Here is a 568,786-nt window from a genome sequence, read left to right as displayed (position 1 = left end):
CGTAATGACCTCTCTGGTCATAGGGGCCAGGTTTTCTTGGAGTTCGTGGATGTAAAGTGCCACATCGTCTGCATACTTGGAGATCACTAAGCTGTGGGATGAGAACTCGATGCCACACTGTGTATGATGTTGTTGCAGCCGCGCAGCAAGTGGTTCCATTGCTACGGCAAAAAGCATGGGTGACAGGGGACAGCCCTGCCTAGTGCCTGTAGAGATGCACATTGGCTCAGTGATTTGGCCATTAATGCGGATGAGTGCTGCGTGTATAGCAACTTGATTTTGCCTATAAAGGCTGGGCTGAACTCCAAGCGGCCAAGCAGGGCAAAGAGAAAAGGCCATTCTAGAGAATCAAAGGCCTTGGTGGCATCCAGCAGGGCCGTCACCACCAGCAAGTCGGGATTGATCTGGTGCACGATGGAGAAAATGTTGCGCAAATTGTGTGATGTGGCACAACCTGGGATAAAACCCGATTGGTCCGGGCAGGCAATAAGAGACAGGAGGGGAAGGAGGCGGTTGGCTAACAATTTTGCGTAAATCTTGTTGTCAGTATTAATTAATGATAGTGGGCGATACAAGTCGGATGACTCATGCTGTTTATCAGATTTGAGGAGAAGAGTGATCACCACCTTGCAGAGGGTGGCAGGGAATTGGCCGAACATGACAGACTTGTTATACATCTCAGCGAGATGAGGAATGAGGATAGGCGCATATTCTTTATAGAAGGCGGCCTTCAACCGTGTGATCCGGGTGCCTTATCCCCGGGGAGGCTCAAGATCACCTGCGCAATCTCCTCTGAGGTAAAGGGGTTGTCTAAATATTCACGATGGGCTTTGCTGAGCCATAGTTGCTCGATAGTTTCAAAATACTGTTCGAAGACATCCGAAGGTGTCTCAGCCCCGGAGGTGTATAGGTGAGCATAAAATGTGGAGATCCTATCGATTATAACTCAGGGAGAAGTGATTCTGCCTGCAGATTCGTCGTGTCATTCTGTTATGTAGGAGGAGGCGTGTGGCTTCCTCAGTAAGTTTGCCAGGGTCCTGCCAGGCCAGTCTCCCTCCCCATAGCGGCGCGCCTGCGCTTCGCGGCCGAGGTTTGTGACCTCAATCTCAGCTTAATCCTGATATTCAGTCATCTTTAAGAGTGTGTCCGCTAATATAGCAGGGGAAGGGTTGCTAATAAAGCTTTCGTCAAGTTGCTTGAGTTCCATTTCCAGCTTCTCCAGGGTGCCCCTGATAGATCTGAGCACACCTGACTGTCTAGGAAAGCATTCTCCCCTGACCAGCACTTTAAAGGTCTCCCAGAGGGTGAGTCCACCGAGCCGGTCTATAGTTTGAAGAATTCAACGATGGCTCAGCGGCGCTCTTCTCTGAATGCGGCATCCCGGAGCGTGTGGGGGGGAAGGCACCATGCAAACATGCCCTGAGGGGTCCGCTGGAGTCAGATAGCCAGACTGACTGGTGAGTGGTCCGATAGGGTGCATGCTAGGTGTGTAGTGGAGGTGGTCCAACCCAGTACATCCCGAGTGACTATCCACAGATCGATACCTGAGCGATCTTAAGTGTTCTGTGGGGCTATATTGAAATCTCCGTCCCATATCAATGGTAGTGGGCTGGAGGAGGAGATGAGTTTTGCAAATTTGAGATTAAAAGTCTGGATTGTCAGTGTTCTGGCCATAAACAGCTGCCAGAATCACGGGTTGAGCATAGAGGGTGCCCGTGAGGATCACATATCTCCCCCAGTGTCTATAAGGGTGTGCATGGAGCGCCATGGCAAACATTTCCTAAATGGTATAGTGACTCCCCTTGCATTTGAATAAAAGGAAAAGTAAGTGTCCCCCCAGTGTCTCAATCGGAGTCTGGCGGCGTTATGAGCTGTCAGATGGGTCGCCTGGAGAAAACAAACGGTAGCCTTGTGTCTAGCAAGATGTGAGTGTATGAGACGTGCTTTGCGGAAATCATTCATGCCTCTGATGTTCCACGTCATAAATGTCATCTCAGTCATGGGGTTGTTTTTAGTATGGGCATGAATACATGTCTGTGGTTATCTATCCTGTTATTAAACCTTGGCGCAACATAAAAAACAGTATCAATGCGATCAAATGCCATCATATCCAGGTTTAAATTGAAACATGTGCAACTATGAAACATTACCCGAGTTGCGAGTCTGCTGCAACACCCGTTTCAGGGACATCCCCCCTCCCACTCCAACCCCCAACATAGTTGTGAATCGGACCTCCTCCCACCCAGGGAACCTCAAAATTGGCAGGTAACAACATGTAGCAGGACTTATCCCGATGGGGTATGTGGGCTCAACCAGACATCCCTATGCCGTAGGGCAGGGTGGCCGAGTGCCGCAGGTCGTAACAAGGGGGGAAAATGTACATGATTAAATCACAGCAACTAGGAAAAGCAGGAATGCAATGAAGAGATATACTATTAAACTCGATTAGTCAAGGCCTGTTGCCAGTTGGGTCAATCCGCAGCCACCACCAAATCATAAACAAATTCAGTCATTGTCACTTGCATGGCGTTTCTCGTGGGTGACTGTCGATCTTGGGGGAGCGATTTTTGCAGTTGTTTAGCAAACACCAGGGCAGCCTTAGGGTCAGTGAAGTATTGGGGTTTGTTTCCAGAGTCAATGCGCAGCTTGGCAGGGTACATGACTGCATATATGATGTGAAGTTGCTGAAGTATACACTTAGTTGGGAGCCAACAGCTTTCACAGATAGTGTCAGCATAGAAGGATAATGTGTTACCTTGATGCCTGACCTCCCCCACCTCTCTTGCCTTGCAGGAGTATTGAGTTGGGGTCGCGATATTTCAGTAGGCGAGCTATTATTTGCCTTGCGGGGGTTCCCGTGGGAGGCCCCGGGCCCAGTGATCTATGCGTCCGCTCAACGATGAAAAGGTCTGACAGAGACGTGCCGAACAGTTCACGCAGCAGTCATTCCAGGTAGGTCTCCATTTTATCAATGGCTGTGGCTTCAGGAAGTCCCACAATGCGTATATTGTTCCTGCGGGAGTGTTATTCAAGGTCTTCATTTTTTGCGCAGATAATTTCCAACACCTTGTCCATTTTCAGGAGTCATGTCTGTTCTCCGTCCGGTGTCGTCTGTGTCCGAGACCCTCGCCTCCAGTTGCGTGATGCGGTTATCATGAGTGTCCACCCGTTGTTTGACCTGGTCAAGATGGGAGGTGAGATTGTCTATCTTAGAGTCAATGGTCTTTAAGCTAGATTTCACTTCGAGGTCAGAGAGCCTACACTGTGGTCCTGTTCTTCTGGGGCTTCCGTCTGTGTAGCCAGCTCGCCAGCCTCTTGGGGTGATTCTTTGACCCTGCCTGTCCTGCAGCCCTCGAATATAAAACTGGATTGTTTCGCGTCGGCCTTCCCCATATCCAGCGGTTTGCAAGGGGCTGGGCACCACACCAAAAGTGTTGGTGGGGACGGAGAGAATCAGTATCAAGCAGATGCAGGAACAGTGTCTATTTGGCCTGATCACCACTACCACTAGCAACTATCGAGTAAATGGTGCCGGGGGGCAGAGGTAGTGCACTTTCAGTTCAATGAGCTCAGGCAGGCAGGGGATGCGCCTTGATGTCCACAGAGCAGAGGGGCCAGCATGTCTACCACTGCACCACGCAGTGGTGGACATGCTGGATCAAATCAGGTAATGGGCCGGGGCAGCGTCTGCAGAGGCTCTCCGGAGATTCAGTGCCAGCAGCACCGATGAATACTGGTGCCCAGTGGCGAGGCCACTGGGCGCGAGTATCCATCGGTGCTGCTTCAGACCCAGCGGAACGACAGCGCGCCAGGCAGCCAGAGCCAGCTGCCTCCAGGCCAGGAGGAGTTAACTGCAACTTCAATGGTGCGCGGGGGGAGTAGGCCCAGGGAGTTCAGGAGATGCAGCCTAGACAGCCCACAAGTGTTCAAATATTTGCCTCTCCTCCCACTTTAGCTTCTTACCCTGCTGCCGGTGAGTTACACTGGGACCACAATGGATCCAGCCCGTAGCACTGCTGAATCTTTGTTGCGTCCAACAAATCCCTTAGGAAAGGGCTGGGTCAGAGCCTCCAGGCCCGCACACACTGCGCAGGCTTCTCCGATGCTGTGGCCGAGACCCAGCCGGCTCCAAGCCACGTGTAGTAGGGTCTCCGCGGCGGCAACTCTCCCATCAAGGCAGGGTCGCCCTACGAGTCAATCAAGTGGAGAGCTTAGGCACCGCAAGGGCCGTTTCCGCACTGAGGGGTGCAGTCCGTTCCCACCTGGTAGGCTGCAGTATGTTCATGGGCAAGATGGCCTTCCGCTAGGCGGGTACAGTTTTCAGCGTTCCAAGCCGTCTGGGTCGACGGACAGCAGCGATATCAGTGCCTGGGGTATTGCGCCAAGTAGGCTCGCCTGCTATTCGAGTCAGCCCCCTTGTTGCTGTCGGATGATGTAGGATTCTTTAACCCAGCCGGCAGAGCTCGCTTAAAGGGCAGCCATCTTGCCTCTGGCGAAACCACGCCCCCCGAGCATTTTTATATTTAACTACTTAGTACATTTTATTAAAACTTATTTGTTTAAATGCAATACATAATTTTCTTTACTTCAACATTTTATTTAATTATTTTTAAACAGTTAAATATTAATTTATTTACATTAAAAGGGATGTTAAATTCACTGTTTGTACATTTGAATATTAAATAAATAACATTATTTAGAATTTAAAATGTTATATATATAAATATATACAAATATGTACGTATATATATATATATATATATATATATATATATATATATATTATCCACCAAATTGTTCATTTGCAAGTGCAGACTTTGCACGGCCGGTGCCGGACAGGGGAGAAGAACGTCCCCACAATTAATTTTCCACCAAGAAAAAGATTAATGTCCGCACTCGCTCAATCCATTAAATTGGGTTTATTTAACAAGAGACTGCAAACAATCCCCTACACCTACGCGTTTCGACCGCAGGTCTTGATCACAGTGTTACCACTAGTCCATCATCACTTTCTAGTTTATATACCTTCATATCCAATAGCATATAATGGTGCATTATGGGTGAGGTAGTTTTAAATTTACCAATGGAAAAATAAAACATTTGTTTTGCAGAGTGGATCATACGTAATATCCAGTTAAAGCAGTCATATTAGAGTGATTGATAATTCTCAATTGTACAATTTACAACCTTGTTATTATAGTCGCTTATCACTATAGGAATTTCCTATTTTAACCATTGTATGGGTTGAAAGGCGATTTAAACAAAGAATAAAACATTTATCAGTAAAATGCTATCACTTATTCATTTGTTGTGTAGGCTTTAGTATAGGCATAGTGCCCAAGGTTATAATTTTGTACAAATTGGTTATTACTTCTTAGTAATGGCTAAGTGCCTTTCCAATTCATGGGCTTATCACTTTAGCAGCTGTACTGGTATCAATGGTTGTTTGAGTTATCTGATTACAATATTTACAATATTCTGTCATATACAAATTACAAGTGGACATGCATCTCTTCGTTCATATTCAGTCCCCTTGGTATTTTAGTTTGAAATCTAATGATTAGGCGTGACTCCAATCGTCTAAGTAGTTGTTTCATGTTCCCTCCTCTCTCATGTTGGGGGATGGTGGCAAGTCCACTGTAGCGAATATCTTTTCATGTTTTTCCAGTATGTTTGGACATGTGTTTAGCAATGGCGTAGGACATATCGCCATTTTGGATGGCCCTGATGTGTTCCAGGATCCTTTTATGCAGTGGACAAGTAGTCATTCCAATATAATTTTTACCACATGCGCATGTTAGCATGTATACCACATGAGTTGTTTTACATGTGATAATATCCTCCACATTGAAGATCTTGCCTTGCGGGTCTCTCAAGGATTTTAAAGACTGGCCAATAGTACATGCCTTGCAATGATAGCATTTATTAAAGCCATTTTGTTTCAATGTTACCCAGTCCTTTTTCTTTTTCAATTGGAAATGGCTTCTCACCAGTTTGTCTTGTAACGATTGTGGTCTCCTATAGGTCATTTGTGGATGATCTCCAAGTTGTCCACCAATGTCCGGGTCCTTCTTTAGGACATTCCAGTATTTATTCAATATTCTTCTCACATTTTGACTTTCTTTACTGTATGTAGTTATCATCCGAATGGGTTCAGTTCCTTTTTTCGTTGTCATATTCAATTTTGCTTTGTTGATCAATGTTTCCGTTCTGTTCAGAGCTCTAGCTTTAAGTTCTCCTTTTTTTACATCATTGTAGCTATACCCTCTTTTAAGGAATCTCTCGGCAGTTTCTTTGTATTTACAATTCATTTCTTTCAAATTAGAACAATTTCTCTTCATCCTAATGAATTCCCCTTGGGGAATCTTTTTTTCAGATTAGTAGGATGAAAGCTTTCTCCATGTAATATACTGTTCGTTGCAGTGGATTTACGGTGGACTGTTGTTTCAATTTGTCCATTTGCCACATAGACCCTGGTATCTAGAAAGACGATTTCCTTGTCGCTTATTGTGGACGTAAATCTTAATCCTAGTTCATTGTTGTTCAACTCATCTAAATACATGTTAAATTCCGTGGTGGTACCATTCCAGATCAGGAAAAGTTCATCGATAAATCGGAGCCAGAGTACGACCTTCGATGTATACTGGTCATACTCTTCTACCCAAGCTGTTGTTCTCTCCCACCAACCCATTGCAAGGTTGGCGTAGCTTGGGGAAAAAGTAACTCCCATGGCTGTTCCACAGCGTTGAGCATAGTACGTTTTGTTAAAGAGAAAGATATTATTGTTCAAACAAAGCTCTGTCATTTCCTTGATCATAGACCAGTGCTGTAACTCTTCAAGCGGTTTTTGTTTGAAGAAAGATTCCATTGCTGTAAGACCCATGTTATGAGTTATGGAGGTGTATAAAGATACTACATCGATGGTAGCTAGTTGGTATCCTTCCATCCAGGCAATGTTCATCAAATTGCGTAAAAAGTCTCCCGTGTCCTTGATATATGACGTTAAAGTAGGGACTATCGGTGCCAGAAAGGAATCTACATAAATTGAAAGGTTTTCATATATTGAGCCACAACTGGCAATGATGGGTCTCCCAGGAGGTTTCTTCAGTGTCTTGTGCACTTTTGGCAGGAAGTACATCGTTGGCATGATAGGATCTTCATTGGTTAGAAATTGAACTTCTTGGTCTGTAAGTAGTCCTTGATTGTGCCATTTAGCCAACTTAATATTTAATTCAGCAATTAATTCATTGATAGGGTTTTTATTCAATTTCTCATAGCTTTTTGTATCACTTAGTTGGCGCATTGCTTCCTGCATATAATCACTTTTCTCCATAATGACAATGTTGCCACCTTTATCCGCGGGTTTCATTTCCGACAAGTCATTTTCCATCAGTGCTTTAAGGGCTTTGCGTTCCGAGATTGACATATTTTCTTTTTTTCCTTTTTGTACATTTTTTTTCATTTTTTCAAGATCTCCATTTACTAAATCAAAGAATATATCTATTTTATTGCCTGGATGTAATGCAGGGCAGAATCTCGACTGTTTTTTAAAGTTTGTTTTTTGATGTTTGTCTATGCTCTGTCCCATGGTTTGTAGCATTTGGCTATCAGTCAACGTGGAGTCCTCCACCTCATTAGCAAGCTCAAATGCAGTGTGCATCGCTGGTATTTCCCCAATCGTGATCCGCATATCAGTACCTTCAGAAATGTCAATATTCAAGTCTTCAGTCTCAGTTTGTGTCTCTCTTTTTTTCAATTTTTTTGCCAATTTCAGTTTGCGCGTGTATTTATACAAATCAATTTTTGTTTCCACTGGATCAAAATGAGTTTCTGGGCAGAAAGTTAATCCTTTATTCAGTAAATTTTCTTCCGCCCTGGGTAATACATGCTTAGATAGGTTGATAATCAAGTATGGATCAGGTTCATTATTTTCCAGAGTTAGTTGGTTACTCGGTTTCTTAAGTGATACACCTTTGTTTTTGCCGGAACCTCTTCTGGTTTTCCTTGGTTTTTTGTCGCATTTGGTTGACCTCTTCCCTTTGCGTTTGCTCTCTGTTGTCCCCGGCCTCTTCCTCTCCCTCGTCCTCTTCCTCTTGATCGTTGTTGGTCTAGGTAAACCAACTTGACCTCTTCTAAAAAAGGGGTTCTGGTTCCAGGATTTTCTAGTTCTTCACCACCACTCCAATCTGTGTCAGATTCGCTCAGTGATTTATTGGGGGTTTCTGCTTGCGGTTGCGTCTTCATTTGTTGTTTAAGATTTTCAAATCTTTTTGCAAAAGTCAATATTTTTCCGCATGAGTAGTCTTGTTCATCTCTCCTAGATTTGCGTTCTTTACGTTCTTCTATTTCTGTCTCATGTTTGTCCAATGCGGCTTCCATGTCCTTCCTATGTTTTTTAGCCTCATCTTCTTTTCCATGAGATAGTATGAGAGATTCCACTTCAGCTATTTTCTCATGCAGTTCATCAACATCAATTTTAGCATGTTTAACAATGATTCTGAGCATATTTGTTGAGCATTGCATGTTGTTGTTGCCCCAATCAATAAGCAGTGAAAAAGAAGGTGAGAGCGCTTAGCGTGTGTTTGTTTACTTTGAAGGAAACGCCCAGCAGGGTCTCGGCGTGCGAAGCTATTGAATGAAAGTTAAACCGGCAGAATACAAAATAATAGTCAGTGACCGGTACAGCGAAAATAAACGCGCTCAATCCTTAAGTGTTCAAGAGACGTAAATTAACATTTCCCCGACCACAAGAACAGTATTTGGTGGAAATCAGTAACATTTGTGCAGAAGGGAAAATAATTAATACAAAATGGAAGAAAGAGCAAATAAACGAGCAATGCGTGCTCAAACGATATTCCAAAAAGGGAAACAGGCAGAAAGCACCACTAACAGTATGGGCAAAGAATCTGAACCGTCTGACCCTGGGGTAATGACATTGAAACAGCTATTTGTAAAATTGGAAAGATTACTGAAAAAGGAAATATCCAAAAGTTGGGAATTAATCACAATGGAGAAGTACCTTGAATGTAAAATGGTCCCGAGAGGTCTCAGAATATATACCCTCCCAAATCATCCTGACACACGTCCTGAAATGCTTATTGATTGGGGCAACAACAACATGCAATGCTCAACAAATATGATCAGAATCATTGTTAAACATGCTAAAATTGATGTTGATGAACTGCATGAGAAAATAGCTGAAGTGGAATCTCTCATACTATCTCATGGAAAAGAAGATGAGGCTAAAAAACATAGGAAGGACATGGAAGCCGCATTGGACAAACATGAGACAGAAATAGAAGAACGTAAAGAACGCAAATATAGGAGAGATGAACAAGACTACTCATGCGGAAAAAATATTGACTTTTGCAAAAAGATTTGAAAATCTTAAACAACAAATGAAGACGCAACCGCAAGCAGAACCCCCCAATACATCACTGAGCGAATCTGACACAGATTGGAGTGGTGGTGAAGAACTAGAAAATCCTGGAACCAGAACCCCTTTTTTAGAAGAGGTCAAGTTGGTTTACCTAGACCAACAACGATCAAGAGGAAGAGGACGAAAGAGAGGAAGAGGCCGGGGACAACAGAGAGCAAACGCAAAGGGAAGAGGTCAACCAAATGCGACAAAAAACCAAGGAAAACCAGAAGAGGTTCCGGCAAAAACAAAGGTGTATCACTTAAGAAACCGAGTAACCAACTAACTCTGGAAAATAATGAACCTGATCCATACTTGATTATCAACCTATCTAAGCATGTATTAACCAGGGAGGAAGAAAATTTACTGAATAAAGGATTAACTTTCTGCCCAGAAACTCATTTTGATCCAGTGGAAACAAAAATTGATTTGTATAAATATACGCGCAAACTGAAATTGGCAAAAAAAATTAAAAAAAGCGAGACACAAACTGAGACTGAAGACTTGAATATTGACATTTCTGAAGGTACTGATATGCGGATCACGATTGGGGAAATACCAGCGATGCGCACTGCATTTGAGCTTGCTAATGAGGTGGAGGACTCCACGTTGACTGATAGCCAAATGCTACAAACCATGGGACAGAGCATAGACAAACATCAAAAAACAAACTTTAAAAAACAGTTGAGATTCTGCCCTGCATTACATCCAGGCAAAAAAATAGATATATTCTTTGATTTAGTAAATGGAGATCTTGAAAAAAGGAAAAAAAATGTACAAAAAGGAAAAAAGAAAATATGTCAATCTCGGAACGCAAAGCCCTTAAAGCACTGATGGAAAATGACTTGTTGGAAATTAAACCCGCGGATAAAGGTGGCAACATTGTCATTATGGAGAAAAGTGATTATATGCAGGAAGCAATGCGCCAACTAAGTGATACAAAAAATTATGAGAAATTGAAGAAAAACCCTATCAATGAATTAATTGCTGAATTAAATATTAAGTTGGCTAAATGGCACAATCAAGGACTACTTACAGACCAAGAAGTTCAATTTCTAACCAATGAAGATCCTATCATGCCAACGATGTACTTCCTGCCAAAAGTGCACAAGACACTGAAGAAACCTCCTGGGAGACCCATCATTGCCAGTTGTGGCTCAATATATGAAAACCTTTCAATTTATGTGGATTCCTTTCTGGCACCGATAGTCCCTACTTTAACGTCATATATCAAGGACACAGGAGACTTTTTACGCAATTTGATGAACATTGCCTGGATGGAAGGATACCAACTAGCTACCATCGATGTAGTATCTTTATACACCTCCATAACTCATAACATGGGTCTTACAGCAATGGAATCTTTCTTCAAACAAAAACCGCTTGAAGAGTTACAGCACTGGTCTATGATCAAGGAAATGACAGAGCTTTGTTTGAACAATAATATCTTTCTCTTTAACAAAACGTACTATGCTCAACGCTGTGGAACAGCCATGGGAGTTACTTTTTCCCCAAGCTACGCCATCCTTGCAATGGGTTGGTGGGAGAGAACAACAGCTTGGGTAGAAGAGTATGACCAGTATACATCGAAGGTCGTACTCTGGCTCCGATTTATCGATGACCTTTTCCTGATCTGGAATGGTACCACCACGGAATTTAACATGTATTTAGATGAGTTGAACAACAATGAACTAGGATTAAGAATTACGTCCACAATAAGCGACAAGGAAATCGTTTTTCTAGATACCAGGGTCTATGTGGCAAATGGACAAATTGAAACAACAGTCCACCGTAAATCCACTGCAACGAACAGTATATTACATGCAGAAAGCTTTCATCCTACTAATCTGAAAAAAAGTATCCCCTACGGGGAATTCATTAGGATGAAGAGAAATTGTTCTAATTTGAAAGAAATGAATTGTAAATACAAAGAAACTGCTGAGAGATTCCTTAAAAGAGGGTATAGCTACAATGATGTAAAAAAAGGAGAACTTAAAGCTAGAGCTCTGAACAGAACGGAAACATTGATCAACAAAGCAAAATTGAATATGACAACGAAAAAAGGAACTGAACCCATTCGGATGATAACTACTTACAGTAAAGAAAGTCAAAATGTGAGAAGAATATTGAATAAATACTGGAATGCCCTAAAGAAGGACCCGGACATTGGTGGACAACTTGGAGATCATCCACAAATGACCTATAGGAGACCACAATCGTTACAAGACAAACTGGTGAGAAGCCATTTCCAATTGAAAAAGAAAAAGGACTGGTTAACATTGAAACAAAATGGCTTTAATAAATGCTATCATTGCAAGGCATGTACTATTGGCCAGTCTTTAAAATCCTTGAGAGACCCGCAAGGCAAGATCTTCAATGTGGAGGATATTATCACATGTAAAACAACTCATGTGGTATACATGCTAACATGCGCATGTGGTAAAAATTATATTGGAATGACTACTTGTCCACTGCATAAAAGGATCCTGGAACACATCAGGGCCATCCAAAATGGCGATATGTCCTACGCCATTGCTAAACACATGTCCAAACATACTGGAAAAACATGGAAAGATATTCGCTACAGTGGACTTGCCACCATCCCCCAACATGAGAGAGGAGGGAACAGGAAACAACTACTTAGACGATTGGAGTCACGCCTAATCATTAGATTTCAAACTAAAATACCAAGGGGACTGAATATGGACGAAGAGATGCATGTCCACTTGTAATTTGTATATGACAGAATATTGTAAATATTGTAATCAGATAACTCAAACAACCATTGATACCAGTACAGCTGCTAAAGTGATAAGCCCATGAATTGGAAAGGCACTTAGCCATTACTAAGAAGTAATAACCAATTTGTACAAAATTATAACCTTGGGCACTATGCCTATACTAAAGCCTACACAACAAATGAATAAGTGTTAGCATTTTACTAATAAATGTTTTATTCTTTGTTTAAATCGCCTTTCAACCCATACAATGGTTAAAATAGGAAATTCCTATAGTGATAAGCGACTATAATAACAAGGTTGTAAATTGTACAATTGAGAATTATCAATCACTCTAATATGACAGCTTTAACTGGATATTACGTATGATCCACTCTGCAAAACAAATGTTTTATTTTTCCATTTGTAAATTTAAAACTACCTCACCCATAATGCACCATTATATGCTATTGGATATGAAGGTATATAAACTAGAAAGTGATGATGGACTAGTGGTAACACTGTGATCAAGACCTGCGGTCGAAACACGTAGGTGTAGGGGATTGTTTGCAGTCTCTTGTTAAATAAACCCAATTTAATGGATTGAGCGAGTGCGGACATTAATCTTTTTCTTGGTGGAAAATATATATATATATATATATATTACCTACTGGCGGTCGCCAGTAGGTATATATAGTTAGGATTTTTTCCCTATGGGATTTTTGAAAATTCTATGTCTAATAACTTTGGCGTTTGTGGACGGAATTGGCTGAAATTTTCTGGAAAATGGAACATTTTGTTTCTGAGCAGCATCTGAAAATTTGGGGGGGGTTCGTCCAGGGGGGGCCGAGAAAAAAGGGGGGTCCCAAAACGTGTTTTTAACATTGAGTTTTCCATAGGGCGGTTGGCCTCACTTTTAGCCCGAACGGCTGAATGGATTTGCATGAAACTTGGCAAAATTGTAGGGACTGGTAGCCCGATGTGCCTTTTGTAGGTCTCAATATATGTGCTCCAGTGGATTTTGAGAAATTAACGTTTAAAAAAAGATATATATCTGTAACAGCGGACCGGGCAGCTCCCCGGTTCGCGGACCGGGGCGCGTACCAGAACTTCACGTAGCGAAGCTGATTGGCTCTCCGGCGTCTGTCAACATTCCAAACAGTCCGGAGCGGCCGCCATCTTGTCTCTCGGTAGAATTGAGAGACAAGAGGAGGCCAAAACAAAAGGGGAAATAACCATAAAGCGGAATAGTAGATCCTCCCTGACCCCCTAGGTTTAATGTGGAGGCTTTAAAAGGGCCCCGCGGGGCAAAAAAAATATTTTTTTTTTTGTTTTTTTGCGTGGGTAGCGCCCGGTACGCGAACCGGGAAGCGTTCTGGGGAGCGTACTACAATGAAAAATGAATGATAGACTTTTCAAATGCTGTATGTTAATTGATTGTTGGATTTGTTGATTATTTTTTATTTCCTTTATCTTCCCAGGGAGCGACCCGGTACGCGAACCGTTGAGCGCCTCGGTTCGCGGACCTTAAGCGTTCCGGGAGTCCACCATTTTGTGTTTCGGTCGAATTAAGATACAAGATGGAGGGCAAATAATGTTCAGAATGGGTAGAAGGGGGCACGGTAGAGTTATCTTGACCCCCTAGGTTTTCAGAGGGTGGCTGAGGAGGCTTATATGTGCGAAAAAAAAAAAAAATTTTAAAAAATTTCGCGAGGTTAGCTCCCGGTACGCGTACCGGGTAGCGCCCCAGGGAGCGTACTTTGTTGAAAATTTGTGAAAAAAGTTAGAGTAAAATAATAATTGTGAGTGATTAGATGTAGGGTAGCTCTGAGAAGAGCTTTTGGGTTTATGGTACATTTAGGTACTTATAAGTAGGTACCAATGCACATTTTTAAATTCAGAGTGAAAATTCTGTTGCCCTCATCTGAGAAGTGAACTCCATCTCCTCTGTAGATATCTTGCATGTAGTAACGCAAGTTATTGTTGTACAGGGAGCCCATTCCATGGTCTCTCATGTAAGCTGAAACAGATTTGTTTACATGCTTCCTCGACTTCTCAATTTGTGGACAAAATTGGTTTGACCACCTCCATTTCTGTCTTTGGCATATATTTGAATATACCAAGGCAGTCTGAGGAAAAAGTGCCATTAATTGCTCAAAGGTGTCCTTTAAAAGCATTTCCAGACCTACACCAGTCAAAGTGCCCAAGTCATTACCTCCACAGTGCACAATTAACAGGTCAGGTTTTGGCAAATGCATAAAGGTTTTCACCAATGGTATCAATTGGTGACATTTTAATCCTCTGTGGCCAAACCACTTAATTTCCACATCTTGTAAATTGAGGTTAGGTAAATTCCTGCTTTCAACGTACCTTTGAGCCCAGTGAATATAACTATGACCAACAATCCAGACAGAAAACATGGTGAGAGAAGGTTCTCCTGCAGTCAGATGAAGTGTGGCAATGAAATGGCAGTTGAAAAAATGAGAGTGTAAAATGAAAAAAAAACTGTGGAGTTTCTGTGTTCATGAAGCAGTAACAGTGATTGGTGGATTTTGATTGCTGAAAACAGAAAGTTAGGGTGCACAGATGTGTTCTTTGAAAGATGAATTTTGAGTGGTCAATAAATAATCATTAAATGAAAGAATGCACTGGATATGCAGGTGCACTGAGAGTTCAGAGTTCAATTGCAACATTGTTGTGTGAACTTGCAAACACCAGAGGTCTTCCAAGAGGTGGTTGCTATGGAAAATAGGCAGAAAGGGCAGAGGGGGAAGGGTTTTCATTTGAAAAAAAGTGAGGGAAGAGTTTTGATTGGGTGACATGAGAAATATGTGTGAAGAATTACAGCATTTCTGTGCTTTTGATAGCTGCAGACTCTGGAGTGCATACCTTTTGCTCTGCTGAAGACAAATTGGTGTGTTTCTGAGACTGTTTTCAAACTCAAAGTATTTGCTAAGGTGAGAAAATATTTCTTTACTTTAGATAGAGAATAGTGTGCTTTAAGGAGAAAATTATGATTTATGTGGCGCAAATTGCTTGTAAATATGCTCTCACATGTGTATGGAAAATTTTGATTTTGAATGTTTGTGTTACATAGCCATGTTAAAAGTGACCCAACCATGCTGGAAAGGCAATCAAAAAATGCTTTCATGTGTTTTAATGACATTTTAAGTCATTTTCCCATGTGCAGTTTTTAGAAATTATGATTTAAAAATCGTTTTTGGGGAAAAGGAATTGTTTTTAAATTCATGACAATGACATAATGGTGTATGCTTCTTTATAAGGCAATTGACTGTCCCTGATGTTATTTTTCTCATTTTAGTGTAAGACCTTTCTCTGTGGCGCAAATTGCTTGTAAATATGCTTCCACATGTGCATGGAAAATTTTGATTTTGAATGTTTGTGTTACATAGCCATGTTAAAAGTGACCCAACCATGCTCGAAAGGCAATCAAAAAACGCTTTCATGTGTTTTAATGACATTTTAAGTCATTTTCCCATGTGTAGTGTTTTGAAGTTATGATTTGAAAATCGTTGTTGAGGTAAAGGAATGTTGTTAAAATTTATGTGCGCCATATGCCCCCAAATTTCTTTTTCAGGGGTGCAGCAGGGTGTTCTTGAGACACCCCTGCACCTTTGGAATAAATTCCTAATTTGTGATGAGCAAATTGTTAATCGCAAATTGCACCTTCATTTATATGAGCCTCCTAGCCCATGGAAATGAATGGGTAAAATAGCAATTAGCAATTTTCTCATCGCAAATTTGGAATGGTAAAGAATCGCTATTTATTCCTTAAAATTCGCTTTTTTGGAAATGCAAAATAGTTATATGATACATATGGCGGTTGATGTCTAACAAGATAAGAAGCTTATGGATTCATTTATGGTGACTGGCGCAATGAAGTAGACATCACTTACTTCATTGGTAGAGCTTTACATGTATTATCTCCTCTGTATTCTTCATCAAGCGTAACTTTAATCTGCAATCCTGAGTAGGCCTCACTTTAAACAAACCTCTGGATAGGCTACATCTTATTGTTATCCTGTATTAATCATTTAAAATGGTAGGGACAGATTTATGATAGGTGTATGCCTCTTTTGTGCCACTGTGCGTCACTTTTATGATGCAGCGGTGGTGCAAAAGATTTGCTATGAGGCGACAACATTACAAATTGATGCATTTAGGCAGATATGTCATGGTGTAAAAAAAACGTACCACATAAAACCCAAGCAGCAGTGATGCAAAAGATGCACCATGTCGCAAGACAGGCCTCACTTGGGGCCATATGTATCAAGCTAATTAGCATTTGCAAAGATCAAAATTCTACGAATTTCGGCCTTTGCGAATGTTAATTAGACAAATGGTATGTATCAAACAAGTTTGATGCAAAATAAGGAGTAGCAAAATTTGCTATTCCTTATTTTGCAATTGCACTGAAGGATTTGCAAATTTTGTGACTACTTAAATGCAATGTATCAAACAAAAACTATGTAAAAAATGACATTAAGGATTTGGAAACTATTGTGGTAAATTGGTGGTAATTTGTGAATTCTTTTCAAAAAGCTTTTTTCCAAAAAAACAAAAGGTGCCATATGACGCCAACACATGCCCTTAGGGCATGTATGTGTGCCATATGCCCCCAAATTTGTTTTTCAGGGGTGCAGCAGGGTGTTCTTGAGACACCCCTGCACCCTTGGAAAAATTCCTAATTTGTGATGAGCAAATTGCTAATCGCAAATTAAACCTTCATTCCTATGAGCCTCCTAGCCCATGGAAATGAATGGGTAACTTGCAATTAGCAATTTGCTCATCGCAAATTAGGAATGGTAAAGAATCGCTATTTATTCCTTAAAATTCGCTATTTAGAAAATGTAAAATATTTTGATGATACATATGGCAGTTCATCTGTAACAAGATAAGAAGCTTAGGGATAGATTTATGATGACTGGCGCATCACCAGGGATGTGACAGTCATCCTGCGCCGCTGTTCCGCCACCCATGGTGTGCTGCATTTACAATGCAGCGCAGCATGGGGCAAAAACGGCACAGATGCGTGACGCATCTGTGCCGTAAAGGTGGCGCATTGCTGGAGTTGTATCGCAAGTGCGATGCAGCTCCAGCAAGGCTCAGGGGTGCCCCATCTCCACAATGCTGCATCAAGACCTATGCCAGCTTCAAGCAGGCGCAGGGTTTTGACGCAGCTTTCTCCTATCTGATTGTAAATGCGGCACACCATGGGTGGCAGAGCAGTGGTGCACGTTAACTGGTGCATGCCTGGGGATGTGCCATTTAATATAAATCTGCCCCTTTACATTTAAGTATGTGCAGGGGACACAGAGTCGGTGAGGCTTATCCAAGGTTAAGAAGAGATGAGTCCTGTTCAGTGAATAATTAGACATAGGCTTCACCTGCTCAGCATTGCTGGACATGGCTAAATAATAGCTGCTAAATGTTAATCTTGTTAAACAATTTTACTATTATAATCTCTGAGATTTGTCTCTTACTCTGCAACATCTCATTGTTGTTATCTTTCTTTAAAGATAAAGACAACCTCAACATGAGCGACAATCTGCAATCAGTTGATTTTGACCTCATCATTGAACTTGTAATTGAAACATCAGTGGATGTTGATCCTTTGGATGATTTAAATCCTGAGGATGAAGAAGAGCGTGATGAGGATGCAGATTTGTCCGAATTATATGATATAGGATGGGAAGCTGACCTGCTTGAGCCTTTGGAAATATAAACATTTATTTTTAAAATTTATAATTAATAAAAAGTAAAAAGGTAAACCGTTTAATTTAAAAATAAAGACACCTTCAAAAACAGGTTATGTGTAGTGTCTTCAATAAAATATTAAAATATTTTCATAAAATTAGATCAGATTCACATATAAAATAGCATAGGTAACATAAATATAAATGTCATTTCTTTTCTGGTATTTCTGTATTGTAAAATTGCCAATGACTAAAAAATCTTCAAATTAAAATGTCAAGTAGTGTGTTAAGTTTTTGATCACTGTTACTGATTTACTGTTTGGTAATAATGTTTAATAAAATTTTTTATTATATTTTTCCACAGATTCAACTGCAGATCATTTCAAGATTTCACCATGCCTACAATACAAAGACAGAGAAAGGCTGCAAAACGTCAAAGACAGCAGGTGAAAAAAAAAACGCAGCAGTCCTCTAACAAAAAGATTTCTCAAGCCACGAAGAAAGCACCGGGTAAGAGCTCTAAATATTTCATAAGAAATATTTGTATTAAAAAAAAAATTACTACAGAAAATGTTTCAGTCCATAAAACGAGAAGGAAATCAAATGGAAAGAAAAGGACAATGAAAAATGTTACTGCTAGAGCAAGAGATAAATCTGTGCATGATAGTAGAAGGAAACAACAGTTTAGGGAGATTCGTAAACGAATGTTCCGCAACAGGATAATTGGCAATTTGTTAAAAAATATTAAGAAAGGTCAAGAGAAACTAGTTTTTTATAAGAGAAAAAAAAAAGTTGAGAAAGTTATTGATCAGGCATTTGAAATTAAACGTAAGTTATTTATTTTGATAATCAATAGAATTAGGAAGCTAAACAAGGCAATTTTTGATTTCAAAAGAAATAGTAGATGGAAGAGAATAGTTAATCGTAGTAATTTTTGTGAAGTTTTTTCTGGAGAATGGATGCATAGTTCAAGCTGTGAGGCATTTTTTAATGAGGAGAGTTATTTCCAGGATAATGATTTGGTGCATGCAGTTGACACCAGTGGTCGTGCTTATGAAGTGAAAGATGGTTGTCCAGTTGAAAAAGAAAAACTTGTGACAACAGAGGCAGAAGAGGTGTTAGGTAATGAGGTTTTAGGAAGACGTGCTAAGGGTCCTGTGTACACCTGGAAGTGTAGTAGTATTTGCAGTGTGCGACAGGATTCCATCAATTTGCTTTGTGATTTTGTACGGTCATTTAACAAAAAAAGTTTGAAGCAGAAAATGATGTTGTTGCAAGAATTAGATCCTTGCAGAGTAAGAGAAGTGACAGGTTTGCATGGTCATTCACTGGCTTGTCTTTCCAGGAGAGTATGCCAGAGTGTTTTTCATCATTTCAGGATGCTAGCAGTGCATCATAATAAAGTGAGGAAATTAGTTAGAATGTTGTATTATGCTAAGAGTCCAGCAATTATGCTGAAACAATTATGCGCTGCTCTTTTGCATGGTTCTGAAATAGATGTGAAGAATATATGTGAAGAAATTGAGTTTTGTTACTTTGGAAGTAAAGAGGAGAATGTTGAAATTGAGCAAGAAGTAGAGGGTCATGTGGAAGATAGTGTACAGGTTTCCAGTACAGATAATTTCCAGAGGGAAATTGCGACGTTTGAGGTGAAATCAAGTGAGAGGCCTAATTTCACTTGTGTGTGTTGTCGACGCACTTATTATAAGAATCAGACTAAGTTAGTGGATTTATATGCAAAAAGTGAAAGGGAAAATAATAGTGAATGGAAGGATTTTGCAACATATTTGATGGTAGAAAATTGTTTTGATTTGGGATTGGATCAACGTGTGTGTACTTATTGTTGTAACAAATTAAAACAAAACCAGATGCCTGCTAGAGCAGTTCATAATAATCTGGAATTGGTTGAGATTCCTTCTGATTTGAAGGACTTAAATACTTATGAATCTATTTTGATTCAAAGTATCCATCCCTTTCAGGCTATTGTAAGAATGGAGCCAAAGACAGGGAAATTGCCTCCATCAGATTTACAGAGAGGATTAAAGGGAAGAGTTGTTTATTTGCCTCTAGATTTCAAGAAAAACATTAACACAATTGGAGTAGAAAAAGTGGAAGAGGAACCTCTGGTTATCTTAGTTAATGGGGTTCCGACAAAGAATAAGAAAATATGGCAAGATTTAGTAGATGTTAGGAAAGTCAAAAAGGCAACATTGTATTTGAAAAAAAATAATAAATACTATAAGAATGTATATGTTGCAGAAGAGGAAGTAAGTGAGGAAGAGGATAGCGATTTGTGTGCTGGTCAAATTGAGAAAGTAGAACCCTCTACTAGTGAAGAAATATATGAACATTATAGTGTTCATCCTTTGCATTCCAAGGAAGTCATGGGGAATGCTATTGAGTTGTTTCAAATGAAACAAGCCAAAGGGAGTCCCATTAGTGTTTGGGAGGAAAGTTTGGAAGCTCGGTGTTTCCCACAGCTTTTTCCAACAGGTCAGGGAGGAAGATATGATGAGCGACCTCATCAAATTCCTGCTTCTGAATACCGGACTTTGCGATTGTATGCAGGAGATGCTAGGTTTCGACAATGCATTCCTTATTTGTTTCATCTCCTGTTTGAAAGCGATCTGTCTGGACTGTCATATGCAGTGAACCACATCTTGAAAAGTGGTATACACATGCAAAACATCTCGGCAAGTGACTTTATGGATAAAGTCAATGTCCAAGATAGTATTTTGGATTCTCACCTGATTAATCTCATGGCGTGTCAGCGTGGTACTAATGAGTACTGGTACCGTCGTCATGGTGATTTAAAATGTATGCTGAGGAACTTAGGGGATCACTGAAAGAATATCGACTACCACAATATCGAGTACCCAAAATATCGAGGTGAAAATATCTACTACAAAAATATCGAGTTTGTATGTACAAACAGGTAAGTACAAAAATATCGACTACAAAATATCGTTTACAAAAATATCGTTGTAAAAAATATCGACTTTACTAAAAACAATGTTTAATTACATTAATATAAAAAATTAATTACTAAAATATAATTAACAATACTTAAAATAACTTTTAATAATTAAATATTTAATGAAAGTAAAAAAAAAAAATATTTTTAATCATATTTCTTAAAACATATATATATAGTAACAACATTTAATTAAATAATAGGCAATATTGTATATGTACCCCAAAAACCCAAAACTGACCCTGAACCCTAAAAATACCCCTTTACCCAAAAACTAAAAACTGACCCTGAACCCTAAAAATAACCCTTTACCCAAAAACTGAAAACTGACCCTGAACCCTAAAAATACCCCTTTACCCAAAAACTGAAAACTGACCCTGAACCCTAAAAATACCCCTTGACCCAAAAACTGAAAACTGACCCTGAACCCTAAAAATACCCCTTTACCCAAAAACTGAAAACTGACCCTGAACCCTAAAAATACCCCTTTACCCAAAAACTGAAAACTGACCCTGAACCCTAAAAATACCCCTTTACCCAAAAACTAAAAACTGACCCTGAACCCTAAAAATACCCCTTTACCCAAAAACTGAAAACGGACCCTGAACCCTAAAAATACCCCTTTACCCAAAAACTGAAAACTGACCCTGAACCCTAAAAATACCCCTTTACCCAAAAACTAAAAACTGACCCTGAACCCTAAAAATACCCCTTTACCCAAAAACTGAAAACTGACCCTGAACCCTAAAAATACCCCTTTACCCAAAAACTGAAAACTGACCCTGAACCCTAAAAATACCCCTTTACCCAAAAACTAAAAACTGACCCTGAACCCTAAAAATACCCCTTTCATTTAACATAATTAGCAATTAATCAATTAAATAAAATTAATTACCAATTACATTTTAATTAATTAACAAACATTTTTTAATTAACAATTAATTAAATATTACTACCAATTATTAAATTAACATATTTAATTAATTATAATTAAATTACTTCCCACCCTATTCCCCTATAAACCCACAACCCGCTAGAGAAAATACATTATTTTAATTGACATAATTAGCAATTAATCAATTAAATAAAATTAATTACCAATTAAATTTTAAATAATTAACATATATTATTTAATTACCAATTAATTAATTATTACTACCAATTAATAAATTTACATATTTAATTAATTATAATTAAATTACTTCCCACCCTATTCCCCTATAAACCCACAACCCGCTAGAGAAAATAAATTATTTTAATTGACATAATTAGCAATTAATCAATTAAATAAAATTAATTACCAATTAAATTTTAAATAATTAACATATATTATTTAATTACCAATTAATTAATTATTACTACCAATTAATAAATTTACATATTTAATTAATTATAATTAAATTACTTCCCACCCTATTCCCCTATAAACCCACAACCCGCTAGAGAAAATAAATTATTTTAATTGACATAATTAGCAATTAATCAATTAAATAAAATTAATTACCAATTAAATTTTAAATAATTAACATATATTATTTAATTACCAATTAATTAATTATTACTACCAATTAATAAATTTACATATTTAATTAATTATAATTAAATTACTTCCCACCCTATTCCCCTATAAACCCACAACCCGCTACAGAATTAAATTACACAATAATTAAAAAAATAATTAATTTAAAAAAATAATAAAATAAATTGACACTTTTCACACATATTATAACATAAACACACTATAAATAATTAAATATTATTTAAAAAACTATATTTTTTACTATCTAGATTATATACTTGGATATTTTCACTGTCTATATTATTTACAGTCGATATTACTTCACTTACCTTAAAAACGATATTTTGGCTGTCGATATTCTGTCTAGTCGATATTTTCTCCAAACGATATTTAAAACTCGATATTCTGTCCAGACGATATTTTGGAGTCGATATTATGTCTGTGCACCGAACTTAGGTACTCCCACATGGTTCCTCACTCTGAGCTGTGCCGAGTATGGCTGGGAAGACTTACTTGAATTTCTACGAGAGGCAAATGCTAACGTAGATAACATCGAATTCAAGACACCCGGAGAACTGTGTTCTTTGGATCCAGTCAATGTATGTAGGTACTTCAATCATAGATTTGAAGCTATGATGTCTTTCATCATGAATAAGAAGAATCCACCTCTTGGAGAGGTGTTGGATTTCTTCTGGAGAAAGGAGTACCAAGCAAGAGGTGCTCCTCATATACATATGTTGCTGTGGATCAAGGATGCACCTAAATTTGGAACGGATCCAGAAGACTCAGTGATGAGTTTCATCCAACAGTATTCTACGTGTGCTGTTCCAAACGCAAAGGAGAAGAAAAGCCTAAGAGAAAAAGTTCTGCGTTTCCAAAGCCATCGATGTGGAAAGTACTGCCGTCGTAAATTCCGAAACAAAGACAAGTTCTACACTAAATGTCGTTTCGGCTTTCCACGACCGGTGATTTCTAAAGGAAGAGTAAACAGTTTGATGTCTTCGTTGCGACACAATGTCATGAAGAAATCACCTAAAAACACTTACAATTTGAAGAGGAACGAAGAGTCCAAGTACATCAACGACTACAACCCGGTGATTTTGTCCATGTGGAATGCTAACATGGATATACAGTTTGTGGCTGATAACTGTATGGCTGTGGCTCGGTATGTGACGTCTTACATCACCAAAAAAGAGAAGACAGAATTGAAGGATATGTGGGAGGACATTTCCCATGAAAAGAGCCTCAGCAAGAAGTTGTACAGTTTCAGTCTGAAGATGTTGTCGCATCGAGAAATCGGAGCGTACGAATGTTCTGACCGGTTGTCTTCAGCAAGTCTCTATGCCAAGTCCAGGAGTATCGTTTGGGCGAGTCTTGGTCTTGCTGCAACGCGTAATCGAGTTCTCAAACCTGTGCGGGAAATTGAGTATTTGGCGGAAAAGGAGCCAAACAGTACCGACATTTTGAAGACCAACATGTTGGATACATATTATCCAAATCGAAGCAGTCACCTCGAGAATGTTTGTCTGTATGAGGTTCTGCAAAATTACATATTCAAGAGGAACATCAAAGAAGATACTGAGAAAGGAGTGTATGCTGTAATAGGAAGTGAGGGATGTCTGGTCAAGCAAAGAAAATGCCACTTGGTAAACCATCGAAAATTGAGTGGCGAATCTCCTGAAAAAAAGGAGTTTTTCTATTTAGCACTTTTGCAACTTTTCAAGCCTTGGCGTGCAGAAGAGGAACTGCTTGGAGATTTTCTCTGTTACGAAGACTCTTTCAATGCCGCCAAGGAGACCATAGAATGTCCTGCTTTTCCCAAATATGTAGAAATGTTGAATGCGGAAATTGAGCAGGAAGCAACAATTGCAGCCGAGATTGCCAGAGACAGTTCTCAGGACAGTCAGAGTTCTGCTTCATTGAGTCAGGATCCACTAGGAGGACCTGTTATCGAAAATGAAGCTGCCACTGCTATGAATGAAGTGGAAAGAGCCATGGCACATGCTCAAGAGGATGCGGTTAACTTAGAAGAGTTGGAAAGACAACTCAACGTTGAGCAGAGGAAAATATATGACGAAGTTACCATGCAAATTGATCATGGATTAAGTCATGACAAGAAAGAGTGCTCATGTACGTCGTTGAAGCCTGTCCGACTGTACGTGAGTGGAGAAGCGGGAACTGGAAAAAGTTTCCTCATTAAAGCAATTTCATGCTATTTGCAGGAAAGGACAGAGTCATCGCTGTCTTGTGTTGTCACTGCTCCAACTGGACTGGCAGCACATAATATTAAAGGGATTACTTTACATCGTTTACTGATGCTGCCAGTGGAGCATGACAACAAATTAGAATATCACAAGCTATCTGGAGATGCTTGTTTTGAAGTTTCAAGAATCTTGAGGAAAATGAAACTTCTTATCATTGACGAAGTAAGCATGGTTTCCAATGTCATGCTTGCCTTTGTGCATTTGAGGATGCAAGAAGTTCTCAAAACAGAGTATGATGTGTTATTTGGTGGCAAACACATCATTGTTTTCGGAGATCTTCTGCAGCTGACACCAGTGAAAGGGCAACCTGTGTTCAAAATGCTCACGCATGAAGATACCAGGAAGTGCCTAGGCAGCATTGGCAACGTCAATATATGGTTAAACTTCAATTATGCTGAACTGCATGAAAATATGCGTCAGGCGAAGGATGAAGTTTACAAGACTATTCTACAAGATGTTAGAATTGGAAAAGTGACCGAGCATGGGAAAGAAGTTTTACATGCACGATTACTGTCAAATTTATATCCAGAACAAGATGTTGTGCCTGAGAATATTTTTCAGAAAATTACTGAAAAGAAATCTGGAATATGTTTGATGCCAACTCTTGCAGAATGTGCCAAATTTAACAACAAAATGTTGCATTTAGAAAAGCAAGAGATTGTGAAACTGGAAGCTATTGATAGAGTAGAGCATATGGGATCAACAATTATTTTGTCTGAGAATCTGAAAACAAAATTGGATTCATTAGAGAAGAGTATATCTAAAACTGCAGGTTTTGAAAAGACTCTGAATGTGTGCTTGAACTGCCGTATAATTTTAAGAAGGAATTTACATGTTGAAAGAGGTCTGGTAAATGGATCAATGGGTAATGTTGTTGATTTTGTGAAATACAGAAATAGAGATGGAATTGAATTTTTAAAAATTAAATTTGATGGCATTGAGGAAGTACAGCTAATTGCTCGTTGTTCTGCTAGATTTTTGCTTGTAAAAGACTTATATGTTCGCCGTAAGCAGTTTCCTGTTTGCTTGGCATATGCGGTGACAATCCATAAATCGCAAGGTTTAAGTGTAGACAGTGCATTGGTGAATATTGGCAGTTCTGTGTTCAAGGAGGGTATGGCATATGTGGCATTGTCACGAGTTAGAACTTTATCGGGATTGTACTTGATTGAGTGTGATGTCACAAACATTTGTGCAGATCTAGATTGTGTTAAGGAATACAATAGGTTAAGAAGAGAGTATGCGCCACATTTGCCTCAGTTTCCTTTGTTTGAGAAACGTGTGGTAGGCCGGAAACGAAGAAATGAGAACAATACTGGGGCGGTTGTAGCAAAAAGACAAAAAGTCAATGAACCTAAAATTACAAGCAGAAACAAAAAGGATTCTGTTGAAGATGTTGTTGGCTTTCAGTTTGAAAACAGTTCTGGTGTCAACTGCTATGCTAATGTAGTAATTAATGTTTTGTTTTCTCTAAAAAATGTAAAAGAAGAGATTGTGGTCAATTCTGATCAAAGATTTTGCAGTTTGTTAAATTCTGTGTTAGAGAAATGTACCACTGATAGAAGAAACATAGAAAGTGTGTTTGAAATTCGAAATCTGTTAGACAGATGTTCAGGCCAAACACAATTCTCTCAAAATATTCAGCAAGATTGTCAGGAGTTTTTAATGTATATGCTTGATGTATTACATGCTGAAGGTGTAGATGTAGATCAGCTGTTTGGGCTTTCTTATCAATGGCAGCATGACTGCGAGAACTGTATGGTATCAAGTACTACTAGTGTAGACTCAGAAAGATTTATATATTTAACTTTGCCAGACAGTAAATCAGTCTCCTTTAATAAGCTAGTAAAAGCTGCTAATCACAACATGGAGTGTAGCCAATGTAAATTTGAAATTACGTCCACATTATTTATACGAACATATGGCCAGTACGTCATTTTAATGTTCCAACGGTGTAGGCCTGATGGAACAAAATTGACAACTTTAATAAAAAATTTTGTAGCTTCGCAGTTGTCAATATCAGGAAGGACTTTTGTAACTACAGCAATTATATATCATGACGGCCCTTCAATAACATCAGGACATTACACAGCTTATTTAAAGTCTAGAAATGGCTGGTCATTCTGCAATGATTCTGTTTTAATTTTCAAAAAAAAATTGCCGTATGACCTTAAAAACTCTTACCTGGTGTTTTTAAAACCAAAATTTTAGGGAGATAATTTCGGGATGTGTTCTGTGGAATTTCAAGAAGTTCTAATGGCTCCTACACTATTTGGCCTTGAGGATAAGTGTAGTTCAGAGACATGACTTCTAACCACAAGAGTGGACATCATGGAGAAATAAGTGCACTTTGAATGAGTTCAGAAAAACTGTTTCTTTTTATAAGCTAATTGAAGCAGCCAATCAAAACATGGAGTAGAGGGAATGTAAGTCTGCAATGCTGTCTACTGTTTTACATTGCTTTGTGATTAAAAGTGATGTAGAGAATTAAATAATTGTAGTAGTCATAGAGGTAGTGTAAGTCTGCTTGTAGCAGTGTCATAGGAAAAGTAGAACATGACTGAGCAAGAAGGGGAAGATATTACTATTCCAGGATTGTGAAAATGATCTTCAACATTTTAATTCTGAAAGTTGCGGAAATGTGAAAAGACGGGATTGGCTAACAAGAAATCCAAGAGTTATACATGGCTCTGACAAGATTTGGCCTTGTGGAATCTTGTGGTAGAGAGCAAGAAGTCATTTATTGTATGTAACATGTTTTTAAAAACGATGGAGATTTTCTTTCAGAAAGTGGCGGGCTGAAAGTAATAACAGCACAAAAGAGTGTAAGCTGTTCATAGGACATCCTTGGACGTCATGGAAAGTAAGTTAACTTTAAGGAGTTCTGATTTTTGATTTCTGATGTTGTATGGGTTTTTTAAACACAATCATTTTGATTGTGTTTTTTTTCCCCCGCTGTTACATGATGAATACCTTCAAGTCACTGTTTTTAGTGAATTTTGATACATTCTGAGAACAGCAAAAATAAACCATTTAACATGTATAATTAATTCTGTACTGTTTGCATTTATGATGTATATGTAGAACTGTGTAGGAGGCATGGAGAAGGTGAGGCTTCTGTAAGTGTCAAAGTTGTTGCATGCAGTGCTGCACTTCTGCGTATTCTTTCATATGCTAGACTACATCTGCACAATGAGATACCTAAGCAAAGGAAACACAAGTGATGTGATTGTGAAATGAGCAAAATAAATTGCATGTATTTCAATTACATCACCTGTGTTTCCTATCATTACGAATCACATTGTGCAGATCAAGTTTAGGTCTGTCCAGGGAAACATAGGAGGTTTGGACTTTGTTGAAGATTGCAGTGGACATGACTCACTTCATTGGTAGACCTTCACATGTATTATGTCCTCTATTCTCTTCAACAACTCAAAATTTCATCTGCAACCCTGAGTAGGCCTCACCTGAAACAAAACTCTGGATAGTAGACATCTTATTGGCATCCTGAAGCAATTATTTAAAATTTTAGTGTCTTGCAACACTTTTCTGAAACAACAGCAATGCAAAATATGCACCATGTTTTAAGATAGGCCTCACTTCATCTGCATCAAGATAGTGTTAGTTTAAAATGTATATCTTTAGGACTGTGTAGCTTCTGTAAGTGTCAAAGTTGTTGAAAAACTGTTTGTCCTTCAATCTTTGCCCTTGTCTTTTGTAATTTTTTAATACATGTTTTTATATTTTTCTAATGTTTGTTCTCTCTTTCACAGATTGAAAGTATAAAAACAAAAAGTGATTAATTTAACCACAATTATAAGGTAAATATTTTGTACTCTTTTCGTTACATTTCTATCACATTGAACTACTATTAGTTCCACTGCTTCATTTCTTTAATCCTCAGTTTCCTGCCTTTGCTACTTCCCTCATTCCTTTCTCTATTACCTACTTACTCAACTCCTTCCACTCTTTTTCTCAGTCCCTCTCTTCTCATAGTTCCTCACTCTTGTTCACTCACTCCGTCTCTATTACTCTTAGTGTCTTTGACTGATCACTGTATCACTATTTGTTCATAATGTTTTCTCTGTGTAGTTGAAGCACACTAAGTGGCATATTATGAATACAGCCAATAAAATTATTGCTCTTTTTATTGGCAGAAAACTGGTGCAAAAGCGGCTTTAGCGGCAGTTTTCTGCCGCAAAAGCAGCTTTACCGACACATTTCTGCCGATAAAAGCTGCAAAACTTTTATTGCCTATGTTGATAATATGCCCCTATGTTATTTACATTAGGGCTATATTGTCCAGTATAACAATCAAAATTGCTCTCCAAAGACACCAGGCAAAGCAGACGCTCCCTCAAACAGATCACCAAGCGCAATTTACCCTACTTACAGCCTAGCCTGTTCTCTGTCGAGACTTTAGCAATCTTTAGAGCACAAGATAAGATCTTTTCACATGGAAGAGTCAGACATATTGCAATTCTACTTAAGAAACAAGCATTGGCATAGACAATAGGTCTCGCTTTTGGGACCTTATACGTGTTTAGACATGCAACAGTTGATGTTGCTGCACCAAGGATATTATGCTGCATAACTAAATACTTAGAAGGTCCCAAAGGCGAGACCTATTGGCTATGCCAATGCTTGTTTTTCTTTCACTTCGTTATCTATTTTGTTTTTCACAATTATACCCTCTTCTGTCTTTTCTTCGGTAAATAGATCTATTAAACAGTATCTCTTCTTTACTCCCTGTAGCTGTCTTTCTTTTAACATCACTCTCTGTTTACTTTCCTTATACTTACACTTTTTTTTTTTTTTTTTGGTTAGCTCCCGGTCCGCGTACCGGGAAGCTAACCCGGGAGCGAACCAAAAGAAATAGAGCTTGCCACAGTGCTAAACATTGTAGCAATTTTTTTTGAAAGGGAAGGTAGTTCTGAAAAGAACTTTTTTTTAAATATTTTTGTTGTTTTATATTTTTTTTGTATTTTTTTTGTATTTTTTGTTTTTTTTGTATTTTTTGAACGATTTTATATTTTTTTTGGTTTTTTTGGGGGGGGAAACAACAAAAAACAGGCGTTGAAAAGGGCTCAACAGGAGCAAAAAAAAATTACTGGGGGCGGTTAGGGCAATCATGGTGTTCATATGCATGGTTCAGTGCATTGATGCTCATGTTGCCACAAGCTAATAATGCACGACAGTGCATACATAAATGTATCATATGCCCAAAATTTGGTTGGATATTTGGCACAGTTTCCCGTGCCTCCTCTGGTGTTAAGGAAACCGATGTTGTTGATCTCGCCACAGGAGTTGCTCTAGGATTGTCCATCATATCCCTTAATTCCGCCCGGCTGTAATTTAGGGGATGTTTCCTCGTCATGTGCCTATGCATGGTGTGATTACCATAACTGTATTTTTTGTCCGTCCCTCTGGACAATTGTTCCTTGCATATGAGGCATGTTGCGTACCTGGCATTGACCTTTTTTTGGCCAGGAGGGATGGAAAAAAACTGCCAGATGAAACTGGCTTTCTTTCTTGAAACCCGGGGCAACTCTTCCAGGAATTGTGGTTGTTCTCCCTCCTCATCCATTTCTTCATCTTCCTCCTCAGTGTTGGTAACCACCTGGGGAGGTGGTCCTCTCTTCCCATGAGGAGGTGGAGGTGGTGGTGGGGGTGCACCAGCTGCAGCAATCAATGAAGCCATTTTCACACAACCAAAATAGGTCTTCCAAGAAGCAAAATAGGTCTTCCTCTCACAATAATGAAAGTCAGAGTGAGGAAAGAAGGAGGGGTTTTCATCATTTGGAAAAAACAATACTTCTCAACCAATGAAAAGTGTTATTTTTAGGTCACCTGACCTAGCCTTCCATAATTATGAAACTAAAAGTGAAATGAACCAATGAAAAGTTTTATTAACAAGTCACATGACCTCTAACGCTCATGTTACGCGCTGCGGAACGCTCCCCGGTTAGCTTCCGGTTCGCTGCGCTTCGCGCCTCGGTCCGCGCCCCGGGACACTTCCGGGTGCGCTAACGCGATACGTCACAAGACGCATTTCGCGGCAACGCGATACGTCGCGCTTTCGCGCCGCGGATCGCTTCCGGGGAGTTGCGTTTCGCGCCTCGGTCCGCGCCCCGGGGCACTTCCGGGTGTGCTAACGCAGTACGTCATAAGACGCATTACGCGGCAACGCGATACCGTCACTATGTTGATTTCTTACCGGTTCGCGGACCGGATCGCGGAATCAAATTGAGCTAACGGGAAGCTTCCCGGTTAGCGGACCGGGAGCGAAACAAAAAAAATATTAAAAAAAATTATTAATAAACATATAAAATATATTTTTGGATTTAAAGAAGAATAAAATTTACAGCTATAGATATTAGCTTTTAAAAAACCAATGAAATTCATTGAAAAAACCATAGGTTATAGACCATATATAGTTAGGAATTAGCATTTACAAAACCTTGAAAATTCACTGAAAAAACCATAGGTTATAGACCATATATAGTTAGGAATTAGCATTTAAAAACACCTTACTTTACTCACACAAAACCATTGAAATTCCATATATAGTTAGTTGTACTAACTATATATTGCGCACCCGCAATCCACTGCTGATCATGTCACATATTACATCATTCATGACATGGTCAGTGACATCACTGATGACATCACTGATGACATCTCAAATGACATCACTGATGACATCACTGATGACATCTCAAATGACATCACTGATGACATCACTGATGACATCTCATTTGACATTACTGATCACATCACTGATGACATCATTCATGTGATAATACGATGAACCTCTTCAGACTCTAATATAACCTTAGATACACTCAGTGTAAACACAGACTCACAGATTGTCACTCATCCATGAAGTTACACACACACCTAGTCAGTCATGCAAACAATCAATCACACCTCCATTTCCTTAACTATACAGTTAAACACACCTTACTTATTCAAACATATACTAAAACATATTTACTCACTTATACAATCCTGGATACAAGTTCACAATGATCCATACAGCCACTCACACATTCACTGGCTCTTATGCACAGTTATTTATATATGTCAACTCTCACATGTACTGTATTTTACATATGTACTTACTTTGACATGTAGCACTGAGATATCTATTCACTCACCAATACAGTCATGCACACAGTCAACCGCCCATACAGCTGTTTCCACATGCACTTTTGAACCCATACATCTATGCAGAGAGTCATACACCTCCCAGCCACCCATGCACACTCTCAGTCTCCCATACAAATACTTGGGCAACCAATCAATAACCCATATAGTTAATCAAATAGCTACTGATCAACACATGCAGCAGTTTACAGAACAACAGACATAATGATGCACAAATTAAGACAGTTTAGTCACTAACCCATGCACTCAGTGAGACACATTTAATCACTCACTCATACAGTCAGTCATGCACCTACTAAATCCTTTGTTCAGACACTTCTACATCCACTCATTCTTCAATATGTAAGACATATTTTAACTTTACAGAAACATACAGTCACTGGATGTTGTCATCAGTGATGTCATCAGTGATGTCATTTGAGATGTCATCAGTGATGTCATCAGTGATGTCATTTGAGATGTCATCAGTGATGTCATCAGTGATGTCACTGACCATGTCATGAATGATGTAATATGTGACATGATCAGCAGTGGATTGCGGGTGCGCGATATATAGTTAGTACAACTAACTATATATGGAATTTCAATGGTTTTGTGTGAGTAAAGTAAGGTTTTTTAAATGCTAATTCCTAACTATATATGGTCTATAACCTATGGTTTTTTCAGTGAATATATATATAAATGCCACGGGTTGCTCTATGGGTTGCTGGAGGCCCCTCGGGAGGTGGCGTGTACTCCGGACGAGCACGCCGGAAATCCAATGCAGGTCAGTGTTACACGTAATACACGCTCTCAGTGGCAGCCAAAGATATGCTAAACAGAATCGGTCCAAGGGTGTTTAATCATCTGCAGATGATTAAACACCCTTGGACCGATTCTGTTTAGCGTATCTTTGGCTACCACTGAGAGCGTGTGTTACGTGTAACACTGACCTGCATATATATATATATATGCAACACGAGCTGTCCTGTCGCAGAGGGAGCACCTCAGAGTTGGTGCCAGAGCCGAGACCATGACAGGGTCTCGCAATTAATCCACTCTCGAAAAAATATAATCTGGCACTCCGCTTGGTAATGACATTCAGCCTGGCGCTCACAACACAATTGAGCCAGACGCGTTTCGGTCATCCTGTGCCCTTGGTCACTGGTGAAAGCAGGAAAGGCAGCAAAGCAGACCACATTCGCATATTTGAATGTACCGCCCCAGTGGGCGTACGCAAAGTTGCATCCTGGTAAATGTGGTCCGCTGTAATGAAACCCAAGTGGGTGCCGCCCTGCCTGCCGAAATCAAAGTCTCTCCCAAGTGGGCATGCTGAAGAGAACAGCAGTGCTGCTGACAAGCCCATACTCTGTCCGTTGATCGGCCTCGTCGTCTCCGCAGCGTCTACATTACACGGCCACGAAGAGGTCCCACTGCCTAACAAAGCGGGTCTGCAGTGCCAGTAATGTAGAAGCTGCGGAGACGACGAGGCCGATCAACGGACATTGTATGGGCTTGTCAGCAGCACTGGTGTTCTCTTCAACATGCCCACTTGGGAGAGACTTTGATTTCGGCAGACAGGGCGGCGCCCACTGGGGTTTCATTACAGCGGACCACATTTACCAGGATGCAACTTCGCATACGCCCACTGGGGCGGTACATTTAAATATGCGCATGTGGTCTGCTTTGCTGCCTTTCCTGCTTTCGCCAGTGACCAAGGGCACAGGATGCCCGAAACGCGTCTGGCTCAATTGTGTTGTGAGCGCCAGGCTGAATGTCATGCAGTCCTTGAATGAAGGCTTGAACTTGACGCCGTGTGGCCTTTTCATCAGAGGCAACTCTTCTTTCTACATTTAGCGGCTTGTCTGGCCGCGAGGAGGTCCCACTGCCTAACGAAGCGGGTCTGCAGTGCCAGTAATGTAGACGCTGCGGAGACGACGAGGCAGATCAACGGACATTGTATGGGCTTGTCAGCAGCACTGGTGTTCTCTTCAACATGCCCACTTGGGAGAGACTTTGATTTCGGCAGCCAGGCGGGACCCACATGGGTTTCATTACAGCGGACCACATTTACCAGTATGCAACTTCGCATACGCCCACTGGGGCGGTACATTTGAATATGCGCATGTGGGCTGCTTTGCTGCCTTTCCTGCTTTCACCAGTGACCAAGGGCACAGGATGACCGAAACGCGTCTGGCTCAATTGTGTTGTGAGCGCCAGGCTGAATGTCATGCAGTCCTTGAATAAAGGCTTGAACTCGACGCTGTGTGGCCTTTTCATCAGAGGCAACTCTTCTTTCTACATTTAGCGGCTTATCTGGCCGCGAGGAGGTCCCACTGCCTAACAAAGCGGGTCTGCAGTGCCAGTAATGTAGACGCTGCGGAGACGACGAGGCCGATCAACGGACATTGTATGGGCTTGTCAGCAGCACTGGTGTTCTCTTCAACATGCCCACTTGGGAGAGACTTTGATTTCGGCAGGCAGGGCGGCACCCACTGGGGTTTCATTACAGCGGACCACATTTACCAGGATGCAACTTCGCATACGCCCACTGGGGCGGTACATTTAAATATGCGCACGTGGTCTGCTTTGCTGCCTTTCCTGCTTTCGCCAGTGACCAAGGGCACAGGATGCCCGAAACGCGTCTGGCTCAATTGTGTTGTGAGCGCCAGGCTGAATGTCATGCAGTCCTTGAATAAAGGCTTGAGCTCGACGCTGTGTGGCCTTTTCATCAGAGGCAACTCTTCTTTCTACATTTAGCGGCTTGTCTGGCCGCGAGGAGGTCCCACTGCCTAACAAAGCGGGTCTGCAGTGCCAGTAATGTAGACGCTGCGGAGATGACGAGGCCGATCAACGGACATTGTATGGGCTTGTCAGCAGCACTGGTGTTCTCTTCAACATGCCCACTTGGGAGAGACTTTGATTTCGGCAGGCAGGGCGGCACCCACTGGGGTTTCATTACAGCGGACCACATTTACCAGGATGCAACTTTGCATACGCCCACTGGGGCAGTACATTTAAATATGCGCATGTGGTCTGCTTTGCTGCCTTTCCTGCTTTCGCCAGTGACCAAGGGAACAGGATGCCCGAAACGCGTCTGGCTCAATTGTGTTGTGAGCGCCAGGCTGAATGTCATGCAGTCCTTGAATAAAGGCTTGAACTCGACGCCGTGTGGCCTTTTCATCAGAGGCAACTCTTCTTTCTATATATATATATCAGCAACTGAATATGGAATAAACGTTTTGAACTGAGATTCACGGAGTCAGCGCCTTCTTTCAATGGAAAAGTTTGGTGTGGTAAAGAATATATATATATATATATATATATACATATATATAATATAAAATTCTAAATAATGTTATTTATTTAATAATATTTCCGATGGGGTGTTAGTTTAAGTCCCAGTCAGTGTGTTTGTGTATATTAAAAGTCGAAATCATTTAATCATTTCTCATTGGGCATTATTTTTTTAAACTTTTTTTAATATTTAAACCTGGATGGTGGGCCCAGCGTGCAGCGTGGGCGCGCAGCGGGCACGGTGATGGCGCGCCGGAGGTGTGCCAGAGGTAAGCCCGTTTGCGCCCGTTCACGCACAGGGCGCGTGGGCGGCCGGATTAGCTGCTCCTATGTCCCCCTCCCGTATCAGTTACACTAGCGATGAACTCCTCAGTCTGAAACCCCGTGTTACTTCTGACCATCAGCCTCCCACAATCAGTAAGCGCCTGAAACTCTTGTCCTGTGGCCTGCTTAACGTGAGATCATTGAGTAGGCATCATGCGGAGATAGCTCTACTTATTGAACACCATGAGCTAGATGCACTCTTCATGTCAGAGACCTGGACCAGGGTAGACAGTGCGGTGGAGTTGGGGCAAGCCTGCCCTCCAGGATACAAAATTAGACACAATCCTCGCGCGAGGGCTAGAGGAGGAGGAGTAGGACTGATATACAGGGAGTCACTGGACTTTTCCCAGTTGGAAATTAAGGACATCCCGGGATGTGAGCTGTTGGGATTCTCCTTGAAGGGACAAGGTGGGGTTTTATACACTGGAATGTTGTGCTATAGACCCCCGGCCAGTGCTCTGTCTACCGTCATCGAGCTTACGGACTTGATTTACGATCTTTCGAACAACCACGCCAGATTTATGGTGTTAGGTGATTTCAATCTGTGGCCGGACGGACCGACAAACTCAGCTTTCAAATATCTGGCTCAAGCGTGCTGTAACATCCATCTGGAGCAGCTAGTTCTTTCTCAGACCCACCTAAAGGGCCACGCCCTGGATTTGATCTTTGCAGACACAAGCCAGGTAATCGTAGGGAATATCCTACCGCAATGCTGGACGGACCATGCTCTCGTCCAATTTTCCATATCGCTCCCAGCAGGCTACACTAAGAGCGGTAGTTTGGGAGCCACCAAGTTTGGCAGACAATGGTCCAGGCTCCTGAAGCAGGCAAGCCTGCCAAACTTGCTCTCTGGAGCCCCTACGTTGGGAGGCAGTGTGGACGACAGTTATAATTTCCTTAGCCAGCAAACTATCGTCTCCTTGGACACTCTGGCTCCGCTGCGGAAAACGCGGGACAGAACTAAACTCGCCATGCCATGGTTCTCAAGGGATCTTCTTCAGCTCAAACTTCAGTGCAAGCGAGCTGAGCGTGTCTGGAGGAAGCAATACCTTGACTCTGATAAACTTCTCTACAAACAAGAACTGGCGGCCTATAAAGCGCAGATCAAATGCGCCAAAGCTAGGTTCTTAGAGGAGACATTACTATCTGCCTCAAATAAATCTCAGGCCTTGTTTAAAATCGTTAAAGATTTGTCACGCCCGGCCTGCGCCGCAACTGCTATCCCAGCTTCTCAATCGCTGTGTGACTCGTTGGCAAAGGCCTTCGAGGACAAGATCGCTACCATCTTGAGCAAGCTGAGTACTCCGTCAGACTCCAATCTCCAGCTGCCATCTCTTGTTGCACCGCCTTTTTCTATGGAGGTGGAGGCCGGGAAAGCCCGGCTTGATAGTTTCCCCCTTCCTTCTTTGGTGGATTTCTGCGCTTTAGCTGACGGAGTATCCTCAGGCTCTCCCCTTGATCCACTCCCGCACAAATTTTGGAAATTGTTCCGTGACAAGCTCTTTCCTCCTCTCCATGCGATTTGTTGCAAGTCCCTGGCCTCCGCCCGGGTCCCGGACAGCTGGAAGCCTGCGGTGGTTTCCCCGCTCCTGAAGAAGGAAACGCTGGACCCTATGTGTCCAGCAAATTACAGGCCCATCTCATTGCTCCCCTTCCCGATTAAAATCTTGGAGAAACTGGCCACAAAACATCTGTCCAACTTCCTAGAGATCAATGCTTGCCTGGACGTGGCACAGTTTGGCTTCAGACCAGCCCATGGGACAGAGTCGGCATTGGTGACCGTTTTGGACGACCTTCATTCGCGTGCCGACCAAGGTCGAGCAGCCTTTTTAGTGCTGCTCGACATGTCGGCAGCGTTCGACATGGTCAGCCATGCCATCTTGGCCAGGAGGCTGGAGGAGGCTGGGGTGTCGGGCTTGGCCCTGGACTGGCTGATCTCATACCTTGGTGACAGACACCAGGTGGTCGCCTTGCCACCCTTTAAATCTAACATCAAAAGGGTAGAACAGGGCATGCCTCAGGGATCGGCCATCAGTCCCATCCTATTCAATCTCTACCTCCGCCCCTTGGTCAAGTTAATTAAATCTTTCGGCATTGTGGTCACCAACTATGCCGACGACACCCAGCTTATCTTCTCCTTTAAAGGTAAGAATGCAGTGTCACAGGAGACCTTCCACCATTGTATGACCACCACGGCGGAATGGTTGAGCAACAACTCCTTACAGTTCAACAGCTCTAGGACCGAGGTGTTGCACTGTTCGATGGACCATATCTCCCGGCCTTTACCACAGGGTTTCTGGCCCCCCTCTTTTCAGGGTACGGTAGCGGCGGCAGACTCCGTTCGGAATCTAGGGGTGATGCTCAAACCCAATCTCCAACTGGATGGCTTTGTGAATAAAACGGTGTCCACCTGTATGTTGTTGCTCTGCACCTTGCGGAAGATTCTTCCCCTGCTCCCGGCCCATGCCAGACCAGAAGTAGTGCGTAGTATCATCTTAAGCAGACTTGACTACTGCAACGCACTACTTCTGGGGGCACCCATAACCTTGTTGGGCAAACGGCAGCGGGTGCAGAATTCTGCCGCCAAGCTGGCACTCTCTTGTCGGCGCTTTGATTCTTCTTCGGCAGCACTTACGGATCTTCATTGGCTGCCAGTCTCCCAACGTGTCGACTTTAAAGCCCTTTGCTTGGTCTTTCGGGCCCTCCACGGTCAGGGGCCGATCTCCCTGCAGGAGCTGTTCTCCTAGTACACCCCTACTAGATCCCTTCGTTCTGCCTCAGCCTACCTGGTGGTAGTTCCTAAGATCCTGAGGATGCGAATGGGTGGTTGTTCTTTCAGCTATACGGCATCAAGGCTGTGGAACGCGCTGCCATTGTCTCTTAGAAGCATGGGTGACTTATCCTCTTTTAAAAAGGGACTAAAAACTCATCTTTTCCCAAGGACATTGTAATTACAGCTGCCACTATAATATCGTGCTCAGGCCATTGAGGATCACAGCGCCAGGATACCCGTGGGGGGACAGTTGCGCTCTATAAATGTGCCATAGAATACAATACAATACAATTGCAGAAGGACAAAAGACATAAAAGGGTCACTCAGCAGGCATATACAAGATTACATCAAACAGCATGAGACAGGAGGGTACAGTGTGATCAACCAGTAGGATTATCACAGTATATAGTTCACGGTAAGAAGGAACTCTCTTGGACCTAGTATTCTTTCCAAATATTATACAACTCTGCTTCAATCTTCAAATATCAACTCACTCAAGGATTTCTCAACCACCACAAACATGGGCCCAAAGAACAATTATGAAAACACATTGATAAAAAACTATAACTGGTATAGAAATAATTTTACTAAAAAGATATTTTCTTAGGAAATATTTGTAGTTAAAATCAAAACGACACAAATGTAACTATAAGCGACAAATAGACAAAGTCTAAAGTACACGAGAAACAACAGACACGTGAATCATTCGAATCATCATATTGCGGTTATTTCAAGTGAATCAATCGATTAAGTAAACAGTCCATCAATGAAATGTGTGATTGGATGTAGAAAGTTCCTTTAATATAACCTAAAAAAGACAAAAAGGGAGTTGACGCGTTTCGGTGGCAGTAAATTATTCAAAAACCACCTTCATCAGGACAAACGTATAACTGTCTCTTCTAGTGATACATTTGTTGGTGCAATTTCATGTTACCTTATTGGTAAATGTGGAATGAACTGCCAACCTCCAGTATAATATGGAGACACGGCGATAATAAAATGCTTTAAAAATCTTAGGCCATTTCAAAGTCCGCTTCGAATGCTCATCAATATAAAGACTGAGCTTTCCTCAAATCTTAAGCAAGTTAATCCGCCTCAGGTCCAGATCAGATTTGATCCCCTGTTATGTCAGTGGTATCCCTTGGTCTACAGAGTTCTCCCTCCAAGGCAACTATTATTTAAATATCTTCCTTTGTTGTCGTAGGGTGTCTGGGAACGATGTGTCTATTGTCTACTGTTGTGGCTTCCCTCTGTTTTGTTTAATCTCTCTAACGAGGATTCCAGCATCGCGTACTTCTCCGTACCGTTCCCCTCTACGACTGGTCTTCACTGATAACATGGTGCCGTATATAAAAGTAGAAAAGAATGCAGCATAACCCAGGTGTAAGACATGCTTGCAGTTTGGGACCAGCTCAGTGGTCAGGGCTGCAGCCCACCACAAGCTCATGCGGAGATATTCTCAGAGCCATCCGCATTCCAGTGTGATACTGCTTCTCGCTGTGCCTCCAATAGGCCACCAGCGGGGCCCAAATGTCTCTTGGCCTAGACTGCTCGTGCATTTAGTCCCAATACACTTCCTGCTGTTCCTGGCAATAAGCTGCATCACGTAGCCAACACTTGAGTCAGGGCCTGGGGCGCCTCCCCAATGGATGGCAGCCCTACACTTAGCCAACAATAAAATGATAGAGGTTAATTTGTGTATTTCGGAAGGGATAGCCTTTACATAGCCTAATAAGGAAATCAACGGTGAGTGCAGAGACGTGTGATCCGTAATTAACGCAATGGTATCTAATACTTCTTACCAGAAAAGTGCCACAGCTGTACACTCCCAGGCCAAATGTAAGAAAGTAGCAGCTGGCGCTGGTCATTGCAAACAGTACGCACCGTCAGCTAGTGTCATTCTATGCAACTGCGCTAGTGTGCGATAGATCCTGTGCAAGTATTTAAAATGGATCAACCTAAGCCTGTAGTTTGGGAAGATGGCTCTGGATTGGGAGAGCAGTAGCACCACTGCTCCTCATTAATGGGAGACTGCAGATCAGCGGACCAAGTGGACCAGGCCGAGAGAACACAGACTGGGCCCTTATCTTGCATTGTGACATAGAGGTTTGTAATAAGTTTGTATGAGGATGGGCTAGTGATTGTCGGTTCCAGTACCTGGAATGTCAGGGGCGCTGTAGGGAATGTGTTGTGTAATGCTAGAACGATAGCGCACAGCCGGTGGTAGGTGAGCACATCCAAAAGGGTATGGGCTGGATCCTCATGTATGCGTTGTGGGCGCAGGGGTTCGAGAGATGGCCGTCAAGTACTTCCAAGGCAGGACAGGAACACCCGCAACACACTGAGGTGGGCACGCAGCTCCAAGCTTGGAAGGCCTGTCCTCACACTCCAAGAGCAAGCCCTCCAATGAGGATCAGGGCAATCCACATGAGGCCCACACTCAGCAGCCCTCCGCACACACCTCCCAACTGATGCCTGCTGTCCTGAGACTCCCAGGGCAGCCAACCGCTATCCCACTACACTGCTGTCTTCGCCTGGCACATCTCCCCCCTGGCAGCTACTGATGCTCGCCTCTCACCCCTTGCATTGACAACGGGCTACTCTGCGCGACACCAGACCCGGCCACGCTGGCAGAGTCCCTCCTTAAAGACAAGCTCCTACAGGCACAGCCAGCCCTCAATGGGGCAAAGCTGGATAGCTTCACAACCACGGTTCCGGTGTCAGAACAAAAGGCCCCATTGTGATCGAGGGCACCCAGGAGCAGCAGTGATGTTTAAAAATGGGTGTAATTCTCCATTATAAACAGGATAAATTGCAAAATAATATCTCCAGGTGGCGGCCATTTTGTTGCCCCAAAATTGGCAGGTACCAACATGTAGCAGGACTTATCCCAATGGGGTATGTGGGCTCAACCAGACATCCCTATGCCGTAGGGCAGGGTGGCCAAGTGCCGCAGGTCGTAACAAGGGGGAAAAATGTACATGATTAAATCACAGCAATTAGGAGAAGCAGAAGAGATATCCTATTAAGGGGGGCTCTCTTGTGCCCCCCTGCTTCCCCCCCATTGGGCATTATTTTAAGTTCTTGCTTCCATTCTTTTGTCTGGGAGTATGCTGCTGTACCTGTGAGTAGCCATGTGTGGTGCTGGTTTACTTCAAGGTTGGAATGAAGCATATTTGCTACTGTTTTTGATTCCTTATTGCCGTAGTAACTTTAGAAGTGTGGTTTGTGAATAGCAATTGGCTTAATCTTTTGTGGGTGGGTGTTTGTGTTTGTATGGCCCTCCCCCTTACCCCTCTCTAACCTCCTATTAAGTAGTACGTATTTCCCAGTCCCGCATGCTTCTTTGAGGATTATGCAGTGCTTGAATGGCAAGTGTCAGTGTTCCATTGGCCATGGCATTTCCTGGGATGAACGTGCAGCAGACAGCTCCGATCTTGGGACACAACCCTTCCTTTATTGCGGTGATCAAGCCCAGTACATAACGGTGCTGCAGATGGCTCACATTTCGTCCTTGATCGCATTGAGGCCGAGTTCAGTGCTGTTCATTGTGAGCATTTCGCACCAGGCAATTTGTAGCCAGCGGGCGTTAGCTTTTGTCTGCAGGGTGAAGAAGGGTATCAACCTCCCCTATATACTTCTGGAATGTCTTTCATTTGAGCCCATCCAAAATAGCCCGCAGCTCTCTTTTCACGAGCTTGGTGCAACAAGGTGGTCTTTTGTTTTAACAGGTGCTGGTACAAGTCTGTTAGCTGTCCACTCAGAATAACTAGGGCCCGGGTGTGCAGGGTGACCAGGGAACACAGTCCCCTCCATATAGGAGCCAGCTGAGTGTAGGGATGCTCGCCGCACTGCCAATAAAAATCCATAAGTGTGGAGGTGCCCCACTGCATATCTGGAATATGAAATATTGCTGCTCAGTTAGCAATTGTTGCCATCGGAAGCATTCCTTTTCTTCAGAATACAGTGTAAATTTCCATACAATCAGGGGTTGACCTTTCCCTTCTAGCCAAGTGTATCCACCCACCTCCGTGTCCCAGATTTCCTGACATGGGGTAGTCATACTTTTATTCAACCCTCCCCCATGTTACGACCCATTCCCCTTTCTGTCCCTGAATTGGATGGCTCTACGTAGGAATTCCATGTCAGGATACCACTTGTTGTTTAAAAAGACCGCCGGAATATACTAAAAGCCACACTCCATCTTGCTACCTCCAAAAATGTCTTCTCCGGGAAATCTCAGGGCCGAGTGATATCTTCCCCTATGGTACCCTTCCTTCTCATCCTGTCCAGTTCGGGTTGGATATACGTGGGCTCAGTGAGGAAGTTCAGCTCTGTTGAGTTAGTGTTGTATCAGGTCAGGTTTACACAATTACCCTGTGTGGTTCTATCTTGTTGGGTTGGATCCTGGTCCTTATCCAATGTAGGTAGAGGTGAACAAGGCATTTTGCTTTCTTGGGGGTTACTTCTTGGGACAAGTAAAGCCTATCTGCGCCTACAGTGTGTGGGATCAATGAGTAGATATAGCATGACCTGGCTAATGCTTGGGAGCCAATTGTGGTCATATGCGGGTACCATATGTTATGTAAAAGGGCACTATGCAGTGCATTTGGGATGCTGCTGTTTAGTGTAATTGTAGGTAACCTACAAGAGGTCCCTACACAGGTGCGGTAGCTCCTCATTAGTGAATCTCTTTTGACTCAGCAGTTCCTCTGTAGTACTCAAGTGTGTGACTACCTATATTTGGTAGATGATACATACCTATATAAATATACGTAACTTCTGGTGTGATACTTTGGTTCGAGGTATGGATCCCCTGGGAGTCATCTGTGCTCCTCCAGTGACTGTGTTTCTTTTGACCAGTTAAAACATGTTCGCAGTATTTAGTTCAGGGGTGTCATCACAATAGAAGGGCTCAACTGCACGTTGGAATGGTGCACCTACGTGGGTGTAAAGCAGATCTCTGGCTGAGGGCCCAGGGTTTTTCCCTGCTTCCATTTGCGCAAGTATGGCATTGTCCCTTTTTCCTTTGTTTCATGGGGGTTGATGACAAATAGGCATTGGTGCACTTCGTTGTCTTTGCAGTTACCTGTTTTGAAAGAACTTTCTTTGGTGTTAATTCAGCTAATTACGTGCTCCTTTCTCAGTGGTCTTTGAAATCCTGTATATTACCACAGGGATGTTCTCATCAACCTACTAGCTGCAATCTAGTGAGGTATTGGAAGGCAAACTCTGCTAGAAATGTCTTTTAGTGATTTAGGGCGAGAGAGAGAGACGATTATCTAGACAGATCTTATTTTAATGAGCCATTAAGCCCCCCTAATCCTACTTAAGGTATTTTTGGATCTTCTCTGAAATTTTGGTTCTGGGCAGTCAGATCAAGGATAGACAGGTTTGTGAAGTGGTCTCATGAGTACAGGGATTGATAGAACTGTGGCTTTAGCAGGAGTTATATGGGCATCACTGGTTTTATCCCAGGCACCTCGCCCTGTGTGTGCACAAGAGCGTGGTTGCTGCACAGCCCCCTCCTGAGACTCTTTTCCTGCTGGGGTCTACCTGTTTAAATATAACCTACAGTTGCGTTAGCTATGAGTTGTATTATTCAGTCCACATATTTGCTACATGTGCGCGGAAATGTGGGAAGAAGGGGCGTGTTGCCGTTTGGTGTTGCTGGTGCTTACCACGTGACCTGTGAACAAGTTTTTATGCTTGTGAATCTCCCTGTTCCTGGCACTTGGTGTGCTATGCGGCCCTCCCGCCTGGCCCCCTTTGGCTGATCTCGGCCTGCCTTTTTATCTGGAATCATCATTTTGGGCTAGTTTTGGGTGTTTTTTTTTAGCCGCGTTATTCTTTTTTTCCCTTGTCCGACTTGGAAAGGGTCAGAGACGCTCTGTGGATCTCCCCCCTCCTCTTTACTGCCCCGTGGGGTTGGCAGTCAGGGCTGACTGTTTCCTGGATGGTGCCTGCAAGCTGGGGCAATGTCATTGGACTATGCTTGGAATGGGGTTGAGCCTGGAAGGAGCGCACCTGGTGCCCTGCGATCCATCTGTAGCAGGGGTAGAGACTGGGAAACCTCTGTCCCTGGCACCCCCCTCTCCCTCGAGCCCCACCCGCCTTGAAAGGTTGAGTGAATCCCAACTGGAGTGTCGAGCTCATCATCCCATCGCAACAGTTCACAAACAAAACAAAAACATCTCAGAGGGATGCTGAATGCCTTGAAGATGGCGTTCACCAACGGCACAAACACAGACCCCTCAGTACTACGGGAGATAGACTAACTATGGACTCATAGAGGCAATTTCAGTGGGGCCGCTCAAGAACCCAGTTAAATCTAATAGACAGAGGACCAAAAAAATAAGGACTGTCTGGGCAAATGTGAGACTTCTGGTCACCCTACACTGAGGCCTCTTAGCTTACTGACTCATGCATGTGGGGATTGTGCCATGTTATGGTCCCATCATCCCAGATGCAACCTTCAGTGAGGATGTCTTCATTTATAACTGAAAGGGAGGCCTTCATTGATTCAGAGGCTCCTGGCACGTTTGTGGGTGCTGTTGAGACTACATGCCATGAAGGAATTATTAAGCGTGTGCCTGATGTCCAAACATGGAGACCCTTTACTTTGCTGATTGGAATGCATTCCATTAGATTTTGGTTGCAGGAACTGGGTGCCTATTTTTTAACCAGTTTTCTATCCCGCCCCCTCATCAGACAGCCCTTCCCTTGGGGTGTGGCCAGTGAACCCTACCCTGGGGGATCCGCAGCAGAGTGGGCCTAGTTTCTGTAGGCGCTTTAGGCAACCTGATTATTCTGTGCTCCCATGGAATCACGTTGATGCCAAACTAAGGGGCCTATTACGATTGCGGATTTCCCGCATCCACCGGGCCGGCGGAAGCCACCGCCGGCCCGGAGAATGCGGGAAATCCGCCGGGGAGCCTTGAAAGACCCACCGCCATATTAGGATGGCTGGTGGGTCTTACTATCTGTCCGCCGCTTTTCCGCTGCGGGCGGATTCCGCCCGCGGCGGAAAAACATTAACATGGCTGGCGGTGTCTATCAGACACCGCCAGCCATATTAGGATGCCTGCGGAAAGATGCCTTTACACGGCGGCATTTCCGCCGTGTAAAGGCATACAGATTTGTGTTTGGGGGCCTGTTGCGGGCCCCCAGGGGTGAAGGGGGGTTGGGGGGTGCACATGGGGGGTACCTATGGTCCCCCCTGCATTTGCCTGCACATAGCGGCAGGCACCGCGAGGTGCCTGCCGCTTTGTGCATGCAAATGCACAACTTACTTTTTTATCATTGCGGCGGGTGCTGCTTCAAGCAGCACCCGCCGCAATGATAAAAATACAGATGTGACCACCAGGGTGGCGGTCACATCCTAATTTGCACGGAGGGACCGCCGCTGCCCCTGCGGACGGTCCCTCCTTCTCTATGGTGGCGGACGGACTCAGGTCCGTCCGCCATCATAATCGGCCCCTTAGTGTGGACACCTGATTGACACTGCCCTATAAACCCGGAATACCTAGAAGCAAGTAAAACACTTTTTGGACCCCCAATGTTGTCTGTAGTTCTTTCTGTTATGGTACAATTTTATGGGGAAGGGGGTTGGGGGATGCTGGTCATGATGAGTCTCTAGGGTTATTACTACCTATGTTCATCTGCTGGGGGGGTCTATTTTATTGTGGATTTTGGCTCTGTGGTTGTGTGAAGGTGCTACCTTCCCACACTATTACCCCTCCTTGCCGGGATTGTGGCTCAGGTCCCTGTAGTGCATTCTGATTACCCTGTGCTTGCAACTGAGGAGGGGCATTTGTGGTGTTTTGTGGTGGCTGCCCCGGGATCTCTTACCTCTGGCACTTTTGCTGCTCATGGTATTACTTTGTCTGGCATGCATCTACCAGGTGACCCCGCCTTCGGCAATAGTAGCGCTCTCTAAAGTCTGGTTGCAACCACCCTCTCTGACTTCCACTTCCATAACCTGTTCATGCTCCAAGACTTCCTGTTTGGAAGCCCCTTAAGTTTTGCGGTGGAGCCCCCTTGTGACTGGTGCCCTATGCACGGCTGTGGCCATCACTGCAAGGGCAGTCTTTTTCAAATTTTGTTGCACTCATTTTGCTATATCTCTTTGGGCCTTTTCTTAAGAATATTATAGAAAGTTGGGACTTGTGAACCTGTATCATTCAACGGCTGTCCAGTTTCATGTCCCCATCTTTTCCCCATTCTATTTAGCAAATTGTTTATGCTTTCCTCTGGCTTCATGGTCTCTGCCATTAGCCCACCTACATTTGGGCATTCAGGGAATATTTCTCTCAGGGTGGACTGCGCCTGTCCGTATTAAATGTGCCCCCGTCATGCTGAGTATCTGTTAGCATGATTGCTGGAATGCGATCTTGGGTGAACACTGTGTTAGTCTGCACCCCAATTAGACTGCTTAGCAGACTCTTAATGTCGCCTATCGCTAGATTGATACCTCAGTGTTTTTATCGAAGCATGTTATCCATTTCCCTGCCCCATCCAGCAATCATGGTAACTTTGTCCTCAATCCCGCTTTATTCATCGGGGCCCATGGCACATATATAATCCCCGCCACGACCTTGTAATGTAATGTAATGTGGGATACTTGTAAAGCGCACTGTTACTCTACCCGAGTGTCCTGGCGCTGTAGACCGCTGGGGAACCCGTCCTGGTTTTCCCTGTGAGATGGTCCCTTTCTGGGTATCTCCAGGGTGAAACCAGGCATCCCCGGCGTCTGTGGGGGGCCATTGTAGAGATGAGGCAAGCTTAATGCCCAGAGTTACCGAGTGTGTTCCCTGGATAGAGTAGGCACTGAGGCGAGAATTATCGAGTCCGTTGACCCTGGTCCAAGATTCTGCCTCGTCGGGAATTGAACCCTGGTCCCGGGCCGTTCTCTGCTTACAGGTCTGCCGCCTCTAACCAGTGAGCCACACCTCTCCACACCTTCTGTAGTAAAGGTCACACTCTTATGCTAAGTGACTCTACAGGTTTCTACTCAACACAGTGTTCCCTTTTTACGAGGCATCGCTGCATGTAGAGGAACTCCAAACTAGGGTTTCCTCCTTCATGCCTGATGCAGTCCTCTGCTACTGCCATGTCCTCTAGCTAAAATGATCCTTCCCTCTGCCACTACCTGCCATATTCATCCCTCTCCTCAGTCCAATCTGCTAATAGCTTGCAAAACAGGTACACAAAAGTCTTGCTTTCCCTTTTAGCTATTATCTCCCTCGAGGTTTGTCTATCTTTGTCTTACACCCGTGAGGAGCAACGCAAATCCTCGTCGCTCCTTCCCTCATGTGTACACACAGGGGCTATTTTGTTTTTGCTGCATCAGGGGTGGGTAAGTAACAGGCTGCCTTGTTCCTTTATTTCTTCGTCAGCCCCTCTCCTATGCCGACTGAATGATGTGGCTCTGAGCCTTGCTAGGAGCCATTTATCGATCTCTGATTCTTCCCAGTGCTGCACCCTAGTGACTGGCCCCTCCTTCCTCATGAGGAGAGTGCTCTGTCCTGAACTCTAGCTCTAACTCCTGGTTGCATGCCCTTTCTCGAGCATCTGCTCACACCTCTCTTCCTCTAACCGTTCGGCCTGTCCCTTTATGCTGATCGCTACATGCTGCTTTCATTAGCAAACCCTGTAGCCCCACCCTCGTCATCGGTTCCCAGGCAACTGGAGCTCCCTTCCTCTCCAGAGCTCTCTGAGTTGCTATCGAGAACTGCCACAAATATCTGTGACGTTTACAATCGCCTGAGTCAATGGAAATGTGTATTTTACCCGCCTTTGAGGTGCCATGTGTTGAGCATGGTGGACGGGGAGTCGAGCATTTGGGGACCTTCCCTGGGAACTTTGGCTGTGATGGAGGGGGTTTGCTTTTGGATGTTTTTGGGAGAGACCTGACTGACCTTTTTTCATTGCGAGGCTCATCGGTTTCTAATATTATTGGGTTAAATATTCTAATGCAGGGGGAGCTAGTATGAGTACATCCATCACTGCATATGGTTGGGGAGGTGATGACACCTTGCTCGCTATTGACACTGTAGCGTTATTGGTTTGAACTTCTTCGAAGATGGTCCATTATTCTAACACTGATTCTCTTTTGTCTCTCTTCTGTCCTGCATATTTAGTTTGTATATGTGTTTAAGTGTGTTCAATTATATTTGTGTCAAATGTTCCCTCCTAGACCAAGGAAATGTCTGTGCCTTCATGTGTAAATGCCACTCTAGGCAGAATTATTTATTATTTGTATCTGTTTGGGGAACCAAGTTCCATATCTTGTTTTGGGGAATCCATGTCAATTTTAGTTAATTTGAATAACTACAACTCAAATGATGTTTTCATAGTTTTGTTTGTCTAATCGTAGGGGCAGTCGTAATGAGGTCCACTCTTGCAAGTTACATACTAGGAGCTCAGCGCTTACAAGTTTTACATCAATCAGTTTGAGCAAGCCTTCAATAAAAACAATAAGAATGCATATGTAGTATAACAACATATTGCGAATATGCGATATGTTAGAATAGCATCTGCACGATCTCAGCTTTTCACATAATATAGTTTTCAATAAACAATCAATGCAATATCATCACATACAATAATACAGTTCAAAAATCGTTGACAGAAAAATCAACTTTGTCAAACAATGAGTACGTTCATCACATATTACTCTATAGCAAGAGAAGACTAGCGCTGAATACGTTCCTAAATGAACTGGATAGTCTGCCACTATCCTCTCCTACACAAGGGTGGTAATCATAGAAACCATTTAGTAGTAACTCTGGAATCACCAGCCTCTCTTGGCCACACACAAGTTACAACAAGTTTCCCGGGTCCAATGTTTCTCTAATCCAAGTTGCGCCACGTGACTCCCAAGGTCTAGCCAGATGCACCGTCCACACTCCCTCCAGGTACTAGGAGTGTTAAGAAACCTCTAGGAAAATGATGAGGTAAAAAACTATGAGACTGAGGGGTCAACTACGCCCATTCAGGATAGTTTTGTCACAAAAATTAGCATCTGGGGAGTTATAAAGTGCTATTCACTATTGGCACTATATTCACCTTAGCTAGCGTACTCAGCTATCGAAACAAGGTGATTTCTGCAGGAACGCCTCCTAGGCCACCTTATGACTGATCCAGTTAGGACATATAAAATAGGTACTATGCCAGACCCTGTCAGTGGCAGGCCACTCAGGTTAACTTTTTATGCTTCTCCCTAGTTTACCGTATGCCAAATGCTTTAGATAATGTTTTAGGTTCGGATGTAGTCTTCCTGTGACGGCTACTTCAGTAATGACCTCCTCCCTGGGAATTCAGCAGAACTTCCAATCAATTGCGGTGTCTGCCCACCTTACTTGTTGCGCAAAAGTGAATCCACCCGGACAGAGTCACCTTCCTTCATCTGTAGTTGGGTACAATGTCCCAATCCTCCTGGCTGGCTCAGTAGAATGTTGCCTGAGTTTGAAATCCTTAGAAAAAGCAGAAGATAAGAGGCGTTTAGCAAAACAAGAACAGTTTGTTTAATTAAACAGTTCGGCTTAGAGAACAGTTACATGCACTAGGTGTGTGGACTGTCTAAATTTACATTTGGGAGATATCCTTCTTATATACAAAAATACAACAGATAATAAAGGTTTCTGGTGTACCATATAAGGTGAGGGATGTTGATTGCTGCCTTTGAAGTCATGTAGGAAAGTAGGATCAGCTTTCATGGTCACCCCCACTTTTTGCTGGTGTCATCATGTTTTACTGACTAGTCGGACTGCGATCCTGCTAATCAGTCTCTGTGCTTCTCCCCTAAATTGGACATGGTGAGTACTTAGGTACACTCCAGGTTGTCTACTGGTGTACCCATGTAAGTCCCTAGTATATGATACTAAGGTACCCAAGGCATAGGAACACCAAGGGTCTCCCATGGGCTAAAGCATGTATTATGCCACCCATAGGAGACCACTCAAATAGTGATTACAGGCCTGCCATTGCAGCCTGTGTAAGCTGGTGCTAGCACCACTTACAACAGATATGTTTCCTTATATCGGAGGTCACTGCACTTAAAACCAATAAGTTACCCCTAAGGCAGGCCTTTCAATCTTGAAGCCAGGGGGCTTGGTTATAAGTGTGAGGGTGCCCCTGCATGAGCAGGACCCCTACAACCCACAGCGTCCATTCTCCCAGGTTGTAAGTGCATCAGCCATTACGATACATAGAGTGGTATTGCTAAAAGGAAGTCTGTTCTAGAAGACAAACAAACATTGTCCCATCGACGTCATGCCTGGTCAGTCATTTCTTCTTACTCACTCCAACAACCTCAGGCCTATTTGGCAACCCATTTTAGCCACTATTTAAAAAAACACCTTATCAACCTCCGTATGGGCCTTCACGAATCTAAGGATTTACTACCTTCCTGGAAACCCCAAGATGATTGCCCAAAATGTCGACTCTGCGGATATCATACTGAATCTCTAGTTCATTTGTTTTGTGTATGTCCATCCCTTATGGTATCTAGAAGACGCTTTATACGGGACATATTGAACAACCTGAAAACAAGAACATGTCGCCAGGCCGTTATTTTCTGGCTGGGAGGTTCATCTCCAATCCTGACCTGTCGGGGCCTCAAATTTATGATGGAAATTAGAAAGCAGCTACAGGCCTCCCAATGATCATTTTACATATTGCCTTGCCCCTACCTCCTTTGCTAGTGAACCCCTGCCCACTCTATAAATCCTTATCCTGTAAGAGGGGGCGGGTTTCGAGTAGAGCTCTAGTTTTAACTCTTTTTTAAACTGTGATCTTCTTGTTTTTTATAATGTAACCTGCGTTGCAAACACTGGTTAATCTCTTACCTTTCTTATTGTAAGGATTTTTATTAATTCAACAATAAAAATATTTTGTATTGTATTGTATTGACATAGAGTGGCCATGCGTCATAATGCTATGGCTATCTCTAAACTGGCTGTAACGAACCCAGTCGTATTTTGTAGCAAACATGTTGGAATTATACCCCAACACTGTAAACGGTGTTGGGGGTATGATTCCATGCACTGTAAAGCTCCTCCGTGAGGCCCTCAGGGCTCGCGCTACCAGTCTTCTAGACCGGACAGAAAACTATGGCTGCTGCCGACCAGAGACATCATTCTGCCCTCCTGCTGCTGAGCTAAGCTCGAGCAGGGGGAGGTAGGACAATAGGTTTACTGTCACAGGGAGGTGTGGCCACCTTCCAGACAGGACTTAGTGTATTGGGACAGGGTGGGGGTGCTTGCCAGCGCCACTAGAATGCTTTGAAGGGCACATTTGGTGCTCTCCTTGCATACTACAGTTGAAACCGGTTCAGGGAGCCGTTGGCTCCCACACTGGTGTGAAACTGGACAAAGTACATGATCTCCACTGTCTAGCCCCTCCTCTGGGAGGGATCTCTGAATTGTCCCAACCCTTTCCTTAGGGTACTTAAGGGCTTACCTGTGGGATGGTCTCTAGATTTGTCGTGGGACAAGATTCAGATTCAAAACCCCTTCATATTCAACCGTGTAGGCACTTTGGACTTCGCTTTGGGAACCAAGATTGCAACTGGGAAGATTCCTGATGCTCCTAGTCTCATCGTCCTGCCAGTCTTCTGCAACATCTGTGCCTGAACTCCATACAGGTTCTTCACAAGGCCTGTGGACATCCAAGACACTCAAAGGAATCTCCCTAGGAGTGAAGGAGCCACCCCCCTACATCGCAGGCACCGCAACGAAGCTGATCGGTCTGCTGTTCCTAAGCTCCTTTGGACTCCAAAAGGTTCAGCAACACAGGTGGTGGTTCTGCAACTCCCTTGAGGCCTGTCCTGCCTTCACAGCAAGTTTGAAGCCAGTATCCCTCATTGGAACTAATGGACAAATACCCCTGTGCACCACGTTGACTTGCCGTTGCCAAGACTTGTTGACTCTCCTCCAGAGATCTTCAAGAAGCTCCAGCCTCAGGCATCTCCTGCAGCCAAGATCTTCATGTGCATCAAATCCCTTGCATCTTTTGGTGAGCTGCTCAAGGTCCTCTTGCGACTCCTCTGCCTCCGCCATGTGGGTCCTCTCAAGGGTCCTCTTTGGCTCCAGTGGGCTCCCTTGTTTGCTCTGGCCTGCTCTGACTTACCTGCTCGTGTGAGTCACTTGGACCTTGCTGGTCCCGACACTGCACCTTTTTCGACAACTACATTGGTTGCCGTTACCAAGGCTTGTTGGTGCCCCTGCCGGACATTGACCAACTGGCTCTTGACATCTGACATGGGACAGCTTGTGAATGGCTCCTGGTCATCCACATCATTGCCTGATCCGTACAACTGCAACTTGAAGGGCACCGTCAACTCTCATGCATCCCCGACATTGGTGGACATTCATCTTTTGTGCCTCCTGGTCACTCCTGAGTGGCACAGACTCTGTCCCCTCTGCTTGCAGGTACCTCTCAACTTGAATCCACCTTTGGGTTCCACCAGACTCTTTTATCTTCTTCGCCAGTGACGTCTTTCCTGGAGTCCTCTCATTGTGGTCTACTGCGGTTTCCGACGTCCCTTTGCACCTTTGCACCCGGCTTCCCTGGTGCGGGTATCCTGGTTCCTGGGGTATCCACTGCTGGGGTGACTCTCCAACCTTCCATCTTCCATGGGGTGTCTTCATGGTCCACTGGGAAGGGTACTCTTTCTTTAAAACTGCAACGCAACATACCCATTGACTTGTATTGAGCATGCAGTTGTGTTCCCACTCTGCACACGACCTCTCTGGGGTCCCTAGATACTCACTATGGGTTGTTCCTTGGGTACCTGGCTCTTCTACATCTTCTGGGTCCATTCTCAACTTAGGTCGTGGTTCGCATTCCACTATTTTAGTATATGTTTCAGTCTCCCCCTGGGGACCCCTGTGTATTTGTGCTACTTACGTGTTCTATTAGTAAAGTATTGTGGTTATATCTCCGGGTAAATACCTATTTTTATAACTACACTGTGGGGTTCTTTTTCACTTAACCTACACCATAAGATTAAGTACTGGTAAAACAAGCTACTTTACACTCCTTCTGGACTAAGCCTGAAGGCTGCTCTCCACAGCTACCTCTTAGCGAGCTTTCTAAGGTTGTCTAAGACCACTGTAATCACCATGAGGGTTGTCTGGATTAATGCAGAGTGCTACATTTACATAAGTGAGCACCATCTACTAAGCCAGCCTCCTATAAGTCATAAATTAATGGTCAAATGGTTGTTACAGGTGAGTCTCAACCTCGCGTGGACACAGTGTGACTAGTGATGAACGTGTCCAGATTTCCTGCATGGGGAGTGCGTGATCACTATGTGTGCTAGGTCCTGATTGGCTATGTGATCCGAACTCATGTAGCATCTGACTTTATGGTGTTTTTAGGAGCGTGCGTACCCCCTCTTGCCTTGTGTGCTTTATTGGGGCAATCTCCCCATACCATTGTAATGTCGCTGCGCTTAACTGTTGGATTGGTCAAGAGTTTCCTGCCCGAGTGTTTGACAGCCAGCTATGCACCCTCCCACCTGTGACCCATCAATCAGGAATCCCAATCCTTGGAATCAGGGCCAACTTGACAAGATATTTGCGAGTTGAGGCAGATGTGGAGTTCAGAACGGGGGATTCTATTAATAAGGACAAGAATTCATTTGTATCGATGAATGCATCGATTTCTATATCAACAGCTCAAACTGTTCACATTCCTTAGTTTGGGACCTGATTCTGTCTGGTTTTTCCAACATCATATATTTTGGAAATAAGAGCCTTCTGATAGGCCCCCATGTCATTTTTGGTTTCATGACACTGACCTTATTTGCACCTGCTGTAACCTTGGAAAAAATAACCCTCTACTCTCGTCACCCCACATCGTTTGAATGGTAGACATTGAACTACCAGTCACCCAAATGCATAATGTGCCTATCACCCCCTTGAACCCAACTGGCCCTTTACCAAAATCCATTGACTGAACCTGTATCTGCATCAGTTTTAGTCAACACAACATAATGCCAGTATTTAGGAGCTCTTTGGAATTCTGGAGTGGCAAATGTCTAAAATCGTTTGGGCTCAAAGCCCCCTGGATACCACCCAGACTGGATCTCTTTGATCTGTCATTCCTGATCCAAGCAGGGACCCATCTTGCCGTCAACCAGTGTCCATGATGGCATCACTACTGTGGCTCTCCTTCAGTTTTTCAGCCCCAGCATTTATCTTTGCTATTGGAGCTCCGTTCTTTGTGCGTTATCCACGTACCCACGTCTCATATTCAATACTTTTGCCTAGACCACTCTCCATGTTAAACACTATCGAGGGCAACTTCTCCATTAGGTCCACCCCTCACCTGTATTTGACTCCATCATTATTATTATTATTATTATTATTATTCTGAGTTTTGTATAGCGCCTGGTTACCAAATAGGCATCCCAGCGCTCACCAGATAATAACACTACCAAAGAATAATGCAGGGATTAAGCAGAAAACAGAAAAGTCTTTAAAAGTTTGCGGAACCGAAAAAGACTGGCTTCTGAACGTAGTTGTAGGGGCAGTGAGTTCCACAAGGTGGCCACATTTAACGAGAACCTTCTGCCACCCGTTCTAGCCCTCTTCACCCTCCCGACCTGGAGAAGATGTTGATGGTCGGAGCGAAGAGAGCGAGGAGCCTTGTAAGGCTGGACCATCTCCCCCAAAATAGGTGGGCCTACCCCATGCAGAACTTTATGGGCAATACAGAGTGATTTGAATTTCACCCTGTCCCTAACAGGGAGCCAATGCAGAGCCCTCAACGCCGGGCGAGCAGACTGGCGCCTGGGGAGACCCGTCAAGAGCCTGGCGGCCGCATTCTGCACTTGCTGCAGTTTGTTCAGGGTAGATTCAGGTGCACCCAGGAATAGCACGTTGCTGAAATCCAGCCGCGAGATGATCAATCCCTGGATGAGAAGCCTCCTAGTGGACGCTGGAAGCAAAGGTAAAATCTTCCGGGCTGAACGGAGCAGGCCAAAACACACGCCAGCAGTCTTTTTAGCATGAGTTTTAAACGAGAGGCCCTGCTCCATCCACACTCCCAAACTCTTGATCTCCTGCTTGGGGGTGGGTACAGGTCCCAGACAGTCAGGCCAGCTGCTGGGGGACAGAGATGGAGAAGAGTTCCCCAGCAGCATGAGTTCCGTCTTGGAGCCGTTTAGCTTTAGTGCTGAACTGCACATCCACGTGTAGATCTTCTCCAGACACGAGTGCAGCCGGTCGGGATGATGCGCCGACCGGCTCACTCTTCTTACCACCAGTTTCTATGCATCAAGGTGAAGATTTTCCTTTTACCCTGCAATCTGCCATGAAGCTAGTTCTAAGCATCATCAGGGTTTAATTAATGCCCTGTCCTACCTTCTCCCTCAAGTCCATTTCACAGGAAAAGAATCATATGTTTAAGATTTACATACAGCAGTGTTTTTTTTTACATCATTAAAACTGTGTCTGTTTTTGTACTGCTTGGATGAAATCTGGGAACAGAAGCACCCTCTTATTCTCGTATGGGATAGCTCCCTGTCCTCTTGCCTCCCGGAGACTGCTGTTCAAAAAGCTAGCTAGCATGACCCTAGAAAGTGGTTCAGGTGCCATCAGAGGCACCAGTGTCATGTACGCCCTTTCAGCAGAGAAAAATGATGACAGTCATTAAGCCTTCATTATCTTTTGAAGCCATTTTTTAAGGAACAGTTTAATACTGGGTCCTCAGATTTTTCTGATATACAAATAAAATGAGCATTGTTGCACATTGATCTGCCTTCAGCTTTTTCGCGTCTTTGTTGTAGGACCAAGGTGTCCTTCATTAGCATTAGTTGGTTTACACAGCCCTTGAACATTCTGTACTTCAGCGACAGTATCAAGGCGTCCCTTTTCCTCCCATTCGCATTCATTGTCTTGAACTCTGTTCCCAACAGGTTCACTTCAATGCTAAAAGTGTTGATTTTGTTGGACTATGGATGTAGGCACCGCCTCCCACATGAAGGTCTCTTGTCCCCATGTATGTGGTCTAGTGTCTGTTTCCCCTCTCCAGCTGCCTGCAGTGACTCATTCGGCAGTGAATTCCATCCAAGTGTAAAATAATAATTATAAAATAAATCAAGGTGTATTTTTATTAATTCCGTTTTTTAATACTAAAAAAAATTTGATTTGATATGGTAATGTGCTGTAACATTTTGTTTTTAGTTCTAGTTGAATTATTTGCAGTTAATTTGCATTTATATTTTACTTCAAAATATTTTCAATGTTTGTTTTTAATAGTTAATAAACGTATTATTTTTCCCTATATGCGTCCCAATGGTGGACACCTCAGCCTGCGTGTGAAAAGTCATTAGTAGCTCCGCCCTGTTTGCAGAAACCTCCTCCTACGTGTGAAAAGTTATTAGAAACTCCGCCCCCTATTTTAGGGGATGGAGACCTATAAATCTACACTTGTAGTAAAAATGAACACTCGGAAACAGTGAATAGCAAAAAAGTGTAACGGTTGCTTGTAGTAAATTTACACTCGGAAACAGTGAATAGCAAAAAAGTGTAATGGTCGCTTGTAGTAAATTTACACTCGGAAACAGTGAATAGCAAAAACGTGTAATGGTCGCTTGTAGTAAATTTACACTCGGAAACAGTGAATAGCAAAAAAGTGTAACGATCGCTTGTAGTAAATTTACACTCGGAAACAGTGAATAGCACAAAAGTGTAACGTTCACGAGTAAATCTACACATGTAAATTTGCCTTTGTGAACTGGCCCCATGGTATTATAATTTGTCGATAAACATGGGATTTCAACTAGTTGTGTGCACTTTCGACTTCTTTCCCTGTGCAGGTGTTGTCAGGTACAGCTTCGGCTCTCAAAGCTACTGTCGTTCAAAGAGTGAGAACTAGTCACCATAGGTAACTAAAGGGTTATGTATTTTGGTATTAAAAGAGCGTGCTATAAAAATGTTAACACAGCCAGAGGTGTGGTAATGACATTGTATCAGATCTGCGTTTATTTTGTGACTTCAGCTATCCAAAAGAATAAACAATCATTTGCAGCATCACTGAATAAAGTAAGCAGAATGCCCATGGGTCATCTGTGTATTTTGAAAGCTGTGCCAACATATCAGTATATTTTTAGCTGTCTTGCACGTCCACAGCTTTGTGCGACTGTTCCTCTCAGGTCTTTCATAGCATTCAGTATCTTTCCACAGACCAGAATCAACCAGATCCCTGCTCTGCCCTGAGTTGACATTTAAGACCACACAGCTCTAGAGTTTTCTCAAATGTGTAATGTTCCAGTTAGAACTGAAATGCAGTCCTTTTATAAGAATTATAGTGACAGGCAGGCCATATTATTGTACCATTAGACTCAGTCCCCACAGCCTATTTGAATGTGTGGACTCTTTCTTTGTAATGTTTTTGCTTTGGAATGTCAGTGTCTGTAAGCCATAACACCTGAATCTATCACGATTGGAGTTGCTTAACTTACTTTCCACACACCTCATGTGCAGATATCATTTATACGAGTGGGCGTTGCACCCAGGAACCTTGAGAAAGAATACTTTATATCTTCAGTTCTTTTGGCGTATTAAGCTTCCATTTTTTATCACTGTGCCATCCATTTATTTTAAATTTTTAAACCTTATCCTCATCCCTAGGCATTCTTTGGATAACCTGCAGTATGTCGTCAGCTGTGAAAGGTGCATTCAGGAGCTGGCGGTGTGAGTCGTCACGCCAGAGCAATTGTATTGTGTCAAAGTGAGTCCAGGGTTGCGGGAAAATGAGGCAGTGAGGAGGCGCACAAGTCTGCATAGTACTTAGTATGACATGTTGGATAGCGTCACAGGCAATATGGGCTGTCTGCCTATCATCCACCTCTTCCATGATGTAGTAACTGGCCCAGGGTTTGCAAAGTACTCTGGCAAGGGTCCTACCTGCCCTATATCCATCACCATATCTTCAAGCAATTGCATGTTTGTCAAGGAAATGTGTTCCCTGGAGTGCTGCCTCCTCATACTTTGATAGTTTACTCTTGATGGACACTAAGGTGCTTGTGTTCTCAGAAACGAAAAGCTGGAGTTCTAGTGTGTGGATTTCCATCTCGAGTTGGGTAAGATCCCTGTGCAGCTCTTGCAGCACTCCGGCCTGTTGGGCAATGCACACCCCCGGATTACCACCTTAAACATCTCCCATACAGATGAAGGGTAGTCAACAGAGTGCTCATTGAGTTAAAAATACTCCTAGTCAAAGTATTTTGTTCAGACCATATTTTTGTCTCTGTGGACATTAGGCTTACATTCAAAGAAAGTAGGCGTGGTGGTGTCTGGTAACATTGCACCAGTAACTTGGCAATCAGTAGCCCACAACGATTTTCACTGATCAGAAGTAGCTCTCACTACAGAAAAGGTTGGAGTCCCCTACTCTAGGATAACTGTTCTAATCTCAGCCTTAAACACTTGGTCTTTCAGTGTATTAGGAGGAAGTCTCCAGGAAAAAGTCTGTTGACCAGGCCATGGAGCTGAAACTTCAAACAGAACAGGCGAATGGTCAGATAGTGTAGTGGGGAGGTGTACAAAACCAGAGGTGCAGTTGTCCACATCCCTGGTGACCAGCCAGTATTCTATTCTGGACCAAGTATTATGAGTAGAAGCAATACATGTGCCCTCAGTACTGTTGCAATGCTGAAGCTGCCAGATGTCAGTGAGATGATTGTCTGTCATGAGTGTTTTCAGTTGGGTAGCAGCTCCCAGGTGTGGTCGACCAGTGTCACTGGATCAGTGTACATATTAGTCAAGTATCAATTTGAAGTCGCCCACCCAAATTATCGTGCCTGGGCCCATAGTAGCTATCAGACCCCAGACATTGGCAAAGAAGTCAGGGTCCTCCACATTTGGGCGATAGATCTGGGGTTACTAAGGTAAGGTGACCCTGTAGAGTCCCTGCTAGGATTACAAACCAGCCTTGTGTATTGCCTAATACCAGTCACTTGCCCCATAGTAATTCTTTATGAAGGAGTGTTGCAACTCCTCGTGCATTATTTGAAGAAGTTGAGACATTTCTGCAATACATTCCGTGCTTCAACGGGAGTGGCTCGCATCTGTCAGATGTAGCTTCCATGGACAGCATATGTCAGTTTGATGCCTGTTCAGAAGTGCAAGCATTAATCCTGCACTATTTATTGAGCACCCGCACAGTCCATGTCAAAATTTAACAGGTGCCATTGAATATTAGTGGCAGTGTATGCACCTTGTCATGCGTGTGACAGCTGGGATAAATACGTACCTATACCAGTTGATGAGTGTGTGGCATGAAAAAGAAAAATCTGCTGCATCAGAAAAAAATTTAAGTAGTCCCCACAACATCCATCTCCTCCCACTTCAACTCTATCATTGAGTTGAATGCCCAAATCCTACCCCCCCAATCAACACAACAAACCAACAGTGATACATTATATGGAGAATCATCCTTGGGGGGGGGGGGGGGCGCCAAGAGGACCATGCTTACTCCCCAGTTGGAAAGCAGCTGGGTGGCCAGGAAAGAAAAGTAGGGGGATAGCATATGTACTCAGTCACCATTCCTGCTTCCTGGAAGGCCGATCAGCACTTGTCCAATCTCTTCAGGCAGTAGAGATCTCACTGACAAGTATGCCAAGAAGTGGTCAGCATGTGGCCAGAAGCCGACCCGCCTCCAACTCTCATGGCCCCAAGCAGTAGTGTGGCAAACAACTGATGGTTAGTCAGTGTCACTGAGATGACTGCTAGTCGCTCTACCAGAGAAGGGTGTGCCTGTTGTTGAGGCAGAAGCCAGACCTCGAGAGAACTTTGTCACAGCTTTGGGGTCTGTGAAGTGATAGATTTTCCCATTGAGATTGATACAGAGCTTGGCTGGGTAAATCATATAATAGGGATTCCAGCTTTTTGCATAATGCATTTGGAAGGCAAAAATTCATGTTGGTGAGACTGTACCATCAGATTGAAATGTGTCTATGGAGAGATGTAGTTTCATTGATTTTGGATAGCCTGCCGTTCTCTAGCAAGACGTAAAATGGTGTCCGTGTAATTCAAAAGCCGGGTCCCAATCGGCCACACTGGAGCCCGCGGGGGGGAGAGAGGGGGGCAGTGAGGGATGCGCATGCTCAACCATGAACACAGGAGAAGGGTCATCGTCAAACGGCCCTCAGCATACTTTCAACACAGGTATCCATTACGTCCAAGTCCATTGATTCAGAAAAAACAGAAGACAAGAGGTGTTTGGCAAAACAGGAACCGTTTGTTTAAATAACAGTTCGGCCGAGAGAACAGTTACAGGCACTAGGTCTAAAGACTGTTTCAATTTGCATTTGGTAGATGTCCTTCATATATACAAAAACACAACAGATAATAAAAGTTTCTGTCGTAATTTATATGGTGAGGAATGTTGGCTGCTGCCTTTGGAGTAATAAATTAATAGTTACTACAGGTGAGTCTCAACCTCACATGGACACAGTGAGGCCAGTGGTCAACGTGTCCAGATTGCCGACATGGGGAGCGCATAATCACTATGTGTGGTGTGCAAGGTCCTGATTAGCTATGTGTTCCTAAATCATATAGCATTTCTGGTGTCTTTAGGAGCGCGCATTCCCCGTCTGCCATGTGTGCTTTATTAGGGCAATCTCCCCTGACCATTGTAATATCGCGGCGCCTATCTATGGGATTGGTCAAGGTTTTCCTGCCCGAGTATTTAACAGCCAGGTACGCACCCTTCCACCCTTCCACCTGTGACCCATCAATCAGGAATCTTGGTCCTAGGTCTCAGGGCCTGCTTGACTACATATTTGTGAGCCGAGGTAGATGTGGAGTTCAGAAACGGGCAATTCTATTAATAAGGACGAGTTTTCATTTTTATCGATGAATGCATTGATTTCTATATCAACAGTTCAAATTGTTAACATTCCTTTGGGTCCTGATTATGTCTTGTTTTTCTAACATCATATATCATATATTTTGGACATAAGAGATCTTCTGATAGGCCCCCATATCATTTTTGATTTCATGACACTGACCTTATTTGCACCTGCTGTAACCTTGGACAAAAAAATCCTTCAATCTCGCCACCCCACATCATTTGAATGCTAGACATTGAACTACCAGCCACCCAAATGCATATTGTGCCTATCACCCCTTGAACCAAACTGGCCCTTTACCAAAATCCATTGATTGAACCTGTATCTGCATCAGTATTACTCAGCACAACATTATGCCAGTATTTAAGAGCTCTTTGTAATTCTGGAGTAGCAAATGTCTGTAATCGTTTGGATACCACCCAGGCTGGATCTCTTTGATCTGTCATTCCTGTTCAAAGCAGGGACCCATCATGCCGTTAACCACTGTCCATGATGGCATCACTATTGTAGTGCTTCAGTTTTTCAGCCTCTGCATTTATATTTACTATCGGAGCTCAGTTCTTTGTGCGTTATCCATTTACCCACGTCTCATGTTCAATACTTTTGCCTAGACCGCTCTCCATGTTGGACATTATCAAGGGCAACTTCTCCATTAGGTCCACCTCTCACTCCGTCATGACCTCTTGTCTCACTCTTCTTACCACCACTTTCTATGCATCAAGGTGAGGATTTTCTTTTTCCCCTGAAATCTGCCACCAAGCTTGTTCTAAGCATCGTCAGGGTCTAATAATGCTATGTCCTCCCTTCTCTCACCAGTCAATTTATTTCACAGGAAACAAATCATATGTTTAAGATTTGTATTCCGCAGTCTTTTTTGGACATCATCAAAGCTGTGTCTCTGTGTTTGTACTGCTTGGAGGAAATCTGGGAACAGAGGCACCCTCTTATTGTTCTATGGGATAGCTCCCTGTCCTCTTGCCTCCTGTAGACTGATGTCTTTATGTCTTAATTCAGAAAGCTATGGTCCTAGAAAGTGTATCAGGTTCTATCAAAGTGACCGGTGTCACGTAGGCCTTTTCAGCAAAGAAAAATGATGGCAGTCATTTTGCCTTCATTACCTTTTGAAGCCATTCTTTAAAGAACAGGTTAAAACTGGGTCCGCAGATTTTTCTGATATTCTAATAAAATGAACATTATTGTGCATTGATCTGCCTTCAGCTTTTTAATGGCTTTCTTGTAGGACCAGGGTGTAATTCCTTAGTTGGTTTACACAGCCCTTGAGCATTCTGTACTTCAGCGACTGTATCAAGGCGTCCCTTTTCCTCCCATTCGCATTCATTGTCTTGAACTCTGTTCCCAACAGGTTCACTTCAATCTTAAAGGTGTTGATTTTGTTCTCCATGGACAATGAATGTAGTCAATGCCTGGAGCATCTCCCACTTGAAGGTCTCTTTTCCTCATGTATCTGGTTTAGTGTCTCTCTGTTTTCCATCTCCGACTGCCAGCGGTGGCTCTTTCGGAAGTGAATTGCATCCAAGTGTAAAATAATAAATATAAAATAATTTATGGTGTATTTGATTAACTTAGTTTAATACTAAACATTTAATTTGGAAACTGATGTGGGAGCACACTGCTTTACCTCCCAGCAGGTTCCCCCCTAGGCATCATGGTAGATGCAGTTCGCCAAGTGTGTATACTTGCAAAGTCTCTCGAGTGTTTCACCAGGTGTGTGCAGATTAGTGCTGGCCATCTCTGGACACGTGTTTCTGGATTATTATCCGTCATCAGCAGAGATTAGGCATAAGATTATTTGGGGTTGCTGAGCAGGCTGCCATATTCTTGGGTCATAGTACCTTTCCAGGCGCGCAGGTGCCTCTCCACAAGCTCGTCAGCTCAAAGCGGCTCGAGGGAGCCTTTAAACAGGAAACTGATGTGGGAGCACACTGCTTCACCTCCCAGCAGGTTTGCCCCTAGGCATCATGGTAGATGCAGTTCGCCAAGTGTGTATACTTGCAAAGTCTCTCGAGTGTTTCACCAGGTGGGTGCCGATTAGTGCTGGCCATCTCTGGACACGTGTTTCTGGATTATTATCCGTCATCAGCAGAGATTAGGCATAAGATTATTTGGGGTTGCTGAGCAGGCTGCCGTATTCTTGGGTCACAGTACCTTTCCAGGCGCGCAGGTGCCTCTCCACGAGCTCGTCAGCTCAAAGCGGCTCGAGGGAGCCTTAAAACAGGAAACTGATGTGGGAGCACACTGCTTCACCTCCCAGCAGGTTCGCCCCTAGGCATCATGGTAGATGCAGTTCGCCAAGTGTGTATACTTGCAAAGTCTCTCGAGTGTTTCACCAGGTGGGTGCAGATTAGTGCTGGCCATCTCTGGACACGTGTTTTTGGATTATTATCTGTCATCAGCAGAGATTAGGCATAAGATTATTTGGGGTTGCTGAGCAGGCTACCGTATTCTTGGGTCACAGTACCTCTCCAGGTGCGCAGGTGCCTCTCCACGAGCTCGTCAGCTCAAAGCGGATCGAGGGAGCCTTTAAACAGGAAACTGATGTGGGAGCACACTGCTTCACCTCCCAGCAGGTTCGCCCCTAGGCATCATGGTAGATGCAGTTCGCCAAGTGTGTATACTTGCAAAGTCTCTCGAGTGTTTCACCAGGTGGGTGCCGATTAGTGCTGGCCATCTCTGGACACGTGTTTCTGGATTATTATCCGTCATCAGCAGAGATTAGGCATAAGATTATTTGGGGTTGCTGAGCAGGCTGCCGTATTCTTGGGTCACAGTACCTCTCCAGGCCCGCAGGTGCCTCTCCACGAGCTCGTCAGCTCAAAGCGGCTCGAGGGAGCCTTTAACCCCTTGCGCGCTAGCGGTTTTCCCGCTGTGCGCTGACTTTTGCGGAAACCCGCGTTACATGACGAGCTCAGCTCGTCATGAGCGTACGACAGGCGTAACTCATGACGAGCTGAGCTCGTCATGAGCGTAGAAGGGGTTAAACAGGAAACTGATGTGGGAGCACACTGCTTCACCACCCAGCAGGTTCGCCCCTAGGCATCATGGTAGATGCAGTTCGCCAAGTGTGTATACTTGCAAAGTCTCTCGAGTGTTTCACCAGGTGGGTGCAGATTAGTGCTGGCTATCTCTGGACACGTGTTTCTGGATTATTATCCGTCATCAGCAGAGATTAGGCATAAGATTATTTGGGGTTGCTGAGCAGGCTGCCGTATTCTTGGGTCACAGTACCTTTCCAGGCGCGCAGGTGCCTCTCCACAAGCTCGTCAGCTCAAAGCGGCTCGAGGGAGCCTTTAAACAGGAAACTGATGTGGGAGCACACTGCTTCACCTCCCAGCAGGTTTGCCCCTAGGCATCATGGTAGATGCAGTTCGCCAAGTGTGTATACTTGCAAAGTCTCTCGAGTGTTTCACCAGGTGGGTGCCGATTAGTGCTGGCCATCTCTGGACACGTGTTTCTGGATTATTATCCGTCATCAGCAGAGATTAGGCATAAGATTATTTGGGGTTGCTGAGCAGGCTGCCGTATTCTTGGGTCACAGTACCTCTCCAGGTGCGCAGGTGCCTCTCCACGAGCTCGTCAGCTCAAAGCGGATCGAGGGAGCCTTTAAACAGGAAACTGATGTGGGAGCACACTGCTTCACCTCCCAGCAGGTTCGCCCCTAGGCATCATGGTAGATGCAGTTCGCCAAGTGTGTATACTTGCAAAGTCTCTCGAGTGTTTCACCAGGTGGGTGCCGATTAGTGCTGGCCATCTCTGGACACGTGTTTCTGGATTATTATCCGTCATCAGCAGAGATTAGGCATAAGATTATTTGGGGTTGCTGAGCAGGCTGCCGTATTCTTGGGTCACAGTACCTCTCCAGGCCCGCAGGTGCCTCTCCACGAGCTCGTCAGCTCAAAGCGGCTCGAGGGAGCCTTTAACCCCTTGCGCGCTAGCGGTTTTCCCGCTGTGCGCTGACTTTTGCGGAAACCCGCGTTACATGACGAGCTCAGCTCGTCATGAGCGTACGACAGGCGTAACTCATGACGAGCTGAGCTCGTCATGAGCGTAGAAGGGGTTAAACAGGAAACTGATGTGGGAGCACACTGCTTCACCACCCAGCAGGTTCGCCCCTAGGCATCATGGTAGATGCAGTTCGCCAAGTGTGTATACTTGCAAAGTCTCTCGAGTGTTTCACCAGGTGGGTGCAGATTAGTGCTGGCTATCTCTGGACACGTGTTTCTGGATTATTATCCGTCATCAGCAGAGATTAGGCATAAGATTATTTGGGGTTGCTGAGCAGGCTGTCGTATTCTTGGGTCACAGTACCTCTCCAGGCGCGCAGGTGCCTCTCCACGAGCTATACACACTTGGCGAACTGCATCTACCATGATGCCTAGGGGCGAACCTGCTGGGAGGTGAAGCAGTGTGCTCCCACATCAGTTTCCTAAACATTTAATTTGATAAGGTAATGTGCTGTAACATTTTAGTTTAATTTTTTCAAGTTAATGTACATTTTTATTTTATATTAAAATGTTTTCAATGTTTGTTTTATTAATAATTAATAAACTTTTTTTAAAGAATGAATAAACTTTATTATTTATGCGGACACCTCAGCCTACATGTGAAAAGTTACTAGTAGCCCCACCCCCTATTTGAGGGGATGGAGACCTATAAATCTAGTAAGTAATTTATAATCCAAAACAGTGAAAAGCAAAAAAGTGTAACGTTCGCTTGCAGTAAATTTACACTTGGAAAAAGTGTATATCACAAAAGTGTCACGTTCACGAGTAAATCTACACATGTAAATTTGCCTTTGTGAATTGGCCCCATGGTATTATAATTTGTCGATAAACATGGGATTTCAAGTTGTGTGCAGTTTTGATTTCTTTCCCTGTGCAGTTGTTGTCAGATAAAGTGTCGGCTTTCAAAGCTACTGTCGTTCAAAGAGTGAGAACTAGTCACCATAGGTAACTAAAGGTTAATGTATTTTGGATTAAGAATGCGTGCGGTGAATATGTAAACACAGCCAGAGGTGTGGTAATCACATCGTGTCAGATCTGCGTTCATCCTGTGACTTCAACTAGCAAAAAAGAATCAACAATCATGTGCAGCATCACTGAATAAAGTAAGCAGAATGCCCATGGGTCATCTGTGGATTTTGAAAGCTTTGCCAACATATCAGTATATTTTTAGCTGTCTTGCACATCCACTGCTTTGTGTGACTGTTCCTCTCAGGTCATTCATAGCATTCAGTATCTTTTCACAGACCAGAATCAGACAGATCCCTGCTCTGCCCTGAGTTAACATTTAAGACCACATAGCTGTAGAGTTTTCTCAAATGTGTAATGTTTCAGTTAGAACTGAAATGCACTCCATTTTATGAGAAATATAGTGACAGGCAGGCCATATTATTGTACCATTAGACTCAGTTCCCACAGCCTATTTCAATGTGCGGACTCTTTCTTTGTAACGTTTTTGCTTTGGAATGTCAGTGTCTGTAAGCCATAACACCTGAATCTATCACGGTTAGAGTTGCTTAACTTACTTTCCACACAACTCATGTGCAGATATCATTTATGAGAGTTTGCGTTGCCCTCAGGAACCTTGAGAAAGAATACTTTTTATCTTCAGTTCTTTTAGCGTATTTAGCTTCCATTTTATATCACTGTTGCATCCATTTTGTTTAAATGCTTAAACATGCTTGAACACTGGGCGTTGCAGTTGCGTGCAAAGGGTATGGATTTCCGAAAAAAGTTTGCACTCTGCTAAGTTCTTCAGAAATGAGTCGTATCGTATGTATCCAAATGCAGGTGTTAGTTTTACACACATTTTTGTTCTGCTAGACTCAAGAGTGCCTAAGCCAACTTCCTTGAATTTGTATGTATTAACACATTTTGCATAGGTTCAGGTGAGTTTCGGAAATAAAGGAAATGTGCCAATGTTGTTTTCAGAAACTGGTCTAGTGTCAAGTTCTTAACTTGGTCTGCCCACAAGTTCTATTTATTTACGTGTGTATTCTACTGCACCTCGGCATGGCCAACATAGTTTTGACATTGAACCGTCCAACTGTTTCCATTGATAGGGGGTTAAGTCAACTGATTGCAGCAATCCAGTGGACAGCTACAGACCGTGTTAAGTGGTATGTGCATGCTTACAACCTTCACCTTTCTGTAGGATCAATTGTCTAAAGCAGACTGAATAGTGCAATACTTTGCAGTCTCAAATTAAAATTGGGAGTTATTGCTGGGAGAGCAACCCATTTTACCTTTCTGCTCCATACATGACCACCCTTCCCCCTTTGTACATTTATACTTTTGCATTTGAGGCTTCATTATTCAAATTAAAGAGGTATTGAAGAAGCCGATAGGTTTGCCATGTTTATCTTGCCTAACCATGCAAGCACACACGGTACACACACAGTACAAATGCATGCAGATGTAAAGCACCCAACTAAAGGCTATCATGCATAGACAAACTAACACTCTTACAGACATCTATATGTCACAACAGTATACTAATCGCTCTGTTTAAGTTAGGATACACCTTATTGAAACCATGAATAGATACATTAATAAATGGAGGGAAGGATGTGAGTGGCTAGAATGTGCAACGGGTGCAAACTACTACTGCTTTTAACCTGCTACATTGCACTGCTGCTAGTTTAACCATTTCTGTGTTTTATGTTCCGTGTTGCAAGTGGTTTTTCATGAGGATATTTGTGATTACTGAAGGGCAGTTTTCTATTTTCATGATCAGTGGCTTAGCCAGGCTGTCATGGGTCTGTATGCACCAAGGATAATTGGCCCCTTTGATCTTTTATTTGGGGGGTGGGGGGGTATAGCACGAACTAGACCTGAAGGTATCAGAGCGCTTTACAAGAGCACCTGTTACGTCATAGACGGACACATTCATTAGGTCGAGCCTAGCGTTGCAGCGCATGCGATGCTCGCTTTGCGAGGCATGCAGTGTTCAGGATAGTGTGGAAGTTTTGTGTAAGCTCCGCCCACGCTCCGCCCATCTTTTTCATTGGTGTAGGTCCTAAATGCTGCCTTCCGATTGGTTTTAGGCTTGTTAGTCCCTCCTCATGATGACCATGTCGTCATTTGTATCCTTCCAAGGCTACTGGCACCTTTACTTTGAGTGTTGCACGGTAATTATTTTCTTCCTATGCCTTCTCCCCATCCCTCAGTCTGTGCCTTCTCGCCCCCACCCCCCACTCTCGGTGTTTGTGCCTTCTCGCTCCCTGCCTTCCACCCGCACTACCGTTTTCAATGAAATAGGTCTCGCGTAAATGCGAGTCCTATTGCATTGCAAATGCTTGTTTATAGACATTGACACCCAAGGTAACCTCCGCCTATCTTCTGTGAAGAACTGGTCTCAGGTTGCCCATTGGAGTATGTTGGCTTCTGATGGCTATGGGAGCAGGCATTTCCTGCATGGGTCTCTCTGTAACGTCTGTGGCAACACAGACTCGCACTCAGGATCTCCCCCGGCTCTACACTCTGAGCGAAAGGGTGGCTCGCCAGAGACAGAGGGCGGCTCCTTCCGCTCTCTGCAGTCTTCAGAGTGTGTGTTCGAGAAGTCGGGGCTAGTAGTTTCCTCCCGGGCTCGGCAGCTGCGTCCTGCTGAGAGAGACGCGCCAGGTGACGTGGTACATACCGCTGCCAGAACCATGTCCATGCTCAAGACCTTCATCCAGTCCCTGGACCCAAAGACTCTGCCCCGCGTACTGCGCATAATTTCTGGTGTGTACTACCAAGGTGAGCGAATTTCACAGGAGACACTTTGGCCTTCCTTCTCTTGGCTCCATTGGGGGCTGGTTTGCTGCTTTACTGATCCTTCTTGAGCCACGGGACATAAACGGAAACTGCCTAATTTGCTTCATTCCAGTGCTACAAAAATTATGAACGTAGTGTATGAAACAGAGGTTTGGTAGGTATGCAATGTAGATGGAAGAAAGAGGTAAAAAGCAAAAAAAGAATGGTTAAATGATCCATAACAAACATGTGGTAATGGCTTAGAAGAAATTGAAAATTATTGCCATTAGACTTTAGAATGTATCATCCTAGCAAAGCTGATTTGAGGACAATTTACTTTTTATGAATCACATGAAAACGAAAACCCTTTGTACACATCAAGAAGGCGTTATTTTAAAATACACTTACAAACATTTCTGAGCATTTTTGAATAATTAAAGATTGCTGCAACTAGACAACCTACTTTCATTCATTCCATTTGTTGCACTTTTCCAAACAAACTTAGAAAAAATAAAAAGGCCCACTCCCGCTAGTAGCAACCTGTTTCGAATTTTGAGCGATTGACATCTAATGCCATTAGTGTTTGTGACCAGCACGTAAAGAAAGGAAGATAGAAATGGAAACTGAAGACAAAGGCGTCAATAGATAAAGACTTTCCGTACCTTTACTATGCGACTGAGTCATGCGCAAACAGCTGCTCAAAATTAACAAAAAAGTACCTGAAATCATACAAAGTATGTTATGCACTCTCCTCAGAAAACTACATTTTGCTCTAGTTCACTTGTAATTCTCAACATTCCTACGTATTTGTTGTGAAATAACTTCCGAAAGTATAGTGCAACTCCAAGACAAATAAGATGAATTATATATGAGCCTATTCGCTTGGATCCTGGACATACCTTTAGGGACGTCTTTGAGGTGCAAGCCCATATTTTCAGAGTTGGTTTTTGTGCCAAAGTTAATTCAAAAGCGTATAGCCCCATTTCCTTCTCAGAATGCATTTTCTACATGTAAATAGAACTGGTTCGGACATGGATGTCAATTTTACCAAAATTCCAGGGGTAGTGGAAGTGAGATCGCACGCCTTTTGACCTTTACTTCGACTCACACACACATGCTTACACCTACTAACACATTCACACGCTCTGGCACACATAAACTCAGTCTCACCCGCAAGCATGCATACAACATACATTTACCAGAATTTTCTTTACTTGCCTTAGCTTCTAGGTAGGGTCATATTCCAGCTAATATACTCCATTTCATACAATACTAACAGTGAACAATATTGTTCACTATTTGCATAATTAAACAAGCATTTCCAATCCAAATAGGTCTCGCATTTTTAATAGTTTAAGCTATTGACATTGTAAATGACAATGCATTTTAATTACATTTTAAAAAACAAAACATAAATAAAAGGCATTGTCATTTACAATGCCAGTAGCTCAAACTCGCATAAATGCGAGACCTATTGCATTGCAAATGCGTGTTTTTTGTTAGGCAGGGGGAGATTAAGATTTACCCAGAATCACAGGATGAGCCGACACCGAGATTCGAACGCTCCCCCGTTTCGAGGTCGATGCTCTAGCCGTTAGCCAATTAACCAAAGCCATTGACTGACATCCGCCTTACTCCTCGAGCTCACAAGCAAAGACTGACCCAACACCCTCAGTCCTACACCGTTTGGTATTTGGACACATATTTGCCCACAGGGACTTGAAGGCCGGTGACCAGAGCCTAATAGTTAAAGCAGTCCCCACACTGGTGTGAAAATACATGTGTACTATTATGAATGACATAAATAGTTAGTCGAGGCTGCATTCCTGAGAGTCACATGCACGTTTGGACAGGAGCCGATTCATGATATAAATAGCCCGCCTGATACTCTTGCACAGCTATGCAAGCCATCTGCCCTGCCAATTGACTGGCCCACTATATGCACAGTACTTACGATCACACGTGAAAGAAAGGTCCATAGTGCTACTGTTGTATCTATACTCATTGACTTGGATATTGTGACAAGGTCCGTATGTTTTTGTGTGATCACGTGTTAATCAAATATATTTAGTTCAATGTAAAAAGATTTTCATTACCCAAGGTGTCAGACACTAGAAGTGAGGCTTCTGTTTGCAGATGGGCCTGTGAAACATTCCTGCGTGCGCCTACTGCTGTTTCTTTCAAAATGTGTTTGTTGTCTAATTTTTGCAAATAGTTTCAGACAATTGGTTAAGCAACTGACTGAGTGAAGGTCTCAAGTGATATATGAGGTGGAGAGGTTCATGGAGTACTGTTTTTCCTTGCATTTAGTTTTGAATTGATGATGAAGAAAGCAAAACTACAAGTCCCAGAATGCAAAGGTTGGAATAGGCAATATGAGCTGCTTACATTTAACATAGGGCAAATTGAAATACCCCAGAAAGGGTATGAGCACTTACAGTCATAAGTCATATTTTAATGTCAGCCAGTCTCGAGGTACTTTGTATAATGTAGGGAAAGCAATATATGGTTATTGCTAGGGGCAATGTCAAAATGGTTATTCAACTGGACAGAAGTCTACGGTCCCCAGATTACCAGGGATTCCTTTGCCCACGGCCTGTACTTTAAAAAACAAAAAAAACAACAAAAAAAAAACATTTTATTGGGTGATTAAATGGGTTACACAGCTCCATGCCTACAACCAGTCGTGTGTCCGGCAGCTCTTTCAATCAGTGTGTATCATTAGTAGCAACGGAAGATTAATACGAATTTTCTAACACAGCAAGCCGCCTACAACCTCTCAGGGCCGGCTGCGTTTCAACAGTTAGGCATCTGTAAAATATACGTGTGCATGATGGAACCTATAACAAAGTGAAAAATGTGCAGTGGGCACAGTGGTTCTCTTGTGAGCTCGGGCCAAAGAACAGCAATCAACAAGTAGCAGCTAAGAGCACATCACACAATAATTCTCACATCATTGTGCATGTAAGTATAATACAATGCAAACATGAGAATACAAAAAAAAAAAGGCGTAAGGGGTGACTAGGGGCCTCCTTCTCTTGATATGATTCACCGGGGGTTCATCATGACATTGGGATTATTGGTCAGGAAGCAACGTGTAGGAGGACCACTCCAATACCTTAGAGACATAGGAAGACAGCTCTTTTACTTAATCATTAGCAAGAGGTTGGTCGTTTGCCTCGGCGCGGGACAACAGATAAGCTGCAAAGAGCGCCCATATGTCTCTGGGTCGAGAGTTGGTAGGGAGAAGTTCTGCATAAAGGGTAAGGTGATCTTGGCAGTGTATCATGTCAGCAAGCCAGTCCTTAAATTTCGGTGCTCTTCCCCTTCCCCATCTGCAGGCTATGCAGCGCTTGGCCACCAGCAGAGCCAGGGCTACGAATCTGCGGTGCGCTGTGGAGGCATGCTGAACATAGCTCAGTAATGCGATCAATGGGGTAGCTTCAAGGCTTGTATTGATTATCTGGGTAAGGGCTGCAAAGACTTGTGTCCAGTACTCGGAGATGGTGGGGCATTCCCAGGCCAAATGCAAGAAATCAGCCTGCGGCGCGCGGCATCTATCGCAGTGGTCAGTGTCGCGCAGTTGGCGTCTGTGCATGCCAGCAGGGGTGCAGTACAATCTTGTAGATATTTATAATGTATTATCCGAAACCGACTGCTGGCAGAAAACCCGTTCAGTTTGTGAACAGCAGTATTCCCACTGGTCGTCTGTTATGGGTGTGCTCAGGTCCGCCTCCCATTTAGTACGAGATGGTGAATCCAACGTCACAGGTCTAGTGTGTATGGCTCGGTAGATGAGCGAGACCAGACACCTGGGTGAGGGTTGTTGTAGTACAGCATGAAGTGGTGGAAGCGATGGGGGCTCAGTAGCAAAGTCAATGTGAAGCGCCCTCATTCCCTGTTTGAGTCTAATATACAGGAAGCTATCTAATGGAGTGTGTTGTGCATCCGCGAACAAATCGTTTGAGTCTCTGAACACGCCATTTGTGTAGAAGTTCCCCCATAATGGAATGGACAGTCGGTGTTGCAGCCTGTGGAAGACTGTCTCTTGAAGCAGCGGCATGTCTGGGTGATAGACCAGAGGAAGTAACGGCGAATAAAGCAGGGGAAGATCGAACATGCACTTTATGCGTTGCCATGCTGTAATTGTGGCATTTACTGTGGTCTGTGTGCGTTCTCGAGCATTCAGATTCAAATAGATTGCACCTTCTATCGGGATAGGGCGTAACCACCAGTGTTCAGCCGCAACCTGTGGCATGTACTTGGGCTGTCGAATCCAGTAGTATATGTAATGTGCCTGGGCACTAAGATAATAAAGGTCAAAATCAGGAACTCCGAACCCACCCGCTGCATAAGGTTTAGTAAGCGTGGACCACTTCAGTCTAGCTCTTTTACCGCCCCACACCAATCTGCCCAGTTCGGACCTGAGGGTGGAAAAGAAGTGTCTCCCAGGATAGTAGGGAATATTCATGAACAGGTAAAGGAGTTGTGGTAGAACTACCATTTTGATAAATGAGGCACTCCCTGCCATAGAGAGCGGGAGTGTAATCCAACGGTCAATTTTATCCGTAAGGCTGAGATTGCCACACCATAATTGAGACGCATGAGTTCGTCCCTGTCCCTGGAGATTTTGATGCCCAAGTATCGCAAGTCTTCATCACACCATTGCAATGGGTAGTCCAGGGGGAAACGCGACACTGCTTCTGTGATAAGGATACCCGACACATGTCCAAATGTCACAAATTCCCTAAGTAGGGTGTTCAAGTTATGTTGCGGGTCTCTAACGTACAAGGTAATATCGTCAGCATACAGGGATATTAGTATTTGCCTCATGTTACACTGGAGGGCCAGATCGTTATGGCATTGCCGTAGGCGGGCAGCCAGAGGTACAGTGGCAATAGCAAATAAAAGTGGGGACAACGGGCATCCCTGCCGCGTGCCCCTGGTAATCAAAAAAGTTTGTGAGATCTGGCCTTGATCAGTATTCTTGCTCCTGGTTGGTGATAAAGTAAGCGTATCCACGATACGAACAGGGGGGGGAAGCCCATGCGGTGCATTATCCCAAAAAGGAACGGCCACTCAAGCGAGTCAAAAGCTTTTGTTGCGTCTAGAAAGACCGCTGCGAGGGGTAGCTCAGGGGACACGTTATGCAATATTGTAAATAGGGTTCTCAAGTTGTGGGAAGTTGATCTGCCAGGGACAAATCCGGACTGATCTGGCAATATAAGATGTTCCAGCAAGAGACTAACTCGATTAGCGATGAGTTTGGCCAGGATTTTGGTGTCACAATTGAGGAGTGACTCGCACAAATGAGCAGACTTGTCCGGCTTCAACAAGGAGATTATGAGTGCTTCCCTCATAGAGGCAGGCAGGGAACCAACTTCTAGTGATTCTTCATATACTTCTCGGAGAATGGGCGCCATTAAATCTATATAGGTTTTGTGAAATTCAACGGGTATGCCGTCCATACCTGTAGCCTTTCCGGACTGAAGACCCATTATGGCATCCCGTACTTCATCTAGTTCGAAGGGAGCGCACAGGAAAGTGCGATCCGCGTCACTTAGCCAGCCTAGCGCAATATCTCCCAGGTAGGCATCGAAATCTAAATCCACAGACCCGGAGGTCGTGTATAGAGCTTCATAGTGGTCAGTAAACTCACCGATTATGCTCTCAGTGTCGCAGTGGCGGGTGCCATCCCGACCTTCTACTTCCAATACAAAACCAGAGTTTCGAGGCCGTCGGATAATGTCCGCCAGTGCCTTACCAGGGCGTTCTCTTTCGCCATACCGGAGGGCCTGCCAGTGTTTCCCCCTAAAGCGCACTTCTCTTTGTGCCTCATCCATGTATTCATTAAGCAGGGTCCTAGATTTCTCCTGCGTTTCACCGTCTGATGTGCTTCAGAGCTTTTCCTCCAGTGCCCGCAGTGCTCGTTCCAGCCTAGACAAAGTGTTCAGGATATCCTTAAGGATCCCTGCCCTTTAGAGATGCAGTAACCTCTTATGGTAACCTTAAAGTCTTCCAAAATTGTCTCCACTGCGTTAACTGATCCCTTATTCCTCTCAAAGAAGTATCGCACCTCTTCGCGCAATTCTTCCTGAAAGACAATGTCTGAGAGCATGCGTGTGTTGAGTCGCCAAGCGCTACGTGGGGGGATAAAGTCAGCATACGAAAAGGCTATCCGTACTGGGGCATGGTCCGAATATGTACTGGCGAGGTGGTGGGCCTGGTGCAGTGCAGGGCCAAGACCCCGAGAGACAAGCCAAAGATCTAGTCGGGCGCAAGTGGCCGCGTGAGCCGTGAAGTGTGTGCCTTCCCTGTCTAGTGGGTGCATGTGTCACCAGGCGTCAACCAATTGATTTTCGTCTATAATGTCTTTCAGCAATAATCCAGATTTAGTGCGATGGTGCGGGCTGGGGTGAGACCTGTCCAGAGTTGGTGCGTACGTAACATTAAAATCGCCACCCCAAATAATGTGCGTAGACCCTATGCGTCTGATTGCCTGCCATAGAGAGGAGAAGAACTCAGGGGTATCTACATTAGGGCTGTAACAGCACACTAGCGTGACCGATTCCAAACCCAATCGGCCCCAGATCATGCAGTACCGCCCCTGGTCGTCTCCCATCGATCCTGTAAGGTGAAAGTGGATGTGTTTCTTGATTAATATCGCAGTGCCCCTAGCATAGGAGGAGTATGAGGAGAAGAAGCTATGCGCAGCCCAACGGGAAGCAAAAGTCGTGGGTCTGTGCGGTGACATATGTGTTTCCTGTAGCATAGCTATGTGGGTGTGATGCCTATCAAGGTATGCTAATATCTGTCGTCGTTTCCTGGGGTCTCCAAGTCCCCTTACATTCCATGTAATGACATTGAGTTGTGTGTCAGTTTGCTGAGCCATCAGTGTTTAGAATTCGTGTGAAAACTGATAAGATGCGCAATATGATACTCGCAGCAACCAGCCCGAGTCTAGCCAAGACCACCATGAAATTAAAGCACTCATGTAAATAGAAGTATCAACTATACCAACTTTGTCCTCCCCCCGCCCAACCCCCTCCCACTGAAGCAGCCCCAACTTCCCAGTATAGGAATCCCCCCTGCCCCACCCCTCAGTCTCTACCCAACATACCCAAAAAACAGTCCTCGCCAGCTCTTGTGGCCAGGCAAGTGTGGGGGAACACCCAATGAGAGACATCTAGGTGGCAACACAATCCTCCCCTTGCTGCCGGAGCTCGTGTTAAACACCACAGCTCCAACTCGCATATGGGGTGCCCAGCGAGTCAACGTCCAGCATCCAGAAGGAGTTCAAACCAGTCAGTGCAATTTTCGACAGATCCTACTTAAGTGTGGGTGGATCATACCTGCAGGAGTCGTCGTGTGGAGCAAAACACGCAGGGGACGTCGCCCTTCATTGTTCACCAGCACCCTCTTCATCCAGCGGCCCCTGCCGTTCGTCTTCTGCATCCTCCCCAGGGCGCGCCGCTCGCCGGAGGTGCTTGAGAAAGTCATATACCTGCTGTGGTTTCGTAAAGAAGTGCTGTCGGCCTTGATGAGTCACACGCAATCGCGCCGGGTACAGGAGAGTGTAATCAATTTGAGCAGTACGCAATTTTGCTTTGGCGTCTAGGAACTTCCTCCGCTCTTCCTGCACAAGGGGTGTGAAATCAGGAAACACCGTAAAAGAGTTCCCCTCATAGGATAACACTTTTTTACTGCGGGCAGCCCGCAATGCAACGTCTCAATCACGATAGTTAAGGAGTCTGGCAATTATGGGTCTCGGGGGGGCCCCGGGCTTAGGTCTGGGTCCCAACGATCTGTGCTCCCGCTCTACAATAAACTGGGGGGAAAAGGCCTCCGAGCCCACCGCAGACAGCAGAAGCTTCTCCACATAGTCCTCCATGCGACCTGTGTTGGTGGACTCCGGAATTCCAATTATGCGTATGTTATTTCTTTGACTCCTGGCCTCCAAATCCTCATTCTTGGAGGCGATGACACGCAGTAGATTTTCTAGAGAGCTGGGTAGTATGTCCGGCCACCACGTCGTCCGAGTCCGATATACGCCTCTCCGCCTCCGTGATACGTTCTTCGTGAACATCCATTTTATGAACAATCCCATCCATTCGGGAGGACAATCTGTCCACTTTATCTGCTATGGTGGCAAACCCCTGGCGCATCTCACGTATGATATCCTGTATCTCAGCAGGCTGGGCCGTTGCTCCCGCAGCCGGATCGGCCGTGGAGGAGGTGGCAGGTGGATCTTGCCCGGTCCGGGCATTTCGCCTGGAGGCGTCGAAGGCAAGCTTAGGCTGTCTCGGGTCCGCCTTGCCCATGGTGATATTGAGACAAGTCTAGAAGTTACTGCCAGATGGGGATAAGACAGAGTACAGGATAACGTCACCCTAGCTGCGCAGCCTATATGAGAGCAAAGTCCAGGCCGCAGTTTTAGCACACCAAAAAATAGGTCTCCGCGCCAATATTTCGCGGCTGCAGCCCACCGGAGAGCCCACTCTACTTGTACGAAAAGTGAGGAGTTAGGCCCCGGGACACAGGGTCAGCTGGACCATAGAATAATTTGTGAAAAAAGAAGAATTGCCGGCCCTGCAGTTTTGATAGCTATTTTAATTCAAGCAACAAACCAAATCTGTGTTATGATTTGTATGGTCTGATTTATTTCAACCATTTACTTTTTATATAAATCTCATTAATTTAGAGCATTGATTGCATGAGAAAAACACTACGTGCATACAGTATATACAAAAAAACATTTAGCTCGAAAACATTTGACAAAGAATATTTGACAAAAGGACATGTGACAAAATAACATCCAATCATTTAGTGTACATAAATATGTGAATACAATGATACGAGAAGCGTCAATCGTTATGTAGTATTTAGCAAAAAACTTAATTAAAAGAATAAAGCTGTTTGCAGTAAGGAAAAAGAGAGACAAAATGAATTGTAACAAATACAAATTTTTCAATTGTCTGATTAATAACCAGATAACTTAAATCCTTTCTGCTATTGCCGACGCGTTTCGAACTTGCTCGGTAATTTGACAAGTTCTCATCAGGGCTTTCTCGTTTTAGTTGTCTGAAAATTATGTACAAAGAAAATGAGTCAGTTATTGTATTCCTCATTTTCAACCCCTATGTACATTGCCCTCTACCATAACTTTATCGATAATGTATACCTTTATTTTCTAGTTGGCAGCGGGTTTCCAAATTTTCAAGAGATCTTATTCAGTCAATTGTTGTTGTTTTCTAAAAAATTACAACAATCTCAATTACAACATTGTAATGGACAGGACGGCCTGCGCCAAAGAGGCCAAAGGACAATCTTGGAAATTACCTTAACGTCAGTAGTCTGCACATTCGCTTGGTGTATATTCAAATCAGTCGTGCGTAGGACAAAAATCTACTCCCACCCGCCAGCCGGCGGTGGACACGTCTTTTTGCGCCTACAAGAAGGGTTTTAAAATGACTTCACTATTCGAATGAGTGTAACAGAGGGCAGTTAGAACGGGTAGCAAGGCCAAGTGCCTACCTTATTGTTTGCGCTCGGATTATTTCCGTGCAGCTCTCCCGTTGTTCAGACCTCCAGTCGGTTTCAGTTCGATTTTTTATCCTACAGTAACAAGCACAATCAATGTGAGCCCGCTACTCTGTGATGCGAGGTGTCACTTATTGTTACATATCTAGGCGCTTACCTAAGTTTTGTGAATCTCGAGGACTAACTCGCTCCCAAGTGCGCTCCAAACCAATTCCAGGAGTCACTCGGCAGACTGGGTCGCCATCTTAAAAAGCGGACACGTGATCGTCTGTTCGTGTCACATGACTGCCCAGGCTTTGTGGGAATTGTAGTCCAACTTTACATTCTGGTGTATTCCTGAGCGAATGCCTGCTTACGAGATTACACGCGAGCACTGTGTATTACATCAAGCAGTTTACAGTCTGGAAATTTCAGACATCGAGTTCAGTCCAGTTTGTAAACTATTGAAGCGCAGTATTAGATACGCTTCTTTCCGCAGTAAGACATCGTCTACATCTTTGGCATGTTGGGCTTGAGTCACTGTGTACAAAACCGTCCACATAAAGTCTGTTTCAGTGTGTCCACTGTCAACAAAGTGTTGTACCATTGGAGCGGTTAACACTTTTGTTTTTATTCGTGACCTGTGCTGTGTTATGCGGGTGTTGACCTGCTGGTCGGTTTTTCCTATATACAATTTTCCGCATCCGCAGACAATTGCATACACGACATTCCGTGTTTTGCAGTTTGAAAATCCTTGGTTCTTCCACCTAACATTTTTGTGTATGAATTCACTCCCCTCGATAGTTGTATCGCAAGAGACACAGTTACCACATCTGTGGTGTCCCTCAATCGGCTTGAATCCCCACATTGACAATAAGTCATGTTTAGGTTTTTCAATAGTAACATCCGCACGCACCAATTGCTGACCAATGCTGCGTTTTTTTTTTAAAGCAAAAATAGGTCTAGGAAAGGGGCATTCTAGTCCCTCCAGCAGATGCCAATTTTTAAGTATGGTCTGTCTGATTTTATGGGTATGTGGACCAAATGTTGTAACACAAACCAATTTTTCCATTTCAGGCTTGACTTTACTTTGTAACAGACATTCCCTCGGGGTGTAACGTGCTCTTTTGAAGGCATGTTTCAGCAGCTTCCTGGGGTAACCTCTGCATTTCATTTCCTCGCAAAACCTTCCTCCGTGCAAGTCATAGTCTGTTACCTCGGAGCAGTTCCTCCTGATACGAAGTAACTGCCCGTAGGGCAAATTTGTTTTTAAATTGCGTGGATGCGCACTCCTGTGATGGAGAATAGTGTTTTTGTCCGTCTTTTTCCTGAAAAGAGATGACTTCAGGAGACCGTCAATACAGCTAACTTCCACATCTAGGAATGTCATTTTCGTGTTGCTGTGTTCCATAGAGAATTTAATGTCACCATGTTTGTTGTTTAACCATTGGTGGAATTCCATCAATTCGGTGTGACTCCCCTGCCACAGGAGCCACACGTCATCAATGTATCTTAGCCATTGTTTTATACATTTCTTATAGGGGTTGTTATTTGCCACAAATTTCTCTTCATACTGTGCCATAAACAATATGGCCATCTCCGGCGCATAGGGACATCCCATAGCTGTCCCCTTGATTTGATAAAAGAACTCGCCATTAAAGCAGAAATAGTTCTTTTTGAGGGTTAGTTCAGCCAACTGCAGAATGAATCCAGTGGGCACTCGATGAGGACGGTCTCTTGTCTCCAGGTACATCTCCATCACCTCCAACGCTTCCCCTTGCGGGATTTGCGTATAGAGGGACGTGACGTCCATAGTGACCATTATTTCCTCAAGTGGATTGAATTCTAGACCCTCTATTTTATTGAGGAAATCGGTGGTATCTTTCAGATATGACGCCACATTACAGATAAAGGGCTTTAGGAAAAAATCCACATATTTAGACAAGGGCTCTAAACAAGAGTCACACCCCGAGACTATAGGACGTCCGGGGGGATCATTCAGATTTTTGTGGATCTTGGGCAGGAAGTACAACATTGGGGTACGTGGGAATTTTTTGACCAAAAATTCACCTTCCTTTCTGCCCACAAACCCTTCTTCAACACCACTTGCAATCAATTGCGTTATTGTCCCTAGTATATTTTTGGTTGGGTCAGCATTTAGTTTTCTGTACCATATCTGGTTGTTGACCTGTGATTCACCTTCCAAAAGGTATTTATCCCTAGGCCACAAAATGGTGGCCCCGCCTTTATCAGCAGCTTTCACTACAATAGATGAATCCTCTTTCAGATTTTGTAATGCTTGGCGTTGGCCTCTACTGATATTCGGTTTGACAAACATTTTGTTCTTTTCTAGTTTGTTTATAGTGGACAAGACCACTTGTTCAAATGCCAAAATCTGTTTGGGGATATTATAGCTGGGAATAAAGGTGGATTTATTCCGCAATCCTGTAGTAGGGGGTCCGCGTCGTCGTGGCGCGTTCCGAGGGGGGGGCTCTTTGCAGCAGAAAGGGGTGGTATGGAGAGCCCGGCAGTCCTCAAGCACCGCGCCGTCCAGGGGGAAGCCCCGGCGCCGTAAGCGCGACGCGTCGGGCGTCTGGCGCCAGCAATGTCGCGCTCACTCCTGGTGGTAGGGGAAGGGGGGCACCGAGGTTCCACACCGAGACTGCTCCAGAACACCTAGCAGGTCGCCACAGTCACCATCTACAGGCCCCAGGCCCCCAACAGTCAGCAAGGCCGCAGGGAGCTCCTGGGGGGGGGCGGAGGGGGTGTCGATAACTGGAATCCCTCCTTACAGCGGGAATCCGATGTTACTCCGCTCTCCCTGGGGCCGTTCCGATTCGGGGGAGGAGACGTAGGTAGCCCACCGGAGGCCGCAGGGTGCTTAATTGCCGGTGCTAGGCCGCCAAAACGCCCCTGGCGCCTTATCGGCCCTATCGCGGTCTAGTGTCACCTCCTATGCCACGGAGTGGCGTGACTGGCCCATCCGGCTCGCGTGCAGCGCAGGCTCCAATGGTCTGGCCCGTCACAGATTGCCGGGCCGATATTCGGCGATCTACAGCTCCGATTTGGTTGCAAATACCCCTGCAGATTCCGCAAGTCTGCCGGATGCGGTGTTGCTGGTCTGGGCCTCCTGGATGCCGAATTTAAGGATTTTTGGACGGATTTTGGTCGCCGGGCGGCGAGAGCCTCACAGTCAGGCAGCCATTCACCAGTGCGCCACCTAGCGCTCCCCCCACGGCCTGTACTTGCCTACTAACTGTACCAAGGGCAGATTATCCATGCTTGCTGGGAATCGTCTGTGCCAAGTGGTTTAATGTCATCTGTGCCACCTTTTGCCTTTTCCAGACAACTGCACTCTGTACTATGACACATTTAGTTCTAATTTTAAGTATGAGTTTACAATTCGAGCATGGTAAATGCTGCTGGGTAAGTTGCTATGGTTGACTGAATTGTGCCACACATAACATAGATATGCTTGGCAACTGCCAATTTCGCATGCTAAGCTTTTTAAACTCATATTTTCAACAGTAGAATGAGTGCCAAAGTCGCAGGATGCAACATACTGCCAGCTAACCAGGCATAAGTGGCTGAAGGTGTTTGCACATGACAGCGAGCCACTTTGAAGCTATGAAAAGGTGATAAACAGTTTGTTCACAGTGGATAATTTGGCTATGATGATTGTACTGCTTCTCCGAAGGGGTCTAATGAAGAGCATGATCACTTGAAGGCAGCAGCGATTGAAGCCCACTTCCTGAAGGGCAAGTGTTATACCATCAATATGCCTGCTAAAGAACATACCTTTGCTTGGAAGTTCAAAACGCCTGTGTTTTGTGCACGTTCTTGCTGTGAACTCTGAGCTCTAAAGTTGTGCTGCGTTTGACCTTAGTGCCTCTTTAAAGCTGGAGTTTTACTTTGTGTTCTGCTACCTGAAGTTTGCTTCTGTCCATGAGAGCAGAAGAGCAAGTGCTCAAAAGGCAAATACAAATCAGTACATGATTTTCTACTCACCATTTTAATGAAAACTTTAAATGGTGTAAAGTTACCCGCTGCAAATATATGCATGTGCCGCTTTGACAGCTCTTTAGATTTTCTTGTTTTTTCTAGTGCCGTCTTTTGGCTGCTTCAGAATGCTTTGGGATACATAATATATACACAAATACAAGGTGATCATAAGGTATTTACATTAACTGCTGCTTGAAATTGCAAAGCAACATTTGCAGCTGCCGATTGGACGTATGTTATGAGTGATATCTTTAGCCTGAATTGCTTTATTCTAACAATTTTGTATACTTTGATTTAAAAAAAATAGTAATGCTTTAGTAAAGAGAATCCAAGCATTATATGTATGCAATAAAATATGACATTAAACTTTAAAATTTTACAAAAAGGGAAACAAAGGAAAGTTAATAAAATGTAAATATATGAACTTTGAACCACAATGCTTGAATTGAAAGATGAAAACTGTTAGAAAACCAAGAGCATTTGAACAATTTTTGAGAATAGAAAGACAAGAAAATGAGAGAGAAGAAGGAGAAAAAAGAGAGAATTGAACAAGGAAGTAAGTTACAAAATGTGGTTCTAGAACTAAAATGGATAACTATACTATAGCAGCCTGATGATCAGTATAAACTTCTTGGATGATCAAAATTAGTACATTAGATGTGGAATGAGCAATAGGGTGTGAGTGGCAACCATAATATATCTTTCTTAATCATTTAAAGTAGAGCTCTATCCAGTTTGTGATGCAAATTCCACCCGCCAATAAAAGTAATTTTAGTGGTGTCTTTCCAAGTTGATATGACTATTTGTAAAGCAATTGCAATCATGAAAGCAATACATTTCACAACTATACCTTGGGATTGCCATAATGAAGAGGAGCTTCCTAAAAAAAGATGTAGAGTGTTGAAATGTATATTCATAGACAAACCTTTGTTCACTTTATTCCATATGAGTAACATCTTTTAACCAAAGCACATTTAAAAAACATATGGAGAAGGTCACTGTTATTGTGGGGACATGGCCAGCACTTGGTAGCTTTGGAAAGTTTGAAATTATGGAGAGACTTGGGAGTTAGGTACAGTTTATTGAAAACGTGATATAATGTTTGGGTTGTGTCTTGGCCTTTACAGATTTCCAGATTTGAAAAGAAAATTATTTGTTAAAGTCTGTTTCCCACTGTAGTCCTATAGTAGATTTTGCTCTTTGTACATAGGAAGAATTCAAAGTCTTATATATGCAAGATGCTTTTATTTGTGAGGAAAAAAAATCCGGGGTGAAAGAGGAAAAGTGTGTATGGGATACAGGAGTAGAAGATTGAGAGAGAAATTGAAGAAGAGGAGTCTTAAGGTGCTGATATTGAGTGGCATAATAAGAAATTCCATATTATACGCTTGTTCCATAGGAATCTGATCAGAGAACGCTTAGTAGTTTTAAAAAATGTAAGTGGTAGTGTAAATGGGAGCATGGACAAATAGAAATTGATTATTGGTAACATCATCATCTTAATCTGCCCCACCAGGACAAATAGAGAGGGGAGCAACTGTGAGCCAAAGTTAAGATTTTTGAATTGACTTCAGTGAGATTAATTTTAATGGTTTCTTCGATAGTGTTTGAATATAGAACACCTAGACTTTTATTATGCTTAGAATTTCATGTGAAGCTAGTGTCTTTGCTTATGTCAAGAATACAATATTTATTCAAGGGCAAGATCTCTGATTTTCCTTTATTAAGCTTGTATCCTGAAACAGAAGAATATTCATTTAATAATGAAAAAAAACTCAGTAATGTGGTGTTTGGATGAGAAACATGTAACATAATATCGTGAGCGTAGGCCTTGAATTTTATATCCCTATGCTTAAATTGAAAACCTGAATTGGGGATCTTCAAGTTCTTTATAAAGGGTTCGATGGATAAAATAAATAAAAGAGGGGATAATGGACATCCCCGTCTGGTCCCTCTATGAAGAGGAGAATAACAAGGCTCAGAGTATAATAAATTAATATATTGGAGGATATGGGGACTGGAGCTGTGCCATTTTAAAGCTCTAAACATGAATTCCCAAATAACCTAATCAAAAATAAAATGTAGGATCAAGAGTTTGCTCACTAAGAGGGAATTCAGCTTGGAAGCCAAATAAATAATATTGAGGAAAGTTCTGGAATTACCTGAGATATGTCCTCCCATCACTAACCCTGAGTGATGTAAACCCACTAAATCAGGGATAACTTGATTAATGGGCGAAGCCAATATTTAGCTAATGAGGGAGATGGGTCTATGAATACAACATTGAGATAAATCCTTACCTTTTTTTGGGAGCAGACAAAGCGTAGGCTGAGAAAATGTAACTTGTGTCTGCACTGTAGTTAAGAAGTGACTATTTAGGAGTAATAGCTTTGGAATTGCTTTGTAATTGAAATGTGCTTAAAATGCAAGTAGTTCGTTGCTGGGAGAGGACTCCAGGGTATATAAGTTGGTATAGTAATCAGTATATAAGTTGGTATAGTAATCGGTATAGTAATCGGTAAACACTCTAGTATTTTGAAATCACTGGTGTGTCTGACCCCGTTATTGTCTGTTATGGCTACTATCTTAGGGGCCGATTCACAGAACTAATCAGGGATACAATCCTAAACTTACTACTTTTGGTATTCACAGAAGGCATTTAGTAGTAGTAAAGTTAGGACTACTAACTTTACTACTACTAAACTGAGATAAAATCCTAACTTTACGACTTTCGGTATTCACAAAAGGCATTTAGTAGTAGTAATAAACAATTACCAATTGATAATACTGTGAAAATGTTTATCCTTTTTCTCAGTTGAAACAGGTTAGGGTATTTATCTACTGTTGCATCAATTGTCACTCATGCTCAATCCAGGAGAACTTTGTTATGTCATAGAGGATAACTATTCTTGGTTGTCTAATCACCAGAGTATTCAGTACCTTCAGCGCAGGACAAACGCTGAATAAATACATCAACAAAAGATCCCAATAATACAGAAATCACTTCTCCAAGGAAGTTGGGCAGAAAGGTCCCTCAGAGATCTACAGCTGCAGCTGACTTGGCGAACACACAGAGTCTGCCAAAGACTAACTATAATACAAAGAATCTGAGGAACAAGAGTTTCAGTGCAAGGACATCCTTATGGATCCTTTTTAAAACTGGAAATGCAGAAACCTATGATAGCTGCTATGCGAATAATCAGCAGCGTCCTGCCTTTTTAAACCTGGAAATGCAGTATCGTATGATAGCTGCTATGCGAATAATCAGCAGCGTCCTGCCATCCCAGGGAACTTAAATACAGAGAAGTTCTTTAGGGTGAGTATGTCTTTCCCTGGGCATACGCGGTCACTTTCGCTTTGCCCCCTGGGAAATGTAGTTTGTACAGCCAGACTCTCCGCCTATTGTCGGACGCCGTCCTCATCGGAACGAGGAATATACACTTCTTTTGTGGGGCTACCTTTCCCCTTCCACCACCCCACTAGCTGCTGAAAAACTTCTTTAAAGCTGGTGAAAACTGCCTGAGGGTCGGAAACGCCCTTCTATAAGCCTTTACGGTATTGGGTATTGCCCTGGTGAGTGTGTGTGTGACAGCCAGAACCTACACAACTACTAAGCAGCACACTGCTGCTAGTGTGAAACTTCAGCCTATTGAAGGGCCCCTAAATCTACAAAAATATCTGTGTGGCAGGTACTAGTTGTTTTTAATGCATACTGAATTAATAGACAAGCGCTGTACTACTCATCTCTAAATTATACAAATAGCGGCGCCATGTGGCAGATGTCATAAGTTATGGTGTCGACAATTGAGTGCCGGTGCTGCCAATTAAGTGCCGCTGCCGAGCACCAGACACCACCAGCTCAAATTAAGCACTGAGCAAGGCTCTCAATGGTTTTAATCACTGCTGATGTAAGTGAATTAGGTGTCGACCCATCCATCTGTGACCTGTTAGCTGGCCCACTTCACTACATGTCGCTGGATCCACGTTGCGAGACCTTGAAGGAGGACGCATTATCTTCACGCGTCACGGGATACACACCGTCTGGAGACATTTCAGGAACTTGAGCCCCCTATTTATATCGCTGGTTGAACCATCGCCTGGATTTATATTCATCCTCCGTAATAACTTTATTCACGATTTCGTGTCTATGCTCCTGTGAACATCATCTTTAGTATCTGAACGACTAAGCTTGTTTCCTGTATCGATATAAGGATATTCCTTAAAGACTCAATGTAAGGATTTGAAGATACAGCCCTGATTCCACTTTGTTACGCTGTATGAAATGTATCAAATTGAATTTATTGGTATACTTCCGATGTTTGAGAAGATACTGAAGAAACTGTACATATTTATTGCGCCTTGACGAAGGATTGGTGGATATTGGTCCTTTTCCGAAACGCGCGTCGGCGCTTCTACTTTTTTTCTTTTTTTCTTGTTTGCTTGTTTCTATGTATATATATGGTTGCTAATTTTTTGTAATTAGTTTTGTTTTTTGTATATTGTCTAGTGGTATGACTGATGATAGTCTGGATGGGTGTGAGAGTGTTGGATGTATTGAAGTTATGAGAGGGCTGTGTCACATATGTTTTGAGATGTAAATAGAATGTATATATATTGATGTCTTTATTGTCTTCGGATCTATGAATGACCCAAAAAAATAATAAATAGACATATGTTTTTCAAATAAAAGTTTCTGTGTGGGACAATGATGATGTTTGAAAAGAATTAGAGTTATTACCTAAATGTATATTATGTTCTAGGGGAGGTTCCCTTGTTCTTGATTACAGTGTTGCCCTGCCTCCTCCGCCTAGTAATTGTTTTCAGGGACCCTCGTGTGTTTTTGACTGTTAGGCGGTTGAGTCACAGCAGGCTGGGTCAGTGCCTTTTAAAGGGTGCTCTGTTTGCCTGGGACCACCAACTGACACTGCAGACCCCGCCCACCTGCCCCCCTCAAGACACACACACAAATGGCAGGAGAAGAGTTCAGTGATGTTTACTTCATCTCATGGACCCAGCGCCTGGGCGGCAGGGAAATGCTCTGCTTGTTAGAAGGGGCTGCTGAGGCGAGGGCCAACAGATGAAAAATATCCTTGTGGTGCCACTGTATGTGAGAGCGTGAGTACCTTAGCAGCACAGAGCAGCACTGTTTGGGAGGAGTTGTCATGCTTGGAGGAGGAGGCTGTTGCCACTTGTGTGCTCTGATGGTGGCTCGTGCACCAGGCGGCAGCAAGAAAAAATAAAGCATTTGCAATGCAATCAGTCTCGCATTTGTAAAAGTTAGAGCTTTTGGCGTCGAAAATGACAATGTTTTTTTACTTTTGTATTTTTACTTGCAGTGGATTGATTTTATTTACATAGCACTATTGTTGTTTGTTTGACCTTGCAGTGCTGGAGAACTAGAAAATGGGAAATAGGTTATGAGGGAAGGGGAGACAAGAGTACAATGCAGTCTAAAACGAAAAGTAACAACATCCTGGCAAAAGCAAACACTTATAGGGAATGCAGGATTAAGTAAAGCATGTGAAATGTAAGCAGAGCAATATATATTAATCTGAACGCGTTTACACATATTATTTAGAAATTAATGAGTTGTTTTGCCTGAAAAGTTAAGGCAATGACTATATGGCCTGGAAGGGACTACAGGAACCAGCATGCACCGCTAAATGCCAACAAAAGCTAATCATGCCCACCGGGGTCCTGGGGAGAAGCATCAATGGTGGTTTTTCTAAAGAAAAATAAAATCTCTACTGACCCCGGGTCATACAGACCGATCAGCCTGATGAATAGCGACACTAAGGCTTACTCTAAAGTAATGGCTACCAGATTGAGTTTGGTAATTGGCAAGGTGGTGTCCCATCGTCAGCATGGGTTCATCCCAGGTAGGGGGACAGCTGACCATATTAGAAGGGTTTTTACTCTGTTTGATGGAACGACAGCCTCACGAGACCCTATGTCCTTAATATTACTGGACGCTGAAAAAGCATTTGATAGGGTCTCGTGGAGCTTTCTGTGGGCAACAATGAGTAAACTTAACTTCGGGAAGAGATGCTTAAGTGGGTTAAAAGCTTTATACAGACGTCCGGTTATAAGGGTGAGAGTAGCGGGAGAACAGAGTTGCTCTTCGCCTTTTATATAGATTCCTTTATAAGACACATAGAAATAAACATAGATATCTGTCCAATTGTTCTGAATGGGTACGAGACCAAAATTCTGGGATATGCAGATGATTTGGCAATCACATCATCAGCCCCAGTAACAGCGTTAGAGGAAATAGAGAAAGAGGCAAAGATATATGGGTTCCTGTCAGGATATAAACTTAATCAGGCTAAAACACAGATAGCCGTAAATCAATTTGTGACGATAAACGACGCAAGAGTAACAGAATCGGCTGTCTATTTGGGCATTACTATAACTTCTAACTTATCCAAGGTGGTTGAGGAAAATCTGATCCCTGTGATCAGAAAGGTTAAATTAGATTTGGATAGAATGGATAACCTTCATTTAACAATAATCGGACGTTGCAATGTTATCAAGATGTTATTCCTCCCCAAAGTTTTATATTTATTCCGAACAATCCCCTTAATATTCAATAACAAGTGGTTCAAGGAAATTGATGGGATCTGCAACCGATTTATATGGGCAAAGGGCAGAACCCGGAGGGCTATAAAACTGATGGCGCTCTCTAAGGAACGGGGAGGTCTGGCCGTGCCAGACTTTAAGGGTTACTACTTGGCAGCAGCTCTGCATTATCTCAGAGGACTTTTAGGGGGAAATACGGAGGATATTTGGAGGGGTGGGGGTGCTAGCCCGGACATATATGATTTATTGGTTCGGGATTGTAATAAGGGATTGCTCACATTTATGAGTTAAACTATTATAAGAGAACAAAGTTTAAGGTCTTTGGCGCTGCTATATCAGTTTGGTCTACTGTCCGGAATAAGATTAAGCTAGTGCAGAAAACACTGCAAACTCCACGAACGGAGCGAAATTCACTGCCCAGGCCTATGTAGGAGTAAACTAGATATTGCTCATCTGTTGCTGATCGGAGGCTAGAGTATGGAAGGGTACACGGATTTTTTGCATTCCAAGCAAAATAGGACTTTGTTTTGACGTGCTCCCTCTGCAGAAAAAAACAAAGCTGTTTTCACACTTTTATTGTTTTTGGTGTGACGCAGTGGCAGTGTTTAAAGGATGCTTTTTTACCTAGCTTTATGAAGTGCCGGCCCTGCCTCCTGGCTCCATGTTTCCATTGCAATTTATTGCTATCTGTTGTGCTAGTTTAAATACGAATAGGTCAATGTAAACAAAGCAAAACCAGTACAGCTGCCTCCCTCAATAAAAGAAGCCAGCTTAGTAAAATTGCATGGACTGCTTTGGACATAGAGTTGACCAAGTGTTTTCTCCCTCTTTTTGAAATATCATATAATTTTTCGATGGCTTTTCCCCAGACATCCTTCATCGATCAGCAATTGTGACATAAAACACGATGTTAGTGAATTATTCCTACGCCCGCCATCTATCTGTCTTCCCCAAGAGGCAGCGGGTGTTTGAAATGTAGCAGAAAAGAAAACACTTGAACAGAAGGGAAGCTCCTGAAAGTGCGGTTTTGCAAGCCATGTCCACATTAAAGCCTCTGCATGGTGAAGAGAGGTGGGACAAACAGGCTACCCGCCTGCCCCCACATCAGTTGCTAGGAAAGTATTGTGGAGGAGGGGCAGGGGAGTTCACAAAGCCAACGTTAAACACCTCCATCATGCTTCTAATTAAAGCCTACTCCCAATAAACACCACATTGCGCCGAATGCAACGCACTGTGCAAAATAATAAAATGATCATTCTGCAGTAAGGTTTAAGACTGCAGAGTGCGCCATTGTGAGTAAGCCAGGTTTTGTTTAAGAACAGGAAGCCTGACGCTCACCTGGTTTTTGGAAGCCCTACATGGAACTGTTTTTTTAACATGCAAGGCAGAGTGTAGACTCAATGTCACCTTGTCACCCTCTGAACGGGAAGCTTGCAAGCAGAAGTTATTAATAAAATGCATTCAACAAGACAATAACATTTCTACCTACCAGAATGAACCCCCAAAAAAGCTTCAGCACTTCAATCCATCTTTTGCTGCCTGCCATATACGAGTGCTGGAGAGGGGAGGGGTGCGAGGAGGGAGGGAGGGGCTGAAGTGAGGAGAAGCACCCTGTGCGGCATTGTGCATTACCAGTGTGCAAGCGATAAAAAACAAATATACTAATTGTAAAGATGCTCCCGTTGTCAGTAATAATTAATGAGGAGACTAGATTGGTGAGGAAACGTAGGTTTTATTATTTATATAAATGCAGGAGGGCGCCGGGACGTCCGGTGCCCTCAGGGGATATTTGCAGACTCGCCCTATTCAGCGCGGTCGGAAATGGGTGCCTCGCGCGCTACGTAATCACGTAGCGCGCAACCACTAGAGCGCGACTCTACATATCTCCCCCTTTGTGTACCACAACACAATTCGCAATGTCGCTGCCGAGGAAGAACTACTTTCCTTCTCCCAAATCATAGTCCCGAAATCTTGCAGGTCTCACAATCACTCTTCCCCCCCGGGTACGCCTTACCGAGGTGGAGGTTTCTTGTCTGGGACTGTTCTCCGTGGGGTTCGCCGTCATCTCTAGCTGGTTACCTGGTCTTTCTCTTCGCGGGGTCTCACGCTCTTCCCCCAGCTGTTCTTCCGCCATGGGGACTTCACCATTCTCTTGCGCCTCATCTTGTCCTCCTTCTGCCCTGCTTCTTTCTCCTTCCGTACTGACGCCTCCGTTCTCTGGTGACCTCGGGTCCATCATCATTCTCTCTCTTTCTTCCGGAATCCATTGTAGAATCTTACTGCATCGGGACATGCGATCTTGGGACCACACATTCCCGTCGCTGAGCAGTGCTGCCCTATCATATACTTTCCTCACTTGTAGGGGCTGACTGTATTTGTTATCTCCCTTTTTCCGAAGTAAGGCCAATTTTACTCTGACCCATTCCCCTTTTTCCAGGGATGTTTCCTTCACATTCCTTCTCTTGTTGTAATGTTCGGTGTAAATCATTTGGGCTTTCTCCAGGTTATGCTGTACAACCGCAGGGGACCACTTGCTCGTCACTGTCTTTTCCTTCCATGCCACATTATCTCTGGTGAAAGGGTCCCTGCCCCTCAAGATCTGGAAGGGGCTGTACCCCGTGCTCATGGGGGTGATGCGGTAGACCCATATCATATTTTGAACTTCTTTTTCCCAGTTCCTTACCCATCATGATGGCTGCCTGGATGGACCCCATTAGGACCCTGTTGAAATGTTCTACTTGACTGTTTCCAGCTGGGTGATATATGGAGGTGTGCTTGGTTTTGATGCCGTTCCTCTCCATGTATTTGTACCACTTCTCTGAGGTAAACTGGGGGCCATTATCACTCAAGATCAATCTCGGTATGCCTTCTCTGAGGAAGATGGAGGTAAGGAATCGAAGCACCGTGTCCGTGTCCATTTCTTCCTGCACATGTACTTCTGGCCATTTCGAGTATCTGTCCACAATGACACTTAGATATTTCGGGGTGCCCAGGGTGTCTAGAATGGGCCCCAGGATGTCTATGGATATTTCTTCCCATGGGTTTGTCGGTGCAGTAAACTTCCCTAGGGCTGGCCTCAGGGGAGTCATGGTCTTGTCTGCTCTTTGGCATTGGCCACATTCTCTCACGTGTCGCTCTATCTGAATATCCATACCCGGCCACCAGTACATCTGTTTGGTCCTCAATTTGGTCTTCACGATCCCTAGATGTCCCTCGTGCAATATAGTTAGAAGGCGCGGGATCATCAGGGCCGGGGGAACTACTTTGTCTCCTCGATACATGAAGGTGCTTTGTCATCTAGAGACAATTCTTTTCGTACTTCGTAAAACTTTTTAAAAGACGTCTGCAAATGTCTCTTCTCTGGCCATCCTCTGACGATGAATTCTTTTATTTCTCGGATGTCTAAGTCTTCCTTCTATGCTTCGGTCCACTCTTGGTTGCTGATCACCTTCTCCGGGTCTTCCATCAGGGCCCCCATTTCTTCACACTCTTCTGCACCGTCCGGTGCTCCTTCCATGGCAGCTGCTCTACTAAGGTAATCTGCTACCTTGTTCTTATTCCCCGGGATGTACTCCACGTCGTATCTGTATTCAAGCAATTTTAGTGTCATTTTAGCAATTCTGGGGTGGCACTTGCGTTTTTGCTAGACATCAACACCTTGACGAGGGGCTTGTGGTCTGTTTTAAGTTGGAACCTGGTGCCCGATAGGAATTGTCGGAATTTCCCCATGGCCCACACGACCGCCAACATCTCCTTTTCTATCACACTGAATTTCTTCTCAGTGGGCGATAAAGCTCGGGACGCAAAGCTGAGGGTTTCTCTCGTCCCATTCTTCCTCTCCTGCATGAGGACTGCTCCCAGTCCTTTGTCACTGGCGTCTGTCGTCAGCACTGACCGCTCATGAGGGTCATAACCCTGGAGGGGTATGGCTTGGCTGATGTCGTCCTTTAGGCTATCAAATTCTCTCTGGGTCTCTTCCGTCCAGGTGAACACAGTCTTGTCCCTTATCAGTTCCCTCAGGTGGTGCGTTTTGGTGGCAAAATGTCTCACGAATTTACTGTAATATTCCGTCATGCCTAGGAAGGATCTTACTTCCTCCTTGCTAGAGGGTGGTGGCGCGTCACCAATGGCTCTCACGTTTTCTCTTTTGGGTGTGATGCCATGTTCCCCTATCTCATGCCCCAAATAGGTGACTGAGGTCATTCCTAGACTGCACTTCTCCCACTCCGCTGTTAAACCCTTTTCTTCTAGGATTAGGAGAACCGTGTCCAACTTCTTGTCGTGATCTCTCAGGTCCTTTCCCATTACCAGTATGTCGTCTTGGAAGTATTGCACTCCCTCGATGTCCTTGAAGAGTCGGTGCATTAGTTTCTGAAACACCGCAGCGGCTGATGCAAGACCGAACGGCATCTTGCGGAATTGATAACAACCAAAGGGCGTTATGAACGATGTGAGTCGTCGGCTCGATGGGTGCAAGACTATCTGGTGATAGGCCGACGTGAGATCAATGGTGGAGAACCACTTTACTCCTTTCGTCTTCGGAAGCATTTCTTCTATTCGGGGCAAGGGGAATTTCTCCACCACTATGCATTTATTATGTTCTCTCAGGTCCACGCAGAGTCTGACCTTTCCGTTCAGTTTAGTCGCTACCACCAAGGGCGCCAACCACTCAGCACAATTTTTTTTTAATTTTTTTTTTTTTAAAAAAACCTTTATTTAGCAAAGTATGGAAATACAGATTCTCGCCTACAACCCCTCGGGCCGGCCAAGAAAACATCACAAGGTATAGCATAATACACAGCTCATCAGCCGACAACCAGGGGTCCGGCAGCCATGGTAAGAAAATCGTTAAGTTCCAAACGACAGGATACGAGCGGTTTCATTTTATAACATTCAAACAACAAAAGAAACAAGGCTGCACTCCGATCAGTATGGTCGTTACATATGTGGCAGGAAGAAGCGCTCAGGAAACAATATGGTAGACAGGAGATGGTTCAGGGAGGGAGGGACAGAACGGGAGCTCAGAGCAAGTGGAAATATCGATATATCTTTACATGTGAGAGCCGAAGTGTACAGTCAAGGGGAACAAGGAGTATCAGGGGGATCTACGAGGGGGGGTTCACAAATGTCCCCACGGAATGCATTCCACTGGTTCCATATCCTACCCCACTTTCGGGGCCTGCCACGGGAAATGTAGACAATTTTCTCTCTGAACATGCACCAGTCCATGTTATCTTCCCACCCGGAAACCAAGGGTGCCCTCTGAGACCCCCATAACTGCGCAATGTCCCTCTTCGCGATCATGTTGCCCAGAGTCACCCATTGAGTCTGAGCAACATTACAGTCGGTCGGTTCCCACACATTCAATAGACAGCGCTTAGGTTCAGGTAGCAGCCGAACATTCGTGACTTCATTCATCACTTCATGCACTCCCCTCCAGAAGGACTCAACCACCGGGCACTCCCATACAATATGGAGGAAAGTAGCAAGCATACCACAACCCCGCCGACACAGTCCATCATCAGAAAAACCCATACGCATCAGTCGGGGACCAGTGACATAGACTCGGTGCAGGACTTTCAGCTGAACAAGTCGCAGGCGCGCCGGAATCGCGACCTCTTTAGGAGAGGACACCGCAGCCTGCCAATCCTCATCGTCTAGCTCCAGCCCATCGGCAGTCCAGGCGCCACGCAAATGGACAAGCAAGTCCGACCGAACATTAATAAGTTTTTTGTAAATAAGAGAAATAGTGCTGTCTGGAACATGACCGTCCAGCACCCTATCCTCCAGAGGGGAACTCTCCGGAACATCAGAACCGGTCGGAAAAACCGACCCAACGGCATGGCGAACCTGAAGATATCGAAAAAATTCCGAGTCATGCAGACCATACTCTTGCTGTAGTTCCGCAAAGGTCTTCACTCTATCCTTAACCCAAAGATCGCTCAATTTACTAATCCCGATGAGGTCCCATCTATCGAACCCCTTCGACGTCCATAGTTCACCCAGCCTCTCCGCAGCAAATAAAGGGGTCGCCCTGGTAAGCCTATCCGACCACCCGGTAGCCGCGGTCGCGCTGCTCCAAACCTGCACCGCCACTGCCGTGGGACCCGTCAAGTTCCTCCTAGCACTCCTAGAATAAAATGCCCTGTAGTAATCCCCCCCAGGTAAGAGCCATCGGTCCATTTCAAAAGCCGGGTTCGGGACAGGACCATACATAGCATGATTCACGGCACTCAACTGGGATGCCCAATAATATCATCGTATGTCGGGTAATGCAATGCCCCCGTCATACCAGGGTAGCGTGAGTTTAGCCAGTGCTATACGGGGCCGACCAGCCCACACCAGCTTCCTCTGGAGGCAATCTATTTCACGAAAATAGTGAGCCGGCACCAAATCTAGCGTGTTTTGTACGGCATACAGGAACCGGGGGAGGGACATCATTTTGAACAGCGCCGCACGTCCCAAGGGGGAGAGAGGCAGATTGCACCATGCCGCAATGTCCGACCGGAGCCGAGCGAGCGGAGGCAGCAAGTTCCGATCATAACGCAGCACAGGGTCAAGTGAAATATAAATCCCCAAATATTTAAAACCATCAGTGCAGACCGGGATCGGACATATTCGGGGCAGAGAAAGAGGGTCACTAGTGAGCGGAAAGATACAGGATTTAGACCAATTGATAACCAACCCGGAGTTGCGGCCAAAAGAGCGCAATACGTCAATAAGAACTCCCAGCGATTTGCGGGGGGACGTCAAATATAACAGGATGTCATCAGCATAGAGAGAGACTCGGTCTTCAAAATCCGGAGACCAGCGTATACCTTTCAGAGAGGGTTCCCACCGAAGCCAGGCGGCCAGCGGTTCAAGCGCAAGCGCAAACAACAACGGCGACAAAGGACAACCCTGCCTCGTGCCACGCCCGAGAGCGAAGGGCGCCGAGGCTCTGCCATTAACCACCACCTGCGCAAGCGGCTGTTCATACAGGAGTTTAACCCCACTCAGCACAATTGATGGGTTCGATGATGTCATTTTCCTCCAGCCTGCGTAGTTCTTGCTGTAAAGCTTCCCGCACTGTGATTGGAACGTTTCGCGCCTTGTGGGAGACCGGTCTGGCATCTTCTTTGAGTTCTATCCGGTGTGTGAACTTCTCCAATTTGCCGACCTTCCCCCCGAACACTTTGGGGAAGTCTCTCTTCATCCTATCGAAGTCTGGCCAACGCTCCGGTGCGGTCATCAGTACCTGCGTGTCTCCACCGGGGTCCAGCTGTATTCCAAGATCGCCTTGATCTATCCATCCCAGGACCGATGGCCCCTTTTCCGCCACATACAGCTTGCACTCCGCGCTCCGCCCTTTGAATTCGAACATTAGTTCCCCGTAACCCACCATGGGTATAGGTTCTCCTGTGTATGTGACCGGTCTTATGTCTGGGGGCTCCAACCTTGGACCGAGGCTTGGTCTGAATTTCTCGTTCCACACTGCTCTTTGAACGATAGTGTATGGGGAACCAGAGTCTGCCACTATTTTGATCTGTACCCCTCCAATGACCATGTCGCATTGTGGTTTGCGGGAACGTGGGCCATCAACGCCTAGCACTTGGTCCTCCACGCATAGTACTGTGTCCTCATCGTCCAGTTCCTTTTCCTCTAACTATTCCGGATTTTGTTCCACATATTTCACCATGGTTCGGCTCGCCTTTCGCCGACACACTTTTTCGTAGTGTCCCACGATGCCACAGAACATGCACTTCGCCCGTAACACCGGGCATCTTTTGTCATAGGCCTCGTGGGTCTGGCTACCACAGCGATAGCATATGTTCTTGCCACCTCTGTTCTGTTTCCCTTGCTGCGCCGACCTCCCGGTCCATTTGTTGGGCCCTCTACTTCCTGTCGACGCGGCTTTGTTCCTTCGCGCTGGTTCTTCATCGTCAACCTTGTTCACCATGGGTCTCTGACTTGGTTCCTTCTTGGCTGCGTCAGCGCACCTTTTTGTCAGTTCGGCTTTCTTCTCGATGGCGATCACCTCCTTTAGCGTGGCTTCACCACTTGTCCACAATGTGTCCTGTACGCTTTTGTTGGTGGTGTGCATCACTATCTGGTCCTTTATAAACTCATCATGGAGTGCTCCGAACTTGCAAGTCGTGGCCAGTTTCTTCAGCTCAGCTACGTATTCATCAATGGATTCTACCGGTTCTTGCTTCCGCTGTTGGAAATTATATCGGTCTATCGATATGCATACCTCGGGTCGATAATGGTTGTTCAGCTCCTCTATGGCATGTCCAAACACATCGTCGTCTTCCACTTGTCTGGGTGTTGGTACAAGGTTCTGAAACACTCTTATCCCTTCAGGGCCTAGGTTGTGCAAGAGTATTCTCTACTTTCTCTTTCTCGGGAAGGCTTCTCCGTGCTCATCTTCCAGGGCCTCGATGTAATTCAGTATGTACTCCCTCCAATCCTCCCACTTCATCAGGGGTTCTCCCGGTTTGGGTAGGAATGGGATCGGCGCCATTAGTGCCGAACCTTGTGCACTCATTTCGGCGCGTCTTGCTGTTTCCGCCTCGTGGCCCCTCGGACTGCCTGGCGCACTTGCCTCTCCTCCTGGTTCTGGCTGCGCTTGGGGACCTTCTACGCCCCTGGCACTGTCTCCTCCTAACTCCGCCAGGGCCTCTACCTGGTGGTAATCCTTTGGTCTGGTTTCTCCCTTGGCGTTTTCCCCTGTAGTCCTTCCCCTTTCCGTGTATTAGGGTTGCTGTGGGGTTTATTCTGCTCTCCCTACTGCAATGTCTCATTCACTGCTCCCCTTGTACCTGGCTTGTTGCTGTGGTTGGGCTAAGACTGCTCACTAGCCTTGTTTCGCACCTCTGCCACGTCCTCCTCCTGTGCTTGGTGTTCCTCGTGTCTCCTGGGTGGGTGGCCTCGAGTAGTGATGGGTTCTACTCTTACACATCTTTACTTTTTGCATCCCATCCTCGTCGCCTTTGTAAAGATGCTCCAGTTGTCAGTAATACTTAATGAGGAGAACAGATTGGTGAGGAAACGTAGGTTTTATTATTTATATAAATGCAGGAGGGCACCGGGACGTCCGGTGCCCTCAGGGGATATTTGCCGACTCGCGTTATTCAGTGCGGTCGGAAATGGCCGCCTCGCGCGCTTCGTAATCACGTTGCGCGCAACCACTAGAGCGCGACTCTACACTAATTAAAAGCTGCCTTGCTTGTTAGTGGCTACGCAGGCTAGTGGTGTCCCATTTTGAAACTCTGTTGCTCTCTTTCTTGTCCTGTAAATGGTTTGTACAAAGCAGCCTTGAGAAACTCCTGGCAACCCCCACTACTTTCTTCCAGCCACATACATTAATAGAGGTCGGAAAAGGTGGAGTCCCTGGGACAGCAAACAGGTGGCTGGAGAAGCATCAAGCAGTTAAGTGATCTCTCGCTGAGAACTGCAAGTAGTTAATTGGGCGAGCCACGCATTTTGTAAAGATCATGCAGGGCCGCTGTTGGAAATAAAAAATAAAGGCTGGAGTGGGGCGAAGCACGCTATTTTGCAAATAAAGGTGTGCGTTGACCACAGTGAAGTGAAAAATAAGGTGCTTTTACTAGCAGCACAAGGACGTTTCTCAAGTTCACAAACAAATGCATTTTTTTTACAAGCGCCCCATTCCGCTCACTTTTCCTTAAATGAGCCGCCTCTAAAGAAAGTGGTGAGGCCGATTATAAAGTGAAAGCGCAGAAAAGGGCAATTGTAAAAAAAAAAAAAAAAAAAAATAGATTAAGACTGTTGTATAACTCCTATATATCCCTATATCGTGTTAAGTTAGCATAGGTACGTTTGAGATTTAAACGCCATTTTTCCTTTCTTGCAACTTCTGCACACGACCCTCATTTGTTGACTTAGCTTTCAACCTAGTAGTTTGCCGTGGTGAATGTGAGAATAATATATTATTGCTCTGATATCTGCTTTGTTTAATAAAACATGTCTGCACGGAGAGTGCTGAAGTTTCAGGAGCAACACGATATGGAATTGTTATGAGGTCTGATCTCCACGCCTTCATAGTCATAACACAAGTGCAGCCTTTGCCAACTTGGGCTTGAGGCGGGATTGATATTGCTTTGCACGAGAATTGTTAACACACTTGATGCGGTGCACATGCAGAGAGAGCTGGTGTATGCTGATGTGATTCCTTCATGCTAGGACACTAAGGTATGGGCCCGCCCTAAAACAACCCAAAGAGACCTTCTTAGCTAATAATATAATATATGTGTCAGGGAGGGTGAGATATAAGTGTTGTTAACTCTTATTCATTACAGCATGTTAACATGCTGTCACCATTCGCTTTTTATGTCTTAGTAACTATGCTGATAATTTTGCTACTGATAATAAGTGTACTTGTATTATCTAAGATACTGCGCCTGAGAAGACGGCATTAGTAAATAAACATTTCAAATGCACATGTGTCTTCTTTACTCCATGTTCTGGTTTGTAATGATAATATAACGAAAGAGTGTTCATGAGTCCCACGTACCCTGAGGTACTGTAAGTTCATGTTCTGGTTTGTCTAAACATTGGGTGTTTGATATGTCCGATGAGACACTGTAGCTAGCTCGGTAAGGGGTGAGTTGGTTGCTAAGGTAAGTTTTGGTACATCCTAATTTGCCGAGGTTCCACTCCTCTGTGCACAGTTCTGTGTGAGTACAGAAACCCTGCAACATGGCGCCCAACGGTTTCGGTGGTCTTATATCATGACACTCGAGTAGTTTATCGTTCATGCCTTAACCCCTTCACTTCCGTTTCCGGAAAACGGGGTGTTGGTGAAACCTACCTATTTCTTGGAATAGGTCTTTATTCAAGCTTGATTCTTACCTAAACGGTTTCTTTGGATTACTACCCAGTTGTGCTACAAAGTATTCTTTGTTTTTTCTTGTTTCCAGTTCTGTAATGGCGGCAGCGGTGGCTATTGCGCAGCATAGTCGCGTAGCGGTACGCAACCATCTTCAGACGTACCAGGTCCCAGTAGATGGGATGGCTGTGATTTTCGTGGTATGTGCAGATCCGGCGTTTCCTTACGAGTTGTTTTACTCTTGGGTTACGTTTCCGGCTGTGGACGCTAATTCTGGTTTGTTCCACTCCTACACCGCCTCAGATGTCCCAGCTGAATATACGCCGTACAGGGCATTGGAAATACCTATTGATCATTGGCAGCATCGAGTTTGGTTTGATGGCGCCCTCCCCCACTCTATGTCCCCTGCGAGGTTAGGTCCACTCTCAATTCCAGGTACTAATTGGCCTGCGTTGGGTGGCTTTACCCCGCACCCGAATCACGGGGCTTGCACCCTGGCTGAAATTCGCAGGCTGCATGTAGTTTCCATTTCCGTGATTCGTGCTTTAGTGCAATACATCGGTCGACATCTTCCTGGTGGTCCCCAGGGGGGTGCGGCCGCTCCCATGGAACGAGGCGGTATGCGTCTCAATCCAGTGATGGTAAATTCGGTTTTTGGTGCGCGTCCTGTTGACAACGATGACTTCCCATTCTGGCTAGCAGAGAAGTTTGATCAACTGGAGGCGGTTTTTCCGAATTCTACTCCTGCTGATAAACATAGAATGTTAACGATTACTCTACCGAAGGATATTACTCCTGAACTTGCTGACTGTGACAGCTGGGGAAAAACATTTGCGGCAGTTTATACAAGGTGTTTCGGCACCCCGTCTATGACTGCCCTGCCTGAAATCGTTAGACGTGTTCAGAATGATCACGGTCCAGAGGCAGCGGTTGAATTGGGTATGCGCCTGTGTGGTTCTTTTGAGATTGTAAGTGATCTCATTCTCTCCAATGTTAAAGGAGATGCAGTTAACTTTCAGGTGTCGAATGCTTTGGCTGCTCTGCCCGATGCCGACAAACCCCGCCAGTTAGCAAAGATTGTGGTGGCCGCTTATAAAACAATTGGCCGCACAAGTAGAGGTCTAAAATATTTTCCAGTAAAGGAGAAAAAACAACCACAGGGACAATCTGCAGTGACAGATGCCCAGCCCAAGTCCAAGAAACAAAATTGGCCTAAAAAACAGACACAGGGGAAGCAGACAACGCAGACTCAGGGTAATTTTCCTGCAATACAAGCTCCTGCGCCACCCGAAAAAGTTTATGATTTGCGCGACCGCGCGATGATTAAATCGCCTGATCGTTTTCAGGGTTCTGATCAACGCTCTCCTCGTTCCTTTCAGGACACATCGGCTCCCAAGACCGGTGGAGGAGGAGGGGGTGGACGTGGACGTGGTGGCCATCAAGGACGTGGTCAGTCCCGCCAGACGGACGGCGCAGTGAAGCAGGAGGATTCTACGCCTAGGCGTCCGCAGTTTGCGAAAAAGAAAGTCGCAGCCTTAACAGCGCATCGATATGCCACAGATAGTGAGAACGCGGCTTCGGAATCTGACGTGGGCTCTGACCTTGCTGGACAGCGCGGCGGAGATAACCATAGTCAGAGAGGCGCTGCGTCCACTACTGAGGGTGACAGCGACTGATGTCTACGTTGTGATAGAAACAGCGGATACGAGACTTGCTCCCCCTGAAAGACTATATGAAATTGTCCTGTTAATTGAAGGTGACATACAGCGTACCGTTAAAGGTGTATTTTGGGAGAATCTGTCTTCTACATATGATATTTTACTTTCGGAGGCTGACTGGCCCCCACCTTTTGTGCTCGCGGCGCCGCGAGGGGAGGAGGTAATCCTACCCAGTTTCGCGAACACTGTCTCGAAAGAGCATGCGCAGCATTTTGCAGAAGAGTGGGCTCGGGCTCTCGCGCCGGCTCTGTACCGTAACCAATGTGGTTGGGATAAATTGTCGCCTTGCCACGAAATTCCGTTGCGGTCTCAGCCGCAGCCTCAACCTCAATATCCCATTCGGCGTGAGGCAAAATCTTCCGTCGCGGAAATCCTTGAACAATTGGAATATCAGGGAGTTATTGAAACGTGTGTGTCACCGATGAATAATCCCCTTTTTACTGTGAATAAACCTGACGGATCATATCGTTTGGTTTTGGATTACCGGCATTTAAACTCGCATTGCCGTAACTGTGCAGTACAGAATACCCACGGCTCTGCCCTAGTGGATAGTCTCGTGCGTAAGCGTTTCAAGACAACGCTTGACATATCCAATGGTTTTTATGCCCACAGATTGGACAGCTTTAGCTCCCAATGGACCAGTTTTACAAGCGCTGGAGTCCAAAAGCAATTCCGGCGTCTTCCAATGGGCTACAAGAATAGTCCTGGTGTATTTACCGCTCGAATTGTCTCTATTCTGGAGGCACTCGACCCTGATGCTTTTTCGTATGTGGATGACATATATCTCACAGACGACGATATTTGGGAGCATCTGTGTCGTGTAAATTCTCTTGTTTGCAACTTCGCAGACATGGGTTACAAATTCAACTTTGCAAAATCGCACATTGCTGAACACACAGTGTTGTTTTTGGGCTATGAGCTCAACAATGAAGGTAGAGGTTTGGCTCCTCACTTCTTGGAGAAGTGCGCACAATTGCGCGCACCAACAACTCTGAAAAAATTACAATCCTTACTGGGCTTTTTGAATTTCGGCAGAACTTACATTCCGGAATATGCCCAGCGTATCAAGCCTTTGTATGCTTTGATACAACCAACTTTCTCAAAATCATGCTGGCTGCCTGAGCATTCAGCCATTTTGCAATCCTTGCAGGCTGATCTGCTCGCTTCTAAATATTTACTGACTCGTGATAACCACACCAACCTGGTCATAAGAATAATTCCTGGGACGGTGGGTTTCACTTACCTCACTTTTAATGAAGGTGACACAGTACCTATTGCTTACAAGTCACACTTGTACACCTCGGCTGAGATGCGGTTTCCCACCATAGAAAAGGTTTTAACTGCTGTACAGATGGCTATTCTGAAGGAACGAGCTCTGTCACAGGGGAAACGCATGCTAGTGGTAACACCCTGTCCTCATTTGGAGGCAGTCACGAAAGCCAGTGTACCAAATTCGAAAGCTTTGCACCCTCGGTGGATTCAGTGGGCTGCGTCATTGTCATCCTCGGATGTCATGTTTATTTTTGACGCTTCCTTACGGTCGCAGGAGTTCTTGCAGTATGAATTCGTTCACCCTGCTCCTCTGGCGATGCGACCTTTGGAGGACTTCCATTGCATCATTTACACTGATGGGTCGGCGCAGGTTGCGCATGGCTCTAAACATGCCTACGTTTCCGCATGCGCCATTGTGGTCGGTGCTATGTTGAATGATGAGTTCATTTCCAGGGAGGTACACACGTTGCCCCTGGGCGATTGCACCGCACAATTGGCAGAGCTTCGTGCTCTCTTACTAGCTTTGGAGTACGCAGATCCAAGTGTTACTACTCTAATTGTAAGTGATTCTTACTACTGTGTCCAGTCTTACAATGAAAACTTGTTCTTTTGGATTCAAAATGATTTTCATGATTCCAAGGGTAGCACAATAAAACATAAAATGATCTGGGTTCGAGTGGCAGAGCTTAAGGCTATGTTGCCACTCGTTTATGTGATTCATACTCTCGGTCATCAGCGCGTGGGAGTTCACGCTGTTGGCAACTCGCTTGCTGATGAAGCAGCGAAATCAGCAGTATCTACATACTTAGTTGCAGCAGTTACTAGGTCGAAAACCAAGATTGATAGCGACATCTTGGCAGCGATTGCTGCCTCTGAGAAGGGAAGTAAACATCCTTCGGGATTCCCTTCGAAGTATAAATACCACTTAAGTCCCGAAAAGGTTCCTTTTGTGACAATTCCTGATGTTGGGGAACGGCTGATTCCCAACTCTGATCGCAGAACAGACTTGATTACAGCGGCTCATGAAGGTGTGGCGTCTGCGCATGCGGGCGTCTCAGCCACTGTAACGCAACTACAACAACGTTTCTGGTGGCGGGGACTGTACAAACAGACGCGTGATTATGTCCTTCTTTGTGACATATGCCAGCAGATTAAACCTTCGACTGCTACGCGTCCGCCTCAGACTCAGTTGTACATTTCTAATAAACCACTAGGCTGTGTTTATTTAGATCACTGCGGTCCATTTTCATCTGATACTGCGTATAAATACATCTTAGTAGCAGTTGACTCATGCACACGCTTTGTGTGGTTATGGCCACATCGCAGCGCTGATTCCCGGACTGTCATCAGAGATTTGCGTATCTTTATAGGGATTTTTGCCTGTGGTACCTTCCATTCGGATCAGGGTCCGGCTTTCGCCTCTAAGGCGCTAAACGAGCTTGCAGGTCAGGCATGGACTAATGGGTCCCTGGGATGTGTTGTCGGCAGCGCAAAATTTCTTGGAACTAAGTTTTCTTGAGAACACACCGAGCTGTCCTCTGATGGTTATAGAGGATCAGGTGCTGGAAGATCACGTATGTTCCTTTCATCTTTTAAATTGGATGGCTGAACTGTTTTCTGATGAGGACAGTGACTTCCTCCAGGAGGATGTTGCAGCTTACTTTTCATATACGGTCTTATCATAGACACTGCCTCAAATTGACATGCTGATTGATAGCATTTCCTTGATTTTATTGACTTTTGGTCAAGAGATTTTATTTTTTGCTTGCCTATTGGCTTGAGCGACAGTATATTTGTGGGCTATTTTTTTAGCATTAATTTTTATATTCATGCTCGTTTTTAAATGGATTCTGCTCTCATGTGATGGCACTTCTGTTACCTTATTTAGTACGTTCGCGGATCATGGGGGGGTTTTGTATAACTCCTATATATCCCTATATCGTGTTAAGTTAGCATAGGTACGTTTGAGATTTAAACGCCATTTTTCCTTTCTTGCAACTTCTGCACACGACCATCATTTGTTGACTTAGCTTTCAACCTAGTAGTTTGACGTGGTGAATGTGAGAATAATATATTATTGCTCTGATATCTGCTTTGTTTAATAAAACATGTCTGCACGGAGAGTGCTGAAGTTTCAGGAGCAACACGATATGGAATTGTTATGAGGTCTGATCTCCACGCCTTCATAGTCATAACACAAGTGCAGCCTTTGCCAACTTGGGCTTGAGGGGGGATTGATATTGCTTTGCACGAGAATTGTTAACACACTTGATGCGGTGCACATGCAGAGAGAGCTGGTGTATGCTGATGTGATTGCTTCATGCTTGGACACTAAGGTATGGGCCCGCCCTAAAACAACCCAAAGAGACCATCTTAGCTAATAATATAATATATGTATCAGGGAGGGTGAGATATAAGTGTTGTTAACTCTTATTCATTACAGCATGTTAACATGCTGTCACCATTTGCTTTTTATGTCTTAGTAACTATGCTGATAATTTTGCTACTGATAATAAGTGTACTTGTATTATCTAAGATAATGCGCCTGAGAAGACGGCATTAGTAAATAAACATTTCAAATGCACATGTGTCTTCTTTACTGCATGTTCGGGTTTGTAATGATAATATAACGAAAGAGTGTTCATGAGTCCCACGTACCCTGAGGTACTGTAAGTTCATGTTCTGGTTTGTCTAAACATTGGGTGTTTGATATGTCCGATGAGACACTGTAGCTAGCTGGGTAAGGGGTGAGTTGGTTGCTAAGGTAAGTTTTGGTATATCTTAATTTGCCGAGGTTCGACTACTCTGTGCACAGTTCTGTGTGAGTACAGAAACCCTGCAACATGGTTCCTGCAACTATCCACTAGGGCAGAGCCGTCGGTATTCTGTACTGCACAGTTACGGCAATGCGAGTTTAAATGCCGGTAATCCAAAACCAAACGATATGATCCGTCATTTTTATTCACAGTAAAAAGTAATTATTCATCGGTGACACACACGTTTCAATAACTCCCTGATATTCCAATTGTTCAAGGATTTCCGCGACGGAAGATTTTGCTTCACGCCGAATGGGATATTGAGGTTGAGGCTGCGGCTGAGACCGCAACGGAATTTCGTGGCAAGGCGACAATTTATCCCAACCACATTGGTTACGGTACAGAGCCGGCGCGAGAGCCCGAGCCCACTCTTCTGCAAAATGCTGCGCATGCTCTTTCGAGACAGTGTTCGCGAAACTGGGTAGGATTACCTCCTCCCCTCGCGGCGCCGCGAGCACAAAAGGTGGGGGCCAGTCAGCCTCCGAAAGTAAAATATCATATGTAGAAGACATATTCTCCCAAAATACACCTTTAACGGTACGCTGTATGTCACCTTCAATTAACAGGACAATTTCATATAGTCTTTCAGGGGGAGCAAGTCTCGTATCCGCTGATTCTATCACAACGTAGACATCAGTCGCTGTCACCCTCAGTAGTGGACGCAGCGCCTCTCTGACTATGGTTATCTCCGCCGCGCTGTCCAGCAAGGTCAGAGCCCACGTCAGATTCCGAAGCCGCGTTCTCACTATCTGTGGCATATCGATGCGCTGTTAAGGCTGCGACTTTCTTTTTCGCAAACTGCGGACGCCTATGCGTAGAATCCTCCTGCTTCACTGCGCCGTCCGTCTGGCGGGACTGACCACGTCCTTGATGGCCACCACGTCCACGTCCACCCCCTCCTCCTCCACCGGTCTTGGGAGCCGATGTGTCCTGAAAGGAACGAGGAGAGCGTTGATCAGAACCCTGAAAACGATCAGGCGATTTAATCATCGCGCGGTCGCGCAAATCATAAACTTTTTCGGGTGGCGCAGGAGCTTGTATTGCAGGAAAATTACCCTCAGTCTGCGTTGTCTGCTTCCCCTGTGTCTGTTTTTTAGGCCAATTTTGTTTCTTGTACTTGCGCTGGGCATCTGTCACTGCAGATTGTCCCTGTGGTTGTTTTTTCTCCTTTACTGGAAAATATTTTAGACCTCTACTTGTGCGGCCAATTGTTTTATAAGCGGCCACCACAATCTTTGCTAACTGGCGGTGTTTGTCGGCATCGGGCACAGCAGCCAAACCATTCGACACCTGAAAGTTAACTGCATCTCCTTTAACATTGGAGAGAACGAGATCACTTACAATCTCAAAAGAACCACACAGGCGCATACCCAATTCAACCGCTGCCTCTGGACCGTGATCATTCTGAACACGTCTAACGATTTCAGGCAGGGCAGTCATAGACGGGGTGCCGAAACACCTTGTATAAACTGCCGCAAATGTTTTTCCCCAGCTGTCACAGTCAGCAAGTTCAGGAGTAATATCCTTCGGTAGAGTAATCGTTAACATTCTATGTTTATCAGCAGGAGTATAATTCAGAAAAACCGCCTCCAGTTGATCAAACTTCTCTGCTAGCCAGAATGGGAAGTCATCGTTGTCAACAGGACGCGCACCAAAAACCGAATTTACCATCACTGGATTGAGACTCATACCGCCTCGTTCCATGGGAGCGGCCGCACCCCCCTGGGGACCACCAGGAAGATGTCGACCGATGTATTGCACTAAAGCACTAATCACGGAAATGGAAACTACATGCATCCTGCGAATTTCAGCCAGGGTGCAAGCCCCGTGATTCGGGTGCGGGGTAAAGCCACCCAACGCAGGCCAATTAGTACCTGGAATTGAGAGTGGACCTAACCTCGCAGGGGACATAGAGTGGGGGAGGGCGCCATCAAACCAAACTCGATGCTGCCAATGATCAATAGGTATTTCCAATGCCCTGTACGGCGTATATTCAGCTGGGACATCTGAGGCGGTGTAGGAGTGGAACAAACCAGAATTAGCGTCCACAGCCGGAAACGTAACCCAAGAGTAAAACAACTCGTAAGGAAACGCCCGATCTGCACATACCACGAAAATCACAGCCATCCCATCTACTGGGACCTGGTACGTCTGAAGATGGTTGCGTACCGCTACGTCACTATGCTGCGCAATAGCCACCGCTGCCGCCATTACAGAACTGGAAACAAGAAAAAACAAAGAATACTTTGTAGCACAACTTGGTAGTAATCCAAAGAAACCGTTTAGGTAAGAATCAAGCTTCAATAAAGACCTATTCCAAGAAATAGGTAGGTTTCACCAACACCCCCTTTTCCGGAAACGGAAGTGAAGGTGTTAAGGCATGAACGATAAACTACTCGAGTGTCATGATATAAGACCACCGAAACCGTGGTCTTATATCAGTTTGGGGCTCAAGGGCCTGGCAGGTACGAGGCACTGAGGCTTTGCACCGTGCATGTCTCATCCCGAATCATATGTTGTTTTTAAATGACACCATTTCCCAGACCACATGCTTTGGATTGGCTACATCTAAAAGGTTAAACACCCCGTCTTTCCCGGAGTTGGAGGAATATGAGAATTGGAGTAATTTTACTAAATTGTCCATTAGAGATATACAGGCTCTGCTTCTGAATTCCTCCTTTAACATTTCCAGTATGGCTCCCAAGGGTTGGCTGCTTTGGCACCGTAGTGCTGATTCTTGCCAAAAAAGATTTTTAAATATAGCTGACGGGTTTAAGACTGTTAGATCTGATCCCCGTTTTGATTTGAGTCATACTGTCACCTCTTACTCTGTGGGCAAGTTGTGTCAGGCTTGGCTGAAACATTCAACTTTACCTGCGGTTAAGTATCACCTTTCCAAACTGAATGCAGACGTGGATTTGAATGATTTCATTAAGGGCCCAGCTAGTGGCAGGTCGAAAAGGTGGTTATATGGTGTTTACAATGAAATTTGGAAACTCTCACAGATTGAGGCTGCTTCACGCCTTAGGGCTATTGATCAGGCAAATCTTGAGAAAGTGCTTGCAGTGGTTGACAATAGCATTAACGTGCTTTCCTCTAGAATTTACACATTAGATAATATTGTGTCGTCTGTTGTTGATATTGTGCATGATGAAGTGTCTGTATTATACCATGGTCAAAATCAATTACGTTCAATCATGCAGTTTGCATGGACACTACAGACTCTAAAAATGGGTAAAGTTCCCTGGGGATACATGAACGTTTCCTCTTTATTTGCACCATTTAATTTGACAGACAAACAACGCTTGCTTTCAATGCGTGATGCTTCCTTTTCTATGCTCCATATTGAAAGATTGGAATCTTTACCTTTTTCTGTGGCAGAGACCACTGCTGCTACGTGGCTTATCCACGGTTTAATAACGCTGCCTTTTGCTTTATATAAGTTTTCAAATTGTATGAAATATGTGCCAATAGGTCGTTTTGAACCCTTAGGTAGCGGTTTTCTTCATGAGGTCTGGTCACTCCCATACACATACAGATGTTTCAAGGATGAACAAGAGGTTTATCTAACAGGGGATGAGTGTACTGAGACGCCAGATCATTCTTTAATGTGCAGACACATACAGTTACACGGTTCATGTAACAAGGACCGACCGAATATGGCTTGCGTTTTACAGGGCACGCCAGTTCCTGCTATCATCCCCACGTTTAAATTGTTAGAGAATGGTAGTTATTTAATGCTCAATAATGAAAACTGCTGTGGTTTAATTACAGGTATAGCTTTCATAGTAACGGTTAGTGAGCGAGTTATTTGCTGCAGAAATGTTCTTTATCCTCCCACACGTGAACATAGGGAGTCTTCCATTTGGCCACAGATACCGACCTTGGGAGCAGAATTCAGCGGCATGGCTAGAATAAGAGCTCTATTGTCCCAGAAAGAGGTGGCCTTGAGCTCGGCCCGTGAAACTTTCGTGCTTCACATTGCTAACACCCGCACGGAGGTTCAGGCTCTTTTAAACACTGATTTGCCCTTGCATTTCGGAGCCATGGTCCGTTCTATCTTTAACGCATCCTCCACAACGGGCCTAGCACATTTTTTTAAAGTTGTTAGCGGTGGTCTCGTGACTTCCTTTGAGAAGATTTTTGGAGTCATCCCTGCTTTCTTCCATTCTATTTTTTCATCCTTGTTTGGAGGGTTCCCGTTTTTGCTTGCATTAGCGGCTGGCGCATTGGTGGTTTTCTGCCTTTTTAAATATGGATGCCCTTCCTGTGCAAGACCACGCACAGCTACTACTGACGCGGTTTCGCAACCGCATGCTTGATTACTATGGCACACTGCCGTTAGCGACTCTAAGCACGGCGTTTGGATTATCTTTTCGGTTCTCCTATTTCACCTGTGTCCAGCCTGTATTTCGCTGTCTGACCTGTGATTTCCTTTGGGCCATTGATTTGTGTCTCTGCGGACCAGCATCTTCTGACGTCGATTTTGATCAACTGATGAGTCCTATCATTGCTCACGAGTTGGTTTGTTCTGACGAAAGGGTTATGGCCTTGGCGGTGGCACATGGACTAATGGGTCCCTGGGATGTGTTGTCGGCAGCGCAAAATTTCTTGGAACTAAGTTTTCTTGAGAACCCACCGAGCTGTCCTCTGATGGTTATAGAGGATCCGGTGCTGGAAGATCACGTATGTTCCTTTCATCTTTTAAATTGGATGGCTGAACTGTTTTCTGATGAGGACAGTGACTTCCTCCTGGAGGCTGTTGCAGCTTACTTTTCATATACGGTCTTATCATAGACACTGCCTCAAATTGACATGCTGATTGATAGCATTTCCTTGATTTTATTGACTTTTGGTCAAGAGATTTTATTTTTTGCTTGCCTATTGGCTTGAGCCACAGTATATTTGTGGGCTATTTTTTTAGCATTAATTTTTATATTCATGCTCGTTTATAAATGGATTCTGCTCTCATGTGATGGCACTTCTGTTACCTTATTTAGTCCGTTCTCGGATCATGGGGGGGTGTTGTATAACTCCTATATATCCCTATATCGTGTTAAGTTAGCATAGGTACGTTTGAGATTTAAACGCCATTTTTCCTTTCTTGCAACTTCTGCACACGACCCTCATTTGTTGACTTAGCTTTCAACCTAGTAGTTTGCCGTGGTGAATGTGAGAATAATATATTATTGCTCTGATATCTGCTTTGTTTAATAAAACATGTCTGCACGGAGAGTGCTGAAGTTTCAGGAGCAACACGATATGGAATTGTTATGAGGTCTGATCTCCACGCCTTCATAGTCATAACACAAGTGCAGCCTTTGCCAACTTGGGCTTGAGGCGGGATTGATATTGCTTTGCACGAGAATTGTTAACACACTTGATGCGGTGCACATGCAGAGAGAGCTGGTGTATGCTGATGTGATTCCTTCATGCTAGGACACTAAGGTATGGGCCCGCCCTAAAACAACCCAAAGAGACCTTCTTAGCTAATAATATAATATATGTGTCAGGGAGGGTGAGATATAAGTGTTGTTAACTCTTATTCATTACAGCATGTTAACATGCTGTCACCATTCGCTTTTTATGTCTTAGTAACTATGCTGATAATTTTGCTACTGATAATAAGTGTACTTGTATTATCTAAGATACTGCGCCTGAGAAGACGGCATTAGTAAATAAACATTTCAAATGCACATGTGTCTTCTTTACTCCATGTTCTGGTTTGTAATGATAATATAACGAAAGAGTGTTCATGAGTCCCACGTACCCTGAGGTACTGTAAGTTCATGTTCTGGTTTGTCTAAACATTGGGTGTTTGATATGTCCGATGAGACACTGTAGCTAGCTCGGTAAGGGGTGAGTTGGTTGCTAAGGTAAGTTTTGGTACATCCTAATTTGCCGAGGTTCCACTCCTCTGTGCACAGTTCTGTGTGAGTACAGAAACCCTGCAACAAGACCTGCAGTTTAAGGAAACTGTAGTTGGCTGGTTCTCCTTGCTTAAAAACTTAAGTGATGTATCGGGAGCACTGGACCATAAGGAACCAGGAAATAAGAGTGATGGAGTTGTGAACCAATGGCGAGCAGCGGGTGTAATTACACTCAGTAGAGTAATTACAGCAGGTCTTGCAGACAGCACATGCATGCTGAGGCTCGAACCTAACAAAGCTGCCACCTCAGTGACTGCTTGGGGCTGTGCAATCAGACACTAGTGTGATCACAGTGGAGCAGGCGCCTTGCTGCAAAATAACAATAGGCATGGTGCCACCAACCCAAACAACCTGAGGGCACTGCTGGAATTAATCTTCCGGATTTTGTTTTTCTCAACCGACCCTGACCATGAGCTGAGAGACCACGTGGTAAGAGAGAGGTACAACACTCGGAGGCAGCCTTCTCGGTTTGATTTAAGCATGCCCTGACCAGCGTGGTGCCTTTCAGTACTGAAGTGATCACCATGAGAATTAATGTAAAGCCTTCAGAGGCCTCAACTTCGCACTTGGCCCACACCAATTAATACACATACTACACATACATTTATGAATAAACTTACGACAACGGTGTATTTGCATTTTTCTGTGGGAAAATTTGCTGCAATTTTATTACATACATTTACTCTGTTACATCACTGACCTAAAAAATCACAGTGGTCAGTCATAAATCAAGATGACAAGGCCATAAAACATTATTACAGTGTCATAACTCATTCTGAGAGTCTCAAATCATTCTGAGAGGATAAAACAATCATAATTGCAAGATAGGCCATAAATCACGGTTGAGAGGTCCATACATCATCTCTGCCATACATAAATCATTTTGACAGGATCATAAAACCTCACTGCATGACAGGTCATAAATCATCCACAGTTGACATGTGCTACATCATCTCTGCCATATATCAACCAAGTCCTTGTCATTTGCTTGTCATAATTCTGACACCTTTTGCTGTTGATGCCATTCTCCATGCCGCTTTTTGGGGTCCTAAAGTTTGGTTGGTCTTTTGTTGGTTCTTTCTCTGATTGTAAGGGGGTAGCCTCTTATTGCTTAACCTGGTAATTTCTGGATCCCCGGTGGCTCTTATTGCATCGGCCCCTGATGCCCCCTTCAGCAATGGCCTCTGCCAGTGTTTAACATAGCAGACTCTCCTCAGCACATCACATGCTGCCTCCTTTAAATGTACCACCATGAGTCTACATTAGACATGATTTGTAAGTATTTAAAAAGGAATGGTTAGGCCTGGCAAAAGGTTCAGGCTGGACTGTTTCCATGAGGCACAGGGTTAAGTCTGATTTGCATATAGCTGGGTCTGAAATGAGGTGGCGAATTGAGCTAAAGAATGATGATGGATTCAACACAGATCTGTGACCGGAGGTGAGTGTCTGAAAAGTTTCAGCTCTCTGTCCATTATTTCCTTGTGTTTGCTTTGTTTGCCCTAAGTTGGCAGGGTATGCCCAGATGCGTGTTCCTTGCTGACTTTACCACTGGATTCAAACTGGCCAGGCTGATGAATGGTGTTACTCAGCAACTGGTCCCAGGATGCTTGTTTCCGGTTCAGGGAAAACCTGGCTTGGCAGTTCAGGCTGGACTGTTCCCATGAGGCACAGGGTCAAGTCTGATTTGCATACAGCTGAGTCTGAACTGAGGTGGCGAAGTTAGCTAAAGAATGATGATGAATTCAACCCAGATCTGTAACTGGGGGCGAGTATCTGAAAAGTTTCAGCGCTCCGTCCATCATCTCCTTGTGTTTGCAAAAGGTTTATTTTGTCAGGTCGAAATTTCAGTTAAAAAATGCACTACATACTCCGAGGGCAGGCCTGAGACATGTTTTAAATTAGTAATTTAGTGGGTGGCACAACGAGTGCTGCAGACCCACTAGTAGCTTTTAATTTAGGAGCCATAGGTAGACATAGTACCATATACTAGGGACTTACAAGTAAATGAAATGTGCTAATCATGTCTAGGAAATTTTTTAGAGAGAGAGAGCACAAACACTTTAGAAGCTGGTTAGCAGTGGTAAATTGTGGAGAGTCCTAAAACCAACGAAAACAAATTCAGCAATTCAGGAGAGATGAAGGCATGAATCTTGAGTTCCTATCTTGATTGGGTGCTGTCTTCGCTGTCCCATCCCCTCCTTCCCCCTTCTATTGTTTGCCCTGATGAAGGTGCGGCTCCACGACTCGGCCCAGCACCAAAACGCGCGTTGGCGCTTTTAAACTGTCCTGTATTTTGGTCATCTTGTCTCAAAAAGTCCACCGTGAGACCCTGCAGGACCCCTTATTTATGTACAACATCTGGCAACTATAGGTTGATGTATTTTGAATGGATGTTGAGTATGGAAATTGGTATGAATTCTTGGATTTGAATGATGATGTGAGAATGCGTGAGTTTGTTGGATTATTGGTTGAATGAGTGTTGGGATGTGTGGGACGCGTATTGAATGGTGATCAATAATTTCATTAATGTGATGTTTTGTTGAACTGTATTATATTTTGTAAAATATGTCGATTGATTCTTTATTTTTTGAAAAAATTGAATAAAAGATAAATATTTTCTCTTTATCATAGAGTGTATTTGAGTGAATCTATGTTGTTCTGGGTTGCAGTGAGCTCATCTCTGCTAATCTGATTATAGGATTCTAAATAGAGCCTCATCTATCCATTTGAAGGGCTAGACTGTTCTTTGTTTGAAACTGGGCACGCGATTTAGCCCTGGGTGAACTCACTGCCCCCAAACAGTGGCCTGAAGAGAGAGGAGACCCGGGGTGCGAGCCTGGGCCGACGGCTGGGTGCACCCAGGAATGGGGTCGTTCTTAGCTATGATGGCCGCCTAAGATTGGGACCCATTTCCCACCGATGCGTTAGGTGGCTGGGGATTGGCAAGTGAGGAGAAAAAGACGCCCTGGGGAGCAGCTACACATCGAAGCTGGTGGCGTAAGAGGACGGGCCTGGGACTAGGTTGTATTTTACTCGCCATTCACGGTGATCAGTCCCAAGATGCTGCCTGTCTCGAAAATGGTGGCCACAATTTCCCCTATACGATTGACGTCTGCGCTCCTCTTGCGGCAATACTTGTTTCATGTGTACTACGGAGAACTAATTGCTAGTACTTTCTTCATTGGTGGGCCTTCGATCTATTGGAACTGCGAAACTACTCACTTTGGTCCTCTTTTATTGGAGTCAGCTGAGTGCGCTGCGGACAAGATAGCGCCCAACACATGTTGAGGTCACTTTTTTTTCCTACGATAGGACTTAGAACTGCATCTGATGCATTACCTTGCGTACTTACCTGGTAGAGGTAGTGGCTTTTCCGGGGCTAGAATCTGATCTGCATCTTAGCCCCCTGTTTCTACTCCCCCCCCCCTATATCCGCTACTGGGACTTGTTCATCTATGTTTACTATCCAACTGTAACTATGCATAAGCTGTCACACTTGTTATGTCTGACCGTTGACCTGAGCAACGTGGCTGATGCCCGGTGGAGCTGCTAGACAGCTATAGAGTAGATCGTCCCTGGTTCACACCCTCGGCCGTCACCTACCCAGCTGGACATTGGGCACAGTTCTTCCTTGCCTTCTTGCTGTGTCTCCTTCCTTCCCCTCCCTCGGACGAATCACTCTAACATTGTTTGTATTTCCATGTGTCTTACTATGATCTTGTAACGGTTGTAATTTGTATCCTGTAACTCAATTATCCTCATGTAAAGCGCTCTGATACCTCCGTGTCTAGCCAGCGCTATATAAAACTCTTCAAATAAATAAATAAGAGTTTTTTTCAATATTAGTTGTAAATGGAATAAAAACACAACACTTTTAAAAAACATTTTGCATTGTATTTCTAGTGTCGTAACAGATGAAGTGATATTGGCAAACAACACCACAGCAGTTTCACCAAATCTGTTCTGTATTGCTATTGATTTCACAACGGCAGAGTAGTAAAGCAGACATACAACTGACATTTTAAAGAGAGGAATTTTACAACCAACTTTTTACTTACATTAGATTTGAACAAGCTTCATACTCGGGAAAATATAATGTGATAGCTCCAACCCCTCAGACTCATTAAGCTCATTTTCAAATCTCCAATTAAATAGAAAAAACGCTTGTCCTTTCAAAAACAATGGAAGAGCAAGTCACAAGTTTAAGGGAAAATATTTGAATCCTGAAAGCCGTCAATCATTATTGCTTGCAAAACTGATGCAGTGTATTATGTTTTAGATGTACGTTACATGATATTAATTTGAAAAATTATAATAATAATTGCAAATTAAAGTCACACAACACTCTTTTTTTGCAGCATTTCTTTATTTTTCATTATCCCAAAGAACATTGATACAATGGACGAACTTATACAAATTCTTAGATGGTGCAATCAAAAAATCATAAGAGGGTATTCTCTATGCAATGTATGAAAGAGCAAATATCCATTTCGATGTAATTCGTACTTTTTTTGTTTTACAGCTGTATTTATTAGGCAATTGCTTGCCAGGGCCGTGATCAGATTTCTCGCTCTCTTAGTGATGGCAACCAAGACATTGGATGCGTTGAAGCCTTCGAAATATCATCTTTGTGAGCAGAGTTATTTTGTAGCTTTTCGTCCTCATTTTGTGATATCTGGATATATATCTAGGTTTTAATTTCCTCCCCAGTTTAAAGGCCTGTCCTAAACCGAGGACATACCAAATTCAATTGAGGCCTATTTTTGTCCAAGACCTGCAGGTAGGCCTTCTGAAAATATTTCCTAATACAGAGACAACTCGGTATGTCCTGAACCTTATTGGCCATTAGCAGACTCTTGATGACTTCCTGAACTATATCAGTGGAATAAACTGATTGTCACTATCATACTGTCCACAGGGTTCAATGAGGAGTGCAAATAGCAAGATCAAAATGGAAGAGCTCAAGACAGTATACATTCCTCTGGGGATCATTTCAAAAAGGATGCTTTAAGCATTTTTTTTCACGTTGGGTTTTGTGGCATTTGCAAGCACGAGGATGAATATTCTTGGTTCTAAGCCAAATCTGATTAGCACTTACCTCAGAAATCTGAACCCTATTCAATCAAATGCCTTCTTCATATAGAGCACAGTTCTCACCATTGGGAGTTTTTACTTTTAGTTACATCAGTTGTATTATCTGAGGATTACCTACCCTGGGTAAACCAAGCCTGGTTATGTTTGACCAAAGAGAACTTCTTAATCTTGTTCAACAGAAGTTGACAGAGAGCTCCATGGGCTGCAAAAACTGCACCTTGTCTTCCTGTCCAAGATTGAGAATCAAAGAAATTATGGCTCCTCTCATTATAGGTAGACTACACTTGGTGCCTCAAAGTATTTTGAGTTGAGTGGGAGAAGTTACTAAAGACTTAAAGAGCTATTAATAGCAAAGGCTATTGAAATAGGCTCATAGCATGTTTAATCCAGAAGATTTGGCTTTCTAATTCTTTCTGGATCATCTCCCATATGTTCGTAAATAAACCCAGATAAACAGCCATTAAGTTCTGCGTTGTTAGTGGGGTCAACCATTCATAAATCTTAGCATAACTTTGTAAATGTGGGTTACTTTATTAATCAGATTCTGAATAACCCTAGTCAAAAGTTTGAACTCTGGAGGCTGGATGTTAGGTTACTAATGTTCATAATATTTCTGCTTGAATTTTACAACAGTAAATGTTGTTAAAATCAATCTCATCTTAGCCACTGTCAAATCTCACCTGGGTTTCCGCAGGGGTGATAGGAAGAGGATGATGCAATTTTCAAACTTTCACCCACCACCAAGACTGCCTAACATGGGTCAAGGCATTGAGGTGGAATGGGGGAAGAGGGGATCAGAAAAGAAAAACAATATGTCCCACGGAGTCAGAGCAGGATGCTGCGTGTTGCCCAGATAGTCTTTCTACGCCTCCTGAATATAAGTAAGAGAGAATAGGAGAATCAACACACCCTTAAACCTTTGTATATAGCATACAGCTGTTTTAATACGTGCTTAGAAATACCTGAATAAATCCCCTCTTCCTTGTACAGATAAGTGACAGCATACACAGGAGTAGTATACAATCTATGAGAAATAAAGGAAGAGTATAGGTTTAGAAAAGACAGGCTAACTAGAAAACCATAGCTTTTATTTACATGTGTGTGATACCTACAAACCTAATGTATATGTGGCCGGATACAAAGAGCGACTCAATGACAGACTAGAGCTGTAGTTAAGATAGAATATCCCAAGTGTGGGATATATATATATATATATATATATATATTCCTCAAGAAATGCCCAGAGCTCCAAGGACGCTACTCCGCAGTGGATGGTTTAACAAAACCTTTTTATTAAAGCAGGTGCTGACATTTCAAAGCAATTCTTCCCTTTTCCCGACGCGTTTCAGAGCAAACGTGCTCCTTCTTCATGGGCGGAAATTGACAAGACCGGAAACATTTTCACTGTTTAAATGCGCTCCCCAGTTTTGGAGCATGCCGGTATTTGTAGTTCAAGTTCAATCCCCATACTCGGGTCACTGCGAGAGGACTTCCAAACTCTGAAGCAGGACCTGGCTGGGGAGCAACGCGAACTCCGTCGTGACCTTGATGGCCTGGGTGAGCGGGTGGCCTCTCTGGAGGAAGCTGATCAGTCCCGCAGTGGGGAGGTGGAGAGACTCCAGCAGGAAATCTTGCGACTTCAGGATCAACAGGTGGACTTACAGTCGCACTCTGAGGACTTAGAGAACCGCTCCAGGCGGAATAACATACGGGTCAGGGGTGTTCCGTTGAAGGCTGAAAAGGACAACGTGACCAGTTACCTTCAAGACCTATTCAGAGACATCCTGGGTGAGCCGAGCGACTTTGAGATCCGAATCGACAGGGCGCACAGGGTAGGCATGGCACGCAGAGCACCTGCGCCACCTCCGGACATTCTAGCCTTCCTCCCGGACTTTCCCCTGAAGGAACGCATCCTTAGAGAGGCCAGGAAAGCACAGCCCATCAGATTTCGCGATGACCCCGTGGCCCTCTTTCAAGATCTCTCTAACATCACCCTACAAAAACGTAAGTCCTTCAGACCTGCGACGAACTTCCTGCGGGACGCCGGGGTACCCTACTCCTGGGGCCACCCGTTCCGTCTGATCTTTAAGTGGAACGGCTCCCTCCACCAGCTTAGATCACTCCGCGACACTTGCACCCTGCTTGGGCTCGATGTGCCGGAGGGTTCGGCCTCCAGGGGCGCCTCTCCATCCCGGTCGCAAGGGGACCCGCCTCGCCCTACGGGAGACGGCTGGCAGACGGTCCGCAGGAGGAGAACACCGAGGAACATCTCGAAACCTGACCCGATCACGGTCGCCCAGGAACGAGAAGCGGCAGTACAAGAAGTGGCAGATAACACAGCACCTGACCTGTAGATCATTGACCTTTTGACCTTTGACCACTCCGGGGGTGCTCTCCCACCCATGCATGGCTCAAATGGGGTCGGGCCGGGGAGCCGCCAACTGGACTGCAACCATGGTACCCCTTTCTTTGACTTTCTACGGACCTGTGCCCTGCACGACTAGGCCCGAGACTTTTACCGGTTTCTGTTGGGGGGGTTGTTCTGGGAGGGGGTGGGGAAGTTGGGGAATGGGGGTTCAATATTGGAGGGGGGTTGGGTTGGTCCACTCTGTTGGGGTTAGGGTGGCCACGGAAGGGAGGGGATTGTTGGGGGGGACCAGTACGCCAAGGGATCTTTGCACATACCAGAGTTTGCCCACGTTTTCCACCACTGCGAAGCGCCCTGCACCACTGCGCCCATTCGCCCCTGTGTGCCCCGGCGATGGCTGACACGCTCAAAATCCTGTCTCTTAACGTTAAGGGACTCAATAACCCAATTAAGCGCAGGGCTATCATCTCCTACCTAGAGAATTCTGAAGCCGAGATCTGCCTGCTGCAAGAAACCCACCTCCTGGCCAAGGACTGGCACCGGCTGCGCTCCCGCGCTTTCCCACAGCAACTTTTCTCCTCTCTCCCATCAAAGAAGGCTGGGGTGGCTATACTCATATCGCGGCGCTTCAAGGGCAAGGTAGGGGCCAAAATAGGGGAAATCAAGGGACGCCTTCTAGCCCACGCTTTCCTGATAGGCAACACCACCTACACGATTGGCTCCATCTACTCCCCCAATACAGGTCAGGAACCCTTCTTGCTATCCGCAATCTCAGAAACGCTTCAAGCACCCCACACATACATGCTCCTAGGGGGGGACCTTAACCTCGTCATGGACACAGTCAAGGATAGATCGGGGCACCGTTACGGAGACACGGGGGCGATTTCGCAGAAGGGCACTACTTGGTTGCATGATAGGGACATTTCGGACCTTTGGAGACACGCACACCCACTTACCACGCAATACACATTCTACTCCCACGTACACCACACTTACGCACGCATAGACCACTTCCTGGGCTCATCGTCCCTCATTCCCCACGTCACCACAGTGTCAATTGTCCCGGCTGCCCTCTCCGACCATCAAGCAGTGGAACTGATGCTTAACGTACCCAGTTCGCCGCGCGCTCCGGGGTCGTGGAGGCTTAACGAAACCCTCTTACAAAAACCGGCGGTAACCCGCCAACTTTATAAATGCATCTCAGACTATTTAGCCACCAACGACACCCCTGATGTGTCGATGTCGTCCTTGTGGGGAGCTTTGAAAGCTGTTGTTAGGGGAGAGCTGATAGCGATATCGGCTGCAGACGCCAAACTTCGCAAAGAAAAAAGGAGTGACCTCTCGGACAAAGTCGCGGAGCTGGAGAGAGTTCACAGCCGCACCGGCGCCCCAAGAATCTGGCTCCAACTTAAAGCCGCCTGGGCTCAGCTGGCTAGCCTCGACACCGACAGGGCAGAATTTGCCGCTCTTCGCCTCCGTCACACGTACTACGTGGGGGGCAATCGCACCGGCCGGCTTCTAGCCAGCGCCTTGAAAGCCAAACTCCAACGCTCCAAAATCACGTCGCTGCTAGACGACGCCGGCGATGCGGTTACCGAAGATGCACAGATCGCTTCGGCCTTTCGCTCCTACTATGCCTCTCTATATAGCACGGATGAGACGTCACCGACAGCCATTGACGAATACCTGCAATCGGCCGATATTACGCCGTTGTGCCCGGCGAGCGTGGAAACTCTTGACGCCCCCATTCGCCCCGACGAGATCCTCGCTGCCATTGCACGCCTTCGTCCGCTTAAATCCCCGGGCCCTGACGGCTTCTCATCGGGCTTTTATAAATCCTTCGGCCATGTCTTAGCGCCTGTCCTCGCCAGGCTATTTAATTCCTTTGAAGGGCCGAGCTCCATCCCGCCCGATATGCTTGCAGCCGACATTGTGGTCCTGCCTAAGCCGGGCAAACCCCTAACGCACTGCTCTGCATTCCGCCCCATTTCCTTACTCAATCTAGATCTGAAGCTATTTACGGGAGTATTGGCGGCTCGCCTGGGCCCCTGCCTCCCGGGCATCCTCGAACCGGACCAATCGGGCTTTGTCCCGAACCGCCAGTGCAGTGACAATACCAAAAGACTCCTGCACCTCGTGGACAAAGCTCATTTCCAGGTCTCCGACTCTGCCCTATTAGCCATCGATGCAGAGAAGGCTTTCGACCGTGTCGACTGGACCTACCTGCAAGCTGTGCTGCGGCGCTACCACCTTGGCGACCGGTTTCAGGCCTGGGTCGCGAGCTGCTACCACCGCCCGTTGGCACGTGTCCGGCTGGGTGGCCTCAAGTCCGACCCCTTCGAGATACAGAGGGGAACCCGTCAGGGGTGTCCCCTCTCACCCCTCCTATTTGCTCTATACGTGGAGCCCTTAGCGCAGAAAATTCGCGACAATCCCCACATTATAGGAATGTCTTTCGGCAACGAACCCCACGTGGTGGGACTGTACGCAGACGACATAATCGCCGCTTTAGACCGCCCATCTAGTTCCATACCGGCGCTTTTGGCGGAGCTGGAGCGATTCGGCGAGGTGTCCGGTTTCAAGGTCAACCAGGGGAAATCCCTGATACTGCCCCTTGTCAGCCATGCTCTTCCCAACATCCCACCGCCTAACTTCGGGTGTCAACTGCGGTCCACCACTCGAATGCCATACCTGGGGATTACCCTGACCTCCTCCACGATCTCGACGATTAATCACAACTACTCTACCTTATCATCCCAGATCCGGGCTGATCTCGCGCGTTGGTCAAAGCAGCCTCTCTCCTTACTCGGGAGGATCGCGGCGATAAAGATGTCGGTCCTACCCAAAATATTATACGTCTTTCAGACTCTCCCAGTGTCGCCGCCGATGGGAATGCTAGCTGACCTCCAACATGATCTTCACCAATTTGTGTGGGAGAGGAAGCGCGCCAGACTTCATCGACGGATAGCGCACAGGACTGTAGACGAGGGCGGCCTCGGGATCCCAAACCTGCTGCAATACTTTCAGGCCTCGCAAATTCGATATCTGGTGGAGTGGTACCGGCCCGAATCAGAGAAGAGATGGCTCTTTCAGGACAGGGCCATGGCACAGTCCTCCCTGTGGAAGATACCGTTTCTTGCTCGCCAGCACAGACCCCGTTATCTCCTCCGCTCCCCTATCACTCGGACCACTATGGCAGCCTGGGACATGGTAGCGGTCAAACGGGGCCTTACGACCTTCCCGTCCCCACTTACCCCGCTCTTTGACAACCCCGCATTCCCACCCGGCACAGACACCCGAGCTTTCCAGCAATGGCGTGACTCGCCTTGCCGATCAGCCGGGCACCTCTTTGATATGGAGGGGTTCCTCTCTTTGGCCGACATCTCGCGCGACTATGGAGTGGATGGCCCTCACATGTTTCAGTATTTCCAAATCCGCCATTGGCTCTTGAGTCCGGACGTTGCCCCTCTGGTGGGCCGGCAAATGACACCGTTCGAACGTTGGCTCATATCCAAGGACTCAGATAAACATCTCATCTCAGACCTCTATCGGATGCTCTCCCCTGCTGCAGATCCTGACAAGACCGCTGGCCAGCGGCGTTGGGAAGCAGAACTTGGACGACCTCTTTCCTCAGTGGAATGGAACCACATATATTACAGGGCCGCCCACACCACCCGCAATACCAAAGCCAGGGAATCGGCGATCAAACTGGCTATCTACTGGCACCTTACCCCGGCGAGACTCAATCAAGGCAACCCGACCCGTAGCGCGCTGTGTTGGAGGGGATGTGGCAGCCGAGGTACACTGACTCACCTCCTGTGGGAATGTCCCGCCTTGCAGGAGTACTGGAAGGTCGTCCTGGACGACATTGACTCCACGTTCGACACCGAGATCCCACGCTTCCCAGCTTACACACTCTTAGGGCTTCCTAATGCACTTACATTCCCCTTGAGATCAACTCGCGGCAAACAGATGGGCATTGCAATGCAGGCAGCTTCGCAACACGTCCTGTCGCTCTGGGGCTCCACTAACCCACCCACCCACAATGGCTGGCTGCACAAGCTGTGGTTCACGTTGGGCATGGAACGGATTCAGGCCACACTCACGCATACCACTGACACATTCCGCACCACTTGGCAACCGCTCCTGACGTTGCTCTCCAGGGAATTCCACGAAATCACCTGCCCGAAATATCTTCGTATTCTACGACTCACAGACTGCATTGTGGACCAAACGCAACCAGAGGCACCCTGATACACTCTGATTAGCTACAACTCACACGATTACTATAGACGACTGGCGTACTGGTGGGGTGGGGGGGGCGTTAAGGTTGGGTGTTTGGGGGGGAGGCGGGTTCTTAGGGCTGGCTTGTTTCCTTGTTGCCCCGATTGGGGGATTCTTTAGATTTCCGGGCACCACTTTTCCATTTGGGCATGCTTATCCTGCTCATCTAACGCTTATTAGAGAAGACGTGTCTGTCTGTCTCGCTTGCCTAACTTGCCTGTTGATTGTCCATTGCTATGCCATGCCTTTTTCCTTTTTTCTGTTTTAAAACTCAATAAACATACTTTGACATTAAAAATTATATTTCCTAATTATAACATCCTTGTAACCTTTGGTTTTTCAGTGAATTTCTATGTTTTTTTAAGTAGTATGATGTTTGCAAAGTGGTGGGAAAGGGGGTGGGCCTCTGTTAGCTCTCAGAAATCCCACTGTGTAGGACTTACAGAAAGTACCAGGAGGGCTTCTTGGTCCCCAAGGTCACTTAGCATCCAAGAGAACTTAATTCCCCAATCAGTAGTGTGCCAGAAGATGGCCTCCGAAGACCTCTTAGCAAACTCGCTGTGTGTGACTTGATGGAGGTAACAAGAGGGATAGTTGGCCCCTAATGACCCTCAATAGCCAAGGGGACTTCATCCCCCAACCAGTAGTGTGCCTGGAGGTGTGTTTGCAAAGTGGTGGAGAAAGGATGCCCTTGATCATTGCGCAGGTAGTGTCTGTGTGATTCAATGAGTGCAATTGCCAAGGACACACTACAAATACCGGGTGTTTTTGACAAGTGTAAAACACATATGTAGACGTACTTTACATATAGTGTCAGTGTAGCTATTTAGTAAGATACTAATTTAACTTTCCCCTTTGTATTCATTTGTCAAAATAACTACATCAAAAATGCATTTTCCTTCTTCACAGCAACACTGAGGTCGCAATGACATCAGTAGTTAGAAATACAAATGACAAAATGTAAAACAGATAAATAAACATAATGTACATAAAGCTTGAGTCTAGCAGTTTAGTAATGTACATGTTTAACTTTATTTTAAAAACACATTTACAGAAACAACAATTTAAAAAAAATAACTTTCAACATCTGAACTCACGAATAGAAAATAACTACAAAACAACCATCAAACTACTCATTCTTACCCAAACTCAACAGGAATCAAAAACTGCTCCAAAACTAGTATAATACACACTCTGTGAAAAGACCCACTCTAGTGGGATGAACAAAAAATATTAATGTGGGATGATGTCCATGGTCTATCATCTTAAAACCCTAACATAGAATACATCTCTGAATGGCAATCAAGTATAGGGAAGTTGGAGGGCCATATACATCAGTGGCACCAGCAACAATTCCCACCCAGAAAGTCCTTTGAGAGGTGCAGACTGCTGCACTAGAGATGGCTCCAGAGTTTTCAAGAATGGCCACGTACAAAACCACTAAAAAATACATTTAAAAAACAAAACAGAAAATTATGTCACTTATAAAGGAATGCCATTGGATAATACACTTTTCAACAAAAAAAATAAAAAGAGCACACTCGTATCTATTTTGAACATTCTTTAAGAAGAGTTCATAATGATCAGATTTGCGCAATGCACAATATGTCACAAGAAATTGTCATGGGGTACAAATCAAAAATATTTTTCCGAGACTACGCCCATGCTTTGCCATCTAAAAACATACCAAAGCAATAGTGTAAAAGCAACAAGAAGGAAATGCAAGGCTAAAGGACCCCAAACTTCAATACCAGCCACAACAACACTGGGACAGAGCGTCCATTCAGAGGTCCAATCTCAATTTACAGATTTGGCTTCACAGTTTTCCCGGATCTCATCATACTGCATGGGTTGTGGAGTTGTAGTGACTGATGGAGAATAGTCCATAAGAGCCCTTTGCAATGTTGCAAAGAATCATAAATGTGGATGTTCTTTTTATTTTTGACCCTTCATAGTTTTTCTACATTAGCAGCCATTTTATTAACTTACAAAATAGTTATCTAATATCTAGTTGTTGTTTATTTTATAATCTTCTACTTTATTTTAACACTACTTACATATAATTTGCAGTATGGACAAGTCAAAGCGTTCCTCGACAAATAAATACACAGCTAACTTTTGCCAGTTATCATTTTTTTTGCAGAGTTTTATATAGCGCAAACTAGACCCGAACCGAATCAGGTATCAGAGCGCTTTACATATTTTCCAGTTACGTTACATGAGGACACACTTTCCTTTTAGGCACGGGGAGATTAAGTGATTTGCCCAGAATCACAGGAGGTTTTGGCGTTGTTACCGAGACTCAAACCCAGATCCCCAGGTCCGAGGTCGAGCGCCCTAGCCGTTAAGCTATTTACTTTTTCATTTTTTAAATACAAGTCAACAGTTTGTGTTTAAATCTTCTAGTGAGTGCGCCAACAACAGATACCAACATGTTTTTTAGACCACATTGTGTTAAATTTCGTAATCTCTTCTTCACAACTATCAACTGTAATATCTGTGTCCTGTTCTATAATATCTGTGTCCTGTTCTATAACTCTTCTGCTTAACATCTCTTCATTTTCCCTAGAATCCTGCTGAGGACTAAAGAAACGAAACTGCACATCATCACAAAACCTGCCTACATCTGCCACAGTACCATACAAAAGTGCTCTATTCATTTCTCCTAAACATAAAGCAGGAGGTTTCACATAGTACAGCCTCCTAACTAAAGTTTGCATTGTTGAGTGGTGTACAACTAACATCCTGAAATGATGAAAGGTGCTTTGGCAAACTTTGTTTGATAGACAAGCTAGTGAGTGTCCCTTCAAATTTGTATGCTTTCTAATCTTGCAAGGATCCAATCCTTGTAAAGTACTTATTTTCTGTTTTAAACTTCTCCTTGGAAAGATATGTAGAAATGTCCTTAATATATCAATGAATTGCTGTAGCATACTACAACCACTACTGCAATTCCATTTCTATACAAGCGCCTGACTTCGCCTTCAATGTACCTGTTTTCCAATAAACTGTTCTACATTTGTAGGTACCAGCGCCCTTTCTTCCTCTGTAATCAAAAGGCATGAACTAATCTATTATCCTGGAGGTAGCTTTCATCATTAAAGAAAGATTCTGTACTAGAAATATGTATGCATTCTCCACTAAAAAACTGTACAAAAGTTACTTCTATTCACTAATCTTTTTTTCTGGTTTCGCTCCTCGAACACAACACCATTATTTCAAGAGTCTTCATTCTATGTATAATCAAAATAAAAACTTTCATCTCAAAGCAAAGGCCTTATCAAGTATTCTCTCAACTCGTTCTTTCTGTTTCACTGCATGTCTCCTTCTTCTATACTTCTTCAAATGTCTCAGTAGATTTATAACTACTCTACTATGAAACATCCAAGCTCTGATTTCCTCAAAGTGCTCCTGTCTCCTGGTTAATGTACACATCGTTGTTACATTCTTTCCTGTTCTTGTTATATATATTTTGTCAATTGTTATACTTTCTCATAGTTTGAATTTTATTTTCATTATTTCATAATCTTTGGAAATGTCCACATATATTTTTAAGAAATTAGTTTGACCTCTTATCAATAGCTCTTTTTTTGTTCACCACTTTTTCTTAATTTTGCCCCTTTTGAGTCGCAGTTCTGAATAGATACTGGAGTTGCTTCCATTCTTTTTCCCTCCCGGCTTTTGTAGGCAATCTGTCTGTAATTATGCAGATATTGTTCTGTAAAAAAAACAACCAATATTTAAAAAAAAAATTCTAGCCAATGTACCAGCTACCTTACTACTGTCTTACACATAAAAAAATAATGTTTTTTTATGTTATGTTGCTGTTTTAAATCTACAAATCAACCTGCCTACATAACTACAAGCTCTCACTTCAATCAAAATACAAAACTAATTTATTATTTACCTTTTAATAAAAAATAAACATCAACCAAAGTGTAAAAGTACATACAGTGTCTCAATACTGTAAATCTAAAAACACAACATAAGACCTATTTATGTGCCTCTCTACATCTGTGTCACTGGTATATTTTGTGTTTCAATACATTTCTACTTAGATGTGTCAGATTTAAATTCGAGAAACACTCCATATAAAAATCTGCACATTAATGTGTACCACAGCATATAGCTCACTAATTCTTCCGAGTACATGCAAACTGTGTGTGACAGGTTACATATATAATTCACAAGATGGTTCTAAAAGAGTACCGATTCCTTAATAAAACTTGTAAATACATATGTTTCTGGTTGAGCACACCCATACCCCTGGATGATTGGATGAGTGCATAGATAGTGTCTATGTGATTCCCTCAGAATATAGGTAGTGCCTGCATGATTCTCAGAGTATAAAGGAACTACGTCAGTGGTTCCATATCTGCATAGTTAGTGCCTGTGTATTCACATAACTATCTTTCTACAATCTGGGTGATTGGATGAACGCATGGGTGTTGCCTGCATAGTTCATTGAGTATATCATTGGTGGGTGTGTGATTGGAAGAGTGCATGTATAGTACCTGGGGGATTGAATAAGTCTAGATATCACACTTGATATATAATTGAATACATGGCTCTCTAAGAGTATACATTGCTCCGTTACTCAGCGTCCACATGAATCAATACGTTTTTAAAACTGAAAACAACAATTCTCACCTTTTGAAAGCACAAAACCTTTTCCTAATGGCATACCTACATCATTTTACAAATATTTCTTGTGTCTTTAAAACATATATTCAGCTTTTCTCAAAGAAAAGTTACATGGCAAGTGAAGCTAGCACACAAACTCTCAAACGACATTCTGCACTATTACCCATCCCCAATTTTAAACAGAGCATGCTGAAAGAAATGCACCAAGATCACTATATACATGCCATTTTCAACAGCCTTGAAGAACATAGATCACCATGTAAACATGTATGTGATTTCATAAAAGATATACACCTTCAGGCCATCTTTCCAAAAATATATAGTTCTCTGCATCTTTAAGTAAACTCAAAGTCTCATCGTACATATAACTATCTGCAACCAGAAAATCAATGTCTCACAATCTAAACACATGCAAACTAGTCATATAAGTTAAAAACCACGTTGACAAACACTTCCTAAAACATACCTAACAAGTATTACTACTTTATAATTTATGTACAGGCACAGCACATTTTCTTATGTTTTATTTATGACTACAGTACTCCTGTTTAATAATGTGACTAAAACTACCACAACTCCCAGAAGGTAAATAATATAGATGTATCTGTTCTGCACATAATGCTTAGACATTTTAAACCTTGCCAATGTTAAAGGCATTGTTCATGGTCATTTTCAACAGTACTAACTTCTTAAACACATATCCTCTGCCAGATACAATCCAAAAACACAACACAAGACCTATTTCTGTGCCTCTCTACATCTGTGTCACTGGTATATTTAGTGTTTCAATACATTTCTACTTAGATGCGTCAGATTTAAATTCGAGAAACACTCCATATAAAAATCTGAACATTAATGTGTACCACAGCATATAGCTCACTAATTCTTAAACACATATCCTCTGCCAGATACAGTTCATCTGATATATTTTGTTTCACATCACTGTGATACTCTTTTGAATTAAACTCGAATAAACATCTTCATTTCTAATGTCATTTTTTAAAATAATTGAAAAATTATATACATACCAGTGAATTGAGTTTGTAGATTATATTGTTGGTTTAGATCTTTCTGGATAGTTTTGAGACTGTTAAAATTCGTAAAAACTAAGCACAAGAATGGTACACCCCTGTCATAGAAAGCAACTTTCCACTTTATGATCATGAGGAAGGCAGCAAATGAAATCATGTCTTGAATTTAAGACTAATCTAGCTCCACTTGTAATTGGTTAGCATCTGTTAACGCTTTCCCTCTTTCAAAACGAGGTTCCTGTTGATGCGTTTTCGAAATGTTTTCGCGATCATTGCGGAGTAATCGCGAAAAAAACGAGTGTCAAAACTGATATTTAGCTTCAGTTTTTTAAAATTAAAATACTGAACAATTACATAATCCTGAGTTGGAAATGAAAGTTTGCCATTACTTAAATTGTGTCATAACTCCTCAACTTTTTGCAAAATGTTCTGGTCTCTTTAACACCCTTTCCCCTAATACAGTCTTAGATCGGTATACCTAACAACCCAGTGCAACCAGTAGGTCACAAGTGCAAAGCACATTCTAGAAGCAACATGTTACTTCCAAATGAGATACAGCAGGTGTGGTTTACTCCACAGATTCAAAAGCATATCCTTGTCTGTATTACATTTCTTTTTTTTAAAGAACAGCCAATAATAGGACATCTTACTAAGGCATCCAACACACTACCTAATTATATTCACGTTCATTCTGACAACATCCAATGAAATATATCTTTGAAAAAAAACAACTCAATTTTAACTGCTTTTCATTTGGAAAACTACCTCATTCAGCTCCAGCTTCTCCTGACTGCTATTGCTACTTCACTTCAAAATGCTTAGAGTATGGATTGTGGGCCACAGCTATATCTATTGGCCTATGGGGCTGCAAAAAATAAAGGTATTGACAGGGACTTGAGTCAAATATGCAGATGACTTGGTTTTGCCAGACAGGGTTGAAATTTCATCAGCTACTGGCTTTGGTTAAATCCATTGTGAATTCCTAAGCTCCTCCCTCACCTCATGATTGTGCACTGTGGTGGCAATGACCTAGGCACATTGACTGGGGTAGGGCTTGAAATCCTAATGAAAGAAACCTTTGCAGAACTGATGTCGCTTTTCCCTCATACTGTCTTGGTGCACTCTAATATATGCCAAAGACAGAAATGGAGGTGGTCAAATCAATTCTATACACAGATTGACAAAGCCAGGAAACATGTTAATAAAACTGTTTCTGCATTCCTCAGAGACCATCGCTTTAGCTATATCTATAACAACAATCTGTGTTTTGGCTTGCATGAAATGTATAGAAATGATGGAGTGCATTTTACATACCAAGGCAGCAGGGTGGTCTAAGTATCCTGAAACTCTGTATCCGTTCTTATGTGTAGCTGTCATATACACACAATCAACACAAAGGCTCAGAGCCACCCTAGTACCCAAAATATTGTTAATTTTCTTTAAAAAATTCTTTTTTTTTTAGCTTTTGGGAATCTTTGTGACAAAGTTGTGATGGTTGCGGATACTTCACGAGAACTGAAAACAAAAGTTGACTTTCAACAGCCACCAGCACATCCAAAAATAATAAGTAAAAAAATCCATTCCAAACATTGTGCTACAAATATTACTATATACATGCTTCTTTAACACATGTTTAAACTCATATTTTGGTACTAAGTTTCTTTAAATCCATCTTTAAGAACTATTTTCCGTTTTTGCAGATATTTGGGAAGTCGCGACAACGTCATTACCCACGACGATCGCGCCTTTTCCATAAAGGGAAAAACACATATATGAACACAGATTACAGTATTTTACACATGTAGGGCCTGATTCACAAAAGTAAACTGAGATGAAAGTCTAACTTTAAGACTTTCAGTATTCACAAATGGCATTTAAAAGTAGTTAAGTTAGACTTTTGCCTCAGTTAAACTTAAGTTTTGGTCTTAAGTTTAACTGAGACCAAAACTGAGACAAAAGTCTAACTTTATTACTTGTAAATGCCCTTTGTGCATACCGAAAGTCGTAAAGTTAAACTTAAACTTAAGTTTTGGCCTTAAGTTTACCTAAGACCAAATCTGAGACAAAAGTCTAACTTTACTACTTGTAAATGCCCTTTGCGAAAACCGAAAGCCATAAAGTTAGACTTTCATCTCAGTTTACCTTTGTGAATCGGGCCCTAGGCGTTTATTACAGTACACTTCAAAGTCATGTTTTTTTAGTGTATTTCTAGAACAACCATCTCTAAAACCTATTTTCCATTTATACAGTGTGGCTGTAGATCGCAATGACGTAGGTCACTGTGATCCCTGCGGTTATGTCGCAAATGCAGGAAACCAAAAGCAGGAATTCAATAGCCACTACCACATTCAAAAATTATAACTATATAGATAATTCTAACCATCACAGTAGATAACTCACTATCTAAATAACTATAAAACATTTATCAGAATCTCACTATCTCTATAAGAATGTGTATTAATGATTCACTGATATATTTTTTTAGATTTCTGCCAGTATTCACGATGACATTGCAATATTCGAGACAACCCCGCGACGGTACACTGGGGGGGCGTGCTGGCGGTCACGTCGTATGTCATGAATATCGCGCACAATCACAAAAATCTATTTTGGACATGTAACTTGCATCAATAACACATCCATTTCTCAAACATAGATTCAGAGTATCTCCAACCTGACCCCTTATGTTAGCTTTTTACACAAATTTTCAGCCCCAGGAACCGTTCCCAGATGATAAAATGGCAGCCTCAACTTTCTGTTCAGGTTGAGATCAGCCAATCAGAGCATTCCCGTTGGTGTGTGCAATTCGATTCATTACAAAACAGTTGCAAAATATCCACAGCCAGAGATATATCTATAAGTTTTGGCTTGAATTTTTCAAAAACTACTGGACGGATTTACACCAAATACCAAAAGGCACAATCTGCGTAACAACATCTACCTTTCTGCCAAATTTGTTTTTCATTCCGTTTAGCAGTTTTGGCTGTAGATCCAACAACGCATTCCTATGGGAATTAACATTACAAACCCACCCTTTTTTTGCACCCCTCTTTCTTGGTCCCCACTGTACGGATCACCCCCAATCTTTCCATGACAACCAGAACCTACTTTGGCACTTTTTTGTGCAAAACTTCATGAAGATTGATCAAACGACGCCAAAGTTATAGCCACGTCAAGAAATGCCTTTCCTATGGCTGTAACAAGTCATTCTTGCTGAAGTTTGTCTTTTAGAAAAGTCACCACTTTGCACAAAAGCAGTATCTGGCAGACAACGGGCATTTCAGATAAGTATTGCTCATATGGTAATAATTATCCCTTCGACGCAGCCCGCGTAACCACCATTTGACATGTAGATGTAGATTCTATAAATGTTCTTTTTGTCGTGTATTTCAAGTAGCAGAGTGGGAGAAACTGAACAGAATGCCAACAAACAGCAGCACCACCGAATAAGTTGGACGCGACATGGGTGTGACCTGGAACTGGAAGGTCAGTGATTCTACGGCAGAGATTGCAGATACCAAGTCTAGAACATTAAGCAATCTCTTGCCATAGGAGGATGGCTTTTAAGCCTGCAGTGCTCGGCCCCTGCAGCATCCAAGACCCGAAGCGTGGCAGGCATGACAGCTACAGTGTCTACCAGTTTGCAATATGTGCCCTTCAATTCGGCAGTCTCACCTTTCCCATTCAATTTCAGATTTTTTTTATAAGAAATCAAAAGACTCTTAAAACAGCATTGAACATACGAAAGACTGTCACTGTTGTGTCATTCAATAGATCGGAGTGGCCGTGCTGTAAAGAATATGCTGTTACAAGAATCAATGGTTTAATCTGAGTATCACTGACAGTGTCCCTTTGAAAATACTAAGGGACCAATTACAAGTATGGCGGTCTTTGACAGCCATACTCGTGGCCACCGCATTCCGTTGCAGCTTTTGGACCGTCCACTACTGCGCAAGGGAACCACCATTTCCTGGCTGTGGTGCGAAGCGAGACCTCCTCGGTCTGCCGAGCATATTATGAGTTTCCCCTCCTCCAGTCTTTTCATGGCGGGCTCTACAGGGGATGCATTCAGGGAGGCACAGCATGTTCTCCTCTGTTTGCATGCACCCCAAGTTGCAAAGCATTATTGACTTCACAGTCTATGCCGTTCTGGAACTTCTTTTGAGTTCCCATTGCTGTGCCTGTTTTCAGGGCCCCTCAGACACAAGTTGTTCTGGTAATCTGGAGACCGGTCCCAATACGGCTTTGGGATGGTTGTCATTCCAAAGAACCAGTAATGTGGTGAGTCAGAGATTCAAATAAAGAGTGAAAATAGACAATTTTCTGGACAGTATTGCATTTTGAGCACTTCTGATGCACGAAAACTGCAGTGATACTGCAGTGTGCGGAACATAACGTTTGCAACGCTCTTGTGAAGGAATATGCCTGCCTACTGTTTTCATCATGCAAATATTGCAAAGGACTGCAGATGTGGATCATAGGGAGTTGAAAGAGTGCTGTTTGACATCCAGGAAAACATAATGAAAGGAAACTCTTAGGAAGGAGTGGCATAATAAACAGAAGAAAAGTTCATACAAAGCAGCTTCTGTGCCAATATTTTGGTCCTGAGTAATTCTGACGGTGGTTGTACTATGGATCTATAAACATGGAAGAGGCACTTATTAAATACTCGAATATGTATCACAATTAGGGTGAGAGTACAAAAGACCAAAGTACTGTAATATTTCATATTTCTGTGACTGCAAATAAACAGTCAGACCTACAAAGAAATATGGAAAGTATAGTATTTATCCCGTGAAATGTCCGTATTGTGAGGCATGTGCAAGTTAGATATCTTGAAAGTTGAAAACCATAATAAAGCAGCACAAATCCATAATATGTTTAAGAGATACAAGAGTGAATTTAGCCAGATACGTTTTAGAAAAATATCATACTTATTCTGGTTTCCACAAAAACTGAATGGGTTAAAGGATAATCAGGACTGTACATGGTATTTTAATAGTTTCCTTCAGTGGCACTACTAACAAGGCGGGAAGATTGAACTAAAACAGCTCTGCAAAGTATTCAGTGTATTTGAAAATGAACTGGCATGAACACGTTGGCAATGTCAGGTGTACATGTAATGTGAAATACCGTGTTAACTGTTTAGCAGGACAAGTAAGATGGTTATGTATTAGTTTTAAATGAAATCAGAGTATCCGGTGTTAAAGGAAATTTGTGTATATATAGTGATACAATATATAATATCTGCTGTCTTACAGATTTATCATACATTGGTCCTGAAGAAGTTTATTGGTAATACCTAGAGCTGTGTGAAAATGGATGTATAAGGAGCCAAATCATTTAAAATTAACTGATGTTGGAACACTAACGATAAGTTACCTACCTTCACTAATGCTGTTCCTTGTGAATAGGCTATCTAACTGCATACTTCTCACCTTGTGAATATCCCAAGTATCTAAACTTGATTTGGAAACTCTTGAAATAGCTCCTGCATGCCGGCAGGTGGGGCCATCAGTCTCCGGCATGACACCAACCAGCCTCCAGGCGTAAAGACATGGAGCTGCGTATAGGCACCACCTCTGCGCGCTGACATCATTTGTCTCATAATTTTTCCAAGTCCTCAGAAACAGAACATGGCTGATTAGACTGAATTTATAGTTTCAAGTCGCAAAACCTAACTTAGGACTTTATTACTCTCTAAAGTCCACTGCACAAAGTGAGGAAAGGCTCAGGCAGTGAATAATCTGTGGCTACATAGAATATCTACAAGTAAGAGTGTTACAAAGTTAAGAAGCTTATTCTTCTGATGGACACTTCGCACTTCAGATTCCTCACCTTGTGAATTAGTACCAAAGCAGTGCCCTCTCCAAGGAAGAGTGTGAGACGAGGGAACTTAACACCAAGAAGACCTGCAGGTCCAAACTGGCAAAATGTACTTCTGTAGATTTGAGAGTTATGCGCCTGTTGAACGTATGGAGGGAAGCCCATAAGAGATTCCCCTAGCTATGCCCATTGTAGCAGCTTCACCCTAGTGGAAGGAGCCATAAGGCACAGCCAGAATATACAACTTGCCGTGGCATGAGAAACGATGCAGAGAATAATCAATTGCATAAAAGGCCTTACAGAAGCTCTCCCCGGTGAGGGGAACTGGGGCTGCGAGCTGCGTGCACTCTTTAACGTGGTGTTTAAATTTGTAACTTGATTTTATTTCCTCCTGTACTTGGAGCATTTTTAAAATTGTTTACTTCTCTCCACATTGGTCCGCTTTTGTCTGGGGGGCTTTGAAAGAGTTAAGGGGAATGTAAAGTTGAGGCACTCTGACACTCTGACACTTCTATCAGCCTTGATCGCCCTCACTCGGCACAGCCGCCTTTGCCGACACTCGGCGGCGGTGGGCGCCATCTTGAGTGAGGCGGGGAGAGCGCTCTAGTCGCGCCGTCCTCCCGCCCTATTTGATTATTTAACTGAGCCTTCCCTCGCGCTCGGTGCCTTACAGAAGCTCTCCCCGGTGAGGGGAACTGGGGCTGCGAGCTGCGTGCACTCTTTAACGTGGTGTTTAAATTTGTAACTTGATTTTATTTCCTCCTGTACTTGGAGCATTTTTTAAATTGTTTACTTCTCTCCACATTGGTCCGCTTTTGTCTGGGGGGCTTTGAAAGAGTTAAGGGGAATGTAAAGTTGAGGCCCTCTGACACTCTGACACTTCTATCAGCCTTGATCGCCCTCACTCGGCACAGCCGCTTTTGCCGACACTCGGCGGCGGTGGGCGCCATCTTGAGTGAGGCGGGGAGAGCGCTCTAGTCGCGCCGTCCTCCCGCCCTATTTGATTATTTAACTGAGCCTTCCCTCGCGCTCGGTGCCTTACAGAAGCTCTCCCCGGTGAGGGGAACTGGGGCTGCGAGCTGCGTGCACTCTTTAACGTGGTGTTTAAATTTGTAACTTGATTTTATTTCCTCCTGTACTTGGAGCATTTTAAAAATTGTTTACTTCTCTCCACATTGGTCCACTTTTGTCTGGGGGGCTTTGAAAGAGTTAAGGGGAATGTAAAGTTGAGGCACTCTGACACTCTGACACTTCTATCAGCCTTGATCGCCCTCACTCGGCACAGCCGCTTTTGCCGACACTCGGCGGCGGTGGGCGCCATCTTGAGTGAGGCGGGGAGAGCGCTCTAGTCGCGCCGTCCTCCCGCCCTATTTGATTATTTAACTGAGCCTTCCCTCGCGCTCGGTGCCTTACAGAAGCTCTCCCCGGTGAGGGGAACTGGGGCTGCGAGCTGCGTGCACTCTTTAACGTGGTGTTTAAATTTGTAACTTGATTTTATTTCCTCCTGTACTTGGAGCATTTTTAAAATTGTTTACTTCTCTCCACATTGGTCCGCTTTTGTCTGGGGGGTTTTGAAAGAGTTAAGGGGAATGTAAAGTGAGGCACTCTGACACTCTGACACTTCTATCAGCCTTGATCGCCCTCACTCGGCACAGCCGCTTTTGCCGACACTCGGCGGCGGTGGGCGCCATCTTGAGTGAGGCGGGGAGAGCGCTCTAGTCGCGCCGTCCTCCCGCCCTATTCTCTCCCTATAATATGTGCAGGACGACCAGACGGCGCAGCGGGCGCGCCGGACGCGCGCCGAAGCCGCGCCTAAGCCAAGCCCGTCTGCGCCCGTCCGCGACCGGACCGCGCTGGGCGCAGGGGATGCTGCCCAAATACCCCCCACCATCAGGTATGATAGCAAAGATTTATTTGCTCTAGGCTCTAATTCAGGTAACCACCGTAAGGACTGCCCCCCCATCGATCCCCTTTCCAGCCCCCTCCTATGTCCACATTGCAAATGGTCGCCCTCTGCGATACCTCCCAAAGCACGAAACTCGCCATCTCCCTTAAGGATTAATCCTACTTACTTTAAAGGAGGTCTTATTAATGCTAGGTCTCTAGCCTGTCACTGTCAAGACATACATGACTTAATATTAGCCCACGATTTGGATGCTCTTTTTATCACCGAAACTTGGCTCAATGATTCATCCAATCCTGATTTGGCTATTGCCCTCCCCTTAGATTTCACTATTTTCAGGCGGGATAGACCTATCGGGCGTGGAGGTGGGGTAGCACTCGCCATTAAGAAAACCCTCCCCTGCCATACATTCGATTTAAGCCATCTAAAAGACAGCGAGGGCATAGGCTTTTCAATTAAAATTAATGCCTCTTCCTCCTTTTCGGGGGGGGCTTATATACCGCCCTCCTGGCAATGCCACTCCCTTCCTAGATTCCTTAGACAAGGTCTTTGGAGCACTTATGCTTCATTACCCTAATTTCACTTTACTAGGTGACATGAACCTACACTTGGAATCCTGTGTTGACCCCCACACCATTTCTTTTCAACGCTCGTTAAAGATTTTTGGATTATCCCAACTTGTCACTGCCGCTACTCACCTTGCGGGACATACCCTTGACGGCATCTGTTCTAATCTAATAACATTGACCACGTCCCTTCCGATACCTCAAATTTGGACTGATCATTGCTTTATCCCATTCAACATCGAGACATCAGCCCCTATCCCATCTAACATGAAGCGCCCCCACCCCTCCTTCACAGTTAACTGGAAGAAAATGACAGAACGCATCAAGTTGGAACCTCAACCCTTACCTCAATCCCCAAAACTAACCGGAGACGAGGTAGTTGACTCTCGCAATTTCCATGCTTGGATGGATCAAATTGTTCTGAACAATTCTGAACCTAAAAGCCAGCATGCGAAATGTCATAGGAAAAAGCCAAACGCACCTTGGTTTACCCAGACTTTATCCGATAGACACATTCTTTGTCGCAAATTAGAAAGACAATGGAGAAAAAGGTATGATGAGGCGGAAAGAGCTCTCTATGTTCAACAGAGGAAATTATATCTTTCCAACATAAAAGTGGCAAAAAAAGAATACTTTACGAAGGCCATAAATGAAGCCCACCATAAACAAAAAACGGTCTTCACAATAGTTAAGTCTTTTACCCATCCTAAAGCTCTCACGCCCGAAATCCCACCCTCGGAAAGCCTGTGTAATCAAATCGCAGATTTCTTTGTTGATAAAATCGTTAACATCCAGAAAGACTTCCCTCCTCCTTCAGCCATCTCCTATGATGTAACGGACAATCAACTTCTGCTATCCAATTTTAAACCCGTTTCCCTCCAACAAACAAGCAAGGCAATCCTGGCATGCAAATCCGGAGCCCCTACTGACTCCTGTCCCCCTATCATCTTGCATCACCTGATCGATACAGTAAATCCTTACATTAACACCATCGTCAATGAATCTCTCGAGTCCGGGATAGTGCCCAACGACTGGAAGAAGGCCATTGTGAGGCCCCTGATGAAGAAGCAGAATAAATCACCTACCGATCTTGCCAACATGCGCCCCATTTCACTACTACCTGTCCTTAGTAAGATCACGGAACAGCTAGTACATGGAGAGATAAAATCATTTGTAGAAACCCACAACATCCTGCATCCTCAACAGTCGGGATTTCGCTCCGGTCACTCGACCGAAACAGCTTTGATCGAACTAGCTGACTCAATCAAGTTCCTGCAGGATGATGGAAGGCAAGCCGTCCTCATCCTGCTGGATCTAACAGCAGCGTTCGACACAATCTCGCATGTCATCCTGACTAATAGAATGCGAGAGATCGGCGTGACAGACACAGTCTTGGCATGGGTTAAATCTTTCCTATCTAATAGTTCCCAGACTGTGTCTTTGGGTCCCTATCTATCCAGCGAAAAATCTATCACATCAGGGGTGCCCCAGGGGTCCATACTAAGTCCTCTCTTTTTTAACATCTATATGGCTCCCCTCCTCGCTGTGATAGAATCCCACGGGATCCTCGTCACGTCATATGCTGACGACACACAACTTGTCGTCACCATTGATAAAAAGGGTACGGATGCTGACTTACGATTTCAAAATTGTCTTTCCGATGTATTTCAGTGGTTGAATAAAAATCATTTAAGATGCAACAGTGCCAAGACTGAAATTATACCGTTGGGTAAAAATCTATCTTTCTGTCCGAAAGAATGGTGGCCCATAGGATCAGAGACCCCACCCAATACAGTATCATCAGCACGGAACCTGGGTGTGCAATTCGATTCATCCCTCTCTTTCGACGACCATGTCAGGATTACTGCCGGTCGCTGTTTTGGACTTATTAAATCTTTTTTTTAAAATTTTGATTTCCTCCCCATTGCAGCCAGGAAATCAGTTGCGGTAGCCTTAATACTCTCCCGACTTGATTACTGCAATGGATTAATGGCTGGAGTGAAAAAGTCCACCCTTAGAAAGCTACAGAGCATACAACATGCAGCCGCTAGACTAGTCTTAAAACTCCCCAGAAGGTCATCAGCCTCAGCAGCACTAAATTCCTTGCACTGGTTACCTTTACATAAGAGAATTCTCTTTAAACTTCTTCTTACAGTTTTCAAATCCATGAAAAACACAGGGCCCCATTATCTAGCAAACCGCCTCACGCGTTACAACCCCTCGCGATGTTTGAGATCTTCTGGGACAAATCTTATTACAATTCCAAGATTTAAGTACAAAACCAAGGGTGGGAAAACTTTTACTGTTCTGGCAGCTAGGGCGTGGAATAATCTACCCATCCACCTCAGACTTATTGAAAAGGAGAGTCTTTTTAGGAAACTCCTTAAGACATGGGTATACCAACAACCTGACACCTCTGTATTGGCAGCTATCTAGTTTCAGTTTTCACCATGTATCACCTCTCAATCAGTTACTGCATGCTTGCACAGCGCCAAGATGCTCCCTTCGGAGCGAATGTCTGCGCTTTATAAATACCCACAAATATCAAAATATCAAAAAAATATCAAATGAAGGTCCCACTGCGACATATTAAAGGTAGCCGGACAACCTATGTGAAAGCCTTTTTAAGAAACAGAGCATAACGGGTGATTTGAATAATGAATGGTCAGGCAAAGGAAGAAAGTTTGAAAGATCTGATACGTTACCTTTACCAGTACTCATTCCAAACCCTTTCAGTGCCTAACAAATTACAAACAAAATAACATTAGACATTTTCGCCTGTATGGGATCACCCTGCTTTTCGTCACACCAGGCAAAAGTAATCAAACAAACTGAATATACAGACTTGGTGGAGGGAACGGTGGGGAGGCTGAATGACATCCATCACTTTTGAAAAAAGATGGAAACCACTTTGTCAGTTCTGCTCAATCCCCATGCCTGGAGGTGTAGACTGCAGAGTTTCTGGTGTAGTACTCTTTATTTCTCTTTATTATGAAGTATTCTTTATTTAGAAGGTTGAACTTATTTACAAGTCACTCTCTGCTCCTTCACCTTTCTTGTGTAGTATGGCTTCTGCATTTGACCCTACATATCACAGTAATTGTGACCAGATAGCCAAGATTTCTTCCTACCACCCATTTGAAGAGGCATTTTTCCAAAATTGTTTAAACAGTATTAAATCTGGGTCTCTTCTTGATCCTTTGCCTATTAACATCCTTTGTCAGCTCTCTGCCACATCTAAAGGCGTCCTTATCGATCTTCTTAACGCCTCTATGCGGGAGGCCTTGGTACCCCCCGAGTGGAAGTGAGCCATGGTCATCCCTTTGTTGAAAAAGGTCGGAGCAGATCCTTCTGTGCTATCTAACTTTAGACCTATATCTCTGCTTCCGGCTTTCTCCAAAATTGTGGACAAACATATCAATACTCAACTGACACAACACATAGACAAAGTTGGCTTTCTTCATTATTCGCAATCCGGGTTCAGAGCCAACTTCTCAACTGAAACCGCTCTGCTTGGTGTTACTGAGAAACTACGCCAGCATTTAGATCAAGAGGAAACTGTGGCACTCATTCTATTAGATTTGAGTGCCGCATTCGACACTGTGTCGCATAACATCTTGCTTAACGCCCTCAGGTCTCTTGGGCTGGACGGCACTGCCCTATCCTGGTTTGCTTCATTCCTTGATGGTCGCACTTTTCATGTCTTTTCTGCTAAGGCATCATCCAAGATCTGCGTATCAGCACATGGAGTCCCACAGGGATCCATTTTAAGCCCCCTGCTCTTCAACATCTATGTCAACCCTCTGGCAGAGATTGTGGAAGAGGCGGGTCTTTCCCTACATTCGTATGCGGATGATATGCAGATTGTCTTTTCGCTTTCCACCACTAAAGACGCTATGACATCTGCCCTACGGCAAGTGACAGAGTGGATGCGCCTTAACTTTTTGAAGTTAAATGGGGATAAGACTGAGGTCCTTATCCTGGGCAAGCACAAGGACCTATGGGGCCCTCACCATTGGCCTCAGGAAATGGGTTCCTTTCCCCTACCTATCACCCACGTACGTAATCTAGTCTCTCTATGAGACAACAGGTGGCGAGTGTTGCTGCCATCTGTTTCACAATCTTGAGGTGGCTTTGTGAGATCATTTGGATGCTTCCTGCCTCAACCCAACGCACGATAGTCCAGGCACTCATCACCTCTCTTTAATGAAAAAAAGATCAATAGTGGCCACTGGCACTCCTGTTTTCTCAATAGTTCTCCGCTTCAATGTAGCTGAGATGTGGTTTATCTGCTTAGGCGTGCTGTACGGTTCACTGGGGCTACCTGTCCCTAGTTTGAAAATGATTACTATATATGGTTAATGATAAAGTATCATAACCTAACCGTGCGCACAGCAATGTGAACCTTATTCCTTCTTTTCCAATGTTGAAGAACTGAATCTTTCCAAACTTAACTTCTGATTTTACATGAACTTCATGTTTATTCAAAAGGTTTTCATTATCTTTGTGAAATTAAACATACTTGTAAGTTGATCATCTATTTCATTTTAACACTCCTGGACATATTTTTCTAATACATTGTATAGTTCATCATACTAAAGATCACAAAAAGACATTGTTACAAAAAAATTAATTTAGCGGTTCTTGAGCTGGATGGCCCGATGCATTTCGGGACCGTTGTCCCTTCTTCAGGGGCCTATTAATTTTGTAGTTGAATACTTTAGCTCATCGATGACGAACTCACTGATACCCAGGCAGATGTCTTCAGGCTTAAAAGTTGGACCTGATCTCCGATTTTTCTAAAACAGCGGTCTACATGACGCGTAGATCTGTTGGTGGCACCATATATAGTACTCATCACCTCTCGCCTCGATTACGGCAATGTTCTCTATCTCAGTAGCTGCCAAACGGTACTGAGAAAGTTACAGGTAGTTCAGAACTCTGCAGTACACCTTCTTTGTCAAGTTCCTATACAGACTTCCATCTTGCCGTATTTACGTGACCTTCACTGGCTTCGAATTGATCAAAGAATTACATTTAAAACCCTGTGTTACATCTTTAAAATCAAACAAGGTGTGGCACCAGCGTATCTGCAAGAGCTCATCCATCCTTACATTCCTTCTCGTCCCCTGTGCTCTACAGCCCGCGGAGACTTCGTGATTCCCAGATTTAAACTTGCAAGAATGGGAGGCCGCTCCTTTTCTTGTCTTGGCCCCAAAATCTGGAATTCTCTTCCGGTGTCCTTGAAGAATGATCCGTCCTATTTCAGCTTTCGAAGAAATCTTAAAACTTGGCTCTTTTAGTAGCAAATGGTTTTTGACTGCTCCCTTTCTAGCAATTTGTGTGCTAGGCGCCGGGAAACCCTTTTTGGGTAGCTGCACGCGTTACAAAACCAATTAAATAATAATAATACTCTACCCTACTGCCGGGACAGCAGACAGCATATCATTCAGATAAAGAGACCAATTTAGTGGACATATGTTTGGGATCATGAGTTCCGAGTACCAGACCATCCAAGACCAATCTGGGACTATCACAGTGAGGTGAACTTAGTTCTGCCTCATTTTTTTCAGTGCCTTTGTGATCAGACAAGAAACAACCAAGGGTTGGCTCTAATCAGTAAGGCTGAGCCGGGATATTTGAGAAACAAAAGGGGTTGCCAATACTGATATGAATTATTTGAAAAATTAAATAACTGTCCTCTACTAGAAAAGAAATTCCAGAAAGGGAAATGCTAATTAATAGCTTTTTATTTTATCAAATTTGTAGCATCAATAATTCAAAAATTTCTACATACACCACACAAAGTTATTTTTACAGCGGACACAAGAGACATTAGAATATAACTGTACATTAGTCATTCATACAAAGTTACACACATATCACATTCAAACATCCTACATTCAAACTATCAGAAACATAGTGTATAAAACAATTTATAAAAACAAAAAAATGAAAAGGGAGGTCTCCTCACAATCCGTTAGGGGACGAGGAGAAAAACAAATGTAACAAATGACAAGAAGTCCCTAGTTGGCCTATAGATCAGGCAGAGAGGGAGATTCCTCAGTTAGAATGACAAGGGGTGAAGGGGAGGGAGGGGGAAGCTAATTAGCCAACAGATGCCATAACCACATGAAAAATAAATCACAAATATTGAGGGAAAATTATAAAAACACAATTCAAACCACAAAGTGTATGTACTTGTACAAATTTTTAATTCACGATATACAAAAGTTAATATACAATACCAGTTTAAAAACCAGAATGTTGTACATTAGTTCTAGCAGTGCGGCAAGATTAGTCGTCTTCAAAAGTGTGGGAGATTAGGTCAGATTAAAGAAAGCTAAAAATATTTTGGAAACAATCTTTTGAAATATTTCTCACATCTTCATGTAACGCTCTCATAGCTTCCCTAAAACAATTTATATACATTCAAGAAAAGGAGAAAAGAAGTGAAAAGAGGGGGTGCCACGATCTGCATGAAATTTACAAAAATTACAAGGGCTAATTAACTAAGGTATAGTACATTCCTACATATAGTATAACTAAAGCAATGCTCATTGGGATTCCTAGTCCAAGGTAATGTACAACTCAAACTGTGGCACACATTCATTAAGTGTCCAACAGTGCTGGCAGACCAATGTGGCTGGGCCTACGCGTTTCGAATCCCACCGAGTTCCTGGGGATTCTCTTCAGGGCCTGGTGCGTTCTCTAAAAGAAAAATCAAACAGAAAAAAGGAAAAAAATTTAAACAAACATGAAATGAACAGCTATCCCCACTCAGGGGAGACCAAACATCTAAGGAAACTTTGCTGAGTGACGGGAAGGGATATTAACTGAATCTTCAAAGATGTCATATTGAGGGGACCCTATGCGTCATGACCTAGGTCATGGTTTAAAGGGAAGAATAACGTGACTTTTAATCAATAGTGCATCGGCAATGGAAATTACCCCTAGATGCTCAGTAAAAAGTACTCACCCTAAGTATGGAATGAGAGTTCCTGATTAGGTCGGTATCCTGTGTGGAACAACAGATACTGGAGTTCAAACTGGGGTCTATACGGGGATGGAACAAAGCATTTTACAGAAAGAGTCAGAACGGGAGTTACTGTGGGCAGAGACCTAGTCTCGCTAGGAACCTTCTTGCTGCGCCAGTCTTGCTCACCGTACGAACTTGAAGCTGGAATCTTTGTATGTTGAATAACTGCTTCCGGTAAAACAGGGGAGAAGTCCGAAAAGGAACCTATTTAGAAGTTGGAAAAAACTATTTAGAAACTAATCGCTTTTGTAGAATCAAATAAACCTCCAAAGGGCCTTGGGAGGTATCTCACCCCTATTTCACGGAGGGAACGTCTGGATGAAAGGTCGAGTCCTGGGCGGGTGCCTGTTCTACGAAAGATGAAACAGCAATTTTTCGGTTACTCAGTCTACGAGTGTTCGATTTGGACTGGGGCCAGACGGTGTCATGCTGTGAAAACAGAGTCATACACAGTCTGTTTATACTTGAGACATGGAAGGACGTAGAATTACGAGGTGGATCACTCACACATAGAAAGGATTACCTTGTCCGACAGTGACTGGTAGACTTCCCCCGCTTCTGGGAAAAAGCTTGAGGTCGGGGTCCCTATGGAATTAAACGTGAAACTCAGTAAGAGGTGATTACGAACAGCGCCTGACAGGCATTGTAACTGACGAACGAACCGAGTGTTATGCCCGAATGGAAATGTTACTCCAAACACACCATGACTCGACAAAAGATTAGAGCCAGACAATATTGTAGTCTAGACATAGATTAAGCTTTAACTTGACAGGGGGCGGGATATACTTTATTTATAGCCTCAAGGGCTAGAGAGGTAAATGGGCCGGGGGTATGCCGCGAGATGACACTTACCTCAGTCAAACGTTCAGGTGAACGTAATTTCATGCAGATCGTGGCACCCCCTCTTTTCACTTCTTTTCTCCTTTTCTTGAATGTATATAAATTGTTTTATACACTATGTTTCTGATAGTTTGAATGTAGGATGTTTGAATGTGATATGTGTGTAACTTTGTATGAATGACTAATGTACAGTTATATTCTAATGTCTCTTGTGTCCGCTGTAAAAATAACTTTGTGTGGTGTATGTAGAAATTTTTGAATTATTGATGCTACAAATTTGATAAAATAAAAAGCTATTAATTAGCATTTCACTTTCTGGAATTTCTTTTCTAGTAGAGGACAGTTATTTAATTTTTCAAATAATTCATATCAGTATTGGCAACCCCTTTTGTGATCAGAGGCAAAGGTGGAAACGTGCAGAGCAGGCTGAAGTCCCACCAAAGGTGGAGCGTGTCTCCTATAGACACCTAAAAAGGGCACTCTAGAGTGGCAAATATTGGGCACTGAGAATTTCTGAAGGTAGCTTAGAGGTCAAGCTCCCGCCCCATGACTGAAGATGCTCAATGCCACCTTTGGGTACCAACACCTCTTGTGATTGGCAAGATGATACTATCTGATTTTGCCTACTCCGATGGTATGGCATTCATCTAAATATCTGACCATCAGGGTGATCTCTTTAAGTGACAGGCAGAGCAATACGCTCAACACCTCCAGGCATAGAGCACATGCCTCCATGTTCCCTTGCTTTTTGCAGTATCACATGTCAGTTATTTTGTCCATCAGCACCAGGATGGACCTGCCCTTGATGAAAGACAGAAAAGTCACGGAAGCCACCCAAAAGGCACAGGACTCCAGGTAATTTATGTGACAGCGCTGTTCTGTCTGAGACGAAAGGCCTCCGATCTACACATTGTTCAGGTGACCTCCCCAGCTAAGCGTCAATGCTTCTGTCGCTACCCTGATGTCCAGGAATGGAGAATGGTCTGCCACACATCAGTTTGGCATCTGTTATTCTCCACTGAAGTTCCTGAGCTCTCATGACAGACACACAGATCCTGTCAGAGAGAGATATTCCCAATGCAGATACAGGTTCCAACCAGGGCCTCCATTTGCTAATGAATGCAAGGCATCAGCAGAATACGTTTTAAAAATATTTTCAAACATTATCCACATAATTGTCCCTAATGCAGGTAGGAATGTATTGAAACAAATGACAAGTTTGTTGTGTCCCACCACACAAACATATTTGAGTAAGGTTCAATCTTCTTGGTACTAATGCACTTCCCACAAGTATTGAGATCCATGGTGTTAATGGTCCACACCACAGACATCATCATTGCCCTTTTTTATATAACTATGTTTAAAGGACTCTTTCACCAGGCATGTTCCTGCTAATCCCCCACATTGTGGAGATCTACACCAGTGCAGACAGCCTAAACAGGCATCTCTGTCATTATATTCCTCCAAACCATCACTGACCCCAATCTTCAAGGCAATTGGGCGACTTCTTGTACGTGCATTTATGATAATGGCTTCCAGTTTTATGGTATTTTCTTTTTTAACATTTACGTCTGTATTTATCCATATTTATTTTTTGCCAATTTTATTGGTCTTTGTCCATATTTATTTTATGTTTTGAGAATAAATGGAGTTGTAAAATGGTATATTTCCACATTTAATTGATAAACACACTCATATTTTGATGCCTGTCAGGGTTTACCAAATGAAGCAGTCAAATATAACAAGACAGTGCACATACAGGTAAATATTAGCATTACATACAAATATGTATGTATGTATTTAAAAGAATCTGATCCTGTTTTTAATTCCCCATGGTGGGTGTCTATCTGCTTAGCAGCTGGTCTGGCAGTCATGAAGGACAACAAGGAGAGTCACTTTCAAGAAGCACAGTTTTCTATATTTTTCCACTTTTAAAATACATACAGACAGGAAAAAAGATAGTTTTCTGTCTGTATTTATCTGTAAAAATCAGCAAAAATGATCCATTGCAAGTCAAGTGTACCTTGTAATTTCTTGGACGAGTGAGGATCCAGGCCTAATGATAGACTAGAATATAATGTGTTTCCTCTGACCCCTCTTATTCAAATATCTCTCTTGAATATTAAGGAGAGCCCTGTGCATTCAGCCGTACTTGTAGCAGTAGCTGGCCATGCCTGGTATGGCACTCAGACCTACTGCACCTTCTAAACTTAGACCTTGTCTGCCTCACCAGAGGAAAAACCCCATTTCTCTGCAGGGAGGGAGAGTTCGACACCACTTCTTGCAGTCATTCAGCTTAGAAGCATGGTTCCTGAGAATTGACCATTCAATGCCTAGGTATCTCCTCTGAGAATTTAGAGGTGCAGGCGGCAGCTAGGAAATCCTCTCAGGATCTAGTCTCTGAGCAGTGATAAAGAACATCCACCCACTCACATGCTCAGTCGATATTACAACAGCTAGTTGAGACCAGGGTCCAGACGGATTCTTGTAGGACATCCTTCACGGCCATATGGGCCCACTAGAAGAGGTCGTTCTCCATTGTCAACGAGGCCATCAACACATTTGACAGCCATGATACATTGATTGGCTCTCAAATGTGCCCAACTATCTTCTGAGACCATTTGGTTTTTCCCAGACATATATATACTTTTGAGACAACGGCATCAAACACCTAAAACTGCTTTAGTGGAAGACAGACTTTTTAGATGCCATAACTGAGGCTATATGTATAAGTGAGCTTCAAGCGATTTGCAATGTTTATAAGGACAAGTTCAGTTCTTTGGGCTTAGCCTTTCTTCATTCAAATGTGGAGTTAGAGTTCCATCTGAACAAGGAAATTGTTCTTCCAACATTTTTCCCATGCCGCCAATCTTCCTTGGCTGAGGAGATGCTACATAACTTGAATAGGAAGTTTACAATACTCTTTAATCTGGATCCGCCTTCATTGGCCCAGCATTTTGTGACCTTAGGGGCCAATAATACCTGCTGAGCAGCTGCTAATACGACTAATAATAGATGAATAACATCATCCGACAGACATTGTTACACTTTGCAGGGAGCCCATCCTCCATCCATTGTCAGTTCATGCTGCACCAGGGATAAGGCAGTGTCAATGGCTTTCTACAGGCATGTGCCTGTCAGAGATATGTGTCCCAGAGTTGCTTCTTTTTCCTCCTCGCTTTCTCATTTGCTGTTTAAACTACTAACAGGGTGAGAATGGAAAATAGTTCACTTTTTTGGTAATTTTATAGTAATTTAAGCAGTCTGTAGGCTTTTTACCATTGTTAATATACTCCCGCCGACCCATCTGGGATCGGTCATGAAACACATTGATGGCTCCATTTTCATTATACTGGTGAGGGCATGCGTAGTCAGGAGTACACACTAAAGTCTGGTGTACATATGCATACATGTTACTAGTGTGCAAATCCCTGTTAACAACTATCAAAGCAGTATGGGGTTCCACCACGAGATCCTAGGGACACCCACAGATTGCTATGAGAGAGCCTGCGACTAACAAATTTACACTAAAGGTAACTCTATCCTTTTTGTGCGATGAAAAACAACCATAAAACAGGTGCTCCATTGTTTTAGCAGAGTTTGAATTAGCAGAAAAACCAATCATATAACTATGCTGTACTTGAGGGTAATCTGCTTTACAAAGACAAGTATTGGCAAAGCCTATGTGAGAGCTGTTGGCTTTGCCAATGCCTTTTTGCTATGATCTACAGCATCATGGCTGCTGTTCTGCATAGGTAAAGTTAGTGTCTGGTATATGGAGAGTGGCGTAGGTTAAAGTGATGTAGAGTACAGCATAGAGTGGAGTGACATAGACTGGGATAGAGCAGAGTGGTATAGACTGCTGTAGCGTGGAATTATGTGGAGTAGAGTGCTGTAGGTGGGGGTGGAGAGGTGTGGAGTAGAGTGGAGTGGTGTAGAATAGTACAGTTGTGTGGGTGGAAGTAACTCTGATAGAGCGCGCAGGTCACCCAACCAACAATTTCACCATATACATATCGGGCCCATAAACTTCAATTTATCTAATACATTAATCAGGTGACCTTACACTCTACTACCAGTAACCCTAGTTCCTTTCCTATTTATTCCTACTGTACCCGACTTACCATTCCACCATAACGGGTACCTAATGACCACAATGGATCAAGGAGCTAGCTGTGAAGAAAGATGCAAAACAAAATACCAACATATACTCTTTTATATTTTCATTAAATGACCACAGACTACTGGGAAATTTTAAAGATTTTATCTAAATTTCAGATTCCGAAAGCATCAAGTTTACAATCAAAAGGCAATCAATAATCAAAATAATGAAGAGCACATAACCATACAAGAAGTAAATTAAGCTGATCATTTATGAGTTTACGGGAAAGTAAGAACAAGAAACATGCTAGTCAGGAAGTTCAGAGTTTAGATTTAAATGAAGGGACTAAATTACGGAAATTTTAAGAACATGCTTGAGTTCGCTATGGAAAAATTACCCCTGATATATGGGTAGGGAGAAGAGCTTTAGTTTATATTAAAAGACTCTGGAATACTATACACCTATAGGGAAGGTAAAAATGGAACACGCTATAATTCTAAGAGCATCAATTCAGTTAGCAAAAAAGGGAGAAAATTATAAACCACATCTATATTTCATAGAAAGGTGCTTAAAGGAAGGGTAACATAGGAACATGCTAGAAAAACAGTAATAACGTAGGAGCTTTTCATTCAGTAGCTTTGCGAAAAGCATGGAAAATCAACTATGCGCAAAGGTATGTCTTTATTAAAGCAAAAGACAGAAAAATAGGAGGTGCAGTATAGAGTTTTCAGCACTATATTTACCTACAATGGTGTGAAGACCAACCCTGGCCACGGATCAGTCAAGGACAGAAAATACCCCAAGGAAGGACAGTCGTCAATGGGACAGCAGATGCAGAATGGACACCCCAGGACAGGACAGGAAACCCAGATAAGGATCAGGACAGGACCACCAAGGCACGACCAGCACCCGCAGTTTGGAAGAAACGCCTGCGCTCCACCCTCTCTGCAGCTATCAGCCAGAACCCCGATTGGGTTATCGATTTCCCCAGCAAAGTGCTCCGCCAGCACTTTAAGGTTTTATATGCAAAACCCGTGAGTCTATGGAAATTACGGACAGAGTGCTCCGCAGCCCTCTGTATCAGTCACCTATTGAGTGCGTTGGGTCAGTGACAGGTCAGCTATTCGGACAAGTCGGACAATTTCTCTAGCTAAACCTAGGCTAGTTATACTGTTTTTGGGTCAGCGTACCACCCCCAAATGTTGCAAGTGTTAGAATCCCCAATTTCGATTGGTCCCCAAGTAGGATAGGTCAACACACCAATCACATTTAATTTCTGCAAGCCTATATTTGCATATTCTGGGACCGCCTATTGATTTTGGGGTTCCCATGACCTATTCTACAGAATACAATGGAAAGTAATACATTTGTTGCTAATGCAGGACATTTTAGCTTCTTTGGCTGGGTGAAGGTGCATCTTCCCAGGCACGTTTTGGCCGCGACCTCTGGTTGGCAGCCATTCAATGCCACCGGCAGAAGACTGTCATGCGCAGAAAAGCATCTTAATATGGATTCTCGAGTGTCCCTCAGACCCTCAATATCGCGGTACATGAAAAGTAAGCGAAAACAAATTAAAACATAGAAATAAATGAATACACTGTATACCATGAATAGCTACTCTATACCCCTTTACTTAAAATATACTATGGCGTTAGAGTTTAGTGCAGACAGACAATAACATGAGAACGTCAGCGCAAGCTTCACCATGTGAGGGCATGCAGCAGCCATTTTAAAAGCAAGTGCGCAATCGCAAAGATTCCCACCAGAACTGCAAGTACGTCACGTCACGTGAGTGTGACTAACGCATGCGCAGAAGGAAAACCCCGCCAAGCAGCGGCCATTTTTAGTTACGAGCGTTATTGAGTTAGTAAACACATAGGCAAGCGTCACTAGGACACCCCAATGTCAGAATAAAGGAAAATTAGTAAGACAAACAGGTTGGATTACGTTGTTACATATTATTCGAGGTTCATGAATTCAAGCAAGTCGCGTAATGTGCGAATCCTTGCTCCATCAACTCAAGTGTCAATATAGATGACAGATATGGTGAAAGCTCCATAAATAAGATGTATGCCTGTATTAAAAGTAGGAAAGCACATTGGACGTCCATAAATAATACTGAAATGCTTATAAAATGAAAAAAGTGAAAATGGGTTGTAAAAAAACGAGGAAGAACAAATACAAGGAAGAACACATGTACTTGGTCCATACTCCAGAGAGGAACTTATCTGAGAAAGAAGGGAAGCCTACCAGAGGTAAGCAATCCAAAATTGCAAATGAGACAACTAAAACTACTATTGGTATGCTGTGGTGGGTTGTACGCCCACTGAATTGTGAACAATAAGACTTGCAGCATGTTGTATTCTACTTATTGGATTTCCCTATGTATGCCTTAACTCACTTAATGCCAGCACACATGCTCTGTAGCCAAGACCTAATAATGGCTGCTACAAAAAAAATGCAAATTTAGAAAACAGTGGTTAACACTCAGCAGCACTGACATTTTTTGAATTTTTTCTTTCCTGGGTGTATATGTACCTTTCTACATGATGAGCGGTTTAGAGACTAGCTAAAAACAGATTTGACAAACATTGCTCATATATTTAATTAAACAGATTGTGAGCTGAATTCACATCCGCTTTCTAAATATGTTGTTGGTTTTACTAAGAATGCTTTGATACAACAAACTATGAAAACAGGAGTGGGCCCATTGTTCAGTACAGGTGGGGAGGGGTGGTAGTAACTTGTATGTAGTTTGCAAGCTATATTTGTATAGATAAACATATTTAAATGGGTGCTATGGCTACTGTTAGACCTGGAATCCCTGGTTGGCTGAGGTAGGTACCTTAGGCCAAATAGTGACCCGCGTTTCAACGTCAGGGAAAGGAAGGTCACCTTCTGAGATAGCCCCTATCACACCCTTTTTTAGCTAGACACGAGCAGCCAGGCTTATCTTCAAGGCAAATATGTAAAGTATTTGCAACCACGCTCACAGCAACCCAATGATGACACCACAAATAGACTCCACACGAGTTTTATTAATACGAGTATAAACTTTATATAAAAAGATATACAATAAGACCACACAATATAAATCCATCATATGCGTATTTGTAATATTTCTCCTGGCCGGTTGTGAGGCCAGCCCTTGTAAGTTCTGGCGATATTAATGAGCACTTCTAAACATTTTAATGTAATCCTAACGCCATGTTATGCAGATCGTAATGCTAGAATCAGGCCCTTTTTCAATGTAAAAATAATGCAATGCTTACACAACAATCAGGCACTTTGCGATGTAAAAATAATGCAAGGCGTAGCACGACAATCAGGTACTTTGCAATGTAAACATCATGCAATGCGTAATACAACCACTAGGCACGTCGTTATACAGATGTAAGGCACTGCATAATACACTAATTAGGTAGTTCGTTATGCAAGAACAATGCACTGCGTAATACGAAAATCAGGTAGTTCGGTATGCAGAAACAATGCCATGCATCATACACTAATCAGGTTGTTCATTATGCAGAAATGATGCAATGTGTAATACAACAATCAGGTACTCCGTTATGTAGAAATGGAGTAATCCGTACTACACTCCGGCACCGATCACGGTGCCTCAGGCGGTCTCTCCGCCACTCGTGCTTACTCGCAGGTAGCTTCCGACAACAGTTGCCCCCAGCACGGGTATGGTATAAAACAAAAAGTGCAGCTCCGCTCTCCGGCCCCGGTACTGCCACTCCCTTGGCAATACGGGCCCCAATACTAGACGAAGCAGAGGCCTATGCTGCTGAAGTGAGAGAGAGGCTGAGGGCGTCTCCCTCCGAGCCCGCACCCTGCCCCAGGAGTCAACACACGTTACCTGGGGGGCGTGAACTCACTCTCCTCTCTCCATCCAGCGGTTTGGGCCTCCGATGCAATCTTTGGGACTTGGCAAAGGTGGGCTCGGGCCTTTGGCTCAGCTCCTCCGGGGCTGCCGGTCTGGGCCGCTACTGCTTCGAAGATCTCAGGCTGTCACAGGGCACACACACAGCGTCGCTGAGACTTCCTTGAGCTTTGGATGCACGATCACCAGGCACTCAACACGAAGGTCTCAGGCTGCACGCAGATCACGCACACAGCGTCACTGAGACTCATTTTATCTCTGAGTGCACGATAACAACACAAATCCTCACGAAAGTCTAATGGTGCACAACGCACACACACACAGTGTCGATGAAACTCTCTTGGATTCTGGATCACACGATAACTGGACAATCCTCACAAAGGGGTTCAGGCTGCACAAAGCACACGCACACCGTGTCATTGATCCTTGCTGGGACTCCAGGTGCACACGATCACAGAGCACACCTTACAAGGGTATCAGGCTGCAACAAGCATATGCACACAGCACCGCTGATACTCTCCTGGAAACGTTTAAGTTCTTAAACATACCTATCATGGACAACCAATTACCATTACACTTTATACAGGGAGCACTTGCACTTTGACACCATTTAGCAGTGGCAAAGTGTCCAAAGCATCTAAGTTGGCAACACCATGTCAGAAAAAAGGTCTAGGGGGAAAGGAAAAAGTTTAGGGACTTTAGCTGAAAAGGGCCAAGTCCTACACAACCCTCTTTATATAACTTCGAAAATTGATCAAATATCTTGAGAGAAAAAAATCTGTTTGCACATCATTTGAAGTTAACTGGGAGACTTGGTACGGCAATTGGTAGTCTGCAGGACACACATGATGTGCCCCTAATGCAGGGCCCTAGGCAATTGCCCACCTTGCCCATTTCTTATAGTGTTCATGGTTGCCCAAGTGATGGGTAGCAAATGTAAATGAAGGCAAGCAGAGCTCAGGATTGCCTAGTGGTAGGGTTTATGTCTGGGTGGCTATTAACAGGAAAGCAAGCGTAAGGCCTTAAGCCGTGTAAGGCCACCAGTCAATAACAGACAGGTACTAGGCAAACTAGATGGGGCAAGCAGTCTTCTTCTGCTGTCACATTTTTTTATGCAATAGCCAATGCCACAGTGGCCATCAATAGAGCTGCCTTTAACCCTGTTGAAGTCATTCTTAACTAGAAATTAGAGGTTATGACATATACTTTGATGAAGATAGGGAGATTCAGGCTTCATACTGGAAAGAAAAACTGCTTTCTGAGGAAATCCGATTTCAGTTGGAGAATGTACCGGATTTCAACACCTATTTTCAATTCTTGGCTTCTCTCTTGAGAAATCACTGCTGCTGGGTGATGGAATAGCCTCCATGCCAATCCAATTGTTGTCCTCTTTGAAATGATCAGATGTAGGTAACATCTGTAGTGCACACTGACTGACCGTTCTATCCTTCGCTTCTGCTATACTTTAGGCAGTGGATAATGGAATTTTAGAAGTGTTAAAGTTATTATATATTTATTAAAAAATGAATTTGGGGGTTGGCAAACTTTCAAGTACTTTGAAAATTGCGTCTACTCCCCTTTCATTTTATTTTGCAACTCCTTACAGTAGCCCTGAAATTCTACTGTAGTCAGCACTGGAAAGTAGAAATGGCAGAATTATTGCGTCCTTTTCTACTGCTAACCCCTGTTCGGTGATGTTTCAAGAAACAATATTTAGGACACGATATTTATGCCAAACTATATTTCGACTATGACATCATGGAACCTTGCCACAATGACGGTGAATGCATGCAAGCCGTGCCCAAGTCGAAGGTGGATGTGGGTGGATGACGTTCACCCACTAACTTGAGAGAGGGAACTCTGCTCCCCTTACCCAAGGCCAAAGGAGGCTAAGAGGTGTCACGTTGTGCACCAGTTCTGCTGCTGCTTGTATTTACAAGCACTGCATGCCTGTAGCCTGTCCTCGGTACCTTCAACCCCCACTTGACCCTAGGCAGCCCCTTTATTTGTCAGTTATCTTTGACTCTTGTATCTGAGAAGTAATAGATAACTCCATACCATTAACCCCTTCTATGTCTAATGAAAGGCAAAAGTATACACTTGTGTGTTGTGAAATTGGATAAAGAACACCAGCAGAAATAAACAAGCATTAACACCAAGTATAGTTTAAAAAATGCACACAGCACGTTTTCTTTACTCTTTAAACCCAGTTTACCAAGCTCCACACCTCTGTTTATAGCCAGTAGTAGGGCATATTTACAACTAAAGTGGCAGAGCACAGCGCTAAGCCAAGAAGGCTAACGCAGGACTCCCTCACTTTAGAAACGCCGGACTGCACCGTATTTACAAAATATGGTGCAGCCCTGCGTTTCTCCCTGCACTGGTGCTAAATTTAGCTGCCTAGAGCCAACATAGACCCTAGTGCAAGGGTGCCTACCTTGAGGGGAATGATTGTGTATGTGCAGGAAGGTGACCCTTCATGCACATAAACAATCTTAAATAGCGATTTGTAAATTCTGTATGTGCTGTTTTGTGCAGCACACATATAAGTTGCAACTCAACAGTCTTAAAATTATTGTTTATGTTCAGGAAGGGACACCTTCCTGCACAGAAAATATCATTTGTGGCAATGTGCTGTTTCTGTGTGTGCTGCATGTGTGCTGCACAATGCAGCAGACACGGAAACTGAAAAAAAGAGGAGTAATAAAGCATTTCTCCTCGTTGCGCCAGGGTAAGACCAGGTTTTCCCTGGTCTTCATTTTGACGCTGCCCAATATTTACACCACCCTTGAAAATATGGGACAGCTGAAAATCAATGGGTGTTAGGGTGGAACGCACACCGCAACACCCATTTCCCACCCCCTTTCACATTCATTATAGCGTGAAACAGGGCCTTATTCACAAGGTGGTGTTAAGGCAAGTTAAGAGGCTTAGGGCCAGATGTAGGTGAGGGACATTTACCGACTCATAAATACCGAATTTTAGCGATTCGGTATTTATGAATCGGTAAATATGAAGGAGGGAGATGTAGCTAATTTTTTATTTAGAAATACCGAATCGGTAACATTCGGTAAATACCGATTCGGTATTTCCTATTGATTCCTATGGGCTGTGAAGCCCATAGGAATCAATGGGAAATACAGATTCGGTATTTACCGAATCGGTAAATACCGAATGTTGCAAGGGTGCAGGGGGTGTCACTTTGACACCCTCTAACACCCCAAATACAGGCATGTGTACCATGTGGCACACAGACATGCCCTAAGGGCATGTCTGTGTGTCACATGGCACAGGTGTGAATGCACAGATGTGCATACACACCTGCATTCGGTATTTTACCACCCAATAGGATTGGGTGGTAAAATACCGAGTCTTAAGGGCCTGTGGCACTCTCAGGAGTGTCACCTACATGTGGAATTACCGAATCGGTAAAATTACCGATTCGGTATTTTACAGAATCGGTAAATTTACCGATTCTGTCAAATGCTGGCCCCTACATGCCGAATCCTAAATACCGGTCGGTAACGGCCGAATTCGGCCGTTACCGACCGGTATTTCCTCTCCTACATCTGGCCCTTAATGCCGCATTGTGAATAAGGAGAAGCCCCTATCTCCACAGAAACGTCAGAAAAAGTCACGTTCCTGTGGGATAGGCGCTTGTAAATATGCCCAGTGCCCCTTTCATTCACTTCTGAGTTCCACTACACGTTTATATGCATTAAAGCTACTTTTGATTAATAAAAAGTAAAAACTAAATCAAACATGTTGACGTATTTCTGCATGAATATGTTGTTTTCGTAATACAGGCCCTTTCATTTTTGTGACGACTAGTAACATTACTTTCTGTGAAGTCATTGTGAATTGCAAATAAGTCCTCCCACAGTTTTTCTGAAGTCTTGTCTCCTGCAGGCCTGCACCCCAAGGCATGAAGAACATGGCAAGTAAACATCACAGAGTAAAGCTTGCACTAGAGTCGAGCTCCCTCCCCCAGCCCCACCCATGTTTACCACCGAAAGGCCTTAAAATAAAAACACACAAGCACACCCTGTTCCCAGAAGGCGGTATGCGCGAATCTGCTGCTTGCGAAACACGTGTGGGTGAGTGATGCAGGAGCAGACTGGGGAGGGAGCTGGAGTGATATCACAGTTCAAATTGTGGCCTTATGTTATAAACCTTTAAAACGCATACAAGCCAGACCCAGTAACTGCTGTCCCCGGAGGCTAAGTATCCCCAGAGAAAGGGGCAACATCTAGGGTACTGCCCAGAGTAAAGATAAAGATAAGAAGGTAGATTGCCGTTCATGTGCACCGGAACCGGAAATACGTTTGAATTTCGGATACATTCAGTTGGTGGCAATCTGTGACCTTTATTATAGGAGCACGTTATAGCCCGGCATTTACTGCCCTGTTAGCCTTTTTATTTAAAGGGGAAGGCGACAAGTGGCCTTGGGAAAGAGCGGGTAAGGATACCTTACTGTTGTTGTGTTAAGTGGCCTTTGGCTGTCTTTTGAAAACAAACTCGTCTTTTGCATGACAGACAGAAGCCGAATATCTTTTCATAAAGCTGTGCCTCTGATCTTGAGAGATCATTGCGTGCAGGCGGGCAACTAGAGCCAAATTTCAGGGGGGGCTGAAAAATATTTCGGGGGGGGGGCTAATTCTTCCAACCATAGACAGAGTGGCTGTAAGAAGGGGTGAACACACAACAAAAGCCTCATTTACAAGTAAATGGTCTTTTAAAGACCTGTTAAGTACTCGGTTCCACGGCTGCAATTAGATGCTCGACAGCCCGCGAAGCTGTCTCAGCCCGGGCTGACACACACGACAGGGGGGGCTGAAGCCCCGTGAGCCCAATGGGTGTTGCGCGCCTGATTGCGTGTGACCTGTTAGTTTGGGAGGTTGAAACTGATGGGTGTGGTATTCACTGGATGTGGTATTACCTGCCCGTTCCACATTTTGCACCTTGGAAAGGGGGGAGTAAGGGGGAGGTGGGGGGGGGGGTAAGAGGTGGGTCACAGTAATCCAGACGTCACCTGAAGAAATTTGTGCAGAGAAAAAAAAAATTCCAAGTTGGAATAGTAATCAGAATGATGGCGAAAGTGATTACATTATTGTAAATGTTCATATCTTTTCTTGATCCTTTCAAGACACTATTTCAAAGGGCTTGTTGAAGTAGATCAAAGAGTTGTGATTTGGGCTTTCCGATTCTCAGCCTTTTCAGAGGCTCATCATGAGTCCTAATAAGTCCTGCGGTTCTGTGGGTGCTAATAAGGCATTAGGTAAAGAGTGGGGCAGGAGCAGTCTTCACAGTGTCGGTGCTGCCATCAATGTTACATTACTGACCTCATTGGGAAAGGATCACACAAAGAACAAGTGTCGCAAATGAGCCACGCCCATTCATCAAGAGAGTGGTAACCATAAAATATGTAGCTGCATTTTGGAGCAGAATGCCAAAAATATATTACTAAACCATTGTGTGATAACACACTGTCATTCACAGACAGCACATGTTCCATTGAAATGACCACTAAATTGGCACATACATACAGTTCTACTGATAAAACTGTATAGCACACAACTAGGGGTCGATTCCGATCCGGTAAAAAGCGCTCCGATTAGCTGTACGGAGCCTTTTTCCCGTACGAATCGTACACCTACAACGTCCCCGTACAAACCAGCAAGTACGATCCTAACCCAAAGCGCCACTCCGTACGACTCGTACCAAACACCGTACAACTACAAACTACATACAGATTCACTCCGTCCGACGCTGTACGCCACGTCCGTACGTAAATTGGCAGCCATTTCCGAACCAGGAAGTACAATCCGTGTTGATGACACTCCGTACGGCCCTTTTCCTACGAGAGCTGTAAACTGCCGTAAATCCTGAGTCCGCCACGAACTGCACCCCGGTACGCGACATACACGACATGAATCCCATCGACCGTGTAATCCGAGCCCTGTACGCCTACGACCTCGTACATAGAAACCGACGACGGCACAGACGGTGAGTACACCCCACGGAACAACGGAAGTATACCTGTACGGTGCGCAACACGCCAGTGCATATCACCATTCCAATAGGGATACGCGCCGCACACACGTCATTAATCTTTGGGTATGGTGCGTCACACGCTAGCGCATATCACCATTGCAATAGTGATACGCGCCGCACACACGGCATTAATCTCGGGGTACGGTGCGTCACACGCTAGCGCATATCACCATTGCAATAGTGATACGCGCCGCACACACGTCATGAATCTCGGGGTACAGTGCGTCACACACCAGCGCATGTCACCATTGCAATAGTGATACGCGCCACACACACGTCATTAATCTCCGGGTACTGTGCGTCACACGCTAGGGCATATCACCATTGCAATAGTGATACACGCCGCACACACCTCAGAAAGCTCGGGGTACGACGCGTCACATCTGAGTGGTGGTGGGAAAAGACCCCCAGCAGTGCCCAGCAGTGCCCAAAAGTATAGGGGGTGGGTGCAGAGGACCCCCAGCAGTGCCCAGCAGTGCCCAACAGTAGAGGGGGTGGGTGCAGAGGACCCCCAGCAGTGCCCAGCAGTGCCCAACAGTAGAGCGGGTGGGGGCAGAGGACCCCCAGCAGTGCCCAGCAGTGCCCAACAGTAGAGGGGTTGGGTGCAGAGGACCCCCAGCAGTGCCCAACAGTAGAGGGGGTGGGTGCAGAGGACCCCCAGCAGTGCCCAGCAGTTCCCAACAGTATAGGGGGTGGGTGCAGAGGACCCCCAGCAGTGCCAAACAGTGCCCAACAGTAGAGGGGGTGAGTGCAGAGGACCCCCAGCAGTGCCCAGCAGTTCCCAACAGTATAGGGGGTGGGTGCAGAGGACCCCCAGCAGTGCCCAACAGTAGAGGGGGTGGGTGCAGAGGACCCCCATCAGTGCCCAGCAGTGCCCAACAGTATAGGGGTGGGTGCAGAGGACCCCCAGCAGTGCCCAGCAGTGCCCAACAGTAGAGGGTGTGTGTGCAGAGGACCCCCAGCAGTGCCCTGCAGTAGAGGAGGTGGGTGCAGAGGACCCCCAGTAGTGCCCAGCAGTGCCCAACAGTGCCCAACAGTATAGGGGGTGGGTGCAGAGGACCCCCAGCAGTGCCCACCAGTAGAGGGGGTGGTGCAGAGGACCCCCAGCAGTGCCCTACAGTAGAGGGGGTGGGCGCAGAGGACCCCCAGCAGGGCCCAGCAGTTCCCAACTGTATAGGGGGTGGGTGCAGAGGACCCCCAGCAGTGCCCAGCAGTGCCCAACAGTGGAGGGGGTGGGTTCAGAGGACACCTCCAGCAGTGCCCAACAGTGCCCAACAGTAGAGGGGGTGGGTGCAGAGGACCCTCAGCAGTGCCCAGCAGTGCCCAACAGTAGAGGGGGTGGGTGCAGAGGACCCCTAGCAGTGCCCAGCAGTGCCCAACAGTAGAGGGGGTGGGTGCAGAAGACCCCCAGCAGTGCCCTGCAGTAGAGGAGGTGGGTGCAGAGGACCCCCAGTAGTGCCCAGCAGTGCCCAACAGTGCCCAACAGTATAGGGGGTGGGTGCAGAGGACCCCCAGCAGTGCCCACCAGTAGAGGGGGTGGTGCAGAGGACCCCCAGCAGTGCCCTACAGTAGAGGGGGTGGGCGCAGAGGACCCCCAGCAGGGCCCAGCAGTTCCCAACTGTATAGGGGGTGGGTGCAGAGGACCCCCAGCAGTGCCCAGCAGTGCCCAACAGTGCCCAACAGTAGAGGGGGTGGGTTCAGAGGACACCTCCAGCAGTGCCCAACAGTGCCCAACAGTAGAGGGGGTGGGTGCAGAGGACCCTCAGCAGTGCCCAGCAGTGCCCAACAGTAGAGGGGGTGGGTGCAGAGGACCCCTAGCAGTGCCCAGCAGTGCCCAACAGTAGAGGGGGTGGGTGCAGAAGACCTCCAGCAGTGCCCAACAGTATAGGGGGTGGGTGCAGAGGACCCCCAGCAGTGCCCAACAGTGCCCAACAGTAGAGGGGGTGGGTGCAGAGGAGCCCCAGCAGTGCCCAACAGTTGAGGGGGTGGGTGCAGAGGACCCCCAGCAGTGCCCAGCAGTGCCCAACAGTAGAGGGGGTGGGTGCAGAGGACCCCCAGCAGTGCCCTCTCACAGCCACATGCAGCCTTAAATCTGTGCACACACACAAATCTAGATAATTATCAGAAACATTGGGATAGCACAGAAATACCATGGTCCACCTCATTCCCATCAGAAAAATAGACATCTATCACAATACCAAAACATTAACATCACACAAACGTGTAGGCACACAGCACCTAAAGAAATTCCCTGAAATGCAATAGTTCAGACAGAAAAATAAAATGCTTTATTCAGCGCCAATCTGTAGAAAAGAAAATTAAATGAGTCCAGGAACACTGAAGGCCAATGGCCAGTCCAAAACCAAGTCCATTACATTGGTGACTTTGTGGAGGCTGTCACCCCAAAACTTGCCTGCACATGTTGGACTTAGAGGTCCGTGGACCTATCGGGGGCATATTCTGAGTCTGGGTCTGGCACCGCGGGGACAGGAGAGGGAAGGGTATATGTAGTGGGCGCAGGTGGGGAGGATTCCTCCACAGTGGCAGGGTCAGCGCAAAAGGTTGCAACATATTCAGCGCTGCACACTGCTGCCAGTTCATACAGGCTACGACCTGAACCCGGGGACACAATGGGAGTGGAGGTAGAGGGCTGTGAGTCAGGTGTATGGTGCCTGTGGGTGGGTGGGTGATGTGTGTCCCCTGTCCCTGTGAGTGTGCGTACATCCCCCTGAGATTGGGTGAATGGAGGTCTGCACTTAGACTTACGTGTGGGTGTGCTGGGTGTCTCTGTTGGGGTGTGTGATCTTGTGCGTCTGCGTGTATGGTGGACAGGGATGGGAGAGGGGGATGTGGATGGGTCAGGAGGAGTGGGGGGGATTGACGCTGCAGGATGGCAAGTGCTGCTGTCAGTGTTGAGTCCATGGACGCCAAACTTCGACGTTGATCAGACATGTCAGCTGACATGCCCTCCATGAATGATAACAACTGTGTCATTATTTGTGTTTGGCCATGGAGGACAGTCAGCATTGACGCCTGACCAACTTGAATCAGCCGCAGTAGGTCAACAGACTCAGCACTGAGGGCAGCAAGGGAAACAGGGGCAGGGGCTGCGGTGCCGGGGACAAAGGAGACACAGGGGTAGAACGGACTCTAGGGCCCCTAACAACTGGGAGGGTGGAGATGGATCTGGAGGAGGAGGGAATGAATGGTGGATAGGAGGAGCACTCGGAGTTCTCAAAAGTTCAACCTAATTATACAAAGATTATAGTTCCTTTCCTCTAAGCGTGCTGAAGGGGACAGACATAGTTGCAGTCGATGCCATTGCTGCATATTCCCCCTCCTCCTGGGAGTCAGAATCCGAGCCGTCTGCATGGTAGGAGGTGTCGTGCTCATGAGGTCTGGCCGCCTGACTCCCCTCACCCTCTGTGCCACTGCCCCCCTCCGACTCCTCGAAGCTGGTGGCACTGTTGCTGGGTCCCTCTGTCCGTTCTGTGTCTGTGTCTCCTCCAGGTTGTGGTGATGATGCTGTTGGCAACGAGAAAAAGAACAATATATCAGTCACCTCTCCAAATCATACATATCAGCATGAAAAAATGTGGCGCCATTTCTAACCATGGCATGCATCATGAATCACGTGCCACAGAACTCTGCACATATCTAAGTCTCCTAATGCGCAATTGTGAGAGACACAAAGCTCATTGTATCCACAGAGCAAAGTCACAAACCAGGCCACAACTTGGATTACAGTCACAATGATGAGCCACTGCCTGTCAACAGGAGAGGTGTTAAGTAATCATCTCTGGGAGCCAATAACATTTCCTGTAAATCCTACAATGACTACATTCTCCAGCAGCACAGCCTAAGTGCATAGTGACAAGTCCACATCAGATATTAAATCCTCAGCACACCACTGACAAGGCCAAACAGTTGGTCCCATCACACCTACCATGCACAACATCCCAAGCACTCCGTCAATGTGAGTAATACTGCCCAAGTAGTAGAAAATATGAATCTGGCTCTCAAGAACTGGAAACCTATATAAACTAAGCCAAGGTCACATTGTTTCGCTGCACATCAATATTTGTCCCAAAGAACCTGCTACATTTCATGTGAATATGCACACACGCACTGCCCAGTGTGAGTATGCACAAAGCAAAATTAGGATACATGGACAGTGTGCACATGTAGCTAACACATGAGAAATACAAAGCATACAAAGGACAAAGGCCACTGATGCAGACCCGTGCAGAACTCCTTGTTAAGACTCATGATCAGTGACAAGGTATCATGAAGGGCAACCACAGTGCACAGGTTGTTGAACAGTCAAGGTACCAACAAGTGTCACAGACCCCCCTCCAACATGATGATGTGCTAATCAATATGCATACCAATACCTTTCTTCCCTAGGAGGACATGCACTAATATGAAATAGACAAAGCATGGGCCAAATGTGGAGGAGGAAAAGGGATGCAAAAGAGCATTAGCTTAAAAAAGGGCATTGAAATGACAATGCATAAAGTGCCTGTCTGACCACAACACCCCAACTGTGGGAATGTCACCAGGCTTCCAAACACTGCAGGTAGCATGTGACACACATGACAGCAAACAAGCATGTACCTACCCCCTCCTTGCTGCTGTCCCTCCTGCATCTGCCTATGGAGGTCAGGGAAAACGACGGCCAGGACCCGGAGCAGGTTGGGGGTGAGGTGACGTGTGCCTCCATGCCGGCGTGGAGCCTCAATCTTCAGCTGCACCCGGGCGATACGGCGGGTCCAGCACCGGATGTCCTGCCACCTCTTGCGGATGTTCCGGACCCTGCGGTAAGGTCCCCCTCAGACCTGACATCCCTGACAGCCCTGGCAATGTCCAGCCAGATGTCCCCCTTCTCATGGGCAGATACCTGTCAGTAACAAAAAGTGAAAGTACATCAGTACACCTGCTCCATGTCCCAAAGACACACACTTGCCACACATTGATGATAACAACAGGGCAGAGGATGCAGACAGGACTAGTATCATTTTTCAGGTGAATGTGGCCTGTGAGCAAACAACAATGCACTACATGCCTGTGCAAGGCAACAGATGCCCTAGGGCTTTAAAGCCACTCACTGAGCATGGCTAACACTGAACAAGGTATGCTTTAGCAGGGTGGTGTACAGCACGTGACATGCTGGCACATATCCCACTACACCTAAGAGCAGTCAACACATGCTCAAATGAATGCATTTAGCACAATGCCCGTAAGAAGTAAACACAATTTAACTACACCTTTCACTGCATGGTACACATCTTAATGTACACATCAGGCACTCACTCTGAAGTACATTGCATCTCTCTGTCCCATAAATACACAATGGCTGTAGTCACACTCACACATTAAGCACTCACCTGATCCCCTGATTTCCCATACAGCTTGCTGTAGTTGGGTAGGGGGGCATCCAGCAGTGCCTGGTTCTCCCCCTCACTGAATACAGGTGCCCTCTCCATGTCCAGCAAAATCAGGGTCCAGGGAATGCAGAGACAGCAGCAGTGTTGTCCACTCCAATGTTATGCAGGCAAGCCTTAAATCTGTGCTGCTGAGGGGCTGTCATTCTCAGGAAGGCAGTGTGATAGGGCACATCACTTTGCATCCTATGTTTCATCCAATCCCATTCCACATAAGGCCCTGACACACATTTGCATGGTTTGAAATTTTAGCTCTGGCTACACAACAAACATTGCAAAATTGTATACTTTTGGCCAACTGAATTTTTCAGGACACCTATAGCACACACAAATCTCAGTTTCCTTGACAACCAGCCTGCATTCAGTGCATCCAACTCGTCCCCTAGGTGTTCCCTATGTATTTTTAGGCATCCACACACAAGTACGGTGCGTGAATCGTTGCAAACGCCATGTTTCGATAGTGATACGACCCGTACACCCGCACGCACCAGTGGGGTACGCTGCACATGCGTATGGACACAATGCATTGGTGATACGACCCGTACACCCGCACGCACCAGTGGGGTACGCTCCAGACTTGTATTGCGTATGGGCACAATGCATTGGTGATACAACCCGTACACCCGCACGCACCAGTGGGGTACGCTCCACACGCGTATGGACAAAATGCATTGGTGATACGACCCGTACACCTGCACGCACCAGTGGGGTATGCTCCAGACTTGTATCGCGTATGGGCACAATGCATTGGTGATACAACCCGTACACCCGCACGCACCAGTGGGGTTTGCTCCACACGCGTATGGACACAATGCATTGGTGATACGACCTGTACACCCTCACGCACCAGTGGGGTACGCTCCAGACTTGTACCGCGTATGGGCACAATGCATTGGTGATACGACCCGTACACCCGCACGCACCAGTGGGGTACGCTCCAGACTTGTATCGCGTATGGGCACAATGCATTGGTGATACGACCCGTACACCCGCAGGCACCAGTGGGGTACGTTCCACATGCGTATGGGCACAATGCATTGGTGATACGACCCGTACACCCGCAGGCACCAGTGGGGTACGCTCCAGACTTTTATCGCGTATGGGCACAATGCATTGGTGATACGACCTGTACACCCGCACGCACCAGTGGGATACGCTCCACATGCGTATGGGCACAATGCATTGGTGATACGACCCGTACACCCGCACGCACCAGTGGGGTACGCTCCACACACGTATGGGCACAATGCATTGGTGATATGACCCGTACACCCGCACGCACCAGTGGGGTACGCTCCAGACTTGTATCGCGTATGGGCACAATGCATTGGTGATACAACCCGTACACCCGCACGCACCAGTGGGGTATGCTCCACACGCATATGGACACAATGCATTGGTGATATGACCTGTACACCCGCACGCACCAGTGGGGTACGCTCCAGACTTGTACCGCGTATGGGCACAATGCATTGGTGATACGACCCGTACACCCGCACGCACCAGTGGGGTACGCTCCAGACTTGTATCGCGTATGGGCACAATGCATTGGTGATATGACCCGTACACCCGCACGCACCAGTGGGGTATGCTCCACACGCATATGGGCACAATGCATTGGTGATACGACCCGTACACCCGCACACACCAGTGGGGTACGCTCCAGACTTGTATCGCGTATGGGCAAATGCATTGGTGATATGACCCGTACACCCGCACGCACCAGTGGGGTATGCTCCACACACGTATGGGCACAATGCATTGGTGATACGACCCGTACACCCGCACGCACCAGTGGGGTACGCTCCAAACGCGTATGGGCACAATGCATTGGTGATACGACCCGTACACCTGCACGCACCAGTGGGGTACGCTCCAGACTTGTATCGCGTATGGGCACAATGCATTGGTGATACGACCCGTACACCCACACGCACCAGTGGGGTACGCTCCACACGCGTATGGGCACAATGCATTGGTGATAAGACCCGTACACCCGCATGCACCAGTGGGGTACGCTGCAGACTTGTATCGCGTATGGGCACAATGAATTGGTGATACGACCCGTACACCCGCACGCACCAGTGGGGAACGCTCCACACGCGTATGGGCACAATGCATTGGTGATACGACCCGTACACCCGCATGCACCAGTGGGGTACGCTCCAGACTTGTATCGCGTATGGGCACAATGAATTGGTGATACGACCCGTACACCCGCACGCACCAGTGGGGAACGCTCCACACGCGTATGGGCACAATGCATTGGTGATACGACCCCTACACCCGCATGCACCAGTGGGGTACTGTGCGTATCAGATGCTCCAGTCAATGCATGTGTACAGTGCGTTCCACAAGCTCACGCATGGCACCATTACTATAGTGACAACAGGAAAACACATGGCAGGGATGTAGGTGTGAGTTCATCATGAGGATGTCCATGTATGTATTTGCATGGCAGACCTACATTAGCAGGCCACCGGTGTGGCACACAGTCAAATAGCAGAGGGCATGTGAACTAGTGGCACAGTTGATGTGTGATGGGCTGTGGAGACATGACATTTGTGACGGGCCACTATGTGGTTTACATTACCTTCACACTTGTCACATGAGTAACATAATGGACATGTAGTCATTCACATGAACACTGTGATGGCACACTCTTCATTACAGACATCTGTCACATGATGCCAGGGACAGGGGCACTGTCTCACTGTACCAATTTAGGTTATGCATGACCCTGTGTGACAATGTAATGTGTGTGCCATGTAATAGATTGCAAAAAACACAGTTGATGGACAGAATGTAGAACAATGTCATACATTCACCCCAGTACAAGGATCTGGGACTAAATCCATCGTTTTTTGGCACTCCACACCACCCTGGGTTAGACACTGGCTATATGCAAATCAGCTCTGACCCTGTGCCTCATGGGAACAGTCCAGTCCGAACTACTAAGCCATGTCTTTCCCAGACCGGAATCAAGCATCCAAGGACCGGTTTCTGGCTATCAGCCTTCATTCAGCCTGGATAGTTTGACTCCAGTGGTGTGGAGAGCCTGGGACTCACGTCTGAGCATACCCAGCCCACTCGGGGTGAAAATTGCAAAAAACACAGTTGATGGACAGAATGTAGAACAATGTCATACATTCAACCCAGTACAAGGATCTGGGCCTAAATCCATTGTTTTTTTGCACTCCACACCACCCTGGGTTAGACACTGGCTATATGCAAATCAGCTCTGACCCTGTGCCTCATGGGAACAGTCCAGTCCGAACTACCAAGCCATGTCTTTCCCAGACCGGAATCAAGCATCCAAGGACCGGTTTCTAGCTATCAGCCTTCATTCAGCCTGGATAGCTTGACTCCAGTGGTATGGAGAGCCTGGGGCTCACGTCTGAGCATACCCAGCCCACTCGGGGTGAAAATTGCAAAAAACACAGTTGATGGACAGAATGTAGAACAATGTCATACATTCACCCCAGTACAAGGATCTGGGCCTAAATCCATCGTTTTTTTGCACTCCACACCACCCTTGATTAGACACTGGCTACATGCAAATCAGCTCTGACCCTGTGCCTCATGGGAACAGTCCAGTCCGAACTACCAAGCCATGTCTTTCCCAGACCGGAATCAAGCATCCAAGGACCGGTTTCTGGCTATCAGCCTTCGTTCAGCCTGGATAGCTTGACTCCAGTGGTGTGGAGAGCCTGGGACTCACGTCTGAGCATACCCAGCCCACTCGGGGTGAAAATTGCAAAAAACACAGTTGATGGACAGAATGTAGAACAATGTCATACATTCACCCCAGTACAATGATCTGGGCCTAAATCCATCGTTTTTTTGCACTCCACACCACCCTGGGTTAGACACTGGCTATATGCAAATCAGCTCTGACCCTGTGCCTCATGGGAACAGTCCAGTCCGAACTACCAAGCCATGTCTTTCCCAGACCGGAATCAAGCATCCAAGGACCGGTTTCTGGCTATCAGCCTTCATTCAGCCTGGATAGCTTGACTCCAGTGGTGTGGAGAGCCTGGGACTCACGTCTGAGCATACCCAGCCCACTCGGGGTGAAAATTTGCAAAAAACACAGTTGATGGACAGAATGTAGAACAATGTCATACACACACTCCACACCACTGGAGTCAAGCTATCCAGGCTGAATGACGGCTGATAGCCAGAAACCGGTCCTTGGATGCTTGATTCCGGTCTGGGAAAGACATGGCTTGGTAGTTCGGACTGGACTGTTCCCATGAGGCACAGGGTCAGAGCTGATTTGCATATAGCCAGTGTCTAACCCAGGGTGGTGTGGAGTGCAAAAAAACGATGGATTTAGGCCCAGATCCTTGTACTGGGATGAATGTATGACATTGTTCTACATTCTGTCCATCAACTTTGTTTTTTGCAATTTTCACCCCGAGTGGGCTGGGTATGTTCAGACGTGAGTCCCATGCTCTCCACACCACTGGAGTCAAGCTAGCCAGGCTGATGAAGGCTGATAGCCAGAAACCGGTCCTTGGATGCTTGATTCCGGTCTGGGAAAGACATGGCTTGGTAGTTCGGACTGGACTGTTCCCATGAGGCACAGGGTCAGAGCTGATTTGCATATAGCCAGTGTCTAACCCAGGGTGGTGTGGAGTGCAAAAAAAGATGGATTTAGGCCCAGATCCTTGTACTGGGGTGAATGTATGACATTGTTCTACATTCTGTCCATCAACTGTGTTTTTTGCAATTTTCACCCTGAGTGGGCTGGGTATGCTCAGATGTGAGTCCCAGGCTCTCCACACCACTGGAGTCAAGCTATCCAGGCTGAATGAAGGCTGATAGCCAGAAACCGGTCCTTGGATGCTTGATTCCGGTCTGGGAAAGACATGGCTTGGTAGTTCGGACTGGACTGTTCCCATGAGGCACAGTGTCAGAGCTGATTTGCATATAGCCAGTGTCTAACCCAGGGTGGTGTGGAGTGCAAAAAAAGATGGATTTAGGCCCAGATCCTTGTACTGGGGTGAATGTATGACATTGTTCTACATTCTGTCCATCAACTGTGTTTTTTGCAATTTTCACCCCGAGTGGGCTGGGTATGCTCAGACGTGAGTCCCAGGCTCTCCACACCACTGGAGTCAAGCTATCCAGGCTGAATGAAGGCTGATAGCCAGAAACCGGTCCTTGGATGCTTGATTCCGGTCTGGGAAAGACATGGCTTGGTAGTTCGGACTGGACTGTTCCCATGAGGCACAGGGTCAGAGCTGATTTGCATATAGCCAGTGTCTAACACAGGGTGGTGTGGAGTGCAAAAAAACGATGGATTTAGGCCCAGATCCTTGTACTGGGGTGAATGTATGACATTGTTCTACATTCTGTCCATCAACTGTGTTTTTTGCAATGTAATAGATTGGACATGCTGTTTGTATTGGGTAAACGTCATCCTCTATAGGTGCATCTATGATGGCTCTGTGTCGTGATAGCAAGTGTCTCACATGTACGCACACCATGCCACAGGGGCATTTCAGCAGCTCATGTGTGTGATGGCATCATATAGCATTTGGCCACAGACATACAGATCTGCATTCAGAGGATGTCTGTGGTGTAGTATTGTAAAATGCTAAACTCATGCACAATATCACTGAAATGCGAAATATAGAGCACATGTGACGTGGGTGTGTTCCGTGCAGTCAGCTGTCTGGATGTGTTGACCACCTTCTCATGCAGGTCATGTGACGTGTGTCACTGACGCTATACATTGGTCTGCCAACTCTGACATGCCCAGATTATCTTTTGTGTGCATGTCATGTACATTTCACAGACAACAGGGGAATCAGTTATGTGGTAAGAGTGCCGAGTAGCTTGTATAACTGTCCATGATGTATAGCCCACAGCAGGTTCATAAGTGATTTCATGTGTGTAATCGGTGCTGATTGTGCTATGTACATTGTAAAATGTTTTGGCTGATAGTTGTACACATTTTTCCCCACACATGTCATGCAGGGCACCCCCTCTGCCAAGGCCGTTGCCTGAGTTGGATGCCATGAGGGAACGGGATTGCATCCGCCGCTACAGATTTCCACAGGAGTTGATTCAGAATTTGACTGACAGGCTGGAACCACACCTACAACCGCGACACAGGTATCCAACTGCGCTGACACCCAAGGTAAAGGTGATGGCAGCCCTACATTTCTTTGCCACAGGTACGTTCCAATTCACCATAGGTGATGTGGAGGGATGTCCCAGACCATGTTTAGCCGTGTCGTCCGTGATGTCTTAGCTGCTAGTAATAATAGTAATAATAATTTTATTTATTGCGTGATTTGAAAAAACCATTGCAAATACAAAACTTTTTTAAAAAAGGATTTCAGAATTTCATTTAAAATATCATGTTCATAAAAACCAGTCAAGGTAGCAGTAACAGGTGAGGTTTAGCAAACGTTATGCCAATGGAGAGTCACGAGGTGTGGGCACCTCACTTAGTTTTTTTGCAGTGCGCTCCATAAATCTTACTAGGGCACAGTTTAATTCAGTGTTCCTAGGATCAAAGCAGGCCAGAACTGCCACTCTACAGCTTCTGATCATTTTTCTATTCCAGTGATGCTTGAGTAGGCCCCGTCTCTCAGTGAGCAGTTTTGGGCACAGACAGATGATGTGTGTAATGTCTTCTTTGTGATTCCCACAAAGTCGGCATAGATCCCGTCCGTGCTCTCTTTTCCATTTTGGCCAATGCATCAACAAGTTGATAACTCCCAGTCTCAATTTTAAGAAACTTAGTTTAATTTGTGCACTGAAAGAAATGGCAAGGTACGGCTGTGGAATTAACAAGGCATAGGAATGAAGGGTCATCCACCCATGACTTCTTTTTGCAAGGGTGGCTTTATCTTCCACTATTGATAGTTGTTTTGGGCTAATTTTCGCTAGCCTTTTGAATTCCTTCTGACTAGCGTGCAAGTTCCAGAGGTCGTTTAGGCACAGGATTGTTAGACCTTTTGACCAGTAGTCATGACCTGCTCGCCATGAGTTGTTGTCAATACTAGCCCACAGATGGTGCCCTAGACTACCCTCCTTTGATAGCCTCAGTTTGTGACAGCACATATGAAAATACATGACTCTGGCCAGTGGTTGTCTGCAGATGCCTAGTTCCAGCCTAATTTGTGCCTGTGATGTATGGGTTGGTAATTTGAACACTGATCTGTAGATCTTAATAATGATTGTGTCCAGTTGGCCACTGTCCAATCCTTTTAGAGCTTCGCTGCCGTAGGTTAGGGTCGGAATGATTTTAGCCTGAGCGGCCTGTAGTGTGTGTGCGAGAGTTGGACCTTGTAGCTTCTTATGAATTAGTCCAATTGCAAAAGCAAGTGCCACACCCTTCCTTTTCTGTTCTTCGAGGTGAGATTTGTATTTTTCATTGTTGTTAAAAATAACTCCAAGATACCTCTGACAGTTTGATTCGACGATGCTTTCATTGTTCAAAGTCCAAGAGAGTTTCTTAGCTTTACTTGGATGAACTGCTAGGATTTTCGTCTTCCTGTTGTTGATGCAAAGCTCGTTGTTATTTGAGTATTCAGAGGTAGCATCCAGGAGCCTTTGCATTCCGATCTTTGTTTTACTTAACAAAACCACATCATCAGCATATAGTAGGTTTGTCAACGTCAAGCTAGATAGTTTAGGGGCGTGGGAGTTAACCTTATTGAGGGCTTCAGGAAGGTCGGCTAGGAATAAATTAAAGAGTGTCGGAGCCAAGACACACCCCTGTTTGAGGCCTTTTTCCGTCGGAATTGGGCGGGACAATCTTGAGCCGTCCCCGATCTTAATCCTGACCCATGTATCCTGGTGTAGAAGTTGAATGGCTCTTAGGAGGTCCGCTGGAATGTTGAGTCTGGACAACTTCTGCCAGAGTTTGCTTCTGTTGACATTGTCGAAGGCCGCTTGGAAGTCAATAAATCCCAAATAGAGTGGGCAAGAACAGAACTTCGCTTGGTCAATCAGGCAGGAAAGAGTCATAAGGTTGACTGAGGTGCCAGTGTTTGATGTGAAGCCTGTTTGATTCAGAGGAATTATAGAGTTGTCGTCCGCCCATGCCCTGAGTAAGTTGAGCAAAACTCCCGCGAAGTACTTTGCTTCATTGTCAATGAGAGCAATAAGGCGATAATTCCCTGGAGATTTTTTATCTCCTCCTTTAAAGATCGGTGCGAGAATGGATCCACGCCAGGAGGGCGGTATGATGTTATTTTGTAGGCTTGAATTGAAAAGGGTGCCTAAGTTCGCAGCCCAAAAGGTTGCGTCTTCCTTGAACAGAGCTTGAGGAATTCCACCTGGACCAGGCACAACATCCTTCCGTCCCTTTTTTATCATTTTTTCCATGTCAGCCTTCTGGACTGTTATGGGATTGACATAGCTTTGAGACGAAAAACACTCATTAGTTGGTGCCATTTTAAGATCAGCAAAGGGCCAGTCCTTCGTTAGGGAGTTTGAAGTGATCGAGACTGGTGCCCGGACACTCTCTTTTTGTATTACTTTATCCACGGAGGGGAGACTTAAATAGGTGTTGTACGCATCCCGATCATTAAAGTGAAATGAAAATCTACCCACTCTGTTTCCAGTATGCTCGAGGAGGCGACTTTATATGCGCGCCCGGATACACTATTGATAGTACGCCAAAACCTGGCAGAGTTGTTTGGTTTAATGTCATGCTGCAGTTTGGCCCAGAACGAATTCCATTGGCTTATGCGTAGCTCGCGTTTCGCTTTCTTAAGGTGACTGCGAGCCTCTCTCAATTTTATTATTTTGGTGGGATCTGTTGGATCTGTTTTTAAGGCCGATTCATGGATCTTGTTGCTGATAGTATCTCAGGATTCGTGCGGGGCTTGTGCTTTTCACCAGTTTGGATTGTGAATCTAATTGGTTTCGCGTATCTATCAATACGTTCAATTGCAAATGTAGACCAGTTGGCAATTATATTGTCCGGGCACCTATTTTGGCGCTCAATTATTTGTTTGGCCTCTGTTGCTACTTGTTGAAGGTTCTTAAAGGAGCATTTAATTTGTTTTTAGGTTGATTGTAAAACTCTCGGATGGCAAAGCCCTTTCCTCTCTGTGTTGCATGAAACTGGTGCTCAACATAATTTCTTGGGGACAGTGATCGCTTTCTGTTCTGTTTCCAAAGCAATAACCTGCTATCTGTTGGAGCAATGAAAGGCTAACAAAAGTATAATCAATTAATGAAGTGCCTTTTTTCGATAGATAAGAAAATCGAGGTGGCTTGTCTGAGGAATAACGCCCGTTTAAGGCTCTAAGGCCCAGATTTTTAAGGTTGCCTTGTAGGGAACTTCCATGTGGGTCTTCCTTGTGCCGTCCAGGCCGGTCCTGCGGTGGTATAGCCCAGATGCTATCGTGTGGTTTGGTGACCTCATTTTTTTGGAGGTCTGACATTAGCCACATGTTGAAGTCACCAGTAAATACGATTTCTGAATTTAGAGGATCTGTTTGAATTCTCACTACTGACGCTGTAGCTTCTTCTACAAAGGATTTCCTTGATGCTGTATTTGGGCGGACGTAAGCATTCATTAAGATTAGCCTCTGAGTTTGGCCGTTGCACGAAGTGTGAGAGATTCCCACACACTGGAGACAGTTTGATGAGCCCGACAGGTCCCAGGAGGTGACTGCATTTTTTATTGATATATATACTGCAAGACCGCCGCTCCCTCTTCCTGGACGCATCAGTTTATGAGCTGGAACGTGATGGGTTTTGAAGCCTTCTAAGTGCTGCGGTACCATAAGCCATGTCTCTTGTAATAGCAGTATATCGAAACTCCGCAGATAGGAGATTGTGGCATTATCCTCAAGTTGGCTTGTTAGGCCATTGATGTTCCATGAACAGATTTTTAGAGGAGTCTTTTCATAGCTGTCCTCCCTGCTGAGCTGTCAGCGGAGGAGGCGGGTTGTGTTCAGGCCACCAGCCAGCCATGACCATGTACCGGCCTCGTCATTTTTCCTAGTTGGTGTGATCCCGTCTTCTCTTACATTCCTCAGAGGGCGGACGGAAGTGGGGGATTTGTTTCGTGCACCCCTGAGGATGGAGTATACTAAACCCCTCCCTGCACGACTGCATTCATCATTACGGCTTTCCTGTAAGACGTGAGGATAGCCCGCTTCTTTGCCCGGTTGTATCAGTATCCCCCATTGCTTGAAGGTATCAGTTAGCCCTAGAATATTGTTCATTGCCTCTGCGGTGCTCCAGGTGACCTTAGTGGATTCGTTTGATTGGCCTTGGGATGGTGCAATAAATTCTACCGATATTATGTCTTGTATGGTTATTGCCTTTGACAGTCCTGTCACTTGAATCAGCTTTAAGATGTTACCCCGATTTAGGATGTCGTGGCAACCTTTAGACTTGTATTCTGGGTGAAAGAAGGTAGAGAGGACTTCCCCATTTAGTGCTGAGCTGATCGGCCTAGGCATGTCCTCTATTTTATCCATATTGGACATTTGAGCAACCTTTATCGAAGGGTCCGTGAGTAAGACCTCATTATGCACGGTGACGGGCCGTTCGTTATGTCCATTACCGAGGACCCATGTGGCATTCGCTGGGAGTTCGCCCTGTTGGTTGTTGACACAGTTTACTGTGCCTAGCTGCTTTAATATGGGGCCTACAGACTGCCTTGTCACGAGACTTGGTGTGTGGTTCACAGCTTTATCGTTCTGTTTGATGGTTGTGATTGGGGGAGCTATGTTAGTCGTAGTTTTTTGCTCTTTTGCCCCGCTGAGCACACGTTTTCCTATAGGAATCGGTATTGTTGATACACAGGAGGTGTCACTCTTCCTTCTCTCGCTGTCTCGGATGATTCGTTGGGCTTCCATTGTAGTTGCAGGATCGGAAGGATTTTTTAGATCGTCATCTCCTGAAGCTCCAGGACGTCTAAGGGTGTTAAACATTGGGTAGAGATTTAAGACTTGTTTACTCCCTCTCATTTTATTGCGTCCTTTCCGCTTCCTCTGTCTTTTCACTTTTCCCACCGGATCACCCTCTACTTGTTCGATTGGAGAAAGAAGGGTGGAATTTACTCTGCTGGTGACCTGAGGAAATTGCTGTTCGCTCGTTCCGCCACCTTGCACCACTGTCTCTTGAAGACGTGAGGAGTTGGCCTCTTCTTCGTCTCTTGACCTTAAGTTGCAACGTGTTTTTGCTTGAGGGACTTCACTTGGATTGCCTAATCCAGCGTCACTGTCTTTTCCAGGGATGGGTTTAGCTTTTGCTAATTCTTTTAGATCTGCTACAAGTTTTTCCATAATGCCTGGGAGTGAGCAGAGTTTCTCCACTATTGGTGAACAGTCACATCCTTGCTGCGGGCGTCCTACATCTTCCTGGGCCCGTCTGATCAGGCTATTTAGATTTGAGATCCTCTCGTCGATTTTAACTACATACACCGCAAGTGTGTTTAAGAGGCTGATTTGAATGTCCATTTTGTCCGCCTGATAGGTTATTGCATCTGCTGATTTTTGGAGAATATCGAGGGCGGTGGCCCATGCTTTTTCTTGTGAGGGGACCTCGCTTTTGTCCTGCCTTGATGTTGCTGATGGCTGAGGATGTCCAGGGATTGAGTTCCCATATGAGGGTAACATTTTGGCCCATTCCGTCGAATCAAGGTAGGATAGCTCTTTCATGGCTCCCTCAGCAACCTCTGTGTCCATTGTGATTTCAATAGGCACAGGCACAGGTTTACACACGTGATGTTGGTCATCTTGGTCCGTCCCCCCCCCCCCCCGGGGGAGGTCCCTGCTCCTTCCGACGTCAAGGCGGTGACAGTTCCCTTGATGGAATGGATCGCAGATAGGCCGTTTTGACTACACGGGATGCTGAAGCTGGCTTCAGGGAGCGTTTGGTTGACATTTTCCAGATTAGTAGTTTTTCCTACAGCTGGTTCTATATGTAGCTCCAGTGTGTCGGATGCAACACTGGATATGGCAACTCCGGATGGTGCAGAGTTGTACCGGCGGGCTCTCTGTGTTGAATGACACTTCCTTTCTGGGCTCCCCCTGACCGCAGATTGATCTACAATTGGCGATTCTGTAGTAACAATGGCTGACGTGTGATTGCGTTGGGGAGCCCATGACGCCCCGTTTGCCGCATTACCCTTGATGATAGTCACCAGTGGACTTAGGGGGATTGGGAGGCCAGTGATGTTCTTGTTGCTAGAGAAAACCGTTGACCCAGCATCCTTTAAGTAATTGAATTTTGTTGTTATCTTAGGTTGATTACCAAAAAGTCTGCAGGCCATCATGTCAGGACACTTCCTGGTGGATTGAGCCGTGCTTTCCGTTGTGATGTCAGTATCGCTCAGCAGCAGAATGAGTGACTGCTCAGGGTCCGAACTTGACCTCGCATTTTTCCCTCTGCTTTTCTTTTTCCTTTGGGGAGCCGTTGTCCTCACCCTGCCAGATCTCACCTCAGGGCGGACAGTGTAGATGTAAAGAGATAGCTATAGGAAGACACGCTTGACTCCTACAAGACCTATACCCTCACTTCAGCTGCGGCTGCTGACCACCAAACACTGGGCGCAATTCACAGCACGCAGGTCACTGGTCACAGGAACCTGCCCAATCCTGGCCAGGAGAGGTTTTTTTTTCTCAGTCCCCACGAGCTCGTGGTCCTCGCCACGTTGCCGCTCTTCTCCTCTCCAAACCGGCAGCCCCCAGCACCCAAAAGAACAGACCGGGCAGGAGGGGTTACTTCAGGGCGGCGGTGGCGTCGATAGAACAGACCCGAGCCTGCCGCTTGGTTTATGGCACGGACTGAGTGGTAAGGGTGAAAGAATCCACTTGCTCAGTGACCTATTGTCCCTGTGCCCTAATGCCCCTGGAAGCAAATAGGTGCGGGTGAACGGGTGTGAACACGCGAAAACACAAGCTCACGGCTCGCGGCTCGCACCAAGGGCTGCACGCCTACCTCTTCTGGTGTGGGTGAACGGCGTTGACGGAGCCCTGGGCCGGCCTCGTGGGACAGCTGGACACGTCCTCCTCGACCGGCCACGACCTCCTCCTCCTCCGACCTCACGGCACGGCTCGGCAGTTTACTTGGACTAGGCTCGGATCGGCAGCACAGCAATGCGTGTCACGGCACACGCGGGGCGCAGCCCTCCGCTGCTCTCTGCTCCGTCCCTGGCTTCCAGCCCCCGAACCGCACAGCAACACAGCAACGCAGCTCCCTCGAGCCAAGGCTCAACAGCGCTCAACAGGAAGTCTTAGCTGCTATGTTGCAGCACATTGATGAATTCATTAAGTTCCCCACTCCACAAGAGTTGAACAATGTCAAGGGTGCATTCTATGCCCTGGGACATATGCCACATGTAATAGGGTCCATTGATGGGACACATGTTGGACTGGTGCCACCACAGGCTCAGGAGCAGGCCTTCCGCAACCGGAAACATTACCACTCCATAAATGCCCTGGTGGTGTGTCTTGCTAACATGATGATTTTCCATGTTTGTGCACGTTTTCCAGGATCATGCCACGATGCATTCATCATGAGGCGGAGCAGGGTACCACAGATGATGCTGCAGCTGCGCAACCATCGGGCATGTCTTGTTGGTGGGTATACACTGTTACTCATGTATGTCTAAATGTAAATTATCTCTCTCATGGCTACTCATTGCACACTCATTGACATGATGTATTGTTGTAGGAGACGCCGGATATCCGAACATGCCGTGGCTCATGACTCCACTACGCAACCCCAGAACTGCCGCAGACCAGCGTTACAATAATGCACATGGCCAGACACGGCGTGTGATAGAGCGTACGTTTGGACTCCTGAAGAGCTGGTTGAGGTGTCTCGACCAGACAGGCGGATCACTACCATACTCCCCGCTCAAGGTGTGTGACATCTTCACCGTGTGCTGCATGCTGCACAACATGGCAGTGGAGGGGGAGGTGCCACTCATTCTGGATCCTGATGAAGAGGACCATCCGCCCGTTGAGGACGAAGGCCTTGGCCAGGATGCTAACGATGAGGAGGAGGACGGTGATATCCGGAGTCAACTCATACGCAACTTCTTCTCATAACAGTGAGTACCTGTAAGATAGTGTGCAATCTACCACCATAGAGTGACATGTGTAGCATAATGTGTGTCCAGCAGACTGTACACAATATCACTTTGATGTTTGTGGTGCTGTGTCACACAAGTGAAGATGTCATGCCACACACATGGTTGCAGTTTGAATGTACAAGTGTACTACGTTGTTAGTGTATTGTACGTGACCATGTCTAAATGAATCTATACAGTACGTGACCCCTTGTGTGCCTGTCCTTTCCAGGTTGCCCGGGCTGTTGTCCGTTTGTGTCATCTTGGTCCTCCTGCAATTCCTCCTAATGGTAGCAACGTCGGATGAATCAGCGTACCCTGCACAGACATGTCGAAATGTCATTTTGGGTAAGGATTCCAAACAGGCAGTTCATTGTTGTAATGGTTGGTTATTGTGTAGAAACTGTTCGTGCGCATGTTGTAGGCCCATACATAGATGTCACATTTCCATGTATCAAATTGCATGTAGCGCCACTCCCATGACAAGACAGTCACCTTATTTGACAGTTATCTGTAGTCGAGTTTTGAATTTGGTGAATGCATCAATGTGTGTTAACATTGACCCTGACACATTGCGGATGGCACGGGTTGCCATTGTGTGTGACATCACAAACACAGGCACTGTGGAGAATTGCTGCCTCACTGTGTGCAGCAGGATGTGTCCAAATCATCCACTCAACCTTGTGGGCCAGTACAGTTTGATTTCCTGTGAACCATGTTGTGCCGGTGTGGGCCAGTGTATGTCCCACATGTTCTGTCAATTGTCCTGTGAGTCTGTTTGCATGGATGCATTGCCCCTTGTGGCAGTATGTCATGTCACTGTCACATCGTTACCTCTGTGCTGGTGGACAACACTGCTTCGCTAGCCTTCTCAGTGAGTTGATATTATCTTTCCTTTCTCATGATGCCAGGTATGTTGTGCTGATTACATCACAACGTTGGCCTGGAGCAGTCCGTTGAGGTAAATGTCTGAAATCTCTTCTGCCATGCAGCATATCCTGGTCATGGTAGGGTTGTATCTTTTAGCATTGTGCCTATGTACTCACAGTTGAGTTTGTTTACACATGCTTGTCCTGTCTAGCATAGTAAGGCACAGTTGCAAGAGGTAATGAGTGGCCCCTATGGGGCTTCATGTTGTTTAGGTTATTTCCTTCCTCATTTGGGGAGCTGCTTAGAGCTCTTGCGGGTGATGTCAACTTCCCCTTCATGACCCTCCCTTATTCACAGGGCTGAGTACGTATAGTTGGCTTTGTGTCATTTGCACAGCTATACGTCACAATTACTGAGATCGCGAGCATCAATCATACGCTGTGACGTCCTTCATGACTGCATGGATCTCATTGCATTGTAGCAGCCTAGTGAGCGTCATACATGCTCCATTCTGGTGACAACCCCTACCAACTCTCATGTGTCCCTGTTGAAGGATCTGATCTTGGCTCATTGCAAGATCTGTGATCACTAATAAGACACAGTGGCAGTGGTTACACTACACAGGTGTGAGTGGTACAGTGTAGGTGCCAAGATAATCTGAGAATCTGTAACTGAAAGTATGGAATCCTTATGCATGTTTTGCTTTTTTCAGATCTCCCTCCCTGCAGTTCCCATCCTCACCTTCCCTCGCCTGATCGCCCTAATGTGTCTGTCATTAGTAGTCAGACCAAGGGGATATTGGGAGATGGAAACCTTCCAGCATCACACTACTCTGATGGTCACAGGTACGGACCGTCCCTGGCAGTTGTGTGGAGAGTGTATCACCAGCATTACAGGTAACATCATTGCATGAGTGTTATAGTCGTCTGAGCAATGCCACTGGCCATTTAAATTGGCTGATGCAGCCTGGCCTTGCAAGTAAGTTCATACTATTGTGTAGGAACTGTGTTTCACACTGTACATTGTGCCTCATTGCTGTCACCGCCAGTATCTTTCCAGGCTGCATGCATTCAATATGTCATTCTTTACAGTGATTGATCATATGTGGTTATGTGTACACTGACAACAAGCATGCTGTTCGTAATGGCTAATTGACCATATTGTGCATGATGTACATGGTCGTGTATGTGTTCTGTTGCTTGATACACACAACGTGCAGGCTACTGCTGCTGGCGCAGTGTGTCGTGTGCCCTGCTTGGCATTATGGTGACTGGTCCTGTGGCCGTGATTTTTATTCAATGTTCACACATTTGCTGGGACTGACCCATGGGTAACCAGCCACTGCAGGCTCACATACACATGTCAATTTTTGCCTAGCAAGAATCCTTGGGTTGTGTGGCTGTTTGGCATGTTCAATCGCCCCTTCTGCCCTCATGTGTTCACTCCTCCCGGCTGCAGCATCCACAGCCACAACGCTGCACCGCATGCCCCAATCAAGCCACACACACCTATGAGATACTCATCCATACATCCATCATTGAAGCATGCGGCATCTTGTCTGTGCCACTCTTGCACACCCGCCATGACAAAGGCAGGTCCGTCAGCACCTGCAACATGCACACTGCTAGACACTCAGCTCATTTGATGACACATGTGACCGCATCAGTAGGAAGTAGTTTAGCTAGCAAGTCCCTCCCCTTTTCAATAGTGGTGGTCGATTGTCCTTGGCTCTCATACGGGTACCAGGTGCACACACACATGAATTTCACGATAATTAACATGAGGGGACATAGTGGTTGATTATTTTTTCACCATATTATTATTAGTTAGTGAATCACTGTTTGTATTTACCTCTTTGTTCTTTACCCAGACGAAGACAGAGTGGCCGATGATGAGAAGTGGGTAAACTGGCAATTATCTGTCAGGAACCCCCTCGGGTTTTGCTACCGTGAGGCACTCTCTCTTAGCTCTCTTCATTTTAATTTAGTGAGTGGGATCAGACCTTGGTGTCAATTTGATGTAAACGTTAAACACGACATGACCCTATGGATTAGTGTAAAGGTACACCTCTGAGGCAGTATTTTAGATTGACCATGTAACTCTGCCATTGGTTGTAAGGAATGTGTTGAGAGTTGGGTTCGGCATTTTTGTTGTTGAACAGTGTCTGAATGGGGTGTGGCATTTGCCAATGGTATCCACTTAGACTCCTTTGTATTTAATTACAGATGTGACACAACAGACTCATGCCCCAGACAACCTCCACACAGTGAACAGCTGACAATAATCCACCTGGTAACACGCTACCACAAACACACCCATGACAGGCTCTCAGGTTGTGTGTGCAACTCATATTGACAACTCGACGCAGACACACTTAACAGTGCGTTTACGTACAACCAGGTCATGTGCCTCGTACTGCACACACACTACTTCCAGCAGCACCACATTGTGGTGTATTACCTCGTTGACACAACACCACCACACATCGCCTCAAATGCTGAAACGTGGTAGTACGCAACCTGAGAACACCACTCATGCCGGAAGATCACAGACGGATTTTCCAAATCCCACAGGGATCACACACCCAATCCAGGATTATGATTGGTCAGACTTAACGGCCTACACCCTCTGAGTCACATCCAACACCATGGACATACTCTGCATTGTCAAACATCTGCACAGCCTGTTTCACACCAGCATCCTGACCAGTATAATTGTAACTATCATCTACAGCTCTCCTATACTACACACAGATTTTGTCTAAGCCATCTACAATCAGTTGATTCGTTAGTTTGACGCACTACCTACCCGTGACGGTCTCAATGCGCTGGGGGGTGCTGGTACTGATCTAAACACACTGGCCATGAGAATTATTGCGAAGGGCAGCAGGTCCTGGTTCTGTAGTTGACTTGTAGGGAGGGTGTACCAGGTCTTGGAGTCGAGGTAGGAGATTGATCTGTCACTCTCCGTGTTATTCCAGATGTGAGGGACAGTGGCGAGAGCATGGTTGGTAGAGCAGAGGCTGCGGGTGGGTGTGTAGAAGGTGAGTCTGTGGTTGTGGTATGCTGGTCCTGCGTGGTGTAGAGATTTGTGTGCGTGGATGTGGATTTAGAAGCTTATTCTGTTGTTGACAACGAGCCAGTGCAGGCCTCTGGGGTATTGTGTGATGTGGCCGGGTTGTGGTAAATGAGGATCAGACGTGCCGATGTGTTACAGGTGCGTTGCAGCAGGCTCAGGAGTGTGGTTGTTGTAGCTGCGTATATGGCGTTCACTTACTCAAGTCAGCTGTTGGAGAGGGGCAGGGTGACAGTATTTTGTATATTAGAGCTGATCCATTATAAGATCCTGCAGCCCATTCAGAGGGTGTTGAAGCTGAAAGCAGAGATGGCGTAGTCCTCCTTGGTCATGGGGAGTGAGTAGTCCAGGATGGCCCACAGGTAGTGTGCGTGTTTGGTGGCTTATGGTGCTGTTCCTAGCGATGTTGTCCACCAGGAGTCGTTACTGGCTGAGCTGGTTGGGCCGAGGATGTGTTCCTGAGAATTTTCAGGGTTCTGCATCAACCTGCTGTCCTTACTCCATTTTGCTACAGCCGTGATTCCTCTGTGGAGGTAGATGTTGCCAGTGTGTGGGTCCTTGGTGAGGGATATGATCAAATGGGTGTAATTGGCATAGTAGATGATATTGAGGCTCGGTTGTTGTGCCACATGGGTGAGTTGTGCCATGTGGATAATTAAGTCAGTTGGGCTGTGGGATGATCCCTGTGTGACGCTGTGGATGGTGTCAGTGGTATTGCAACAGTACTGTGGGAGGCAGATGCCCGAGGTTGTGCCGGTGGGAAAGGATGTGGGCCAGCCAGGGCACTCGCTTTACTTCCTGCGTCATGGATGTGTACTGTTAGGGTGCCGTGGGCGACCGTGCGGAAGTCTGCTGATAGGTCCTGATGGATGTGGGCGTCTGTTTCTCCTTTGTCCATGAGGATGCAGATGTTGTCGGTGTTGGCTATGAAGGCGGGGTCCGTGCTCTGGTTGATGTAGGATCCTGACTGTGTTGGTTCTATGATGTTTTTGTCTTTGAGGTTGTGGGTCAGCTGTCTGTTGATTATATTCAACATGACTTGTTCTGGGAGGGGGAGCAGGGAGATGTGCAGGAATTTCGAGATGTATTTGTGGTCCACCTTAGGTTTATTGAGTAAGGCAGTGAACACACCATTGTCAAAACTCACTGTGAAGGTTGTTGTCTTGAAGGAGAAGTAGGATATTTTTATGGAGAAGTGGTGAGATTGCTTATCTGGCTTGTTAGGAAAAGTGGATATGCCATGGGTCAGATGGGGATCCAGAGTGAATGTAGTCCTTGCTCATTATGGTGTCTTCAGTGCGGACGTTTTAGCAGCCAATAAGGTCAATTTTGTGTGTGTTTGTCGCAGGGGGGGTGGTCTCGGTTGTGGATGTGGGGCTGGTGGAGTAGAATCTTTTGTGGATGTGGTTGATCTTACCGTTAGTGGAGTTGGCCAGTGAGTCACACAGGCCTTGTGATGGTGGAATGTTGTTGGCGCTATATTTGTCTTTAGAGAGTTGATTAGCAATGTTGATGTGCTATTTGCTGGTGTGTGCGTTGGTGTCTAGCCGGTCCTTGATGGGTGTCCTGTTGTCGGTCATGAAGTGTTGGTGGTGTATGCGGGGGGGGCACTCAGGTGTACGTTGCAGCTTTTTGGTGATTGTTTGCAGTGCGTGCTCCTCTACAGCTTACAAGAGGTGGACTTGGAGGTCCGGGGATCTTTGGTGAACCATGTGGCAATGTGGTTGTTGTGTTAGGTGGCGGAGGACTTGATTGGGATGAAGGTGTCTGCGCAGTCGGTGATCCACTGTTTCAGGAAGATGGCAGCGGTGTGGGGGTTGTTGGTGTAGGCTTGTGGGCCCAGGGTAAGGGTGGCTGTCAGTTAGTCCTTGTTGAGCTTGCACCAGCAGCTGCGTGGCATGGTCTGTGTGCGGTGGGATTGTGTTTGTTTTCCTGAAGGTGAACTGTAGGCTTCTGTGGTCTCTCCTGTGTTGTGATGTGTTGTTGTTGGATGAGATGTGTGGAGTTTCTGCAAAGATGGGGTCCTGTGTGTGTCTAGCGTTGTGGGTGTGGGTTGTCACTTGTTGTTGTAATCCAAGGTTGGCAAGGTTGTCCATCAGGGCGGTGGAGTTTACGTCATAGTTGTAATTACGGTGACAGTAAATGTCCCCAAGGAGGATGTAGTCCGTGTAGGCGAGGGCATGCATGCTGATGAGGTGAGCGATGGAGTTGGTGAATAGTGTTGGGACTCCAGGTGGTCTGTAGATGAGTGTTCCTCAGAGGGTGATGTTTATGTGGATCAGTAAATGCATGTTTTAGGCGATGTGGAGGGTGTCATTGTTGTTTGTAGTGACTCTGGGATTATTAATGTGGATGATGGGAATTCCTCCTACCACTCTGTTGGTGTGGTGTTAGCGGGATTTTTTATTTCCTTCAGGTATGTCTATAGTGATGTCTGTTGGCAAGGTGGTGTTCAGCCTGGTTACCGTCCACAACACCAGCCAGCCCTACTACAGCAACTACCTCTACACAGGAAAAAGAATATGACTTACGGAGTACTTGTGGAAATGCAGGGTGCATGCACACACCTCATCCTCAACATCCCCTGCTGCTGCCAGACGACCATCCGCCTGAGATACCTACAATGGTCCTACAGTCAAATGCAGGTTCACCTTCATTCTCACCAGCCACACTCAGTCGACACTCCACAGACCCAGGCTAAATAAATGATATGGACGTCTAACATCTAACACCCTATTGCCCACAGTCCCGGTTGGCACCCTCGGCCAGGCCATCAATCTTCACATCCACAGTACAACAGCATGTGGCTGCTAGTTCTCATTCCTCATTACACAGATCCTGGTGCTCCCTCCGTGGACACCTAGCATATTTGCCATGCTCTTGACAACTCACACACTCTTGTATGACTGTCTGTCATTGCAGTATTTCAAGCAAACCCCCTCTTCTGCAGTTAGTAACCATCACGGGTGAGTATTGCTATCCATGTATGTAATTCAGGCTATCTTGTGACCTATGTATTTCCACTGCCAAACTAAAATCCATGTGTGTAGATGGCAATAGTTTGCAGGAGACGGTGGCATTTGAAGACATTTCAACTCACAAACGTATTAGAATCTGAGTACATACAAATACATCAATGCTTTTAGTGCAAGTGAGATTTATTTTTTACTCTTTTGCGTGTAACGTGAGTAGGTGCTGTACAAGAAGGGGGGAATCCAAAGTTCACAGCGGGAGATGTGATGCCTTACAGTATGAGTCAACAGAGTCCAGATAAAGGACAGTAGTTATGAAACTACTTGTAGTGAGCACTGTTCCTGAAGGAAAAAACTATTTTCCAGACAATATTAACAATAACACAGAGGTTAACTCGACACTATGTCAATTTATAGGTGAGTTTTGTGGTCGATACTTATATTTTACACAATTCAATCTTATCACACAAGCATATCAAAAATCAATTAATACATACTGTTGTGCCGATACACCTTTCTGAGATATATAGTGAACAAAATTAATTAAACATTCATGCTAATACGTGGCTATATGACCTAAACACTGTCATTGTACATATTGTTTAAACAAATTAATATCGAAGAAACATCATTTAGTGCATATATCTTCAACGTTATTCTTCCACTAAGGCAGTGCCCAATGCATTTCGGGACCAGGAGGTACCCTTCTTCAGGGGCGAATCCTAGGTGCGCAATATCCCAATAAGCGGCTAGTTCAACAACCAATGGATTCGAAGATACCAAACTTCTGGGAGCGAAAATGTACGGTCTTCAACCTACTGGAGTACGTTAAATGTGGATGGGTTGCGAACAATTACGCTATAATGCGGCTGGTGACAGGCATTAATCACTGAGGCCTCAAGGGTAGAAGATATCTTGCATGAAGTAAAATTGAGATGTCATGAAGTTAAACGTGCGTTGCGAGTCAATTATTCATGGCTTGGAGCCGGTGTCAGGAATAGTGGAGTCATCACAGCCCAAAGGGTAATTTAATGCTCAACTGTGTCTAATCACGGTGATCTATAGCGACATGTTCTCCTGCCGAAGCACTCCGACGGACTGCTTCGGCAGGAGAACATGTCGCTATAGATCACCGTGATTAGACACAGTTAAGCATTAAATTACCCTTTGGGCTGTGATGACTCCACTATTCCTGACACCGGCTCCAAGCCATGAATAATTGACTCGCCACGCACGTTTAACTTCATGACATCTCAATTTTACTTCATGCAAGATATCTTCTACCCTTGAGGCCTCAGTGATTAATGCCTGTCACCAGCCGCATTATAGCGTAATTGTTCACAACACATCCACATTTAACGTACTCCAGTAGGTTGAAGACTGTAAATTTTCGCTCCTAGAAGTTTGGTATCTTCGAATCCATCGGTTGTTGAGCTAGCCGCTTATTGGGATATTGCGCACCTAGGATTCGCCCCTGAAGAAGGGTACCTCCTGGTCCCGAAATGCATTGGGCGCTGCCTTAGTGGAAGAATAACATTGAAGATATATGCACTAAATGATATTTCTTCGATATTAATTTGTTTAAACGATATGTACAATGACAGTGTTTAGGTCATATAGCCACGTATTAGCATGATTGTTTAATTCATTTTGTTCACTATATATCTCAGAAAGGTGTATCGACACAACAGTATGTATTAATTGATTGTTGATATGCTTGTGTGATAAGATTGAATTGTGTAAAATATAAGTATCGACCACAAAACTCACCTATAAATTGACATAGTGTCGAGTTAACTTCAGTGTTATTGTTATTATTGTCTGGAAAATAGTTTTTTCCTTCAGGAACAGTGCTCACTACAAGTAGTTTCATAACTACTGTCCTTTATCTTTTCATGTACTGTGTAGCCAACACAATTAGTAGTGAAGCACCCTTGGTCTAAATTGCTTACATTTAAACTTTATATACGAGTGCACCTCTGCTTTCTTACTGTTGTCAACAGAGTCCAGGCCACAGTGCTTGGCATCATTGGGCACACTGCGACCAGCAAGTCCATGTGGGAGAGTGTGAAAGTCAATAGGGTGATGCCGTTTCACACACAGGCAAGATGCCAGACCAGGTGACCTGGGAGTTGTTCATGGCCCTATGCCTCTCAACGTCTTGACCGTGGACGACCAACCTTCCTTGGGGGACCCTCACGTGCAGACCTTGGCAATGCATGGGAATCTCCGTCTGACAATTCTGCCTCCTCCTCCCTCCCTGTGCCTGTTGTTGGTCTTTACCTAGATGTTTCTGGCCTCGTGACACAGGGAGGGTGCTGCATGTTGACAGCGATCAGACGGAGCGATTGGTTAATTTCCCGATGCACCGTCACAAGCTCATCCAGTCTTGCCTCCATCTGTCCATGGTGTCGTTCTTGACTGGCATGTAGCTGGGCCTGCTGATCTGTCATTTTGTTGAGGGCCTCCACTACCAGGCTGAACTCCCTGGTGTCCCGCCGATATTCATCCATGATGTCTCGGAGTTCGGACATACCGGGCCCTGCAGCTGGCTGGTCAAGTTCTCGCCTCCGCCTAGCGCCACTCCCACCACCCCTGCCCACACGAGCCGGTCCGACGCTTGTGGGCACATCATGTCAACGGAACCCATGAGTGCTGACACTGGAGGTGTCGTCTGCCACCTCATGGGTGCCCGGCGAACGATGTTCCTCATTGTCAGACAGGCTCTGTTGTGTATTATGGGCAGGGCTCCGAGCTGTCTGCTAGGATGTGGCGGGAATGGGTGTGGTGGTTGGCACAGATGTATCTGTTCCAGCTGCTGCAGAGGTTTGGGATCCAGATGAGCCTGGTTGGTTGGGGTCATCCACAGTGTGTTGAGAGGCTTCAGTTACGGTGGGGTCACTGCCGTGCTGAGCCTGGGACTGGGATCCTTCTCCCCCCTGGTTGGGGGTAGTTTCCACACGTTCCCCTGTGGGTGTGAGAGAGAAACACTGTTAATGCACTATCATGCAACATCCAAATGTAATATACATAGTCGTTATCAATGTTCCCCCTGCTTTGTATTTTAGAAATTGTTCACTTGTGTATGTGTATGTTGTGGGCTGAGATTGACATGTAATCAGGGGTCCTTGACATGTTGGGTACTGTCTTTTGATGAATGTCACAGCCTTTGCTGTGGCTTGTGTGGCCAGCACCACACAGTTCTAGATGTGCTCTGTGTGGCCCAATCTGCACAATGCAGTCTGAATAATTATTGCTGGTGCAAGCATGCACAGGGTTTTTATGCTGCATGTTTATGACGGCGACTGATTGGAATTTAGCTGATTTCATCAAGCTACTTTAGAGAGGGTTTGTAGGGCGAAGACAGCCACCCACTGCCAACCCCCCAGGAGCAGTACACCCTCTTCAGGCACAGGGCTTTAGGACGTGCCACTTCTCTAAGATGCATTACCTTGTCAATACCCATGTCCATGGTGCTACTTGAGTGCATCCACAGCATCACCAAGCTGTGGCAACAGCACTGTGTGAGAGGCACAATGGACTTGCGATTCTGCACTGTGCTTTATTTGTTTGCATACGTTATCAGATCAGTATTTTTGAGGTTTTGTTACATGACGATTGTGACAGTGGTGCACTCCATTGTCTGTCCCCAGGGGCTCAGTTTCTGTAAGGGGTGTATGTGACAGGCCATGGTAGTAGTTTGAGTGTAATTGGCAAGTGGGCGTCCCTCGTGGTGAGTCTGTCCCCCCATGAAGCATGCTGCCATTATAGTGGTTGTGAGTTCCTGTGCAAGATATCTTCACTTGTCCTGGTGTTAGTGTTTGCACTGGTCACAGGAGGCCCATGTGCTGCCTACAGCAGGGCCCACGGTCAGCTATATTGTCAGTACTTTTACACTCCTTGTGCATTGAGCATGGTGCATGGGTGTGTACCTGGCCCATATGGGTTGAGTGCTGCCTCTTACCATACATCTTGCACCCTCTCACCCTCCCCCTTGCAGCCTTCTGCAACTCCCCTTGCACCCCCCCATACTGTTGGGCACTGCTGGGAGTCATGGCCACCCACCCCACCCCTCCCCCCAACTGTTCGGCACTGCAGGGAGTCATGGACACACACCCCCATACTGTTGGGCTCTGCTGGGAGTCATGGCCACACCCCCCCATACTGTTGGGCACTGCAGGGACTCATGGCCACACACCCCCATACTGTTGGGCACTGCAGGGAGTCATGGACACAGCCACCCACACCACCCCCACCCACCCCCATACTGTTGGGCACTGCTGGGAGTCATGGCCACCCCCCCAACTGTTGGGCACTGCAGGGAGTCATGGACACCCCCCCCATACTGTTGGGCACTGCAGGGACTCATGGCCACACCCCCCCACACACACCCATACTGTTGGGCACTGCTGGGAGTCATGGCCACCCCCCCCCAACTGTTGGGCACTGCAGGGAGTCATGGACACACACCCCCCATACTGTTGGGCACTGCAGGGACTCATGGCCACACACCCCCACACCCCCTCCACACACCCCCATACTGTTGGGCACTGCTGGGAGTCATGCCCCCCCCAACCCCCCCCGCACTGCTTGGAGTCCACCCATGTTACATGAGTTGTTTGTATACTCACCAGGCTCAATGGCTCCTTCAATTCCATGAACTCCCACCGGTGGTAGCATGGCCATGACTTTCTCCTCCCAGGGCTGGTATTGTGCAGGTCTGCGGGGAGGTCCACCTCCAGTGTGACGAGCGTTGGCGTAGTCCTCATCCATCCTGTGCTTGACCATCCTCTGCAGATCGTACCACCTGTTCTGGTAAACCGCCCTGGTGCGCCTGATGGGTGCAACAGCATTCACCTTCTCGACTATCCTCTCCCACAAGCCTGTCTTTTGAGCTATGCTGGTCTGTCTGACCAATGCACCAAACAGCTGTGGATAGACTCTGATGACTTCATCTGTAAGGATCTCCATCTCCGGGTTAGTGAACTTTGGACCCTTTGGTGTGGCCATGGTGTGGGGTGTTTGTGATTGGGGGGGTGATGGTGTGCATGGATGAGGGTTTGTGGGTTTGATTGTGAAGGGGGTGGTGTGTGTGAATGAGATAGGGTGTATGTGTGAAGGTGTGTGGCTGAAGTTGTTTGTGTGATGTCTGTGTCTTAGCAAGAATAGGTATGTTGCAAAGGATGATGGGTTGTATGTGTGGGCCCTTTTATTGGTCCATTTGTGGGTGTGGCTTTTTTTGAATTTTTTGTGGGTGTGTCATAAGGGGTGGTTGTGACTTGGGCCCTCTGTTTGTTTGTTTGTATGTGCCAAGGGCATTGTTTTCCTATGCTGTGTAGACTGTAGCCTTGTTTATTGGGCTGTGCGCCTCGTATTTTTTAGTGTGTCTGGCAGTTAGGCTCGTTTATCGTGGCCGGGGTACGTGTACGCTTGATTGTGGGGTGTGTGCCTCGTATGTGTTAGTGCGTCTGGCGGTTAGGCTCGTTTATTGTGGCCGTGGTACGCGTACGCTTGATTGTGGGGTGTGCGCCTCGTATTTGTTAGTGCGTCTGGCGGTTAGGCTTGTTTATCGTGGCCGGGGTACGTGTACGCTTGATTGTGGGGTGTGCGCCTCGTATTTGTTAGTGCGGCTCGCTCATACTCGATGTTTTCCGTACGAATCGTGCTTCATGAGGGACTACGTTTGCCTGTACAAATTGCGTACTTGGTCCCTGGTCAGGATCGTACTTGTTAGTTCGTACGGCATGTTTACAAATCGTACGGTTGGAGTTCCGACGACATTTTGTACGGGTTTTCGAATGTGGTTCGTACGGTTCGCTGATATTCGTACGTATTTGCTGACTTCGAATCGTACTACGCAATTCGGACAGGTTTTTTCAATTCGTACATAAACGGCTACGAATGCGAATCGTAGCACAGATTTTCATCCCGAATCGGAATCGACCCCCTAATGTGTGGAATTCGGGTTTCAGCGAATATTGTCATTTACGCATCACCAGGTAAAGTGTCTTGATTTCTTTTGATTGTAGTAAAATCTTTGTTTCCTTCACACTTCAGAATTACAAAATAAACACTTCATTTGTGATTTCTTAACTCCTTATTTTCAAATATGTCCGCAGTACATTTAAAGGCATTCAAATTTAGCTGTGTTAGAAAGAAACAACACCTTACATACAGCCTTTCCTTTCTAACCAGCAAGATCATCACAGTTCACTTTAACAAATCCACTCACTTTGCAGTCAGAGAAAGAAAAGTAAACACCCATCTTCATGTAAAGAAATTTAGTAGCAGTTTGTCAGACGACTAGCCTGACATTTCACCTCTGTCTCTGAACGCACAGCAAAGTGACACGAAAACTCACAAATCATCTTTATTGCTCATTCACCATCGAATCTTAAGCATGCATATTTTTGTGGCCCGTGCAGCACCCCCCACATCCCTACTTCCAGCGCCTTTGTAGATAAAGACTGATACTGAGGACTGCAGTATTTTACAGCTATGGTACTAGTATACCATTATGAGGTTTGCATGTCAGAATGGGGGATAGAATGGCAATATGAAGTTTTTCACTTTTTTGAGGTGAGAAAATGCATAATGGTGAGATTCTTTCATGTACACATTGTGCCAGGTTTTGCCTGATAAAACATGTGCAGGGAAAAACCCTTGAGCATGGTAAGTACTACAAAACTCAGATTCCTGATTTGCTCACAAACCTCGGTTTGCACCAAAATCTGGAATCTCATGGGACTTATAATGAGCCCCCCGGTGTTTATTGAGAAGGACTCATTCTAGAACTCACCTATGCATGGTTTGAATACATATTTTCACTTTTTGGATGAATTGGGGGACAATTGAAAGTCAGTCAAGTTGCCTTCATATGTGACATTTCTAGCCACTTCAGTTCTTGCATTGAATGTAGGGCTTTTGGTTTCACTTTTAACAGTGCACGTATTTGCTATAAAATCCCACAATGCACACTGTAAGTGTTGAAAAATAGGATTGGCAGAAGGTTTCAACTAGAAAAGAAAACCTTAAACATCCAACAAAAGAAAAGTAATAAAAATAAAGAGAAAAAAGGGAGGTAGAGGAGGGAACTGTACTAGTTTCTGAAGAAGGATGATGCACCACTAAGTCTCCAAGCCACGAGGGGGTTAGTGGGGGCTGTAGGGCTGCCAGATCTGACCCTCTTCCCAGCACCCTTTGCCCCCCCCCCATTCCCTCTTTCCTCTACTGGGGACTTGTTTCGTCTGTATTGGACTTTTGAAACTGTAATTATTGTAACCATGTGTCCTTTACCAAAGCACTCCTTCTCCCCTTGATGGGGAGGGATCCAGTGTTTATACCCTGGAGTCTCAGAGACTTCCTTGAGATAGTCCACAGCGTCAAGGGAGCCACACACAGCAGAGGTGTGGGAATGGCGCCCCTTGCCAAAGCACTCCCTCTCCTCTTGTTGGGGAGGGATCCAGTATGTATGCCCCGGAGTCTCAGAGACTCCTCTGAGAGAGTCCACAGCGTAAAGGGGGCCACACACAGGGGAGGTGTGGGAATGACACCATTTCCACTGGGATCACAGCAAACCGGATGTTGGATACTGTTTTTCCTTGTCTCCCGATTGTGTTTCTTTCACCCTCCCCCACCTCTTACCCTCTTTCATTCTTTGTCTACCTCCCATGCTCCTATCCCCTCTCCCCTGAATCTCTCCCCTTGCCTGCTTTTTCCCTTACATATATGTTTTTAACACATGTAACTACGATCCAGCAACTTGTGGAGAAGCGTGGCTCAGTGGTTAGAGGCGGCAGACCCGGAAGCTGAGATCAGCCGTGGACCAGGGTTCGATTCCCCGCCTCGGCGGGTCTCGGGCTCAAAAATTCCACGGACTCGACAATTCTCGCTCCGGTGCCTACTCGACTCACGGGGTCACACTCTGCGACTCTGGGCAATAGCTTGCTTAATCTCCACTACGGCCCTTCGTGGCGGGATGCCTGGCTTTCACCTTGTGAATACCCTGCCGGGGTATCTCACAGGGGAATACCAGGACGGGTTCCCTAAGCAAGCGCCTTGAGACCCCTGGGTGATTCGTGCGCTATATAAATCGAAATACATTTACATTTACATAACTATGCTCTGAAATTGGGTAACTTGTAACTATGTAACTTGTAACTATGCACTGAAACAATGCTCATACTCATGTAAAGCACTCTGATACCTCCGGGTCTAGCCAGCGCTATATTAAACTTTTCAAATAAATAAATTACTCAATAACATGGAGATCGAGTGGAAGGGGAAAGCAAAGGTTTCTTCTGAAACCGGTCCCAGGATGCTTGTTTCTGGTCCAGGGAACCTGGCCTGGCAGTTCCATGGGGAACAGGGTCAAAACTGATTTACATATGGCTGGGTCTAAAGTGGAATGGCTGGGCGAGCAAAAAAATGATGGAGTTAACCCAGTTCTGTGATTGGGGGTGATTGTTTGATTAATTCAGGATTCCGTCCGTCATCTATTCTTTTTGCAATTTGTTGCGGGTTCGATGAAAACTCGTAGACCTGAGGTTTTGGTAAGGCGGGTTTTATTCCTTTTATCAAACGCCTTCGCCTAGGTACATTGCGATAATAGGGTAGAGGTGGATCGTTGTCCCGACGCGCTGGCGAACTCCTCTCTTTCCACTGGTCCCCTCCGGGTTTTCCTCCTTCCCGCGGACTTCTGGGAGTTGTAGTTGCCGTTTCGTCCGTCTTGGGAGGCACCCTCCGCTCGCATGTAAAGGAAAGAAAAAAAGGCTCTGAGTAAACTTGCTCTGTTTCCCTCAGTCTGACAGGGAAGGGGAGTGAGGAGTCACGCGTGCAGTAAACAACCAAAGATTCTACGTCGTGCCGGGTGTGCTCTCACAGGGATGGGGTACTGTGAAGGGATAACGGCGTCGAGTGTTCTAGGGAGGTCTAAAACCTCTTCTCCCCGCCCAGCCCACGATACGGTCCCGTACCTGGTTGAGCCACACTTCCCTTGAAGTGCGGCTGGGCGAAGCGCCTTGTCGTTGGCCTCCTGGCTCCCCAGTCGTTGGCCTCGTCCCGTCCTCTGCTTCTTCTTCCGCCTCTCGTCGTTCCTCGTCCGGTCCTCCCTTTCGCTCGCCTCCGTCTCCTCTCGACAGCTCCTCCTCTCCTCCGGGTGATAGACACACCTCTGTTGTGGCTGAGCCGTCTTTTACTTCCGGAGCCCCGGCTGACCAGGGGGCGTGTTCGGACTGGAACTCCGCCCAGTTAAAGTAGCAGTCACCCTCTTCGTCCCGGACGTCAATGGTATTGCCAGACGACCCTCCTTTCCAAGTCACAGGTCGCTGCAGTGGAGACAAAGCGGGGCATATGCATCGAGGGGTTGTTGGAGGATCCTGTTCCGCCCGCTGGTCACACAATTGTTGCCCTAAGTGGGAAGGGTATGTCCAGACGTGGGTCCCAGATTCAAGCTAGCCTGGCTGAAGAGGGGTGTTACCCCGAAACTGCTCCCAGGATGCTTGGTTCTGGTCTAGGGAAGTCCTGGTATGGCAGTTCGGACTGAGCTTTTCCCATGGGGAATAGGGTCATGACTGATTTGTTTTTGGTGGGGTCTATACTGAAATGTCGTGATGTGCAAAAAAGCGATGGATTGAACCCAGATCTATGGCTAGGGTGATTATTGGATTAATTCAGCATTCCGTCCATAACTATTATTTTTACAATTCTCACCTTAAGTGGGAAGGGTATACCCAGACATGTGTCCTGTGCTTGCTACGCCACCAAATTCAAGCTAGCCTGGTTGATGAGGAGTGTTATTCCCGAAACTGGTTCCAGGATGCCTGTTTCTGGTTCAGAGAAGACCTGGCCTGGCAGTTCAGGCTAGACTGTTCCCATGGTGAACAGGGTCAAGACTGATTTGCATATGGCTGGGGTCAAAACTGTAATGGCGTGGTGTGCAAAAAAACTGATGGATGTAACCCAGATCTGTGGCTGGGGGGGACTGTTTCATTAATTCAGCATTCCATCCATCATCCGTTCTTTTTGCCTTCCAAGAGTGGCAGTGCTGTTTACGGTATACTTGGGATTTCGAGTCTGGGTGTTAAAAGGGAACAAGCAAGACTCGGGCCAGCTACTCCCAAACCCAGAGATAGAGGCAAAGTCAGCGAGCAATGTGGCAATAGTGGTGGGAATGGACCGGACATCTTTTAGGTAGAGAAGCATATCATCCGCATAGAGATACTGAATGTACACCATCGCACAGCCGAATTACCCAGTTCGGCCTTTGCGCATGCAGATGGTGCGCTAATGGCTCAAGTGCCAGTGAGAATAAGAGTGGGGACAGTGGACAACACTGGCTGGTGACTCACTGTACCACTGTAGGGTCTGGAATGTGATAACAAATTTGCACCAGTGCTGTGGGATTAGTATATAATAGTGTGGCTAGTCAGATGAAACGGGTGCTAAGGCCATAGCTATGTACCTCAAACAGGAATTGCCATTCCAGTGAGTCATACATGTTATGGAGGTCTAGGACCATACATCCCAAGTGAGGATAACGCTGCTGTGCATATGTGAATACTCTGAAGAAGCAGCGAATATTTGAGGAGGTGTTTCTGTCTGGCACAAAGCCATTCTGGTCTGAATGGACCAAGTGTGGTACCAGAAGTGCTAGGCAATCTGCCAGTATCTTCACAAGTATTTTGTAATCAGTCTTTAAAAGCACCTGTTGGTAGTAGGGACCCATATCTAGAGAGTCCCGACCTGGTTTGGGCAGTGAAATAAGGAGAACATCACTAACTGTGGGTGGTAATGATGCGTCAATAAGAGCAGCATCATTCAGTACTTTTAGGTGAAGTGCCAATTGTGAGGCATATACCTTCTAAAAGTCGTCTGGCAAGCTGTCTGGCCCAAGGTTTATTGGTGGCCAGTGCACGGATCGCTTCTTGGACTTAAAAAAGGGTAATCCCACCATTGAGCTCTTCCCTAGAGTTCGGTGAGATCTGCTGGAGCTCAGGCCCAGAAAGGAAGGCAGCAATAGTGTCTGGATGCTTATAAGTGGGTGTATAGTGGTGAATATAAACTGAGTGAATATCTTTTTGCGAGTGAAGCAAGTGATCCTTGTCGAAGTGGATAGTCGGAATTGGACTCTCTTCTGCAAACCTTTCATAACCCGATGACTACGTCAAATGAGTAAATCAAGATCAGGAAGTCTATTTATGATGTTATCTGCAAAAACAGACATCTTGGGTACGTTTGTGGTTGGCAGAATTTTGTCATAAGAATTAATTTCATGCTTCATTGAATAATAGCCCATTTTCTTGTTGTCAAGGGTATCATCCTTGATGGCATGGCCTGGGAGGCCAAGATGGAATACATGTGCTAGGAGAGCTCCGTGCCGACTCTCCCTTTATCCTGCTTCATCCGCAATGCTGGGCAGCTGCCCGGCCCCCAAAGGATATGGCAGGTGACAGAGGTGCTTTTGTGATCTGGCGCAGGCTGTGAGGCGAGGCTATTTATGACCACAATTTGTGAAAATGAAATCACTGTGCCTGACAAGGACCTCGACCTGAGGCAGCCGCTTGGCCTCATTGGCATAGTGTAACTGATGCGACACTGACACTTACAGCGCGTCAACTTCAAAGGAGCGCACCATCATTTAATGGTGGCCATCTTGGATTGGGCCAGTCACCCATTCATTGTAATTGGTAGTGCTGCATTTGGTTTTGCATCCTCACTCTGCAGCAGTTAATTACAGAGTCAGTCGATGGTTACTGAAAAGGGCTGATATACATTGCGTGCATGACACTTCAGTCGGCAACACTTCAAAAAAGTAAAAAGATATTTGTTTCTTCAATGTTTTGAGTGATTAATCACACTGTTTAAAAGGAAAAAGAAAGTCATCCTGCACTTTTAGTGATGTCAAATTTACAGCAGTTTGTACAGACTGACCCTTTTCTCCAGAACCCTGATAAACCTCCATTTGCCTGGGAAAAATGTCTCAAATCTTTTGAGAATTTTATTGTGGCCATTGATGCAGAGAACTTTTCTCCAAAAAGAAAAGCAGCCATCCTTTATGATAATTTAGGGGCTGAAGGTAAACACATTTTTGATTATTTACTAGAGCCAATAACATGGCTGAAAAACAAATTCACTGAACAACCAAGTGTTTTGCTTGAAAGGTTTAACTTTTTCAAGAGAAAACAGGTTGAAGATGAATCTATTGAGGTAACTGTTTCTGCACTCCAGGATTCATGCTGTGAAAAGTAACTCTGGAAATTCATTAGACACTTACGTCAGGGATCAATTCGTTTACAGTTGCGATTCAAGGAAGATTCTGAACGGTTACACAGTTTTCGGGATCCCACTTTATTTGAAGTTCTCGATATGGCCAACGCTATATAATGCTCTGTTATCTCAAGCAAATGTATTTCTGCTGATCCTAGTGTGCAAATGTTGAATACTGTGCAAATTCCTGAATCTGTTAATGTGTTGTCGTATAGGGATAAAACCACCAAGTTTACACAAATAATTATGGAACATATTGCTTTAGAGGTGGTTCAAAAACACATCTTGGCAATAATGCCTCATGTCCAGCTGTGGAAAAGAGGTTAAACAAGTGTCATAAAGGGGGACCTTTCCAAGGAGTCTGCAGAAGTGTTATGGATGGCTTTCGGGTGTGTTCTGTGGACATTGCTTCCCTTGTGGATGAATGCTTGCAGAATTTATCGAGAGTGGTCCTTGCGCTTCATACAAATGTTAAGGAAAAGAAACCCATAAAAGGTCCTCTTTGTAATGTATATGTGGGATCAGTGAAGCTCAACATGATGGCAGATTCAGGGGCACCCATTATGATTATTTCAGATAATTTTTAAAATCATACATGGGGTAAAACCACAACTCTAATTTCTCCTGATGTTTCTTCCAAAGCTTACAGTGATCAGGATATTCACATGACTGGTTACTTTATGGATAATGTATGGTGTTTGGGCAGGGAGATACATACCAAGATATATGTGGCAGAAAAAGGGAAATGTATTGTGGGATGGCGAGACCTAGCAAAGTTATGTTTAATTCTGGTGCCTGGTTCATCTAATCCCTTCAGGTCGAATCATATGATGGTGGTGTTAGTCATTGACAATAGTGACAGTTTACTATTGGAACTAAATCAGCAGTTTCGGGAAGTTTTTAATAATAACATTGCACCACTCATACATTTGAGCACAGAATAAAACGCAAGAAGAATGCCAAATCTGTTTCTCAATAGGTTAGGCCAGTACCTTTGTCCATAAGATCAGAACTCAAGACTCTCCTTAATAAAATAGTTGAAGGTGTTATCCAATACACAGACTCTTCTATGTCGATAAGACTCATTGTTGTTGTGCAAAAAAGAATGGGGAGATTAGGCTTTGTGTGGATTTGCGCACCTAAAACAAAAATTTGGTTGAGGATTGGCACCCTTTATCTAAGATAAATGACTTGTTAGCAAACATAAATGGGGCCAAGTTTGTAGACTATTTCTCTGAATGGGTATATTTTGAATGTGTTCCTACAACCAATACAGCTATGATCATAAGATATTTGAAGAAGGCGTTTGACACAGGGAGTTGGTCACTGAGAATGGTACACATTTCACTTCCTTGCAGATTAAGGAATTTGTTCATAATTTTCAAATCAGACATTTGAAGGTGGCTTTGCACTCACCAACTTCGAATTGTCTGGTGGAAAGGATGAACAGGTTCCTTACAGTAAGAATACAATCTGCCCTGGCCAGCAGGGTTGCTGTGGAAGAGTGAAAAAGGTGTGGGTATACCATCTTGCACCAGACTCCACCACTGGCATATCACTTTTTTGTTTGTTATGGAAAAGACAACCAAGGTCTGAACTATGCACTGCAGTCCAGTCTGCACATAAAATCTACTAGAACAGAATGCATGATATAAAAAATATGGATCTCAAAGTTGATGATTGGGTCTTGTTCAAACAACCCTCCATGGTAAGGAAAGAAGAGTCAATCTTCTCTGAGCCTGTCCAGATTATAAAAGTTTCCAGGTGCTCAGTTTTGCTTAATGAAAATGGTTGGTGAAGGAAAAGGACTCTTGTGAGAGTTAGCCCCCAGCACAGCAAGCTGGCAGAATTATCACACACAAAACTTGATAAGACTCTCATGGTTGGTTTGCCTTGGAAGATACCAAGTATCACTCAAGTGGGACTTATCACTCACCTGGAGCTAAATCTCCTGCCCGTACTGTGGCTAACACTTCTGAATTGGGAACTGATTCAGTTCTCACTGAGGAGAATTCAACAGGTAATTCAGATGGTTATGTTGACCTTAGTCCTTCTGAATGTACCAATGTGACAGAATTGGTCAGCACTGGTAGAGCTTCTTCTGGCAATGTATCTATATCTGTAAAGTGCAAAAAAATGTTTTATGTGCAATTAGCTGGTTTCAGTTTTTTTATTGTTTTGTTTCATAAGGGCGAAATGATGTAGGGTTAGACATGAAAATTATTATTTTGTTTTCATTCTTCGCCCAGTACCATGTTTGTTATAATAATTGTTTACTTTTGAAAGCTCCCACGCTTCGTGTTCCTTCTCCATGGGATCCAACTACAACTCTGGCATTTGCAGACTGGATAATAGATTCTTCTCTAAAACAACTTTAAAGCCTCCTTTGTACCTGTATTTACTACTCAACACCTAGGTATTTCTGAAACGGGAACAAGATATGGAATTTAAGAGCAGTGGTTATTTGTGCATCTCTGAATGTGTGGGTACCTGTAAAATCATATGATTTAGATGGTATTATTCCAAATGTCTTCTTTCTTTCAAACTGGCTTACATTTGAAAGGCACCAATTCAGCTAAATCCAATCGGTAATTACAAATAGCCCACTATTCTATGTTCCCTCATGCCTTCTGATAAAAATGGTACCTCACTTGTATGGGTAGGCCTAGAGCTGGTGACAGGAAACAACCCACAAGTTTGTTTTTACCCAGAATCCCTTGCAAACCTCAAACTTTGACTAAAAACACGATTTCCTTACATTTCTGTAATGAAAAGTTCTGGAATCTGCAGGGAGGCATAAACTTCCTTCCACCTAGCATTTACCTAAGTCTTTCAGTATAAATGGTACTTCACTTGTAGGCCTAGTGCACACAACAGGAAATGGCCCAAAACCCAACATGGAAACATCACATTTTTCCACTCAAACCAGGCCCGGTTTTTGCAAAGTAGGTAGCTGTGGATTTTGGGTCCTAGCTCAGCGGGCACTTAGGGAAAACTAGCAAGCCTGTAAATTTTGTTAAACTGGACACCTAGGGTAATCCGGGATGGGGTGACTTGCATGGCTCTTAACAGGTTGTTTTACCCAGACTCTCATGCAAACCTTAAAATGTGACTAAAGAAACACATTTTCTTGACATTTCAGTCATGAAAAGTTCTGGAATCTGCAGGGAGCCACAAACTTCCTTCCACTCAACATTCCCCTAAGTCTTCCAATAAAAATGGCACCTCACTTGTGTGGATAGGCCTCGTGCCCGTGACAGGAAACGGCTCAAAACGCAAAATTTTTACATCACATTTTTCCACTTAAAACTGACCCATTTTTTCAAAGTAGGAGGCTGTGGATGTTGGGGCCTAGCTCAGCCGGCACCTAGGGAAACCTAGCAAACCTGTAAATTTTTTAAAACAAGACACCTAGGGAAATCCAGATTGGCGTCACTTGCATTTCTCTCACTAGGTTGTTTTACCCAGAACCCCTTGCAAACCTCAAACTTTGACTAAAACATTTCTGTGACGAAAACTTCTGGAATCTGTGGGAAGCCACAGAAATTCTTCCACCCAGCATTCCCCTAAGTCTTTTGATAAAAATGGTACCTTACTTGTGTGGTTAGGCCTAGTGCCTGCAACAGGAAACAGCCCAAAACGCGACATGGATACATCACATTTTTACACTCAAACTTGACCCGTTTTTTGCAAACTGGGTAGCTGTGGATTTCATCCCTAGCACCTAGGGAAAATTAGCAAACCTGCACGTTTTTCAAGACTAGAAACCTAGGGAAATCCAGTATGGGGTCACTTGTGTGGATCCCATGAGTTTGTTTTACCCACAATGCCCTGCACACCTCAAACTTTACCTAAAATCACACATTTTCCTTACATTTCTTTGATGGTAACTTCCAGAACCCACAGGAATCCACAAAATTCTTACCAACCAGGCCAGGATTACCTCACTTGTGCCAATAAAAGCGCCGCCCCACTTGTGTGGCTTGGCCTAGTGCCCGCAACAAGGACAGATCAAACCAAGGTCAACGGGAGCCCTTGTGTGGGAACTCCTATCGACCTCAGTTTGTTCCATTTCTTGTCGCTGGCACTAGGCCCAAACAGACAAGTGGTGCAGTGTTTTTATGCTGGGTTGTAGGAATTTTGTAGATTCATGTAGGTTCTGGAAGTTTCCATCACAGAGAGGTAAGGAAAATGGGTGATTTCAGGCAAAGTTTGAGGTTTGCAGGGCATTGTGGGTAAGAAAACCTCAAGCGATTCACACAAGGCTCACCACCGTTGAAACCCCTGGTTGCCTACTCTTTCAAAATGTCTGTGGTTGGTAAGTTTCTCTGGATGGCAGCCGAGAATTGTCCCAAATCCTGCAGCTAACCCTATTGCTGATCTCTCCACATACCACTTTAGGGACTTTATCAAGGTCTCTTGGCCCATCCACACAAGTGAGGTACCATTTTTATCAGGAAGCCTGGGGGAATGCTGGTGGTAGAAACTGGGTGTCTCCCACCCCTCTTTTAAAAAAATGTAATTCCCTGGTGTAACCTAGCTTAATGCTTACAAAGTGCTGCATAGCCACGGGGTGGAAATCGGCTGCAGCCCCCCTCTGAAACTGTAGCAGACTAACATGCTTAAATGGGCTGTAGCTGAACTAGCGGTGCATACAATGTTACATGCAAGGTGTAGGGTGGGGCATTAAACCACTGGGATATTTACCTGAAGAAGCTAGGGGCGACCTCAGAAGAATACCCCAGCATGATGGTATCGATACCGTGTTTAAAAAGACGTGTAGAACGGATGAGACATTAAGGTCATCCAACCACTTGCTCCACGGAGGTGGCCTGAGGCCGGGTGACTTGGGAGCCAAATGTTGTCCAACAGGTACTTTTAGTGTCGCTAGACAGAAGGGAGTCCTGGGACAGAACTGAGAAACAAGTAAGACCTTAGGACACACAGGGGGAAGGGATAAGGGCTGGTTATACACACACATGGTTTAGGTTGTTGATTCCTTTTTTCTTTGGTATTGTTCATACTGAAACGTGAATATGTTTGTTGCTATTGTCCCTTCTCCTGATTTTTCTTATATGCTCACATGTATGCTTTCGGTTATCCCTTTTGGCATGCTTCCTCCTCCATTGTAAATAGTATCTATATAGAAGAAGTTAATTGGGGCCTGATCATGCTATATTGGATATTGTCATGGCCATGCATGAACAAAATGCAACTGAATCCGCTTTTCAGATCAAGAATATTGATACTATATGTGCTATAGTGAATTTGTTATACATGCAAAAATACAATAAATATATATTTTTAAAATATTAACAATTCCTTGGTGTCTAGTGGGCTTTCGGCCTTCCCTGGGGGGCAGATCAGGGGTAATTGCTCCCATCTACCCCCAAGGGGAAAAAAAGACTGCAATAAAATAAATTGTGAAGGGGAATACATTGGCCATATGCCATATCAGATATAATGTTTGGATGGGAAAGTTTTATTAATGTAGAGGACTGTTTTGTATTTACTCCTCTGTATATAGGGCTACAAATTATAGCATAAATATGTCCCTACCACATGAGATGCTTATTAATTGAGAGTCAATTACTCATCAGAATGGGTCCCTGAACTGGTATTTATACTATATTATGAATTATAATATTGTCTTGAACAATATGATGATGTTTTATTCAGATTTCATGCATTTAAGGCTTTTTTAAAGTATTTGTATTTAAATGATCATGCACTGATCGAATAAAATACTACTACATCAATCCGCTCTTGAAGAGTAGTTCAGCTGAGTAACGATGGATGCCTGAACATACAGATCGGGAGCTGTGATGAGTCAGCGTGATGAGAAGAATGAACCCACAGCTGGAATCCGATCAAGAATTTTGTGAAGGCCGGTAGAGCATAGATACTCAATTACAGAGAATGAAGTGCTGTGCTATGTGGGGTCTGGAGACGTTTAGAGATTATCTGTGGAGTAGATCATTCTTTCTAAGAACAGATCATTTTTACTTTGGTAGATATTATTTCTGGTCGGAAGGTGAAGAAATCCATGACATCGTTTGTCATTGTTACCACAAAACGTCTGGAATTTAATTTTAAGAAACAATACATGCAATGTGGGTGAAATGTAAAACATGAATGTGTATCTAGGCTGGTGGTGGAAATGTCAGATGAAAACGTAGTAGAAGACTTTGAAGAATGCATAATTGCAGATGTTGGTTGTTGGAAATGACCCTTTTTGCGGGTCACCCCCAAACTTTTTGCCTACCTCTACCTACTTTATGCTGAATTAATTTTTGTTGGCCTTAGTACTCTGAGCACTTTACAACTGCTAACCAGTGCTAAAAGGAGCATGTCCTCTCTCCTCTAAACATTGTAATATTGGCTCAGACCAAATTGGCATATTCAATTTACTTATAAATCCCTAGTAAAGTGCACCACATGTCCCCAGGACCAGTAAATTAAATGCCACTAAGGGGCTGCAGCACTCATTGGTACAACCCACCAAAGTAGCCCTATAAACATACCTCAGGCCTGCCATTCAGGAGCCTGTGTGTGCAGTTTTAAACTGCCATTCCGACCTGCCAAAATAAATCTTTTGCCAGGCCCAAACCTTCCTTTTTAATATAAGTTACCCCTAGAGTAGACCCTGGACAGCGCAGAGGCCAGGGTCCAATGTATTTAGTAAGGAGGACTTTTACTGTTACGTTTTACATGTACTGGTAGATGAGCGTGCGTTGCGGGAGGTGCCTCACTCACAAGATCTCTCGCATAGTTGCTATCTTAGTGTGGTGTATTATTCTATTTTAAAACATTTATTTTATGCTTTTTACTTTTCATTCTTGTATTGGCTTGACAATTCTGTTACCAGTAGTTTTGCTCACATTGGGGAACCAGTGTTTGACAATGGGGGTTCCTGGACCCCAGTTAATTCTTGTTTTGCACTAACATTTGGCTTTTAAAAATACTACTTACCTGTGCTGCACTGTAGAGCACTTCCCTCACTCCCTTAACAACCCCCGGATGATGGACTATAAAGATGGAGCTTCACCACGTCCGCACAGCTCCTGGCGGTAGCTCCTTTCCTCCTATTATTTTCATTGTAGCACAAGAGTGCGTTATAGGAGGTGTCTGGCTCCCAAGATCTCTTGCATGGTTGCCATCTTAGTGTTTCACTTAAAACTGCCTTCTAAAAAAACCTAAGAATGGCACGCTAATGGATCGCATCACCCACTGTTCATGGCATAAAATGAACTCAGATACCTTTAAGGCCTTCTTAACTCAATGAACACCAGAGATGAGTCCAGATCTGGATAACGTCCCCACCACCTATAATCATTGGATAAACAATGCCATAAATTCCCTTGCTTCAATCAAAACGAGCAAAAACCACAGTCATTCCCCAATGAGAACCATGGCTCAATGACCAGTTGAGACTAGAAAAAAAACCATGACGTAGACATGAAACATTTATTATATGATTTTTAGTTCTCATTCTTGTATTAGTTTGACAATTCTGTTACCCATAACTGATCGCTTCCCTCACTCTCTTGACAATGCCCCTGGATCACAGATTATAAAGACGCTGCACCTGCGCGTATGTTGCACGTACGCACTAGGGCACCAAAGGCAAGCCCGTCTGTGCCCATCCACTCTCGGACCGCACTCAGCGCCAGCTCCCCTGCCGGTTTCACACCCCAAAGCAGAATGTATATCTGCTCCTTGTGGGATGAACTATTTGACTGAGATATTTCAGGTAAGAAGTGCTCAGGGCCCACTCTTAACTACTTAGGCGATGCGACTTCAAAAACATACCAGAAATGTTGATTGGCCCTTAAGGAGGATAAAGTCAGTGCACTGAATGTCTCTGACTTCACGCCCGGTATCCAATGGCCCAAATCACTACCGCTACACTCTCATCACTGCTATGTCTCTAGTCAAAAATGCTATTGAGTTTGCGGACTTCCTAGACATCCATCTTTTAGACATTGCATTCATTACTGAGAAGTGGGCTGATGTGTCCTCAAGCCCTGACCTTATTTTGGTGACGCCAGCAGGTTATTGCATGTTTAGGCTGGATTATGCTGGGAAAAGGCTTGAGAGGCTAGCAGTTATCTACTGCAATAATTTTAAAGTTTTGTTTGTACCAACCTCAGTAAATCCTGAATGTGAGCACTTTATTATAAAAGTGAATTAACAAATCACAACTCTTTTAACTGGGTCCTGATCTTTTGCCCCCACCCGCTCTAGGTGAACTTTTATCCATTACATAGGCCAACTTTTTTAAATCAATGTTAACATCTCAGAGTTCACCCTATTGGGTGAGTTTAACTTTCACCTCGAGAATCCCTTAGATGAGAATTCAGAGAACCTCTGTGACTCCTTGGTGAGCCTGGGCCAGACACAACTGGTTAAAGGTTTCACCCATGTTTCACTTGTAGCTGCCTACGGAAAAAAAACCAACAATGGTTCGCTAATGGATCGCATCACCCACCGTTCATGGCATAAAATCAACTCAGATACCTTTAAGGACTTCTTAAATCAATGAGCACCAAAGATGAGTCCAGATCTGGGGACCGCTCCCACCACCTATAATCAATGGAGAAACAATACCATAAATTACCTTGCTCCAATCAAAACGAGCAAAAACCACAGCCATTATGCCATCAGAACCATAATTCAATGAGTCAAGATGGCGGGCTGACGGCGGAGCTCCCGTAGCGACCTCCGTTCCGGAGCTCATTTAACTACTCTTTGGGGGGTTTTTCGAGTCGGAAATACTCCCGCTCCGGTGCGCAGCATGAGGGCATCCTGGAGAGGCCTTTTGCTCTCACCTCCACCGTGTTTCCTATTTCGCCGAGGGCAGCTCCATCTCTCGCAGCTTAGGCCGCCATTTCGTCCCTGAGGAAGCGGATCTCGTTCTTTTTCATGCAGTATGCCCCGCTCATAAGGAGCGCTCCCTGTCATACTCGGAATGTGTTTTCCTTCAATTTGGTTCAGGTGAGCCCCTATTTTAGCACTTGCAGCGTTGTGGGCATTTATTCTTAATAATTGCGCACTGCGGTACCGGTTGAGATGCTCCGGCCGCCATTTGTGTTCCTCCAGTGAAGTGCTGCCTGCCTTTGTGACGGAGCATTTTTTACCCCGCTTTCCTTGATTGTGCAGTCTGTTTTTTGCCTTAAATTGAAGAAGACTCTGCAGCCTCAGTGACATTCCTTCTCCTGGTTTGCTCCCAAATTTGACGCCTCATGCCTATGGGTTTCCAGCAATTGTCCGTTTTTTGCAATGTGAGGCCTTTGCCTGCTCTTTCTGCCTCGAGGGGGTTTTCCTATTTTACAGTGCAGTCGTAGCCCCGCAGTGCCTATCTGGCAGTCACAATGTGAAAACCCCATACCGGCAATTCAACCCTCTGTGACTTTTCTATTCTCATTGACTACCTTGACATGTGGTTGTGATTTGGCTCCGTCTCCTCCAGACCTGGTAAAGGATCCCGTCTATTGTTTCCTTCTCTGCTGTTACCTGGTTCACTAAATGAACTCTGGTTCCTATTCTCGACCTGTGGGTCTCATGTTTACCTGACTTTATTTATTCATCTTTGACCTTGGGCGACCAACGTTCATTCATTTTCATATTTCTGTTGTCCATACATGGGGAGGCTTCGCAATTTGAAGCCGGCTGCCACGACCAAGGGTCCCACCAACTCTGACTCCGATTCCCTCCCACAAGATATGGACGACGGAGCAATGTCTAAACCTGAATCGTGTCTGGGGGCCATCTCCAAATCTCACAATGGCAGCAAGCTTCCAACCACTCTAGCTTCTTCAAAACGTCTAAAAAAGGATCCTCCTTCTCCAGACACCAATCCTTCTCCTTCCTCCCTGGATCTCATCTTGGAGGAATTGCGAGCTCTACAACCTTTTATGGAAACGACGTCCCAAACGTTGCAAAGTAGCAGGATAAATGGACGACCATGGAATCTCGAGTTTTGCTTCTTGAACAAGCTTCGGAATCTGTACAAAGTTCTTGTTCCCGAATCCCATCCAAGGAAGCTGAGATCCTCCAACTTAAAAAGCAGACAGAGGATTTGGAAAACAGGAATCGTAGGAACAACCTTCACCTATACGGTCTCCCTGAACTTTCAGAGGGGTCTAATCCTACAGCATTCTTCCAATCTTTCCTTCCAAAAATTCTGGACGCTCCTGCTCTGTCCTCCATTAATATACAGCAAGCACACCGTTTGGGGCCTAGAGTGTCTACTAAACCACGTGGTGTCATCATGTTATTTCTACGGTATACTGATCTTCTACAAGTGCTTTCTGCCGCCAAGGTCAAAAAACAAATTGTATGGGAAGGTCATCGTCTATACCTGTCACAGGATGTTGCCAAGGTCACAGCTGATCGCCGGAAGCGTTTCCTGGACATGTGTCCTCAATTGACAGCTCTCAATGCCAGATATGGCCTCCTACATCCATGCCTTTTCAAAGTCACCTATAAGGAGAAGACCACTACTTTTGAAGATCCCGCCGCGCTGCAAGATTTTCTTCGTCGGCATGGAGCGAGTGCTATGGATACCTCCGGAGCAACTTGATTGGACTTAATTGTACCTGCTTGGTCTTAGTCTTGGGCTCCCTGTCTTAATCTTGCACTTCATTTGCTTCCTATTGTTTTTTATCCTTTCATATTAAACTTTGTTTTTACTCCCCTGCCTATAGGTTTACTCCCGGGCGTTTCATCCTACCGTTTCCTTTTTTAGTCTCTTATGCTGCCTTTCTTTTTGTCATTGTACAGGCGGAGGTCCAGTTGCGGTTGCTGTTGTCATCGCTGTCTCTGACGCCGTCACCCCCCGTTTCGCGTTTGTCTTGTAAGTATGTCTTTCAGTCGTCTGTCTTGGACTTGTACTGTCTTTTTGTTCCTCGTTCCCTTTTTCTCTTCTTTCTTTCTTTTCATGCTTTTCCTTTCCTCCTTTCTTTCCTTCCTTTCCTTTTTCTCTTCTTTCCTCATCTTGTTTATCTTTTGCTATGAGATCTTTTTTCTCTTTCTATTGACTTAGCAAGCATGTTTTTGCTGTATTTACTCTAGTTGTATCTCGTTCCATGTTACTACCTGGAATGTTAAAGGTTTAAACAACCCAATTAAGAGGCAAAGAGTATTGTCACATCTAGCTAGACTTAAAACGGATGTGGCCTTTATCCAGGAATCACACCTCTCGGAAAATGAAGCCTTAAAAGTTAACGTTGTTGGGTGGGACATGTTGTCTTTTCTCCCACTGATTCTAAAAAGGGTGGGGTTTTGATTTTATTTCACAAAAGGTTAAATGTCTCTGTAGTTTCTCAAGAGTGTGATTCTCTGGGTCGCTGGGTAATCGTTAAAGTGCTTATCGATAAAATACCAATTGTGTTTTTTAATGTCTATGCCCCTACTGGTGTTGATAAGAATTTCTGGCCATTTATGTCTGACAACTCTCCACCTTATCTGATGAATATTTTGTTTTTGGTGGTGATTGTAATCAGATTTCAGATCCTATCCTTGACCGACACTCCAAAGTTAAATTCTCACCCTCGAGGATGCACTCCCAATTCGTTAAATCCTTTCAAAACAATGCCCTAGTGGATATTTGGAGACTCTGTAAACCTGAGCTCAGAGAATATAGTTTTTATTCCCCTGCCCACAATTCCCAATCACATATTGATTATCTCTTCCATAGTAAATCCCTTACTCAACACGCTATCCACTCTGATATTGGCTCCATCCTGATTTCTGACCACGCCCCAGTACTCGTTGACATTTACCTCATTCCCTTTTCTCCCCATTCTGGCAGATGGAGATTTATTAACTCTTTGCTTCTTGACTCCACTATCTGTACGAAAATTTCCAAGTTCACTTCTGAGTCCTTTGTACTAAATCAAACCCCCGAATCTTCTTTTGTTACGAGCTGGGATTCTTTTAAGGCAGCTTCTAGAGGATTTATTATTAATTACGTCTCACAAAGGAAAAGAGCCAATGAGGCTAAATCATCTCTCTTCCTTGCTAAAATTAAAAAGCTTGAACTTGCCTACCATTCCTCGAACACCGAATCCTCCCTTAAGGAACTGATTGAGGCAAAAATCTCTTTCAATAAATTTACCACAGATGCCCGTTCGAACTTATTATTGAAATGCAATGCACAATATTATGGTGGTCAGAACAAAATAGGGAAATTACTTGCCAATTATTTAAAAATTCGGAAGGAACGAATGAGGATTGAACTAATTAAGTCATCCATTGGGGATTCCTTATTTACAGATAAAGACATTCTTAATGAATTATTGCTTTTTATAAAAACCTATATACTCCGGAGGTTGTTCCTTCCTCGGAGGATATTCTCTCTTATTTTCACTCTATCTCCCCTCCCCCCTCAACTCATGTAGACTTCAAACCTTTGGAAGCTGATATCTCACTTTCTGAAATTTCTCACGCTATCTCCAAATTGCGTCATGGTAAAGCACCTGGCCCGGACAGGTTTACCATTGAATTTTACAGTCATTTCGCTTCTCTTCTCTTGTCTAAACTCTTACTCCTATTTCAATCTTTCCAGAATTCTGGTCTTTCAAGTGGGTATTTGCAACAAGCCTTAATTTGCTTAATACCTAAAAAAGATAAGGATCACGCTTTATGTAAAAATTATCGCCCCATCTCTTTGGTAAATACAGACTATAAGATCTTGGCTAAAATTTTGGCTCTTCTTCTGGACCCCATTTTGCCCGCTTTAATTGGCCCTGAACAATCCGGTTTCGCAAAAGGTCGTTTATCTTCGGATAATTCTAGGGTCTTTTTCAATATCCTGAGTAAAGCTTCTTCCTTGGACACTCCATTGGCGGCTATCTCGCTCGATGCGGAGAAAGCTTTCGATCGAATTGGTTGGGATTTTATGTTTCAGGCTCTCTCTTGGACGGGCATTCCCCCCAAATTCATTTCTCTTATTTCTTTACTTTATTCTTGCCCCCAAGCGTCGGTCTTTGTTAATGGTACAGCTTCTGATTATTTTAATCTCCAAAGAGGAGTTAGACAGGGCTGTCCCCTTTCTCCCTTATTGTTTGTTTTGGCCTTAGAACCCTTTCTTACCAAAATTCGCCAGGAGGAGTCTGTTTCTGGTTTTCACTTTGCTTCCCAGCAGGTTAAGCTCTCGGTATATGCCGATGATATTCTTTTCTATTGTTTGGATCCAATAGCTTCTCTTCCCTCGTTCTTACAACTGGTCTCCTCCTTCTCCGCCGTTTCAGGTTACCGTCTCAATGTAGATAAGTGCGAAATTCTTCCTTTAAATTCTTCTTGTCAGAAGCATCTTTTTGATACCTCTGGTTTCTCGTGGCAACCAATTAAAATTAAATACTTAGGTATTTGGTTTGCCCCCCTCATGTCGGACACTTTGAAATTTAATTTTGACTATATTTCCCAAAAATTTGAATCTTCCATCTCCCGTTGGAATCCACTTTTCTTGTCCTGGTGGGGCCAGGACAAGATGATGCTTTCACCTCTTCTTTTATACACTATTTTCATGATACCAATCCATGTTCCTGATAGTTATTTTAAGAAAATAGATTCTATTTTGTTAAAATTTCTGTGGAAGGGTAAAAAAAACCTCATATTGCACTCGCTTCTCTGCGGAAGGATAAATCCCAATCGGGAGTTCGATTCCCGGATTTCAAAGCTTATCATCGTGCTTTTTTGCTTAAACAATCGGCTCGCTGGCTTTCTTCGGATCTTCCTTTTTATCCGCCCCTACGGTTAACAATTGAATCTTCCTTTATTTCTCCCTTTGAATTTCGTGAATTTTTATCCTTCACCTCCCCGCTGACCAGTCTCCGTACTCCTATCATTTCTCACTCCCGCAAACTTCTCTCTCCCTACTTATCTTCCTCCTACCCCTCCATTTCCTCGACTCATGAACAGCCCATCTGGCATAACAAGCACCTTTTAATTCGAAACCGTACTTTCTTTTGGAAAACTTGGCATTCTCGTGGCCTACGATGGATTTCTCAACTTCTATCCCACGATCTCCCTCTCTCTTTTTCAGATCTTCGGTCTCAATTCTCCTTACCTTCTATTTCTCGATCACAATATGACGCATTACTTCCTGTTCTTCAGTCTTATCTCACTTCCTTACCAAGCTCTAACCCTGTCCCTCCTGCTCATCGTTCTATAGCTTTAGCGTGGAATTCCTCTCCCTCTGCTTCCTCTCTTTATAATTCGGCTCACTTCTCTGATGCTAGACCCAAATCGAAAGTCGAATTAGCCTGGGAGAGAGACTTCGCTGTAGACTGGTCAATTACTTTGTGGGAAAAGATTTGGTCTAAACTCCATAAAACCTCTAGGGCTGCCAATACAACTCAGACCCTATATTTTATCTATAACCGCACTCTACTGACCCCCTCCGTTTTGTCCTCTTTCTCCCCGGATGCCCTCTCTACATGCTGGTCCTGCCCCTGTCTTTCTGCAGATCTGAAACATATGCTCTTTGAATGTCCCCCAATCCTATGGTTTTGGAACTTGGTCTGGCTACAACTCCAGAAAATTTTCCAATTTCGTACTCCATTTTCCCCTACTAACATCTTCTTGGGCTCCCTCTCCTCTACACTCTCCCAGTCACGGCGACACTATCTCCTTCTTGACCTTTTCATCGCTTTTGCTTTCCATCATATTACCTCTTACTGGAAACAAGCCAATGATGTCTCCTTCTGCTCCTGGTGGAATGCTATCTGTTTCAACCATAGGTTAGACACTAATTTTGTTTCCCCTGTCTCCCTAGCAATCAAACGTGACCTACTATGGCTCCCTTTAGTGAATTAACTTTCCTCCTCTGCCCCTTCATCCGTCACTCACGATGTTCACTCTCTTGAGGTACGCAAACCACCTTAATTTCAATTTTGTTGTCCATTGCTTCTCTTAACTTATTATGCTTGCTTTGTTTATTTTGGATGCTACATTTCTGATGTAATTGTACATTTATCTCTTGATATGGTTATGTAATTTTTACAATCCTCTCCCCTGCTACTGTATATTTTTGATGTTTTATCTTTTTGATTGTTTCTTCTTCCCTCCAGTTCCAGTTCTCTTTTTGTATTTTCTCTGATGTTTCAATAAACGCAAACTTAAAAAAAAAAGAACCATGATTCAATGACGAGTTGAGACTACAAAACAAAACATGCCGTAGACATGAAAGGAAATGGCACACTAACTATGATGTCCTTGAGAAAGACCTATATAAATAAGCTATCTTAGTTTTTAAGAAGATGATCGTGAAAGCCAAATCTAATTATTTTACAGCCAAGATTCAGACAGAATTCAGACAGAATTCAGTCCGCTCTGGATCAAGTATTTTTAATGGCTTGGCCTTGTTTTTTAGGTCCAAGTTGGAGACCATATACAACTCTCTTTCAGCCAATCTCCTAACTCTTTTCCAGACACAATGGACATTTCTCCCACTGATTTAGCCTATCAGGACATTAAGTTAGTCTCTCCTTCCAGCAGCCTGAAGGATCTCTCCTTAGTGACAACCCGAGGCTCTCCTCGTTCTTGCTATTCAAAGCAGCTGTTCAGACTATAATTAGCCAGGTCAAATCTGGCTCCCCACTGGACCTTTTCTAGAATTCTGCACTTGCTCCCGAAACAATAGCCAAATACTTTACATACATCTTTAATCGGAAGTTTGAAACAAAGAGTGGAAAAAATCATCCATCCTACCTCTTTTAAAACAAGCATTGGAAATGCAATAGGTCTCGCATTAGAAAAGTTGGAGCTATTGGTCTTGTAAATGACAAATATTTTATTTATTTGTTGGTTTTTAAAATAGCTAAATTGATAGCTTTGTCATTTACAATGCCAATAGTTATAACTTTCGCGAATGTGACACCTATAGCATTTGGAATGCAACATGTTTTGTATTTACGTGACTTAGATGGCAGCTCTGGTCGTTAGGCCACATCTCTAGAGAGCAGGAGAGTGCAGCAGGGGAGAGAAGCACAGCAATGCAATAGGTCTCGCATTAGGAAAGTTTGAGCTATTGATATTGTAAAGGACACATTTTTTATTTATGTGCTTGTTTTGAAAATAGCGAAATTAATAGCTTTGTTATTTACAATGCCAATAGTTTTATCTTTTGCAAATGTGACACCTATTGTAACACAATATGTGTTGTAGCACTGAGTGGTGTGAGGGTGAGGGGTGTGAGGGTGAGGGGTGTGAGGGTGAGGGGTGTGAGGGTGAGGGGGTGTGAGGGTGAGGGTGAGTGGGTGTGTGAGGGTGAGTGAGGGTGAGTGAGGGGGTGTGAGGGGGTGTGAGGGTGTGTGAGGGTGAGGGTGTGTGAGGGTGTGTGAGGGAGGGTGAGTGAGGGTGTGTGAGGGAGTGAGGGTGAGGGTGTGAGGGTTAGGGGGTGTGAGGGTGAGGGGATGAGGGTAAGGGTGTGTGAGGGTGAGGGGATGAGGGTAAGGGTGTGTGAGGGTGAGGGGGGGTGATGGTGAGAGGGTGAGGGTGTGTGAGGGTGTGTGAGGGTGTGTGAGGGTGAGGCTGAGTGAGGCTGAGTGAGGGTGTGAGGGTGAGTGAGGGTGTGTGAGGATGAGGGGGTGAGGATGAGTGAGGGTGTGAGGGTGAGGGTGGGTGAGGGTGTGAGGGTCAGGGTGGGTGAGGGTGTGAGGGTGGGTGGGTGGGTGAGGGTGAGAGGGTGTGAGGGTGTATGAGGGTGAGTGGGTGTGTGAGGGTGTGTGAGGGTGAGTGAGGGGGTGTGAGGGTGAGTGAGGGGGTGTGAAGGTGAGGGGGTGTGTGGGTGAGGGGGTGTGAGGGTGAGGGGTTGAGGGTGAGGGGTTGAGGGTGAGGGGTTGAGGGTGAGGGGGTGAGGGTGAGGGGGTGAGGGGGTGTGAGGGTGTGAGGGTGAGGGGATGAGGGTAAGGGTGTGTGAGGGTGAGGGGGGGTGATGGTGAGAGGGTGAGGGTGTGTGAGGGTGTGTGAGGGTGTGTGAGGGTGAGGCTGAGTGAGGCTGAGTGAGGGTGTGAGGGTGAGTGCGGGTGTGTGAGGATGAGGGGGTGAGGATGAGTGAGGGTGTGAGGGTGAGGGTGGGTGAGGGTGTGAGGGTCAGGGTGGGTGAGGGTTTGAGGGTGGGTGGGTGGGTGAGGGTGAGAGGGTGTGAGGGTGTATGAGGGTGAGTGGGTGTGTGAGGGTGTGTGAGGGTGAGTGAGGGGGTGTGAGGGTGAGTGAGGGGGTGTGAAGGTGAGGGGGTGTGTGGGTGAGGGGGTGTGAGGGTGAGGGGTTGAGGGTGAGGGGTTGAGGGTGAGGGGTTGAGGGTGAGGGTGAGGGGGTGAGGGGGTGTGAGGGTGTGAGGGTGAGGGTGGGTGAGGGTGTGAGGGTGGGTGGGTGAGGGTGAGAGGATGTGAGGGTGTATGAGGGTGAGTGGGTGTGTGAGGGTGTGTGAGGGTGAGTGAGGGGGTGTGAGGGTGAGTGAGGGGGTGTGAGGGTGAGGGGGTGTGAGGGTGAGGGGGTGTGAGGGTGAGGGGGTGTGAGGGTGAGGGGTTGAGGGTGAGGGGGTGAGGGTGAGGGGTCTGACTTGTTTAATGCCACAGATGCAACAATTATTAGCAGGGACTCCATATACATTCTCAGTAGGACTTCTGCATTTTTAAAAGCCCAGGAGCAGCTCATAGCACAGGAACGGATGTACAAGTAAGAGCACAATACCAGCTACACAGAATAGTGCTCAGCTTTCCTTTTAACAGCCGAATGCATTCTGGGAGTTGTCGTCCTGTTTCATTTCAACTATAACAGATGTACTAATGCACCCTAAAAGGTAAAGGCAAGCCCAGGGCAAAGCTCTGGAATCGCTGATGATATGGTGTCATCTGGAGAGCATAGTATGGAAGACAACACTTCTTGCAGGAGAACGAATATACATTTAAATGTACAGCAGCAGATACACGTGGAAGAAGGAACTGTAATTGATCTCAATACGACTGCAACTTTCTGTTGAAGGAGCGAAATAACTCAGAAACACATGTCCAGGAATGCATCAAGCATTGGCTGTGCAAACACATATGTTAAAACACATCTAACAGGAACTGCATCTGCCATAATGATTTGCGGTATGTAATGCTGACCTGCAGTGTGCACCCGCACCCCCTACCCTTTTGAAAATTGGACCAATTTGCCCGAAAACAATGACGTGCAAAGGAAAGGCCTGAACTGGGACCCGGAGTGGCAGGGACCCGGAATAGCTGCTGACGTAATGCCATCTAAGAAGGAAAGCAGCTCCCAGGGTTGCCAGGTTCACAGATGGGTGCCATTTTTCCCATTTGTGCGAGGAAAAAAAACAAGGGGGCAGGGAGAGAACAGACGAGTGGAGGGAGGGAAGGGGTGTGCAGAGGTAAGGGACAGAGAGAAGTAGAGAACGGAAAAAATATATAAAGGGGAGAAAGAAAGGAGTGAGACATATAGTGAAGAGAGTGAGGCGGGGGAAAGGAGGAAACACGGGGAATCGAGAGGGAAAGAAGAGATGGCGAAGCAGAGGGAAGGGGAGAGAAAAAGGTGAAGTAAGAGGGATAGGGAGAGACAAAAGGAAGACAGACTGCAACAAACAAGACGGAGGGCATTAATGTGGGGAGGGGGGAGGAGAATGATAACAGTAGAACCTGTGATTGATAGAACTTAGAAACGGCAAAACTATGATAAGAAGTGTTATAAAGAATGTGATTGATAGAACTTAGAAACGGCAAAACTATGATAAGAAGTGCTATAAAGCAAAGCAAGCAGATATCGTTATTATCAACATGCAGCGGATAAAAAAAAAAAAAAAAAAGGAGACACGGCCGGCCAGCCGTGAAACTGAAAGCACGGCCAGCCGGCCGTGAAAAAGCCTTTGATGCAGCAGGGGGTAATTAGGGGAGGAGAATGGCTGGGCTGAGGCAGAGCGCCAAGCCTTTGATGCAGCAGGGGGCGGAGCGGGAAGAGCTGCTGGCGGCACTAAGCTGGCAATTTGATGCTGTGCACGCGCATTTTAACTAATTGCGCTTGCGCATTGAGTTAAAAGTGCACATGCACTTCATCAAATCGCCAGTGAATCGCCAGTGTAGGTAAGCTCTGTTTAAGCCCCCATAGTCTCGCTCTGCTCAATGCGCATGCGCATTGACAGACGAGACCTAAAAAACCACTCTGAAAGCCAAAGATCCTACTCCTAACAATTACAGCCCTATTTCGCACCTGCTCTTCCCAGAAAAAGTCATTAAAAAGGCCATCAATATAGCGCTCTTAGCATTTTTCAGAACCAACTTGATGACACCCTATTTGGCTTTTAAAGCCAGCATAGTACTGAATCAGCCCTCATTACGGCCTCAGAAGAAATCAGACAAGCTTTATATGAAGGAGGGAATGTGGCACTGATACTATTAGACCGCTCTACAGCATTTGACATGGTAAACCACTGTATTCTCTTATGCCCTTTATCCTCTTCAGGGATCAGGAATTAGTCCCTTCAGCTTCTGAAGTCTTTTCTTTCAGCCCGAGAGCAATGTGTCGCCTTGGATGAGACAATCCCCCCCTTCAATTTAGCATGTGGGGTCGCACAGGGCTCATCAATGAGTCCTACACTTTTCAACATGTATGTGACCCCCCTGGCTGACCTCATTAATTATTTCCGGCTTTGCAGTAGTGTCCTACGCTGATGACACCCAGATTGTGGTGTCGGTGGTTAGCAACCCGAACAACACTGCCTCCATATTCCAAGACTGCTTGTTACAGACTGGGAAATGGATGTAGCTAAATTTCCTTAAGCCGAACACAGGTAAAACCGAGGTATTACTATTTGGTAGTAACACTGCCTTCTGGTTTCCCAACTGGTGGTTACAGGATTTTGGAACCTCTCCTACTCCATTCTCCAAGGCTAAAAACGTAGGAGTTGTCTGTGACAGCACTCTGTCCTTTGAGGGGAATATCAACATTATTACCTCAGCATCTTTCTATATGCTTAAGACCCTAAGGAAAGCACTTCCTCTTATTCTGCACGAGATCTGAAGACTGTAGTTTCTACATTCATCGTGTCAAGAATAAATTACTGCAACACACTGTTCATCAACATTAAGGAAAGCTGTCTACAAAAAAATGCAAATCCTTCAATATGTGCGCAACTTCTTTTGGGAATCCCTAAATTTTAATCTGCTTCCCAGAGCCTTGTCCAGTTACACTGGCTGCCCATAAAAAAACACATAGGCTTTAAAACCCTCTGCAATGCATTCAATACAGTGCATAATGTGGGACCTCAATATCTGCCACTTTGTTCCCAATTGTATATTCCCAACAGGTCTCTTAGATTTATTTATTTATGCGTTTTTATATAGTGTGGACTTTACCTGAAGGCGTCAGAGCGCTTCACAATAGGAACAGTAATGATACATGAGGAGAAAATTACAAGTGAACAAATTACAAAAGCAAGCGTTAAGTTACATGAGGCAAAAGTGACAATTGTGAGCAAACAAAATACATGTGGTAGCAAACGGTGCATTACAGGAGGAAAAAGTGACGTGTGCAGGTTACAAGAGAAAAAGTACAATTAGAGATATAATACTGCAATATATGGTAGACACTCAAGTACAAGAACAAACGTTACGTAGGCAATGGTGGCACTTGTGCAAGTATCAAAAGCAAACAAAATGTGAGAGGTAGCAAACAGTGTGTTACAAGAGAAAAGTGGCGTGTGCATGTTACAAAAGAGTACCAAACACAGGTACAAGGATAATACTGCTATAAATGGCAAACACTCCAGCCACAAGAACACACTGGGAAGGCACTACCATAGTCATGGAGAATAGAATTTTCAGTAATGGGAGGTCTTCCTTCAGATAATAGAGAGGGCGTGGATTAATTTTGGAGGTGTCTTTGGAGGAGGAGAGCTTTGAGGTCCGATTTGAAGGCCTGGGAGGAGGTGGTGGTCCGGAGCTGAGGCGGAAGTCAGTTCTAGATTCTCACCGCGTTGCCTGAAAAGGATTGGGCCATCGATCTTTCCTTCTTGAAGGTGGGAGGCTCAAGAAGTACATTTTCTGCATTACGAGATGGTCTAGAGCCTCCAGAGAGTTTCAGTTTATTCGTCAGGTAGCAAGGAGAGGAGGAGTGCAAGGCTTTGTGGGTGATACAGGCAGTCTTGTAGATAGCTCTAGCCTCGATGGGATGCCAGCGGAGGGTGGATAACATCGGTGTGATGTGGTCGCTTCTTTTGGCCCCATGAATGAAATGAGCAGCTGAATGGAGAACAGATTTGAGGGGGGACAAGTGCGATTTGGGGAGGCCAGTAAGAAGAGAATTGCAGTAGTCCAGTCTGGAGAGGACCAGCGATTTCACCAGGGTTTTAAGGTCCTGTTCCAGGAAAAAGCGACTAATTCCCCAAAGAAGGCACAGTTGTTATTGAGCAGACTTTGCAATGGAATTTATGTGGGAGATTAGATTGAGTTTTTTGTGGAGTATGACACCAAGGGATTTTGCGCTGTCGACAATGATGGGTTTATTGTTAAGTAGATTCATCTGATCCATCCAGGATTGAGCCGGGGGGAGGAGAGAGTGAGGAGGAGAGGAGGAGGAATTCCGTTTTGGAGGGATTCAGAATCAGTTGATGAGTTGACATCCAGTTTTGAATGGAGTCAAGAGTAGAGTTTAGGATGGCAAGATCGTGAGTGGAGGCAACCTTGAGGTAGATTTGAGTGTCGTCTGCATAGAGATGATAGTGGATCCCGGATTTACTTAGGAGATTTCCGAGTGGTTCTAAATAGAGATTGAACAATATGGGTGCAAGTATAAAGCCTTGAGGAACACCTTGACCTACTGCCAAAGGAGATGAAAGACTGTTCGCTATTTTGATCATTTGGGATCTATCAGAGAGGAAGGAAGCAAACCATTTAACCACAGTGCCCTCCATGCCCATTCTCTGTTGCAGAGTGTTGAGGAAAGTGTTGTGATTGACAGTGTCAAAGGCTGCAGAAAGGTCAAGGAGAATTAGAAGACAGGATCCCTCCGAATCGAGTATCTTCAGCGCGTTATCAACCAATTGCAGTAGGGCTGTTTCAGTGCTGCACAAAAGGGGGTGGTGATGGACGGAGCATCTGAACCAATCAAACACTCACACCGAGTCAAAAGATCTGGGTTTGATCCATCACAGTTCTTTAGCCCACTCTGCCACCCCAGTTCAGACATGGCTATATGCAAATCAGTCTGACCCTGTGCCTCATGGGAACAGTCCAGCCCGAACTGCCAAGCCATGCCTTCCCTGGACCGGAAACAAGTTTCCGAGGACCGGTTTCTGGCATTCCAGCCGTATTCAGCCCCGCTTGCTTGAATCCAGTGGCAAAGTGAGCAAGGGACTCGCGTCTGAGCATACCCTGCCACACTTATGGCGGCCAAAGCGGTACAAAAGGGGGTGGTGATGAACGGAGCATCTGAACCAATCAAACACTCACACCCAGTCAAAAGATCTGGGTTTGATCCATCACTGTTCTTTAGCCCACTCTGCCACCCCAGTTCAGACATGGCTATATGCAAATCAGTCTGACTCTGTGCCTCATGGGAACAGTCCAGCCCGAACTGCCAAGCCATGCCTTCCCTGGACCGGAAACAAGCTTCCGAGGACTGGTTTCTGGCATTCCAGCCGTCTTCAGCCCGGCTTGCTTGAATCCAGTGGCAAAGTGAGCAAGGGACTCACGTCTGAGCATACCCTGCCACACTTATGGCGGCCAAAGCGGTACAAAAGGGGGTGGTGATGGACGGAGCATCTGAACCAATCAAACACTCACACCCAGTCAAAAGATCTGGGTTTGATCCATCACCGTTCTTTAGCCCACTCTGCCACCCCAGTTCAGACATGGCTATATGCAAATCAGTCTGACCCTGTGCCTCATGGGAACAGTCCAGCCCGAACTGCCAATCCATGCCTTCCCTGGACCGGAAACAAGCTTCCGAGGACTGGTTTCTGGCATTCCAGCCGTCTTCAGCCCGGCTTGCTTGAATCCAGTGGCAAAGTGAGCAAGGGACTCACGTCTGAGCATACCCTGCCACACTTATGGCGGCCAAAGCGGTACAAAAGGGGGTGGTGATGGACGGAGCATCTGAACCAATCAAACACTCACACCCAATCAAAAGATCTGGGTTTGATCCATCACCGTTCTTTAGCCCACTCTGCCACACCAGTTCAGACATGGCTATATGCAAATCAGTCTGACCCTGTGCCTCATGGGAACAGTCCAGCCCGAACTGCCAAGCCATGCCTTCCCTGGACCGGAAACAAGCTTCCGAGGACCGGTTTCTGGCATTCCAGCCGTCTTCAGCCCGGCTTGCTTGAATCCAGTGGCAAAGTGAGCAAGGGACTCACGTCTGAGCATACCCTGCCACACTTATGGCGGCCAAAGCGGTACAAAAGGGGGTGGGGATGGACGGAGCATCTGAACCAATCAAACACTCACACCCAGTCAAAAGATCTGGGTTTGATCCATCACCGTTCTTTAGCCCACTCTGCCACCCCAGTTCAGACATGGCTATATGCAAATCAGTCTGACCCTGTGCCTCATGGGAACAGTCCAGCCCGAACTGCCAAGCCATGCCTTCCCTGGACCGGAAATAAGCTTCTGAGGACCGGTTTCTGGCATTCCAGCCGTCTTCAGCTTGCTTGAATCCAGTGGCAAAGTGAGCAAGGGACTCACGTCTGAGCATGCCCTGCCACACTTATGGCGGCCAAAGCGATACAAAAGGGGGGTGGTGATGGATGGACCCCCTTTTGTTTCAGAAGCCGAAGCCGGACTGACACTTGTCAAGAAGATCATTGTCCTTGATATGACGCGAGAGTTGGTTCGCTACACATCCTTCTGTGATCTTCGCAAGAAAGGGTAGGTTAGTGATGGAGCGGAAGTTGTTGAGGCCATTCGCATCAGCAGTGGGTTTTTTAAGCAGAGGGGTGACCTGCCCAGGTTTGAAGGAGACAGGAAGGGAGCCTTGACAGAGAGAGAGGTTGCCTAGAGTGGTCCAATAGGAAAGGGAATGGGTATAGAAGTCAATGGCAATGGCACTGAGGATGGGGTACAGAGAATGGTTGGAGGGCTTTGTTTCGAGGATGCACTTGAGAAGGTCATCTTCAGAGATGGGGTCAAAGTTCTGCCAGATGGCTGAGGATTTGCGCTCCTCTGGAGGGATAGAATGAGCGACCTGATCCACAAGGGATTTCACTTTTTCATTGAAGAATATAGCAAAATCCGCTGCTTTCTTTGTAGAATCCTCCAACTTGAAGGTTGGTGGAGAGCAGTTAGGAATCTTGATGAGATCGAAAAGTTTTTGGGGTCTGTTTTTGGCTGAGTCAAGGAGGGTTTTGAAGTGCGACGCTTTCCCAAGGAAGATGTGCTTGTGGTACTTGGATCTTGCTGAACGAAGCGTAGCCAAATTATCGGTGGAGGGCACTTGCCTCCATTATTTCTCCAGGAATCTTAGCTGCTTCCTTTCTTCATAGAGGGATTTGTTGAACCAAGGTGCTGAGGGAGTGGGCCTTATCTTTTTGCTTTTGAGTGGAGCGACGTTATTGATTTCGACTGCAAGGACTGTGAGGCATTTGGAGGTGATTTTGTCAACATCTAGGTTCGGGTCTAGCCTTGAAAGTGATAGCAGAGCTGATTAACAGAGGGAACCGATGTCAATGTTTTTAGTGTCACGGAACCAGGAGGTAGCCCTCTTTGGTTTGCCAAGAGTTATAGAGTGTGATAGGTGAAGAGAGAATGGGATGAGGAGGTGGTCAGAACAGTCTACATGAATAGTGTCAAAACCCGCATGGAAGATGTGTGCTGACTCGGCTAACGCGCTCCTAACAAGTCCGGCAGACAACAAACTACAACTCCCAGGATGCTGGGAGGCACGTCACGTACGTGACACACGACCCACGCATCCCCAGAAATAAAGTGTTACCAACAGAATCGGCGGTGCCGATAATTTGTTCCAGTTCCTGGCTGTCGGTTGGTATCCCTGAGTAGCAGTAAGAGAACGGGTGGTCCCACCCCTACGGAGCTTCGATACTGTGTGGTAGTATCGTTTTCGGAACATTCTTTGTGTTTTTTATTTCGAACCATGCATACTGCGTGGCTCTATGGAATTAATGATTCCTCTCGGCTGAGAAGGAACTAGTCTTTCCGCTCTGAAAGCGGACATTTTGGTTTTCTGTTTTACGAAGCGCTACCCGCTAACCAAGGGTGTTCTCTTGACTTTGCCATTACCCTGGTGCTGCCGCACTTGCTTCCAATTTCATGCAGACGACGGCGTGTTTCCTGGGTTACCGACTGATGGTGTAATGGGTCAGAGGTGGTCTGATCGCCCAAAGAAAATACACATCAGTACCAGCAGACTGTGTTAAGACGTTATTAACCCCGTCTGCACTTTTGTTTACCTGATTTCCTTCCACACATTGTTTATCTTTTCATCCAAAGCTGGAGACATATTGAGGGGTACCGTTACAGAGGGATTGTATCTAACCTATTGAAGTGTGTTCATTCAAGATTCTGGTATGTGAGGAGTACCTCGATTGCTATAACATAACTCACATTGGGGATCACTTTTCATGGCATGTTTTCTCTGCTTTTTCGATGCAGTTGGGTAGAGACTCTGGTACCACCTCGCTTCTTGTCTCCTAGGACTTAGTCCTCTGTATTTTCCTTTACAGGTACGAGGGGGACTTATTTGATGTGTTTGATTTAAGGAGCAAAAAGCGGGTGGGTCAGTATTGAGAGCTATGGGGGGGTGTTTCTTCTAAATCCCTGTTGTTTGTCGTTGCAGATCTCCCTCCCTGCTGTCCCCTTCCTTTCCTTCCCCTGTTGGACTACCTTAGCAGTCTGTGTTTATACTTCAGGCTCTGGGGAAGTACTATAGGGGAGGTTATAGGTCATTCAGCACAGCCCCGAAGAGGCCAGAAGTCAGAGCCTGACAAATAGTGGTAGTGATAGAAAGCATGCCTGCTTTAGCAATAACAAGGTCCAGGATTGAGCCCTTAGAGCATGTTGATTCTGTGCAGTGTTGGGTAAGATCATTTGCAGAGAGGAAGGTGGCCAGCGAGTTCGCCGAAGAGTCTTGCGGTAAGCCCCAGTAGAGATTGAAGTCACCCACGAAGGTCTGATTGTCACTTTGCGAGTATTGGTTGCTGATGAAGTCAGTGAGTTCCTCCATAAACGAAGGGCTACTACAAGGCGGGCGGTAAATGACATGGAATCTGAGGGGTGAGCAGTGGTGCAATTGAAGCTCAAGAGAAAGGCATTCAAAGGCGTGGAAGGGGAGGAGGAGCCAAGCCGGCATCGAAGATGGCCGCCCAGTCCCCCGGCTCCGTGTACCATCTCCTCCCGGAGGTGCCTTCGGCCTGATATCCTGTCTCACAAGGGGCACGCACGGGCGCAGGAGCGGCTCCGGTACTTGATGGAGCGTCCCCGGGGTTTCTACCACCTCCCCACGGGGAGAAACGGACGGCGGCGTTTGCGGCCTGGGGCAGCTTTGAGACCGGGACCTCGTCTAACTGCGGGGCCGGCCACTAATTCAACAACAACGGCCACCAGTCACAGTGAGGGGCCGGTCGGCTCTGGATTGCTTCGGACCGGCCGATTTTCGGTTCGCTCACTTCTCTGCTTGGGGGCATGAGTTGAAGATTGCCCCCTCATGATTCCCCTGGGTCGTTTGTCCCCTTTTTTGGAAATTTCTCGCTTGCAGCCGTGGACCGTGGGCTTTCCTGTCCCGCTACTTGCGGGATAATCCCGAATTTGAGCCCGACCGCGATTAATACTGCGCCCCCCCCCCCGGCAGCTGCATATTGGCCATGTCTCCATTGTTTGGGTGCCCGGCTGGTGCTACCATGACGTTTGATGCCCTGCTGCACGTGCCCCGGCCCCGGACTATGATGGTGCTCCCTCGGAACGTAGAGAGGAGGGCATAGTGCTGTATCCGTGCTGCCGAGTCCTGACCTGTTTTTCATCCTGTGGCGGACGGGAGCTTTAACAAAGAGGACATGGAGTGGAACTGCGTCCTGGTGATCTCCTGGCTGCCCTAGCTGACCTACACGATACCTTGGGGCGGGATGCCCGTCCACTGTGTGATAAGCTGGGTGATATTGACTTCGTGTTGGAACTATGGAGCCCGAGTGGTTTGTGGGCGCACAGTGGTATGTTTCACTTCGTACCCGGACGTGACAATATGGCGCCTGCACTGATATCCTGAACTTCTGGACGCGGGCTCTCGAGAGATCCCCAGTTTGTGACATTCGTGGTCTAGAACGATCCGTGGGCTCCTGCTTGGAATTGAGCGCTGGAACTCTTTCCACACCATGCCGTTGGTGTCTTCGATTCTGCTCCAACCACGTTTTCATCCTGCGACACTCTTTCCCTGCTCTGCTTTGCTGATTGCGATGTGGCAGTCATGTTGTTGCGATGGGTGGGCCATCGTAGTATGTGCGGGACGGGGCAAGGATAGACGATGTTTCCTCCGTTTTGATGCTTCCTGCTTTCGGATTCCTGTGGGATGTGTGACATTTTGTCTTATATTGTTGCCATGATGGGCTGCTCCTGTGCCTAGTGCATTGTCCTATTGTATTGCTGTGGGCGAAGGTGTTTTACGTTCTGTCCCTATATTATATTTGCAGAGGGGGAGGCCGGGGGACTGTTAGAGGGCTCCCCTCCCGTTTTTTCTTTCTTTCTTTCCTTCCCTCGCTTGGGTTCTTTTTAGTCTGGACGGGTGGTTGTTTCTTTTCTCTTTCTTCTAAATCTCGGGTTCATACAGCGGGCGACAGGCACACTGCTGAGGGGGAGGCCGTAGCCGGAGGCAGGGGTGCAGGGTGGGGGGTATTCTCTGTTTTTCTTTTTCCTTTTTCAGTTTCTAGGGCCTCTTTTTCTCTCTTGCTTTGCTTGGGTTTCTTTTTCCTCTCTTTCTTTTCTTCTTTTTGGGATTCCGAGTAGTAGGTAGTTTACCGGATGTTTTTATGTCTCACACCAGTATGGGGGATGTTATCATCGTTTCTCGTTTTTGGGTACGGCGGGCATGTGCTGCATTGGAGGGCGTACTGTGCTGTTTGTTGTCTATCCTGTTTAGTGCGCGTTAGTGTCTGCGCCCTGCCTGCAGTGGTCCCAAATGTGCATATCCTGATTTGCGATGTTCCCTATCTCTGGTGCTGCTAGATTGTATGATGTCGGATCCTGCTCTATCTCTGAACCCTTAAAAAATGAAAACATAACCTCTCTTATCCTGGTGCCGCTATGGTGCAACAGTATCCTGGGTGTTGATGTGGACTTTAGGAGGCGGGAGGTATGTGTATCGACTTCTTGATTTGCATTGACCGTCTCTGTGATATTGGCCGGATGTGTTTTTTTTGCTAGCCTGTAATTGTATCCACCTTATTTACAATAAAGGTTTTTCAAAAAAAAAAAAAAAGGCGTGGAAGGAGCTGATAGTAGAAGCCTTAAGTTGAAGGGAGTTTCTAAAGATGACTGCAACACCTCCCCCAACGTTGTCAATTCTGTCATTCCTAAATATAGAATAGCCTGTGGGTAATAGGAGATCAAACATAGAGTGAGAGGTATCATTGAACCAGAGCTCTGTGAGGAAGAGCATGTCAATATTGTGAAGGGTGATTGTATCGGAGATTTCATGTTTGTGTTTTACTGCAGATCTGCAGTTGTGGAGCAGACAGCGCAGCTCTGTCAAGACTGTTTTGGTGACGGGGGCACTTGGCCTCTGAAGGGTGATCGGGATATTGTACTTATGCGGGGGTGCTCGGGAGGGTTTAGGTGGATGCCTAGTTCTGACAGAGGAGATGGTCGGAATAGTCTAGATAGTAGGGTTTTTAGGGGATGCAGGTTGAAGAAGGGTGGCGTTCAAGGGCTTGTGTGAGTTAACGAAGTTTGCAGGCGACAGGTTGAGCTTGGCTGTATTGTGGTATGGGGGCGAGGAGCATCTTATGGGAAGTTGAGGGTTTTCCAAAGGAGTAGAGGCGTATGGAAAGCTGGGAGATGGAGGTGATAAGAGAGCCTAGCTTTTTTTCCAGAGTAAGGCAGAGCACGGAAGGTTGGGTGGCTCGATGGAAACAGGAGGGGGTGGAATTGGTGGTGGAAGGCAGGGAGAGGTGGGGGGGACAGGAGGTGAGTTGGGGTATAGGGTTCAAAAGTGGGGAAAGGTGGAGGTTGAGAGCGGGTGTTGGTGAATCGGAGGTGAAGGGAGAGTTGTCTTTGTTGGTGTTGCAGGAAGGAGAGGTATTAGGGACATATTTAGGGGGAGATGGGTACGGAACAAGGCGGTAGGATACAAGGAGAGGGGAGGACTGTGTGGAGTCACAGTAATGTAGGAGGTTTGGGAGGGAAAGAGGCGAGGTGGTTGTAGAGGTCCTGTCAGCTAGGAGAGGTGGCTGTGAGGGAACGGGCATCTGGCAGAGTGAGGGGGGTTGAGAGAAAGGGAAGTTGAAGAAAGGAAGTGGTTCTGCTGGGCCCGAGGGAGGGAAATGGAAAGGGTTACCAAGGGTGGAAAGGGAGTAGCACAGCATTGCTCGAAGAGTGGAAGGGAGGAGAGAGATGCAGTGGGTTTGAGGAAAAATTGGGGTGAATATCGAGGGGAGGAGGGGTAGAGAAGAGGGGGGAGGGATGAATAAGGGGAGCGTAGGGAGAGTTAACTGGGGGAGAAGGTTGGAGGAGAGGTGGACCAAACAGGGAGGCGGCAGGAAGGAATATGGGGGAGGAGAAGAGATTGGAGTGCCGGGATGGTGCAGATTGGAGAGGAGCGTATTAACTAGAGGTAAGGCTGAAGTGATGTGGGGGGGCATACTGTGAGGGGGAGGAATAGGAGAGGAGGTCACAGGGGAGGGGGAGGGAAGAGGGCCGACCTGTGCTTCTCGAGGGTGCAGTCAATTGGAGTGTAGGGGGGTCAGGGGAGGAGAAAGAGACTAATGGGTGGACCTAGACCGAGTCAGGGGATAACCCGGTCGCAGAGGAGGGGAGTAGGGAGGGGAAGAGGTGGTCAAAGAGGGAGAGACAGGCGTCTTTGCCTTGGATCATGACAGTACCGTTGTTATAGAGTGAGATAGTGAGGTAGCCTTTGAAACACGCAGAGGGGGAGATTTTTTGTTGTTTCCCATGAGGGATAGAAGAGGAGGAGGTGACGTTAAGGGAATTGTATAAGCTGGTAGACCAAGAGGGGGTGTCGTGAGTGAAGAAAATGAAATCGTTTTTGAGCCTAATTGATCAACAAAAAGGGAATCCGGGAAACGTTCAATAGTGTTATGCTTCAATCGTTTTACTGCAGCTTTAGTCTGGTCGGGAGGATAAATGATTTTGTAGCAATTAATTCCAGCCTTAACTCGAGTGGTGGCCATGTTGGGAAAATGAGACGGAGGAGGGTGGGAGGGATATGAGAAGGGTGTTACTAGGAAAGCGATGTTGAGGAGAAGTAAAAGGGCATAAAGGGGGCACATATTCCAGACGTTGGGTGAAGATATCAGAACTAATGTGCCGTCCGGGAAGTGAGGTGGGTATTTGTTGGGCCCTTCATCTAGGAATACATGATGCCACCTGGCACTAGATAATATTTACAAGGGAATTGTTTACATATGATAGGACCAACTTGACCACTTTCAGCACCATCGCAAAGCAAATATAGTCAAAGTAGAACAGAATATAAACGAACACCCGGTGACCACTGGTGAACAGTGTACTTAACACCAGCCTGTTAACAGAACCCCATTTGGCACCAACCGCATTGCACGCCCATGATCTCAACAGACTACTATTGGACCCTAAACTCCTGGGAATCACTAACATTAGGGGCAAAGAGCACAGGATGGAGCAAAATCTGACTAGCAAAATCTAAATATGCACAACAACCTTGTCATCATAAGACCACCTGTAGAAGTACTCAGAACAGGGTGCGAAAATCATACTACATGAAAAACATTTGCTAGCACCCCATATACGTACAAGGGCCTGGCGCCCTACAAACCTCGCAGTCTCCCTGGCCAACTGGCCGTCTCAGAGGGGGACTCAAATGCCCTGAATCCATAGTGTCAATGGTGCTGCCAATGTAGCGGGAGTCCTAACTCAATCAGAACTGTCCCCACTGGTAAAGTTGCCTAAACGGTGCAGTTGGCACTACTTGCTGCTCAGCTGTTAAAGGCCTAAAGGGTGCAGCTGGCACTACTTGCTGCGCAGCTGTAAAAGGCCTAAACGGTGCAGCTGGCACTACTTGCTGCGTAGCTGTAAAAGGCCTAAATGGTGCAAGTGGCACTACTTGCCGCGCAGCTGTAAAAGGCGTAAACAATGCAGCTGGCACTACTTGCTGCACAGCTGTTAGTGGCCTGAACGGTGCAGCTGGCACTACTTGCCGTGTAGCTGAAAAAGGCCTAAACGGTGCAGCTGGCACTACTTGCTGCGCAGCTGTAGATGAGGCAAAGGCCGCCAGGGCACTCAATGAGCCCTTTAAATATATAGGTAGAAACATTGCAGCTGCCCACGCTGTTGCTGCACTTGATTTATTGTCCGATGGTAAAGTTTTATCAGTGACCCAAACGTTGCAGCTGCCCACGCTGTTGCTGCACTTGATCTATTGTCTGATGGTAAAGTTTTATCAGTGGCACATGGATGATGTTAAGAGGAGAATTCCTGAACCAGATATGTGGGATACTGTCAGTTTGTACAATCCAAGATGGCCCCCAGATGCAGAGAGAGGATCCAGCTCATTTCACTCTCTATGCATGCATAGAGACCAGGGAGGAGGGGCATCCCTCTTCAGTTTATTTGCCCAAAGGACAAGATGGATGCCCAAAAGCAAAGAATATAGATGAATAAAAAGGGTGACGACCCTCAAAGTAAACACCAGAGCTAGGGAACACCAGACCATGCGTGTGATCCTTAAATGTGCCCACAAACACAGAGGTTAGGAAGAAAAGGACGTCTGAGCCTTTCAGGCGGCTCTTGATGTGATCCAGGCTGTTCTCCTTCCTGAAAGGTCCTAAAACATGGCTTTTTAACAGTTAGAGTAGGTGCCCCAAAAGCATTACAACATTTTCAGTTGGATCGTGTTTTATCTCCAGAGCTATAATGCCTGGACACCCCAGGATAGTAGTGCACTTTACAAATTGAATTTTCATTTCATTTCAAAAACTCTTAAAGTCAGTTTTCACTACTGCAAGGCCTATATCTCCCATAGGATAACAATTGAATTACCTTACTACCAGTGTCAGTTCCTTTATTTTGTTGCCCCCGGACTCCTTAAAAAAACATTTAGTATCAGCACATTTGGGGCCAGATGTAGGTAACTCATTTTTACCGATTCTAAAATACCGAATTTTACTGAATCGGTATTTTAGAAAAGGGAAATGAGATGTAGGAAAAAAATCGGTAAAAAATACAGATTCGGTAAAATTCGGAATCCCTGAGTCGGTATTTACCGAATCAGTATTTACCGAATCGGCCAATACCGATTCGGTAAATACCGACTCGGGGATACAAAAAAGCAAGCAGTTGAACTATCAACCAATCAGGTGCTTCCACCCCGCCCCTCAGCCAACCAACAGAGCAATCAACCAATCCTGTGCATCCACCCCACCCCACAACCAGGAAGTGGCCACACCCATGCAGGTGCAGAGTAACTGATCACACAGGAGAGCAGTTACACACTGACAGGCTGTTGTGAAGCTGAGCTGTGCAGGACTTACAAATGGATTCCCAAGACTCCCAGAGGGAAGGTGCAGAGAGGAAGAGGAAGATGAAGTTCAGCACAGGTGAACTTCAGGTACTGGTGGAGGAGGTGGTAAAGCACTACTCCAAGATATTTGGAAAGCAGTCTCTGCAGGTAGCAGAGGCTGTGAAGAGGACACCTGGCTGGGGATCCAGTCAAAAGTGAACGCAATAGGAGTGACAACCAGGGAAGTGGACGATCTGAAGAAGAGATGGTATGATCTGAGGATCATTACCAAAAAGAAATTGGCAGCAAGAATGAAAGAGGCCAATGCTACAGGTGGAGGAAAGAACAGGGCACATGCTCTCACGGATCTGGAAGAGCTCGTGGAGTCCACACTGGAGCCAGAGTGCGTTGTAGGAATTGGTGATGCAGACAGCTCAGCCCGAGCTGCATCAAAGAAAGGTAAGGGACATATCCATCATTCCTCACCCCTTGCCTGTCTCCCTCCCCCAATGTGACTGTGTGTTGAGGAACTCCAGTACAGACTTCAGTATCCACCTGCTATGCATTATGGGAGTGGTAGTCATAAGAATACACATCAGAGCAGGCAACATGAAATAATGTCAGGCATGCCACACAATACAATTAGAGACAGGGGAGGACCAGGAAATAGTGCAAATGATATGTGATTTAATTTTGAAATACACGCTGAAAGCACACCTAAGTCACTGTCCATATCTGTCCACAGGAGAGACTTCGCGCAAGTCAATGCAGGAGAGGGAGAAGACACAACCCCAAAGGGAGAGGAGTGAGGAAGAAGCCAGGGATGCAGGGCCCATCACTGCAACACCTTCAGCACCCTGCACACAAGCAGCTGTCACACCAGAGGCAGCCACCATGCAACTGCAAGCATCTCCTCTGCTCCTTGACTCACCACAACATGAGCCACAACAACTTGCCACACCAGCAGAGTCAGAGGTGTCAGACATCTGCAGGCCCAGGAGGCATGACATTCCCCTACTAAGGATCTTACAAACATCCTCCGATGAGGAAAGGGAGGGTGAGATCCCAATGGAGTCAATGGCAGGAAATACAGCTGGTCTTCCATCCACTCCTGTCACTGTATCCGGAGGCACAAGACGTCGTAGTGTCAGGGATGTATGACGTTACAACACAGGCTGTTACAACGCCTGCCTTTACAACGCGGTTTTTACATCGCAGTCCATTACAACGCATAGTGCTTTTGGGTGTTGGATAGTGAATAGTTTAATTTACTATTCCAACTCCAGTCCCCGTGGACACTAGGGAAGGTTATTGGATAGTGAATTAACCTATTCCCTATCCTAGAGCGCCCCCCAGCGCAATGCGTTGTAATAGTTTGCGTTGTAAGAGTTGCGTTGTAATGGTAGTTCGTTGTAAAAGTTTTGTTGTAAAGGTTGTATACCGTCCGGGAGGCAAGCTTGAGTGGGCATGATGAGGGTGTCTTCCGTGGCCTCGAGACAACAATGGTCAAGGTACAGCGCCTGCAGGCAAAAGCAATTAGTGCAGTGCACAGACAAATGCACCATATGAACAAAAACTTTGACACCATGAACGGGGGGGTAACATCAATGGCGGACAGCATGAGGGACATGGCCGATGGGGTCAGGGACATGTCACAGTGTGTGATGTCATTTTGTGACGAACTCCATGAGGACCGCGCACAAAGGCGCAGGGAGAGGCAGTGCATGCAACAGCAGACAAGGGGCATGCACCGTCTTGCAACAGCGACTTCACTGCTGTGTCGCCGTTCTGTTGCAATGCAGGAGGGACTGGTGCACTGCTGCACAGATCTCACAAGGGGGACGGGGAGAGTCACTACAGCAATGGAAGTGCTGCTGACTAACCAGTCAGCCACCACAGGAGGTGAAGGTTTAGGGGACACAGACAACACCAGTAGCAGGAGCAGCACCCCTATCCCGGAAATTCGGAGGAGCAGCAGACGCCAGAGTACCGGCGCTGGCACAGCAGACAATGGACAAAGCCAACCTCAGGCATCACATAGTGCAGTGCATGGGCGCAGGCAGTGAGGCTGCAAAATTCGGTTGCACCCAGTTGTGCTAGGCACACTTAGGATGTAACAATTGTGTCTTCAGACATTTACCATAGTGCCAATTAAACTACGTTCATTGCATTTAAACCCTTGCTGTGTCTCTATACTTACTCAAAAGTAGTTGTGTGTGATCTCTGCCCGTCTCTGTCTGCCGTCTGTCGGTGTTGGTACTCCTACTGTGTTGGCTGCAGGTAGTGCCTGGTCATCGTCATGGTCTTCATTGTCCTCCAATTCCACCTCTGTGCCCTTCTTAGTTGCGAGGTTGTGCAACATTGCACAGATTGCAATGATCTTACAGCATATTACTGGTGAGTACTTCCATGCCCCACCACTTTTGTGGAGGCAGCGGTACCTGCTCTTCAGGAGGCCAAAGGTGCGCTCCACAATGTTACGGGTTGATTTATGTGCCACATTGTATCGTCTCTGGCTGGGGGTCGTGGGGTTGAGGTAGGGTGCCAGGACGAAGGAACGGAGGGCATATGCACTATCCCCTAATGTGAAAAGAGAAAACCATTACTCACAGGCACACATTAACATACGTCTGCATTATCTATCGAGGGAGTGTCACACATTAATTTACCTAGCAGGTATCCTTCCCCAAATTCCCCCGCTGTCAGGCGGGTGTAGATCCCACTGTTTTGGAAGATGTAGGAGTCGTGGGTGCTTCCTGGGTACCTGGCTACTATATCTGTGATCATGTACTTGGCATCACAGATTACTTGTACATTTATTGTGTGTGATGACTTCCTGTTCCTGTATATGTACTCAGTGGCAGCAGGTGGGCATATTGGGATGTGGGTGCCATCAATGCAGCCAATCACGTGTGGGAAATTTGCCATTAGGTAAAAGTCAGTCTTGGTCCTGAGCAGGTCCGCATCAGTGTCTGGGAAGTGGATGTAATGCTCCATTCTTTTCATAATGGCATCCAGGAACTTCCTGAAGAAACGGGACAGGCAGCTCTGGGACACCCCACCTACCGCAGCAACAACACTCTGGTAACTCCCAGATGCAACCAGATGTTTGCTACAGAGCACCTGCACATGGGGTGGGATGGCATGGGCCCTTGGTGTTGGGTGCTCCAGGAGTGGGTGCAGGTCCCTGATCAGCTCCAGGATGGTTTGGGGGTGCAGTCTGTACCTTTGCAGTATCTCTCGCTCTGTCAGTTGGAAGAGTGTGATCCTCTGCCTGTAGACCTGCTCCTCCCTTCTCCATTCCCTCTCTCCTGCTGCCTGTAGCCGTAGCTGCCTTGCTATGACGTAGAATGCCGCCATTCTGGTTACACTGTTGCATTTTGGGGCCCTATTTTATAGCCTGCACCTGGTTACCACCTGCTTTCAATCCATGCTAAATACTGACTCTTAAATACCAAATTTGCAGCAAAATCGGTATTTTAGGGGTCACCTACATCTCAAGGGTCTTATTTTTCCATTTCTTATTTTCCGATTCGGTAAATTTACCGATTCGGAACATTTACCGATTCGAAATATTTTCCGGTTCTGTAAATTTACCGATTCGGAACATTTACCGATTCTGAATAATTTCCGAATCGGTAAATTTACCGATTCGGAACATTTACCGAATCGGAATATTTTCCGAATCGGTAAATCTACAGATTCGGAATTTTTACAGATTCGGGAGTTTTTGGGAGACCTACATCTCAATATCCTGATACCTGTCGGTAAGGGCCGAAATTCGGTAAATTCGGCCGTTACCGACCGGTATTTGGCTACCTACATCTGGCCCTTGATTATTTATTTTTTACCCTATAGTGCGCACAGCATAACCCGGCAAAGGTAGCCTTTTCAGCCTCAAGGGCGCATGTGGGTGGGAAAGGGGAAGGGGTGGGAGCTTGTGATGGGTTCAGCTGCCGGCCTGCTTGGGGGGTAGTGCGAATGTCAGGTTGGACAAGTGCCTTGCTCCGACCAGCCCGACATGCCCCTTTGAACCCTCGCCTACCTGTGCAATGTATGAACCCAGGGGATTACAGGCACAGTCTCCAAATCTCCTAAGGAGCATTGGCAGCACCTAACCGAGCCAATCCTCACACTGCTCTCTCATGGTGTTTAACAGCAAGGGAGCAGCATCTAAATTGGCTCAGGAGTTGCAGGGATGGAACATGGAAGCTGTTCTGAGCTGGTCACAACTCCCATGCATGCCTCACCTGGTGGAGGCAAAGTCATGAGTTTTCCTCTTCTATGACGAATTGTCTGGATGGTGAGTCAGAGTCACTCTCGTGTCGTGTGTGTGTCGGGTATATTGTAATTCCAGCCAAATGAGTAATTAAACTCAACCTCTATGGCCCACATTACAACATTTGTAATTCTGATATCATAATAACAAACTTAAAATTACTTCACCCGCCAGAAGGAGAAATTAGCTGAGAGGTACAGAAGAGGTTGTTCTCTGCATGCACTAGGTTGATATTTGCACACCATTTATGTTAGAGACAGTGACAGCACACTGCGTACTGCAAGCATAGATGAAAGCGTCTCAGATCACTCTGTATTGTACTGTATGTATGTGCACGCGTGTGTATACTGTAGAAGGCGCAAAAGCTTGCACCTGCTGATGAGCACCACATGTGCTCCACAAGGATCCAACAGCCCTGCATGACAAGCTGTAGAGAGATACACTGACCTCTGACCAATTTTCAGTATTGTGGTGAATGGGGTTCCTTGCACACATTTTGTCTCATACTCTGCCTACGCCACCCACATCCACCTTGCACTGAAAGGGGGCTTCTCTAACACCCTGGCAGAAGGGGAGAAACATGGAAAAGAGTCTTGATAGTCGGACACTTCCTGGGCCAGCGCCCTCTTAGCTGTCTTCTTGAAACTGGACACATTCCTCATTACCGAGTGTGGTCCCTTTTGAGCTGTGCCCATGGTCCCTTGAACACTTACAACAATCCATACTTCTGGCTCGTAGGGCATCCGGAACTTCCACCCGGGTGTAGGTCTTTGATCACTACCCGGTCTCCCACTCTTAGCCGAGGTTCTTGTGCTCTTCGGGCTTCACTTGCATTCCGATTCGTTGTCTCCCTCCTTGCTTGGACCGCTGCATCATCCCGCTCCACGGGCACCTACGTCGGTCTGACGGAATACTGTCTCGTGGGGCCCGCTTGAACAGTAGACTGGAACTCTCGGCCCTGGAATGGGGGTCCATTGTCAGGCTTTACCTCTTCCGGAAGTCCCATCATTGCAAAGGTTTTGTTCAGCACCTTCTTCACGTGGGGAAATGCTGTCGGCGATTCCACTTTGACAATGGGGAACTTCGAGAATGAGTCAACCATTGCCAGCATGTGACGTCCATCTGGGAAGCTCCAAAAGTCTAGGCTGATATGTGTCCAGGGGGTCTTGCTCGGTTCTTCAGTGATCACGGGTGCAGGCGCTGGGTTACCTCCGGTGATCATGCAGGCGTGGCACTGTCTTACCATTTCCTCCACCATGGAGTCCATCGCCAGGAAGCAGACCTTGTCCCGCAATCTGGCCTTGGTTTTTGCCATTCCTTAATGGCCGACGTGTGCCAGTGTGACGATCCGTCTCTGCTAACTCTCCGGGACCACTATCAGGTGTCCTCTCAAGACAACTCCTTCTACCCCCACACTGAGTTCGTTACGGACCTGCCATAGTTGTTGTTGGGCGTGGCTGACTTCCGGCCAGAGGACGCGGGCTCCATCCATGAAGTGGGCCCATCCATTGCTCTCCAGCGCTCCTCTCACTCGGGAGAGAGTGTGGTCATCCTGAGTGGCCCGGCCAATCTCTTCGAGCGTCATGGCTGTGGGACCTGCCCTTTATGACACTATATTGACAAAGGCTTCGGTGTTACAGGCATCAGCCGACGGGTCCGATGGCCTTGTGGACTCTGGGTGATGAGACAAATAGTCGGCTGGGTTGTGGGCCCCTGGGCGATAGATTACTTTGAAGTTGTATGACTGCAGCTGCACTGCCCACCGTTCGATCCTCGGGGCGCTAGCCGGGGTGAACCTGCAAACAGTGGGAGCAGCGGTTTGTGATAAGTCAACACCTGGAACTCCTGGCCGCACAGATACAGGTGGAAATGTTGGCACACCCACTTGATAGCCAACGCCTCTCTCTCAATTTCAGCATACCTGGTCTCAGTGTCAGTGAGAGCCTTACTGGCATAGGCGACTGGCTTCCAGACTTCCGGGCCGTGTTCCTGAAGGAGGACTGCTCCTAGGCCCACAGGGCTGGCGTCGACGACCAGCTCTGTGCGTCATCTTGGATCGAAGTAGGCCAGCACCATCTTGTCTAGCAGTCCCGTTTTGATGTCTTGGAACGCCTTGTTGGCCGCCGGTGTCCAATCCCACTTGTGATCATGACGTGTAAGGACCCGCAGTGGCTCTGAAATGGCTGCGAGGTTGGGGATGAAACGCCCACAATACGTGGCCATGTCGAGGAAGCTCCTCACTTCGGTGGTGTTTCGTGGCGTGCTGGCCGCTCGGATGGCCTCGGTCTCTTCGGGTCCACCAGGAGCCCTTTTCGGGTGAACTTATATCCAAAGAAGTCGACGTCTCCTGATAAAACGAGCATTTGGACTTGTGCAGAGTCAGCCCACATTCTACCAGCCTCTTCAGAGTGGCTCGGAGGTGGGTGTGGTGCTCTTCAGCGTATTTGAGAACACCAGTATATCATCACTAAGGTTGATCACCCCCTGCAGCCCCGACAGTGCTTCCCTGATGGCATTTTGGAAGACTTCGGCGGCTGACGACACTCCAAAGCTGAGCCTCTTGATTCTTTGAAGGCCAACATGGAACTCCTGGCCGCACAGATACAGGTAGAAATGTTGGCACGCCCAATTGATAGCCAACGCCTCTCTCTCAATTTGAGCGTACCTGGTCTCAGTGTCTGTGAGAGCCTTACTGGCATAGGCGACTGGCTTCCAGACTTCCGGTCCGTGTTCTTGAAGGCGGACTGCTCCTAGGCCCACAGGGCTGGCATCGACGACCAGTTCTGTGCGTCATCTTGAATGGAAGTAGGCCATCACCGTCTTGTCTAGCAGTCCCGCTTTGATGTCTTGGGACGCCTTGTTGGCCGCCGGTGTCCAATCCCAGTTGTGATCAAGGCGTGTAAGGATCCGCAGTGGCTCTGACATGGCTGCGAGGTTGGGGATGAAACACCCACAATACTTGGCCATGTCAAGGAAGCTCCTCACTTCGGTGGGGTTTCGTGGCGTGCTGGCCGCTCGGATGGCCTCGGCCTTCTTCGGGTCCACCAGGAGCCCTTTTCGGGTGAACGTATATCCAAAGAAGTCCATGGTCTCCTGATAAAATGAGCATTTGGACTTGTGCAGAGTCAGCCCACAATCTACCAGTCTCTTCAGAGTGGCTCGGAGGTGGGTGTGGTGCTCTTTGAGAGTGTTTGAGAACACCAGTATATCATCACTAAGGTTGATCACCCCTTGCAGCCCCGACAGTGCTTCCCTGATGGCCTTTTGGAAGAATTTGGCGGCTGACAACACTCCAAAGCTGAGCCTCTTGTATCTTCGAAGGCCAACAAGTGTCGAGAAGGTGAGGATGTACCTGCTCTCGGGCTCCAGTTCCATCTTATGGTAGCCGGCGTTCAGGTCTAGCTTGGAGTACCATTTGGCCCTATTTAGGTCCGCCACGATGTCGTCCATTGTGGGGGTGATGTGACGTTCTCTCTTTAAAGCAGTATTTGGCAACCTCATGTCTACACAGAGCCAAATGGCTCCCGGTGGCATGGGTTTGGGTGCCATGACCAGCGGGGACACCCACGGGGTGGGACCAGAGACTTTTCGATCACATCTAGATTTCTAGCTTTCTCAGCTCTTCCTCCACTTGCGGGCGCAGATTGAACGGCACCCGCCAGTGCCTGAGGGCCATGGGTTGTACCGAGGAGTCAATGTGGAGCTTGAACTTGCCCTTGAGCTTTCCCAGTCCTTTGAAGAGAGCCAGGAACTCCTTCAGCAGCGCTTCAGCATGGGGGTCATGGATCTGGTTGGCGATAAAAGACAAGTCCTAAATCCTCGGCCGTGTGACAGCTAAGCAGGGTCCCCTTCTTTCCCTCAGTGATGTGGAACCTCGCCTCGGAGGAGTAATTTCCGCTGGCGACGGTGGTCTGGATGATGCCACGGAGAGGAAGCAGGTCAGTCCCTCCATACGTGTAGATTCGGGCCGTGGAAAGTGCAAGTGGGAATCGAGGTGACAGGTGGTCATACTGCTCTGAGTCCATCACATTGACAGATGCACCGGCATTAATGAGGGTTTGTACATCGGTACCTTAGACTGAGACAGAGCACGTGGGAGGTGGCCTTCGACGAGTGCCTGTTCTGCTGATGTACGACACCACAAACACTTCCTTGTCCTCATCCTCATACATCGGGTGTCGTTCCTGTGGCAGGTCCGCTGTCGACCTGGCGAATACGTTGGAGCATGCTCCTGGGTCTTGACGATGTTTGGCTAAACCGCCCACCTAGGCATACCTTTGCATAGTGATTCAGTACCGCAGTGGGAGCATGTCTTCCCCTTCGCCCGCAGACGGCCGTCGCGGGGTGAACCTCACCACAGTATCCACACGGTCCACCTGGTGGCGGTCTGGGCACTTGGCGAGTCGCGGTGGGCGTCTCTTAATTGCTTCCACTCTTTCTTCCTTGATCAGTGGGTGTCTGGGCGCATGTGAGGCGGCAAGCGGTGTGTGTAGGGCGGCTTCCATTTCCTCTGCTCTGACGTCCGACAGCCCGTGGGAGTGGGCCAGGACCAGGATCTCGTCCAGCGAGATTCCTGGTTGCCGAAGGATTTGTTTCCACAGGAGTTTTGAGCAGCAACCCAGGATGATCTAGTCTCATATCTCCTCCCGTTGGTCGGTGAAAGGGCACGTGCTGGCCAGCCGGCGTAGCCATGCGTAGAACATATCAACGGATTCTGAGTTCATCTGCCACGGCCTCTTGAACTTGCATTTCTCAAAATCATGGTTGAGTTGGGGGGCAAAGTGCCTATTGAGCGCGGCGACCGCCGCTACATAGTCATTGTCATTTCCCGTGTTAGGGAGCGTCTCGAAGAGGTCATAGATTTCCGTGCCCCCATAGTAGATGAGGAGTGACCATTTCACGGTGCCATCGGTTTCCCTTGTCCCCTTGAAGTAGTGGTTGAGCCTTCCAACCCAGGCTTTCAATCTCAGCGCGGCAGTGGCAGGGTCCGAGGCTTCACTAAAAGGGGGTAGAGGTACCACCGCAGTGTGGGTGTGCCATGGGGTAGGCGGATTGGCACCTCCGCCCGGGTTGCGTCCTCCATCTGGCTGGGCGGCACCACCAGCCGCTGGTGGGTTGCTCATTGTGGCCGTGTGACGGTGCGTAGGTGCGAAGGCATGGCCTATTTGCTGATAGTTTGCCCTTGGGCGTGTGTCATAGCATGTGGTCTCGTGTCACAGGCCGTCCGGTGGCTCCACGTGCATGAGGGGGAGGCGGTTTGCCCTATGGCGCAGCTTTGTGGGAGCGAGAGAAAGTGCGACTGCGGCAGGCCTATGTTGAACGTTGCCTTGACGTGTGATTCTCTTCTCCCCACTATCTCCTGCGGTCCACTCTTGTTCAGCCTGCTGCAGAGGTGTAGTCTTGCCTAAGGTGCTTGTTATTTGTGCCCCAGGATAACCAGCTCTATCATCCTTTTCTTTTTTTGTTTTCCAGTTATTGTCCCCATATGCTGTGCTTTAATGGGCCCTTTGCCGCTGAACCAGGGTGTGCACAGGCAACTCCGAGTGTCCCTGTAGCAGCGTGCTGTGGCAGTCGCAGGCAGCAGAAGGGGCAGCCCGGTCCCGGGGCCTCGCTGAGGAGATGCAGGCGAGGGGAGCAGTCTCCGGCCGACGGGCCCATATGCATCACTCGGTCACAGGGGGGGCGGGAGCAGACACAACCCCCTGAGCAGCTCCATGCAGGAGGGGCTGCTTGGCCACAGCGAGGCATCCTGTGCACTCGCACACACGCAGCGTGCACTTACCCACGTGAAGCAGGCCACTGCAAGCGCCGCCGGCTGAACATGCTCCCGTTGGGCAGGGAGACTCGTGGGAGGGTGCAGGCCAGATTGTTCCTGAGGCAGGCAGGGGCTGCAGTGACAGAGGCCGCGGAAGGTCAGGGCCTCCGGAAGCAGCATGGATGGGCACCACACGCACCTCACAGGACACCACACGGCAACAGGCAGCAGAGGGAGCAGGGCAGCGCGGGTGGGCTCAGCAGGAACCAGAAAGGTAGGCCAAGCACTCGAGGGGTGCTACCGGCCTCGTCGCCAATGTAACGCAACGGAGCCTGGGGTACAGCTAGGCTGCACCAGTGCAGTAATTTCACACTAGACAGGTGGTTTCACTCTCCTGGCCGGAAGACCCCGAGCGGTCTCTGGCTGTTTATTTATCCCCTTGGGTCGAGCCCGCCTGAGGGGTGTGTGAATGCGTGAAGGTGGCAACATTGTAGTAGAGGACCCGGATGGCTCTCTACACTGGCCACTGCGTTTGGCAGTTTAGGCAAGGCGTTACTTGGGGCCAGTGGTGGAAAGCAGAGGGGGAGGGATCTTTACTCACTCTGTGAAGCAAAAAGTAATGCCAACTTGTGTGCTTGTGCCAGCTGCCCCCTGCAGAGAGAAGTCTGAGAGGGGTGCCCTGAGCAATGCACTAGGTTTTTCCATCATAACCCACACTCTCCGGGGATACAGACCTCCCCAACATATCACCTTAGTTCAGAACTTCTTTATATTCTTCCCTCTATATACTCCGCTCTAGTCTATTTTGTAGCCCTGTGTATTTTCTTTCTTCTTTCTTTTCCCACACATCTTACGCTGGACCCGGCACAGTCTGGTACAACCACTAGGATACCTGAGACCCAACCCCCCCATTCCCCTTCAGTCCATTATTACTTAGCCACCTCATCATTTGCTGTCCTCACCCTTCCTTACCCTCCCCCCTCAAGCACTCCTCGCAACATTACGAACCCCCACGAGGCTCATACACTCCTTGTACCCCATCCCTTTTCACCTACTTTGCAACCACCGGGATACTTGAGGGTCATACCCACCTTGCGCCCCATCCCTTTTCACCTACTTTGCAACTGCCAAGAGACCCTACTCCCTGCCTCCCCCTAAGTCCATGAATATTTAGCCGCCTCCTCACCTGCTGTCCTCACTCTTCTATACCCTCCCTCCCCCTAGCACTTCTCACCACTTACCACTTACCTATTCGAGGCTCATATCCACCTTGTGCCCCATCCCAGTTCTCCCACTGGGATGGTCATAACATGGAGCTTGCAGGCAAACACACACCTGCAACATCATTTACCCCTCCAACCTCTAAACAAAAATCAGCCAAACAATTCAAGCACAATTTTATAAAACATCACCCTGAAACTCTCTTCGCTGACCCCAATTTCTCACCACACAATGAGATGACAACCACTGATATCATTTTCCACAGAAAATGAAGAGCTCAATGGAGGAAAGCATTTCTAGATGCACTATCGATCTCTTCCTCGAGGAAAAATGCGCATGGTCTAGTTATTTGTATGTCCCCCTCTCAGCTCTTCCAAGTGACTGCAACCATCACCATCTACAATAACTGAACTATCTCATTCAAGCCTCTGACCGTAATTTAAATCTCTTTGACAATATCTTCCCCATCATTAAAAAACTAGTGTCTAAACCCCAAGCTTCTACCCAATCTACTCCCGTCGCCAGTACACAAGATGTCATATCTCCCACACCGTCGGACAGCCTCGCCCCTCTACCACACCATCCATGACTGACATATTACTCATACCATCCATCCATCCATCCATCCATCCATCACATCACTTCACCTAACCCACACATTCTACCTCCCAGCACGTTTGAGACAGCATACGCTCCCTCATTAGATACTGAACCCCCATCTACCTCTGATATCTGACTCATACGATACTTCTACCCAGACTACCCCTCCCACCAACACACCTCACCTCACATCACTTCACCAAACCCACACATGCTATCACCCAGCACGTCTGGGATAGCATACGCTCCCCCATTAGATAGTAAACCCCCATCAGTGTAAGATCATAGCTCCCCTCCCCTCTAACATCATCCCTCATAACCATCTCTCCCATTGCTTCATCCTTGCCTCATAATGCTACGTATAACACTTACTCCCCCCTATCACGGCCACCCCCTCCCAGGTCAGTTGTTTGCACACAATAGGACACCCCACTACCATTCTGAAGACCCGCTGCCCTCCGAACACACCCCGCTCCCAATTACCCCTCCCACACCCACACTACAGACAGCCACCCCCACATCGCAGCTATCGACATCCACAACCCATCCATCCACACCCGCAACATTGCCTCCAACACTACTCATTTCTGCACCTGGTCACACACCCAACCGGACCACCCCGCAAACATCCACATGCATAACACAACCATCTTCAGCCACAACTCATCCATCCACTTTCGCAACATTGCCGCCAACACTTCACACACCTGCACCTGATCACACACCCAACCCTACCACTTCGCAGTCATTCACATGCATGACACAGTTACCAACCTCACGCATAACTGCACCAGACCCAAGACTGGATGAGATTATGACCACACAGTTCACCAAATCAAAAAGAAACTCCAATCTGTTAAGGAGGTGATGTCGAGACAACTATGGCGCTCTACTTCCTCAAGAACATCTACATCTAGTGAGCGCCCGAATCAACCCACTCGCACCTCGAAACGTACTGTTCCCAGATGGAAAACAGTCCCGTCCCGTAATATCTTAACACGCCCAATGCGAAGCATCAATCCGTTCTCTGAGAGCGATCTTATCTCTCTACTACACTCTTACGAACCCACTAATATGAACCCCTTAACTCACATTCAGATGTCCATACCTACTATCCCCCCCTAACCCATTCAGGTCCTCTACACACAACAATAGAGGAGTCATCAACAACAACCTAAGAAGAGTCCCTCTTATTCAGGATCCCACTTCTTCCCTCATCACACCCCGTCTTAAATGCACACTCCTAAACTGTAGATCTGCCTCTAGACACGCAGCGGATATAGCTGAACTCATCATCTCACAGGAGCTGGATCTGATAATTTTAACCGAAACCTGGCTAACGGAATCCTCCACTCCACTCATCGACATTCTAGTGCCCCCTAACTACGACATCATTAGATTGGATAGAATCGATAAGATTGGGGGAGGTATCGCCTGTATACATCGTAGCAACATCACTGTAAACAGAGCCATATCACTGGTTTTCTTCTCTTGCGAATATATATGCCTTGACATTAGCAGCAACGGCATACCAGTATGCTAGCTACACATCATCTGTCATCCTCCTGGAAACAACCTAATCTTCACCGAACACCTCATGGATATGGTTTCAACGAATTCCGGGCTGCAAAATACCAAATATTCCTGGGCGACTTCAATCTCCATTTGAACGACCACAACAACGCATTGGTCAATAGTCTCAAACTCTTCCTTGATGATTTAGCCCTCACCCAAATCTTCAACAGCCCTACACATAAAAAAGGCTCAATCCTGGATTTAATAATCTCCAAAAGTGACGTCATTCAGTTGGAGTCGAACCAACCCTGTGACTGGTCAGACCATTATATTATCACTTTTTTTTATCAACAAAACATTGGAATTTAACTCAGTTCAAGCCACAAAACCAAAGATTTGGAAAAGAGACTTGATAAAACTCAACCCCAACACATTACCCTCTTCCAGCTACAACCTTCTTCTGCCCCCTGTAGGATCTTCAGATGTCCATGATCTCACCAACCACTACCTCAATTCTATGACGTCAATAATTAACAAGGTAGCCCCCCTTCAACTAAAGAGAGTTTCCACTAAAGACTCTAAGCCCTGGTACAACGGTCTACTTAATGAGGATAGACGGTCTCTCAGATCTCATGAACGCATTTGGAGATCAGTCCCATCTTCTAATTCCCTCAAGTTACTAAGGAAAAAGAGAAATGCTTATTATAGAAAGATCAAGCGCACAAAAGCTGACTTTTTCAGCCACCAACTAGACCAAGCAAGAAATCGCCCCCAAAAACTTTTTGAGCTAATATTTGTATAATTATCCTGATTTAATGTAAAGCGCTCTGATATCCGCAAGGATCTTGTTTGCGCTCTATAAGACCTTCAAAATAAATAAATAAAAATAAATAAAATCTGCATGTTTAGAGGTGGCGTTTTTGAGCTCTCTAATGCCCCTTGTATTGCCTGCCAGCTGTGCTGGAGGTAAGAGACGGGCCGTATTAAATGTATTCATTTATATTATGAGGTGTGTACTGTTGGTTTTATTATTTATTTCAATTTCAAATGTATTCATTTGTATTTACTCAGCACTGTGGACATCTCACTCTCGGTGCAGCAGAAATGTATCATGATTCATGACTGAGCTGAGGCCAGAACTGTGACGCAGAAGGATTTTTATTTTAACCTAGTGTAGTATAGCGATGGTGCTGGTGTTGTGGGTTCTATGAGCATGTAGTTAGTGGCGTAAGACCGTCCTTCACAATCACAAATCAAATCATGAAAACATACGTATGACTAATAAGCACTCTCAATAAATAAAGAAATCTGTGAGCTACTCAGCATTGTTATATCAAAGTCTGTTATGAAGTTCTGTGGTTATACTGAATAAGCAGCTACCTATGTTTTTTTTCATATGAAATTTCTTTATTAATTTCATAACTACACTTTAACAATTGCTTTATTAACCTTCTTGCTTTCTCAAATATGCTTGCAAATGCACCATTTGCATACTATTGTTTCCAAATTTTCTTGTCGAGAGAGCCCCCCTCGAAACTCACCTTATGACAGTCAGGCTTGCTCATTACGCTCGGGCACTCACCCCAAACTTTTACACCCTCCAATTTCAAATCTTATCAACCCAACTACTTATTACATTTTATAAGTGTAATTTCCAAATAGGAAGAAACAACTAATTCAAGTTTGGTGTCTCTGCAATCCTCATTCAAAATCCTGACCTATGGTGAAGTTGCATTTTAAATTACAATTCTGAAAATGCCACTTTAAAAAAGTTGGCAATTTCTTGCCTTAGCAATACAAAAGGGGATGATGGACGGAGCGTTTGAGCAAATCAAACACTCACCCCCAGTCAACTGATATGGGTTTAATCCATCACCATTCTTTAGCCCACTCAGCCACCCCATTTCAGACATGGCTATATGCAAATCAGTCTGACCCTGTGCCTCATGGGAACAGTCCAGCCCGAACTGCCAAGCCATGTCTTCCATGGACCGGAAACAAGCATCCTGGGACCGGTTTCGGATTCATAATCCTCATCAGCCAGGCTATCTTGAATCCAGTGGCAAAGTGAGCAAGGGACTCACGTCTGAGCATACCCTGCCACACTTAGGGCGAACAAAGCGATACAAAAGGGGATGATGGATGGAGCGTTTGAGCAAATCAAACACTCACCCCCAGTCAACTGATCTGGGTTTAATCCATCACCATTCTTTAGCCCACTCAGCCACCCCATTTCAGACATGTCTATATGCAAATCAGTCTGACCCTGTGCCTCATGGGAACAGCCCAGCCCGAACTGCCAAGCCATGTCTTCCATGGACCGGAAACAAGCATCCTGGGACCGGTTTCGGATTCATAATCCTCATCAGCCAGGCTATCTTGAATCCAGTGGCCAAGTGAGCAAGGGACTCACGTCTGAGCATACCCTGCCACACTTAGGGCGAACAAAGCGATACAAAAGGGGATGATGGACGGAGCGTTTGAGCAAATCAAACACTCACCCCGAGTCAACTGATCTGGGTTTAATCCATCACCATTCTTTAGCCCACTCAGCCACCCCATTTCAGACATGGCTATATGCAAATCAGTCTGACCCTGTGCCTCATGGGAACAGTCCAGCCCGAACTGCCAAGCCATGTCTTCCATGGACCGGAAACAAGCATCCTGGGACCGGTTTCGGATTCATAATCCTCATCAGCCAGGCTATCTTGAATCCAGTGGCCAAGTGAGCAAGGGACTCACGTCTGAGCATACCCTGCCACACTTAGGGCGAACAAAGCGATACAAAAGGGGATGATGGACGGGGCGTTTGAGCAAATCAAACACTCACCCCCAGTCAACTGATCTGGGTTTAATCCATCGCCATTCTTTAGCCCACTCAGCCACCCCATTTCAGACATGGCTATATGCAAATCAGTCTGACCCTGTACCTCATGGGAACAGTCCAGCCCCGGAACTGCCAAGCCATGTCTTCCATGGACCGGAAACAGGCATCCTGGGACCGGTTTCGGATTCATAATCCTCATCAGCCAGGCTACCTTGAATCCAGTGGCCAAGTGAGCAAGGGACTCACGTCTGAGCATACCCTGCCACACTGAGGGCGAACAAAGCGATACAAAAGGGGATGATGGACGGAGCGTTTGAGCAAATCAAACACTCACCCCCAGTCAACTGATCTGGGTTTAATCCATCACCATTCTTTAGCCCACTCAGCCACCCCATTTCAGACATGGCTATATGCAAATCAGTCTGACCCTGTGCCTCATGGGAACAGTCCAGCCCGAACTGCCAAGCCATGTCTTCCATGGACCGGAAACAAGCATCCTGGGACCGGTTTCGGATTCATAATCCTCATCAGCCAGGCTATCTTGAATCCAGTGGCCAAGTGAGCAAGGGACTCACGTCTGAGCATACCCTGCCACACTTAGGGCGAACAAAGCGATGCAAAAGGGGATGATGAACGGAGCGTTTGAGCAAATCAAACACTCACCCCCAGTCAACTGATCTGGGTTTAATCCATCACCATTCTTTAGCCCACTCAGCCACCCCATTTCAGACATGGCTATATGCAAATCAGTCTGACCCTGTGCCTCATGGGAACAGTCCAGCCCGAACTGCCAAGCCATGTCTTCCATGGACCGGAAACAAGCATCCTGGGACCGGTTTCGGATTCATAATCCTCATCAGCCAGGCTATCTTGAATCCAGTGGCCAAGTGAGCAAGGGACTCACGTCTGAGCATACCCTGCCACACTTAGGTCGAACAAAGCGATACAAAAGGGGATGATGGACGGAGCGTTTGAGCAAATCAAACACTCACCCCCAGTCAACTGATCTGGGTTTAATCCATCACCATTCTTTAGCCCACTCAGCCACCCCATTTCAGACATGGCTATATGCAAATCAGTCTGACCCTGTGCCTCATGGGAACAGTCCAGCCCGAACTGCCAAGCCATGTCTTCCATGGACCGGAAACAAGCATCCTGGGACCGGTTTCGGATTCATAATCCTCATCAGCCAGGCTATCTTGAATCCAGTGGCCAAGTGAGCAAGGGACTCACGTCTGAGCATACCCTGCCACACTTAGGGCGAACAAAGCGATACAAAAGGGGATGATGGACGGAGCGTTTGAGCAAATCAAACACTCACCCCCAGTCAACTGATCTGGGTTTAATCCATCACCATTCTTTAGCCCACTTAGCCACCCCATTTCAGACATGGCTATATGCAAATCAGTCTGACCCTGTGCCTCATGGGAACAGTCCAGCCCGAACTGCCAAGCCATGTTTTCCATGGACCGGAAACAAGCATCCTGGGACCGGTTTCGGATTCATAATCCTCATCAGCCAGGCCATCTTGAATCCAGTGGCCAAGTGAGCAAGGGACTCACGTCTGAGCATACCCTGCCACACTTAGGGCAAACAAAGCGATACAAAAGGGGATGATGGACGGAGCGTTTGAGCAAATCAAACACTCACCCCCAGTCAACTGATCTGGGTTTAATCAATCACCATTCTTTAGCCCACTCAGCCACCCCATTTCAGACATGGCTATATGCAAATCAGTCTGACCCTGTGCCTCATGGGAACAGTCCAGCCCGAACTGCCAAGCCATGTCTTCCATGGACCGGAAACAAGCATCCTGGGACCGGTTTCGGATTCATAATCCTCATCAGCCAGGCTATCTTGAATCCAGTGGCCAAGTGAGCAAGGGACTCACGTCTGAGCATACCCTGCCACACTTAGGGCGAACAAAGCGATACAAAAGGGGATGATGGACGGAGCGTTTGAGCAAATCAAACACTCACCCCCAGTCAACTGATCTGGGTTTAATCCATCACCATTCTTTAGCCCACTCAGCCACCCCATTTCAGAAATGGCTATATGCAAATCAGTCTGACCCTGTGCCTCATGGGAACAGTCCAGCCCGAACTGCCAAGCCATGTCTTCCATGGACCGGAAACAAGCATCCTGGGACTGGTTTCGGATTCATAATCCTCATCAGCCAGGCTATCTTGAATCCAGTGGCCAAGTGAGCAAGGGACTTGTGAGAAGTTGGCCTGATATATAATGTTCACTATTCTAGTGAGCACTCTGTATCAGTCCAAACAACCCTTATTGATGATTGGTTGTAAGTCAACCTTATAGACCAGCTATCCTAGTAGCATGGATACGAGCAGTCTAAGGCTAAGACTCTAGAGGGCGTGTTAAGCCAGCTGTTTTACCATCACATTACCCCTTGAACACCAAGTGAAAGGACACCACACAAGTTGTTATGAAAATAAACAGATATTTATTTATAACAAGTCTACCCTGAACTCTTTATGAGTCAGGGAGCTAAGCACACAACAAAACTCTTACGAAAATACTTTAAGTCGCACAATTTACACAAATGCCCGAGGGGCACGAAAAACCATATATTACAAAAGTGGAATGCGAATTACTAGCAGGTAAGTAACTATTCTCATAGACTTTAGAAACGCTAGGCCTACAATACTAAACCCTTAGATTAGAAGCAGGAGGCCTGTGGACGTCGTGTGCAGAGTGGGAACTCTCACGCGTAAGGCGGGAAAAAGTCTATGGAGGCTAGCAAAGAAAGTTACTGTTCTCGGGCGAACCCGACTAGGTGGGTCGAAAACAAGAGTGGATCCGAACACTTAGAGTGTTGGACTATGCTGAAGCACCAGAGTACTTGGTTTACCTAGCCCAGGGGCTGCGGCTGCATAGGGTTCAAGTTGCGTCGGAAACCCTCGTTGAAGATCCAGGAGCCTGAAGAAAGAAGTTGCTGGCAGGCGGCCAGTGAAGGAGTTCGTGGTGATCCAAGCCTGGATCAGGGAAGAAGAAACCTGTAAGCAGAGGGGACCAAGTTCTGAATCACTAGCCAGTGATTTGAGTGGGCACCAGGATGGCACCGGACGAAGTCACCTCAGCCAGGTGAGTGGGCGCTGCTGGGCTCTGCAGTCTCTCGGACCAGGAGGCGTTGTCGGCGCCCAGGATGGAGGTGCGAGCTGTCCCACGAAGGTTCTTGCTGTCGACGTCGCTGGACCCAGGATTGGGCAACAAGTCTTGGCAAATGCAAGGCCCACGCGGTGGACCTAAAATGGCGTCTTGGGTGGACCAGGAGGGTCCAGGGTGCTTCTCTGAAGAAGGGAAGCAAGGGCTAGTCTGGAGCAACCAGACCAGCAGTGGTTGTCATCGTGGAGCGTCGTGAGAGGGCCACTAGCCAACGGGCAAGCGACCTGGACAACGCGGTGAGCAGCAAAGTGCAGAAGGGCCCCACGCAGATCTCGTGGATGCAGGGGGGCTGAACTTCGGTGCTGGAGCTGCTCAGGGTCGGGGCTTCTCTTACCCCGAAGCACTCAGTCGAGGGTCACTCAGCGGTCGTGCTGGACAAGCGTCGTGCAGTTCTGAAGATGGCCGGTCCCTCGAGGTCTCGTCGCACCCACGGATCACAGCTGGGCTGATGATGTAGGTTGAGGTCAGAGGTGCCAGGGAAGCCAGTTCTCGTCGTGCTGGAGCAGTCTTGATCCGGAGGAGAGACTGGCAACAAACCGCGATGCTTGGTTGGTGCCTGCTGCTGCAGGGTGACTACTCCTTAGTCACAAGGGAGAATCTTGGGAAGAAGTCTTGAGTTCCTTTCGTGGAAAGTAGTTTCAGGATTCAAAGATGATCTGATTTGGAAGGGGGCCAGTTCCTACCTTTATCCTGCAAAAAGGGGCTGGCACGCGACTAAGTCCTGCCCTATGGGTGGGACTAGGAGGGGGTTGGCTACACCCCTCTCCTTTGGCGGGCTTTCCCCAGATCAGGGGCTGGAGTGCCCCTGGAACTGGTTCCAGCCGGCCTATGCACAGTGAGCACCGGGGGGCCACTTGCAGTCACCTTCCTCTAAAGCCCTGCCTACCTAGGATACACAAAATCCTGTCTGGGACGGTGCTGGCACCGCCCCTGGCAGGAAACCCTTTGTCCTTGCCTCCTGGGCTGGGAGGACTCCCAGCAGCAGGAGGGCAGACTTGTGTCTCGGTGGCAGCATCCATTTTGTGGAGCTAAGGCTCTGTCTAACTTTAACCGGGGTTACAGGTTACATACATGTCGTGTCCCTCTAGAAGGGTGGAATGCTAACCCCGTCGCCAGAATTGGCGAGGGGTTAGTATTCCAATTCGTATGACACCTTACTCGACATGTTTTGATAAAGCGATACCAGATTTGGCATATAACCGCGAGGATTATAATGCACTTAAGAGTATATGGTATGCGATATCATGGAAACGGCTAAGGGATGGATCCCGAAAGCCGCAGACAGGCTCAGCTCATGCCAGAGCACTATCTCACACGATTCCAAGCACTCTGCCTTCAGGATTGTTAAGGCCTGCCATAGGAGTGACTGATAGGAGATCTGTGTGCCCATTTAGGTTTAGATATAGGCATACTATATCTAAAGCAAAGGGTGATTACACCACCTTGCCCCAGCTGTCGTGCAGCCAGTTGTGTCAGATTTGGATGGCCAGCCAGGGGTGGCATAATACATGCTGCAGCCCCTGGTAGGCCCTGGGTACACCTATGCCCTGGGTACCTAAGGTACACTATACAGGGACTGATAAGGTGACTCAGTATCCAATTAGATATGTACCTAAGGTACATGGAATCCATTTTACAGAGAGAGCAGTAGGCCTGGGGTCCTGAATAGCAGGGTCCCAGGTCAACTAAGTCAGAAAACCAGCAAAACACCAGGCAAAAAGTTAGGGGCAACCATAGTCAGGGATCTACCTTCCTACATAACCCCCCCCCCCCAAACGAAAGGAGATAAGGCTATCCTTGACAGGTAAGCCTATATTGCCTAAGTGGCCATATAAGGAAGTACCAGCACTGGCATGGTTACCCCCTATCTCATGGTCCACTAAGCAATCCCTCACCCTAAGGGTGTCTGAGGGTCTCCACCATAGGGAATCTCTACCTGTGGTGTGTTTTGGCAAAGTAAAAGGCTGGTGCTGAGATGGAGTACTGAAGTGAGGCTCCACTAATTTTGGGCTCAGCTTCCTCCAATCATTATCCACCATAGAGGCCTTTCTTTCCAAGACTGAGTTGTGTTGAGCTCTCAGGGTCAACCTCTGGCTACCTAAAGCTGGAGGCTGAGTCCCTTTGTTTGGCTTACTGGAGGGACAGGTCAGGTTTGGGGCCCTCAGGTCCCAGGTTTGGCTGTGCCCAACAGTGTCCATCTGTGGGAGGTCCCTAACTAATTTTAAGGGGGATCCATCAGGAGTTTGTTTTATTTTCACCTGGCTAGGATTACTAGCTTCAGTGCCCTTAATCTGCTGATTGGGAATTTCTTTTGGACAGGGGGCCCTTTGGGGTCCACCACTGGCCTCCCTGACCTCTACAGCCCTGGGCTGACTGAGGCAGGGTAGAGAGGGGCAGGTTACCTGCTCCAGACTGGGTGCCACCTTGGAAGGGTCCACTGACATCAGGGGTTCTGCCAGGCTAGGCCTGACTACCTCTGTGGCAGTTTCTTCACAAGGGGTCAGATCAGTTCCCTGAGGAGGCTGACCCTTTCCTAAAGTCTGGTGGGAGGGAGATTTCTCTTCCTCCTCAATGCTCTCTGTCTGAGTGGAGTGATCCATAGTTTCAGGCTTCACAACACTATCATCTGTCTGAGTTTGAGCTGTGGCCATCACAACTCTCCCAACCTTTTCAGGAGGGGGCTCAGTTTGGGTGTGGGCTGTGACCATCACAGCCTTTACAACCTGTTCTGGGATGGAAGTTGTCTGAGATTGGGCTGTGACTGGCACAGCCCTCCTGACCTGTTCAGGGAGGACATCTTGGACTGGGGCTGTGGCTATCACTGCCCCACTAACCTTACCATGGAAGTTTACCATTTTAGAATGGGTTTCTTGCTCTACTTCAGCCCAGGCTGAGAGCTCTAAATCATTCCCCAGTAGGCAATCTACAGGCAAGTTTGGTGACACTGCCACTCTCTTGTGGCCAGTGACACCTCCCCAGCTGAGATTGACCACTGCCATGGGATGATCTCTCTGTACTCCATCAATATTGGTCACCTGGTATGTGGCACCAGGTAAAAGTTGCCTTGAGGGGACTAGACTCTCAGTCACCATAGTGATGCTAGCCCCTGTATCTCTATAGGCCTCAACTTTTATACCATTGATGAGGGGCTCCTGTCTGTACTTGCCCAAAGTGTTGGGACAAGTTGTGAAGTTGGCAAACCCCATGCCAGTCTCACAGACAAGAGTATCTAAGTTTGGGGACCTGGTTAGGCCAGAGTCCCCAGGAACTCCCAAAGTAAATGCACCCAAATTCTTGGGGCACTGCCACCACCTGGGGGATTACTACTAGTAGTAACAGGAGGCTTGGGAATGTTACTTGGGGGTATGTTCTCCTTATTGTTGTTCTTTGGGCAACTGCTGTCAGTTTTCAAATGGCCCACCTGCTTACAGGGATAACAATAAGGTTTCTTCTGGTTATTAGAAGGATTCTGGGACCCACCCCCCTCAGAGGATTTTTGGGGCCCTGAGGTGGTTTGATCTGAAGATTTATTCCCACCCTTCTCTTGAGGCTTGGTTGATTCCTTTTTCTGGTCACCACCTTGGTTCTTAGGCCTAATCCTGGTTCTGACCCATTTGTCTGCCCTCTTACCCAATTCTTGTGGAGAGGTCAGATCAGAGTCTACCAGGTGCTGGTGTAATAACTGGTTCTGACAATTATTTAAGACTTGCTCTCTCATAATAAGATTATACAATCCTGTGAAGTCAGTAACCTTGCTACCCAGTAGCCAGCCTTCCAGAGCCTTAGTGGCACAATCAACAAAGTCAGCCCAATCCTGAGACTGAGTTTTCTGGGTATCCCTGAACAGCAACCTGTACTGCTCAGTGGTTAAGCCAAACCCATCAACCAGTGTATTTTTCAGGACTTGGTAATTATTAGCATCCTCAACTCTAGTAGTGAGGAGCTTATCTCTACCTTTGCCATCAAAGGAGAGCCACAGTATAGCTGCCCACTGACTTTGGGGGATGCACTGTACAGTGCAGGCCCTCTCCAAAGCAGCCATCCATTTCTGGATGTCATCCCCTTGTTTAAAGGGGGGCACTATCTTAGTCAGGTGTTTAGTATCTAAACTCCTTTCCTTATCTCTTGGGAGATTGCTGCCACCAGTGGGAACTATCCCACTCATCTGCTGCTCTCTAGCGAAGGCAAGCTTCTCTTTGGCCAGGGCAAGTTCTTCCCTTTCAATCCTCAGTTTAGCTTGTCTCATCCTTGCTTCATGCTCTCTTCTCTGAGGGGAAGTCAATCTCCTTTGTGGAGAGTTCCTTCTCCTCTGAGAAGAGGCATTAGAGTGCAGAGATCTAATGGAGTCCCTAGAAAGAGATCTATCTCTCCTAACTCCAAGGTTAGGCCTCATCAGGGTCAGTACTGGGGGTCCCCCAGATCCTTGCCCAAGTAGGTCTAAGTTGGCCCTAGTGAGTCTGCTGACTAACTCAGGACCCTTGTTTGCCTCACCCTCAGGGAGTTCCTCAAGATCCTCCTCCTCAACTGCATTTTCAGTGCCAAGGAGGTCTGGATCCCCAGTGGTACCCTCTAAGGCTGGCATATTCCCATCTAGCTGAGAAATCTTTCTCGCATCATATGTCTCTAAGAGACCTATCAGAAAGGGAATGGTGGGGTTAGACCCCTGTTTCAGTTTCCTGGAGGTACACACTTGTCTCATCTCCTGGAAACTGAGAGCTGCATATCTTGAAGTGACCTGTGGAGGGTCAATGCTTACCAGGGGAGTCTCAGTGGATTCTCCATGGTTAGACATGCTTTTCTAGTGAGGTGTAAGTGGTGCACTTACCTACACTATATGTTTACCTACTGATCCCTTGCTAGAGTTGTAGTTTAGGGTGTGCTAGGCCCTAGGAGCTACAACAGCTGGTTCAGTAGAACTCAGAGTATTCTAAGCTAAGTTATATGTACCTTAGTACTTATGTGATCTTTCAAATGATATTCTTAGGATATGTGTGGTAAAACAACAGCAAGCTCAAATCCCAACCGCTGCTCACCAATGTGAGAAGTTGGCCTGATATATAATGTTCACTATTCTAGTGAGCACTCTGTATCAGTCCAAACAACCCTTATTGATGATTGGTTGTAAGTCAACCTTATAGACCAGCTATCCTAGTAGCATGGATACGAGCAGTCTAAGGCTAAGACTCTAGAGGGCGTGTTAAGCCAGCTGTTTTACCATCACATTACCCCTTGAACACCAAGTGAAAGGACACCACACAAGTTGTTATGAAAATAAACAGATATTTATTTATAACAAGTCTACCCTGAACTCTTTATGAGTCAGGGAGCTAAGCACACAACAAAACTCTTACGAAAATACTTTAAGTCGCACAATTTACACAAATGCCCGAGGGGCACGAAAAACCATATATTACAAAAGTGGAATGCGAATTACTAGCAGGTAAGTAACTATTCTCATAGACTTTAGAAACGCTAGGCCTACAATACTAAACCCTTAGATTAGAAGCAGGAGGCCTGTGGACGTCGTGTGCAGAGTGGGAACTCTCACGCGTAAGGCGGGAAAAAGTCTATGGAGGCTAGCAAAGACAAAGTTACTGTTCTCGGGCGAACCCGACTAGGTGGGTCGAAAACAAGAGTGGATCCGAACACTTAGAGTGTTGGACTATGCTGAAGCACCGGAGTACTTGGTTTACCTAGCCCAGGGGCTGCGGCTGCATAGGGTTCAAGTTGCGTCGGAAACCCTCGTTGAAGATCCAGGAGCCTGAAGAAAGAAGTTGCTGGCAGGCGGCCAGTGAAGGAGTTCGTGGTGATCCAAGCCTGGATCAGGGAAGAAGAAACCTGTAAGCAGAGGGGACCAAGTTCTGAATCACTAGCCAGTGATTTGAGTGGGCACCAGGATGGCACCGGACGAAGTCACCTCAGCCAGGTGAGTGGGCGCTGCTGGGCTCTGCAGTCTCTCGGACCAGGAGGCGTTGTCGGCGACCAGGATGGAGGTGCGAGCTGTCCCACGAAGGTTCTTGCTGTCGACGTCGCTGGACCCAGGATTGGGCAACAAGTCTTGGCAAATGCAAGGCCTACGCGGTGGACCTAAAATGGCGTCTTGGGTGGACCAGGAGGGTCCAGGGTGCTTCTCTGAAGAAGGGAAGCAAGGGCTAGTCTGGAGCAACCAGACCAGCAGTGGTTGTCGTCGTGGAGCGTCGTGAGAGGGCCACTAGCCAACGGGCAAGCGACCTGGACAACGCGGTGAGCAGCAAAGTGCAGAAGGGCCCCACGCAGATCTCGTGGATGCAGGGGGGCTGAACTTCGGTGCTGGAGCTGCTCAGGGTCGGGGCTTCTCTTACCCCAAAGCACTCAGTCGAGGGTCACTCAGCGGTCGTGCTGGACAAGCGTCGTGCAGTTCTGAACATGGCCGGTCCCTCGAGGTCTCGTCGCACCCACGGATCACAGCTGGGCTGATGATGTAGGTTGAGGTCAGAGGTGCCAGGGAAGCCAGTTCTCGTCGTGCTGGAGCAGTCTTGATCCGGAGGAGAGACTGGCAACAAACCGCAATGCTTGGTTGGTGCCTGCTGCTGCAGGGTGACTACTCCTTAGTCACAAGGGAGAATCTTGGGAAGAAGTCTTGAGTTCCTTTCGTGGAAAGTAGTTTCAGGATTCAAAGATGATCTGATTTGGAAGGGGGCCAGTTCCTACCTTTATCCTGCAAAAAGGGTCTGGCACGCAACTAAGTCCTGCCCTATGGGTGGGACTAGGAGGGGGGTGGCTACACCCCTCTCCTTTGGCGGGCTTTCCCCAGATCAGGGGCTGGAGTGCCCCTGGAACTGGTTCCAGCCGGCCTATGCACAGTGAGCACCGGGGTGCCACTTGCAGTCACCTTCCTCTAAAGCCCTGCCTACCTAGGATACACAAAATCCTGTCTGGGACGGTGCTGGCACCGCCCCTGGCAGGAAACCCTTTGTCCTTGCCTCCTGGGCTGGGAGGACTCCCAGCAGCAGGAGGGCAGACTTGTGTCTCGGTGGCAGCATCCATTTTGTGGAGCTAAGGCTCTGTTTAACTTTAACCGGGGTTACAGGTTACATACATGTCGTGTCCCTCTAGAAGGGTGGAATGCTAACCCCGTCACCAGAATTGGCGAGGGGTTAGTATTCCAATTCGTATGACACCTTACTTGACATGTTTTGATAAAGCGATACCAGAGTTGGCATATAACCGCGAGGATTATAATGCACTTAAGAGTATATGGTATGCGATATCATGGAAACGGCTAAGGGATGGATCCTGAAAGCCGCAGACAGGCTCAGCTCATGCCAGAGCACTATCTCACACGATTCCAAGCACTCTGCCTTCAGGATTGTTAAGGCCTGCCATAGGAGTGACTGATAGGAGATCTGTGTGCCCATTTAGGTTTAGATATAGGCATACTATATCTAAAGCAAAGGGTGATTACACCACCTTGCCCCAGCTGTCGTGCAGCCAGTTATGTCAGATTTGGATGGCCAGCCAGGGGTGGCATAATACATGCTGCAGCCCCTGGTAGGCCCTGGGTACACCTATGCCCTGGGTACCTAAGGTACACTATACAGGGACTGATAAGGTGACTCAGTATCCAATTAGATATGTACCTAAGGTACATGGAATCCATTTTACAGAGAGAGCAGTAGGCCTGGGGTCCTGAATAGCAGGGTCCCAGGTCAACTAAGTCAGAAAACCAGCAAAACACCAGGCAAAAAGTTGGGGGCAACCATAGTCAGGGATCTACCTTCCTACAGGACTCATGTCTGAGCATACCCTGCCACACTTAGGGCGAACAAAGCGATACAAAAGGGGATGATGGACGGAGCGTTTGAGCAAATCAAACACTCACCCCCAGTCAACTGATCTGGGTTTAATCCATCACCATTCTTTAGCCCACTCAGCCACCCCATTTCAGACATGGCTATATGCAAATCAGTCTGACCCTCATGGGAACAGTCCAGCCCGAACTGCCAAGCCATGTCTTCCATGGACCGGAAACAAGCATCCTGGGACCGGTTTTGGATTCATAATCCTCATCAGCCAGGCTATCTTGAATCCAGGGGCCAAGTGAGCAAGGGACTCACGTCTGAGCATACCCTGCCACACTTTTCTTGCCTTAGCCATTTTGGTGCCTGAAGCCTGTCTCTGTTCACATTATTGGGTGTAGTTTGCAGTAGGGATGTGTGTATTCCTCCTCGACAGCCACACACAATGGGAGCTTAGGTGTGCCTGAGGATGTAAGGGAGGAGCTGGTCCCAGCCTCTCTTACACCTGAATAGATTGTCTCCTGTCCACACACAAAGGCCTGCATACCCCCTGACGTTAGACTGGAGCCAGGGCAGGAAAGGCAGGTTATCTGTGTACTTCAAGGGTGTAAAATTGAAAGTGAGTATAGTGTGGCACACCCTGGTGCTTAAATGTTCCAAAGATTAACTTTATGCCGCGAATAAAGTAAATAAACTTCAAAAGCTTCTGGGCGCCTCAGGAATAGTCCCTTCTGGCCTCGGTTAATATCTGCAAGGAAATAAACACGGAGTCAGGATATAGGCACAACCCTACAATCATAAATGCTACAACTGAAGAAGTGTGAGTACATCAGAGAAACCACCCAACGTGTAATAACGGAGGTAGAATAACGAAATAGCCGGTGCCTAAAATATCTTTATTAGATACGGAGAAAGGAAAAAACGGCTGTGAGTGTAACAAAGACGAATTCAAGGATTACACTGATAAAGTGACTGGAAAATAACTGAAAAATTAGTGAAAAACGGTGTGGTCTCAATATCGTGAAGTTAGAGATGTGGGCGACGTAACATGCAAGGCAAGAATGCCGAAGGTTAATGAAAACATAAATTATGCCGAGAAAATGCCTAAGAGTAAACATAGATGAATGAGGAAGGGTTCTGCACTCGAGTTTTTATTCAATTTAGAACGTTTAAAACGATAAGTGTGCTGTACCAGATTAGTGCCTGCCCACTGGTAACCTAACAATGTATATGGCCCAGTGCTGTGAATCACTGGGACTCTAGTACGCACTACACAAATTATAGTATTCCTTTATAACATTTTGTTTATTTCATCATGTCATAATGCCAATTTTATTATATTTTCACAATATTCTTCATCAATATCATTTGTAAAACAATGATATCCTTATCACAATAGCATAAGATTATGCATAACGCAACAGTTCTCAAAACACAGGTTTACAAACAAAACAAAAATTGAAAGAAACAACCCAATGCATTTCGGGGCATATTTGCCCCTTCGTCGGGGGTCTGAAAAAAGGGGAAGATACAAACAAGGAGAATATTAATCATACAAGCTAAACAATGTTGAATCTTTTTGAGTCATCAAGATTTGCTTATCAACGCTTACCTAAGTCATAAGAAGTAACGTGTATCCTGTGTATACTCTGTGTAAATATTTAAACCAGTTGTCTGTGAAAAAACCAAAGGTGTGTGAACTCATCAAGTTTCATAGGCAGTACCGACCTATTAAATATCAAATATCTAAGCAACTTCACGAAAATGATGCTTTACCTGCGAAGACGTATTAAGCAGCAATTCTGCATTGTGGGAAACAAAAAATAATAAAGAAAAACCGATTGGCCACATGTGTACAAACGAAATAGGAAATGCAAACACGCTTTTTTAGTTTAAAAGAAACTCTGAAGCTCACCTGCGTGTTATGCGAGACTCATTACTGCGTAGCGAAAACCTAAATCAGACAAGCGGCTAGAGTCAGTTCACATATACATTTATGTGTTTACGCGATAGAATAGTGAAAAATCGAGGTTCATTTACCTGCGAGTCTAAAATGCAGGCTTCGATCTCGCTGCCGTTTTCACACGCAAATACTAAAAAACGAAAATGGTAAAACTATTATATTCCCTCCACGAGCTAAAAAAGCGTCCAAAAGTAATACTGTGAAATACGCCAAATCAAGGCTTACCGTCCGCGGAACATAATGTTCTTTTCAGGGTAGTCTCTCCGTCGCCTTGTTTGCTAACCGGAACCTCAAGCGGGTGCACGAGTCCTACCTTACTTTTTAACTCTCAAGATGATAGAGAGTGGAAATAGCCGACAGACTACCTGGTCGCCTTCATAGTATTCGTTGTTTTGAACGAAAAAAGGGACCTTAGACCGGTCTAGTAAACGCGCGTACAAAACAAATGTAAACTTATTCAGCGAGTGAGCGGAAAAAATAAATATTACAATTTTCTAAAAAACGATTTTTTCTTAAGCTGCAGTGCTTGTGTATATTGTGCTTTGTCATTGCTGTCCATGCTCGTGGTTAATAAAGCATTTTTTAGGAAAAAAGTTTTTGAGTGATATCTGAAACTGCAATGCGCGTGTATATTATGCCTTGACCTTGAAGTTCATGATGATTGATACACCAATTTATACAGATGACAATCTGAATGTGAATATTAATAAATAAACTATCCGTATACAATTGCAACATAATGTAACGTTGTTAATACTAATTTTCAAATTTTCTTTTGCCTGCCTATTTACAATCTATATACACGTCATCATTGAACCTTATTACCAGAAGTGTTAATTTATCTATATAAAACACAATGCCTATCTGGACAATCCCATGATCTTATTATATGCCCTTTATTGTGTGAATGAACACTTTGTCTAGGGGGATGTGCAAATAATTTTTTCTGTGTACGTGCCTATGCACATGTAAATGTTTTCTAACTTGAGCTTAAAGAAAACACGACATCTCCATTTTATCATTCAGTCCTGACGGAACCATCGTTTGTAATTTACGGATCCAGAAAGCCTCTCTTTGCAAAAGTATCTTTGCGTTGTCCATGCCCAGTCTCTGGGGTACTATCTCAATAATTTGAAAACAAAGTTGAGCAATATTATGATTTTTTTCGATCCAATGTTGTGTGAGTGGTGACGTCAAGGTTTTATTGCGTATCCGACTCTTATGCTCAGTGAGTCTTAACTTCATTCTTCTATCGGTTTTACCGATATACAGTAGCCCACATGGGCATTTGATCGAGTAAACAACGTGTTCTGAGTCACAATTTGTGGAATGCCTAAGCAAGATTTTCTCTCCAGTCCGGGGGTGTAGTAGAATATTGCCTGTGATCACATTATTGCAGTTCTTACAATTAAAACACCTTGATGTCCCTTTGTGGACCAATTCTCGTTGTAATGGAGTTGGTTTATTGAGAAGTTCCTTTAAATTTTGTGCTCTTTTGTATGCGAATAATGGTCGTTCTTCAAATAATGTGCCAAAATCCTTTTCAGCCAATAGAATCTCCCATCTCTTTGAAATTGTCCTTTTTATGTCTCTGGATGCAGTCGAATACTTGGAAACAAAGACCATTCTGGTGCTTGTAGTTTTAGTTTTCCTTTTCAGCAATTCTGTTCTTGGCGTTGTTTTGATTTTTTCTAGATGTGCCTCGAGCAATTTTTTTGGATAACCTCTGTCGAGGTATTTCTGTTTTTGTTCTTGTAGACTTTTGTCACATTGCTCTGGATTGGAAGAAATGCGTTTGATCCGCATGAATTGCGATACTGGCAAATTATTTATCAAACTGGCTGGGTGAAAGCTAGTATACAATAAAGCCGTGTTCTTATCTGTTTCCTTTTTGTATAATCTTGTCTGAATGGAATCATCTTTGATTTCAACAAGAACATCTAGAAATGATAATGCTGTGTTGCTTACATTGTGGGTAAATTGAATTCTCGGATCCACAAGATTCAAACTGTTGATGTTATTGAGGAGTTCAGATTTGGGACGCTTCCAAATTATAAAGATATCATCTATATAGCGTCGATAGTAAATCAAACCTTGTTGCCAAGTTGGGTCCTCTAAAATATAGTCCAGCTCAAATTTTGCCATATATACATTGGCATATATACATGCCCCCGGAAAGCCCATTGCTGTACCCGTCAGTTGATTATAGTACTTGTCTTGCCACACAAAGTAACTATTAAGTAAGCAAAATTCCTGTATATCGGTAAAACCGATAGAAAAATGAAGTTAAGACTCACTGAGCATAAGAGTCGGATACGCAATAAAACCTTGACGTCACCACTCACACAACATTGGATCGAAAAAAATCATAATATTGCTCAACTTCGTTTTCAAATTATTGAGATAGTACCCCAGAGACTGGGCATGGACAACGCAAAGATACTTTTGCAAAGAGAGGCTTTCTGGATCCGTAAATTACAAACGATGGTTCCGTCAGGACTGAATGATAAAATGGAGATGTCGTGTTTTCTTTAAGCTCAAGTTAGAAAACATTTACATGTGCATAGGCACGTACACAGAACAAATTATTTGCACATCCCCCTAGACAAAGTGTTCATTCACACAATAAAGGGCATATAATAAGATCATGGGATTGTCCAGATAGGCATTGTGTTTTATATAGATAAATTAACACTTCTGGTAATAAGGTTCAATGATGACGTGTATATAGATTGTAAATAGGCAGGCAAAAGAAAATTTGAAAATTAGTATTAACAACGTTACATTATGTTGCAATTGTATACGGATAGTTTATTTATTAATATTCACATTCAGATTGTCATCTGTATAAATTGGTGTATCAATCATCATGAACTTCAAGGTCAAGGCATAATATACACGCGCATTGCAGTTTCAGATATCACTCAAAAACTTTTTTCCTAAAAAATGCTTTATTAACCACGAGCATGGACAGCAATGACAAAGCACAATATACACAAGCACTGCAGATTAAGAAAAAATCGTTTTTTAGAAAATTGTAATATTTATTTTTTCCGCTCACTCGCTGAATAAGTTTACATTTGTTTTGTACGCGCGTTTACTAGACCGGTCTAAGGTCCCTTTTTTCGTTCAAAACAACGAATACTATGAAGGCGACCAGGTAGTCTGTCGGCTATTTCCACTCTCTATCATCTTGAGAGTTAAAAAGTAAGGTAGGACTCGTGCACCCGCTTGAGGTTCCGGTTAGCAAACAAGGCGACGGAGAGACTACCCTGAAAAGAACATTATGTTCAGCGGACGGTAAGCCTTGATTTGGCGTATTTCACAGTATTACTTTTGGACGCTTTTTTAGCTCGTGGAGGGAATATAATAGTTTTACCATTTTCGTTTTTTAGTATTTGCGTGTGAAAACGGCAGCGAGATCGAAGCCTGCATTTTAGACTCGCAGGTAAATGAACCTCGATTTTTCACTATTCTATCGCGTAAACACATAAATGTATATGTGAACTGACTCTAGCCGCTTGTCTGATTTAGGTTTTCGCTACGCAGTAATGAGTCTCGCATAACACGCAGGTGAGCTTCAGAGTTTCTTTTAAACTAAAAAAGCGTGTTTGCATTTCCTATTTCGTTTGTACACATGTGGCCAATCGGTTTTTCTTTATTATTTTTTGTTTCCCACAATGCAGAATTGCTGCTTAATACGTCTTCGCAGGTAAAGCATCATTTTCGTGAAGTTGCTTAGATATTTGATATTTAATAGGTCGGTACTGCCTATGAGTTCACACACCTTTGGTTTTTTCACAGACAACTGGTTTAAATATTTACACAGAGTATACACAGGATACACGTTACTTCTTATGACTTAGGTAAGCGTTGATAAGCAAATCTTGATGACTCAAAAAGATTCAACATTGTTTAGCTTGTATGATTAATATTCTCCTTGTTTGTATCTTCCCCTTTTTTCAGACCCCCGACGAAGGGGCAAATATGCCCCGAAATGCATTGGGTTGTTTCTTTCAATTTTTGTTTTGTTTGTAAACCTGTGTTTTGAGAACTGTTGCGTTATGCATAATCTTATGCTATTGTGATAAGGATATCATTGTTTTACAAATGATATTGATGAAGAATATTGGGAAAATATAATAAAATTGGCATTATGACATGATGAAATAAACAAAATGTTATAAAGGAATACTATAATTTGTGTAGTGCGTACTAGAGTCCCAGTGATTCACAGCACTGGGCCATATACATTGTTAGGTTACCAGTGGGCAGGCACTAATCTGGTACAGCACACTTATCGTTTTAAACGTTCTAAATTGAATAAAAACTCGAGTGCAGAACCCTTCCTCATTCATCTTTCACTTTCACTGCCACCTAAGGGTACTAGCACCACACTCAAAATGTCGTTTGACTCAATTGCTTCGATCACTGATAATCGTGCGAATACTAAGGCCTACACAGCGGATGAGGCAAGTCAAATCTATAAACTAATTAAAGAAGCAAAGACCTTTGATACACAAGGAGGATCAGTTGAACAAAAATTAAAGCAACTTGAATATCTAACTAGACGTGAGTTGAACCAACGCCTACATGCGACAACCCTGATCCAATATCACCGGGTTAGAAGAATTCCTAGAGGGCTAAGATTGGCCATCAGGCCCATGCTATACAGGCTCAACAGTAATCCAAAATTTATGGAGAAATGGTTCGAGATTTTGAATAAATGTTCTCTGGACTTGATCTTACTGTTGGTTGAAGAACTTGCTAAAACCATACGAGAACTAGAAGAAGAAATTCTCAACACCAAACGAGAATTATCCGAAAGACTGGATGAAGACCAATGGAAAAGAATCTTGGAAGATATCAACATACGGTTAGACAAATATGGAAAGGAGCTACAAGAAACTAAACTGCGAAAGTTTAAACGCGATACTATCGATTATAAACTTAATGAAACATACACGTGGGCAGAAGTATATGCAAAGAGGAGATTTACCGGTAGGAAGCAACAGCCAACCTCTTCAGAAGAGAGTGTCGTATCGGACAGTGAACTGAGCACAGCGCGAAAATCGATAGTACCACAATCATCACAACCAATAGCTCAACCATCTAACCTCACTGAGAGTGCATCTGGCACGTCATCAACTTCTTCTTTTTTAGAAAAGGATCAAGCATCCCACAAACCACCGGATTTGTATCTTGTACAACAAGAAATAAGACGAGAAGAGGAAAAGGACAAAGAAAGGGAGAAAGAGAAGGAAAGGGAGAAGGAGAAGGAGAGAGAACAATTGAAAAAAACAGGATTGCGGAGTCAAACAAAAAACTCGTAATAAATATTTCAAATTACCCACTCTCTGACTTTGAAGAGAAACTTTTAAACAAAGGTACTTCATTTGTTAGTACATATCAATCGAATGAGCTAGAGACAGAAATTTCTTTTTTTAAATTCATGAGAGTTCTTAGATTGAAGTATTTTTTCACTGTGGTAAATCCAACGGAAAAAACTGACGAAATTGAAAGATCATTCAAACCTAAAAGTCAGTTCATGGCACCAGTATCACACAAAAGCTTAGATACCTTTGAAGTTTTGGTAAAAGCAGATTTGAACAAAATCAACTATAAACGGAAATTGAATAATTTGACTAGAGCCGAACATAGCACCCTTAAACGGCTATCAACGAATAAAGAAATAACAATACAGAAGGCAGACAAGGGTGGAGGTCTTGTAATAATGGACTCAGTGTTTTACACACAAAAAGGTGATGAACATGTAAACGATACCAACACTTATGCTAAGCTTGAACAAGATCCAACACCCATGATCATTCAAGTATTGGATGAGCTTCTGAATAAGGCAGAAGAACTGCAGTGGATAGACAACACTACAAAGCGGTATCTTAGGCAAATTTACCCGAGGAGGCCAAGAATCTACTTTTTGCCTAAAATACACAAAGACATCAATGATCCACCTTTTAGGCCGATAGTATCAGGCTGTTCATCGATATTTGAGAACTTAGGTATCTTCATTGATACACATATGCAACCATTTATTCAAAACTGGCCGACTTATCTACAGGACACATCAGACTTTCTCAGAAGTCTTACAGATATGGACACAACAGGATGCATGGAATGGACTCTTTGTACCATAGATGTCACGGCGTTATACACGTCCATACCGCATAAACAAGGGATTGAAGCCATGGAGTGGGCTCTCCTGAGAACAGATAAGTCAAATGAGCAAAAAATCTTGATACTGCAATTGTTGGAATTTTGCTTACTTAATAGTTACTTTGTGTGGCAAGACAAGTACTATAATCAGCTGACGGGTACAGCAATGGGCTTTCCGGGGGCATGTATATATGCCAATGTATATATGGCAAAATTTGAGCTGGACTATATTCTAGAGGACCCAACTTGGCAACAAGGTTTGATTTACTATCGACGCTATATAGATGATATCTTTATAATTTGGAAGCGTCCCAAATCTGAACTCCTCAATAACATCAACAGTTTGAATCTTGTGGATCCGAGAATTCAATTTACCCACAATGTAAGCAACACAGCATTATCATTTCTAGATGTTCTTGTTGAAATCAAAGATGATTCCATTCAGACAAGATTATACAAAAAGGAAACAGATAAGAACACGGCTTTATTGTATACTAGCTTTCACCCAGCCAGTTTGATAAATAATTTGCCAGTATCGCAATTCATGCGGATCAAACGCATTTCTTCCAATCCAGAGCAATGTGACAAAAGTCTACAAGAACAAAAACAGAAATACCTCGACAGAGGTTATCCAAAAAAATTGCTCGAGGCACATCTAGAAAAAATCAAAACAACGCCAAGAACAGAATTGCTGAAAAGGAAAACTAAAACTACAAGCACCAGAATGGTCTTTGTTTCCAAGTATTCGACTGCATCCAGAGACATAAAAAGGACAATTTCAAAGAGATGGGAGATTCTATTGGCTGAAAAGGATTTTGGCACATTATTTGAAGAACGACCATTATTCGCATACAAAAGAGCACAAAATTTAAAGGAACTTCTCAATAAACCAACTCCATTACAACGAGAATTGGTCCACAAAGGGACATCAAGGTGTTTTAATTGTAAGAACTGCAATAATGTGATCACAGGCAATATTCTACTACACCCCCGGACTGGAGAGAAAATCTTGCTTAGGCATTCCACAAATTGTGACTCAGAACACGTTGTTTACTCGATCAAATGCCCATGTGGGCTACTGTATATCGGTAAAACCGATAGAAAAATGAAGTTAAGACTCACTGAGCATAAGAGTCGGATACGCAATAAAACCTTGACGTCACCACTCACACAACATTGGATCGAAAAAAATCATAATATTGCTCAACTTCGTTTTCAAATTATTGAGATAGTACCCCAGAGACTGGGCATGGACAACGCAAAGATACTTTTGCAAAGAGAGGCTTTCTGGATCCGTAAATTACAAACGATGGTTCCGTCAGGACTGAATGATAAAATGGAGATGTCGTGTTTTCTTTAAGCTCAAGTTAGAAAACATTTACATGTGCATAGGCACGTACACAGAAAAAATTATTTGCACATCCCCCTAGACAAAGTGTTCATTCACACAATAAAGGGCATATAATAAGATCATGGGATTGTCCAGATAGGCATTGTGTTTTATATAGATAAATTAACACTTCTGGTAATAAGGTTCAATGATGACGTGTATATAGATTGTAAATAGGCAGGCAAAAGAAAATTTGAAAATTAGTATTAACAACGTTACATTATGTTGCAATTGTATACGGATAGTTTATTTATTAATATTCACATTCAGATTGTCATCTGTATAAATTGGTGTATCAATCATCATGAACTTCAAGGTCAAGGCATAATATACACGCGCATTGCAGTTTCAGATATCACTCAAAAACTTTTTTCCTAAAAAATGCTTTATTAACCACGAGCATGGACAGCAATGACAAAGCACAATATACACAAGCACTGCAGCTTAAGAAAAAATCGTTTTTTAGAAAATTGTAATATTTATTTTTTCCGCTCACTCGCTGAATAAGTTTACATTTGTTTTGTACGCGCGTTTACTAGACCGGTCTAAGGTCCCTTTTTTCGTTCAAAACAACGAATACTATGAAGGCGACCAGGTAGTCTGTCGGCTATTTCCACTCTCTATCATCTTGAGAGTTAAAAAGTAAGGTAGGACTCGTGCACCCGCTTGAGGTTCCGGTTAGCAAACAAGGCGACGGAGAGACTACCCTGAAAAGAACATTATGTTCAGCGGACGGTAAGCCTTGATTTGGCGTATTCCACAGTATTACTTTTGGACGCTTTTTTAGCTCGTGGAGGGAATATAATAGTTTTACCATTTTCGTTTTTTAGTATTTGCGTGTGAAAACGGCAGCGAGATCGAAGCCTGCATTTTAGACTCGCAGGTAAATGAACCTCGATTTTTCACTATTCTATCGCGTAAACACATAAATGTATATGTGAACTGACTCTAGCCGCTTGTCTGATTTAGGTTTTCGCTACGCAGTAATGAGTCTCGCATAACACGTAGGTGAGCTTCAGAGTTTCTTTTAAACTAAAAAAGCGTGTTTGCATTTCCTATTTCGTTTGTACACATGTGGCCAATCGGTTTTTCTTTATTATTTTTTGTTTCCCACAATGCAGAATTGCTGTTTAATACGTCTTCGCAGGTAAAGCATCATTTTCGTGAAGTTGCTTAGATATTTGATATTTAATAGGTCGGTACTGCCTATGAAACTTGATGAGTTCACACACCTTTGGTTTTTTCACAGACAACTGGTTTAAATATTTACACAGAGTATACACAGGATACACGTTACTTCTTATGACTTAGGTAAGCGTTGATAAGCAAATCTTGATGACTCAAAAAGATTCAACATTGTTTAGCTTGTATGATTAATATTCTCCTTGTTTGTATCTTCCCCTTTTTTCAGACCCCCGACGAAGGGGCAAATATGCCCCGAAATGCATTGGGTTGTTTCTTTCAATTTTTGTTTTGTTTGTAAACCTGTGTTTTGAGAACTGTTGCGTTATGCATAATCTTATGCTATTGTGATAAGGATATCATTGTTTTACAAATGATATTGATGAAGAATATTGTGAAAATATAATAAAATTGGCATTATGACATGATGAAATAAACAAAATGTTATAAAGGAATACTATAATGTGTGTAGTGCGTACTAGAGTCCCAGTGATTCACAGCACTGGGCCATATACATTGTTAAGAGTAAACATAAACACGAACACGAACACGAAAAATACCCAAGGTAGATAGAGTGGCCGCAAAATCTCACTGGTTGATAGTGCAGAAAGTGATTCGACGAGTTCCGGGTTAAGAGGATACACGCCGATGAAATGTGTGGGTCGCTTAAGAGCGTGTAGTAAAAATAGAAAACATACTTAGTGAGACTGAAAACTCAAAACGTCCCGAAGGGTTGGACACATATTATTTAAATAGTACATGTGCGAGTAAAACCATCTCTAAGTACAAGTAAAAGCAAGAACAAAAATGCAGTAAAAAACGAATGAAGACGTGGTAAAAAAAGGTGAAGTGAATGCGATGAAACTGTGAAAACAAAAGGTGGACAAACGGTGTCAGCCATTTTGAGTGGGGGTGAAACTCCACAAGTTATCAGTCTGAACGATATTATACAAGGATCACAGGGGAGGAGATAGACACAAGGTGGAAAAAAAATTAGAAGAAATGAATAAAATGAAGGAAGAAAAAGCGGGTAGAAGCTGAAATCTGGGTGAAAGGGAATGGAGGTGTAAAAAAAGAACATATAGGCGATCATAGTGAGAAAAAAGGAAGACATAAAGGAAATTTAGATGAACTAAAAATGAGTAGAAATGCAAAGTTCAGTTCGAAAGATGTGGGGAATGTAAGTAAATGAAATATTCGATAGCAAAAGGGTGATCAGAAGAGGGGAAAAACGTGAAGAGAGCGAATGTTCATAGGAAGCAACTGTACTCGATCCTCTCATTGAGTCCTTTAGGATGACAAGCATTCAATTTCTTTATCCAAAAGGTTTCGCGCTGTAACAGTTTTTTACGATTGTCAATGCCTGGTCTCATAGGAACAATCTCCAGAACAAGGAACCTTAACTGGCTGACGTTATGTTGAAATGAGGTAAAATGTGCAGCTAAGGGTGATTTCAAAGATTTGTTCCTTATGGTGCTTTTGTGTTCGTTAAGACGAACTTTGACTTTTCTTTCGGTCTTCCCGACATATGGTAAGCCACACGGGCACTTAAGCAGGTATACCAAATTCTTAGAGTCGCAAGTTGCATTAGTCCACAATTTTATGGGTTTTCCAGATGATGGATGATTGATGACGTTGCCTTTAATGATATTATTGCAGTTGCCGCAATTGTGGCAAGGTCTGGTTCTCAAAAACACTGTATTCGGTGACTCAGTTTGGGTTTCCAAAAGATTCTTAAGGTTACTGGCTCTCTGATATGCAAATAACGGAGTGTAGTTGAAAATTCCTCCAAAATCTGGTTCAAATTGAATCATTTGCCAATTTTTCAAGATAATGCCCTTTATGTTCGAGCTTCTAGATGAATATTTAGACACAAAAACTGGCCTATCGTTGCTAGTTTGTTTGATGCTGGAGGTTAGAAGCTCATTACTGTTCTTCAATGTAACGCGCTTGTGCGCAGTTTGTAAAGCAAATTCTGGATATTTCCTCTCCCTGTATCTCTGTAAAATGTTCAATTCAGTCTGGTGATATACTTCAGGGTCAGAGCAAATTCTTTTAGCCCACATCAACTGCGAGTATGGCAAGTGCATTTTCAAAGGGGTAGGATGACAACTGGTATATAGTAATGCATTGTTTCTGTCAGTGGTCTTCTTGAATAAAGAAGTCTTAATCTCACCATTGTCAAGAGTAACTAGAACATCCAGAAACGGTACACTCATGGAGCTAGCACAATAGGTGAACCGTATGTGATCATCCACACTATTAATGTGAGAGATAAATTCAGGTATGCCATCAGGTGATCCTGCCCAAATTAAAAAAATATCATCTATGTATCGCCAATAAGTCTTTATATTCTTGGACAAGTTGGTATTGTTTAGAATGTGGTCGAGTTCTAGGCGGTGCATAAACAAATTCACGTAGCTGGGAGCTGCACAGTTTCCCATCGATGTCCCCACTAGCTGCGTGTAATACTCGTTGTTCCAAGAAAAATAACTGTGATACAGAGTGAATTGTACCATTTCTAGTAATAGAACTTTCAAGTCTTCATCCATTTGGTGGGATAGTAGAAAAGATGCCATGGCTTCAATGCCTCTGTTGTGCGGTATAGAAGTATACAAGGCATATACATCAATAGTGACTAAAGTATATATGGTGTGATGATCTAAAGTCACTTTTAGTAGTTGATTGAGGAAATCGGTGGTATCACGTATGTATGTAGACATTCCCTTCACAATGGGCTGGAGGTACATGTCTATGTATTTGCCCGTCGGCTCATGGATGGAGTTCTTAGTCGACACGATGGGTCGAAATGGAGGTTGGTGTAAATTCTTGTGAATTTTCGGAAGCATGTGAATGCTGGGACATTTCGGATGTGGATGAATCAGATATTTGTGATCCTTGTCAGTGATAGTGCCTTTTTCCATGGCATTATCTAAAATGGTCTTCAGAATCTTCATAAAAGTGTCAGTGGGGTCTGAAGTCATTCTCATGTATAGGTCTTTGTCATTGACGTGTTCTGATACGCTCCTCTGGTAAAAATCTTGGGTGTGCCTCTAGGAGCATCTCCCCACTTCAAAGGTGCAACTGTGTATAAAAGAAGGACCTCAGACACCACCACTTCGGTACACTTCTGGACTTGTGGATACTCTGTTAGGAAGAAGGACTGCTGTAGTGCTGAAGGACTGCCACTCTGCTGGACTACACTCTGCTGGACTCCTGTTTTGCTGTGCTTATCTGCTGCCAGCTGCCCTCTTGCCTGGTTGAGAAGGACTGGACCTTCATCTCTTGAACCGGGACCCAGAGTGACTTCAAGGGATAGTTGGCTGGCCTCCTAATTTGAAGACTCAAGGACAAAACGTGGTTCCAACCACCATGCACCTGGACTCTGCCATCTGTGAGTCCTCTCTGCCAAGTAGGGCCACCAAAGTCCTTGATTCTTGGGAGTAGGCCTAAGGTGCTTGCCAGCAAAACCAACGCATTTTCTCTGCTGAGCAGCAAATCTCTGAGCAGAACTGATACATCGCCACTGCTGTATGGATTGGATCTGTCGTGAAGACCTCTATCGCTCACCGCAGTCCGACGCATTGCAGACGACACAGTGCATTAACATCTCAGGTTACGGCATCTCTGGTCAATTGTTGCCTCAATGCTGGATTCCGCATCAGAGCCTTGCAGCTCCTTGGAATTGACGAATCGCCAGCTGCATGCCACATCCTGGCGCCGAACTTCACATTGCAAGCCCCATTGACGGGATATTTGACTATGACGCAACAGGACCTCGCACAGCAGCCTCGCCGCATCTCGAAACCTCTGCATCGCTTCAGTTGCGCAGCCGATCTTTGACACGGATCCACGCAATGATCTGCAACCAGGATTTAAGGTACTCTGCTTAGCAGACCTAACTGGGTCCCAGTAGCCGGCCCGTGCTCAGCGGCACAGTCAGCCTGTTCTTTGGACTTTGTCCCGGTCTGGCACGACCAGCTTTCCTAAGTAATGCTTTGTGCTTTTAGGAGCTATTTTCACTATAAACTTTAAAATTCAATATCTCCAGTTCTACTAAAACCAAGATTAAGGAAGATTATGGAAGCGGACCAAGAATTACCACACCTATCCCATGGCCCGCAGTGGTTCTCAACACAGAGATTCTGTCCTATGTGTGCATACAATATCAGCACCTGCTGCCCAGATGCTGCCCTAAGACCGGGATATTTACATTATTACAAAATATAGGTGTACCACAATTCATGAAAATGTACAAAGATATTAGGAAGAAGTTCCAGAGCATATTCAATTCTGCTCTTTATTCTCAAATCCTCCTAAAACAGCATCACCAATTTACAGCAGATACAGCTAAACCGTTTTGTCCATAGCAATAGACTTCTTCAGTGCTGTAAAGGCAATATATACAAACGCACATAAATACATATATCTATGAAATACCAATACCCAGAACCCAATCTTAGACCCTATGTGAACTAATTATATAACACATTAAAAATACATTTAAACCAGAGCTAAGACAACCGAATACAACAAATACTACACATAGATACCCTTTAGGCACAATATTTGAAGCAAAAACATCTTGCTTCAAAATAAATGACAAAAAGAGAAGAATGAAAAAAGTACAGACATGCCAACACACATTACATGCTAAAAATCTCCAGTTCTACTAATTGACTTTTTGTCATTTTAGTCTTGTTTTATTTATTAAAATGTACTCTTATTTTCTAAACCTGTGGTGAGCTCCTTTTTAGGTGTGTTTTCACTGTGTTACTGTTTGAAGTGGTGCACAAATACTTACAGATTACCTCTAAGTTAAGCCTGACTGCTCTGTGCCAAGCTGCCAAAGGGGGTTAGCACAGGTTAATTTTGGGTTTGCTTGTGCCTTACCCTGAGAGGACTGCGTTGCTGCTTGACCAGGGCTTACAGCCCAGGCAACCAACAACCCAATTTCTTACATTGGAGTGAATGGTGTTGTCTGTAAGGACACATTTAAATACATGATGGAATGAAACTTGATGTTACTACTCAGAAAGGTATTTGACTATTAACTATTGACCCAAAGGGAGAACAGGTGGTACAAATGTGCTGTATATTATTAAGTAGGACATATACTTTTGATATGTCCTAACAGCAAAGTATCCAAATTGTCGTTTTTGTTATGGAAAAGTTAGTAGCCCCATTTGCTAACACAGAGTGGCCGGCTGACTCCTCAGTCCAGCTAAATTCTGAAATGGACTACTTAAAGGGAACTTCAAGGTATCAAATTAATTGTGGTATTTAACCTGACTTTATCCCAAAGTCAAATTTAATATGATTTTTAAGGAAAGGCAATTTTTAGAAAGTTTCCTCAAAAGTTGCTGGCCATCAGACAGGCTACTGCCGCTCTGGGGAGTAGTGTGAATGACTCGCAAACTCAGGAACAATTGTAGCCTGCTATTGACGGTGGTGATATCCCCCTTGCACATGGGCACCGAGGGTGTTGGCCCAAAAGGTAAGCTTCAAAGGCAAAGCTGCCTTTTATGGTGAAACAGTGGTCACACTCATGTAGTGCAACCCTTTATTCAGGTAGACAGGCTGGTAGCGGGAACAGAGAGAGGAAACCAGAGGCCAAGCTGGTTTTCTCATGGATGTGTAGAATACAGGTAGCTACACCTCTAGGATGGGCTACCAGCTCCTAACATCCAAGGAGGGGTTCAGACATCTTGAGAGTTCAAGATGGAACTGGAGAAAGAATCAAACATGAACAGCCCTGCTGACCCCTGGACCTGGAGAGGCTGCAAGACTGTTGGACTGTACCTGTTTCACCTTGGGCTAGCAAAGAGAGTGCTCTGCTTGTGGGTCCTGGCTCATGGAAAAGTCGCTCCAGAGCCCCAAACCAACAAAATGACTCCAAGGGTCAGCAAGCTGACCCACTAGAAACCAGCACTAATGCCATCAAAGCTGAAGAAGCCCCTGCTTTATAGTCAGCAGCCACATTCATTGAATCACCACTGAATGCCCAAGGGCAACCCAAAAGACCAATCCTCAATGGGCAAAAGTTACACCAGAGTCTGCTAGACCAAGAAGTGTTGCTTGTGTCCTAATTGTTCGCCAAAGACGGATACCAGCCTTCACCACAGGATACTGCTAGATCCGAGGTGTACGGAAATTGATAGCCCATCCGCAGCCCCCTTCAGCTGGCTCAGAGAGGACCTCGAGAGACACCGACCACTCTGGCCAAAGGTGCCAACTTACCCATGGACTGATAAATAACCTCCCACAAGGACACCCTCACCGACCACAGAGCACGCACAGCAGCTTTCAGGATCCTCAGCATCCTGCATCAGGTCCACTCCATTGAAGTCTTTGGCAGGCTTGATGCAAAGTGTGGAACTGGACTTGAGACTGCTTTAGCTAACACAGAGTTACCGGCTGACCACTTAGTCCGGCTAATTTCAAAATGGGACTACTAAAATGGACACTGCAAAGTATCAGATTAATTGTGGCATTAAACCTGACTTCATGTCCAAGTGAGTGGAATTTAATGTCACTTTTAAGGAAAAGCAACTTTTACAAAGCTGCCCCTCTTTTGTCCAGTTTGTCCAGTGGCCTTGAGCAGTTGCTGGTACCAGACAGCCTTCTGCCCTCCTGGGGAGCAGTAGTAGTTCCTCCATGAATGTGGAGAAGCATCGCTGCCCCCCCACACTGCTGTGCAGAAAGCGTGAAATATAAAATGGCAATAAAATGATTTTATTACCATTTTGCTTTTTACTCTCTGCCAGCAAACAGAGTGTGGGGGCGGGCCAGTGCATCACTGCTGCTGATTAGCAGCAGTGAGGAGTGGCCACTTCATTTTGAAGAGCGCATGTTGGTTTGGCCGGTTACCTTGCTATTTCCAATCAGACTTGCACAATTCAAACTCTCCAACCCACCTGTTTTAGACAGCTGGGTTGGAGAGCAAGCATAAGGCTCCAGCGCCTTTCGGAGCAGAGAGCCAGCCCACTTCAGCCAATACAGACGCTTCACTCATGTTGCTTAACAGCATGAGAGCAGCATCTTGACCGGATAATGGAGTCCCCTGTGGGACCTGCTTCGCACTCGGACTGGAGACAGGAATATCGAGGACAGATGTGCTGCAGAACTTCGAGTATGACATCAGGGACGTGCAGTGTAAGGTAAGTCTTTTTTTTTGTAAATTGTTTTATGCATCCCTAACTATGATTTAAATTTGTAGTGAGTGCAGTCACTACTGTGTACTACACCATGAGTAGAGCCACTGGGCGCTGTGACCCTTACCTATACAGCCAATGTAGAAACACAGAACCGTGCACATTTACACAGCAGAAGTTGTAGAAATGAGTTTGTGGTACTGCTGGCTGCGCTGCCGCACATGGCAGCTTGTTACCCTGCTAGCATGGTTATCTCATAGCTGGATGCAACGCTAATCATCAATGAAAGCTTATCTCTTTCCCCCCAGTCTGGCTTCTCTTTTAATTGCTTCTCAGTGGGTGGTAAGTAAGGAGGTCTGTGGCCTCGCTGTGGCAGTGGCCACATCATGAACGGGCATACTGTAAGCGTGTATTATGATAAATGTCTAATGCATGGAATTGAGGCCCTGCATACAGATTGTGCCAGCAGTTTAGCACTGCCTGGTGTGTGCTGTTGCCTCCATTGTGATAATATTTGTTGAAATAAATTTGCTAAGCTTTTGATTGTTTGAATCACGCTGTCTGAAATAATTTCGCTTTTCTAAGCGCTGCATATGTCTTAATTGCGTTTCATTTATAAGAGGATTGGCCTAACAGCCAGAGCTGCCGACTTTGGAGCTGAAGAACTAGGTTCTAGTCTCTGCGTCGCCTCAACATCCTGTAATTCTGGACAAATCATTTAATCTCCACTTTCCTACCAAGAAATGTTTGTGTCCACCTGTAATGTAACTGGTGCTCGTGTAAATCTCTCCATTACATTCGGGTGGAGCTATCTGTATATAAAACTGCAAAAAAACAAGCATTCGCATAGCCAATAGGTCTCGCCTTTGGGACCTTATAAGTGTTTAGTTATCCAGCACAATATCCTTGGTGCAACAACATCAAGTGTTGCATGGCTAAACACTTATAAGGTCCCAAAGGCGAGACCTATTGGCTATGTGAAGGTTTGTTTGAATGAGTGGCTTGTGCAGGTATGCCACTGTGAGGTAGAGATGCTGCGAGTGCTTTTACAGGAGCCCCTGTTACGTAGCGTTTCTTCAAAATGTATCTTGGGTCTGGTGCAATACTTCTAGCCCCTATTCCCATCTTCTCACACCCAATGCATCCTTAAATGTCCCACGTACAGACAGGGTTGACATTCCTATTACCCCTCCCCTCCAGTTACACTTTACCCGTCACGGGTGGTGGTGGTGGACATGGTGGTGGTGGATGTGGTGGTGGTGGACATGGTGGTGGTGGTGGATGTGGTGTTGGACCTGGTGGTGGTGGTTGTGGTGGTGGATGTGGTGGTGGTGGTGGATGTTGTGGTGGTGGTGGATGTGGTGGTGGTGGATGTGGTGTTGGTGGATGTGGTGGTGGATGTGGTGGTGGAGGTGGTGGTGGTTGACATGAAGGTGGTGGTGGACATGGTGGTGGTGGACGTGGTGGTGGTGGTAGACGTGGTGGTGGTGGACATGGTGGTGGACATGGTGGGGGTTCTGGTGGTGGTGGACGTGGTGGTGGACATGGTAGTGGAGGTGGTGGTGGTGGTGGACATGGTGGTGGTGGATGTGGTGGTGGTGGAGGACGTGCTGGTGGATGTGGTGGTGGTAGTGGATTTGGTGGTTGTGGTGGACGTGGTGGATGTGGTGGTGGTGGTGGTGGTGGACATGGTGGTGGTGGTGGATGTGGTGGTGGTGGGCATGGTAGATGTGGTAGTGGCGGTAGATGTGGTGGTGGTGGATGTGGTGGTGGTGGATGTGGTGGTGGTGGATGTGGTAGTGGTGATGGTAGATGTGGTGGTGGTGGTGGACATGGTGTTGGATGTGGTGGTGTGGACGTGGTGGTGGATGTGGTGGTGGTGGATGTGGTGGTGGTGGTGGTGGTGGTGGACATGGTGGTGGTGGTGGTGGATTTGGTGGTTGTGGTGGACGTGGTGGATGTGGTGGTGGTGGTGGACATGGTGGTGGTGGTGGACATGGTAGGCATGGTAGACGTGGTGGTGGTGGTAGATGTGGTGGTGGTGGATGTGGTGGTGGTGGATGTGGTGGTGGTGGATGTGGTAGTGGTGGTGGTAGATGTGGTGGTGGTGGTGGACATGGTGGTGTACGTGATGGTGTGGACGTGGTGATGGATGTGGAGGTGGTGGATGTGGTGGTGGTGGTGGTGGACATGGTGGTGGTGGATATGGTGGTGGTGGTGGACGTGGTGGTGGCAGATGTGATGGTGGTGGACATGGTAGTGGACAGGGACGTGGTGGTGGACGTAGTGGTGGTGGACATGTTGGTGGTGGTGGTGGACATGGTGGTGGTGGTGGTGGACATGGTAGATGTGGTGGTGGTGTGGATGTGCTGGTGGTGGATGTGGTGGTGGTGGACGTGGTGGATGTGGTGGTGGTGGACATGGTGGAGTTGGTGGTGGTGGTGGTGGACGTTGTGGTGGTGGTGGATGTGGTGTTGGTGGATGTGGTGGTGGACATGGTGGTGGAGGTGGTGGTGGTGGAGATGGTGGTGGTTGACATGAAGGTGGTGGTGGACGTGGTGGACATGGTGGTGGTGGTGGACATGGTGGTGGTGGATGTGGTGGTGGTGGTAGACGTGGTGGACATGGTGGTGGTGGTGGACATGGTGGGGGATGTGGTGGTGGTGGACATGGTGGTGGTGGTGGACGTGGTGGTGGATATGGTGGTGGACGCGGTGATGGTAGATGTGGTGGTGGTGGATGTGTTGGTGGATGTGGTGGGGATGTGGCGGTGGACATGGTGGTGGTGGACGTGGTTGTGGTGGATGTGGTGGATGTGGTGGTGGACTTGGTGGTTGTGGTGGACGTGGTGGTGGTGGTGGTGGATGTGGTGGTGGTGGATGTGATGGTGGTGGATGTGGTAGTGGTGGTGGTAGATGTGGTGGTGGTGGTGGACGTGGTGGTGTGGACATTGTGGTGGATGTGGTGGTGGTGGTGGATGTGGTGGTGGTGGTGGACGTGGTGGTGGTGGAAGTGGTGGTGGTGGTGGACTTGGTGGTTGTGGTGGACGTGGTGGAAGTGGTGGTGGTGGTGAACATGGTGGTGGTGGTGGGCATGGTAGATGTGGTGGTGGTGGTGGTGGTGGATGTGGTGGTGGTGGATGTGATGGTGGTGGATGTGGTAGTGGTGGTGGTAGATGTGGTAGTGGTGGTGGACATGGTGGTGGACGTGGTGGTGTGGACGTGGTGGTGGATGTGGTGGTGGTGGTGGATGTGGTGGATGTGGTAGTGGTGGTGGACATGGTGGTGGACGTGGTGGGGTGGACATGGTGGACGTGGTGGTGGCAGATGTGATGGTGGTGGACATGGTGGTAGACATGGACGTGGTGGTGGACATAGTGGTGGTGGACATTGTGGTGGTAGTGGTGGACATGGTGGACGTGGTGGTGGTGGATGTGGTGGTGGTGGTGGTGGACATAGTGGTGGTGGACATTGTAGTGGTAGTGGTGGACATGGTGGATGTAGTGGTGGCAAGGATGTGGTGGTGGTGGATGTGGTGGTGGTGGTGGAGGTGGTGGTGGTGGTGGACGTGGTGGTGGTGGACGTGGTGGATATGGTGGTGGTGGACATGGTGGAGTTGGTGGTGGTGGCGGTGATGGATGTGGTGGTGAATGTGGTGGTGGTGGATGGGGTGGTGGTGGATGTGGTGGTGATGGATGTGGTGGACATGGTGGTGGTGGTCATGGTGGACATGGTGGTGGAAGTGGTGGTGGATGTGGTGGTGGTGGACGTGGTGGTGGACATGGTGGTGGTGGTGGCCGTGGTGGTGGTGGATGTCATGGTGGACGTGGTGGTGGAGGTGGTGGTGGTGGAGATGGTGGTGGTTGACATGAAGTTGGTGGTGGACGTGGTGGACATGGTGGACATGGTGGTGATGGACATGGTGATGGTGGACGTGGTGGTGGTGGTAGACGTGGTGGTGGTGGACATGGTTGTGGTGGTGGACATGGTGGGGGATGTGGTGGTGATTGACGTGGTTGTGCACTCTTTAGATAACCCCTGCTCACCCCCTTGGTTGCTTGGCACGAGCAGACAGGCTTATCAAAGGCAATGTGTAAAGTATTTGTACCAACACTCACAGTAACACAGTGAAAACACCACAAATAGACTCCACACCAGTTTAGAAAAATAAAGTATCTTTATCTAAACTGCACAAGATCAAAACGACAAAATCCAACATACACAGTTCAAGAATATTATTTTAAAAGACTTCTAGGGTTTGCGTCAAAATAATCCACAGTTGCGTCACTTTTAGCCCAAAGTACCTGTAGATGCATCAAAAGTTTCTAGCGCAACTGCAGCATCGAAAAACAATCGATGTGTCACTCCTGAGACCCTGGGGAGGCAATGCGACAACCCCGCTGCACGCAGTGTGCGTGTTGCGACGAATCCGGTCTGTATGGGGAGCGATGAGATACCTTGTATGTATTCTGGGTGCAGGTTTCTCCGGTAGAAGCGTCTCACAAAGGCACAATGCGATGCTCTTCGGGGCGGCATCGATCTTCAGTGTGGCGGTGATGCGCTGTGCAGCGTTGATCTTCTTCTGTCGCTGCCCCTCGATGCGTTGACTCTGCGACGATGTTCGCAGCGAAGGGATGCGGTCTGCAAGCAAGCGGTGCAACAGTTTCTCACAGCGATGACAGGCTCTGCGATGATACTCGCAGCGACAGGAATCTTCCCACACCGGGGCGATGCGCTCCGCAAGCAAACGATGCGTCGGTTCTTGCGGCGGCAACAGGCGCTGCGACGATCTTTGTGGCGACAGGAATTTTCTTGCACTGTCGACGATGCGATCCGCAAGTAAGGGATGCGTGCAAATTGTAGATCTTGTTCTTTTTTTCTTGTCCAGCTCTCCAAACAGCAGGAAACAACCTCCAGAGGCCCCACAAATGGATCAATCACTCTAGGCAGGTCAGAACTCACATAGCAGAGTTCAGGGGGAAGCTGGGGGTGAAGTCCTTTTGTTCTTGGAACTTCTTAACAGGAGGCCAGCTCTTCTCAGGCCCTTGGAGAGCTCTTCAAGCAAGGGGACACAGCAACAGCAAAGTCCTCCCCTCTCCTTGGCAGAAAAGCAACTGCAGGTCAGCCTTACAGCAGGTCAGTCCTTCTTCTTCAGTCTTCCAGCTTTCTCCTTGGGAGAGGTTCCTTCTTGATTACAGGGTGATCTAATTCTCTGACGTCTGGGTAGCCCTTTTCATACCAATATTCTCTTTGTTCTCTGAGGGCAGAGAGGCCTTGGCCTAGTACAAACCAGTTCTGGTCAGTCCTGGAGCACTTTGTTTACTTGACTTCTTCCTTCCTTTTAGAGAGAGGGGCAGGGTTGTCAGACGCCCAGCAGGAGGTGGAGCCAGCATTGTGGAAGGCAGGCACAGCCCTATTCAGGCCCAGGTGCTATCCCCTCCCACCACTCAAGATGCAGATGAAGCTATTCAGCCTAAGGCTGACTCATTCAGCCTCAGGGAGCCACCCTAGCCCCTGTCACTCACAAACCAGACAGTCAATTCACAAACAGGCCAAGGCACATAGAAAGGTTAGACAAGCAAACAGCCGCTTTCTAAAAGTGCTGTTTTCAAACACAGAATTTAAAAACCATCCTTCCTAAAAGATGTATTATTAAATTCTGAGTTTAATGATACCAGACTTTAATTTTCTATCTTGCTCCTATAGGAAGTTATGCAGGTAAATATTATACACAGAATTCCCCATTATAGCCTATGGGCAAGATAGCCTTTCATTAGTGAAAAACGAAATTGGCAGTATTTCACTATCAGAGCATGTCACCCACACTAGTACATGCTCTACCTTTCACATACACTGCACCCTGCCCAAGGGGGTACCTTGGGTCTTCCATAGGGGTGTCCAATGTGTGCCGAAAAGGAAGGGTTAGGCCTGGCCAGTGGGAACACTGGTCAGGTTAGCATGGCAGATAGCAACTGCACACAGGCACTGCGCTGGCAGGCCTGAGACACCATTCTAGGGCTACTCATGTGGGTGGCACAATCAGTGCTGCAGGCATTTGATTCACCCGCCCCAACACACTCAGTTCACTTTACTAGGGACTTACTGGTCAAACACATATGCCAATTATGGAAAACCAATCACAGTAACAATTTATACAGAGAGCATATGCATTTTAGCACTGATCAGCAGTGGTTAAGTGCCCAGAGTCCTATTGCCAACCACCACAGGTCAGGAAAAATAAGTAAATGAGAAGAAAAAAGTTTTGGGGATAACCCTGTAAAAAGGGCCATTTCCAACACAACCCCCTTCCAGCCTAAAGCCAGGGTAGACCAAACGATACCTTGATGGAATTCCCTGCTTAGGGGGATAGAACACGGAAACTGGCCCAAACAGCAGGGGGCTATTCCAGTTCTATGCCTTCCTGAACCCAGTTGGATCTCTCTATCCATACTCTCAGGGCCCACTATGCTAAACCACGGGGGACCCTTCTCTTCACCTGGGGACCCCATCTGTGCAGCACCTAACCTTACTTCACTCACAGATGTGTCCACACTGGTAGACAGTACCCACCTGGCCACCAGAACGGTGTGGCCCAGTCCACCCCCAGGGTGTGACTCCTGCCCCCCTTCCAGGGGCAACCCTGTCCACCAGGACAACCAGCCATAATGGCCACTGACAACAGTCAGAGATGAGAGCCAGGCCTCATGCCTCTCAGGACTCTCTAACCTCTGTGGCATCAGAAAGTGGGGGGCAGTAGCCCCAGGTGCCTGGCACCTTTCTTCCACTCTCCCTCCTGCCAAGTCAGGTAGGGCATCCTAACACTGGCTCACCAGCCCAGGGTCTGTACCCTCAGGCTGACCAGAGATCACGGGTGAGGCTCTTCTCTCCCTCCCCCACCTTCTTGATTCCCGCACTCTCCTCCCAGGAGAGGCGCCCTCAGAACACAACTCTCCTACCAGTTCAGGACCTTTCTCCAGCAACTGGTCTCCCAACCTAGGGTCTAAACCCTCGGGTTGCACCGGGGTCAGAGGCGAGGACTCCCTCTCTCTGCACCGCCTTCGAGAGGGCTGCACTCCCCCAACTGGGGTGGTACCCCTGGAAGCCAAATCGGTCAGGACGCTGGTTACAGATATCCTTCCCTCCAGCTCGGGCAGATCCTGAACCTGGCCTCCCAACCCAGGGACGAAACCCTGTGGTTGAACACTTGCCTGGCACGCCAGGACTTCTGGGGACTCGCACAGTATCCCCCGAGTGTGACACATGACTCATGTGTCTTGTGACAGCCCTCCTGTCGCAGATCTCCCAACCCCTGTCTACCTGACGGTGCACAAAGATCTTCCAGGTCAGAAGTGGTGTCACCATTGCCACTCCTGGGAGACTCTGCCCTTCTGGCTGGTCCCTGACCCACTGCTTGACCCACTGCTTCTCCCACTGGGAAGTACATCCCCCTCTCACCCCCCAGTCTGGACTTCTGCACCCTCCCAATTGGAGCAGTACCCCCAGACACCAGAACCACTTGAGCTCTGCTTACAGACGCTCCCAATTCTCCTGACACAAGGAGAGCCCCCTCGAATGGCCTGCAAGTACAGCCTAGGTACCCATCCTGGTGTTTCCTTAGGGAACCCTCCAGGCCCTGAGACTGGGCTTCGGGCACCTTGGGACACCCAGTCCCACGCTCACTCATTCTCTACTGAGACAGAAAGTGAGCCCCTACACCCCTCCCACTACACTGGGGCCTAACTGGGCTACACCGAACCTCTTCCACCCACAGGTCTGGAAGATATCTGCGCCACTCCTTTTCGGATCACTCCCCAATGCCTCTCCAGACTCTCTCGAATCCACCAAGAGGTCTGCCTCCTGCGCAAGTTCCCTGGAATCAGATAACTCACAATCCACCGGGTGTTGGCATAGCTCTGGAAAACAGGGACTTAAATATGCTCTCCAACAAATGAATCACACAGCCCCCTACAAGAGTTAACCAAACCATCCTTCACCTCACCATCCAGTGCCTTGCACACGTACCCCACACCACTCACCTGAGACTGGCAACACAGTATCTGACTGTCTCTGTCACACAACCCACATTCTTCTGGGTGGTCTTCACACTCACACACCAAGGTTTCTACCATGGATGAACCCCTCTCCCTGCACCTCTCAACTAAGGTAAGTAGAGTGTCCCTCCCAGCACTAGGAATATGGTCCCCTGTGTCTGTCCCCCAGTCTACTTCAGGGGCACTGCAAATCACTGGAGCTACCTCATAAGCCTAAACCTCCTGGTGTATGTCAACCCCCTCCCACAAGTTAGGCGCCACATCTCTGGGTGTTTGTACTGCTCCCTCAGCACTAGAGAAAACAAACGTGCTGCCACCATCTGAGCTGGACTCCACCTCCAACTCAGCAAAGCTCACTTTTTGAGCTAACCATTTTTCTTCTTCAGCTGAGGCACTCATGGCCTAAAACCTCTCGAGCTCCAAATCAAGCTCCCTCATCCTTAGTTCATGTGCCAAGGTGAATTTAAATTCTTCCAAGGCATACATCTTCTTGCTCTCCTCTGCCTTGTTCTGGATTTCTATTTCCATCAGCTTTGTCTGAAGCCTCAGGACTTCTAACTTATGATCTCTAGCCCTTTGGTTTTCCTCCAACTCCTCTGGAGAAAAACTGCTAGCGGAATGGTTGCTGCCAGCCCTTGAGGCTGCTCTGGACACAGGCAGAGCCTGTGACCTAAAACCATCCCCTTGTGCATCCTCATCCACCTCTGCACCATCTGTCTCGCCAGCCTCTTTGGTCTCCCACCAGGCCCTTAAGGCCTTCTGTAGCTCCTCCTTCCTGGAGCGGCTCTTCATGGGACATCCAAAGCTCCTACAGAACTGCTTGAGTTGACCTACTTTGTATTCACTTAACATTTCAATATCAAACTCCAGTTCCGCAACCTCACTTGGTGGTTTACCATTCTGAGACATGATGCGTGGATACTTTCAGGGTTACGATCAAAAATAGAACCAAAACAAAACACAGTATGTGGTAGCGTAATGGTCTGCACTAAACTACCTTTCACATACACTGCACCCTGCCCAGGGGGGTACCTTGGGCCTTCCATAGCAGTGTCCAATGTGTACCGAAAGGGAAGGGTTAGGCCTGGCCAGTGGGGACACTGGTCAGGTCAGTATGACACCATTTTAGGGCTACTCATGATGGTGGCACAATCAGTGCTGCAGGCCCACTAGTAGCATTTGAATCACCAGCCCTGGCACACTCAGTGCACTTTACTAGGGATTTACTAGTCAAACAAATATGCTAATTATGGATAACCAATCACAGTAACAATTTATACAGAGAGCATATGCACTTTTGCACTGATCAGCAGTGGTAAAGTGTCCAGAGTCCTATTGCCAACAACCACAGGTCAGGAACAATAAGGGAGGAAGAAGCAACAAGCATTTGCAATGCAATAGGTGTCGCATTTAGAAAGTTTGAGCTACTAGTATTGTAAATGACACATTTTTTATTTATGTGTTGGTTTTGAAAATAGCTAAATTAATAGCTTTGTCATTTACAATGCCAATAGTTTTAACTTTCACAAATTGTAGTGTAGTTCTTATATTCCCAATAGGCTCTGCGCATTGGAATAACATAAACGATAGTTTAGACGTAGGACTGAGGTCTACTAGGTCTCTATTGAATATGTTAGACTTAATTATGAATGCCAGCTAGCTCAGAGGTCACTAGAAACTTTCTCGAGTAAACAAGAAGGTGTTAACTTTCCTGAATAGACAAGAAGGGATTAGTTTCTGACAACCGCATAAACATGCCAACTTTGCTCCCTCCAGAATAAGGAGTACATCTCCAGAGTCGCGGAAACAATAGATAACTATTTCACTCAGTCAATCGTGCACACTTAGTTTCACCAGAAGCGCAGAGAAATAGAGAGACGGGCGTTTTCAATAAAAGTGGTTATTTATTGAACAGTCTTCTTTCTCATGCAAGAGAAGTGAGTTGCCACAATTGCAATACTTGTCATAAAGTAAAGTGCGTACAGTAAAAGGAGTATTATAAAATAACACTGTAAAAGCATGGTATGGTTTCTAAGCCATACGGTGTTTAAAATAGATAATATATATATATACATAGATAAAACCATGACTAAACATACTCAACTGGTGCTTCTAAGATACGCCTACCCCGGTGTACCTAACCTAAGCCTAGTACGTGGGAAGGAGTAAGTGAGCTGCAGTTTAAGTTAAGATAGTTTTTGCCAATAATCTGAATCAAGAATTCTCTAAGGATCTAATCAGCTCCGTACCTTGGTTATAGAATAAAGGAGGTCTTGTATCTCTTTCTCAGGACTCGATCTCCCAGCAACCCGCAAAGGTGACTGGAAAGACTGGAGCTGGATTTCTCAGCAGGAGAAAAGACAGCGTCTCTCTCAGTGCGTCAATGGGAGGGTCAGCTTCCTTCGGCACTTGCCACAGCAGGGCGTCGGGCAAGTAGATAGCTGATCTGCTCCAAACCACCGTGTGTTTTGCTAGGGCAGCTGCTGTAATATTTATACCTGGAAGGTGCCGAGTTTGACGTAAGGTTGGACATAAGACGGCACTAAGAACTCGCAGTTCTTTCAGGACTCCAGGAGTTCTTGGACAAATCAAAACAGAAGCAGGGGGAATTCCCGGGCTGCTGGAGGCTTTGTTTGTTTAAGAATGCGTTGTACTTTCTAGGAGTCTATGGGAGTAGCCTTGCCGTATTTGGACTGCATTGGCTGTGACTTAATATGGATATGATTCTTATGCCTTTATAAGGATATGATTTGTTATAACCACATGAGGGCATACATCGGGAATATTTAAATAGGGTCCTAGATACGTTCACAACACCCACTCCACGTATAATGTCCATCATTACTAAATAATAAGCAATTTTAAACATATGCATGTGTTTTCCATCCCACCCCAAAATACATAAAATGCACTTGAAATGGTATATACACGAAAAATTAGTAATATACTGTACGTTTTTAAACAGTGGTATCATTCAGATAATGCATGTATAGTACGTTGAAATATTGGCTGAATGAATCACGAAAATTACATTCATGAAATGGCTCTTAATACAGAAGAGAAGGTCGAGACCATTTCATCACATATTTATACAAGATTGTACATGTGCTAGAGGCTGAACCAAAATATTGTCTCTAGAGTTTCATAATAGAAATCTTGTTCCCTAAGAAAAGTTCTACTTTAAGCAGAGTATCTTGTGCCAAAAAAAGTAAATATTTTGGGAACGGGGAAAAATAATTTCGCTTTCAGGGCAAAAAATAGTTCCACAGTTTTTTAGAAGTTCAGTTTTCAAAATTGAAAGTCGAATTCAGAGTTCAGGGAACGCTGTGTGCTAAAAAGTTATTCTCGTTGTTAGGAGAGAACATTAACTCAGATAGGGTGGCAAAGAATTCGTCTACAACAGTAGGTGAAAGTTCGACCAAGTTCGAAAAAGCAGAAATAGTGCAGATATGAGAGGCATTGCTGTCATCGGTGTTCAGATCAGCAATGGTCACAGAAGGTGGTACCTGTGTGCCGCTTTCATCTCGTACCTCACCGTCACCTAATCTTAATGGTGAAGTCTCAACGAATGCCATCATCAGAATAGGTAGCCGCTGGGGACAACACGTTGCATGAGCCGTTACTGAACCAAGCAAAGTATCGATATCCAAAGGTACTGCTGATGGTAATGTGAGACAGACGTCCAACACGCATTCTTCTCTGCATAGCAGGCATGAAAGAACAGGTAAGATGCACTCTTGCCAGATTGATCTGAATGAAAGAAACCATGTGGTATTCAGATCTCTTAGTCGAGCTAAACCGAGTACTTTAGTTATTCTTTCTCGGCATCTCATCACAAGGATCGTTTCTTCCATGGTAGCCTGAGTTTTGTTTGTGGCTGGATTTGCCATATCGGAGCAGAAGGAACAAGAATAAAATTCCTGCTATGAGTCCCAAGATGAGAGGCAACCCGCCAAACACAGAGTGCACGAAATTCAGGAAGATGCTCAGGACTGCTTCAAACGGTGCTAATAGTCCCGAAAAAATTGTCTTAAATCCATGTGCGATGCCACTGGTATCAGACATGTTTAAAATTTGACCTAACATTTCTGCGAAATGCACGGGGCAATTGGTTGATATTATTGTATGTATCTCTGCTGCTGTCCTTGCAACTTGCAGATCATACGTCTCTTTGGACGATGTTCAAGGCACAGTTGTTTGTAAAAGAATGGATTCCATTCTGCTTAAAGTATCAATTTGAATAGAAGAGATATTCAGAGAAGGCCATATCGTTGCCTCCTTGTCTGGTTTGTTGTTTGGATACAATACTTGCATACAGCAAGTGACCATGGAAGTTACACTGACGAGATAGGCCCTTCCTGGCACCATGCCACAACAGCTGTGGTCACTTATTATAACGTAACTGCCGTTGGAAAGTTGTCTGAAAAAAGGCTCTATCTGTGTAGCTGGGGTGCCGTGCAGGTGGCATGAAAGGTTATTTGATGAACCTTCGCAGGCTCCATGCAAGTTAATTCCTTGACACAGAAGAGTGCCGCTTAGTGAATTTTTACAGTTTTACCATTAAGAAACACCTCTTTTTTCCCCTCAATGTAACATTTATGTGTATAAGGTAGATTCCAGGTCAACTTGATGTAACCTTTACCCAACCTTTCATACAGTCCTGCTGGTATATGCTTTTGGGAATATTGAAACTGAAAAGTCGTAATCGGAATTGTAATTGTGCCATGTATTTTCAATGACGGGTCTTTCGGAGACTGTCAATGGCAATTTTTCAAGTTTTTCAACGTTCAGCACCGTATAGTCTGCTCCTTTTTGTGCCAAAGAGATTTGTTTATCAGTAAGGTTAAAGATAGAAAATAATGACGTTGTGTTGATTAGACGCCATGGCACGTACCCTGAACGGAGGTTTTGCAACGTCCAGCCTAACTGTACAATTGAACGCAATTGGGACTGGCCATGTTGTAACATTAGCATATCCTGTTCTATTATATCACTAGCAGATGATACAATGCTGTCCAGTGAATAACTTCTGGAGGACAGAGTCGTTAACCCATTGTCCACTACAGACAGTGATTTTTCCAAATGAATACGATCAATTTCTTGTATTTTTTCAGCAGTTTCAATTTGCGTTACTTTCCAAGCTTCGTTGTAAGCAGCGTATATACCGGAGTATATGAAACGTTTTTGACGCTGTTTGCGAGGTCCCAATATGAAATCTCGCAAGTCAGCACCTTCTTTAAGTAAAGTCAAGTGTTGCTTAATTTCAGGCAGTATGGATTTCTGTAGCCATTCGAGGCATAGTTTCCCTACACTGTATGTTGTAATTATACCTGGATGTTGTCTCTGGGAATATCTTGGGTCTGGCCTGTTTTGTTTGAACCCCTGTTTGTTGTTCAGGAATCTATCTTGACAGTTATTAGTGTCTGTGGGCCAGATCAACCATTTTCTCCAATCAGGGTTAGTTCTGTTATGTTTTAAAATATGGGATACGTCTATTTCCGCATCTGTAGAGCTATTACTATCAGGTATGGGCTTTGGTATAGACGGTTTATTCAAGTCCTTTCTCTTGGCTAGGTCAAGACAGGTTGTTTGTTGAATGGTGTCATTCGGGAACATTATTTGTTCTGGGATCATGCAGGCTCTAAATAATGATTCTAGACATTGTACCTGCCAATCTTTTGTACCCCAAATGGTTTTTGTTTCAATGTTGTTTTTCCAAAATTCAAAACCAAATGTAGACCTTTTTCATAAAATTTTGTGGAATATATCAATTTAGTGTTTGTCAACATGTTTTTCATTCCTGTCTTATTTAACATTTTAAAATAAAACGTTTCTGGATCAGTGATGTTAAACCCTGAGAAGTATGGGAATTTCTCATAAAATGTTTTCGAGCTGCCTTTTGGTGGTGTCGGACAATGTTCCCATTGATTATAAGTAAAAACATTTCTAGGATTAGCAGATTTATGAAACTATTGATGCCCATAATGATTAAAGCAATACATGTCTTCATATTTTGATGAGCCTTCTAAATATTCATGTTCTGTAAATTTTGCTGACATTTCTAAATCTGACATCATATTATTAATATTTTCAAAGTCCCAATCATCAGAGAAAGTACTAGGTGATAAAAAGTCACTTAATGAAACCTTGAACTGATGTGGATATCTTAAAAGCTCAACCGGGCCATATATGTCGTAATGAGTAGTGTCCCATGTTACGCCACCAGGTATAGGAACGGCTGTGATGTTCACTATTTATTATTTATTTATTTATTTATTTAACTTATAAAGCGCACTGTCACCTTGCAGGCATCCTGGCGCTAACTGGCTCAACGGGCAAACAAGTATCAGACAGGGCATGACCAGGCAATACGTTACTTAGGAAACAACCAGGTTTTGATCTTTCTCCTAAACGGGAGAAGTTCCGTGGTTTGCCTAATCTCAAACGGGAGCAGATTTCATAATTTGGCAGTGGCCACCTCGAAGGTTCTGCCCCCCTGCTCTGTCCTTCCTGAATCTAGGTACCTTCACCAGCCTAGCTGCTGAGGATCGGAGCAGCCTGGCTGGTGTGTACCAAGCGAATTTCGATTGCAGGGAAACAGGGCCGATTCCATGGAGAGCCCTGAAAACCAGGCAAAGGGCTTTGAATTGTATCCTCTGTCGCAGAGGTACCCAATGCAGTTTCACAAGGGCAGCCGGTCCATGTGCTCTTCTAGGAAGCCCCAGGGCCAACTTAGCAGCCGCTGATTGCATCCTTTGAAGCCTATCCAACAGAAACTCGGGGGACCCCAGCAGAAGGGCATTGCAATAATCCAATCTACTGAGGATTGTGCACCTTGCCACTTCAGCACGTGCCTGGAATGGTAAAAGTGGCAAGACTTTCTTCAGGGATGGCAGGATAGCAAAGCAGCCGGCGGTCATGTTTTTGATACGAGTCTCAATACTGAGCTTTTGATCAAGCATGACCCCTAAATTACGGACTGAAACCACAGGCCGTACTATAGTCACTGTTTCAGGAGGCCAAAGGTTTTCTGGAAACGGGCGGGAGATCTTATTCCCAGCGCTAAGGAGCACCCCCGTCTTACCAGCATTAAACTGAAGAGAGTTATCCTTTAGCCACCGTGACGTATCCCGCAGACAGTTGTGGAAAACTTCCACAGATGTCGAATCCTCTCCCTCAAAGGAGAGGATCATCTGCGTATCATCAGCATAGTTTACAGTCTTGATATTATAGGTTTTGATAAGCGAGATCAAAGGTTTTAGATAAAGATTGAAAAGTATGGGACTAATTGCTGATCCCTGTGGGACCCCATGAGGCACCTGAGTGAACGCCGATTGAAAGGGGGGCAGGGACACCGCCTGCTGCCTATCCTGCAGAAAGGATCGAAACCACATCAGGGCACTACCTCTCACCCCAGCCTCAAATAACCGGTTCAGCAAGATCTTATGGTTGACCGTGTCAAAGGCGGCAGACATGCCTAACAGGATCAGAAACGCTGTCTGTCCTCTGTCTGCTCGCCTCTGAAGCTCATCCACGGCGGTGACCAAAGCCGTTTCGGTCCCATGAGCTGGCCGGAAACCAAATTGATCATTTTCTAGTAAATGATGCTGTTCCAGATGTTTAGAGAGGGTTGCACGGACCAGGCGCTCGACAACTTTGGCTGGGAAAGGCAGCAGGGAAATAGGTCTGTAATTTCTGGAGCAATCCGGGTCTAAAGAGAGCTTTTTCAGCAGGGGAGATATCACCGCCTGTTTCCACTGGGCTGGGACAGTACCAGTAACAAGGGATTGGTTACAAATTAGGCGGAGTGTAGGGAATAGTTCCTCCTCATACTCCTTCCAGATTTTGTGTGGCACAGGGTCCAAAGGAGATCCGGAGGAGATCCCCCTAGCCAGCCCACTAAATGTGTCTTCCGTGAGGAGTGGGAACTCAAGTAATGGTTCCCCAAGCGCCCAGGCTGGTTCGTCAGTCCTGTCCACCGTCGCCCTAAGTTCGGTTTCATGAAGGTGGCCGATGTCAGGGGTAGTCTCCAAATCCTCAATAATTTGCTCAATTTTCTCCTTAAAGAATTTGGCCAGGTTCTCACAGAGTTCTTGAGACGGGACAATGGCATTCTTGGAGCATTCAGGATTAGTAAGGCTGTTAAATATATTGAAGATACTCCTGCAGCTATTAGTAGCCTTGCAAATCAAGGAGGAATAATAGCCCGCCTTAGATTTCCTAATCAGACTCTTATATTCCAAGACTTTGCTTTTCCATAGCACCCTAGATGCTTCCTCATAGTCCCGCCTCCATCTTCTTTCTGCTTGTTTACAGCCCTGCTTCAAGTTCTTCAGCGTATCGTTGAACCAAGGGGCAGAGACATTCCCCTTGCAACTACGTGTTTTTAAGGGAGCATGAGCATCCAGCACCGCCGTGATCCCCGAGCAGAGTGAGGTATAATTCTCCTCAACTTGCTTATCCAAGCCAAAGGACATACTCACATTAAATACCCCCTCCGATGATTTCAAACGAGCAAGAGCCTTCCAGTCTCTGCACCGAAATTCCTTAGTAGCCGGTGGAGCCCTAGTATGAGCACCCTTATTACAAAGAATTTGACGAGGGAGTGGTCTGTCCAGTCCATAGGCAGGGTTTCCCCCATAGCCAGCAGGTCAGGGACCGCGAACACCAGGTCTAAGAGGTTCCCCGCCTTATGAGTAGTTCCTATGACCTGCTGAAAAAGGCCAAAGCTTTCACAAGACTGAAGTAAATTAAGAAGACCCAAGTCAAGGGAGCCATTGCGCCAAAGATTAAAATCCCCCAAAATAACCAGGTTATGGTGGGAAGCTGCAATGTTAGTCAGGGTGGCTAATAGCGCTTGTTGCTGCTGGATGCTAAAAGCCCCTGGCGATCTATAACATAGCACACCAGTAAAGACAATCCCAGAACAAGTCCGGATAGATAAACCCAACAGCTCCGTTCCAACCGCCGGGTCCAGATCAATAATATCAATTCTGCTAGTAGCTTTAAAAATAACTCCTACCCCCCCGCCCCTCCCATTAGGCCTAGGGAGATGTAAGAATTTAAACCCGGGAGGGCAGGCACAGCCGGGATCGACCAGACAGTCAGCGTGAGTCCACGTTTCCGTCATAAACAGGACGTCCAACTCGTGTGTCTCAATCATCAGCTGGATCTCTACGCTATGCTTTGGCAGGGACCTCACATTCAAAAGCCCACATTTCAAAAGATTATCAACAAGAAAGTCAGCTCGTGGCTGGGCCGTGTGCAGCAGTCTGAGTGTTCCTTTGTCTGCGTGAAGCTTACCAATCTGTATGAGCATCTCTCTCGAATAAGGGGGACAGGGAGGTTGTTGGCAACTTCTTGGAGGCCAAAACAGGCAGCATAACTGGCGCTGGGCGCTTCCTTGGTGCGGACGGGCGCAGACGGGCTGCGCGTTCGCTCCAGTGTTGTTTTTATGGAGCCCAGAGCGTGCAGCCCCGACCACTAGAATGTGGCCCAACTACCCCCAAGATGGCGGGTCCGCTCGCACGGACGGACCCGACCAGGGGAGACACCCAGGAGCCTCGGGCGACCACTCCGGTCCTTCACGAGGTAGGAATGTGGAAATAGGCAATTGTAGCAGCATATAATGGCAAGAGTACAATTTTAAAAACACAGTCTAGTTCGTTTCAATCGCAATCTAGCTCATTTTTTAAAAATTATGGAAATAAAATCAGACAGCTTCTGAAGCGACCGACTGTGCTGGCAGAGCCCTGCCAAACACTTTGAATGCCTTCTGAGTCAGGTAGGGTTTGCACGCTCACTCCAGCAATCTTTTTATGGAGCCCAGAGCGTGCAGCCCCGACCACTAGAACGTGGCCGAACTACCCCCAAGATGGCGGGTCCGTTCGCACGGACGGACCCGACCAGGGGAGACACCCAAGAGTCTCGGGCGACCACTCCGGTCCTTCACGAGGTAGGAATGTGGAAATAGGCAATTGTAGCAGCATATAAAGGCAAGAGTACAATTTTAAAAACACAGTCTAGTTCGTTTCAATCGCAATCTAGCTCGTTTTTTTAAAAATTATGGAAATAAAATCAGACAGCTTCTGAAGCAACCGACTGTGCTGGCAGAGCCCTGCCAAACACGTCGAATGCCTTCTGAGCCAGGTAGGGTTTGCACGCTCGCTCCAGCAATCTTTTTATGGAGCCCAGAGCGTGCAGCCCCGACCACTAGAACGTGGCCCAACTACCCCCAAGATGGCGGGTCCGCTCGCACGGACGGACCCGACCAGGGGAGACACCCAGGAGCCTCGGGCGACGACTACGGTCCTTCACGAGGTAGGAATGTGGAAATAGGCAATTGTAGCAGCATATAATGGCAAGAGTACAATTTTAAAAACACAGTCTAGTTCGTTTCAATCGCAATCTAGCTCTTTTTTAAAAAATTATGGAAATAAAATCAGACAGCTTCTGAAGCGACCGACTGTGCTGGCAGAGCCCTGCCAAACACGTCGAATGCCTTCTGAGCCAGGTATGATTCAGAAAAGGGGGTGGTGATGAACAGAGTGCCTGAATTAAGCAGACCACTCTTACCCAGTTCAAAGATCAGGGCTTGATCCATCACCGTTTTTTAGCTCACTGCACCATCCCAGCTCAGAACTTGGCTATATGCAAATTAGTCTGTTCCTGTCCCAGTGCATGATGGGAACAGGGCAAACCAAACTACCAAGCCAATTCTTATACTGGGAAGGAAACAAGCTTCCGGGGACCGGTTTCTGCCATTTCAGGCGTCGTCGGCCCGGCTTGCTTGAATCCTGATGGTGCAATGAGCAAGGGACTCACATCTGAGTATACCCTTCCACGCTTATGGTGGACAAAATGATTCAGAAAAGGGGGTGGTGATGAACAGAGTGCCTGAATTAAGCAGACCACTCTTACCCAGTCCAAAGATCAGGGCTTGATCCATCACCGTTTTTTAGCTCACTTTCCCATCCCAGCTCAGAACTTGGCTATATGCAAATTAGTCTGTTCCTGTCCCAGTGCATGATGGGAACAGGGCAAACCAAACTACCAAGCCAATTCTTATACTGGGAAGGAAACAAGCTTCCGGGGATGATGCACTGGGCCAGGGACAGACTAATTTGCATATAGCCAGGTTCTGAACTGGGATGGTGCAGTGAGCTAAAAAACGGTGATGGATCAAGCCCTGATCTGTTGACTGGGTAGGAGTGTTCTGATTAACTCAGATACTCTGTCCATCACCACCCCCTTTTGTAATTATTTTGGCCACCATGAGTGTGGAAGGGTATGCTCAGACATGAGTCCCTTGCTCATTGCACCATCAGGATTCAAGCAAGCCGGGCCGAAGACGGCTGTAATGCCAGAAACCGGTCCCCGGAAGCTTGTTTCCTTTCCAGTGAAGAATTGGCTTGGTAGTTTGGTCTGCCCTGTTCCCATGATGCACTGGGCCAGGGACAGACTAATTTGCATATAGCCAGGTTCTGAACTGGGATGGTGCAGTGAGCTAAAAAACGGTGCTGGATCAAGCCCTGATCTGTTGACTGGGTAGGAGTGTTCTGATTAACTCAGATGCTCTGTCCATCACCACCCCCTTTTGTAATTATTTTGGCCACCATGAGTGTGGAAGGGTATGCTCAGACATGAGTCCCTTGCTCATTGCACCATCAGGATTCAAGCAAGCCGGGCCGAAGACGGCTGTAATGCCAGAAACCGGTACCCGGAAGCTTGTTTCCTTTCCAGTGAAGAATTGGCTTGGTAGTTTGGTCTGCCCTGTTCCCATGATGCACTGGGCCAGGGACAGACTAATTTGCATATAGCCAGGTTCTGAACTGGGATGGTGCAGTGAGCTAAAAAACGGTGATGGATCAAGTCCTGATCTGTTGACTGGGTAGGAGTGTTCTGATTAACTCAGATACTCTGTCCATCACCACCCCCTTTTGTAATTATTTTGGCCACCATGAGTGTGGAAGGGTATGCTCAGACATGAGTCCCTTGCACATTGCACCATCAGGATTCAAGCAAGCCGGGCCGAAGACGGCTGTAATGCCAGAAACCGGTCCCCGGAAGCTTGTTTCCTTTCCATTGAAGAATTGGCTTGGTAGTTTGGTCTGCCCTGTTCCCATGATGCACTGGGCCAGGGACAGACTAATTTGCATATAGCCAGGTTCTGAACTGGGATGGTGCAGTGAGCTAAAAAACGGTGATGGATCAAGCCCTGATCTGTTGACTGGGTAGGAGTGTTCTGATTAACTCAGATACTCTGTCCATCACCACCCCCTTTTGTAATTATTTTGGCCACCATGAGTGTGGAAGGGTATGCTCAGACATGAGTCCCTTGCTCATTGCACCATCAGGATTCAAGCAAGCCGGGCCGAAGACGGCTGTAATGCCAGAAACCGGTCCCCGGAAGCTCGTTTCCTTTCCAGTGAAGAATTGGCTTGGTAGTTTGGTCTGCCCTGTTCCCATGATGCACTGGGCCAGGGACAGACTAATTTGCATATAGCCAGGTTCTGAACTGGGATGGTGCAGTGAGCTAAACCACGGTGATGGATCAAGCCCTGATCTGTTGACTGGGTAGGAGTGTTCTGATTAACTCAGATACTCTGTCCATCACCACCCCCTTTTGTAATTATTTTGGCCACCATGAGTGTGGAAGGGTATGCTCAGACATGAGTCCCTTGCACATTGCACCATCAGGATTCAAGCAAGCCGGGCCGAAGACGGCTGTAATGCCAGAAACCGGTCCCCGGAAGCTTGTTTCCTTTCCAGTGAAGAATTGGCTTGGTAGTTTGGTCTGCCCTGTTCCCATGATGCACTGGGCCAGGGACAGACTAATTTGCATATAGCCAGGTTCTGAACTGGGATGGTGCAGTGAGCTAAAAAACGGTGATGGATCAAGCCCTGATCTGTTGACTGGGTAGGAGTGTTCTGATTAACTCAAATACTCTGTCCATCACCACCCCCTTTTGTAATTATTTTGGCCACCATGAGTGTGGAAGGGTATGCTCAGACATGAGTCCCTTGCTCATTGCACCATCAGGATTCAAGCAAGCCGGGCCGAAGACGGCTGTAATGCCAGAAACCGGTCCCCGGAAGCTTGTTTCCTTTCCAGTGAAGAATTGGCTTGGTAGTTTGGTCTGCCCTGTTCCCATGATGCACTGGGCCAGGGACAGACTAATTTGCATATAGCCAGGTTCTGAACTGGGATGGTGCAGTGAGCTAAAAAACGGTGATGGATCAAGCCCTGATCTGTTGACTGGGTAGGAGTGTTCTGATTAACTCAGATACTCGGTCCATCACCACCCCCTTTTGTAATTATCTGAGCCAGGTAGGGTTTGCACACTCGCTCCAGCAATCTTTTTTATGGAGCCCAGAGCGCGAAGCCCCGACCACTAGAACGTGGCCCAACTACCCCCAAGATGGCGGGTCCGCTCGCACGGACGGACATGACCAAGGGAGACACCCAGGTTCACTGATGATAGTTCTCTTTTTTCAATGTGAGAAGATCTGTGAGGCTTTAGGACCAAGTTGATGTTCTGACTTGCTGTGTCCATAGTACTTTATTTTCCTTCAATCATTTTTCCCAAGCTTAAAACCAAAATGAGCCAGAGTAGGAGGAAAAGTACACCTAAAACAATCCATAATTCAATCCATGGTGAGATCAGATATGTTCCTTTGAGTTCATGAAAGAGTTCAGTCATTTTTTCTTTGAAAGTTTTAGTTGCTGGCGTTTCTTCATGTTCACTTGGATCTTCAGAAAAGTCATCGTAATTGATGAAGTAGCCAGATGCAGTTCTGTCAATTGTTGGAATTGCTTCGGGGTTTTCATTAATCTTTGCATTTGTGTAGTCAGAGTGTGATGTATTCCTATAGGTTCTGTATCGATCCCCCTATTCCTGACCCTATTCTGGTTAACAAGTTAACTAGCAGCCATCCCATGATGCAGAAACCGTTATCTGATTACGCCAGACCACGGCACAGGAGCGCGTTATCTGATTAGGTCATAACGCTTGCCATCTAATTAGGCAGAGCAATATTCCTCCAGCCCCTGATAAGGCATACGGAGTTCTCAAAACAAATCAAACCTATGACAACCTGGGAAAAACCCTACGGCCATTGTTTTGATTTCCCCGAGAACTTCAGTAAAAGAATGTGCTAACGACCAGCTCGTATGACATCCTTATTGACGTATCTATGTCCATCCTTACGTCAATCTCGGCACCTTACAGGTATAAATATTACCGACATTGCCTTAAGCAAACACACGCGGTGGTGACGAGATCGGAGCAGCGAGACTTGCCGAAGCCCAGCAGAGAGCGAAGCCCACTGGCGCTGCCCCGCCTTCCTGACGCGCTGAGAACGCGAAGCTGCCCTTCTCCTGCCGAGAAATCCAGCTCCGGCGCTTCCGAGCAGCCCTCGCAGGCAGCTTGGAATATCGAGACCTCAGACGAGAGATACTATCCCTCAACCATCCTAGAACTCAGGTACAGAGCTGAATCACCCCTTGCAGAGAATTCTTGAGTCAGTCACTTGGCAAAACAAACTTAACTTAAACTGCTACTTTCTATCCCCGCCCACGTATTAGGCTTAGGTCAGGTACACTGGGGTAGGCGTAGTTAGAAGCACCAGTTGAGTACTATTAGTAAAATGTATATGTGTATATATATATTCTGTCCATTTTAAATAACGTATGGCTTAGAAACCATATCAATGTTTTTACAGTATTATTTTATAATTCTGCTTTTATTGTATGCACTTTACTTAACCATAAGTATTGCAATAATATCGATTCATTTCTCTTGTACGAGAAAAGAGACTGATCAATAAATAACATCTTTTATTGAACACGCCCGTCTCTTCCTTTTCTCTACAATCTGGTGAAACTAAGAATGCACGTACTGACTGAGTAAAATAAGTTGTCTTTTGTTTTCACACAACTCTAGAGATATACTCTTGATTAGGGGAGAGCAAAGTTGTCATGTTCTATGGTTGTCAGAAACTAAATCCCTTCTTGTCTATCCAGGGAGGTTCAGCTCCTCCTTGCCTATTCGAGAAAGTTTCTAGTGAACTCTGAGCTAGCTGGCAAACCCAAAACTTTAAGTCTAATATCGACAGTAGAAGACCTAGTTAACGTCTGGTCTAGGTCTATACTATTGGAGGTATTATTCCAATGCGCAGAGCCTATTGGGATAATAGGAACTACACTACATGGCGCCCAACGTGTTTGGATAGGCGATAAAACTAACGCAAGACTTTAGAGTAACTCAGTCGTGCTCTTTCACTCAGACCCCTTTTTTCCCATAATACTCCAAAGACGTCTGGAGTGGGTGAGAGGTAAAATCCGCCAAACCTCGCAGGAGGGAACTCCTATGTATGGTTCTTGGTTCAATCAACGTTGAAGGATACACTGTTACAAAATATTGTGCATCTAATCTTTGTTTCCATAAGAAACTTGATCTGCAAACAAACAGAATAACCTTCCTGACAGTAAAATGCCAGAAAGTGATGATGAAAGAGAGAGAGCTAGATTAGCAGCTGAAATAATAGAAGCTGATAATACTATGCAAGAAGCAGACCCGGATATAAAACTCATCCCGGTCAACATAAGAAGATCTATAACGCTAAAACTTATAGACAATGGACTGACACCAAGAGGTGGTACAGTCATATTCGTAATTGAGGCACACGAATATCGGCAGACAGAGGTATTCTATTCATGGATAAACTTTCCAGCAGCAAATGCTGTAACAAAGGAGTTCCACTATTATAAAATAGAGGAACCTCCTAATGAGTACACTCCTTTCGAGGAAGTGGAAGTACCACTCAAATTCCAAGAGCACCTGCTCTTGTTTAATGGCGCCCTAAAACATAATAATCACATCACCAGGCTCGGTCCACTAGGTAGACCAGGAGCAACGTGGCCGGTCCTAGCCGGATACACACCACATCCAGACATCGAAAGGATGTCTGCAGCAGATGTTTTAGTACAACTAAAACAATTAATTAAAATATATAGACAACTAGTCCAATATGTAATGCGGACTTCAACCATCCAACCTGTAGTTAAAATTCCACAGCTGACCCCACATCAGGGGACTGCAAATAAAATTACACCACAGAACATACAGTCCTGCCTAGGTAAAGTACCAGCTAAACGGGAACAAATACCATTCTGGTTAGCACAAAAAATCACCCAAATAGAGGCGGTGTTTCCAGACACCACCCCTGTGGATAAACACAGAATTCTGACTATCTGTCTTCCAATGGGAATCGCACCACACGTGGAGGACTGTGACACTTGGGGTACAGTCTTTGCTTCCATTTACACAAAAACACATGGAGTTCCATCCATGTCAGTAATACCAGATGTGCTAAAACAAATTCAAGACGAATATGGTCCAGAACCCGCTTTAACTCTCGGTATGAAATTACTAAAAGACTTCAAGCAGGTCTCGGCAATATTACTAGCCAACATAAAAGGAGAAGCAGCGAATGTGGCGATCCGCCAGAGGTTAAAAGAGACAGATATAGCAGACCAACCAGCTGAAATTGCCAGAATTATAGAAAAATCCTATGAAGAACTAGGTAGAGATAGTTTGGGTGGAATACCAGTGAAGCCCCAACTAATTGAAAGTCCTGAAAAAATATTTATTAAAAATAATCTAAACAGTCAAAAGAAGAACTGGGATGGAAACAAACAATCCAATCCAAAAGAAAAGAGATTCCAGTCCAGAGGAAGGTCTCCTCGGCGGAGAGAAAGATCTCCGGACCAAGGACCCAAGTCTCCCCAAAGGGAGCCCTCTGCGAAAAAATACAACCTTAGAAATAGGGATAACATAAAGAAACCGGATAGATATCAAGATTTTGATACACGTCCCTCTTAATCTTTTCAGACTTCCTCGCAGAAATCGGAAAGAAGAGGACGATCGGAACCCAGGGAAGGGCACGTCAAGTCCAAAGACAAGGAACCTGCTCATCCAAATAAAAAATTACAGCTTCCAAAGAAGAAGGTAGCCAGTATTAAAGTATTCAACAATGCCGAGAATACTGAGGACACAGCTGAAAAACGGAGAGTGGGCTCAGACAATGCTAGACAGCGCAGCAGAAGTGAGCATAGCACGCAAAGTCCTTATGAATCATCTGGAGACAGTGGACACGAATGAATACATTCAAGTGGAAACTGCAGACACCAGAGTTAGCAAACCTCACAAAATATATGAAATAACTTTACGTATAGAAGGGGATAAGACTAGGAAAATAAGGGGCCTTTTTTTGGGATAATCTCTCCAAGGGCTATGACATCCTTCTAGCTGAAAAAGATTGGCCACCAGAGTTCGTCAGGGAGTGCCCACATGGCGAAGAAATAATTATGCCTGCCTTCTCAAATCATATTCCAATTCATAAAAAATATACACTTGCAAGAAAGTGGGCAGTAGCTCAAGCTCCTGCTTTATATAAAAATCATGTAGGATGGGATGAGGACTCTCCTCCTCACAAAATCCAGTTAAAATCACAACCTACTGCAGAGAGGCAGTACCCAATTAAGCAAGAAGCTAAAAAACAGGTAAAAGAAATTCTAGATCAACTAGAATACCAGGGGGTGATTAAAACTTGCACCTCACAAATGAACAACCCTTTGTTTCCTGTCTCCAAACCAGACAATTCATATCGTCTAGTTTTGGATTACAGACACCTTAACTCATGTTGCAAAACCTTTGCAGTACAAAACTCGCATAGTGCTGCACTAATGAATAACATAGTGCGCAAAAAATACAAAACAACATTAGACATCTCTAATGGATTCTTTTGTCAAAATATAGCACCAGAGAGCAGATACTTATCAGCGTTCTCAATAAATGGCGCTCAAAAAGAATTCTGTTGGTTACCCCAGGGGTACAAGAACAGCCCAGGAGTATTCTCAGCGAGGGTAACAGAGTTACTACAAACCTATGATGACGAAGCATTATCATATGTCGACGACATATACCTAACAGACGATGACTTGGATACTCACTTGAAGAGAGTGAACACCATAATACTTGGGTTCACAGCAGAGGGTTACAAATTCAACTTTAAAAAATCTAGAATTGCCCATCTAACAGTCCTGTTCTTAGGATATGAATTATCAAGTGAAGGCAAAAGCCTGGCTGACAATTTCCTAGAGAAACGTGCCGTACTCCAAGCACCTAGAACACTAAAAAACCTACAGTCAATTCTAGGCTTCCTAAATTTCGGAAAAACATACATTGCAAATTACGCAGAAAGGGTCAAACCCCTTTATGATCTAATAAAACCAGATTTTAAAAAAACAAATTGGACTCAAAAACACACAGAAATTCTGAGATCCTTACAAACAGATATGTTAATTAAAACAAAATTAGAAACACGTGATAACACACGCAACCTTGTGATTCGAGTCATCCCAGGAAGATGCGGATTCACATACCTAACCTCTAATGAGGGAGAAAAGGTACCAATTGCATTCAAATCACACTTGTACACAGAAGCTGAAAAGAAATTCAGCATTAAAGAAAACATTGTTCATGCAGTTCAGACCGCAATAGCTAGAGAAAAAGATAAAGCTGACGGTAGACACATCACAGTCAGAACAGCAGAATCAGCCTTTGAGGCATTAACAACCCCGTGTAATTTACCAACAACAGCATTGAATCCGGAATGGATACAATGGGTGAATTCCATTACAATGGACAAAGTAAAATACTACTTTGATCCAGAACTAGAGGAACTAAAATATCTAGAATATGAAAGAATATTCCCTCTGCCAATCGACATTCTGCCATTACGACAGTACGCTTGTGTAATCTATACAGACGGACATGCTCAACCATCCGTTTGGGGTGAACAAGCATACAACCCCACATGTGAGATTACAAAAGAAGTGTGGCGCGGAGGTATATTAAGACCTCTATTAACAAAAACACACTCAGTAGAAACTAATTCAGACCAACAGACTGAAATAATAGCATTGAAAATGGCGCTAGATAATGCAGATCGCGAATTCCCGACACTCATAGTGTCCGATTCGTATTACTGCGTCAAATCATATAACAGCGATTTACAGAAATGGATTCAAAACGGTTACAAAGATGACACAGGTGCAACAATAAAGCAAAAACTGCTTTGGGAACAAATAGTTCTGTTAAAGAAAGAACTACAAAAGACTCACGTGATACACTCACTGAGTCATCAGCGTGATGGCGTTCACGTTGCAGGGAATTCATTGGCTGAGAAAGCCACAGCGGTAGCAACTGAATCGGCTTCCGTAGCTAGAAAAAAGCGTGCAGTAAAATACATTGACGGTGAAACAATGCTGGCGGTGAAAACGTCATCAAAAGGCGACTGCTCAGCGTTACCGATCAGTTACCCACTCAAATATACATACATAATCGATGCGAACTCCGTTCCTTTTGCTCGAATCCCTGGAGTGGGGGATAGAGTAATTCCAAACAAGGACAGGAGAACTTTGTTAATAGCAGACGCACATATGGGCGAGGGTCTCAGACACCTCAAACTAAAAGATTCTCTGGAAGAACTACAATCAGTGTACTGGTGGCCAGGCATGAGCCTGCATCATCACATTTTTGTAAAAAAATGCCCGGGCTGCAACAGAGATCGCAGCGGCGAGAGGAACGGGGTAATACCATGGCGTTTCACTCAATAAGGGCTAAACAATAATCAGTGAAACAAGTGTAAATAATGCGTCCCATTAACAAATAAAGACTAGTTTCCACTTATAAATGTAGACCCCAGCACTCGGCTGACGCCGGGACTGTTATACAAAGATTTGCGAGTCTAAATGGCATATACGCTAGGGTATGCTACGTTTGACCAATGTTTTCACTTTAGCCCTCAAGCTTGTGGGAAAGCACGGCCAAATGAGCATAGCAAAGCGGGATTCTTCTCACTTCCTTCCTGAGGGATACGGGATGGTGTAAAGAAAAAACCAAGACATAAAGCAATCTATAACAGCAAAGGTATTAGGTTCGGGAGCTGGGTCGGTCAAACATCTAATAAGTGTCCAACGTAGTCTAAACAACTTGCCAAGAAATTCTCTGAGGGGATTCAGTCCGTACGAATTACTGTTTGGGACTAGGATGCTAGTCTTAGATCTTGACAGTCAGACTTCAGTGGTGAAAGAAAAAAGCTTTGATATCAAAGATCGTTTGGCTATTTTACAGGACTTAAACGAAACAAGAAAAGACCTGAGCAACATAAAGTTGAAACAGCAGCCAACAACCACTGAAGAACCACCACCTGTCCCAGCAAGACCTGTCTGGATTCCAAAAATCAGGGATCTAGTCAGAGAAAAGATCGCGGTAAAGAAGGAATTTGGGCCTTCTTACAGAAAAGCGGTTCCTGTCTTGTCCATCAACGGGACAAGATCAGTTGTACTACCGCCACTTGCTGGTAAAAAGGAGAACCGAGTTGTATCCATCGACCTGGTAAAACCACAATCATGTGGCCGATAACAAACAGTAGGCCAAGTGGACTCCCGATAAGTAGTAGAACACCAAGGTTTGCTACAAGTACAGAGGTGCTAACTAAAAGGCTAATCACATTCGAAACGCCTACAGAACAACAACAAGGACTATGCAACAATGCAATGGAACTCACACCTCTGAAAACCCAAATAAAAACATTTAGTAGAGACACACCAACCTACAATGAAGTAACAAATGAATATGCTGAAGCTGCAAGAAACAGTAATCCTGAAGCAATTGGAAAAGTACACAGAACGGCATCCGGCTACTTCATCAACTTTGATGATTCTTCTGAAGACCTCAGTGAATCAAAGACGCAGCCATCAACAAAAACTTTTAAAGATAAAGCTAAGGAACTTTTGAAACAGCTGAAAGAAACCTATCTGATTTCTCCATGGATTGAATTTTGGGTGTCCTTTGGTGTATTTATCCTGATACTTTGGCTCATCATGATACTATGCTTGGGACGCTTCATTGAGGGAAAATATGCTAAAATGGACACAGCAAGCCAGAAAATCAACTTGATCCTCAAGCCACACACGTCTTCACACGTCGAGAAAAGAGAACTTTCTTCAGTCAACTTCACAGCCAATCCTATACCGGGTGGGGTAGCATGGGACAATACTGACTATGAAATTTATGGTCCGGTTGAGATCCTCAAATATCCACACCAAATTAAGATCTCGTTGAGTGACTTTGTAAAACCAAACTCATTTGCGGATGATTGGGACTTTGAAAGTATTAATGACATGATGTCTGATCTAGTGATGTCTGCTAAATTTACCAAACATGATTATTTGCAGGGTTCATCTAATTATGATAGTATGTACTGCTACAACCACTATGGTAACCATTTTTTACATAAATCTGCACAACCTAGAAATGTTTTAAATTATAATCAATGGGAACATTGTGCAACCCCTCCAAAAGGAAGCTCAAGAACCGTTTATGACAAATATTCTTATTTTTCAGGGTTCAATACAAGTAAAGCTGAAACATTTTATTTTAAATTATCAAATAAGACAGGAACAAAAACCATGCTTACAAACACAAAATTGATATATTCGGACTCATTTTTTGAACAGATGAATACATTTGGTTTTGATTATTGGGATAAAAATGTGGAAGTAAAAAGTGTTTGGGGTACAAAAGAATGGCAAGTACAAGGTATAGAATCATTGTTTAGAGCCTGCATGATCCCAGAACAAATTATATTCTTGAATGAAAGTATTCAACAAACTACCTGTCTTGGATTAGCCAAAATCAAAGACTTAAATAAACCGTCTATTCCAAAACCAACAATGAACAGCAATAACTCTGCAGATGAAGAGATAGACGTAAACTATGTATTAGACCAAAACAGAACAAATCCTGATTGGAAACAATGGTTAATCTGGCCCACAGATACTAATAACTGTCAATACAGATTCCTGAACAAAACACAGGGGTTCACATTGACCAGGCCAGACCCTAGATATTCCCAAAGACAACACCCAGGGATAATCACCACCTACAGTGTGGGCAAACTCTGCCTTCAATGGCTAAAAACTTCCACACTGACAGAAATTAAGCAACACCTAACTTTACTTACTGATGGTGCTGACTTGCGTGATTTCATTATGGGACCGCGCAAACAGCGTCAAAAACGCTTCATAGCAGCCTCTATATATGCAGCTTACAACGAGGCCTGGAAGATAACTCAAATTGAGACAGCAGAAAGTATACGGGAAATTGACCGTATTAATTTGGAAAAATCGCTTTCTGTAGTGGACAATGGGTTAATGACTCTGTCCTCCAGAATCTTTTCATTGGACAGCATTGTGTCATCAGCAATCGACATTATATCGCAAGACTTACTGTTGTTACAACACGGTCAGTCTCAATTGCGTTCTATTGTACAGCTTGGCTGGACGTTACAAAATCTGCGTTCAGGCTATGTGCCTTGGCGTTTAATCAACACAACGTCACTATTCCATATCTTTAACATTACTGATAAACAAATCAGTATGGCACAAAAGGGTGCTGATTATACAATCCTGAGCATTGAGAAACTCGAGAGATTACCATTGACAATGTCAGAACGACCTGTCATTGAATGGATAATACATGGGATAATTAATATTCCGATATCTACTTTCAGGTTTCAATACTGCCAAAAATATATACAGGCTGGCATGTACGAAAAATTGGGAAAAGGGTACATTAAGACAACATGGAACTTGCCCTATTCACATGCATGTGTCAGTAATAAAGGACAGAAAGTGTTTCTTAGTGGCAATAATTGTGCGATGTCACTAAGCGGTACACTTCTGTGTAATGGAATTAGTTTGCATGGAGCCTGTGAAGGGAACTCAAATAACCTTTCATGTCACCAGCTAGGCGCACCTGCAACAGAGATAAAACCATTCTTTAAAAGACTCTATAACGGGAGTTACATTCTAATTGTGGATCGCAGATGTTGTAGTCTACTGCCCGGGGTTCCTTATCTCGTTAGTACGACTGCGAAGGTCATGTGCTGTGGACGCTTATTGTTCCCCAGCTCCTTTCCAGACAGGGAGGCAAGGGCATGGCCTAACTTGAAAATTACTTCTATTCGAATTGATACTTTAAGCAGTATGAAAACAGTGCTTCTTCAGACGCGGACCAGGCTCACGTCATCACAAGAAACGTATGATCTCCTAGTCGCAAGGACGACTGCAGAGATTCACTCATTGTTATCAACTAATTCCCCCATACATTTTGCAGAAATCCTGAATGAAATCTTAAATATTTCTGATACCAGTGGAGTCTCAAATGTATTTAAGACAGTATTTTCGATGGCATTAACACCATTCAAAGCCATACTGGGTATTTTTCCAGACTTCGTCCATTCAATTTTTGGAGGAGTTCCCCTCATTTTGGGACTAATTGCAGGAATCCTATTCTTGGTCCTTATATTTCGTTATGGCAAACCATGTCACAGACAAAACACCTGCGACAAGGGAAGAAACAATCCGAGCCATTGGATACCGGGACCGGATATCAAAAATCCTGGGACTAACCCGGCTTAGAGACCTGAACATGACTTGGTTTCTTTCATTTCGGCCGATATGGCAAAGATGTGTTTTACCTGTATTAAGGTGCATGCTGTGCGGAGAAGAATGCGTGTTGGACACCTGTCTGACGCTACAATCGGATGCGCCAATGGATGCAGAAACATTGTTGGGTCCGGTAAAGGCTCATGCATTGTGCTGCCCTCAACGGCTGCCAATCCTGATGACGGCATTCGTGGAAACTTCACCACTACGATTAAGGGGTAGTGAAGATCAAGATGAAAGCAGCATCGATCAGGTACAACCTTCTGTCAGCAATACTACTCAAAACGTCAATGGAGACAATCATGCACATGAATGCATGGTTACATCTTTTTCCGAGTTAGTGGAACTCTCACAGGAAGCTGTTGACAGCTTTTTCAGCAGTCTCAATGATATGATGTTCTCACCAGAGCAGAAATAATGACTCTTGAACAAGCTAGCACACGGCGTTCCCGACACCTTGAATTTGGCCTTCAACTTTAATAATAAAGTAGCAAGATCAACTTTTCCTCCAGTCCACGGATAGCAATTTTTTTAGCAGCCCCAAAATATTTGTTAAAATTTTTCGGGACACTTATCTTCTGCTTAAAGTAAGAACTATTCTTAGAGAACTAATTTCTGTTTTTAGAAACTTCATAGACATTAGCTGCCCGCTGGTATGTTCATAAATATTATTTTTTTTTTGAACTGTGATGAAGTGGTCTCGAACTTTTCTTCTGTATTAAGAGCCATTTCATGTGTAATTCTCATATTCGATTACTAATAATGTATACATATGCGTGATTAATTTAGCATTATTCTACTGCTTGAGTGCATATAGTACATGTGACTATTTCTTTTCACGTATATTACATAATTTCGAAATACATTATATGTATTTTGGGGTGGTAGGTATACACGGTACTCTACAGTATGTTTTACTATGCCTAGATTCGTAAATATGGCCATAGTTAGCGTGGAGTGGGTGTGATGTATTCCTATAGGTTCTGTATCGATCCCCCTATTCCTGACCCTATTCTGGTTAACAAGTTAACTAGCAGCCATCCCATGATGCAGAAACCGTTATCTGATTACGCCAGACCACGGCACAGGAGCGCGTTACCTGATTAGGTCATAACGCTTGCCATCTAATTAGGCAAAGCAATATTCCTCCAGCCCCTGATAAGGCATACGGAGTTCTCAAAACAAATCAAACCTATGACAACCTGGGAAAAACCCTGCGGCCATTGTTTTGATTTCCCCGAGAACTTCAGTAAAAGAATGTGCTAACGACCAGCTCGTATGACATCCTTATTGACGTATCTATGTCCATCCTTACGTCAATCTCGGCACCTTACAGGTATAAATATTACCGACATTGCCTTAAGCAAACACACGCGGTGGTGACGAGATCGGAGCAGCGAGACTTGCCGAAGCCCAGCAGAGAGCGAAGCCCACTGGCGCTGCCCCGCCTTCCTGACGCGCTGAGAACGCGAAGCTGCCCTTCTCCTGCCGAGAAATCCAGCTCCGGCGCTTCCGAGCAGCCCTCGCAGGCAGCTTGGAATATCGAGACCTCAGACGAGAGATACTATCCCTCAACCATCCTAGAACTCAGGTACAGAGCTGAATCACCCCTTGCAGAGAATTCTTGAGTCAGTCACTTGGCAAAACAAACTTAACTTAAACTGCTACTTTCTATCCCCGCCCACGTATTAGGCTTAGGTCAGGTACACTGGGGTAGGCGTAGTTAGAAGCACCAGTTGAGTACTATTAGTAAAATGTATATGTGTATATATATATTCTGTCCATTTTAAATAACGTATGGCTTAGAAACCATATCAATGTTTTTACAGTATTATTTTATAATTCTGCTTTTATTGTATGCACTTTACTTAACCATAAGTATTGCAATAATATCGATTCATTTCTCTTGTACGAGAAAAGAGACTGATCAATAAATAACATCTTTTATTGAACACGCCCGTCTCTTCCTTTTCTCTACAATCTGGTGAAACTAAGAATGCACGTACTGACTGAGTAAAATAAGTTGTCTTTTGTTTTCACACAACTCTAGAGATATACTCTTGATTAGGGGAGAGCAAAGTTGTCATGTTCTATGGTTGTCAGAAACTAAATCCCTTCTTGTCTATCCAGGGAGGTTCAACTCCTCCTTGCCTATTCGAGAAAGTTTCTAGTGAACTCTGAGCTAGCTGGCAAACCCAAAACTTTAAGTCTAATATCGACAGTAGAAGACCTAGTTAACGTCTGGTCTAGGTCTATACTATTGGAGGTATTATTCCAATGCGCAGAGCCTATTGGGATAATAGGAACTACACTACAAGAGGATACATCATTGTAGATTGGTGTTTCCTGCCGAACTGTTGCAATTTGGGTTTGAAGAGGCACAAGTTCCATGGCTTTGTTGCATAGTCCTTTTTTATTCACTGCAGGTTTATCAAATGTGATTAGTCTCTCAGTTTGAACCTCTTGAATTGTAGCAAGGTTTGGTCTTCTGCTATTTCTTGGGAGTCCACTGGGCCTACTACTTATTATTGGCCACATGATTGTGGTTTTACCAGGTTGATTGATACAACTCTGTTCTCCTTTTTACCAGCAAGGGGCGGTAGTACTACTGATCTTGTTCTGCTGATAGCTAAGACAGGGACTGCTTTTCTGTAAGAAGGCCCAAATTCCTTCTTCACCGCGATCTTTTCTCTGACCAGATTCCCAATCTTTGGAATCCAGACAGGTCTTGCTGGGACAGGTGGTTTTTCTTAGTGGCCGTTGGCTTTAGCTTTGTGTTACTTAGACTTCTTCTTATTTCATTTAAGTCCTGTAAAACAGCCAAACGATCTTTGATAGCAAAGGTTTTTTGTTCTACCACTGAAGTCTGACAATCGAGGTCTTCGATTATCATTCTAGTACCAAACAAAAGTTCATACGGAGTCATTCCCCCTAGAGAATTTCTTGGCAGATTATTAAGACTACGTTGGACACTTGTTAGATGTTTGACCCACCCGTCACCCGAACCTAATACCCTCGCTGTTATAGATTGCTTTATGTCACGTTTTTTCTCTCCACTACCGCATTTCCCTCGGGATGGAATGGACTAGAGTACCGCAATGCAATGCCCAAGCTGGCCATGGCCTCCTTGTAAGCTCGAGAGCTAACCGCAGGACCCTGGTCAGAATGTAGCATGCCAATTGCGTATGTGCCGATAAAGACTTGCAAATCTTTTATAACAGTTCTGGCGTCAGCCGAGCGCTGGGGCCTCATCTAAATGAATCTCGTCTTAATAATTATGGGATCGCATTGTTCCGTCTGGATGTCTGCGTATAGATAGCCTAATGCTGTCTAAAAGAGGTGTCCGGGCAGGTGTCTGGTCCGGTTCACAACTGCGATCTCTGTTGCAGTCCTGACAATCCATTGCAAAGTTATAAATTTGCACGCTCATCCCCGGCCACCAGTATTGTGATTGTAATTCTATTAGAGATTTCAAGATCTCTTGGTGCCCATTGTGTGCTTCTTGAATCAAGTAAGCCCTCCGGTTCGTGTTTGGAATTACTCTGTCCCCCACTCCAGGAATTCGCGCAAAAGGAACGGAGTTCGCATCAATTATGTATGTATTGTCAAGTGGATAGTTGAGAGGTAATGCTGCATAGTTGCCTTTTAATGAGACTTTTACTGCCTGCATGGTTTCTCCATCTATTTGTTTTTTAGAACGCTTTTTTGTAGCTACGGAAGCCGGTTGAACCGCTGCCGTTCTGGCTCTGCTAGCCAATGAATTCCCTGCAACGTGAACGCCATCACGTTGAAGACTCTGCGTATGTATCACGTGAGTCTTTCGTAGTTCTTTCTGTAAAAGAACTGCTTGTTCCCAAAGTTTTTTATGTTTGATTGTACCATCTTTTGCATCTTTGAAACCGTTTTGAACCCAGTTCTGCAAGTATTCGTTGTAAGACTGGATGCAATAATACGAATCGCACACTATTAGTGTGGGGAATTCGCGATCGGCATTCTCAAGCGCCATCTTTAAAGATCTTATTTCAGCTCACTGAGCTGTACAGTTTCTGAGTGATTCAGTTTTAGTGACCATGGGTCTGAATTTACCTAAGCGCCAGCGACCTTTAACAATCGCGCATGCTGCATTGTAAATTTGTTTTTCCACAACGTAGTGTTGTGCAAATCTGTCCATGTAGATTACACAGGTGTACTATTCGAGAGGCAGAATTTCGATTGACAGAGGACATTCATGTTCGTATTCCAGATCTTCTAGTTTTTTCATTTTCGGATCAAATGTGTGTTTCACGTCTGTTGCAGCAAGAGAATTTTCCCATTGTATCCATTTTGGATCTAAAGCTTTAGCATTCGGAATGCTTGGTCTTGTTACTGCCTCAATGGCTGATACTGCTGTTAAAACAGATATGCTCCTGCCTTGGGCTAGGGCTCTTTCTTTTGCTACAGCAGTTTGAACTGCAGTCAGAATGTTTTCAGTAGAGCTGAATTTCATTTCAGCTTGTGTGTACAAGTGTGATTTATAAGCTATTGGTACCGTTTCTCCCTTATTAGAGGTCAGATATGTGAATCTGCATCTTCCTGGGATGACTCGGATTACAAGGTTGCGTTCATTTGCGCGTGTTTGCAGTTTTGTTTTAGTTAACATATCTGTTTGTATTGATCTTAAAATTTTTGTGTGTTTCTGAGTCCAATTGATTGGTTTGAAATCAGGTTTTATTAATTCGTAGAGGGGTTTAACCCTCTCTGCATAGTTTAGAATGTAAGTTCTTCCGAAATTCAGGAAACCTAGAATTGATTGTAAGTTTTTCAGCGTTTTTGGAGCTTGGAGTACTGCACACTTCTGTGTGGCCTCCGGGTAGGCCTCCGGGTAGTTACGCGCTATATAAGTGCAATTTTTCATTTAATTTCTCTAAGAAGTTGTCTGCTAGGCTTTTGCCTTCACTTGATAATTCATATCTTAAAAATAGGACAGTTAGGTGGGCAATTTGTGACTTTTTAAAGTTGAATTTGTACCCTTCAGATGCGAACCCAAGTATAATGGTGTTCACTCTTTTCAAGTGTGTCTCCAGGTCATCGTCTGTAAGATAGATGCCATCGACATAAGATAATGCCTCATCATCATACATTTGTAGTAATTCTGTTACCCTGGCTGAAATAATCCTGGGCTGTTCTTGAATCCCTGGGGGAGACAACAAAATTGCCTTTGTGCCCCCATACTTGAGAAAGCGGTCAAATACCTGCTTTCTGGTGCTATGTTTTGACAGAAGAAACCATTTGAGATATCTAATGTCGTTTTATATTTTTTGCGCACAATGTTATTCATTAGTGCTGCACTGTGTGAGTTTTATACTGCAATTGTTTTGCAGCAGGAGTTTAGGTGTCTGTAGTCCAAAACTAGATGATATGAATTGTCTGGCTTGGAGACAGGAAACAAAGGATTGTTCATTTGTGAGGTGCATGTTTCAATCACCCCCTGATATTCAAGTTGATCTAAGATCTCCCTGACTTGTTTTTTAGCTTCTTGCTTAACAGGATACTGCCTCTGTGCAGTAGGTTGATTTTTTAACTGAATTTTATGGTGAGGAGAATCTTCATCCCATCCTACATGATTTTTAGGTCGAGCTGGCGTTGGAGCGCGAAGCGCTCCCGCCAGCGAGACTATAGTCACCTTCCTCCCTGTCAAGGGAGTAACAGCTGTGAACGAGCCCGATACAGACCTGGGCACGAGCCGACCCAGGTCTGTGAACGTGCTTCAAGGTTGAGCAGCTTGTGCACGTTTGTTGGACGTCAGGCGCTGCAAGCCCGCCAGACCAATTATCCCAGCATGAAACTCTACGTCCTGAGGCGCCACAAGACCAATTATCCCAGCAGGAGTCTCCACTTCCTCAGGCGCCGCAACAATTATCACAGCATGAGACCCACTTATCACAGCATGTCAACAGGCGCCCCAGGCTGCTGGAGCACTCAACTATAATTAATGTGCAGTTGAGTGCTCCAGCAGCGTGGGGCGGCTCTCTGCATGCTGTGATAATTATATCTTTGGGGCCTCATGCTGTGATAATTAGGGCGCATGCTCTATTTGCAGCACTGAACATTTTCAAAGAAGGCCAAGCAGTGACATTCATTGGAGACACTCACCCTCACGCCCTCACCCCCTCACCCTCACACACCTCCTCACCCTCACACACCTCCTCACCCTCACACCCTCACCTTCACACCCCCTCACACACACCCTCACATACCCTTACCAGCACAGCAAAACACAACACAACACAGCACAGCACAGCAAAACACAACACAGCACAGCAAAACACAACACAGCACAGCAAAACACAGCACAACACAGCACAGCACAGCAAAACACAACACAGCACAGCAAAACACAGCACAGCACAGCAAAACACAGCACAGCACAGCAAAACACAGCACAGCACAGCACAGCACAGCAAAACACAGCACAGCAAAACACAGCACAGCAAAACACAGCACAGCAAAACACAGCACAGCACAGCAAAACACAGCACAGCAAAGCACAGCACAGCAAAACACAGCGCAGCACAGCAAAACACAGCACAGCACAGCAAAACACAGCACAGCACAGCAAAACACAGCACAGCAAAACACAGCACAGCAAAACACAGCACAGCAAAACACAGCACAGCAAAACACAGCACAGCAAAACACAGCACAGCAAAACAGCACAGCACAGCAAAACACAGCACAGCAAACACAGCACAGCACAACCAAGCACAGCACAACCAAGCACAGCACAACCAAGCACAGCACAACCAAGCACAGCACAACCAAGCACAGCACAACCAAGCACAGCATAACCAAGCACAGCATAACCAAGCACAGCATAACCAAGCACAGCATAACCAAGCATAGCATAACCAAGCATAGCGTAATAAAGCACAACAAAACATAGCATAACAAAAAATAGCATAACAAAACACAACAAAACATAGCATAGCATAACAAAACATAGCATAGCATAACAAAACACAGCATAGCATAACAAAACACAACATAGCATAGCATAGCATAACAAAACATAGCATAGCATAACAAAACACAGCATAGCATAACAAAACACAACATAGCATAGCATAACAAAACACAACATAGCATAGCATAACAAAACACAACATAGCATAGCATAACAAAACACAACATAGCATAGGATAGCAAAACTAAACAGAGCATAGCATAACAAAACAAAGCATAGGATAGCAAAACAAAACATAGCAAAACAAAACATAGCCTAACAAAACATGGCATAACAAAACATGGCATAACAAAACATGGCATAACAAAACATGGCATAACAAAACATAGCATAGCAAAACATATAATAGCATAGCAAAACATAGCATATCAAACACAACAAAACATAGCATAGCAAAACAAAGCATAGCATAGCAAAACATAGCATAGCATAACAAAGCATAGCATAGCATAGCATAACAAAACATAGTATAGCATAACAAAACATAGCATAACAAAGCATAGCATAGCATAACAAAACACAACATAGCATAGCATAACAAAACACAACATAGCATAGGATAGCAAAACTAAACAGAGCATAGCATAACAAAACAAAGCATAGGATAGCAAAACAAAACATAGCCTAACAAAACATGGCATAACAAAACATGGCATAACAAAACATAGAATAGCAAAACATATAATAGCATAGCAAAACATAGCATATCAAACACAACAAAACATAGCATAGCAAAACAAAGCATAGCATAGCAAAACATAGCATAGCATAACAAAGCATAACAAAGCATAGCATAACAAAACATAGCATAGCATAACAAAACATAGCATAACAAAACATAGCATAACAAAACATAGCATAACAAAACATAGCATAACAAAACATAGCATAGCAAAACAAAGCATAGCATAGCAAAACACAACACAACACAACACAACATAGCATAGCATAACAAAGCATAGCATAACAAACACAACAAAGCATTGCATAGCATAACAAAACAAAGCATAGGATAGCAAAAAAACATAGCATAGCATAACAAAACAAAGCATAGAATAGCAAAACAATACATTGCATAGCATAACAAAACATAGCATAACATAACAAAACAAAACATATCATAGCCTAGCAAAACATAACATACCAAACACAACAAAACATAGCATAACATAACATAGAAAAACAAAGCATAACACACACAACCACACACACACAACCACACACACACAACCACGCACACATAACCACAACCACACACACAACCACAACCACACACAACCACACACACAACTATCTATCTATCTATCGCCCTCACTCTATCTGTCTATCGATCTATCGCCCTCACTCTATCTGTCTATCTATCGCCCTCACTCTATCTATCGGCCTCAGTCTATCTATCTAATCGCCCTCACTCTATCTGTCTATCTAATCGCCCTCACTCTATCTATCTGTCTATCTATCGCCCTCACTCTATCTATCGGCCTCACTCTATCTAATCGCCCTCACTCTATCTATCTATCGCCTTCACTCTATCGCCCTCACTCTATCGCCCTCACTCTATCTATCGCCCTCACTCTATCTATCGCCCTCACTCTATCTATCGCCCTCACTCTATCTATCGCCCTCACTCTATCTATCTATCGCCCTAACTCTATCTATCTATCTATCGCCCTCACTCTATCTAATCGCCCTCACTCTATCTATCTATCTATCTATCTATCTATCTATCTATCGCCCTCACGCTATCTATCTATCGCCCTCACTCTATCTATCTTTCTATCGATCTATCGCCCTCATTCTATCTATTTATTTAGATACTGATCGCCATCACTCTATCTATCTGTCTAGCTATCTATCGCCCTCATTCCTATCTATCTATCTATCTCGCTCACTCAATCTCTCTATCGCCCTCTATCTATCACCCTCCCTCTATCTATCTATCGCCCTCACTCTATCTATCTATCCCACTCACTCTATCTATCGCATCACTCAGCACCACCACAGCATCACTAAGGGGCACAACAACATCACTATGCGCTACCACAGGATCATTGAATGCCACAGCATCACTAGTCGCCACCACAACATCTCTCAGCCCCACCACAGCATCAATCTGTGCAACCATTTACCAACAACTGGGTCAAATATGATCTCTCAATGTTTCAAGCTTTATTACAAATGTCACAAAAAGAGGTTAGTATTTCACTTCTGTTCTTGGATTTTCGTCACAATAAAATACACTGAACATTTTCTTCACAAAAGCTATTTACAAAAGTTTAAGCTATTGCCATTATAAATTACAATAACTTTTATTTAAGTATTAATTATTAAAAAAATTCAAAGCCATTGTTATTTGTAATATCAATACATCTAAGTCACGTGAATACAACACATATTGCATTACAAATGCTATAGGTGTCACAAGTTATAACTATTGGCATTGTAAATGACAAAGCTATTATTTTTGCTATTTTCAAAACCAACACATATATAAAAAATGTGTCATTTACAATACCAATAGCTCAAACTTTCCTAATGCGAGACCTTATGCATTGCAAATGCTTGTTATATAATGCAGGGGCTTGGGCCACTGCCCATTTTCTAGCATATGTGTATTTTTTATGAATTGGAATGTGATTTGAGAAGGCAGGCATAATCATTTCTTCGCCATGTGGGCACTCCCTGACAAACTCTGGTGGCCAGTCCTTTTCTGCTAGCAGGATATCATAGCCTTTAGATAGGTTCTCCAAAAAGAGACCTTTTATTTTTCTATTATTTTTCTAGTTTTGTCTCCTAGTTTTTCTAATTTTGTCTCCTTCTATACGTAATGTTAGTTCATATAATTTATGGGGCACACTAACTCTGGTGTCTGCAGTTTCCACCTGAATGTATTCATTCGTGTCCACTGTCTCCAGAAGATTCATAAGGATCTTGCAAGCTATGGTTACTTCTGCTGCGCTGTCTAGCATTGTCTGGGCCCATTCTCCGTTCTTGAGTTGTGTCCTCAGAATCCTCTGCATGTTTTATTTTAATACTGGCTACCTTCTTTTTGGGAAATTGTAATTTTTTACTTTGATGAGCAGATTCCTTTTCTTTGGACTTGACGCGCTCTTCTTTATGTTCTGACCGTCCTCTTCTTTCCGATTTCTGCGAGGAAGTCTGAAAAGATCGAGAGGGACGTGTATTATTATCTTGATATCTGTCAGGTTTTCTTAAATTAACCCTATTTCTAAGGTTGTATCTTTTTTCAGAGGGCTCACGTTGTGGAGACCGGCCCCCCGTTCTGGAGATCTATTTCTCCTTTGGGGAGACCTTCCTCTGGACTGGAACTGTTTTTCTCTGGGAGTAGTTTGTTTATTACCCTCCCACTTCTTAGTAATGAGATTATTTTTAATAAAGCTCTTATCAGGATTTTCAGTTAGTTGTGGTTTTAGTGGTTTCCCACCCAAACTATCTCTACCTAATTCTTCATAGGATTTTTCAATTATTCTGGCAAGTTCAAAAGGTTGTTCTGCTATATCTGTTTCTTTTAATTTTAGGCGGATCGCCACAGATGCTGCTTCTCCTTTTATGTTGGCTAAAAGTATAGCCGAGACCTGCTTAAAGTCTTTCAGTAATTTCATACCTAGAGTTAAAGCAGGCTCTGGACCATATTCATTTTGAATCTGTCTTAATACGTCTGGTATAACCGCCATAGATGGAACACCATGTGTTTTTGTGTATATTGAAGCAAAGACTGTGCCCCAAGTGTCACAGTCCTCCACATGTGGTGCGATCCCCATTGGAAGACAGATAGTCAGAATTCTGTGTTTGTCATGAGGTGTAGTATCAGGAAATACTGCCTCTATCTGAGTAATTTTTTGAGCTAACCAGAATGGAATTTGTTCCTGTTTTGCGGGTAATTTGCCAATGACTGATTATACACTCTGTGGTGTAATTTTATTTGTGTTCTCCTGGTGAGGGGTGTGTTGTGGAATTCTTATTGCTGGTTGGACTGTTAAAGTCCGCATGACATATTGGACCAATTGTCTATGTATTTTAATTAGTTGTTTTAGCTGAACTAAATGTTCTCCGCTTGACATTCCTTCAATGTCAGGATGTGGTGTATAACCTGCTAGAACCGGCCATGTGGCTCCTGGTCTACCTAGTGGACCGAGCCCGGTGAAGTGATTTTTGTGTTTTAGGGCACCATTAAACCAGAGCTGGTGCTCTTGGTACGTTAGTGGAATTTCAATGTCCTCAAAAGGAACGTAGTCCGTTGGAGAGTCTTCTATTTTGTAATAGTAGAAATTGCGTGTCACAGCATGTGCTGCTGGAAAATGTATCCAGGAATAGAATACCTCTGTCTGCCGATATTCATGGGCCTCTACCACAAATATGACTGTACCACCTCTTGATGATACTCCATTATTTATAAGTTTGTAAGTTACACTCTTCTTTACATTGACTGGGATGATTATAGCCTCCGGGTCATCTTACCGGAGACTTGTGTCTTCCGCTAAAAGTTGAGCTGCTAACGCTTCTCTGTCTTTATCCTCTTCACCTTCCGACATTTTGCTGACAGAAAGTTTGCAGAACAAGTTTCAAGTAAACAAAGATTAGGTGCACAATATTTTGGAACACTGTATCCTTCAACGTTGACTAAACCAAAAACTAATACATAGGAATTTCTTCCTACTAAGTTTTGGCGGATATTAACCTTTCACCCACTCCAGATGTCTATTGGAGAATTTACGGGAAAAAGGGGTCTGTGTGTAAAGCACGACTGAGTTACTCTAGCATCTAGCGTTAAATTATCGCCATGCCAAACGTTGGGCGCCATGTAGTGTAGTTCCTATATTCCCAATAGGCTCTGCGCATTGGAATAACATAAACGATAGTTTAGACGTAGGACTGAGGTCGGCTAAGTCTCTATTGAATATGTTAGACTTAATTATGAATGCCAGCTAGCTCAGAGGTCACTAGAAACTTTCTTGAGTAAACAAGAAGGTGTTAACTTTCCTGAATAGACAAGAAGGGATTAGTTTCTGACAACCGCATAAACATGACAACTTTGCTCCCTCCAGAATAAGGAGTATATCTCCAGAGTCGCGGAAACAATAGATAACTATTTCACTCAGTCAATCATGCATACTTAGTTTCACCAGAAGCACAGAGAAATAGAGAGACGGGCGTTTTCAATAAAAGTCGTTATTTATTGAACAGTCTTCTTTCTCATGCAAGAGAAGGGAGTTGCCACAATTGCAATACTTGTCATAAAGTAAAGTGTGTACAGTAAAAGGAGTATTATAAAATAACACTGTACCAAGAGCTGGTGCTCTTGGTACGTTAGTGGAATTTCAATGTCCTCAAAAGGAACGTATTCCGTTGGAGAGTCTTCTATTTTGTAATAGTGGAAATTGCGTGTCACAGCATGTGCTGCTGGAAAATATGTCCAGGAATAGAATACTTCTGTCTGCCGATATTCATGGGCCTCTACCTCAAATATGACTGTACCACCTCTTGATGATACTCCATTATTTATAAGTTTGTAAGGTACACTCTTCCTTACATTAACTGGGATGATTATAGCCTCCGGGTCATCTTACCGGAGACTTGTGTCTTCCGCTAAAAGTTGAGCTGCTAACGCTTCTCTGTCTTTATCCTCTTCACCTTCCGACATTTTGCTGACAGAAAGTTTGCAGAGCAAGTTTCAAGGAAACAAAGATTAGGTGCACGATATTTTGGAACACTGTATCCTTCAACGTTGACTAAACCAAAAACTAATACATAGGAATCTCTTCCTACTAAGTTTTGGCGGATATTAACCTTTCACCCACTCCAGATGTCTATTGGAGTATATACGGGAAAAAGGGGTCTGTGTGAAAAGCACGACTGAGTTTCTCTAGCATCTAGTGTTAAATTATCGCCTTACCAAACGTTGGGCGCCATGTAGTGTAGTTCCTATATTCCCAATAGGCTCTGCGCATTGGAATAACATAAACGATAGTTTAGACGTAGGACTGAGGTCGACTAGGTCTCTATTGAATATGTTAGACTTAATTATGAATGCCAGCTAGCTCAGAGGTCACTAGAAACTTTCTTGAGTAAACAAGAAGGTGTTAACTTTCCTGAATAGACAAGAAGGGATTAGTTTCTGACAACCGCATAAACATGACAACTTTGCTCCCTCCAGAATAAGGAGTATATCTCCAGAGTTGCGGAAACAATAGATAACTATTTCACTCAGTCAATCGTGCATACTTAGTTTCACCAGAAGCGCAGAGAAATAGAGAGACGGGCGTTTTCAATAAAAGTGGTTATTTATTGAACAGTCTTCTTTCTCATGCAAGAGAAGTGAGTTGCCACAATTGCAATACTTGTCATAAAGTAAAGTGCGTACAGTAAAAGGAGTATTATAAAATAACACTGTAAAAGCATGGTATGGTTTCTAAGCCAAAAGGTGTTTAAAATAGATAAAATATATACATAGAGAAAACCATGACTAAACGTACTCAACTGGTGCTTCTAAGATATGCCTACCCCAGTGTACCTAACCTAAGCTTAGTACGTGGGAAGGAGTAAGTGAGCTGCAGTTTAAGTTAAGATAGTTTTTGCCAAGAATCTGAATCAAGAATTCTCTAAGGATCTAATCAGCTCCATACCTTGGTTATAGAATGAAGGAGGTCTTGTATCTCTTTCTCAGGACTCGATCTCCCAGCAACCCGCAGGGGTGACTGGAAACACTGGAGCTGGATTTCTCGGCAGGAGAAAAGACAGCATCTCTCTCAGTGCGTCAATGGGAGGGTCGGCTTCCTTCGGCACTTGCCACAGCAGGGCGTCGGGCATGTAGATAGCTGATCTTCTCCAAACCACTGTGTGTTTTGCTAGGGCAGCTGCTGGTATATTTATACCTGGAAGGTGCCGAGTTTGACGTAAGGTTGGACATAAGACGTCACTAAGAACTCGCAGTTCTTTCAGGACTCCAGGAGTTCTTTGACAAATCAAAACAGAAGCCGGGGGAATTCCCGGGCTGCTGGAGGCTTGGTTTGTTTAAGAACGCGTTGTACTTTCTAGGAGTCTATGGGAGTAGCCTTGCCGTATTTGGACTGTATTGGCTATGACTTAATATGGATATGATTCTTATGCCTTTATAAGGATATGATTTGTTATAACCACATAAGGGCATAAATCGGGAATATCTAAATAGGTTCCTAGATACGTTCACAACAAAATGTGACACCTTTAGCATTTGTAATGTAATATGTGTTGTATTTACGTGACTTAGATGTACTGATATTACTAATAACAATGGCTTTTATTTTTTTTTAAATAATTAATACTTAAATAAAAGCTATTGTATTTTATAATGGCAATAGCTTAAACTTTTGTAAATAACTTTTATGAAGATTATGTTCAGTGTATTTTATTGTGACCAAAATCCAAGAACAGAAGTGAAATATTAACATCTTTTTGTGATATCTGTAATAAAGCTTGAAACATTGAGAGAACATATTTGAACCAGATGTTGTTGAATGGTTGCACAGATTGATGCTGTGGTGACGCTGAGTGATGTTGTGGTGGTGACGAGTGATGCTGTGGTGTTCAGTGATGCTGTGGTAGCGCATAGTGATGTTATGGTGCCCCTGAGTGATGCTGTGGTGGTGCTGAGTGATGCTGTGGTGATGAGATAGATAGATAGAGTGAGTGTGATAGATAGACAGAGTGAGGGCGATAGATAGATAGAGGGAGGGCGATAGATAGATAGAGTGAGTGCGATCGATAGATAGAGTGAGGGTGATCGATAGATAGAGTGAGGGTGATCGATAGATAGAGTGATGGCGATAGAGTGAGTGCTATAGATAGACAAATAGAGAGGGCGATAGATAGATAGACAGATAGAGTGACGCGATAGATAGAGGGCGATAGATAGATAGAGGGCGATAGATAGATAGATAGATAGATAGATAGATAGATAGATAGATAGATAGATAGATAGACAGAGGGGGGATAGATAGAGTGAGGGCAATAGATAGAGTGAGGGCAATAGATAGATAGATAGAGTGAGGGCAATAGATAGATAGAGTGAGGGCGATAGATGGATAGAGTGAGGGCAATAGATAGAGTGAGGGCGATAGATAGTTAGAGTGATGGCGATAGATAGATAGATAAAGTGAGGGTGATAGAGTGAGGGTGATAGATAACTTGAGGGCGATAGACAGAGTGAGGGCGATAGATAGATAGAGTGAGGGCGATAGATAGATAGATAGATAGATAGATAGATAGATAGATAGATAGACAGACAGATAGATAGATAGATAGATAGATAGATAGATAGATAGATAGATAGATAGATAGATAGATAGATAGATAGATACATAGACAGAGTGAGGGCGATAGATAGAGTGACGGCGATAGATAGATAGATAGATAGATAGATAGATAGATAGATAGATAGATAGATAGATAGATAGACAGATAGATAGATAGATAGATAGATAGATAGACAGACAGATAGATAGAGTGAGGGCGATAGATAGATAGAGTGAGCGCGCTAGATAGATAGAATGAGGGCGATAGATAGATAGATAGATAGATAGATAGATAGATAGATAGATAGATAGATAGATAGATAGATAGATAGATAGATAGATAAATAGAGTGAGGGCGATAGAGTGAGGGCGATAGATAGAGTGAGGGCGATAGATAGATAGAGGGCGCTAGATAGAGTGAGGGCGATAGATAGATAGATAGATAGAGTGAGGGCGATAGATAGATAGAGTGAGGGAGATAGATAGATAGATAAATGGAGGGAGGGCGATAGATAGAGTGAGGGCGACAGATAGAGTGAGGGCGACAGATAGATAGAGTGAGTGTGACAGATAGAGTGAGGGCGATAGATAGAGTGAGGGTGAAAGATGGAGTGAGGGCGATAGATAGAGTGCGGGTGATAGATAGATAGAGTGAGGGCGATAGATAGAGTGAGGTGGCCTTGTGGTGGACGTGGTGGTGGCCGTGGTGGTGGTGGCCGTGGTGGTGGTGGTGGGGGAGGACGTGGTGGTTGTGGATGTAGTGGATGTGGTGGTGGTGGACGTGGTGGTGGAGGTGGTGGTTGTGGACGTGGTGGTGGTGGGTGTGGTGGTGGATGTGGTGGTGTTGGTGGTGGACATGGTAGTGGTGGTGGTAGACGTGGTGGATGCGGTGGTGGTGGACTCGGTGGTGGTGGACGTGGTGGTGCTGGACGTGGTGGTGGTCGACGTGGTGGTGGTGGATGTTGTGGTGGTGGACGTGGTGGTGGTGGTGGACGTGGTGGTGGTGGATGTAGTGGTGGATGTGGTGGTGGACTTGGTGGTGGACTTGGTGGTGGGCGTGGTGGTGGGCGTGGTGGTGGTAGTGGATGTGGTGGTGGTGGAGGTAGACGTGGTGGATGTGGTAGTGGCCTTGTGGTGGACGAGGTGGTGGCTGTGGTGGTGGACATGGTGATGGTGGTGGTGGACATGGTGGTGGTGGATGTGGTGGTGGATGTGGTGGACATGGTGGTGGTGGACATGGTGGTGGTGGACGTGGTGGTGGTGGTGGTAGTGGTGGTGGACGTGGTGGTGGTGGTGGAGGACGTGGTGGTGGTGGAGGTGGATGTGGTGGTGGACGTGTTGGTGGTGGTGGACATAGTGGTGGTGGATGTGGTGGTGGTGGACGTGGTGGTGGTGGACGTGGTGGTGGTGGAGGTGGTGGCTGTGGACGTGGTGGTGGTGGACGTGGTGGTGATGGACGTGGTGGTGGATGTGGTGGTGGTGGATGTGGTGCTGGTGGATGTGATGGTAGATGTGGTGGTGGTGTTGGTGGTGGACATGGTGGTGGTAGATGTGGTAGTGGTGGACGTGGTAGTGGTGGACGTGGTAGTGGTGGATGTGGTGGTGTTGGTGGTGGACATGGTGGTCATGGTGCTGGTGGATGTGGTGGTGGTGGACGTGGTGGTGGTGGACATGGTGGTGGTGGTGGATGTGGTGGTGGACGTGGTAGTGGCGGACGTGGTAGCGGTGGTCATGGTGGTGGACGTGGTGGTGGTGTTGGACGTTGTGATGGTGGACATGGTGGTGGTGGACATGGTGGTTGTGAACATGGTGGTGATGGACGTGGTGGTGGTGGAGGACATGGTGGTGGTGGACGTAGTAGTGGTGGATGTGGTAGTGATGGACGTGGTAGTGGTGGGTGTGGTGGTGTTGGTGGTGGACATGGTGGTGGTGGATGTGCTGGTGGTGAACGTGGTGGTGGTGGACGTGGTGGTGGTGGTGGACGTGGTGGTGGTGGACGTGGTAGTGGTGGATGTGGTAGTGGTGGACGTGGTGGTGGTGGACGTGGTGTTGGATGTGGTGGTGGTGGACTTGGTGGTGGTAGACGTGGTGGTTGTGGACATGGTGGTTATGGACGTGGTGGTGGTGGAAGACGTGGTGGTGGTGGACATGGTGGAGGTGGTGGTGGTAGTAGTGGTGGTGGATGTGGTGGTGGTGGAGGTGGGTGTGGTGGTGGTGGACGTGGTAGTGGTGGACATGGTGGTGGTGGACGTAGTTGTGGTGGATGTGGTGGTGGTGGATGTGGTGGTGGTGGATGTGGTGGTGGACGTGGTGGTGGACTTGGTGGTTGTGGACATGGTGGTGATGGTGTGCGCTTACTCACAGTGGTGGACGTGGCGGACGTGATGGTTGTTGACATGGTGGTGACGGTGTGCGCTTACTCACAGCTTCGATTTCCGTGCAGCGGGCACACAGCCGAGGTAATCTGTGCGCAAGGAAGGAAATGAGTGAGCTGGGGCAATAATTAGGGTTCACTGGGCCCTCGGGTCAAGTCGCCAGTGCACCTGCTGCGCCAAATAGAAGCTAGGCCCCAACACTAGAAGAAAGCTGCAAGGAGCCTGCTTCCGGGCACACAGGTCTGCACTGTGCACCACGAAGATCACAGGTACAAACCGAGGTGAACTAGACTCCTATGCATAGATGAGAGGCAGCAACTCGGATTGCAAATGTTCCCCTACTTTGAGAAGTAAGATCCCCAGAGACCAGCCCTAGGTGTGCTCACACCGCCTGCTCGCGGGTCACGGGGCACTGTTCTTCCCTTTAAATGGAGCGTATTAGAAGTTAATAGTTCATTACATTTTAAGAGCCTCTTTATGTTCCGTTCCGTGACCGGCGCATTCCAGCGCCTTAATGAGTCGAGAGCCTGCCTCAGGGCACACGAGGGCTGGAGACACGGGCATAAAGGGATAAAGTGGGAAGAAAGAGCGATCAGGGGTGGGCAAAAGAAAGGAAGAAAAGAGAAACAGGGAGGAAAAGTGGTAAGTGATGTGAAAAAAGAAGAAATGGCGCAAAAGAGAAGATAAAAGGGGGTGCGTTAGGGACGAAGGACAGAAGAGGAAAAACAAACGAGCATAGAAAGATAACAAACAGGGGGTGGAATAAAAAAACAGTGCAATAAAAAGCTAGAGGCGGGAGGAGATACAGAAGTTGAGAAAACGGGGACGGACGCACGTAGAAAACAGAAGAAAAGGTGGGGGTAGTGAGAGACGGGGGTTAAGAAAGGGACAGAAAGCGACGGAAGGGAGAGGATGATAGAGGGGAAGAGAGAGAGAGACGCTACTGGAAGAAAGTCGGAGTGCAGAGATACAGAGGGAAGAGAACTGGGGAAAGCAGGGTAGTACGAGTAGCAGAGAGGGCGTAAAACGGAACAAGCTCTCGGCATTGTGTGGCGGGGCGGGGGCAGGGAGTGGATTCCTTGTGTTTAAGAGCTTGCAGGAGGAGAGGCTCCTTTAACAAGCTCTCGGCATTGCATGGTGGGGGTGGGGGCGGGGGTGCGGATTCCTTTGAAGTCTGATGCTGAGGCTCACAGGCTGCCAATGGTGTGCGATGTGCACGTGTCCGGCTCACATGCACTGTAGGCAATCCGCCTTTGGGTGCATTTTTCAGAGCCCTTACTTCAATCTCGCCAAGCATCCCTAACGGGATGGCTTAGGCGAGACCTAAAAAGTTTGAGGATAACCCGGCAAAAAGAGCCATTTCCAACAGTTACTTATATTCCTTTAACCATCAATAAGTGCATCGCAGTACATTATAACACTGTGTTTTTACAATACATTAACCCTTACCTGCCATTATCCCCATGAACTTGTTCCATCACGAAATGCTGTTAAAAATAATAATATACACTAACAAACAATTTGACAACACTCTAATGTCCTTTAGATATTATGATATGCCAAGTCTCAAAAGTCTTTTTAAGTGTTTTTTCTTTCAGCAGACAAAACGTTCCAAAAATTGTCTTTAACCCTTTTAAACGAATGCAGTAATGTTCGTTGCTTTCTTGCGATAGGCGCCTAGGTTAAAATGAAATATATTTACTGAGCTTCCTCCTAGGTTCTTTTCTTTCAGGAGATTTTCCGAAAATCATACCGAAATGTCTGCAAGCGGAGCACCGGAACCAAGAAGACACCAGCTGGATGCTGTGTTGGAGTCAGGTAAGCGTCTTTGGGAACAGTTGTCTCCTTGACAACAGACGGAAGGCCAAGCGCCTTCCAGAACTTGGGTGTGGCTATATATAGTATTGCCACACCTATAAGATGGCCGTCGCAAGTAGTACGTGATGCAACGTGCAACGTCACTCGGTTCCTTTCCTTTGTGGCAGTCAGATGGGGATGATTGAAACGCGGCACATTTGTTATGCACGCGAGTCTTCGCATGATTATTTCCATTTCTTTGCACAACGGATTAGTATCTGTTTAACTCACAAATAGATATACTGTTACACAAGTGCTATAAACATGACAACAAATATTAAACAAATATCAGTACTGCAAAAGCATTGATTGTGGCATGGTTCAGATTATTTACACTATAATAAAGGTTCTTAAACACATTTCTACATGAAACCTATGGCGTGCTGGTTGCACAGGACAGGACCGGGTTTTTACAAGGGTATTCATGGCTCATTAATGAGCAAGATAACGCACACTTTGCCAGGCTTCATGTTATCTGGGGTTGAGCTGAGGAATCATGACAGAGACTAAATGCGCAGGTTCCACAGGTCTTCAGCTGGAGATCGAATCCCAAAGCAACCACAGTGGATGCATTTCTCCAGAATTGAAGGGTTGAACTATGCCTTCCCGTCATTGATCATGATTACCAAGGTGGTGACTCAGGCCAGGCGTCATTGAGCGGAGATGATTCTAGTGAGGCCACTATGGAACTCTCAAACGTCCTTTTTTAGGGCTCGGCTATAACGCGCTGAAAGCGCGTTCTCGCCGAGAACTATTGTCGGCGTCTCAGCAGTCTGAGACGCCGAAGGGAGACAAGACCTGGCCGCGTGCAGCGTTTTTCCATAGAATAACGTTGTGCGCGCGGCCAGGTCTTGTCTCCACGGCATTCCAGGGCTGACCGGATCGCGTCGCGCGCCTCTCTGGAATGCAGGGGGAGTCTGCAGAGAGGCGCGCGGCGGTGATAAACAGGCAGGCACTGAGAAAACGCTTTAATGGCATCAGGTCCGGTTCTCGCAATGTAAGTGCGAGCACTTTCAAATTTAAAAACGTCATATCCCGCCTCGTTTTTTTTTCCGTGCCGTCTAAAGTGCTTCCTAGAGTAATAATCTTAGGAGATGCAGCGGCTTCCTTCATTCATAATTGTGCAGAAAAAAGCTGCAGCTGCAAAATTGCCTAATTCCAGTGGCCCTGAAGTCCCTGTGCTACACAAATACCTCAACACGAATATAGCATTGTCATAGCATGTGTTGTGGTGTATTCATTTTGTATAGCGCGCGTGTGTGTGCGCGTGTGTGCGTGTGTGTGTGTGCGCGTGCGTGCCTGCGTGCGTGCGGGCGTGTGTGTATAAATAGTGTTAAATTATTTACTTCGGTGATTTTTAGGTATCTTTTAAATGCTGTGTCTGTACCCGTTTTTTGAAGAAAAATAGTGCTGCCCATACATGAAATTTATAACACCTCCTTATTTAGAGTAACAAATCAACTTTAATTAAAGATTTGTTTGGTATTGTTTATTTATACCCTTTTAAATTATTATTTTTTTGGTTAGAAAATAGTTCATACGAAAAGACATACCATATTCATACACTTATTCAAAAAAAGGACATACTTCAAATGACTGTACTTAATCACAACAACATTACATACGACATAAATCTGAACATTTCATATGTACATTTGCACAATATCTGCATTTTCGATACAGTTAATTTCCAATCAAAGAATAAAGAAAAAATCAGGTGGAGAAGAGATAAATCAATAGCATGCACAGTATAAATCAGACTGAAAGGCTTAATCGATATTTCAATCATTAAGGGAGCAATTTGTTCCCAGATGTTTAAACAGTGCTTGTCTCCATTTGGCCTTTCAGTCTGATTTATACTGTGCATGCTATTAATTTATCTCTTCTCCACCTGAAATTAACTGTATCGAAAATGCAGATATTGTGCAAATGTACATATGAAATGTTCAGATTTATGTCTTATGTAATGTTGTTGTGATTAAGTACAGTCATTTGAAGTATGTCCTTTTTTTGAATAAGTGTATGTATATGGTATGTCTTTTCGTATGAACTATTTTCTAACCAAAAAACAAATAATTTAAAAGGGTATAAATAAACAATACCAAACAAATCTTTAATTAAAGTTGATTTGTTACTCTAAATAAGGAGGTGTTATAAATTTCATGTATGGGCAGCACTATTTTTCTTCAAAAATGTATATAGGGTCCAGCTGTCCTTACGTCCCAGGACCTATCTCCCTGTATACAAAAGTGTCTGTACCCGTGGAACCCTTACCTCACAATAATAGGTGTAAATTAAGAGAACGAATGACAGCGACTGTACAGTCATGTAGCGCGAGGTACAAAATGGTCCATTCTGAAGGTGTATTCTTTCATATTTGCTTGGTAGAGCATGTGTGTCGTTTCAGCTATTTATTTTTCCTGTACAAATGTAGCTTCTATTAAGGCGCGTTCAATTCGTACGTTTAATTGACTCAGGTGAATGCTGTATATGTATATGAATTTCAGTGAATATTTAATCATTGGCCTAGGTGGGATTAAGCTTCCATAGATCTGAATTTATTTTGTTGGTGCCAACGTGCCTTGGTTGAAATTAATGTACGAATTAATGCGTAGAAACACTATGTGGGATCTTGTTCGAAATAGGACACCAGGAATGGATTAAACTGGAGGCCTTGAAAACTGGCAGCGACATCAGCCATGTGTGCATTTTACAACAATGACTTCAGCGGTGATTTCTGATTTTTAACGGACTCAAGAAACAACAATTATTCCGTGCAGGAAACAAGTCATGTTGTTGCCATGAGGACAACACCAGTTTAAACAGTTCAGCCTGGATCCTGGGGCCAGGGGTGGGGCTGCACATGGGGAACTCATTACTGTCGGCATTCTGCGACTTCCTTCACGTCTTCTGGTTTGATCAATTATTCTGGGAGCAGGCAATCCCAGAGTTCATAACATCCGACCCAACAAAAGGAAGGTATATAACGGTGCAGTCCAGCAGCTTAAAAGCACGTTTTTGAGTGCGTGTAACTCTTTTGCAGCTCCTCGGCAGTCAGCACAGATGATCGAGGAGCATGTAACATACACAAGAAAGTGATAACTGGAGGTGAACATGTACACTAATGCTTCAGCGTAAGCACCACTGCCATGCACACACAGACACCATCACTCCCATGCACATACGGACACCACCACTCCCATGCACACACGGACACCACCACTCCCATGCACACACGGACACCACCACTGCCATACACACACGGACACCACCACTGTCATGCACACACGGACACCACCACTGCCATGCACACACAGACACCACCACTGCCATACACATACGGACACCACCACTGCCATGCACACACAGATACCACCACTCCCATGCACACACGGACACCACCACTGCCATGCACACACGGACACCATCACTGCCATACACACACGGATACCACCACTGGCATACACACACGGATACCACCACTGCCATGCACACACAGACACCACCACTGCCGTACACAGACTGACACCACCACTGCCGTTCACACACGGACACCACCACTGCCATGCACACACGGACACCACCACTGCCATACACACACGGACACCACCACTGCCATGCACACACGGACACCACCACTCCCATGCACAGACACGGACACCACCCGTGCTTAATTTGTAAAAAAAAAAGTGCCAGGGCTTTCATTTGTAAAAAATTGAGTGAAAGGGCACTCGTCAGGAGGCTACTGTAGTTAGCCATACACATTACGCGACTTTGAGCTATTGGCATTGTAAATGACAATGACTTTTATTTATGTTTTGGTTTTTAAAACATAAATAAAACACCTTGTCATTTACAATGTCAAGAACTTAAACTCGCGTTCATTTACAATGCTAATAGCTCTAACTTTTGCAATGCCGAGACCGTTGCATTGTAAATGCTTGTTCTTCTTCTTGAGATGTCGTGTGATTGTCCTGTGGTCTGTCAAATGTTTCAGAAAATCTTACAGGAACTGGGAGGAGAGATCCATCTAATGATTAAGGACCGCCTACTGACGTATTGCACCGGAGGACGACACGATGACAGAATCCCCACTAGAGAGACAACTCCTAGATGACCACATGACACGTAAAACTATTAGACCCTCATACCCAACATGCAGTGGGAACTTATACAATGAATTGACAGGTGGATGTGGGTGATTTGGAGGATGAAGAGTGGCAGGAGGTATTTCAATTCCAGAGGGAAGTAGCTATACAGGTGTGACTCTGTCTGTTTCAATTCAAAACACTTCACAGGATTTACTACACTAGGGGCCAGATGTAGGTCGGTCGGTAACGGCCGAAAATCGGTATTTTCGGCCGTTACCGACCGGTATATGGGTGACAGGTATGTAGGGGGCATTATTTTAACGAATCGGTAAAATTACCGATTCGGTAATTTTACCGATTCGGTAAAATAAAAAATCTGTAAATTTACCGATTCTGAGGCACCGAGATGTAGGTGGGACTCTTCAGAGTCCCAGAGGCCTTACAGAATCGGTATTTTACCATCAAATCCAATTTGATGGTAAAATACCGATTCCGGTGTGCATGCACATGTGTGCATGCACACCTATGCCATTTGACAGGCAGACCTGCCCTTAGGGCATGTATGGCTGCCACATGGCACCCGAGCCTGTTTTGGGGGTGCCAGAGGGTGTCAAAGTGACACCCCCTGCACCCTTGTGCAAATCGGTATTTACCGATTCTGTAATTACAGAATCGGTATTGCCCATCGATTCCTATGGGCTTCACAGCCCATAGGAATCAATAGGAAATACCGATTCGGTATTTCCAGATTCGGTAAATACCGGATCTTAAAGATTCAGTATTTACACATCTGGAAATACCTACATCTCCCCCCTTCATATTTACCACTTCTTAAATACCGAATCGGTAAAATTCGGTATTTAAGAAGTGGTAAATAAGAATTACCTACATCGGGCCCTTGGACTCTACTACATAAGATTGGCAGGGCGGTGAATGATGAATGCCTACATGCTTGTGGTCAGAAAGGGTCCTTCGTACATACGTTGTGGGATTGCCCTAAGATTCACCTATTTTCGGAGGGTGTAAAAGTTTGGTTGGAGATGGTGATTGGGGAACTGCTTACACCGCAGGCTCAGCTAACATTGTTGGGGGTGTGGGAAGGTTCGGGCCTCAACTCTTATCAGAAAACCTTGGGGAATCTGGGGATTCTCTTTGCAAAAAGATAGGTTGCACAGAGATGAGGTACTGCTGTTAGTCCAAGAGTACAAGAATGGACACAAGAGATTGATTTGGGCTACAACTGGGAAAAGGTGGTCTATGAGGGGCAAGGCCGCCTGAGGAAATTTTAGAAGGTGTGGGGGGTGGTCTGTGGGGGAATAAGAGAGAGAAAATGCAAGATGGGGAAGGCCGGAAAGAGGAAAAAATAGTAAAACAATAAAGGAGGTTGGGGATCCAGTGTCCGACGGACATGAAACGACGAGCAGTGGGACTCCTCATAAGACAATCGGATCACAGCTATGGTGTCCCCTGTTCCCTCCCCTTCCCCCGTCCCCTGATGTGTGACTTCCCCTGGACATTTGGTATACTATGTTTTTCCTGTCCTGGAGGGTGGGAAATTAGGCGGTGGGGTTAAACGTCTCTGCATTTTACGGTGTTAGTATTGATGTTGGATTTGATCCTTTATTTTCTCCCCAAAATAATTTGTTATCCAACTAGCACATCTGGAAGTGTTGTAATTGCATTTGTATTTGCATTTATTGTATTGTATTGTATTGTACTTGCATTTATGTAGCGCTTACTACCCCTGATGAGGCGTCAAAGCGATTTTTCGGCGAGTAGTATGCTATTCCAGAACCCATAAAGGATTATTCTTGAGTTAGTACAGTGAAATATAAAAGTAATTTGAGTGGTGGATTGGTTAGTCAGTTATTTGGATTCAGAAGAATAGTGGAGGGATAGAAGAGGGAAAAAAGGTTTGTATTTATGAAGCGTTTGTTACCCCTAATGGGGTATTGAAGCACTTTCTTAGCGTGTAGCACGCTACTCCGGAACCCATAAAGGATTAGTGGTGAATTAGTATAGTGAAATATGTAAGTAGTTTGAGTGGTGGATATTAGTCAGTTATTTGGATTGAGAAGGACAGCGGAAGGGGTAGAAGAGGGAAAAAAGGTTAGCATTTATGTAGTGCTTTTTACCCCTAATTGGGTGTTGAAGCACTTTTATGGCGTGTACCACGCTACTTCGGAATCCTTAAGGATTAGTGGTGAATTAGTATAGTGAAATATGAAAGCAATTTGAATGGTGGATATTAGTCAGTTATTTGGATTGAGAAGGATAGCGGAGGGATAGAAGAGGGAAAAAAGGTTTGCATTTATGTAGCGCTTGTTACTCTAATGGGGTGTTGAAGCACTTTCTTGGCGAGTAGAATGCTACTCCGGAACCCATAAGGATTAGTGGTGAATTAGTATAGTGAAATATGAAAGTAATTTGAGTGGTGGATATCAATCAGTTATTTGGATTAAGAAGGATAGTGGAGAGATAGAAGAGGGATAAGGTTTGCAATTATAGAGCACTTGTTATCCCTGATAGGGTGTTGAAGCGCTTTTTTTTGGCGAGTAGCATGCTACTCCGGAACCCATTAACCCCTTCGATGCTGATGAAGGCCCCCAGCCGTCATGCATCACGGGGCTCGTGTGCTGATGATGGCTGGGGGCTGCCATTATCCCGCCCACTTCGAAAAACGCCGCCCAAGGGGTTAAGGATTAGTGTTGAATTAGTATAGTGAAATATGAAAGTAATTTGAGTGGTGGATGTTAGGCAGTTATTTGGATTGAGAAGGGTAGCAGAGGGCTAGAAGAGGGACAAAGGTTTGCATATATATATAACGCTTGTTACCTCTAATATTTCTTACCGCCCCTGAAAGGCGTCATGGCTTTGCATGGTTGACATGTGATTGTTGTAGTTTTCTTATGACTGCTGTGAAAACAAAGTAAAGGCAGTTGGGCACGTTATATTCGTCTCTGTGTCCCTATTAGAATAAAAATGTTTCCTCAGGCTAGCTACGAAATTGTTCAAAATCTTTTCCTGGAATAGGTGGGGGGGGCAATGGGCATCAGTCACAGCTGCCCAACCAGCAACAAGAGGGCGGAGTCGCAGACCAAAATAAATACAACCTGAGACGAAGAAGAGCTGCAGTGATTAAAATATGTCTGTTATGGCGCAGCACATGGCCACCCCTGCAGGTGGTCTGCAGCGGCTAAAGGAGAGGGTTTCGGAGCGCATTGACGAAGCTGCGGAGCGGCTGGGCCGACTGAGCCACGAAATCTGGAGCCAGCCCGAGCTGGCTTATGAGGAGCGCCGGGCGCACGACACGCTGACCGGCTTCTTCTCGGAGGAAGGCTGGGCTGTGGAGCCCCGCTACAAGCTGGAGACCGCCTTCCGAGCCGAGTGGCAGAGCGGCGGTGGCGAGAGCGCCCGGCGGCCGCTGACAGTGGGCTTCCTCTGCGAGTACGACGCCCTGCCTGGCATCGGGCACGCCTGCGGGCACAACCTTATCGCCGAGGTGGGGGCGGCCGCGGCCCTGGGACTCCGAGCTGCTTACGAGAAACTTCCAGAGCCTACGATAAGACTCAAGGTGCGGTGCGCTTGGTCACTACTGAATGTACCGCTCCCTCATATGTCCCATAACCCCTACCCTCGTTCTGCTTACTTTTATGCGCCGACACACCTAACATTCTTACAGCGCATGCGTATCACTCCCCTAGATAGATTGGAAAAGGAAAAACAAACAAGCATTTGCAATGCAATAGGTCTCGCCATTGCGAGAGTTTGAGCTATTGGCATTGTAAATGGCAATGCCTTTTATTTACGTGTTGGTTTTTAAAACATAAATGAAAGGCATTGTCATTTACAATGCCAATAGCTTAAACTCTCGCAAATGCGAGACCTATTGTATTGCAAATGATTGTTTTAATTTCAATTGACGTTTAAATAAAGGATTGTTTGTTTATTTAACATATTTTTTAATCATAGTGCTGAATCAAGTAAACAGCAGCCCAGTGCTGCAGTTGACTAGGGGGGTGCATGTAAAGGTCAGGAGGGGTGAATGCGGCCCCCGGCCCGTACTTGGAGTATTACTGCTCCAATGGAAACTTCTTAAAACAAACAAAAACGTTTGTACTCTTTTATCATAAATATTAAGGCCCTGGTTCAGATTTTGGCAAAATCCAGGTGATTTTTATTGGACCAGATAAATATCTATGCCCTGGGGTATATTATTTCTCAGATGTGGTAAATAGCAGATTTTGGTGCTTACAATATATTTTCTCCCCTGTTGAATTCCAGATTTGACCTGCCAAAATGTAACCACATTAGATATTTGAAGCACCTGATAATTTACCTTATTTGGTAAAGGCCACCCACCTCGGAATTCGAAACCCTGCGCAAACAGGGGTTTACACTGGGGTCGGAAAATTCAAAACAATTAATAATAAGGGCCAAATTTCTCTGCCCGTTTTGCGGTAGCCCAATGGACGTTGTGTGCCGTCCAGGGACACTGCATGCACCAGCATCATCTCTCTTATATTACTCTCAATGACGTTTAACGGGAGGTTTTGTATCCACGGAGCAACAGGAGATAGATAGTTCGTTAATGCTTTCCCAACACCTATCACTTACAAGTGTTTGTGGCATGTCTCAGGATTTCTTGTCCTGCTCAGGAAGCCCACATGGAATGAGTACGCACTGCCAAATAAACATTATTTTGGTTGCCCTTCGACTTGGAGCTTCTATATGAAAACAGATCTAACACAAGTGTCCAAAGAAGAAACTCCATGTCTTCAAGTTGTATAACATGATTATCTTGCAATTCGCTCAACCAGAAACTTGTTACGGATGGAAAAAGGCAAACACTTGTTCAAATTCCTAACCCACAAGGAAACAACCTAGAACAGGACAAATGTTTTACAGACATTCTACGTGAACCTTAACATTTTCATCTATGGCCCTTTACTTCTTACGCGAGGGCAAATATGTAAATGCTATGATACCTACATTTGTAATGGGCACCCTCCAAAGTTGAAAAATGTTAAATCTGCACTATAAAACGACTTGAGCAAATTAATTCATGTCAGATTATTTCCAGAACATCGGGTAGGTGGGAGGTTGACCTGCGATCGGTATGCACAAATGTCTCGAGGCTGCGTCACAGTGAGGGGCAGGCAGCATAGCTACCAAGAGGGCTGGCGTCGTGCCTGCAACACGTACGGCACTCCAGCCTTTTCAGCACATCGCAAAATCAGATTATAAGCATGCCGTGCCGATGTTATACAATTGCGCAAAACCACAGGCCTATTAAATTAACAGCCAGCCTCGGCTCGAACTTTGACCTTCGACTACTGTTGCTAAAGCCACTGCGAGCTACCTACGCAGCTGGGACGGAAGACATGCAGGAAGTGACGTACTCTTGGCATACAAGCCGGGTGGCTTTCGGAAAGGGAAACCATCACAGAAGCTGCTTTGGGGCGGAGTATTAGTCCGATTAGCCTAAAGCCGCCTCCTGGTGATTTTGATCCGATTCAGAGAGGCTGATAGAGTCCTGATACGACCAGCGGATAGCACTGCGGGGCTTCCATGCCTAAGATGAGAGCCCCGCGTCATGCTGGCAGAGAAGCTGGAGTGCTCTGCGGGGCTCCCATGAGCGAAGGAAGCCCCGCGTGTGCCAGGTGATGTAGAGATGACACCAGCGCAGCGACAAGAGCCCGGTGAGGTAAGGGGGGAGGGGTGTGTGTGTGCATGCGTGTTTGTGTGTGCACGCACGTGTGTGTGTGCCTTCGTGTGTGTGCATGCGTGTGTGTGTGTGCGCGTGTGTGTGTGTGCATGCGTGAGTGTGGCTGTGTGTGTGCGCACGCGATTGCGAGAGGCTGACTTGCTGGGAATGTGGGATAGGACATGTGCACGGCGCAGGGCTGTACATGCGCGTCCACGAGGTGAAATCGCCGAGGGCTTGCGCGTGCCCATCCCCTGTCCAACATTCCCAGCAAGTGAATAACATAAGGTCTTTCGCTGGATGCAGCGCTGCGCGCTGCTAACACCAGCTCAACCTTAAAAAAAAGCTGTCTGGCAGCAAATCATCTTCTTAGGCACATGAAGTGACACCAAGTTGAGTGTCGTTGTTATTACCTTGATGGCGTCACGCATCAAGGTGTTATCCTCCAGCGAGGATTAGACTGATGGGCATTTAAATGAGGCGTTTGTTTGTGTGCAGCTGAAAATGAAAAATAGATGCCTCCCTCGCCCTATTCTGGTTACCTCTCTGAACATAAAGCACCTCAAGTGCGTGTGCTGGCAAAGTGCACCCATACACATCCATCAAATTTCTCTAGGGGCAGCAGTGATCAAGTCCAGTGGTAACTGCCAGATCTGGGTTCCCCTGTTTTACAGGACTGTCCTGTCCTGGCACGTAGAAAAAGTTGAGGGTACTGGCATAAACTGTGCACAGGAAGCATTTTCTGCCACATGGCCCTGACAACGTGAATTGCTTTTATCTGGCTACTTGTCACTTCAGATCATGGTTACTCACAGACATTTTCCTAGGGCCAACAAATTTGGTCTGTAATATGACCGAGGACCACATTGATCCCATCAAATTGGCAGTTTGGGTTTGGGCAGAAGTTTGTGGTAAGGTGGGTGTAAGGGAAGCTAGGCATATACATCTAGTGTCTGAATTGCACAATATGAAACCAAAAACTTGGGATTAATCCTCGCTTCTCCGGTTCACCAAACTGTGTGATCCTAGGCAATTATTTTATTTCACTTCCCTCATTTTTCTTCATTAGCTCATAAAGGCATATAAATACCACAAAATACAAGACTTAAGGATGTGTGCTGTACAAAGCCTTCTCCAGTGTTTGATTTAACAAACTATGTGTTTTTCATGTATAATAGAAATCCCAGCCCCCAAAAGGTGCACATGACAACTGACTTGCCTCTTCGTACACTATTGGCATTATCAGGGTTTTATGGAAGATTGAATGTTTCTCAATTCATGTTTGAAAACTATCTCTTAAAAAAATACTTCTCAATGCACTGATGATCTGATGTACTTAGGTGAACGGTTCTGCATGTTGATTAATTATTAACAGATTTTATCACACTTTTACTGCAAGATGTTTTTTATAAATTATGTTCTTAAAGTTAAGTGAGACATTCTAGTTACTTACATTCTTTAATTTTAATGAACCTTTAAATAAATGCTTGACAGTTTATTTAACATTTCTTTAATGTTAGTGCTGAGTCACTTAGCCCAGTGCAGCTCTTGACCAGGCGGTTGCATGTAACGGTAAGGAGGGCTGCATGCGGCCCCTGGGCTGTACTTTGAGTATAACTGCTCTAGATGGAGGTTTTCACCTAGGGAGTGATAATGGTGATTGGAAGCCAATAATCCCCCAGTGTGTCATCTGCAGAACGCAAGCTAAAGCTTCTCAGCTGGGGTGAGGTGTTTTTTCTTTAGGTGTAAGTTCAAATTAATTTGGTTAGGGGTACGTTTGAAAAACCTATACGTGGAATGGTCAGATGTCCCAAGACATTGATTTACAGGGTCAAACTTGCATTTCACCATAATGTAACTATGAAATGTAGCCATTTTCCAGTTGTAGTATTATCTAAATATGTATGTGGTTCTACCTGAGCTAATGGACAGGACAGACTTGCCCCTTGACTTCCCAGTTTTAGAAACTAGCCCGCAGTGAAATTCTCAGGAGTAGACCTACAGCTAGCTTTCCACCTATACTATATAGGTGTCGGTGTGTTGTAATAGATCTCCCAGGACTGGAAACAAGCACCCTGGGACCGGTTTCAGGGTTTTACACCCCATATCAGCCAGGGTAGCTTGAATCGAGTGGCAAAGGGAGCAAGGGTGGCAAAGTGAGCAGGAGTGTCTGAAAAGTTTCAGCGCTCCATCCATCTACTTGTATTTGCTTTGTTCGCCCTAAGTTGGCAGGTTATGCCCAGACATGGGTCCCTTATTCACATTGCCACTGGATTCAAGCTAGCCTGGCTGATGAGGGGTGTTACCCCGAAACCGGTCCCAGGATACTTGTTTCCAATCCAGGGAAGACCTGGCTTGGCATTTTGGCCTGGACTGTTCCTTGAGGTACAGAGTCAAGATTAATTTGCATATAGCTGAGTCTGAACTGTGGTGGCGAAGTGAGCTAATGAACAATGATGGATTCAACCCAGATCTGTGACTGGGGTGATTGTCTGAAAAGTTTCAGAGCTCTGCCCATCATCTCCCTTTGTTTGCTCAGCTTAATATACCCCACAGTGCATTTTTGTTTTGAAACGGAGAGCTTCTGTGTTCATAATGGCAAAAGTAAAAACCATTTTAGAAAGTAGTATGACAACAGAAAAGGACTACTTCTCCCATTAAAAAAATCCCACTTGAACATTCAATGATTGTAATTCTGTGTCTTAATTGCAATGAATGATGGGGTCATCATAGTCAAGTCTGGGGTGGTTTAAAGGTTCCTGCAGTCTTTCAAATCCCATCATCTTTCCATGTCATTGTCTGGGACTCTGCCCTTCTTAAATTCTGCAGAGCGCACCCACGAAGCAGCATGGCTCAAGTTTATTTTTTCTTGCTCTTAACGTTTTGTCGTGATTAGTTCCTGTATAATTCAAAGCAGCAGGATTCATGTCACAAAAGAGGTTGAGTGCCCTGGTGAGATTCCAATTTCCTTTTTTGTGCAAGGGTTGATTTGAATTGGATTTACAGTGGTGAATTTGAATTGTATTAACATTAGAGTACTTTTTAGGCACTCATTTGCAATGGCACCTCTAGGTGGTTGTTTCCTTTGTAGAACAGACACTCAAGCATCTCCCTTCTGTATTGTTGTTCTCTGACAGAACTGTATTAAGGGTGAATTTGTTGTAGCAGGTTAGGGTGAATAAGGCAGTGTTCTATACAGCTTAAAAGTGGTAAGTGCCATCCTGCTTCTGGTGGAGCCGGTATTTTTTTCTGCGCTGAGTACCTTCATTAAAAGCACTGTGATAGGTGTACTACATCAGTTATATGGCGCTGCCCATTCAGGTCTACTTTATTGCTCCAGCCAAGAGAACTCCTTTTGGGTTTTGCTTGCACAGCAATTTCGCGCTGCTTCCAAAAATCTTTTATTAAAATATATAATTACAAATAATTTTAAAGGAGGCTTGTAGCCTGCTCTTTACTTACCATTAGCTGGCTCCCACGTCATTCCTTTCCTTGCTTACTATTGGTCTACGCCTCCTTCTCACCTTTGCCTATCACCTGAGCTTTGGGTTTTCGTCCTGACGTGGAGTCTGGATTAAGTACTGCTTCTGGTGACCAGAGTCCTTTCATAACACGCTCCTGTAGGTACTTTTTTGTTTTTGGAAAACTTTTCAAATCCTCTCCTTCACCACCACCCTCCCCCGATCTCCATTATTTTTAAAACCCACCGCTCACCTTAGTTCTTTTAAATTCCACTCCTTGCTCTCCTTAACCCACCTGCCACTTCCTTTGTTTCTAAAACCCCCATCTCGCTTTCCTGTTTCTAACCCATCCCATTTCTGCCGCTCTCTATTGTGTTTCCCAACCTTGTGTCTCAATCCCTGTGCTGTTTTATTAGGTTACACTGTAGCGTGGGTTGCTGTTTTCTTTTGCTATTACACATGGGGGGTGTTGGACTTGGCCCTTTTGGCAGGTTCATCCCTAAACATTTTGCCTTTTCTCTGACATGGTGTTGGTGGTTTTAGGCCTCTGGGCACTTTAGCACTGTGGTCCAGTGTAAAGTGTGTGCGCTCTCTGTGTACATTTGGTAAGATTGGCCTGCCCTCCTATAGGAATGCATTGGGGATTCCCTGATCAGTGTGTCAGTGATAAATCCTGATATGGGAGAAGCAGCGTGGTCAAGTTTAGTATGTATGGAATTGTAATAATAAATGCTGCGCTATGGTGTGCGCAGATTTATTATGACTATTTGAGATATTTCCCTTTTAGAAGTTGGCATTTCTGTGTGCTATGTGTCTGCCTGCCTGATGTGGATTGCATGTCTGGCTTGTGAGTGACAGGGGCTGGGAGGTGTGTGTGGCTCCAGGTGGGGCTGGGTGAGTCAGCACTAGGCTGAATGGGACATCTGTGCCAGGAGTAGTGGGAGGAGCAATCCCCTGACTCTGAATAGGACTGTGCCCAGCCTGTACAATGCTGGCTCCACCCCCTGTGGTGCGTCTGATCACCTAGCCACCACCTGACAAAGGGGAAGAGGAGCTTGGAAAACAAAGTGCGCCAATTCCCACCATAACCAGTTGCATCTGGTTCCCCACAAGCCCTACACTGCAGACAAAGATATTGTGGTATAAATATTGGGGCTGTGACCCCATGAAATTGTTCTGTTCTGTGCTGGTGCAGTACCTGACCTTGCTGGGGCATGCTGCGGCCCAGGAGGAATCGCCAGGAGGGCTTGCCTCCCTGGGCCCTGCATTGCCCCCTTGATCTCCAGAGACTTGTTGGGCCTTCTAGCACCTCGTGAGCACTGTGCTTTATTTTCTTAACTTCCCCAAGGAGGGAGGAACGTGTGGGCTTGGCAGTGCTGCGCTGCATGATGAAGAGAGGGAATCCCTGGCGTAGGGATTCCCCAAGTTGCCGTTGAGCAAGTGCCCACCCCTCTTGAGGGATATTCGTGAACTGCTGGTGCCCACCCCGTGTATTCTGTTTTAATATAGCGGGTGCCTACCCCGCTTGTGCTTGATTTTATATGTGGGTGCCCACCCTGCATTTTGGAAAATTCACCGCCTCAGCCCGATCAGCCCGATCGGCCCGACCCGGAAGTCAGGCAGAGTCCGCCTGACTCTGGGCGGGCCCACACCAGGAAGAGGCTTCCCGGGAGGCCAATGGCAGCACGGCCGGCTTGCAGAGCACGGCGGACTGAACACCTGGGGCCAGGCGGGGCTCCCATGAGCAAGGGAGAGCCCCGCGATGTCAGGAGAGATGAGGAGAGAGGCTCCCAAGACGGCGGGCCCCACCGAGGCACATTGTCGGTGCCTGGGGCTGCCGAGTGACCAGAGAAGAGACAGATCCTCCAAGTTACTCGGGTGAGTGAGGCTCCTCCCTGGTCCAGTGTGGGTGCCGATCGAGGCACAGTGACAGTGTTCAGTCCGGGAGGACCCACCAGAGAGCGGGCCGCCCCACCAATGGGCATATTGGTGGGGAGAGCCCAGAGAGATCTCCTTCCCTGTTCGTGCATTCGCAGCTGCACCGCTGTAGCGGGCAGCTGCATCAAGGGGGGCTCCATGGGCGCCTTGTTGGTGCATCACTGGGGCATATTTGTTTTAGAGCCCGTGGGGGTCCAGAGAGGCATTGTGGATGAGACAGGAGTGAGATACACTCCTATGCCCCAGCGCAATTGGCACTGCTGGATTCTACTGCCTTGGCAGCCAGCCGTGACATTGTGGACATAGGGTATTTGAGCCCTCTGAGAAGGCCAGTTGGCCAGGGGGACTGTGAGGTGTGTAGGCCGCCAGGCCCCAATGTGATTTATGTAGTGCTAGGAAATGTGATTTATCCCTCTAGTATTTATGTTTAGGAGTTTATTCCCTAATATGAGATTTATGCTTATGAGGTTGGCACATAATGTGTTTATGCTTTTGAGGTTATGGTCTAATGCGTTTAGGCGTATGAGGTTATGGCATAATGTGTTTATGCTTAGGAGGTTGGCGCAGAATGTATTTCACGCCTAATGTGATGCTGAGTGCATAATATGATTTATGTTGCAGGATATGATGCTGAGTACAGTGTTTGGCCAGTAATTACATTTATTATTTGTGCTTGTGATGGTTCTGACAATGGCCCAGTTGGCCCTGTCGTGTATATAATCCGCTATAAATATTGCCTAGTGCCAGGTGGCACAGTGTATATTGTGTGATTACTATTCTAATGTGTTTATGATAATACAAAGGCTATTATTATATATAACCTTGTGTGGAGTTCCTTTTGTGGTGTGCCTAGGGGGTTGCTTCTGTGTGTGTGTTGTGCGCAAACGCTTTACACATTGCCCCCGGGATAAGCCTGACTGCTCGTGCCAAGCTACCAAGGGGGTGAGCAGGGGTTATCTTTGGCGTGTAACTCCCTTGCCCTGACTAGAGTGGTGGTTTCTGCCTGGCTTTGGCGCAAGCCTTTGCCAACCAGAAATCCCATTTGTAACAGCGGGTTAATTATTTTGCCCAGAATAAAGTGCTGTTGATCTGACGCTAAGACTCAAACCTCGTTCCCCAGTTTCAAAGTCAGCAGCTCTGCCTTCCTCATGCATTAGCTGTGTTAACCCACAACCCACCACCTACAACTGACAACAAAAAACAGCTTCTTCTTACCCACTTGGGTGAAACATTGCATTTACCAATGCTTGTATTTATTTAGCTCTTATTTGGTAGGAATCCGACCTAACAAGGTGACAATGTGCTATACAGGTTATACACTATTGGTTCCAGAACTGAAGTGATACAAGTTTAAGTCAAAGAAACCGATGTAAGTCACTAGTCAAGGCAGTGTAAAAGTGAGGAAATAATGGGGGAGCCTTTTGAGGCTATCAATTGCAGTACAATATTTATAGTGAAAACATTTTTTATGAACCCTTCCACATTCTAGGAGAATGTCTTCAAATAGAGAAGATGAAGCAGCATCGGTGCTGTGCGGCTGACCTCGGCAGCCCACTCTTATTATTCTCTGTCAAGAACACAGGTTATTGTCTCCGGTTCACATGGTACAGCAAGGTTGAACTTGCCAGCCCTCCCCATCTTACACTATTATCGTCTCTCCATGCACGCTCCGATATGGACAATACTCTTTGTAACAGTCACCTCTGGGGTGTGTGCCAGTTTAAAATCCTACATCTTGTGATATACTCTTACGCCACTCTGGTTTCCCCTCCCAAACCTCACTAGGCGTCCTCCTGGGCCCTACATGAGGTATACTCGCTCAGTTGTTTCACTTTGTAATGTGTACACTTCTCTATTTGGGGTCCTTTACCCAATGAATCTCCAGAAGTCCCTTATTTTAAGGTCCTGATGAGACCCCCAATACTTTACAGGATTGAAATGTTCGCGTCTTGTGCTATAACAAACCATTTCTGGCCATGTTGAGTCCCAAAGGTGACCTCTGTAGGACATTACTCATTTGTGAATGGTCGTTGATGTGTATTTAAGAAACCCTATATATACTACTAGCAGCCCGTCCCGACGTTGTCCCGGTATGAAATAGATTGTGTGTAATGTGTGTATTTGGCAAGGGCAATTTTATTTTAAAATCTTGCGGTAGACAACATTTTTTGTTTCAATAGAAGCGGGACGGAGAAGGCCCAGCTGCAGCCCTGGTTGATGTTAGCAGGCGCGTGTAATTGATGTAGTGATCCGCTGCCTGAGCCCGGCTCCAGCCCTGGTTGATGTTAGCAGGCGCGTGTAATGTCGCTGAATGAGAGAGTTATCAGCCGCGGGTAAATCCGTTTAATGAGAGAGTTGAGTGCCAGCGAGTAGGAGAGGCTGCAGTAAGTGTCCCCGCAGACACGCTCATTCGCGTGTTCCCCCACTTGAGGCCCAGATGCAGGCCTGTTTGATGTTAGCAGGCGCGTGTCCTCCACGTGAGGCCCAGCGGCAGCCCTGGGTGATGTTATCAGGCGCGTGTAAATAGTGTACTGATCCGTGCCTGAGTCCGGCTAGAGCCCTGGTTGATGGTAGCAGGCGCGTGTAATTTTGTTGAATGAGAGAGTTCAGTAACAGTGCGCAGGAGAGGCTGCAGTAACGTTATTTACCACGCCTCCACCTGAACGCGTTTGTCGCGACCCCAGCACACGGCCACAGCAGACGATCTTCTGATTAATGTATGACCCACATGGCATGAAGGGCGGAACGTAGCACACGCCCCCAGCGTTTCTCACGCCCCCAGCGTGCCCCTTGATGCGGCGCAATTGCGTTCACATGGCATGAAAGCCGGACACACGCCCACAGCGTTTCTCACGCCACCAGAGTGTCACGCCCCCAGCGTGCCCCTTGATGCTGCGCAGCAACGTAATTGGCACTTGTATGTACGACTCACATGGCATGAAGGGCGGACACACGCCCCCAGCGTTGGTCACGCCCCCAGTGTTTTTCATGCCCCCAGCACACGCCCACTGCCCACAACATGATGGCCGTACCACACGCCCCCAGCATTAGTCACGCCCACGCCCACAGCACAACGCAGACATGCCCACAAGGGACTACTTTGCTGGCACGGTTCTTTTACCATTTGAATGTATATGGTGGCCGGCTGCATAGCCTATGTCCTTCTGCTGCAACTGCCGTTTCCAACGCTGTATTGGTGGTTGTGATTGGTGCTGTGGTTACTGAGATTACCCGCCTCAAAGGTTTGGGCTCTCTCTTTATAATATTAGTATGGATATTGGGTCACATTTCGTTTTTGGTTCTTTTTTCACATGGGACACCGAGCACTTTCAAAATTTCAATACACATATTAATTGTATAAAATAAGAATTGGACTCCTTATTGATCTGTGTATAACCTTTTCTCCTTCTGACATCGTACCTTCTGGTTTGAATTTGCTACATGCAGTTATGTGCCATTTATATGCACATTGTCCACAAGAACCATTGTTTTTTTAAAAACATTAAATGCCCTGGTCCCATCTGAGTAGGGTTACCCTTGTTTCTCCTAAAATAATTCAAACGGAGAAGAGGCATTTGAACAGTAGTGTCTTTATTTCATTTTTGAAAGAATCGTTATATGCAAGGTTTCTGATTATTTTATGGTAGGGAGTTCTAATACTATGATGCAACTTTCATAGTTTTTTCAAGTCAAGCATAGCACAGCGTGCATGCGCCACTCTGCGAGGCTTGTTGTAACTACTCCAAACTACTCTGTGTGGGTCTGACTCCCCCCACGCATTGGGTTGGCTTTTTGCATGTGTCATTTTGTAATCGTAGTCTGCAAATGGCTAAAGGTGGGTCCCTGTCCCACCTCTTCTGCAAAGGTTCAATCTCACGTCATTTTGCTTGCGGGAGCAAGCAGCGGTGCGCTGGGCGGCAGCTGCAGTGCCTCCTTGTCTCCCCGCACCACTTCCCCTTGTCTCCCTGTGCCCGCCCCCACCACTCCTCTTGAGCTGCTTGTTTCTGGCTACTGTGGGGGTGTCTCCCTGGCCTCATAAGGTCAATTTGGCTCTGATCGCAGGAGTCTTGTTTAGTTCAGGTAGACTTTGTATCGCTGTCTATTTTCTGTTGCTTAATTGTCTCCGTAGTTGCAGAATGAAATACAAATAGCCCAGACTCCCCTCCCATACTCACCCCCCACCCACTGCTTGTGGATAGCTCCGGCTTGGTGCTCCTCGCCACCTTATCTCTTCTTCGCCTGGCCCAACACCCAGACCTGAGCTGACGTCCTCTTAGCGCAGACAGCGGCAGTAGCTCCTCTCACTGGTCCCTGGGGCTAGAACGTGATACACCCGGGTCCGCCAACACATACATTACATTATAATGGGGTTATGTATAGATTCAGGCAATGTATAGCCTAACACATGCATCACTGGCCGCAGATCTGTTTATATCTCCGGGCCTAGGGTTTGCAGGCCCCGGACAGTGAAATACAACCACATCACAGATGCAAATGAGGCTTTTAGCTGAAATGTTAATACATTTTGTGCTTTAAAAGATTGTATTTGTGGGGGTGCCCCCTCCCGCTCTCGACGGGCTCCATATACCCAGAGAGATAGGGGTGTGCAGCTGGTGTTTTAACTCCTGGCTCTGCTGGTGCTTCCATTACTGACTGCTCTGCCTTGCTTTTTGCCATGACCTTGTGTGGCTTCTTTGTGCACACTTATAATTGGCAGCACCATGTTACTTACTGCTCTCTGAAACGCTTCCCTGTGAGACAACATTCAACACCCATCCTCCCACCACTCCACCCCACCTTTCCTTATCTGACTCCTTCCTCTGCGCCTTTTTTTCTCTCAGAGATAAAGTGAACCAAGAGGTTTCCATTGTATCCCTTCTGCGGAGTGAATTATAATTTCCCTGCTCCAAGACTGCTGGGCAGTTTTTTAATAACTAGTGCACATGTATTTTTTGTCTACATTACAATAAAGGCTAGCTTAAAAAGTTGAAGGCATAGCATCTTGGCTGATTTTTCGCAGTGCCTTTTCTGATATTGCTTTGATGTTTCCCAATAAAGATTCTGAATTATATATACAATTTTTCTTCCTGTCTCTAGAGGAAAAATACTCATCTGCCTTTTCCCGGCTTTTTATTGTTGCCTTTTTATGTTTTATTTCAGCGCCGATTCTTAGCTCAGAGAGCACGTCCTCCGAATCAAGCAGTATAGGTGAAGCCGCATTTTAAATGTAAGACAATGCTCTCCATGGGTTCCATTTCATGCCTGCCTAGCTGCCCTTATCAACTGCCAAAGTAATACCTTCAGGACTATCCCATCCTCCCATCCATCGTCGATCCTTCCCTCCCTCCATCCACCCACCCATCCAGCCATCAATTGTTCAACCATCCATCCATCCATCCATTCACCCACCCACTCATTCACCCATTATCCACTCGTCCACCTTCTGCACATTTACTAGCCAGTGCTCATTCTAAGCAAGTCTCTGATTCTCTGTTTTACCTGTTCCTTCCCACATTCCCCTTCTCTGTTATACGTTGTCCTCCTTGTTCAAACTATGAACGAAAATTGAGAATATTTTAATGGGCAAAATGACAACAATCGGAGATCTGAATCTTTAAAGGTTTATATAGAAATAGGGCCAAAAAGCTTTAACCATGTGCTAACCACGGTCATCTGGTTGGGATTCACCGGAGCCTAGACACGAGTTAAGGCCGACTACGAGGTAGCGTGAATCGGACACAGAAACCAAGTTTCTGGTCAGAGGTTTTACCTCCTGGCTTAGTCTCTGAAATGGAGGTCAAAAATCCTTAGCGGGGCAAGATAGCAGGCTGTGGCACAGGTGGGCTCCATGAAGCCAGATAGCCATCTGATGAAGTCACGGTGTAACCATTGGCTTTGTTGGGAAAGCTCAGAGCGGGACAAAATGAAACTTTGTGCCCAAGGAGGGTCAGTTGCTAACTGGATACTTTTGGCAACTTAGTCACGTTTTTGGAGCTCTGATTCTTCCAGCGGGGCAAGGATGGAAGCTGTAGCTGAACAGGGCGTCACAAGGCCAGATAGCCACTCCGTTATGTTCCGTTGAAATGGATTTGCTGCTGTGGGAAAGCTCTGAGCAGGTGGGAAATTAATCTTTGGCTCAGCGGCAGTGCACGTTCTTTGTATTGACTTAACAGGTTTATCCAGAGGGCATATAGTAGTGAATTGTTCAAAAAGCAGCTTTTGAGCAAATCACTCATGATAATTTGAATTCTGTCATTTTGGTTCAATTTCAATACTATTTCAAAACGTTACTCACTGTGGATGCCAGTGCTGTCAGCATTGGAGGCTGTGCTTTCCCAGATGCATGGGAAGGTGGAAAGGACTGTGGCTTTTGGTTTTCACTCATTGACAGAAGCCAAAGGGATTACTCTGCCATTGAGTGGGAGGCATTGGCTGCCATATCGCTGACCAATCACTCTTGCACCTTCCTTTGGGGAATGAAAATAACACTCAGGACAGATCATAAGCCATTCTGTAAGGTGCCCGGGCCAAATGGGGCCAAGTATTGTTCAGGACGCTTAGCTAGGCTGGCAGTCAAAATGCAAGTTTATGACTGTAGTATTGAGTTTATTTCTGGTTGGAAGAACAAAGTGGCAGACTGCCTATTAAAGTTTAAGCAAACAGAAAGTAACTGTGGGTCAAAAACAATCTGTCGACTAACTATGCATCTGACACTAGGAGAAAAAAAGTAAAAGATATATCTAAGGAAGTGATAGAAGATCAACCGGATACTTTCCAGATGTGAAAAATACCCATCAGTTACCGACCGATACCGCCCTTGTCATCATCTTGGACCCTTCACACCGGGAAGGGTAGACACGGCAACCACTTATAAGTTTCGTCAGAAAGTGGGTGCCCCAGTGGGCTATAGGTATGTTGGTGTGTAGTGATAACTGAGAAGCAGTGCGTGAATCAAAGTGAGAGTGAAAAAAGGGGTGCGAACAAGGCTAAAATTGGAGTGATAAGAGGAAAATGAATTTAATAAGTACCTCTCTACTTCCAAATGAATAAAATCAGTGCAAAGATATAGTAGTGTCAACAAATAGCTACTATATATAACAATAGGTAATTTGACCTGCCTCAGGCTTCTATTGCTGCAGGGCCCACGCGTGCAGTTTACAGCCGCAGTGGCGTGGCATGTAAAGTTGTTGCCTCATCTGTAACTCCCCTTTACTACATAAAAGTCAGCCCTAAGGTAGGCCCTAGCCAGCCCTATGGGCAGGGTGCTGTGTAGGTAGGCTTTCCTGTTTTCAGTTTCTATTTTTGGTAAATTCTGGTGGTTTTTTTTCAGTGTTTTCAATACCTTAAAAAACGGTTGTTGTCAGTGGTTACACATTTTTGCGCCACTAAAAACCACAAAAAAAGTGTTTTTCCGGTGTTTATGGAACGGTTTGCTTTTATTATTGCTTGCTTTCTGCACTTATAGACATGATATATAGACAATGTACGTATAGTATATATGAGGTCCAAATAGAGTTTTGCAAATTAAACTTATTGTATTACACCATACAATACTTCTTCAGTGAGTCTTTGGTCATGTGCGCTCTCCCTTTCCTTCTCATGTAAACTTCTGTGAAAAGACCCTCTCAACATTGGCACTTGAGACGGGCAACTCAAAAACAGCCAGTACACAATTTAACTCTGGCCACTGAAATAGCTTTTCCTGCCAATACTGGTTGCAGTAACAAAGTCACTAAAGGTGTCGCCCATCCTACTTTCAGGAGAGATTTCACATCTACACCAATTATGATGAACACTTGGCAGACAAGGATGTTTTCAAACTCTAGTTTTTTTTATTATGTCCACTACAGAAGTTATGTTTTCCTGTAAAAATCTAATAATGCAGTGGAGTGCACTTTTTTCACATCACTATCTGTATGCAACCAAAGATTCTCACATTTCTTGCCTTTTGCACCATCACTCAGCAAACATTCTGTAAACGCTTGTCACAATAATAATATAGCATTCATAGCCCCTTGGAGTGCGAACTATCAGCTAAGGGACACAGTTGAGATGACTCTTTCTTTGATGCCACACAAAGCACAAAATTATAAATATTTGCGTTTTAGTTCCTGTGCATAAGGAAACAGTGCACCCGAATGGACTAAAAAGTCAATAGCATCCCTCATTTACCCTGAAGATTGCAAAGATGCTTTCAACATACCATCTAACAAGTGGCAAGGATCTCCTACAGGGAATCACTTCAGGTCAGGTATCAATTTTGACAGGTCATCACACAACTTTTTCATATATGTAGCTGAATCACTGCAAATACAAACAATATTACTCCAGTCCTTGTTGAACTTGGAAAGAACATTTTTTGCAGAGCTTTCCAAGTGACACTCCATGTTTTCCAAAAGTCTGGTGTCATGTTTTCATCACTGTCCCAGATGCTTGGTGATAGCACTCTTTATGCATATACTTGTCACTATACCTTGCATTAAATGTTTAAAGCCTGAGTTGTTGGCAATTCACCTACTGTCAATACTGACCCACTAGAAACTGTGGGCTGATGTATTAAGGGTTTTTACCCATTCTCTGTGGGTAAATGTGATTACACATATTAGGAAAGATTCTTATGAAACAAGCCATTTTACCGATCAGTGAAAGAATCAAACACAGCCAAAATATCAAATATGATTTTGATATTTCCAGATTCTCTACAATTTATAAAATAATTAAAAGAGACCTAAAACATGCTTCTAAACCCTGCTTCTTTAGACCAAAGACCACAAAGCTGAAAAAGGGAAAAGGATGAAGAAACAATGTTTTAGTGGCATCCCCAAACCACAAAACTCAAGCAGAATAATGTTAGCCCAGGCTTTGTTACTGCTAATGTTACATTGTATTGGCCCCGTCAGGACGAAAATAAATGACTCTTTCACTCTCTTTTTCCTTTCTTTGAATGGCATTTAGTTTGTGGTTGTGCAGGTGTTTTGTCAGTGTTTATATGTTTTCACTGGTGAGGGCTATTTCTCTTTCAATGGGGTTTTATCAGTTATTATAGGTTTAAACCTAAAACCCCACAGCCTATGTGTAGGTAAAAGGTAAAACATGTTTCTTAACTGTGGTCATGTTCTGGTAGTGACAAACAGCCTATTTGGTATCTCATTGCTATAAGGCTGTCCTCTCATAGGTTTGCATTGGGGATTTCCTGATACATGCTTCAGTGGTAATCTCTGATATGAGGGGGGTAGTGTGGCCATTTTTGGTATATTTGGAATAGTAGTGAAAAATCCTGCTTATTGGTGAAAGCAGATTACTATTTCATCCTCGGATCCACCCCCTCCCCATGGGACACCGCCTGGTGGCCCCCTGCCCTCGGAAACCCACCCGACCCTACGGATCACACTTGCAATCTCGGCCTCATACTTGACTTCACTTGCAATGAACTGCCAGATCAACGCTGTTTCCTCCACATGCTTCAACACTCTCTGCATATTCCACAAGACCTTCAAATGGGTCCCCTCCAACTCCAGGAAGACCGTCACCCACGCACTCCTCACCAGCCGACTGGGCTATGGAAACACGCTATACGCCGGAATCAATAAAACACTGCTCCGCAAACCCCAGAGCGAACTCCCCCGCCGCATCAGACAATGCCAGACACTACACTTAATCAGAACCAATCTCAAGATCTGGCTCTTCGGATGACCACAGAGCTGCTCGAATCCCACCCCCTCCCCCAAAAAAATGCCTTGAGACCCTCATGGGTGAGTTGCGTGCTCTAAAAATGTCTGAGTGATTGAGAAATGCCACTTTTAGAAGCTATCCAGGCTGTTCAGGGCTGAAAGCCCGAAACTGGTCTTTGGATGCTTGTTTCCAGTCCAGGGAGGACCTGGCTTGGCAGTTCGGGCTAGACTGTTCTCATGGGGCACAGGGTCAAGACTGATTTGCATATGGCTGGGTTCAAACTGGAATGGCATGGTGAGCAAAAAAACAATGCATTTAGGCCCAGATCTCTGTACTGGGGTGAATGTATGACATTGTTCTGCATTCTGTCCATCACCTGTTGTTTTTGCATTTGTCACCCCAAGTGGGACGGTTATGCTCAGACGTGAGTCCCGTGCTCTCCATGCCACTGGAATCAAGCTATCCAGGTTGATGAGGGCTGAAAGCCCGAAACCGGTCCTTGGATGCTTGTTTCCAGTCCTGGGAAGACCTGGCTTGGCAGTTCGGGCTGGACTGTTCCCTGGGGCACAGGGTCAAGACTGATTCGCATATGGCTGGGTTCAAACTGGAATTGCATGGCGAGCAAAAAAACGATGGATTTAGGCCTAGATCTCTGTACTGGGGTGAATGTACGACATTGTTCTGCATTCTGTCCATCGCCTGTTGTTTTTGCACTTTTAGAAGTGGGCATTTATGTGTGTTTGTGAGGTTTTGTGCCCTCCTTAGATGTGTATTAGCCATCTGGTTTTGACTGACAGGAGAGAGGGGATGTGCATTCACTTTAGACAGTCACAAGGGGGTTTGAGGTGTGTCCTGCCTTTTCTGGGTGACTCAGCACTAGGCTGAATAGACCTTGGCTGCATTTAGAGTAGCAGCGCGGCCGGCATTGACGTTGTTGGCCCCACCCTCATCGAGGAGGCCAGGGCTGCCGGAAAAAAAAGACGCTCGTGGCAATGGGGGCCTCGCTGTAGCTGCCTGTTACTCCACCGTGGACCACGAGTGGTTCCCTGCCTCAAACAAATTGGAAGCCATCTACCTCTCATACAACGTAGTTGAAGGGTCTGCACTGCCAGGGACCTGATTGAGGACAGCAATAGTACCACCACACGCCCTCAACCGTGATAAGACCGGTGGGGGCATTTGTGTTTGCCTACCATTGCCCTGTAGTGGGGGTTCTCCGCACCGCTGCTAAGAAGGGCAGAGGGGAGGAGCCCTGAGGCATTGTGAAGGCCTCTGAGGATGGGGTAAGACCTCGATGGAGGCCCCCGGATCCTAAGGAATCACTGTTACCCCAGTACCTATCAGAGGAGCGCCGGGGCTGCTGTGCCCGGTACCCTAATGGGTATTGCCAGCTAATGGGTACAAGGAGCACAGGAGGGTTGTCCTAGGGTGTTGCTTCACATTACTTTCCCTGATGTTGATGTAGGCCGCTGTGTCATATCCTAAACTGGTTAGGATAGTGAGAACAATATCATGTGTCTGCCTAAATATGCAGTGACGTTCTGGACGTTCTGGTACCATGTGGTGATTCATCTAATGTTCCCTAACCTTCTCCATTTTCATGACCTGATGTAAAGATGTATGATTTGTTTACGCCACGCAATGCTAGGTTAACAAGTGTTTTTTCAGGAACCACATAATTTGGACAGTGGTGGTGTAGGGTATTTTGATAAACGTCTGAAGCCTATAAGTGTTCACTTCGTGCACTACTGGTGTTGTTATGACAATTGCTCGATTGCCATGTCCGAAATGCTCGTCATGTGTATGTTCCGCGTTTGTGAAGGGAAGGGGATGTGTTCTATTATGTTTGGCCTTGTGTGCTCATAGTTGCAGCATCTTTCAAGGGGATGTGATGTCATTATATAAGAGTAGCTTTGTGACATGGTAATGTTCTGAGGCAGTTCGGTGAGAAGCTGATGGTGTCGGTCTTATCGGATACAGGATTCGATCTGTGAAGAAACTTGAAGCGTGCTTACTACTGTAGCCTCCAGTCCTATTTGGAAAGAGATATACAACAGAATACCAAGCTCCCAAACTCGAAAATGACTGTCAGTATTCCGGGAGGGATGTGAAAAATGATACAAGAACAATCTGGACCAGGAGTAATGAAGATTAGCAGTAAGTAATTGGAACATTACCACCACGGCATTGCTTATAAAGAATACCAAAGCAGTCTAACTGACCTTCATATCTTGGATCAACAGACACATAAACCACATTTGCATGCTGAAAATATTTACTGAGTTATTATAAGGAGACATTATTAGGAGACCACAGAATTCAACACTCTAAAACCAAAATTCGTATTGTCACCCAAACCATTTTGAAGCCTTCAATGCTTCACAAAAGTATTAGGGGCTGCCTGGGAAATCTGAGATAGCTTCTCCTTTGAGTTTGGCACGAGAAATTGTTGAAACTCCCATTGTAGAACAACCCTGAATGGCACCTGGGGTATAGGTGCAATACAAGAAATAGGCTAATAAAATTGTCTGCATTATACATCTACTTATGAAAACTAAAGAAGCCCTTTCCACCCTATTAGATTAGGGCTCCAGGAAGTATCTGGGCGAGAAGTATGCCCTCTGCAGCATATAAAATTGGATACATATTTTGTGATACTTGTCTGGGATATGCCAACACGTTATCCCACTCCTTATGAAGGGGATGGGCAAAATCAAGGGACTCAACCTGGTGTGCGTCTGCCCCACCAATGCCCTTGTGAGCCATCTGATCAGTTAGACAGCACCCCGTGTGTGTGAAGGGCTTGCAGTAACTGGTGGCTGGTTCCAAGTCTTGTACGGCGTAGGTATCCTTTTCGGTGCCCTTTAGGAAGGCATAGAGGAGGAATTGAGAGATGTAAAACGTAATGTCCTACTTTCTATATACAGTGCAACCTCCCTATTGGCATGCAGGACCTACTTTAGAGGTGACTTACAAGTATGAAAATAGGCTCTTTAGGCCTGACAAAAGGTTTGTTTTGCCAGGTCGAATTAGCAATTTTAATAACAGCCTACCCAGTCTGTAGGGGCCGGACGGGAAACATGGCTGTCATAGTCACTTTAGCGGTGGCAGCTCAATATGTGCTGCAGTCCACTAATGCCATTTACATTACAGGCCATGGGTATTCTTTGGTACCAGATACTAGGCACTTCTAGGTAAGCTAAATATTCCAATGAGGACTAGAGCTAACTTGAGATGTTTTCAGGGGTCTGAGCACATATACTGGGCACTGGACATCAGAGTCATAAACCAGCAACAAAATGTTGCAAGAAAAAAATGGGGGTGACTACACAAAAAAAAAATTTCCCTCCACTCTGGCAAAAATATTTGTACGTCGTTTCCATCTCTTGCCTAGTCAAGATTCTCTGCAACGCTTTTTTTTTTTAACCGCAAAACCTGGACCTTTCTTTCTTCATTAAGACCTTGTGGGTTTAAAGAAAGAATTCTTGGGTATTTCTAATCATGGTAAACGTGTGTATTTCAGCCACCTAGTTGTCAATGAATAGTTGGAGGCACTTGAGATGAATGGTAAATTCCTATTTCTATTAGACATAGCACGGATCACCGTTTGTAGATCACAACAGTGTTTCTAAAACTTTGGCACTGCGCAAGTTTATTGGACATAAAACCACAATCCAAACTCATCTGCATGTGTTTCTAAAAACTATAGTATGCAAAACTATTGGTATACGTCTATACAAATCCTGCCCACTGAACGGCAGAACAAATCTAGAACATTAGAAAAGCCATTATGCCGGGCTTGTAACTCGGAATATAATCCTCACTGACTTTGGAAAGGCCTGGTGTCCGAGGAACACAAGGCAGGTAGAGCATGGGAGTGGAGCTGCTGGGCATCGGCCGCTGAGCCTCTGTCGCTGCTCTGCTTCTGGCTGTGTCGCATTGTCTGCACAGATAGTCCACGAACAGACTGAAGGGACAAAGGGAAAGGAGGGCGGGCACCGAAAGAGTTAAGGGGACAAGCGACAGTGAAGGACTAGAAAGATGGGACAATGGTAGCACCTGCGTCCCACTCTAGTCCTGACAACTGAAGAAAAAAAAACCCTGCTGTTGTCAAATAACATAAAAAAGTATCTGTTTATGCGGTGAATGCGTGTGTGAAAGAATATGACAAAATGTGTGATCCTTGATTGTAGTTTTCAAATGTAAAATGGCTCCTCATGTTACGAAATTCAAGCACTTCTTATAGTGGGTATATCCGTGCCATTCGCCCGCCACACCCCCCCCCCACCCCCACCACAAAGACACTTTACACGAACTTGGTGTTCACTGCGTAGCTTTTATTACTTGTCAATAACACCATCTTTATTTGTTATTAAACCTCCAACTTTTGACCAATTTTATTAACCATCAAAATACCATTACTGAACATAAGGAGGCGCAGTATCCATCTGCGCCACAGGTTACCATGTATTTACAATTCGTCAGCTCTAGATCCACTCGAGGCGTGTTGTACCAGCAGGACACAACCCAACCCCTTACCACTTAATACCATTACTGAACATAAGGAGGCGCAGTATCCATCTGCGTCACAGGTTACCATGTATTTACAATTCGTCAGCTCTAGATCCACTCGAGGCGTGTTGTACCAGCAGGACACAACCCAACCCCTTACCACTTAATACCATTACTGAACATAAGGAGGCGCAGTATCCATCTGCGCCACAGGTTACCATGTATTTACAATTCGTCAGCTCTAGATCCACTCGAGGCGTGTTGTACCAGCAGGACACAACCCAACCCCTTAACACTGCGTCCATATGAGATACCATATTGCTTCATCCAAGCACCGGCTATTAGGGTAGGGCCGGAGAGTCCAGGACCACCAGCAGGATGGCCCCCTCTCCCGCCAGCCCAGAGCCCCAATGACTGCCTCCCTGTTGCAAGGTCAGGCAGTTTCCGCATAAAGAAGTCCCCGGGCCTTTTCCTCTTGTCTGGGACCCCGCCACAGGGCAAGTAGCCCACTGGCGCTCTTGCCCTCCCCCCCCCAAGCTGCTCCACCTTCCATTTGTGATGCTCTGGGCTATACTTTTGAATGCAACTCCATAGCCCCCCAGTATAGTTTGGACAAACAGCTCCAATCCTGCCCTGGACAGCTGCAATCCCTCTGCCCAATACAAATTCGAGTTTAATGCCTGCAGCATACTATGCCTACTGGGATAAATTTGCGAACCCCGCTAAAGTTTCACTACCTCTCGATTCAGTTTTCTCACAGACGTGTTCGCCGCGGCTACTGTGGAGTGGTGTGGCTCACTGGTGTGGAGTGGTGTGGCTCACTGGTTAGAGGCGGCAGACCCGTAAGCAGAGGACGGCCCGGGACCAGGGTTCGATTCCCGACGCGGCAGGGTCGTGGACCAGGGTCAACGGGCTCGATAATTCTCGCCTCGGTGCCTACTCCAGTCAGGGACCACACTCGGCAACTCTGGGCATTAGCTTGCCTCATCTTCACAACGGCCCCCCAGACCGCCGGGGATGCTTGGTCGCACCTTAGAGATACCCATTAGGGACCATCTCTCAGGGTGAGCCAGGACGGGTTCCCCAGCGGTCGAAGCGCGGAGATACTCCTCCGGGAGTTGATTCTAGCGCTATATAAACCCACAATTAATTAATTAAAGACACTCCATCACCCCAGACTCTACTAGCAAACACCTCTGACCATAAGATAATGGTGTCTGGCAATACTCTCTTGACCCATGAGAAGGTAGAGAACAGGGCCTTCTTCATCCCCTCCTGCCACCCGGAACCATATTTCACCCCCGAGTGAATAACCAACACATCTGGAATGGGCATACCATCGTCCAGCGCACTCTGCAAATGGCCTATTGCCATTTGCAGAGTGCGCTGGACGATGCTGTCCCCACTGCACCTTCTCAACATAGTGTGACCCCGCCAGCATATAAAGGAAAAGAAAACAAGCAGTTAATATTAGATGGTCTTCCACTTCAAAGGCGCTCATATGTGTGGAGCAGAAAGTTCATCTTTATAAACCCCAGCAAATCTCATCTTCCACCCCAATACGACTGCCACCGAACAGTCAACCTTTCGAGACAACTGAGAAATGCCGCAGATCACGTAGGGCATCAGCAATCTGAAGCCAAGCACATGCTGATGTGTGTCTAACTATGCATCCCCAAAACCTTAGCCCAATACACACTCTTTCAGAATCTTACTTGTGCATAAACTTGCCACCAGTAACCCCTTTTTAAGGAAATACCGCAAACATGAACTCAAAAGGACCTTATTTGAACGCATAATCTTTGGAATGAGAGTCCGAGACCTAACCACGAGACTGCGGTGCCCCATTCACACCCTGTTCTTTAAATGTGATATCGTCTGACACCAATTTATTGGACTGCCAACAACCCGGCCAGCTTTAAGGTCATTTACCACCTGTGACACCTGTTGCAACATTTGCAGCTCTAGTCCAAACTCCTACACCACCGTGTAATATGGTGGTTCGGGAAAACGTATTTGGGCATTCTCCATCGATATTTTATAAATTGGCTTTATGCGTTAACATGCATTACTTGAAATGTATATGACTACACACCAAGTTAAGGCGTTATTAATGTTATTACCTTCCTAATTCCTGACCCTGTCGAACAGTGACTAAATTACACATGCAAAAATCCAAAAGTGGGCTTTTTGCCCCTCAAAACTTAAATACTGGTCCGCAAACAAATTGTAAATCGGGCCTTTGGATATTGTGAACGGTTAATTTATTTATTTATTTTATTTAATTATTTATTTTCTGTAGTGCGAACTCGACCAGAAAGCATCAGAGCGCTTTACATGAGCACCAGTTGCATTACAGTAGACAGACCCGTTCTGTTTTTGTTAGGCACTGGGAGATTAAGTGAATTGCCCAGACTCACCAGATGTTGAGCGTCCCTGCCGAGACACGAACCCGGTTCCCCAGCTACGAATTAGACTGTCCTAGTCCTTAGGTCACACTCTGTAATTGTTATAAGATAATTTCCTTTAATTTGAAGTACCTCTCTGTGCACGTTTTCCTCAATAACGTGATTTGTGCATACATGCCTTGTTTGCTTTGCAGGACCGTGGCTGCCTGCCACTGCTCTTATGTATATCTTTCATTCTGTGCATTAGTTCGTGAACACTGAAGGTAGTGCAGATCACTGTACATTTCTGTTACTTTTTGTCGGATTGCTTATGTTTGCTGTGTGCAGGCGCCTTGCTTGCTCTGCAGGACCGTGGCTGCCTGCCACTGCTCTGTTTGTGTTTTTGCTAGGCCTCGCTGACCAGCCACATTTCTATAATTTTAAGGATAGGCCTCGCACTTGATTCTTCTAAGCATGCCTTGCCGTGAGCTCATATACCGTTTCATTTTTAAAGTAGGAGCCCCGGGGTGCTAAAAGCAAACGAAATGTAAGAGGTAGCAAACAGTGTGTCACCAGATAAAGTGGCGGTGGATGCTGAAACAACCCACATGATAAACCTTTAAAGAGTTTCCCAATAACACCCAGCCGCGCTTCCCGATACGAAAAAGCACTTTCAACAATATGCCATTATTATTGAGCCAATTACATCCTAATGATGCCCCGTACGCTTCCTAAACTACGCGTCAGGCCCCCTCACCTCTGCGAGTCACCAACGCCGCCGGGCCCAGGTAGCCACCCAAAGCCAACTGTTCCCGCTGCGCCTTTCCGGCTACTCCACAAGGCGAGAGGACAAAGAGGGCTACTCCCTTGATTCCGGCTGTTTTATCAACTAAGGGGAGGGACCGCCAATGCACCTCCTTCTTTAATCGCATTTCAGGCGTCCCTTCCCTTGCCCACTTTCAGGGAAACGAAACCGTTCCCTTGGCACTAAAATCCCACTAAAGGCACCCCTCCCCTAGACGCGGGGGTTGCCTCTCAGGACGCTAAATTTCACTAGATTGTCAATAACATTCTGGTGGGAGAGAAATACTCCTGCTTGGATGATGGGATTTAGAATGGCTGAAGAGGACTGACACAGAGAAGTCTGTGCGTGTCAGAAAGAGCCTGACCTTAAAGTTCACTTTGTTACATACCATACTCATACCTTCTGCTGCACTGTATCCCTAAAGATTTCTTCTCTCAAAAATTGTAGAACCTTTTGTCATCAAGTCAACTACATTTAGCTTCATACTCTTAAGCATGTCCGGCCCAATTCACCCCAACAATAATTTATTTTCACCTATGTTTACTCTTACATTTGGAGTAAAGCTAGGTTTTTTTTCGTTCACATTTACACATGCATCAATGCACATGCTGTACGTTTATATTGACCCCTGTGAATGCGAATGAAGTGCATTTGGTCTTGCCAGCATTTTCTTTTCTTTGTATTGAGATTTTCCTTTAATTGTTTGGGCTGGATATGAATATATACTTTCAACTGTACCACGACTAATTTTCAGTGCGCACCTTCCTCATTCACACCCTACTTACATTTACTCCTGCACTTTGAAAGAATCAAATCACAGACTGTTTCCTGTGTTGGAATGTGTTTTGCAGAAGTTTATGAAAACCCGCAAGCTTAGAAGTTTGTAACTTTACATCAACTTTGCAAGGTTTTACCATCCTGAAAACGCCCACTCCCCGCCCTTGGGCTTATACACAGTTTTAGACCATGCTGGTGTACGGTTATCTGTTAGTACATTGCATACTGTGTGAATAAACAACAGGGCTAGGTTTCGATTCGGTAATCAAGTTAAATGTTTTAGCGGATGTGGCTAGTTCTATTAAAAATGCAGAGAAATTCTGCTGGCTTTATTTATATTTTTGTTTACCGGTGACTTTGGTCTGACGACGCTTGCTCATTAATGACTGATTTCCAATATGAAATGTTATGTTGATGTACTTGTGTTGTGCATTAATTATGTCATCAGAAGGTTTCTTCACGGCGTGACACAAACTACTCTGGGAATTGGAGCTTTCATGGAAATTACCTCTCCACTGTTTGAGGCCAGCAAAAATGTACTGGATGGTAGCGCTGGACTGTCAGGATGCCTATTTTCATATTTTTGTTCTTCCTGAATAGCGTCGCTACCTGCGGTGTACCAGTGAAATTTGGCAGCAATACATTATAAATGGAACTTCATTGTGATACTGAAAATTGTATTAATGAGCTGGAATCAACTAGGGAACTAAAATAGTGACAAAGTGTGCCAAGCAGTATTGGAAGCGGCATTGCTAGCAGGCCCATCATGTTTAATATGCCTGTTACAGGAATACAGAACATCTTCTAGACGGTAGACCAGCTCTGTTATTAGCCCTGTGAAAGACACTGTTGGGCATTTTGTCTTTACTGGCCCTGTAGTGCGTTGAGTTAGCTGATAAGACTTGTTCTGCCTCTAACTAGTGCTGTTTACTCTCTCTAGATAATAGTTTTAGGAACTCCGGCTGAAGAAGATGGAGGAGGGAAGATTGACCTTCTAGAAGCTGGTGCATTTCAAGAAATGGATGTTGTCTTCATGGCACATCCAGGCCAAGAAAATGCCCCGTTTTTGCCCGATTCTGCTGAACACGAGTAAGTCTTCTTAATGGAGGGAGTAAGAATATAATAAGGCGCCAAGGGATGGTCTGTTCATTCAGTTCAATTTTGGGTGTAACCACTTCGGGTATGACCACTATGTTTTAAAGAGATACCAGGCGATTAGGAGAGAGTATTTTGAAGAGTTGTTTTCTATTTTAGATGTGATTTTTTTTTCTCTCCATATTATATTTTAATACGTTCGGCTAAAACATTCAAAAGCAGCCACATCAAGAGGCAATATTATGTAAATTGTTTAAATAGAACAATAATCACTTGCATCATTTTAATTGTGGTTTTTCTCCTTCTGTTTTTTGTAAATTTTATGTAATACGGATTGTGCTTTGACCTTTTCAGTCCAATTGTCTTTTTTCAATTTTCAAGCAGTCCTTAAATATAAATGTCATTTTATTAAGAAGACTGTTTGAATGTATAATGTTCTCATAAGGATATTTGTAGAGGACGAATCACCAAGGCGGCCTTGGAGAACCAAAATATTTCTGGAGAACCAAAATATTTCTCACGTCAGCCAGTTGAACTAAGATGAAATGCTGGAAAAAGTGCCAAGGCCTAATTCACGAAGCTTATCTGAAGTATAGATTGGACCTATTCAAGTTTCAATTCGTGCATGCATAGTTTATGCCAGATTGCAGTCTGATAAATATTAGGTATGGCAAGAAAGTTAAATGCAAATTGCGCGTGCATAGTCTTCATCTAGAGACTACGCTTAATGCAATTATATTTTAATGATACAAGTGTCCAGACAGAAGGCAGGTGAAAATGTTATTATTTTTGTGCAAGATCTTGGTTCAGTTGCTGACAAATTGCTATGTATTTAAAAATGTCTCAGTTGTTCTGTAACACATGAATTGTGTGTATTGATCAAAACACTACAGGATTATTCACATTTATCGTCTCTTAATTCATTTTCGGCTCATTGTAACGATTTTCTGTTGGGAGTGTATTATTCGTTTGGCAGTCTCACTTACTTACTTGGCTTGGTTGTTTATTTAAACTTCGAAGCTAAAAAAAGCTTGACTTATTTTAGCCAATTTCCAGGCATACTGGAAATGTGATGTGCACATAGTTCATATTCCTCGGCTTGATATTAATGGTATACCTGTTTGAATGATTTTTCTTTTTTTTATTTGACTTACTTATTGTTTTCTTTTGCAATTTGTGTCGTGAGCATACACTTGATTGAATGATTTGTACTAGTTTTGCTGATTAAATTACCACTATATTGGCAGTTCTATTTACTGAATAAACATAATATTAAAAAGACCAAGCGAGAGCCGATTTCAAAACTGTTCTTGACAAAGTTTCTTAATCCACTTTGCTTATCAGTCTTACTGCAGCTCGACGCTTTTAAGTAAAATAAAAGTGTCAACATCTATAAAATGTGTTAATTAGGATCGATAAAACTGCCACCTCCAGATGACCAGTTTTCGATAACAGAACCATAAGGTTTAGGAATCAATACAAATGCAGATTCGGGAGACTGAACTTGCTTTGCAAGTCAGCAAAGCTTAGCCAGTCGTGAGCTTAGAATTTCAAGATAACAGAGCATTCGTTTTTAATAATTCTTTTGTCTAAGTCATTAAGGTTTGAAACCATTATACTGCGCGTCTAAATATGTATTTGTATGGTTAATGTAGATGGTTGGCTTATATATAATTGAACCTTACTTTGTACATAAAATTACACAGATGGCTTCTGCAATGTCTTGGGACCATTTGCAAACTGAATGTTATGGAGGAAGTTGTTGAGTTTATTGACCAAAAACATTTCTCCAATAAAATGTGAAGGCATTAAAAGTGATACTTTTATTTACTAGTGTTTCTGTGAAATATTATGGAAAAGCATCCCATGCTGCTGCATACCCATGGGAAGGAATAAATGCACTAGATGCTGCTGTTCTTGCATACAGCAATCTCTCGGCCTTAAGACAGCAGATGAAACCAACATGGAGAGTTCATGGTGAGAGCTTTACTAAATTATTTTATGTATTGAAAATAAAAATATTTGGTGTGCCATCATGGCAGCATTTTTTCACTGTGATCTAATTTGTATTATATGTGCAGAGTGTAACATGCTATTTATTACCATTGTTGAGTGTAGGCAGGGGCCATGTCTCATTAGAGGTTACTCCTTAAGTTGGTCATAGGGTCCCTCCTTTCCCTCATCGGTGATAAAAATAGCCTGCGACTCTTTCTGCATTTGCATTTGTGGTTTATGCCATGCTGTTCTTTTACGTGCATTAATTGAAAATACGGTAGCTAGGCAGAATGATGAATCTTACTTCTTGTGCTTCCTGCGGAAGCATGTATATCATTCTGATCTGCTAAAAGACGCAGTAGAATGAAGGCTCCGGGGGAATTCAGGGAAGGGGGCAACTCATGCACAAGGGATTTTATGTTTTGGCACAGAGATTAGTGGCACTAGATCCAAACTACTATAATTGATATTTCAAGAAATGGACCACTTCACTAGAAGTAACTGTTTAAAACTCATCCCACAAATTTGATAGATTTCTGCCTGTAACCCACCCGGACCTGCTGCTTTATCTTACTTCCCTGCCCTGATTGTGTTCCTGGTCTCCATAAGAGTAATGTTTTTGTTACTGCTTTCACTGACACTGCAGGGAACATCCTGGTCCAGCCAAACCTTCACATCCTCCTTCGTAACTACCATTTCCTCCTGGTATAGAGCCCCAAAATATTTAAGGAATGCTGCTTCTATTTCTTTACTGCCATGAGCTAGTCTGCCCGAAATCTCACAATTAATTCCTTTTATAAACCCTCTTACTTGTACACCCTTGGTTTTCCAGGCTAGAAGTCTTCCACATCCCTCTCCATATTCGAAGTGGGTGAGTTTACTCGCTCGCCATCTTTACCTTAATCTCTCCTACTACTCCCGTGAGTTCCATCCTTAATGTTTGGACAGAGGTTTGTAATTCTACTATTTCACTCTTCCCGACAGCAGCTAATAGCTGCTGTTCCAGCAGCTGAATATTACTTTCCAACTTACTTACCTCTGCCCTAAACTTTTTCCTTTTAAATGCTTGGATGGATGTTAATCTCTCCCTCAGAAAGGCCTGATATGATTCCTATACAACCCCAAGTGGGGTGCTGTCCACATTTATAGAGAAGTACTCCTCAGTCTTCAATTCAAGCTTTTCGGTGGCTACCTCATCTAATAATAGGGCACAGTCCATCGTCCATCTCCTCTGTATTAAACTAATGGATAGGGAAAGAATTAATGTTACCTCTGAGTGATCTCACAGATTGGCTTCAACATGCTTAATATCCTGCACACATTCATTAATCTCTTGATCAATTAAAAAGAAATCTATTCTCGATTGATGCCCTTATTTTTTATTATTTTATGTAAACCCCTTCCTGGCTCCCATCTTCTCCATATATCACACCACCCTAACTGTTTAATAGAAGTTTTAATTAAAGACAGCCTCTTACTGTTTGCCCCTGCTCTACTATTAACCGAGCGGTCCAATCCGCTGTCTAAAATCACATAAAAGTCTCAGACCAAAATGACAGGTTCTGGGAAATTCAGCAGTCTTCTGAATGGACTAGGGTCATCTGTGTTTGGGTCATAATACCCAACCATGGCCAATTTCTGATAATAACATTTTATTTTAACTATGATCCATCTGCCTGTCCTATCTACACTACTTGTTTTATATGTTTTTAAAATAAATCTGGATAGCCACCCCCTTTATAGTCAACTGTTGACTGTTATCGCCCTGAAGTCGCCCACCCCGAAGAACCCTCCTTCTTCCTTTATGGCCTAAACCTGTGGGGGCCCGAAGTCGGGAGAAAGTTTAAAAGAAAAACAAGCATAATTGTGCCGCTAGTGATATTTTATTCTCTTATACCTTCTAAACACCCAAAATGCACAGAGACAGAGATAAAGAGCACACTAAAGTAAAGAAAACCGAAAAATAAGATATAGTGAAAAACATGACAGAAAAGATAGAAAGGGAAGAAATGTCTCCCTCATACGTGATGCTCTCCCCATTCCTCATCCCTTTTTAACTAATCCCTGCTTCAGAGATGTTTTTTTTATAAATTGTTCCACTTAATTCACTCACAAAAAATTCAGCATTTTAAATTCTGCACCACTCACAGTGTAGCCGGGAAATTCAACTGCGCTGTGGCGCCTATCTTCCTCAAAGGTTCAAGCAGTTTTCCTAGCTTCCAATGTTTGTTTGCCATAATATGTGATACATCTGACCTTAAAAGCTTCCTCCATCCGCCGTCTTCATATTTAGCGCCTTAGTAAGGATTTTTTATTTTATTTTATGTTTGAAATTGAACTAGAATTTCCTAAACTGTGTTCTGTTAAGGGTTTGTTTAAACAGGTTTCTATGTGCCCTCTGAATGTCTTTGATAAGATCCTGTTCTGAGCAGTCGACTTGGGTCCCAACTTTGATTAGTCTTACTACAAAGTTTTATGTTGTCTCCCTCTGCCCCTTCTGGTATTTTTAACAGGCGCAAGTTTTTTCTTCTTTGGTTATTTTCCAAGGATTCCAGTTTCTCTTGCATGCCTGTCCCACTTTCCTTCAGGGAGTCAGATACATTCCTTATTTGCCCGTGTTTGGAGAGTTAACTCTTTCACTTTTGTGTCCAGCGCCAAGGTCCAAGCTGTTACCTCGTCAATTTATTTTCCTAAAACTTGTCACAAGCTGATATTATCTCCTTTTAAGTGTCAAATCTTATCTTAATTTCTGCTGTTAGCAGCTGGATCAGGTCTGTAACAGATTGGGGGGACGGTAGACTTGAAACCCCATCTTCCTGCTCGGATAGTTTATTTATATCACCCTGTACTGTCTGCGTGTCCTCTTGCATCTCCCTCTGAGAGAGTGGGACCTTTATGATTGTCCCAGGGTCTAAACCCTCCTGTTCCAGCCTCTGAGTATAGGAAGCAACCTACTCTCAATTCTGAAAATCGTCAGCCAGAGCCTGGAATCAACTAGGAGTTGAAATAGCCTCTCCCCCTATGGACAATAAATGACTGGCAGGTTAAGGATTTTCTGGGTTTTTCAATATCGGGGTCTTGGGCATTACTGTAAAGTAGGTTCACAGTGAGGGGTAATTTTGGGTTTATGCACTTGAGGTTCTAACCTTTTCTTCCTGAATCTTCCCTTCTTGGGGCTTGTCCATTCCTCTTTTACTGCTTGGCCTTTTATTACCTGGTCTGCCTGGTCTATCTGTTCTACTAAAGATTCCTTTACTGACTTTGTTGTGCTATCCTGTGATAGTTTATGCTGATGTTTACTAAGGACCTGTGAGGGTCCCCCGCCACTATACTTCAACTTTGTATTTCAAATGTGCATCTGTGACTATTTAAGTGTGTATAGTCTAAAACTTTGCAATAGGAATGATCTGGTTTCGTGGGAGATATGCAGGACTCAATTTTTCCTTGGTACTAAAGCTGTGGGAGAATTTCTCACAGGAGCTTTTACTTCATGATTGATTGGAGATTGTGGTTGCACTTCTGGACTGGACCTTATGTGTATATTGTGCAAAGGAGATTCTTTATCCCAGCCCAAATGGTTGCGGTATAATGCTGGGGCTTGTGCCAGGGCTCATTCTGCGGCATGGGCTTGTTTTACCTCATCGGGGACAAGCACTGAAAATGATGGTAAAATTGCTTCCTCTCCTTTTGGGGATGTGTTTGCAAACTCTGAGGGCCAATCGACGTCCGCCAAGAGAATGTCATAAGTGTTACATTTTCCTTGAATATTACTTTAATAGTACGCTATATGTCAACCTCAAAATTGCATAGTCTGTCTGGAGGGGCAACGCGCTGATCTGGGGATTCAAATTCTATAAGTCTCTAGTTGCTGAGGCAACCAGAACGTCTTGAAGATTCAGGAAAACTATTGTGACCTCCTGCAGTGCTGTCTAGCAGAGTCATTTCTTGTTCTGAAAGAAGAGTTTTCAGTATGTGTGGCATATTTTATTTTTATGCAAAGCTTCTTTTTCAAAGAAAATAGGTCGCACTCCGGTAGCGATTGTTCAAAACGTAAGCTTATTTCATGATACTCCAAACATGAAAAACACACCAACGCATTTCGATCACCCCTGAGATCTTGTTCACGGTAACGCCCCTTCTTTCATTACACATATTTCAAGTGCATTCATGATGACATCATTTCCTGTGGCGACTTGGCAGGGCATTATGGGATTTGTAGTGACCCATAAAAACAATAATATATACACATTGCATTTGAAATAAACCAAAATAAACAAAACTTTGTAAAGGCTCTGATTGGTACAGTGGGGTTTCCCCACTCAGCTTGTCCCACCACCCCATCTTACGGAGGGACTGTTTCCTCACCTGGAAAACCAACCTCATGGCCGGCGGTAGAGAGTTGCGCAGGGGTGTCAAGTATAAAATGGTATGAAGGGTGGACTCCTACATGCATCTTTGCTCCACCGCATAAGCGGGGTCTGTCCTGTCTCCATACCACCATTCGTTCAGTATCAGCAGGTGCGATGCCATATTATATGGCATCACACCTGCTGATACAGACCCCCCAGGATATAGTGGCATGGATTAGCAAATTTAGCGGCACAAAAATGGAAATTTAGCGGCACAAATATGGAAATTTAGTGGCATTTTATTTGCCTATTTTTTCCTACAACAAACACAAATATTCTAGTTTTTCGAGTTATTTAACAACATGAAGCTATGTATATTTGGTTTATTTACAATGTAGACACTTTGTTTGACTTCAAGGCTACTTATAGGACATAAACAGGTTTATGAATAAATGCCCCAAAAGCAATGCCCCCCCAGGGCCCGCCACACACTGGGCACGCAGCGGGCCCACCAAGAAACATTTGCAAAAAAAGCATTTGACACCAGTCAAGCACATTGCAGTCCCCGGTTTTATCTCCCTGACCCCCCTCGCCCATGCCGTCTGCCTCAGACCTCCCTTTGAGCTCGCGGTTGGAATAAATTTTGCTCCATGCTCCGCTCATGTGTCACTTAAAACACTGACCCCAGCGCTGGGCAATTAAGTATACCATCGCTCTACTAGCTGAACTGTAAACTGCTCTTGGTGGCCTGATCCCGGAAGTGAGGGTTTGATACTCATCACGTGACCAGTTATTGGCCGATCGAAAACATTTGAGTTTTAGGGCTTTCAGTTTCCACCCTAAGCGCGACGCCCACTTATCCTTTCCCTTTGAAAGGGCATATACCCACTCACACAAACACATGCACCCTTCAGCAACCGATGATTTGATTGAAATAATTAAATATTCGATATAGCGTGTGGCCTGGCACATGTGTCGGACCACACATCGTCTGTGTCCCTTCAACCGTACCCAAATCTGACAGCAACTGGATGACTTCTGTGTCTTGGACATTCTCCCAATGATAATTGAAATCCATCAGCAGTAGGACATTATTGGCCTCTATAATATAAGGAGAAAGCAGATGTAACAGGAGTAAATTCAAATCATCCCTGATTCCAAGTCTCCTTCCAGATAGTAGGCTTGGGTGAATCTACTTTACACACAAATATCTCCAACTATTTGGGGATTTGTGAGCCAATGTTATAGATGTTAAGTGTGTTTTAGAAGGCAACGGCCCCTCCCCCCTCCAGCCCTACCTTCTCTGTCCAATTTAATCAGTTTATAGTGATTAGGAATGGCCCGCTTCCTTACCGGTTCTCTTCACTACTCCGAGACCAGGTCTTCCCCGATTCAGTCCTGTTTTTAAGAGGGGGTTATTGCATGGTATAGTGAATTGTTGTAACTTGCTTGTTTATACACAGGATGTGATGTCCCAACTCCTCCCCTTTTCTACTGCCACATTGGAATGACAGCCATGTTGGGAGGATTTGTTTTGTATTTCAGCAAGGGAACACGTTCTGCGGGACAGAGATAGAATCTTGCAGGTATGGACTGTAGCGGGGAAGATGGACGAGGAAGTAATGACGATACCGTTACTCCCTCTCTTTCATAACCTTACTTCTTCTTAGCTTTTCCCTCCCTGACTCACTCTAGCGCCCTCGCGTCTTTTTAGGTCGAGGGACCTATAAGCTGCGAAGCAGCTTCCGGTCCGGAGATCTTATGTTGTATAGTAGGGCAGTTTAGACCCGACTCTCAGCTCCGTTCGCTTCCATTGGCTGGCTTCCTAAACAGAGGCCAGCCATTGGAAGAGAAGGGAGTCACTCCAAACAAGCCACGTCTTTTTCGGATTTGGGGGCATAAGTTTTGCTGTTCTTTAGCTCGTGACGTCGTCCGTCACTCAGGACAGCAAAACACGCCCCCGAATCCGAAAAATTTCGGAAGCTTTGAGGCAGCCATTTTCCTGCTGGTAAGGTTGAGGTAGGCTGCTCTCGCTTTCCTCGTTCCTGCCGTCTTTTTTCCCGTCCCCTCCCGCTGTCCGTGTCTTTGTTCCCCTCCCGCTGATGAGATCGTCTCAGCGTCGGGGAGGGGGGGCGCTAGACTGGTTTACTTCATTGAGCTCCAGTTATACTTTCTTGTGGCTTTGTACTTTTTCCTGTGGTGTAAGCCAATGGCGGGATGTTATTTCATTTCTTCTGGCTTCATTTTCTTTTCAGTATTTTTATTGCATCGCTCTCTTTCCACTACTCGCTCCGGGTTTTATTTTCTTTTTGCTTCTCTAGTGGTCTTTTTTATCGTTTTATCTGCTGCGGTTTTTTACTCCACGTTACGTTTCTCCATTTGGTGCTTATTGCTTAACAGATGCAGTCACAGACGCCCCACCCTGCCACACAATGTGTACAAGAGGTGAGCGGACGCGACGAGGGCTCAGAGACAGAGTGAGCTGCCGAGCCGTAACCCGCCCTCGGAGCCTGACAGCAACGCACCATGCACACCTCGCCTGACACCGCCCCGCACCAACATGCCCAAGTGCCCGAACTGTGCCAAGGAGGTGTACTTTAAAGAAGTGTAGGGGTCAGTTTAATTAGAGTTGCTGAGCAGAGACATTACTTTACCCCATCCACATGTACGTAAATGGCTACATTTCTTGCATTCTGGTACTTTAGTTTTTGCTATTACCATATGTGTCAGAATGGAAAGGTCGGACTGGGCGAGGTATTCACACCTGGCCTGGTACATACTCTCAAGTGGCCCCTTGACCAGTCCAAAGCAGTACTGGCTCTTCAGGCAACCCTTTGTGTGCTGAAATGATGATCCATTCACACAATGTTAAAAGCGAAACTACCAGCCCCAAAACGCAACATTCTATTTCAAGTGAATTTTATCGACTGATAAGGCAGGACTGGTGAAAGGAGTCAGACCTAACGCGAGGCTGCGTGACAGCTGAGCCAGTAGTACAACTCGAGATCTTTGCACTAAGTTTGGTCACAAAAGCTTCCGTCAGAGCAGCTCGCGGGCACTCGAGGGTTACAGGGCATGGTAAAAACAGGTTCTAATTGCTGCTCGGTGCCCGCGGTCCCCGCTGCTGACCACTGGCCTGGCTTGGCCCCGAGTGCGCTCTGCATCACTTGCCTCGCTGGCATTACATTGCGTCAATCCATGCCGAGCCCACGCAGAGGCCGTCTCAAAGGTCAGGAAGTCCTCAGACCGCGCCCCGTCTGCGGCAGTGCCTCGAAGCGTTTAGTAATCAGCGCATGAGCTGTTCCCGCCTGGCTGCTTCTCTCGCGTCACCTCCCACAGCTCAATATTAATGTGAAAAGTGAGAATAGCTCTTGCAACTGACCTCTGTACAACCTGCCGGCGGGTGTTTGCGAGTAGCATGTGGACCCTAATGCATACTCAAGTTGGGGCCACACCGTGTTTCATCCTTCAGATCCCGTTACTGATGTTATTGATTTGAGCAGCGGCAACAATAAGGATGAGACAATTTGTCTCGTAGTCCTCGGCTTTTCTTTGTGAGAGACCCCAGGGCTTGTGAAAGTTGGATTGTTTCAGTTTATTCAAAACCTCATTTTGGCTGTCAATGAGCCCTGGGTCGTGCGTGGCACTTTCAGCCAGTATCGAGTATTAGTAAATGCGAGACTACAGGTCCCAGAATGCAAAGAACTACCTGATTAAAAATGAAAGCTGGCTGATGGATCCATGGCCGCTATAAACAATGCAGAAGGCCTATATTTTGGGGGACAAAACACCACTGCAACACTACCTGCATTGTGTTTTAGAAGAACTGCAGTCTGTGCAGCAGCTGCAAGATCTATGCAGGCCTCAGAAGAGAGCCTTCCCAGACTGAGGCGTGGCAGGCAGTGGCGTCACTAGGGGGATGCGGGGGGTGCGGACCGCACCGGGTGTCACCCTATCTGGGGGTGACACCAATCTACTACACTAAGAAGCGCACCACCCCCGTCACCACTCACAGTCACACAACGAAGGGTTTGCAATTGTTTCTTCTGTGAGTGAGTGTGACGATTCAAAACCGAAGAGCCGAACCCTGTTATGAATCATCAGGCAATGGCATGAGCAGCGACGTTGATTGTTGTTCAGACAGACTTTCAGAAAGTTTCAGTTTCACTTGCCCAGCAGTTTGGGTCCCAGGGCCGTCAATCTAGCCCTACTACCAATGACGTGACGGCCCTGGGACAGCCCCCGCGCGCTGTGCGTAGTGCGCAACTGCACCTGCAGCTCTTAGCCTCTGACACGGCGCGGTCACGCGCCCGCCAGGAGAGTGCGTGCTCGGTGGTGAGAATAATTAAAGAACAATTAATACCGACGCCACGAGTCACGACCAGTCGGACGACGACACAGAGACCACCACCGGACCGGCACTATCTTTTGCTGTGAGTGTCTGTCTCTCCCCTTCAAATTTGGAACGGTGAGAGACTGCTGGAATAGTATAATTAATTTTAATGTATGTATATATCATATGCATGCCCATGAAGTAAGTAGTAGCAAGTTAAAAATGTGGCAGTGCAGTGGCACACAAATGAAAACACGCACACGGCCCTGAGGGCAGGGCCCTGGCCTCAAGCTGGCTTTCTTTCTTCCGGTAGTACTAGTATAAGTTAAAAATGTGGCAGTGCAGTGGCCAATGAAAAAAACACGCCCCTGAGGGCCCTCTTCGGGCGGGTGCACCACGACTCAAGCTGGCTTTCTTGCAGTCTCGAACATTACAGCCCTCACACATGCCCTTTTCGAGACGAGTCAGCGCCCAGTCCCCGCCGCCAAAACTACAAACTTGCTGATTTTTATTGCCCAGGCTGCAGGCAGGCTTGATATAATATGTCCCTAATTCTCTGCAGACACCTGCATATATTCCTTAATTATTTTGAGACTCGTCACAAAGACCCTTGTGTAGCTGAGTCTTGTCACTCTTGTGGGAAGTAAATACTTTTTACCCTGCACCCCCACAAGGTCTAGTGGCAGAACTATTGAGTCATTTTCTGTCTCCGTACAGTACTAGCTCCACGTAATCTGTGTGCTGTTCTAGTGGTTCTGACGCGGCCTGCATCTCACGGGTCCCACATTCTAGCCGGAATATCAAGGAGGTGTCTGTGGCCTAAAACTGGGTTGGTTTCCTGCAACTTGCAAGCTGGAGATCCACCGAGCAAGCGTCTCCTGCCCTGGTCTCCTGACCCAGCCATGCACATGGCGTACACCGGACCTTCATCCACAGCATGGGAGGGGGGGAAGGGAGGTGAGGAGAGGAGAAAAGAACACTATAGACATTACTAAAGCACGCAGTAAACTTCACTGCTTACAACTTAATGGAAAGAGAGAGACAAAATAGGGTTCTTCGTGAAGGTACAGTTCTACAGTCTTGTTATCTTTTAAAAATTGACATGCTTGAATTATTTCCTGAGGCCAAGCTGGGAGTCCCATGGTTACATTAAAATTGCACCATAAACTTTTAAGTGCGAGTGAAAATCTCCAAACAGAAGTAGCACAATCGCCTCACTGGAAAACACCTACATTGCTACAAATCAGGTGACTGCGCACCCGGCACCACTCCCCCTACAGAAGCCACAATATCTAACATCGCAACAGGCAGAGGGGAGATGGTGCAGGAAGAGGGTGAGATGGGGCAGGCAGAGGACGAGATGGTGCAGGCAGGGAGTGAGATGGTGCAGGCAGAGCGGAGATGGAGCCGACAGAGGGTGAGATGGTGCAGGCGGAGGGGAGATGGTGCAGGCAGAGGGAGAGATGGTGTAGGCAGAGGGAGAGATGATGGTGCAGGAAGTGGGAGAGATGGTGCAGGCATAGGGGAGATGGTGCAGGCAGAGGGGAGAGGGTGCAGGCAGAGGGAGAGAGGGTGCAGGCAGAGGGAGAGAGGGTGCAGGAAGAGGGTGAGATGGTGCCGACAGAGGGAGAGATGGTGCAGGCGGAGGGGAGATGGTGCAGGCGGAGGGGAGATGGTGCAGGCAGAGGGGAGATGGTGCATGCAGAGGGGAGATGGTGCAGGCAGAGGGGGAGATGGTGCAGGCGGAGGGGGAGATGGTGCAGGCAGGGGGGAGATGGTGCAGGCAGAGGGAGAGATGGTGTAGGCAGAGGGAGAGATGATGGTGCAGGAAGTGGGAGAGATGGTGCAGGAAGTGGGAGAGATGGTGCAGGCAGGGGGGAGATGGTGCAGGCAGAGGGGAGATGGTGCAGGCAGAGGGGGAGATGGTGCAGGCAGAGGGGAAATGGTGCAGGCAGGGGGGAGATGGTGCAGGCAGAGGGAGGGATGGCGCAGGCGGAGGGAGAGATGGTGGAGGCGGAGGGAGAGATTTTGCAGGCAGAAGGAGAAATGGTGGAGGGGAGATGGTGCAGGCAGAGGGAGAGATGGTGCAGGCAGAGGGGAGATGGTGCGGACAGAGGGAGAGACGGTGCAGGCAGAGGGGAGACAGTGCAGGCAGAGGGGATGGTGCAGGCAGAGGGTGAGATGATGCAGGCTAAGGGAGAGATGGTGCAGGCAGGGGGTGAGATGGTGCAGGCGGAGGGGAGATGGTGCAGGCAGAGGGGACATGGTGCAGGCAGAGGGTGAGATGGTCCATCCGGTAAATTGTGAGGGGGTGACACCATGAGTTACCCGCACCGGGTGACACCAACCCTAGTGACGCCACTGGTGGCAGGAACAGAGTTAATAACCGGAAGTGGAGTGCATTTCTAGAAATGGCTCCAAAATATGTTGAGACAAACACGAGAAATGCAGCTAGTCTTCTTTTCGGGTATAGCTATTTTACTGTTTAATGTCTTCCTAAACAATGACTGAGCATTTGAACATCCAGCTTCCAGCCCCCAGCTAATAGCTCATCAGAAAATAAACCTTGTGATATCTGACATGAAACAGGTGAGCCGTTCTTCAAAACATTTTAAAAATCCCACTAATTAAAAACAAGACCAGGGCTCACCTGCTGCAAGATTGACGTGTTCAAAAGAACCCGACGGGAATCCAAAATTAACCCTGCTCTCCCCGGGCCAATGTCAGGTTTAACTATGCTGCAAATGAGATTTTCTTACAGTGCAATATTTTGCCACGGTTCTGACACAAGATTTATGAACTCTCATGTTTCCCAGTTCCATGTATGAGTAGCTAGTCCAGCCCAGTTTTGTTCATAGAATTCTGGCGTTTGTAGTTGATTCTTTTTTTCTTTTTAAATCAGACAAAAACATAGTCTGGATGAGCTTCTGGCATGGACCTGGATTGTAAATTTAAGAGTTCTGCTTATGTCCCCCTCTGTGGTAGGTAGATATCCTTGCCAACACTGTGCCTCCAGAGACCTCAAATTGTCTAAAGACAGCTGTTACTGTTGTAGAGCTCACACATTTCCTGGAACAAAAACCCTTCTAAATTCAGTTGACTGACTAGGTAAGTTATGGACTCAGGAAATATGATCACTCTAAGGTTTTCTTCTCGGGGTCAGGGATCAGGAGTTCAAATAGGTCAAAATCGTAACATCCTGCAGGGTGTATGAAATTATAAACCTGCTGGCGTGAGAGCTGTTAGGGTGCCAAATAGGTTTTGGTTGTTGACCAAGCATTGTTTGTTGAGCATTTTTCTTTTGGTTTCATATTCTGAAAGTTACTTTGTATTCAATTGTGCTCTCGTTTTGCTGGTTTGGACAACAGTAGTACAGCCCAGTCCAACCTTCCCCATGGAAACTGATATTGCTGCAGATAGAAACCTGGGGCTGCTTATAGGACCTACCGCTACTTTTTTACTATTGATAAAGAAATCACAGGTGAACAATAATACGGGGAATATTTAATAGGAAGAGACCTATTTACATTTACCATTTTCCCGTGCCACTTGCTCACCTATTGCCATTGTAAATGACAATTCCATTTATTTATGTTTTAAAAAAAATGTCATGAGCAATGCCAATAGCTCTACCTTTAATAATGCCGAGACCATTGCATTGTAAATGCTTGTTACTTACTTACCATGCTGCTTTTCTTCCTCTCTCTCTGTTACTCAATATCCCTCGCCTTTTGAATTCCTCCTCCCCATCGGCGTAGCTTCCCTTGGTGCAGTGGGTGCAGTGGCACCGGGGCCAAGAGGCCTTCGGGGCCCACTTAACCCTGATTATTGCTGTATTTCACATTTCAGACAGTGGCAGGGGCCCATTTACTTCCTTGCACAAGGGCTCCTGACACACTCGCCGTGTCAGTCCTCCCACCCTCTTTTAGTTCACCCTCACGTTCTTTCGATCACCTTTTCCCTGCCCTCTCTCACAGACCGTCTCTTCTGTTGCCCCCTCTCAATCCACAGTGCATTTCTCCTCTCCCTCTCCATCACTCGCCACCTGCAAACAACCCCTCTCTCCTATCTGTTTGATTCTCCATCACCCCTCGTCTGCAACTGCCTTCACTCTCGTCTCTCTCATCCTCTCCCCTTGTTTCCTCCCAACCCCCCTCTTTTTTCCAGCTGTGGAGTCCTGCAGTCTCCTTCAACTCACCTTGACCCTGTCCAGTTACTGCTTCAGTCATCACAGCACAGTATCCATATCCCAGGTAATCTCCCTGCTGCCTCTACCTCCTCTCCCTCATCGACCCCTCCCCTCCCCCCTCCACATCCACCGCTGCCCACGTCGGGTGAGCAGCACTCAGCTCCTCCAGATAAGAGTGGAAGGGGGCGCTCTCCTGGGACAGATCCCACCCCTCGCCGCCCCCGCCGGGGCACATGGTGCAGCCCGTGCCATCTAGGCAGGTACAGAGGCTTGCGCGGTTGGGCCCCTGCTGCTGAGAGCCCACATGCAGGGCTTTAAGTAGGATACAAAAAACAGTCTGTCAATACGAGTCTCCATCATAATCCCAGTTTCCAAGCTGCAACTTCTTCACTAACACCTAAAGGGAGCCGTGGTCCATGCAGTGCCAATTTCGCGGGCACTTTTGTAAAAATCGCGGCATTTTTACAAAAGTGGCTATATCGCAGCAAACCACGAAATCCCGGAGGGTCTGCATATAGTACAATTGGACAGCTGACATAGCCAAGGCCCCACAGTACGTCGACTGAAAACCGGTCCGCAGCCCATCTCTTGATGCCCCCCGCCCACAGAAATTGGCCCAGTGCCGCATTGACTTGGTGAAACCCCCTAGGGAGGACCGGGTATAGATGATTCTGCAGCTAGTAGAGTAAACACAGCAGCAATACAATTGTTACCAAACTTTTATCTCCTTGCGTTCCCGCGCCCATATCGGAACGATCTTTCTTTCCCATGATACGTTTGGCAAGTCCGACAGGAAGACAACCATGTATTTCACCCCCTCTGTAGTTTCTTGCCCTGCCGATGCCCAAGGCCATGTGTGGCATATTTTGCTGAATTTCCTGCAACCTTCTTTGTGAATTGTGGTTTCTGTTGTGGAAGTTTTTCTTTCTTTTGCATTGTGATGTCAGACGAGCGTTGAGTCCTTTTATAGTTTCACATGCTCTTCTTGTCTGTGATTGGATTGACCCCTGTCTCTAATTCTCCGATGAGTCCTGACAGGAACGAGAAGGACGTGTATCAGTGCTCTGATACCTATCAGGCTGTTTAAATATCCCGGTTAGGTAGATCATAATGTTTTTCAGAGGACTCCGGGTGCAGAGATCCACCCCATGATTTAGCTTTCTCACTTTTTTTTTGCGCCAGCATTTCTTAGAATCTGGTGCTTGTTTGGTATTGCCCTTTTCTGAACTATGTTTAAGCTGTTGCTTATTTGGTCTGGCCCCCAAATTATCTTTACCTATGGATATATAGGTGTCTGCAAACTTTTTTGGTAACTCATGCTCCTGATCTGCGACCTGCGCAAGTTATTGCCAATTTGCCAATGCTACTGCTTCCTTCTTAATGTTACTTAGTATTATTGAGGATACTGTGGCAAAGTTGCCAATTAGTTTCATCCCAAATCCATTGCAGGAGCCTCCCTGTATTTGTTTTCATTTGTTTTAACACTTACAGTAAAACCACAAGTGAGGTGGTGCCAAGTGTTATGGTGTATATATTGCAGCAAAAACTGTACCCTAAGTGGCACAGTCGTCTATGGTGGGGACCATTCTAAGAGGCAAGCATAAGGTGAGAATTCTATGTTTATCTTGGGGTCCAGTATGGGGAAACACTGCTTCAAGCTGATTTTCTCTTTTTTGTGTTTGATACAAAACGGAATCTCCTTTCGTTTGGTGGAAACTTTGCACATTATGGCATTAATTGTTAGAGGACTAAATGCAGGCATAGCTAACTGGCTGCACACCTTCAACAGTACTTGCTGGGGCAGTCATTTTATGTATAACAACCTGCGCTTTTCATCTATATGGGCTAACTACATTATTAGAATATGTAAATCGTCTGTATTAAGCGGTGCTAAATTTGGGTATGGTGTGTATCCAGCTTTTGCTGGCTATGTGGCCCCCTCATTACTGGGGGATTCCATTTGTATGTTGTTTTAAGTATGTGGTAGAGCGCCCTGGAACCAATTTCGGTGTTCCTGATATGTTAATGGTATTTCTAAATCAGTGTAAGGTCTGTATGCATTAGGTAAATTACCTTCTTCACAATTGTGAAATGTTTGTGTTAGTATTTTGTGCTTGGAAAGTGACTCATGAGTAGGAAACTTCAGCTCTATAAGCACCATGGGCCTCAACCACGAATGTAACATCTCCATCCCTGTTTTGTAAGCCATGTAATGATACAGCTAACAGCACGTCTGCAATTAGCATGAATATTAATTTGGGTTGCCAATGTAATAAATATATTTCAGAGAGGGAATAAGTACAGCGGCGTATCCTTTTTAAAGGTTCAAGTTTGAACAACCTGCAGTCAATACGAGGTGCTTCATGATATGCTGAAGCGCAATTATCCCTAACACCACGGACTCTCCATCTAGAAGATGATTAGGGTATCTTGGCACTCATAAGAACTACTCACGTAGACCTGTTAAATAAGTAGCTAAAGTATGAATGTTAGCGGCACCATGTTATACGGTTCCCACTTAGCTAGGACTAAGTATTTGGATAGCATGTACTCCTACCTAGCCCTGCCTCTAATCCGAGAGCATTGTAGTGGTACCCTCTGCCCGATCTCTTAGGATAACATGAGACCCCATACCTGAGTAACTTGGTCTGGTGTCAGATTGGAAATCCCCCTCTGCAGGATCAGGATGGAAGATCGGCATTAGCAGAGTCGCATGTTGAAAAACAGCATTCGTTCAAGGACCGTCCTGGCTGGAATGCCCATCTGACCCCTAAGAGAACAGTGCAGTGTTTATAAAACAAAAGCTTACTGTGTTAAAGTTCAGCACTGATGTAATGGTGAGTCTACATGTCAGAAGCTGTCTTTGAGCTGGCAGTCGTAAGCATTAGGATATCTTGTACTGTTCCTAGCCTTGAATGCAAAGTGCAGATAATGTAGGAGGAGAGAATGCCTAGTAACAGGCAGCATGTACAGCGTCTTTGCAGAAGAATATCATGCATGCAAATATATAAAAGAATCTAGCTAAAACAAAATCTATTAATGCGTAAAATATGAAACTAAATGGAGAACCAAAGTGGGCCCCACAGGCCTTCACTACACTACTCCCTTGCGCAGTCTATTCTCTAGTCAGTTAGTTGGGTCAAGTTATTTGGAATCACAATGACCACTCAGAGAAGAAAAGGGAGCACTCAGATTTTTGAGGTCGGGAATCTCAAGGCACTGCCATAGTCTATCACAGAATCTGCCTCATTGTCTTCTGTAGTGAGTGCCTGCCTTTCTATCATGATTACAAGCCACACCACTGGAGAGGGAGGCTTTGCTTTACTTCGGTGTGCGATTATAGATTGTTTCACAATTAACAAGATTAGGGCGGCTTGTTTCTCTTGAATTGAGTGAATTGTGGATAAGCCAGGGTTTGGGCCCAGAGTCTGAAGAGGTTTGCAATGCTTGGGAAAACAATGCTATAACTCCGGTTTACCATATCCAGTACATCTTCCCAAAATGTTTAGAGCCTTGGGCCGTGCCATATTAGGTGTAACAATATGCTCCTTCCACAATGCATTTGTTTCACTACGCTCCGCTTTCTCTTGCTGAACAGTAAGAACTCCTATATATCTGATATTACATGCTTGGTATGTTCAAAGTTGGCAGATCATTTTTCAAGAGATGTGAGTGGTCTGTATACCGCTGAATTAATGGTGGGAGGTGACACCTAGTGCTGCAGCTGAGAATACCAGAACCTCTGGTTCAGTTAGACTATATTTATCTGTTTGAATGATTTGTTTGAATGATTTGACTATCCCCTTGCCACTTAAGTGGCCCGTTTTACAAAGCTTTTTTCCTTGCCCATTGTGAAACTATTGCTGAGGAAAGCCAGCCGAAATTCAGATTTTGAGCCAATAGGTATGAATGCAGAAGAAGATGTAATTAATCCCCTAGAGATGCCCACTTTGCCCTAAACTCCCACTGTAACCTTAGTAACAGGTGATTAGTACTTTCCCTTATAACAAGATGAACAGTTCTGTCAAAGAACTGTCCAAATAGATCATACTCTCAATCATTTGAGTAAGGAAATACCACTACTTCTCAGTTTGCATGTGAAACCATTGCACCAAAAAGACAATTGCTCCTCCTGAGGGTAGCATTGAATGCTTTATACCTCACAACTCCATGTCGTGGGATGAGGACCATTGCCTTCCTGTCATTTCTTAGTTCTCTTCTTTCCATATAATGTTCTCAATAAGCCGCTGTAGGCTGTACATTTATGAGAAAAAAAGATGGTGATTGTCCTTAGACAGTATTGAAATAAACCTTTGGACAGTGCGGATGTTTTGACTGCTGTCATTCTCTACCACTCAGGATAGTCCTTACGTGTCATGATTGGAGTTCCTTGTCTAGATATTTAAGGAGTGACCAGTAATTAAGCTGAACAATATTTGAGATTGGCTGGGGCAAGCCCCACACCTAGGTGTGTGGTGTATTTGCATGCCTACTGGGATGCGAAACAGGACTTTAATTCTGCTATTTGGTATTTTTTTGTAGCCTAATCCAAAGCTTTGTACTTTTGAAAGTTAATTTTGAATGCAAGCCCTTTTAGTATCTATCAAGTCCAGGCATGACAGGCAGAACAAGGCTTTTAAAACTCTGAGATGAGCAGGAAGACAAGGTCAGTATACATCGTATCTTTAAAGTTATCCTTGCCCACTGTAAAATATTTCTTGTTTCTTCAAAAATGGTTTTCCAAGGGCGTTCACCATTGATGCAAAAAGGATAGGTGTTCAGGAGTGGCTTGTCCTGTCTTCTCATGCAAGTTGTGAATGCTTGTGAAATTCTGCGTTTTTCCATGACTCTACTAATTAGGGACCTAAAGCGGAGACTGAAACACTGCGCAGATCTAATGCTTAAACACTTTGCTGTAGGAATGGCAACATACTTTGCCCCTTTCTAGCTTGGCATGGATGGCACTGTGCTAATCCTATGCTTAAAAACGTTTCAACCAGCACTCTTCATCCATTGGTCTATTTTTGTCATTGATATTTTAATTCTACCCACTGCCTCCTGGAGCAGTTGGACAGCCTACTTCAGACACTGGCTAACCTCACTGTGAGTGATGACATTCTGCTCTCTGACCGAGCCCTTCCACACAAGTAGTAGCCTTCAGGTCCATGGACTACTGTGTAAAAGTCTGATTTGTAGGGTCACAAATGTTGTTGGTTTTAGCCATTCTGTTTTTTCCTCCTAATACTGTATCTCCTCAGAAATAAAGATTTATAAAACCTATGACAAAACAAGCTTTGTCAGAACCAAAGGGTTGGCAGCCACTGCCAGACTTATTGGGTGATTTAATGCTAGTTGGGTCTGGCTTTGGCCAAGAGCCTTTGATGTTTAGTAAAATGTTACATATACACTATTGATAGGGGCTTTCAGCCAGCCCTCTTCATCTACACGTCTTTTGTTAACCAGATCTTACATAGTGAGTATCCACTTCCACTGCCAAAGGTACTCCAATGCCCTCCGGCCTTAACTTTTAATATGGGTCCTGTAGTTCTTATTCTTCACTAGACTCAAAGCCACTTCTTGGGGTGGCTCATTAATTCCCTTTCTCACTGCAGTCTGCTGCCACTTTCTCATCTGTGCTCATGCTGACCTTCTTTACATGGTGAAGCACTCTTTGCTTCTGCCATATATTTCCATAGGAACGTCTGCTTCAAGGGTGCTTTGCTGTCTGACTTATTGCATGCATTTTTCTTGTTTTGACTGTACTGTCTGCTCCCCCACTGTCCTCCAAGCCTTCCCTGATACCAAAAATCTCATGAGCTTCCGAAGTGGTTCAAACAGCGCACTTCTGTTTTCAGCTGCATATAAGGTTCGACCCGTGGGCCCATTATTGGCTTTCTGTGGAATACGCGTTTTTTCCAGATTTTGCTTAAGTTTAATGTTGTACAACTCCATGACCAACATCTCCCCCCCCCCCCACATATATATGGCTGCTTTTCTGATCTTTCTTTTTAAGTTTGCTTGAGGTCATCTGCTGTGCCTCCCGTGACTGGTATTTCCCCACTTACCTTCAGATCTGATAGGCTTGAGGCAACCTCTCACTCCAGTTCTTTGAAAAAATGTTTAAATAAATTGTATGTTTTGAGACTTATTTTTATACTCTACTCGTCTTTCAGGAAGCCTACGAGGTGGGGTGAGATGTTGGGAGGTATCAGCCTTCTTTGCTGCCTTCCCTAGGACTTTCATTCCTTTTGTGACAGCCAAGGCTGTTTTGCCTATGTGTCAATGCGCTTATACCAGAGCAGTGTAATTCATTGTTATCTTGGTTGACTGACTGACTGACTGACTGTCTTGAAAGATGTCAGTGGTCTTCAGATAACTCCCTGGACACTGAAGCTTATCACTCCCACTGGTACTCGTGAAAGCATGGTGAAAAGTCACGAGCAGCAGCTCCAAATTGCTTTGTAGCCGCCCTGCTATCACATAAGCCACAACTTATTTTATCACAACGCCATATACGGCCCTGGGCAGAGGAGCGATGCCATTTGTGCCAGCCTTTCCAATGTGTGCACCGGGCCAGTGTTATGGCTCCTCCCCACCATCACAGCCTAGTTCGTGCCTTTATCTGTTTCTCACTACCTCCTGTTTCTGTCCCACAGACAGCAGTTCATTGAGAAAGAAAGTTTTGACAAAGAGACAGGTGAACACCCTGGGAGAGGAAAAAATCAGGCAGCCACAAATGACTATGTTCCTCTGTAGGGCAGCATAAGAAACATTGTGTATTTGTAAAGTGCTCTAACACCAATACTGGGCTATAGTGGTGCTAAAAACACAAATTTAAAAAAAGTGAAGTAAAAACAAAAATCACCAGAGCTGCCAAAGGCTACTGAGTTCAGGGGGATAGCTAGGTTCAATCTCAGTAGCCTTCTGAGCTTCAGAAAGGAGACGAAGAGGCAGCGTATCCCATCTCTCTGAAGCAGTGATCGAAAAAGCTCTGTCACACGCAGATTTTAGTCCGGGTTTTGGGTTCGTGAGGGGTTAGCTGTTTTAGTCAAATAAAAGGCTTTGTGAACTAGAGAGAGTGATTTAAAGAGGATATGCTTCTTCACCGGCAGCCAGCCAATGTAGGGAAGCAAGAATGGGAAAAATCGTTTCATACAGTTGATGCTGCTAGCCAGTCTGGATGCATAATTCTGAATCCACTGCAAGTTACTAATTAAACAAGAGCTCAAACCCAGGTATATAGTGCTGATGGAATGTAAGCAAGTGGGCACAAGACCTGAAACTAAATATTTGGTTTGGGCCACAAAAAATTAAGCACATGACTCTGGGTCTGGAGTTGGAAAAAGCAAGAATTCACCTCCTTTGAAACATGCACTGCCAGATTTGGAGCGGAGTCGATGTTTATTCCAACATTTTTCGTCACTTTCACTGGGCTGGGTCCTCGAGCCATTGAGGAATTTAGGAATTCCGGAGGCATAATGTCTCAGTCCTACTTCCATCCGCAAGAATGCCTCTGTTCTTTAGAGGGTTGTGTCTTGCACTGCTGATTCCCATGTAGAAGTGTGAGGTAAGTTAGTACTGCTGATACTGTACATTTTCTAAGCAGGAGTGCCATTTCAAACTCCAATACCGTGCTGCCCCTGCCTATGCTGTACCTGCTCTGTGGGAGAGATTTGCATTTTTTTTTATGATCAACTTTATTTGGCATTTAAAACAACATACAGAGTTCATTGGGTGCAGCACGGTCAAATCACACAGCAAATTATTACAGATAAATCGTGTAAATCAGGTCTTCCAATGCCAATCCATACCTGGGTTCATAGGGGCAAAGAGAAAGAGGCGTAGGTCATATACTATGGCTTCGATCATGGTGGCATCAGATTGAACCATTTCCCCCAAACCTTATGAAACATTTCCATTGCTCCCCTGGCCTCAAATAGGACCTCCTCCTGGGCCCCGCACCAGTCAACCCCCCCTCCTCCACCTCCCCACTGCAGGCGGCACAGGTCACGACCAATGGCTTGCTATGTCTCTTTTGGCTACTGCCAGCGCAGTTCCGGGGAGGCGCTTATCCGCCCCGGAACCATCCAGGCCATCAAAGACCCCCAAGAGCAGCCGTAGTGGCTCGTGAGGAACCTCCCACCCCAAGGCTAGCGTGAGCTCCCGTTCCACTCCCCTCCAAAACCGTGCCAGCCTAGGACAGAGCCACACCACATGATCAAAATCCGCTGGTGCGAAACTGCACCTTGCGCATTCCGGGGTGGGTCGCAGGCGGGCTCGAAAAAGGCGGTCGGGGGAGAGGTAGGCCGCGTGGAGGTAGTAAATCTGGACCAGACGGAGTTTGGCTGAGGTGGTCAGGGTTCTGGGTGTCATAAGGGCATATATCCAGTCCGCCTCCTCCAGGGGCCCCACCCATCCCTCCCAGTGAGTGCGCAGCATGTCCAGGGACGCGGGCCGTTATTAACTAAGGAGTGGTAGATGCGGGATATCCCTCCCCTTCCCAGATTCCCCATCATCACCTGGGCCTCTAGTGGACTGAATTCCGGGAGGGGGACTGGGAGTGGGAGGGGGGTCTGGAGCGCGTGGCGTAGTTGCAAGTACCTAAAGTGTTGGGTGTGGGAGAGGTAATGGTTTCGCTGCAGGTCCGCGAAAGCCCAGATGTGGTCACCTACCCAGACATCCCCCAGGACCGAGACGCCCACCAGATCCAACAGGCGGAAGCCATCCAATGCCGCCACTTCTCGAAGTCAGGTGCCATGCCACAGTGGTGTTTGTCTAGTGAGCTTACGGTCCCAGCCCGTGTGGCGCAGAGCAGCCCTCCATGCCGTGAAGACCGTTCTAGTGATGGATGCCATAGATTGCGGAACAGGGCTGCCATACAAGAGGGCCTGGATTTGGGGAAAATCCATCTCCTCGAGCTCCACCCGGTAAGCTGGGTCGGACCAGCCGCCCGCGTACCAATCATGAACAACGAGGAGCTTAGAGGCACTGTAGTAGAGGAAGAGATGAGTCATCCCCAGTCCTCCATCATAGGGGGGATACGGGTGCGAGCCAAAGACATGCGCGAGCGACCATTCCCCCATAGAAATCGGGTCAGGTTTCCATCAAGCTCACGGAACCAGGCGCGGGGAATGGGGATGAAAGTGTTCTGTAGGACATAAAGAAAGCGCTGGAGGGCAATCATTTTAAACAGTGCACTTCTCCCTAGGGGATTAAGTGGGAGTGTCTGCCATCGTTTAAGATCTGCCTTCGTTCGGGCAACCAAGGGGGCGATGTTCAGGGCCCACTCAAGCTCCGGCAACAGGGTCACCCATATCCCAAGGTATTTGATTGAATGATGCCGCAGAGGGATGTCTGACTGCCAGTCAAAGCAGTCTCTTGACGGGTGCAGTGGGACCAGTGTAGACTTGGCGGCATTAAGTCGGAGGCCGGAGACCTTTCGGAAGGCTGCGAGGGTTAGCAAGCTCCTGGGGCCCGAGGTCGCTGGATCAGCCAGGTACAGAACCACGTCATCAGCATAGAGGGCAGTTTTATCGATGTGGTTCTCATGCCACGCCCACCCTCGGACAAGGGGGTCATGGCGAATGATCATGGCCAGGGGCTCCATCGCAAGCGCAAACAAAAGGGGCGAAAGGGGACACCCCTGGCGCGTGCCTCTGCAAATTGGAAAGGCCTCGGAGAGCACCCCATTCACCAGCACTGGGGCTCCGGGACTGGCATAGAGGGCACCAACAAAACGGCGGAAGCTAGGACCAAAACCCATTTCCGCCAGGACATCCTGCAGGTAGTCCGAGCTCACCGTGTCGAAGGCCTTCTCGAAGTCCAGGAAGAGGAGGGCCAGATAGGGGGAGAGTCGAGCGCGGTGAGCCAAGGCCAAGTGGAGGCGTCTGATGCAGTGGCGGGTGCCTCTGGCGGGCATGAAGCCACACTGGTCTGGATGCACCAGGTCTGACAAGAGGTTTAAGCCTCTGGGCTAATATAGTGGCATAAAGTTTGATCTCCGAATTGATAAGGGAGATCGGGCGGTAGTCCCCACAATCCGTGGAGGGCGGATGGGTCTTGTGAATGACCACTATTGTGGCCTGGTTGGATTCCGAGGGAAAGGAGCCAGTGTCAGCCACATGACAAAAAAGGGCCAAGAGGTGTGAGGCAAGGGTGTCTCGGAAAGCGGCATAGTACTCCTGCGGGAACCCGTCAGGGCCAGGTGTCTTGCCAGAATGTAGGAGGGGAATGGCCTCAAGCACCTCCCCTAAAGTGAAGGGGCGATCCAAGGCCTCCCTGGACTCCCGCGGGAGAGAGGGCAGCCGGGCGCCCGTCTCCTCAAGCAGGGCGACCAGGGAAGCCTCAGCCGGTTGCCTCGCATAGAGGGCCGTGTAGAAGTGTGCAAAGACGCCTGCTATGGCCTTCGAAGTCGTCCGCAGGGAGCCGTCCCGTGCCCGGACCTCTGGGATGATACGGTGGACTCTGGGGTAGGACACTAGATTGTGGAGGAGCTTGCCATTTTTGTCGCTCCCTCCGTAGATCCGCGCCACAGAGGAGCACCAGAGCATCTGGGCCGAGTCCAGGGAAATCTGCCAGATTTCTTCGCGGATCAGCGCGAGCTGCCTGGTAGGGTCTACACGATCGAGGAGTGTTTGGTCATCCTCCATCCACGCTGCCCTGGATTCTAGCTCAACGAGACGGGCCAGCCGGTCCGCACGCTTAGCATGCACAAGCCCTCTCGCCACCCCGCGGATCACGACCTTGTCAGCCTCCCATAGGGTGCCAGGTGACGGAACCGATCCCTCATTAGCCGAAAAATAATGAATCACTTCCTGCTCCAGCGAGTCCACCAGCTCTAGGTCCTGAAGGAACCAGGCGTTAAGACGCCACACCGCACGCGGGCCCGCCTGGGGCGAACCAAGGCGGAGGGAGACGGGAGAATTGTCAGATAGCCCTCGGGGTAAAATAGCCACCCTGGAGTCCGAGTGGCAGTCAGTGGCCGGGAGAAGGAGAAGGTCGATACGGGACTGGGTATGGTGAGCGGCCGATGTGTGGGTGAACTGCACCTTGCGGGGGTTCCAAACTCGCCACGCATCGCACAACCCCAGGGCAGAGGCCCATCCCGATAGGGCCGAGGCAGTCCGAGCTGCGGAGGTCCTGGTCGTGTCACAAGAAGGGTTCAACACGGCGTTAAAGTCCCCTCCCACCACCGTCAAGCCCCTCGGAAGGGCGGAAATGATTCCAGTGAGGCATCGGAGCGTCGTGGGGAGAAGAGCAGACGGGACGTACAGGCTCAGGATGTTCAAGGGGCATCCCTCCAACACACCGGACACCACCACAAAGCGACCCTGGGGATCAGTGTCGGCCCTAGTCAAGGTGAATGGCAGACCTCTTCGAAGGAGAATGGCCACCCCCCGGGACCCACGAACAAACCCAGAGTGCCAAACCATCGCAAACCCACAGCGGGCCAAGAAATTGCACTGTGTGCCTAGGAGATGGGTCTCCTGGAGAAGGAGGACGTCCGCCGCGTGGCGGTGGGCCGCCCGGAGGATGGCCGCACGTTTAATGAGATCCAGGAGGCCATTGACATTCCAGGAGAGGACGTGGAGGGGTTTAGTCAATGCATAGGCCATTAGGGGGGACGGGAGCAATGGGGCAGCCATGGGCTCCTAGAGGAGGGCCCAAGAAGGGGGAGAAGGGCCGCACCCCGCAGGGCCAGGAGGACTGGGTCAAGTGTGGCATACAAAGCATGGACGCCAGGGGCCAACGGGAGAGGGAGGACAGGGGGGCCGCCGCCCGCAGCGACCCCGTGGCGGCCCGTGGGCGGCCAAAAATAACAAACCATGTGAAAAGGAGGACTAGCATTCAAACCGAGACCGTTCAACTGCAGTGTGTTCGGAAAGAGAGCTGCAACCTGCCACTCGTGAGTGGCAACAACACAGGCCGTGCAACGGCACGCCAAAATCAGGACAGAGGGCGGCCCGTAGGCGGCCAAAAACAATAACAACCAGCTAATGGGAGTCAACGGACTCCCTACCCACCCATACCCCCCAACACCCCCCACCCTACACTTCAAAACATGAAGCATCTGTCGCCCTAAATGCAATCCCTCAACAGAAAACACCCCAATCAGGGGACGGGTGCTAATCTAAAACGGTTAGCTAAGGGTTGGAACTACGGTCAAGGAACCAATAGGGAGGACCCCCCTCCATGGTGCAGGATACAAACCAACAGTGCCAAGCAAGAAACATCACAGTGTAAATTAATGAGTAAGACAGATGACAGTCTGAGAACAGGTCTGCGTCTCTGGGGCGGTGCAGGGAGGATCTCATACCCCCAGTCGCCTGGCCGGAGGAGTTAGTCAGATCTCGGGTGAGACCCTCCGTAGGTCGCTCGCTCGCCAAGCGTCAGGCCAAGTCCCGAGGGGACGTTTCCAGCATGTCGATCCCTCGGGCGACCGGGGACAGAGAAATAGCACGAAACCAGGTTCAGGCCTCCGCCTCTTGTGAAGAGTCCCGGATCACCGGGCTGCCGGATAAGTCCAAGTCCGATCCAGATTGGCGCAGGTCCGTGCCGGGGATCAAGGGCTCACCCCCGGCGGTCTCGGTGGAGGGCCCCGCCGCCGGGGATCACCTCGATTCGGGGGAGGAGGAGAAGATGATCGCCGCCCAGTCCCTGCAGGCGAGGTCGAGGCATCGTGGCATCGGCGGCCCCGTCTGCGGGACCCAGTCCGGCGCCGCCGCGGCTTGGGCTCCCCGCGGCCAGAGCTGGCGGCAAGTCCCCGGGAGGGGGAAGGCATCCGGGTAGATTTAAGGGGCCTCTCCTCCGTGAGCCAGGTCCAGGCGGCCTGGGGGTATCAAAGAAGAAGGATTGATCTTGAAAGAGGACCTTGAGCCGTGCAGGGAATAGGAGACCGTATCTCAAGCCCATCGCCCGAAGCTTCTGTTTAACTTCATCATAGGATTTCTTTTGGGACTGGACTTCCCTCGGATAATCTGGGAAGATCATGATCGTGGAGTTCTGAAACTTCAGGGGACCCAAGTCTCTGGCGGCACCCAGGATGGCGTCCCGGTCCCGGAAATTAAAGATGCGGAGGATGAACGGCCGGGCAGGACCCCCCGGAGGGGTTTGGGTGCTAAGGAGCGATGGGCCCGCTTGATGGCGAACCAGGGGGAAAGTTTCTCCGCCGGCATCCAGGAGCGGAACCAGGATTCCAAGAAATCAGCCACCAGGCCCTTCTCCACCCCCTCCGGAAATCCAATGAGGCGGAGGTTGTTCCGTCGGGCGCGGTTTTCCGCATCCTCCGCCCTGCGATGGAGGTCAGACGTCAGGGTTTGAAGGCGGGCCACTTGGGTCTTGAGGGTGGCTAGGTCATCCTCGGTCGAGGATATACGGGACTCCGCATCAGAGATGCGCACCGTGGCATTCCTGAGATCTTGCCGGATGAGGGCGACATCAACCCGTACCTCCCCAATCTTCATCTCCACCTACGCCTGGGAGGCGCTGATAGCTTGGAGGATGGTCGATAAGTCCCCCCCTCCGCCCCGGAGGGAGGAGGGGGTCCTGCGCCGGGGCCAGGGTCTGTCCTAGTGAATTGGTCCATACGGAGTTGAGCGAAAGGAACCGAGGGCTGTGTGTTTTTCCCCCTTACCATGGCTCCTCCAGGAGAAGCGGGCCGAGGGGGGCCGGCGTCGCATGTGCAGGTGGTCAGAACACACGACCTCCCGATGGGCGCAGGAGGTCAGCTCTTGGGGTAGTACAGGCCGAGACAGGGGACCACCTCTGGGCACCGGGTTCCCCCTCGGTGCGGGAGGGAGGACACGGAGGGCTGAGGATCAGAGGGGAGTGACTCGAGGGAATCCGCCGTGTCTTAGGTGTAGGGAGGTAATCTAGGGCGGGAGCACTCCAGGGGTCGCTCCGGGCACAATGTCCCAGGGCGCTGGGCTTAGCCCCAGCCGCGAGAAGGCAGGACAGGGGTCGGGCGGCTCCCTCGCCAGTCCACAGGTTGCACTCTTAAGAAGGCAGGTGGCGAGATGGCCAGAGGAGACTCAGTGGACGGCCGCTCAGGACCGGCCTTCAATCAGGAGCAGAGGAGGGGGCCTAGGACCGCATGGCTATCCAGCGCAGGGTGGGTGAGGATCGCAGGGAAGGCCAGACCAGGTCGTAAGGCAGAGGGTCCCAGACCAGTTCTCCCAGGATGGGGAGGCACAGCGGGCAGTCCCGGTGACAGGCGCAGCGCGGGGGATGCAGGGACAGGCGGTCTTCCAGCCCTCACACCAGTTCACGGGCGAGACCCTCAGGGGCACCAACCCCTTCCCTGCCCCCTCCTCACCTCACTCTCCTCGTGGTCAGGTCAATCAAGTGGGTCCGCAGTGGTGCGTTCCAGCGCAGGCGTCCACTGATCAGGGCAGTCAGGAGTGCCCAGAGTCTAGGGCCAGGCAGGGCCTCACTCCGGTGCAGATCGGCGTGTTGTAGGGAGGGGGGCAGGAGCAGCCAACCCCAAACATCCCCTCAAGCTGAATCCGGCCTCGTCCCCACCGAGGACAGCGTGGAATGGCACTCTCCCTCAGCGGCTCCGCAGGGGCATCAACCAGGGCTCATCCTCCGGGTCCATCGCCGGGTCACTGACCTCCGCCCCCACAGGAGATCACCAAATCCAGGCGGGGGGGCCCCCGGTGCATGGAGCGGCCCCCGCATGCGTAGGCGTCCCACCGCAGTTCCGGGCAGCCGCGGGCCCCACGCGGCAGTCCAAGACCACCTCCGAACCGGCGGCAGACACAGGGCAGCAGGCGGATCCCCACGGGGCCCGCTTCCACTCCACCAGGCCCCGGGATCCGCGGGAGTCCTTACTTTGGGCGGTCGGTATATGGATGGCACCCCCGGAACCGCAAACGGGGCAGGCCGCCCCGCTGACGATCCAGGGCTCACCAGGGCACGGGCCCAAAACTGAGCAGCCGCGGCAGCGGCTCGAAGTCACCGCGGCCCTCGCCTGGGGGCCGCCATTTTGTCTGGCGCGCGGCCCGGAGAGGCGGAGTAGGCTAGAGCGGTGTCCGGCCTCCGGCAGGGGCCGCAAACAGCACCGGAGGACGCCGCAGGAGTAGGTGTGTGCCTGGGCGGCGGCAGAGGTTGCAGGTGGTGGCTGCTGGCATGGGTATGGGCAAGGACGGATGACGGATGGGGGTCCGGAGCGCACTTAAAGTGTGACCGCCATCTTGACGTCCTTGGCCACTCCCCGAGATTTGCATTCTTAATGCTAGTTTTCTTTACTGTGGCACATGTTCTGGTCCTGTTTATCAAAGTAACATTATTCCGTATGCTTGAACTAAGGTGGTCTCAAAGCTTAAAGTACCGGTATAGCATTACTTGTGTTATATTTGGGTTAGTTTGCGCTTAGACCCCTGTAACTTTTTGACCACATAAGGTATCCATGCCAAATTTGTGTCCTTTTCTTCCAACACCATGGGGTTTCTGAAGGTACCCAGGGTTTGTGGATTCCCCTAGAGGTGACCCAGAAATTAGCCAAAATACAGCAACATGTAGGTGTTTTTGAGAAAAATGGGAAAAAAGTGCTGCAAATGAAAGCATCTGTTTTTTCCCTGCAAACGGTATCAACAAAGAATTTGTGGAGCTGAAATCACCATTTTCCCAACTTTTAGGGACTGACAGACTTTTGTCAGAAAACCAACATTTTTTACAGAGTTTTGGCATTTTACTGGGATATAGCCTATTTTTGCTATTTTTTGTGCTTTCAACCTTCTGCCAGTTAATGGTAGAAATGGGTATGAAAGCAATAATGGATCTTGGAAAGCTATATATTTTAGAAAAGTAGACAAAACTCCGAATTCAGCAAAGGGGAAATTTGTGTAGCTCCTTCAAGGTTTCTTTATAGAAACTAACAGTTAAATGTAGGAAAAATTGAAAATTAGTTGAAAAAAAACAGCAATGTGTGCCATCGTTTTCACCTGTAACTTCTTCTGAATTTTGACAGCTGTTAGAAATCAATATACCGTTACATCCGCAGGACCTTTCTGGTTGTGGGGATATATAGGACTTGTAGGTTCACCAAGAACCCGACGAACCCAGAGTCAATAACTGAGCAGCGTCTTGCAATGGTTTTTCATTATGTACTGGGTATATAGCAATTAATTTGGGAAAATATATACATGGAAAAATCGGTATGAAAGACACCTATGTATTTAGGAAATTGGAACAAAATATAGAGTTTAGAAACAGTAGATATTTGCACATTTCTGAATTTGTGAGTACCCATAGTGGGGAAGAGGCGAAGAGGCGCCTACATCCGCCAGCGCTTCAGTGCGCATGTGTCATCGCGGGAACGCCTACATAAAGCTCCTCCCTGAGCGTAGCGGGATCGCGTAGCGGGCGCGCCTACCCGTGGCCGGAGTCGTGCCAGAGTCCTGCCCGTCTGCGTCCATCCGCGCTCGGTCGCGCTGGCTCGGTGGTGACTCTATCATCAGGTACTGCCTTGACTATGCCTACGTATACCAGGGAAACCCTCCTGGCGATTAACAATCGTCTGCCACCCTGTGATGGAGCCCGTGTTTACCCTCTGTGTGGCCCTCACCGATGTGCTTGTGGTGGTTGGCTACTTGAAGCACCATCTCGCTTGGGGTCTAGTATAGCGCAGTCCGCTATATGCAGTAATGCCTCTTCGCGTCATATTACCATCTGGAATTTGAACGTAAGGTCGGCGGTCAAGCACTATCAGGATATTGCTGACCTTATGGACATTGACCCCCCCGACATCTTTTGTCTGACAGAGACATGGCTGCAGGATACCGATTCCACTGTATTGAATCTGGCTTTTCCTGCTGAGTATTCCATCTACACGCTCAACCGCTCTTCTAGAGGGGGCGGAGTCGCTCTTGCAGTAAAATCCTGCTACTCCTGTGCCTGGACAGTGCAGAACATTGCGGGATGCGAAAGCGCCCTGTTCAAGGTTGCAGTTACATCGCACTTCACCTTGTCATGGCTGCTTATTTATCGCCCACCTGGTAGCTCCGTGGCATTTCGGGAGTCCCTTCCTGAGGCAGTCAGTGCACTGGCAGTAGGGTCTGCCAATTTTTCCATCGTAGGAGACTTGAATCTCCATTTTGACACCTTGTCTCTAACCTCAGTGGGTGGGATGGTGGCGGACCTCGAGGCCCTTCAACTGTTCCAGCTGGTCTCGGACCCCACTCATACTGGTGGCCACATTTTGGACCCCTTCTTCTCCAACTTAGAGGGGGCTACAGTGGCCTCCCCCTTCCCCCTGACCTGGTCAGACCACTCGCTCGTGACTATTTACTGCCCTCTGATAGAGGCCCCACTTAAGGCGTCGCTGCGAGCCATGCCCAGACGGCGTTGGAGCAAACTAAAGGCGGAAGATCTCTATCGCCTTCTTACTGACGATCCACTGGGTGTAGCGGAGAACGTGGAATCTGGTTATGACCATTTCTGCGGATGGGTAACCAGAGCTCTCGACTCCCTTATCCCGATGGTTTCGAGTAAGTGTGGCCTCCGCGACCCCAGCCCCTGGTATGATGGCAATCTGCGGGCCCTGAAAAGTGTCTGCAGACGCGCAGAGAGAGACTGGAGGAAGAGGTATGACAGTAGCAAAAAAACCTTGTACATGGCTACTGTCAAGTCTTACCACCGTGCGGTTTGTAGAGCCCGGGCTGCATATTATGCTCTGGAGTTTCGCTGCAGTGGGAATCCTGTTAAATCCATCTTTAAGGCTCTTAAGGACCTTGTGGCAAGGAAGCCTGCCAGTAATTCCATCAGTTCCAACACCCACTGTGAAGTGCTGGCGGCTTTCTTCCTGGAGAAGGTCCAGACCATCTATAGGGCCTTTCCCACTGCTGCACAAACCAGCGCGGGGTCATCCATCTTGCCGGGTCAGGTGGTGTTAGACTCTTTCCCCTGTCTCTCTTCGGAGTCTTACACGGCCTTGGCTCTTCGAGTCAAGTCTGGGTCGCCGGCAGACCCGCTCAAGCCACTAATGTTCAGATATCAGACCTTTGCTCGCCCGGTCTGTGACTTAATCAACATGTCTCTATCATCTGGCCAGGTGCCTTTGAAATGGAAGCATGCGGTAGTGATGCCCATTTTGAAAAAACCATCTCTCGACCCTACAAAATCGGAGAACTATCGCCCGATTTCGCTTCTCCCGTGGCCAGCCAAACTCGCGGAGGTGCACGTTAACACCGCCCTCACTGATCATCTGTCGCGTACCAACATTCTGGCCGATACCCAGAACGGTTTCAGGGCTGGCCACAGCACGGAGACGGCACTGTTATTCATGGTCGAGCACCTGCGGGCAGTTCTGGATGCAGGTCAAACGGCGGCGCTTGTTTTGTTAGATCTAAGCGCCGCCTTTGACACGGTCTCCCATGAAATTCTCCTGCAGCGTCTTGAGGAGATAGGGGTGACCGGCACTGCACACCAGTGGTTTCGTTCGTTTTTCATGGACCGTTCCTTCTGTGTGGCTGCCCCGCCCTATCAGTCCAAACGGCATCCTCTGTCGCTTGGGGTCCCACAGGGTTCCTCGCTGAGTCCCACGTTGTTTAACATCTACGTGAGGCCGCTGGCTGAGGTTGTGAAGCTCTGCGGTATGACCATGGTGTCGTACGCAGATGATACCCAGCTAGCGGTCACGATCAGCGGGGACTCCGGGGTGGATGCCCCAAGATTCAGAGAAGGACTTCGGGCGGTGGCTGGTTGGATGACGTCCAACTGTCTCCAACTAAATGCCAAAAAAACGGAGGTGATGGTCTTTGGTAAGCGGACGGAACTATGGGGAGACTCCTGGTGGCCTCCTGAGCTGGGTCCCACCCCCACTCCGGCTGCGGAGATCAAAAATCTGGGGGTTTGGTTGGACCCCTCCCTCAATTTTGTTGGCCACACCAAAAGGACGGCGGCGTGCTGCTTCGGCATCTTGCGCAATTTGAGACCTGCTCTTAAGTACTTCGATGCCGCAACCCGTCAACTCGTGGTTCAAGCGACGGTTCTGGCTCGGCTGGACTATGCCAGCTCCCTTTTTATAGGGTTAAACCAGGCCGAGCTGACCCGTCTCCAAAGAGTGCAGAACGCAGCGGCCAGAGCAATCGTAGGACTTCCTAGGTTTTGCTCGGCCACTCCAACTCTGCGAGCTTTGCACTGGTTACCCGTTAGGCAGCGGATCCATTTTAAAGTGCTGTGCATGTCCTTTAAGATTCTGAAGGACTTGTCGCCTCCCTTATTGCATCAACTTTTGTGCCCCTACATCCCGGGCCGCTTTCTGCGTTCTTTGGACCAAGAATTAGCAGTAGCCCCTCGATTCAAACTCAGTCGGGCGGGGGGTCGCTCCTTTAGGGTGCGGGCAGCCGCACTTTGGAACGCTCTCCCCTTGAAAATCCGGACTCTTGGCGACTTGCTCTCTTTCCGCAAGGCCGCTAAAACCTTTTTGTTTCTCCAGTTATGTTAAATTTTTAAACCCCTTTTTTTAATATTTTCTGCCTCCTTGTTGTGTTGTCGCCACCTTGTCGGTGCACCGGGACGCTCCTTCGCTGGAGCAGCTGTGCGCAGTACAAATATCACTAACATAACATAACATAACATAACATACTAGCATAAGAATTAACGGTCATTTTTCAAAATGACATTTTTTACACATTGTCTTTCATTTGGAAGGCAGAAATGCATCGAAAGTCAATAGGTAATAAAAGTTGCTCTACAATTCTGTGTTACCCTAAGTCTCCCGATAAAAATGGTACCTCACTTGTGTGGGTAGGCCTAGTGCCCGGGACAGGAAATGGCCCAAAACGCAATGTGGACACACTTTATGTTTATAGTGAAAACTGATCCTTTCTTTGCAAAGTGTCTAGCTGTAGATTTTGAACCCTAGCTCTGCTGGCACCTGGGGAAACTTAGCAAACCTATACATTTTTTAAAACTAGACACCCAGGATAATCCAGGATGGGGTGACTTGACTGGCTCTCATCAGATTCTGTTACCCAGAATCCCTTGCCAACCTATAAATGTGTCCAAAAAAAGCACATTTTCCTCACATTTCTGTGGTGGAAAGTTCTGGAATCTGCGTGCATCCACGAAATTCTACCCACCCCGCTTTCCCCAAAGTCTTCTGAGAAAAATGATGTCTCACTTGTGTGGGTAGGCCTAGTGCCCGCGACAGGAACTGCCCCAAAACGCAACGTGGACACACCACATTTTCACAGTGAAAGCCGACCCCCTTTTTTTGCAAAGTGTCTAACTGTAGATTTTTAACCCTAGCTCTGCTGGCACCCAGGGAAACCTAGCAAACCTATAAATTTTTTTAAACTAGACACCTAGGGGAATCCAGGATGGGGTGACTTAACTGGCTCTCACCAGGTTCGTTCTGGTTTCCAGAATCCCTTGCAAACCTAAACATTTGTAATAAAAAAAACACATTTTCCTCACATTTCTGTGGTGGAAAGTTCTGGAATCTGCGTGGATCCACAAAATTCCACCCACTCCACGTTCCCCATAGTCTTCCAAGAAAAATGGTACTTCACTCGTGTGGTTAGGTCAAGTACCCGTGACAGGCAAAGGCCCAAAACCTATTGAGGAGACATCAAAATTACCTATCACAAACCAAGCTGGTTTTGCAAGGGGTGTCCCATGAGTTTTTGGCCCTGGGCTCGGCGGCCATCTAGGGAAACCTACCAAACCCACACATTTCTGAAAACTAGATACACGGGGGTGTCCACCATTGTATGGCTTGCATGGGTCCCCAATATTTCCCAATCCAGAATCCCCTGCAAACCTCAAATTTAGCTGAAAAAGTCATTTTTTTCTCAAATTTCTGTGTGGGAAAGTTCTGGAATCTGTGTGGACCCACACATTTCCTTACCACCCAGCGTACCCCAGGTCTCCTGATAAAAATGGTACCTCACTTGCGTGGGTGAGTCAAAAACCCGCGACAGGCAAGGGCCCACAACTTATTGAGAAGACATCAAAATTACCTATCTCAAAACAACCTGGTTTGCAGTTAGGGTCACCTGGATTTTTGGCCCCTGGCTCAGCGGCCATGTTGGGAAACTACCAAACCCACACATTTCTGAAAACTAGACACCAGGGGGAGTCCAGCCAGGTATGGCTTGCTTGAATCCCCCAACTTTTTCCTACCCAGAATTCCCTCCAAACCTCAAATTTAGCTGAAAAAAAACACATTTTCCACATATTTAAACAAGAGGGTTCAGCACTATACAACAAGTCTTAGCAATTCAACATCAGTGTTCAGAAACAGTAGACACATGGAAAGATAATCAAATCCAAGATGTATGTTTCTTAAAGGATTTCTCTTTACTTCTTATTTTCACAAAGGCAGAAGATCATGGCCCACTCGTTTAGTCTCCCAAAGAGACTTCTTCAGGGCTTCACAAAGTAAAAACAGTATATTCTTTTTTTTTTTTTTTTTTTTTTTTGTGAAAAACCTTTATTGTGCAGTAATAAAAAGACAAATACGGGCCCACAACCCACAGGCCGGCCACAGAAACTTATAAAGCACGAGCGCATGCAATCCGGCGACACAATAACACAGGGCTACATTAGCGAGCAGGAGAAGTTACACCATAAATCAGCATGCTACCATGTCGCAGAGGCGATGAAGGTTGATTTTAAATGTTTTTTGTGATTTCAATTCCGTTGCAACTAGTAAGGTCGACTTTCGGCTTTTCAAAGAAAGACATAAACCATAAACTAAGAGAGCAGAGTCCGTGCAGGCAAAACAAAGCTTGAGTAAGAAATCAACATCCAGGTCAAGAATCAAAAAGTCAAGTCCCACCAGGCGGCATGGCAACGCAAAACGTGTGCAACAGGGGTATCGGAGCCAGCAATCTAGCCAACATGCACTGCCACCCACCCGCTAGCAGGCCAAAACACGGACCTAAAGAGAAAAAAGAAAAGAAAAGGGACAAAACAAAAGAAGAAAAATACAAGGCTCCATAGAAACAAAAAATAAGAAACTAAAAACCCCTCCCCCAACCCCCCACCCAACACGCATGCAGAGGCTACGGCCTACCCCCCCCCAGCAGTGTGTCTGTCGCCCAATAAACCCGAAATATAGAACAAGAAAAGAGAAGAGAAAGAAAGAAGAAGTGGTATAAAACCCAAATTATGAGAGTAAGTAAGGACAACCTAATCTAAAACTCCCATAGAAACACAGAAAACCGGAGGAGGGCCAGAATCAATTAATTAATCCCGGACTCCACGGCCCGCACAGAACCCAACCCCACCAACAAGGATCAAACACAGGACATATCAGGCGCAACCTGAAGTGGGGAGAAAAAACACCCAGTACACACAGCGCAGTAAAATGTATCAAAAAACGTTCCAGTCCGGGTCTCCGCCAGTCAAGTAGACAGGATCAGCAAGAAGAACACCATCAGCCCTGGCCCGAACGTTGAAAGCCCTCCAAACATGGCCACCGCTGGGACCCCACCGAAGGCAGAACAAAGGGACAAGATGGCCGTCCCCAATAGAGAAGAAGCAGAAGAAGCGGAAATGAGTATCCCCCTTTACCAAGAAGTCCAGTGTCCCAAAGAACGAGTGTCCCCTCGAGTACAGGATGAAACACACTCCATCGTCGTAGGAAAGAGGCTCCGGGGGCAAAGGCAGCCAGGAGGGTCAGCAACTGGGAAGGCGGCAAACGAAGTAATGGCAGTGATCGCTCCGGCAGAGTCTCAGATCTCAGGGCGGGGGAAGACATTGTAGCCGCGGCACCGTCGGTAGATGGAGACGACTCATGTATGCCAGGGACAGTCAGCTCTAGTGCACTCGCAGGCTGAAACATTGTATCCATTCCAGGAGAGACTGAAGGCAGCAGGGAGCCGGAGCGCCACGGGCGCCGCAGACCAGATGCAATGTCAATCGTACGACCCAGCTCTCGGGCGTAGTGCAGCCATGTAGCCCTCAAATCGGTAAGAGCTGCCAGGATGTCGCCGCAGGTCGGGACCCGCCGCCGTTCTAACCGGGTCTCACCGAGAGTGGACGCCATCGGTCCGTCATAGCGCTCACACCCAGGCAGGATAGTACTTCCAAGGGACAAAGAGGCACACAACTCCGCACCCTGGGGGACCGGCGCCATTACCACTCCTTAAAGAGACCACAACGGAGGGAGGGGGGCGACCTCAACACCGGGGAGCTTCATGCCGGATCGCCGGTAGGAGCACAGAGCACCATCCAGTGCGGCGCACAGGGAGAGCCCCCGTGCCTCCAGTCGAGGAGGGCGATCCACAGCGAGGAACGGGCACCAAGATGGAGTCAGCCCCGCCCGTCAGCAGCTGAACAAAGAGAAGCGACACGAGAAGGGAACCTGCCTCGCCAGTACGGACCTCAGCCATGCAGGGAATCTCGCCACTTAGGAACGGGCACACACCATCTCCCTCTGCAGGCAGCAGTGCCCCATCAAGCGTCAGAGCATCCCAAGATCGTCCCAACGACACCGCTATAGCAGCGCCCAGCGGCGGCGGCCAGCACAGGGTCCAGGGACAGCCACGGAGAACAGCCAACACATCGAGTCCTCCGTCAAATCAGCAGGCAGAGACCTCGGAAGAACGCCATCGGAAACAGCGCCGTTAGATCGCTGTAATAACGTAACATAGGCACAGGATAAACAACAGGATGTCGATGCAGGAGTGGAAGGCTCGCGGAGCCGGGAGCCTACACGTCCGTCTCGTCGGCCATCTTGGCTCCTCCCCCAACAGTATATTCTTATAGGCGTTTGTACATATCAAATGTTTCAGAGTCCAATGTTCGGAAGAATTCTAAGTAATGAACAACGTCCGCAATTGCATGGTAACCCACAGCTAATGATCTCCCAGTATTCCGATTCGAAAAAAAACCTTTTCCACATATTTTTGGGTGGAATCACTGTTGAGGCACAAATGTCCTACCCCACAGTGTTCCCTTCAGTCTCCAGAGGAAAATGATACCTCCCTTGTGTGGGTGCGGCAAGGGCCTGTGACTGGGAAGAACCCAAAACATAGGGATTAAGGGTAAAGCACCGAAAATTCTAAGCGCTATATTTTTTAAAAATCTATTTTTAGCCAATTATGCATTGGACACCCACGCAAGTGTGGTGTCATTTTAATCGGGACACTCCTCGGCACATCAGTGTCCTCCTCTAAAACATGCACTTTATCCGCACTGAGAGTAGCTTCATCTGCACTAGGAGTAGCTTCATTATCAGATGATTCCTCGCGGACAGAAAACTCACTGCCTGAATCTTGCACTTCCTCCTCTCCCCCATAGATGCACTGTCAGTCTCATAATCATGGTCAGAGGAAATTCTGCTGCTAGCCATAATCTTTACTAACAAAGGTAACTTGTCAACAACAACAAACACATTGTAAAATAACTAATAAACAAAATGTGGCTTTATCACCACAGACCTATATACTCAAACTATACCACTCACCTGTCAGAAGCAGATGGACTCACCAGCTACTCTGCACGGACACAGCAAGGACCAACAATATCCCACTAAAAAAGAAAAAAAAAAGAAAATTACACATAAGATAACGCAAAAGACATCGCAAAGAATTTCACGCTCCAAAAACAAACTAAATATGCTGCTGTTTTGACACCAGTTACTTAAAATTCACTTGTACAGGACAATAATACTCATTTGGAGTAACCACTACAAAAAATGTTTTTCTTACCAAATAAATGCAACTACGCAAAACTGCAGAAACCGCAAACAAGAACAAAAAGTACTAGAATAAAAGGAGAAACTAAACATTACAATCACATTTGCAAATAATGAACCAGTCCACGCACAATCTACCAGCCAAGCTGGTGGGCCTAAAAGCAAAAGGCTGACCCCAAGGGGAGCAGAAACAGCTGAAATATTCAACCCCATAAAAGGGAGCGACCCTTGTCCATCGGGCCGCTCCCCACAAACATCTATATAAAAAAAGAATTTCCTGGTGGCCTAGTGGGCAATCTGAAATCATTTTGGGCTAACCCTCCCCAAAGAAACGGCCAGACAATATGTCCCCCAAAGGGAAGCGACCCACATGCATTACAATAAAAATAAACTAAAACAAAAAAAATCACTGGTGGCCCAGTGGGCCATCTAAAAAATGAGTTGGGCCGATCTGCACCCCAGGGGGGGCAGAAACGGCCAAACAAAGTCCTCCAAAGGGGAGAGACCCTTGCCCAAGGGGCCGCTCTCCGCATGCATTACAAATCGATTAAAAAAACAAAAAAAATCCCTGGTGGCCCAGTGGGCAATCCCAAAAATTATTTGGGCCGATCTGACCCCCCTTCTCTCCCCCCCAAAGGGGAAGAAATGGCCAAACAATATGTTCCCCATGGGGAGCGACCCTTGCCCAATGGTCTGCTCCCTGAATACATTGCACATAAAAAAATAAAAAAATAAATAAATAAACAATCCCTGGTGTCTAGTACGCATTCCTGCTGCACGGTCGAGCGATCGTACAGCAGGAATGCTCAAATAGACATCGGCGGAAAGGAAAACCCTTTCCTTTCCCCCGATGCCTCTTTGTTTCTAAAATTCCCCCCTCCCTGAGGAGAAACTCCCCTTCTCCTCCTGGAAGCAAATGGCTTCCACTGCATCGTGTTACATCTAATGATGTCGATGGATGATGCGCGCTGACTTCATTAGATGACGTGGAGGAAGGGGTGGGGGTAGCGGAAGGGCTTCTGCTGCCCTCCCCGGGGGCGGGGGGTCAGCATGATCGTCGGTCCACGGGGGAGCGCCACGCTTCCCCCGTTGGTGGGTGCTAGGACCACATGCCCACCGTGTCTCAGGACGGCTGGCCGTCCTGAGCACCGAAAGGGTTAAACGCCTCGTTGGACGGTTTGTTTATTTTAGTATGTCTAATTTCTGTGACTGACACAAACTCATTTTTGTTTTGATACTCATGGAAGTTCACCAGCAAGTTTTCTTATTTTGTCTGAAGCTGTTTGACCAAATATTTTGATCATAACATATTGACATTTAATTTGCTTTGGCATACTGCGTGCATATGTTCACTTATTGTGTAAACTAAAATACAGATTTTTTGTCACTCTTGACCAGTTATGTACCTTCTGAAAGGTCACCAGAGCGCACACTGTTGGATGACAACCCAGCCTTGCAGACGCCCCTTGTCTGAAAAGGAAGCCTTTCTTTTGTGGCTTGTTGTATTTGAGGCACAATTGCTTGGAGAAAGTTCAGAGAGAGACAACTGGAAATACTTTTTAATTACATTACATTTTGTGAATATTTCGATTGTGGGTGTTATATCAAGAATAACATTCTTTTGTTATTTTTGTGCATTTTCTGCGACTAAACAAGCATCTGCAATGCAACAGGTGTTGCATTTACTTGAGTTTGAGCGATTAACATTGTAAATGACACTGCCTTTTTTATGGTTTGGTTTTTAAAACCTAAATAAAAGGTATTGACATTTACAATGCCAATAGCTTAAACTCTCGCAAACACGAGACCTGTTGCTTTCCAAATGCTTGTTTAACTTGTTTGTATTACATATCTATGTTTGAATGCCACTTTAGTGCAATACGCTATTGAATGTTGGTGTTTATGTTGCTACTTTCATGACCTGTGCAGTAAGACGCATGAGTGGTGATAACACAGAAAAGACAATTTAGAAATTGTATTTACATTAGTGTTAGACCTGGCACCATTGGCGTGGTCTCCCTTCCATTTTTTTGCTGTTGCCTCCTGTGTTTCTGCTGGTCTTGGTGCTTTGGGCACTTTGCCACTGCTGTTGTGTGCCAAAGTGCAAGTGCTCCCTATTGTAAATTGTTGTAATGGATTAGTGACTCCATGATTGGCTATTTGATTTACTTGTCAGACCCTAGTACAGTACACCATGTGTGCCCAGGGACTGTAAATCAAATGCTGCTGGTGGGATTGCAGCACTGGTTGTGCCACCCACAGAAGCAGCTTGTAAAATGTGGCTCAGGCCTGCCATTGCAGAGCCTGTGTGCAGCCTGGGGCTGCCATGTCGACTTGGCAAGTGCACACACTTGCCAGTCCCTAAAACCTTCCCTTTTCTACATGTTAGTCACCCCTAAGGTAGGCCCAAGGTATCCCCATGGGCAGGGTGCATTGTATGCAAAAGGTAACACATGCCCTGATGTGTCTGGCATGTCCTGATAGTGATTTGCAGCCAATTTCGTTTTTCACTATTGCAAGGCTACCTGTTCCCATAGGCCAGAATGGGAAGTTTGATTATAACATCTTATAATCCTAACTGACCCAGATAACTAAGTAGAAATTCAAGTTTAGTATGCCTGAACTCAGAATGTTAAAATACATATTTTAGTGAGGGTGATTTTTACATTCTGTGTTTGAAAGTACCACTTTTAGAAAGTAGGTATTTTCTTGCCTAACCATCCAGCTTGCCTCTGCTAGGTTTGTGTATTCATTGTCTGGTTTGTGAGTGACAGGGGGCTGGAGAGGGTTTTGGCTCCAGCAGTCTGATCGGTCAGGACTGGGCTGAATAGGACCTGCATTGAATAGAGAGAAGGGGGCGGAGATTTCCTTTCACTGACCTGAGACCTCATAGAAAAAAAAGAGTAGGGGGGAGATTTCCTTTCAGCTACCTGGGCCAGGTCTGCTTTCAACAATGCTGTCTCCACCTCCTGCCAGGACGCTGCACAGAACTAGTTTTAGCTGGGCACAGGCACCCTCTGCCTTCAGAGGACAAAGGATTTACTGGTATAAATATTAGGGCCAAGACCCCAGAACTTTAGATCACTTCTGGGAATCAAGACAAACCTTTGCCAAGGAGAAGAACCAAGGAAGCTGAATTAGGAGACTGCCCCTGTGCTGTTTGCTATTTCTGGGGTTGGCCTGCAGTGGTTACTTTATTTACCAAGGAAAGGGGAAGAGAACTTTTGTGAACTTTTTATCATCTTGAAGAAGAATCTCCAAGGGCTTGAAGTGTACTGGCCTCCCGCCTCAAGTCTCAGGGATACAAGACTTCAATACCAGCTCCCCTGAATTCCCTTGCTGGGAATTCAACCTTCAGAGAGGTGCCTACTGTTGTTTGGGCCCTCTGAGAAGACTGCATGTCGCTGGGAGCTGGAAGCGCGATGCAGCAAGGAAAAGCGTGTCGCCGCCGCAGCAGTTGCTGTCACATCACCGAAGAAGCGTGCCGCCGCCTTAGCTGTTCGCCGTCGCATCACCGACGAAGCGTGCCGCATCACCGGAGAAGCGTGTCGCTGCCGCAGAGGTCGCCGTCGCATCACCAGAGAAGCGTGTCGCAGGGCCTGTCACGGCTCAGAAATTACCGATTTTGACGCACGGCCGTCTGATATGCACGCATCGCATCCAACATTGTCTCATCGCATCAAAAACGCCATTTTGTTGCATCGCACCGGATTGTTGCATTGCATCGAGGCGCCATCTTCTCTCATCATCCCCGGGCCGCAGTAAGAAACGACGCATCAACTCCCCACACAGTAAGGAAGCGACCCATCACCTCCCCTGCGCAGCAGTAGGGAACCGACACATCCACTACCCTGAGTGTAAGGAATGGCGCATCAACTTTCCTGCGACCTTTTTGTTTGTATTGCATGACGCATCCCAGGTACTTTGAGAGTAAAGTGTTGCATTGACCCTCTACATTGAACTAAGCTATTTTATACCATTTTAAAGTCTTATTTTTCATTATAGTATTGTGGATTTTTGTTGTTTGGTCTTGTGTTAAGTCTAGTAAAGATTACTTATTTTTCTAAACTGGTGTGGTGTCAATGTGTAGTGTTTTCATTGTATCACTGTATGTGTTCAGAAATGCTTTACACACTGCCTCTGAGATAAGCCTGTCTCCTCGTGCCAAGCTACCAAGGGGGTGAGCAGGAGTCATCCAGGAGTGTAGCCCCTTACCCTGACTAGAAGCAATGGTCCCTATTTGGACAAAGGTACCTACCTCTGCCAACAAGAGACCCCCATTTCTAACAATTACCGATAGACTGCATTAGGTATTAACATATTTATTTAAGTTAAAACAGACACGTATGGACAACGTGCCTTTGTTAAACTCGCATATTCTTGTGTCCAGAATTAATGTGCAGATCGTTTTCAAAATGAGATGCAAACAAATGGTGCAAAACACACCAAGCCATCATTTCTATTGTATTTCCATTGCTAGGACCAGACTAGGCCTTTTTGTTTTTCTATCTTCCTTTATTTTCTCTCTTTAATAAATAAATGTTTAGGAAATGTTAAACCATGGTAGTTCACCTGCGTTTGACTTGCTTAAACGTCTCATTACTGTAGAATGTGCTGACTTTATATTAATGTATTTCTTCTTTACAAGCTGAATGTTCTCATTGTATATAGGTAGTGTCTAGCTTCCACATATTCACACACTGATGAATAAAGAACAGTACATTAAAACAAATAGAGCTTACAAGAAGACCTGAATCCCTTGATTTATCCAAGGTGCTGAAGTAAAATGTTTGTCTTTAGAGTAGTACTTTGTTACGCAGTGGAACCTGAAAAAGCTTTAGTTTAGGGACTGCTGAGATTTTCATGGAGAACATGAATGCAACAAGTATGAATGTTTAGTAACTACCTGATACATGTAAATAGGGCACAGTCTACATCGTTTCTTTACTGTGGGAACGAAGAACGAAGCAGCAGACGATTGCTGTGTATTGGCTCGAGTTGACCTATTAATGGAATACATTGATGCATGTTTTGTGTTTTTCTATTAGTGCGTGTTTCCTAGTTCGAATATGGCAGATTTTTCTGAACTACTCCTTGTGAGGAGTTATTTTCCTGACCCTCTCTGATGCCCTCTTTTACAGACCTTAGCTGAGAGCTACTGCTGACCGCTTTAGTTAATTGCCACTTGGGCAGTGACTCATTCGATTTTTCTTTCCTTTTCCTTTTGATTTGACTGGGGTAGCTACTGCTGTAACCATTGCTTGCATAGGGGGAGATGGCTGAGTTTCTTGAACTGCACTTTACGGAGAGTTCGCCTGCTGCTGAAATGCTTCACTGATCTCACTCTTTCCAGGAACTCTTTGTGGGTTCTACTTAACTCTCTAAATCTTATTTATGCAGAATAGGGATTTATTCATGATTTTCTTTATATATTTGTAAACTGTTTTATCTGATTTACTAATTTGAATAAAGCGAATAAAGAATTTAATAATCTCTTAATAAAACAAAGGTTTTTGAACCTATCACTAACTCTCAACATTGCCTTAACTTAAATGACTAAAATTATGATGTAATTTTAAATGGTTTGATTTATGCTCCATTCTAAAACGGTGACAAAGATCCATTGGCCTGCAGAAGAACATAGCGCGGAGCTAGATCCCACTTTGTAAGTCCCGGTTTAAACTAAGTACTGGATAATTTATAAATGATTCATTTCTGTGCTATCCGTGGTCTTGAGTGTTTTAGGCAAATATTTTATGTGTTTTTATTTTCTGCAGGAGTAATTAAAAACGGTGGGGTAAAGCCTAACATCATTCCTTCGTACTCTGAACTAGAATTTTATCTGCGTGCCCCCTCTCGGAAAGATCTTGCCGTTCTCCAGAAAAAAACATCTGCCTGCTTTAAAGCTGCAGCAGTTGCTACAGGGTGCAGGGTAAGTCTTTTGAAAGCTGCATTTGACTATGTACCAAGGCTGTAATCCGCTGATTTTTGCTTTTCGTTTACTTACATGTTAAGACATGATGGGTTGTTTTTGAAGTTCATTCAACCATGTCGTCTCCACGTTCTTGTAGTATAACTTTGATAGGATAGACTAGAGAAAAGTGATTGTGTTAAGATGTTTCCAGCATGTTGTTACTGTGATGTAGGTGCTCGGTTATTTTTTCGCAATTTTAATTGTCATTTTATTCCTCTGTGCATCTCACGCACAGCATTTAGGTTTTCACCCCCTTTTTGTTCCACGCTTTTATTAATCACAAGGTTAGTAAGTTTCTTCCTTTAGCATGTTTCTTTTTAAACATTAACCAGTGCTGTAATCTCCAGACCCGTGTACAGGATTCATAGAACATTATTGTAAGGAATAGAATTACTTTTTCCATTGTATTGAAATATATACTTTTAACAAAGTATAAGAATTAAAGCTAGCAAAAAAAAAAAATCAATGCGGTGTTGTATACTTTCTTTAATTTTCCTCATTAAAAGGCAAAAAAGGAAAGCAAATGAAAATTGAGATCCAGAAACCCAACAGTAAAAGTTGAGTGGCACTTATGGCAGAAGACTGCTCCAGGGCTCCGTAATACTTCATAGTTTTCAGGTAACCCTCAATAAAAGTTTTGGCTCCCTGAATGCTGAAGGTTGACGTCATTTTTCCATTAAAAGCAGTTTTTCTTCACCAGGAATGTTTTGGTGTCTACATCTGTACCTGTGTAGGTTGACATCTCAAGAAGCATCTGCTAATTTTCCTTTCCCACTTTCAACCAGCATTCAGTTTTAAAACTGTGTAGCCTCCGACATGATGACATTCTCTGATTCCCTTGTGGTCTGGCTTGTTGGAAACAAAGGATATATTTTAACACAAGCTACTGCTGAGGCATACACACCTCTGCAACATACGAATAGCACGCTCCATAAAAATAGTTTTACTGTCAAGCAACTCACTCCCAGACGTGCTGGGCTTAGCAGAGCATAAATAGTACCCTTCATTATCCTCCAGTTCTTCACAAAACAAATAAAGCAGGCATCCGAACATGGAGGGGAGGGTGATGTGTGGCAGAACTTCTACATTTGATGGTGTTGAATGTACATATTTATTGGGCAGATCTAAATGACAAGTTGACAGAAGAAAAAATTGGGTATCAGGAATAAAGCCTGGCGCTCTGATCTCTGCTCACTGGTACCCCCACCCCCACACCAGTGTAAATAGAAATTTTATTTGAAAAAAGTCCAATACCTGAGAAAATCCACTTCTCCGTTCGTTTCTCCAGATGAGCATTAATTGGATACCAATTCCTGCCTCAGGCCAGCCAACACGTGTTTCGTGACACGTATCTTCTTCTGGGTTATCAGATAAGAATATATTCATTGTAATATAATAATGTCCTATAAAAGTCTTCACATAACATTACTCAGAACATAATACAATTACTTCATCTCAAACATATATTCCAGGGGATCAGTTACTGTTACACACTTGTTAAAGAAAATTGGTATGTTGTATCATCATAAATTTTACCTACTTAATATGGCCACATCACAATTATGTAACATATCTTATGGCTTACATATCCAATACATGAATACCATAGTATCCCATGAGCTGCCACTAGAGTGCTTCAAAGAGAATTATTTCAAGTAATCATCCTCTATTTCAAATCGTTTGCCTCACTTGAAGTCAGTAATGTCAGCGATAAACCTTAGATTGTTCTTGGTAATTGAATGATTTTCTCAACCATCTTCTGGTGTGCAATATACATATCTTCTTCCATAATAAATGAGCATGGATATGTACTAATAACTAATTATTAAGAAATTGTAAAAACTAACTACCTTATTCCAATGTTGCCTAAGGTGAAAAACATCCGCTCGCTCAACAATTGTCCAATTCCATGGTAAGAAAATCTAAAGTGTAACCAAAAAAATGATAGACCCTTTTACCTAAGAACATTATGCAATGCCAACCCCACATAACTAATCCAGTACCCAAAAACGTTTTTGTTACCTCCTTAATGCAGTGTTATGCTTGACAGAACGTCTGCTTATGCAGCACTTCTTTTGAAAATTAAGGGGCTGATTACGATGCCGGTGGGATGCATGTCTGACCAGCATCATAGTGGAAGCGAGACAACCTGAAAAGGAGTTGGTGTCCCGCTTCCCAGATTACGATCTGACTGCTCTGTTGGTGGTAGAATCGTGTATTTTTTCCATTGTGCCTTGAGCTACCTCTCCCAGCACAAGCTGCAATGGAAAAAATGCAGAGTTTATTCATCCATCCATGTGGTGCAGGGATGTTCAGGGGACACCACAGGTCCCCCCACCTCCCCAGTCCCCATAGCGGAGGGCCAGAGAGCCCTGCTAGAGGCCCCCAAAGTCACTCTCTGCCTGCCTTTTCATGGCGGGCGGACCGCCATGAAAGGTGTGCAGTAAGCGAAATTGTAATCCCGACTGTGGAGCCTAAGCTGGTTCTGCTGCCATTTGGGGATTACATTTCCAACCGCCGCCCGACAGTCTCTATGAGCTTGCCAGACGCGGGGCCGTATTCCCCTGCGGGTTTCCCTCCAACCGCCAGTATCATAAAACGGCAGTTGGACAGAAACCTCTGAGCTGTCGGGTGGCTTCTTGTCCTACATCATAATGAGGCCCTTCGGGAATACATCTAGAGTCAAGATGCAAGCTTTCTGTAGATCAAGCATTGAGTACTTGTAGTGTCCGACTCAATGTCAACTTGGCAACCTTTTCAGCCCATGGTTATTGTCATAGTGTTTCGCTACAACAATTATCCCAATTGCCTTTTCAATGCTTTACTTGAATGCTTAGCACAAGGAACTGAATTTTTCCTTCTCTGATTCCTCCTTTTTTAGTGTCTTATGCAGATTGCGGTTTACAGGGTTATGGTTGGAGAAAACACCTGGCCAAGGCGCAGAAAGGCACAGAAAGATTTTGCAAGACAACAGTATAGAGTTCATGTCCCCCTTTGTGGTAGGGGCAACAGCAGCAGAAGAAATCCTATTGCTACAAGAAAAAGACTCTAATCTACATGAGAAGGAAATTACCCATGTATAGCAGTTACAAAACCCCTTGCAAGCTCAAAGTAATCTTGCTCTCCTCTATCAAATAAATATATATGAAGCAGGAAGCATTATTAAACTGCTCATAGCATTGCAGAACATCGTGCAAAAACATAATTATCCTTAAATTATATACATAGTACATGCCCTGAAGTCCAGTAGCTATTTTTGACCTGGCTTGTTTAACAGGTTTGTCTGTTTGTAAAATTCATATTTAGTAATAACTCCTCAAAACACACAATGAAATATGATTACTCCTACTTTTCAGTGAAGGGGAAGCATTTAAAAGAGGAGTGCATATGCATTGCAGATCTGTGACTTGGGGTGAGTGTCTGAAAAGTTTCAGCACTCCGGCCATCATTTGCTTGTGTTTGCTTTGTTCACCCTAAGTTGGCATGGTATGCCCAGACGTGGGTCCCTTGTTCACTTTGCTCCTGGATTCAAGCTAGCCTGGCTGATGAGGGCTGTTAGCCCGAAAACGGTCCCAGAATGCTTGTTTCCGGACCAGGGAAGACATTGCTTGGCAGTTCGGGCTGGACTGTACCCATGAGGCACAGAGTCAAGACTGATTTGTACATAGCTGTGTCTAAACTGGCGTGACGAAGCGAGCTAAAGAACCATGATGGATTCATCCCAGATCTGTGACTGGGGGTGAGTGTCTGAAAAGTTTCAGCGCTCCGTCCATCATCTCCTTGTGTTTGCATTGATTGACCAAGCCCATATAAGGTGTAGGAATGTACCCTTTGTGTTATTTCAGCGCCAGCAGGTGGTCAAAGGAGCTATGTCCATATGCTGCAGCCTGGAGAGCTGACAGTATAAATGGAGCAAGTACTTAATTTGTAAAAGTCTGAGTCTAACTGAAATCACCTGTAGTCTTGAGTCTATTTTGCTTTGGTCTAGCCATCCCTGATCAAGAACACCCAGATCATTCCCCACTCCCCTCATTTCCCCCTGAGACTATGAAATGGGTCAGGGAAGTTAACAGTTAATAACCTGTAGACTTCTGTTAGCCCCTTATGCCCAATCTGCTCCATAGTGATTTTTGCATGCAGGGAGTGGAGGTAAGGCACTGCATCCAACTTAGCTGTGTGATTATCTAGGGCTGCAAATACTTTGAAGGGCAAAGTTGGATGTTAATTGTGTAAATGATTTGTTGTGGTCAGTTGCCCAAACGTTTCCAATACAGGGGATACCAATAAGATCCCAGGCATGGAATCGCTGTAGTGTGGCCACCTGATTGAGGAGCGTGCCCTGCCATTGGTGGTACTAGGCAGACACCCTGCCATGCCAAACTATATGATAATTGCTGCTTTCCAGCAGTCTGTTAGAATTCTAGTAATCATAGTTTGTACATGTGTGACCTGGACTCCATATGAAAGAAAGCACAGGTCTCATTGTTTTACTATAAGTATCTCCATGTGTATAGCTGTACCCCACCCCTCCATCACTGAAGAGCCAGTCATTCAGTGGAATAAGTCGGGAGACCCAGTAGTAGAATTGGAGGTTAGAGATCTCCACCCCACCGTCAAACATTGTCTCTGTGCATTTGACACTTGATACATGCAGGGTCCCTTCTTGCCCATTGAAATCCATATTAGTAAGTGGTGCAGTAGTGTTTGAAATAATTGTTTAAGTGAGTAAGGGTAATTTTGGATTGTGTATGGGATGAGAGGGAAGGCAACGATCTTAAAGACTACGCCTCAACCCATGGTAGTGAGTGGGAGCTTAGCCCTGTTCCTGAGAGCCTGCTCTGCAGTAAGGCAATGCTAATGCTCCAGTTTAGTCCTGAGGTCAGTCGTGACCGTCATGCTAATGTATTTGAAGTATGAGGGCGCCAGTTTTAATTTAGAAATATAGGCATTTTGTGGAGGGTGTCCGACCAGTGGTATGTATGTCAATTTCTCCAGTTTACCTGGAGACCTGCCACATCTCCAGAGTTTACAGTATGTGGAACATTCTTGGAACCATGATTTTGGGGCGCTGTATGAAGAGGAGGCAGTTAACTGCATATGAAGAGATTCCACTTTAAGGATCCTGAGGCCATTGGAATCCCCATTAACCAGGATCTTGCCTAATCAACTCTGCAAATGGGCCAACGACCAGGGCAAAAAGGAGTGGGGACAGTGGGCACTTTTAGCACATGGTATTGCTTATTTGAAAGGGGCCTCAAACATCCCCATTTGCACAATTTCGAGCCCATTGGGAGGAGTGAAGGGCCCTCACAAATCCAAGGAAGCATTGAACGTGCATGGTGTCCCTATGAGGTTTATCTTTTAAAGCAAATTGGTCATGCATTGTTTGGCATAAAGGATAGCTCCCATTTGTTCTTATTTAGCAGACCATTCACATTCCAATAGATTGTTCTATACCAAGCCATAACTATACTGTGTGTTGTTGGCATGTATCATGGAGGGTCCAGCTGTAAAATTTGTATCATATGCCAAAAGACTGCACAGGTTGTGCAGCCATGTAGTAAAGGATGCAGTCGCGTGTGTGCGATAGTTGGGGTGGAGGGCATCCATGTTGGCTTGTGAGGGGTAAGATCGTTTCAGATTGTGTAGATGCCTCTGATAGCCCTAACTCTGTTTGGAATATGTACTAGCATACAGATTTGCAACCAAAACGACTACCAATAACATACAAGGCTAGCTCAGAAATCCAAACTGCCCTCACTCCATACTTGTGCCCCTGAAGCATCTCTCACCTTTGAAAAGAATCAGTAACCTGTTAACAAAAATGAAACCTAAACCGATCTGTCAATGAGAGCAAGAATAATCAAAGAGGGGGTCCAGGTTAGATTACCCAGTATCAATCCCCACGGTCACTGGTAAGGTAATTGGTCCGTGATTTTAGTATTTAACACCAGGCCTGTGATCCATATTCCACCACAAAGAGGAGTACAAAGGCAAATGTGCTTGTATAGTCAGCAAGATAGGTGGTAGATTCCGTCTAGAATCTCTTTCTCTGGCCCAATTTGGGCGAAAAGTGTCTGGATTGAACCACCTCCAGGAGGGGTTTTTACCTGGGAGTCGCCTGCTGCATCATTGGGCATGGAGGGCCCGATTCGCAAAAGTAATCTGAGACAAAATCCTAACTTTACGACTTTCGGTATTCACAAAGGGCATATAAGAGTAGTAAAGTTAGGAATCCTAACTTTACGACTCTTAAATGCCCTTTGTGAATACCAAAAGTCGTAAAGTTAGGATTTTGTCTCCGATTACTTTTATGAATCAGGCCCCATGTCTTTTGATGAGCCTCCGCCTTGTTTAAGCGCTTATGGGATCTCTGCTGTTGGACCTGGGAAGGCCGTGAAGTTCCAAAGGCAGCAGGTGGTTGGGCAGGTTGCTGTAAGTGGCCACATATAACTTTTCTTTCCTCAACTGAGTCTCAGGCCTCTTGGGGGAATTGAAGAACAAAGATTTACCATTAAGGTGAACATGCAGCCTGGCCGGGAACCTCAAGGCATGGGACAGCATAATTGCTTTCATCTTCCGTCTCACTTAGGCAAAGGAACAGTGCTCTTGCTGCACATGTACAGTCCCGGAAGAGCTTTATCTTAGGGCAGTGGGTACTGTGCTTTATGAAAACAATATGTGCTCTAAGGACTCAGTCGCCCTAGCTGAGGAAATAGGCTATGATGGGTCGCCAGGTTTTGGCCCTCTGTCCCCTCTGGGAAGCTCATCAGTCTGATGTTGTTGTGTCTTGCCCTCTCTTTGGCATTCTCCACCCTTTCCTCGAGGTGCTTAGCCATGGCCAACAGCTGGGTCAAGATTCCTTGCATGGCACACATTTGATTCTCGACTTCTGATAGTTATGCCTCCACCTCATAGGCTCCTTTAGCTGTATTGTGGAGGTCTTGGCACAGAAGAGGCATGTCAATTTGGATTTCATCCTTCATACCCTCCAGGTGCTTTCCTGGTATCCTGAATCATTTGTAATATTGTGTCCATCAGTTGTGAGTTTGCCCCACCCCATCCTTTACGGCGCCTTGCTTATTGGCCCATTTTTGTCTGATGGCCTGGCTACTCATTCACCATTACACCGGATCCCCCTTTCCAAGCTGGTCACTCTTGGGAAATAACATTGCATACCGTCACTGTTTATGCCATGATTTATAATGTGGGTGAAAAAGAAAAGGAAGCTCAAGGAGGTAAGGGGGTTTGGACTGAGTCCTGAGCACACACCGGTGCAACCTTAATCATCCCAAGACACAAGGTGGTGGGGGTTCTTTAGGGATGGTCTCTGGAGGAAAATTGAGCTTGGTGTGAAGGAAGGGGGAAGTGTTCCCCCATTCAGGGGTCGTGTCAGTTTCACTAGTCTGATTAGGCTGAATGGATTCCACCACCCCTCTTCTGGGTGAGAAGTGGACAAGTGGGCCTCTCCACCGGGATGTCTCTCCCCTGAGAGTCTGCACCTTGAGGGTGCCACTATATGGGTGTTAATCACAGGCTGAGGTGAACTGAATCTTAACATTCTAAAGGTTGCTGAACCCACGTGCCCAGCAAGGTGGCATAAGTCCTGGAGATTCTGGTTCTGCCTTTCGTTGGGCTGTGCTGTAGAGTTGCCCTGGCCGGAGTTGCCTTTATTGTTGTTCCAATGATAGTTCAATGTTGGTCCTACAAGCCATCAGGGCATGGCCACGGACCACACGACTCACCAGGCGGCTCACAGCCATGCTGCATCCAACCCAGAGAGGCATCATAAAGGCCCGGACTCCAGGCGCAGAAGTGCTGGCGGAGAGGTCCATCTTGAGCCCCAAAACACTCTTCGGTGGAGGCAGAGCACCGCTCCTATGGCAGTTGGACATCAAGCTCTGAGTCCAATAGGATGTGGCACAAACCTTTCGGCACCTTCAGTTGGTGCACCCCAGACTATTGATGCTGGGTCAGTACCCAAAAAACCCTACCCAAAGGGACCGATCAGCATTGCTATTCCATGCCACCCCAGGCTAGCAAAGCTGGGTTAGTACACAAAAAAACCCTAGTCAAGGGGACCAAACTCTTCCAGGCTGCATCTGCCCTGAGGCTCTGACGAGCCATACTCTCACCCAAAAACGATATCACCTCAGTCCGGAAACCACAGCCGCAACTGGCTCTGAGACTGGTGCTGAAGAACCCCTCACCATGTCAGACACTACGGAAAAGGGTCCAATTTCGGAAGGTTGTCTGGAGTCCTCAATAAAAAGGAAGCTTTTTATCCACAAGGACACAGACACAATCTTGGAAAACATATGGCTCCAGGGCATATCTGCATCCCAAAAAACGGTGCCAGCTGGCCTTCAGAGAGGAACTACCTGGTCAAACCTTCCAAGCCCCAAAGGTTCCGAGATTTGGCTACCAGGCCTATGCCTTTCCCATCTTTATTGTTCAAACCTCTTTCACTACCACTCCCACACTTTCTCCTACATTTGAGCCCCATCAACACTGACTCAGGACTAGAAAACCCTTACTACCCGCATGGCTCCTATCATGAGCATTTTAGTCCCTGGGACGGGGATGATCACTGGCAGGACTATGTGGTAGACCTAGAAAGCCACCCATAATCTAGAGCCTTACCAGGTATTAGTACAAAGGGCTGCAAAACACCACGAGGTAAAGCTCCACACAGGAGATGAGACAGCTTTATGATCGAAACACTCTCAAAAACTGAGGGTAAAATACACTACCTCCATATGTTCAAGGGCATGCTCAAATGCTCTGCTGATAATTTCAATGGGCTGGTGAAATCCAGGGTGGTTGCTCCAAGTGCAGAAAAGAAGTATAAGCCTGCTTCAGAGGATCCATCTTGTATACATGGACAGATTGTGCCTGATTCCTTAGTGGTGCCCACTGCATGTAAAAGGGATTCTGCATAGGCCACTGGTGATGCCCCTCCACCTTTGAAAGAGGCTAAGCAAATTGAGTCTGTAGGGAAGCCCGTGGCACCTGAAGTAGCTGAGCATGGGCCCATCGCCAGTTCGGTGGGCCTCCTCTCCTGCTATGACTGGTACCACTAGGTAGGAAATGGAGGCGTTGTAAAACGCCTGCCAGAGATTCATCATAAAAGATGACAGGAGCTGGTTACTGAGGGGATAACCTTTAGCAGTGCTACCATTCGAAGTACCATTAATGCAATTGACACAGCTGCAAGGGGTGTTAACACTAGCATCCTCCTCTGCAGTCCTGCCTGTCTTAGGGTGTCAGGGATTAGGCATGAGGTGCGCAGCACGTCGTAATCGTCCCTTTTGATGGCAAGCGTCTACTCTTAAATGTCAAAAAGGCCACCAACAATGCCAAATATATGGGCACCCTACAGTCCCCTAGTCTCAAGTCAACTTTTCATAAGCAACAAACCAGGGGAGGAGTCAAGCCAGGGGCTTTAGAATAGAGACTCCCATACAAACGAAACCTACAGTCCTTTTAGGACCCCCAGCAGAATAAACATTTCCATGGGGAGGGCTATAGGGATATGGACAAGGCAAAGGCACAGGTGGATCTGCAGGTGGAATCTTCACTGTAGAGCAGTGACTCCTCCTTCCTTCATTCTAATTACATTACACCTTTTTGGGTAAGATAGAAGCATTTCCTCGCTCAGCGGGAAAGTATCACCTCAGACCAGTGTGTGCTCTGTTGTGCTTGAAGGGTAATCCTTTGAACTCTACACAACCCCTCCCAACCTCCCACCCCACTGTCACATACTAATTTCAGACTATCTTCACATTGTAGATGAATAGGTACAGAGGCTCCTAACAAAAGGTGCAGTAGGACCAGTGCCCAGACACTAGCGTGGGGGGCAGGGGTGTACTCCCTCCTTTTTTGATTGGCAAAAACTATTGCTTACTCTGGCTGCTCCTTGGCCTCTTATAATTGAACAGGGTAATCCTCTCCTCTACACTTTCACTTGGTCCTCTTATAGGATGTCATCCTACTACTACACCAAGGCGATTTCATGTTAGCTCTGCATCTAAGACACATTTTAAAATCCAGAGCATCACCAGTGCTTTTGGTCCATGGTAAGTGGATGGTACTAGCAGTTCAAGGTCCTGCCATTTGGAGTCATTACAGCTTCATGTGTCTTCACAAAGTGCCTAGTGATAGTAGCAGTACCTATGTAGATAACCATACATGTGTTTCCTTACTTAGATATTTGGCTGATCCAAGAGCAGCAGCAAACGGCCATGCCTAGCACACACTCAAACTGCAGTGTCTCCACTTCACAGGGTAAGCTCTAGCATCAATAGTAACAAGCATTTGCAATGCAATAGGTCTCGCATTCACAAGAGTTTGTGCTATTGGCATTGTAAATATCAAAGCCTTTTATTCATATATTTTAAAAATCTGCAAGCGGTGCCTAAACATGCACCTTGTGCATATTTGTGCAGTTGTTGCTTACGGAAAGCAACACTGACAGTAAATACGCCTTTTTTAATGCCAGTCTTTCTTTTCATATGCAGGGACTATGAGTGCGTGTTTACCCACCGCTTGCAGCTTTTCCGAACACATAAATAACAGGCATTGTCATTACAATGCCAATAGCTCAAATTCTCGCAAATGCAAGACCTATTCCATTGCAAATGCTTGTTTAGAACCCAGAAAGTGCTGGTCACTGTTTTCCAACAAAACATTTATTTTTAAATGAATACTGAGTTATAGCACAGCGTCACAGGAGAGCAATTACAGTACATTACCCCACTGTGTAAATACACATGCACACGTAATACTTGTTTATATTTAACCCCTTGGCTGCGGGCCCGATTCCCCCGCTGTGCTGGGGGGAGGGGGGCGCGCACAGCGCCCTGGTGCCCATGACGAGCTGAGCTCGTCATGAGCCACGTTTCTCGTGTGCTCATGACGAGCTGAGCCCGTCATGACCACGCCCATTTCTTAGAACGCCCAGCACAGCAGGGGAATTAGCCCCGCACCTGAGCGTTCTAACGGCTCGTCATGAGCATACGAGAACCGTGGCTCATGATGAGCTGAGCTCGTCATGAGCGTCGGAGGGGTTAAAGAAAGCTCTGGAGGGGTAACGTTGCACCTGCTACCATGTGTATGCAACATAGCTCCCAAAGTTTCAGATTGCTACGTGTGACATTTTTATAATTTCAGTGTAATTATGAGTAACGTTCAACGACTATAAAGTGACAATTCCCTGTTTCTGCAAGCAAATACATGGCTGCAATTACAATTTTTCAAAATGTTTCCAAAGCTCCATTGCAAAGACCAAATGAAATGTTTGAGATAGAACCATAGCCGCAGAAGAAGAAAATGTAGTACAAGCAAGCATTCCCTTTCAATCTGTTTTTAGTAGAATACAATAAGCCGTGTTAAAAAAAAAAGTAAAGGTAAAGAAATCATTGAGCATGCTATTACATTTGTGTTAACCTAATACAGCTAAGCCCATGTTGCTGATAACAAATAAACACAGGGCACAGCGTGACTCACCTGCCTGCTGCCAATTCACAAGTGCCTGGGGGTCTCCGAGCTGAGCGCTTCAACCAAGCTTTGTTTACATATCTTCAGCTGCCACGTTTCTTGGGCCTTCGGGCTGGAGAGTCAGAGGCAGGTCTCCTCTCCTAGGGACGTCTCGCTCTGGTTGGCAGCAGTCTCAAAGGCTTGGAAACCCACTGCCTGTTGTTTTCCGGCAGGATGTTGGAAAATTAAAAAGCATGCTGCCTGATATCAGTCATGCGTGCTGAATACCCTTTTACTGGCTGGCAGCATGCAGAGAGTTCAGAACCAATGTGACGCGGCGTGGACAACAGGATACCAGGCCCACGCGCTCTCTGCCTGCTGTGGGCGCCGAAACACGAAAAATTATGTTTTAATTGATTTGCCAATAATCCAACACCTGGTCTTCCTGCTAACTGGTGCCACAAAAACATCCTGCACGGCACCCTTAGTACCTTGTCTAATTAGGTGTGGGCACCAAGGGGAAGAGTAATACTACTGCTGCCTGCCAAATACGGTATCCAAGTGAAGCTGGGCCCGCCTCTCTGTGTTGTCAGTTTCACGCTGAATGCACATGGCACAGAGAGTCTGGGCTGACATCCTCACGGTGCCGATATCATAAACAAAGTATCAGGCTCTGACAGCCTGCCACAGTGATCTGTACAGCAGTGCAGGCTCTAGCCTCTGCCCAACACTGTGCAGCCCCCAGCCCTCCCTACCTGCCCTGACACTGATGGGGTCTCACAAGGAGTCTCTGACTGCCCTGCTGCAGTTTTTCGTGGTGCCTAATAAAGCAGAAAGGTCCGACTGTAAACCAGAGCAAAAAGGCGGGAAGCTTGTAACAGTCGGAATGTATTCACATCTGCCGAATTCACAGCACGAAAAACAAGGCTCGGCGCTGACAGCTGTTTAGGTACAGATTAAGTACTTCCGACAACTGAAGAGTGAGCGCTGGACAGAGATGTCCATACACATGACAACAACGATCCTGGCGACGTCATACGCACAGAACAGAGTCTGAGAGCGTCGAACGTGAACTATACCAGGACGCCTCCCTCTCCTATCGCATTGGATCACTGCGCGTGCGCACGCCCTGTGCTTTAAAGGGACAGCACGACGGATGAGCTGCGCTCGCTAAACAGGCTTCTAAAAAAGCAACGAGCATGCGCATCCTGAAAACGGAAGTTCGGGAGCGTCACGCCTGTCTTGGGGCGGGACTTCCGTTTTCCTCAAAGCCCGCGCCCACGGAGTTGATGCCCCGCGGTGGCTGCAGAAGTCAGGACGGAGTGGCGGCGATGCGGTGAGTAAGCTCTAGGTGTAAGGGGGGTGGCGTGTGTATGCGTGCGTGTCTGTGTGTGTGCAGGGGGTTGGGAGGCGGCAGCGTCTGTGTGTGCGTGCAGAGGGGTGGGGGCTGGCTGTGTCTGTGTGTGTGCAGGGGCTGGGAGTTCGTCTGCGCAAGCGCGGCTCAGACGCGCGCTCCCGCGGTCAAAACTGAGACTGCAAAAGCGCGCGTCTGAGTCGTGTCCACTCTCCTGAATACGGGCCACATTAGGTCTGTAGCAGACTCTCAATGCTCACGCATTGAGAGTAGTCTGCTCGACCTAAAAAGTTGCATCATCAACCGCAAGACATGTATTCCTGACTCAACTCAGTTCAAAATGCAGTAACAGGCTAAACATATAAGAAAAAACCCATAAAGGACCTCTGAACTGACCTATACTGTTTTTGGATGAATAAATCTATAATATATAGTGGATGCTGCACATATACAGAATTTCAAACAATCATATTATTTCTCATTGTGTTTATTTTTCTTTTTTCAACATATAGATTTTCATTTCAAGATTATTTTCCAAGAGGAGAATGAAATTCCATGACATACAAAATTGCATAGATAAACAGGCTTATTTTGTACAAAAGTTTGAACAAACAGCTCAAAAAACATACCCCCAGACAAGATTAAATAGTGTACATTTCACCAAGAAAACAACAGTCATTCCTAACTTTCTCACCATCACAAATACTCATACATACTCACTCACATACTGTGTAAAAATGCTAAAAAGACAGACAAAGAACAATACATCTGAGATACAAGAAAAACTGGTAGTATTTTTGTCAACTATTTGATGATTTAGTAGTGTGTAAGTTCTAATTTGCTTTTAGTCCTGATTTCTTATAATCTTCTTTGATAGAGTTCTCAGATGTATGTGGCCTACGTACGTTTCTGAGAAACACAGATTATTTACATCACCTTCTTCAGGGCCGATATAAACATACATATATACATGTTATTTCACTGGCAGTAATGCAACTGAGGCGCACCTCATTCAACAGTATACTCAGATTAGGTCATACATTAAGGGATTGACAAAGTATGGATCATCGGCATTAGTACATTTAGTGATGGTGCCTCTCGGCGTATACGGTGACACTGATAGAGAGGACGTTCATACATGCGGCATATCAGAGCCCATCACCCACGCCTTCAAAAACGGAAATAAGCAAATATAGATTTTTAGGAATATACACGCTCACTACTTGAAAAACGAGTTCCAGGCCGTAATCTCAGTCTACCAAAGAAAGAAAGGAAAACTAAGGTGGTTGATATTAAACATTAGAGTGACCTAAGGGTTAACCATCTGAGAAGATTATAACTTACTTGAGAACCTATACTTGAGTTAAGGATACTTTATGATGGCCCCGTGATGCTTTTTGAAACAAAACGGCTACATTACTATGGTTCCGTGTAACGGAGGTTACTAAGACATGGAATATGGGCTGGACATATGAATCAAAGTAAAGAGGAGCTACAAAGTATATGGACAAAGTTATTCGCCAAACGGGCTTATCAAATCTCTGTTATTCGAAAGAAGATTACGGACATAGACGTCAATAAACTTGCACTAAAAATATTCAGAAGCCTTGAGGAAGTCACACGACGTGTCGAAACACGTGTCGGCTGTTGTTGCTTGAGGATCAAGAAGAGGAGGACCTATATATTTCATTTGTCCTGTATATTTTGTTCATCACCCTCTCTTGGCCAGTTTTTCACCAATGAAATTTGTATCATTCTGTGGCTGTTTTGTATATTATTTTCTGATGGTGTTTCTAATGTGTGTTAATTAAACCTATTCATTTATATGAACCAAAATTGTTATTTGTGGCTGAATGCTCAGGAACTGTGAGCAAATTTAGTCCTTTACGGTAAAAATATAAGCAATTAAATTGTCACATTTGAGTGCCGGGATATTGGATTATTCATACATATATACATATAAGAACTAGGGGATCTTCTCATTAAGGTGTAGGTATCTCTGAAAGTAGGCGAAGTCTCGTTGACTCTTCATGTGAGGGCAACAGCTATGTAAGAGGTATTTGTCCTCATGTGAGAATGTGGTTTTTGGTCTTTAAAAGATGTTACATTTCAGAAACCTCTCAATTCAATTTATGTCCTCTAGAATAGGTATGTGGATATAGGTATTTGGTAGGTGTCAGATTTCAGAAACCTCTCAATTCAATTTGTTGTCCTCTAGGATGAGTAGGATATTTTTTTCCAAAAGAAACGCTCCCTGTTGGAGTTTGTCCACCTTCTGAAGCACTATAGACCTTACAAAGGTTGTGCCTGGTCCTCCAAAGTACTGGGGGTCTGAGTCAACATCTCGACGACTACCATATTCCAATTAACTGAGTGATAGCATTCTGACAGTTGCTGCCTTTTCCAGACACATGGACCCATCACTGTTCAAACTGTAATGAAACCTTTGGGAATGACTTAATGCACAGTAAGTGTACCACATGCCAGGTTACACTTACGCCTCTTACAGGAGCACCTCTCATGGAAGAGGGCACAAGCGAAAGGGTACGGGGAAGGTCTACATTTGGCAAAGACCAGAGTGCAGCACTTTATGCTTAGGTAGGACAACAATGACCTGTTGCTTGGCAACCCTTTCTCAACCCCCTTTTGCAGGTGATCGTCACCACCAATGTGTCTCTTGTGGGGTGGAGAGCTCATCTCCTTGATGACTGTCCAAGGCACCTAGATCCCTCAGTATTCCGGCACCCACATAAACTACCTGAAGCTTCTGGACCTCAGTCTAGCCCTCAACATTTCTCACACTTAAGCAGGGGAAAACACTAGTAATAAAGACAGACAACATTAAAGCCATGTTTTACATCCAGAAGCAGGGGGTATCAAGTCCCCCCTCCACACTCTCTGAACTAACTCAACAAATTCGACATTGGGCAACCCGTAACAACATCCATCTGCTGGAGCATTTGCCACGAGTGGTGAATGACTATGTGGACTTTTTCAGCAGGACCCATCAACAAGTCCACAATTTGTCAAAGGTACTTTCAGAAATGGTGGACCCTGCACAGTAAACCTGTTCTCCACAAAAATACAAAGCTTTGCCTGCAGATACCTGCATCCAGTCCATAGATAATGAACAATGGATGAAATGGGCAGGGATAATTGTTTCCGCTTTTCTGGCATTTCCCCGCAACCTGTACTTGGTGACAAAGTGGAGGCTGGTGTCCATGACCCTCTTGTTAGAGACTCCAAACTGGGCAGCACAGCTCTGGAGACGGTAGTCCCCGCAGAAGCTGGTATTGAGGCCAGACCTTCTACCTCCGCTTCAGAGCCAGCTCAGACATCCAGATCTCAAATAGTGGAACCTTGTGATCTGGCAGCTCAGTTCTTAGAGTTTGGCTACCTCAATCTTGCACAGGAATGCCTGTATATGCTATGGGATGTGCGAAAGCCCACTATGTGTGACTGTTATGCTGCTAAGTGGGAAAGATTCATGTTGTACTGCATCTCTAAACATTTAGACGTACTAAATTTCTGTGCTGCAGTTTACTTACCCTCCTACACATTTACAAGCAGGCCTGGTCTACACTTCCAAACTCTTACACTTAACTGCAGTTACAACTTCCCTTCAGAACACACAACATTAATCTCTCTAAGGTCCCAGTAATTAAGGCCTTCATGGAGAATGTAAAGAGGGTCATACCTCAACAGACAGCCCATGTGGAACTTGAATGTCATCTTTGCACAACATATGGGCTCTCCTTTTGAGCCCATACACTCATGTGATTTGGTGCTTTTGTCTTGGAAGGTGGCTTTCCTAGTTTGTCACCTCCAATCAGTGTGCTCCAAGCTCTTAAAGTACAGGAACCATTAGTCCAGGTTCATAAAGATAGGGTTGTTCTTCGCACCAACCCTAAATTCCTGCCTAGGATTCTCACCTTTTCAAATGAACCAAACCATTAAGCACCCTGTGTTCTTCCCTCAACCAGAGTCTGTAGTGGAAATAGCCTTTCACACTGTGGATGTTAAGAGGGCGCTATTGTATTTCATTGATAGAGCTAGGGCTGTTAAAATCTATCAACTTTTTTTGTAGCCTTTGGTAATGCCCACAGGGGTTGTGGCATTTTGAAAGTTGGCGTGGTCAAGTAGGTAGTTAAATGCGTCAAAACCTGTTATGCTAAGGCTAAGCTCAACTTTCTCATGTCTCCCAGAGTCCATACATGAGTGACATTAGCCTTTTGGTTAACATCCCTCTTATAGACTTCTGCAAGGCTGCTACTTGGTCAATGTCACATATGCTTACCGCACATTACTATGTTGGATGTTCTACCACGTTAAAAGGCTTTAGTTGGTTAAGCTGTATTAAGAACACTTTTTCAGACATCAGCATCATTTGCTCATTAGCCTCCACTTTAGAAAGGGAGTGCTTTTATGGTCCATGCGGAGCATGTGTATCTACAGCCACACTGGCTATGAACACAAAATGTTACCTCTAACCATCTGTTTTGTAGCATGTAGTGCTGTATATTCACTTGTCATCCTCAGTGATGATCACAGATTTTTTGTGTCCTTATTTATTGACTTTAATATGCACAGCACACTCTGTTTTTGACACTGCACTGCATTATTCACTTCTCACATGTTGTTCAGAAAATACTCTGAGGTGAACAGGTCTTGTGACTCAGACTTAGGAGAGAAAAAAGTTGCCATCGTATGGGCCTAACAATTGATGGCAGGATTATGCAGGGAATGTGAGTCTACAGCACTGCAAGCTACTAAGAGATGGTTACTGGGTAGGTAACATTATCTATGTATGTACTTACAGTTAAAGGGTTGTTCTGGTTAATGAAAAAAATGAAAACCCCTTGAAAGTCACTGGTTGCAGTTCAGTACAGAAACCATAACTTGAAATCCATCCTTAAACTTTTTTAAAATGTGAAAATGCAGATGTTTGAAGAGTTTGGCTGTGTGAGTGACTACATCAAGTTGTATCCCAAGATGTATGCTATGTAGGTTCCCTGATCAGTGCATTGTTTTCTATTAGGTGGAATTCGACAACTCTCAACACGATTATTACAATGTCCTTCCTAACAAGACCCTCACAAAAGCATATACAGAAAATGGAAGAACACTTGGCATGGAATTTACAACAGATGACGTTGTTTTAAATGCTGTGTCTGGTAAGTCTACTTTATCTTATAGCATTACTACAGTATATACGTAAGTTTGATGAGTAAATAAATCCTTTTTCGCTTCACAGGTTAATAGAAGAGACCAAATATGACACCCACTGTATTCTAGTTATCGACTACTTGTTTCACAATTACATATTTTTTTAGCATGTACGAATCAGTGTTTCATATGTCGCAGTGTGGGTTTGAGCCTGTATTTTCAATAGTTCTGGGAATTGCATCCCTCTTTATCAAACCTCTTTGCCTTCTCAGCATTTAGCGGGCTTATGGCATTGTTGCAATAATTCAGAGAATACATTCACGGTGGCAGAGTGTACATCGGCTGACTCCCTAAACCTAAAGACTTCTTTCCCAAGTTCAGATAACTTCAGTCGTTTAAATTTCTTCTGTTGCTTCTGAAGGATTCTTGAGAAAATCAGTCAGTAAAAATGCAGAACAGTTCATTTTCCCACCCCAGCTGCATCTTGCTCTCCACAATTTGTATGTCTTCCTCACCAGGAGAGGCTATTGAAAAATGTGCCAAACATGAACAAATAGCATAGGAACTTGATCAAATGCGCCAGTCCTTCTGTGCTCAATCGATGCCACTGCAACATCTTTTTACAGTGTTGAGTGTCAAAGTCTACATTATGGTATCTTCATTGATATCCAAGATCCCTGAATATCTCTCCGTATATGCTGGACCCAGCTACATATTACACAGATAAAAATGGAAATATGGGAAACTGGGCCAATTTACCTCACAGACAGTGCCCTGAGTTTCATAGGGTGCTGCCCATACCCAACATGCAGTACGGGCAGTAATTTTTGCAGTATATTAGCAAAATACATGCTCTCTGTGCTCTGCCCTCATTTGCCATTTTTCAAACAGATATTTTGTTGAAAACCTTTATTGGGCACTACTCAACATCTGCAGGCACCTTTTAGTATGTAGACCAGTATTGTGATTGAAAAAAAGGCTTGATTTAGAATTTGACTGTTGGTATTCTGTCCTTCAGCGTAGTGAAGAACCGAGTTATTTAAGACCCAGCGGCGCCAGGGGAAACGCCTTAGTCTCCGGGTCCACCTGTCTTAGAGTACAGAGACACGGGGTACTCCTTGGTGACGTTAAAGATCAATTTTATTAGCTGCAGCTCGTAACAGAGATCCTAGAAGTACAACACGGTGTATGTTCTCAGGAGACTACTCCCCTACAAAAACCAGTCATCCCTTTTTATACCAAATATTATGCTTCAGGCAAATATTCCTAATTTACAGTTGACCACTCACATGTCTTCACAAAAAGAAAAGGCAGTATCATGATGACAAGCCCATTTTCAGTTTGTCCAGCCCATAATCAATTATTGGTCAAACCCAACATTCTTCATCAGACAGGTCGATCGAACCCACCATAAAAACGGGCACATCCCCATCGTAAACGGATCATAAAGAAAGGAGCAGAGACAGGTGTGAGCAAGATAAGGCATAGTTATGCGCAATAAAAGGTTTGATGGTGTTTTGTGTCTCGATCAGTAATCTTGATCAGCTACCGGGAAAGGGACTGGTTTAACAAGTTTGGCTTCAGGCAAGAGGGTCGCTCGCTCAGGTCATTCAGAAGACAGCTAAAGTGTACGTGTGTTTGGAGACTCGTTCGGCCACTGTCACCGGCCTATGTGAGGGCAACCACAAAATGGCTGCCGTACGCAAGATGGAACCCGAGGGTTCAGAACGGACTCCCTGATTTCATGGTGATCTCGTCACTCGAATAGGACGAAAATACTCATACATCTTGCACTCGCCATATTCGGTCTGCTGATACCAAAATCGTCATGATACGACGACTTTTATAACAAGGTTCAGAATTTCAGTACCTCAGTAGCGGAGGACATTTACCTCCGCCATGCTGATGGACTTCTGTCCGTCAGATTTTAAAAGTTTGGTGTAAGCATACCTTTAGTTTTGACAGCAATCCATCAAAGTTTTCAAACGTTTTGTTTCCCGGAAACAAACTCTGAAAGCAAGAGTTTGTTTTAGAAAAACAAAACAAATGGCCCCCACATCATGAGAGGTTCTTCCCAGAGTGTGGGGCTCATTATTGTTTATTTTATTCCTGTCCCTCTACCCGAGGTTGTTCCTGGCAAATGATGGACAGGACAAAAGACATCACACTGTCCACTCTAAATAGGGCAGGTGGTGTAATGTCCTTCATCTAACGATCCCTACTCTGTAGCCAACAGGGCTTCATCGGCTGAAAACATAGTTGTCCCGTTTCTAAATAGAGGCGGGTGGACAAACTCTCAATCAGGCTGACCGTTCCTTCCTTTCACTTCCGGCTGGGCATGTGAAGGCTAACATGCCTTCACTGTTCACATAATATCATTCTTCTACCAGAGGTGAACTCTATTTTCATGTTCAAAACTTTTGACATTGCGAACTACACCAATGAAGAGCAGGAGACTATTGCCATGGGACAAATGTGGTTGCATTGCTGAGAAAACTATTAAACCTTGCCCCAAATTGACTTTTTTCCCCACCACTGTGGACTGCACAGTCTCTGAATTCTACATGGACATAGTTTATCAGCAAAGCACAAGACTAGGATGTACCCGAGAGACACCTAGGGGCCCATTACGATGTGATCCGCCCGACATTCATGTCCGCCCGCCACCCATTTCCTCCCTGCCATATTACTATGGCGAGGGGACCGCGGCGGACGGAAACACCGTCTGCCGCTTTTCCGCCCCGGTCGCCTTGCGGCCAGGGCGGGAAAAGGTTTATATGGTGGAGGTGTCTATCGGACACCGCCAGCCATATTAGGATAGGCTTACAACAATGCCTTTCCGTGGCGGAAGGCATGCAGTCTTCACTTCGGGGGGCCCCCTGCGGGCCCCCTAAGTGAAGGCGAGGTGGGGGGTGCACATGGGGGGTGCCTGTGGTACCCCCCAGCATTTGCATACACAATGCGGCAGGCACCGTGCGGTGCCTGCTGCTTTGTGAATGCAAATGCAGAGAGCACCGCCCACCACAATGCTAAAAATGCAGGATGTGCCCGCCACTGTGGCGGGCGCATCCTAATACCCCCCACGGGACCCCCGCCCTTATTACTGGCGGTCCCAAAGACTGATAGGATGGCGGGTGGACTAAGTCTGCCCGCCATCCTAATGGATCCCTTAGTGTGTACCTTAACCTACAGTCTAAGATGACATTATCCATTTCCTTCCAGGATATTTGGGGACTGATGGTCCATTTCAGCTCATCTTAGTTCATGGGCACAGCAGCTTTTAACAAGTGCTCCTAGAGGTGAGGGTTGTTGCCTGCCTCTTACCAGTAAAACCTCTGCGTCGTACAAAGTGCACTGTGAGTTGCTGTGTAAAATGGTAGTTCCACTCAAAGTTATCTGTGTCAATAAGATGTAATGGTACGTGTGTACATTATCTTTTGGCCTACCCAGAAACTCAGTATCTCATTGTCTCATGTATATACATCTGTTTTCCTGCCTGTAAGTTTCTGCCTGATCCACTAACCAAGCTCTTACTCCTCATTTGTTTTGTACTGAATGGCGCCTACCAACTCATAAATCTTTGCTGAGAGAATTTTGTTTCAGTTGAGCCTAATACCCGTTACCTAGGCCCGACTCAAGCATCAATGCAACTAGATGCAGAGGGCTTATCAGTAAGCATTCCAGTAGTGCAATAATGGTCAGACTATCTTGTCCGCTACCCACCAGATCCCTACTCCGATTTCAGGACAACCTACATCTACCTATTTTCAGCCCTGGAGAGACTTTTTTATCTGGACCTTATAAGGTCATTGGCTGAGGTTGGTTGTCTTGATTCTGGAACCATTTGAACAGTGTCCCATACTGTTTTTATTCCAGAGGTATCATCATTTTTTTTTTCACAACAGTTTTATTGATTGAAGTAGGCAAAGCAATAAATGTGGCACTCCACAGTCAGGAGAAACCACCAGACATTTTGATACAATTTACATCACAGGGCCAGAGTCCAATCAAGAGTTATAGTCGAACATGAAAAACGGGAACTCCCCCCCCCCACCCCTACCCCCCCGAACTCCCACCACCCAAACTCCCCGTTACCTCCCCATTATCCCTCCCTAACCCTGTGCACGTGTGTAGAAGGAGCATCAGCGCTTGGTCATGGTGAGGTTGATATGACGCATTTCACAGGCCCATGTGAATGTGTGTGCCTAGGGATCTTCCTCAGGTTCCGCCGGGGGATCTAGTGGCAGCTCCCTATAGTCAGCCCACCTCTTCCATATCTTGAAGTGCTTGCGGGGGCATCCCCGTGCCTCGAATATTGGTCGTTCTAGACCCATACAAAAGTCTAACCCGGCCCTCCATGCACACAGGGGGGGGGCCTCTCGTCCTTCCAAGCGCGGGGTAGATCCCTCTTGGCCAATACTAGTCCTAATAGCAACAAGTGGCGTTTATATATGTTCCCAATCACCCCTTCAAGGATGTGAAGAAGCCCCAGGCGATGAGTGCGTGGAAGGTCCCAACCCAGTACCTCAGACAGGCAGTTCCATACACCCCTCCAGAAACCAACTATTCTAGGACACGACCATACCGTATGGAGCAGCGTACCCACCGCCGCCCCACATCGCAGACATGCCGATGACTCAATCAATCCTGCCTTCCACAGCCGCTCACGGGTATAATAAGCCCTATGGAGAATTTTGAATTGGATTAGTCTGAGCCGTATTGCGATGGCAGTCCCCCGCGGGGACTCCAGGGCCTCCCTCCAATCATCCTCGTCCATGGGGCCAACGTCAGCCTCCCAGGCCGTCCGCAGGGGAAGAAGGGTGGAGGAGCAGTGAGTGACCATCGTTTGGTATATACGGGACACCTTTTTATCCCTGAGGTCGCCCATGAAGACCTTCGCCTCAATTGGGCTAAATTCAGGAAGTGAGTCTAGATTGGCAAAGCTGGGTGTCAGTGCATGTCTAAATTGCAGATAGCGAAAAAACTGGGTCTGGGGCATATGGAACTCTGCACTGAGCTCCTGGAACGATTTGAGCGTAGTTCCGGACATCACGTGTCCCAGCAACGAGATCCCGATTGCGTCCCAGCCGTCAAATCCTGACAGCGAGGCAAGTTCGGGGAGACGTCCATTGTGCCACAGCGGTGTTTCAGCAGTTAGTCTGCCCCACCAGCCCATGCGACGTAACGCCTGTCGCCACACAGCGAAGACAGTTTTCGTAGCACTAGGCAATGTCCGCCGCAGCCGGGCTGAGTAGAGGAGCGTGTGGAGCGTATTGTCGCCCATTAATGCGCGCTCTAGGGCGTAAGCCGGATCACTACTGTCGCTATACCACCAGTCATTTAGGATGAGCAGGTGGGAAGCTTGATAATAGGACAGAAGGTCCGAGGTGGCAAATCCCCCACAATATGTAGATAAGAAGCATGTACGCAGTGCCACCCTGGCCGCCCCCCCAGCCCACAGGAAGCGTCCCAGGACAGAGTTGACCTGCTGAAACCACCGGGGTGTGATGGGGTGGGGATAATTCTGCAGCTGATATAGGAGGCGCGGAAGCGCCACCATCTTGAAAATCGCGGACCTACCAAAAATAGTGAGGGGCATCCGAGACCACGTTTTCACATCTGCTTGAACCCGCTCCCACACAGGCATTATGTTGCGTTCCCAGGCAAAGTTCACCGATTCCGACAGGAACACCCCCAGATATTTCAAACCGCCGGCAACTACCTGCAGTCCCGATGTCCAGGGGTCCGTTACAGCTCCACCCCCAAGGACCCATAGGGTGGATTTGCGCAGGTTCAGGTAGAGGCCCGAGACCTCCCCAAAGACCCGCATTATTTCCAACATCCGCGGCCCCGAGCGTCGCAGGTCAGTAAGAAAGAAAAGGACATTGTCCGCGTACAACGCGATTCTATCAGAGAGGTCCCCAGTCCACACAAAGCCACGCATCTGTGCATCTATGCGCACCCAAGCGGCCAAAGGCTCCATGGCAAGGGCGAACAAGTAAGGGGATAGAGGACACCCCTGCCGGGTCCCCCGTCCAATGCTAAACGTCTCTGACACCGCCCCCGCGACTCGTACCGCAGCCGTGATGTCAATATAGAGTAGCCTGACATATGACAGAAATATCGGGCCTAGATTGAGACGGGGCAGAAGCCCAAAAAGGTATGTCCAGCTCACCGAATCGAAGGCCTTCTTGATATCAGCTAGCAACAAAGCCGCCTGTTCACCCGTAGCCCCCATGGCATCCACCGCGACCTGTGCGCACCGGATATTATGGCGCGTTGCCCTGCGAGGCATGAAGCCAGCTTGGTCCGGGTGGACCAGATCTGTTATGTAAGGGAGCAACCGATTCGCCAGGGCCTTTGCCAGTATTTTGGCCTCTACATTAAGTAAGGAGATGGTGCGATAGGAATAATGTCTATCCGGGGGTCTACCTGGTTTCTGAAAGACCACTACTTCGGCATGGCGCCAATCTGGGGGCAGCGTGCCCCGTGCCCGCGCCGTCTCAAGTGCACGACGATAGTGGGAGCCTAGTTGTACATGGAACTTCTTATAAAACTCACATGGGTAGCCGCTCGGCCCGGGGGCTTTACCTACATTGAGCTGTCCCAGGGCCTCCCCCAGTTCCTCCGCCGTGAGGGGAGCATCAAGGGTCTTCCTGGTCTCATCCGATACCGCTTTAGGTGGCAAATCATCTATGAATTTAGCCACCTCGTCTGCAGATAAACGGTCACACGGGGCATATTGTGTCGTGAAGTAGCTAGCAAAGCTCGCCGCTAATTCGTTCGGGTCAGTAATAACCACCCCGTCATCAGCAGTAAGAACTGGCAGCGTAACGGGTTGAAGGCTGCGTTGACAAAGTCTATGGAGTAGTGTGCATGATTTATCTCCCCACTGGTAAATTCTACTCCGCGTGGCCAGCCACGCCTGTTTGGCCTCATCCATTAAGATCGACGCATATGATTGCTGCGCCTGGAGAAGCAACCGTATCACAACTTCCTCTCCTCCTCCCCGACTCTGCTGCTCTAAGGTTTCCACCAGCGCGGCCGCCGCCGTGATTGTCTCCCGACGCCCCCGACGGGCCGCAGTACACCACGCGATGTCCACCCCCCGTATAGTGGGCTTCAAGGCCTCCCACACCACCTCTGCGTCGACGTCATCTATCAGGTTTTCTCGCCAATAGTGGTCTATTGCCTCCCGAAGATGTCGGACATATCCTGGCTGCTGGAGATGCCACGCGGACATCCTCCACCTGAAGGGCTGACGGTGTCTAAGGAATTCCACCCTGACCGATACCGGGGAGTGATCGGACAGTCCCCTCGGTAAGATCTCTGCCGCTTTTACTCTGCATAGGCATACTCTGGGCACAAACACATAATCTAATCGTGAGAAGGATCCATGCACAGCAGATACAAACGTGTACTCGCGCTCTGTAGGGTGCATATGTCGCCACGTATCCACACAGCCCATTCCTTCACTCACAGCATGCAGCCTAGTTGGGGGGGGGGAGTCCAAGCATCTCCCGGCGCCTCTGACGGTCCATACATACATCCATCACCTCATTCCAATCCCCCCCAACCACCGCCAGGGACTCCGGGATGTCCTCCCACACTGTGAACAGCCTCTCAGCTAGGGCCCACTGCAGAGGGGGGGGGGGGCATATACACTCCCAAAGACTACAGGCTCTGTGCCCACCATTCCCTTGACAAAGAGATAGCGACCCTGTGGGTCCACCCACTGCTTCTCATGGACGTAGGCCACCCTGCGATGAATTAAAATAGCAACCCCTCTGGACCCCCTGGAAAATCCGGCGTGGAAAACCTGATGATAACCAAACCTCTGCAGACTGAGCACCTTTGATCCCATCATATGAGTTTCTTGGAGCAAGAGCACATCAGCGACCTCTCTCTTCCCCCAGCGCAAGACCGCCCCACGTTTAACCTTGTCCAACATCCCCCTAACATTCCATGTAATTACTCGCAGGGACTCCTCAGGGAGTCTATGTATCGCATTAGCCATAATCAAGTGTGACCCGCCAAGGAGGCCCTCTGCGCCAACACCACCCATTGCGCACCAACGTCAGCATCTTTGTAAATAACAAGTGCATTTCCCCCCCTCTACCCCAGGACCCAAACACAACAAGAAAGGCAACATCCGCTTTCTCCCACACCCCCCAATCCCCCCCTCCTCAACCTTCCCCATCCCCGCAACTCGCACCCCACACCCCCCCCTATACCTCATGGAACTATGAAGTACCTGTCGCGGCATGGGCAGATCATCATTTTTAACATGCAGATGGAACCTAAATCTATATCCCAGTTCCCAAGTGTCACCTAGTGAGCCTGTAGGTACTGCAGGTACCCCTGGGTACATTGGTGCCCTTTCCACCTAAAGATCTTGGCTATGACTGTCAAGTTTCGAGGTACTGGCCCATGAAGGTTAATACTCCCAGGGCATGTACCTAGCTTTTATTTTTTTATTTTTTTAGCTTTGTTACACCACAGCATACATAGCAAACAATGCACAGTCTGTCCACCCTTCACAATCTGTTCTTGCTCTGCTCCTCCTCCTTCCCCCAGATGAACCAGTCAGGGATTACGGTCACTGGTAACACCAGTTTATGCACCCCTCTTCTTTTTCCAGCACCAGGTAGAGGGTGGGGAGAAATTAGTGACTGTAGCGCACCATCTGTCGGTACATTACATGCCTCCTTCTACAGTCCATGATATGCTCTCTATGATCCCCACACCTTTTTGGGCAGCTGCTGCTCTTCTATACCACTCTCTCTGCCCCATACACCTGTTTATTCCCTCCTGCCACATGGCTCTCGTTGACACCTATACCTGTCTCCACATCCTGGCTAGATCCCTTATTGCCACTGGAAAACTCAGTGTAGAAAACAGCAATGGCTTTCAGTGAATGCCAATGTTTTTGGGTATCCCCAATATGGTCAATTGGGCTGTTTTGGGTAGGTTTACTCTCATCTCTGCCTCTGTTATCGCAACTATGTGCCTGAGTAGGCGCTCACCTTTGGGCAGCCACAAATCCTGTGTGGGGTCAGCCGCCCGTCAGCAGAGGCAGTTGGGACTGTTCGCTATTCCCATCTTTTAGACTTTGGACTTGTTGTAGTTGGATCTGTGGAGTATAGTGAACTACAACAGCTGCAGGTGAGCTGAAATGGCAACCTCTCTGGGATGCATCAGGGTGGTCTCCCAGTCTCTGTACTCTAGGGATCCCACATCAGCTTCCTACTTTACTCAAAGTTTCCCCAAGTTATCTGGTGTATTATTAAGTATTGTTTGGTACTGTTGGGATATCGCTTTGTGAGGCAATGCTTTCCCGCGATCCCAAGTCTCAAGGGGGGTACGCTCCAGGAAGTCCATCCTTAGGATCCCTTCTGCTCTCAAGGCATGCACTAATTGGATGTATTTAAACTGTTGGGTGGGTGGCAGAGCATATTCCTGTTGTAGGGACCCAAACGGCTTAATGTCTCCCTCCCAACCCAGGACATCCCCCAGCTTGTCAATGTGAATCTGATCCCAGCCTTGAAAACCTATGATCTTCCTTGTTTCTGTCAGCAGCGTACCCTTCCATAGTGGGACTGCCAGGGTGATTTCCCCCTTTCATCCTAGTGCTGCAGTGGTATCATCCCAGGCTCTTAAAGTGACCTGGGTTGGTCCAGGCAGACGCCTCCTCCCGATCTCTCGTAGACACAATGAAGGAATGTCTGCTGTCGCATTGCCGCTCTCTCTATCCTGTAGGCCAGTTCAGCATGTGGGCGTTGTCCCCACTTGTTAACAACATGTAAGTGCACCACCCTGTGGTACGCCACAATATCTGGCAGTGCGAATCCCCTTTGTTGGCTGACTTATACAACGTTTGTAGAGCTATTTTTGGACAACTGTCATCCCAGAGAAATGTTATGAGTGAGTTGGCAAGTTTAAAAAAAATACTTTTTAGGTACATGGAACACGGTGCTCTGTAGCATGTAGAACAGTTTGGGCAAGGCAAACATTTTGTACTGGGCAGCTTTGCCCATTATCGTTAGGAGGAGTTTATGCCATGGGTCGACACCCTCCTGGAATCTCCCCAGAACCTGGTCCAGATTAAGCTTGAGAAACGCTCTGCATCTGACCCGACCTCCATACCCTAGTAGTTAAAGAGGGAGGTCATAGATCGGCAAGTAACCATTGCCCCGTTGAGGCCCTCCCAGCCTCCAAGCTGGTAAAGGATGGGCTTATCCCAATTTGTACGACATCCTGCGTAGGTCTCAAACAAATGAAACACCGATAGCGCCGCAGATATCGAGCATGGAGGATTCTCTATGTATACCAAAGCATCATCCGGCACGGCCCACCCCTCCCACCAGGGCAGGTCACAACCACCTCAGATGCATACTACTCAACACCCGCTCTGTCCACAGGCACACCATCGAACTCTGGGACCTCCTCGGCTCATCCTCCTTGGATGTCACTTTCCTGACGGAGATTGAAGTACCGGGTTATTTAGAACCCAGCGGTGCCAGGGGAGACACCCAAAGACTTCGGATTCTCCTGTCTCAGACTACAGAAACGCAGAGACTTCTTGGTGACGTCAAAGATCAAATTTATTGGCTGCAACCAGTAACAGAGTTCCTAGAAGTACAACACTGTGTATGTTCTCAGGAGACTGCTCAACTTTACAAAGCTAGTCATCCCTTTTATACCAAATATTATGCTTCAGGCAAACATTCCTTATTTACAGTTGACCATTCACATATTTTCACGACAAAGAAAAAGCAGAGTCATGATGACAAGCCCATATTTCAGTTTGTCCAGCCCACAATCAATTACCCGGCAAGGCCCAATACTTTTCATCAGATAATCGGACGGACCCCTAATAAAATTGGGCACCTCCTCATCGTAAAGCAGGCCATAAAGAAAGGAACAGAGACAGGTGTGAGTAAGATTAGACATAGTTGTGTGCAATACAGGGTTTATGGCATGTTGTGGCTTGATTCCTAATCTCGGTCGGCCACTGGAAAAGGAACTGGCCGAACAGGTTTGACTTCGGGCAGTGGAGTCAGCTTGCCCAGGTCACACAGAAGTCAAAAGAAAGTGTACGTGTTCCTAAGACTTGTTCGGCCTTAGTCATCGGCCTATGTGAGGGCAACCAAAAAATGGCTGCCGTACACAAAATGGAATCCGAGGGTTCAGAACCAAATCCCTGATTTCATGGTGATCTCGCCACTCAAATGTGACGAAAAATACTCGCACACCTTACACTTGTCATTTTCGGTCTGATGTTACCAAAATCGTCATGATACGGCGATTCTGATGACACGGGTGCAGAATTTCAGTACCACAGACCCTCCTTTTGCCCTTACATAGGCAATAACCTACACTCACGCTAATCTGAGTCTAGGTCTATATTCATAAAATCATTGAGATGTTGCTGTAGCATCATCCTATTACTTAGCTCGTCTCTCGATATAGGTTTCCTTATACATGATGTAGCACAGAGGCCACATATAGTAGGAGCACACTGTACGCACAGACAGAACAGAAAAAGAATGGCTAAGATCATCCCAATGACCATCAGAATCTTCCATCCCCAGGCGGATATCAGTTCCCAGAACCACCCCATCAACGACCAATCTCTTTTATCCACATGTATAGAGTCGGAGATCTTATGCAGTTTGGAAATGGCCTGGTACACTGTCGGGGCATTATCTGGAATGAAAACACAGCAACTTGATTGGATCACTTTACATACCCCACCTCGGTCTGCAAGTATGACATCTAATGCAACTCTGTTCTGGAGTGTCATAAGACGATCCGACTGGAGCTCAACAGTCAAGTTACTAAGGGCACCGGCAGTTTCAACTACGGTGGACTCAACCACTCTCGTCAATTGCCGTATGTTCCTGCTGTTAACCATAGGTCCCCAAAACGGCAGAAAACCCTTCAAGAAATCTCCTAATTCTTGTCCTGCAGTATCTTCCTCAGTGAAGACACCTCTAACTACCCTTGTCTTGTGGTAATCTGCCACAGCTGTGTAGGTGGGAGGCAACAGGAACGAGACAAAATATGTGCCAGAGAAATCAGGGGGCAACCATGTGTATGCTCTATCGTAGCAGATGAAATACGTACTTTTAGCTGCTAAGAACGAAGGGGAAGTCTGGGACGCAAAGACATGTCTCTTTGCAGATACTCTTCCCTAGCTAAGCTCTTGGATTCTTGCCATTACCCTGCAGACAGTAGTGACCCTGATGGGGTACAACCCAAATCGGGGAGGATCTTTTTGCACGCTGGTTCTCACTCAGACTAACTCCATATCCGGTTACATTCCATCCAATGTATGCCAGTGTCTCATCTCTCGGGATAGTCTCATAGGAAGTAGTTCCTCTAATCATATCTACTATACCCTTAACTAGAGCACTACTCTTTGGACTATCTTTTACAGAACGTAGGGGATGGACTTCACGAGCATAGATGAACATCGTTCTGTATGCCCATACAGAACCATTGTAGCTGAATGGCAGGACCAGGTAGGGAATACCTTTATCAGTAGTATGAGGCATAAGACCACACACCCAACAGTTAGTTGTGTTCACTACTAATTGGTGTTGGTGCAGAAGCTGAACGAAAGAGTTATTAACGAATTCCAATCTTCTAAAGGATTCATGTTCAGGCAGAGGGTGAAAAGAATGTGAGGAAACAGTAGAAGAAGGCATAGGCTGTGCAGTGGGTAAAAACGTCACTCGAAAAGAGAATAAAACGTATCCTATTAAAAACATCATTACGCTAAACAACATGAAAATGCATAGTATCAGAAAACGTTTTCTAGTCATCATTGTACACATTTTGGCTCTAAAGTTCATCTCTTTGGCAGGTCTCTCCATCTCGAAAAACTCCATACTCTAACCTTGCTGCTCGCGGAGGTAGGGTGTTCCGTGCTAAGGAATGCGCCTGTCAGTCCAGGGAACTCCCAAGGACCAACCAGAACCGTCGACCTTGTGTCTTCGGCTTGCACTCCAAAGACTTGACGCCGCGACCCTACAGCTGAACCCGGATGGTGGTTCGAAAAACCAAAATCAAAAAAAAAGTTTCTCAGATGAGAGAGCTGCACTTTCAAAAATAGCAAAGAAAAGGAATTTTTATTTATTTGTCCATAGTTCTCGGCCTCAAATTGTAACGGCTTTTTCCTGGTAATGTCTCATCTCGAAACAACAGGTCAGGCTCAGTAGTGTCCAATCGAACTGCAGATGGCACGGCTTCTTGCAGAAGATCGTCGCTTTCACGCTCAGAATTTGTCCCAATTAAACGTGCATCGCTAAAAGGCAGAAAACGAGGCACAGTCTCAGTTTCAGAATCTGCAATACCCTCCTGGACCCACCGGTCGTACGGCAAAGGGACCCTCTTACAGTGTACGCTGTGGATCCAGTTCTTCTTTCCTTGCACTCGCACTGCAGATCTCGTTGATAACAGGACTAAATAGGGGCCGTTCCAGCGGGGCTGATCATTCTTTGTCCGCTGAAAGTTTTTGACTAAAACCCATGAACCAGGATCGATGACGTGTCCTGGATCTTCTGATGCCTGAGGCAGAGTATCGTGAACCTGTTGGTGTAAAACACGCAATTTAGCCGTCAAATCATACAAGTAATCGAGCAGTACAGGGTGTTCAATCTCGCTGAATTTCGTCGGCCTCAGCACTCCCATATGTTGGCCGGGCGACCGAACACAATCTCATACGGACTAAGTCCCACTCGTGAATGCACAGTCATTCTTGTCGATAGAAGTGCTAGGGGCAAAGCATCAGGCCATTTAAGACCAGAGCTCGCTTGTATCTTGGCCAATTTAAGTTTTAACGTGCCATTATAGCACTCTACTAGTCCAGCTGATTGGGGGTGATTTGCAGCGTGAAATTTTTGCCGGATTCCTAGCCCTTCACATACTCTCTTCATCACTCGACCTACAAATTCACTCCCATTATCACTCCAGACCATTCTCGGCAAACCAAACCTAGGGAAAAATTCTTTGACAAGGGCTTTAGCTGTGGATAAGGCAGTGTTATCTTTCAGGGGATATGCTTCAACCCATCTCGAAAAGGCACAAACAACAACGAGTACGTATTTCAAGTTGTTGCACCTCTCCATGTGGATGAAATCTAGCTGCAAAACCTCGAACGGATACGTTGGAGGCGCAAAATGACCAGCTGGAGTTGGAGTTCCCCTACCAGGGTTGTATTTCAGACAAACCATACAATTCTTGACCACATTCTCTGCACACTTAGGAATTCCAGCATTTTGCCATACTGGAGCCAACAACTTAGATATCCCTTTCACACTGATATGGGCCATTCCATGCGCCATCGTAACCACTGCAAGCACATACGCATCGGGTAACAACCATCGCTGATGCTCTGACAATTCAACCCAACAACCATTTGCATCTAATTTACCCGTACTCTCTCTCCACACACTCAGCTCTTTCTCTGTAGCTTCAGCTTGAATAGACTTCACACTCTCTATCGTATCTTCACACATTCCAACGTCACCAATCCATCTTGCAGGGCCCGCCACATACATTCGACTCATCACATCTCTTGCTGTTTCTTTCGCCACTTCATCAGCAAACGCATTACCGCGACCAACGTCGTCCGTAACCTTCTTGTGTGCACTACATTTCACAATCGCAACTTGCAATGGCAAGGTAAGTGACTCAAGAAGCTCATTCACCGGCTGACCATGCTGTATCTTGGCTCCATGCGAAGTCAGAAACCCACGCTCTTTCCACAATCGTCCAAAACTATGAGCCACACCAAACGCATACTGGCTGTCAGTATATATGGTCACTTTCATTCCTTTTGATAATACACACGCTCTCGTAAGTGCAATCAACTCGGCTGCTTGAGCTGAATTATGTGGGATACGTGCAGCTTCAACAATCGTATGCAATGTCGTAACAGCATATGCCGCAGTTGTATCCCCATTCGGAAGCTTGAAGCATGAACCATCCACCCATAAGGTACCATCACACTTCACAAGAGGAGTGTCTTTAAGATCTACTCTCCCTTTCGTTTCTTCTTATGTCCTAAGAAAGCAATCATGCTGTTCAGAAACATCTGTCTCTGCTACAATCGGCAACAACGTAGCTGGATTCAACGTGTTGCATCTCTTTATGTGCACATGACTCGCTAAAAGTGTTAACTCATAACCTGACAATCGAGCACTAGTTAAGTGCTGTGTCTTGGTCCTGTTTAACAAAGTGTCCACTGCATGTGGAACCATTACAATCAACATATTATTCATCACTAAACCAGCAGACTGTCGAATAGAAACAGCTGCTGCTGCCGTCGCTCTCAAGCACCTCGGCAACGCTCTACCCACCGGATCTAAAGTTGACGAAAAATACGCACATGGATGCTGCTTGTCCCCAAAAGACTGTGTCAGCACTGACAACGCACAACCTTCTTTCTCATGGACATACAGTGTAAAGAGCTTACTGTAGTCAGGGGTACCCAACACAGGAGCCGAACACAATGCATCACGTAATTCGGAAAAACTTTTCTGACAATCTTAAGACCACGGAAGGGGATTAGGCGTATCTTTACAGGTCAATGCCACCAAAGGTTTGGCCAGCAAGGAAAAATTCGGTATCCATTGTCTGCAATATGACGTGATACCCAAGAAAGCTCGCACTTCTCTCTGTGTAATTGGCACACTCAACTTTGCAATCGCTTGAATTCGTTCTGGGGTCAATCTTCTTCCCTCCTTCGATAAGAGATGACCTAAGTAGGTCACTTCTTGTCGACAATACTGTAATTTAGAAAGGGACACTTTATGATGCAGATCGGCCAAATGACGCAACAACGACAAGGTGGCTTCTTTACAAATCTCCTCAGTATCTGCAGCGACTAGTAAATCGTCGACGTACTGGATAAGAGCAGCACCATCAGGTAAAACAATCGTATCAAGCTGTGTCTTCAAAGCCTGACTATATATTGATGGACTCTCACAATAGCCTTGGGGAGCGCGTTTGAACCGGAAACTTCGTCCTCCTAAACAGAAGCCGAAAATATCCCTACTCTCCTCGGCAATCGGCATGCTAAAAAAGGCATTTTTCAGGTCAATCACCGAGAACCAAGTGGCGGAAGCTGGAATCATCGTTAATAAGGCAGTGATATCAGGAACAACTGGAAACTGTGGCACAACTATTTTATTCACCTCCCTAAGATCAGTCACAAACCTGTAAACAGGTGGCTGAGAAGAGTCAGTTCGCTTCAGAACAGGCAGAACAGGGCTATTGCAAAAGTTACCTCTTGTTTCTTCAATTACATCTTTTACAATCAAGTCATGAATAATCGCTAGCAACGCCCTTTCACCTTCACTAGAGATCTTGTATTGGGGAATACGTGGCATTTTAACATTCGCTTTCAATGTCACAACATATGGCGGTATTTCCAAAAGACCCACATCATTAAAACCAGTAGCCCAAATAGAATCAGGAAGAGAAAACAGTTCTGCCGGAAGTTTATCCTTCGATAAATACATTGAGGAGACCACTTTCTTACCCAGTGTAAACTGTACTCCCGAAGGAGAACAATACAATGTCGCGTACAATCTTTTCAACAGATCCAATCCTAACAAGTTCTCACCACAACCCGTCGTCAGGATAAGGGGTGCTTCGAATTCACAAGGTCCAACAGAAAGAGACATAGGACTAGAAATCGGGTTCCTAACCGGGGCGCCAGAAAAACCTACTGAAACATTCATTTCGCCAGACAAAGGTGCGCCAGGGAGTTTAGAGTGCATAATAGAACTCTTTGTAGCACCAGTATCCAACAGAAAAGGCTCTGACACACCTGATGTAATCACCTCAACATAAGGTCCACTCTGATCTACTGGAACTGAAACAACTCCCTCTCTTTGTCTATGGCTGTCCTAGCAATCATCACCTTCCATATTCTCACCTTCTGCATAGTAGTCATCAGCATAGTACTGAGTCGTTCTACCAGACGCGTTATTCTGCTGATCAAAATTATTCATTGAATTCTGTGGAGGAAAGGGACGTGTGTTCTGGGGAAAACCTCCACGTCCTCTACCTCTAGGAGCTTGTGGAGCACCCCGACCTCTTGCGCTAGAAACACCATTCATACGTTGTAACAAAACAGGGCAGCTACTTTTAAAATGACCCTCTTCTTTGCAATATGCACACTGATTAGGGCCTACAGGAAAACGTTGCTGAGAAAACTCGAACCTTTGCGAGTTTCTCTGAAACTGCTGAGGTTGCTGATAATCACGCTGGCCACCACGAGGTGGATACGCCTGCTGCAAAAGAACCTTCGTCTTCAATTCTTTAGTTTTCTTGTCTGCTCTATCCTTCTCGTCCTTATCTCTGTTTTCGTAGTACTGTGCAGTAGCCAATATCTGTGCTGATGAGGAAACTGCCCACGAACTCTCTGAATCTTTCAATTTCTTACACAGCTCAGGAAGCAAATTGTGCACAAACTTGTCAACGAACAATCGTTGACCACCTTCTGTACTCATGTCTTGACCACTGTGGTCGATAAACGTCTCTTCAAACCTGGTGAAGAAATCAGACACGGTTTCCTCTTTCTTCTGCTTACATGCAGACAATTTATCCCAATTTACACGCATCGCAGGCATTAAAGTCTTCATATAAGTAACGATCTTACCAGGGAGTTCTGCTACTAAAGGCTCAGGTTTAGCACCACCAACTTGTCGGCCATCTGCAGCAGCAATATTAACCCAGGTATCACCTAACTCCTGCGCATGATCCGTATGACGAATCAATCCCCACAAAGGCTGTGGAACCACATTTCCAAACAACATGTCTATATCAGCTAGATTCATAACACATGAGTCTGCAGTTTGAGATAGTTCCTTATAATACCCTGCAGGATTTTTCCCGGGGTCAGGTAAAGTCTGCTTAAGGGCCAACACTTCAGCACGTTTCCATGGAACATGTACCCAAACACGCTGAAAATGAGGCTGAACAGGTGGATTAGCTGCTGGATCCCCTTCTTTCCAAACTGTGGGAACTTCTCTCATCGGATATTGTAGCGCTTTTCTCCTAGCAGAGGGATCAGGTTCAAACAACGACCGAGAGATAGCCTCACTCCTAAATGACAACGTCGCAACTGCTCTCTCAACATCGGAACCCACAATCGTGCCTTTCGCGAACTCGAACCGTACACGACACAACTCAGGCGGATTGGATTCCAAATCATTATCCTCCAATTCTTCACAAAGAAAAACACACATTTTATCAAAAACATATCTTTGCTTTGGTGCTTCCCATTGGCGGAAGACATCCATAACAGACTCTAACTCATATCTTGCAGGATCAGTAACCCATTTATGCGCCAAGTGATCCAACACTCCCTTCTCTCTAGAATCCGGCAGTTGGCTACGTAACTGTTTACGCTCTGAAACAGGGGTCGTAGTTAATGACCCAAAGAAAGGAGACAAGAGACTAGTAACAGTATCAGCCATTCTCTGTCGAACAGAAGGAGAAGTCGACAAAAGAACAGGAGGAAAGACAGGATGAGACAAGGCAGACGCAGAGGCAGTATCAGGAGGAATATCGGAAGAAGTAGTTGATACAGTAGGCAAAGTCGTAGGAAGTATAAGCGGGTAGGTAGCAAAGTCGGCGGCCCTTGAGGAGGCTGCGCCATAGCAGTGGGAGCCAACTGAAGAGGAGCTGGCGGTTGTGGAAGAACCTGAGGCAAAACAACCGGGGTTTGCACAACTAAAGGTTGCGGAGGTGCTGTAGCACTCTGCGCATAAGGGGGTGGCGAGCTCAACAAATGCGACATTAAATGATCTTTCTCAAGTTCCTTTGCTGCATCCTGCTGAAGAGGCGGCAAAACTGGATAGCATTTATCAATTGCCATTTTACGTTGCCTGTGCAACTGCTCACTCGCTTGTTCTTCTTCATCATCTTTATACTGCATAGCAGCTTGCATTATCGAGATACCCTTTTCTCTTTTATTCCTTTTTGCTAATTTAATTTCTTTCTGTTTGGCTTCCTTTCGCCATAGGCAGAAAGAGTCAAACATCGCCGGCCGGGCTTTCTTCTTAAAAAGTCTAACCTCTAGATTGTCTAAGATTTCCGTGTCAAAGCTACCATATTGGGGCCATTTGAGGACACCGTCCTTCCTCGTGTATCGGATCCACACTTCATTATATGTGATGGGGCCCACGCCATGCTTCACATAGAGTTCATAGGTTGGAGTTCCAATCGGAGGAACCGGACACGAGTCCTCCAATCGGGAATCCCTATTTCGACCACAACAAAACAAATGTCCAAGTCTGCTAAGACCAGGCATCTTCGCTCACTAGTCTAGCTTCAAACTTCAAAGGATTATCAAATACGATAGTCTCGTGAATACACAAGTCCCTCGGCTTTGGTACTTGCAAGTTCCAAATCAAAGATCCCAAGGGGATACCCAAAAACTAAGGACTGGGAGACGCTCCGCTCATACTTAACTGAGGTATCGATGAAGTCACCAGAAGACTCGTCTATCGTTTCGCTCTACAATCATCAAAGTGTCCAGGACAGGGCGATAGTCAGGGCAGCAGTCCTTCGTAGCCGTTGGAAAGCGGGGAACCTCGCAGCAAAGACTTTCGGACCACGACGACATACAGGGGTCGATGAAGTGGTTGGCCTTCCTCCAGAATTTTCACACGAAGCTCCTCACGAACCTCTGGCTTGGACCGGTACCGCTGAAATCGCCCCACGTTGGGCGCCAAGTACCGGGTTATTTAGAACCCAGCGGTGCCAGGGGACACACCCAAAGACTTCGGATTCTCCTGTCTCAGACTACAGAAACGCAGAGACTTCTTGGTGACGTCAAAGATCAAATTTATTGGCTGCAACCAGTAACAGAGTTCCTAGAAGTACAACACTGTGTATGTTCTCAGGAGACTGCTCAACTTTACAAAGCTAGTCATCCCTTTTATACCAAATATTATGCTTCAGGCAAACATTCATTATTTACAGTTGACCATTCACATATTTTCACGACAAAGAAAAAGCAGAGTCATGATGACAAGTCCATATTTCAGTTTGTCCAGCCCACAATCAATTACCCGGCAAGGCCCAACACTTTTCATCAGATAATCGGACGGACCCCTAATAAAATTGGGCACCTCCACATCGTAAAGCAGGCCATAAAGAAAGGAACAGAAACAGGTGTGAGTAAGATTAGACATAGTTGTGTGCAATACAGGGTTTATGGCATGTTGTGGCTTGATTCCTAATCTCGGTCGGCCACTGGAAAAGGAACTGGCCGAACAGGTTTGGCTTCGGGCAGTGGAGTCAGCTTGCCCAGGTCACACAGAAGTCAAAAGAAAGTGTACGTGTTCCTAAGACTAGTTCGGCCTTAGTCATCGGCCTATGTGAGGGCAACCACAAAATGGCTGCCGTACACAAAATGGAATCCGAGGGTTCAGAACTGAATCCCTGATTTCATGGTGATCTCGCCACTCAAATGTGACGAAAAATACTCGCACACCTTACACTTGTCATTTTTGGTCTGATGTTACCAAAATCGTCATGATACGGCGATTCTGATGACACGGGTGCAGAATTTCAGTACCACAAGACCTGGATAAACCCCTCCTCAGCGCCCGACATTGCCTTAGCCATCCCAGACGGCTACAAGATCACTTGCAGGGACCGCTCTAACAAACCAGGAGGAGGAAGCGCCATTGTCCACAGGAATACCCTCAGAATTTTGACCTGCACCAAAGACACCCTCAGCACTTCCGAACACCTTCACTTCCATATCCACATTGATCCCAACACCACTCTCAGACGAACCCTCGTCTACAGACCCCCCAGACCCCTACCGCAGTTCAGCGACTCCATCACCGACGTCGTCAGTACGCACGCTCTTGCATCCACAGACTACATCCCCCTCGGAGACCTGAACTTCCACCTCGAACGCCAACGACAGCAACTCCACCACCCTGCTCGACAACCTCGCTAACCTCAAACTCAAACAGCTCGTCACGACACCCACCCACTCCGCCGGACACGCGCTCAACCACACCACCAAACTCCACTGGACCGACCACCACTGGTCCACTTCTCATTTGAGAAACACCCCACTCACAACCACCCACAACGAACCCCCACCGCAGCTGGAACAAGGTCACCGAAGACCAGCTAACCACCACCCTCGACCGAAACCCACCAACCGACCCCACCGACACAGCCGTCCACAACTTCAGACAATGGTTCGACAACTGCGCCATCACTCTCACCCCGATCAAGAAACCCTCAAACAGACGTACCGACAGAAGGGCCATCTGGTTCACCACCGACCTCCAAGCATCCAAGCAGACTTGCTGAAAACTCAAGAAGAAGTGGCGCTACGAACAGACACCTGACAACCATGCTGCCCTCAAGAACACCAGCTGCAAGCATCACCAACTCATTCGAACAGCCAAAAGGACCTCCTTCAGGGAACGCATCAACAACAACGCGCACAACAGCAAAGAGGTCTTCAACATGGTGAAAGAACTCACCAACCTCAGCTCCAGCTCTAACGACATCCCGCCGTCGCAAGACTTCTGCGACTCCCTAGCCACCTTCTTCCACCGCAAGATTGCAGACCTCCATGACTAGCTTCAACACCCAGACCCCCCAGACAGCTGCCCACACTTCAGACCCTTAACCCCCCAACCACACCGGCCTCCTGCTCACCTGGAACCACATAAACGGCGATGACCCCATCAAAATCATGAACACCGTCCACTCCGGCTCACCATCAGACCCCTTCCCTCACCACATCTTCAACAAAGCAAGCTCCATCATTGCACCCCAACTCCGGAAGATCATCAACAGCTCCTTCGAGACCGCCACCTTCCCAAAGAGCTGGAAACACGCCAAGATCAACGCCCTACTCAAGGAACCCAAGGCGGACCGAAAGAACCTAAAGAGCTTCCAGCCCATATCCTTGCTCCCGTTCCCAGCGAAAGTCATCGAGAAGACAGTCAACATGCAACTGATCCACTTCCTTGAGGAGAACAACATCCTGGACGTGTCCCAATCCCGATTCTGCAGAAGCCACATCACCGAAACCGCCCTCATCGCCACCACTGATGACATCAGGACCCTGCTGGACAACGGTGAAACCGCGGCCCTCATCCTCCAGGACCTCTCGGCCGCCTTCGACACCGTCTGCCACCACACCTTACGCATACGCCTCCATGATGCAGGGATCCGCGACAAAGCCGTGGACTGGACCACCTCCTTCCTCACGGGCTGACCCTAGAGAGTCCACCTCCCCCATTACGATCGGAAGCCACCAATTTCACCTGCGGCGTCCCCCAAGGATCATCCCTCAGCCTGACCCTTTTTTAACGTCTACATGGCACCGCTCACCAACATCGTCCGATCGCACTACCTCAACATCATCTCATACGCCAACGACACCCAGCTGATCCTTTCCCTCCCCAAGGACCCCACCACCGCCAAAACCAACCTCCATAAAGGAATGAAGGCCGTCGCAGAATGGATGAAGAACAGTAGCCTGAAACTGATCTCTGACAAGACGGAGGTCCTCATCCTTGGCTCCATCCCCTCCGCCTGGTACGACTCCCGGTGGCCGGCCACACTGGGAGCTGCACCGACACCCATCCACCACGCATGCAACCTGGGGTTCATCCTGGACTCAAAACTATCAATGACCCAGCAAGTCAACGCCGTCTCCTCCTCCTGCTTCAACACCCCCTGCATGCTTCGCAAGATCTACAGATGGATCCCCACCGGAACCTGAAGGACGGTCACCAAGCCCTGGTCAGCAGCAGGCTGGACCACAGCAACGCCCTCTACGTGGGAACCACGGCCAAACTCCAGAGAAGACTCCAATGCATACAGAACGTCTTATCCTAGACATCCCCTGCCACAGCCTCATCACTGCCCACCTGAGAGACCTGCACTGGCTCCCTGTCAACAGGAGGATCACCTTCAAGCTCCTCACCCACGCCCACAAAGCACTCCACAACACCAGACCTACATACCTCAACAAACGACTCCCCTTCTGCACCCCAAACTGCCTGCTTCACTCCGCTGACCTCGCCACCATTCCACGCATCCACCCAGCGACCACCGGAGGCAGATCATTCTCCCACCTCGCCGCCAACACATTGAACACCCTCCCCATCCACTTGCGACAGCCCTAGGACCTGCTGACTTTCAGGAGACTTCTCAAATCCTAGTTGTTCAAACAGTAGCAGCGCCTCCACCCCCCCTTCCCCCCCTCAGCGCCCTGAGACCCTCACGGGTGAGTAGTGTGCTCTACAAATTAATGATTGTTTGATTGATTGGCTTTGACCTCTGTGACCTGGCCCGTGGTTTTCTTCAACTCTTGCTCCTCGATGACCTTGACAATTTTGTTCTCCATGGCTAGGCAGGAAGATTCAATGGCTCAGTGATTATTCCCTGTGCCCGGATTCATTTCTTTGCAAGCTTTGCTTGCAGTCTCCCCTTCAGGTCTCCTGGGTTCATCTTCCTGCTGTGTGTGCCCCAGGGATTTGGTAAATTAGTTAAGCTTTCCCTATTTAGTAGGTTCTTTATCTCTGACCATGCTTGCTGCCTTTATAATGGCTCTCCTATCTCTGGGGAGGAGGGTGGTCCAGGTCCCACATCTGAGTAGTCAGACGGGGAAGGAACACTGGGAAGCCCGCTAGTCCCTGCTCTGCGGGGCAGGCGGCATGAGCAGCCATCTCAGTCTGGTGGTACCCCGTGGCAGGCTGCAGTCTAAGGGTCCCCTCCCTGTTGCCTCCATCCCTCGATGCCGAGGTCTCTCACCTCTCCATGAGGGGAAGGCGCACCACCCTCTGTGCAAGGTTTTCTCGACCTCTGCTCCTTTCCTCGCCTCTCGACGGTTACCCCATCTCTTTTGGGGGCATGCTCATTACAATCACATCAGTACCTTGGTACCTTGGTTCTTGGCCCGTTCTAGTACCAGCAGCCTGATTGCAACCGCTTGTTATCATTTTCCCTTATTATTATTAATATTATTAGAGCACATAGGTCGCCTGAAAGGGTTTCCCAGCACTAAGCCACTCCAAGCATCTCAACTAACTCTAGCACTGCACACAGACTCAAAACAACTGTGTTTTAACAGCTTACAAAAGATTGAGTGAGTGGCAAGATCTAATGGGGGGTGGTAACGAGTTCCACAGCTTGGGACCCAGGTAAGAGAAAGCTTGACCCCCTTGATGTATTCTTCTTACTGTGGGGACTGAAGCAGAATTGGAATTACTGGACCTCAGAGGAAGGTTTGACTTATAAGGCAGCACCAAAAATCTGAGGTAGTGGGGACCCGTGTTTCACAAAAGTTTATGCATGTAACATAATGCTTTAACCCCTCCCACGCTGGTGACGGAACCGCTCTGTCACGCCCCTCGGGTGAGCTGTGCTGGTGGCGGAGCGGTTCCGTCACCGCCCGCTCGTCACGTCTGTGCGGAGCTTTCTATTGAGCGGGCGGGGCTGTGACGAAACCGCTCCGTCACAAACACAGCCCACCCGAGGGGCGTGACGGAGCAGTTCCGTCAGCAGCGTCGGAGCGCCGTGCGGCCCCCCCCCCGCCCCTTAGCTCTGCGGCGGAATTGCCACCGCAGCGAAAGGGTTAAAATTAATTCGTCTCTCAATAGGTTTGCAGTGGAGATCCTGAAGAAGCTTTGCTGTAAACATAAATTTAGGAGGCTGCAAAATTAGTCTGGCAGACACATTTTGAACTATCTGAAGCAGCTAAAGCAGAGCCTTGGGAACACCGAGGTAGAGAATGTTGCCCTAGTCCAACCTGGAGATGATCAAAGCCTGTATCACTGTTCTTTGAGATGATACAGAGAGACAACAGAGCATTTCCCTTTTCCATCTTAGTATTCCACAGCAGGTAGATGCACCATTGATAATGTGATGGTACATATAGCACTTATTATCCAGCCAGAAGCCTAGATTCTGATAACAGGTACTAGAGTGGGAGAGGCACTGAGAACCTCCGGTAATTCACCATCTTTACGACCTTGTCCTGTCCACATAATGCATTAATACAGTGATCTATGCCCTTTTATCGCTTTGGTGTCAATATATTAAAATGTATTTTCTTTTTCTAAATTGGTATAAGATATTTCTTGTCTTATGTTTTCACTTTATATTTAAGCGCTGGATATATATTTACACATTTGCCCCTAATTTAAGACTGACTGCTTTTATGGCAAGATACCAGAGGGTTAAAAGGCAATGGATAATTTTGTGACTTTTTGTGGTTCACCCAAAGAGGGATTGTGGCTGTTGCTTGAGAAAGGCTCACACCTACCTCAACCAACAACCCAATTTCTCAGTCCCATTTCCGGTTTCTTCCTTATCTTTTGAAATTTGCCCATACTGGTCTATCGTATGCATCCATTAAAGTACCTTTGGCTGCAGTATCACAATTTCTTAGATCTCCTGACAGAACATTATCAAATTCAGAAAGGATAGTTAGAGACTTTATGATGGGTCTACTTAGAATGGTACTCCTAAAGTTAAATTGGTGACTGAATAATAGGAGTTAACCCCTTGCATGCTGATGACGGCCCCCAGCCGTCATGCACTACAGTGCTCGTGTGCTGATGACTGCTGGGGGCCGTCATGACCGCACCCGCGCTGAAATCTTCAGCACAGGAGCAGAATCGCGGCAGCATGGAAGGGGTTAAATACCGTGCGCCGTTTGAACTAGGAAAGTAAGTGAAATTCAGACTCTTTCATGCAACTAACCTATCCTTCAAACAATTTAAGACTAATACCAAAACACTCGAGTAAATTAATTGTGTTCTGCATTGCATTAGTTAATTCATTTATAGGTCGACCACTTACAAAGACATTAGCAGCTCACTCAACTAGGGCAACAGCTACTGCACCAGCCCTTTTTGCAGAAATTCTACTTAAGGACATATGCAAAGTAGCAACTTGGAAGACTGTGCATAGTTTTTCAAAACACTAGTACATCAATATTAAGGTTGACAAGAAAACAGCAGTGTGACAAGCAGTGCTTTGCAGTGGAGTAGCGGGGGGGGGGCGGTGGGCTGCCCTGGGTGGCATGAGTTTTACCGGTGGTGGCCTCTCCCCGCCTCTTACATGCGGCCACCGTGGGCAGCAAACTTATTGACGGCCCGCCCCGCTCTTGCATGTGGCCGCAGGAACTTCCACGGACATCAAAAGGTCTAGCTATGCCACTGACGCTTTCAAACCTTTTCACTTAATGTAGGCCTCATTCCAACAATTTTGTAATAGACTATTTTGGTGATTTTAATTTCAAGCTTGTGAAACTATGAAAGATTTGATGCATGAGAAGGAAAAAATGCTTACCTATAAGTCTAGTTCTCCAGTATTTGTGATTTTCATAGATTTACATGCAACACCCCCAACTCTTGTTTCGTGACTCTTCAGTTATTGAATAAAACACTTAAGGGACTATAACATCTGGCAATTAGAGGTCTGTCAGGATGAGGGCTGAAGGTGGTAGTCTCTGATTAGCTGGTGTTTGGGTCATTTACAGTGTTGTGAATAGGATGTAAATGATCAGCATAATTTTCAAAGTTATGGAGTTTAATGTACACTGCTTTGCTAACATTGTTTACTGGAAGTTCCCAGTCTTACGATGGGGAAAAATTCAAGCATGTAAATCTATGAAAGATACTGATGATGGTGAACTGGACTTACTAGTCAGTACATTTTTCCTTCTCTTGAATCCACTCAGTCAGACTCCATCCCACTGTCGCACGCGTGCTTTCATGTAAAATATGGAAGACCATACATGCAGAACAGGTCAGGCATGATGTAAAGCTGGTACATCCGAGAACTTGGTAACATCCTCATTTGTGCTACTTTCTGGAATTACGGAACTGCTGTACCTCAGAGTAGAGAGCCCATGTGAAAAAGCCAAACTGTTCTCAAATTTCAGCAGGAAGAGGAGAGAATCTGTGAGTCAAGAAACTCAAATCTGATTTTCTGAAGACATAACTGACGAGAACAGTACATAAAGCTAAATTCTGTATTTGTTTTCAAATGTATTTCAACATTACAGAATGTTTAGAAAATAAGATGGAAAAGTGCAGGATTGTTTATTCCCCCCCCCTTAACCTCAGCCCCTGCACACACCTGCCATCAGCGTTAACGTCCTGATGTCGCAGTATCTGCATCCTTACACATCAACCCTAAAGCCTTTTTGCATGTTTGTACTTGGAGTACTCTCATGCTTGTTGCATTCATTTACAGGGGATAATAGTCACTGGGTGAGAGAGATGCATGGGCTCAAACCTTCCTCAGGAGTCCATAGCTCGGCTGTACCACCATTTAAATCTATGAGTACCTCCCTTGTTTGCTGCAATGTCACTAGCCTGTTAAATGCGGTCACTGTGGAAATGCTTCTTTATCTCAAGGCTCGATCCCCGACTGCCTAAAAGCAGCCCAGGTCTCACCCATTCTAAAAAAAACCAATGCTGACAAATCTGATCTTAATAATTTCCGTCATATCTCGAATATTCCCACACTTGCGAAACTCCTTGAAAAATGTGTGGAATCCCAACTCTGTGCTCACATAGACTTACCAACTTCTTTTTTTTTTTTTTTGGTTAAAGACTTTTATTGAGCAATCAAATAAAAATTACAGAGATGGGCCCACAACCACACGGGCTGGCCGCTAATAGCAACGCACAACATAAGAAGCAAACGATCACTTTCGAGGCCAGGCACAAAGCATATACCAATTATTGCTCAAAACATAGGACAGAACATAATAATTTTCTGTATTAATCATAAAAACAACGAACTCTAAACAAGGTGAATGCACATTAATCAAGTCAGCCCAAAAGGCGGAGGGGAGAGACACTACTCAGGAAGACAAAAGCAAATCAATGGAACTCGGCAAGGCCGGGGGGGGGGGGCCAGCGGTGAGGACAGGAAAATCCCAAAATAACAGGAAAGAATTTTCGGGAACGTCAGCCTAGGGAGATAGGGTAACATCGGGAGTGTCAACCAAGGGAGGGGTACAAATATCTCCACGATATGCATTCCACTGACCCCAAATCTTCGTCCACGCCCTGGGTCTGCCCCTAGCCACATAGACGGTCTTCTCTCGGAACATGGACCAGTCCATGTTATCCTCCCACACCGAGACTTCGGGCGGTCTGGATGCGCCCCAGAGTTGCGCAATGTCCCGCTTCGCGACCATGTATCCCAAGGTCGCCCATCTGGTCTGTGCCACAGAATAGTCGGTGGGTTCCCACACGTTCAACAGGCATCGTCGGGCCTCAGGCCGCAGGGTAATACCAGTCACAACAGTCATCACCGCAAGCACATCACTCCAATAGGCTGCTACCACCGGGCATTCCCAAAGAATATGCAGAAATGTAGCACTCATCCCACAACCACGCTTGCATAAGCCATCCGGGGAAAAACCCATCATAACCAGACGCGGACCAGTTACATACACCCGGTGGAGGATCTTAAGTTGAACCAAACGGAGACGGGCGGGGATGGCGACCTCTTTCGGAGAAAAGAGTGCCGACTGCCAATCCCCGTCATCCAAGTCCAATCCGTCACCGACCCAAACCTCCCTAAGTCGGACCAATAAATCAGCGCGATTATTAATCAGTTTCTTGTAAATAAGGGAGATAGTGCTATCGGGCAGGTGTCCATCCAGTATGCGATCCTCAAGGGGGGAGGACTCGGGCAGGGTCACATCAGGAGCCAGAACTGAGGTCAGGGCATGCCGGACCTGCAAATAGCGAAAAAAACTCTCTATCACTCAAGTCTTATTCTGCCTTAAGGGCCTGGAAAGACTTCACTCTACCTTTCACACAGACATCACCCACTTTACATATACCAATCATATCCCAGCGGTCAAAGCCCTTAGTCGACCAGAGACACCCCAAACGTTCAGAAGCATAAAGCGGAGTCGCCATTGTCAGTCGGTTCTCCCATCCCAAACTCACATTCGGGGCGTGCCACACATTGACTGCGGTCCTGGACGGGCCCACAAGATGGCGCCCGGCCGATCTGGAATAAAGCGCTCTATTAAAATCCCCTCCCGGCAGCTGGAGTCTATCCATCTCAAAGGCCGGATCCCGACCCGGGGAATACATTGCGTGGTTAATGGCAGACAGCTGGGAAGCCCAATAATATCTCTTGATATCGGGGAGCGCCATGCCCCCGTCATACCAAGGGATGGTAAGTTTCGCAAGGGCGATACGTGGACGCCCGTCCCAGATCAGTTGCCTTTGAAGACTCTCGATCTCTCGGAAATAGGTAGCGGGAATGTCGTCAAAAGAATTTTGAAGCGCGTAGAGGAATCGCGGCAAAGACATCATTTTAAAAAGGGCAGCCCTGCCCAGAGGAGACAGGGGTAGCTTACGCCAACGGGCCACATCCAGTCGCAGTCTAAGAAGCGGGGGGAGGAGGTTACGCTCGAACCGGAGCGAGGAGTCCAGCGTAATAAAGATCCCCAAATACTTGAAGCCAGATTGGACAACCTGGACAGGAAACCTGTCCGGTAATGGGGGCAAAACACCCGAGAGAACATACACACAGGACTTAGCCCAATTAATAACCAGACCCGAGTTAGCACCAAACGAAGTAAGAACGTCAAATAAGACATTTAAGGATTTACGCGGGGAAGTAAGATACAGAAGAATGTCATCCGCGTAAAGCGAGACGCGGTCTTCGAAATCCGGTGACCAACGGATCCCTTTGAGTGAAGGCTCCCATCGAAGCCACGCAGCCAACGGTTCCAGAGCAAGCGCGAAAAGCAACGGAGACAAGGGGCACCCCTGACGGGTCCCCCTACCAAGACAGAAGGGGACAGAAACCCGACCGTTCACCACTACCTGTGCCAAGGGTTCGGCGTATAACAACTTCACCCAACCAATAAACTCAGGTCCAAAACCAAATTTCTCAAGAGCTGCCCAAAGATAGGGCCACTCTACCGTGTCAAAGGCCATCGAGGCGTCAAGCGAAGCCAAAATGGCCGGCTCCGTCAGAAGCCCCGCCCTCGCAACAGCTCCGTGGAGACGACGTAGGTTAAGAGCCGTGTTGCGATGCGGGATAAATCCGGATTGATCCGGATGAACCAAGCCACTAATGACCGTCAAGAGGCGGGTAGCCAGGAGCTTAGCCAGGACTTTAGGTTCAACATTCAACAGGGAAATGGGCCTGTAAGACGAACAAAGGTCCCGAGGTTTACCTTCTTTGGGGATAACAACTATCGTAGCCAGACGCTGATCATATGGGAGAATACCCTGTTCGCGGGATTCCAAAAACATGGTGCGAAGATAGGGCGCCACCTTGTCAGGACTTAGCTTGTACAATTCAATTGGCAATCCATTCGGGCCCAAAGCTTTGCCCGAACGGAGTGAGCGAATGGCCGTCGCTATCTCGTCCGTAGTAAAAGGGGACTCCAAAGAGACTCGGTCTAAATCGGAAACACTGGGCAGAGCTATATCACGCAACAAAAGGCGAGAGTCATCAACATCCCGTTCAGACACAGGGGTATAAACCACACGAAAATAATCCGCAAAACATTCAACTATTCCAACCGGGTCTGTCACTCTCACACCGTTCGAAGTCTGAATCACAGGCACCACACGATTCGCCCTCTCCTTCTTATCCAACCATGCCAATAACTTACCCGCTTTGTCCCCCACATCATACAAACGACCCTGTTGCTCCCAAAACATCAGTTTAGCCGCATCTGTGACCAAAGACTTATAAGCAAATTGTTTCAGACCCAGGGCGTGGAGTTTATCAGATGTAATATCCGATTCTAGGTCAGCCTCTATCTCAGCAATCTCCCTCTCAAGGTTCACCACCTCCCGATTCCGCGCCTTTTTGGATTCAGTAATAAGGGAAAGGGCCTGCCCGCGAATCACCGTCTTAAAGGCTTCCCACAGGGATACCGCAGAGGAGACGGAACCCTCGTTGTCTAAAAAATAATTGTCCAAAGACTTAATCAAGAGATTGCGGGTCTCGGGGGAGGTGAGGTACCATGGGTTGATAGGAGCCACCCGGCCCGCCGCCTCCACCCCCACCTCAAAACAAAGCCAGAGCGGAGATGCCCCGGGGGAGGTGTCTAATCTCACGAACCGCCGGCGACTGCGCCGCAGGCATCAGGAAATAATCCAGTCTAGACAGACTCCCATGGGCCCCAGAGTGGAAAGTGTATTGAAGCTGAGTAGGATGCATAAGCCTCCAGCAATCCACCAAGCCGAACGTATCCAGAAACCCACCCAGCCACTGTTGGGCCAAAGGGGTGTCCCTAGGGGGGTGACGATCATGTAGACCGGAGAACACAGAATTAAAGTCACCAGCTATGAAGAGAGTACTATCAGGGAGGTTCAACAACACACGGCCCAAATCGGAAAAGGTAGATGTCTGTAGACCGGGGGGCACATAAACGGCAAACAAGGAAAGGGTCCGACCCTCATAGCGACCCACGAGGACGGCATAACGCCCCCGATCATCAAGGATCACATCATCAATAACTAGGGGGAGGGAAGCCCGAACAAGGATACCCACCCCCCTGGAACCCGTGGTAAACCCCGAATGTGCGGCGAGGCGATAGCCCCACCTATTCATTGCACGACATGTATTGCCCACTAAATGAGTCTCCTGTAGAAAAACAATATCTGGAGACAAACGTCGTAGACATCGCAACACCACACCCCGCTTAATACGATCCCCCAGACCATTAACATTCCACGAAATAAACCTCAACCCGCTACCCCCATCCCACACAGCAACGCCGCAACCCCCCTCCAATGAGCATGACATCAAAAACATCATTAGCAAGATAGAATCGCCTTGAGGACACAACACACAAACATCAAACTTCCCCCCCACCCACCCCCCAACAAGAAAAGAAACACCCCCCACCCTGCACCCCTGCAAGAAGCTAAAAAGCCACCCCAATATGCAGTGTGCCTGTCGCCCAAGAACCCCCATTCTACAAAAAGACCCCGGAGGAGGAAAGGCTCTGCCCACCCGCCACCCCAACAAGATAAATAACAAGGAAAACACACAGATAGTAGAGGCACTTAGGCATAGAATCCCAGAAGAAGTTACTTTACACGAGGACCCGGGCATAGACAAATAGTTCAGCTCTCTATACCACCCTCAGCACCACCCGGGTGGGCGGCGGGCTCAGCCGCAGGAGGTCGGTCCGGCAGAGAGTCCAGCCAGTCATTCACAGAGTCAGGCCGATCAAAGAAAAAGGTTTGGTCATTGTACTCAACCCGCAGCCTGGTCGGAAAAAGCATAGCGTAGCGCAATCCCATGTCCCGGAGACGCTTCTTGACTCCACGGAAGCCCATACGCTGTTTCTGCACCTGTTGAGAAAAGTCCGGATAAAAGTTCACCGTGGCGTTCTCAAAGGCCACCGGGCCCTTCACACGTGATGCCTGCAGGATAGCGTCCCGATCCCTATAGTGGAAGAGTTTCGCAACAATAGGCCTCGGCGGGGCGCCTGGCTTACCATGGCCTCCCGGAACACGATGGGCACGCTCCACTGCGAAGAATTTACTCAGCCCAGACGGAGAAAGGTAGTTCTGGATCAGGTCCTCGACCAGGAGATCAACAGAGTGCGGTTCTGGATTCTCCGGAACGCCAACCACACGCACAGTACAGCGACGTGCCCTGTTCTCAAAGTCCTCCAAGCGCCGGGTCATGAAATCGTTCACCCTACGGAGGTTGCCAATCTCCGTCTGTATCTCCGAGACGTCTGCCGTGAGGCTGGATGATTTGAGATCCAATGACTTCACCTTCTCATTGGTTTTAGATAGGTCGGCCCGAATCAAGTTCACATCAATGGCCACTGTGTCGATTTTGTGGGCCAAAGCTTCATATTGTTGGCCTATCGTTTCCTTCATGCCAGAAATGGCGCCCATGATGTCCTGCAAGGACGGTTCCGTTGATGCGTCCACAATGTGGTCAACCGCACTTGGGCCAGGCAGGGCGGCTCCGGGGGACCCCTTCGCATGGGTGTAGCGGTCCATAACGTTAGACTGGACCGGGCCCCCACGCAGGGGCGTCTTGGTCTTTCGCGTCTCTCGGTCCCCTCTGCCCGCCATGTCGGAAACCACGTCACCAGGAGACTCAATCGACCCGATGGAAATGGCCACAGGAAAGCAGGGCGTCGGGACCAAAAGGCAGCTGCAAGGGTACCACTAGGAGAGGACCAGCCTGAAAGGAGAATAAGCCAGCCAAAGGCCCGACAGCCGTCCAGTGCGCCGGACCCAGCCCAGGCCAGACTCCCCTGCCAGATGTCTCAGTCTGAGGCAGAATCGAAACCGAAACTTAAGAGGGGGACCCACAAGTCCAATCCCCCTGCCGCTGTTGTTCAACTCCGAGACGGCCAGAGAGCCTCACCCAGTCCCGGGCGCACTGCAAGGGCGGACCCCGAAAGTTCAAATCGCCGTATCTTCGGCGCCCCGGGTCCAAATCAAATTCCCAAAATCCCAGGAAGATCAGCCCAGCGTCCTCTACATAGATCCTCGTGAAGAATCAGGATATGTTCAGGATATCATGCCGGGAGTGGCGGGGGTCCGGAGAGCGCTGTGCTCACGCGGCCATCACGGATGCCCGCCAAGCTCCTCCCCCCGACTTACCAACTTCTTGATCTGCATCAATCTTGTTTTCGGAAGGGACACAGCACTGAATTGGCCCTCACTCTCGTTATGGATGACATTTGAAAAATACTAGACAAAAATGAATCGTGCCTACTGATCCTCCTTGACCTTTCCTCAGCTTTTGACACGATTAATCATGACATCCTCCTATCCAGCCTACAAAACAGAATGGGTTTCTCGGATCGGGTGCTTCAATGGTTTTCATCCTTTCTTCGGCATTGAATATAAAGAGTCAAGGCAAATCACTCTCTCTCTCTCAGACCTCTCCAGTACACATGGGGTCCCCCAAAGATCCGCCCTTTCATCGATCCTCTTCAACCTCTTCTTGGAACCTCTAGCTAAAGCACTAAACTCCACAAACATTCTCTTCCACATGTATGCTGACGACACAATTCTATCTGAAAATCTCATCCCCGGAAAGCATCATCTCACTTAACTCGATACTCACGTTTAACCCCTTGAGTGCTGGCCACGTTCAACGGACGTCGCATGCACTACCTCGGTAGTGCTGCGCACGTCCGTTGAACGTCGCACCAGCGCAGAACGTTCAGCGCAGCGGACGGGTTAAGCAAAATTGGTTTACTGAGAACCATCTCCTACTCAACGCCTCCAAAACAGAGTTCATGCTCAATTCCCCCCCGAACCACATCCCCAAGTTAGATCTCTGGCTGTCTCACTTCACTGCTTTCAATTGCACTCCGATCATCATTGACTCAGCCAAATCGCTCGGAGTCACCTTTGGCAAGCACTTAAATATGAAGACTCATATCAGCAATGTGTGTAAGGGTGCAAACCACTTGTTGAGAACCCTCAGAAATATCAAACCTTTCCTGCCTCTAAGTGATTTTCAAGCAGGTGGTCCAAGCGCTTGTTTTGCTACGGTTAGACTATGGCAGTGCTACTCTATGTGGCCTACCCAAATATGCCTTGGCCCCACTTAGGGCATCACTGAACACCGCGCCTAGATTGGTTGCAGGCGCGAAAAGAAACAAGCACATATCTTCAGTCCTTAAATCTCTCAACTGGCTACCCTTTGAAACCCGAAACATTTGGGAGCTTAAAGAAACATGTTGCTATAACCAGTTGATTGCAGCAATAAGACCAGTATGGAGATTCTCTGAACCTCAGTACTGAAAAGACCACAAGGCTCTGAGCCTACTGGCGTAGCTATTAAAGAGCATCCCTCTTCAGTACCTGTGGGCTACTGCTGCGCTGGAGTTCCATTGCGTCAAAAGAAGTTACATTACTGAGACAATAGTTCAGGTGACCTGGTCTCTGGGTGACCCTCTCCTTCGACAACCTGCACCCTAAATGTTTTTCCCCAGATGTTTTCTTTGAAGATATCTCTTCCGATATACCCTCTCCTCAAGTGATCTGCTGCCCAGAGTCAGTTTGCAATGGATCTGCTTTCTAGGTGACCAGCTCTTCTTTGCCTGAGCTGCAGGACCATGGTGGAACGGAGATAAGGTGTGCACGGGTTGATCACAGAAGGAGGCCGAGTCGTACTGCATCTAAAAAAATACACAATTTAAAATTCTATATTTAAGATGAACATCACATTGTGTCAGTAGCGTTTTTTTTTTCTTTTGATAACTTTACTTTGATAACATTTGTTTCTGAAACTAGCGTGCCTCAAATTTTAAAACTAGGACGTTGGCCTCTTCTTTTCAGCATTGACCCGAGCTGCAATGCCACATTGTGATGGGAATAGGCCAGTGCTCACACAACAATCACCATGAACTGCCTTCATGTTTAAATTTGAGCCATTCACAATTCTTTTAGAGGTGACAGTCCCCATTAAAGCCCCTCGAAGTGTGGTATAAAAACGAAGCTATAGAAGGAGTCCGATGTACAACATGCTGTACTATAAACTCCGCACTACTAAAGCATTGTATTCAGTGCTTAATTTGTCCCTGTGGTTGCAAGTAGTGGGCATCAGCACTCATTTTTGAGGGTTTGGGCTTCATTTTAGGTACTGCTTGGTGTCGAAAGAGCTAAAGCATACAACACAATACTTACATTGGGCTTTTGGGGTCAGTTGTTTATCATTAGTTGAATTTAATTTACCTGCTTTAAATCCGATGGCTTTTCGTTTTCTAATGTTTATCTCTCCCCATAGCTTCTTTACCATCCTATTGATTGAATTGCTTGTATCATTCAACTGCTTACATTAAATTCACAGAACTGCTTTAGTTTCTTTTGCTTTTTTTATCACTCCATGTGAGCGTGTTTAGTTACTCTCTCCTATTTCACCTGTCTGCTGCTTCACCCTTCACACTGCCACCTCCAAGCTCTACTTGCTGATCTCCCACCCTCCCCAACCAGTTTGTCTCAGTCCTGCTCTTTTTTTTGTTTTAATTAAGCCCCCCATGTTTCTCCCCAGTCCATTTTCATTAAATTGTTTGTTTTTGAATTAATTTTTGACTGGCCCTGGCAGCTAGAGTTTACTAATGGCTTCTGTCTCGAAATGAGCTTCTGTGCACATTTTATTGTGTGGTTGTTTTTTTGTTTTTTTTATTGCTTCTCGGTAGGTGCACGCCATCTTGGAACATTTAATTAGAAAAAATAAATTAAATGGGGCTGCATCATGAGTTAGATCGTGACGTGTGTTTACGTCATTACACTGGGCTGCATAGCGTCACGACACGTGTTTATATCTACTGATGCATGCATGCATATGTCATTGTACTGGGCCACCATAGAGGAATGATGCATGTGCGCAGGGTCGGATTGGGATGAAAAATCGGCCCGGCCGGGTTACCCCCAAAAAACAAGCATTGGCATAGCCAATAGATCTCGCTTTTGTGACCTTCTAAGTATTTATTTATGCAGCACAATATCCGTTGCATTGCTACACACTTATAAGGTGAGACCTATTGGCTATGCCGATGCTTGTTATGTTTTGTTCGTGGGGGAAACCGCGCTAGTGCCAGGAGGGTCAAGGGTGACTTTTAGCCCATTGGGGTGAAGGGTGAGTGCCAGAGAGGTGAGAAGTGAGTGCCAGGGAGATGAGACGTAAGAGTCAGGAGGATCAAGGGTGAGCGCCACGGAGGTGATGGTTGAGTGCCAGGTTAGGGGGATGAAGGGTGAGTGCCAGGGAGATGAAGGTTGAGTGCCATGGAGGTGAAACGTAAAAATCAGGAGGGTTCAAGGGTGAGTGCCAGGGAGGTGACAGTTGTGTCACAGAGAGTCAATGCTGAGTGCCAGAGAGGGAGAAGGGTGCGTGCCAGGTGCGAGGAGTGACTGCCAGGCCTGAGGGGTGAAGGGTGAGTGCCAGAGAGGTGAGGGGTGAGTGACAGACTGCAAACCGTAGTGAGCTGGGGTCTAGAAGGAGGTGTGGAGATCATCACCCGGTGTGTGCCAGGCTGGGACGCACCAGTGCCAGGCCAGACTTGGGTGAATGCAAGAACCTCTGAAAGGCGGGTGCCAAGTCACTCGTAACCTTAGTACAGGAGTGGGGTGCGCAGGAGAGAGTAACATCTTCAAATAATAAACTATTCAAAATCCGAATACTCCACTTTATGGTCTTGCAACCGTATGTGGAAAATAATTAGCAAATGAATGGGCTTCTGTAGCGGACTTGCAGCTTGTCACAGCAACTATTTGAAATAAAGTTTGCATTGCAAATAAGCCAAAGCTAACACAATTTGAATTAGTAACAGTAAGATTCGCAATGAACTAGAGACCAGTTAAAAAAGCACCCCAGAATTGAACCGTAGGAGACAGATGGCGGCTGCGAGCGTGCATGCTCGCGTGAACGCGAGTAGCCAGCCAGTAGCACTTTGAAAACTCACCTACTAAATGTCTCAGCCAGACCAGCGCATGCGCTGGATCAGGCAAGACCTAAACAGTGGCCCACAATTGCAGTTTGCAACTATTCATGCTGAAAAAGGTGATATCTTCTTATCCGTCATATTTTTTAAATTGCTAAGTTATTTAAAACTTTTGCGTTTCTTGTTTTTTTCTCTAATTCCATTGCATAGTATTTGAATGAAACTCCTAACCTCGATCTGAGAAAACTGGCCGCAGGCACCTGAGGATTGTCTGTCTGTTCGTTGTGACCTGCTGTGGGGGACAAAAGCCTCCTCCCCACACCGACGACTTGGTAATTGCACTGGTCAAAAGACACCCCTTTCTCAAAGGCTCACTGACACCTTCTGGGGCCCAGGATAGAAGGAGGTGCACCCCATGATGTCAGTCCTCTGCAAGCCCTATTGTCATTTGGCAAATAATAATTAATGGTCCTAATGTGTGGCCTGCTCAGATTACTTCTCACCTGAAGCTGCAGCTCTGTGGGGAAAATCAGCCCAGGTATGTGTAGTTTCTTGATCCACAGTCTAAAAAAATCGGTCCACAAGTTGTCCTCTGTCACAGGCCCCTCGGGCACGGGCTGATTGTCCGCCCTGCCAAACCGACTCTGCAAGTGCACATATATAACATCACTGGTTTTTGTATTGAGTTTTTTTAACCAATGCTGTTCAGCTTTGGCAATAACGATATATATTTTTTCTTGTTATAGCTGAATAGCATTGGCAACAAGCATTGGTAAAGCCAACAGGCATGAATTGGCAAATCCAATAAACAGTCGATTGGCTTGTCAATGCTCGTTTCTTTTTAAATAGACAAGAGGTGTCTAGTTGTTCTGTCTTTTGCGTGCACTATAGGATGTTTCCCCTTTACTTTTTTCCTGGCCCCCTTACCTGAGAGGGAAGGGGCATTTCTCAATCAATGTTGATGCCTAGGGGAACTCACATTTTACTAAGATTGCACTAATTCTGTCTGTGCTTTGACAAAACCTCTGTTTCTACGTTGGTACTTCTTCACGCGTTGCACTGTTACCAATCGGCTAGAAAGTCTCCGTGATTGGCGTACAGGTGTATGACTCTTTGTGCATAAGTTTGAGTAAGATTCAATTACATTTAAGTGTTATTACCCTCTAGATGTTTTTTCTAAAAAGGTCCTTGGCTGCTAGTACTCCCCATGCAATTACCAACGCACGCTTTTAGGCAGTCTTCAAATCTGCTGCTCCCTTAGCCCCATCGCTTTTGAAACATATTTTGTTAAGTTTGGCATCTCGGTATGCCCCCCGTATCCGTGCTTAATTCCTTAAAAGTGATTTCATGCGCCAAACTATTATCCATGGCGTGTATAGTGTAGGCACTCTTTGGCATTTGCTGCGTCTGAAGGGCACTGTTGTAGACCTTGGCCTCCTGTTCCTGGTGGTAAGTGCATCTTATTTATCCTGGTGCCCGTGGAAACCTTTGCGGGTGCTAGCCGATAGACGCCGTGAGCTTTAGAAAGGTGTGAGCGAGAAGGATATGGACGCTGCTGCCGTTATATTGGATGAAGCCACATGGCCCGTAGCATGCGCTTTATCTTCTCACGGTAGCTCCTCCATTACATGGATTCCGACGTCTTTAGACGGGTGTGAATACTGGCACATAAAACCTCGCATCCCATAACCTTTATAATGCTGGAGTGGCCTTGAAAAGAAACTATCACGTTTCAGACATTTGAAACAATTTTATTTGGTGTCAACAAACAGATGTGCTTGCAACGTTGTACTGTAGCGACATCTAGTGGTTCTTTAGAAAAATAGTAGTACGATTTGCAAATTTTAAGACGTGTTAGTGGATATGCAGACCATCCTACATTTATATTTCGGAGATGTGTTTTCAACCGTCTTTCCATTGAAACGGTCATATGATTAGCAGCTGATGTAAGTTCATACTTGGACACTGGATTTGACTGGCGGAACAAGCCTGAATATTCAAACGCTTTCAGTGTCTGGCTTCAATCAGGGCTGCAGCACTGAGACAGCAATGCTACAGGTTCTTGATGCCCTGCGAGTGGTCGACCCCTGCAACTCCTGTCTCCGGATCGTTCTAGACCTAGCTGCAGCCTTTGACACTGTAAACCATAACACTCTTCTGAACACACTAAAACAAAGAATGGGATTTGAAGGCACTGTGTTCAAATGGTTTTAATCCGTGATTTAAATAGGAAAAGGTACTCTTAAAATGAGCTATGAGTGTAGCAAGTGGGCGGGCTAGGAGCGGGGTTAAGGACAAGACATATAAGACACTTCTACGATGTGGCCGAATACTTATGTATTCTTTTTTTTTTTAAACTTTTTTATTGAATGTAAAGAACAAGAAAATAAAAAAACAAAAGAAAACAAGGCAGTCCAGTACAAGCATGTCATCATGTGGTTTTGCGGGGGGGGGGGGGGGGGGGGGTACAAACGTAAAGCTAATAGTATTGCATTCAAAATATACTGTGGGATGGTGGGGAAGAGAAGGAGAACAGAAACAATCAATACATCTATACTTCTGCGGAGGAAACATCTGAAAGAAACAGGTTAGTATTAGATTCCTTACCTTAGAATATCCCCAGGCGTCAGTCTGGATCCGGAAACTTTTGCGTAGCAGTACCCCTGCGCGTCGGTAGGCGTCGTCTGCAGGCGTCCCCTGCGGCTCCGCGTCGTCGGCGTCGTGCGCCGTGATGACGTCGCTGGAGTATATAGACGCCGCCTCCGCGCGCTGATGTCAGTTCTTCTTTTTTCCGCGCCAGTTAGCGCAGATCCGAAGAGCAGTACTCCGGTCTTTTGACCAAGTTTATTGTTAATTACTTAATCTTCTACGGTGCCGGTAGGATGCCTGGTTTCAAGGGTTGCGACGAGTGCGACCGCCTGATGTCGGTCACCGACCACCATCGACTCTGCCTCCGGTGTCTGGGCGCGGACCACGACGTGGAGTCCTGCGTCGACTGTCGGGCCTTGACTGGTAAAGCTAGGCGGGAGCGGTCCTGCAAGCTTCTCGAGCTCCGTGTGTCGGCCCCGCGTCGAGAGCGGTCCCGGTCCGGTCGGAGGTCGAGGCAGCGGTCGAAGGAACGATCGCGGAGCCGCCATGAGCGCTCCGGGAGTCGCCACCATTCCTCCGGTTCGTCAGGTAAGCGTAAGAGGTCGGGGCGTCGTCATCGTACCCCCGACTCCCCCCGACGCCCGCGTGATGCGGCCGGGGGCTCGGGTGGCCCCACCCCCGCGGCCCCGCGTGGGTTGCCGACGCCGTCTGACCCATACCCGTCGGTCCCTGGGGAAGGCGCGTCGAGTGAGGAGATCGAGGCCTTCCTCATCGCTATGAGGGCGAGGTCTCCTCCGGCGGGGCCTACGGCGCCTGCGGGTCCGTCGGTCCCGTCTGGGGGCCCGAGCGGTTCGGGTGCTCCTGCCTCGACGCCGCCGGTGGCTCCGGCCTCGGCGCCGCTGGGCCCCTCAGGTTCGTCGCCGGCTGGTCTACCGGCCTCTCCGGCGTCAGTTCCTTTGAGCCACCCCGTGGTACCGCCTCCGCGCGGTGCAGCGACTCCGCCGTCGGTTCCGGCCGGCGTCGGGTCCCCGGCGCCGACGCCACGCGGCGCCACCCCCATTCCCCCTCTGACTCCTGACGCGGAGTCGGACCGGCGTCGTCCGACGCCGGATCCGGCGCCGATGGGGCCCATTGACCCCGAGGTCTATATCGTCGATCCAGAATACGGCGATGAGGACGAGTATGGAGAGGGTTGGGAGGGGTCTGAGGACCCTTTATCCCGTGCCTGCCAGTATGATGTGGACTGGGTAGGTGATCTGGGTGATGCCAGTGGTCTGGACGAGTCGCCCAACCCTGGGTTTGTCTCCCCGACCCCTGTGGCGTCTGAGGCAGGTGCTGCCTATTCGGTGGTCCTGATGAGGGCTGCCAAGGCCTTGAGTCTTGAGCTCTCTGTCGCGAAGGTCAAGCCGAACATTCTGACCGAAGTGTTTAAACCGCAGTCATGCCCCCAGGAGCCTCTGCTGCCGTTTAATGAGGCCCTGACGGATGTCCTTTTGGGCACCTGGTCCAGGCCCGTTTCCGGTGCACCGGTTGACCGGAACGTTGCCAGGCGTCACCGTCCGTGCTCGGACGACCCTGCCTTCCTATCCACCCATCCCTCCCCGGAGAGTCTGGTGATCCAGGCCTCCACTTCGCAGTCCGCGTTCCCGTCGGCTCCGCCCGATCGGGAATCAAAGCGGTATGACCAATTTGGTAAAAAGGTCTTTTCCTCTTTGAGCGCTGGACTGCGGTCTTGTAATACCGCGTGCCTCTTGGGCCGCTACACCCACTCCCTGTGGGATACGGTCGAGGAGTGTTTGCCGCAATGCCCCCAGGAAGTGCGGGACAAGCTCACCCGGGCTTTCGTTGAAGGCCGGGATGCGGCGCGGTACTCGATCCGTTGTGGTCTGGACACGACCGACTCGCTGGGACGGGCTATGTCCACGACGGTGGCGATTTGTCGCCATGCTTGGCTGAGATCTGCCAACTTCTCGCCAGACGTCCAAAATACGCTCATGGACATGCCATTTGATGGCAGTCGCCTGTTTGGTGACAAAGCGGACCACGCGCTGGAGCGCTTCAAGGACTCCAGGGTCACGGCCAAGTCCTTGGGTCTTTCGACCCAGCGCCAGCAGACGGGTTCGTTTCGCCCCTTTCGTGGCCAAGGGAGGGGCGGTCCCACACATGCTGCCAGCCACGCGCCGCAGAACGCTCCCCAGCGCGGTGGCGGCCGTGGTTTCCGCCGTGGTGGCGGTAGAGGCCAGCGGCGAGGTCAGTCCACGCCTCCCCCCGCTGCTGCATCCAAGCCTTCCTAGTCCGAGCTTTCGGGCTCACGTGACGCCAGTGGGTGGCAGGGTTCGCCATCACCACTCCCGCTGGCGCGCGATAACATCGGACAGGTGGGTGCTGCAGCTCGTTCGAAGGGGCTACGCCCTCCCCTTCGAGTCCACTCCTCCAGCCATGCCACCGCAGAACCACCGTGTGTCGGGGGACCACTTGACACTTCTGCAGGAGGAAGTTACGGCCCTCTTGGCCAAGGGGGCCATCGAGCGCGTTCCTGGGCCAGAAGTAGGGTGTGGTTGCTACTCCCACTACTTTCTGGTGCCCAAGAAGGACAAAGGAGGCCTGCGTCCTATCTTGGACCTACGGAACGTCAACGGCTTCCTCCGGAAGGAGAAGTTCAAGATGTTGACTTTGGCTCAGGTCTTGGCTGCTCTAGACCCACAAGACTGGATGGTAGCGTTGGACTTGCAGGATGCGTATTTTCACATCCCCGTCCTGCCGGCCCACCGGCGTTACCTGCGGTTCACGGTAGGCCACGAGCACTTTCAGTTTATCGTGCTCCCCTTCGGCCTTACCAGCGCCCCACGGGTGTTCACGAAAGTGATGGCGGTGGTCGCAGCTCATCTGCGCCGGTTAGGGGTTTCAGTCTTCCCCTACCTCGACGACTGGTTGTTGAAGGCGGGCTCGCCCCAGACAGTCGTCCACGACCTTCAGATGACGGCAGACCTCCTGCACGAGCTGGGGTTTTCCATCAATGTGCCGAAATCACACCTGTGTCCCTCTCAAAAGCTCCTTTTCATCGGAGCGGTTCTCGACTCGGCGCAGTTTCGGGTTTATCCCCCGGAACGGCGGGTCCGGGATATTCAGGCTCTGATTCCCATCTTTCAGCCGTTATCCCGGGTTTCGGTCAGGTTGACGCTGCGGCTTCTGGGGCTGATGGCCTCCTGCATCCTGCTGGTGCATCACGCCAGGTGGCGGATGCGGGCTCTGCAGTGGGACCTGAAGTTTCAGTGGGCCCAGCATCAGGGCAACCTATCCGACCATGTCCTGATCTCGGAGGGCACTGCGAGACAGTTGCAGTGGTGGCTTACGGACCGCGATTGGGTCAGAGGCAGATCCCTCTCCCTTCCCCAACCGGAGCACGTGGTTGTGACGGACGCGTCCCTCCAGGGCTGGGGTGGCCACTTGGGAGAGGCGGAGATCAGAGGCATCTGGTCTCCGGCGGAGTCCCGGTTCCATATCAACCTGTTGGAGCTGCGGGCGATTCGCCTAGCACTGAAGGCATTCCTCCCCTTTGTCAACGGGAGTGTAGTGCAGGTGTTCATGGACAACACCACCGCCATGTGGTACTGCAACAAACAGGGCAGTGTGGGGTCGTGGACCCTTTGCCAGGAGGCTCTGCGTCTCTGGCAATGGCTGGAACGTCAGGGCGTGACTCTGACGGTTCAACACCTGGCAGGTTCTCTGAACGCCAGGGCGGACGAACTCAGCCGTCGGTGCTCGGTGGATCACGAATGGCGTCTGAACTCGGACGTGGCGAGAGGCCTCTTTCAGCAATGGGGAGAGCCTTGGTTAGATCTATTCGCCACAGAAGAGAACGCGCAATGTCATCAGTTCTGCGCGTTGGAGTTTCCAAGACGGCACTCGCTCGGCGACGCCTTTCGGCGCGAGTGGAGTTGCGGTCTGTTGTACGCCTTTCCGCCTATACCACTTCTGCCCAGAGTGCTGAAGAAGATCAGGCGCGACCGGGCCCAAGTTATCCTTGTGGCTCCGGACTGGGCTCGAAGATACTGGTATCCCGAGCTACTCAGCATGACAGTCGGTCCCTCGATCCGCCTGCCCCTTCAGGAGGACCTTCTGTCGCAGCAGCAGGGGACGGTCCTCCACCCGAACCTGTCCAGTCTCCACCTCCATGCTTGGAGATTGAGCGGCGGCAGTTGAGGCCATTTGACTTGCCTCCTGAAGTCTGTGATGTAATTCTGGCAGCCAGGCGTCCCTCCACGAAGTCGGTATACGCCTGCCGGTGGAACAGATTTGTGGCATGGTGCACAGCAAAGGCTGTGGATCCCCTTCCTGCCCCTCTGTCTGAGGTTCTCCTCTTCCTCCTTTCCCTTGCCCAGCAGGGCTCTGCTCTGGGCACTATCAAGGGCTATCTTTCTGCCCTTTCCGCCTTCTTGAGGCTACCTGATCAGCCATCTTTATTCAAGTCCCCTATTGTGTTACGATTCTTGAAGGACATCACGCACATGTATCCCCCAACTCCGTTCGTGATGCCTCAGTGGGAGTGGAACCTGGTCTTGACTTTCCTGATGTGCGCTCCCTTTGAGCCCCTTCATTCCTGTCCTCTCCGTCTTCTCACTTTAAAGATGGCCTTCCTGGTAGCCATCACCTCTGCCAGGAGAGTGAGTGAGCTCCAGGCTCTTTCTGTTAAACCTCCTTTCTTGTCTGTTCATCCTGATAAGGTGGTCCTTCGGACTAGACCTTCTTTCCTGCCCAAGGTAGTCTCTGCTTTTCACATTGGGCAGTCCATCACCTTGCCCTCCTTCTTCCCGCCTCCGCATCCTTCAAAGGATGAAGAGCGGCTCCATCGTCTGGACCCAAAACGTGCGCTTTCGTTTTACATGGATCGCACACGCCAGTTCCGGGTGGATGACCAACTGTTTGTTGGCTACGTGGGTGAGAAGAAGGGAAGGGCGGTACAGAAGCGGACCATCTCTCGGTGGGTCGTCCTGTGCATCAAAGCATGCTACTCTTTGGCTCGGAAGGAGCCTCCTGTTGGGCTGAGGGCCCATTCCACTCGGGCCACGGCGGCTACTACTGCCCTGGGCCGGGGAGTCCCTTTGCAGGACATTTGCCAGGCGGCCACGTGGGCCTCGCTGCACACCTTTGCGAGGCACTACTGCCTGGACAGTCAAGTCCGGAGGGACGGCTTCTTTGGCCGTTCGGTCCTCCAGGACTTTCTGGTGTAGGTTGTATTGGTTCGCAGACCCACCACCGGGGTTGGTATTGCTGGGGTATCTATTCTAAGGTAAGGAATCTAATACTAACCTGTTTCTTTCAGATGAACAAGTTACTTACCTTCGGTAACGATATATCTGTAAGAAACAGTAGTTAGTATTAGATTCCTTACCGCCCCACCCATCCTCCCCGTTCTGCGAACTGATACCTAGGGTTAAGGACATCCCTTTCAGGGCCCTAGTTTCTAATGGCACCAGTGTTAGTTCTCACATGGCTCTGCGTGTTCTGGCGCGGAAAAGCTGTGTGCAAAGAACTGACGTCAGCGCGCGGAGGCGGCGTCTATATACTCCAGCGACGTCATCACGGCGCACGACGCCGACGACGCGGAGCCGCAGGGGACGCCTGCAGACGACGCCTACCGACGCGCAGGGGTACTGCTACGCAAAAGTTTCCGGATCCAGACTGACGCCTGGGGATATTCTAAGGTAAGGAATCTAATACTAACTACTGTTTCTTACAGATATATCGTTACCGAAGGTAAGTAACTTGTTCATCAGGTTGGGAGGAAGACAAGTCAGTATCAAATTCCGAAAGGGGGGGGTACATATATCTCCACGGTACGCGTTCCATTGAGTCCAAATCTTCCCCCACTTGCCAGGTCTGCCCCGGGAGACATACACAGTCTTTTCACGAAACATGGACCAGTCCATGTTCTGTTGCCATGCCAGAACCGTAGGAGGCCTCTGAGCGCCCCAAAGCTGGGCAATGTCACGCTTGGCTATCATGTTACCCAGTGTCACCCATCGAAGCTGCGCTTGGGTACAATCATTCGGTTCCCAAACATTCAACAAGCATCTCCGTGCTTCAGGCTTCAACCGCACACCCATAACCTCACTCATTACATCATGCACGCGATTCCAATAGTGTAGTACAGCAGGGCATTCCAAAATGATATGTAGGAATGTGGCCACCATACCGCAACCACGTCTGCACAATCCATCCGCCGAGAATCCCATGCGCACCAGACGCGGACCAGTCACATATACCCTATGAAGAATTTTGAGCTGGACAAATCGAAGGCGTGCCGGAATAGCTACCTCCTTAGGAGAAGAGAGCGCAGCCTGCCAGTCCTCATCATCCAGCTCCAGACCATCACTAGTCCACAACTCCCGAAGGCTATCCAATAGATCAATCCTAATATTGATTAACTTTTTATAAATGAGGGAGATCGTGCTATCCGGGACATGCCCATCCAGTATCGATCCTCAAGCGGGGACGCTTCCGGAACATCCGAGCCCAGGGGGAAAACAGACAGGACCGAGTGTCGGATCTGCGCATATCTAAAGGATTCTCTATCATTCAGCCCATATTCAACTTTCATTTCATCAAACGACTTGATCCTACCCTTGATCCATACATCATCAACCTTGCTGATCCCAATCATGTCCTATCGATCCAACCCCTTCGACCGCCAGAGGGAGCCAAGTTTATCCGAGGCATAAAGCGGCGTGGCACGGGTCAACTTATCAGCCCAGCCTGTAGCAGCCGTGGCCCGATGCCACACCTGCACGACTGTTTTAGTGGGCCCCGTAAGTGACCCGACGGTCAACTTCGCATACAGAGCTCTGTTGTAGTCACCACCGGGCAACAACCATTTATCCATAGCAAAGGCCGGATGTGGCGAAGGAGTGTAGGAGCCATGATTGATGGCCCCCAGCTGAGAGGCCCAGTAGTAGCGACGGATGTCAGGGAGAGCAATGCCGCCATCGTACCACGGGAGTGTAAGCTTCGAAAGGGCAATGCGAGACCGGCCCCCCCATATCAACTGCCTCTGGAGGCCCTCAATCTCCCGAAAATAGCTAGCCGGTACAACATCGAGCGTATTCTGAAGCGCATAGAGAAATCGGGGGAGCGACATCATCTTAAACAACGCTGCTCGTCCCAGAGGAGAGAGAGGAAGCCGACTCCACGTTCCAACATCCGCACGGAGGCGCTGGAGGGGGGGCAGCAAATTGCGTTTATATTGAAGTACGGGGTCCAAGGTAATAAAGATCCCCAGATACCTGAAACCCTCCAGCGCCACCGAGATGGGAGAGCCACGTGGCAAAAGTGGAGCGTCACCGGAAAGAACATAGATACAGGATTTTGACCAATTGATAACTAGACCGGAATTTTTATGAAATGAAGTCAAAACATCAAAAAGGACGATTAACGACTTACGAGGTGACGTAAGGTACAAAAGTATATCGTCTGCGTACAGAGATATCCGATCCTCAAAGTCCGGGGACCATCTAATTCCCTTCAAGGACGGTTAACACCTCAACCAAGCCGCCAGTGGTTCCAGAGCTAGGGCAAACAAGAGCGGGGACAAAGGACAACCCTGGCGTGTCCCCCTACCAAGAGCAAAGGGGGTCGATGCCCGCCCATTCACCACCACCCTGGCTAAGGGGTCAGCATAGAGCAATTGCACCCAGCGAATAAAGGCGGGTCCAAAACCGAATTTACTGAGGACCGCCCAAAGATAAGGCCACTCGATCGTGTCAAACGCCATGGTGGCGTCCAAGGACGCCAAGATGGCCGGCTCCCACAGAGTCCCCGCTCTCGCGAGGACTCCATGCAGTTGCCGAAGGTTAAGTGCCGTGTTCCGGTGCGGTATAAAGCCGGACTGGTCCGGGTGAACCAGATCGCCTATAACAGACACCAGACGATTAGCAAGGACTTTGGCTAGGATCTTAGGTTCAGCATTGATCAGGGAAATAGGTCTAAAGGATTCACAACGGTCACGCGGCTTACCCTCCTTATGGATAACTACTATGGAGGCCAGTCTCTGGTCAGGAGGAAGAAACCCCTCCTCCAGTGACTCCAAGAACATCGATCGGAGATACGGCGCCAGTACATCCGGACAGAGCTTATAAAGTTCAATGGGGAGCCCATTCGGGCCCGAGGCCCGCCGCGAGCGAATCGAGCGGATAGCGGTCGCAATCTCATCCGCAGTGGGCGGAGCTTCCAACAGATCCCTCTCTTGATCAGACAGGCATGGGAGCGAGATATGACGCAGAAGCAAGTGGGAGTCCCGCTCCGGCCGATCTGACACCGAGGAGTACACCCCCCGAAAATAGTCAGCAAAGCGCGTCACGATTCCAGCTGGATCAGTGACATCCACACCATTTTCATCCACCACAACAGGAACTACTCGACTCGCACATTCTCTCCTATCCAACCAAGCCAGCAATTTCCCAGCCTTATCCCCCACATCATACAGCCGCCCCTGCCGTTCACGACCCATCTCTTTCGCAGCATCAGTCACCAGCGCTCTATATTCAAGCTGTTTCAGGTTTAGAAGGTGCAGCTTCTCAGGGGAGACCCCAGAATCCAACTCCCCTTCAAGGGCGGAAACTTCAGACTCAAGACGGACAACCTCCTCCCGCCTACACCTCTTAACATGGCCAATCGATGAGAGGGCCTGGCCTCGAATTACAGTTTTGTACGCTTCCCATAGAGAAACCGAAGAGGTCACTGATCCAACGTTGTCAGTAAAGTAGTGATTGATCGCTGCAAGGAGTTCCTTCCTGATCTTAGGATCGCGGAGGTACCACGGGTTAATCGGGGCGAGACGACCCTCCGAACCCAGATGTGCGTTCACAACCAACCACAACGGGGAATGATCCGAGATACCCCTGGCCAGATGTTTAACCTCCCCTATAAGGGAAGCCTGAGAGGAGGGCATCAGTACATAATCAAGTCTCGAAAGGCTACCGTGGGCCCCAGAGTGGAAGGTATACTGGCGTTGCCCAGGATGATGTAAACGCCAGCAATCAGCCAGCCCCAGCGCCTCCAGGAAGTCCCCCAACCAGGATTGAGATTGTGCGATAACACGGGGAGGGTAACGGTCAAATGTCCCAGATACTACAGAATTGAAATCCCCCCCAACAACCAGCAAACCTTCGGGGACCCCCAGAATCACTCTTCCCAGATCGGCATAAGTCGTAGTTTGGAGGCCCGGAGGTATATAGACCGAAAACATAGTAATCACCTTCCCCTCCCAGCGCCCAACAATGGCGGCGTACCGCCCTCTATCATCAAGTATAATATCGTCTACAGCGAGAGGGAGGGAGGTCCTAACCATAATACCCACCCCCCTGGAGCCAGAAGTGAAACCTGAGTGTGCAATGAGACGATAACCACGCCTATTCAGTGCATGGCACGTGTTGCCGAGCAGATGCGTCTCCTGAAGCAAAACCACATCCGGAGACAAGCGTCGCAGCATCTGCAAAACCACCCCCCTCTTAATTCTATCACCCAACCCATTGACGTTCCAACACAGTATACGTAGTCCCCTATCCCCCATCCCACAGGCCACCCCAAGGCCCCCCCCACCCCCAACGCAACACGTAAATACAGAAGATCATCAGTACAGTGCCTTGAAAAAAACAGAGAAACAAAAATTAAAACCCCTCAACCCCCCAAAACATCATCATACCCCCCACCCCGCACCCCTGCGTAAGACTCAAGAGCCACCCCAACTTGCAGTGTGCCTGTCGCCCTAATATACAACTAATCTACGAAAAGAACCCCAGAGGAGGAAGATTTACCCGACCCCCGCCCATACCCCGTTCTGACAACACAATAGCAAACAATAGTTGCGTAGCATCAAACCACTGCCGAAAGTCAACATGGCGGCCCGGGAGCCGAGTTCGCTCCTCATTCCTGCTCCACCGGGCCGTCCCCCGCACCACCGGAGTGATCAGGACGGTCAAATTGTTCTCGAGGGGGCAGTGAGTCCAGCCAGTCGCTGGCTGCTCCAGGATGATCAAAGAAAAATGTCCTATCATTGTAGACCACACGCAGGCGAGCCGGGAAAAGCATGGCATATTTCATGTCTCTGTCCCGCAGTCTCCTCTTCACCCCCTGAAATCCAAGGCGCTGCTTCTGGACCTGCTGGGTGAAGTCCGGGTAGAAGTTAACCGAAGCATTCTCATAAGCCGTAGGGCCCGATGTGCGGGAAGCCTGGAGGATCACGTCTCTGTCGCGAAAGTTAAAGATCCGTGCAATGATGGGCCGCGGGGGAGCTCCAAGCTTAGGCGGGCCACCCGGGATACGGTGGGCCCGTTCTACTGCAAAAAACTTGCTAAGGCCTTTGGGCGCCAAGTGATTCAGGACAAGGTCCTCCACCAGTAGATCCACCGATGATGATTCCGTCGTCTCCGGTACCCCGACCAGTCGGACGTTGTTCCGTCGAGCGCGGCCTTCAAAGTCATCCAGGCGTCGAGAGAGGTAGTCACGGGCGGACCTCAGGTTACCGACTTCAGTCTGTAATTCGGAGACGTCGGTAATAAGGCTAGATGTCTTCAGATCTAGGGATTTGACCTTCTCGTTAGTCTTCGCAAGGTCCGCCCTGATCAGGGTGACATCTATGGCAACTGTGTCCAACTTATGGGTCAGGGCCTCGTATTGCTGACCTAGCGTGGCCTTCATCCCATTAATGGCGCCCATGACGTCTTTCAACGACAGATCTCCATCCAACAGGGAGTCGTCCCCAAGGTTGGCAGGGGGTTTGCTCGGTCCACCCGGAGAGCCCTTAGTGAGGGTGTATCGATCCATGACGTTGGACTGCACAGAGCCTCCTCGAACTGCCGGTCTGGTCTTGCGTCTTTCTCCCTCGGGCTTGGTGGCCAATTTGGGTCCTACGCCCCGAGGGGTACTCTGAGACCTAGTGAAAATGGCTACACTCGAAGTGCCCTCAGCAAGTCGGAGAATCGGTAAAGGCCAGCCACCAGTCAAGAAGCAGGGAAAACCAGGATCGCCAAGCACCTGCGGGCCAGGTGAGAGGATCAAATCACCTAGGCGACCAAGGCAGAGTCCATGAGGTGGAGGCACCGGAACCGAAACCGAAAGTTGGAGACCGGGCAGGGGAGAGTCACACGTGCCGTTGTTATTCAATTACCACCCGGCTGGCAGGGAAAGCAAGCCCGGGGCAGTACCATGGAGCAGGCCAAAAATGGTCAAAAGTCCATATTTCCGGCTCCTGGGAGCCTAGACGAAATGCGAAAACGAGGAAATGATCAGCAGGGTCACAACCACAAAAGCCCGTCGTCCAAATCAGGATAAGGTGCAGGATAGTCGGTGGAGGTGGCGAGGGTCCGGGAGCTCTGAGCTCACGCGACCATCTTGGGTGCGCGCTAAGCTCCTCCTCTCTACTTATGTATTCTTGAGTGCGCACTCAAAGAAACAAGCAGCAGTGCTCACACAAAGCTTTCCAAGAATGTTCTTTAAAATACCTCCGTAGTGCCTGGAATCTCTCCCTCTTTCACTCGCTTTTCTCTCTCACACACACACACACACACAAACATGTGCACACAAGCAGGCAAACACCCAGACAGAACCAGACAGACACTCACACAAAAGACTCAGTTGGGCTAAAGGCCATTGTACACCCCTTATCTCCTGTGGCTTTCTTAATTGCTGCTATTGCTGCTGTCAGCGGGATGCCTGGATTTGAGTGTGTGCACAAATGCACACCATGGTGTGAATGTGTTTGACACCATTGGGCCTGAATGGGCCCTGCTCTGTCAAACACATCATGATGGTGAACACCGGACATTATGCAGATGAGCCCTGCTGAATTGTTTAGAGGTGGCTCAGCTTGGGCTAGAGGCACTTTGGCTGTCAGACAGCCTCGTTCGTGTGCATGAGCCAAAGCAACAATGAGCCTACCTTTGATGAGTACCAGTACTCTCCTTGGCAGCAGAGAAGTGCCAGTACTCAGAGCGGTAAAAATGAGAAGTGCCATATCAAGGATATAAAAATGCCTTCCATATCAGAGGACGAGGCCTCGGCTCTAGACACTGATTTCACAAAGGATGAGGTTCTTGCTGCAGTCCACTCTTTACAATCAGGTTAAAGCCTTTGTCCCAATGGGATCCCCATAGAACTTTATAAGCGAATATCTGACCTAACTGCTCCGCACCTTCTGGGGATGTTCTTAGATAGTTTGAGCAAGAGGGAATTGCTGCGAGACCAACAAACAGCTACAATAATTGCTATTCCGAAACCTGGCAAACCCCCGAACCTGTGCACCTCGTATCGTCCGATCTCCTTATTGAAGGCGGAGGCAAAGATACTGGCAAAAATTATAGCTCACCGGCTGACCCCGCATCTAGAGACACTGATTCACCCGGACCAATCTGGGTTCATGCCGAACAGAAATACTGCTCTTAATCTACGCCGGGTCCATGCGGTGATGGCACAGATACCGAGACTTCCAGAGCCGGCGGTGATCCTCTCGCTCGACGCCCGAATGGCGTTCGACATGGTTGAATGGCCTTATCTCTTTGCGATTCTTCGGCATCTTGGCTTCGGACCAAAATTTGTGCGTGGGTGAAGCTACTCTACACTAAGCCCCTAGCCCATGTGGTGGCTAACGGCCATATCTCCAGAGATTTCCAACTCGGTAGCGGCACACGTCAGGGATGCCCCCTGTCGCTCTTGCTATTTGCACTGATCCATGAGCCGTTGGCCGCGTGGATACGGTGGGACCCCATGATTAAAGGACTCAGCTGGGCTGAGACGTGGGAGGACCGCATATCATTGTATGCTGATGATATCCTTCTCTATCTGACCCTGCCCAAACGCTCGATTATAGTGCTTCTTAACATCTTTTAAATCTTTGTACGGGCCTCGGGGTATACCATTAATTGGTCCAAGTCAGTTTTATTTGTCCTTAAAGGCCCCCCACCGCAGCTTCCGGCTGACTGTCAGTTGGTGGTCACTGCCGAGCCCTGTGAATATCTGGGGGTCTGGGTGACGCCCAACCAGGAGGCCTTCTTTCGACATAATTTGACGCCCCCTCTCGAGCATTTTCGTAGTGACGTAAAGCACTTACCGCTGACCCTTCTGGGAAAGGAGGCATTATTTAAAATGATGACTTTGCCTCGGCTACTTTATATCCTCGAGAATACCCCATTTCTTGTACCTCCTAAATATTTCAGGGCCATAGACGCACTTGTCTCGGTCTCCTTTGGGGGGCCAAACCAGCGCGTATTTCCCGACTGTAACTGGGACGGGTGGCCCCCGCCCCCTGTACCTCGGTGTGTGCCTGTAACCTGCGACCCCTCCCTCTTGTTTCCACAGCCGTCTACAACCCCTGCGTGGAACTGGCAAGTGGAGGGGTATAGTTGCGATGATGAGGATATGGGCCTCGGGCCCTTTAACTGGTCTGGCAGGAGTGTTGCAGAGGAGGAGTCCGGCTCCACCTTAAAAGAAGACAGCAAGAGAGCACAGGTGTGTCTTTACACCGGAGGAGCGGTCAGTGAGTGGAGAGGAGAGGGGCGCCGTGGAGCAAGAGCGAATACGAAGGTGGAACAGAGAGGAAACAGACGGAGGAGGCGAGAGCGACATCGGAGGAGGAGGCGAGAGCGACATCGGAGGAGGAGAAGAGAGCTACATCGGAGGACGGGACGGGAGAGGCATCGGTAGCGGAGGAGAACCGCGAGTATCAGGAGGCCGGGATCCGAAGGAGCGTAGCGGTGACTCAGGAGCCAGGAGGCACACGATACCACGTTTCGCCCAGCCGCTCCCGCAGGAGGGGCGTGGCTAACCGAGGTGCGTGACCGGATAGCGGGTTCGGTCGGAAGGAAGGGTAGAGGCACCCCGTGAGCCCTTATTAAGTCCCCGGTATCCACGTCCCTCACGTCCTCTAACTACCCCGAGCACTGAGGTTGTCTTCACTCCCTTCCCCACGACTGTTGGTTTATCAAGCGTGTACCTGATACTCCCTCTCTTGTGTCTTCCCCGCCGGCGGAGCCTGGGTCACCACGGAGCCCGACGAAGGAAGGAGGAGGAGGAGCCCGACTCGGCGACGGGAGGAAGGAGTACTGAGAAAGAGCCGCCGTGGGACGAGCAGATCCCCCGAGGAGAGTCGTATCCAGGAAAACCTGTACTGACTTATTGTTCCACCAAATAAAGCCTTTTTTAACCATCACCAAGACCCGTCTCCTGCCTTTCCCTACCCCGCCGGTTACAGTGGTGGAGAATGCGGGCAGCCCTTCCATCTGCCTAACGAAGATGGTCGAAGTTTTGCAACGCTTGGCGAAGGGACAGGAACGACTAGAATGGGTGATGGAGCAACAGATCCTGTCGGCCGAGGCTGACCGGGGAATCATAAAGGCAGCCATGACTGCTCGCGCCCTTGACCCTCCCATAGTGACTGGACCCATATCTATCGGGGGGACTCCTCAGAGTATCAGCGGGGTCTCCCTCCAGAAGTATCAACCGGGGGAGGACCCCGATTCTTTTCTCCTAAATTTTGAGAGAGCCGCCAGGGCCTGTGGGTGGCCCGTGGCCAAGTGGCCCTTCTTTCTAGCCCCTTTGCTGATGGGGGAAGCCCAGGCCGCCTACCAGGTGGCTAATCCGACGGGCGACACAGCCTATGCTGACATCAAAAGAATAATTCTGGACCATCTGGGACTGGATCAGGAAGCCTACCGCCTCCGGTTCAGAAAAGAGAGGGAGTCCCCGGGTAGACCCACAAAACCCTGTTTGTACGGCTGAAAATGGCGGCCGACAAGTGGCTAACCCCTAACGTCTGCACAAAAGAGGAAATCATGGACAGGGTGTACCTTGAACAGTTCCTGGAGGCTCTTCCTTACGCAACCCAGAGGTGGTTACGGCAACATCATAACCTTACCACCTCCCAGGCGGTGGACATAGCAACTACCTTCTCCCGGGTCCAGCCAAGACCTCCCCCCTTGTGGGAACTAGTGAGACAAAAAGCCGCCAGTAAGACGGAGAAGAAACCTGTGAAAATCCTAGAGCCGGTTAAACCGAAACCTTGGAGACCTGAACCTCCGTCGCACAGCGGCCCGCAATGTTTCGAGTGCGGTACATGGGGCCACATAGCCCGGATGTGCCCACGAAGGAAACCGGCCGAGGAACCAATGGAGGTCGGCTACTTACCAAGAAATGTATTATATTCAGCCGAAATGGGACATGCATTCAGAGTGAGGTGTAAGGGTAAACAATTCCCCCATCCAAGCCCTTTTAGATTCCGGCTGTCGACAGTCGGTGGTTCAGACCCAACATGTGAGGCCCACCCAGGTTATCCCGAAGGACCGAGTGCACATCAGGTGTGTTCATGGGGACGTTAGGCCGTATCCGGTGGCTCTCCTTCCCATAGTCCCCTTGAAAGGTAGACCCCAGAGCATCAGGGTAGGCGTGATGTCAACTCTCCCTGAAGACCTCATTATAGGGACGGATAACCCGGCTTTCCTGGAAATGTTTAGCCAGAGCCTGAATCCCCGCATACCACTCAAAAGGGACCAACTGGACAACCAGCCTATACCCGCCCTTGTGTCCCCTGAGCCGTGGGTACTGGACCGCAGCTTCCGTTTCTCACAAGCCAATGACGCTACTCTATTCAACGCATGGGAGAACGCCCAGCAGACTCGGGGCCAAACACCCCAACCATATCCCCGTTTTTTTGTGAAAAACGACCTGCTTTATCGACAGGGACAGAAAGACGACCCTGAACAATTAATGGTCCCCGTTGCGTTCAGGGAACAGGTGCTCTTCTACTCCCACGCCCATCTGGGCGCAGGCCATATCGGCACAGAGAAAACAACCCAGAACATCCTTTGACATTTCTACTGGCCGGGGATCTACAAAGACACTATGGCATACTGTCAGGAATGTGAGGTATGCCAGAAGCGGAACATGACCCGACCCCCTGCCGTCCCTCTGCAGCCTTTACCCATCATCGGTGTGCCGTTAGAGAGGGTGAGTATGGATCTCATCGGGCCTCTGCCCAAGACCCGGAAAGGAAACCAATATGTCCTCGTGCTGGTGGACTATTCGACGAGGTTTCCGGAGGCATTTCCGTTGACCACCACTACGACCAAACAAGTGGCTGACAAAATGTTGGAACTCTTTTCCAGGGTGGGTTTCCCCAAAGAGATCCTCACGGACCAGGGCACCCCATTCGTATCCCGACTGATGAAGGAGGTCTGTCAACTCCTGAACATACATCAGATACGAACCGCGGTATACCACCCCCAAACCGACGGTCTCGTAGAGCGGTATAATAGAACCTTAAAGACCACTCTCGGGAAAATGTTGGATATTAACGGAGCAGACTGGGACCAGGTCTTACCTCTGGCTTTGGATGTGATACGAGGACAAAAACAGAGCAGCCTGGGGTTCTCGTCGTTCGAATTGTTGTATGGACGACCACCACGCTCGCTCTTGGACATGACGAAAGAGGCCTGGGAGAAGTAGACACCAGAAGAGACGCTAAAACACTGGAATACGCACGTAACCTCCGATCCAAACTAGGGAAGATGAGAGACCTGGCGTACACCAATCTGGAACAAAGCCAACAAAAGCAAAAAACCATATACTACAAGGGGAAGAGGTGGAGAAAACTACAGAAGGACGACTGGGCTTTGGTTTTGCTGCCCTCCTCTACTCAGAAGTTCAAAGCAGAATGGGGAGGTCCCTATCGGGTGGTCTCTACCATTGGCAACACCAGTTATAAACTGCAAATCAACCCCCGAAAGACTCTGCATGGATTTCCGCGCACTCAATGAGATCTCCACTTTCGACGCTTATCCGATTCCACGGATCGATGAACTGATCGAGAAACTCGGGGAAGCCCGGTACATTAGTACCATAGACCTAACAAAGGGGTACTGGCAGGTACCCCTTAGGGAAGAGGACCGACACAAGACTGCCTTTTCCACGGAAGACGGACACTTTGAATTCACGGTGCTACCATTTGGACTTCATGGCGCCCCGGCCACGTTTCAAAGGCTAATGAATCACGTGTTGAAGGACCTTACGACGTTCACATCAGCGTATTTGGACGACATCGTCGTATTCAGCCCAGACTGGCAGACGCATTTGACCCATCTACATCTGGTATTCGAGACTCTCGAAAAAGCGGGTCTGAAAATCAACGGAAAGAAATCCCGCATGGCATTCCAAGAAGGGAAATACCTGGGGTATGTCCTCGGACACGGCCTTATTGAGCCACAAATCGAGAGGGTCAGGGCTATAGCCGAGACCCCGTTCCCCAGTACGAAGAAGGAGATGCGAGCGTTCTTGGGGCTGATCGGCTGATCGGCTACTATAGACGCTTCATCCCACAGTTCGCCCAGCTAGCAGCCCCCCTCACGGACACACTACAAACCAAGGTCAGACAAACGGACCTCTTGTCCCCCACGTCCGAGATGCAGGAAGCCTTCATCACCCTGAAACGCCTGATCACCTCCTCCCCCATTCTGACTTCTCCCGACTTCTCACGTCCCTTCTCCTTTCACACGGATGCTTCCGAATATGGGATTGGGGCCGTGTTATCCCAGATAGGGGCGGACGGGGTTGACCATCCTATTCTCTGTCAGTAGAAAGCTGTTCCCGAGGGAGCTCAAGTACCCCACGGTGGAGAAAGAGTGCTTGGCCATTAAGTGGACTGTAGAAAAGTTGGCGTATTATCTGGAGGGACAACCGTTTACCCTCTATACTGACCATGCCCCCCTCCAATGGATGGCCCGCAACAGGTCGAAAAACACCAGGATGATGCGGTGGTTCTTGGCCCTGCAACCATACGCTTTCACTGTCTATCACAAGAAGGGCATCGACAATACCGGGGTTGACTACCTTTCCAAGCATCCACTTACCGAACGGAAGTGTCCAGGGGGGATGGTGTGTAACGGGGACGGGTGTCCCCCGCACCCTGTACCCCGGTGTGTGCCTGTAACCTGTGACCCCTCCCTCTTGTTTCCACAGCCGTCAACAACCCCTGTGTGGAACTGGCAAGTGGAGCGGTATAGTTGCGATGATGAGGATATGGGCCTCGGGCCCTTTAACTGGTCTGGCGGGAGTGTTGCAGAGGAGGAGCCTGGCTCCACCTTAAAAGAAGACAGCAAGAGAGCACAGGTGTGTCTTTACACCGGAGGAGCGGTCAGTGAGTGGAGAGGAGCGGCGTGGAGCAAGAGCGAATACGAAGGTGGAACAGAGAGGAAACAGACAGAGAAGGCGAGAGCGACATCGGAGGAGGAGGCGAGAGCGACATCGGAGGAGGAGAAGAGAGCGACATCGGAGGACGGGACGGGAGAGGCATCGGTAGCGGAGGAGAACCGCGAGTATCAGGAGGCCGGGATCCGAAGGAGCATAGCGGTGACTCAGGAGCCAGGAGGCCAACGATACCACACATCGCCCAGCCGCTCCCCAGGAGGGGCGTGGCTATCCGAGGTGCGTGACCGGATAGCGGGTAGGGTCGGAAGGAAGGGTAGAGGCACCCCGTGAGCCCTTATTAAGTCCCCGGTATCCACGTCCCTCACGTCCCTCACGTCCTCTAACTACCCCGAGCACTGAGGTTGTCTTCACTCCCTTCCCCACGACTGTTGGTTTATCAAGCGTGTACCTGATACTCCCTCTCTTGTGTCTTCCCCGCCGGCGGAGCCTAGGTCACCACGGAGCCCGACGAAGGAAGGAGGAGGAGGAGCCCGACTCGGCGACGGGAGGAAGGAGTACTGAGAGAGCCGCCGTGAGAGGAGCAGATCCCCGAGGAGAGTCGTATCCAGGAAAACCTGTACTGACTTATTGTTCCACCAAATAAAGCCTTTTTTAACCATCACCAAGACCCGTCTCCTGCCTTTCCCTACCCCGCCGGTTACACCGACATAAATTAGTTAGGGGCTGGTTTGATGGAAGCATAGAACTCCCTGATATTCAGCTATATTACTGGGCAGCCCAGTTGAAGATCATAAACCAATGGCTGCACGCTCCGCAGACTGAGCCTGCATTCAAGGCGGACAGGTATGGCCCAGGCAATGGCGGTGTACTGACCGCACTTTACGACAAAAAATGTGCTGCGGCCTTGCTTGGCCCCACGGCCCATACGGTGAGGTTGTGGTATTTGGCTTTGGCCCGCCTGAAATGTAAGGATACACTTACGCAGATGAAGCCACTCTGGTCGTCACGTCGACTGGGCCGTCTATGTAACAGTAAAGGCTTTGAGGCCTGGGACTTGATAGACATCTCCATGGTGGGAGACCTCTGGAGGAGAGGTGCCGTTCTCTCCTTTGAACAGCTTGTGGAACAATATGATTTAGCGCACACGGAACGATTCCGGTATTTGCAAATTAGTCACGCCCTGAGGTCGCTTGTCCACCCCGGCGACGATTTACCTGAATCCACCCCACTAGAGGATAGGCTTCTGACGGAGCACATGCCCCAAAAGGCGACCTCCTTTGTCTATCGTAAACTTATTAATAACCTCTCTGATCCCACTCTGAAGCTCAGGGCGGCCTGGACCGTGGAGGTGGGAGAGTTCGACGAGTCGGATTGGCAAACTGCGCTCTCCTCACCACGGGAGGTGGCCATACCATCTAGACTCCGATTAATACAGTTGAAAATTCTACACCGTGTTTACTACATTAGGGTCATCCTTCATAAGATATGGAAAGCCGCACATAAGTACTGTCTGCGGGGTTGTGGAGAGGAGGGGACATTCTTTCATACCATCTGGGACTGCCCCCGGGTTGCTGATTTCTGGGCTCAGGTTATGCGGACTATATCACAAGTGGTAAAAGACTCCTTGGTCCCAGAACCACGATGCTGCTTATTAAACATTTGGGAGCCTACTGATCTTAATCACTCCATGCAGGACTGGGTCACACTGGGTATCATGCATGCTAAAAGAAATATTGCCAGATTCTGGGGATCTCATGTGGTACCAACGCTCAGGGATTGGTGTTCAGATTTAGATACTGCGATGGTGGCTGAAAGGGCAGTGTATCTGAATCATAAATGTCCGCGGAAATGGATCAGGATCTGGGGTGCAAGGAATGAATACTGAGGGTGTATTTGCGAGCCACCACAGCTTGATAGCGACAGCGATTCGGAGTAGAGTGGAGGGAGGTGCGGAACTGAGGAGGGCAGTGGGGTCACCTAACTGACACAGCTGAATTACCTTCTATGTATTAATGTACTGGATTTCTTGATTTGACTCCCTCTCTGTATGCAAGGAATGTGTTTTATATGCCCAATGACTGTTCTTGATATCAATAAAATTGTTTAGAAAAAAAAACGAGAAGTGCCGGTACTCAGTACTGGTGAGTACCGGCCCATTTAAAGCACTGGTTGAATCATACCTTTTGGTCAGATCTCAGATTATTAAAATAGCAAAGTGTCTCCCTACATCAAAGGCTTCAGATCAAGGCATACCCTCTTCAATCTATACATGGAACCACTAGGAAACCGTTAAAAAAAGTCTGGGATCTATTATCTGCTCTATGCTGACAACACCCAACTCTACCCTAAAGGTGTCCTCAGCGTACAACATTTATCCTGGGAAACCTTGAGGAACCAGTACCTTCTTCTTTCTAAGGACCACCATCCCCAAAGAAACCATGTGCTGTTGCCAAGCCCTCTCTTGCAGCAGGAGGATTTCAAAGCAACTCCAAAGGGAGAGAGAGGACGGAGTGAGGAAGTCCAGCACTACAATGAGGGAACATGGGATTTCTGGTTCATTTTGGACCTTTTACTGATAATATGAATGTCAGAAACACACGTGGGGGGATGTGGCGTAATGATCAGAGCGGAAAAACCAACTTCATGGTAGCACAGGGTCTAAACCTCATCAGAGGGATGCCTACTGTGTGTGAACTGTCAGCGAAATCCTTCACTGGGTACTCTCAGTGTAATAGAGGTATACACCTAGATACATAGGGACATAGGAGACGAAAGGTATGATCTTGCCAAATCGTACATTGGGTCACTCTCCGTGTGCCCTCTGCCAGACTCCCAAATGATGTAGGGCGGTACAGGTTGGAATTCTGATGGGAAACCTCTATTACACTGAGAGTACCCAGTGAAGGATTTCGCTGACCGTTCACACACAGTAGGCATCCCTCTGATGAGGTTTAGACCCTGTGCTACCATGAAGTTGGTTTTTCTGTATGCTTTGGGGCTGTAGCACTGTTGGTCTTTAAATATCCCCCTGACCCCCATGTGTTTGATTATTGTAATGATCAGAGCTGCAGATTTTGGAACTGGGTAACCAGGTTCGAGTCTCAATGTCGGCTCAACATCTTGTGATTCTGGGCAAATCACTTAATCTCCCCGTTACTACCAATAAATAAATGTGTCCATGTGTTCAGTAACAAGTGCTCAATGCGCTCCAATGCATTCAAGACGAGGTTGCGCTTTGTATCTAACAAAAAAAACAGCAAAAGCTACACATAAAATTGCCCCACCCTCAATACAACGCTCATGTTCCTTGGTGTGGTAACAGAGCCATCCCAACCCTCCTTATTGCTTAAAGATTACACTTAAAGCAAGTGCAGATGTCTGAATCTTCCAGAGCCTTGATGTGCGGCACCAAGAGTAATAATAGTAGTAATGCTCAATTTGCAGTGGTATATGCGTGTTCAGCAGCACTATTAGTAATCCTGAAGATATTAGTACTAATAGCAGCAGCAGTTATGATGTACCAAAGACCACATCAATAAAGTAGTGACACAGTTGTTTGCCTTAATTATTTGGTTCTTTTAGCTTTTGTGTTTCATTACTAATTTTCAGTTCGTTGTTGTACTGCAAAATATATTCATTTCGTATTGGATATGATTGGGTTGGTAACAGCCTTTTTTGGGGATCCTGGCCAAGTTGCCATGATTATTCCTTTTTCCGGTTATAATATTACTTCTAAAAGCATATTTTTAAGTTAGTTTTCACGGAATTGGCAATTCTGGCCAAGCACCATGAATGATAGATTAGACTTTAAAATCCACAGTTGTTCTGGGCCTCCTTATGCTCAGTAGTACCTTCTGGCCTCAGAGGCTTAAAATGAGATACTTTTTATAATAATGTAACAGTTGTAATGTTTATATTTAAAAAAAGTTAAACCTATATGCCAAGGGCTATACAGACATGCCGTGAACCTTCTTTCAAGTAATTGTTAAGCTATGTGAACAATTATACCTAATTTCACAACACCTCCTCTTTTAAGCAGATCTTGTAGGATGTAGTTCAACAGGCATGACCTTTGAGAACTTGCTTTTTCTTTTTCAGGTTCCACCGATTTTGGAAATGTTACGTTTGTAGTTCCAGGAATCCATCCATATTTTTATATAGGGACTGATGCCCTGAACCATACAGAAAAATACACAGAAGCTACAGGTAAGTAATAAACGATCTTTAGCTTGGTTTGCAGCATTTGCGTTAGCACAAGTGATTTTTAAGTGTATATATCTTTTGTCATGCACAGCTGAAAACAGAGAAATCCATTGACCTGGCAAACTTTTACAATTTGAATTCCATGGCATTTCTAATTGAGGGGTGAATCCCCTAATAGAAAATAGTCTTGAAAGCAATAAACCAGTGCTTGATTTGAGCAAGTGGTTTCCGGAGCTCAGCACCGGCACTTAATTGTCAGCACCGTCTCTAGTGACAGTTCACCACATGGTGGGGCTGTCTTTTTAATTTTGAGATGAGCACAACAAGTTTGTTTAATAAGCCAACATACATTTAAATAGTCTGAATTGCATCACTTGCAGGAGTGCAGTGGTTAGTAGTTGTGTTAGTACTGTCATTGGGAGCACTGTCAGGGGCAATGGTGGTGCAGGCTGCAGTGGCCTCCCGAGAGGAGCCCTGGCACTTACCTTTTTACAAATTAAGCATTGCAATAATCAGAACATTACCATGCAGGTAAGTACCATGTATGCCATTTTCTGGCACTTTACAATGCAAGTCTTCACCAGACCGGTAATTTTCAAATTCCATTTTAATAAGGGAATTAATGGGAAATGAGGAGTGACAGGAGCTTATGTGTTCAGAGTGGGTAAAAGTTCAGGTTTGTAAGGCTTTTTAGGGTTCAGGAATGGGTAAGGGTAGGGAGTAGTATGGTGTGTTTATGGTTTAGGGATGGGTAAGGGTATGAGGTTGTAAGGGCTTCTAAGGTTCAGGGTTGGGTAAGGTTTGGGTAGGCTGAATGGATTTTAGGGTTCAGGTATTGGTTCGGGCTAGTGAGCATTTTTAACGTTCAGTATCGGTTAAAGGTATAGAATAGTAAAGGGTTTTAGGGTTCAGGGATTGGTAAATGTACGCAGTAGAAAAACGGTTCTTAGTAGAGGTTGAGGAATGGGTAACAACTGATATTTGCACAGGATTCCACAGCACTTTAATAAAATATACTTAAAAATTAACATATGCATCTGAGCAGTACCTTTGTGTAGAAAGGAGCTCCACAGTATTGAAAATAAATGTGTGCAACCTGTTTTATTTATTTACATTCTTAAAAAAACATCCAATTTAATAAAACAGTCACTAAGTAAATCAGAGTGACTATAGAAAATCTTTCACAAAGCTTTCTTTTTAAAAGGAAAGGGAATGAAGGGTAGTGGTAGCACATTGGCTGCTATGTAAATGTATACAAAAAACTGGCACTGCGCCTTCAAGTGCTTCTCCCTTCCGCCTGTGTCATCAAACCTGAAAGGTGACAGTTAAGTCAGTTCTTTTTTACAACACCTAGTAACAAAATTCGGGGAGACTGAGCTCTCCCTTTTTGGCTTGTTTTGGCATTAGAATTCTTTCCTAACCTCACCTTTTTTGATTCGCTTGATGTCTTTTAAGGGTTTAGATATTTTTTCAGAAAGAATAGACCCATGTTTTATGTTTGAATGTCTTCACTTTTTGTGAAGTTCCCTGCAAGCTAAAAACGCTTGGAAACGGGGTAAGTCGTGGAGGACCCCTCCTCATAGTAGGATGTCCATGTCCTATACCATCGGTGAACAGTTAGCGACCCATTGGAATACTGTCTCAGTCGCTAGTCTCAACCAACCCCAACCGGGTGTCCCAGACATCATGCGAAAGGCCTATATTGCTGTGCTGTGATCAGGCCGGCCCGTTGAGCCGCGTCGGGCTGCGGGAAAGATCAGTGTCTAGAAGGTCTATCAAGGACGGTCGAGGAGAAGCCAAACTGAGGTCGGTGCGGCCCAAGGAGCCAGAGCGCCGCCTGGCCGGAGAGGCCTTCCTGCAGGGCCCAGGCGTGCGTCCCTGCGAGGGGCCCGTCTGTGAAGCAGAGAGCGCGTGGCGCTGGCCTCTGCGCCTCCCAGAGCGCCTACGGCGCGGGCAAAGAGTCGGAGCATCCGGCCGAGCGCCACCAGTGACAGCGGGTGGAGCATGATCAAGAGCAGGCATCCGTAGCGGGCGCTCCTCTGTTGCCCATGTCCACTCCTCCTCTGGAGTCTCAAAGAAGATGGATTTGTCCTGAAAGAGCACTTGCTGCCGCGCAGGGAAGAGGAGCCTATATTGAATGTTACGCGAGCGCAGCTTCTGCTTGACCTCCCCAAAGGAGTGACGCTGAGATTGGACCTCCCTGGTGTAATCAGGGAAGACCATGATCGTCAGATTCTCGTGTCTAAGCGGCTGCTTCTTCCGGGATTCGGCCAGCATAGTATCTCTGTCCCGGTAGTTGAGTATCCGCAGGATAATTGGTAGCGGCGGGGCACCCGGCTGCGGCTGGGGGCAAGTGATCTGTGCGCCCTTTCGATCGTGAACCAGGGGGAGAGCGCTCCCTTGGGCATCCAGGAGCGTATCCAGCGCTCCACAAAGTCTGCTGCCCGACCCTGTTCCACTCCCTCCGAAAATCCAACCAGGCGAAGGTTGTTGCGACGGGCGCAGTTTTCTGCATCCTCAGCCCGCCGCTGGAGTGCCTGCGTGTGGGTCTGGAGCCGATTCATCTGGGCCTTGAGTTGTTGAACGTCATCCTCTACAGCTGACACTCGGGACTCCGCCTCCTTAATCCTAGCATTGGCGTTTCGAAGTCTTGCCTGATCAGTGTGATGTCGATACGGACCTCTGCAATCTTGCCCTCGACCGAGGACTGCGACGTCTGGATCGCCTGGAGAATTACAGCAAGGTCTGGTGCAGCAGGGGCACGCACGCCAGCAGGACCACCAGTAGCTCTGGGATCAGTGGTGGTGAACCGGTCCATTCTGGTTTGAGTAGCCGGGTTCTTGGGTATTTTGTCTCAGACAATGATGACCTCCAGGCAGTCTGGGAAGGGGGGAAGGCCCGGGGCGCATTCGGCTCGCGCTGCCCCACGCCAATCCAAACATACTCCGCGGGGCCTCAGGGTACCACAAGACAGCTCCTGGGTCGTCGGACCACCAAAGATGGAGGCTGGGGGGGCGTACCGGACCGGGGCCCGCAGCGCGGGAGGCGAAGGCCAACTCCAAAGGCAGAAGCAGGGCGTCACGGCTCCAGACAACAGGATCCAGTGGTGGGGCCCACAACCAGGAACCCCCCCACCTGCCGCCCGAGCCGTGCGGCCGATCCAGAGCGCCAGGCAGCGGCCTCAGCCCAGGGCCCCTGCGTCAAGCAGGAGTAGCTGACCAGGAGAGTAGGCCCGACCAGCGCCGGCCCTCCCCTAGCGTAGGAGAGAGCAGAGCCCCCGCTGGGAAGCCCAAGCACCACTGCCCGAGGCGGCAGTCGAGGAACCACTGACCCTCCAAGGCTCGAAGGGAGGAGGGGGGAGGTGAAGAGGCCCAGGACAAGCCCGAAGTTCCGCGCACCAGTCCCTCCTGCCGCCAGATCGACGGCCGACCTCCCCCAGAGGCCTGCACCCCCACGGCCACGAGAACACCTCCTCACCTCTCATACGCAAGTGCAGCACTGTGCAGGCCTCCAGGAGCTCCATGCGGCGCCCCCGTCACCTCCGCAGCGCAGCTTCACAGGTTGCCAACAGGTTCGCCGTCAGCAGCCTCCCACGCTGGCCTCCGTCAATAATCAGGTCTGCCCCAGACTTGCAGCAGCCCACAGAAGCAAGGCGTGGCCCCCCACAGCAGGAAGGCTAGACTGCCGGTTCGTGGGGGGGAGAGAGCGAGGACAATGCAGCCCCTCAGCCGCACCCGAGGTGGCTCCAATCGGTCCCGGACTCCCCCTGCCTTCGGGAGCCCGGGCCTGATTGGAGCCACCTCGGGAAGCAGGCAGGCACCGTCTGGGCCCCCGCAGCACCAGCCGCACCAGGGCCGGCCCGCAGGCACAAGGATACAGCCGAGCAATCCCCCGCAGCCTGGAGGTGCCGCGGAGACAAAGCGGCGGTGTGGAAGCACGTCCTCCCCAGATGCAGAGACGAGAAGAACACCACAGGCGGCTCACCGATGCGACCCGCACCTCACCCCTCCAGCGGGGAAGCAGCCACAGGCCCGTCGGTAACAGGCTTTGGCTCCCCAGAAACACGGGGGGGGTGCAAGAGAGCTCAATCTCGTGAGCAGGCCGCCACCAACACCAATGGCCCCGACAATGCCGCAGACCCCCCAGGCAGCCACAGGAGACCGGGGGCCCAGGCGCACCGCCACAACGCCTCCAGGATCACAGGCCGGGCAGGGAGCCGATGGTCGCGATAGCAGCCGCCATGCTGGGAGGGCCGTAGGGAGGCCCAGGAAGCAAGAGGAGCCCGCCGCCCCATAGAGCACCAGGGAGCGCAGCAACAGGGACCTTCCTTCAGACCCCTAGGTAAGCGAGGCAGGATCGTACGGTCACTGGGTTCCCAATGGCTGGCGGATGCAAAGCAGATGACGGAGGGGTCCGGAGCACTTCTAAAGTGCGACTGCCATCTTGACGCTCTTGGCCACGCCCCTGACCATTGAAATTTAATGATTGAATACACATGGTTTTCAACAAGGAATCTCCACAGACTCCTGACAGCATGAGGAGATTTGAAGGTACCTTAATACAATAGAATCGAGTGCAGGTTTTTATAAGGGAGCTTGACTAAAATAAAACATATAAATATTTCATAGATTAATGTAATTCGCTGTTTCATATTACTTTTTGCAGAAATGTCCAGGTCCTGAGGAGAACCCCAATAATTACAGAGGGTTTGAAACGTGTTGACCCAGCATCTGGTGATAGAATATTTGCACTAAACCGGCAATAGCAGAGGGATAAGGTGGGGTGCCTATTCCTTTAGCATAATACATTTAGGGTTAGTGGCCCCCAGTAGCTTACACCGGCAGGATATATTGCATTACCAACCAAATGACATTTCCGCCAGGTGGCATTCTGTTTAAATATAGGACTGGTCCATTTTTCATTTTGCTCTCAAATTGTAAAATACGTTATTGTTCTTGTTTGTCATTATATGTTGTCATATTGATTTGTGTTATATGTTGTCATATTGAAATGTGTTTTGAAATGTACCGTCTAACTTCAGCAAAAAAAAAATTGTACTTCAAAAAGACGTGAAGAAATGTTCTAATTTTTTTTTAGAGATTATTACTGAAGAAAAGTTAAATAAATCACAAGGGCCATTTAAAAGGAAATGTTTGGTTCTTTATATTCGATTGTGGATATAGAATTTGACGCCTAGACATTGTTTTTGTTTATAAAATTTAAGGGGCCTAGTCTAGGTTGCAACTTATGGGCCAAACCATTCTTTTTCTTAATAAATTAAATAAATAAAGCAGCGCAGCCACTAAAGCGGACCGCGCTCCAAATTACAAATGAAAACGTAACAACAACATAAAAGTGGGCTGCGGCGTTGTGTGGGTGGAATAGGGAGAGACCATAAATTAAAATAGTGCTCACCCACTACATAAAGCAGACAGCATAACGAGCCAAGTAAAAGGTCCAGTTGTTATGGGTGGTAACAAATGCAGACAAGGCGGTGCCAAGGAGAGACTAACAAGCCTATGTACGAATCAGAAGCCACCATTTACGAAGGACAATGACACAAGCCAATAACAAATATGGGCGGAGAGTGGGCGGGGCTTCTAGTGCATACTCCAATGCAGAATGCCTCGCAGAGCGAGTAGCGGATGTGCAATGCTGCTAGGCTCGACCTAAAAAAGAAAAAAACAATGCACTGTATCAATAAAATAACAAAGGGGCCTTTGTCTTATATTCTATAAATACTGGAAATAAAACCAGTATAATCACAAAACATCGTTCTGACATACCCCAAGAGATGAGTCAGCGCCATTTTCTGTGTGCATTTGTGCATAGATTAACTTGAAATATCTCTAAGTTAATGCATAGTTTTCTGACAGCAAAGTTTTGAAACACAAAAGACAATTACTGTCCTGTGCTTTCTGGAGAATGTTCTGTCTGCATTTGTCCTATTATTGTAGAGCATGTGCTATGTCTGTGCCCTATAGTAATGTACTTAATATTATATTAAAAAAAGTAATTTTTAGTGGGCAATTGTGCACAACTTTAAGCATGCAAGTGCTTTAGTAAGGTTATCTTCCATGACTGTAAAATAAAAAATCGTGAGTATTCATCTTTTTCTTCTCTTTTCATCACCCCAGATATTCCCCCAAACATAGGCATGCTCACACTTGCCAATACAGATCTCACTTGTTTGTCACTTAGCTGTGATTCCCATTTCTTCCATCTGTTTCTTCTTAGAACTGTGATCTCTCATTAGCTTTTCAGTCTTTCTGGCTTCCTTTTTTCTGTCTTCAGGTTGTCTCTTTACGTGTTGTTTTTTCCTTTTTTGTGCAGGTTCTAAAGAAGCTCAGTTTTACACATTGCGAACCGCAAAAGCTTTGGCTATGACTGCCTTGGATGTTATTTTTGAGCCAGACCTCTTGGAAAGAGCCAGAGTGGACTTTAGAAATGAAACGCAAAAGGAAGCTCTTAATCATAACTCCACAGCTAAAATCAGAGAATTCAGCAGTGGGGCTGGTTCTGCCTCGCGTTGAGAACTTGTGAAGTACTCTTTTTGTGTCTTGGCATAAAGAATGGTATATGAAGTCTCTTCGCCAAACTTTGGTTCATTGTTACTGGAAGTATTTTTGTATTGGATGAAGAAGAATGGCCAGATTGACGTTTAACAATTCAATTTTTCTTTTTGAAACTCTGATGGGTCTTGTGACGCACCATCATGCGCAACAGCGACAAGTAATTATTGAAAGCGTAGGAACCGGAATAGTTTAAGTTAATTTCATGATCGTGCAATTTCCCCATTGTGCACTTTTCCAGTGTGGGTAAGCTAGAAAAAAAGTTTTTAGTGTACTATTGAAAGTGAGGTGGGGAGGTAATATATGATTTAAAACAGTGAAATGATTTTTGGTTCTTAGATTTGCGTACATCTCCATTTCCCCTCCTCTCTTCTCTTGTTCCATTCCTTATTATTTGAGTGAATGTGCCCATTCTCTATCCCTATTCCACTATTTCCAATACAGTCTTCTCTTTCCATGTCCTGGCAGACCCTACCCATAAAACCCTTCATAATCTCTCAGGTCTTCCTCTTCTGTTTCTGTGTGCCATGTTGCATTCAGGGCTTTGGAAATTTGCAGTGGCAACTACCAGCTTTCCTTTGTGTAGTGTCTTTATTTAAATGTTGAGGGTCAGGGGGTGCCCACGCTCAGTTTCATTTGTGAGAAGTTGGCCTGGCATATGCTGTCCACTATTCTAGTGGACACCTTGCACCAACCCAAACAACCCCTTATTGATGGTAGGTTAAAGACAACCTTATGGAAAGCTAGCCTAGTGGTAGCTGCAGAGAACAGCCTTCAGGCTACGTCTTGAAGGAATGTAAAGCAGCTTGTTTTACCAGTCTATGATCTCATGTAATGACCAAATGAATGGAGAACCACACCAGGTATATACCAGATATATGTATTTATTCTAAACATATCCCTCTAGTCTCTTTACGAGGCTAGGGGCAAAAGTACATAACATAATCTTATTTCGCACGCTGTAAATTAGCACAATATATGATTAGCCCTAGGGGGGTCACAAACCATATACTAAGAAAGTGGTATAAGAACCACGACTGTCATAGATACAAGGCCTAGAGCCTTTAGAACTGCTGGGGCCACCAGGAACCACCCAAGGTAGTGACACAGGGGACCCACGGGGGACGCTTGCAGTGTCTAAACACAGCTGCAAATCACCATTAATTTCTAAGGGGAAAGTCGCGGTTGGAAAATTACAGGTTAAGGACACTTGGTAGTGGATTAAGAACAAACTCCTTCAGAATTAGACAGTTCAAGAGTCAAGACCCACGGGAGCGCCGGAGTACTCGTGTTACCTCACCCAGGGAAGCTGGATTCACAGGTGTCTTTTCGTGTCGGGTTTCGTCGTCGTTTCCTATGGCGAGCTGAAAAGAAGGCGACCAAATGGAAAGTGTCTGGATGGATCCAAGGGTGGATCGGAGATCTGAAGAACCTGAAAACAGAGGGGACAGAGTCTGAGTCACTAGCCAGTGACCAGGAAGGCGAAGAGAAGATGCCAACCAATGTCGGGTGATTTCAGGTGAAGAAGGTGAAGCTTGACTCTTCAGCCACGAGGACCAGGAGGCGTCGACGACAACCAGGAGCTGGATTTGAGCTGTCCCACGAAGGATGTCGAGTGCTGCGGTGTCGGTTTACGGATTGGACCCAACAAACCTTGGCCTCCACCCTGTGGATGGGAGTCAGGGCACGTCTGGAGCAACCAGGAAAGCCCAAGAAACAGAAGAGTTACCTTCGTGGGGACCCACCCTTCGACGGACCAGGGATCGCAAAGGAGCCTCGAGCGGAAATGCTAGAAGCGGGCCCACGGAACACTCGTGGACTGTAGGCTTACAATCATCGGTACAGATGGTGCTCAGGGCATGTACTATGAGTAGCCCAATGCACAACTTCGGGAAAGCTCGGGAAGTCGATGCACTTGCAAATGTGCACGGTGTCCAGGGGTTCCAGTCCCATGTCTCGCGTGATGGCTACGGGTCTCCGCTTTGCTGTTATCTCGTGTCGGCCTCAGATGTCTGGAAGTCCGTGTCCTCTGTCGCAAAACCTTTGGAATCCGTCGGGAACCTCGGAAATGCAGAACGGCAAGATGCTTCTTTGGTGCCTGTTTGAACCAGGGAGTCACTCCTTGACCCCAAGGGAGATTCTTCCATCTTCTAGTCGAAATAGAATGTCGAAGTTCCAGGATATATGTTGCAGAGTTTTGTCCAGGGTAATCTAAAGTCCTACGGGCAGGGTTCCTATACTTCTACTAAGTTTAGGGGTTGGGCTTACTCTAGGGTCCCACCTATGGGAGGACCCAGGGTGGGGGTGGTTACTCTGTGGGATACGCACAGGGACACCAAGTGTGCCCCCAGCACTGTCTGAAAAGCATTCTCTGAATGCACCCACCCAGCCCTAATACACTAAAGCCTGTTTGAGAGGTGGTTACACCTCCCTGGGACTGGAAACCTATTGTCCAAGCCTCCCCTGCCAGAGTTTTGTCCAGCAGTAGGAGGTCAGACTTGTGTCTGTGGCTGTGGCATCCATTTTGTGATGCCAGGGCTCTTTAAAACTATTACCGGTTAACTTATAGGTTTATATGTGTCAGTGATATAAGGTAGATATAGGTAACCTATATCTTAGTAAGGGGTGCATGCACCACCTTACCCAGGCTGCAGTAGCAGACCTTTGGTGCCATTTTGGAAGCCTTCCCAGGGGTGGCATAATACATGCTTCAGCCCCTGGTAGGCCTCTGGGGTACCTATGCCCTTAGTACCTAAGGTACCATATACTAGGGACTCACAAGGGTAACCCAGTAACCAATCTGGAGTGTACCTAATGTATATGCAATCAATTTAGAGAGGACTGTTTCCAGCAGTTGCTTCAGCATTGCACATATGTTTTCCTTTGGTTGTTGTTGCTGGGGCACCATGGAGTGTATGAGTTCTGGCTGTGTTGTGGTTGCTGGGCGCTGCGTTCCAAAACTTTTTATGTTCTGGCTTGATAGCACAGCTGTCACAAGACAAATATGTGAGTGTTGCATGTTGGGAGCCAGGAGTACATGTTTTAATTGGGCAGAAGTTGTGTGCTTCCACAAAAAATTGCTTTCCCTCCACACGGCTGCCATCATTTTGTATTTTTTATCCATCAGTCTGAGCTTGAAATTTCAAGGGCACACATGTGACATTGTAATGCTCTTAAAGTGTCTTAGAACTAGATCATTTATGGTATGTTCTTCTGGCAGCAGCAATGATTAACCTACATGGATGTTTAGGCCTGGCTTGACAGTGCAGCTGTCACCTGAGCTTTGAACCTACACTAATATTATGTCTACAGTTCGTTCCTTCCACACAAATTCATATCCATTCGTATGCTGTGGCACCCGCAACAAAGAAAAACCCAAAGTGGTCTGGATATTTTGCACAAGCACTACTTCAGCTTTCGAACTTGGCCTAGGTTCTCCTGTACTATAATAGCTAATGACTAGGATGATTGACTGCTGCGCAATGAATTCCCATGAAGGCACTTCACTGTAGTCAGTCTTATTACAAAACGTTTAAAGTTTGAGAAAGCTCTACGTGTCCCATCAGCTCTCAGCCATTAATTAATTTTAAACTTTTTGGAAGTAGGAAGCAGGTAAAGGTCAAAGGTGAATGACTTTGCTATCTTCCCTGTACATATTATGTTAAGGGTTGCCATTTTACACAAACTCGTTTTTAATCTATTTATTTGCTTTAAGAAATATGTCCGCAGGAAACAAGTTGAATAACCTGTCGAAATTTCCTTTTCGATGCACCTTTTATGATTTTTGTAAAGTGTTCTGATCTATAGTTTTAACCTGTGAAATTGTTATGATTTTAATGAACTGAATCAATAAACTTAAACTTGATTGACATTCCTTTATTTACGTGTAATTCTTCATATTACCATACAACATTCCTTTGAAGCCAGACCAGTTGGCTTTGCCAGACCTTGTTTGATAGTGCTTCCCTTCACCTGGGATTGGAGGGGATGAGATGATTTTGCTTTCATAGCTAAGGGACAGCAGGCTTTAAAGACAGATGTTTTGTTCTGTGTGTTTATTAGTTGATGAGATAATTATGAGAAAGCTAACCTCATTCTACAAGGCTTGTTCTCCAACTGAACTTCCTCGGGCTGTGTAACTTTCTAGGCTCTGCCCTTCTATGTTACAGAGGTTATGTCTGACCTGTCTTTTGAAGTGTTTTTAGAGCATTCCATTTTAATTCCTGTTATTTTAAGGCATTCACTTAGAGTAGTCCCATTTGGATTGAGACGGAGGTTTGTTTGAGTGATTTAATGGAGTTAATATCTCCTTTAAATTGTAAGACCATTTATACTCTGTGAGGGGTCGTCTAGAGTGAGGACCCCTGCTACATGTAGGCAGAGATTCATATTGGTTGAGTGTGTTTAATGCACTGTCTGGTGTAGCGTTGTTTTGTTGAAGCACCAGAAGAAGTATCACTGTTTTTCTCCTTCAAACGAAGAGGCTTCTCCATGGTGTCAGGGCCAGACCTCCTCCTGTGTCCGAGAGTCATCTGCAGAACATGGTAGGTCCTTACTGAGGCTTTTAACCATCATTGCAGAAGAACGCCTCTTCCCGAGTCTCACCCCTTCGGAGAGATCCTTGTTTTCGGTGTCCTCTCCCTCTTCAGTTTCCTCTTGTGTTTCGCCTGAATATTATGAGGAGTCCAGTTTTGCCACAGATTCTTCTGCTCCTAGAGCTAAGTACATCTGGAAGGATGGTTTAGAGCTGATAATTTCTTCTTTTTTTCTAACATTCAGTTGCCATTAGAAGAGGACCAACCAGGCACAAGTGGGGTATGATTTTGCCAGTTTCAGAAGGACCGCCCTTCCCAAGGTTCTGATTGTTCTAGCAATTCAGAGCCTTTGCAAGAGAGAATAATCTTGTGCTGCTCTTAGTCTATATTTGCAGTCAGAGATGTATGAGGTCTATTCCTCCCAATCTCTGGTGAAGGATTTCCCAGAACTCAATTTCGATTTCAGATAAAAGAAGTAGGTGTTTCTCTCTCTCATGCTAAAGCCTCCCATAGTTTGCGGAGAAAATGGCATAAAAGTATGCCCGACAGCTTTGCGAAAATGTTTTTCCAACCAATGCCAATTTGGCTTTAGATAATATTCAAAATTGTTTAGCCAGCTCCAACAATATAGTAGGTTCCACCCTAGATCGAATAGCCACTTTATAAGCCTATCCTATTAAGACTGGACATACACAGGCGTCATGGTTCTCCCCTGATCTACAGGAGGAAAAAACTTATTGCAAAAAATTGGAAAGATGTTGGCGTCCCTCCCACAACACAAATGATAAAGAAATTTACAAAAATTCTCTTGCCCTATATCGTAAGAACCTAAAGGAAGCACTCAAAACTCATATTGAGACACAACTTAATCAGGCAGGGAAATCCTCTAAGGAACTCTACCACATCCTCGATTCTTTTACAAATCCCAAGGCTTGTAACAATGAGTTAACTCTCTCTGTGATAAATTAGCTAATCATTTCATACAGAAAATTGAGAGCATATTTGACACAATTACTAGAGATAGGGACCCTTCTGAAGAAACCTAATGCATCTCAAGATGATTTTTCCAACTATCGTCCTATATCCTTGTTACCTTATTTGTGCAAACTCCTGGAAAACACACCAATAAGCACCTTTCAGAATACAATGAAGCAACAGGTTGCCTTGACCCCTCTCAGTCCAGGTTCCGACCTAAGTTTAGTACAGAGTCAGCACTGATTGCAGTTACAGACAACCTGAGGTACTCGCTGGATAATGGACAAGCAGCCTTACTACCACTGTTGGATCTGTCATCTGCATTTGACCAGATATCCCACCTCATTCTTCTAAATATATTAAGAAATGTGGGAGTCCATGGCCTTGCCTTCCAGTGGCTATTCAGCTTCCTAACTCATCGCACCAAATCCATCAACCTTGGTACCTTCCGCTCCCAAACATCTGAGCTGACGAAAGTTGTGCCTCGGTGATCCTGCCTCAGTCCCACTCTATTTAATTTCTACGTGACTCCCTTAGCGAATTTACTAAGGGAACTGGGCTTCTTTCCAATTTCATATGCTGATGATACCCAGCTCCTAATGGCATTTGATAAAAACTCTCCCAATACCCAGTCAACCTTCTCTGAAGGCGACAGCCATAGCAGCTTGAATGCGGAATAATTTCTTTCAGCTGAATGCCAGAAAACTGAGATTATGCTATTTGGTGAGGCTCTCCAACTTTAGTCCCCTGATTGGTGGCCCACCGACCTGGGTGTGGCTCCCTTCCCAAAACAGTGGTAAAAAATCTAGACGTTAGCTGGATCAGAAACTTACGATGAAGGAGCAAGCTATGACCACCGTGGGTTCCTGCTTCCGCGTATTAAGCCTCTTAAGAAGGGTTTTCCTTTTTCTCCCCATGACAGTTTTCAAATCTTTCCTACAGGCTTTAGTAATAAGTTGAATAGCCCACTGTAACGCTCTCCTAATCTCAGCCAATGAATCCTCCCTTAACAGACTTCAGGTGGCTCAAACCACTGAGGCCTGTTTAGTTTCCAACTCGCCTGCTAGGTCTGCTTCATTGCTGTTGCTCCATGGACTACATTGGCTACCTATCCGCAAGCGGATCCGTTTCAAGATTCGCTGTATAGTACACAACGCGATTTACTGCAATGGCCCTAGCTATTTATCCGACAGACTCATCTGATATAAGCCTTCTAGAACTCTTCGGTCAAGCTCCAAATCACTTCTCGTGATGCCCAGTGTTAAGAAATCCTGCACAGGCGGGAAAGCTCTCTACCATCTGGCTCCCTCTTATTGGAATCTCCTTCCTAGCCACCTTCGGAAATGTACTGACTATCTCCAATTCTGCAAGCTCTTGAAAACGGAGCTATTTTGAACTCCTCTTCCTGACCCTCTTTAGCACTCCTGCTGAGCGGAGATACCTTTTATGGGGTGATTCAGGTGCTATACAAGACTATAAAATTAAAATAAATAAATAAAAACTCACCTCAGTCATTCAGGAGATGAGGATTTTTCTCAGATGTGAACCCAAATGGAAATTTAGGCTTGTTTCCTCTCAGTAATGTTTGACAATCTGAGTGCTACTGCTTTGGCCTTGGCAGAAGTGGTTGAAGGCAGGCACCAGCTTCCTTTAAGAAATTATAAAGCAGAAGCAGCAGAGAATAGCTTCCTTTTTAGAATGTCTTTTTCAGGCACCAAACTGCTTGATGTAGATTTAGAGGAGGCATTCAGAAAGTCCTTTAATAGGCAGAAGCACTTTAGGACTTTATGCCATGGCAGGGTGGCAAGAAAAATATGAATCCAGAAGTGATTTTTTTTTACCATAACAAATCTTGCTTCCAACCGAAGGGTGCTGAACTGGGTTCCTACTCTAATCAACCTGGGAGGAACAACTGTAAACACGGTCTGTGACTGTACCGAGAACACTACTGGTCCAGTGGAAGTTTGACTACTTCTGTTTCCAAAAGCTTGGAGGGACTTCATTTCAGACAGATGTGTCAAGCAAGTCGTTTTTCAATGATAACAAATAGAATTTTCCCCAGATTTTTCAGAGCCTCATTATGTTCATTTTTTTGGGCTGGTCGACCTGACCAAGATGAAAGCCTTATAGGACAGTATCTCCTTATTGAGGCAGAAGAAAGCAATTTGTCTACTGGAGAAGGGTCAGGGGTGTTTTTCAAAGATTTTTCTGGCCTAGAAAACTTGAGGGAATTTTAAGATGATCATTGACCTGAGGTTCCTCAATCTTTTTATTTCCACAACCCACTTCAAGATGAACACTCTGCTGAACGTTATTCCTCTGATTTTTAATGACGATTTTTGAACAAAGATAGACCTTCAGGACACCTATCTGCATATCCCGGTTGCTCTTCATCATCAGAGGGTTTTCAAATTTGCAGTGACTGAGTCTAAATGGAATTCATTTCAGGGTTTTGCCTTTCAGTAGGAAGACGTGCCCAAGGGTAATCACCAAAGTTCTAGCACCACTGATAGGTCTCTACATAGTACACCCATATCTGTAAAACCTTCCTATCCAGTCCTCTCTCGTCAAGTCAGGCTACAGATCTATTGATTGGGTCACTTCAGAGATTTGGGTTCCTAGTCTCCTGGGATAAATACAATCTTCTACTTTCACCACCACTGGATTACATAGGAGCCACCTTCAACACAGTCCAGGGTTAGGTTTTACTGCCATATACCAGGAAATCCAAGCTGAGGTCAAATGTACGTGTCTTATGATGAAGCAGGAGGCTCAGGCCAGAGAGTGGCTTTGGGTTAAGGGGAATATGGTAAGAGATCAACTATTTTCCTTACCCATTTTCTGTCCCATCTCCTTTAAGTAGTTGATACTAGTGTTGTATTTTTGTTGGCAACTTTGAGTATTGTTCCATGGGTAAGACTCCACTTGAACCAAGTGGTATCCAAATCCTGAATCACTGGTAGCCGTGCCAAAAAGGTTACGAATACCCAGTTCACCTGATGGCCTTGGTTCGAGATGGTCTATTATGGTGGATAGATACTCCCGCTCTGGACAGGGGTTTCTGATCTCATACCCAATCATCTTCACCACGGATGCCAGCAGTTTTTGGTGGGGCCAGTTCTACAGAGTCTGAATGTTCAAGGCAATTTGGGAACGTCAGAACAGGGGTGATCTTCCACTGGAAGGAGTTCATAGCAGTCTGGAGAGCAAATCAGACTCTTTTCTGATTTCTATAGGGGAGCGCTTTTAGTGGTCTGAGTGGACAATACTGTAACCATAGTTTACTTGAATCAACAGTTCAGTACAGGCTCTGAGTCCTTGTACAAATTGACACAGCAGATTTGTACCTGGGGAGGGAACAACTTCTTAAATGTCAGAGTCTTCTATATCAAGGGATCTCTGAATACTCAGGCAGATTATCCAGAGCTCACAGCAGCTTGTCTTGAGTCTTCTCATATTTCAGGAAATATATAGGAGCTGAAAAACTCCCAGCATAGACCTTTTTGTGACTCGCCAGAATGCCCAACGTCCTCTTTTCTCTTGAGGTTTAAGGATCACGTGCCAGTAGGTACAGATGCTCTGACCCGTGCCTGACCGGTTGATCTCCTTTATGCTTTCCCTCCCTCTCCTTTAATCCCAAGAATCCTAGCAAGATTACAGAAGGAGTAGAGGTAGACATTTTGGACTAGAAGGTTTCTAGTTTTCTCTGCTGAGACATCTGCAGAAGGATCAGAAATAGATTTTTTTAATATCCTCTTCTCCTTTAAAAACCCCTCCTCTTTCTCCAGAGATGTTGAAGGCTATCGACATGGTGGTTGAGCGGGAGGACTTTCTAAACGCAGATTTGCTTCTATCTGTTTCTAGTTCCTTGCAGGTATCCAGATCCTATGATCATCGAGCCTCCTTTGATACATGGTGTTCTCAGCTCTTTACATTCGGTCTCTGCAGCATATAATCTTTTACAATTTCTTCAGGAGGGTTTTGATAAGTCTGTCAGTTGCTATCCTGAGTTTGCAGTGTGCTGCAATGCCCACTTTTAGGTCTCCATGGATGGACCTCCCTCCAGCTGAGTCTTAATATGCAAAGCTATTTAAGGGTTTTGAGCTTTTGAGTCCTAGGTTTACGTAGCCCTTTCCTTTCTTGGGCTTTACCTTTAGTTATGACATTTCTACAGAAGGCTACTTTTGAACCTTTGGAGTGACTTGTTCATAGAAATGTCTCTGGTACAAAAGTGTCTTCCTAGCTGCTATCACCTCAGTTAGGTGCTTAGGTGAATTATGGGCTCTTGTTTATAGACAGACACATTCCAAATTTCAATTCCAGGTTTCATAAAGGGCAAGAGATTGTTCGACCTGTGCTTGGAATAGACAGTGAGGCTGCTGACCCTTTAATACATCTTTTTATATGTGGTGTGGGCTGTTGAAATTGACCTGAAGAGAACAGTTGAATTTAGGCTTTCGGACTCCAGTTTTGTCAACTTCGAGTCTGTTAAAAGGGGCGAGAAACCGTCCTCTTCCACAGCAAGGTGGCTTAAGGCGGACATTTATTTGGCCTATCAGGATTGTGGCAATGAGATCCTTTGTTTCATCAGAGCCCACTACACTAGCAGGATGGCTGCACCTTCAGTGGAATTGGCAGGTGTCATGTTTGGAGATATTTAAAATGGCTGCCACCTGGGCTTCCCCTTCGATGATCAGTAGACATCATATATTATATGTGGCTCAGGGTTCTGAACAAACATTAGTTTCCCAGGTCTTGTTCGGTTCCATGCCATGATGGGCTACTGATTTCTTCATTTGTTTTGGAGTTTTAGTCTTGGAGTATCTTCATGTATACATAATGATAACAGAGTTCAAGAAGAATGTGAAAAAATATATTTTGTACCTCTATTTGAGTTTCTAGTTTGTTTTTCTCAGCTTTCTTTGGTAGACCTCAAATCGTGAGGAATGAGCTGAGGAAGGAGATGAGGAGGTAATGGCCGTATTAATTGCTGGAAATCTTAATTACTCCTACTCTTCTCACGCGTCCCAGTACTTACGAGGTCTTTCCTTCATCAGCTGTAGTTTGGACATTTGTAAAAAGACAAAGTCCTGGGAGAGGAGAAGAGCTTTATGGGTAGGGTCAACTAGTTCATGGAAAGGGAAGACCGCATGGGAATCAGTGGTGTAGGGATAGTGAATGAACACATTCACTCAAATCGTAAGTACTGGGACGAGCGAGGAGAATCTGAGTAATGAAGATTACCAGTAAGTAATCCAGCCATTCCTTTTGATTCTAGCAAAAGCTTTATTTGTCACTCAGAAAGGCTCAACCCCCTTACCCTTTTTGTGACTGAAAAATTGTCTGTGGCAGTGGCGGCTGGTGACCCTTGAAAGTGGTTGAAAAAAGTGTGGCAGTGGCGGCTGGTGACACTTTAAAGTGTTAAGTATTAAACATTGGGCATGACTTTTATATAGCGAGCGATGTGAACAAGTTCAATGGACAAACTTGGGGTCCAGGCTGTGTCCCTCTCCTGAGAAAGAAATAAAAAAAAAGATTGGCAAACGGTGCATTTTAAAGTAAATAAACGTAGCGATAAAGCTAGGCGTATAAAGCAGTGGGAACATATAGGTTTGAAATATTAAACAGATTAAAAACTGTCCCATTTCTTCCTGCATTAATATGTTCAGCGGTTACTGTAATGTGTAAATTGTACAGGATGACAACTTTAGCCCTTTAAAATGTATGCTTGCCCAGTGTCTTGCACTGGATGCAGCATTAGCACCCACCACTTCTGGCTGCCACCATTCATATAGAAATAAGTGCAGACACATCTTTGAGTGGGATGAGAAAAGTGGGAGCTCTCTATAAAGGAACATGTCAAATAAATGTCAGTGATTCCCATAGTGTGTCACCCCAACTTGTATTTTGGTTTCTCTCTGAGATGTGATTGCATCCAGATAAATGACACAGCAATAGACATACACCTAAAACCTGTCAGTACGATTGGCTTTGCCAATGGGTGTTAGCTGTTTAAGATAAATGAGTAAGAACATTGATTTGTTATAAATAATGAACATTGGAAATGTTTAAATTCTGAAACTGAGTCTGTGAATTAAATAGCATTGAGGCCACTGGAAGTAGTTTTGTCCTTCATTTATGTGTGCTTTGTTAGATGTGTATCCTCTTTTTCTCTACATATCTTGTCCTTCTGCACATTTTCAACCACTTCTCTTTCCTTTCCAGCATCCCCTTTTCACTCTTCCCTGAATGCACTTCCTCGCATCTGTCATTTCACTGCCCCCAAACATGCACTACACTCCCTCAAATGTAGGCACTATACTTTCTCTTACTTTTGTCTTGCAAAGATTTTGACATCTGTGTACCTCTTTCACACGCATATCCACAGACTTTCAGTTGCAAATGGAATACATAAACATTGGTCTGTATGCTCTATAGTTTTGCCAGCCCACTGACAGGCACTTTGTTTGACTTCAGCCTCAGTACTGCACGCTCAGTCAGAGTCCCTTATAAACACTTAGCATCACTCAAGCCTCAACGTATGCACAGAAAACAATACATATAAACAACAACATTCTAAAATAGCTAACTATTGGGGAATGCAAGTAAAGCATGTGAAATAAGAGAGGAACTAAGTCACTGAAATGCATTCCCTCAACGTTTTTAACATTCATTGTTTGTGACTCAGTCTAGGTTTTTGGCATCAGTGTTAACTTGGGGGCATGAAGACACAGACAGTTTTAATGTCATACATCAGAGAACTGTCCATTGTAAGTACATATTTCTCGCCTTGCTTGACTCGGATATTTGGTTCAACTCCACAAGAACCCTACTCGTTATTTGGATCCATTTTGCGGCAAAACAAATACAGCAGCTCCACTTCGAGCGGAGCCAACAGCGAGGGCCTGGGGTGTCACAGTGGGGGAGGTTAGCGTGATGAGGGGTCTCAGCACAATATACATAACACAGCATTAGCATGCAAACATTACCGAGAACAAGGCACCAGATCAGACATACTTGCATCCACTCTCACGAATGACAAAAGGGTGGGATCTATGCCTTTGAATGACGAACGTCTGAAATCATGCAGGGATGAAGTCTCCGACGCCGAAAACTGTGACGCTAATTGTGGCCTACAGAGTGGATACAACCACAGACCACAATGGCAATGAAGGGCTTTAAAACAGAAAGCCCTGCTTCGTGTGTCACTGTTCAGAAAGTTTATTTATTGCCTGGCTTCCTACTCCTGCTTCAGAACCAGGTGGGGCAGGCAGCCTGAAACGGACAGCCCAGACTTAAATACAACTATCTATTTAGAGATACGATTGTGTCTCTAAATAAATCGATCTATTTAATATGTTTTTATGCAAATGTGTAGGAATTTCAGAGGGGCACAGCCCCTGAACCCTAATGCAGAAACTGCCCCATGTCAGTGGACTTAGTCAAATCTGACACAGAAATTATATAATAATATATAGGATAGGTCTTCGTCGATTAAGCACTGCCAGCTCTACTGGCTGCCAATTACCACCCACAGTAGTAATAGGTCTGGTCACTGCTAAGGGCAATAAAGAAATATTTGCAGGCCTAGATATCATGCAAAATAAATTATAATAAATATATGTATGAATATATATAAAAGACGGTGTTGAATCTCATGGAACCTATTGCTCTCTTGTTTCCCTGAAGGTAGGGTGACTGGATTTTCAGAATTAAAAAAAAGGGACAGTTATTGACATAGGAATAAATGTTGGCACTGCTCTGACCAGCGGCAATATTTAGTGTTTGTGTGTGCGGATCGGTGTGGCTCTTTCTTCGTTTCCTAAACTGGAGTGAAGTTTTTGTTGGATATATATATATATATATATATATATATATATATTCACTGAAAAAACCATAGGTTATAGACCATATATAGTTAGGAATTAGCATTTAGAAAACCTTATTTTACTCACACAAAACCATTGAAATTCCATATATAGTTAGTTGCACTAACTATATATCGCGCACCCGCAATCCACTGCTGATGATGTCACATATTACATCATTCATGACATGGTCAGTGACATCACTGATGACATCACTGATGACATCTCAAATGACATCACTGATGACATCACTGATGACGTCTCATTTGGCATCATTCTTGTGCTAATACGATAAACTTCTTCAGACTCTAATATAACCTTAGATACACTCAGTGTATACAGACACTCACACACTGCCACTCATCCATGGAGTTACTCACACACCCAGTCAGTCATGCAAAGAAACAATCTCACCTCCATTTCTTCAACTATACAGTTATACACACCTTACTTATTGAAACATATACTAACACATATTTACTCTCTTATACAATCCCTGATACAAGTTCACAATGATCGATACAACCACTCACTCAGTGGCTCTCATGCACAGTTATTTATATATGCCAACTCTCACATGTACTGTGTTTGACATATGTACTTACTATGACATGTAGCATTGAGATATCCATTCACTCATCAATACACTCATGCACACAGTCAACTGCCCATGTAGCTGTTTCCACATGCACTCTTGAACTCATACACCTAGTGAATAAACTGCTCACACATCTATGCACAGAGTCACACACCTTCCAGCCACCCCCACACAAACTCAATCTCCCATAGAAATACTTGGGCAACCAATTAATAACACATATAGCCTCTCGTATAGCTAATGATCAACACATGCAGCAGTTTACATCACAACAGACATAATGATGCACAAATTAAGACAGTTTAGTCACTAACCCGTGCATTCAGTAAGACGCATTTAATCACTCACTCATACAGTCAATCACGCACCTACTAAAACCTTCATTCAGACACTTATACATCCACTCATTCTTCAATATGTAAAACATATTTAAACTTTACAGAAACACATAATCACTGGATGTTGTCATCAGTGATGTCATCAGTGATGTCACTGACCATGTCATGAATGATGTAATATGTGACATCATCAGCAGTGGATTGCGGGTGCGCGATATATAGTTAGTGCAACTAACTATATATGGAATTTCAATGGTTTTGTGTGAGTAAAATAAGGTTTTCTAAATGCTAATTCCTAACTATATATGGTCTATAACCTATGGTTTTTTCAGTGAATTTTCAAGGTTTTGTAAATGCTAATTCCTAACTATATATGGTCTATAACCTATGGTTTTTTCTGTGAATTTCATTGTTTTTTTAACAGCTAATATCTGTAGCTGTAAAATGTATTCTTCTTTAAATCCAAAAATATATTTTATATGTTTATGAATAATTTTTTTTTAAAATATTTTTTTTTCTTCGTTCCCGCTTCGCGAATCGGGAAGCTTCCCGTTAGCTGACCTTGATGCCGCGAAATAGACCGCGAGCCGGTAAACGTTTCTTTACCGCAAGTGCCGCGTTAGAAAACAACATCGTGACGCCTCCCGTCCGCATGACGTTCCACGTTGTCGCGTGATACGTCATATGACGTGCTACGTTAGCGAACTGGTACGCGAAGCGAGTGCCAAAGCGCAGGTTTCTGGAAGCAAACCGGGAGGCCCTGCAAAGCGCTTAACGTAAACACAGCAAGTCATGTGACTTGGTAATAACACTTTTCATTGGTTCATTTCACTTTTGGTTTCCTAATGATGTAAGACTAGGTCATATAATCTAAAATGAACACTTTTGATTGGTTGAGAACTCTTGTTTTTCCCAAATGATGAAAATCCCTCCTTCTTTCCTCACTCTGACTTTCATCATTGTGAGAGAAAGACCCTTTGTGATCACTGAGCAATGGCTTCTTTAGTAGCTTCAGCTGGTGCTTCCCCACCACCTCCACCACATCCAAGGAAGAGTGGACCACCTGCTCAAGTTGTAATTCAACAAGAAGAAGAAGAAGAGGAACAGGAGGACGAGCACGAAGAGAGGCAGTTTTTGCCTGAGCAGCCCAAGACGTCTCACCGGAAAGAAAACTTCATTTGGCAATTTTTTAAAATTCCCAAAGGTCAGAAAAAAGTAAATGCAAGATACGTTACTTGCCTTATATGTCAAGATAGACTGTCCAGAGGGACCGACAAAAAATACAGTTTCGGAAACTACACAATGCATCGCCATATGACTAGGTGGCATCCTAACAACTACAGTGCTGCACAGTTTCGGAACGACCTAGATAATCTCCCTATTATGGCCAGAAGATCTGTTGTACCGGAAGTAACGGGACCAGAGGGCAGGGAGATGGTGCCAAATATACAAATGAGATTTGGTGAAGTAAAACACACCTGCGTATTTTGCGATGGATTCATTTCCTACGGAGAAAGAAGCATCACTCTGATCAACAGAGCTATTGACTATCATATGCAAGTTTGTCCGAAACGCCCAAAATAATAAATACTTCTTTTTTTTGTTTTGTTGCTCCTGTTGAGCCCTTTACAATGAATCGTTTTCATTGCCCCCTCCAAGAAAAACCCAAAAAAATATAAAACTGTTCCGAAAAATTCAAAAACATTAAAAAAATGTTCAGAAAAATAAAAAAAAAAGTTCTTTTCAGAACTACCTCCCCGTTATTAAAAAATTGGTACAATATTTGGAACTGTGCCAACCTCTATTTCTCTTAGTTCGCTTCCTAGTTCGCTCGCTGGTACGCGAACTGGAAGCGAACCAAAAACAGTAAGTATAAGGGAAGGAAACACACACTTATGTTAAAAGAAAGACAGCTATAGGGGAGTAAACTAGAGATACTATTACCCATAATCCACTACTGATGATGTCACATATTACATCATTCATGACATGCTCAGTGACATCATCAGCAGAGGATTGCGGGTTTTTTGGCAACATGCCTTATCCACGGTTTAATAACGCTGCCTTTTGCTTTATATAAGTTTTCAAATTGTATGAAATATATACCAATAGGTCTTTATGAACCTTTAGGTAGTGCTTTTGTTCATGAGGTCTGGTCGCTTCCATACACATACAGATGTTTCAAAGATGATCAAGAAGTTTATCTGAATGGAGAGGAATGCACTGAGACGCCAGATCATTCACTAATGTGTAGGCACATACAGTTACACGATTCATGCAACAAACACCGACCAAATATGGCTTGCGTGTTGCAAGGCACGCCAGTTCCTGCTATCATCCCCACGTTCAAGTTGTTGGAAAATGGTAGTTATTTGATGCTCAATAATGAAGATTGTTCTGAGTTAATTAAAAGTATTCCTTTTATCGTAACAGTAAGTGAACGGGTTATTTGCTGCAGAAATGTTCTATTTCCTCCCACACATGAACATAGGGAGTTTTCAATCTGGCCACAAATACCAACCTTGGGACACGTTTCAACGGCATGACAAGAATAAGAGCTCTTTTGTCTCAGAGAGAGGTGGCCTTGAGTTCGGCCCGTGAAACTTTCGTACTTCACATAGCGAACACCCGTACACAGGTTTGCCTTTCAATTTCAGCAACATGTTTCCGACTATCTTTAACGCATCCTCCACAAAATCCCTGGCACACTTTTTTAAAGTTGTTACCAGTGGTCTCGTGACTTCATTTGAGAAAATCTTTGGAGTCATCCCTGCTCCCTTTCATTCCATTTTCTCCACTCTGGTTCGTGGATTGCATTTTTACTTGCATTACCAGCGGACGCTCTTGTGCTTTTTTACATTTTTAAATATGGATGTCCCTCCTATGCAACCTCCGACCCTGCAGCTGCTGACACTGTTCCGCAATCGCATGCTAGAATATTATGGCACAATGCCGTTGGCGATATTAAGCACGGCATATGGATTATCTTTTCGGTTCTCCTACTTCACCTGTGTCCAGCCTGTATTTCACTGCCTGACCTGTGATTTCGATTGGGCCATTGATTTGTGTCTCTGCGGACCGGTTTCTCCTGACGTCGACTTTAATCAGCTGATGACTCCTATCATTACTCACGAGTTGATTTGTCCTGGCGAAAGGATTATGGCTGTGGCATTGATGCATGGACTACTTGGTCCCTGGAATTTACTGGCGGCAGCACAGTCTTTCTTGGAACACAGCTTTCTTGAAAACCCACCGAGCTGTCCTCTGATGGTGATAGAGGATCCGGTGCTGGGAGAGCACGTATGTTCTTTTCCGCTTTTAAATTGGATGGCTGAACTGTTTTCGGATGAAGACGGTGACTTCCTGTTGGAGGCTGTTGCAGCTTATTTTGCATACACAGTTATGTCATAGACCTTTTTCATGTTTCATATGCTGAGTACTAGAATTTCATTGACAATTCATTGACTTAATTGTCAAGTTTTTATTATTTACCTTGCCTATTGGCTTAAGACTCGATAAAGTACTTGGCTGTTTTATTTTTCTTTAGCATTGAATTTTCCTAGTTTTTAATGCTTTACCTTGCGGACCGTCCACATATAAACTTGCAATCTGCTCTCATGAGATGGCACTTCTATTATCTTATTCAGTTCGTTTCCGGATCATGAGGAGGTGTCATCTAGGTCCTGGATATCTTTACACCGTGTTAAGTTAGCATGGGCTCATTACCGGTTTAAACGCCATTTTTCCTTTTTTGCAACTTCTGCACACGACATTTAGTTGTTGCTTTAGCTTTCCACCTAGTAGTTCATCGTGGTTTACATGAGAATAATATGTTATTGGTCTACTATCTGCTTTACTTGTTAAACTATATCTGTACAGCGAGTGCTAAAGTTTCAAGAACAACACGATACAGAATTGTTATGAGGTCTGATCTCCACGACTTCATACTCATAACATAAGTGCAACTTCTGCCAATTCTGGGCATGAGGCGGGTTTTATATTGCTTTGCCGAACACACATACACAACAGTTGATGCGGTTCACATGAAGAGAGAGCTGGTGTATGCTGATGTGATTCCTTCAAATCTAAGACACTAAAGTATGGGCACGCCCTAAACCAACACAAAGAGACCTTCTTAGCAAATAATATAATATGTGTATTAGGGAGGGTGAGATATAAGCAGCCGCGGGCCGTGGAGGGAGTTACGGTGAGGCAGGGAGGCGGGGAGGGGGAGAAGCAGGGTGGAGCCCTCTCTACCTTGCCCCTCCCCCTCCCCGCCTCCCTGCCCCACCGTAACTCCCTCCACGGCCCGCGGCTGCTTATAAGTGTTGCTAACTCTTATTCATTTACAGCATGTTAACATACTGTCACCATTCGCTTTTTATGTACTAGTAACTATGCTGGTAATTTTGCTACTGATAATATGTGTACTTGTATTCTCCACCCTGCTTCTCCCCCTCCCCGCCTCCCTGCCTCACCGTAACTCCCTCCACGGCCCGCGGCTGCTTATAAGTGTTGCTAACTCTTATTCATTTACAGCATGTTAACATACTATCACCATTCACTTTTTATGTACTAGTAACTATGCTGGTAATTTTGCTACTGATAATATGTGTACTTTTATTATCTAAGGTACTACGCCTGAGAAGACGGCATTAGTAAATAAACATTTCAAATACACATGTGTTCTTCTTAACTCCATGTTCTGGTTTCTAAGAAATATATAACGACCGACTGTTCATGAGTTCCACGTATCCTGAGGTACTATAAGTTCATATTCTGGATTGTCTAAACATTGAGAGTTTGTTATATCCAATGTGACACTGTACCTAGCTTGCTAAATAGTTTTTGATTACTAACGTGAGTTTTGGGACACCCTAATTCGCCGAGGTTCCAATCCTCTGTCCACAGTTCTGTGTGAGAACAGAAACCCTGCGACAGGGGCACCCCCGACCCTTGCTGGACCTTCATCACACTTGCGATACAACTCCAGCAATGCGCCACCTTTACGGCACAGATACATCACGCATCTGTGCTGTTTTTGCCCCGTGATGCGCCGCATTGTAAATGCAGCACACCATAGGTGACGGAACAGCGGCACAGAATGACTAACACATCCCTGGTGATGCGCCAGTCATCATAAATCTATCCCTATGCTTCTTATCTTGTTAGAGATGAACCGCCATATGTATCATCAAAGTTATTTGCATTTCCTAAATAGCGAACTTTAAGGAATAAATAGCGATTCTTTACCATTCCTAGTTTGCGATGAGCTATTTGCTAATTAGCCGAATGTAGCCCAATGAAGCCCAATGTAGCCCAATGTAGCCCAAAGATGGCCGCCAGACACACAAAAAAACAAATGTAGCCCAAATATCAGCCAGATGTAGCCCAACTATAGCCCAGTGACAGAATGACCAATCAGCTTCGCAAACCTCCGTTACGCGAAGCGGAGCGCTGTTACAGATATATATCTTTTTTTGAACGTTAATTTCTCAAAATCCACTGGAGCACATATATTGAGACCTAGCAAAGGCACATCGGGCTACCAGTCCCTAATATTTTGCCAAGTTTCGTGCAAATCCATTCAGCCGTTCAATTATTATTTTTATTATTTTTTTTTGCCCCGCGGGGCCCTTTTAAAACCTCCACATCAAACCTAGGGGGTCAGCGAGGATCTACTATGCCCCCTTATAGTTATTTCCCCCTTTGTTTTGACCTCCTCTTGTCTCTCGATCCTACCGAGAGACAAGATGGCGGCCGCTACGGACTGTTTGGAATGTTGACAGACGCCGGAGAACCAATCAGCTTCGCTTCACAAAGCTCCGTTGCGCGAAAAGTCCGCGAACCAGAGCGCTAACCGGTCCGCTGTTACAGATATATATCTTTTTTAAAACGTTAATTTCTCAAAATCCACTGGAGCACATATATTGAGACCTACAAAAGGCACATCGGGCTACCAGTCCCTACAATTTTGCCAAGTTTCGTGCAAATCCATTCAGCCGTTCGGGCTAAAAGTGAGGCCAACCGCCCTATGGAAAACTCAATGTTAAAAACACGTTTTGGGACCCCCCTTTTTTCTCGGCCCCCACTGGACGAACCCCCCCCAAATTTTCAAGGGCTGCTCAGAAACAAAATGTGCCATTTTCCTGAAAATTTCAGCCAATTCCGTCCACAAACGCCAAAGTTATTAGACATAGAATTTTCAAAAAACCCATAGAGAAAAAATCCTAACTATATATACCTACTGGCGACCGCCAGTAGGTAATATATATATATATATATATGATTGCTACACTTACTCCAAATTCTCCCAGCCGGGATTGAAGACAAAGTAAGGCACTCACGGGGTTTCTTTTAGCTCAGCAGCAGTATTTATTTTTCAGACACGTTTCGGGAGAACGCTCCCTTCGTCAGTGTTTTACAAAAAACGCGCGCAGTGGCAGCATATTATATCATTTCCGGTTTACAGGCATTGACATAAACATAGGACAAGCTTCGAGTCTAATCATGCGTTCCATCTTGTAGTGTCTAATGCCATCTATTTGTCGTAATGGGTGTACGATTACATCAAACCAATTTGCCTAAATGAAAGTTATTCATATTATTCAATGTGTATGGCCATGATGCTTACTGGTAATCCACAAGTCAAAACTGTGGACACTATAAGGACGCCAAGATGCGTGTTGTGTGACCATCTAATTTAATAAATGATCAAATGTAGCCGTGGATCGGCTATAGCAGCATTAAAGCTGCCAGTATTTAAAAGCACCAAAATAGTGCAATGCGACTGAAGACCAAACGGTCTACCTGTCGTAATCTCGCCGTGGATCGGCATTGCAGCCACTAAGGCTGCTCAATACCTAAGTATGCTTCATGACCATAATTCCACATCGTAAATTCTAAGGCTGGTTATTCTATCACACCCAAACAAATGATTTTCCATCCAAAACTTCAATCATCAGAACAGGACCAAATAAATTTCCAAATGTCCAAACGTAAAAAACATGTTACATAATTCAGAAAGCTCGTCTGTACATCAATTAGATCCAATTAATGTCAACATGTTCTACAGAACTGTAATCAAGAGCACATAACAACAGGTAAGAATTTGTGCTTTAGCCCAGATGAGTTGCCAATTCTTCCCCCATATTAAGCCCCCCCGGGGCCTTCGTTTCCATGTCTATTATATAGCGGGATTCCAACCTTCTGAGCATCTGTAACCTGTTTCCTCCTCTAGGATTGTCCACTACATAATCCACACAGAAGAACCTCAACAGATCCCTGTTGCTGTTGTGCTTGATAGCAAAGTGACGAGCGACCGGATAGGAAAAATCCTTATTCGCGATCGCTCGCATATGCTCAAGTATTCGAAGTTTTACCGAATTAATAGTGCTACCAACATATCTAAGTTGGCAGGGACATATCAAACAGTAAACTGCGTGATCTGTGTGACAGGACATAAACTTCTGTATCCTCTTTCCCCCTTTACAGACAGTGTGGGACAGACGGCGCAGCGAGGGGTTCTGAAGTATTCTCAGCGGAGCAGAATAGTGATACTTCCGGGATCGGATTATCACGCGGAAATTTAAAATGTTTAACATGTCGGAACGCAAAGGAGCGGCAGTAGACATATTTAAAAACAAAAATCCAGACATTTCTAAACCTCCGAATAAAAAGATCACGGAAACAACCAATGCTTTGACAACCCAGTACAGGAAACTGGAAAAACTTTATGAGAGAGAGTTGCGGAAGTGGTGGGAGGGCACATCACTGCAGGGATACATAGAGGTCCAGAGGGTACCAAGAGGATTGCGTATCTTTACTGTCCCTGCCTACGAGAATCCTGATCCCCTCCTACTAGAGACATGGGCCGCACATATCGCATCCTCATGTAAGGGAATGCTTGAAATTTTGGTCCAATTTGCTTGGAGTGACCGAGACAAGGTGATAAAAGAGATCGAGGAACTGGAAGAAGAACTTTCCAAGAATCCAGATGAAACTGAACAAGAGCAACTAAGGGCTGCTATGAAAATAAGACTGGGAAAATATGAGACCAAGATTAAAATGAGGAAACAAGAGAAATTTGACCGGGACGAACGTGACTACATGATGGGAAGAGTCCTCACCTTTTCCAAAAAGTATGACCAACCGCGCAAAGACCTGGCAAAGAAGAAACAATCACCAGGCAGATCCACAGAGGGAAGAGTGGAAACCTCTGATTCTGACCTCACCGTCAGTGAGGCATCAGGTGATGAAGCGGCAGGCACCTCAACTATGACATCGGAGACTCCTTTTCAACAGGAGTTTGGAGTAATAAGAGAGAGCTGGCTGAGGGGCGGCAAAAACAAACCAATTCCAATTCCAAAAATTCTTTATTTCGGCCACATGGGCCATAAAAGATGCAGTAAAAATACATATAGATAAAACACAATATATACAATAAAAATCCTACTGGACCTGCAATGTTAGAAAATACAAGGTAATATGAATTAACCAGACATTTTCTTCCTTATTATCCATGCTGCCATTAAGAATTTGGAAACCGCAAACACAATGTGGCCCAGGGTGTTAGTTTTCATAACCCTGTAGGCCTGTAAATACTTCCTGAAGCCCAGGTTCCGACATAGAGGAGCTAACCAGCGCCTCCTCGGGCTCCGGTAGGCATGGCAACAAAACATTATGTGCAAATCGTCTTCATCATTAGCTTTACAGCATGGGCAGAGCTTGTCACCCCCTAGCGTCCATTTATAGGTAAAAACTTTAGTAGGGAGCGTGCCAAACCTCCATTGCAGGAACAGCTTCCTCGCCAAAAGAGGATAAATTAAATCCATAAAAGGTTCAAACACAAAGGAATTTTTGGATACTATAAAACGTCCCGTCAAGGTGCCACTATCATAAGCATTGTCCATATCAGCAAGGCTTTTGTTCTTGTAGAGCTGTGCGAGGGTTTTACGCGAAATCTTTCGGCAGCCCTGAGCTGGATCATCCCATAAATCTGGCAAATTCAGGCTAGACAGTTCCGACTTAATAAATGCCAGCCAAGGGATCTTGCCGTTAACATCCAGCCTCATGACGTGTATAAGGTCCTGCCTATAGTGATACAGTTCCTCGGTGGTCCATATCCGGTGCCAGAACTTCACAGGTTTCGACCGTAGGTCCTCTGCAATTGACGGAAGGCCCAGGTCGAGTCTTAGGGGGAGGAGTGGTGTGCCTTGCGGGAGAGCAAGTAAGCGTCTGAGAAAACAATTTTCCACCCCTGCCATGACCTCCCAGCTTTATGTCCCCACAGCTCACTGCCGTAGGTGGCTGCTGCCTTCGCCTGGGTCCTATACGTTTCCAAGGCCGGACTAACAGGCTTGAAGGTGGACTTATTGGACACCCTCAAGAGTGCGCCCGATAGCTGGGAAAGTTTCAACCTAGATCTTGCTACCTGGGAGTCCCATGTCAGATTTTCTTGGAGTGATACCCCCAGATAAATAAAGGTCGAGACCCTTTCAAGGCTAGTTTCCCCCAGTTTTGGATTGGGTCTGGTTTTGGTGGGGGGGTTGAAGATCATGAACTTAGTTTTTTCCGTGTTCACCTCCAACCCATGTTGTCGACAGAAATGGCCAAAACCGTCCACAATCCTCTGGATCCCCATGGGGGATTTGGAAAGAAGGAGGGTATCGTCGGCAAACATAATTGCCGGGACCCTCCTTCCTGCTAGAACCGGTGCATCATTGTCCCCAACAGCGTCAAGATGTTGAATGACGCTGTTAATGTACAGACAGAACAGTGTCGGAGCCAAAACACAGCCCTGTCTGACACCTCGGCGGACCGGGAATTTGCCCGAGGGCTTACCATCCCTCCCACACCTCACTTGCGCAAAGTTGTTCTCATGCAGCCTAATGATGATGCTGAGGATGTGGGGGGGAACTCCTAGCTTCTGCAGAACCTCCCATAACTTCCCCCTGGGGACCAGGTCAAAGGCTGACCTCAGGTCCACGAAGACCATGTACAGTCGACCTCCCTCTAGCGTGACCGTCTTCCAATACAGCAGAAGGAGGCGAAAAATTTGGTCCATGGTCGACGTGTTCTTCCTGAAGCCAGCCTGGAGGGGGCTCATGATGTCATTATCCTCGACCCAGTCTAGGAGATGGTCTAAGATGAGGCGCGCAAAGAGCTTTTGGGGCACATCTATAAGGCTTATAGGCCTGTAGTTGGCGGGGAGCAGAGTAGAACCCTTCTTATGGATGGGCACAATCTCTGCCCCCAGCCACGACCCAGGGATCGCCATACCTCCAAGAATGGCATTGAAGAGAATGAGAAGGTATGGGCCCCAGATGTCCGGGTGATGCCTAAATAGATCCCCGGGTAACCTATCCAGTCCTGGCGCCTTCCCCACTGGTAAGCGTTCTAGGGCAAGCTCCACTTCCCCCAGGGATAGTTCCATTCCAAAATCCTGAGTACCCAAGGGCAGTTGCAAATCTGCGTCCAGGCAGGAACTAGTATCTTGGTAAAGAGCCCCAAAGTGGGCCTCCCAGACCGCAGGGGCTATATTGGGCTCGATCGCTTTACTAAATTCCCCTGTCCCATTGTTTACAAGGGCCCAGAATTTCCGGGAGTCCCTAGCTTTTAGGGCATCATGAAGATCCTGCCAGTGGTTCCAGTCCCACTCGGTCCTTGCAGTCGCCAGCACTGATTTATAGTGCTTCCTAAGGTCACGTACATTGGCCTTATCTGACCCCTCTTTTATTGCTGCAATGAGCTCAGATTTTGCTGCCCTGCAATCTGAGGTGTACCAAGAGGGAACAAGGGTCCTTTTCTTTCTGGTTGGGACCTCCGGATGGAATACCTCAGCCAAATCCCTCACTAAATCCTGGTGTATGTTTCCCAGTTTCTCGTAGTAATCTGGGGTTCTTAGTTCATTCAGGAGAGCATCCACCTCCATGAAGCAGGGGAGTGCCAGCTCATATAATTTCTTAATGGACTCTTCCGAGCTCACCAACTTTCCCCACTTGACCCGGCGCCTATTTGTTGTGAGGAACAAATCCCCCGGATCTTCCCCTTGGCCAACTGGGGATGAATCCGACATAGGCAGGGGGCACAGGATATTTAGGCAAAGGGCATTGTGATCACTATCAGACCTCTTAATTACCCTGAAGTCAAGCACTTTAGGCCAGAGTGTAATGTCCACCATGATGTAATCTAGCCTCGACTCATGGCCCCTCCTGTTGAAGGTACACACTGAGGGGGCATCGGAAGGGGTACGACCATTACACGCCCTCAGTGCGCAATTCAGGGTAAGGGACATGAGTTGTAATGCTAGAGGGGACCAGGCTTTAGGGTGAGGAGAAGATGAGGGTGGAACCCCCCAGTGGTCATCCTCGGCCGTAAGGGCACCATCCAGTAGACCTTCCAAAGGTTCAAAGTGGCAATTGAAGTCTCCTCCAAGCACCACCTTGAGGTCACCCGGAAGTTGGCCCAAGAAGGAGGCCAAATCATTTAGGGTTGGTGATTCGTTTGGCGAGGCCACTGGTCGCGAGTAGACGTTGACAATGGCCCACGGAGTTTTACCAGGCCATGTGAGCCGCACACACTGGATGTCCTGCGAACACGTGTAAACCTGCTCCGCCTGGCACCCAGTGTGACTCGCAATCCAGATTGCCAAGCCACCTGATGGCCTCCCCCTCCCAGCCCATTTGGCAGGGATTTCGAATACATCAAACCCTCTCCTAGACTGGGTGGCCCTCGCCCAAGTCTCCTGGAAGAGGAGTATATCACATCCACCTACCAGGCAATCCCATTCTGGAGAGCCTTCCTTGTTTGCGATTCCTGCCACATTCCAGGAGAGAATTCTCAAACCTGGGTCAGGTGGCAGGTTGCCCTGGGCTTCAATAAGAGGTTGCGGAGTGACCATGGATAAACCAGTGTCTAGGGAGCCACTTCCGCAGACCGCGATGGCGGCAGGCCCGGCCAGCTCCGATGCCCCTGTTTGCAGAATATGGGCAGACCCGGTATTAGGTGAGGGTCCCAGTTGGCACAGACTGTTGTCCGTGTCAGCCCCTCGCTCATTCGCGGTATGCAGCCGGGTTAGTTCCGTCGTAGGGACTATACCCGATCCTACACGTCTTTGCACGTCATCCACCATCTTCCCAGGACCACACAGGATTGCCCTGGTTTGTGGTCAGTCGACCTGATCCAAACAGGAAAACCTGTTATGATGCATGAAATTTGCCTGGGCAGTTGATAAGGAGTGTCTTGGTCTGTAGCGGGAGCCATCTACAGCAAAGCCCCTTCTCACTCCCTCCCACCGTGTTGCTACCACTAGGATAGAAATATGAGAGGGGTACAAGTTCTATTTTGGACTTATCAGGCCTTACAAGCCAGTTGCAGATATAGTTTGCAACGTGTGGGCTCTTGAAACTTAGAACGATACAGTCCCCTGCCCTGTTCTTTATAGTAGGGCCAATCCATGGAATCCTCCTTACCATCAGAACCTCACCTTTCAAGTTTGGGGGCAGCGGCCTATTGATGCTGAGCCAGCTTATAACCTTATTGCGTAGGGAGTCTTGAGTCTCCCGAACACCACCAGTTAGCTCAGGAAACTCCCACCATGATTGCCGTATATGGAACAGCTTCTGGGGGCAGGTTAACCATCCTGCGCCTATCAGGGGGGGGGGCAAGACCATCACTCGGGGCATTTATAGGACCCACTGTCGCCCTTGACTGCGGCGCGAATTGCGGCGCAGGGGGTAACTTGGATCTCCTGGGAGCCGGAACAGGGGGCCTAGGTGCTGGAGGTAACAAAGTGCGCGTCTGAGAAACAGACGCACCATTTGTACTCAGCGATACCCTACTGGAGACCTGGGGCAATGTGGAGGGAAGTGAACTATTCCCAGGTGGTTCCCCGGTAGCTATAGGAGCATTTGTAGCTATACCAGGGCTTTTCCTAGTATGGTTATTTTCCCGGGACTGGAGTAGATTCTCTATAGCCTCTAGTCTAGCTGAGATGGGGGTTAACAGATTCTTAATAATAACTGCGAGCGAATTAATTATTATATCTGTACTATTGGAGGATACCCCACCAAAGATAAATGGACCCGCCGCTGCTGATGATAGCACAGGAGCTGGCGAGGCCACAAGATCCGGCCCAGACCCAGATAGAATAAGCTCAGGGGAAACCGAAATGTCTGTACTTTCTTCGAGGGATGATTCAGTTATATCAATTTTTGCCCTTTTTGCCCTCTTTATTTCCCTGGGCCTTTTCCTTTTTAAAGGCTGTACCACCCCACTATCTACAGGGTCTGTTAACAGGACCGCCTGACCCGCTTCAGGCGTGTTTGATCCCATGTTGTCCAGAACAGCAGAATGGTCAGAAGTCCCAGATGGCCGTGAGGAATTTCGATCCCTCTGCATTACAGGAGTTCTTAGCTGCTGAAGGACCGACTCAATAGTCTGGTCAATGCTGTCCAATAATGACATATGGGTAACGTCCATAGTGATGGGTGTACTAACATCATTTGAGGCAGATCCCCCGTGGTCCAAGAACACACTTTCAGGACCCATCTCAAGGTGAGAGTCCATGGTAGAATAACACTTACTAATTTGGGAGCTCGCCTTGGGGAAAATTTTTTCCAAAGTACTTGCGCCTTGTTGTACAGACTTACTCCTTAAGGCTCTGGACGCCATACTGGGGTAACTGATGGGGCAATTTAGCGGGGGCGTTAGAGGGGGGGCCCGGTCCGGTCTCTACCGGCCTCTAACGGCCTAGAACGGCCCGCTCTTTGCCCGGTCTTCGCCCCGGTGACCGCCCCGCGCGCGTCCCGCTGCGCGCGTGAGGAGGTTCTCCTAAGTATGACAATGGGGCGTGGCACTGGGAGGGGGCGCGAGGCGCGGCGGGAAGAGGAACCAGCTGGCGATGACAGATGGACTGCTGGTCCTCGCAGTCCCGCTCGCCTGCGCCTCTCACCTCCGCTGCGGCCGGACTTGCAATTAATGTTCCCCCAGGTAGGCGTAGGCTCCCAACCACTCCTGTGGCGAGCAAAGCAGGAAAGCAGAACAAACTCCTCACTCGAGCGGCACCCGCGAAGCGGGGGCCGCGAGGAGTAAAGAGCACTTCCAGGCGGGGGGGCGTGGCACTGGGAGGGGGCGCGAGGCGCGGCGGGAAGAGGAACCAGCTGGCGATGACAGATGGACTGCTGGTCCTCGCAGTCCCGCTCGCCTGCGCCTCTCACCTCCGCTGCGGCCGGACTTGCAATTAATGTTCCCCCAGGTAGGCATAGGCTCCCAACCACTCCTGTGGCGAGCAAAGCAGGAAAGCAGAACAAACTCCTCACTCGAGCGGCACCCGCGAAGCGGGGGCCGCGAGGAGTAAAGAGCACTTCCAGGCGGGGGGGCGTGGCACTGGGAGGGGGCGCGAGGCGCGGCGGGAAGAGGAACCAGCTGGCGATGACAGATGGACTGCTGGTCCTCGCAGTCCCGCTCGCCTGCGCCTCTCACCTCCGCTGCGGCCGGACTTGCAATTAATGTTCCCCCAGGTAGGCGTAGGCTCCCAACCACTCCTGTGGCGAGCAAAGCAGGAAAGCAGAACAAACTCCTCACTCGAGCGGCACCCCCAAAAACAAACCCCCGGAACACACAGACAAACCAGACGAGGTGGATGGAAAGGGAAGAGGCAGAGGAAAAACCAACTCAGCTACGAGGGTGACAAGAAGTCAACGCAGAGGGAGATGGTAACAGAATCCAACCATCTCACCATCGTGAACTTGTCCGAAAGAATACTGACATCAGCCGAAGAGTCTGTTCTTAAATTGGGTCTGACATTCTGTCCCAATGTGAACTTTGAATACACACAGACTAGAATAGACCTCTATAAATTCATTCGGAAGGTCAAACTTTACAAATTCTTCAAAGTAAAACCAACGGCCCTAGAAACGAAACATCTGAGACTCAATAAGAAAAATACCGATCTCCTTACGGTGAACGACTTGACCGCATGTGAAATGCTGCAAAACCTCCGTTCAGAAGGGAGCATAGAAGTTAATGAAACAACACACACATTAACACAAAGATTGATGAATGTGGATGTTGAACAAGAGGTTCCAAAGAGTGGGCTGAAACTACCCTCGAAATTCGTACCACAGACGGCTGTAGACGCGATTGAAATTTTTTCGGACACAGTCGTCAAGGACCTGATGAAATCGAGAACAAAACATACCAACCAAACGAATTTTTTCAACATTTCCAAAGAACAGAGGATGGCAATAACAACTCTATCTAAGGATAAATCCATCATATGTAAACCCTCAGACAAGGGAGGTAACATCGTCATTATGACAAAGGAACAGTATACAACTGAAGCAATGCGGCAATTACAGGATGGGAATTGTTATGCCAAAATAACAAGAAAGGAATATGCCGAAAGCATAGATAAATTATATGACATCTTGAAGAACTGCCATGGAAAACAAATGATAGACCTGGAGGAATATTTGTTTTTAAAACCTATACATCCCATCTTACCAACGTTTTACCACCTTCCCAAGGTCCACAAAAGCATAAGTAATCCACCGGGTAGACCCATCATTTCGTCTATTGGTGGCTTAACTGAAAATCTGTCCAAATACCTTGATCATTACCTGTTCGAATTTGTGATTTCACTAAAGTCATACATAAGAGACACGTCTGACTTTATTGAAAAAATTGAGAAGATCCATTGGCACCCAACCTATACACTCGTGACTCTTGACATCACGAGTCTCTACACGAGCATTGAACATGAGAAAGGTCTGCTTGCTGTGAAATACTTTCTGGATAAGAAACCACTGAAATTTGCTATGCACAACAAAATGTTGTTGGAACTTATCCAATTTTGTTTGTATTTTAACATCTTTATATTTCAGGATCAGATATACAAACAATTGTCTGGCACAGCAATGGGTTCCTGCTTCGCCCCCAGTTACGCGAACTTGTTCGTGGGCTGGTGGGAGGAGCAGGTAGCCTGGGCCCCACAACATGAGACATCTAACAGGAAGGTGATTGCCTGGTACAGGTATATCGATGACCTGTTTCTTATTTGGGATGGGTCCATAGAAGAGGCTAAACAGTTCGTCCAATCACTAAATACCAATGATTGTAATCTGATATTCACGGGGGAGATCAGTAAAGGGCAGGTCAGCTATCTAGACCTACTAGTCACTATAAGGGATGATAAAATCTGTACTTCATTGTACCGCAAGCCAACAGCGGGTAATAGCGTTTTGCACGCTACAAGCAGCCACCCTAATAAATTAGTGAAGAGTATCCCTTAAGGAGAATTACTCAGATTAAGACGCAACTGCACTTTAGATAGTGATTTTGAACAGGCTGCTCGAGAGAGTATTGACAGATTTTCGGAAAGAGGGTATAAACACAACCTCTTAAACAATGCACTCAACCGAGTTAGAGGACTTTCCAGACACTCTCTTTTTGAACAAAAGACTAAACCACGTCCAAATCCAGAAAATCAATTTCGGATGATTACCCCCTATTCAGCAAATTCCTGCCAATTGAGAGCAATCATGCAAAAACACTGGCACATTCTAAAAACTGATCAGATCATTGGATCGGATTTGCCAGCTGTCCCTTTGATCACCTTTGGTAAGGCCAGAAGTGTACGAGACCATTTGGTCCAAAGTCATCTGAGTTCCACCAGAAAAAGCCCCGGGACCCTAAATGAAACTAAGGGCTTCTTTCCGTGTGGAAAATGCAAGGCTTGCGCCTACAGCAGGCGTACATTGTCATATGAGGTGAAAGGTTGTAAAGGGGGAAAGAGGATACAGAAGTTTATGTCCTGTCACACAGATCACGCAGTTTACTGTTTGATATGTCCCTGCCAACTTAGATATGTTGGTAGCACTATTAATTCGGTAAAACTTCGAATACTTGAGCATATGCGAGCGATCGCGAATAAGGATTTTTCCTATCCGGTCGCTCGTCACTTTGCTATCAAGCACAACAGCAACAGGGATCTGTTGAGGTTCTTCTGTGTGGATTATGTAGTGGACAATCCTAGAGGAGGAAACAGGTTACAGATGCTCAGAAGGTTGGAATCCCGCTATATAATAGACATGGAAACGAAGGCCCCGGGGGGGCTTAATATGGGGGAAGAATTGGCAACTCATCTGGGCTAAAGCACAAATTCTTACCTGTTGTTATGTGCTCTTGATTACAGTTCTGTAGAACATGTTGACATTAATTGGATCTAATTGATGTACAGACGAGCTTTCTGAATTATGTAACATGTTTTTTACGTTTGGACATTTGGAAATTTATTTGGTCCTGTTCTGATGATTGAAGCTTTGGATGGAAAATCATTTGTTTGGGTGTGATAGAATAACCAGCCTTAGAATTTACGATGTGGAATTATGGTCATGAAGCATACTTAGGTATTGAGCAGCCTTAGTGGCTGCAATGCCGATCCACGGCGAGATTACGACAGGTAGACCGTTTGGTCTTCAGTCGCATTGCACTATTTTGGTGCTTTTAAATACTGGCAGCTTTAATGCTGCTATAGCCGATCCACGGCTACATTTGATCATTTATTAAATTAGATGGTCACACAACACGCATCTTGGCGTCCTTATAGTGTCCACAGTTTTGACTTGTGGATCACCAGTAAGCATCATGGCCATACACATTGAATAATATGAATAACTTTCATTTAGGCAAATTGGTTTGATGTAATCGTACACCCATTACGACAAATAGATGGCATTAGACACTACAAGATGGAACGCATGATTAGACTCGAAGCTTGTCCTATGTTTATGTCAATGCCTGTAAAACGGAAATGATATAATATGCTGCCACTGCGCGCGTTTTTTGTAAAACACTGACGAAGGGAGCGTTCTCCCGAAACGCGTCTGAAAAATAAATACTGCTGCTGAGCTAAAAGAAACCCAGTGAGTGCCTTACTTTGTCTTCAATCCCGGCTGGGAGAATTTGGAGTAAGTGGAGCAATCATTTTGGATCGCGGTAGCACCACCGAGAAAAACGGCACCCGCTGCTGGAGTGACTCGTAACTGGTGTGTAGGAGCGTGGATATATATATATATATATATATATATATATATATATATATATATATATATTACCTACTGGCGGTCGCCAGTAGGTAGTTATAGTTAAGACCTTGTTTCTATTAAAAAAACATTTTCTTTTTTTTCCCATTTACTTTGGCGCCGGTTGAGGAATCTTTGCAAAATTTTACAAACTAGTGGGGCGCTCCCGTCAGCTCCTGTCTCGAAAGATTTGGGGTGATTCGTCAAGCGGGGGCCGAGAAAAAAGGGGGGTCCCAAAACACGTTTTCACCATGTTAATATTCATAGAAAACTTTAAACAAAGCTACAGCGCGAACTGCTGAATGGAATTACACCAAATTCAACAAAAAGGTAGCCCTTGGTTCAGAAAGAGACCTTTTTGTTATATGGTGTAAATCCGTTCAGTAGTTGCTGAGAAATTAGAAAAAGAAAATGTTTTGATATCTGGGGAAGCGGTGGATTCGCAAACCCTACCGAGCATTAGCTTCACTGTGATTGGCTGCCAACACTCTAAACCAGGAAGTGTTGGCAGCCATCTTGTGACTCGGTAGAACCGAGTCACTAAAAAACTGTAAAAAAAAAATAAAAACCAAGAAAAGGGTCAGGGTAGAAACACCCTGACCCCCTAGGTCTGCACAGGGGGTCCCATAAGGACCCACAGGGCCCCAGAAAGCATTTTTTTGTAAAAAAAAATCAGTGGGCTACTTGGCCACCAGGGACCTTCAACATTCAAGGGGACTTAATAGGAATTTTATAGTTAGAAATTAGCATTTATAAAACCTTAGAAATTCATGAGAAAAGCATAGGATTGAGGCACATTATAATTTGAAATTTTCGTTTAGAAAACCATTGAAATTCACTGAAAAAACCATAGGTTTCAGGGACGTTATAGTTGGAAATTAGCATTTGAAAAACCATTGAAATTCACTGCAAAACGATAGGTTTCAGGGACGTTATAGTTGGAAATTAGCATTTAAAAAACCTTAGAAATTCACTGAAAAAAACATAGGTTTCAGGGACGTTATAGTTAGTTGGACATTTCACTCGTACAAAACCATAGAAATTCCACCGTTATAGTTAATTCAGCTAACTATAACTCGTGCCCCGCAATGCACTGCTGATGATGTCTAAAATTACATCATTCATGACATAGTCAGTGACATCACTGATGACATCTTAAATGACATCACTGATGACATCATTCACATGAAAATCTGATGCACCTCCTCACACTCAAATGTAACCTTTGATACACCCACTGTAAAATACAGACTACCATTTTTTAAACCATCGACACACCAATACCAGTTATTACAATATGCACTCACTGATTCCTAGGTCTACACACACATCCACTCATTCACCCATACAATCACTCATACATGCAGTTACTCATCAATACAACACTATCATATGCACTCATACACCTATACAGACACTCACACACCACCACTCATCCAGAGTTACTCACACACATGGTGTGTCATGCAAAGAATCAATCACACTTCCATTTACTGACCTATACAGTTATACACACACATCACTTATTAAAACAGAAACATATGCATACTTACTCTCTTATACAATCACTGATACAAGTACACACTCATCCATACAGCCACTTTCACAATCACTGACTCTCATGTATAGTCATTTATGTACACCAACTCTCACATACACTGCCTTTTATATATGTAGTTACTTGGACATGTACCACTAAGACATCCATTCACTCAGCAAAACACCCATACACGCACTCACCCACCCATGCAGCTGTTTCCACATGCACCCATACACCCAGTGAATCAACCACTCAAACATCTATGCACAGTCACACACCTCCCACCCTCCCACACACACACACTTAGGCACTCATACAAATACTCAGGCAACCAAGCGATAACCCATATAGACACTCATGTAGCTACTGACCAACCCATGCAGCAGCTTATACAACAACAGACAGACTGATACAGACATTCACACAGTTTAGTCACTAACCCATGCATTCAGTAAGACACATGTAATCACTCCCTTAAACAGTCAGTCACGCACCTACTAAATCCTCCATCCAGACACTTATACACCCACTCATTCTTCAATACACCTTGGCATATATATAATATTTAAACTTCATAGAAACACAGTCATTGGATGATGTCATCAGTGATGTCATTTGAGATGTCATCAGTGATGCCACTGACCATGTCATGAATGATGTAATATGTGACGTCATTAGCAGTGCATTGCAGGGGCGCGAGTTATAGTTAGCTGAACTAACTATAATGGCGGAATTTTTATGGTTTTGTGCGAGTGAAATGTCCAACTATTTATAATGTCTCTGAAACCTATGGTTTTTTCAGTGAATTTCTAATATACATATATCCCCAGTATGCAAGGGGAATAAGTTCCCCCTCTTCAAACATGCACGGGGGCTGCGTTGCAGAGAGGTGTAAAAAAGGGTGTGGCCTCATTACACCTCTCTGCAATACAGCCCCCTGGGGCATACAGGATGTCATTTGAGATGTCATCAGTGATGTCACTGACCATGTCATGAATGATGTAATATGTGACATCAGCAGTGGATTGCGGGTGCGCGAAATATAGTTAGTACAACTAACTATATAGGAGCAATTTCAATGGTTTTGTATGAGTGAAATGTCCAGCTAACTATAACACCCCTAAAACTTATAGTTTTTTGAGTGAATTTTAAAGGTATTTTAAATGCTAATTCCTAACTATATAAGGCCTGAAACCTATGGTTTTTTCAGTGAATTTCAAAGGTTTTTTAAATGCTAATTCCTAACTATATAAAGTCTGAAACCTATGTTTTTTTCAGTGAATTTGCAAGGTTTTTTAAATGCTAATTCCTAACTATATAAGGCCTGAAACCTATGTTTTTTCAGTGAATTTCAAAGTTTTTTTTAATGCTAATTCCTAACTATATAAGACCTGAAAGCCCACCAGAATTCTCCAGTATGCGCCAGGGGACTGGATTGCAGAGAGGTGTAAGGAAGCTACGCCCCTTTTTACACCTCTCTGCAACGCAGCCCTCTTGCATGTTTGAAGAGGGGGAACTAATTCCCCTTGCATACTGGGGGCCACTGGGGGCCAACTAGCCCACCTTGAACCTCCAATATGCGCCAGGGGGCTGCATTGCAGAGGTGTAATGAGGCTATGCCCCTTGGAACACCTCTCTGCAACGCAGCCCCCTGGCGCGTTTGGAGAGGGGGAACTAATTCCCCTTGCATACTGGGGGTCCCTGGGGGCCAACTAGTCCACCAGGAGCCTCCAGTATGCGCCAGGGGGCTGCATTGCAGAGAGGTGTAATGAGGCCACACCCTTTTTTACACCTCTCTGCAACGCAGCCCCGTGCATGATTGAAGAGGGGGAACTTATTCCCCTTGCATACTGGGGATCCCTGGGGGCCAACTAGCCCACCTGGAACCTCCAGTATGCGCCAGGGGGCTGCATTGCACAGAGGTGTAATGAGGCTATGCCTCTTTTTACACCTCTCTGCAACGCAGGCCACTGGCGTGTTTGCAGAGGGGGGACTAATTCCCCTTGCATACTGGGGGTCCCTGGGTCATATCTGCCCAAACGCCGAAATTCCGAACGATTGAAAATGACTTTTCTTGAGTAACATTTGGATTTGGATTATCATGTCCTATACTTTGGAATTTTTGAAAGACTGACTTTGAGGATGCTATAAATTAAGTCTGCCCGAATTGTGTGGGTAAAATTGATACCTAGTCACTTTGAATAAGAATGTACTTACGTCTCGTCTAACATTTGGAAGAAATATCTAGTTATATGACAACAGGATACCGACATAACTTGAAGGAAATAAGAACGCCCTGAAGAAGTTCTGTTGTACAGAACGAAACGCGTCAGCTGGCTGTGGTACATAAACTTAAGGAAAATAAAAGCATTTGAATATACGCCAAGATTCAGCGCTTTAATAAGGACTCTAAGTGATATGACTTGATTGGACTTATTGTGCAAGTGGTGCTGTGCCAATCTTTGGAATATTCTCCACTACTCTCTACTACTTACTCTCTACTACTCCACTACTCTCTAATACTCACTCTCTACTACTCATTCTCTACTACTCTCTACTACTCTCTCCCTACTACTCACTCCCTACTACTCACTATCTACTACTCTCTACTACTCACTCTCTACTACTCTCTCTCTACTACTCACTCTTTACTACTCACTATCTACTACTCTCTACTACTCACTCTCTACTTCTCACTCTCTACTACTCTCTACTACTCACTCTCTACTACTCTCTCTACTACTCTCTACTACTCACTCTCTACTACTCACTCTCTACTACTCACTCTACTACTCTCTACTACTCACTCTACTACTCACTCTCTACTACTCTCTACTATTCTCTCTCTCTGCTACTCACTCTCTACTACTCTCTACTAACTCTCTACTACTCTCTTCTACTCACTCTCTACTGCTCTCTACTACTCACTCTAATACTTACTCTCTACTACTCACTCTCTACTACTCTCTACTACTCACTCTACTATTAACTCTACTACTCACTCTCTGCTACTCTCTCTACTGCTCTCTACTACTCTCTACTACTCACTCTCTTCTCTCTACCTCTCTACCTCTCTCTACTTCTCTCTCTACTAGTCTCTACCTCTCTACCTCTACCTCTCTACCTCTACACCTCTACCTCTCTCTACACGCGCACATATACACATATATATATGCATATATATGCATATGCATTTATGTATGTCTATATATATATATATATATATATATATATATATATATACATACATACATATATAAACATATATAATCTGCATATCTATATAAATACAAATATAAATGCATGAATACATATACATATATGCATACATATGCATGTTATTTACATGAAAGCTTTAAAAACACTAATAAAAGCAAAGCTAAAAAGCCACCTCATTACAAACAGAATGGCTTTAACTTAAACGAGGGCGAGATCTATTGCATTTTCAATACTTGTTTACTTTGGTTCCATCAAGAAGGCATTCAGATGAGTCACACATTTGCCATAAATTCTGAATGTTAGCACTCTAGTTGCTCATTAGATCACTGTAGTAAAGCTACTGCTCACCAGGGAAGTCTACTGCTAATCATACTTTCTATGGCAAAATGAACCCCCTCATTTTGTTCCTTTTTAAATTAAATGTTTTCAGACTTACCACTTCATTCCAATCAAGATGGCTTCTGGTGTGCCATACTTTTGTCATAAGTAAGACTGTTAGCGCTCTAGTTGTTCTTTAGAACACTCTGGGACATTCTGTCATTGGGCTATACTTGGGCTACATCTGGGTGATATTTGGGCTACATTTGGGCTCTTTTGTCTCTGGTGGCCATCTTGGGAGACTGCATGTCAGAATATTTTAATGAAATAGAAGAGAATTTGGGAAGTCACTCAAAATGTGCCCTAATTTTTCTTTCTGCAGCACTAATCATACTTTCTATGGCAAAATATACCCCCTCATTTTGTTCCTTTTTAAATTAAATGTTTTAAGAGTTACCACTTTATTCCAATCAAGATGGCTTCAGGTGTGCCATACCTTTGTAATAAGTAGGACTGTTAGCGCTCTAGTTGTTCTTTAGAACACTCTAGGAGGCTGCAATAGAACACAAAGGAATCAACTGACAGTCTCTGTCCTTGTTGGATGTACATACGTATGGATGTACGGTGTTCAGCTGGTTTTCCTCCTTTCTAGCTGGCCGCCGGCAAACGGTCTGGGCCTCACCAGATTCCGCCGTGATGCCGCCTCTGGGAGTCGGGGTCCCTCAGGGCTCTATTTTGAGCCCGACCCTCTTTAATATCTTCTTGACCCCTTTGGCAGCATTGGCGGAGTCGCTTGGGGCCCGGATCGTATCTTACGCCGACGATACCCAGCTCCTCTTCTCGTGTAAGAGAGGAGGAGATTTTGAGGGAGAGAGTATCCGGGATTGCCTTGGGGCTGTGTTTCAATGGTTCCAACTGCACGGCCTCAAGTGCAATTCCGACAAGTTTGAGATACTCTTCTTCGGGTGCGACATGGATCCTGACTGGCAGGCTTGGTGGCCTATCGACATGTTCCCCCCCCACGTGTTCATCCCAAATGGCTAAAAACTTGGGTGTTAAGATGGACACGGGGCTGACAATGAAAGCCCAGATTCTGGGGGTGTCGGGCATGTGTTTTGGCCTCCTTAGGATGCTTCAGAGGTTTCTTCCCCTGTTATCGGAGGAGCACCGGAAGCTGACTGTACAGGCCCTGATAGGCTCCAGGTTGGATTATTCGAACATTCTATACCTGGGCCTGCCAGAGTACCTGTTACAGCGGCTGCAGGTTGTACAGAATGCTGCGGCAAGAGCGATCTACGGAGTGAACAGGCGTACCAGTGCTGCGGGTTTGCTCCAGACCTTACATTGGCTCCCAATCCGTAAGCGGATTGCCTTTAAGGCTCTGACTTTGACATATAAGGCCCTCCATGCGTCGGGAGCGAAGTATCTCCAGAGGAGACTGACTTTTTATCAACCAGCTCGCTCTCTGAGGTCAGAATCCTTATTTCTGGCTACTGTCCCACGAGTGAAGAGAGCACGTTTGGGAGGTCGCTCCTTTGGATTACTGGCGCCCCAATTATGGAATTCTTTGCCCCTTTCCCTCCGGGGAGCCACTAGCTTATTTGCCTTTAGAAAGGATCTTAAGACCTGGCTGTTTATCCAGTAGGCCTTCTTTGTGTGCTGTTTTTTATTTTGGTCTCTCTTTCTCTTTTAATGTGTTATGTTAGTTTACTGCAGCCTTTTTCAATTAAAAGCGCCGGGACACTCTTTTTGAGTAGCCGTGCGCTCTATAAAAACCATTTTAACATAACATAACATAACATGTTTTACTGAGAATGTCAGACTTCATGTTCACATGACTGAGAAAGATCATGTGAATTTACAGAAAATATGCTTTCAGTTTAGCTTATAGATCCCATTCCAAACCACTGTGGGAAAAGCATGAGATAATAGTTTTCTTTCAAACAGGATTCATGATATCCCAGCAGAAGGCTTTTTCACATGGTAAAATCACCTTAAAACACACCACAATTCCTAAAATGAGTATGGTACCATCAACAAATGATTTATAATGTAACTAAAGTCCTAAAACCCTCTATTAACTACAATGCTTTTTAATGAGGTGCTATCATGTATATTGGTCCCAAGATGGCTGCCAACACTTCTTGGATGAAGTGCTGACAGCCAATCAGATCTCACGATGAGATGTGTGGTTAGGCTCCGCCCATATATATATATGTGTTTTTGAAGTTAATTTTCATAAAAACCACTGGAGCAATTTTCACCAAATATAGCAAAGGCACTTCTGCGTACCAGTCCCTACAATTTTGCCAAGTTTGGTGTAATTCCGTTCAGCGGTTCGGGCTGTAGCCTTGTCAGAACGTCCTATGGAAATTAACATGGGGAAAACACGTTTTGGGACCCCCCTTTTTTCTCAGCCCCCACTTCACGAATCTCCCCGAAACTTTCAGGGAAGGAGCGCAGCGGAACTGGCCTAAATTTTGGAAAATTGCACGCAAATTCCTCAACCGGCGCCAAAGTTATTCCCAATAGAATGTTGCAATTTTCCTATGGTAGCTAGGTCCTAACTATATATACCTACTGGCTATCGCCAGTAGGTAATATATATATATATATATATATATATATATATATATATATATATCTCTATATATATATATATATATATATATATATAAAACATACTGGAACTTTTCAGAAGCACTCAGTCACTAGATGATGTCATCAGTGAAGTAATTTGAGATGTCATCAGTGATGTCACTGACCATGTCTTGAGTGATGTAATATGTGACGTCATCAGCAGTGCATTGCGGGGGCACGGTTATAGTTAACTAACTATTTCAGCTGAATTTATCTGGTTTTGTATGAGTGAATTGTCAAACTAACTATAATGTCCCTGAAACCTGGATTTTTTTTTTGTGAATTTCTAAAGTTTTTTAAATGCTAATTTCGAACTATAACGTCCCTGAAACCTCTGTTTTTTCAGTGTATATATATATATATATATATATATTACCTACTGGCGGTCGCCAGTAGGTAGTTATAGTTAGGACCTAGTTTCCATAGGAAATCCGCAACATTCTATTGGGAATAACTTTGGCGCTGGTTGTTGAATCTTCGCGAATTTCTCAAAGAAGACGGCCCGCTCCGCTCCTTCCTTGAAAGGTTGGGGGGGGGATTTGTCAAGTGGGGGCTGAGATACAAGGGGGGGTCCCAAAACGTGTTTTCCCCATGTTATTTTCCATAGGACCTTTAGACACGGCTACAGCCCGAACGGCTGAATGGAATTATAAGAAATTTGGCAAAAAGGTAGAGTCTGGCTCGCAGATTACGCTTTTCTTTAAATGGTGTAAATCCCTCCAGTAGTTGCTGAGAAAATTAAAGTTGAAATCAATTATATATCTATAAGCGCGCACCGTGCGTGCACCCCTGTGCGCGAGCGGAATTCTGATTTGCTGTTTGACGTCTGTCAACATTCGATTCGGAGGAAATCAGGAAGTGTTGACCGCCATTTTGTCAGTGCGAGTCAACATATTGTAGAGAACAAAGGGGCAGAACGTGGAAAGGGGGCAGGGTGGAGACTCCCTGACCCTCTAGGTTTATCTCAGGGGGTCCATTAAGGACCCCCAAGGCCCCAAAAAATCGTTTTTTTTTCTAAAAAGTTGCGGGGTGCGCGCATCCGGTCGCGCACCTCGATTTACAAGACTGTTAAAAGCTATAGCGGAGATCGTGGAAAGGGGGCATGGTGGAGACTCCCTGACCCCATACGTTTTCTCAGGGGGTCCATTAAGGACCCCCAAAGCCAAAAAGAAACATTTTTTTTGTTTTCTCCTCGCAAAAAAGTTGCGAGGTGCGCGCACGGTGCGCTTACGGCGACAAAAAAAGATTAAAAAAATGGAGTTAAATTACAAGTTTGAGTGTTTACATGTTAGTTGGCTCTAAAAAGAGCCGTTGTGTTAATTGGGTGTTTTTTTAACCTACAAGTAAATACCGATGCAGAGTCTTATGTTACAGAGGAAGACTCTATTCCCCTCATCGGTGAAATGTACACCATCTCTCCTATAGATGCCTTGCATGTTGTAACGCAAGTTGTTGTGGTACATACTACCCATTCCATAGTCTCTCATGTAAGCAGAAACAGATTTATTTACATGTTTCCTTGCTTTCTCAATCTGTGGACAAAATTGGTTGGACCAGTTCCATTTTTGCCTTTGGCATATATTGGAATATACCAAGGCAGTTTTTGGAAAAAGTGACATCAATTGCCCAAAGATGTCCATTAAAAGCATTTCCAGACCTACCCCAGTCAATGTGCCTAAATCATTTCCACCACAGTGCAGAATTATGAGGTCAGGGTGTGGTAAATGCATAAAGGATTTTACCAATGGTATCAATTGGTGACTTCTCAATCCTCTCTGTCCAATCCATACAATGTCCACATTTGGTAAATCAAGGTTGTAAATACCTCTGTTAGCTGCGTATTTTTGACTCCAGTGGACAAAGCTATGACCCACAAACCAGACTTTTGGCATCTTGAAGTTAGATGTGCTTGTATTCAGATGAGTTGTGGAAATGAAATGGCAGTTTGAAAGTAGGAGTTATGAAAAAAAGTGGTTGAGATTCAGTGCACTTGAAAAACAAGAAATGATTGGTGCTTTCTTAAAATTCAGCACTGAAAATTAGGGTGCATGCTCTTTTTTTTAAAGAAGTAATTTCAATGGTTGAGGAAAAGTCATTTCAAGAAACATTGCACATGATTAGCTGGTACATTGAGAGGTCAAACACCCTTGCTGCATTTTTTTGCAACATAGTATGATCAACTTTTCAACAGTGTGCTGGGTTAGGAGGGAGTTACCATGGTAAGAGGGGAATGAGCACGGGTGAATGTTATGTGACTTTCAAAGAGTTCAAATGTACAACCAATTAAAATGTGCAGTTTGGTTTTGAATTTGTGTGGGAAGAATTTTTATTGGTTATGTTCAAGAATATGGGTCTGAAATGAGAGGGAATCTGTGCCATTATTCTCAGGCTCCAGTGAAAGAAGCATTATTCAGAGATTCTGCTTAAGAAAATCTGTTGAGTGTGACTGACACTGTTCTACATCTTCTAAAGCATTTTTAAAGGTGAGTAATGATTATTTTAATAAAGATAGACTGCTGTATGCACTATGGGGAAGATTAAGAAGCATATTGTGCTTCTTTATTCTTGTATTTTTTGTCATGTTTTTGTGTAATGCTGTTTAAAAATAGAATGGTGCATATTGGAAATGTATTTTGAAAATGAGTTAGGTTTCTGCTTTGTTTCTGTAGTGGTCATTTAAATGAGCTGTGCTTTGTGTCAAAAACGATTTACTATGGAAAATGTTTTCTGGTAAAAAGTCTGGTTTTTAAATTTTGGTCAAGGATTACACTGAGTGTCTGTTTAAAGTAAGAAATTATATTTTTATAATTTTCAATATTGTCACATGTGCCTTCTAACAGTTTGCCTCTTTTAGCTTAAAGGGTATTCTGTGCCTGTGTCTCATCTTACTCTGTGCCTGTGTGTTATCTGAAATATGATTCATTTAATGAAGATATACTGCTGTATGCAGTATGGGGAAGATTAAGAAGCATATTGTGCTTTTTTATTTTTTGCATTGTGTGTCATGTTGTTTTGTAATGCTGTTTAAAAATTGTATGGTGCATATTGCAAATGTATTTTGGAAATGAGTTAGGTTTCTGCTTTGCGTTGTAGTGGTCATTTAAATGGGCTGTGCTCTGTGTTAAAAACGATTTACTATGGAAAATGTTTTCTGGTAAAAAGTCTGGTAGATATATATATATATATATATATATATATATATATATAGGTGGGCTGTTTTTGGCCAGCAGAGACAGTGAAATATTATAAGCAGAGACACATATACTGCTTGTAGAGACAGACATGGTAGATTATATGTAAAATTCTGGTCACGTGCCTAAGATCACGCTGTGAGTCAAGCTTGATTTTAAATGGATCTGGGTGAATAATATGCTTAGTTGATGTCTTTAAAAATATGGAAGTACATGTTTTTTAAAGACATGGTAGATTACATGTAACATTCTGGTCATGTGCCTAAGATCACACTGTGAGTCAAGCTTGATTCACCCATCAGTGTGATCTTAGGCATATGACCAGCATGTTACATGTAATGAGAAATGAATGTTATTTCTTGCTTATATATAGGTGGCCTGTTTTGACATGCTGCCTAAGATTCTCTAGCAGTACATATCATAAAGATTGCATGTAACATCCTGGTCATGTGTTTAAAATCACACTGTGAGTCAAGCTTCATTTTAAATGAATCTGGGTGAATAATATGCTTAGATGATGTCTTTAAGAATATGGAAGTACATGTTTTTTAAAGACATGGTAGATTACATGTGACATCCTGGTCATCTGCCTAAGATCACACTGATGGGTGAATCAAGCTTCACTCACAGTGTGATCTTAGGCACATGAGCAGGATGTTACATGTAATGAGAAATAAATGTTATGTGTTGCTTATATATAGGTGGCCTCTTTTTGGCCTGTAGAGACAGTGAAATAATATGATCAGAGACACACATACTGCTTCCAGAGACAGACATGGTAGCTTACATGTAACTAACTGGTCATGTGCCTAAGATCATACTGTGAGTCAAGCTTGATTTTAAATGAATGTGGGTGAATAATATTAGTATTAATATTAAGAGGATGACTAGATAGATGATGACTTTTTACAAGAAAACATTTTACATAGTAAATCGTTTTTGACACAAAGCGCAGCCCATTTGAATGTCCACTACAAAGCAAAGCAGAAACCTAACTCATTTCCAAAATACATTTCCAATAAGCACCATACAATTTTTAAAAATATGGAAGTACATGTTTTTTCAAAGCTTTGGTAGATTACATGTAACATCCTGGTCATCTGCCTAAGATCACACTGATGGGTGAATCAAGCTTCACTCACAGTGTGATCTTAGGCACATGACCAGCATGTTACATGTAATGAGAAATACATGTTATGTGTTGCTTATATATATGTGGCCTCTTTTTGGCCTGTAGAGACAGTGAAATAATATGATCAGAGACACACATACTGCTTCCAGAGACAGACATGGTAGCTTACATGTAACTTCCTGGTCATGTGCCTAAGATCACACTGTGAGTCAAGCTTGATTTTAAATGAATGTGGGTGAATAATATTAGCATTAATATTAAGATGATGACTAGATGGGTGATGGCTTTTTAAAAGAAAACATTTTACATAGTAAATCGTTTTTTACACAAAGCGCAGCCCATTTCAATGTCCACTACAAAGCAAAGCAGAAACCTAACTCATTTCCAAAATACATTTCCAATATGCACCATACAATTTTTAAAAATATGGAATTACATGTTTTTTGAAAGACTTGGTAGATTACATGTAACATCCTGGTCATCTGTCTAAGATCACACTGATTGGTGAATCAAGCTTCACTCACAGTGTGATCTTAGGCACATGACCAGCATGTTACATGTAATGAGAAATGAATGTTATGTCTTGCTTATATATAGGTGGCCTGTTTTGACATGCTGCCTGAGATTCTCTAGCAGTACATATCATGAAGATTGCATGTAACATCCTGGTCATGTGTCTAAGATCACACTGTGAGTCAAGCTTGATTTTAAATGAATCTGGGTGAATAATTTGGTTACTTGATGTGTTCAAAAATCATTTCTAGAAGTCAGTTAGGCTTTATGATATATACTGCTAGAGAATCTTAGTCAGCATGTCTGTTAGGCCTCTTAATTGCCAAAAGATCCATGGTGATTCCTTTTGGCAACTAAGAGGCCTAACAGACATGCTGCCTAAGATTATGTAGCAGTACATATCATAAAGATTGCATGTAACATCCTGGTCATGTGTCTAAGATCACACTGTGAGTCAAGCGTGATTTTAAATGAATCTGAGTGAATAATTTGCTTACTTGATGTGTTTAAAAATCATTTCTTGAAGTCAGTTACGCTTTATGATATGTACTGCTAGAGAATCTTAGCCAGTATGTCTGTTAGGCTTAGTTGCCAAAAAATCCATGGTGATTCCTTTTGGCAAGTTAGAGGCCTAACAGACATGCTGCCTAAGATTCTCTAGCAGTACATATCATAAAGATTGCATATAACATCCTGGTCACATGTCTAAGATCACACTATGAGTCAAGCTTGATTGTAAATGAATCTGGGTGAATAATTTGCTTACTTGATATGTTAAAAAATCATTTCTTGAAGTCAGTTAGGCTTTAGGATATGTACTGCTAGAGAATCTTAGGTAGCATGTCTGTTAGGCCTCTTACTTGCCAAAAAGGCTCTATGCTGTGTATTAAAGATGTGTGTAACATGGTAATAAAATTAGTGGTTTTTTTTTTTTTTTTTTAGTGTTTGCTGCTCAAATCCAAGAATCTGGAGTGTAATTGAGTGTTGTGAACCTTCAAAACCATTTTTAAAGTTGAGTTGCTAATTTGTAAAGGGGATCTATTTTTGTGCAGCTTAAAATAATAAGAAAAAATTCTCTCAATGTTTCCACCATTTGTTCTGTGTTGTACCATTTTATCTTTTATGTGTACCTTGTCTGTATCTGCTTCACTATTTTTGTATGTTGTCATACTATTTTACTGTCTCTCGGCACCATCTTTTTATGGGACTGCTCCATGTGTTGTATTCTTTGCAGTCCTACTTTATGTATCCTCTACCTGTAACAGTTTAGTGTCTGCGTGCATTATTTCTTGCTAAATCTGCATTATCTCTCTAACTCTGGCTGTACCATCTGTCTGCACCCGTTCTTGTGTATTTGCAGAGGCCTATTATGATATGGCTGTTGGTGTGTGTTATGCAGTCCTACCATGATAAATATTTTCCCTCTCTGTCTGTAGTTTCGCACTCTCTGGTTGTACTGTTTTCTCTCTGTCTTCTCTATCTGCGCCTCTGTGTGCTTCATGTAGCCTCTGGATGTAACATTTCAGTGTCTGTTTCTAGCATTTTTTCTCTATTGTACCATTTTATCATCTGTGTCTACCATGTTTGTGTCTGCTTGCAGTGTCTGTGTCTGTTTTCATACCATCTCACTGTCTCTACTGTCAAAAAACAGACCATATACATGTAAGCAAGAAATAACATTCCTTTTTCATTTAAACAACACATCCTGGATCTTTATTGCACACTATAGAGCCATTTTTTAGCAAATAAGAGGCCTAACAGATATGCTGCCTCAAAAAGTACATATCCTGAAGCCTAATTGTCTTCCAAACATGATTTTAAAACACATCAACTAAGCAAATTATTCACCCAGATTAATTTAAAATCAAATTTGACTCCCAGTGTGATCTTAGACACATGACCAGCATGTTACATGCAATCTACTATGTCTGTCTCTGCCTGCACTACGTGTCTCTCTGCTCATACCATCTTACTGTGTCTCTGCAGCTTCTTTTTTTGTAACTGCTCCATCTGTTCTTTTACTTGTAGCTTTGCACCATCTATTCTCTGACTGTAACAGTTTACTGTCTGCCTGCGTTATTTCATTTTTCGTCAGCACCATCTCTCTATATCTGTGCCTGTACCATCTCTCTGCACCCTTTTATATGCATTTGCAGAGGTCTATTATGATATGGTTGCTCATGCTTAGCGTGAAATTTTGTACATGCTGTGCAATTTAGATGCTGAGTGTGCTGTTGAAAGGCAAAAGCAACTGTCTCTGTGGCAGGTAGTAATCTTTTTAGTGAATTTACATTTGTGCACTGTGAGTTCCAGCTTCAGTCTGTACACAGTTTAAACACCAGTTTATTGTGCTAAACTCATAAAATCCATCCCTAGAAATAAATTATAAAGTCTTTCAACAGTTCTACAGTCCAGAAAACCCTTAAACAAAGCTCACAGTAAGACCCCCTTTGACTGCAGTAATTATTTAAATAAATTGCAAGGGATAGTGTTATGTGCCTAGGATCACAGTGTGAGTCTGTTTTCAAAAAAGAGGAAGGTGGCAGATTAATTTATGTAGTTAATATGTTTAAAAGTATGGTAATGTATGTACTTATAAAATTGGTAAAGGTAGTTTTTAATTATCTATTTGTGAAAAAGATATAATTAAGTCTTTATATTTTTTTGGAAGGACCAGCAACATAATATTATTGATACAATGGAAGAGCATCAAGAAAACGTTGTTTTGAATTTTGACATCTCAAGTGATTTATTAGAGGAAGTGAAAGATGGACTTGTTCCAGAGGAAAATGATACTGGAAATGAAGATTTTTTGGATGAGAGTTTGGACAGTGCTTTTGTTGAAGTGGTAGAAGATTTTGAATTGGAAAATGAAAATTATGTTTATCATGAAAATGAAATACCGGATGAAGTCATGTTACAAGTTTTATTGGACTATGAAATGTTTGACGAATAAATTTATAATTTATAATAAAACATTTTTCGAGTCAGTCTTCTTGTAGTGTTGATCGTTCATGTGTTTAATCAAAATGAGAATAAATGTTTTAATGAAGTGTGTTAGAGATTAGGGTCAGAAACATTAATTCCACTATGACCCCCTACACCGCCTGAAAACCACTGTACTGTTCTTAACCCTGAAATATTATTCTCAGCAAATACGTCTATAATGTTGACACACCAATGCACTGCCATCAAGTTACAAACAGCACTCACTACATGATTTCCTACTCTGTTCAGAGACTGTTGCTATGCCTTAATTTTACTTATAAACTGTACCAGTGTTTACATTATTTAGTGGTTATAATTTCTATGTTATATGTTAGTAGAGGTCTATATTATTATTTTTTTATTCATAACAGATTATAATTTTGAACAGAATGAAAAATCAACGTGACGAACAAAAATGAAAAAAGAAAAAAACAAAAACAAACATACTATTCCAAGAGAAAACAATTAGAAGAATTACGTAATCAACAAAGGACGGACAAAAAGAAGAGTGCTCCTGGTAAGACAACCAAGGATTTTATTAAAAAAATTATGTCAAAGAAAACATTTTTTGGATAATGTGGGAAAGGAAAAACATTTGGCAGTATCTACAAGGAGAAATCAGAGAAAAAAGAAAAATGTTTCCCAACTCTGCCGTGAACAAATTAATAGACGTACTAATCAGTTTGCGGAAATCAGGAAGCGTATGTTTTATAATAGAGTAGTTTCGAATTTATTAAAAAATGTAAACATTTCTAAAAGGAAATCTGCTTTTTATAAGAAAAAAAAGTATATTGAGAATATTGTTGAACGCGCATTTGAGACAAAAAAAAGTTATTTGTTTTAGTAATTAATAGAATAAATACACTGAATAAGGGAATCAAAGTTTTAAAAGCTAAGAGTAAATGGAAAAGAGTAATTAATCGGACTAATTTTTGTGATGTTTTTTCTGGAAAATGGATGCATAGTTCAAGTTGTGAGCCATTTTTTAATGAAGAGAGTTACTTTCAAAGTAATGATATGTTGCATGCAGTTGACACCAGTGGTCGCGCATATGAGGTGAAGGACGGTTGTCCTATTGAAAAAGAGAAAATTGTGCCTAGAAATACAGAAGAGGTGATAGCTAATGAAGTTTTAGGGAGACGTCCTAAGGCTCCTGTGTACACTTGGAATTGTAGTAGTATTTGCAGTGTACGACAGGATTCAATTGATTTCTTTCGCAATTTCTTACGTAAGTATGCTAAGAAAAGTCTTAAACAAAAAGTTAAAATGTTGCAAGAATTAGACCCTTGCAGAGTGAGAAAAAAACAGGTCTGCAAGGGCATTCTCTGCCTTGTCTTTCTAAAAAAGTATGCCAGAGTGTTTTTCACCATTTCAGGATGTTAGCAGTGCATCATACCAAAGTGATGAAATTAGGGAGAAGGTTGTATTATGCAAAAAGTTCAGCACTTAAGCTCAAACAGTTAAATAGTGCTCTTTTGCATGGATCTGAATTAGACGTTAAGAAGATCTGTGAAGAAATTGAGGTTAGTTACTTTGGTCCAGAACTGATACAGTAATAGATGGAAATGTGGTAGAAAATGTCCGGAATTTTAATACTGAAAATTTTGAACAGGAAATAACAAAGTTTAAGGTTATTGCAGGTGAAAAAACAAATTTTCCTTGTGTGTGTTGTCGACTCACTCATTACAAAAATCAAACCAGGTTAGTTGATTTATATTTAAAAAGTGAAGAGGAAAATAATAGTGAGTGGAAAAAGTTTGCAACTTATTTGTTGGTAGAAAATTGTTTTGATTTGGGTTCTGATCAACGTATTTGTAAATATTGTTATAATAAATTAAGTGATAATAGAATGCCTGCTAGAGCTGTACATAATAATCTTTAGTTGGTGAGTATTCCATCTGAACTGAAGGATTTAAATACCTATGAGACTATTCTGATTCAATGTGTGCATCCATTTCAGGCTATTGTTCGTATGGAGCCTAAGACAGGAAAATTAAATCCTTCAGATTTACAAAGAGGATTAAAGGGAATAGTTGTATATTTGCCTCTTGATTTAAAAAAAAACATTGAGACAATTGGTGTTGAAAATGTAGAAGAGGAACCTTTAGTTATTCTCGTTAATGGTGTGCCTACAAAGAGTAAGAAAATCTGGCAAGATTTAGTGGATGTTTGAAAAGTCAAAAAGGCAACGTTGTATTTGGTCAAAAACAATAAATACTATAAAAATGTATACGTAGGAGTAGAAGAAATAAATGAAGAAGAGGATAATGATTTGTCTGCTGGACAAATTGAAAAAGTGGATGTGTCCAGAAGTGAAGAAATTTTATGAACATTACAGTGTTCATCCACTGCATTCCAAAGAAGCAATGGGGAATGCTATTGAATTATTTTAGATGAAAAAAGCAGAAGGAACTCCCATTAGTGTATGGGAAGAAAGCTTGGAAGCTCGTTGTTTTCCTCAGTTATTTCCAACAGGTCAAGGTGTACAATATGATGACCGACCTATGCAGATTCCTGCATCTGAATACCGGACAAGAAGATTATATGCAGTAGATCCGAGATTTCGTCAATGTATTCCATATTTGTTTCATCTTCTGTTTGAGAGTGACTTATCTGGACTTTCTTGTGCAGTAAACCATATACTAAAAAGTGGAGTACATCTGCAAAATGTTTCAGCAAGGGAGTTTATGGATAAAGTCCAACAGAAAGACACTGTTTTGGATTCTCACCTAATTAATCTAATGGAATGTCAGCGTGGTACTAATGAGTATTGGTACCGTCGTCATGGGGATTTGAAATGTATGCTAAGAAACTTAGGAGCACCTACATGGTTTCTAACTCTAAGGGGCACATTAGGATGGCGGGCGGGCTTTGCCCGCCCGCCACCCTATCGGAAAACGGGACCGCCCGCTTTAAGGGCGGGGGTCCCGGGAGTGCCATTAGGATGTGCCCGCCACAGTGGCGGGCACATCCTGTATTTTCAGTATTGTGGCGGGCGGTGCTCTCTGCACCGCCCGCCACAATGCTGAAAATGCATTGCAGCATTTGCATGATGAAAGCGGCAGGCACCGCGCGGTGCCTGCCGCTTTCATTATGGAAATGCAGGGGGTACCATAGGTACCCCCCGTGTGCACCCCCCTACTGTGCTTCACTCTGGGGCCCCGCAGGGGGCCCCCAGAGTGAAGTCCGCCTGCCTTTCCGCCACGGAAAGGCATTGAAAAATGCCCATGCTAATATGGCTGGCGGTTTCTGATAGACACCGCCATCATGTTATCCCTTTTCCGCCCCGGCAGCAAGGCGACCGGGGCAGAAAACAGGCGGGCAGGGTTTCCTACCGCTGCGGTCCCCTCCGCCATCGTAATATGGCGGGGGGAATGCAGGGAAGGATGTCGGGCGGATTGCCTCCGCCAGGGTGGCAAGGTACCCTGGCGGAGGCAATCCGCCCGACATCCTAATGGGCCCCTATGCTGTGCTGAGTATGCTTGGGAAGATTTACTTGACTTTCTTTGAGAGGCAAATGCAAACATCGAAAATATAGAGTACAAGACACCTGGAGAACTGTGCTCTTTGGATCCAGTTAATGTTTGCAGATATTTTAATCATAATTTGAAGCTATGATGTCTTTTATTACAAACAAAAAAAATCCTCCTTTGGCGAAGTTCTGGATTTCTTTTGGAGAAAATAGTATCAAGCGAGAGGATCTCCTCATATTCATATGCTATTATGAATCAAAGATGCTCCCAAATTTGGAAAAGACTCAGATGACACTGTACTGTCTTTCATTGAAAAATATGCAACATGTGATATACCCAAAAGTACAATTGATAAGGACTTAAGAGGGAAAGTGTTACGATTTCAAAGCCATCGTTGTGGCAAATATTGTCGATGAAAATTCAAATCAAAGGATAAATTCTATACCAAATGTCGTCTTGGATTTCCACGACCAGTAATTTCAAAAGGAAGAGTGAACAATTTTATGTCGTCTTTGCGACATACTGTCACAAGAAGATCACCAAAAAATACGTACAATTTAAGAAGAAATGAAGAGTCTCAGATTAGCTTTATTCGATTTTTGCTTTAAAATCACAAAAGCAACAACAATACAAAAATAAATACCTTAACATTTCATTACAAAAAATAATTTCAACAGCTAAAATAGGATTAAATGGATATAACAAAACAGCTAATCAATGTAGGACATTTCATAACAGCTCTAGGTAAAATGCGGGTCATACATACAGTGCCACAAAATAGCTAATGTTTAGGAAAAAAAGGAAAAATGTGTTATAAGGAAATACGATTTGTACACCTTTGATCAGATCTGTTAAAAGCTAGATGGTTAGTGGCGCTGGATGTATAGGGTCCCCTTCCCCAGGGGTTGTGTCTCTTTGTCATTAATCTGGGCAACGAGTTGGGTGAGATACTTGGGTAAAAATCATGCAAGTCACAAATGCAGATAGGCCAGTCTCCTTCTTTAGGCAGGTAGGATCGTAAGTATGGGGTGGTGTTCTTATTCTTAAATTTAATTAAAACAAGGTCTCCAGAGGTGTTTTTGGGCAACGTACCTATCCACCCCACCCTCCTGACACTCAGGATTCCACCATCTAAATCTGGTGGTAAAGGTCTTTTGTCCTGTAGCCAGAAAATAGCTTTGTTTAGCAGCTCCTGGTATGTTTCATGTTTTCCCTGTCTAAGTGGGGGAACCCCGGAGAGGACAGTCACGTATGGGGCAGCATCAGGGGTTAGGTTGATGTGTGGCGTTCTTACTGGATCTGCTCTGGTCACTGTATAGTTGGTTAACAATGGTTTCAGTGCCACTTTAGGACCTGTTGCAGTAGGTAAGTTAAGCGGGAGTGGAGGTATGTTGGTTTGGACATTCTTGTGAATGGATGACCTGGACTTGACAGGGGTAGTGGGCAGATTAGAATGAACGGGTGTTACCAGTTTCTTGGTTGGTGAGGGTTTCCTTTTCATTTCTATCTCAATGGTAGACAGCCTATCCCCCAAGTCGTTAAGTTTTGTAACCAGAGGTGATATAACCGATAGAAACAATTGCTCGAGCTGAGCCAACAAAGTCAAATGGATGGTCGAGACAGGGTCATCTGTTGTGACCGGATCCAAATCCGCCATTGATGTGATTAGATTAGAGGGGGATGTTGTGGAGCTGGTGTATAACTTATTAGTTTTCGGTGGATTCTCATTAGCATTTGCCCCATCATGCTTCCTTTTAGTTGTGAAACCCCGAGACAGAGGATTGGGCTCAATTAAGTCTTTGTTTAGGGGTGAGGGTAGGGCCCGCGGAGTACCACTTACATAGTCAGATTTTTCGCCCACGATTGAAATGCTTGAGGGGGGTGAAGCATCCGGTACGTATTTGGTGCCACACAAAGCGTTAAGCTCCTCCCAAAGAGACATATTTGGTACACGGTCCCCCGCAGAAACAAGAAGAGGCAATACTGAGCAAGACAAAATGTAAAAAGTATCTCAATACCTGATCCAGTCGACAGTTCAAGTGGCGTAGCCCGACCCGACCTCCTCTGGCCTGTGAGGGCCTTAGAGGGCCCGCCCTTTGCCCGGGCTTAGCCCGGCGCGGTCCCGCGACGCGGGGGCTGGAGTGCCTTTAATGCGCCTCCTGGCGATGTCCGTGTGCGGCGTGTCGGGCCGCTATGGCGCCTGGGTAGGGTAGTTCTTGGCGTCTGATTAGGGCCCGTTTGCCCCCCTCGCTCGGCGGCCGTGGAGGAGACTTGCGGCGGCTGAGGGGGGTATGACGAGAGGATGTCCCCCGCCGGGAAAAGCAACAACAAGATAATGCCCCCACAGGTTTGTGTTGTCAAGCTATGGAAATTGCTTTAAAAAGTGTTATATGTATATATTTCCCCCCTCACAGAGATGCTCCGAATTGTTAGGCCACAGTACAGCACCAGTACTTCCAAAATAATTGGGGCTCTGGTTTTGAATGTTTCTCCCTGCTGCTGCCCAGCTGCAGAGTAAGTAAATGAATGTTTTCCCAGACGGTTTTTCACAATGCTGCTGGAAGAAAAGCACTAGCGACACCGCACCTGTAAACTGTATGCTAGGCCGTCAGTCACTCAGAGGAATGCAGAGAAACCGCTGCCTAGGTCCGGAACGAACCTCGACTCCTTCCTTCTCAGCCTCAGCCCTTAGAATCCAGCAGCAAAGCCGCAAAGCCGCACCTGCAGCCCGTCAGTCAAATGCAAGAAGCAGCTGCCGGATCCAGCAAACTCCTCTGCTCCGCCCGCCTTACTCCAAAGCAGTCATCCCCTCGGCCGCAAGAGACAGGCTTCACTGCCACCGGTACTGGCAGCAAAACCGGCACACCAACACAGAAAAACGGCCCAACTCGGCTTCTCCATAGAGCGTCACCAGCTCAGCCCTCCGCAATCCGCTCAGAAACTCCAATCAGTGGAAGAAAACACGGCAGCCGGCTGAAATCATTCCGAGGAGGTCAGAACCGGGCTGGACGCTCCTGGACGCTCCGTACCTCCTCTCACTCGGCCGCTAATGCGGCCGCCATCTTGCCACTCTGCCACTCCCACTCACAAACAGATGTCATGTCTGAAGAGTCAAAATACATAAATGACTATAACCCAGTCATTTTGTCCATGTGGAATGCTAACATGGATATTCAATATGTTTCAGACAACTCTATTGCTGTGGCTCGATATGTAACGTCTTACATCACCAAATCTGAAAAGACGGAACTAAAGGATATGTGGGAATACATTCCTCATGAAAAGAGCCTAAGTAAGAAATTGTATGCCTACAGTTTGAAGATGTTATCTCATCGAGAAATTGGAGCATATGAATGTTGTGATCGATTATCATCAGCAAGTCTTTACGCATATTCTCGAACAATCATTTGGGTGAGTTTAGGTCTTGCAAGAACACGAACCGAGTTTTGAAACCTGTTCAAGAAATTGAATATTTAGCAGAGAAAGAACCAAACAGTACAGACATTCTGAAGACAAACATGTTGGATACATACTATCCAAATAGAAGTAATCTGCTTGAAAATATTTGTTTGTATGAAATACTACAAAACTACACTTTTAAAAGGAATATTACAGAGGATATTGATAAAGGTGTATATGCTTTGATTGGATGTGAAGGATGTCTGGTGAAACAAAGAAAAGGATATTTGATTAATCACCGAAAACTGAGTGGTGAAACTCCTGAAAAAAGAGAATTTTACTATTTAGCTCTTTTGCAACTCTTTAAACCATGGCGTAAAGAAGAGGAACTACTTGGTGACTTTGACAGTTATGAAGATTCATTCAACGCATCTAAAAATAGTATAGAATGTCCTGTTTTTAGTAATTATCTGCAAATGTTGAAGGACGAAATAGAGCAAGAAGCAACAATAGCAGCAGAGATTGCTAGAGACAGTTCTCAAGATAGTCAAAGTTCTGCTTCGTTGAGTCAAGATCCACTAGGACAACCAATTATCCAAAATGAAGCAGCCACTGCCATGGATGAGGTGGAAAGAGCAATGGAACAAGTTCAAGAGGATGTAATAAACTTAGAAGAATTGGAAAAGCAACTTAATCTTGAGCAAAAATAAATATATGATGAAGTGACAGAGCAGATTGAGCATGGTTTTCGTCATGAGAAAAAAGAATGCTCATGTATGTCATTTCAACCTGTCCGACTATATGTGAGTGGAGAAGCTGGAACAGGTAAAAGTTTTCTAATTAAAGGAATTGCCACATATCTACAGCAAAGAACTGAGTCATCACTCTCTTGTGTTGTTACTGCTCCAACTGGGTTGGCAGCACACAACATTAAAGGGATTACTTTACATCGTTTATTGATGCTGCCAGTTGAACATGAAAATAAATTACAATACCACAAGCTATCTGGAGAAGCTTGTTGTGAAGTTTCTAGTGTCCTTAAAAAATGAAACTTCTCATTACTGATGAGGTAAGCATGGTATCAAATTTAATGCTTGCCTTTGTGCATTTAAGAATGCAACAGATTCTTAAAACAGAGTATGATGTGTTATTTGGAGGCAAACACGTCATAGTTTTTGGAGATCTACTGCAGCTAACTCCTGTAAAAGGACAACCTGTATTTAAAACTGTTACACATGAAGACACCAGAAAGTGCCTGGGAAGTATTGGAAATGTTAATATATGGTCACATTTCAAATATACTGAACTCATTCAAAATATGCAACAGACAAAGGATGCTAAATATGGAAATATTCTTCAAGATATAAGAATTGGAAAACTAAGTGAACATGCCAAAGAAACTTTACAAACACCATTACTTTCCAATTTGTTTCCAAATGAAAATAATGTGGCAGAGAAAATATATAGTAAAGAGGCAGAAGATAAGTCAGTTATATGCTTGATGCCAACTCTACAAGAATGTTCAATGTTCAATGAAAAAATGTTGAAGTTAGAAAATCAAGAAATTAAGAAACTGGAAGCTAAAGATAGAATAGAGCATGAAGGAAGTACTATTATTTTGCCAGAAAGGTTGAAGTTAAAATTGGATTCTTTAGAGAAATCAATATCTAAAACTGCTGGTTTAGAAAAGACTCTGTATGTATGTTTAAAATGTCGGATTATTTTACGAAGAAATTTACATGTAGAAAGAGGTTTGGTGAATGGAGCAATGGGTAATGTTGTTGGTTTTGTGAATTACCCAAATAGAGATGAGATTGAATTTTCAAAAATCAAATTTGATGGAATTGAAGAGGTACAACAAGTCAGTCGTTGTTCAAATCGATTTTTGTTTGTAAAAGATTTATATGTCCGACGAAAACAGTTTCCTGTTTGTTTGGCATATGCGGTGACTATTCATAAATCTCAAGGTTTAAGTGTAGATAGTGCTTTGATAAATATTGAAGTACTCTCTTCAAAGAGGGTTTGGCCTATGTTGCTTTATCTCGTGTTAGAACTTTATCTGGATTGTATCTGATTGATTTTGATGAGACAAAGATTAGTGCAGATCTAAATTGTGTGAAGGAGTATAACAGGTTAAGAAGAGAATATGCTCCAAGTTTACCTCAATATCCTTTAATTGAAAAGTGTGTGGTAGGTCGAAAAAGGAGATATGAGGAAAAATTTACTGAAGTAGTAGAGAAACGAAAAAAATAGATGAACCTGTGATTGGTAGCAAAAAGAAAAAAGTTACTACTTAAGAGATTGTTGGATTTAAATTTGAAAATAGTTCTGGTGTCAACTGCTATGCAAATTTAGTGGTTAATGTTGTGTTTTTTTCTTAAAAGTTTACAGCAACAGATTGTTGAAAATCGGGACCAAACATTTTGTTGTTCATTAAATTCTGTGTTTCAGAAATGTAACAGTGATAATAGTCAAATAGGAAATGTTTCTGAACTTCGAAATATTTTAGACATATGTGCCGGACTAAATCAATTTTCTCAGAATATTCAGCAAGATTGTCAAGAATTTATTATGTATAAGCTTACAGTTTTACAAGATGAAGGTGTAGATATTGATAGTCTTTTTGGCCTTTCTTATAAATGGCAACATAACTGCGACAATTGTTCATTTTCAAGTTTTACTGACATACACACTGAAAGATTTATATATTTAACATTACCAGACTGTAAAGCAGTGTCTTTCAATAATCTAGTTAGAGATGCGCATCAAAACATGGTCTGTTCTCAATGTAACTCAGAAATGATATCAACATTATTTATCCGAAGATATGGACAGTATGTAATTTCAATGTTCCAACGATGCAGACCTGATGGAACAAAATTGACAACTTCAATTAAAAATGTTGTGGCTTCTCAACTATCAATTTCTGGAAGAACTTTTGTAACTGTAGCAATTATCTTCCATGATGATCCTTCAACAACATCAGGACATTACACAGCTTATTCGAAATCTCCAACAGGGTGGACTCACTGTAATGATAGTCAATTGACTTTTAAAAAACGTTTGCCTTTTGACTTACCAAATTCTTATCTGGTGTTTTTGCAACCCAAATTTCAGTAAAATTACTTGGCGTAGGAAGATTACTGCTGTGAAGAAAAGATACTCTGTTGTTCAGAAGTATCGTGCGAGTGAGGGTAACCAAATTTAAAAATGAAACTTGTATTTGGCATAGTGATAGTATCAGGTACAGGTTTAAGTAATGTTTCATGGTACAGAACACGTTGGAACGTTTCATACTAAAGGTCGGGAAAAGAATGGTTAAGAGTACAATTAAGTAATTTGCAAAATAAGGACTTTACTCATACTATTTGGCCGTGAGGAATAGTATCTGAGAACAAAATGACTACTTCAGATAAATTTGTTAAAACATGCTTGTACAGAAGTTTATTGAGAGGTATTTAAAAATAAGTCATATTATTTTATTACTTTGTGATTGTTGAAGATGTAGCATCCTTACACAAGAAATTGCGATTTAGAGAAAAACATTTAAGACATGTTTTTTTCAACTATTTACATTATGTGATCAAATGTTGTCTGGGTTTTTTAAACACAATCATTTTGATTGTGTTTTTTTTCCCACTGTTATATGATGAGTAGTATTGAACTCACTGTTTATAGTGAAAATCAATATATTCTGAGAACAGCAAACCTAAACCATATTACATATTGTACAAGTTATTTTGTATTTTGTATTCACAAATATTTATTATAACTGATTTGTTTATTCTCTTCCACAGATATTACATTTATAAGGTAAGTACGACTAATAAAAAATACTTTTTCATTAGTTTTTTATTTCTGTTTCTCCCTATCCTTCCCTCACTCCCTCTCTCTTACCCTCACTCCCGTCATCCCCTCACTTTGTCAGTCCCCTTCTCTCACGCTCACTCCCTTTAACTCATCCACATTTCGTCATTTACCTTTCTTTGCTCCTTCCCTGAGTCCCCTTCTGTCACTGTTTCCTTCACTCCCTCTGTCTCTTCACTTTCTCACTCCCCTTGTCTCATGCTCACTCGCCTTTATCCACCCTCTATCACCCCTGTTTCCTCAATCTCAATGCCCTTCTCTTACCCTACTTCACCCCTGTTCCCTTACTCTGCTTCCTTCACTTATCCTCATTCACCACACTTCAATCCATGCTTCAGTCACCTTAGCCTACTCTATTTCCCTTTGTCCATCCCTTACACTCCTTCCCTGTCTCTACCCCATTCACCTTCTCTCACTCACTCTTCTTCACTCTATTTCTCTTAGTGCCCTTTCACTCTCCTTAACTCACTCCTCTACCCTTAGTCCTTTTCTTTTACACACTGTTTCTCTCATCATCCATTACTCATCACACTCTCCTTTCCTCCCTCACCATACTTTCCTTTCCACAGTCATTCCCTCAGTCCCTTCCTCTCTTTCACCGTGTCATCTTAGTCATTGATTTATACACTACACATTCTGTCCCTCTCTCTCTCTCTCCCTTTCTCTTCCTTTGTTACACTTTCTGCTTCCTGCACTCCTACTTTCTTTTGTTTTATGAAATGTATATTATAACTCTATTTTTTCTTTTCTTCCACAGATAGTATATTTTTAAAAGAAATGTACTATTAGTTTGTTACTATTTCTAAGGTAAGTATGACAAACAGAAATACTTTTTAATCACTCTCTTACTTCTCTTTGTGTCTTGGTCATTGTTAAATCTATCTCTTATTCGCCTTCCTTAACTCTTTTTACTCTCCTTTAGTTTCCTTTACTTATTCCCATTATTTCCCTTCTTTCTTCTTTACAGTCTTTCTGTCATTATTAATACTGTGTTTTCAGCCTCACTCACCTTGTCTAACTACCTTTTTCTCTCTCTGTCCTTTACTTGTCTTTCCTATCTTCTTCTATCACTACGTTTATCTTGCTTTTTTTCCATTACTCTTTTCCCCTTACTCTTATATCCCTTCCCTCACTATCACTGCCCTTTACTGAATCTCACTTCTCTTCTCTGTGCATCACTCCCATTCCTTTTCTTCTTCTCCAATTTCTTCAGTACCCCTCATTTTCTTTTCCTCACTTCATCTGTCAATCTTGCTCCCTAATTTCTTTTTCTCATTCCCTTGTGCTACCTCCTTTTCATTAACTCTCTCACTCATATTTTGAATATTTTTTTCTCCCTCTTTTATTGTGTGTTACTCAGTCTAACTTCTCTTCCTGTCTGTATCTCACCCCTTTTCTCTTTTCCTCTCTCTTTCCATTACTCTCCCTCACACTCTTTCACTCATTTAATTCCTCAGGGGCAAATTTAGAAGCCCATTGCGCCTCTTTTATACCGCCTGTGCGTCACTTTTCTTACGCAGTGGGAGTGCAAAAGAAGCGCCATCGTGCAGGGATATGCATCACGTTGTAAAACCCTGCACCACATGAAACCAGTCTCAGGTTTCATGTGGGCATTTCCACGCAGGGGTAGGCATTCCGTCACAAGAACTCCTTTGAAAAATGATTCAGTGAAATCTACAAGATTTCACTGAGTCACTTCACCAACACTGATGTGTCAAAACATTGCATCTGTTGAAGCAGGTGTAAAGGTTGACGTAGCACGTTACAGATAGAGCAAGTTGGAAAAGTGCTGGAGTTGCGTCCTGCATGGACCAGAATTTCAATACTGTGCAAACTTTCAGCCCTAGATGTGACATGCATCTGTTTATTCCTGTAACATGGTGCACCGCATTGCAAATGCGGTGCATCATGAGTGGTGCAAGGATTAATTTGTGTATCGCATCTTTCCTGGCGCATCTCAGCTATTTTGCAGAGATGTGTTGGGTAACATAAATCTGTCCCTCTGTTCCATTCCCTTTCTATGCTTTCCTAAGTCCCTTCATTCTCTTACTCAAATTTTTAATCACTTATTTCCCAATTCTCACTTTCACTTACCTCCCTTTTATCATCCTCAAATCCCCTTCCTTCATCATCTTTCCATTTCTTTTACCTTCACTCCCCTAACCCTACTCTATGTATCTCTCTTTGTCCCTTACTCTCCGTCTATATATCCATCCTCACTCCCCTTCTGTGACTCCTCCACCTTTACTTTCTTTTCCATACTGCTCTTCCCATAATTTGTAATTTCCCTTAACTCACTACCCTACCTTTAGACATCTTGGGGCAGATTTACAAGCCCTTTACGCCTCTTTTGCGCCGCCGTTGCGTCACTTTTGTGACACAGCGGCGGTGCAAAAGATGCGCCATGGTGCGGGCTATTTACAACGCGACGCATCTGGGAGAAGCGTCACGTTGCAAAGCCCTGCACCTTAAGGAGGCGTTCTGGTGCAGGGGGGGCGTTCCTGCGCAGGAGCGCCTGCTAAAAGTGGCTAAGTGAAATCTACAAGATTTCACTCAATCACTTTTAGGCCAATGCTATGTCAAAACCCTGCGCCTGCTTGAAGCAGGCGTAAGGCTTGAAGCAGCATTAGTTGAATGGGCCCCCCAGGAGCATTGCTGGAGCTGCATCGCGCATGTGACGCAACTCCAGCAATGCGACACCTTTACGGCACAGATGCGTCACGCATGTGTGCCGTTTTTGCCCCATGGTGCGCCACATTGTAAATGTGGGACATCAGTGGTGGCGCACGGGTGGTTTTGCTTGTCGTAGGTTACTTGGCGCATCCCTGCTTATTTGCAGAGATGCACCATGTAACGTACCTCTGTCCCCTAGTTTGTCACTCTTTTACTTCACTATCTTCAGTCACTATACTTCCTTTACCTCACTCATTTGCTCAGTCCCTTACTCCATTTTTGTCATCCATTTCATTTAGTCATTTATACACTACACATTCATACAAAAGAAAGATGACACAGTGCGTAACAAATAGAGCTCTTTTTGGAAAAATAATTTAGTTCTGATAAGAACTTTTTTTTTGTTTTATTGTTTTATTTTTTATTTTTATTTTTTGAAAGTTTTATATTTTTTAGATTTTTCTAACAGAAACAGAAATCTTCAACTGAAACACTGTTCAACAGGAACAAAATAAATACATTTGATACATCTCATGTGGACTTTTGTCAAGAATGGTCTTAAGTCCAACTCTGCAGTGGATGGAGATGCAGGTGGTCCTCCAGATGATGTGCTGGCCACAGATGGTGGTATTTGTGTGGCCAGAGCTCTTGTTGATGCCTGTGCAAATTGCACAGGGTGCACTTGTCTAACATGCCTTACCATTGTATGAATTGAAAAGGAGTACTTTTTTGAAGGGTTTCCCCTTGACAGAACAGTGCCACATATAGTGTGACTTTCGGGGCATTCACTTTTTTTAGCCCTTCAGGAAAAGTAAAAAATTTCCAAATGTAAGATTCCTTCCCTTTTCTTTGTGGTAGCCGATATTCTTCCCCAAAATCAGACGAATCCTGTCTTGCAGCCATTTCAGAAAATTCTCAGGAAAGTTGCAAAGGCTCCTTCTCCCATGAGAGTGAAACAGATAGTGAGGGAAGTGGGTGGGGTTTTTGAAGATTCTAGAACAGAAACTACTTTTAACCAATGAAAAGTGTTGTTTTCGAGTCACATGACTGGTGCACCCGGTCACGCACGTCGCTTGAAAATGGCGTTTTGCCCGATTTACATAAAAGTTTCAAAACCTGAAAAGGAGGCAAGCTAGACACTCCCTGACCCCCTAGAGTTTCTCAGGGGGTCCCAGAAGAATCTCAACGGGCCAAAACCCCCTGTTTTTTTGTTCTCAGGGGGTCCCTAAACAACTCCGACGGGCAAAAAACCCTTTTTTTTTCCTTGAACAATTTGCGGGGTGCGCGCACCCGGTCGCGCACCTCGCAATTTAATTAAAAAAAAAGTCATGTGACTCGAAAACAACATTTTTCATTGGTTCATATTAGTTTCAGATCTAGAATCTTCAAAAACCCCACCCATTTCCCTCACTATTTGCTTTATTCTCCTGGAAGAAGGACCCTTTTTGGAGCTGGAAGCAGAAAAAACAACAGGATGGCAGAAAGACAGGAAAGAACATCTTCTTCTTCTGACTCCCACATGGAATATCGCCAGCAAGCCAAGAAGGGGAAATCTTCTTTTATTTGGAAGTTTTTTACTTTTCCTGAGGGACTAAAAAAGGTAAATGCCACTAAAGTAACGTGTACCCTTTGTGGTACTGTTCTTTCAAGGGGAAACCCTCTTAAAAAATACTCTTTTTCAATTCATACTATGATAAGACATGTAAAAAATGTACACCCTGTGCAATATGCCCAAGCAGCCACAAGAGCTCTGGCCCAGCAGATTCCACCAGCTGCGGCCAGCACATCTACAGCTCGACCTCCATCGCCAGCAACAGCAGAAATGGACCGTAAGCCATATTTGGCACATGTGCATATGCGATGCAACAAATGTTTTGATGGTATTGTTTTTGGTGAACAGAGCCTGAAAGTAATTGAACGCAGCATTCAGGATCATAAATGCCCTGAAAAGAGATAATTTTTTTATATTTTTCATTTATTTTGTTCTTGTTGAATAGTTTCCAAGTTGCAGTTCCTGATTTTTTTGCAAAAAAACCCCCAAAAATATAAAACTTTAAAAAAGCTACAAAAAATATAAAACAACAAAAGAAAAACAAGTTTTTTCAGAACTCATTCAATTCTCTAAAAAGAGTTATATTCCAAATACACTGTGTCGTTCATTTTTTTTTAAAGCGAAGTGCATAAATGAGTGATTGAAATGACTGAGTGAAGGGAAGGAAGGGACTAAGAGAAAGAGTGAGAAAAGGGGAGTATGGTGAGTGACAAAAGAGGAGTCGAAGAGTGAGTGAAAGAAGAGGACTATAGGTAGAGGAGTGAGTTAAGGGGAATGAAAAAGTAAGGGAAGGGCAGTAAAGAAAGGAGAAAAAAAGCCACTTTCAGTGTTTTAATGTTGTATTTATATTCATTAAAAAAAAAGATTTTCACACATTTTATTTAGGGGTTAGCACTTAAAAAACCTTTAAAATTCACACAAAAAAACAGGTTTCACACACGTTATAGTTAGGAATTAGCATTTAAAAAACCTTTCAAATTCACTGAAAAAACCATAGGTTTTACACACGTTATAGTTAGGAATTAGCATTTAAAAAACCTTGCAAATTCACTGAAAAAACCATAGGTTTTACACACGTTATAGTTAGGAATTAGCATTTAAAAAACCTAGCAAATTCATTGAAAAAACCATAGGTTTTATATCAGTTATAGTTAGCTGGACAATTTACTCATACAAAACCATTGAAATTCCCACATTATAGTTAGTTGTACTCACTATAACTGGCGCGCCCGCAAAGCACTGCTAATGACGTCACATATTACATCACTCATGACATAGTCAGTGACATCACTGATGACATCTCAAATGACATCACTGATGACATCACTGATGACATCTCAAATGACATCACTGATGACATCCCTGATGACATCATCCATGTGATAATACAATACACCTCCTTACACTCTAATCTAACCTTTGATACACCCAGTGTTAAGAACAAACTACCATTCCTGAAACCATTGACACACTAATACCACTTACCACATACGCACTCACTGATTTCTAGGTCTACACACACATCCACTCATTCACCCATACAATCACTCATACATACAGTCACTCATCAATACAACACTAACATATGCACTCATACACCTATACAGAGACTCACACACTGCCACTCATCCATGGAGTTACTCACACACCTAGTCAGTCATGTAAAGAATCAATCACACTCCCATTTCCACAACTATACAGTAATACACACAAAACCTTACTTATTTAAACATAGACTAACACAAACTTACTCTCTTTTACAATCACTGATACACGTACATATTCATAGATACAGTCACTTATGCAATCACAGGCTGTTATGTCATATATGCCAACTCTCACATGCTCTGTTTTTTACATATGTACTTACTTGGACATGTAGCACTGAGATATCCATTCAGTCACCAACACACCCAAGCACACAGTCAAACACCTATACAGCTGTTTCCACATGCACTCTTGAACCCATACACCAAGTGAATCAACTGCTCACACATCTATGCACAGAATCACACACCTCCCAGCCACCTCCACTCACACTCCCCCTCACATACAAATACTTGGGTTACCAATCATTAACCCATATAGCCTGTCATATAGTTACTAATCAATACATGCAGCAGCTTACACAACAACAGATATAATGATGCACACATTCTAACAGTTTAGTCACTAACCCATGCATTCAGTAAGACACATTTAATCTCCCACTCATACAGTCAGTCACGCACCTACTAAATCCACTATACAGACACTCATACATACACTCATTCTTCAATATGTTAAACACATTTTAACTTTACAGGAACAAACATTCACTGGATGATGTCATCAGTGATGTCATTTGAGATGTCATCAGGGATGTCATTTGAGATGTCATCAGTGATGTCACTGACCATGTCATGAATGATGTAATATGTGACATCATCAGCAGTGGATTGCGGGCACGCGAGTTATAGTGAGTCCAACTAACTATAACGTGGGAATTTCAATGGTTTTGTATGAGTAAAATGTTTAGCTAACTATAACTGGTGTGAAACCTATGGTTTTTTCAGTGTATATATATATATATATATATATATATATATATATATATATATATATATATATATATATATATATGTATATATATATATATATATATGTATATTGTGGAGAAGTGTGGCTCACTGGTTAGAGGAGGCAGACCTGGAAGCAGAGGTCAGCCCGGGACCAGGGTTCAATTCCCGGCTCGGCGGGGTCTTTAGACCTAAAAAATGTCCATGGACTCGACAATTCTCGCTCCGGTGCCTACTCGATTCACGGGTTCACACTCTGCGACTCTGGGCAATAGCTTGCTTAATCTCCACAACGGCCCCTCGCGGCGGGATGCCTGGCTTTCACCTTGCGGATACCCTGCCGGAATTATCTCACAGGGGAATACCAGGACGGGTTCCCTAAGCAAGCGCTTAGAAACCGCTTGGTGATTTGCGCTATATAAATTCCTGTACATTTACATATATTCCCTAAAAAACAAAAGTCACAGGGATGTTATAGTTCGGGTCAGATTTCACTCGTATAGAACCAGTGAAATTCAGCAGTTACTGTTAGCTGAGCTAACTAACTTACACACCTGTGATGCACTGCTTATGACCTCACATATTACATCACTCATGACATGGTTAGGGATTTCACTGATGACATCTCAGATGACTTCACTGATAACATCATCCATTGATTGTGAGTGTTTTCCTAAAATTTTGAGTGTTAAATATATATACTAAGATACTACAAAAGTTATATTAGTATAGTTTATGTACTACTAAAGTATGCTACTATTTGTAGCACATTATGTGAGTGGCTGTGTGACTGTGTGTATCCATGCGTGGATAGGTGTCTGAGTGGCTCAATGGGTGTGTGGGTGGTTGTATGGGTGAGTGAGTGGCTGTGGGAGTAAATGGGTGTGTCAGTGGTGTATGGGTGAATGAGTGGGTTTGTCAGGCTGTATAGGTGAGGGATGGGGTATGTGAGTGGCTGTATAGATGAGTTAGTAGGTACAGAAGTGGTGTATGAGTGTGTGTTTGACTGTATGGTTGAGTGAATGTGAGAGTGGCTATATGGGTGAGTGTGTGAATGTGTCAGTGACTATAGGTGAGTGAGTAAATGTTAGTATCTGTATGAGTAAGTGAGTGGGTGTGTGGCTGTATGAGTGATTATGGGTGAGTGAGTAGGGGTGTGAGTAGCTGTATGGGTGACTGACTCAGTGTGTGAGTAGCTGTATGGGTACATGAGTTGGTGTTTTGGTGTCAATGTCTGTATAATTGGATGTGTGAGTGTGTGAATTGGTGAGTGGGTGCATGAGAGCTGTATGGGCGAGTTAGTGGTTTTATGAGTGAGTGGATGTGAGAGTGGCTCGATGAATCAGTGAGTGTGTGAGTACTTGGATGAGTCTGTGAATGGATGTGTGAGTGGTTGTGTGAGAGTAGGTGGATGTGAGGTTGTATAGGGGTGAGTGGTTCTGTGGATGATGTCATTTGAGATATCATCAGTAATGTCACTGACCATTTCATGAGTAATGCAATCTGTGAGGTAATAAGCAGTGCATTGCGCGGGTGTAAGTTATACTTAGCTCAGTAACTATAATTGCTGAATTTCACTGGTTTTGCACGAGTGAAATCTGAGCCTAACTATAACGTCCCTGTAACCTTTGGTTCTTTTCCGTGACTTTCTTAGTTTTTTTTATTGTATTTCCTGAGTGTAATCTGTCACCTTTGTGAGTGAGTGAGTGCATGTGTCACAGTTGGTGTGAGAGTCTGAGTGGGTCTGGGAGTGGCTGCATAAGTGTCTTTCTGGGTGTGTGAGTGGGTGTCAGTCTGAGTGGGTGTGTGAGTGGCTTTCAACCTGTGAATACAATGTCTGGGTGGATTGTAAGTGAGTGGGTGGGTCTGTGAGTGGGTACAAGAATCTCTGAGTGGGTCTGTGAGTAGATGCCTGAGTCGGATTGGGTGCATGAGTGTCTGTAAGTAGGCGCATTAGTCTCTGAGGGGATCTGTGTCTAATCGGGTCTCTGAGTGAGTGTATGATTCTCAGTGGGTCAGTGAGTGGATGCATGAGTCTCTGGGTGAGTCTGGGTAGGTGCATGACTCTCAGTGGTTATGGACTGGCTTAATGTAACGCAGGAATAAAGCAAACCAGGAAAAACGGAGATCCTACTGTTTTGTGCCGACCCTCTTCTGGGTTGGGCAGGGGCCTGGAACCCACCCAAGGGATGTGGCTAAGAACCTAGGGGTGCCTATTAATAAGCGCCTAGCCTTCCATCCCCAGATTGCAGTTATGGTCATATCCGCCTGCTGGATACTAGGAATGCTTTGGAAATTCCTTAACCCCTTTTCTGCGTCGCAAATGTCACCATGGCGCAGGGGGGCTAGGGGGTGAGCGTGGAGCTGCGGTGTTCATGACAGAACCACGCCGTCATGAGTCACGGGCGGTGTGTGCTCATGACGGCGTGGTTCCGGCATGGCCCCACCTGCTCATTAATTCGCCCACAGGCGGGGAATTAATGCCGCGTGGGCGGAATGGCAGCCGCATGACGGAACCATGCCGTCATGAGCACACGCCGCCCGTGACTCATGATGGCGTGGTTCCGTCATAAGCACGCAACGGGTTAAACTCTTGCCTTGGGAAGCCCAGAAATTGGTTGTAAAGGCTCTAATACTATCCAGCTTGGACTACGCTAACATACTCTACATTGGTCTCCCTGAATACCTTCTGCCCCTGTCTCTCAATACGGCATCCAGCTACACTGGTTTCCTGTGAAAAAAAGGACATCTTCAAAGCCCTGACAGTAGCGCATGCAGTCTGCTACAAAACAGGTCCCACCTACCTGCGGACTATTCAGGTACTGCCCTCAACACCTCCGTTCGCAGACAGCTCATCTCTTGTCCATACCCTATATCAAAAGGAAGAAATGGAGTGGCTTGGCCTGTTCGGTCCTTGCTGACAAACACTGGAATGCTCTTTCTCTCCCATTAGATACATCCCAGACAAAAAATTGTTCCGTAAACAGTTAAAAACCCATCTGTTTAAAGAATAAACTCTGCCTACTTTCCTCTAAGAGTGTGCTAACTTAGTGTCGGGAAACCGAGCCATGTAAAGTCACTCAAGGTAATTTCTTGGTCCACGTTATGACAAAAATCTGTTCTTTATATATAAGGATATGGATCACAATCGTAATCAATCTGTTTGCATGAATTTTGACTAGAACGTTTGTTTCAAGGGAACTTAGTGATATAGGCCAATAAGCATCACAAAATGTTAGGGGCTTCCTTGGATTTAAAATTACAGAGGACTTTGCACCTCTCTGGTCATATGGTAAATAACCTGTATCAAAGGCCTCTTTGCAAAACAACAGTTGATGGACAGAATGCAGAACAATGTCATACATTCACCCAGTACAGAGATCTGGGCCTAAATCCATAGTTTTTTTGCACTCCACACCACCCCAGTTCAGACATGGCCATATGCAAATCAGCCTTGACCCTGTGCCTCATGGGAACAGTCCAGCCCGAACTGCCAAGCCATGTCTTTCCTGGACCGGAATCAAACATCCTAGGACCGGTTTCTGGCTATCAGCCGTCTTCAGCCAGGATAGCTTGACTCCAGTGGTGTGGAGAGCATGGGACTCACGTCTGAGCATACCCATCCCACTCGGGGTGACAAATGCAAAACAACAGTTGATGGTCAGAATGCAGAACAATGTTATACATTCACCCCAGTACAGAGCTCTGGGCCTAAATCCATTGTTTTTTTGCACTCCACACCACCCCAGTTCAGACATGACCATATGCAAATCAGATTTGACCCTGTGCCTCATGGGAACAGTCCAGCCCGAACTGCCAAGCCATGTCTTTCCTGGACCGGAATCAAGCATCCTAGGACCGGTTTCTGGCTATCAGCCGTCTTCAGCCAGGATAGCTTGACTCCAGTGGTGTGGAGAGCATGGGACTCACGTCTGAGCATACCCATCCCACTCGGGATGACAAATGCAAAACAACAGTTGATGGACAGAATGCAGAACAATGTAGGACATTCACCCCAGTACAGAGATCTGGGCCTAAATCCATCGTTTTTTTGCACTCCACACCACCCCAGTTCAGACATGGCCATATGCAAATCTGTGCCTCATGGGAACAGTCCAGTCCCTTGCTCACTTTGCCACTGGATTCAAGCAAGCCGGGCTGAAGACGGCTGGAATGCCAGAAACCGGTCCTCGGAAGCTTGTTTCCGGTCCAGGGAAGGCATGGCTTGGCAGTTCGGGCTGGACTGTTCCCATGAGGCACAGGGTCAGACTGATTTGCATATAGCCATGTCTGAACTGGGGTGGCAGAGTGGGATAAAGAACGGTGATGGATCAAACACAGATCTTTTGACTGGGTGTGAGTGTTTGATTGGTTCAGATGCTCCGTCCATCACCACCCCCTTTTGTACCTCAAAGGCCTCTTTGTACATTGCCAGGAGAGAATGAGTCAGTTGTGCTACATACCTTTTAAAGAACTCGAGCGAGAAATCCTTCGTAATTATTCAAACCTTGAGGTTTCCATGAGGCAAGGTGATAATGGTCGCTATCATTTCATCTTCTTTCAGAGGTTTACCTAATGCCCTTTTGGCCTTATCTGAAAACCTGGCTATTAGTAACCCTATTATAAAGGGCATAATATGCTCTGTAGGAGGAGGTTTCCATGCTATTTACAAAGATCAATAGTACAAGGTAACTCTTTGAGGAAGTTTTGTCCTGACAAGGTGCAGACGCATAACATTAACCTTTTTTTTTTTAAACACACTTTATTGATGACTACGTCACATCATATAGAATACATAGAATACATCAGAGACAGTATTTTCTCTTCTCTTTCCTTACATTACTACACAGTTGGCACATACAAGTTTTGTGTAGGGTATTCTGCATGATAAACTAGCCCTGGGACCCGGTCTCTATTAGCTTTAGTGTCAATAAATCATCATATCAGAGTAACTCACTATAGACATATTACACCGAGGTCAGATATGGTCTAGAGCTGGAAAGTGTTATTCCCGGTCTCAGAACCTAGGGGTCCACGGCTATCTGGCACCGTAGTGTACTATTGGGGCAATATAGCTCATGGGGACAACAAATCAAGTGTTTCAAGTTCAATCAGCACAGCCTCCCACTCTAGTGAAATGGGTTGTTTCCTCAGCCCTCTCTCTTCCTCTCTGCGAAGGGCTGTCCCTTCCGCTCTCCCCCACTGAAGCATGTCTGCCTGCCAGATGGACACAGCCGGGCATCTTGGGGACTTCCACCTCATAGTGAGGGCTCTCACTGCTAGGATAAGTGCTAGATCCAAGAACTTTAATCATACTTTTTGTATATTTGAACGCCTCCGGTGACTTATGAGACAATTTAGAGCTTCATCCGGTACTGGGAGTTGTGTAACTGAGTTCAGTGAGGTGCAGATACGTCTCCAATAATCTCTGAGGCAAGGGCAGGACCATAGCAAACGAAGAAACCCTGCCTCATCTTCTCTACAGCGGGGGCAGAAGTGGGAGGAATTCGGAAACATGCGATGGATCCGCTTGGGCGTGTCGCATAACATTAACTTTAAGTCCATTTATCAATTGAGCCAGTAGAGCAGTTTCCCTGCCCTGTTGCCTAGTTTGTTTATTCTGTGTTGAGTTGCTGCACGTTGTCAGTCACATCTTCTCCAACTAGTGGCGTAATTCTCAATTTAAGGCCTTGGTCTGTTCTTTTTCCAGGATTTGGATATTGCTCTTTAATGCTTAGGATTTTCTCTCTGTTTCCCTTTTTGTCCCTATTAGGTAGCATATTGCTGGCCCTCGCATGAGTGCTTTGAAGGGGGAAACATCCTTTACAACGCAACTTTTACCACGCAGTGCCTTTACGATGCAACTTTTACAACGCAAACCATTACAACGCATTGCGCTGGGGGGCGCTCTAGGATAGGGAATAAGTTTAATTTACTATCCAACACCTTCCCTAGTGTCCACGGGGACTGTAGTTGGAATAGTAAATTTAACTATTCACTATCCAGCACCCCAAAGCGCTATGCGTTGTAAAGGTTTGCGTTGTAAAAACCGCGTTGTAAAGGCATGCGTGGTAAAAGCATGCGTTGTAATGTCAAACATCCCTTTGAAGGCATTCCAATCGTGGTGGCTGAAGCAACTTATCTCTCATTCCAGTCAAAATAATCTAGCACCCTTTGGCAAAGATGTTCTGCAACGTTTGTCATGGAGGTACCAGGCACTCTGTTGCTAAAACCCCCTTTGTCGTGTCCTGGGTGTCTGATCTCAACTCCTACTAGGACATGGTCTTTCAGAGCTCGTGGCAGAATTTGGTCCACCGCTATGCATGCAATATTTGTGGTAGCAACAAAAAAAAATCAGTCTAGAGAAGCAGTTGTGTGGGGGCTGAATGATGCATGATTCCCTTTCATTGGCATATTTTACACTTTAGGGGTGTCAGACCGAGTGACCAAGCCCAAGCAGACGCGTTTAATGATCTGCTTGGTGCAGGGGAGCTTGTGGTATCTTTAGAGGGGGTCCATAACTGCATTCAAATCTCCCTCACCACTGTTGTGCCTGGTGGTGACATGCAGACAATCTGTCAGTGCCTTAAGCACACTGTCCACTGCAGTGGGTGGTGCAAATACACTAGCAAGTGTCTACTGATTTTCACCCAGTGCTCCACCACTACAGACTTCCCCAACTGATCATTGTGCACCTTTGACATTTCAGCAGGAAGTGTTAGTGGTGGAGAATTGCCTATTTTTGAGAGCCTCGACGGGCCAAAAACCGCCGGTTCAGATCTAACCGGTGGGCTTCATGCAGGAATACCACATGTGTACATTATTTCTTAATATAAAGACACATAGCTATCTCCTAATCTGATTACTGAGGCCATTTACATTCCAGGTGATCATTGTATATATGTCACATTTAAATGTCATGTGTGATCATTCTGCATCTTTGGTCATAGGACTATACGTATACGGCTGTACCAAAAGAAAAAGTTACAAAACAAAAAATAACCCACACTCTCCCTCCCTACACTTCCAGAACTGAAGTTTCTGTCACCCCAACACAATTTCTTAACCATCAAAATAGAGGAGGAGGGGGGAAATCACACGGAAAGAGCATTCAGAACTTAAGATTGCAAAGAGTATTAACACCCAACCAGCTGCCTACTTGCATACATTGTGGCAGTCCCTGCCCCACGGTTACAACGCGGAGCAGGCTCCGTACATATCAAAACAGTGTCCTCCCCCCACTCAAACCTAGAGCTATTGTGTAAGGATCAGAGTTCACAAGGAAGCTCAGAGGGAAGAAGAGTACTAGGTGCTGGTGGTCTGTCATTGCCACTATCTTCGCCGCTTGATGTGGATGTATCTTCTTAACGTTGCACTGCCTCTCTGGTGGTGGATCTGACTCCTTGTTGCCGATTCCCTCAATTTCTCTGTTTGTGGGAAGAAAAGGTCTTAGGCTCCATAGAGCCTTTTCTTTTAGGCTTCCACATCTCCAGCCAGTCCCGAACTGCCTGCGGTTTTTCGAAGACATTTTCCATTATGGATTTCTTTCACTTTGGCATGATAAAGCAAGTAAACACACTGCATTAACTTCAATTTCTGTTTAACCCCTATAAAGTTTTTCTGTTGTTGCATGTTATTGTGTAGTCTGGAAAGAAGGTGATCCTTGAGGAGTCCACAGTGAGGTCTAACCTGAGACAAGACACCCTGAAAATCGTGTCTCTGTCTAATTAATTCAGGAAACTTGCAATCATGTACCTTGGTGGGGCACCCGCGGGAGATCTGGCCACCACAGTGTGGTGTGATCTCCAAATCACAAAGAAAAATGACAAACTATTGTGTGGCATTCATGATTTCAGACAATTGGTGTGGAATTTTTCCGGGCCTGGCATCTCAAGACCCTATGCTATTCCCACAAAGCAGAGATTTTTTACTGCTGGACCTAACTTCTGTATCTTCTGCTCTGTTTGCAAGGTGGCCAGATTTTTTTTTTCAGGTGCACAACTTTGGTCTGAATAGTCTGCACTTAATCTTTCATTGTGGAGATTCTAGCCTCCGCTTCAGTAGCCCTTTTTGCTATCTCCTTAAGGTTCCGTCAAAGGAGGCCATCCTCAATCCCCGATTCTGTTTTCAACTGTTGCTCGGTTCCTCAGATGGCCTGAAAATAGTTTTCTGGGGTAATTTGCACATTTTTGGATCAGTAGTGCTGAGTCTGTTTTTTCAGCTTGATGCCTCAGTTATAGTCCCAAAGGAATCGCCATAACGGAGACAGAAAGAAAACATCATCTTAAGTGGAATGATTTAAAAGCAACGATTAACAAAATCGACATTAGAATGAGGAGACAATTGAACTTTGCTGCCGGATCTGTTTGTTTTCAGTAAATGTTCATTCACACGCATTTTGTTTAACAGGGCACTTGGATGTTTTCATTATTTTTGATTGATGTCTTTACATTTTGTTTGACTTAAAAGAGTGGATCTAATTTCGAGGGAGCATGTTTTCTTTGATTGTGATGTGGGGGACCAAGGGAGATGTAGTTTATTAGGTATGGTTCACAAAAAAGAGGGGCGGAGTGGTTCACAGGTTAATTGCTCACAGGTGTGAGATTTTCTGTTTTTTTTAAAAAAGGCACGAGCGCGAGGGAAAAACATCCAGAGAACCTGTCATGAGGAAGTGAAGTGATGTTATGCTGCCGGTTGTGGCGCAGTGAAGGTAACTTAGGGAGAAAGGTGTCTCGTAGCTCAGTGGGAACTGTGTAGCTGGAAGGGAGTTGTAATTTGTTGCACATATCGAGTACAATGATGATTGACAGTTTGGGAGAGGGTAGGGTTTGAACACGGAGGGAGTGTCATATGTCAGTGTAAATATGGGTTTTGTCTGTTTGGTTGTGGGTAGAGGTTGAGGAATCAGTGTAAGTTAACAAATAACGGTCGAGCAGTCAGCTTAATTGTGTTTTTATTATATTTTCAGTTAAACCCCTGACGAAGAATTTTAATAATTCGAAATGCATTGGGAGCATACTGATGTCATTAAACCACTGTTGAAACATGTTTGTCCTCACATGCCTCCGTTAAAGCCTGGATTGGCAACGCCTGGTATTTGAAAATGACGAATAAAGAATTCAAAATGCAAACATGCTGTCTCCGGAGTGGCGTGATTAAGGAAGATGTACGAGTTAAGATGTTGGATTAATATTGATGAACAGATAATAATGATGTATCTATGGAGCAAGAGTTTCATAAAGGAATGATTTCCTTGATCGCAGTGCGACAGTTGGGCGCTGGAGAGATGTGCCCCATTGAATTTGTTTCTAAACTGAACCGTGATGAGGCGTTTCATGGTTGCTGTTCGCACGCATTTCACCATCGAGCTGGAAAATAAGAGTAACTTATAAAGGGAAGGAGTGCAGAGGCTCAATTTTGACTTAATTTGCTCAGTTATAGTCCTGGCATATTTATAAATTTTACTTTGTTGCACCAATGTTGTCACCTGTATTCCTCGATGGAGGTCTCCCAGGTTCTATCGGCCTCTCTTGGTTAGCAAGTTAACCTTTGCCTAAACTTGCACTTCTAGGCATTCAACGAAGACGAAGGCCATGCTCAGAGAGAGCATCCGTTTACAGATTTGGGACTCAAGATATTGCTAAATACTAGAATACAACTGATACGACTAACTTAGGGGGGGGGGGCAGCCGAGGCCTGTGCAGGTAAGAGCGGTGGGGCCAGGTTGCGGGGGGGGGGGAGATTCGACAGACGACCAC

At 45.7% G+C, this 568,786-nt stretch overlaps 1 protein-coding gene across 2 annotated transcripts; it reads left to right on the top strand.

Moving 5' to 3' along the window:
• The first annotated feature begins 333,821 nt into the window (after positions 1-333,821).
• On the top strand, positions 333,822-568,159 carry PM20D2 (peptidase M20 domain containing 2). Of its 2 annotated transcripts, XM_078648282.1 has the most exons (8): positions 333,822-334,286; positions 360,912-361,060; positions 362,901-363,043; positions 406,362-406,516; positions 424,429-424,564; positions 486,889-486,996; positions 567,655-567,738; positions 567,997-568,159. In XM_078648282.1, the coding sequence occupies exons 1-7, from the start codon at positions 333,858-333,860 to the stop codon at positions 567,693-567,695; spliced, it is 1,161 nt and encodes a 386-aa protein (XP_078504408.1). In that variant the 5' UTR covers positions 333,822-333,857; the 3' UTR covers positions 567,696-567,738; positions 567,997-568,159. The 2 variants fall into 2 exon arrangements, with proteins under 2 accessions (XP_078504408.1, XP_078504407.1); XM_078648281.1 differs by lacking the exons at positions 567,655-567,738; positions 567,997-568,159 and adding an exon at positions 493,327-497,436.
• The last annotated feature ends 627 nt before the right edge of the window (positions 568,160-568,786 follow it).

This window comes from Lissotriton helveticus, chromosome 6 (assembly GCF_964261635.1).
Source record: "Lissotriton helveticus chromosome 6, aLisHel1.1, whole genome shotgun sequence".
NCBI classification, from domain to species: domain Eukaryota; kingdom Metazoa; phylum Chordata; class Amphibia; order Caudata; family Salamandridae; genus Lissotriton; species Lissotriton helveticus.
The sequence above is the reverse complement of the archived record's forward strand: the minus strand, read 5'-3'. Positions and strand labels throughout refer to the sequence as shown.

What these genes read in the sequence shown, in the direction of transcription:
- PM20D2 (XM_078648281.1), top strand. Translation starts at nt 333,858, where the DNA reads ATGTCTGTTATGGCGCAGCACATGGCCACCCCTGCAGGTGGTCTGCAG. An exon ending in CCCGATTCTGCTGAACACGA is followed by an intron (nt 361,061 to 362,900) that starts GTAAGTCTTCTT and finishes TTTATTTACTAG; the next exon opens with TGTTTCTGTGAAATATTATG. An exon ending in CAGTTGCTACAGGGTGCAGG is followed by an intron (nt 406,517 to 424,428) that starts GTAAGTCTTTTG and finishes GTTTTCTATTAG; the next exon opens with GTGGAATTCGACAACTCTCA.